This window comes from Tachypleus tridentatus, chromosome 13 (genome assembly GCF_004210375.1).
Source record: "Tachypleus tridentatus isolate NWPU-2018 chromosome 13, ASM421037v1, whole genome shotgun sequence".
NCBI classification, from domain to species: Eukaryota; Metazoa; Arthropoda; class Merostomata; order Xiphosura; family Limulidae; genus Tachypleus; species Tachypleus tridentatus.
Window position 1 is genome coordinate 44,020,044 of NC_134837.1, and position 535,835 is coordinate 44,555,878.

The following is a 535,835-nucleotide window of genomic DNA, read 5'->3' on the forward strand; positions in this document are numbered from 1 at the left end:
GATGTCAGTGGGAGATATTGACAACGCTAATGCTTGAACACAAATGACTAAATTTTATGTGTTTACCGATTAATGCTTCGTTTCAGTATGGTCTTTTGACTAGCTAGTATTTAGGCTAGTTTCATAGTGTTCACATTTTCCCTATTAAATGCTAAAAATGTTTTTTATTTTTATTTTCTCTTTTCTTATTTTCATCTTTCGAAGCTCTACTCAAATAAGTGGTTGAGTCTAACAAAGCAAAATGCATATTTTTTGTTTATGTTTATTAGCCTTAAGGTTTTGGCAGCAGTGTATATACAATAAGTGATACGGCGATAACAAAACGTATTAAGAGTAATTTTATCTACCATATTTTTAACAAAAACAAATATAAAAGAACTATTTTTGGTGAGTTTTGTGAAATACGACACTTCTGGAAATGGAAACAAGTATTATAAACATTTAATGAAAAGTAGAGTAAAAAACAGAATGAAAGTCCAGTAGTGTACAAAATTGCAAATTGATATCATTTGATTTCATAAATCACTTAAAGACAGTTAAACTCTGAAAACATTATTGAACTGATAAAGAAGGAATGAATGACTGGATTGAGGACAGGTGGTTGGATAGGAAGAGTTCTCGTAGTTCAGATGCCAAACTCGCAATCTGAGGAGTCGAATCTCTTTAACCAAACATGCTCTCTCTTTCAGGTGTGGTGGTTTTATAATATGACAGTCAATCCCATTATTCATTGATAAAAGAGTAATATACCAGTTGGTTGTGGGTGATGTTGACTAATTACACTGCCTCTACTCTATGTTTGCAAAATTAGAGACGGCTAGCGAAGATAATTCTCGAATACCAAACAGTCAAACCTGACCAATCGAAGGGGTAGAAATAATTAATAAAATTATTATTATTTTCTGTATACAGAGGCGTCATACTAATCCTTTATTTTCACTTCATAATAATATTTGCTTTCAAAGTTTATTTCTGCTAGAAATCTTAATATATAATCCAATGAATGCGTCACCAGTTTACATTTCTATTTCTCGAGCGTCTTTTTTTCAGATAAGATCAGATTTTCACTTCGGTTTGACCACGAAAACTGTCACTATCAATTAGTATTACCCTATTTTCTAACGATATTCCTGTTTTTCAATAATTGTAAAAGAAACATGCATCAGTGGTTTGACGTGTATGTTGGTGATTCTAATGTGTACAGAGTTGTGATAAGATTAGTTGGAGAACTTTTTCAGAAAAATATTTTTTTTTTAAATACATTATATTATCATGTATTTTTCATCAGTTCCTACAGAGATGTACAGAGGTTGTTTATTATAATCAATGATATTTTGTATATACTTTCCATTGTTCTACCAAAACTAATGCCCTCTATTCTTCAACTTCAGCCACGTCTGGAGTATTTTTTCCTGTATTTCGTTTGGATAGATAAGTAGTTATATCAATGCTTTATATGGATTATTAGTTAGATACATATAGCTAAAAGTAGGTATTACATTTAGGCACATCATTATTTTCGTTCGAAACAGTACTGAAATTAAAATATTACGGGCCATTTAAATCTGCCTATTAGTAAAGGTAGACTGGAGGGCCTAATGACTCGTAATCAACGAGGACTAGCTTAAATCTAACATTAATCAATTCCGTTTTAACGGCGCATGTTAATCTTAGTTTAATTCTATTCAAATCTATTAACTTAGGCGTGTGTGCTTTTAACTTTGAATTCAAACGCTAATCAAAAGCCTTTATGTTCCACCAAAAACCCTCCTATTGTTTGTATTATATTCTGGTTTTCGTTTCATATTTTAAGAAAATGTTCATGTTATTAACTTACTCTTACAACAGTAGAAACTCTAAATCGCAGTAACCCAATGAAACAGAATAACAATGTTCTCAAATGAGTGTGAAACCGTAAGTTAAACGTTCAATAATATCATTATTTATGATTTTACACACGCTGAGATTTTTCTGATTTAATCTACCATAGTGTGTTTGGCCTGGATCAGAATTTATGTTGCAGTTGTACGACCTTGCAAGGTTAGGTTCAATCTAGGCCTCTTCCTATGTCCTTTCTTATTATTATTAATATTATTTTTTCAAATGCTACATAACGGTAATAAATTCACGAGAATTAGTATACAAAAATGATTTTACTTGTTTCACTATTCCTGTTGTTTTCTTCAGGACCATGTCCATGAATTTCAGACTTACAGAATTTTGTGTTATTACCACTTCATTTGTTTGATCGCATTTTAGTCCACAAACAATTTGTCAGCAACGCCACTTTTCACTAAATCACACCACCGGGGTATATTTTATATAATGTGTTTGTGTTTTCTTATAGTAAAGCCACATTGGGCTATCTGCTGAGCCCACCGAGGGGAATGGAACTCCTGATGTAAGCGTTTTAAATCCGTAGACTTAATGCTGTACTAGCGGGGGGTATTTAATATATGAATACCTTAACAATACACTCGTGTTACGTTGATCTAGATGATACCGTAAGGGTGACTCGTTTGGTACTATACTGTTAGATTTATGTGAGCTCCCCGGTAGTGCAGTGGTAAGTCTACGGGTCTAAAACGCTAAAATCAGGGGTTCGATTCCTCTCGGTGGGCTTAGTAGATAGCCTGATGTGGCATTGCTATAAGAAAACAAAGGATTTATGTGTAGAGTGTTAATGAATGCATGGATTATTTGTGTAATTGTTTGCAACAAACGTTGCTTATTAATATTGACAAGAAAATGGATATTGTCTAGTTGACTGTGAGAATCTTGGTATTTTCTGATGAAATCTGCATGATCATTAATATTGTACATAAAAACAACAAACTCTCATTTACATGGTTAAGAAAGACCAATGTAACAAAACAGATACAGTCACAACTAATGAAAACTACTGTACATCAACCAAACATAAATACAACTCAAGCAAATGTTCAACCAGTTAATATTATTTTGCACCTAGGTTGTGTATGTGTAAATATGAGATGTGATGTTAGTGTCGATTGCAATGGTAACTTTTTGATTGATTTTTGAACGTTTATTTCGAGATGTTGTATGTCTGTTTCAGTGGGTTTAGAATTATTCTGTACGTTTTAAAAAACTTGTTTTGATGTCCTTATGTTTAGGACATCCTTTGTGATTTGTTCTTTATAGCTACAGCACGAGGAGTTGTGATGTTGTTTAGAGTACTCAGAATTATAATAAAATTTTTAGTTTTTGTCTGTTTTGAAAATGCGCACACACTTTTTCATCTAAAGGAGCGTGCGTATGCACTTAATTTCAGCGGATGTTAACAAAAGACAGATTTGCGTATGTTTTAGTAAACATGTTGTACAATAAGATATGAGAAACTTGTGAGGGTTTTTGAAAAGATCTAACATTAGGTCGTAAAAAAAAACACTATAAGTTTATTAGCTGATGGTAAAGTTTAGCCGTGCACAAGTTACAGTGTTAATTTAGCTCTTTGTTGAATATAGACCGTACTTAATAAAGACTTGCATAATGTTAGTCCCTATGATAAGTAGATTTATAGATTTCAGTGTCTGCGATTAGAAGTTTTTATATTATTCTTGAACTCTTATATTTAACAATTACTGGTGCATTAAAGATACAAACTTGAGCGCAAATATTTTGCAAATTTCTTCTAGGATATATTGGCTAGGTGGTTAGAGCGTTCGACTCGTAATCTGAGGTCTCAGGTTTGAATCCCTGTCACACCAAACATGATCACCCTTTCAGCCGCGGGGGCGTTATACTGTGACGGTCAGTCCCACTATTGGTTGGTAAAAGAGTAACCGAAGAGTTGGCGATGGATGGTGATGACTAGCTGCCTTCACCCTAACCTTAACTACTAAATTAGGGACGGCTAGCGCAGAAAGCCCTCGTATAGCTTTGCGCGAAATTCAGAAACATACAAACAAACAAACAATATCAAGTATATATTAAAACATTTTCAAGTAATTCCTGTAATAATCAATGTAATTTGATTGACGAGAGTAATACGTCAATATCAACGTATGTATCTCTATTTACTCCTTTATCTATCTGTTTGTTTCTCATTTTCTCACTTAATTTTCTAATATTCATGTTCTTGCTGAAGAGCTGACAATACTATTTTCATATTTTGAACAAATAGAAAAGGCTATCAGACAATACACAGTTCATATGTATTTATGTACGATGTCCATTATATCTCTGAAGGAAAAACTTTATGTCTGCTGTATGCATGTCCAAATATCCCACATAAAAGCTACTGAATTGTAAGATTCGAGTAGAAGATGGTAAATACATTTTCTTCAAAAAAAAAGTAGAATAGATTAAAGCATTGAAATTTTATAGATTTTGTTTACGATCGTAGTACTACAACTTCAAATCTTGTTTCATTTTTGTAATGTTAATCTTCACATGATTTTATAAGTGAAACAGAGCAGTTTTCTGTATTTCTGAGGGGAATGTTTTGTACAATACAGAACACATTATTTAGTACTCATATAAGTATGCATGTCCTGCCGTTTGACGTAAACGTCTTTCTTCTCGTATACGCAAGAACGGGCAACTTGAAAACAGGATTTAACAATTTCGTGGCAGATTCTTCTGTGCACGAACGAAGAAATATGCTTAACTCTGAGAATGTCATGAGAATTTAATATCTGCATTAAACGGGTTTAAATCTAGGGCTCACATTTAAGCTAAATCCCACTTTTTCAAAATTTAGCTTAATATTTCTAATTTCATATCATTTTACTTTTACTTAGTTTGAGATAAAAAATACATAACACAAGAAATTAAAGAAATTTTGAAAACAATACTCTGATTTCTAAGTTTTTACATTAAAACGAGGTTAACTTTGCTTGCTTGGTTTGTTTATTCTGTCAATGCAGCTTTATTATTTTTTTTGTAGATGAGGTTTTGTTTTTGGGTTTTACTTATTTCAAATATGCTTTCCTTAAATTAAGTTTTTAATATTCAATTAAAAAGTTACTCTTCTTTGTGTAACAAGGATTCAAGTATGGGCTTAGTGTTCAGGAAACAATGACCTTCCTGTGGAAAATACTCTCTCTCTCGGCTTTGGGTATTATATGTACCCTGGAGGGTCAGGTGCTCTTTGACCTCTTTCTTCTTCCCTTATTTATGTAGTCATGTAGTGTTTGGTGGTGCTAGTTACTGCTTTTTGATCAAAGTGGGCTGAATTTACTCAGACTTTATTCAGGGCAATGTCCACGTATTGATTGATATGCATGTATAGATATTATTTTGCCCTATCACTAAGATGTCTAGTTTGATGGTGGCCCTTTTTAATATATATATTACTTTTTATTTATATTATATTTTTTCATTTATTTATTTTTATGTTTAAAATATATATTGATCGGGGAGAGGTGTTTAGGACTATATTCATCATGTATGAGATACCTGTCTAGTTCTCATAGTAATTCATTTTTCATGCAATTTTTATCAAAATACGTTATTGTACTATGTAGGAGTCTATCTGGTATGGTTGGTATGTTTGAATATTTATCTATAAATTTAGATGATGTTGCTCTGGGAACTCTATAAGCTGTTGTGAGGAGTGTGTTTTATATTGTTTGTAGCTTGGTTTTAATTGTTTTGTCACTTACAGCTATCCATGCTGGAGCTTTATAGTCGATTACTGGTCTAATGTATATTTTGTAAATTTTTAGTATATTGTCTGTTGATGCTCCACTATTCTTGCCAGTTAGACACCTAACATAGTTTGTTCTTCGCCAGACTTTACTTTTAATTTCGTTTACATGGTTAATCCATGTTAATTTTTTGTCATAGGTTAGACCAAGAAATTTTGTCGATGTGACAGTCTGAAGTAGTGTTCTATTCATATATATTTCAGGCTGTACTTCTTCAAAATCAAATTAAAGTTGTACTGGTATTTTTCAAAACTACAGCCTCGAAATTACTATTATAACTTTAATTTGATTTTCAATGTCGCGCGAAGCGACTGGAGGTCTGTCTGCGATAGCCGTCCTTAATTTAGTAGTGCAAGGCTAGAGAAAAGACAGCTAGATATAACCACCCACCACCAACTCTTTGGCTACTCTTTTACCAACGAATAGTGGGATTGGCTGTAACATTTTAACGCCCACATGGCTGAAAGAACTAGCATGTTTGGTGCGATAGTGATTCGAACCCACGACCCTCAGATTACGAATCGAGCGCCCCAACTATCTGGCCATGCCGAGCAGTGTCTAACTTTAAAAACTAATTGATTAAACAACAATACTACATGTTGAGAAACATGTACAATCAATATTTTGGTACAATCTAAAATCTTTACACTGCAGTTTTATATACATTGTTTTTAAAGTATTTTCTTTTATATTTATCTGAATTAATAATCATATATTAAAATAGAGTTTTCTATTACAATTAATATGAACTTCTACTATGGTTCTTAAAATAGGGTATTAAAATGCATATTTGGTTTCTTAATTTCCAACTATTATATTTCTGATTTGCATACTCCGTATCATGTTTTTAATTTTTACTAAATGAAAACGCTACATTTAAACATGAATATAATACGAAAAAACAACAACAAACATTTAAAACCAGAACACAGCTGAAGCTCGTACGATCTTTTCATAATGGATTTCCACATACTTTTCATATTGAGCCTCTTTTCAAGACACGGTGGTAACCTCTTATAATACAGGCGTATTCTCATGTGGACGTGGCGTAATAACTGTCACCGTACGAGCGATAATGTGGACAGCGCATGAAAATATTCAATTAAGTCATCTCCAAATTATTTGTACTTGGAAGGTTAATATCTTTCAAAATAGATTGTCTTGACATTTCGCATACTAAAGGATCTTTAATAGAACTTTCTTCTTTTCGTTCCACTATCTTAGTTCGATACTTTACACGAAGTAAACTTCCGGTTGAAAAATAAGTAAAATTAACTAAGTGTGCTCATTTATCATACGTGAAATTGGTTTCTCTTTAAGTCCCCCGATGGTTAAGCGATATACTTACGGGTTTGAATGGTTTCTTAATATGCTAGTTTTGAACGTTACGTGTTAAAAATTTTGGACATTTTATATTATTTGTCAAAATAATGACACTAAAACAGCCTGGTTAACAAATTGCTTAATATAAACGGATTAGCTGTTTTTATCATAAAATAATAACAAATACAGTTTTCCTATGTTATAAAAGCACCAATTAGTATTGAAAAATATGTTAACCCAGTTTTATTATTCAATATTATTGTAATATAGACACACTTGCATCAGAAAGTATATAATTTACCAACTAAAAGTGCTATGTGGCATAAATACAGTTCAATAAGCATGGATTCAATTATTAAAGATAACAATCACTGTAGAAGTTTATTATTGATTAACATAGTATCGAGTAAACTGAAAGATTAACTAGAGCTAAGTACAAAACCGAAGGAAAAAGTACAATTGTACGCTTCATAAATATTTTATTTATTAGGACTACTTTTTCCCCTTTAAGGTTCAAGCGAGAACAGACTGAATAGTTTACAAACACGTTTTATACCTTGCTCAGTCTATATCTGGTAATGATTGTATTGGAGAGACTATGTGTGTGTTTTCTTATAGTAAAGCCACATCGAGGTATTTGCTGAGTCCACCAAGGGGAATTGAACCCCTGATTTTAGCGTTGTAAATTTGTAGACTTACCGCTGTACCAGAGGGCAAACTTGTAATGAATGAAATACTTGTGAAACATTCACGTGTTTTTGTTTATGTAGGCCCAGAATGGCCAGGTGGTCAGAGCGCTGAACTCGTAATCTTGTCCTTTCAGCCGTTGAGGCGTTAAAATGTGACGATCAATCCCACTATTCGTTGGTAAAAGAGTAGCACAAGAGTTGGCGGTAAATGGTGATGACTAGCCAGCTACCTTTTCTCTAGTCATGCACTGCAAAATAAGGAACGATTAGCCCAGATAGCCCTCGAGTAGTTTTGCGCGAAATTCAAACCAAACCAAATCTTTGTTTACGTCAATGGTTCCCAACCCTTTTTATGCCCCGCACCCCTAAAAAATTTTAATATGTTCTCGCACCCCTCACAGTAATTATTTATTTAAGAATAAAGGTAAAGGTGGCCAAAACAAATTTTTATAATTAGTTTTTAATGAAACAAAATCGAACATAATATTTGAATATATGGGACAGTACCCTTAATATAAACAAAAAAAACTGAAATGTTATATCGCACCCCCTGGAACGCTATCTCGCAACCCCAAGGGCTGCGAGCACCCCTGGTTGGGAACCACTGGTTTATGTCCATTCTGTAATAATGGAGTTTCACCAGGTACCAACGGTTTGAAGGGTTACTTAAACTAAGCATATTGTTAAGAGTAACACTATTAAAAGTTATAATCAAAAATATAATATTATATACCAATTAAGAACGAAATATAGATATGTACAAAAATACTCTAATCCAAGGTACCAAACAAAACTAATCTTCAGAATACATGTGTTTAAAGAACAAACAGCTTTATAAACTTACCAAATTATATCTAGCTGAGTCTATATGTCTAGAAGATATTAACTATATGAAGTTTTCAATCACTGTATTCAATTTCTTCTTCTTAACATGACTTCAAAACACAACAATCCAAGTTTTGTCAATATTTCTTAATTTGTCGTGTTTCTCATATAGTTCTTGCATCTTAACCATACGAACAGTCACTGTCAGTTTTAGGAATAATAACACGTTAGCATATACATCGGCAAAAGAACACATGATACAGAACTTTACTGTTAAGAAATAGCTAAAGTCTGTATCAGAGGCTGCCTCAGAAACGTTATGATGTAACTATGGCAAGAAAATACACAGTTCGGAGTCCTAACCATTTCTTGGAATCGTAGAACTTTTCAGAAAAGCGTATACGTTTTGTTGTTGTTATTGTATCTGAGAAATTGAGTTTTGTTATTTCTTATTCTATGTTACGAAGTTTGGCGCTTGTATATTCAATAACAACAAGAAAATTTATCCGAAAATTGTATTATCATTAATAGATTAATCACATAATTTTCCTGTTTCACAATCGCATGATCGTGAGAAAGTTTTTATCTCAGTTCTAACGCTAAATAATTAGAAGTGACTAGACGTTTGAGGCTCATTTGTGTCTAAGTCCAGGATGTGTATTTGTGGTTTCTGAATTAACTCAACTTATTATTCAATTACCAATGTTTGACGTTCCCAGTTATTATTATTTCCATTTTGTTTTGTCTGCTTTAAATAGTGCTTATTTTGTTATTTTCATCACTAATGATTAGTTTCTATTAAATCATTTGTTGCTTGAAATCATATTCAATCAAAGTTCCAGTGAAGAGACTTCTAAGTATGCCAATTTGGAAAGGTGTCTTGTGTTTTTAGTCTTTAACATCTTTAAAAAACATTAACCAGTCGCGAAATATTTTGTTTGTCCTTCGCAAATCAGACTAATTTGAACAAAAATCTAATCAGAATTTTAAAATTTTGGTCTAAGGCTTGTCTATGTTCATGCCTATTGAAGTCTTTATATTTTCTGAGTTCCAAAATAAAACATTTTCTATAAACACGTCAATTAAGAGCTTTGCATTACTTTTAGACTTTGACTTCCATTTGAATCAAGTGAAAAAGGTGCTTGTTCTGATTACGTGAGATCCTTTTTAATCAGCTTGTATCTTTCAACAAGTAGTTGGAAATAGAAATATTCTCCAGTTTCATATAGTAAGTATCTCAAACGTTTACGGGTGTGGCCAGGTAGCTGACAATTCCTTTTTAGAGACCCATTTATAAACTATTCCGTGAATGATATTTTGCATGCAACTAATGGTAATGTATGATGAAACGTAATAATAATGATATAAAATATATTACAGAGGGTTGTTTTACAACTGTACGTTTGTAATCAATGTTTACTAATGTTTTGTCACATATGGCTTATAAACCACAAAATGATTGAATATAATGCTGAATTCTACAATCATTAATTAAGTAAATGAGGGGCGCATTTTCAATATATAAATGTATAAATAGAGTGCTTTTAGATCATTAACGTTTTTTCCGCAGGTAGCGAGCAAATTGAAATGTTCACTTGTATGTGGTTAATAGGATGATAAATCAAACTTATGTGAATGTTCTCTTTTTATCACGTTAATCTGAAAGTGGTCTTATCTTATCTCTCAACTGAAGAGGTAATATAATAAGAATTCTCTGCTGCACGTCTTTATAATTTAGATATTAAATTAAACCTAATGATTATATTTTCTATATTTGTTTACGGATTTGTAACTGATACGTATTATTGATACTGTATTATTCAGTAAGATAGCAGGTGAATCTCTGATAGGTAATTGGTGAAGAAGTTGGAGTAATTTACGTATTTTGATAATACTCTGATATTTAAATCTACAAGAGTTTTCTGATATATCTTGTACATATGTAATGAAGTTAATAGGTGTCAATAGTGAATTGATGTCGATTCTTCTTACTTCATAAGCTGTTGTAATGTTGACAAAGCCTGGAAAATAAGTTACCTCATATATAGTGTTTATTTGAGAAACCTAAGATAAATCAAATAATAATAGTAAGTTGACATATTTTCGTCATATTTTACCTTTAATATTAGTTACCCTTGCGTTTATCTTTTACACTTAGATTAACATGTTCCTTATTTTTCTCTTTCTTACTCTTTATTAATTAATGAATTTTTTTATTCATCATTTATAGAAAAAGCATTAGTAACAAACATTTTTCAACATATTTTTAAATGTAAAAATGGGATTTAACGTATAATTTCCAAATTATTTTAAAACTATATTATATTTTACTGTGCCCGTCATGGCCGAGCGCGTTAGGCGTGCGACTCGTAATCCGAGGTCGCGGGTTCGCGTCCCAGTCGCGCCAACCATGCTCACCTTTTCAGCCGTGGGGGCGTTATTTTCAATCCCACTATTCGTTGGTGCAAGAGTAGCCCAAGAGTTGGCGGTGGGTGGTGATGACTAACTGCCTTCCCTCTAGTCTTACACTGCAAAATTAGGGACGGCTCAGGTTTCTTATCCTGGTTGGGGGTTGTGTAGTTGGCTGACAATCTGCTCACTTAAAAAACTAGCCTGTTAATGAATCCGCAAGCGATTGCGGCCCTATCTTCCTTCATGGAATCGAGTGGCATAATAATAATATTTACTATCGGTGGAGCTCCATCTTCCGTCTCCATTGGGTAGGTGTTAAGTCTATATGCTTATAACATTAAAAACCAGTTTTCTATTATCCTAGTGTGAAAAGTACATACATATGAGAAGCTGTGTGGTTAATGATAGCAGCTCCAAAAGTTTGCTGCTTTAACATTTTAATAAAACGTATTGTTATTAAAAATAATATTAAGTACTGACAAATGTTGTCTAGAAAAAGATACGATATATTCATTAATATTACATCATTATGTACGTGAAACCAATCATCTTTATGGAAAAGGAATAAATACAACATCTACATGAAATAAAACTATATATTTCATATACGTTGTTGAGGGTAATAGCATAGATTCACTAGGTTGTGCGAATTTTTAAATGTGATTTTCACTTTTTTTTTTTGAACGACATTATAAGCAGGAAGCAAAACTCTTTAAGTATTTTGTTGAAAAGAGCAACCCGCATTGTTACCATTGAGTAACTTTTCGATCCTCTTTCGTATCTCTTCATCACCTTTTTGGGTCTTTCACATGTAACTGTTGTTTGCGAGTCTGCACAACAGTAGTGAGTAACTCATTAGTATAGCTAAAAGAGAGTTACTTGAACTCTTGAATCGGTTATATATTTCGATCAATAGTAGGCATGGGATTGTAGAACTAACTATATGTGGATTTTTCTCTATGTCAAAGTATTTTTATATGCGACCTAACAGGTATCTAAAAAACAGTCATACCAATAACTGACATATTATACATATAGAATATATATAGTTTGCTTCGATGTAATAAACATAAGGAAAATACAATTCTATGTATTATTTATCTCGCTCTCTGTATATGTATGTTAGATATGATTAAATATTTTAATTGTTTGTTTGTTTGTTTTGTTTTTGGAATTTCGCACAAAGCTACTCGAGGGCTATCTGTGCTAGCCGTCCCTAATTTAGCAGTGTAAGACTAGAGGGAAGGCAGCTTGTCATCACCACCCACCGCCAACTCTTGGGCTACTCTTTTACCAACGAATAGTGGGATTGACCGTCACATTATAACGCCTCCACGGCTGGGAGAGCGAGCATGTTTGGCGCGAGTCGGGCGCGTACCCGCGACCCTCAGATTACGAAGCGCACGCCTTAAAATACTTTAATACCACATGTAAATTATTGTTACAACTGTTACCTTGATATATATTTTAAAGGAGTGTTACAGCGTTTCACTAACTTTTATCGTTCAGTTTATTGTTACACGATGAAGTGTTCGGTAAGAAGGCCGAAAACTCGCAAATAAAGATATTTTAACGTAGCAAAAAGCCTGTGTGTTATTCTAAGTGTTAATTTACCTAAGTTATGAGTCTTACTCAAAAAGTAGTCATGGGCTGCTGTAACTTAATTATAGATTTCCGCGCCTGGTGCGGATGGATACTTTATTTTTTCTGACTTTTTAGCTCTTTTCCATGTTAATAATTCTGCTTTCTTTGATTGTTTATTTAGCAGAAAGATATATAATAGGCTAGCTGTGCTCTGCTCACAGCGAGTGTCCAAACCTAAATTTTAGCACTCGGAATTACTGCTAAGCTACCAAGAAGCCAGTAATTGTACATTTGTGTTATTCTACTTCTTCGATATTTTTAAGAACAGTAACATTATCTGCTACATTATAATAACCTGGAGAACAGTATACATTACTTTTGTTTGTTTCTTTGTTTGTTCTGAATTTCGCACAAAGCTACTCGAGGGCTATCTGTGCTAGCCGTCCCTAATTTAGCAGTGTAAAACTAGAAAGAAGGCAGCTAGTCATCACCACCCACCGCCAACTCTTGGGCTTCTCTTTTATCAACGAATAGTGGGATTGACCGTCACATTATAACGCCTCCACGGTTGAAAGGGCGAGCATGTTTGGCTCGACGGGGATGCAAACCCGCGACCCTCAGATTACGAGTCGAACGCCTTAACACGCTTGGCCATGCCGGGCCTATACATTACTTTCTATATTGTCTTTCATAAAACAAATAGATTGGCTTTTGAAAGAGTCAGTCTTGATTCCACATCAACTCCACTTTGGTTAGATATACCATATGGAAGGGCTTCTTAAACTGTGGTGTACCACTAATGGTACGTGGAGCTAATTTCGGTGGTACACAACGCAATGAAAATATATATAATTTGTAATAAGCTTTCCACGTATATATACATTGTATTCTTTTCACTTATAAACATGCCTTCTACCTGCATATAGTACTCAGTATTTTCTTTCCAATAATTGACAAAAATGGTACAACATATTCTTAAATCCTGCCAGTAAAAAAATAATTGTAATTTTTGTTCTAATAACTAAGTGCTAAAAATATGAATTTTTAATACTGAAATTTTTATCTTTGTTTTTCAATCAATAATTGTTTTCTAATTGTAATTTTAAAATAATTAAATAAAAAGTGATGCGCGAGCCTGAAATGTTTGTGAACCAAAGTCATGTGGTATTAAAGTATTACAGTGATTTTTAAAAAAATAAAATAATCCTTAACAATAACTATATCCTTATTGTCTTAAATATATTTGGCTAATACTTAACTAACTTTATTCTTGAAGTGGAATATTACCGCAAAGAAACATTACATAAAAATTGAAAAAGTACCTCATGTAACTCATATCATTGAAGGGTAACCTCCCATAGGAACTGCAAATTTAAAGTTTTCATCAAATGTATTTGTATTATCACTGCATTTAAAAAATGTCTGTAACACCTTCAATCTCGAAATAATAAGTGTTATACCACATATGAAACTACTGGTATGATAGGTAAATCTTATTTGTGACTTTCAGGAACACTAGACTAATTCATGGTCGGTAACATAATGACCTTAGGTTAGAATATTTAGTTTTGGCAAATAGGTTTATATTTTATTTCTCTCTTATGAGATATGTATTATCACTCAAATTGTCTTTACTTTATAAATGTTTTCTGATTTATCAAACAAATCTCTACTGTTTCAGTTATCAGTGCATTAATTAACAATGCATTCTAACCATTATAAGAAAGAACAGTGCACTAAAGTGGTTATATTTATGACTGGTTTGATTTTTAGGCAACTATTCTTTGATAAAGCTTTATAACAGTTATTAAAATAATTCCATTTTTGCTAACAGTTTTCTTTACTTATATTTAAAACTTCATATTTAAAATACTAAACTAAAAAGTTAATGTAATTCCATATTATTGGGTTCTGTATTATTGAAATAGTTCGATAAGATATTCATATAATCGTTATATAATAACTTCTCAGAAAATATGAATTTTCATAAATAGGCCTATAACGTAGTTTTCATTGTAAAATACTTATTTGTGAGGCTGTCATGTCATAAACATACCACTTTTCATAAGCTGTGTAGTGTATGAAGACACGGTTTCTCACCACCTAGACTCGCAACGTGCAGGTCGCTATATAAAATCTCATAATCGATATGCTCTCATTTCTAGCCGTGAGGACGTTATATTTTAATAGTCACTCCCATTTTATATTAGTAAAATTAGCCTAAGAGTTGGCGGTGTATGATGTTGACCAGATGGCTTCACTGTCTTCTACTTTATGGATTTGTTTGTGTTTTGTTTTTTTGAATTTCGCACAAAGCTACTCGAGGGCTATCTGTGCTAGCCGTCCCTAATTTAGCAGTGTAAAACTAGAGGGAAGGCAGCTAGTCATCACCAGCCACCGCCAACTCTTGGACTACTCTTTTACCAACGAATAGTGAAATTGACCGCACATTATAACGCCCCCATGGCTGAAAGGGCGAGCATGTTTTGCGTGACGGGGATGCAAACCCGCGGCCCTCAGATTACAAGTCGCACGCCTTAACACGCTTGGCCATGCCGGGCCTACTTAATGGAAGAACAGCTCAAAGAAGTCTTTAGTAGTTATATGCGAAATTTAAAAGTACGCACAACTTAGCAGCAATTTCAACAATCTGACTGCTAAAGTGTTGAATCTAGCAACTTGACTGGCATATCTTCATATGGAATAGCATGAATACCCATTTTATTTTCCAACTGTTTGAAGAATACAACAGCTGAACGAATATATCGTGGAAGTAGATTGAAGATTTTCCAGGCGCAGAATCTTCTCTGTTATTTTGCCTACTGTTGCTTGAGGCACATGAAAAATTTATATTTCCACTGACCTTTGTGTTCATGGATGAACCTGATTGCTCATGTTGATCCATATTCATTTGTTTTTCAATGCAATTCAGCATAAGGGATATCTTCGTTTTGGAAATTATAAATTCCTGATGTGAATACATCCACTACATACTATTGCCAAAACGGAAACGTTTTGGGGGATATCTCACTACCTACGATACAACAAACAGTGTAAAAATTTAGTTTTGATACAATTCGTTTCACCGCAATTCTATATCACCTATGGTTGTCACGTGATCTGTCGATTTGTGAAATCATTGTAATTGATATAATCTATTCAATTTTCTCTATTACGTAAATTAAACTAAAATTCAAGAGGAAATATTTACCTAATCTTCATTCATAACACAACTAGAAAAACCTACAAACCAGGATGAGTAAAAGATAAATTACTAGTTTATTTCTTCTCTTAATGATTTAATTCTTCTAAGTGATTATTGTAAAATCGAAACAGAATATTTTGTCTTAGTTTTAGAATTTAAGTGAACTGTTTTTCAAATATTTCATTTAACACCTCCACTATAAAGTTGTCTAAAATCAAATAGTTTACCTTTTAAGGAACTATGCGACTTAAATTTATGTTTTAGTTAACACTGTCTAACTTAGTTACTTTATTTTGAATAGTAAACTTGAAGAATATAACTCTTTAAAATAGAATACATTTGACGTAACATTCAGTTATTTTATAACTTATATGCAGTGACTGTTGAGAGGGTACTGTTTTCTCAGAGCAGAACTAAATGATTCACTATCTGCATTTTCTTCCCCGCTGGAATAGAGCCCAGGACTTCAGCAGTCTAAATTTCTAAAAAAAACAACAACGTATAATTAAGGCAAATTTATCATATCGTGTTGTATATTCTCATTATCAAACATGTATTGATTTTATATTTTAAGTATTTGTTTTATTTGAAACTAGATTCGAAGCAACATTCTATTTATAAAAGTTACAAAAACAATATTAAAATAATTTACACTTCATTATAAATATAATAATTTATTTATTCGATACCACCTATTACCTTAATTTTAATCTTAGTTTAATTTTAGTCTTTTTTGGCATATTGGTTTGTTGCTGTTTTTTTTGTAAAATACGGTTATTTCTCTTTCAAAGTTATAACATACGTGTAAGAGCAACCCCACGAATAATGAATACAATAGATGAACATTGTTCACACGATGAGTTTCAACATACCAATATAGTTCCAGCATTATTTAAAGGCTGCCAATAATCGTCTAACATGTCATAAGCCTTCCCCTATGTTTGTAAAAGCACACCATCACGTTTACCTCTTCACAAAGCAAAGCAGGAATAAATATTTTGAAAGTCTGGTCTTTACTTTTGTAGAAATAAAAAGAAAGAATACATTTTTTATAGATCGGACAGACGTGAAAAATAAATGGTTGAAAATCCGACAGGCAATTCTCATATGTAAATAAACTACAAGATGTTTCATTATGCATGAGATCAAGGATAGCAGTAAATACGGTTGGTATATCATTATTAGAACCATAGCTGCTCTAATGACGATGTAAGGAGATGAGTTCCTTGTGTATAGAAGATAAAGATAAATATCTTGAACTCAGCAAAACGTCAGAGCTGTAATAATCTGTAGAAGAGTAAGTACTCAGGAAAAGTAACATAAATTCTTCATCAAATTGCTTAGCGTCGCTATAATGATCTTAGTGAAGACGCGGACATTCTTTTTTCTTTGAATGATGAGTTATTTACTATGGAAATGAGTCTGTTTTCAAAAAGCACGATGTGTTATCCTGATTTTTATTAAACATAATAGTTTTTTTTTCAGTAAATAAATTACGAATATTACGAAACTTCTTACCAAAATATATATTTTCATATTCACACAAATAATAGACGATTAAATCTAGTTACTGCTAAATTTCAAAATCGGAGAGAACTAATTTATTCGTGTTCATGTGAGGGAAAACAGTAACTATTTGAAACTTTGAACTATGTAAGAGTCGCGTCGCAGTTTATTAAAGTACTAAAGCTAGAATTATGACCCGGCATGACTAGGTGGTTAGGAATCTTGACTCGTAATCTTAAGGTCGTGAGTTTAAATCCCTGTGACACCAAACACGCTCTTTCTTTCAGTCGTGGAATCATTATAATGTCATGGTCAATCCCACTATTCACTGGTAAAATAGTAGCTCAATAGCTGGCAGTGGGTGATGATGAATAGTTGCCTTTTCTCTAGTATTACACTGCTAAATTAGGGACGGCTAGCGCAGATAGCCCTTGTGTCGCTTTGTGTGACATTCGGAACAAACAAATATGTATTACTCCTTGTGAAGGTTTTCAATTGTAAGTTCTATAGCAAACAAAGCTAAGCTCAATAAGTATTCGTTATATAAAAACAACTTTCTATCCGTGTTTGTCTCAAAATAGTGCCATCGTTTTAGGTATCGTTATATTTCTATATATATGACAAGCTTTTTATCTTAAATTATTATTATGGAATTAACTAATACGTAATGGTTAGAAAGAGATATAATTAACTCGTTGGAAGAAGGTAGAACACAAAGTTACTTACCTGACTATATATTATGCTTTAAGGCTATTAGGAACTGTTCATTGAAAGTTGTTTATGGCGTGAAAGTTGAGAAATGTTACATAAAACAGTTTTGTACCAATACAATACACCACAGCATTTATATATGATATTCCTTGTACAACTTATTTTGACTGCTCACTATACTATCACATTAACAATCATAAAACAGAACATGTTTTGAGTGGTTAATTGTGAGTACATCATTACCAGTTAAAAAACATATCGTGTATTGTGTGGTTGATTGTATATTTTTTTATGCTGTAAGCCATAGAGTCTACTAATGAAGTAGAATTTACTTTAAACTCAGCACATTTTGGCAACAATAGGCGTTTCTTTACAACATCATTTAATGGCTAGCTATGTTATTAATAATTATTTTACGACATTTATACCATTCTAAACGTACAACTTAGGTTATTTATGTAATAAACCAAGGAAGCCCATATTGTGGATTGTAAATACACCGAATGGTATTTTCCTTAGTGGCACACCAACTTGCTGAAAAATAAATGTTTTCTCTCAGCAGTAATGACTTTTCTAAGCTACCACCCGCCTTGTCTCTCATCGCCAGCGACAGTATAAATCACTTTCATAAAAAAAGGAAAATTTCTATTTTTCTTCTTGAGTGTCTCTGGAGAATAACTTGCTGGTTGGAACTTGCAGTAATAAGAGTAAAAACAAAACATCCAGTCATTGTTTTATGTATATGCAGTGATTTCAAAGTTTCATAGTTGTAAAAATGCAAAAGATATACAGAAGAAAACAGCATTTTTGTTTCAGGTGAGAATCATACGTGAGCTAGGCAAATACATGGCTCTCCTAAACAATACAATTTTTTACTGTTAGGTATTATAATGTAGCCTGGATGAGCCTTCAGTTCATTACGTTATGTATTAAGAAATGAATTAAATTGTAATTTTGATTTAAAAGTTATTAAAATATCGATAATGTATCAAATTTATTATATTTGTCAATAAAATTAAAACACAGTTTTCTTTCTTAACACAAGTATATTTTAATATAAAAACGATAATGCCATTTATAATAACGGTTATTAAAAATAAAGATTCATTTACACAAATTTTACAAACTCACAATCAATCCTCAGTTTTCTATCTGGTCTGGAACTAAATATTTTATTAACTGTCGAGGTCCTCGGAGAACGAATTAATTCTGAATTAATACTGTTACACTTCGCTTAAGCTAGCTAGCTCTCTATGCTTGACTGGTCACACGCCGTTTGAAAGCAGACTTTTCACCGATGAAAATAAGTAATGTTAAACAGTTTATAATATTCGAAATCTATAAACGTTTCTGGCCAAATACTCATAGTTTGCCGATTGATAAGCATTCATCACAGTAACAACACTCGGAGGTTTATGGTACACTAATTGTAGCAAACCAACAATATAAAACAGTCTCTTCGCATTGCGTCTGTTACTTTATGCATCATTTGCGTACAAGGATTCTCAATAAATGCAATTATTAAATTTTTCCAACACATATATTTTCTAATAAGATGGGCTATCAATGAAAATATTTAGAAAATTAGTATAATTAGAAGCTGCCGTAAGGTTTTTAAAGCTGTGTTATTATAATATTAACCTTGAGTTAATATTAATTCCAGGTGGTCACAAGTTGCGTCATTTGAGAACCAAATGTATATCAACTATTTTATAACAGAACCTCAATTGTATATGAATCCTAACCAACATTTATGATTTAACAAACTGTATGGTTTTTTAATTCAATGTATAGAAGACTTATCTTGCATCACCTTGACACTAATAAATTCATTAGACTGTATAAGAATTAATAATTACTTTAAAAAGTGCCTTCCCAACCTTGTTTAATACTAACTTTCACATACTATTAAGTAATTATTAATCCAATCGGTTTAATGATGACATTGAATCGTGGTGAATATACTTTAACCTTCTACAGAACTAATTCAAAATAAGCTTTTGTGCTAAAAATATATCACAACCACAGAACTTTTGTGATTCTTGTATGTATTGTGCTAAAAAAAGGAGACTATAAAGCTGAAATTGAAGGTCATATTCTTCAGGTGGGAACAATGAGATAGCCTATTGTATAATTTGGTGCTTGGTGCAAACAAAACAAAAACATTGAGTTTGATCAGTAATAATTTAGTTATCTAATTTGTATCTGAACAAAATAATTACTTTAGACTGAATATATGTTTAGTTCCCAGGAAACATTCATGGATTTGAATAATCGTAGACAATAATAACCCAATTTTATTTTTCTAACAATAACTACATTTTTGCTTGTGAACGTAATCGTTGGTATGACTAAAATGTCCTGCAATTGGTCAGCAGTAAGCTTACAGAATCTCAACGTAAAACTCCAGGACTCGATTCCTCGTTATGGGTAAAATATAAATAGCCTATTCTCTAACTTACGCTAAAACATCAACAACAAAACAAAACATTAAGATTGTACAAAGTATTACCTCGTTCTGTTCCAGTTCATTAGTATTTCCCTTAAACTATTTTTATTTAAAAAATAAGAAAGTCCGGTCAGTAATAGAACCTGGCTTTCAACCTTAAAACGAAAAATAAGAGGAAATAGTGTCTCAAAAATAATTATAGAATTTTATATGGAATATTTTCTACCCTCATTGGAAATTTCAGTTGTAACTTGTAAGAAAAACTAGAACTTGACTGATTTATCTTATATGTATTTTTCGTCGGATTAATCAGCTTCACAGGCCTTAACGTTTTTCAAAATAAATCTAGACTTAGACTAAAAGATGAGTTCATTCCTCTCAGCTATGCTTTTTCAAGAACACCTTATTACTTTCATATTATTATTTTTTGTTTTATCTATTTATTTATTCATTGTTTATTATTATATCAGCAGATACTAGAGAATGATTCTTGACATTATACAAATATTGTAACGGATTTACAAATGTATATTTATTTTAACATCGATGTTTGTTTTAGTTAACTAGATATTTAGAAATGCACGTATCTTATATTGTTAAGTGTGTATTGCGAAAGTTCCGCCTATTCTCTAAATTTGTGGAAAATTCTCGAGCATAAGAATCAACAATGTATGATGTGTGTATGTAAATTACCAGTGATTACCAGTATTAGTGTCAACTAAAAGTTCGAGAATCTCGCCTAATGATTATAATAAGTAACTATCGTAACACGCGGAGAGGCAGTTTTATGCTGTTGGTTTGTTTCAGTTAGTATACTATAAACATTGGAATCTGTATATGTGATTGGCCCCCCCGCTAGTACAGCGGTATGTCTTCGGATTTACAACGCTAAAATCAGGGGTTCGATTCCCCTCGGTGGGCTGAGCAGATAGCCTGACGTGGCTTTGCTATAAGAAAAAACACAAACGTATATGTAATTGACGCTTATAAATTTGAAAACTACAGATATTTGATCAGGAACGCTTACAGATTTCGAACATCACAAATCGTTTAACTTCAGAGATATTTTTGTTGGTGAAAAACGAATGTGTGTTCAGTGAAGCAGCTAGCTAGCTACCAGTTAGAGCAAACTCTTCTGGCATCAACTTCAAATTCATTTGCTCATCGTGAATTGTCGATAAAATATTCAGTTCCAGACCAGACAAAAGACTCAGTATTGTTTGTATATGAATCATTATTTATAATACTTATTTGTAATAACAGTTATTATAAATTGTATTATTGTTTATACATTAAAATATATTTGTGTTAGGAAAGAAAACTCTGTATATCAATCTTGCTGGCAAATACCACAAATTTGATACTTTTCGAAATTTAATTAATTTCTTAGTCAAAATTACAATTCATCTCAGTTCAGGCTTTTCGAAATAGTAATAGGAAACATAACAAGTCAATTACACCAATAAGTATGTTAGTGAAAAATAAATACTAGTTCACGTTGGAAATATTTCTACTTCCAGAAATAACTGTGTTCATGATTTACGAAAAAAAAAAAGGTGTGATGCTTAGTATCTTTGGCATTGCTCTCTCTTAAGAAATTACGGTAGCCACTGATTTTTAATCAATCAAAGTTGTGTAAGAGAAGAAACAGCCTCAAGCAACTTCTGGTCAATACTTCTCACTATACAGTCTAGATTTAAAATGCACTACTAGTGATTACAACCTTCTTTTCCTTCTCTAAACTTTAGTATGCTTTTATTTTAATTAAGATTAGTTTCCTACCTCTGTTTTCTTCACCTAAACTAAGTGACCTAATTACTGTCAGTATAAAAGATTTTTTACACCTTTTCACGTATCCTTTTGTTTAGAAATGTTCCAGTAATAAATTAATTTTAGTATTTTTAGTATCTATTGGGAAATTGTTTCATTCAAAAGACAAAGCTTTTGAGATCCATAAAAATTATTTCACGACAGTTAATACGAAGAAAAGAAAAAGAAACATTAGTGGGTATAGATACGATTAAATATAAAGCTCTTCTATTTAATAATAGGAAAAAGCTTCGGGGGTCTTGACTGTTTATATATGTATACATCACGAAAATGTTACGAATTTTGATTATATTTTCGAAGATTCTTAATTTTGACGTGGCAGTTACACTTACGATCATATCTCCAGTGTGATCTTCTTTCAAACTTCTGAACTTTGCGCTTTTAATGAAGTCTTTTCAACACATAGCTTCTACTTATGAGACTGTGAGCTCCCGCAGGAAGTTCTCAAATATTAAAGAAGGAGACCAACTGGAAAAAAGAAAACTGGATGACTTATCAAAAGCAGCTTGCCTCCATTCTTCTCTGTGTCTATTGGGAAATTTAAATCTTTGCTCCTCTGCAAGCCTGTTTAGTGCGCGAACGTGAGATTCTAAAATAATCTTGTGAACTTTGAAGTTTAGATAATTAACCTTCAATTTAGATTTCAAACTCCGCTTCCTTCTTATTTTACAGAATTTATTATTTCACTAATCTTACATGCCTTCTCAAAAATAATTTTTTTCTTATAGTCCGCTCTGCGATAACCATAAACTTTTCAAGAAGTGAAAATAACAGGTTTCATCTTCTGCGTTTCGTAGTAGTAGTGAATCAAACAGTACACAAAATAAACTGAAATAGTGAAATTGATTTTATAAAAACTTGTTAATTTAGGAATTTACTTCCTTCGTAGTCGATAACGATCGAGTATGCGAAAATCAACAGTAGTTCAACAGTAGTAGTTTTACCATGAATACTTACATCTCATGATATTACTCATTAGTCTTGTAGTTTTACCATGAATACTTGCATCTCATGATATTACTCATTAGTCTTGTAGTTTTACCATGAATACTTACATCTCATGATATTACTCATTAGTCTTTATAAATATATATGCTTACTTATCCACTGCAAATTACCTTGTAAATCAAGTTCTCTCCTTACAAATAATACACTGTAAAGAGACTTTAATATATGTATTGTTAATCAAACAAAATTGGCAACAAAATATACTATTTTCCTAGCTTTATATTTTTCATTTACTGATGCAAATATTTTAGATAAATAATACTGCATTCTTTCTCCTTGATCTCCTTTAGATACAATATAATTTGGAAACAAACTATAATATTTTATATTTATGTTTTATAAATTCACTCTCGTTTCAACAAACAAATTATCAAATTTTGAACATTAAATCTATACTTGTTTTCGTTTATGGAACTAAATATCCTACAGAACTTTAAAACTAACATGACGGCGAATTATCTTTTTTACATAAATTAGTTTAACTTTTATAAGTGAATTAGGGAATAATGAGCAAATGTATTACGTCATAACATCATTAACATTTCTTGTTGTAACGACTGTAATATATGTGAGTTTTTTGCATTATATATCATAAATGCATTACTTAAAGTAGTATCGTTAGTTGTGTATTTACCATTGATTATGATTAATTATTTATTAAGGTTCTCCAGTTTATGGACTTACAATGCTAAAATGTAGGGTTCGATTCTTTGTAGTGAAAAGAGCGGAGGTAACTTATTGTGTAGCTTCAAGCAAAAACAAGCAAACTCTTTATTAAGTTAACCTATCACCAAATTATTTCTATACCTGGACGAATACCACTTATACATTTCAGCAATATTTTATTGTTTGACTTTAACAGTTTATTACTTCCTGTTATAGTAAGTGTAACTATGGTGACTGCTAAAGTGTTTATACACGCTACTCATAGTAACTTTAATAAATTTTATATACTGAGTTTCTACGGTTAATTGAATCATAGGCTTTATATTTTATTTATTTTGTTACCTTATACAAATACTACTTTTTCTTTGCCTTTCACATATTCTCGCTACTATCGTTATATTCAAAGATCGACAGGTGTACGAAGCCATTTATATTTTATGCAAATCTAATTAAATTACAGAGTCATTGTCAAGAAATAGATTTTCACTGAAAGCCAGCTCTTATTTCAGAGGCCCGACATGGCCAGGTGGATTAAAGCATTCGACTCGTAAGCCGAGGGTAGCGGGTTCGAATCCCCGTCGAACCAAACATGCTCGTACTTTCAGCCGTGGGGGCGTTATAATGTGACGGTCAATCCCACTATTCGTTGGTAAAAGAGTAGCTTAAGAGTTGGCGGTGGGTGGTGATTACTAGCTGCCTTCCCTCTAGTCTCACACCACTAAATTAGGGACGGCTAGTGCAGATAGCTCTCGAGTAGCTGTGCGCGAAATTAAAAAAAAAACAAGCCAAAACGACCAAAGTTATTTCAGAGGACTACGTAGACGTTCTTCAATACCGGAATTTTCTTGTATTAGACGCTCGTCACACAACCTTGTAGGTAGTGGAATCGAAACCCATCCCTGGAAATAATCGTTCTTTCAGTCGTGGGACGTTATAAAGTCACGGTCGATCCTACTATTCGTTGATAGAGAGTAGTTCAAAATTTGGAAGTGGGCGAAGTTGACTAGAGCTCTATCTTATTAAAAAATTAGAAACGGTTACCTCACACCGACTAATTTTTGCGTAAAATTCGATTGTAAGAAATCAACTTAATTGTTTTCTGGAGACAGAAGATTGTTTGAAGTCTCCGCATGGATAATACTTTTTTATGATTTTTAACCTGTATCGTATTTCTATTTATTTATTTACGTTTTGCTTAGTAGTATTTGCATACTATGAACACCCAAACACTTCTATACAAGTTTATTGTATAAAAAGTGTAAAGGCGCTAAAATTTATCTGAAGGTGAATTAGCCACGGTTTGGTTTGTTTTGAATTTCGCGTAAAGCTACTCAAGGGCTATCTGCGCTAGCCGTCCTTAAGTGTGTGTTTTTTTCTTATAGCAAAGCCACATCGGGCTATCTGCTCAGCCCACCGAGGGGAATCGAACCCCTGATTTTAGCGTTGTAAATTCGGAGACATACCGCTGTACTAGCGGGAGGCAAAGAAGAGGGAGAATGACCATCACTTTATAACGCCCACACGCCTGAAAGGGCGAGCATATTTGGTGTAACAGAATTGGAACCCACGGCCCTCAGATTACGAGTCGACTGCCTTAACCACCTGGCCATGCCGATCCAATTTTCCACTTTGGACACGAGCAGATAGTTTCATGTGACTTTGCTTTTAAATAAACACACAATATCTTAAGAGTAAACAACTGAATTTTTTTGTGTTTTCTAAATAATGACAAAATAGCTTCCTTTGCATTGTTGATAACATTTAAAACATTTCTGAGTAATAACAATAATAATAATATTATTGTTATTAATGAACATTATTTTGTTAATATATGAATGTAAAACTAAACTAAACCTATTAAGACAGTGACATTCCATGAAGTGCTTATCCCGGTGGTAAGATTTTGAAATAATATTGACTTAACTTCGTGCCCAATTTTCGCTTGTATTAAATGAGGGTGAGTTTATGATACATGTTTACGACATAATGTGATGTTGAGCAAATTCTATTATATCCAATGAGCTATAAGGAAAGAACAGAATAGCATTACTTAGTTCGAATAAACTGTATTAATAAAAGGTAAATTTATAGCTTGGAACATAAAAGGATTTCATTAACAATTTTGATATTAGCGTTTGATAAACGATAATTACATTAAAGACCAAGTGACGTGCAGTATATTTAGTTATTTTTTCAAAGCGAAGCCTCGTAGATAAATGATTAAATATAATAAGCTATACAATCAAATGGATATTTTGTATTTCTTGTTTATGACAAGGCTATCTTCTACCGTCAATAATATTGAGCTTCTGAACAGAAAGAAGAAAGTTATTCAATAGTACCTTTCAATCAACCGTCCCGCTAAGAGGTTGAAGGTCACTCTTATAACACCCCCACAGTTGAAAGTGCTGGAAATATGTTGTTATATAGAATATGGTTCATCAAGCTATAAACTGCTTATTATTTTTTAATTATCTAGATATTTAATTATTACCAGACATTATTAATATTTAGTACTGAAGATAAATATTTCATTGTTTTTAACTAAATAATTGGCTAATTCCTTTCCAGTGCCAAGAAGTTGATAGTTACTTTTATCTTCTGTACTTTGTTTCAAAATGATAAATATTTATTAGGTTTATACATAGAAAAGTTCAAGTATTCATTATTTATATAATCATATGACATATTTCTTACTCTTCGTTTTACCCTTCCTTCCACCACTCCCATCCTTGGGTAAATCTGAAGACTTATAGCGCTAAAGATCGGTTTTAATATTTCTGGTAAGCACGATGTAGATAGTTTTGTGCTTTAAAAACAAACAAGCAATCTGCAACCCCTAGTGAAAATTACAGGTATAATCTACAGTGTTCTTTTTCGACGTTTCCTTTTCCTTTGTTTTTTAATCAAATATAAGATGTTTAAGCTGATTAAACTAAAACACAGAAGCTGGGACATTTTAAAATGTTTCTGTTATAACAATTAATCAGTATTAGTGAAATAAAAAAAGCTTACACATCCCTGTACATGCACTTAATTTATCAAATATAACGTTTACGTTACAAAGCACTAATTAGTTATGACTCATATGTATAAGATATTAACACATTTATCTAAATGATGAGAATTAAACGCTTAGTTTTAATCGTACCATCAGTTTTATCACTTCAACATAAGTGAAATTTTATGAAAGTAGGCTACATCTATTTTTGTCAGGTTATCATGTACCACTGTGGTTCCCTCTGTTCGTATTGATAGAATAGAAATTTGGTAGAAAACCGTAGTTTATGATGGGAGGGGCCATCGCTTTTTAATTTAAATCCTTTAAAGTTTTTAGATTTGATATTAATACAAAATATTTGTTAGTAGACAAAAGTTCATAAGTATATTTGCGGTATAAACTTTCAAAATACATGCTAGGTATTGCAATTTCAAGTAGCCTAAAACTGAGTTAAGATTTAGATATAGAAGTTAAATAAATGCTGATATGTATCCAATTTATGATACTTGTCAACACAATTAATGCACACAGTTTTCTTTTTTAACACAAATATATTTTAACATAAAACAATAATACAGTTTATAATAACGGCAATTACAAATTGTTATTATAAATAATGATTTATATACAAACGTTTTACAAACCTACAAACAATATTGGGTCTTCTATCTTGTCTCGAACTGGATATTTCATTGAGGGTTCCTGATGAGCGAATTAATTTTGAGTTGATATAGGTACAATTCACTTAATGGGAAGCTAGTTAGATCTGCGTTCTTCCTATTTTTTTCGCCGGTCACATGCCGAGTTTTCCACCAATGAAGATATATAATGTTTTCGTTGAAATACTAATGTCCAATGTGAATCCACTGAAGTTAAACAGCTTATAATGTTCGAAATCTATAAACTTTTCTGGTCGAGTATCTGAACTTTCCCGATTAATAAGTGTTAATCACAGTTATAGTTTCCGAGGTTTATAGAATAGAAATAGTAGCGTCGCGTTGTTTACATTTATCGGCGTGAGGAGAACTTCTAGAATTTTTAGCCTATACAACAATACTGACGATACACTAGTTTTTACGTACAATACAAATATTGTTTATTCTTACTTTCTAAATTATTCTACAATTGTAGTGAATAGGCGGGAATTTCGCAAAACAAATTTAACGGTATAAGTAATGTACATTTCTAAATATAAATTTAACTTAAATAAACATCGATATTGTTTCATTAAACACATACTAATATCAATCAAACTAAGTACTAAATAACAGAAAAAAGTTTAATAAATAAAAATACTATCACTGTTTTGCTTAGGATTTTAATTATATATTCAGTGTTTCATAAAAATATAAATACATTGTCATCGTGGATTATTTTTCATAATATTAATTAGTTGGAAGCACAACTTATGTACTAATACACCAAGAAATTGATGGAATAGAGAAAAACATGTTAGGATTTTTTTTCAATATATTTAATGAAAATGACATAATTACATACATTTTTTTCTAACCACCACGTGACAGTTAAGCCGAATAAAATAATAGAGGATATTCTATATAAGATTGTATTTCTTTTTTGAACGTGAAACAATCAATAATATAATATTGATATATCACAAATGCATATTGTATATAAAGGATTAAATATGGAGAACATAGTTTTATGTTTTAAAATATATGCTTGAAAGCTACATGAATAATGTTTGTTTTATTTGTTAAGCGTAAACCTGCACAACTGTCTATACGTGCTGTACCCACCACTGGTATCGAAACGTGGTTTTTAGCGTTATAAGTTTTCACACTTACATTGAGCTACAACAGATATTTTTCTTAGACAACCATCCTAATAAGAAATATAGGTTTACGTAAACACACACCAGGCAAAATGTCTAAAGCTTAACTAAGACATAATATTATGCGTTCTAATTTATATTTTTATTATTATGTATTTTTCAACAAATGGAGTTCGTCTGTACTACGTTCTCGAAGAGTATTGTATTGCTTTTCTACACTAGTTACACATTGTGCAAAGAGCAACAAAACAGCAAAATTGAATGAAGGTAGATACAAAACTGTTAGTAATATTTCACTTTCTAAACGTTTTCAATGGTTTTTTTTTCGTCTATGAATAATTTTATGGAATAAAGGTTTGTTTTCGTTATTTATAAATATAATGATAACTTAAAGGGTTTTAGTTTCCTTTTTTCTCTTTACACACGCATGTATACTTAAATCAATTGTGTTATATTATTAATATTTGTTTTTTATTTTCATCTGTCTCGACCAAAATTTAATCTTTAACGATATATTTTCATTCGATGTTAAGATACTTGTATTAATATGTATGCTTTTATGAGGTTTGTTGTATTTTCAGTTTTTATTTCATATCAATGAGATAACGTTTGTAGTAATCATTTGCTGTATTGCATGTTATTCACGTGCACGTATTGTTTCGTATTATTCTGTTTCAAAGAGGATTTTTCATTTTGTTATTTTATTATCTAATGTTTTAGTCCACTACGTCCAAAGGGGCAAAAGGATGGAATTTTTCAATTAACATTTCGATTTTATCAGATTATATTTTTTAAAGTTATTTTTATTCATGTATATCATTATTAAATGGTTTGGTTTGTTTTGAGTTTCGTGCAAAGCTACACGAGAGCTATCTGCGCTAGCCATCTCTATTTTAGCAGTGTAAGGCTAGAGGAAAGGCAGTTAGTCATCACCACCCACCGCCAACTCTTGGGCTACTCTTTTACCAACGAATAGTGGGATTGACCGTCACATTATAAGACCCCCACGGCTGAAAGGGCGAACATGATTGGTGCGATGGGAATTCAAACCCGCGATCCTCCATTATTAAATGATCTCTTATAAAAGTGTACGTGTGGTTGTGTTTCTTGTTAAAAGATATTTCGATGACGTATTGTATGTTAAAAAGTCATTTTATATTATGCTATATTAAAAGATGCATTTTTGACGTGATTTTTTGTTAAATTGTTTTCTATTAAGTGTAATATCTAATATTTTAAATGTTTTATATATACAAAAACACACACACAAATATATATATGTATTATTTAAATATTGAAAGTAGACTTTAATGAAAGGTTTTATTTTAGTTGTAATTTGTTACTGCAAAGCTTAATTTCTATGTCAGAACGTTTTACAAGCTTTTGTTTTAATTAATTTTCCTATTTTGTCATATTTTAAATTTTTATTGCGAATAATTTTTATGCATGTTTCTTTTATTTTATATTTCATCATGTGGTATGTACGTTATATCTTCGTTAATATCTAAAAGATTTGTTGTATTTGTGTATAGTTCTCTGTTTGAGGGCTGTGACATTTATGTGGCATATAACTGTTCTTACAATGAAGGAAAGATTCTTGACTAGGTCACGAGTTTAAAATTAATTTGTCTTAAAATTAAATTGTCTCTTTGAAGTTAAGCAGAAAGTCACATAATGGGCTATCTGTGTTCACTCGTTAAAAGTACTGAAACTTGATATTTAGTACTGTAAGTCCGCAGGCATACTGATGTGCTATTGGAAGTATTAAAATGTTAGTTTAAGAATAAGTCTTAAACAGAAATTGGAGAATGAGTGTAATATGCAGACATATCATGTTTTCCGCCCTCGTTTATTTATATGCGATTTATTTTTAATTTCATGTAGTCTAAGTCTATGCAGTTTTAGCATAAACCCGAGGTACAGAAAATTCTTCAATTCTTTTCTTTTCAGATATCTTGTGTTTTGTTGTTTACTAACATATAGTATCTTCTTTTCTAAGGTGAATATTGCTGCAACTTTGCACATTGTGTCGAACACGTCAGCAACAGCAATGTCTTTCTTTGGCCCAGTAGATGATATCTATAGGCTAAGGCCTTTAAAATAGAGTGTGCATGTGATGGTGCATATCATTATCTAGAAATTTCACGTTTTATAATAGTACAGAGCATTGGATTCATATCAGTTCTACCAGATTTCTATCTTGGGTTAGTTGATAGCAAAATATTTCAAAAAATAAATCTGCTGAGTGGTTCATTGATCCTGTAGAAGGCAGTTGATCAGAATCTATGCAAGTTTGCATTGTGTTTTTCTTTTTATGCTTTGCAATATAATAAATACTATGACACGATAAATCAAAATCCAGTCAGTTAATTCTCTTAGTCTAAGCTCAATCATTACACTGAAATTTATTTTGCAATTTTCTTAATCTATTTTCCCTTTATAAAGGGAAATTATCTAATGTTTGTTTAGGCATAAGTTTTACCAAAAAGTACTACAAAATCACTACATTTTGTTTTTGGTTTCCCTATACCTCATTATCCTTTATGAAATTTTAGTTATTTCTAACACTTTGTTTCTTTGTTTATTTTTGTAATTGACATAAACGAAAACGTTTTAACTTTACACTTATTCGCTGGTATTACATGCATAAAAATACTTTGGGTTTAATTTTTAAAAATGCAAATGTTTGTAAACCAGATATTAGAAATTATGTTATTGTAATATATAGACGCAATGTTCCTAAACATAAGTATCAATAACAGAAAGCGGCATTTCGTATCTTTCATGCAAAATTCAAATGTTATTAGTTAAGTAATAAGTTATGCCTAGTGGGCATCAATTAGATATTAATATGATAATTCGATATGACAGACGCACAACTGTCTATTTAACGTCACCTGATTTTAGTAATTAAATCGTAATGTCGAGTTTGTAAGATGAATAAAAAATATTTTCAAGTTAATCAATGTATCAGTTCTCTTCTAATTATTGCTTTATCTATATAAGGCTACACAGAATTATTTACGGAAGGTATATGGGATTTTATAATTTTTTGCGAACACTGCTACGAAAGGTAAAATGTAATGATAACCACGCGACCGCCTTAATACCTAACGAGCGTAATCATCAATCAAAACAACAAACACAAAAGTAAAGGTTAGATGATTTTTTTTTAAAAAAAGGTTCAAAGATTCATACTTCTTGTATATTTCAGTAATTTTCCTTCACGTTACTCTTAAAACAAATATATATTGATCAATGTAAAGATAAGATACATGTCATTTTATAATTTCTTAAATGGTAAGTATATTTCCCAAAGAAAAATCAACGACCAATGCAACACTGTGAAGAAAGCCTTAGGTTTGTGTTACATAAGACAATGGCAATCAGACGAATCAATAAAATTTACCAAGTGCAAAATTTCTGCTAGATAAATCCAACACCTATTACTAAACCCCTTCAAAGGATAAATCTCAGAAGTAATGGCCATCTTAACTTGTGAGTCTGTACTCATACAGTTATGAAAGAAAAACTAGACTTTTATCAGAGTGGCCACGGAACACTGAAATACAAATAAATAAAACTATGATGACTCTTTTATGTTTGTAGCATAAAACACAATTGTTTTAATGGAAATAAAGGTACGTTACTATTAACAGTGGAAGCTGGACTTTTAAAAATCTAGTAAATCTGCCAGCATCATTAATCGCAATAGTCACAGAGAATCGTATCATATTTTATATTTACTAAATAACTAATATGTCAGAGTGGTTGGTAACAAGTTAAGAAAACTTGACTAGCATAAACTATAAAATAAATTTGAATAACTAATCATTCGCTAATAAAAACAGGAAATATAAAATATTTTGATTAATGAGGAGATAATTTATCTGAAGTAATATTCTAAATGCTGAGATAAATGTTAGTAATGCTACGGTTGTAAACTCTAGCCATATTATATATATATATGTATATTTAATGGTTTATAATAATGCTACGGTTGTAAACTTTAGCCATATTATATATACATATATATGTATTTAATGTTTATAACAATAATAATGCCTAATTTTAAAATTATTTCGATAAGGAAATGAAAGTGTCTAGCCAGTTATAGAAGGAGGGAAAATGATAAAAGAGCTATAATTACAAGAACTGTTATTTCATTAAAACTACATCATTGAATGTTTAATCGATTACAGCAGATAATAAGGATTGAATGAGCGACAACTACATCAACTGTAGCCAAGTTATTAACATGATTGAACTGTAAATCTGCGAGTGTGTAGTTCGCAGCACTTTTACACAAAAGCAAGTTCCACATTTTAGATTCATTGGTTCTTACAAGGTTGATGGTGAAATCGCATATTTGGGCCAAAAGGGCAACTAAACGTTGGTGGTAGGTTAACTAAATGTTGGTGGTAGGTTAACTAAATGTTGGTGGTAAATTAATTAAATGTTTCCCTCTAGTTTCATCAATCAAAATTAAGAACAGCTAAATGCAAGCAGCTCTTTCTATGAAAATTATGAAATAAAGAAACAAGCATCATGCTGATAATATGCTGAATGTTTTAGAACAGTTCCATTTAAACATATTGGTTATGTTAACATTTTATGCTTTCTCTACAATGAATATAAATTAATAAATTTTAAACTATCTTAGTATCGAAATAAAAACTTGACTTTATACCTTTATTAAAAGTAAAAACCACTTTTGGCTGCTTGTCTGTATGTACTCCAAGCTTTTAAGGCATTAGTCAAAAATAAACAGTCGTAAGATAATCTACAAAAACGAATTCTGAAGATAAGCTGTATGGAAAAGATAATAATAAACAAGAGTTATTGGCATTCAAATAGAACGTTCTAACGACTTTTGTAAGATAAAACTTAATTTTCCTTTAATTATACAATTTATGACATATTTAGTACTTGAGTAGTAACTGGACTTGAATACTTCTTAGATGACAGATCTCCAACAACTTATTGATAGGTATTATTTCTTTCTAAATTTATCTAAGTATCTATACTTTTCATCCGGAAGTCTTAGATCCATGAAAATAGCTCATCCCATTAGAGATTTCAGCGCTTGAAGATTACTTTTAATTTTTAATTAAACGTAACCTTTTGTTGCTGTTTTTTTAAATTCATTATTTGTTTCTGCTTCGTAAAGTGTAGCTACACAATTACGGTAAAGTGTAAGTTTAATCACTCGTCTGCTTGCTAAACAAAGTATTTGTTGATGATAGGCAGGTCGTATTCTCTGGAGAATCCTCATTTTCTCTTTGCTACATTTGTTGGATGCTAGTGGCACTTCGCTAGATTGTAGATTAAAGTAAATTTTGTAAATCTATATCAAATTTTCATACTAACCTTTTCAAACCGCGCTTTGGGATTTCAATATTATTAGTTAGATATTACAAGGATACGTCAAGGAAAATACAAAAGCAAAATGTTAGAACTATTTTGATTACACGATATTTCATATTTCAATGTTATATTTAGTGCATAGTTTAAAAATCTTTTACTTTTAAGTGTTTATGTCTGATTTCGGTTTATAAAATATATTGAATGATCGAGTTTATCGAGAAAAAGTAGTTCTCTATAATACAGTATTGTGGCTTCTCTTTCTTTGTTACTGTTGCTGCTTTAGTTAAAGCTCCATTTTTCCGTCTTTACGTAATTAAATTAAAAAATTAATAAATTGAATTAAATTTGATATAAAAACAATGAGTAAAAAAGAATGCCCTCTTAGTAATACATGTATGCTAGTACAGATGTTAACCTAAAATCTGAATAACTCACGCACTTAGGGTTTCTCTCTAAAAATATTGTTTGTTTGAGGGCTACCTGTGCTAGCCATCTCTAATTTATTAGTGTAAGACTAGAGGGAAGGCAGCTAGTTATCACCACTCACCTCCAACTCCTGGGCTACTCTTTTACCAACGAATAGTTGGATTGACCGTCACATGTAACGCCCCACGGTGCGAGGGGGATTCACTTTTCACAGTGTGTTCAAATTTACTTATTTGTTAAATATAAAATTGTTGCTAACTGTTTCTTAACTTGTAATAATGTGAGGCTCTTACGTATCTGAATTTTAAAAAAATCCACTAAAATGGATATATCTAACTCAACTAAACGTGTATTGAATTTTATAAGTATAGCCTTACTGATTGATATTCCTATAGATATATTAGGATAGATTTCTGCTCATATGAATATCGTATTGTGACAAAAAATATATCAGCTAATAAAATAGTTCATATGGCAATATGGCTTAAAATATGTATTCTTAAATTAAATAATTAAGCAATTAGATTTATACACAAATATAATCTTGGAAGATAATTAGATTAATATAAGAGTTTCTAATTCCAAGACATGCAAGTCCTTTTTGGAGTAAAAGGAAAAACGTTTCGAGTCAGAAATATGTTGAGAATATCAGACAGACGTTAGCACTTCTTATGTAGAGAAGACTCGGGTTGTTTATCAAAACGATATGTTAAATATCTCTTCAATGGGTCATCAGATCCTTACTCTACACTACAGTATTTTCTTTTGTAACAGTATCTTTGTAATGGCAGAGTCACAAGTTCTGTGATTGTCAGTAAATATCGTAGCCCAAAGTTTGAATATTTTGTTATCCATTCTCCTTCTTCGTTGTTATTGCATGGATAAACATATAACAATATAAAACTATGCAATCGCAGTCGGGTTTAACTCATCCTATTTTTGTCTACTTACATTCTACTAGATTGGGTGCCTGTGCTATAATGTAGGGGTGAAGTAAGTGCCATCGTTACTATCATATTTCCATAGTTTTTAAAGGACTGATATTAGCCATCCCTACATTTATTTCCTTTTTTCGAAAGTTTTTCTTTATTTGTTTTAGGGTATAAAGGGAATGAGGAGGAAAGTCTTGATTAACATGAGGATAGAAAATAAAGTAAGTAGAGTTTGTTTGTGTTTGTTTATTTCAGGTAGAACATGGCCAAACTGGGATACCTATCTTTTCCACACCAGTAAATCAAACCGCATATTTTAGAATTGTAATTCCGTAAATTTACTGCTGTCTCGCCTGTGGATAGTAAGAAGTAAATGAAAAAGACAAGAACTCAAAAAATGTTTTGGATAAATGACAACAAATATTACTACTTACAGAGGTAAACCTAAATAAAAATGTATTAAAGTATATGGGAAGAAAGGTTCTATATATGTGTGTAAATACAAAGATATTTCCAACAGGAATGGTAAGGGTTATATAAAAACAAACGTATGTATGGCTTACAGAAAATCAACGTCTTCAGTCTCAGTGTTCTGAAGTTCGAAAACTTTATTTTTTCTCCTTTAATGATGTTCTTCTACTTTTGTAAAATAAAGAAGCAGATTATAAGAACAATCATTTCTCAATGAAACGATAAAGCCAATAACGACCTGCAGGCTAATGAACCATAAACTTGGTTAATCTACACTCAAGAATGAAGAAGGCCTAAAGGATCTCCGTGTTAATGTCTTTTCATGAGTTTCTGACGTTAAAATAAAGCAGACACGTCGAAACAGTGGGTGTCTGATCGATTAAATACAATTAATATTATTGACTCTAAGTAATGTTATGGGGCATGAAGTGAGAACCAATTCGTTCATCCAAGAAAACAGGTGTTATTTTTATACGTTTGTTAACGTATTATCCTGACAGTGTTTCAACCAACTTTAATTGACCATAAAGGGTAAGAAATCGGATGTTTGTTCAGAAGTTTAATTGCGGTGTGTGGTTAACGTAATAGAGACTTAAAGTACTTAATTCAAGTTATTACGTAACGTTTACAAGATATTCAATTATCTAAGTAAATTTCAATAGTGTCTACGAGTAATTACTTCCATTAGTTTTGCACTATAATTTCAGACGGAAAAGTAATGTAATTTGTACGTTTAGAATCATGAATATAGAAAGAGATCATGATAGCCTGCAGGTTTACGTTCGATTGTTTAAGAATTGAAAAATAAACATAGAAATCCTCGGAGTTGAGAACCTCAGCTGAGTAAGTGTAACTTTAAAAGTTACAGCATATCTCGCGTGACTGCTTGATCACAGAATGAAAGATAAGTTGCTCATTTCCACCTTTGTTTATTAAATAAACAATAAATAGCAGGTTTTATTAAGATGCTATTGAGATTTTATAAAACTGATACAATATTTTCATTTTTAATTATAACAAAACAGTCTAAGGAACATTTGAGCATTAAGCATTTTTACTGCTAACATGTTGATTCCCTAAAATTATACTACTATTAAAACATATAAATTGACTGATTTAATACATAAAAACAATTGTTTTTTTAAACTCACTTCTAAGAAATAAAAAACTATTATTTTATTTAACAACGACGTTTCGACCAACTGACTTTTCGTCATATCTAGCCTGCACAATCAAAATAAAAATAACATGATCGCCCTTTCAGCGGTGGGGGCGCTATAGTATGATGATCAATCCTGCAAGTCGTTGATAAAGATTAGCGCAAGATTTGACAGTGGATGATGTTAACCAGTTGACTTCTCTTTATTCTTTCACTCCAAAACCGAGAACGGCTATCGCAGATAGCTCTCTAGTATTTTTTTTTGCGAAATTTGACTAACGAACAAAAAAACTAATAATAAAATTTTTTACTGCTGCAAATATTGATGAAAATTCTCTTAATATATATATTTTTAATGAATCACATTTATCAATTCCTGTACGGGCTTAAATAGGTTATACATGAGTGAATAAATAGTTTTCTAAAGTGAAATATTTTGCTTTCTAAAATCATCATTTATGACTACTGTCAATCCGTTGTATTCTTCCCAAAAATTAAACTGATTCTGAATTAACATAAGATAATACTTCTTTCAGTGATCGAAAATCTAACTGTAACTTGCTTGTTTGTAATAAGCTATTGTTTTACCACGAATATTCTGGTTATTTGATTTAATCATTTTTCTCTCTCTCTTCTTCTTTCAATATATACACATACAAAGAATAAAAATATTTGTGTTTTATCTAAGTACTCCTAGATCAATGTGCTAATTTCAAACAAAAAAAATTTTTTCGGGCTGGTAGCTTACAGCAAAAGGCATGTTAATGGTGGTTCGCGACCCTTATATCCCCATTATTTCTTTTACTGAGCATTTATTAACGTCCCCCGCTAATACAGCGGTATGTCTCCGGATTTAGAACGCTAGAATCAGAGGTTCGATTTCCCTCGGGGGACTCAGCAGATAGCCCGATGTGACTTTGCTATAACAAAACACATTTATTTACTTTGACGTAAGTTAATAATGACTATCTCCATAGATGGCGTCACGTCCTTATACACAAAATCATTAAATTTTGTATTGAGAACATGCACACGGTGGAGGGGTAGGGCACATAAATATCTTATATATCTCACAAAGTGCACTAATACTCTCTGTGGAGGAATCCAATGAAAAAAAAAAGATCACCACTCATAGAAATAATGTATAAACTCAGGCTGATATGAAGAGCCGTTTCTTGAATTATACCCACTTCCTACTTTGACCTCGTGACCTTTTCATTTCGGCCCGATAGATACTTCTGCTGCCAATGACCATCAATTAATTAATCACACAAAACACTGTAGAAGGATATTACGGACTGAAAGCGGGTAACAGAAAACACACCATCCACCATTCCTTTGGCCGCTCCCGTTTGAGCAATTTTAAATCGGATTTACTAAGCACATTTTGAGTCTGTTTGTTTTTCAATATCGCGCAAAGCTACTCTAGGGCTATCTGCGCCAGCCGTTCATAATTTTGCAGTGTAACACTAGAGTGAAGGCAGCTAGTCATCACCACCCCCCGCCAACTCTTGGGCTTTTCTTTTACCAACGAATAGTGGGATTGTCTGTCCCGATAACGCCCCCACGGCTGAAAGAGTGAGCACGTTTGGTGCGACGGGGATTCGAACCCGCGACCTTCAGATTACGAGTCGAATGACTTAACCCACCTGGTCATGCCGGGCCACACGTTTTGAGTAAAATTTCTTTGAACCGCATTTAAGGTCGTTCTTTATTGATGTAATTTTTAACTAAAGTTTACATGAATCAAATTAGATACAACTTAAGCGCTGTTTCTGTTACGGAGCTGCTGTAGTTCTTTGTTTAAAGAAACCAGCGGACATAAAGCACCTTATACAGTAGCTCTTCTGTTACATAGGGGTAAGAAGTTATCTTAGATATGAACCAGTTACCACGCAGGACGACGTCAGTAGTTTAGACTTCTGTAGTCTGATGCGCTGATTTTACTAATATTTTTTTGCAAGTAGAAATGTACAGCTTATGAGTTTAGTAGAGATATGTCCTAGTTACAAGCAGGGGGAGATGTATGCTTCTGCTCATTTGATTCATTAGTTATCCTAAAGCACGAAGAAATCATCTGCTTATAATTCAATAATATAATAAGACAAATAAGGATTTAAGCTACATCATCTTAGCTTGTTGTATTGAATTTAAAATGATACATTAAAAATATTTCCTAATCAAGAGCTAGTTTCGTTCTTGTACAAGTGTAATTTCAAAAAATATCAATTTAGAATTTCACAGTGGGTTACAAAGGATGACAGTTTGGTACTTTGACCAGACGTATTTGGATATTTGTAAAAAGTAAGTCAGTAGCGGCTTGAATATGTATCATACCATTCATCCATATTAACTTGGTTCAGTTTATGAACTTTGCAAGACCGAGAAACATTCCTTCCTTCCTCAGACAAGCCAAATATATGAGGTAAGATATAATGCGCTACTATGAACAATCCAGATGAGACAAACTCACTTGAGTAGAAGTCTGCATTTTGAGTGCACTCCAACACCCAACAGAGCACTCTACGTATTTTCTTTCTATTCTCTAACAGAAGATGGTCAATTGTGATTACACAGGCTACGTACATCACTGACTTGCTCAATCAGCCAAAGTACAGACACGGAGATTAAATATCCGATAATGGGACTTTTTTGGAGCACGACAGTGTAAAATGACGATACCACAATGAGACACTTTTTAGGGCACTTGAACGGCTGGTTTCCCAGAGCACATTGTGTTCATCACTGTCACAGTATGCTCAAGCTAAGACTAAAAACTTTTTCAATTAAAAAAAGTTACGTGTAAATGCTAAGTAGGTATTGAAAGAGGTTTTAAATAGAAAATAAGAAATGAGGAAACACGACCGTTCTTTTGAAGTATATATAAGTGGAATTTATATCATTTATCATTGTAGTTCTTTTAATGAGACATTAAAACGTAAATAGATTGATTCATAAGTATTAAACATAATCATTCATTCCAAATTGATATTGATGAAGAAAAACGGATATAATAAAATGAATAAGAGCAAAATCATTCAGCATCGAATTTGGTGGTCATAACAATTTGATATACAATAAGAATTAATTCAATAATATTGTAACTTCTACAAGTAGCATTTTATAAATACATTCAGTCCAGCATCAAGTTTGTTTTGGTTATTAATGTTAGCCCCTGGATTTATCAGTATAAAAAAACTTCTGATAATAGACAGTCTCAAAATATAAGTGCATAATAATTCTCTAATAAAAATCTTATTCAAAGTAAAATAAAAAACAACACATTTCATATCATTTTACATTTTTTCCACTTTCACTAATAATATGCTTTCAGTGGTACAGCAGTATGTCTGCGGATTCACACCGTTTATAACTGGGTTTCGATATCTGTTGTGAGCAGAGTATAGATAACCCCTTGTGTAGCTTTGTGCTTAATTCCATGCCAACAAACATACACTAATAACATCAAAAACACGATGGCGTACAATATCTCAGTTACGTTTCTTATAAATATTTTACTTTAAAGAAACACAGACTCCCGAGTGAGAAAATATGCTATAGCGTTTGTTTGTTTGTTTGTTATGAATTTTGCGCATAACTGCATGTGGGCTATCTGTGCTAGCTACCTCTATTTTAGCTGTTAACGACTCGAGGGAAGAGAGCTGGTCATCACCATCCTGACCAAGTCTTGGGTTACTCTTATGTGGATGAATAGTAGGATTGGCCATCACATTATAATACTTCCACGTCTGAAAGGACAAGCATGTTTGATGGGATGGAGATTCGAACTCGCCATCCGCAGATTGCAAGTCAAGCGCCCTAACCACATAGCGATGCACACGCTGTAGTATTATCAAATGGCATTTATCTAATATCAGTTATGAAGTTAATTAATTTCAAACAAATAACGTATGAATCCATTTACTTTAATAATTATATGGCTATACATTCATAACAACATATATATATATATATATATATACCTACATATGTAACCAAAAATAATAAATAATATATGTGTGTGAGATTAAATAATATGTGAGTTATATAATAACAATTCTACTAATGTCCAATGAAAGAACATAAAGAAATGAGTGGAAAAGTGATTTTATTTTACATAAACTACCAAAATTTCAGTCAGTTTCTTTGATACGCAGAGACTTGGAATTAAAATACTAATCTTTCAAGGTACCACGCACATTATGCATGATTTACAAGACCAGCTTTCACTCTTTGAGTTGACGTCTTCATTACTTTAATGTTTTGTAGTCGTTTCTATTTTCACCCTTTTGGATCCTTTCTGGAAGACAATTGGCTGGTCGCACTCCAAGTATTAAAGTATTATCATTTCTAGAGCTCGTATTTATTTTTTTCTTAACCTATAAAATCAGTTTTTCCTTCTAGGTTTCAGACACACCCATCACAATTTGTTTCAATAAATATTTCTTCCCAAAGCTAGAAAAAAATAATTTAAATTTTAACGTCATTGTGTTATTAGTAGATGGTAAGGACTATTAATGAATGGAATGTTAACAAATTAGGGATATAACAATACAAATGTATGAATTTCTTGAATGTTTCACACACTAATAACACAACTACTGATGATATTTTGGGCAAAATACGCTCTTTAGTATTGTTTTATATGATAATTTTGTTAAATACAAAAATAAACACATTTCATTGTATGTCAGTCACAATATACATATCTTTACACAAATGTGCTCAAAATCGGTCAATATTGCCTCTTAAAAGTCAAATTTCGACCATCCACTCAAATAAAATGTATAAATAGTTCACATATATAATTTAATACAAAATGCTATGCTTAACGTTTTTTTCATCTATGATTTTGTTTCTTTGGAAATTAGAGTTTCTTAATATCTTAAAAGGTAAAACACACCAGTACTTAAACACAAAAATCTCATCGGAAACATAAAAGTTTAAAAGTTTTAAAACCGTATTTTATAGAAATAATTCTGAGAGTATCAGTATCAGTATTAAGTGCAATTATAGGTTTTGCTGTAGATACCAAAGCATTGTAACCATTTTAATGAATGCAGATTTAAGCCTAAATTTGAAGAACACTTTTGAAAATAAGGTATTAAAAGTTCAAGTTTCTAGATTCAACCAGAAATAGATTATGGAGATTATGGATATAAATAAAAATGATTAGGTAAATGCAAGTTGCACTACATTTGCTCGTAAAATTATTATGTGTTCTTAAACACCACTCAAAAAATGACGATATTGAACAGAACTGTGTATTTGACACAGATATATGAATTAGAATATACCAGTATTGTTGTATATTGTTTGGAAAATATTGAGATACAAAGAATGTGTTGCATCTCGATTTTAGTATAAATAGTAGTTGAAATAGTTTTTTAATTACTTAAAACTATATTTTACCGTGTCACTCAAGACCCAAGGGCTGTCTTTATAACTTGTTGAATATTACAATTAACTTCAATCCGGAAACTCCCAAAGAGGATGGTTTTGGACGTATCATTTCGAGACAAATTTTGTTTGTTAATTAATTAATAAAATTTTACTTGATATACAGCATCCTTAAGTCTCCATATTAGCTAGTATTAAGGTCTAATTTATGGGAGTAAATACAGTATATATCAATAAAATCACATTAAATAAACGATTGTCAACATTTTATGCTTCTGCTGTCAACTTTTTAACGTTTAGTCTTCAACTAAGATGTGAATGATTTCACCTGAGATTCAGTAGAGAAGATCGAAGCATCACGGTAGTCAGAAGTAGGATAAGCAGGCAGGAACACATTGAAAGCAGCCATAATGTTGTACTCGGCTTGGTGCACAATACATCTGCGCGTTGTTTAGAGACCTCCATGCTTCTTGTGCTTGGCCGTTAAGCTCGTGATGATGCGCTGATGGATTTAAGTCATCTTACCACTTCAAATCATTTTTTGCAGTCCCAACGCTAAAAGAGTGTAAAAATACCTTCCTTTTAGCCAATAAAATGTCCAAAGAATTTCAGTTTCACTTGACAAGGAAAGGGTTGGATGAGGGTTTTTTTTAATTAACAAACATGCTCTCCATTGGCTCGTGAAGGGCTTTTTAAGAACTCCCCGTATGATAGAACAACAATATTTGTATAAGAGTTTAGTAAACATAATACTTAAGGTTTCTTCAAATATGAATGGTTTCCCAGTGGCACAGTATTATGTCTGCGGACTTACAACGCTAGAAACCGTGTTTCAGTACCCATGATCGGCAGACTACAGGTAACCCATTGTGGAACTTTGTGCTTAATTAAAAAAGAAAAAAAAACGAACCCAAATCAAATAAATACTGTATATTATGCGCGTTTTCAACAAAGAACTGAAAAGAAATCCTAATAATATTAAAAATATTACTAATAAGAGGCAATGTGAACGTTTGCTAATGACGTTTTTAAAATCAAAACAATTGTGCATGTCAAACTAATTATGAGAAATGAAACTTATTTGATTTTCCTTTATTAACCACAAATAAAATAGTTATTTAATCCGATCAAGAGTTAGCGATGAGTGTTATTGACTGATTGTGTTCTTAGTATATCGCTACTAAGTCAGGCATGGCTAGCGCAGTACCCCATGCGTAGGTTTCGTGAAATTTAAGCTACTCAGGATAATTAGACGTTGATTATATATATATACATTAATTAAAATCGAACTATTTAACAGATTGCTCAAGCAAAACTGGATTCTCTTCTTAAACGTAAAAAAAAAGCATTATTTTACTAGATAAAAACTATGCATGTGTAATTGATTTTGTGTATGTTTGTGTTTTTCTTATAGCAAATTCACATCGGGCTATTTGCTTAACCCACCGATAGGAATTGAACCCCTGATTTTGGCGTTGTAAATCCGTAGATTTACCGCTGTACTAGGGGGAAATAGATAAAAAAAAACACAAAATGATTCTAACTACGACACAAAATTATCTTATTTTATTGGGAACATTTTTATGATAACATAAGATGGACAAAATGATCTTGTCTTTCTATTCTGTTCTGAAGTTCATGGACTTACGAAGCTAAAATGTATAGTGGTTCGCGCAAATGGCTCACTGTCTAGGTTTGCGCAAAAATCATAAACTTTTTTTGTAAAGCACATATTTACGTGAAGCACTTACGTTAGTAATGTTTAACTTCTGATGGTCCGATAAGTTATTTTAGTGTTTGTAGTAAAAAAAAAGTTATCATACTTATTGTTTTATTTAATCAGATTTCGAAATAGTTGCCGGCGTGTAAGCTCATTCGTTTAATTGTAATGATATATAAATATATTTGTAAAAAACCTCTCCTTCTGAAATATTTCACCTCTGATTAATAGCTATAACTGACTGACAGTTTCATATTTAAAATTATACTGTTTAAAATTTCCTGTAAATGTTGCAAAATTAATTTGAAAATTAAGTTTCTAGCTTTAAATAACGTACGTTTTTAGTAATCAGTTATTGAATTCTTTTTATTATTGATAGTGTTTATCACTTTATGTTTGCTTTATTATTTCTCTTCAGAGCAAAGTCATATCGGACTATCTGCTTTGTTCACCACGGGAAATTGAACACCAGATTTTAGCGTTGTACGTCCGAAGAGTTATCACTGTCCCACAAGAGAACACAATTTTAATAATTTATTTTTGCTTTATCACTGACTGATCAGAAAAAAATCTAAAACAATAATCAATATTTATTTGATATTTAGAAAAAATAAAGAAGAGCAAAATACTTAAAATAAAAAACAAAGTAAAACAGATAATGTCTAAAATCTATTTGTTGTCAAGTGCAAAGCTACATAATGGACTATCTGTGTTATATTTACAGATCCGGGATGGTCAAGTGGTTAGGAAGCTAGACTCCACATCTGTGGCTCTCTGGGTCGAATCCCCATTACAACAAACATGTTCGTTCTTTTAGCCATGAGAGCGTTATAATGTTATGGTTAATGGCATGAATATCTAAACCAGACTTTTAGCATCGTAGTTCTAAGACTTACAGCTGAGTCTTTTCACACGAAATTTATTAAGACTCAATTAACTTAAATAAAAATGTGTGAATAATTTTATAAAATAAATATTTTTATTGATGAATAAAATGGGTACTACACACAACGAATACATGGTTGTTTTCAATAAAGTTTTCAAAACCCATTTGGGACGGAAGTCTGGTATAATTGAGTCCTGTTATTTAAAATGATACATAATCCTTCATTACTCGTTGATATTATATGATTTATTTTATTCACTTTATAGTAGTCTAATATCTCGATGTACACAGATAAAAAAGTAAACTTTGAACGAGCCTTTGGTGCATGGAGCTTATGTTACCTTTGTTTCAGATACAGTTTATACCTGACGGTAGAGTTGGGGCGTAAATGTTTTATTTGTTGTTTATACTGTCAATTATTATGTAAAAAATGTCTAAACGTTGAGTACTAAAGGGCAAATGTCGTGCACAAACTCTTTCACTGACGCTTGCAAACGCGAATGAAGCAATCTTACTCAGATATTTCCATAACCCAAACTACATCAAATTAAATGTGCAAAATCATAAAGTTTTCAAATACACAGTTATAAACATAAATAATACATAAGTAATTAAAATATAAATGTAAAACTTAACTGCAGTTTAATTGTTTAGCAAACTAATACATATTGGGAGAGAAACACTTGCCAAGTACTAGGCACACTTGAAAAGAATAATAGACTAAGGTTACTTTTATCTTATGACACAAATTCATACACTTGTAGAGACTTCTTTAGGCTATAAAGGAAGAGTGCGAAATCTCTTCTTTTTATTGGTTGTAACCATGTCATTCAACTTCAAACTGTTACCGAGTGGGCATAGCTGACATTCAGCTTAGAAGTATTAAAATGCAACTCTCATCCAATCGAGACATTCTTGAGAATTTTTCAGACACTGATGAAAGACAGGTGGAACTTTAACATGACCTCAAATACCGAGAGTCTTTATTTTATTCACACTGTATCATATGTATTCCAGGCCCGGCATGGCCAGGTGAGTTAAGGCGTTCGACTCGTAACCTGAGGGTCGCAGATTCGAATCTCCGTTACACCAAACATGCTCGCCCTTTCAGCTGTGCGGGCGTTATAATGTAACGATCAATCTCACTATTTGTTGGTAAAAGAGTTACACGAGGACTATCTGCGCTAGCCGTCCCTTATTTAGTAGTGTAACTTTGCGCGAAGTTAAAAACAAATAAACATATGTATCCATTAACACTATCAATTTACTTTATAATCTTTAATATCTCAGTCAGATTCCTCTTTTTTACCAATGTTTTGCAAAACATCTTTTATAAGATTTTCCAAAACTCTTTCCACAACATATCTAAGAGTAATAGACCTGTAATTACTAGAACAATTTTTATCTCCCTTGAAAAGATGAGTGATATTAGCTAACTTCCAATCCTTTAGTACCTGCCTAATTACTATATAAGAACTATCAAAAATAGTAATAAGTGGCTCTCATATCCAGTCTTTAACCTTGGAGAAACACTCTCTGGTTTAGGAGTCTTATCGTTCTTTAAACTTCCCAATTATTTTTCTTAAAACGCTCAGACGTGATGTGATCATCTTGTTCAAACTTGCTTTCATGTATCAACTGCTCAAGATGAGGAATATTGCTGGAATCTTCCTTAATAAAGACTGAAGAAAAACAGGATTTAACAATCCAGTCATTTCATAATTATTGTATATATAAGCCTTTCTTTATCATCCCTACCTTCATCGTAACATTTTGTTTATCATTAATGTATTTAAAGAAATCTTTATTGTCAGTCTCGATATTTTCAGCCAACCTTTTTTCATACATCTTTCTGATGCCCTAATTTCAAACTTGGCCGCCATGTTTCTTATGTTATAACTTTCTAAGTCGTTTGTTATACCAGTAAATTTAAATACCTTAAATGCGTGATGCTTTTTTTAAACATTTTATCTCTCATAACCTTTCTAACCACTCCACTCCTGTGTAAGTTTTCAGCTATATTAAGAAGTTTTGAGAGTTCCTATCTACGCAAATGTGTGCTCTTATCTTGACGTCTTTTAACACTCTTAATGGTTTATTTCTAATTTTAATTTTACCATGGAAATATTAATCTGTATAATAGTTGGGAATCAAATGTCAAATAAATAAGTAGGCGTTAAACGTCCAGCTTGATGGTTTGACTCGCATTTTTTATGACACACCACTGATTTATGTATTTCGCAAAAATAAGACATTTAAAATGATTTGTGGTTCAGAGTGAAATAAAAAAGGACAGATTTTTCGAAATTGTGTTGAGAATTAGCTGACTTATGTGACTGTACATGATCGAGACATATTCATGATCAGTGCGTTACATGGTACGCAGTAGTGTTCAATAAACACATCAGTTTGGACGAAAACTGTGTTGTTTTTCTATCAGTACTTCACAACCAATGAAATTAATTCATAAATTTCAGGTTTTATTTCCTACATAGGTTATAAAAATGATTATGGCAACCTGGCACTTAGAACACACGACTATTAATTTTTTTTCCAAATCCAAAACTTCTACATGAAGTAATTTTATCAAAGCTAATTGAAAATCAGGTCAAACTTACTATTATCTTAACTCTCACAAGTTCTAAAAATAGTAAATAAAGCTATGTTGCATTATTAGTCACAGTGAACGATTTTTTTTCTTTAGTCAAGCTGATTATTGTTCTAATTTCATAATTAATTACATCTGTAAGGTTAAGCGTATGTTCATGATAATTGTTTCATATTTAAGAGGTAAAATCAAGCACCAGAGTTTGATAAAAAATGTAAACTGGATAACGAGAAGATTCCTTCATCAGTGATTTCCTGCTATAATTTCAAAATGGCGCTTATCATTGACAAAGTGATTATCTAAATAACTATATAATCTGTAAAATCTGCGTCTCAGAGCGAAATATTTACATAAGTTATCAATTTATGATTGCAGACATATAACAGTGTTAAATGTTTATAATCTCAGCAGCAAATTTGTATATGTGTTTCTAAATTAAACAGGTAGCGAACTTAGTATATCCTTAGTTGTGTATAACATTCCAGACAGAAAGGATGCATCACAGTCATTGCTTTATTTTACTTTCATTAGACAGTTTTTTTGCTGTGAAATATTACAATTTATTGTGTCAAGGCTTTAACAAAAATAATTAGCTTCTTTTTTTCAAGTTCCAACTCATTTTAAAGTGAAATTGATACAGGATATGGGTCATTCCATGTCAACTCACCCAGAGAAAAGAACTTTTCCCACTTCATGTCAAAGACTTTTTTGATAAAAATTCAAACAAAAACTCATTTAGATTTATTTATCCATGTAACATCCTAAAGCCACACTGCATGATATATAAAGCTACACTGCATGATATCTAAAGCTACACTGCATAGCTGAATAAATCAAAATAACGTTTTTGCTTAATTTTTTTTCAAAGAAATCAACGACATGAGCTGGGAAGCCCTGGGTGAGTCGGCATGAAATGACTCTTACACTTTTAGTAATGTCGTTTTGAGTTTGCTTACCGATTAAGTACATTTTATATCAAGTTACAGCTTTTACAGCAAGGAAGATTATATTTTGGAAAAGATATGACATTTCGGTCACTGGCGCGATCATTCGAAATTTGTGTACTTGAGATGATCACGCCCGTGACCTAAACGTCGTGCTTGTTCTGAAAACTAATCTTTTGTACAGTTAAAGATATAGCTTCTAATAAAATATTAGTTATCTCGTTGTGTAATCTACTTTTTAAGTTATGGACGGGCCCGGTATGGCCTGGTGGTTAAGGCACCCGCTCGCAATGTTGGGAAAGGGGTTCGAGTTCTCTTCCCACCAAACATGCTCGTTCTTTCAGCCGTAGAGAGTTATAAAGTTACAGCCAATCCCACTGTTGGTAAAAAAGTAGCTCAACGTTGGCGGTGTGTGGTGATGACCATTTTTCTACTCTCTAATCTTTTACCACTAAATTAGGGCCGTCTTGCGCAATAGGCCTCATGTAGCTTTGCAAGAAATTTATAACAAAACCTAGTTATGGGCATATTCCCCTTTTCAAAATACTAACTACCATTAATACAAACACTACTAGTTTCTGCTTGCTAAAAAATAAGACAGAAAAAATAATTGCATGATTATTTTTTAAGGAACTGTAATTAAAAAACAAGACAAAAATAACAAATTATATGATAACTGATAATACAATTTATATCGATGTCTGGAAGGGACTGTTTTTATGGTTGTTTTTGAGATTGTTCTTGTCTGTAATGTAAGACTGTGAAATTTAAGTGCTAGAAACGTACTGAGTATCATACATTTTAATGTTTAATAATTATAGTTTAATATATTTAATGTATGATTTCCGACTATCAGGGCCCGGCATGGCCAAGCGTGTTAAGGCGTGCGACTCGTAATCTGAGGGTCGCGGGTTCGCATCCGCGTCACACCAAACATGCTCGTCCTTTCAGCAGTGTGGGCGTTATATTGTGACGGTCAATCCCACTATTCGTTGGTAAAAGAGTAGCCCAAGAGTTGGCGGTGGGTGGTGATGACTAGCTGCTTTCCCTCTAATCTTACACTACTAAATTAGGGACGGCTAACACAGATAGCCTTCGAGAAGCTTTGTGCGAAATTCCAAAACAAACAAACAAACCGACTATCAGAGACGTAAAGAATCTCGTACTGGATTCTATGTAAGAAAGCAGTCTTAATATTGAATATTCGACTTATCATATATCCATTTTTTCGAAATATTGAAGTAATTCGTATAATCAATAATGCAGTATTGTTGACTTCTAAATAACAGTTGGGTACGTGTATTACTTGTACATTTTAAATTCTGTTCATCCATATTATTTTAAAATAATTCCAGTTTCGAAAATAATTTAAATGCTTTATTACTTAAATTCTCCCTCAAATTATTTTGTAATTAATTTCTCTGTTAAGTCATAGCTATTTAGTTATGCACAACATAATTAAATTTCAATACATTAATTCTCGGAATTAATTCATTTCATTATTATGTAAACTTCTTTAGTTCATGTTTGTGTAGTGTCTCTATGATACGTAGATATTCAATGTATTTCGCTTTAACTGAAATATAGTCTATGTAATCTACATTATTTTACTCACTATTTCATTATACACTTCAGTAGTTGAGATTTGTTTCTGTCACTTAACTGTATCGAGCTGAAATGTTAAGATAGTTTATCTTCCACTGAAAGTTATTTTATTTGACTATTGGTGAGATATTTCTGTAAAATGAGATGGTTAATTAATACAATTAATGCTTAAAATGTACGTTGTACGAAGAAACTCACATATCTAATGGTACAGACGTGACATAGTGACTAGTGTGCTCAAACGTTTGAAAACGATTGCTCATGATATGTGGCTCAATTCCGTAAAAAAACGTGTTCTGTACTTTGAGTGCTCTATAAACGTACCACTTTTTGAACAGAAAAAAAACGTAGCCCAAAACTTGATGCAAATTAGTTAATTGTTACTGTATCTCTAATTTATTATTCAAAATTAAATACAATATATGCGGATAATCCTTTAATATTGTTGAAACAAAAAATGTTTGGAACAAACTATTTTTTTTTAATTTCGCGTAAAGCTACACGAGGGTTACCATTTTTCTTTTTAAGTTGCTGAAATTTTCTTCCTCAATGAAGCTTTGTATTAATGTATATTTTGTCAACACTTATTGAATTATTAATTTACGTAAAAGCTGATCGTTTGTGAGTCTATGCCCGAAAGTATAATTAAAAGATTAGCAATAATATTTCGTTTGACTCGTAATCTGAGGGTTGCGGGTTCGAATCCCCGTCACACCAAATATGCTCGTTCTTTCAACTGTGGGGGCGATATAATGTGACGGTCAATTCCACTATTCGTTGATGAAAGAGTATCCCAAGATTTGGCGGTGGGTGGTGATGACTAACTGTCTTCCCTCTAGTTTTATACTGCTAAATTAGGGACGGCTAGCGCAGATAACCCCCGTGTCGCTCTACTCGAAATTCAACACAAACCAAACCAATTTTAATTTATTAAACATCCGTTATTAAAATCAAAACAACTTTTATTGAGCTTAAGTTTGCTTATCTTTGCTATTAATATTTTGTGTTAATATTTTATAGATGAATCAACTTTTTCTAGATAATCACCAACTTTGCAGTTTTGATATTCCATTGATTTTTTTTTAATTGTGTAATAATTGCATTATAGTTACCAAATTAGGTAGGGGGCCATCTTAGATAATTTTTTATTTATTTATCTCGAACCATTTCAGTTTCTCGTGTTAAAATAGTCTTTCTACCTAAGTTAATATATATCTGTTAATCTGTTTTCAATTTCTATAATTTTTATTCTCTTCAATCAGAACTTGCAGTTACGTATTATTTGAGATTGCGTCAGTTTTGAACTATCTCTGAAATATTTTGATGTGTTTAACAGGAAAATACAGGTGACACCATTCCTATCAATGCCATGTTTCCTAAACTTTTATAACACTGTATTAAAATGATATGCTAATTATCTGCATAACACCATGCTACATATGTGAATAACGTTACCTTTACATTAATGGAACATCACATTATATTCTTTGTAACTCTTGAATTTAAAAACAAACATAGATTTTGTTTCACAAACGTAGACATGGTTTATCAATCGCATTTATTTTCAGGATCATTAGTTACGCATTATGTAGTTTTCATATAGCGACTACATTATTATCATGGCATTTTTTCTCTTGTCTATATCACCTAATATCGCCCATACTTTCCCAGTATTTTTCATACGTATTACGTTATTCAAAACGAGTCCTCTATGGTTAGGTGGGCTAAGGCGTTCGACTCGTAATCTGAGGATCACGGGTTGATGACTAGCTGCCTTCCCTCTAGTCTTACACTGCTAAATTAGGGACGGCTAGTGCAGATAGCCCTCGTGTAGTTTTGCGCGAAATACAAAAAAAAACAAAAACAAAAACAAATTATCGAAAATTAAAGAAAATATAAATGACCCAAAATAAAGTCAGGTTTGAGAAAATTCATGTATATTGAGAAAGAAATTCAGTAACTTAAAAAAGCTATACATTAGTTGATTTCAACGAAGCATTGGTATTGAGTGTTGAAATGCATTCGCAAGTTTAACTTCATATTAATGTAAAATGAGTCGTTAAAATATACTTGTTTCGAGAACCAAGTAGAATGTTCCAAGTAATAAAGAAAAGTTTGTAATTTTAATTTATCTTTAATTTTACTATTCGTCTTAATAGCTTCTCAATACGTAAAAAACACCACTCTACAAATAAGAAACCTAAACATTCGTTCAATCCTAACACTTCTACTTCACACTAAAATATAGTTCTACAATTAACAAGACACTTATTATAAACTGATGATGCCCCCAGTGGCATAGCGGTATGTTTGCGGACTTAAACGCTGAAAATCAGGTTTCGATATCAGTGGTGGGCAGATCACGGATAGCCCATTGTGTAGTTTTATGCTTAATTCGAAACAGCAATAGAACTGACAAAAAATATTATAGAAACTAAAATATTCGATTCAGAAATAACATCACAGTTGAAAAACATTGAACATATATAAATCTAAAGTAATCATCTAATTTAATAAGAAATACAATAATATCGCCTTAAATCTATGGAAAAAAATTAAACAACATTGAATCTTTTGGAAAATAAATGCTATTTTATTATTTAATTAATGTTCTAGATTGAAATAGGAGTTTCTTAAGTAACTACATTTATGTGAATCGAACAAGTACAAGGCATTAGTCAAGCTAACGTTTTCACGTTCCATGCAATTACATTGCACACGAAACAATTATGGAAACTGTCAGAGAAAGTCCACTAATCAACTACTTCTGAAAATGCAACCATCTTTTGGTGTGAAACAGAACTGTGGCAGAGTACATGCCATACTTTGATAGAATACATTGAGAAACTGTGTCACCAAACCATTCAAAAATTTCATCTCCAATCAGAGCTAAAGAAATAGAAACTATCATACTATGCCCAGCAGTAGTATTATTTAGTAATATCTTTTAATAAAAAATGACACGTGACAGACATTTACCTATAACGATCTGGCTGTTCAGAGAGTCTCCATGCAAAAAAGGTAATAAAATAAACTGGTACTGTTCAAAAACAGAGATTTCCGGGGTAGGAAACCGAAACTGTTCAAAAGTGATGTTAAAGTGGAAATTCGCCTCTATTATATTTATATCGTATATGAAAGCGTGGTCTGCTTTATTATATGTTGACTAAGTGACGTAATTTTGCTATAACACTAATAATAATCATAAAACAAGAGAGAAATTTTGGACTTCTAAAACAACGTACTCCAATGGTAATAACAGATACATTACAATCACACTTCAGCTCATGATGTGCAAATGATCATAGCCGACTGACACATTTCTTTGTGTATGAGAAGGTAGTAGAAAGGTCTAAATGTAAAAACATGCCTGTGGAATAAAGCTTAATTATGGTCATGTTTAGTTCTATGGTGTAGAACAGTTGTACATGTATCTAAAACTATTTTATCATAATAATTGCCCAAATACCTTTCTCTCTGTCCTTTCTCATGGCTTTACGAAGGTCGGCAATACTTGAGAAACATTGACATTGCACGCTTTTCAAGATATTCTCAAAGCTCTGTATTAATACACTTAGCCCATACAATAATCCTTAAACAATCAGGGCCTTAATGTTCTTTATACACAGTACTTTTTTCTTTTACCAAAATGAAATGACCATACGATGTGTACATAACCATTTACCTTCTGGATTCTTCTTAGAATCTGATGAAGGTTTAGGGATTAGGTTAAAACATAACTGCTTCTTATCGTGCTTGTTAGTTGTACAACCATGTGCTTGACACTCGGTCTTATTTCTTAACAGAGGTTTGACCTTTAACTGACCAACCCTGCATGACACACAAGATCACAGATAAAAAGAGACACAATGGGATTCCTTGGAGATCACAAAATTTACAAGCCAATGCAAAATCACTTAAAAAAGAACAGCACTGTTTAGAAGTAGTAAGAAAGGCGCATTTCTCAAATAGTAATTTTTATTAAGATCTCGGTCACTGAGAAAAGAATCCTTGAGGCTCCCGAGAGCACTTGTTAAAAAATTGTATACACAATAAGCGAGGAAAGCGTGTAATGGATGCGTAATAATATAAAACGGCGAGAGTAGCAATCAGAATTTAAAAATCCCATCTGGTCGTGTAGAAAGGCGAACATGATCGGCTGCATCTCGACTTCCCAAAGAAACAAAGGAAGAATTCGGAATGCTTCGATTTTAGTAAATAATAGAGTTATTTTGGCACCAATGATTTTATTAATCAATTTCAACGCATAGCTAACGAGAGTAAACATCTTTTCTTCTAGTACGTCTTCAATCTCAGTGTCCAAAACTTTGTAACGAAACATTCTCTTCAGAACACACTCACGTAAGAACATCTTGCTCTGTTCATCCCCATTCTCTTTTTATCGTCTTTTGGATCTATTGTACTACTTTGGAGGATAACAAGGCGGTGTTTTACTGTACACATAGCTGGAGGATAACAATGTAAGCACATTACACATCGTTTGCAGTTTTTTTTTCTCGTTTATATTTATTTTCTTTACATGGTTCTGTCTTTCTCGTAACTTCGGTCATACTTGTAAAACACTAAAATGGAAAATAAAGTTCGAAACAGCTGTTTTTTATTTTTTACATACGCCAATGTTATCCGATCTTTATGATATTTGTTAACGTAAAAATTACTCAGAATTTTTATTTTCCTATGGAAGAAAACAAACTCTAATTTGGGGTGGATTTCTCACTGGTTATTTGATTTTGAATTTCGCGCAAAGCTATACGATGGTTATCTGCGTTAGCAATCCCCTAATTTTGCGGCGTAAGAGTAAAGGGAAGGCAACTACTCAATCATCACCCACTGCCAACCCTTGGGCTACTTTTTTACCAACGAATATTGGGAATAAAGTAACATTATATTGCCCCCACGGCTGAAGGGGCGAGCATATTTGTTGGCGATTCGAACCCGAGATCTTCAGATCATGAACCGAGTACCTAACCATCTCGTCATGCCGGGCCTGGATTTCTAACTGGGTGCTTTTTACTTGAATACTAATCACATAATTACTAATGCTCCTTATCTTCAGTGTTTAATTATTATAGGTTAACCAGCTTCAGAGATGTAATTAACAATAATTAAGCCATTTACATGAAGTAGACAAAAAAGTGGTCTTCCTTAAAATGTTGTTAATTTGTTATATCTTTCATTTGATAAGAGAAACAATATGTAAAACTATATGTTTCTAGGACGTACTTGACGAGATCTGTTCAACTATTAAGTTTAACACTGGATTTTGTAAATATCTGAACTGTTTTCATCATTTCAGTTACATATTCTCATAAAAAGTGTTGTGCACCTGCTGTAGTTTTTTAGATCTTATTCCAAACAGCCTACAAAATGATCAAACAAGTTTTTCTGCAATAATCGAACGTAAAAATGAAACTCAAAGTAAAACAAATCAGTTTCACAATTTAATATTTAGTCGACATTCCCTTGGATTTCACTACTGCTTCACATCGACATTGCATGCCTTTAATTAGTTTGTGTAAACATTTCTGAGTGATTGACTGCATCCTTCTTTGAGTACTTCAAGAAATTCATCTTCCGTGTTTAGCTTGCGATCTTTCGTTACTCGGTTTAACTCAGCCCATATATTTTCGATTGGATTGATATCAGGTGATTGATTTGGCCATTCCATAACATCAAGTCTCTTATTTCTAAGTAATCTTTTAACGACTCTACAGCTGCAAATAAACTTGTTTAATGATTTTGTAAGCTAATTGTAATAAGAAGATCTAAAAAACTACAGCAGGCGCACAAAACTTTTTATGAGAAAATGTAACTAAAATTATGAAAAGTTCAGGTATTTACAAAAGCCAGTGATGAAATTAGAATTTGATATCATAATTAAACAGATCTCGTCTAGTGAGCTCTAAAACATGTAAGTTTACTTATTTTTCTGTTATCTAATAAAACAAATTATCATTTCAAGGGAGGCAGATTTTTGTCCACCCTCCCGTACATCCCTTATATATATATGAAAGCGATGGGTATTAATTAATATCATACATATTAGAAGTAATTTTGAGGCATACCTTAAGCAAAGTTTTCTTTACTCTTCATGTAACACCTATTTGATAAAATGTAAAAATTCTGCGCCGTCATTTCCTTGTGTTAAACTGATAAAAATAAAAAGATTTTAAAAATAAAGAGTGTTGTTTGATTACCTTCTTATGTTTGTAATGGGTGTTGTTGTTTGTACGTTATCGATAAAAACTCGTTAGATTTGACTACAATTAATATCATATTCTTCAGTTTAACGAAAGGTTTAGTTTGAATTTCGCGCAAAGCTACATGAGGGCTATTTGCGCCAGCTGTCCCCAATTTCGCCGTGTAAGACTAGAGGGAAGGCAGCTAGTCATCGCCACTCACCGCCAACTTTTAGGCTACTCTTTTACCAACAAATAGTAAGATTGACCTTCACATTATAATGCCCCCACAGTTGAAAGGGCGAGGATGTTTGGTGGGACATGAATTCAAGTTCGCGACTTTCAGATTACGAGTCGAGTGCCTTAACCACCTAGCCATGCTGGGCCAAAGCGAAAAGCGAAATACCGTAGCGATAAACTCTATTACTTTATATGTATGCATCTTGATCACTGTGTTATATTATATAGAAACCTGGTTTCTAGTGTTACATGTCCGCAGATATACCTCTGTATCACTGGGAAGCTATGCCTTGAAAAAGAGAGTGAAAACTAAAGATCATGTAAGTCCACGGTTTTATGAACCTGCTTCCTTTCTGTTGGAAATGTTCATTATATGAGTGTATATGTGTCAACTGACAGCGTGAGAAAAGTAAAATAAAAAGTAAAACTTTGGAAGCATATACCAGAGAAAAAAGGGTGGTGGTTTCTACATAATTAAGCCGGTGAGATCACTTACGCTGTATTTTTGTACCAAGAGCTACAATAGTAGATTGATGTATATTTTATAATGGCAAGTTAATTTCTTATGATAATAAACCACAAACATCCATGAAAACGCACTTTTAGCAACTGATAAACGAAATTACTATGTTTTATTGTATATTATTTATTACAATTGAATATAATTATTGGTTACGTATGGTTAAACCACATGTTCTGTATTTGTCGTTTGACTTTCCGTATTTCGATTTGAACAGCCTCCAGCCGGTACAGTCTGAACTTTTGTCTGAGTAGAAAGTTTACAAGAACTGTACACTAACTGGACTGTACAAATATTGAGAAATAAAATATCGTGAATACACAGTTCGTGTTTTGTATCTATATATAACATGAAAGAACCAGTAAGCTACGCTTATCAACTTTAAAATCTAGTTGTATACAAAAGCTCTAGCTAAATTAAAGTATGGTAAACAGGAAATTCATAATCTATTGTTTTTATAATTTATGTAGAAAATATATGATTATGTAAATTTTGGACAGTATTAAATACAAGATTTATATTTTAATTATGAATGTGTAATCATAAATAGCAACATCTACATTGCATTATAAGTGACTTGTTTAACTTTTGTATTAGTATAATTATCTGCCATATTGAATTTAGAATTTTATCTGCCTCTCTCTTCATAGTAAAAGGTCGGCATAATGTCAAACTAAATACAAAATAGGAGGGAGTGACCTTTTTGTTGTTTGTGTTTAATGTTAATTACCTCAGTTAGAAGCTGAACGAACATCTATATGTAGTCATTCACTTAATATTCAAGATGCATACAGAAGTTAAGATTTTCAAGAATAGTAATTTTTAAACTTAAGTTATCAACTTAAGAATAAGCATGATATTTAAATAAGCATCCTTTTCAGGATGCTATATATATTAATTATAGAAATGAAAGATGTTTAGACACTAAACGCCAGTAAATTAAAAAATATATAATTAGATATGAAAGTAAAAATTATTATAAGTATGTTAAATGTATACTGAGTCATAAAACACAATAGATTGTCTCATTCAATAATTATGACAACATTAGAAATGATAAAAACTTCTCAGCAGCTCGTTAAATATGTTAGTAACAGTATCCTTCTACAGAAACAAATGTCATATATAAATGGAAAATATGAACTTAGGTTGAGACAAATTAACATCTGTATGCAATCCTAGAAAAGTATATTAACCTCCCCCAAATATACAGACACACAACCTGTCTTTTCAAAACACACATAATATGTCCAATAAGATCACGTACTTATAGAACTTTAGGAACACAATCCACCGAGTAACACCACCCGCCTATATGCACATTATTTTCACTAACACAATCCACCTATAGAATCTTGGTAATGCCATACCCCTATAATAAATATAAAAAAATAATTTTACTTATAAAATATACAAATTGATGACATGGTAAGATAATTTCATCATTCCGTTAAACCATCCACCGTAGCAACGTTCTCTGTGATAAGTAAGATGCCATATGACACTTCCTAGTAATGTACTCTCAGACAACAGACAACTTTTATCGGCAAATATATTGACGATACGACAACTTCCGCCTGTCATGCGCGTCTCTACTCCTTCCTCTCTTGCCTGAAGCCAGTACCTGTGTCTCGCCTCCTGGTGGTGTGTCGCTCAAAAGGCCTCTAATTACTATTATTTGTAAGTCTGCTAGTAGACTCTAAAATTGCGTCAAATAAGGGACGCTTTTTAACGGTCTACATTGAGAATGTAATCAGGATTCAACAAAAACAAAACAATTTGTTGAACAATAACATCATTAAGAAATAAATTTAACAGTTATGAAAACACAGTTAATAAATCCTTGCCTGGCCAGGACTTTACATTAATGTTAAGAGACGATATATAAAAAATATCAATATTATTTCATATAATGTAATCAAGAAAAAGAATGTGAAAGAAAACCTTATTACCAAAAATACATGAAAGAAAATATTCCAAATATACCTTTCAACATTAATTATAATATCAGTGACAAACAGCAATAATTCACTGACTACCTCGTGAGTCAGTTTGTGAAGCTTATGGCAGGGCATTTATTGACTGTTTAGGTCACGAGATTACATCTAATGTAATCATAAATTTAAGTAATCTTTTGCTACATTAAGAACATCCATATGTACTGTTTGGAAAGCTGGAGTTAGATTTATAATTCATACATGTTTACTAGAAATACACGTGGTCAGCTGTAACTGTAGCTTAAAATTCATAGATAAACTAAACGATAAAAAGAAATAATAAATTAACGATAAACATAATCATAAACGTAAAACAAAGAATTTGCTATCTCAGCGTCGCAATTTGTATTGTCGTGGAGTCAGTAAAACGTGTGCATGCCATGAATTACAGGAAGAATTATGCATTCTGTAACTTACAACACACCATGAAATATGAAATTCAAAAGCAAAAAATAAAAATACTTGTTACTCTAAATTTTATTCTTTATTTAATTTTGAAACACAACTCTCTGGAAGTACATATCGTGTAAAAGAAAATATTAATATTTAACAGAAGAATTTTGTTTAACTGCTTTAACTTCCCTGTATTGGTGTTTTAGCAAATTATCTAGTTTAGTTTTTTATTAGAATGTAATATTATAATATTAATAGCAGTCCATTAACAGGTTTGGCTTCAGTCAATATATTTTTTGATCAATAGTTTGTAATAAATGCACTGAGTTTCTAATTACAGAATAGCTTACAAACGATACATTACGCTATCAGATTTTTTTAATTTTTTGACATCAGCTTGCACATTTTATGGAAAAGTTAACAAAATATTTTGAATTGAAATAAGTCATAAATGTGAGCTAGTATTATGTAGAATTCTAGGACGGTTTGTTGTTTGAATGTTGTTATTTTGTTTCTGAAAACTATAAACTGGGGTATCTTCGCACTTGTCTCCTGAGGGGAATCGAACCGCGAACTTCAGCAATGCAACTCCATAAACTTACCATTAACCCACCGTATTGCAGAAAAGTTGTCATGGGTTCAGCTACGACTCGGAACAGGCCTCATAATAATTATAATTAGTAAAAGAAAAACTTCGGATTTATTGAAATTATTCATTGAATTATAAAAATCAAGACTTGTTTTAATAATTTCAAAATAAAAATAAATATTTTTAAAACAGATAAGCTTATACCAATATTAGGCAGTTTTTTATGTATGACTCTATCAGATTGTACAACGCACAATTTCGCACTTGCAAGATGTTGTATAGTGTAACATATTATCGATATAACGAAACGAAACGAAACTTGAAATATACTATTTACCTTCAAAATGGTAAAAAATCCAACTTGTTTCACGTGTTAGTACAATTACATAACATTAAAAATTTATGTTTTTCTATAATTTTTAAGTTTTGTCAATATCAAATTTAAATTTCAAAACGACCAATGAAGTTCTTACGGTGAAGCGATAGTTTATATTTTTTACTGCAACAAAGTCCAGTATTGTAGAACACAATATGGTCTGTAATTTCGAATACGTTGTTATTGTATAACAAACTTAAATAATTTTGTTAACGCAAAAATACGCCCTTAAAAATAAGATTGTTTGAAAAAATATATTAAAATCTTAAAAAACAACATTATAGTGAATCATGAATTACCTTGCAAATTTTTATTGCAGATTTATTTTTTATTAGATTCATTCGCGTATTTTAATGAAGAGTGTGCGTGTTGGTGTGTTTTTCTTACAGCAAAGCCACAGGCTATTTGGTGAGCCCACCGAAAAAATTGAACTCCTGATTTTAGCGTTGTAAATCCATAGACTTACTGCTGTACTAGCGGGAGGCTTTAATGAAGAAAAGGTTGTGTTTTGTTTTGTAAATATTTTTATATTGCATAAGATGTTCCACAGTTTTATCTGCGGATTTGAGCAGTGTCATTGAGCATGCGCAAGCGGGAGTGTACTGCTTTGAAAGAGGAATAACATACAATCAAAATAATGCCACGTTCAATTACTTTCAGGGGTTCTGTGATGAACTGATGGACTATTAGCTTGCACCAAGAGATGGCGCCTGCTTAATAAAATATTGTTTTCAGTCATTTTCAGTGACAGTTGACAGAAAAAAGCGTACTAATATTTGACCCATGAAGTACCGTCACATAGTTGTAAATCAATCAATAACAAATTCATTTCATTGTTTACACTAATAATACATCAGGAGACAATACTAGAAAATGACCTACCGCCAATGCTGTGATATAAATATGTCTCACAATATATATTGCTGTTATTTTTAAATGACCTGAGCCCAGACCTACACTTACTGGTAGCATTACATATATATTTATGTCTAAACGTTTTCGCACATCAAATTGCTAAACATATAAAAGCATACATTTTAGAATCAGGTACTGTACGTCAGAACTAAATATATTTGTTTTACTTCTAGATTAGGTAGTTGTATATCGCATTAATTAACTGACGTGAAGCTACTTACATCTAGCGGTATTACACTAAGTTATCACTACTAATTTAACGTCAGTACTATATACTTTTGTTCAAGAAGCTACCGTTAGGCTTAATAATTATATTAAACAAATATCACAATAACAGATGCACAGCTTAAAACAAAACTCCACCAAAAAATAATTCATACTAGACAGCATATTGCCTTGAACTCGGCATAAGAAACAAAACAAAATCTCAACATGCTATAAAAGTTAATAAACACAACCATAAACGTTTCTTACCTGACAGTCTTATTGACGAAGTCAGTTAATCAAAAGAACATTTCATTAACTTTAATAAATTTTCTCCGAAAACTATCAAAAAAATTATACATGAAAACCACAACCAACAACACAATGTACAGCCAACCAAAATTCCAAAAGTCATTGAAACACCTAACAACAAAACACTACACTGCTGCATACCTTATATTCCAGATAACAGCGACATAAAGGCTAGAAACAACTTATAACTGGACATAACATTCCAGTAAACACTTAATATATTTAAAAACCGAGTCACAAACTAAACTGTATAATATCTAAAAATTATTCAGATAGACATCTATTCTGCAAATATCTCTTGTTGTCCTCAACAGAAAAAAAAGACACCCAAATATCTACACTATCCCCCCCATGCTTCGTAGCGAGTGCTTGAGGTAACTTTCACTTTTCTTCCACCGATTGTAGAACCTGCGCTTCCCTCCAAATATTTCGAATTTGGACTCATCCTCCTATAATACGCTTTTCCAATCACTAACAGCCCAGTTTTTGTACTTTTTAGCAATATTAAGTCTTTTGATAATATTTGGAAACAAAAGTAAAAGTTTTTTAACTGCAACACAACCAAATATTCTGTTATCGTTCAGTCTTTTTGATATTTTAGATCTGGACACGTTTCTGTTATTTAGTACGTAGTTGTTTATATCATGCTTGATATCAGTGCCAGTCGTCCTTTTGTCTCGACGGCTGCATAAACGAAGGTACTTGACACCAGTATCATCGGGTTTAGGTGCTCTGCCTCTTCTTTTCCTATTTTCAATATACCTATCTCGCTTTCACGATCTAGGATGTACTTGGTAGTGTTTGGGGAGCTTTTGAAGTCTGTAATAATTTAATAGAAAGTCCAACCAGCATCACATAAAGCTTTCATATGAACTCTCTGCTCTAGTGACAATTCTGTACGTTTTTCGGGCCATGGCGTTACAGCAAAACGTAATATGTAGTGTTAAATGCTGTTTGCTTGTGTAGTGCTATTAAATTGATTTTTTCTAGCATATTTTGGTACCATATGCTAGCTTCTTTCTATATAGCTAAAACACTGCATGGGGTACCACAACAATTATTTAAGACCCTAAATTTAACCAGTATGTTGACTGAAGCATAACTCTTATGACATGCCCTGAGTACAAGTATATGGGAATTCTAAAGAAAGATAACTATTTTCACCACCATTCATTCAATTGTCAACAAGTATCAGGAAAAAGTTGTCATAGTGTTGAAATTTACATGCTATTAACGGCACGTAAGAATTAGCCTTATAAAAATGAGAGAATAAGAAAATATTCTCTTGTTTTAACACTTTTGCAATGTACTGTATATTTTATTTTTAATTTGTCTTTAAATAACTGTTTCCGTCGCTTACTTGTTTATCTTTTATTTTTCTTTCTTGTTGATCTTCTTTTAATTTATTCAATTTTTCTACTTTTTTCTTAATTTTCTTTTAGGTCTAGCTCTAATTGACTATCTCTTTCTTGTAATTTCTTTTCTAGTGCTGTATATCTTTCTCTTCTTTCCATTATATTAACATGTATATGAAGTTTCCTATCCCATTCTGTACCCTTGCGGCCATCTTGAAAGCTGAATGAAAGTTGAAGTTTACTCATAGATCTATTTTATTTTTGTCAAAATAATACCTATTTTGACACTGGTATTGTAGCATTGCTCTTTTGTTGGGGTTCTTTTTAATTAACCAGTGAATATAATTCAAGATTTTGTCCACGAAATGATAATAAATTACTTTATGTTCTGCCTTAAGGTTTCTACAACATTGAACACTTGTACATTGATATAAATTGTGATAGGTCTACCTTACGAATGACGTTAATTAACGCAAAATAAATCAACTTGTATAAAATAACTCAATAAGCGCCATAGCAAAGACAGATACGAATACTTCGTGAAAAAACAAATTCAAATAAATCTACAGTCTTCACAATTACGTTGTATTTGCCAACAAAAATTACAACATTAAAATATAGCTGGACATTCTGCTCAATGAGTACTTATAAATTTATTTCATTGTTTGGTAACTTATAATATACTGACGTAACCTTTTTAATGTATATTGATATTATGAATAAAGTAAACCGGAATGTGCAGAGAAATTTGAATATTCATAACTATTTATGTTTTCGTCTCAGTTTTCGTCATGAAAATTTTTGAAAGCGATTTGTTTTCGAATTTCGCACAAAGCAACTCGAGGGCTATCTGTACTAGCCGTCCCTAATTTAGCAGTGTAAAACTAGAGGGAAGGCAGCTAGTCATTACCACCCACCGCCAACTTTTGGGCTGCTCTCTTACTAACAAATAATGGGATTGACCGATCAATTATAACGCCCCAACGACTGAAAGGGCGAGCATGTTTGGCGCGGCGGGGTTGCGATTCCGCGACCCTGAGATTACGAGTCGCACGCATTAACACGCTTGGCCATGCCGGGCCTTTTGAAAACCAACTAATATCTACTATATAATAGTCTACTTTTGTTACACTTAATGTTCATTTAAAACATTATTCCCCCAAAAAAACTTTTTTCCTTCACAATTTTCTTTAAGAATGAGTTATTTTGTTACCTAAGAGCAAGAAATGCTATGATTATCAAGCAGTGATATTTTTAATACCATAGAATTAATTAAAGTAAAAAAATTGAAAAAAGAACAAATTATTTTGTAAACTCTACAAATATTTATAATACTTTTTTCAAACAATCATAAATACTGATTTTTGTTTAGTAAATACTTTGTTTGGTTTCTGATCCTGTTCAAGATTCTCCATCAATCTTCAACTGAACATTGCTTCCTTCATAACGTTATAGAAAAAAATTCGTTTTGAGCTGGGAATTAATAAAAACAAAAAGAGTTTATGGATAGCGAAAAAATTACAAATTATTCACCTTGTTAAAATGTAACTCTTCAGGTTAACCAAAAGATGAACTAAGAAGGTCGAAATGTTGCTCTCTACTTTATTTTAACAACAGATTTAATACCCATACCAGCAGGCTGGAGATACTTGTCCTCTGGTGAGTCAGCGATAAATTCACGAAATTACAAGGCTCAAGTCCACGGATCGATTACCCGTGGTGGACATAGCTTTGCTTTAAAACAAACAACAACGGTTTAAACATACTTAACATTATTTATTGAGCATTAAGTTGATTGGTATCTTGATGACAATATTCTAAACCCGAACGGCAGCTTATGGATGTGTGTGTGTTTTTACAACTAAGCTACATCGAGCTATCTGCTATGTCTGTCAAAGGGAATAGAACCCCTAATTTTAGCATTGTAAATCCGAAGAATTGCCGCTGACCCAGTGGGGGAGGACTCCTAATGGGTTAAGTAAGTAGGTCAGAATGACACAGGGAAAATGTTGAAATTTCAAATATATGAGCAGGTTTCCAGTCTCATTGGGTTCCTGTTCTGTACAATAAGTCACTCCAATATTTTATTGTATTTTTAAACTGGAAATAGTCTAATTTTTATTATTATTCTCTATAATAAATCGATGTTTTGAAAAATAATTTTGAGTTGACCGTTTACACAATTGTCATCTGACTATCAATGCTTCAGATTTACAGTCTTGGTTCGCTAAAGTAGCCACATCAGAATCCTCATTATTTTTTACTTGTAATACTTATTAAATTAAAGATTAGTAAATAATGAAAAAATAACTTCGAATACACATTAGAGCATCAATGAAATCCTGGAAAATAAAAGATCAAAGTGCTGTTTATAAACAGTGACATCAAATATTTCCGTCGTTAGTAAGAGAAGTTCCTCGTAATTTTCTTTCGAGAGGCTTCCGCCATCTATGTGTAATAAAAGTAACATGTGTTTGAGAAAAATATTTTTGGGTTGGTTTTATCATCAATTAGGTTTTGTGAGGAAAGAGAACATATATGTAGATTTTTGTATACATAAATGCTTGTTGGTTTCCACACTTAAATATTATTTTTATTAAGATAAGCCTCTTTCATAGTGAACTTGAAAAGTGAGAATTCTAATATAAATCAAGAAACGGCATTTGCTACGAAATACGACACTTTCAAAGCCTTTACGATTTTTGTAGAACACAAAATAATAGATTTCAATAAAGGCATAATTATTCAGCTAAGAAAACAATGAATTTCAATAGTTATCAATAAAAACGAAAGAACAATGTTTTAAAATTAGCTACGTTTGTTACCAATCTATGTCTATAATTAACTTTAATGAGAAGTTAAAATAAATTTATCATAATTTGATTAACCATGTTAAAATATGAAACTAAAACGTCAGCACTAATGACTAGTTAGTCCAATACTTTCGGTAAGTACAACATAATATTTCACATTCAGTTCTGAAGGTTGAGATTTAAGTTAATTGAATGAAAATAATAATAAGTTTTAATTTAGCAAAAGAATATTTTATACGTAAATGACTTTTGGATGATTTTGCCCAAATCTATATGCATGACGGGTGTTGTTTGCGCTTAACTGAAGTTAATAACCAGTACTCACCATTATTTCTTTGAATATTTTTGTGTGATGTAATTTAATAGCGAGATTTGACCATTACTATTATAACACACATAAGATTCCAAAATAAGAAAAGCGATTTTGCTGAAAATGGTCACAAACCACGAGTCACCAAGCTTCCAGCCCCTTTAAATTAGTTGTTTATTATTAAGCACAATAAAGATACATAAAGGGTTATCTGTACTTTGCCCACCAGGGGTATCGAAACCTGGTTAGTAGTTGTATAATTTCGCAGACGTACTAAATTGAATTAGTTTAAAATATAATTCAAATTAAATTTAATTTCTTGCAATCCAAGTAAATATCAGTTTACCTTAAAATTATGGATGAGGTCCATAAGGTTTATCGTTTACTTTACATTCAAATGTCTTCTACCACTACTACACTTTGCAATCGGTCACCCAGTGAGTCAATGGTGAGTTTACTGACTCATCACCCTAAAATACTGGTTTTATTCTTCACGAAGACATATCACAGAAAGTCTTTTATGTAGCTTTGCGTTAAAATAACAATAACAAGTCTACTATTGAAACTAGTGTTTTAATATCCAGTTAAATAGAGATACCTTAATCTTCAAGTTTTTAAAAATGTTTGCAAAGATATTAGTGCAAAGGAATTAGTGCTCCTGTTTAAGACACGAGCAAAATAAAGTATCAGAAGTGTATTTAAAACAACTAATCCCACTAATTACACAGAAAATGAGGGATTTCTTTTGGGTCAGTTGTTGTATTTTAGTGGTAATAATTTAGGTTCAATGTACAGCTACATCATGGTGTCAACTTAAAAATGTCTAAACATGTTGATTATAATTTGCATAAAAATAAATGATATTTATTTTCCAAAACCAAAATTTTCTTCGATGATAAATTAATCTAAAAATCTACAGAAAAACGAGAAGGTTAGTTTTACAAACAAATATCATGTTTCCGTCAGGGCTGGAATTAAATCTTTATTTGTCAGCTCTAATGATTTTAGCTTCTGTTCTCGTCCTCTTACTTAAAGGTAAATTAATAAAGCACCAGTCTACTCAGTTCCTCCTTTGTTTTATTGATCTTCCTTAAACATTATCGTTCGAACATTCTGTACTCAGTTGAGAATTTGTTTTCAAAGCGACGTTAAAAACAAGAAGAAATAAGAAACAGTCTTTTGTCTCTCGACTGAACTTAAGGATTCCGTGAGGTAACATTTAAAAACCAACGTAAAGCTACGTCTATAAACCAAGAGCTCTAAGACATGCATATTACGTAATTTAGTAAAGAACTGCAACTTGAAACACTTGGGATTTTGTTAACTCTTACATTGTAAGATTGCTGAGTACAAAGTATGTAGTCATACATTAAGTATTTTTAAGTCTTTATTTTTACATACTACCAGCAGACTACAAGACAGTTTACCGTATAATTAACTCAGCATTTCTCTGTTTCCTATTCAAGGAAATACGCTACTTTAACACAGAAATCCGAGTGACACAGTGATATGTCTGCACACCTATAACGCTAGCAACTGGGTTTCGATACCAGTGTTGAGCAGATTGCACATAGTCTATTGTGTAGCTTTGTGCCTAACGTTAAACAAACAATAGGATGAAGTTAAAACTCCCTCACCAGTGAGTTATTAATTAAAACAAATATAACACCTGAAATTACACTTATGAAAAACTGCCCATTCCATTGTAATAACAGCATACCTATTAGCTAAAGCATCAGGTCATCCTTCACGTAATGTCCGATTTTAGGTGCAGAAAAATAGTAATGATTTCAAACGCTTTCAATGTTATTTAATCAATAATGTATGTTCCATTTTTATTCACAACTTCTGATTGTCACTTCTATAAAATTATTAGGATTCAGAGGAAAATAATGTAGAGAGGGTAGTTTTGACATCTTCATGTGTTCCAAGCTCTTTTCCATCAAGATAGTTCTGTAAACTTCGGAATAAATGATAATCAGATGGGGCAAGGTCTGGATAATAAGGAGAATGTGGAAGTGTTTTCCAGTAGAGCTCTTCAATCTTTATAGATGCGATCTTTGCTGTACGGGGCCGTTCACTATCCTGGTGTAACACAGCACTTTTACGACTGATCAAAGCAGGCCAAAGTGCTCCAACTGTTGATAATAGAAGTCTGATGTAATTGTTACATTGAGTGGCAGCAACTCAAAGTGGATTACACCAACAATATCTCACCAAACGCTTAACAAGACTTTCCTAGTGTTGAGGTCCATTTTGGACTGTGCTTTAGCCACTTTACCTGTAATGAGCCATTGTCTGCGTTGCTTAACAGTTTCATGAAATATCCATTTTACATCTCAGGTCCATAACCTGTCCACAAATGATGAGTTACGTTCACGAGAGTGCAGAGAAGTGTAAATGTCCACTCTTGGTCTAAGGTTGGCTTCTGTCAAATCACGGGACACCCATTTTCCAAGTTTTGTACCTTTCCATGCTGTTGAAGTTGACGTTGAGCTGCTGATTGGGTTTAATTAAGCTTCTATGATACTTATTTAACTGTCACAGCACAATCATCATCAAGTGCAGCCAGCAGCATGCCATCATTAAAGTCAACAGGACAACCTGAACGTGCTGCACCACTTAAGCTGTAGTCACCCGATCTGAACTTCTGAAACAACCTTCGACATTTTCTTTCATTGAGAGATTCCACACCATAAATACCTTGAATGTTTCGTGTAGTTTCTGCTGTAGTATTGCCTTTCTTAAACTCAAAAAAACATTACAGTTACAGCAGAAAGTATTCGTACCCCTGAATCTCGAGTGGTTTTTTTCTCATAACTTAAAAAGTATCACGATTAGGCTAATAGAAGTATCTTATATTATAAATATTATACTAACATAAATCTACATACATTTTTATGTAAATTAAAAGACAAATAAACTGTTTAAAACCAAAAAAATAAAAAATAGGAGGAGCAGAAAGTGTTCGTACAGTTCAGAACGTGTGAAAAACTGATATTCCCGTAAATATTTTGTTTAGTTTGACGAATAAACTACATTATACCATTTCAGAACTAGACACTAGGTTCATAATTATTGGAATTTAGCCAGCAAAAAATGTACTTCCGGCAATTTAGCGCCGTCTCCGTCATTATTTGGTTGGTCATCATGGCGAACAGGAAACAACTGTCCAGTAAATTAAAAAAAACGAATTATTGTAAAAGACAAGTCTCGTGTGTCTCTTTCCGGTATTGCTATACAACTTAATGTACCAGAATCTACTGTTCAAAGCATAATTGCCAAGCTTAAGCTTACTGAATCAACTGTTAACCTCCCTCGTTCCTGACGCCCCACCAAAATTCCAGGGAGAACCAAGAGGAAGGTTCTTAGAGAAGTTAGTAGGAAACCTCGTTTAACACGTAATGACATACAGAAACTGGTAAGGAAACTGGGGTTGAAGTAAGTACCTCTACAGTTACGAACTTTTACCCTATTCTGGGTTCAAAGCATGCCGTTCTCGTAGAACTCCATATTTAAAGCCTGTTTATTTAGAAGCACGATTGAGGTATGCAAGAAAGCATGTAAATAAACCCTTTACCTATTTGAAGAGTATTATTTGGTCAGACGAGACTAAAATTGAGCTTTTCGGCCACAGTGATGCTCGCAATATTTTCAGTAAGAAGGGGGAACAAAATCTTCCAAAGAACACCGTCCCTACAGTTAAACATGAAGGTGGCTTGATCATGCTATGAGGTTCGCTCAGTTCTTCTGGTGTAGGCAGCCTTCACCGCGTCAACGGAATCATGAAAAAAGAAGAGTACGTTGATATATTAGGCACTTATATCAAGAATGATGCTCGGAACTTGTGGCTTGGGCGTCGTTAGATCTTCCAGCACGACAATGACCCTAATCACACATCGAGATATGTGCAATCCTAGTTGCAGAGGAACCATATATGCGTTCTGGAGTGGCCATCGCAGTCACCCGATCTCAACCAAATTGAAAACGTTTGGTAAGTGTTAAAGACCAGATTTAATCAGCGTCATCCGAAAAAAATGCAAGAGTTGGAGGCCTTCTGTAATGAAGAATGGAAGAAAATACCAGTCGAGTACTGTCAAATGATCGTGGAGGGCTATGAGGAGAGGTTGCGTCAAATAATTCACCTGCAAAGCTACACAACTGACCATTAAAGTAGACGCACGAACACTTTATGACCCTCCTATGTTTGGTTATTTGTTTATAAGCAGTTTATTTGTCGTTCAATTTACATAAAAAAATATGTAAATGTGTGTTTGTATGATATGTATAATATACTGTACTTTCATTAGACTAATCGTGATACTTTTTATGTCATGAGGACAAAACTGCTCACGACGCAGGAGTATGAACACTTTCTGTCGTAACTGTATATGTCTAATCTGCTTCTCAGACACATCCATTTTGATAAGGATTTATTTGATTAATTATCTGTTAAAGTGGAGTTGGGTTAGTTTCTTTTATTTGTCTGAACATTTTCATACACGTCCTACTATATATTTTAGTCATTAAAGCTTTCTACAAAGACAGAAATCATGATACACTTCCGCTATTAAATTTTTGGACATTACTTGTGGGATGACTTGATATTTTGAAAGTAATTCCCCAGTAAATACGAACTATGTGAAAATATTGCAACATTAGCACTATCATTGGAATTGTTTTTGTAAATAAAGAGTTTGACTGTAAATAAAGTGAATTGTTATGCCATCCTCAAATAATCTCTGATAAGTCTGCAAAGTTATACCGCTAGAAACCATGTTTTGACGCCCGTGATGGACGGAACACAGATAGTCCTATGTGTAACTTTGTGCTAAATAACAAAGAAGAACAGCAGAAGAGAGTGAGATATACATAATACGAATTTCTTTATCTTTATAGTTGGCCAACAGATGCCACTACATTCATAGTGGCTATCTTTTGACACTAATGTGGGACGCTTTTATTATTGCGTGTAAAAATTGATATGAATATGTCATTTCACATTATACGTTTGCATGTGTCGGCTTTTTACAGTTAATCCTAAACTGTGTAAAATAATGGGCTATGTAATTTCTTTTCCTGATACACGGTCAACTGAAATTATCACAGTGTTATATGAAGTTCACATTATCAAAATTACGAAAACACTTTGATGTGTGCTGTGGCTTAAAACTATTAAATTAAGCTGACAGTATATAAGTGAAATACTTGAACAATCCCAATGAGTAGAAAAAAGATAATAGAAATAAAATATAAATTTTAGAACTATACTTCAGATTTAGTATTATCTCTGCATCTTAATATAGTTTTTGTTATCATTTTTTCATTGCTATTCAAATATCTCAAACTTGCTTTTAATTTATAAGACTTTTGCATGCACACAAAAATCAGTATAAACGATTAGCAAATAACAATTTTAGTTATGTTAAGAACTATTACTACAAGGACTACTGAGCAATGGATGTTAATGGTATATACCCTTCTACAACTGCATACTTTCAAAGAACGAGATCATATCTAAAAAGTTAATTAAGCTTATAACTGAAAATAAAAAAAACTATTTTAAACAGAGTTATCCTCAGTGTTATTCTAATTTTTTTCCAGTTATGGGTTGAATTACTGCCTTTATTTTTTTTTAAATGTGTCCAAAGAAACGACCCAGCGGAATGTAGACTTTTATCAGTACCACTTTTCTCGGCCCGGCATGGCCAAGCGTGTTAAGGCGTGAGACTCGTAATCTGCGGGTCGCGGGTTCGCATCCCCGTTGTGACAAACATGTTCGCCCTTTCAGCCGTGGGGGCGTTATAATGTGACGGTCAATCCCACTATTCGTTGGTAAAAGAGTAGCCCAAGAGTTGGCGGTGGGTGGTGATGACTAGCTGCCTTCCCTCTAGTCTTACACTACTAAATTAGGGACGGCTAACACAGATAGACCTCGAGTAGCTTTGTGTGAAATTCAAACAAACCACTTTTCTTTTTAAGTTGCTGAAATTTTCTTCCTCAATGAAGCTTTGTATTAATGTATATTTTGTCAACACTTATTGAATTATTAATTTACGTAAAAGCTGATCGTTTGTGAGTCTATGCCCGAAAGTATAATTAAAAGATTAGCAATAATATTTCGTTTGTACACCTTTTGCTTTAATAACTGAAGATATAATCTACAGGCGTTGCTGTAACACATTTAACCAAAGTGTATATTGGGATTTTACATCCATATGCCTCTAATACACTCTCATGAAGTTTCTTTGGAAGTAATTTTTTGATTTGTAAAGTTTTCGATCTATCAAATTCCACATCTTCTAGGTTGGGTTGAGATCGGGGCTCTGTGAGGGTCATTGTATCATTTGAATGAAAGCAACAGCTTCTTTATTAGCTGAGTAATTTTTTCATATACTTAATGAGTGTCGGGGTCATTACCTTCTTGGTAATGGAATCCTTTACCAATAATACGCAAACCACAGGGTATACCGTAACGTATCAGTATCTGATGGTACTTGCGCTGGTCCATTATTACATCTATTACCTTCTGTCGTCTCAGTAGAAAAACACTCCCAAACATTCACACTGCCTCTTCTTTCACTCTTCTTTCGCCGGATGTACAACCTACGTTTTCCTACAAATTTTTCAAATTTAGACTCATCCCTCTATAACACCTTTTTCCAATCACTAACAGCCCAGGTTTTGTACTCTTTAGAAATTTTCGGTCTTTTGACAATATTTGGATATAGAAGTAAAAGTTTTTTAAATGATACACAACCAAATATTCTGTTCTCGTTCAGTATTTTTGATATTTTAGATGTTGACACGTTTCTGTTATTTGGTACATGATCATTTATATCATGCTTGATATCAGCGTCAGTGTTTTTTCTGTCCTGAAAATTGCATGAATGGGAACATTTAACATTAGTATAATTGAGTTTAGGTGTTCTGTCTCTTCCTTTTCTATTTTCAAATTTACTCGTCTCAGTCTGACAAACTAGGATGTACTTGACAATGTTTGAGTAGCATTTTAAATCTCCATTATCGGAAAGTCCAACGAGCATCACATGGAGCTTTTATGCGAACTCTCTACTCTACTGACAATTCTCTGCGCTTATTTTGGGACACGACAACAAAACTTAATATATATTGTTTAGCACTGTTTTTATCAAAGTTTATTTGTGGAGTGCTATTAAATTGATTTCTTCTAGCATACATTGGTACCATACACAAGCTCTTTGGTAGATTCTTTCTGTATAGTTAAGACACTGCTTGGGGTACCATGACATTTATTCTAGACCCTAAAATTGATAAATATGTTTACTCAAGCAGAACCCTTATGACATGGCCTTTGTACAAGTACATGGGAATTCTAAAGAATGATAAATATTCTCATCCTGGTTTATTCAGTGAAACATCACTATAGCGTTGAAATTTACATTCTGTAATTACATGGAAGTATTAGCCCCGTGAAATACCTTTGCACAGTATTGTATAAATGTTTCGTCTTAGGGAGGATAAATTCAAATTTTAAATGACGGTGGGTTCATGTCTGTATCAAGCAGTATAAACAACTTTCACTCATTTTATTATAATTCTAAAATTAATAAACTTATTAAATGATTTATTTTATAACGTACGCGCATCTCATTTGTCTATTACAACAATTGTAGCATGATCTTTTAGCACAATCTATTCAGCTTAAATGCTTTATTAATATATTTATATATATTTTAATATATTGCTTACATGTATGGTAATCGATCAGTATTTGATTACTTCTAACAAATGTATTTCCTATTATAAAAACATGATATAACCGTTCTGTTCTTATTTAAAAAAAATAATTTTATGCCTCGATTATTTCGTGGAAAATAAAAACAGTTCTCCTAGCATGAGATGTTTATGTGTGTTTGAAATTTATAAAATGGATACATATGAATTAAATTCAATTATAGAATAATAAAATAATAAAAACTGGAGCGCACTTGTAGATAAACAAGTGAAGGGTGAGCCTATGAGAATGTATCTACTTTTTGAGAACATCACTCATAATAAAAGAAAACAAATCAATAAACTTAGTTCAAAGTTATGTCAAAGATTCGAATGCTGTTTAGACATAGGAAGCGCCCTTCTCATAAAGTTTTTATTTAATTTTCTCTCTAAGTTTGAAAAAATAAAGTAAACAATAAAACTAACAAAGTCTTACAACTGAAGAAGTTTAAGAAGATTCCTCAATCACTTTATTGTTTAATATTACATCGTTCAAGATTTGTGGTAGAAACTAGTCAAGTGTATAACAATGCATTCTTTTTCACCTTCATTTACATAGATATCCGCTTTTAGATCTCATGAAAAATATTAATTTCTTGCTTTATATGTTTTAAGAAAGATTTTAAGATCTACGAGAAAGAAAAGATAAATTCGATTTTCAGTTACATGCAGGAAACACACTACTGTATGGAAATATAAAATATTCTTGAATATTTACTAAGGTAATCTTTCATAAGATCGTAAAACTATTTGATTGGATTGACAAGTTATATCCCGTTTTGTACATAGTATTCTACTTTTAGTATAAATATCTAATCTTTGTATGTAAGAATTATGGGCACTTGTTTAATGTTGAAATGAAATATATAATTAAAATGAATTTTTTTCAATGTTTATGCATTTCTCTTGTTGTCTTTAGAACTCTTCGCTATCAGTTCCGATATTAGTTTAATAGCTATGAATGACCGTCACTTGTGCAATGTTTAAAATAATTTGCTCAACAGTTTCTATCGTTGCACTGGTTGATTGATTTTGATTATTCGGTGAAAATACTTCACACTTCAGTCCACTTAGCGAAAAGATGAGAGTTATAATATTTTCAGTAAAAGTTTATCAATTTGTTCGGTTTCACAAACAAATGGTAACCAAGTGATCGCCCTAAATGATAAATGAAACGAAACTGTTACTTACTTCATAAATTTCTTCTTGTATCTACAGAACTAATGGAAAACATCTACAACATTGAAGTAACTTACTAACTAACCATCTAAATCACTGTCTGATTAATTCACTCATTGATTAACTGGGTGACTAATTCAGTAATCGATTAGCAACTGTAGCAGACTCACTTACTGACTAACGAACAAACTAAGTACGATGCTTTTATATACAATTCCGTTTTCTCCAAGACTCTAGAAAACTCGATATATAGGGTCAAATCGAGACACGCAAGAACGTTTTTGGTATCATCACGTCGAGTCAGAACTCCCTCTATCAAACATTACAAAATGTCTAAATTAAAGTACCCCACAACGCTGCCTTTTTTTGGCATCCTAAAACCATTGACAAATTCTAATACACAATGAAACAAATGTATACTAAACTGCAAATTCTATATTTAGCAGTCATTTCACTATTTACAATTAAGACACTTAATATCAATACATAAGATATCGTTGTTATTGAACCAGTAGAGAAATATACAAAACACAAAAAAAAATTAATTTTAATTTACAAGCTGTGTTTATTTTTATTGATTTATGGTCTCTAAGTTTTCCTGTCATTAAATGCTTTTTTCTGAGATTCTCTTCCACTGCTTATACTACGAAAGTGCAATGACATCTTGCCCTTTACTGTAGCTTACTTGCTGTCTAGCTGGAGCAGAGAAGCTGGTTGCCCCACCGTTTGCATTTGTACAAAAACGATCATAAAATATGATATTTTGGCATGAATTATCCATTCTTCTGGATTCTATTTTCTTGCTCTCAAGGTCAGTTGTTTCAATCATACTTTTTATTACACGAAATCAAAAGCCTGGTGGGATGTCATAAGGGCATCGTTTGTGCTCTACTAGACCATCGTCAGAGAGAGTTGTTTAAACTGGTAACTTTTGGTTGATGCCTTTAGAGTTTCTTTATTTTCAGCAAATTAAAGAGATTCAAGACTCATTGGTATCTATTTTACCTTTGGAAACTTGCTTCTGGTGTGTAACATCAAAGCTACTTGATAAAGCACCAAGATTGGTAGTTGTCACGGCTCTCAGCTGGAATACTCATTAGAGTTGTTAAAGCTGGTCCTTTAAACTAAGTAGTAAGACGAAAAATAACTTACGTTTTTCTTTTCCATCCGTTCACTTCAGAAATTATATCAAACTGACCCCAATTTGGTTCCCATGAAAGCTTTCCATTGTAGTTTTTGGTTTCTCAACAGAGCAAAATTGTTGAAGTTGCAGAATTCCGTGACTTGTTAGGTAATAATATACAGTGTAGTTGGAGTAATCCAGGAAGGATCTTCAGTCATAGATGGCGGAGCAGTAGCGGTAAGACGTGAAGACCAAATAGGCTCTCCTGTTCTTTTTAATAACGTTTCGCGTCTCGACTTGAACTTGACAGTATATATAATATTATGTATCTTTTAACCTCAGGTATCTAGAAAATTCGAGAATTGATAAATATTTTAGATATAAGTTGGTGTAGAAAGAATATTAATCTGACGTTGCTTTTGCTGTAATTCTCATAGCGTAGCTAAGCAAGTCAAACTGTATATGATGTAGAAGTCCAAGTGGCTGTTCGGGCTATAAAACCTACATCTGCCATTGATGTTGTCTACGTGGAATGTAGGGAAAGAAGATGAAACACAATATTAAATTCCTAAATGGTTTGAATAAATATTAAGGTGCTTTAATGTTTATATTTTAAAATATTTAATGTTGTTTCGATTAAACTGCTTCGAAATACAGTCTGGCATGGCCAGATGGCTAGGACGATCGACCCATAACCTAAAGTCGGGGGTTCGAATCCCAGTCGCACCAGACATGCTCGCCCTTTCACGGATAGCCACTATAACCATGCCATTATAAATAATTTTTATTTCAACGTTTGCAACGTAGCTATAATGTGCTATTCGGAAATAGTCAGATTTGTCTTTGTTTAATGTTATTTCTGAGATAGAGAGAATATAATTGGAAATACTATAATATTCCAAAACATTATTTTTCACAGCCTTGTCACTTATCTGTTTTTAATTTTCACAGATGTTTTTTCAATTTATTTTTGTTCTGAATTGTAGTTTCTCTTATAATTAACCATTATTTTTCAACAAAACGCATTTTTAATACATCAAAAAACAAGAAGAAACGAACGTTAAATCGCGTTGTGTTTATTTTAAATTAAAATATTTGTTGACCATTTCATTGTAACTATATAATATTTGAAATTTCAACCTCAACGGTCAGTACATTAAATACTATATGAGCTAAATGATCAGGTCAAAGGTCCAAGGTTTAGGCATAACATTTCCTAATTTAGAACCGCTGCCCGTAAGGAGAGCAGTCAGTCAGCAACTATCGTCATCTATACATTGCTTCTCTTAATGGAATAGTGAGATTAATTGTCACTTTTATAACGCACCCACACCTGAAAGTGTGAAGCATGTTTGCCATGAGATCATGGTCTCGAACATTGGATCTTCCGACACTCATTCCAGCACGCAACATCTAAGACATGCTCAACCCAGTAACTATATGATAGTTTATGATGAGGTAATTATAATAAGTTTTAACTAATATTAAGACTAACTAAGTAGTGAGTTAGGCTAAAACCTTCGCATTGAGACTTTTTTTTTTTTTTAGAATTAAAGTTAAATCTAGGAGTAAGACACTAGGAAATAATTTTACTTGTTTCAACTTTGGCAGCATAGTAAGACAAAATTTAACAGTTTTTGTTGAGATGAATATCCAGTTTTGATTACAGAAACAAATTGAATATCATTATGTTGTTATGTTAAAACTCTGCACAAAAAAGTTGCCACTGTTTATTTTTTACTTATCTTTCACAGTACCTTTGTTTACAAAAAGTATAAGAAATTATGAAACTGTTCAATGTACAAGAGAAACATCTATTGTTACCAGAAACTTATTAAAACTTTGCAAGATCTTGAATAAACACAACCAACACAAAAATCAGAATTATCAATATATTTAAACATAAACACTAACTTAAATCATACAAATTACAACAACAATAAAAAATAACAGAAACTGTCATTATACTGAATTACTATTGATACAAATTTGTAGAAAATGAAATGTGTTTAAAAGACAATGGAGCATAGTCAAAAATCATCAAGTATCTAGTATTTCAGTTCCTCGCTGCTATTTCCTTAACTTATAAATATGAATAACAGAAAATAATTAGACATCACCACATAAAAGTCCTATATTCATATCGTATATTTAGTTTTCATGAAAAGTAAAACTCCCAGTGTATCGAAGATAAAAACCTAGGATTTTAAAATCAGATCGATTACGTTCTGTTTCAAGAATTCATCAATACAATAAAAACTCACACAAATACGTTTAATAATTTCTTAAAATAATATTTTATATTATCAAAATAATTTAATTTTAACATTATCACCAATTCACCTTGAAATAAGAAGGGCAAATACATTTTGTGTCTTTATAAGGGTAAAACTATAACAATAAATTGGTTTGTTGTACACTATACTTTCATTTTAAAAACTTTGCGAGAATCAACATAAAAAACACGCATATAATATATACAACATTCTGCAAGTAATGTTTGATCAAACTCTATAAACTAATACATTAACAACAAAACAAAACGTTTCTTTAACTGTTATCAGTGTTGAGTAAATGACCTTATATCAAACCCTGTAAATACGTTTTATTTATTCTTAATTTTTATCGTATTACTTATATCGGCGTATTTATCAACTTTTATATGAAAGAACCAGAAGTTCATAGCTTTATATTTGAGCAAACTAAATATGGAGACGAAATTGTTTGTATTGGATTTTCATTTATACACTAGTTATTAAAACGGAAATATAACACATTTATACACTAGTTATTAAAACGAAAATATAACACAACCCTGCATAAATCTTCAAAAATAAATTACGAATCATAAATTCGATAAATTAAATGTTAATATATATTATAGGTTTAATTCAATAAATGTTTTAACGAGCATAAGGTCAAAAGTTGTTCTTTGGAATAAACCAATTAAAGTATAAAAGTCGATTATGTTTTTCTTTTGTTGTTGTTGGAATGTACGTTGATGCTGTATTTAGTAAACCCACTGTTTCACATCGACTTATGTTGAAAATGTTTACATTTTACTTTCATGAAATTTACCACCATGTACTGTGTGTATGTTATGACAAAACCACAGTTCGCCATATTCAAATCCAAGAACGGCTCTCTCCAAAAGTATCCATTGGTTGTTAGTTTGTTTAATATTACTTCATGAAAACTTTAAATGTATCAGGGATTTAGGAACAAGTACTAGCATAATACTTTTTCATACATTTATTTTTAAATAAAAAAAGCTGTAAAAATAAAATTTAATATCTCAAGCCTTACACCGTTAGAAACCGGGTTTCGATATCCATGGTGGATAGAGCACTGATAGCCAATTGTGTAGCTTTGTGATTAATTCTAAACATACACTCTTGTATAAAACGTACTAAAAAAGAAACATAGTTGAATTCATAAATAGTGTTTGAAAATTGTTTATTTTCTTGTCGGATGTTATAGTTCCAAATCTATTTCATACATTACAAATATGCAAATATATAAAAAAAATATCTTGTCATCTGTTTATCTTTCAAAGCAGTATTCGGAGTATTTAGTAAAATAAAGTTGAAATTATGTGGTGAATGTGTGGCACTAACATCTGTTTGCCTCAAAGTAAAGCAAACATTAGTAAGTATCTTCGCTATAAAAAATTAAAAGTAATAGTCGTAGCTGGAAGAACTAGGTGCCAATTAATAAGTACTGTTTAGCAGTATTGAGTGTCTACTTTATTTAAAATATTATTAAACGCAAAAGTCTTAAATTAAATTCAAATATAGCTCATAGACTACAACAGTAAATTTGGCAATAATTGAATCTTATTACTTACTGCACAACAATAAACAAAATCAGTCCACAGTTCAGCCTGTATCCTTTCACGATACACACAATATTTGACAATGATATGAACAGGTGTGACGTTTCAAAAATGTTTCATAGTTTTTCATTTCTATATTTGTAAGACCTATAAATATTTTCTCTATTAAATTATAGACGAATATACTACACACTTCAACGGTTTATTAAGGCGATAAATTAATTCAATAACACACGTAAGTCAGCGGTAAACAATCATTTTGTTATGAATTTACAATTTTGACTCGATAGCAGTAAAATTCGCTTGGCATTAGTTCATTATTTATTAACAAACACTTTCTAAAAGTTCATTGGAATTTTTTGTTTTTGTTTTGACAAAACAGCTTTTTTTAGAGAAAAAAAGATCCGCGTAAGAAATTATGTGTTGTTTGGTCTGGTTACTTGATCTTAGTTAGTTATCTGATATTTGAAATTCAGATTAATTATTGGATTTTTGGTTCGTCGTTTTTGAATCTGAGGGTGAACAAAAAAGTCCTTTAAATCCTTAATTCTTGCCCAACGGTACGCCTACAGTTTAAAAGGTTTAAAATGTTTACTAACAATGGAAGCTACTCGTGAAATGTTACTTCCAGAATATGATTTCGAAATGTTCAAACTGTAACTGATAGTTAAGTTTCGTCTCGCACAACCCTAACTATTATTGATGGAATTAGTAAAGTCAGAGTCATGTTCTTCCTGCTAACAAATCATGGGGGGGAGAGAGACCGACGCAATCTTATTAAACCAGTGTGAACATCCCGTAGTGATTTTACCACTGCACAATAATGACTGGAAGTAAAGTATTTTCTATCGATAAATATAATGTCCCCCTTTTTTTTTTCTTTTAGTTTTTTTTATTACATAGTGTGGCATTTGTTTAACAGAGAAACTTATCTTCTTCCAAACAAACTGTTAAAAGAAACCGTTTATTCGGTTTCCAAAGCTGTACTTTGCACTCGACAGAACAATCCAATGGTAGCTCTTCCTAATGGAATACCTTATTCATAGACAGTTATTGGCCTCAGGGAGTCCATGTGTCTGGTCGGTCTTGCACTACTTCAGAGTGCTTATAAATGCGATTCTAAAATTGAGTGTTGATTTTAATCAAGCCTTGAAATGTAAAGAATTTCCTCTAGCTATTTATTTCTCACTATACTCTATTAGGTTCTGGTTTCTTTGTATTATATATTTACATTGACTAAGATAAACTCCTGGGTTTGACCAGCCTGTCAAAAAACTTCTTGTTCAATGAAAACACCCCATTCAGCTTGCTACGCTGACATTAGGTAATTGTCGGGTGGTAAATCAAGGGTAACGCAGGTGGACGGGAACCATTCGGGATAAATATACCACCCAGTTTTCCAAGCATCAAAATGCAGCCTTATTCGTAAAGTAGGTTATGTCAGGTATATTAGATCATTTGCTTCTTTGGCTTGCTTCACTATTTCAGGCACTAAATCGCATACTATACGATGGAAGAAGGTTTGGGCATCGGGTGACCATTGAACTGATTAAAACTGGATGTATAGATCGTACAGAACGTTGTCTTGAAAATACAACAAGAAGAGCACTCTGTATGAAGTCAAATAATTGAACTCCAACCACAAAAGTAACTAGAAATTGGACTTTGACGAAAGATACTTGAGAACAACGACTTTCTTTTTGAAACGGCTTTCCAATATTTCAGGACTTTCAGTATAAAACTTCGATCTCTTTTAGGGTTTGTTACGATCGATGTAAAAACTGGAAGAATCGCAGAAACCTCGGAGTGTAGGAGTGATGAAGGTATTAAAGATGATTATTAACCTTACGTGCCGAAACTCACTTGGAACTTGGACGGAGAGCGGAGTTGAATGAAAAACCTGGTCCTCTCCTTGTCCTACTGATGAACTTTCCGTCGGGTGTTCGGCTAATCTAGCCCTGAAGCTGGGTGTGTGTTCAAGTTCCACGCAGTACTGAAGAGACTTAAGAAATTGGCGATTACGACGTGTACGGTCGTTTACTTATGGCACATCGTGAGAATCATGCTCTAAGCCAGATGGTATGACCTAATTCAAGTTACAAATTGGTCCAAAGAGACAAGCCATACTGATAAAGAGACGACTTACTAACTAAACCTGGTACTCCGCCTTTTGGTCTGGACGATGGTCCGATGCTGAAAAGAAAGATAAAAACAATACAAACACACACGTATATACGTGTATATATTATTGTTTTAAACAGAATTACTTTTACTAATGGCACTAACTCTGATTTTATATAATCCTATACTTTTTAGTTGTTATAACTCTTATGCAAGTGAACTGTACGAAGTACCGCAACTTGGAAGATTCTGGCAAATGGCTGTACAGTACACACAAATTCTTACCTGATTGTTTTTAACGAAATCTCCTTATGTTACGTATTTTTCGAACAGGGTCCCCTGATCTATGGGCGTGGGTGCCCTCTAGTGTTACCTAATTTAAAGCCTGGAGGTGCTTCTCTCTGTACAGAAGTACCCAGGACACAAGTCAGAGTGTTAAGCGTAATAATATACCATGTGATATCATAGCAAGGAAGACATATTTAACATGTTAATCAATCTGTCGAAACTCCAAAGTGTGTAATTCAATATCGTTAAGTTTCATTCCGTTCACGAGTCATACACGGAATAGTAATGAACTATAAAATAGTATAATATTTTTAAAAATCTCCGTATATACGCTGTATTGTTTTTCGTGGAAAACGTACCACAGGAATGACAAACATAGTCCAAGAACATATAATACTACTTGATGTATGTAGAACATAAAATATACAGGGCTGTGCCTTGTGAAATTTTGTTTATACCCACTTTTAAAATTAAAAATTTTTATACCTTATTCGAGTCTTTGTTCTTCAGTAAACATATCTCATGAAAGGACAAAAAGCGATACTCATATTATAAAAATAACCAGCTCTTAGTAATAGTTATTCAAAGCAAAATACCCCGCAAAATATAAGAAAACTGTATGTGCAAGTTATGTAGTTTTCAATTCTGGTAAATGATAAATACGTATTTTCCCCATGTGCGTAATCTGAAGACCGTCCAATACAACAGTTACCATGATACTGACAAGTCCTTTATTATTCCCTCCTCCCCCACAAATATTTCATTTGAGTATTCTTTTTTTTATCAAAATTAGGTGGGTAATTAAAATAAAATATATATTTATTCTGGACGGGTGTATTTCAATATTTTCAAAATATACGTCATAAGTAGTTTTTGTATTCTCAGTGAAAATTTTAATTTCCTGTTAACGAACAGATTTCTTTTTTTTTTAAAGTAAATAATGAAGATTTTCTGTTTTTACTTGTTTTCCCAGCAGACGAGAGTTTCTCGTACCTTAGAACAATGTTTTCCCGTTGGAAACTGTTAAGCTAAAGCAAGACACTGTTGTGAGTCATTAATTATATAGCATAATGATCCGGCCTTAGCCTTAACGACTTCCGAAAAGAACCGGTAATATTATATGCAGTTGTGGACGCAAACCTAAATGTACTGAGGTAAGAAACTGCTTATAACTTCCTATACGAACAGGAAATTAAGCGTTGCAAGATAAAGTCGTATATTTATTTATGTTTTGCCTACTGATGTTGCTATTATGCCAATATATATATATATATATACAGTCATGTCAAAAACTTACGGCACCCTATGAAAGCCTGTGTATTTGTGTAACATTTTTGGATATATAGATATTTAATCTCAATTTCAACAATACTGAGAGATTATAAACAATTAAAACTGAGGAAAAAGTTAGGACACCCTACCCTCTAATAGCTAGTGTTACCCCCTTTGGCTGAAATAACTGCAGTGAGACGCTTCTTGTAGCCATCTAACAGTCTCTGACATCGGTCTGAAGAAAGTTTGTCCCACTCCTCAATGCAGAATTCTTTCAGCTGTGCGATGTTTGTGGGGTTTCTTGCATGTACAGCCCGTTTCAAGTCACCCCACAGCATCTCAATGGGATTAAGATCTGGGCTTTGACTCGGCCATTCCAGAACTCTCCATTTCTTAGTTTTCAGCCAGTCCTTGGTGGATTTACTGGTATGTTTTGGGTCATTGTCGTGTTGCAGGGTCTAGTTCCGTTTCAGCTTTAATTTTCGTACAGATGGTCTCACATGATCCTCAAGCATCCTCTGATACACAGTAGAATTCATGGTGGATTCTATGATTGTGAGCTGTCCAGGTCCTGTTGCAGCAAAGCAGCCCCAAACCATGACACTTCCACCTCCATGTTTCACAGTTGGTATGAGGTTCTTTTCCTGGAATGCTGTATTTGGTTTATGCCAAACATGTCCTCTGTTCTGGTGTCCACATAATTCAATTTTGGACTTATCTGTCCAAAAACATTATTCTAGAAGTCCTGGTTTTTGTCTACATTCTCTCTGGCAAACTTCAGTCTGGCCTTGATGTTTCTCTTAGAGAGCAAAGGTTTCCTCCTTGCACACCTCCCATGCAAGTTAAATTTGTGCAGTCTCTTTCTGATTGTAGAGGCATGCACTTTTACATCGACAATAGCCAGAGCCTGCTGTAGGTCTCGTGATGACATGTTAGGGTGTTTGGAGACCTCTTTTAGCATCTTGCGGTATACTCTCGAGTTAACTTGCTTGGACGACCAGACCTGAGCATGTTGGCAGTTGTTTTGATAGCCCTCCACTTGTTGACTATTTTCCGGACAGTGGAATGGTTAATTTCAAAATCTTTTGGGATCTTTTTAAATCCCTTACCAGACTCATAAGCTGCTACAATTTTCTTTCTGAAGGCCTCAGACAGCTCTTTTGCTCTCACCATGGTGCTCACTCTCACAGTCAAGAGCACACCAAACTAAATGTATGAGGTTTAAATAGGGCAAGCCTCATTCAAAATGCTGAGTAACGATTTTCTAATCATGTGCACCTTGTGTGATACACCTCTGTGTGAGTTGAGCTATTTTAAGTGGGAATAAATGTGGGGGTGTCCTAACTTTTTTCTCAGTTAGAATATGCATTTTTGTAGAATTACATTTACAGAAGATCTTGAAAAGGCTTTCCTTCAGTTTTAATTGTTTAGTTATGTTCCTATAATCTCTCAGTGTTGTTAAAATTGAGATTAAATATCTACATATCCAAAAATGTTACAAAAATACACAGGCTTTCATAGGGTGTCCTAACTTTTTCACATGACTGTATATATATATATATATATGGACTCTAAGTGTATGAAAATAGTGGCGAGGTTTTGCTTCTTTTTGTTTATTAACCTCATACCTTAAGTTATCTTGAACCTTTTAAATTATTATGTATTAGGCATTGTTATAAGGCATTTATCTTACTTCTTGTAAGTTCATTTGATTCATTAATTTCAACCTTTGAGAAAGTACATCTTAAACGTTTCTTTTGCCTGATAAAGTTTCTCTTTATTAATATTGTCTCAACCACAAACAGACGGATCTGATAAATTCCTACCTATTGTACCTCCATCCTCATTTGCTGCATAACAAATAAAATTCAATAAATTATTACGAATAAGTAATTTTTCACATATTTTAGGCACATTGTAAAACAGAATAATATAGAGATACTTCAATTATTTACGAATTAAAGTAAATCATATCAAAGTTAGGTGACCACCAAGCATAAATCATCATACATTAATTTATTCAATGCTATAAGCTTGTTTTATGAAACACTCATTTCTATGCTACATGAAACGCTTAAAATACTCATTTTGAAATGGCAAAAACAAATTAAAGAAACAAAAAGTCACCTCTCTTTCTTCTTTCCGAATCGAGAAGCCAGTGTAAAGAAAAAATAAAAATAAATAGTCTGAAAAATACCATCAGTTATATAAAAAAATAACCGAGTGTAACTGATAAGTTTCATAACATATAGCCTGTTGCACTTTTCTTTGTAATTAATTTCCTTACTGGTTATATTTTAATATATTTTAGATTATATTATGAGAACTGTTGTCTCTTTTTGGGTTATTTTTTCGACATGAGACTGATCTAATATTTTAAAGTCCATCGAATCTCACAAGATAGTTATGGATTTGTTTAAGTTCTTATTAACTCAACATATTGTAACCTAAAGTAACGTAAGTGTGTGAATAACATTATGACCTTGCGCCAAATTTATTATTTGTATTACGCAGTGAGCCAGCTGTTTATAGATTATATTACAGAGTAATTTACCAAAGGTAAAATTAAAAAGTTAATCGGCGGCCTCGAAGCTTAATAATATATTACTGGGATTACTGCTGAAAATATTACTAACAAAGAGGGTATTAAAATTGAAATTATTATTATAAATTTAGGTACATTGATTTATGGTATTATAAATTCTTAGTCTGTTTCTTTTATACAGGATTTTATCTTTATTGTATAGATGTTACTTTTAATATCATTTCTTTTTTATCTATACAGATATTATGATTAATCAGTAGTCATTAATAATTACGAACTTTGCAAATGATATTTTGACAAAATGGGAGAAATTACTGGAGCACTAAAACTTGCTATTATTAGAACAAGTTTCTAATAATAAGAACAAACTTAACTGATTTTAGTGACTGACTGACAGAAGCTAAAAATACTCTTGGAGAAATAACGCAACCTTCAATATGTTATGACTCGTCAGACTCAACATTGTATAAATATTTATTTTATCACAAATGACAGATTTTACAGTGAGGGCAATTATTATTATTATTATTGTACTGTAAAAGTTGTAACATGAAATAACTTAATTAATAATAAACTCAAAACAAAATTATTAGTGTATAAATATAAAATTATGAAAGAAAATCTAAAGATTCGTTTAACTTAAGCGACAGGTTCACTGTTGGCCTCAGTAAGTTTCGATTTAGTTGTGCTGTTTTTCTTATAAAAGAGTAATATTCATCGAGTAAATGAGAAGTACTATGAATGAAAAACATTTCAGTGTATGAAATAGAACATTTTGAAGTACATCCTAAATGTACTCTGCACAGAGTTTTTAATATAAGCAATAGGTTACAAATATGACAATTTGCATTAACGGATTAAATATGGTGAAAGCTTTTGAATGCTTGTATAATAATTCATAAAACTGTTTATACTATACGATCAAATGCATTACGCGTGTGATTTATAATCCCTGCATAATAACGTGGACATTAACTAAAAACAGAGGCTTAGCGTTTAGCAAAGTTTAGCTTATATAAAATTATAGTTTTGAAGGCATGTTGAGTATAATTACTTTAGTTTGGACGGCAGGATTGACAGTTTTAATAACGTAGAAATTTGGTTTTGTTAATGCTTTAGCCGCGTAGTTCCCAAACTAAATATTATTATATCTTTTGAAAAGTTTAGCATAGATGAAAAGGACAGTGTATCCTTACTGTTTAATCTATTTGATTACGCTGTATATTGTAACAAAGCTTTACTAATAAATCAGTAAAGTGTTTAACCTATTATGGAGATTTGTTTTATTAATGTAGCGGCGAAAGAGTACATTAGTAACAAAAGAAAATACTGTTAGATTCAATTTATTTATGCGCATTGTTGTTATTGGATAGACTGACTTCAATATATATTAACTGCCACGAGCAGATGTCAAAGTGTGATAAAAATCATCTCATAGAAAGAACGAAAATTTACAAATAAAACTTTATAAAATAAATCTTGCTTAATTAATATACTGTAGGCCAGGCAGTATTATAGTATGTGGTTGTCCACAGACATTTCCATTATCAAATATGAAAATATTTGCGAGGGTAAGCACTCAAAACAAAATTAACACATTACCTTACAAAATAACTTTGCCAAGAATATACGTTACAATACTGTTTGAAACTATTCAACTGGTACACCGTATTGGTTTTGGAGATATATATTATGAAAGAATTTCTCTAACTATCACAAAAATAAACTGAGGAAGTTTACAATATACATGTATATGTATGTGAGTGTGTGTACATATTTGGAAGAACTAATTTCCATACTATAGTATAATTTATTCTAAAATATACTTAATATCGTTGCAATTGTAGATGTATTTATTTGTTATTCATTACTATCATATTAGAATATTTATAAAAAACAAAAATATTTTGTCTTACTCATTTCGTTTTACAATTAATAATTACCTATGTACATATCTGGACTTGAAAATAATCGTTTAAATGATTGATTACATACTTTTTTATCGGTGACGGACTGCCACCATGAGAATGGCCACCATTTCTAGCTTCTGCAACAGGGCAAGTCACCATCATATACGCTGAAAAAATAAAATGTTTAAAATTATAATTAAAAAAAATTCAGCGTATTACATAATTAAATTTCTTGTAGACTTTCACAAAAAAAAACTTAAGGGTTTAAGAAAAATTAACGTCTCTAAAGTTGATCATTTTACCTCTTTATTCCAGACAATAAAAATCAATGTAAATAAGTATTTGGGCTGTTAGTTATAATTTAAGAATATGTCCTTTTCTAATCTATCATTCCAAAATTAGGAATGATTAGTGCAGGCAACCCTCGAGTGAGCTCTGTGAACCAGCACAATATTTCAATGATATGTTTAAGTGAAAACAATGTGTGTATTGTTTTTGTCGTTTTTTCCCTCGTGTCATTCAAGTGTTATGTTAAATTAGAAAGTGTTATGTCAGAAAAATAATTGGTCAATACAGCAAATTTGACACGACGGTAGTTTAATGGAATGAATTTAACATAAACAACACAAAAATATCTATACACAATGTATACCCTTGCTTTAAATAGTTCCAAATATCCAATTAAAAGTAAGAAACCTCAAAATATAGCTTGTCACCTGTAGCTCGCTAAGCATACAGGTACTTCAAAAATGTATACACACGTAAAATGTGGTAAACCAAAACAAGTAATATGCATTTTAAGGTTAACTAGGAGTTACATAAAATGTGTGAAATTATTTGAAAAAATAACACTACAACTTTCAATGAGTTTCAAGCATAATATTCTAGGCAATGGGTTAAGCAAAATAATGGCAGAAGAAAAGTATCGTGTTTTTATTTATCTACCTTTTTCCGCCTTTCTCCGCTTTCTTTTATTGCAAATCTTGACAGCACAAACAGAGAGCACTATAGCGGCTATGAAGAACAAAATTCCTCCCACGACACCAGCGGTTATAGCACGACTTTTTGTTACTTCATAGCCTTCAGCTAAAAAAAAAAAGAGGTGTTCAAAAATACAACATCGCGTGATTTGATGTGTTTTTTATTGCAATATAAAATATGATCAGTCGTGTTTCGTATTGCATCATCTTACTGATTTGTTAGGCTTCACATTGGAACATCGTATCTGGTCTGATATGTTTCATACTGCAACGAATTGCATATTAAATTATGTTTCATCATGTCATAGGTCAAACAAACATTGGATACATCATTATGAGTTTATGTCACATAAAACACTGTTTAAAAGATACAACCAATCTCGCACTGGATTCTACTTGCTATTCAACAAGTAATGCAATTCTCAAAATGGTTTGAACTAAAGGTTAAGATAACTTTGGACTTATACTAACTGTCAACATATTATCTTAGGTAATACTTTAATTTTTCATGACAGTTGTTTATTAAACGCTAATATTTCTAAATATTCTCTAATTCGTTTCATATTTCACAACTAATACCCTTTAAGGTATGCACATTTCGTGCCAAGTGCATTATTAGCGCGCCTGAAAGAAAAATGAATGAAAAGTTATTATTTGGTGATAATTCACTCAGTACCAAGATGTAGCCCTTGTTATTTCGAAATTTTCACGCTTACGGAGATAATATATAGTTAAGAAGTCCTTCACATACAAAATCGTATTTTTACGTGATATTACATTAAATACACTGCAAACGTGGATGTTAATTACTAGCTATTTTTTATCCGAGACTTACAATATTATTATCAAATTAACGACTGTATTTTCTATTAAACCAGATCGTATTAAGTTATAATATTTCATTTTTATATATTGTAAAATAAAAACTTACAATTTTGGAGGACTGATACTGCAGTAAATAAAAAAATGAATATCACATGTCATACCTGCTAAAGTGAGAGATACTTCTGAACTGGCTTGTCCTACAGACATAATAGAGTAGGCATATACACGAAAGTTGTAATGGCCAGGAGCTAATCCCTTGGCTGTCAAAGAAATGGAAAGTGTTACTGAATATTCAATTAGAATCAAGATAATTTAGCACCTTAATAATGTTACACACAAACACGGGGTGGATAAAAGTGCTCCCCTGAAAATGTTATTAATTTATTATATCGTTTATTAGATAATAGAAAATACGTAAGACTTGTTTGATTACTAAGAAGATCTAAGAAACTACAACAGGTGCACAACATTTTTTATGAGAAAATGTATCTAAAATCATGAAAAGTTCTGTTATTTACGAAAGCTAGTGATGAAATTAGGATTTGAGATCATATTTGAACAGATCTCGTCGAGTGCGTTCTAAAAACTCATAATTTACATATTTATCTGTTATCTAATAAAAGATATAACAAATTAACGAAATTTTCAAGGGGTGCCACATTTTTTTATCTACCTCATGTTTATACTCTACTTTCAGTGAATTGAACTTAGGTACTGTAATTTCGTTTAATTTCTCAAACTATTTTGTCCAAGGTGATGATTACAACCGAGCCATTTTATAATCTGGAATTATTACAGTCACAACAACTTTAGAGTACATACAATATCTTAGTTTTACTTCTCATATTTTCAATTCGAACCGAAAGTTCAAAGATTGGAAAAAAAAAGTGTTTATTATACTGAAAACCACAAACATTTACACACTTCCTACGAACAATAACTGACATGAACACTAATAAATCTGCTGTAGTACAGAATATCAACCAATACTTATTGACATAATGTCTTAAATTCTTCGAAGACAGGAAGCTGAGGGGATAGTAAGTTGCTGGATGGCCTCGAGTTGTTTGTGTGCTCGAATTATTTGCGCTTGTTCAGGAAACTAAATAGGAAACTTGATGTGTGGCAATACCCTAGATTTACCATCAATATTTGAAATATGTTTCTTTCATAATTGAGAAAGGACGTTATAAAAGATGGGAAATAACCTGACGAAGCCATTTATGTTTAAGAGTACAATATCAAAAATAAACAAATTATTAGGAATATTCGACTTAATATGAAATGTGTTCTAGAATTCTACTAAATAATAGTACTAGTGTTATAATAAATTTTATGCAATCACATATGATAATGTTATTATTAATTTTCTTCGGTTACACGTTATGGATGGGGTATCAAATTATATTTTACATAAGTTTATTACCATTAGTAACATTCATTAATTATTACTTTCGTTCAACAAACACACAAGAATGTCTAAATGCAACGTTAAAGTGCTCGTTCGGGTGTTTTATTACATGCTTTTGTAAGTACACATATTTATAAAATAACAAAAAACGGATAAAATTGAGTAGCTTACTAGAGTCGCTGGCCACCAGGTCTTCGGTAGTATTGCCTTTGCCGTTGTTACAATTAATGTTATTTTTCTGTTCGACTGAGTGAACAGTGTTTGTCCATTTAATACAAGTCATCTATCCTCTGCAAAATAAGCTCACACTTTCACAGTCCTGTATATTGATGTCTGTTGTATAAATTATGAAAACAATCTTTTCAGATCCTCACAGAGATAACATATAAGAATAGGCTCTACGCTATGAAAAGCCAAGACTTGGATGTCATTACTATTAAAAAGCCATAGGCTGAATAAGTTCTTAGTCATGTTTCATTATTGTGTTGAAACAGGACATGAGTATGTTGCACTCTGGAATTCAACTTTGGCCTCTTTTCAAATACTTTAATATCAGCGGACATTCAGACATGTAGACGTCTTACAGATAGATCTTCCACACGACATTTCACGTCATAAAACAGTTGACACAAAACATTTATGATTAGACAATCCATCTACTTGTCTCGTCTTGACTTTTGTTCTTGACCATCAACGTGAAACTGGATAAAGCTCCTTTCATCCTGACAGGTCCTTAAAGTTCTGATGCTAACGATTTTATAGTCGGTATTGAGCATTCTTGAGAATGATGTGTGGTTTGTGTAAAGTGCCGTAAAGTGAACAGTATGTTACACTAACTTCACATTGGTTACAGTCATTTGTCGCCCTATTGGGCATTAAGGTGAACAGCCTGTTACATTAACCTCACTACGATTCCAGTCACTTGTCACCCTATTGGTGCAGAAAGATGGACAGCGTGAGGTTTCACTATGGTTCCCGTCACTTGTTTCCCTATTGGTGCAGTAAAGTAAACAGCATATTATACTAACCTCAGAATGGTTCCAATTACTTGTCACCCGACTGGTGCAAAAAAATCTGTTTATTTGTTGTAAAGATGATTTTGAGGAGTTTATTGTCAGTTTAATGAGTGAGAGTTTGTCATGATTGAATAGTTTATAGACATGATGTTGCCAAGTCCTAATTACATTACGCTGCACATAAATAAGCGACACGGCTATTTCATATATCGGTTTTCCATAGTTGTTGCAGCTTATAACTCATCTTCGTTCAAAATATACTTAATTATAGCGATTTGTAATCTTGTACATAACTTGTAATTATTAGTCTGCTTACATCACTTCTTATGCATTTATAGTGTACATTAAATGAACCTTTGCTTATTTCATTTTATACTTGTATTTCACGTATTAAAATATTTTTTTCGGTATTTTTGGTGAGAAATGTCATGACCTCGGCTATTAATCATTAACAATTACATTTTCCATAAGTCTGCGACACACGTAGTAATAGAGTTACATTTAGATGCTGAATTTCCATATTCAGCAAACACAGTTTACCATTGTTTATTTAAGTTTAAATTGTTTATGTATAACCAATTGGATGTTTTGTCGTCTACATAATTAAAAGTATCAATAAAATCATTACATTTTAACACACGTATAGCAGTGGCAGGAAGAATTCTAGGTTACTTGAGCTTTATATATATATATATTATTCATATATTTTACCTAGGTAAGAAGTAGTGTGTTTAATTGGTCCCCAACGTTTCCAGGGCTTGGATTGTGTGCGATACTCAACGTAGTAGAAGGCCACAGGAACTTTCTGGTTAAGTGGAGGAAGCCACGATATAAGGAGTCCATTCTCTGTCTCCTGAACAGTAAGGTTACGTGGAGGAGAAGGCTTGGGGCCTGTATATTATATAGAGATTTTTATCAGTCAGTGTTCAGTCCTAGCACAACTCTATTGTCTTTCTCTTTTCCCCTTATTTCTTTCTGCATTAGTAAAACCGATTAAATTACGTTACTTCACTCAGTGTCCAAAGCCTTAAATATTGATTATCAATTCTGTCTCTAAGCACATGCGGTTAGCTTAACTTTGTCCACAAAATACATTTAAAACAGCGTTTATATTATGATTTAGTTGGAGTCAGCCATTGCAACTTTCCATTGTTATTTCTTAGAGATTTATTTTTCCTTGTCCCGATTAAGTAACATTTAATATTTCAAGATTTTGTGATTTTGTTTTGTATTTCCGTATTTATAAACACGAAAGCAGTGTTACAAATGTGTAGACCATAAGATAAATAACAAAAAAGAATTCTAATGTTAACTCAGCTATTTCTTATTCATTTGATATTTCATTAATTTATGAAAAGCTTACGTGCTAATTATCACAATGAATGTTAGTAACACAGAGAAGTATATTTTGAAAACTGCTATAAGAAATACAAATTATGTTGAACTGTAACTTTTAAACAGTTTTGTCTAATAACTGCTAGCAAACAGAATCGTTCTTTTGAAACAACTTTAAATCAGGTTAATAGGGTGCGTTAAAACCTCTCATATAATATACATAGTTTCCTCCTAAACCACTTTTAAAACAATATTAACGTTTTACTCTAACAAAAATAAACGAAAAGAAAAAAATATTATACGTTTCTATTAATCTGATATATATATCTTTTGATATGATAGTTTTATAAGACGTTGTCAAAACCTATCAGTCCAAGGCTTAACTTAGTTGAAATAAGAAACACGTCACGATCAAATGATGAGCGATAGCTTTGATTAATGTAAGGTTTTTTATCTGTAGAGTTAAACCGATGACAAAGAAAATTTGAGAAAAGATATCGATAGGACATAACATTCCATCATCTCAAAACATCTGTTGTAACATAACTCCTTCTCAGTTTGAACAAATTCTTTGTGCTTTGTAAGGTATATGACGTGCTTATGATGACAGAATAAAGTATGTTTGATCACCTAAAACACATTTATCATTGGATATACAGAGTATAATACTCGTGGTTACAAGGTTTCACCACGTTAACCTGACATTATCAGTTACAACTACAATTAGAGAACACCAAAAACTAGAGGATGGATACACTGGTATTTGATTCATGTTGTTAACAGTAGTCAAGTAGTTAATGATATGTTTCTACGCAAATAAATCCTAATCATAAGATCAACTGGAAATTAACCAAAGTAAAATAATAAATAAGAAATTATGCCAGAAGGAAAACTGTGGAAGGTTCGTTAATCCAAAGGCTTCCAAACAACATTGAAAGTCAATTGAAGTTTAGCGCCTCCATGTCTTTAAAGGACTTGGAATTTCCAATATAAAATAAGAAGTACGTGTTTTTCTCAGCAATCACTGAATTAAAGATAATACATGAAAGTATCGAAAGTTGCAATCTAATCAATTGGATCTTGTCTCGAAATAATGGTTCGAAACATTGTCTTACCTGTTATTACCTGCTTTTAGAATGTTAATATTATTGTAGTTGTTAAGGAAACCTAAACAAGACAGTTTGAAATATCTTACACAGTGCCATGTTTGTTGAAAATTCAATTTTAATATATGTTAGGCATTTTCGATAGGTTAATAATATCCGATAAAAACAAGTTTTAGGGTTTGCATAACACGGTACTTTCTTTACATATCTGTTCACTACGCTTGACTTTATTTTCTTGGAATATAATATAAAAGTACCCAGAAAACAGCTTGGTTAATAATCATACAGTAACTGTAAGAATTGTACTTTTTTGAAACATTAGACACTAAATGATTTCAATAAAACAATCCTATTGTAAAATTAAGCCTACCAGATGGTTTCTGTACTGTTGGAATATACGTGGCACCATAAGCATCAGTAGGATACACCCCTCCTAAGAAGTCCCAGGCTACAAGAAAGACATCCCATTAAAACGATATTTTTGTTTGAAAAACAAACAATAATTAATGTTACATGTTGTATAAAAAATGTGTCAATGAAAGACGTCTTTCAAATAACTTAAAACAAACATGACATCAAACTATGTCAATTTAATGATTATTCATTTAATACTTAGTTAATTCGAGAATATTTTTAACTATCTCCGCTCTCACTATATCGAAAAACGATTGAAAATTTACACAATGAATGCCCTCACAACCACTAAAACACATTTCTCAAGTGGTCATAAATCTAAATAACAAACGATATGAGGAGATTATGTCTTCCCTTCCATTATAAATCACACTTACGGGTGGTTCTGCCTCTAACTGTTGGACTAAACATTCCATCTCCCAAAGTATTTCGAGAAAGAACACGAAATTCGTACTCTGAATTAGGTTGAAGATTATAAATGGTAAATGTGGAGGCTTCATCTGGATCTACCCGTATGGTTCTCCAAGGGCTTTCGGCTTCTTCCATAAGACGATACCTGGAAGTGTATTTATTGACAGTAAAACTGTCTCAATTAAAAAGTATTCGTGAAGGTAGAGAAGACATTAACATGATCATATGCTAACACATCTGATTTGAGGTCAGTTTGTTTCTTTTAACTTAGATATCTGTCAGATACCTCTAATTTGTAAGAAATGTCTCTATATTTAGCTTACTTGACATACTATCTGACGAAAGAACTCCTTTATTAACCCAAACTGCAGTTATTCTATTGTTTTAATTCTTGCCCACTAAAATGACTTATTAAAAGTGGGAAACAGTGAAACTGCAAAAGTGAGACAGTTTTAGCAGCTGTTAATCACTAGTGTAAAACGTATAAGGGCTGATTAGCATTCTTAATCTTCCACGGTGGGCTTATTAATGTTTACTTATTATTTAAGTGCACTTTACAGTTTGCATTTCTCAGTGATGTCGAGAAACCCACTTGTTGAGAAATTTATATGCAAAAACGGCTCGTTTGGGTTGAGAAAATATTTTAAATAGAAGAGCGAACAACGTTTCGACCTTCTTCGGTCATCGTCAGGTTCACAAAGAAAGAGGTAACTGACCGGAAGCTGACCATATGTTTGAAAGGGGTTGTGTAACTGTGTATCGAAATGTAGAGGGCGGTATTAGATGTTTGAATATATTTTAATTTTTTTTATATTTATTTATATTATTATATTAATATAGGTATCAAAGGCAACAACTTAAACCCAAAATAAACCAATATAAAGTTCCTATAAATATAATAAAATAAATAAAATTATATATTCAAACAAATACCGCCCTAATTTCGATACACAGTTACACAACCCTTTCAAACATGTCAGTTACCTCTTTCTTTGTGAACCTGACGATGACCGAAGAAGGTCGAAACGTTGTTCGCTTTTCTATGTAAAATATTTTCTCAACCCAAACGAGCCGTTTTTGCATATAAGTTTGCATTTCTGTTTTCAACATTGCACACTATTATTGAACATTGTCATACGAACCTGATACTTCACAAAATTCATGTTTATTTTTTAACAAAATGATATCAATATAAATGCAAACATTAAATTTTTCAGTTCAGTGGATTAACTTAGCAATAACGATATGAACTGAGATAGATAAAAAAAATACGAATAAAACTTCGCAACGCCATCCAAGACGAAGGTATAACGACCATGAATTAATCTGGAAAATTCAAGCAATTTTATTTAACAAACCACCCCTTACTACTTAACTAAAAATTGGCAAATTTTAATGTACACAAATAGTTGTGTACTAAAGTGGTTTAGTCTGGATAAAATGTATTATGTTTCACTAATAATTTGTAAATCTCAGCATATATGTTTACAGTTGTAAGTATTTTACCAAACTATTATATTTTTCATAACCCCTGTACCACGTAAGGCTGCACGAGGGTTATCTGCGCTAGCCGTCCCTAATTTAGCAGTATAAGACAAGAGGGTTTTGTTTGTTTGTTTTTGAATTTCGTGCAAAGCTACACCAAGGCTATTTGCGCTAGCCGTCCCTAATTTAGCAATGTAAGACTAAAGGGAAAGTAGCTAGTCATCACCACCCACCGCCAACTCTTGGGCTACCCTTTCACCAACCAACGAATAGTGGGATTGACCGTCACATTATAACGCCCCCATGATTGAAAGGGCGAGTACGTTTGGTGTGACGGGAATCCGAATCCGCGACCCTAGGATTTACGAGTCGACCGCCTACTAAACAGTTAAAAATGTTTGATAAAAACTAAGAGTTAAATTTGCTCTTAAATTGAACAAATGACATAAACGTGCTCTTCAACCATCCACAATTTCCGTTTTCCTCTCTTGGTGTAGTTTTGCGAGAAATTCAAAAAACAAGGCCCGGCATGGCCAGGTGGATAAGGCACTCGACTCGTAATCTGAGGGTCGTGGGTTCGAATCCCCGTCACACCAATCATGCTCGCTCATTCAGCCGTGGGGTATTATAATGTGACGGTCAATCCCACTATTCGTTGGCAGAAGAGTAGCCCAAGAGTTGGCTGCGGGTGGCGATGACTAGCTGCCTTCCCTCTTGCCTTACATTGCAAAATTAAAGACGACTAGCGCAGATAGCCCTGGTGTAGCTTTGCGCGAAATTCAAAACAAACCAAACCCATAAAAAACAAACACAAAAGTATATAAAGGATATTTAGGGTAAACTTGGAAGAAATTTAAAAAGACAAAGAACGATAATGTTGATTATTACAATGATTGTGAAAAAAATTATTTTGATTGTTACGTACTGAGAAAAAAGAAACCATAGCGTTATTAAACACTGTATTAGGTAACGTTTTTTTCTCAAAAGAACTTGAAATAAGTAAAACATTTAAGGTAGCTGTAAAGAAAAGTCACTCAAACCTATATTTATTTATTACCTTAAACTCTAGATATTGCTTATTCAAACCAGCTTATTCATCAAAACGTGCATTGCTAATTTTTGTATTACTTGTGTTTCATCTTTTCATATTTGACTCAAGTTCCAGTTTCACATTTACCTAACTTTGAAACAAAATGGTGATGAATGTCAAGAGAATACAGAGATCTTAAATTACATATGTATATCACGTAGGCTTAAAAATAAAAGTAAAAATGTTTTGTGCAATTACCAAAGTTTTTGTCATCAAACTTCGCATCTATTTCGCTGGCTTTACTGGGACGGGATGATGGCATTCGCCATGTTGGTCTACTGACTGTCAGAATTTAATTTACCCCTATTGACTAGCTTCTTCATTATTAAAAGAACGTCGTAGTACAATATATTATCTAATTTGTACTTCTGGATCTCCTGAAGATCTGGATCATACCAAAGAACTCAAAGATTCTTAGCGATTAGTGTTGGTGAAGTAGGCGGTAAAGTAATAGCAAAGAAAAAACTCGAAATTCCTGCCAAACTTGTTAAAAAGGGGCATGAGTAAAGCTAAGGATCTTTAATATATTTGTGGAAAATTCAAGAACCTCTGAACGTTTCATGATGATCAGAGATCAATAAGCTGGAAAATTTTCGTCACTGACGCATAAACATGAGCCGCTTTATAGTATACATAATATCGTAAAAAATGAATAACTTATGCTGCGCAAGAAAATGTGTTATGATTCGATGTAATCAGGCGTTTACATCAAGACAAGATATTACAAATGAATTACAATTTTTTTGGAGAAAACTGTCCTTCATTTCATTGGGTATCACCAAACTATTAGCAGTTTAAATCACGAGTGCACTGCTTAAGTTTTAGAAAATAAAATAGTTTAAATAAGAAACTGAATTATGAAAAATATGATTAAATTAAGGATCCTATGATAAACAACATAAACTAAGGATGAAAGAGTGTGTGTGTGTTCGAGGGGAATCGAACTCTTGATTTTAGCGTTGTAAATCCGTAGACTTACCGCTATACTAACGGGGTCAGGATGAAAGTTTTCTGTCGTATCTTCTGCAAGCAGTTAAATTACCATTTTTCTATACCGTGTTTTCAAGAAGATTTACTGACATACATTTTAGTTTGAAATGATGCATGTATTGATTAGTGATTTTGACTTACAATAACCATATGAATTAGTTTATATCTCTTCACCCAAAAACTGTTTAAAAATTGCTTGTAATTGCTTATTGATTTACTTCTGTCAAAGGCTGAAAACGTTTTGATTTTGTGAAGTGATTTAATTTATAATATTATAAATTCTCTAAATTATATCAATTCACTAATGCAAACCGATGGCAAAATTATTAAACTTTTCATATTTCGAAAACAACTGTAGTTTTTTTTTTCGAAATATAAAAGTGTAAGCCCTGCATGTCCAGGTAGTTAAGGCATTCGACTCGTTATCTGAGGGTCGTGGGTTCGAATCCCCATCACACCAAACATGCTCGCCCTTTCAGTCGTGGGGCGTTATAATGTGACGATCCATCCCACTATTTGTTGGTTAAAGAGTAGCCCAAGAGTTGACGTTGGGTGATGATGACTAGCTGCCTTCCGTCTAGTCTTACAATGCTAAACTAGGGATGGCTATCGCAGAGAACCGTGGTGTAGCTTTGCACAAAATTCAATCCAAACAGTTTTATTTCTTTAAGAAATCGTTTTTTACGTTGACTAGAATCAATCTATGCTAATAACTGCTAATTTAATAAAATTATTTGACTGGCTTTATAAAGAAAGCTGCTATCCTTCTTAGAATTTTTTTATATTTTAAGCTGTTTTGAAAGAAATAAAATAATAGTTGAACGTTTTTTGTATTGCTTTTAAATTTCGCGCAAAGCTACATGAGGGCTATCTACGACAGCCGTCCCTAATTTTGCAGTGCAAGTCTAGAGTGAAGGCAACTTGTCACCACCACCCACTGCCAACTCTGGGGCTACTCTTTTACCGAAGAATAGTGGGGATGACCGTCACGTTGTAACGCCCCAACGACTGAAACGTTTTTGTAAAAAAAAAAAAAATCTTACCGTTTAGGGTTAGATCAATATCATTTTCCTTGCTAGAAATGAGAAATTGGCGTTTCTTTGCTTGTTCCGATATATATATATATATATATATCGAAGCGAAGGTCTTTAAATTTACTTATTAGATTTCATTCCACTTAGCTAACCCACTACTGACGTTTGGAACTCTGCGCCCGTTTCACTACTTATCTTCTTTAAAATCATAATTTTATAAGATGGAGATATTCATTACATGTTTATAAAGTGTATAGTTATATTTGTTTGTTTTTTATTAAGCAACAACTTGTTAATCTAAATTTCTTTGAGCAGTCGTTTATTCCGTATTTATTTCACAAGACCGGTTAGTATACGCGAGACTCGATATATTTGACCCGCTGTCAACCGTATCTAAATTATCAACAACTCCCTCGTGTTATTGCACAAACATTTCATTCCTAAGCCTCTTAAAAATAATTCCCACGTCATGATTAAGTTCTCTGAGGTGTGAATTGATATTACGTTGTTCAGAAATTCAGTATTTCTTTCTTCAGTCTGACAATGAATAACAAGTTTTCTATATCTCAGTATAATATATGCGAATTTTCGTTGTATTGACAGTGTAATGTTTAAGATGAAAATAGAAAGTAAGAAATAGTGCGCATTGTACAGACGTACCAATAACTTGTAGCACTTAGACTCTCGTTAACTTTACATGGGATTAAAATACCAGAAGTTTTCCTCCAAAATTCTCAAGCTCCCTTCGCAACATATTCAGTTCATGTACTTAACCCTAAAAGACATTGACTTCCCGCGACGTACAAAGCGCAAATAAGCTATTGTTCAGGTTTGCACTAAAGGAAACAGTCTCTTCAGAAAACGTCTATTTTAAAAACCTCGTCTACTATTGATTTATATGTTCTAAATATTCATGAAAGAAAGAGAGAGAGAAAATACTCCAAAGAGAATAAGGTCAGTTTAAGGTTCATTTATCTTTAGAAACAAGTGGTGCTGATCTGATATTTGCTGGTAGTTTGAACACTTGGTGCTTGTTTAAGTGTTTGCGTTGTTTAAGTTGTTTATGTGCAACTGTAATGGTGATTTGGGATTTGAATTACGTTTTACATATTATAACATATTCGTTTGTGTGAAAAAAGGGAAGCATGTTTTTTATTTAAGCTTCAAAATCAAACATGCACCTGAGATAACAAAAAAAAACATAAAAAATATAACATGTCGTGGGAATGTTATGTGTTATATATAATACAAAGTTCTTACTAACTGAATGAACTTGTTAAATGTTTAATTGAGTGTCAAACAGCAATACAGCAGCTACTATAGAATCGACTAAATAACAGAGTGTATGAGAGTCTAAAGTAAGACTTAAGTAGTTTATTATATTATAATTTTTAAACCATAAACAAAACACATTAAAATTAAACAAAATACGCTGAATATTTTTAAAAAGACCCTAGGGTACAAACTACAACGTGGGATTTTGAAATGAATCCTAGGTTTTTGAGATGGCTGAAAAAGTAGTACCCACATTGCGGTGGGGATACCCCGTCTATCAGTCTTAACCTCCAAGTTTCACATAAGAAGATTAGAAATTTAGAAATTAGGAGAGCGAGATGTGGGTGCTCAAGCCCACAACGTGCTCATATTTATATCACCCTTCACTGCCTGAAGACAGTTGTGGGTAGGTGACTGCTCTCCAAAGTTAAAATAAGAATCAGAAAAAGATAAACATATGTGGGTCCTACCTCCGCAGTTACCTCCAAAACCTGGGATACATTTTGTAATCACATGTTGTAGCTTCTACTCTAGGATCTTTTTAAAAATATGCAGCGTATTTTGTTTAATTTAACGTGTTTTGTTTATGGCTTAAAATGTATGGTTATAATACAATTAATCAGAAGTTGGGATTTGCTGTTTTAATGCATTTCTTCTTCATGATTTTGTTTATTTATTTTAATTCATTTGGATATAATTATTTAATTTCACTAATATATATATATACATATCGGATAATACTAACCTATGTTTTGTTGAAAAACTGTTTCTGGTAACACAACTATTGTAAACAATGTACCATACACATACACGGTTATAATCAACAATTATAGTTGCAAACTGTTATAAGAAAACAAGATATTGCAGGTTTCTTTCCACATTATTCTTAATTTGTCCTTTGCGGCTTGACATCAGAGTTGTGCAGCAAACAGTATTTCACATCTATCCTTGGTTTCCTGCAAACTACTGCCCCCATAAATTTGTTTGAAGTTAAGCACAAAGCTACACAATTGGTATTCTGTGCTCTGCTCAACACAAGTATCGAAACCCGGTTTCTAACGTTATAAGTCTGCAGACATACCGCTGTGCCACTAGGAGAGGGGATTAAGCTTTTCGTTCAATACCAGAATTTATCAGTCGACTAAGCGATAACAAGGATAATATTTCACTAAACGCTAGTTTTACATACAGTATAACGATATTATAAAAGTTACGGATAAAGATAAACAATAATTTTGGTTTACATTGTATAGTTTATAATAACTAATAACAAATTTTACTGGCACCGGATGATAATTAATTATTCACATTCATCGTCAGTAATTGAAGACAACTTGTAATGTGTCTGTTTAATTCTAAAAATGTGATGGTAATTGGCTTTATACTTAATACATGTATACACAGAAAGAGTACACTTCTTATCTGTAATATGACAAAATACATATCCTGTCACTCCAAAAATACATTTATTTTCGTTATTTTCCCATGCTAAATTCAATTAATATACCGAAGTCATTACTAAATGGTCATTTCTCAGTAATCTCGCTAAATTACACACTCTTATATATTACAGTGAAGTTCTTTGTTGTATTGTTGCATGTTATACGTGTGAAATTTCTCTTTCTGTATAACAATAAACTATTCCCGATTTGAATTCACGATAATCATCGATAATATTCAATACTGTTTAAAAAGCTACTGTGATTTCACACAAAAACAGGATTTTTTTTTTACATTTATAAGTTTTAAGCAGGCTCAATACGTATCCTCTACACTATTTTTAGAGGGGTAATTAAATATATCACAATATATTTTAGATGTGTGAACTAAATATAATTGCTTAAATGATATACTTATGTACATAACCACATTAAATCTCCGATTATAAACTGTACACATGAAGAAAAAAATTGATGTAGTCGAAACGTTAGCGAAAAACCAAAAACGCTGACCTTGAACAATTCATGTGACAGCATGAAGAATTTTGTTACAGCTTCCGGATTAAATTAACTATTCTTTTTTTTTGCGGTATAAAACTTATGTAACGTTTTTCCTGGAAGACGAAATAGAACCTTTAACAAACTTTGTCTAAAAGACGAAATAAATTTAAGATAAATGTATTAGTTTCAACTATATACTAACCGAGAACTCGCTAACAACCTCACATATTGGATGATAGTCGAGAGAGTTTATAATAGAAGCTCTTACCGTATTGCTAGAAAAGTTACATTATTGTGTTGCTCTATGATATTCCACAATAAAAGTATTTAATCTTTGGTATACATGTCATTCACAATCTGTCACTATTTGCAATCTGTGCACCACGGGGAATAGACCCCAGATTTTAGCGTTGTAAATTCTCAAAATAATCGCTTCTTCACCTTGGGACAATTAAAAAGCAATGATTGTTCTTATCACTCAAGAACAAGATGTACATTTTCATAATTCTCATTTCAATTTGGAACTCCAGTAGAAACCCAGAATCATGTAATGGTTTATTTTAATATTCTGTATAGTTATTATGAATCTCTCTATCTATCTATCTAATGTTGCTGCGTATAAAACATATATTAGGAACTAATATAGAGTTAAGGGAAAGTAAAAATAATTATCGTAATTTCTAGAAAGTTTTCAATTGAAAACAATTTTGAAAAACGTGATAGACATTAATCTCTCTTTCCATTGAATGAAAAAATGGTGTCCTAATTAATAATATTTTATTGTGAAAATTATCAATATTTCTAATCTTTGTGACGATTTCGACTGTTGATAAAAGACACTAAAGATTTTAAATTGAAAATATGAATGTATGTAAGTATATACTTTTGAACGACTTTATATAATTTGATAACTTATTCGAAACAAGAAACCAAAATATTTGATTTAAATATATTAGTTACTAAAGGTAAACTGTTTAAATACGGTCTTCATACATAGTACTTTAAACCCCTTCACTTGTGGTAATTTGTAGGTTGTATATTACTGATTAGTTTGAAACTGGTTTGTAATTTATTTTCAGTTATAGATAATAACCCAATAATACTCTCCTCTTACATTTCTAGCAGTTTAGTAAAATGGAAAAATGACAAAATATATTTCAAAGGTTTTTGATCAAATACGAAACAGCTGACTTAATATTATGATTTATTTCAACCACGAGAGAAACTGTTTGATATTTTAAACATTCCATATAAATTATGTATTTCGTTTGGTTATTTTCGAAGAATAATTTGGACTAAACATATGAGCGTTGTTACTGAAAGATTAGACAATTTTGTATAGTTTTAACTTTTAAGAGAGGTAGAGCGAGGTCCCTTGGCACCGCCTCAATATCTGCTGTTATTTTTTTATTATTATCATGGCATATTTTTCAAAGAAAAGTTTAAAATCTTATTTTAATCTGGGAAAAATGTTAGTCAGATCGACACAAGGAATTTCATGTATTTCGGTTGCTTACTGGTCATGTTGAATACGTGTTTTAAACGTTATATTGCACTGTAAAATTAACTAATGCAATTAAGGCATGTATCAGTGAGAGTTATCCGTTGTTGAGAATATGATTTTCACAAATAGAAAGAAATTTAGCCATATGTACCAGATGGGAGTTTAATGGAAATATTCATGCGTCATATGCACGCTTCGAGTTGTGTATTTAAGTCTGACAACCTAATGTACCACTTTGATGGGAATAATTATAGCTTTAGATATTAACTACCACTACAGAATGGACATACGGAACAGAACTAGTAATTTACGTTTAACGTTTCCAAAGGGTTTGATTGTTTTATTATTTACTGATTAATTATAAAGCATTGACATCATGCAGTTTGTTAAAGTACGATCGATATTAAATGTATTTAAAACAACAGCTTGAGATGATTACGACAGTTCTGGACATCTCGTACTGTGTGTATAAATATACACATATTTGTACCTGATGTGCTGCACTGCACGGAGCTTTTAATTTACAGATAAACTTTACAGTATTCATTTGCGCAGGAATGTATATTATTTCATCAATATAAGCCGAAATACCATGCAATGAACAGATATTCAAATTAAGAATATTTCATTTGTTTCTCACTTATGGTCTTAGCGCTTTTTGTTTGAAAAAATTCCAGACCTGTTATGTCACAGAGTGTAAAAGTCTCATCTTTTGGTGAATTAAGTACATTGCTTCATGATCATGGTTACACGCAGTTAGTTTTCAATGAAATCCATTAACTACTAATTTTTTTGTTTTCATTTAATCATAAGCTCTCAAGCTCTTTCGATCTTATCGTTATGAGGTTAACTACACTTAACTGATCGGAAAGAAATTAATGGATGATTAAAGTGCATCAGCCGTGGCTCATTGGCAGATAGTTATTTATAAAAGATATATAATAAAAAATGTAACAGTTGTAAATTTGTAAAACTATGATTGTATTTTTGATTATTTGAAATATGAATATTAAACTACATGTAGAGTTATAATGTAGGATTAAAGCACATTTAAGATTTTTTATTTCCCTTTAACATTGGTGGTCTGCATAAGATATGTGTAGAGTAACTTAATATATGTTAAGCGCTTAGTAGATTTTTATTCATTAGCAACATGCAAGTTAAACTACACAATTTCTTTACAAAGTTTTCTTCGACAGCTTATGGGTAACTATAAATATGTTTATTTCCATTTCACATGAAGAACGTATAACCTGTAAATTCTTCAAACTAAGATATAGTGGAAATTGAAAGATTAAATAGGCGATAACACAAGTATAATTTAATAAATACAGACATATCGTGTCTTAGTAAACTAAATTTTTAATTATTTGTGTCCACAGCAGAGGTACTTAAAAGGTTTGAGAATTGGGCCCATAGGCGCGGGAGATTTTGGCGTTTCATTATGATACCTATTATAGTTTTGTATTCTAATTTTTTAAGAAACGGGACATTGTAAAATATAATTTGTTCCACAAAATGTCATTTTTTTAAAATATGTAACAAACATGCATATATTATGAGTAAATTTATTGTCTTCTTTTAGCTTTGTGCGCGATTAATGTGAAAACGTTTAAATACTAGCATGATATATACTTTTGTTTATCGTGGAGTGCGAAAAGTTAGTTATACACTGTTTTTAACGTTGTTATCCTTCACAGATAACGCTACATCACTGAGTAAATATCTTTCTCTTTAATGTAATTCGATCATATTATAATTTTGTTATATTTCATTACTATTATGATAAGAACTATATTTCAATTACTTAAGTAAAGTTGCTTTCATTAATGTGTCGAACATAAGTTCAATTTTTTATCATATTACCATGTATTTTTTAAAAAGAAGTATACTAACTAAGTCAATGCAAAATACAGCACGATAACTGTATTCCTTGTAAAGGGTGATCATAAAATACAAGGAAAGATGTCTCTACTGTTTAAATAATATTCAATGTTATCCCCCAAGTAATCACTTGAGAACCACGTTTTATTAGCTGAAAAGACGTTAACAAAACATCTTATGTTTATTAAAACCGTTAACATGCACTTGTGACCTAACAGGTGAAAATTATGTAATTCGGTTTTTGTCAGAAAACATAGCAGAAAAAAATAGTGAAAAACATGGTCTACTTTTGTCTGGCCGAATAATAGGATTTGACTATCATTCTCTTAGGGCTTTCGCAGTCCCAAAACTACAGATTGCGCTTGTAAAGCAATGGATTCATAGTCAAAGCATCCGAGCCACTAAGTCATGTCCGACTCAAATAGTTTAGAATAATGTGTTTAATTAAACATCAGACGAGACTCATCAACATGAGTAATTCTAAGGTTAAACTATCATTTACTTGTTTACAAAATATTGTTTCTGTAAAGACGTTGCTAACTATTCTCTGTACTCTTGATTAAATGAGGAACAGAAATAGCGAAATACATCTTCATTTCATCACCAACTATATGCCAAAAGCATATAATTTTAAAGATCTCTACTTAACTACATAGACATTGTTTTAAATTCAGTATTAACTGAAATATGTAACATGATATTGTTCTCGAGTAATAGGGTCTAGAAATTTTGTACATAGCGATGTAAATCGTACTGCTAAATATTATTGCCGCTGTTATAAGAAATCATTGATAATATCGTCGTTTTTTTCTTTCATTTTGAAATTCGCGCAAAGCCACAAGAGGGCTATCTGCGCTAGTCGTCCTTAATTTAGCAATGTAAGACTAGAGGGAAAGCAGCTAGTCATCAACACCCACCCCAACTCTTGGGCTACTTTTTTACCAACGAATAGTGAGATTAATCGTCACATTATAACACCCCACGGCTGAAAGGGCGAGCATGCTTGGTGTGACGAGCCCGCGACCCTTAGATTACGAGTCGAGAGTCTTAACCACTTGGCTATGACGGACCAGTATATTGTCGTTATAATTCAGAGCTTTCTGTTCCTTTAACGTAATGTTTCTTCTTGTGTCCTCGAAAACTGGATAAAATGTTTCGAATCAATATTTTCAAACCGACGATTTATCTCGTACATCGTTATTACAATGGTGGGGTAGAAAAGACTTCGGATTGTCTCCTGAAAGGTTGTAAAGACGAAACGTTAACTTTGAGTTGATCAATTTCGTGATATTTTTCCTGTTTAGATCACTCTCTTTTCTTTCGTCGTTATTATTCAATGTAGGTTGATTTATTGTTTTTAATGTTTTACCTCAAACTACATAAAGAGTATTATAGGAATAACATCGTGTTTATGTTATTGATGTCGTAAAGTTCAACAGAAAGAGCAAAGTTAGAACCTTTCTCAAGGAGATTAACAATATCAGATTGAAGAGAAAATCGTTCTCCCATTAATTCTCCAACGGTAGAAATATCAAGGTTTCCATTATAAGAAGAAAGAAGAAACAACTACTATAGTTCTACGATCCGAATATTTGTATAGCACGATTTAGTAAAAACCTCACTTTTGTTGAGTCTTTTTATTTATTTTTGGTTACCCATAATACCAATTCTTTGAAGTTATTTTCGTTAGCTTTAAGTTTTCGATGATCTCTGTTAAGTACTTCTTTTACGATATACATTTCTTTTTTTCACCAGAACAGAATTTGTTTTGTTTTTGAAATTCGCACAAAGCTACTTAAGGGCTATCTGTGCTAGACGTCCCGAATTTAGCAGTGTAAGACTAGAGGGAAGGCAGCTAGTCATCACCACCCACCGCCAACTCTTGGGCTACTCTTTTACCAACGAATAGTGGGATTGATCGTAACATTATAACGCCCCCACGGCTGAAAGGGCGAGCATGTTTGGTGTGATGCGAACCCGCGACCCTCAGATTACGATTCGCTCGCCTTAACACGCTTGGCCATGCCGGGCCCTCGGAACAGAAAGTCAATCATATCAGAAAGTATGGCACATGACAATTCTTACAGGCGTTTTAGGATTTTTTTAAATTATGTAGAATGTACAGATAAAACCGGGTTCTTTGTTGTTTTGAAGAACCAGTCTTAAGTAAATAAAATACACGATCATCTACAAGACAGTACCGATTATGTTAAACCCGACCAAGCCTCGACAATCTTATTTTCAAATAAAGTAAATTACATACTCAACCTTACCTAAACTCTCACTAGAGCACTTTTACTTTAAGCATTCTCAAATAACACATTTTATATGGTCTTCCGAAAACGCAAAAACCCAGTTCCCCAATACAGCCTATTTTTTCAGCATATATACTACCCATAAAAGGTTTGTCAAAGTTAATGGAAAAAAATGTACATAGTCTTTTGGTTCTTGTCGTGGTACGTATTCACTTACATGGTGCCCAAGACTTCTTATAGAAGCTCACAAAAGATCAGATAAATCTACGACCAGACAATACTCTATTTATTTTTCATGCGATTGGATTACATACATCTATATGTATTAAAAAAGTGATAACAACTATCATCGATTTTTTGAAAGAAAAATCTAATTCCATATATATTCTGGGATTAATGACTGATTTAATAGAGGCGTTCCGTCATTGTATTCTACGTAACGATTATTTCTGCTTTGGAACTGATACTTGCCAAAAATCCAACATATCGCCGTAGGAAATAAGATTGCAATAGTTTTTGGTTTTTTTCATCGATTTTCTTGAAAGAAATTTGATCCCTATATGGCTATAAACAAAAAAACATCAACACTGGTTCTGAAGCTAGTAACGATATACGGATGATATATTTGGTTTTTGAAATATTGCAATGGATTTACACAACCACTTCATTAAGCTACACTCCAAAATTAACTTTACTCTTGGAACCTTAAACAATAAGCGCAAAAATATGTCTTACTAAGCATTTTGTTACTATTGATAAATAGAAAACTATATAAACATACCTATACAGAAAAAGTTAAAACAAATCAATAATTTACACCTTACCATTCCCCTTTGATAACACTGGGGAACACTTTTTCAGTAACTTTGAGTTGCATTGGATATTTTAACTGATTCTGAAGGAGTTTTAGGCGCTGATTTCAAATCTATAATTAGTTTTTCTCTACAAGCTCTAGTTTGTATGCAATTTTAGGTTAATGAAATTGTACAAATGTGAACTTGCGTAAACCATGTATAAGCATTTTCACGTCCATTTTTTGAACAGCCACCTTGATAAGTTCTCTGACAACCTGGGGGCTGTGAGTGACGAACAAGGAGAACGATTCCACCAAGACCTAAAGGTCATGGAAGAACGCTACCAAGGGTGCTGGGATAAAAGTATGATGGCTGACTACTGCTGGAGCATTAAACGAGATTGTCCAGATGAAGTGTACAAACGCAAAAGTTACAAACGCAAATTTCTACCTGAATAAAATACACAAACAAATTGATAAGCTATTCCTATAATTTCCTATAATAACGAAACATTAAAAAATAAATAAAAATGTCAAATTGCATAAAATCTGTAGCTTGCAGACAAAACCGACTTCAGATTTGAAATCAACACACTCAACTTGACTATAAAAAGATCTTTTTTTAAATGCAACAAAATGAGTGTTCCCCAGTGTAATCAATCCCCCCTGTGAGGTATATCTGTGAACTTATACTGCTAGAAACTGTTTCGAAAGCCCTTTGTGCAACTTTGCAGATAATAATAAAACAAACAACAATCCTTTGTTAAGTACAGGATAGCTTATGGGACAAATACTAAAAAAGATAAATAAAACGTGGTATGATTGTTTGTTTATGAATTATGCGAAAAGCTACACGAAGGCTATCTGCGCTAGCCGTCCCTAATTTAGCAGTGTAAGACTACAGGGAAGGCAGTTAGTCATCACCACCCACCGCCAACTCTTGAGCTACTCTTATACAAACGAATAGTCGGATTGACCGTAACATTTTAACGTCCCCATGGCTGAAATGGCGAGCATGTTTGGTGCGACCGAGATTCGAACCTGAGACCCTCAGATTACGAGTCTAACGCCTTAACCCACCTGGCCATGCTGGGCCCTCGTGGTATGAAAAAAAACTGCGTATAAGCAAATTCTTCAAGAAAACGACTAGCCACATACACGCATAAATATTTTCAACAATTAGAAGAATAAAGCAAGAAAGATACAATGTTGAAATATACTCAACAAAGAACAAAAACAAAACAAAACCATAGGATACAATAATTTTCCAACTACTTGGTTAATAAGGTATATCAACATTGAACAGACCTAGTAATTACGGAAAGATGAATAAAAGTCTGGTTTCCCAGTTGCAATAATACAAAAATCAAGCGATACGTTAGAACAAACTTTCAATAAATCCGTTTTTACGCCTAATACATACCATAAAAAGAATGTTTTGTTATCTTCTTAAAAATGACAGGTAACAATTTAAGAAAGAATATTATATTATCAACTAGAATGCATGGAACGTAAGACCATCTACACTGTAGAAACTGGAAGGGTCTTCCATGAACGTACCAATGAACATGGTTAGAGCATAGCCAATCCAGTGTTGGAAAAACGTTCCAGTAGCTGAACAATAATCTTCAAACGTGGTATACCAAAAACAGATTGTCCAGTAACGTTTAAAATTTTCACAATTACTGACAATTCCAGATTGGAAAATTAAGAAATCACTTCTTATAGAAAAACATAAACCAATAATGAAGAAATAAATTAAACTAAGTTTCTTGTACATAATAGTTTAAACAGAATTTACTCATTCTTCCCGTTTAGGCTTTCCTTTTATTATGTAAGATATTATTCCTTTGTGCAACAATAGTGTTTATACCATAGTTTCTGTGTATGTGCCACAAACTTTATAGTAATACAAATCATAACACTTAAGACATACTCTTGTACATGTTTCATTTCTAAAATATATTTGTTTTACTTTCAGTTATAGAGTTCATTACATAAAATGTTTGCTCTTTGTGAAGGCAGGCGTAAAGCCGAAACGTTGAGCAAATAAACTAAAATTGGAATATTCGCGTATGTTCATTACTTTTTCATTTATTTATAATAATTTATATTATATTCCAACCAGCATTTCGTAATTGCATTAATATAAAACATATACAAAACAGTTTGTTAACTATAGAGTAATAAATACGATTACGCATTATTTTCAGCAATAGGCTAATTCTTACAAAACATGCATTGGTTAATTCTATCAACAAACTCATTTCATTAGTCCTTGTTTTAAGTCTTGTGCATCTCTTTTGACACTCTTTTATCGTTAGCCCTTAGGAATTATACCTCACGCAAATGAGTTAAACAACTATTACCCGTATGATTAGTCTTTCGTGTGATTAATCATATTGATATGTTACACGTGCTTCAACACTTCCAAATTCTAAAACGCACAGTTTTAACTTTCATGATAACATAAACCTGCTTTTTTGATAAAATTAATTCTCTTTTGTTATTAAAAACGTAAGGAACACTATAACAGAGTAAGAAATTATGTTTAAAGTTTATTGAACTAGGTAACCCAGCATATTACGTTTATGAAATCAACATCATAAATTCACGTAGAAGGAAACGATACCGTTCATATATATGCAAATAAACTACTTTGTAAGTTCGCGATACGTGATGAATTGCATCAACATTAACATAAAAATCAGGGGTAGGTTAAACAGCTGTCTAAACTAAAGTCGTCAATCCATTTGTCTACATGTTCATACAATAATAAGAATAATATTCTATGAGATCCGCAAGTAATACGTTAATTGCACTGCAACATGGAAGTATAGATTTATTCTTATGAACAAATTCTTTTTATTAACAATTTTTACTACCGATTGTAAAAAAAAAAAAGTTTATGTATTTATTTTGTGTAGTAAATTTAATTTAAAGCATTTCTTTCGTTTTTGTTCTAAATTTTCTGCCAAACTAGTTCATGATAGGCTCGGCATGGCCAAGTGGTTAAGGCACTCGACTCATAATTCAACGGTTTGAATCCCCGTCACACCAAACATACCCGTTCTTTTAGCTGTGGAGACGATATAATGTGATGGTCAATCCCACTACTCGTTGGTAAAAGATCAGCTCAAGAGTTGGCGGTGGGTGGTGATGACTAGCTGCCTTTCCTCTAATCTTACGCTGCTAAATTAGGGGCGACTGGCGCAGATAGCCCTTGTGTAGCTTTGCGCGAAATTCAAAACCAAATCAAAATCTTACAGACTAACTTAAATCAACACGGAAGAGAAACTTCTCTTTTATAATTTAATATATTGCTGTTACTTACGTTAGGAAATTTATCAGTACCCGAGAATTAGATAAATTGTTCGTCAATCAATTTAACTGATATTTTCCATCCATGCAAACTGTTTACATGCATTCTTGTACTCTCATTCGAGTTTTGCGCTTGAGTGTCTTCTACAGAGTAATCACAATACGTTATCTAAAAGTCTACGAGAGTGATATTTGGCTTCATTATTACACAGAAGGTTATATTAAAATAAATGTAAGTTCTCAAATCAACAACTCACGTGACGACCAAAGACAATATTACACTCTGGTGGTTTGTTTGTTTCTGAATTTCATGTAAAGGAAAACGAGAGCTATCTGTGTTAGCCGTCCCTAATCTAGCAGTGTAAGACTAGATGGAGGGTAGCTAGTCATCACCATCCATTGCCAATTCTTAGGCTACTATTTTACCAACGAGTAGTGGGATTGACCCGCGCATTACAACACACCCACGGCTGACAGGGTATGTTTGGTGTGACGAGGATTCGAACCCGCGACCCTCAGATTACGAGTCGAGCGCCTTAACCACCTGGCCATGCCAGGCCAAAATTATATGTGTGTGCCTGTTACTGTGATGGAACGGGATATATCAGAACTACACTTTGATTATGTTTTGCATTTCGTAAGTAATTTGATGTCACCGAAAATTGATCGCGTTTAGGAAAATATATATCAACTCTTTCCGATGCAAAATAACTATACATTCAGGTCATAAGAAAGCGCCTAAATTTTGGATTTAGAATTTCCAAGAAGAAAATTCCCTTGTACTTAAGGAAATCATAAATTACAGAAATGTGGATCAACATAGGCCACCAAGATCATCCAAAAAGAAATTTGTAGTTGTGACCTAGCATTATGCAAAATTTGGATGAGTGAGATTTGGACATGATAGACTTACCGTGGGTATGTGTGCGTGTGTGTTTTGTTGTAGCAAAGCCATATCAAGCTATCTGCTGTGCCCACCGAGGGGAATCAAACCTCTGATCTTAGCATTGTAAATTTTAAGACTTAACGCTCTCCCACCAGGGGACGCCCTACGATGAAGCCTTTTCGTGATTTTTTAAGATATAGGAACATCAGGTAAAGTAGAACCTTACTGATGGAAAGAAATGGACTGCAACGATGTAGTCTCCAAGACAGTTTCACACATTTTATCCAACCTCTGTAGAAATATTTACATCTATGCATGTTCTTTGTGGAATCTAACTTAATAAAAAAGACGTATAGCACTATATTTTTATGTATAGGCCATGTTCATGTACAGATATTATATTTTTATATAAATATTTCACAGATTTTTTTTCTACTTGATTAATGCAAAAATTGTATATTTTCTCTGTCTACGTCAAAACGATCCGTGCTTTCTGAAAGCTGAAGAAAATAAAATAACCTCATGAATATTATCCTGAAACGTCTATTTCCAGTGTGTTAAAGAAAGAGTGTATTGTTACTAGGCTTAAAATAATATTTACTTATGACTATAATATTGAATATATTATGAAAAAGATGTTGTAAATTAAGCTTTGTGCTACCTCACCACACAGACTTTGTTTCCTGAACACCGTAATTGTAAGATCTATAATACAACTGGCATTGTAGTAGTGATATAAACAACATATTATTGTGTTTTCTAGCACAAATGAAATGCACTTTTGAATGCAGAATTGTGTTGTTTCATATATACTGTTGGATTAGGAAGTCACATGTTTATCGTGTGTTTGTACATTGTTTAAAGTTAACTCAAGGATTGTGCATCAGCCAAAGGGTTTTTGATCTGATTTGTTTGCGGTTTTTCACTTAAACTTGTGTTATAGCAATTGTAACACAAAATTTGTGTTCTGCAGAACGCAAATTCAGTTATTTTAAACACGTTTTTAATTTTGCTGCTGAGGTAATAGATGAAACCAGTTAAAATGTTTTTGTTTTCAACATATATACATACTTCTGTTCTGAGCGCTAAGAAAAGACCGCTTATCTTGGATAATAATTAACATAATTTGTTGTTACAAACAAAATCCAAAAAACAATGATTTCTCTACCTATGAACTAGTTTATAACGTGCGAAGGTTTACTGATTTGCTGATTTCATTAATATTCTGATCACTCAATTCAGTTCGTGTATCTTGTTGGCGAAATGTGAAATGTGAGGTTATTTAAACTTTTCTTTTTATGGCCAGGCTTTCACTCGTTTGATTAAATCTCCATATTTTTGTGCCCCTCCCCTCTTCTTTATTTAAATCCCAAGCAACACAGCTTTACTAACATATACAAGAAGCTTTACAGTGGAAAGACGAAAAGAAAATACATTTTAAAGCACCCATTTTTCACCATTAAATATAAATTTCATTTAACGTAATTATAATACATGTATTATACAGGGCAATTATAATATTATATTTTGTTAATATGCGACTTCCATGTTATACGCACGTGAAATACATCGATCCGTATTCTTATTTCACTTAAACATAGCATTCCGACAAATAAACCATCTTGTATGCTACATTCTGATATATAATCATAATATACGTACTAGTTCCTATATTTGCACATGGTAACAAATATTATCCTAACGAAACAACAGCGTTTCTTTCTAAATTTCTGGAATAATTTATTTACCTATCAACGTGCCCTTAGCGAAATTCAAGCTTTGAAAACCAGCTATTTAAAATACAGAGTCGGTTAAAGAATTAATTATTTAACATTTGAAAACGCTGTGAAAACTGCTTTAAAATTTATATATATATTTTAAAAAGATTGGAAACAAAAATACTTATAAGCTGAAGGTAAGAAACAAAAAGGTAATATCCAAAACAAGGATATAACTGTTTTACCACAGTTAACAGCTTTATCACCTATTGAATTGGTTTGATAACTCGTCATATACAGGAAATGTATAATATCGTACTGTATAACACAACTCTGGCAAAATATTCATAGCACCCGGACTGCGTAACAATTGAATAAACTGATTGACGAAAAACCAGAAATATGAAAGGTTCTCATAAAGGATAAATATAACTATTTTGATGAAAATAATAAAATTATAATTGCATTTCTTATGTATCCAATTTTATACCTTAATATTTGTTGTAACTATATCTAATTATTTGATTGTAAATGCGATTATTCTAATTTTGCCTGTAAAAATGCTTCTGCTCCCAGATTTTGAATAATAGGGTATATTTTCATGAATTCGGAGTTGTATTATAATAATAATAACAGAATAATAATCTATTAACAAAACTAAAATGAGTCGCCATCACTGTTTTAAAGTTTCTTCATGTGACATGTCCATCGGAGGTTAGCGGTTAGTTTACGATAATACCTCCTAACATTCTGGGTTTGATTCCCCGTGGTAGCCCCATTAGATAGCCCAATGTGGTTTTGTTCTAAAAACAAAGAAAGAAAGTATGCGACGTTTTGGCATCAACTTATTTTAGACAAAGAAGGTCAGTCCATATAAACAGGGATGGTAAACAATACATAAGGATAAGTTTTATGTGGTTAAAGACAATGATTTCCTTGTTGGTTCTCACCAATCTTGAGCACAAAGAATACCACTCTTGGACTAATATCACCACACTGAGACAAAATTAGCATAAATATTTGAGGCTGAACAACTGTACAATATAAGTTATGAATTAGAAAAATACACATTTGTTAAATGACTGATTAAGTTATTAATGAAAAATGTAAACCAGCCATTAAAGGACAACTTTGTTAAAAAAATAACAAGGTTTAAAATAGATCAAAACTTCAAAATTTTTGTGTTGAACGGTTCTTACCAAATTACGTAAGATTGTGGGTAATTTCCATCATATGCTGGGAGCCAGCTCAAAGATGCTGAAAAAGCACTGGTTACCACTGTGACATTAGTAGGGGCGTGTGGGGTTGTACCTATTAAAAAAGGATCAAAGTATTACAGAAATTCCTTCCTGTTAACAAGTTATTATCAACAACTGTTATAACAGCGGGATAACTAAGTAAGAACAGAACTAAAAAAATAACCTACTAAACAATGTAGCTAATTTAACATACTGGTCTAACTAGTCGAATGCAACGTTATAAAATAAATGCTTCTAATGATTAGAATGTTTTGATTCAATGTTTCTGGTTGTAATCAAACAAAATAATAGTTTTATATTCCATAGAAAACGGAGACAGATAAACAAAACTACTATAGTATTTTCTGTTTACACGACTTGCTTCTCATTACTTTTGTCCGGAATTAAAAATATAACGTTTTACTTGATCATGAACACTCTGCACCGCTAGAGTTTGTTTTGAATTTCGCAAAAAGCTATACGACAGTTATTTGCGCTTGCCATCCCCAAGTTAGCAGTGTAAAACTAGAGAGAAGGCAGCTAGTCATCACTACCCATCGCTAACTCTTAGGCTGCTATTTTATCAACGAATAGCGAGATTAACTGTAACATATAACATCTCCACGGCTGAAAGGGCGAGCATGTTTGGTGTGACAGGGATTCGAATTCGCGACCCTTAGATTATGATTCCAGTGCATTGACCATCTGGCCATACCAAGGCACACCGCTAGAAAAAGGTTGCCAAATTTGATTTATCAGCTTTGGTTACTTTATTAATGTAGAGCCATTTCAAGTATTCTTCAAATTCTCAACACCGTCGATTTTCTTCTGGTAATAAATATAAATTTTCCAAGTATTCTTTTTCTTGATAATATGAATATGAAGAAGAAAACTAATGTGCACACTTTAGCAAAGTTTGTTTTACGTACACATAAAATCTACTTCAAAATGGCTTTCAAAATATTTATCCATTATTCATTCCTAAGAGAACCAACTACAAAACGAACAAAGGCCAATTACTTTATCGGGTGTGACAATGCATACTAATCCAAGCAAGAGTGACACGAAGCAATAAATTCAATTTGCTCCTACTTGAGGCTCGGCATGGTCAGGTGGTTAAGGCACGCGACTCGTAATCCGATAGTTGCGGGTTGGAATCCCGGTCTCACCAAATATCCTCGCCCTTTTAGCCGTGGGTACGTTGTAATGTGACGATCAATCCCACTATTCGTTGGTAAAAGAGTAGCCTAAGTGTTGGTGGTGGGTGGTGATTACTAGCTGCCTTCCCTCTAGTCTTACACTGCTAAATTAGGGACGGCTAGCACAGATAGTCCTCGTATAGCTTTGCGCGAAATTCAAAACTAAGAAACAAACAATGATCCTTCTTAGCTGAGGTAGTTACCTACTTCTTTTAATTTATAAAAAAACATATATATATATATATATATATTCTTGAAAGCATGCCATACTCTTACCCTCTTTATGTAGTCAATTTCCTTCATAGACCTGGTATCAAAAGTAGTGTCATACGGTCTTATTGCTGCTTGCGATTTTTTCTCGTGCGTTATCATTTTTAAAGGTAGCACACTTTTTATTCATGTGTAGGCTACTTCATGTGAATAATAGTAGCAATATCCCAATCTATATATTGCTCTCTATATGAAATACTCACACTTAATGCCCAGGTAAGTAATAATGAATACCGTATAAGCATCTTGGGTTGTTGTAAAGCATTTACATCCACTTTGGCTTCAAATTCATCTAGAATCATCATTACGTTACAATGTAGAAACTGGGATATGGGGAATTGGGTTTGGTTTGTTTTGCATTTCGCAGAGAGCTAAACGAGAACTTGGTTGGTTGGTTGGTTGATTTAGTGTTTTATGGCACAAAGCAGCTAAACAATCTGCGCCAAACACCCGGTAAAAAGTTAAAATTAAAGTGAATTTAATCAATGATGTCGAAGAAACCCACTTGTCGAGAAATATAAATGCAAAAACGGCTCTTTCTTTGTGAACCTGACGATGACCGAAGAAGGTCGAAACGTTGTTCGCTCTTCTATGTAAAATATTTTCTCAACCCAAACGAGCCGTTTTTGCATATATAAAGTGAATTGAGTAAAATTCATAAAAGAATATTAATGTAAAACAAAACAGTTTGAAAAAGAACAACACATATATAGCATAAAACCAATGTTTATATCTAGTCTACAACGTTAAGAGAAAAACTACAGTAATACAACTTGTAAAGGACTTTCTGCAGAGTAATTATCATAATTCGCCATGAAGACTAACAGATAACTATAAAAGCCACTGCCAGTCACCTGAAGTTGACCTTTCCACCTGGTTCCGAGTTATTTGACGTTATGGCCATTTTCAAAAATTAAAGTAATAAAAGTTTTAAAAGAGTGGTAACAAAATTTTAATAATGACTCGCCAAGATAACTAACGGGTAGTTCAAACAGCAGCGTCAGTCACCTGAAGTTGGTCTTTCCAGTCCTGGTTTCAATTTATTTGACAGTCACAGCCATTTTTTAATTTCAAATCGAACTAGATGGACTGCAATTCTTAAAACGGAATCACATTAAAAAGATCTAATGTATAAATTAAAAACTTAAATGGCATTAAAAAGATTAATGGCCTTTAAAAAACTAAAAACATTACCAAGGTGGACAGTGTCACCATCACCAATAACACTCTCTAACGTTATGGACAAAGCTTGGGATAGAACTTGTTTAAAATGGTGCCGTCGTTGAGAGTCGTAACGACGGCAAGAAAGTAAAATGTGGCTTATTGTGACCTAAGTGTTACACAGACTACACATTAATGCATCAGTTCAAGATAAAATAAAACGAAGAGATGAAAGACTGTGACCAATGCGAAGTCTAATTAGATCAACTTCCTCTTTTCGATCTTTACGGAGGCAAGATGGCCAAAGTCCAATATAGAGTATTGTTTGGTAAAGCTTGTTTTCGCATTGCTCAGTCCAAGTCGACTGCCAGCTGGCACGGAGCCGAGCCTTGAACGTAGGACCATAGTCCATGTATGGAACAGGCACAGCAGTGATAGTGCCAGAGCAGATAGATTTAGCTGAAGTTTCAGCGAGCTAGGTTCCCGCGAATACCAACGTGGCCCGGATAGAAGTAGAAATGATGTGAACTAACGTGAAGATATTCCAGAGCAAGTAGAGAACTAAGCGAGTCAGTACAAATAGTGCAGTTTGAGTACTGCTAAGCTTCTATGTGATCCAGGGCAAGAGAAATGGCGTACAGTTCAACAGTGAACACAGAAGCTGTACAGGGGATTCTGCACGCAGCCACCGAATCACAACAAACCATGGCAGAGCCCAGACAGTCACCTGATTTCGATCCATCTGTACAAATAGAAATGGAAGGATGGCTCGAAAAATGTTCAGCAAATAACAGACAGCATTTCCAATCGGGAGTCTGCCTTTCTCAGGTGCCTTAAAGATAGGTCACATTTGGGGACTGTAAGAAGCCATGGTGGGATGGACTGACCAGTGGATACAGCAATGTTATCCAAGGACAGACCCAATTCATCCAACTGCGCCTGGATACGAAAGCTAAAAGGAGCAATAGCAGATCGTCTGTTCTGAAAAGGTATGGCCCACCGAGGAAGGAAAACACAAACCCAGATGGGATGCCCTGGTAAGGAACGAAGTTTCGAAGCATATAGTAACGACAGTTGCAAACGGCAGAGTTGCAAAGAAGGTTCATGAGACTCTATGTGTAAGCTCTGAACTGGGGAAATGCGGAAAGTCCCAGTGCAGAACCGAAGCCCTTGATGATGAATGGGGTCTAGCATATTTAATGCCGAGAATTTGCCGGAGACAAACCGAATTTCGATTGAATAAGAGCGCTATATATTTTCAGCATAGAACATCAATCTGCTCCCGAAGTGGTAGAAGAGAGGGCACGGAGGATGTTCAGTGCTCTTGTATATTTGACCCATAGCTGATTGATGTGTGGTATAAAGGTCAGTTTATGGTCAAAGTCGTTTGCTGTGGTCCACTTCAGTAAACGATAGGGGGCAGTCTGTAGCTATCGCTCAATATACCTCATGTTCGACGATTGAGATGAGATGTGAAAGTCGTTGACATAGAGGCCGTTTGCAACAGTGACAGGGAGTTGTTCAATGATGGCATTAATCTTTATACTGAAAATTGTGACACTCAAAACACAGCCCTGAGGGACTTAAAGTTCCTGTAGAAAAGAACGGGAAAGTGTCGAACCCACACAACTTGGAATATCCTGTCCATTAAACAAATTTAATAAAAATGGGCAAATGACCATATGACACATATATATGGAGGTCTCGCAAAATGCCATACCTCCCTGTTATATCATAAGCTTTTTCAATGTCAAAGAATATTGATACAAGATGTTGTCGTTATAGAAAGGCTTCTTTGATTGACATTTCAAGTCGAATCAGGTGGTCACGGTGGAGCGCTGCCGTCGGAACCCACACTGGGTAGCGAGAGGAGGTTGTTTAATTCGAGAAAATAAAGAAGACGAGCATTAACCATCCTCTCTAAGATCTTACAGAGACATCTCGTCAAAGATATTGGATGGTAGTTTGAAGAAATCTTGGAATCCTTCCCAGGCTTAGAGAAAGGTAGGACAATAGCCTGGTGCCAGGCATCAGGAAAGACATTCTCCTGCCAGATCTGGTTAAAAACAATCAGAAAAAACAGCAAGAGAAGCAGGAGATAGATGGCGCAGCATTTCATAGTGTGCATCATCAGGTCCAAATGATGTACTGCCAGACCAATGAAGGGCCAGTTTGAGTTCCACCAGTGTAAAGGCGCAAGTAGGGTCATAGAGATAATCACCTCGAAAGAGATGATCGCTCTGCCCGAGTTTTGATTGCTGATAAGGTGGAGGAAGAAGCAGAAGTGCTAGATACACGGCTATATCTTTTACCTAGAGTATCGGCAATGCTCCAGGTATCAGCTACTTCCTGGCCATCAGAGAGCAAGATCTAGAGGGGGACAGAATTATATTGCCCACTGACCTTTCGAATCTTGTCCCATATGACTTTGGAACTGGTTGTAGAAAATATGCTGGTTGTGAACTTGATCAAAGATTGCTTCTGGCTTTGACGTTTCACCCATCGAGCATGTGCACGGGCATGCTGGAAAGCAATGCGGTTCGAGAGTGTGGGATATCTATGGAAAGTATCCCAGGCTCGTTTTTGAGCCTTCTGTACCATGCGGCAGGCAGGATTCCACCATGGACGAGGACAGCGTAGAAAACGTGTAAAGGATTTAGGAATACACTGAGCAACTGCTTGTATAATACAGTCAGTTACTGCTGCCACACAGTCGTCTATTAATGACTTACAGACAATGGCAGGATTAAGTTCTGCAAGTAAAGGAGAGCCAGTTCGTGTGATCTAGCTTCTATCGGACACACGTGGCATCGACCACGGCCAGTCTCTCTCAAAATTATAGAAAAATGATCACTGCCTCGTGGATTACTGTCAACCCTTCATGAAAAATGGGAGAATAGTGAAGGGAAGCTAATTGAGAAATCAACAGCAGTAAATAACTGACAAGGTACATGAAAATAAGTATAATAACCAGTACTGAAAAGGGAAAAGTTGCCATCAGAGAGCATACGCTCTACAGAGCGACCCCTCCTATAAATATCAGTACTTCCCTAGAGAGGATGATGTCCATTACGTCCCACAGGATTAAAAAGGGAGACGGTAATTGTTTAGTGAAAGCATCAAGATCTGATTGATCATATGTCTCTCCAGGCGACAGGTACAAACAGTGATGGTACGACCCAAAAAACACGGATGGCTACACAGCCTGTCATTTCTGTACAAAGAAAACCGCCGATAGATGACTGTATCAGCAGGTTTCAGAAATGTTTCCTGTAAGGAAAGATACACAGGGTGGTAGGAAGCAATCAGTGTTTTGTTGTCATCGAGATTAGAGCGTAAACATCGACAGTTCCATTGTATCAAGGTGGCCCTTTTTATTTATGTGTAAGCGAATTGGGTAGAGAACCATTCTGTTTACGACCACGTCTTTTTTCTTTATTGTTCTTATTCGAGGGAGGTCTATCGACCTCCATGGATCCTGCCCTCGGTCGATTGAGCAGGTCTTTGCTGTTAGAAGTGGATTCCAGTGAATGAGGAAATGAACGAATGCTCGTTTTGCATCTTGGGGTGGGAGAAGAAGATGTACCTGTACCTGGAACAATAGGAAGTGGATCTTTGGGTTTGTTGGAATGTATGTAAGAAACAGAGATGGTGTTGAAGTTGATTCATCAACTTTTGTAACCATGGAAGTCAAAAGACTTTTCATTTGTTTTGAGAACGATTCTTTTACAGGCACAGAGAGATCTGTCTGCACTCCCACTCTAGTTGTGGAACAAAGTGCAGCAGCATCCGTCCGAAATGAAGTGGTGGACAGCAACTTTCGAGCCTCAGGATAAGTAGGGTTATGAATCGTTTTCAAACGCTGCACCTATTTTTCTTCCAAACATTCAGGAAATAAACGAAAGTAGGACGGGTGAGAGCCATTGCAATTGACGCAATGAGGGTCCGTTTCACACTGTTAGGCATCATGGTTCTTGTCACCGCAATGAGCACACGTCAAGAAATCACAACATGACGTCTTTAAGTGACCGAACCGCTGACACTGGAAACATCCGAGAGGGTTTGGAATGTATGGCCGTACCCTGTTTTGATGGTGGCAGGTGGACGCGGTGATGTAAATGTCAAAACGAGGATATTGGTCAGCATCGTAATTCCATCTTTGTGAGTGGAGATATGCCTCACTGTAGAAACGTCTTGGGTGGAGAAACCAGCGAAAATCCCTGATTCGGAGATGTTCTTCAAATCCCTCTCAACAATAACTCCTCGTGATGAATTCAAAGTAGCATGAGGTGTAACCTCAACAGGTATATCCCCAACTGCCTTTGAATGCAAGAGGAGTTCACTGTGTTGAGATGTGGATATTTCCACCAATATATCACCAGATCAAAGCTTTTTTAGTGACTTTGGAGAGCCAGCAAGTCCCTCTAGTCCCTTCTAAATGAAAAAGGGAGACATTTGCCCTAAAGGTTTGTCTGAAAGAGAAAAATGTGTGACAAGAAAATTAGGTACAACAGGCGTTACAAATGCTGAAGATTGCTGCTCAGAATCTTCACGACGTGGTCGTTTACCTATGGACTGTTTGTTCACTATTTAATTTAAGTTTTTATTTGGAGGATACACAATAAAAAAAGGAAATTTCGGTGCCCACTGACGCCACCCACCATTGAGCCCTACGAGGAAACGCACTACAATATCATACAACGACACTGCAGCAACGCCAGGGTTTCGTGAGCATTATACCTAAACACCAGTATAAGATACAATGTCCACAACACCTGTTGAGAACACCTGTTGTCCCTAACCCATGTGGACCAACCAACTGACCCAAGGTGGGCCACCCCAATTCCGACCGTCTACACGAATTCAAGGCCAAAATAGTGTGTTAGGGTTGAACCTGTCAACCATCAGGATCTTCTCCTCCCTTTCACAGCAAACGCGTGGGTTGATGTTTAGATTCCAGAGCAGGTTAACTGAAAGAACAGAACCTTCCCTGGGAGGTGCCCTCACCACGTGCAAGAATCCACATCGAGGGGCACACGAGAGCTATTTGGGTTAGCTGTCCTTAATTTTGTAGTGTAAGACTAGAGGGAAAGCAGCTAGTGATCATCACCCACCGTCAACTCTTGGGCTATTCTTTTACCAGGCCTGGCATGGCCTAGCGCGTTAAGACGTGCGCTTCGTAATCTGAGGGTCGCGAGTTCGCGCCCGAGTCGCGCCAAACATGCTCGCCCTCCCAGCCGTGGGGGCGTTATAATATGACGGTCAATCCCACTATTCGTTGGTAAAAGAGTAGCCCAAGAGTTGGCGGTGGGTGGTAATGACTAGCTGCCTTCCCTCTAGTCTTACACTACTAAATTAGGGACGGCTAGCACAGATAGCCCTCGAGTAGCTTTGTGCGAAATTCCAAAACAATCTTTAACCAACGAATAGTGGAATTGACGTCCCCACGGTTGAATGGTGAGCATGTTTGATTTGACCGGGACTCAAACCCGCGACCCTCCTAGTCATGCTGGGTCTGGGGAACTGAGGGCTAAGCTGAAAGTTAATCCAGGTTTAGATCACATAATAAAATGATGGAATGTGAGTAACGCCAAGTTGCTTTATTTTACTGTTGTGATGGGTTTACTATTACATACTTATTTTAATCTCTATGTTTGTTTCGTTAAATATATACTTAGAAAAGCGTGCGACTTAAACTGTTAAATCTGTATTGAGAAATTCCCACTTCTTCACTAAAGCTGTAGAATATTCTCGAGTGTAAGAATCAACAATGTACTAGGTGTGAATGCCAGTATGGTTGTTGTAATTGAAATTTCTAGAATATCGCCTAACGCGTATAAACCATCGCGACACGCCATGAATGAATGTAGACTGTTAGTTTGCTACAATTGATGTACTATAATCATCGGAAGCTATAGCTGTGATTAACGCTTATTAATCAGGAAGCGACAGATATTTAACTAGAAGCGTTTATAGATTTTGAACATTACAAACCGTTTAACTTTAGTGGATTAACGTTGGACGTTAGAATTTTTGCAACATATTACGTAATTTTAGCGTTGAAAACTCGTGTCTGATTACCGTTAAACTAGCTAGCTCCCTCTTATGTGAATTTTACAAAAATTTATTCGAAATTAATTCGCTCGGAAAGAGCCCTCGATAAGATATCAAGGAAGTTCCGAATCGGATACAAGGCTCGGTACTGTTTGTAAGTTTGTGAAACTTTTGTATATAAATCATTATGTGTAATAACCATTATTTTAAATTGTATTGTTGTTTGCATATTAAAATATATTGGTATAAAGAAAGAAATGTGTGTATCAATCTTAAATAAATCATAAATTTGATATACATCGACATTTAATTAACTCCTAAATTAAAATTATCATTTAACTCAGTTTCAGGTTATTTCAGATTGTAATAACCAACATAATAAATTGGAGGCTCTTCCGAGATAAATCGTAATACGTAACACTGTTTATGAAATACCATCTAGTAATAGAGCTAAAGCAGAACTTTGGCTTTTAGTTTTAGAGGAGAGTCTTAATAATATCTCATGAAATTAAGTCAGCTTAAGAAATTTTGTGCTACTCCTAAACCTATATATTAAGCAAAAGTTAAAAGTACAAAATAACCTCTACAATGATAAAATAAAAATAAGTAAGCAATACAGCCAAATAAAGTAATTGTAAAAATTCAAAGAACATAAGTTAACTTAAAAGGTTTATAAGATTAATTTTTGTTTCATGGATTTCATTCCTGTATGAAGTAATATGCCAAAAAAATGAATGAAGAGTCACATGTCTATTCAACCACATATACATATATATAAACATATTTCACTTTTCTATTAGATTTTCCTATAAGAATAATTTAAGGGGAAATATAAATCAACCGTAAACTTTATGAGAAAAGTTGATTATTTTGTCCTTCCGAAAATAAAATATACATGAGAACATTGTTCTTGAAATTATGTTTTAAATAATGAAGATTTTTAAAAGTTAAGGTTTTTCAGAATTGACAAGTTAGTTATCATCATTAGAATCCATCTAGGAACATAGGGCCGCAATCGCTTGCGGATTCTTCAACAAGTATTTAAGTGAGTAGATTGTTAGCCCACTGCACCGAGCCGTCCCTAATTTAGCAGTGTAAGACTAGAGGGAAGGCAGCTAGTCATCACCACCCACCGCCAACTCTTGGGTTACTCTTGTACCAACGAATAGTGGGATTGACCGTCACATTATAACGGCTGGAAGGGCGAGCATGTTTGGCGCGACGCGGGCGCGAACCCGCGACCCTCGGATTACGAGTCGCATGCCTTACGCGCTAGGCCATGCCAGGCCCTGAATTGACAAGCTGAATCCCTAAATTACCAACTTGTTTTTATATAACTCACTACTTATAAGATCCAGACACTGCATCACATTGAGTAAGTTTATGCTTTGTCTGCTACAATAAGTAATGTAAAGAAGTTTTAGAAAAGGATTAATTACATGAGGAACTCTAACAATAACAGGTAGGGTTAACTGCGACATTGTTGTCGCATCTGTTTACATTTCTTGTGACTTACAGTTATGACAGAAAGTGTTCATACGCCTGCGCCGTGAATTTTTTTCCTCATAACTTAAAAAGTATCACGATTAGTCTAATGAAAGTAAAGTATATTATACATATCATACTAACACACATTTACATAAATGTTGATGTAAATTGAACGACAAATAAACTTTTTATAAACAAATAACCAAACATAGAAGGGGCAGAAAGTATTCGTGGATCTACTTTAATGGTCAGTTGTGTAGCGTTGCAAATGAATTACTTGGCGCAATCTCTCCTCATAGCCCTCCACGACCATTTGACAGTACTCGACTGGTATTTTCTTCCATTCTTCTTTACAGAAGGCCTCCAACTCTTGCAAGTTTTTCGGATGACGCTGATTAAATCTGGTCTTCAACACTTGCCAAACGTTTTCAATTGGGTTGAGATCGGGTGACTGCGATGGCCACTCCAGAACGCATATATGGTTCCTCTGCAACTAGGATTGCACATATCTCGATGTGTGATTAGGGTCATTGCCGTGCTGGAAGATCTAACGACGCCCAAGCCGCAAGTTTCGAGCATCATTCTTGATATAAGTGCCTAATATATCAACGTACTCTTCTTTTTTCATGATTCCGTTGACGCGGTGAAGGCAGGCTACACCAGAAGAGCTGAAGGAATACCATAGCATGATCGACCCACATCCATGTTTAACTGTATGGGACGGTGTTCTTTGGAAGATTTCGTTACCCCTTCTTACAGAAAATATAGCGAACATCATTGCGGCCGAAAAGCTCGATTTTAGTCTCGTCTGACCAAATAATACTCTTCCAATAGGTAAAGGGTTTATCTACGTGATTTCTTGCATACCTCAATCGTGCTTCTAAATGAACAGGCTCTAAATATGGAGTTCTACGAGAACGGCATGCTTTGAACCCAGAAGAGCGTAACAGGTTCGTAACTGTAGATGTGCTTACTTTACCCAGTTTCTTTTACCAGTTTCTGTATGTCATTTCGTGTTAAACGAGGGTTCCTACTAACTTCTCAGAGAACCTTCCTCTTGGTTCTCTCTGGAATTTTGGTGGGGCTTCGGGAACGAGGGAGGTTAGCAGTTGACCCTGTAAGATTAAACTTGGCAATTATGCTTTGAACAGTATATTTCGGCACATTAAGTTGTGTAGCAATACCGGAAAGAGACACACGAGACTTGTATTTTACAATATTTCGGTGTTTTAAATTGCTGGACAGTTGTTTCCTGTTCGCCATGATGACCAAGCAGATAATGACGGAGACGGCGCTAAATTGCCGGAAGTACATTTTTTGCTGGCTAAATTTCAATAATTATGAACCATTTGTCTAGTTTTGAAACGATATAATGTAGTTTATTCGCCAAACTAAACAAAATTTTTTCGGGAATATCAGTTTTTTCACACGTTCTGAAATGTACGAACACTTTCTGCTCCTAATTTTGATTATTTGTTTATAAACAGTTTATTTGTTGTTTAATTTACAACATGCAAAATTATGTAGATGTGTGTTAGTATAATATTTATAATATACTACACGACTATTAACCTACTCGTGATACTTTTTAATTTATGAGCTAAAAACTACTCGGGACGCAGAGGTACGAACACTTTCTGTCGTAACTGTATATATATTCGGGATTCTGTTACCATCTAAGTCATAGGCCCATAGCTTATTTGTTGAATCAATAAATATGAAAAAAAGGTTTATCATATTGGTAATTTCATGGGTAAGGATCAGGGTTTGGGTAACGAACTATAAGCACAAGTTAAGGACCGACCTTCTACAATAAGTAAAGTGCTTGTGACAAGTGTAGCAATGTCATTTTGAAGAACACATTCGTATCGACCATGGTCTTCCTTCTTCAGTGTTCGTATTGTAAGGTTCCCGTTGTTTTGGATTGCTCGATCTCTCGACACTTGTTTGCCGTCCGTCTGTAAAAACATTTTTGGGGCATTTTCATACAAAACTATTTGAGAGAATTAGCTTTAAGAATAATCTTTGTCATTATAATATAATTACTGCTCTTTGAAAATGAAAAGAACACACTTTGTTATTTTACTGCAAATTTGCTTTTAAAAAAACAAGAAAAGAACATAATTAAACATATGACCATATGCAGTTCATTCTTCAATATGTATCTAGAGAATAAGCCGTACAATGTTTGAAAAATACACAGATATTTATTTATTTACGTTTATTTCATTATTTTTTTCAGCTTTGGTTAATTAGGACTCTCGTTATTTTTTACTCCATGTACATTTAAAAACATTATTAACAAATAATTAATTAATATCAGATTTGACATGTTTTCTTAATTTATATTATCTTCTTTTAATAAACTGTATTCTCTATCATATGCCATAAAAAGTTGCTGATAGTTGATTGATGTCTAAACATGTATATGGATTTGCTATTTTATATTTTATTTCAACGGTGAATTTGGTTATAAATAATAGTACACTCTCATGGAAAATAATAGGTAGAAAATATACAAGATTCAAAAGTATATAACGCTTTAATAACAGGAAATGACTAATTGCACTGCTTATGTTATTTTTATCAACGTTTCGCCGTTCGCTTTCTTCAGGAGACCAGAACGTTACATTAATAAAAAATAACGTATGGATGGTAACATCTGAAGTTAGATGTTTGGTTATTGTATTAAAAATACGTATAACAAACTCCACGTGTACACCCGTTTCTTACGAAAACAAATTTAATGTCTTATAAAAACTCTGAAGTATACGCCTCTTTGTGTGGAAATCAGCTATGTTATAGTTATATACAGGTTTTGTCTTCTCTATTTATTTTGCATTATATACAGTTGCTTCTGACTAGAGTGAAAATTGTAGAATTATCTAACAAAAAATATTCTCTAATCCCACGCTCAACGTGACGTAGAGAGAATTTTATTTTTCCTCTTTTTTAGTGTTTGTTTGCGGATTTTTAAAAAAGGTAAAATGAATTAAGATATTAAAAGTAATCATCTCTACACTATATGAGCCATAAACGCAAACAATAACACTTTGTCTCATCTTTTTAGTGACTATAACTGAAAATCCTCACCCTTCTCCAGAATATGTCAGGCTTTGGCTGTCCTGTACCATGACAAGGCACGGTAACCTTGCTGTTGACACGTCGCTGGTACAGCTCCTTAGGTTTTATGGTAAATATTGGTGGATCTAAATAAAAATAAACACTAGAACATGACTAGCCAAGTATTAATCTAAAACATCTTTGCAAAATCATAAGTTTTCAGTTTATATAAAGACCACGATGGTATTTTTATATTCAAGGATACTAAAACCAAAACACTATTCATATACTGAAATTTTCCTTAACATATTTCAACAGCAAGTATTCCACAAATTGTCATTGCAATATTGAAAGTTAGCCATTTTAATAGGCACTGCAAAATATTTTGAGTATAAACGCGTTGCGTGAATCTCTGTTATATCTGACCTTTAATATTACAATATAAATTACTGTAAAACAAAAAAAGCTCTTAAGAAATCCACGTATAAGATGAGAGATAATTTTCGGTAATTTGTGATATTAGTAATATATGCAAAGCAATGAAAATAGAAACATTCACAAATGTTCTTTGTGGATTTTGTGAGCTTTTCTGAATAGGTAGGGCTGTTTGACATTACAAATATTTGTATATCTTAATTATTTTAGATAACATTTACAAAAAACTATAAACGGTTATATTATTTTCACTTTTCAAACAGAGTTTAATCACTGAAAAGCTAAATGTATATATCTTCTCAGAAAACTTAATATTTTGCACAATATAATTTAGTAATAGTTACTATAAAAATTGTGCACGTATTTTTATGTATAAAGCTCTGTGAAGCATCTGTTAATATTGTTGTACTGTACTTTGTGTCTTTTTGATAAGTAAATTCTGAATTAATGAGAAATGTGTTTAACACCATGTGCTCCATCGGTGAGTCACAACTGATTTTTATTTATGGACCGCGTGTTACACCGGTTATATATATCATGCTTGGTTATAATTACAGATCGATTTAGTAATCTAAATATAACAACATAAATAACTGAAGTATTAAAGGAAACGGGTTTCACATCACTCGTACACAAACATGAATATAAGGGATAATACAAAATTAAAATGTTCTTACCCCTGACTAAAACTTCCATCTTATTTGACTTGCCAGTTGTACCGTATGCATTATAAGGAGTACAGACATACCATCCTTGGTGTTCGTGGACAACTCTTTCGATTTGGAGCGATCCGTTATTTAAACTGAACATTCCATGGTGAGATTTTGGATCAAAAGGACGATTGTCTTTACTCCATTTGATGTGAAGGAATGGAGGATTGGCCTTCACATAGCAACGGATAATCCCGGACAATCCAAGAGGAAGATACTGAATGGTTGGCGAATAAGTAACCCTGGCTGGATCTATTGAATGGCCAAATTGGTCATATTTAACAACAGTTTAGTAGACGTTAATGAAATATTAAACAACCTGAAGTACCTTCTATATTACAAGGTATATTTTGAGCAACAATATCACCTTTTAATACTTTAATTAAAATAGTTCTCCTATTCCTTATTCATTAAAATAATAATATTAATAAAGAAAAGAAAACACTGAGTGGAGCTCTACAATAACAAAATATTTAATTTTAAACTCTGCAGCTGGATAGGGCGCTCGACTCATAATTTGAAGGTCGCGGGTTCGAATCCCCGTCATACCAAACATGCTCGTCCTTTCAGCCGTGGAAGCATTATAATGTTGTGGTCAATCTCACTATTGATGAGTGATGATGACTAGCTGCTTTCTCTCTAGTCCTTCACTGCTAAACAGGGACGGCGAGTGCAAATAGCCCTCATATAACCCTCAAACAAACTTAAAGTATTTCGCACTTCATGATATAACGGTATTCGTTTAAGTTGTTAGAGGTTAGTTTAATACTATACACAGTATCTATGTTTTTATATGTTATTATGAGAAAATCAGATCAATTTTAACACATTAGTAACTTTATAAGGCTTAAGGTTTCTCTTCAAATTTTAAGGTTTAGAAAAACTATTTATTAGCAGTAACAATTTTAAATTGTTGCACAGGCCCGGCATAGCCAGGTGGTTAAGGCGTTCGACTCGTAATCTGAGGGTCATGGGTTCAAATCCCCGTCACACCAAACATGCTCGTCCTTTCAGCAGTGTGGGCGTTATATTGTGACGGTCAATCCCACTATTCGTTGGTATAAGAGTAGCCCAAGAGTTGGCGGTGGGTGATGATGACTAGCTGCCTTCCCTCTGGTCTTACACTGCTAAATTAGGGACGACTAGCGCAGATAGCCCTCGTGTAGCTTTGAACGAAATTCAAAAACAAACAAACAAACACTATTCACAATAGAAATATCAAAGCCTACAATTATCTGTAATAAAATTTTAAAAATGACCTGATCTATGATTCTAAATGTTATTAAAATTCCTGCTCCCCCCAATGTTCTCTTGATCTTTACGTGTTATTCTGACCAAAACACTATCATCTTGAGCAGTAGATTCTTGGTGTCTACCAATAAACTTTCCTGGAACAAAGTTTCCTGAAGTTAAATAAAATTTCAAGATTTTGCATACGATACACTGAGGTGGCCTAACGTTCTGGCTGTGTCCATTCGCTTCATTTCATTTCTGGACAACCGATCAATTTGGCATGCTATAACTTTGGCTCGTGACGAGGTATAACTCTACACTATGTATATAGATATTGTCTTAACAAGGCGTTGATCTATTTCAACAAACATTATACCAAAATCACCCACTTTTATAAGAATCAGGTGTGTATGAGTGTTCTGACTAACAAATGCTCAAAACAACTCATACAGCCCATAATAACAGCTTTTACATTTACCCAAGAACTGATTCATGCATGTGAACAATAACATCAAATAAAACAGTATTTTGGCTAAGACTGTACTGATGGCTATATATAATTAAAATTCATACAGTATTTAAGATCGTTTATCCCAATTTTTATTACATTACTTTCTCGTTTAAACCCATTTAAACTATTCATTTATTTTTACTTTTTAATAAACCAAGTTGTAGTTGAATTTATTATTTCTTTATATTTATGAAAGTGAAATATTAAAATCTGAAATTATATTCAGAAGTAATTTTCTTTTACACGCTATATTTTAAACTGAAATACTAGTTTATAACGTGTGTTAATGGTTCTATTTAAACGAAAGTATCAGTTGTTTTTTTTTACTTATGAATTAGCAAAGAAAAACTAACTGTAATGCTTTTCAAACCTTTGAATTATCTTGTTAATTTGGTAGCATTAAGCCACAGTGTATAACATTTCTAATGTAAATATCTGTTAATAAAGAAAAACAAAGTTACTTCTTTATGCAAACGCTTTCTATGTCGACTTCTTTACTTAACCAAGATCTTAATATTGGTATATTGTTTTAGATTTATGTCAAACTAAACTGAAGCGAGTTCCAAAGTATAAAGTAAAATAAGTTCAATTATAAAATAATCTGTTAATTGTAAGTTCAGCTCTCAAGGTGTTTAATGTTAATTCAGTATGTCATGCACTTAATCTATTGCATTATGTTTTCGACAAATTGCACTAAAAGTGTTGTTTATAAAACTCTAAAAGTAATAAATTTAATGTGAACGTGCTGTAAATTTTGTTAATGTTTTAGGTTACAAGAAGTTTCAAGGCTGATGGTACACATTGATCTTAACGTAGCACAAAAACAGAAGAAAAACTGCACACAGATGAAACTTAAATTTTATTATTCCACTATAATGGAATAAAATACAAAGATTGTTACTTATAACTCCAAATCAATAATTTTTCATCATGTATTTTTATTTGCAGCTTCTGTTTATTTGAAGGAAATTCAAAAACAAACAAAAAACAGACTTAAGTGCAAAATTTCTCGTCTTTTATTATATTTATTTATGCAATAGGTTGTCAGTAACAGGAGAGAAGTTTTACCTTTATCTTCAATATTTCTTTTTACAAACATTAATACTAAATCAATACTTTTGATTGGTTTGTTCTGAATTTCGCACAAAGCAACTCGACGATTATCTGCACTAGCTGTCCCTAATTTAGCAGTGTAAGATTGGAGGGAAGGTAGTTACTCATCACCACTCATCGCCAAATCCCAACGAATAGTGGGATTGACCATCACATTATAATGCCTCCACGGCTGAAAGAGCGTACCCGCGACCCTCAGCTTACGAGTCGAGTGCCTTAACCACCTGGCTATGCCGGGCCAACACTTTTGAAGTCAACTGTTTTGTTCACTTCAAAAATGAGTAAAATGCACATGTTTAAAAACGTTTTCTGAAGCAACCACATTCATAAGCATTTACATGTCCTATATAATTAATTAATGGCTTATTTACGTCCAGGTTATACCTATACTTTAAATATTATATCAGTTTACACCTTTCCCTAAACGCGTGACTTTCAAACCTCACAGCAAGTACAAATCCATATCGTATACTTTAGAAAACAAATCGTAATACGTCCAGTAATTAGATATAGTAATTCTTTTGAGTCATAATTTTACTCATATAATATTAGACATCTTTTTTTCTATTATATATCTAGGTAAAATTTTGTCTTTTAAATGTATTTAATATTTTATGTATTCGTATATTACTTTCTCAATTAGCATTAGAATATCGTATATTCCAGTGATCGATAAAACTCTTTTTTCTATTCATACATTCTTAAGAGATTTCTCTATTCTTAAATGATCTTGTTAAATGGCATTTACCTTGGGTTCCTAAGACGTCTGTTTTCTTTTAGGTACAAAACTCCCCTGTTACATGCAATATACAACATATCTAAATAAATTGCTATATCAATTTAAAATATTACGGCATGGCTTTAAGCGTATTGCTGCAGTTTAAAAATAAAAATGCTTACATTCAACACACTGCCTCCAGCTCTAGATAGGAAATCATGAATATTATAACAGAGCCTATTTCATCACTAAGTTTAAGTACTTTGAAGTAGAATATGATGTATCCATTACACTTAATATTATGAAATAAGCATTACACAATGTTTTATCAGTCACTTCTAGAAATCTAAAAGCTTGTCCACTGTCCACAGTGCTGTTATCTCTACTTAATACTTTGTTTGCCACTTACATTTTATTGTAGCACGTTATTTAAAAGGGGTTTCGTTTGTACTTTGGGGCCCGGCACACCAAACATGCTAGCCGTTTTAGCTGTGGGGCGTTATAATGTGTAATCAATCCCACTATCCTTTGGTAACAAGAGTAGCTCAGAGTTGGAGGTGGTTGGCGATGACTAGATTCCTTCCCTCTAGTCTTACACTGCTAAATTATGAACGAATAGCGTAGATAGTGCTCGTGTAGCATTTGCCCGAAATTTAAAAACAAATATAATTTTTTACTTCTGATATTTCTGTCACTAAACGCAACTTACAAGGCAGCTTGTGGGTCGCCATAGTTTAAGACAAAAATGTTTTCTTTACCCTCCTAATCACCTTTAACAGTTTTGTATTTAATAACAAAAATAAACCTAATAAAGAAGCCACTCAAACTACGTACAAGAACAATTGCTCAAACAAGTAACAAATACTCAACAGACGATTATTAAGACGCTAATTAACTTCGTTTTGTTTCTTCTCAAACTGTTGGTATATAAAAAAAAAAAAACATAAGGAAAACTTCAATAAAAAAAACAACCAAACTCTTTATTTCCAGGAAAAAAGATACATATTTGTGAATAACTTCACTCTTTCTCTGACTCTCTAATAGTGACCTTTCTATCTATAGGTAAAGTTTCATAATTATATTAATGTGTGTGTGTTTTTTTCGTTTAGCAAAGCCACATTTGACTATCTGTTGAGCCAACCGAAGGGAATCGAACCCCTGATTTTTGCATTGCAAATCCGTAGACTTACCGTTGTACTAGTGGGGGCCGTTTCACAACTAAACACTTAAAAGTACAATAATGTTTGGGAGTAGAATAGATGAAGTCAAGTGAACTTTGTTTTCTAACATGTTATCAGATTCTTATTATACCAAAATATATCCGTTATTTTATTGTAATTTTGTAAATCTTAATTGTTCTGATTAAATTCGAATTAAACTCATGCTTCCTGTACTGAAGTATGAATTATTATGAAAGTTATCAGAAAGCGAATTTTATTTTGAGCATTATATATGTTAATCTTGTTTACAAATGAATGAGTATTTTACTATTTTCAGGTTAATATTAATGTATGTTAAGCAAGTCTAATAAATATTTAATGGTTTTAAGGTTCATTAATATTCGTTTTAGCATCCTTAGCAGTTCTAAACCCTTTCATATTTTATTGCATCATGCTTTAAAGCTCTTATTTACATCACTAAATGTTGCGTGGTTCGTTTAATACAGCGATTGCATAAAGAAAAAAAATAAAGCTTATAACTGCTCTTTATTTCCGGAACATTTTTGAAAATCCTTTTTCAAACAGTTTATTTTATTTCAGTGTGAAGACAAACAGGTCATGTAGTTTGGATTTATGACAATATAAAATTTAACACTATGTAACATAAGGCATGAACAGCGCCGGCGTTAGAGTATTAACATTGCTGTCTACTCCTATGGGAGGCTTTCTTACACTCACTGTTTTGATTTGTTGAAGTCGTAAATGTAACGGCACCTCTTACGTTCTAAAGCCAATATTTTACCAAATCTTTCAACATTAGGCTTTGAAATGTGTTTGTTGCTTGATTACATTGTGAGGAAACTCTATGTATTTAAATATTTTTTTTTTCACATCTCGTTTCCACTGAATACCTAACTCCACTGGTGGTTTAGAGGAAATCTGAGGGCTTACAGTGTTATAAATCAGGTTTCTATTCTCGCAGTGGGCATAGCACAAATTAGCCCATTCTCTGATTTGTGCCTAATAACATTTTCAATAATTCTTGATAAGGGTGCAAAGACATGACCAACCGTACATTATCAATACGTCTCACTTCGCTTCTGTGAACTGTAAGACCTTTAAGTAATTTATGAAATACGTTTGTTCAGAATATAAATTCTTTAATAGAAGATGTGATATTTTTATTTAAAGAACATCAAACTGATAAAAAAGTTATGTTGATCTTGATGAATTTCCGCAGGTGCTCCAAAAGTATTCTGTTCCAAGAGAAATTAGAACCATATTTAAGAGTAACAAATCTTTTTATTCCTTAATTTTAATAATGATATGTCATGTTGTGTTCTTCACTACAGAGTCGTAATTATTAGTCGTAATTCTTTAATTTTAATATTGATATGTCATGCTATGTTCTTGCCTACAGAGTCGTAATTATTCTTGTGGTTCATGGAAAGTACGTTTTACTAACTTCACGACAATAAAACTTGCAAAGTGGCGTAGTTTTAGTGTTTACTCATTGACAGACAGACAACACATTACTGTATAGTGATGCATGTGGTTAAAACAAGCACAAAAGACTAAAAATAGGGACTTTCCTGTTCGTCATATTTTTATGTGTAAGACAATATCTTTAAATGTCATATTTGAAGCAGAAGAGTAGACTAAAAACAGTGAAAGAAATAATTATAGCTCCACTAAATATAATAGGTACACAACTTTTACCTTAATTGCATATAATTTTAAATACATCTCAAGCTTAGAAATCTTATTTCTATATACAGTCTAGATAATTTTTAAAGGAGTTGAATAGTTTCAGAACGTCATACATCTAATCTTATTTTTATTGTATTCAGTGTATTTTTAACAAAATTCAAGTTAACATACATTCGACGCTGAGGTAAGCCGATGCCCTATCTGGCGTCCCAATTCCATTAAATACTTCGCAGGTGTAGAGTCCTGAATCCTCTGCTGAGGTAGGATTGATAAAGAGATTGCCCTCTGTCCTGACTACAGTACGGGTTACCAACCAAGTAAGTTGGGAAATGTCTTTATCGTTCAACAACCACCGGTGAGTGAGGTTTGCTGGCAAGGCTTTGGCTTCACAGATTAATTCTGCCTTATCTCCTTCTAGTTTTGTAAGATTTCGCGGTGGGACTGTGATAACAGCTGGACCTAAGGAAGAAAAAACAAGAAGTTAGAATCGTGATTTAGAATGTTCGCTTGGCATAACATGAGAACTAGATAGTTGGACTTTCCTTAAAGTTACTGAACAGCTGCTAACGAAGATATAATTGAAACAAGGATTTTTAGCGACCTGATAGTAACTGAATTTTATGAAACAAATAGAAAACTGTGATTTTGTAAATAAAAGAAATTGAAGCTGAAAATTTGTATTAAGTAAGCATGGGGAACTATTTACATAATAACGAAAAGAAATAAGCGAAGAAATGCATACAATGAACGAAGAAAGAACGAAACATACCATAAATAAATCAATAGAGATGTTCTAACGCAGTGGCTTCCAAACCAGAGGTGCGAGATAACATTTGTTTTGACCACCTTCACCTTTATTCTTAAATAATTACTGTGAGGGTTGCGAGAACATATTACATTTTTTTAGGGGGTGCGGGGCATAAAAAAGGTTGGGAACCATTTTTTTAACGTCTTACATTTGACAGGCTACATAAAGGTAATGCATACATTAAGGCCGATGAGGCTGGTTTCAGGCATGTTGAAATCATCTGACTCATGAAACCAGAAACCGCTTGATAACTAGTTTGGTTCAATACCTTTTCTAGAGATTTAATTAGTTTTTTTTCACACTACACGGCGTGCCTAATGAAACCAAATCTAGGAGATAATATAACGAAGTAATGATGTATAAACAATACAAAAACAGACATGCAACTGTGTTTCTTACGACTCTTAAAAATCACTTTTTACGTGTTATTTACCAAGAAATAGATACAGTAAGGCAATGGGAAAGGTATATTAAAATTCTTTAAGATGTATAAGAAATTTTTACAGAAGGTTGTATAATTTTGTGTGTAATTAAGCAAGATATGTATATATATATACACTACTTTATATCGTTCAAAAATGATCATTGTGAACACATGAGCTCAGGAAATATTTAATTCACACAGTTATTATTATTATTATTTAACATTGCTATATAAAATTAATTACTGTTTATCTGGTATGATTTGCATTTAATTCTACGAAGTAGTCATTTTCAGTTGTTAGTATATTTTATTTGTTTGAAGTTAAGCACAAAACTACACAAAGGGCTAGCTGTGTTCTGTCCATCACGAGTATCGAAACAATGCATCCAGTGTTGCAAGTCCGCAGATACACTGTTTTCCCACTGTTTGGCATATACTGTAGAATTTATATTAAATTGAGAAATGGAATACCTACGAACCACCACCGCGTGAGGGCAGTACAAAAAATTTATATTATTCATGTGGGTATCGGATTATCGCAGTGAATAAGTTTACCATGTTGCCCTGAAAGTAGGATATATTATAACCAATGTAAAGAAAAGGGCGTTCAAAGCTTTTAAAAGGGCTTTCTTCCTATACATTTAACTTATCAAATGATATTGATATTATGTCTCGTTTCAACAACACATATATGTATCGTTAACTCGTACTCGAAATGTTGTGATTGTGTGCGATGTTTGTTCAAATTAAAATCTACTTTGAGTACTTCTTGCATCATGACAGATTATACAAATCGAATGCTTTCCATCAATTGCGATATAATTCGAATAACCTCATGTAAAAGCAAAGGAAAAGGTATTATAAAGTGTCAAGCATATTTGTTATACCCAATGTTGATGAGATCTTTCGCCATTATTAGAGCTCTTAGGTCGGCTGGGATACAAGAGGCGCTACCTATATAGATATATGTAAAAATAGTTAATTTTAATTCTGTGAATAATCAAACAAGAAAACAAACAAACAAATAAATAAATAAAACACAGGAACAAGAACATTCAACACCGGGACATAAATTGTAAAGTTGATAATTGTATAGCGTGCTTTGGTTTCAAGTTTAAGTTGAGGTACCTCGTCTACAGGTTTCACCTCAACTTCGCCGGCGTCACGTTTAAAAAAAATAAAAAATAAACAGCGACTATTGAGATTTGAATCAGGTTAAGCAAGTTAATTGTAATTATTATCAACTTTATGTGAGTAATGTACAAATGAGATTTATACAGTAAGAATTAGTAATAACACATAGTTATCTATTATAGTATCAACGCCGTTTCATAGAACTTGTATGCTAAAAAAGGGATATTTTTTAACATTTTAGCAACTTCTGTATACGTGAATGCTGAAACGTTGGTTCATCCATTCTAGTATATCTTTTATTATGAAGATATTACTTTTGAAATGTTCATGGAATTGTATCTCTGAACAGCTGGTATGGGTATTAACACTTTTATTGATAAGCAGAGAACAACGTTTCGGCATTCCTTGGCCATTTTCAGGTTTACAAAGAGAGAGTTTGAAAGTGGATGTTCGTGGAATTCTCCTGTGTGTTTGGTAGTTTTTAAAGCGGTCGGTTATTGGGAAAGAGGTATTAAGAAACCTGTTATTCTTGGAGTCTTGAGTTATATATAAGCTTCATGAGACGCAAAAGACCTACCATACTATTTTATAAGCATAGAAGTCCAGAATCTTGCTGTCCTATACCATGGGATATACCGAATAACTTTGTTCGTGTATACTAATAATTACACTGACGGAACAATAATAATAATTACGTGTCACAGTTTGTTGCTTTATGAGAAGTACCCGCTGTCTACTCTCATTGTGAATAACTAACTTATGAATATCGTGTGCTGCTGCCTGGTAGATATTGTATCAACGAGATGTGTCAATTAAGATAGAAAACAGGAAACGTTTGAAACATATATGTATAGAGAGACATACAGTCCAGAAACTTCTCAATATAATTATTGCTTAGTGATGTTTTTAATAATTTAAGCTTTCTAAAGCTACTTTAGCGCCATTTAATATACAAATAAACAAAAGTGTTTCCTCTCATAAAATTCATAATTAAACGTACAATTTTAATATCGTACACATGTGCTTTGCTCATATGGTGATTTTCTCACTTTCAGCAGTATAGCGTGGACAAAGACTGTTGTTGTTTTGAATTAAGCACAAAGCTACACAATGGGCTATCTGTGCTCTGCCCACCACGGGTATCGAAACCCGGTTTTTAGCGCTGTAAGTCCGCAGACATACCGCTGAGCCACTGGGGGATCAAAGACACTGAAAGTGACAATGTGAACATTAATAAACTAGTAATAAACTACAGTGCTAAATGTCAGAAATGCTCACGAATATATGATATATGGTATACATACCAAAGTTATCATCATAAATTTGTGAAAATAAAATAATTAAGTAACAGCCTATTACACAACAAGTACAGTGTGTTATCACTGAAAAATAAAGACAGACAGGTTTGAACTATTATAGTGAAGGTAGGAGATAGAAGAGAGATTTAGAACGAGGATATAATCAGTAACATTAATTACCATCTGCACAGGTAGTGTCCCCGCTAACAAAGCAATCTGCTGTGGAAGGAATAGTTGAAGAGAGCATTGTCAAAGATAAAATATCGAGGAATCACTTACGATACTGTGAAAGTTGTTTGTGGCCATGATAAGCGTGATAGGGTAAAATGATAATCGCCAGGGAGGGTCTCGTTAGAAACTTTCCACGCTTCTTGATGAAATATGGAAAACTTAATTACGACCAAAGAAGTGGGCCCATAAACAACTCTTGAGACAAAGGGTAGGTTCATTAGTGACAGTATGTAATGGGAATATTACAGTATGCACCGCAGATATGAATATTAAAAAAAAATCCGATTAGCACACGCCTAGTATACTCTAATTAATTGTCACAAACAGGTACCCACACACAAACCTACACACAATCATGGCTGTTAAGTAATGGCCATATGGTTGAGATAGGCGCTGTGTATGACATTTTAAGCGTAATTATAGGTATTATCATAAAATATTTTGTTATTAGTGACCTGTTATCCGATTTCTTGATTTCCCTTCTCAAAATTTTGATCATTGATTCAGTTTAGATTAGCAGAGAGATAATTCAGAGGTTAAGAAAACCTCTACAAATAAAACTGAAATAATGAAATACAGATAAAGTGAATATACAAAAACATTTAATCTAGGCTACTTCTTAGATTAAAAATAAACATATCCCTTTCTATGTAAACAGATGACGTCAGTGGTTCTCACGTGTGAAACAAAACTGAAAAAAACAAATTTATTCACTTTCTTTCCTCCATACTTTTGCGAGAATTTTCTTGGTGTAAAAGAACCAATTTTTCTTCAGCAAACACAAAGAGGGCGCTTATTCACTGGAATATAAGTTCTAATATAAGTTTTGCATGCATCTCTGTAGTTTCAAAATACATTACATCGTAATGAATACTAGTTTGTTTCCGTATTTTTTGTGAAAATATTCATGTTCCACACACACGCACTAAGCAAAATTAATAGTTTAAGCTGTATGAGAAGAGTCACGTAAGCCAAATCAGAGTTAGAGACAATACTTCTTAAGATGCACTCGCTTTCACTGTAGAACATGTATAAATCAAAACCTTTCAAATGGTTAAATACAATTAAGTATATTTCTATCACCATGATTACCACTATAAATCCTGCTCCCCAGCAACTAAAGAAATGACGGTTTACCAAGTTAGTGAAATTCATTAATTTTCATTAAACTAGTTTAACATTAATTACAACCAGATGGTGCTGTTCACTTGTGTGAATGCTTTCTTTTCTATCCGCCGTGTTAAGGTTTATTCCTTCACAATTTATCATTATATTGGAAGAAAACAATAGAACAAATCAACAGAAACTATCCAAAACATGTGGCGTGACCAACAGAAAACAAGAAAAAAATAAATATCATGGTTTCCTAGTTACAACGTGATAAGATATCAACAAAAAATACAAAAATATCAAACGAGAAAGCAAGATGAATGAGAAAGGCGCGCTTTAAAATCTTTGAGTGAATTTTCAATTTCTTCAGTGCGTTATTAGAGTTTTTCTTAAAAGTATCTAATAAATAAATGATATAGAGCAGAACACTAAGAAATAGCCTAATCCATCATCAGGAATTGAAAAAGAATACGTACATAAGTTAAATAAATATATTGCCCATAGTTTCCTTTTACCTCAACAACATCTCCATCTAAACCTGTTGTAGTTACTTCTTTTGATAATACATCCCTCGTGAACAATAGAATTTTTTGAAAATAAACAATTCAATAAGGAATTAGTGTGAATTTAGCAACGATACAAAACACAATAACATTTTTTTCAATACAGTTTTCACTGGTTTTTTCTCCTAATTTTCATTTATTTAATCAGAATGTTTCTTACCAGCTACAATAACCTTTGTGTTAGCTACGATACTTCCTTCACTATTTCTGGCTCCGCACATGTAGTCTCCAATGTGAGACTCCTGAACTTTAAATATTTCTAAACTTCCTCGATTGAGTTTTATGTTGGGACCTGCATTTAGTGGAACGTTGTCCTGAAAGATACATATATTTATCGTTACAATACATACGTAAGTGGTACAGTAAACTTCAGTCACGAACATCTTACACTAAAGAATATTAGGTTTCTATGTTTCTAGAGTTACCTACTGTTACACTAAAGAATCACCGAGCTGCATAATGGGTTATATATGTCACCTAAGGGTGTTAAAACCTCTCATATAAGCATTTAAGTCCGAAAACTGATCGTTGACTCAGCGAGGGACCACTTAAAGTGAAAAAAAAAAATTATATGGTGATGTGCTGTTAGAATATTAATTAAATGTGAGCTTTAAAGGTGTGGGTTGGGGCTATGGCAAACCTATAAATTTCGAATCTTGCGAATTTGAGTTCAAATTAGTATCACACCATAAAATAGTTATTGCATATTAATCTTGTCACTCTTATAAATGCACCCATGCATTTTATGCTGCGAGTACTGTATAACCTCTAGTCAGTAGTTCAAAATTAGGGGTGTGTGTGTTTTTCTTATAGCAAAGCCACATTGGGCTATCTACCGAGGGGAATCGCATCCCTGATTTTAGCGTTGTAAATCCGTAGACTTGCTTACCGCTGTACTAGCGGGGAACTCAAAATTCTGGACGACGGTAGAGAGCCATAGTAGTTTTGCCGTAAATATAAACATTCATTTCCCTATTGTTGTTGTTATTAAGTTAATTAAATTACTGATATCATTAAGGAATCATCAATTATGCGTTTTGTTTCAATTAGAGCAAACTATAAAAATAGGTCCACGTTTTACCCAGAAAAACAACTTATTTCATTAGCTGCCTAAACATGTATTGAATGTGTGTGTGTGTGTGTATAATATTCACTAATAGCCATTATTTTCTTAAATAATGTAATTAAATAAAGCTATTTAACACGTTATAAATAGCAATTATGTATTACTGCATCTTGACGACGTTTAATAACTATAACTGATGTTGATTACTGACTTGGTGTACTGATTTAGTCCTAGCATAAATCTTTTAAGATGGCCAAACCTTGTTATACATTATTGAAAGTAAAGGGGAAAAATATATATATATATATATTGAGATATCGCGAGAGTAACCAGCAGACTTGTCGTTATAAGTTTTATGCTCTTCATCTGAATTATATTATTGTATAAATATAATTATCATTATTTATCATTTTCATCTCTAATACAGTCTTTTAAAATTTAGATCATAGTGCAAGAAATAATACAGGATATCGAAAAGTGTGAAACCATTGGTGGTTTGCAACTTTTCTTAATTTGAGATACCTGACTGATTATGGCGCTGTCAAAGCATGAGAAGGTCGAGTTAATTCTACTATTAATCCAAACACGTTTCGAATTACAAGGACAACGTGTGCAACACATGCTGTAAAATTCGGTTCTAGACTTTTCAAACACCCATTAGAATAAATATACCTGTTGTTGTTTTTCTGCACCACTAAATTGTCTTATTTAATGTATATCTTAATTCTAATAAAAGTACTTTAAATGTCATTATAAAGTTAACTGAGAGTAGTCACCAAAACTACGAAACAGATTAAAAAACGAAGTTCAGAAAAAGATTGTTTTTTTACATTTTGTTTTTCGGTTCTTGAAATGACATTTTACATAGTAAACAACTTGTATTCTCGTCAACGAAAATTTTTACTGATAAAACATATCATTTTCAAAGCATTCAATAATGGTTATTTAGTAGTTTCGCATTTACCTGGTTACTATTCAGAGCTACAAATGCGTGGTATCCTTACTTGAATTATGTATCAGATATGTCAAACAATTAAAGAACAATGAAACATTCTACAATAATATCATTAGTTTAAGTTTTGATTAAAGGAAGGTAAGTCTTACCTGTATTTTTAAAATGAAACTTAAACACACGTTGAACAATTAATGAACTTAGCTCCATTTAAAACTAAAGATGCATTTATTTGAATGAAGTAATGTAAGGAAGTGTACTTGGCTTACCATATACCAAGTGATATCCGGATCAGGTGTTCCACCTGCAGCACACAGGAGAGCTAATTTTTCCCCTATGTTCACATACACAACGTCGGAGGGTTTGATACTGAAATGAGGCGGAGCTGAAAGGACAACAATAACGCCTTTCATTGGAGAGAAAAGAATAATTATAACCTTCATTTTTAAAAGGTCACGTTATTCACGTGACAAAATAATGAAGTCAGAATAATACCTATTAAATATATTGTAGTTACAACAACATGAAAACTTCAATGGTGTTATGTAACTTTGCTTTAGGTTCGTTTACTTCATTTAATAGATTTATATTAAAGTGTTTTTTTACTTTATAAAATTCTACGTAAAATATCTCTTCAGTTTAGAATTAAAACCATTTCATATTACATTACAATTTAGAAGTAAAACCATTAGATATTTCTTTTTTATATTGTTAATACTACTTCTTTCACACTATTTTCATATATTTTTAATGAACTTCACAGCTAATTAAATTTCTACATTCTCTCTTCAACGGTAAACCATAAAATCAAGAAACGATTAATACATTCATATTTCTACTTTAACAAGCATTGAAATTCGTAATGCAGCCGTTTAAACTGCTCTTACAATAGGCTTCTAAATAGTTATTTTTCTAACTTTATATATTTAACTACTGAATTAACGAAACCGGTTATTAAATAAATTCTAAGAAAAAAACTGCAGTTTTACAGCTTATATTTTGTTTTTCTTCTTATTTAAAAGGAAGTTTTAACTTTCGTTTATGAGACATGTCATCAGTGAAGGTTCCTTATCATTGCTATGCTATATGACAACCAAATACACAGCATGCAATCACAACACGTGGCTATATTCTGTTGAAGTTCCTTTTCACGTGATAATAAGAGGGCATTCTCGTAATAATTGTTCCTCTCTGTTTACTTTATTATATGTGTTTATGTGTGTGTGAATCCATTGTGCGAAAGAAATGTCAGAGATAATAATAAAGCGAAAGGTTTGATAGAAAAATATTTACTCCAAAAAATTAAACAATCTGATCGTTTTAAACTAAAAAGAACTTTAACGCTATGAAAACGCTTCTACTATTAAAATAAATAGTAGCGGTGAGCTCGTGCTTCTTTATTCTACGATCTTTCTTATATGGTTGAGTAGAATTTAAAATACATTTTAAGTATTTCTATATGTATATGCATATCGCAAATGAAATCAACCTTAGATTACAATAGACATTAAAAACTACTTCTTTCTTATGACCAAACAAACTCTTGAAAAGAAGCGATATATTACACACACACACACATACATACATACATACATAATCAGTCAGACAGATCAAGTTTCTTTCTAAGATATCAACGATTTGTTTATTATAAATTTCGCTTAATGCCACGTGAGGGCTATCCGCACTAACCACACAGTTACGACAGAAAGTGTTCGTACCCCTGCATCCCGAGTGTTTTTTTTGCTCATAACTTAAACAGTATCACGAGTAAGCTAATAGAAGTATAACATATTATAATTATTATATTGACACACATCTACATACATGTTTTATGTAAATTAAACGACACATAAACTGTTTATAAACAAATAACCAAAAACAGGAGAAGCAGAAAGTGTTCGTACAGTTTAGAACGTGTGCAAAAACTGATATTTCCGTAAAAAATTTGTTTAGTTTGGCGAATAAACTACATTATTCCATTCCAGAACTAGACACATGGTTCATAATTGTTGGAATTTAGCCAGCAAAAAATGTACTTCCGGCAATTTAGCGCCGTCTCCGTCATTATCTGCTTGGTCATCATGGCGAACAGGAAACAACTGTCCAGCAATTTAAAAAACCGAAATATTGTAAAATACAAGTCTCGTGTGTCTCTTTCCGGTATTGCTACACAACTTAATGTGCCGAAATCTACCGTTCAAAACATAATTGCCAAGTTTAAGCTTACAGGGTCAACTGCTAACCTCCCTCGTTCCCGACGCCCCACCAAAATTCCAGAGAGAACCAAGAGGAAGGTTCTCTGAGAAGTTAGTAGGAACCCTCGTTTAACACGAAATGACATACAGAAACTGGTAAGAGAAACTGGGGTTAAAGTAACCCATCTACAGTTACGAACCTGTTACGCTCTTCTGGGTTCAAACCATGCCGTTCTCGTAGAACTCCATATTTAGAGCCTGTTCATTTAGAAGCACGATTGAGGTATGCAAGAAAGCACGTAGATAAACCCTTTACCTATTGGAAGAGTATTATTTGGTCAGACGAGACTAAAATCGAGCTTTTCGGCCGCAATGATGTTCGCTATATTTTCTGTAAGAAGGGGTAACGAAATCTTCCAAAGAACACCGTCCCATACAGTTAAACATGGATGTGGGTCGATCATGCTATGGTGTTCCTTCAGCTCTTCTGGTGTAGGCAGCCTTCACTGCGTCAACGGGATCATGAAAAAAGAAGAGTACGTTGATATATTAGGCACTTATATGAAGAATGATGCTCGGAACTTGCGGCTTGGGCGTCGTTAGATCTTCCAGCACGACAATGACCCTAAACACACATCGAAATATGTGCAATCCTAGTTGCAGAGGAACCATATATGCGTTCTAAAGTTGCCATCGCAGTCACCCGATCTCAACCCAATTGAAAACGTTTGGCATGAGTTGAAGACCAAGGTTCATCAGCGTCATCCGATCATGGAGGGCTATGAGGAGAGGTTGCGTCAAGTAATTCACCTGCAAAGCTACACAACTGACTATTAAAGTAGACGCACGAACACTTTATGACCCTCCTATGTTTGGTTATTTGTTTGTAAGCAGTTTATTTGTCGTTCAATTTACATAAAAAAAATATGTAAATGTGTGTTTTTATGATATGTATAATATACTGTACTTTCATTAGACTAATCGTGATACTTTTTAAGTCATGAGGAAAAAACTACTCACGACGCAGGAGTACGACCACTTTCTGTCGTAACTGTACCTAATTTAGCAGTGTAAGTCTAGTGTGTTTGGATTTGGTTGGTTGGTTTAGTGTTTTTTGGCACAAAGCAGCTAGGCTATCTGCACCGGTGTGTTTGGATTGTTTTGTATTTCGCGCAAGGCTACTGGAGGGCTATCTGCGCTAGCCGTCCCTAATTTAGCACTGTAAGACTAAAGAGAAGGAAGCTAGTCATCATTACCCAACTCTTGGTCTAAGCTTTCACCAACGAATAGTGGAATTCACCGTCACTTAATAATGGCACCCACGGCTGAAATAAAATGCATGTTTGGTGGGACGGGGATTGGAACACGCGACCGCCCTGACCATGCTCAGCCAAATATAAATGAATGCTGATAGGAAGAAATAAAATATGGTTTAAATGGCATTTAAACTAAGCAGTGTTTTCATTTTAATCTAGTTAATACTGTTTACAAAGCATTACAGGTGAAGCAACATAAGTGAATAAATAACATGCTTAAAGAGAATATGGAGAACTAATTACTGTATTATTATAGATAATATCACTTAAATTCATTATAACATTATATAATGCGAAAATACCATAAAGTGTAAATAACACTAGAGCTGAAATATAAGTACAAAGTACACTTGAAAATGAATTATTCCACAGACGTAATAGTGTTCATTGATAAACGCAAGTTCATTAGAGTAGAAAAGTAACATTATTTCACTAGTTACTGAGTACAATAGATAAAGGAACTTAAAGAACATCTTTGACATTGATGTTATATATATATATTAGGTAAGCAAGAGAAAAAAAAACCTTTCATTTTCAGTTGAACAAAAACCTAAATAATAAGAAGCAGCATGTGAAAATCGATAGCTTATAAATATCAAAGATAGCTAATGTGCTATACTTCCGGTTATTCTGGTGCTGGGAACAACACACCTGAACTCAAAAAACGCATCAAAGATAGAAACGCACTATAGGAGAAAGATTACACAGCAGTTGTTTTAATCCATGGGCCTCTAGAATATGAATGTTTGTCGGCTCTTAAACTATTTTCACACCATTAAGTTATTCAAATTTCATCTTCTTGCTTGTAAAAAAAAGGAAAAAAGAATCACATGGGAATTGTATGAAAATGCTGTTCTTATTTAAGTCTGTTAGGTGCTTCCATAAGAGGCCATTGTGTTTATGTTATCCGTGATCTTTCAGGGTGGGGCAAAAAAAATCTTATTAAAGAACGCATATAGCTTCACCATCGTCAGATATATTTTTTGTCTGAATAAAAACCAAAATCTGTTTAGTCCGAAAAAACACAACAAAAATTCAAGGTATCTTGGAACATCAGGTTACAACAAATATTCTGTAAATAGCTTACTTGCAAAAAAAAAAAAAAAATAAAATCACCTTTGCCTATTATCGAAAAATCTCAATTATGTTCCAAGTTAAAAACAGATCTGTTTGAATATGTTCTCTTGTCTGTTGATCCGTCAGAGTATACTAACGTTGTTTATAGCATGTTACAGATAAATACAGAAATGTAACACCATTTCTTTTTGTTGTTTTCTCTATAAGATCAGGCGAGGCATAGCCAGGCGGTTAATGCACTCCGCTTGTAATCTGAGAGTCACGGGTTTCGAATCTCCGTCATACCTAACATGCTCGCCATTTCAGTCGTGGGGGCGTTATGACCTTACGGTCAATCCCACTATTCGTTAGTAAAAGAGTAGCCCAAGAGTTGACAGTTGGTGGTGATAGCTAGCTGCATTCCCTCTAGTCTTACACTGCTACATTATGGACGGCTAGTGCAGATAGCCTTCGTGTAGCTTTGTGAGACATTCAAAAGACAAACAACTTATAAGACCAAGAAGAGAATGTGTAGTCTCGATCTAAAAAGTATGAGAAACCCTAAACTCTTCAAAAGGAAAAAAAAAAAAATCTAAAAAAACTTCGGGAAGAATTCTCAAATTACGTCAACGTAGCGAAGAGTTGAGATATATTGTTTCATACACAGACATATTTTTCGTAACATATTTTTAGAGCATTATACAGATAACAAATGTTCCGATATTTCTCTTAGTTTGCGAGAATTAAGCATAAATAACAATGTCGTTTCTGTTTTCCCTTCTTAGATTTTCATTTTATCTCATCACGTTTTCGTACAAATCATTATGATATTGAACCTAGAGAACCTATTTAGGTCAGTATTATCTAAATTATTATTCAACGAATACATAAACTTCGTTTGCTACTGATAATTTATGGGTTAAACGTCGTTCTGAAGTAGTGACTTAAAAAACATAAAATAACTAGGTTATTAATTCGGAAAAGAATAATTACTACTTATTTGTTTGCCGCTTGTAGATTATGTCTTGACAAAGGCTAATTGGTACACATAAACCCTATGAATAATTTGCATACCTTTGTATGCTGTATATTTCCCTTACATGAGCATAGAACAAAACATATTCTACTAAATTTGCTTATTATACTAACTAAAATATAATTTTTCAAACAAAAAAGTCCTTTTTTCAGCCTACACAATAAAATATATTTGTCTTAGATTGTAAAAAAAATTAGTGTATTTCAGGAATAAACAGATCAATAACCCGGAAGGGTAAGCATGTTTGGTGTGACGGGGATTCAAACTCAGATTACGAGTCGAGCGTCCTAACCACATGCCGGGGCCACACTGTTTGAAAGAATTTTTAATATAATGATACTTTAATGACACAAGAGGAGAAAACACTAATTTCAGTGTGGTTATTTTGAGGGAAAAATAACTATTGCAACGTAGAGCAAAAATGTCAAAGTGCACGTAAAACAGCAATATCTGTTGTCTTCAATGAATAGCGAATAGTAAAATAAATATGAAAACTCTATTATACTTAAAATAAGTACCTTTCATATTTTTATAGCATTCGTGTATATTAATAATGGTTAAATGTGTATATAAGAATGAAAAACAACGTTAAATATTTTAATCTGAGAGAACAAAAAATTGAGAAAAAAGTGAAACCATTTAGATCATATTAAACAGTAAAAAATATTTCGAACAACCTTCATTGTTATTTTTTGTTAAAAATTTACAATAATTTACTAAAACTGTACAAGAAAAATCTTTGGTAAATTCCAGCCGTTTAACTGTGTACACGAACAAAATTTGTTACTATATAATTATCAGGCTTACGGTATATATTACTGCCACGCCTAAACAATTAAAATCAAACGGATAATTTCACTGAATTGAAAATGCATAGTTAGCCTTGCTTTTCAAGTTTATGATGCAAGTTTTAATTTAACATATTAAAAAGTTCAACAACCAACTTGTAAACATCTATCCAATTTCAATGCTCGCAATATCTTGTAACGCTTTGACAAGTATTGGTGCTCAGAGCTCTTTGTTAGTAAGCACAAAGCTGCACAAACTTTGAAAAAGGGCCATGTGTTCTCTGCCAACCAAGGGTATCGAAATCCAATCCCTAGCAATATAAGTCCCAAACACACCACTGTACCACTAAAAGCCTGTAACAATTATCTACTGCAGTCAAAACCCCAAAGAATGTCAGCTTGGTACAGTAGAAGACATCTTTCCCTTTACTTGCAAGGATTAAGCAAATTATATCCTCATTAACTTTTTGTTTTGTACCAAAAAGTTAAACATTAAATTAATTGTTTTTTTAAATCAACAGAACAGCAGAAAACATTGAAGCCTAAACTTAAACTTAGTCTCATTACGACTGAGACAAGACAAACATATCAGTCTAATTATCATTAAGTGACTTTTGAAGGCAAACAAATGAACCAGTTGAACGATAATTTTCGTCTTTCAAGCAATTTCGAGATGGAGTTGTCTGGGTTCTGCATACATAAGTTGTAAAGATATTCTTTTTACAGCATTGTAATTTTTTCTATGTCCTTGGTTCGAAAAATGCAGTTGTTTTATAGAACTCTGTTTCGTAATGCAGTGAGTCTTAGTTAATATAACCTCGTCTCTTCCTATTCCTCACCTTAATATTTATTGTTTCCTCTTTGTTTTATTCATATCTGGAGAAGTAAGTACCGAGTTTCGTTAGGATAAGGTAGGACTTTACAAAGCAAACGTCATTTTGAAGTATTAAATAAGGTAAAACAGGAGAGGAATAACATGTAATCCACCCTCCAGTTTCTTAGAACAAGCTGCATTAGAATGGAGAGAAGATCCAAACTTTCTGTACATTCTTATAGATTTTAAAAAATTCGCTCCTAGAATCAGAATAAAAATTCTGCAAACCAATCTGAAATAAGAGGTTTTGAAATTTGTATTTCTTAGATAAGTGCTGTAAAACAGCTGTATTACATCAACGTTGCGAAATACTAAAGGTATAAGGCCTCATCTTTCTCTGGTAATATAAACTATTTCCTTTTGGAAAAAGAAAATATTATTTTCGAGTTACTCTTCTTAGAATTTTAATGATGTGAAAACAAGATAACACCTACTAATAATCTTATATCACTTATTTTTGTTCGTTTCAGTCATCTGTTGTGTCCACCGAGGGGAATTGAACTCAGGATTTTAACGCTGTAAGTCCTTAGATTTACCACTATCTCATCGGAAGACATTATAACCCTGAAGATATAGGTGACCTAAAATTAACTGGCCATTGTTAATTACAAAGTAAAACATATATTAATACATTATATCGAAATACAGAACATACCAGTTATATATATATGATGTGGCTGAAGGTTATGACTTTTTTATGCGAAATTCTTTCTATTATGATCTTTATGCTAAAAATACAGAATAACAGCGGCCATCTAAATATATATATTTTTAGCAGAAACGTTAATTATGATATACCAAATGTATGTGAAAGTTGATATGATGAACTGGAAATTCAACAAACTGTCTTTTCAGTCAGCAAAAATGGGATTATAAAATGCTTCAAAGAAGCTGTAACGACCTGTGAATGGAGAAGATGTTGCTCTAACCTTTTACACGAAAGATGAGCTGCTGACTTCTTTCAAACATTTTTAATAGGAGTCTCTACAAGATAAATTACAAAGTTTCAATTTTTGTTCTTATAATATTATCGCGCGTGCGTCAAATTATATATATATATATATATACGTTATACATTCTGAAGTAAAAATATCTCTGTATAAGAAATGTTTTAAATATTTCCATCAGATTTTATTTTCACCCCATAATTCTGGATTAGATGTGAGCTGAGATATGGTTAGTCCTTCCGTGGGTTAGCGGTACGTTTATGAACTTTCACCACTAAACTCCCGAGATGTATTACCGGTGGTAGGCAGAATGTAAATAGCTGAATGCATAGGTTTGTGCTAAAACAACAACAGTATAAAACTAACGTCAATTAAACAAGGAAACGTCTAAAATTTGGTCGTTTCTTTACTCTTTTAGGAGTCTAGAATACTGTACCAAATATAGACAATGAATGTCACATAAATCAATCATAGCCATGACGATTTCAAAGGTCGTTTTTTTTGTATGATGATGACAATATAATATGGTAATAAATATACGCTCATGATTTCAACAACATGAAACTACCAAGTATTAAATAACTCATTTCATTATTATATATATATATATATTTATTTTTAATTAAGCTTTAGTTTCTAAATCAAATATAAGCTTTCAATTTCGTTTTCTAAATTACAGTTATCATTTAAAGTAATTTTAAACATAATTAAATTCTCACATTGCGTTTTATTATTTTTTATGTACTTAGCAATGTCCTAAATAAAACCAATTTTAACGTACGTGATCCCAGAAATATAAAAATGAGAACCAAAATAAGATATGATATAAAATTCAAACTCATTACGCAGATAATATTGGAATAGTTTCGTATTTATTTATTTATGTACGTCTCAAAAATAAAAGTAATTATTGAAAAAGTATACTTAATTCACATTTTCCAGAAGTGTCTTCTTCATTTTTCGTTATTACACTTTTCGTAATCAGGTACAAGATTTTATTATTAAAAACATACATTCATTTTTATTATATTAACTCACTACCAATACATTTTCACCTTTAACGTACAATAAAATTATATGTCGTAAAAAGAACTACCTTATATGATGATCACGATAATTAACTCTCTTGCTAATTTATAGCATAACGTTGGTCAAGGGGAAGAATAAAGGTAAATAGAAATGAATAAGAGACCCTGGTTTATAATATGTTTAATTTCTTTTCGGTGGTTGAAGGAAGCATTAGTTTTTATTTTGTGCATTCATGATACTTAACAATCACGCAAAAAGTAATTAAATAGATAAATCATAATCCACTAAACTTGGAAAACCGGACGCTTTTAGAAGATATGTACGTCTTCTCGTTTCAGAAGTGTTGGAAAAATTAAATTTTCATGTAGTAATTCTTGTAACTTACAGATCTGACAGGAACAGACTCGATTATTTCTAATGCAGATGTAAAAAATAATCTCAAGTAACTTAAATATTTGTTTTTCAAACAAAAACAATCGATGCTCATACAAAGGAAGGTATTACAAATAACTTTGTAAAATTTTAACTTAAAGAGCAATTGCAGAAAGGCCCAGCATGGCCAGGTGGTTAGGGTGCTTGACTCGTAATCTGAGAATCAAGGGTTCGAATCCTCGTCACACCAAACATGCTTGCCATTTCAGACGTGGGGGTGTTATAAAGTTTCGGTTAATCCACTATTCGTTCGGTAAAAGAGTAGCCCAAAAGTTGGCGGTGGGTGGTGATGACTAGCTGCCCTCCTTCTAGTCTTACACTGCTAAACTAGGGACGGGTAGCGCAGATAGCCGTCGTTTAGCTTTGCGCGAAATTCAAAACAAATCAAACCAATTGCAGAATCACATGATCGAGTCTGCAGTCACAAGTGTTTTTTCCATGAACGGTGGCTTCCTTATTAGAATCAAAAGTTTATTTGTTTATGAGCTAGGTGGTGAAAAACAGATTATATAGAAAACCGATTTCATAAGTATATACACGAAAGATTATTTCTCAATGGTGTAATGCGTTCACCTTGTTTGTCCAGTAATAGTAATAATTACTGAAACAGTGAATAAGATGGGTACAAAATGCAATTACGATGGGACTGCGTCACCAATATTGTACAAACATAAGCTGTACTAGAGCGTTAAATAAGATAAATTATAATGTAATTGGCTGTCATCTAGACAATAAGACAGTGAAACATCAGTATAATGCTTTTAAAAGTACAGTCAGTCAAACTATTCCTAGTTGAAGTGTGATAAATGTTCTCGTGGTTCCCAGTGACAGAAACGTCACATAACGTCACATAAATGTACAGAAAGTATATTGATTATTGAAGCCTAGAACATACGAAAAATTAAGGAAGAATTTCATATTTGACTAGAAGCTTTATGGAAACTACATAAAACTAGTAATCTTGGTTACAGAAGTAGAAAACACAAACTCTCAAAAGTGGTGCTAAGTAGCTTTGAACGTAGTATTTACGTTGTAAACAAAAATCCAGGGGTCATTTTGCTAACGACCTTCTTATAAGGTGTGTATTTGGCATTTTTAAAAAAAGAAAACAAAATTAGCAAGAAATCGCCTAATTTGATACGTACCTACTGGAAAACTGCTGCATATTAGAGATAATGAAACAAAAGGTTGAAATTAGCATAAAATATCAAGTAATGGGATTATTAAATATTCTGAATAATGTTCTTAATAGATAAATATAACTTCAAGTTGTTTGGCAACAATCAACGATGGTTTGTTAGATGTGAGTGAAAATAGCGTTTTACCATAAACGTACACATCTACAGTTTGAGAACCAATGAAAATTGGAGTTATATCTCAGCCAATGGTATTGAACATGTAAACAAAATTGATGACATTCTGAATGTAGACAGGTACAGTGAGATTTTTATTCATAATGTCATTCCTCCAGGAACAAGACGTGGTGAGAATGGATTCCCAAGCCTGAATCAAATATGACAAAACGTTACATATAGTTAAAAATATCTAAAGAACATATACAACCACAGTTTGACTTGTTCTGCACAAATTTGACATGAATATTAGCAATGCTGTATTAGTTGAGATCATATGAAAACTGGAGAAAAAAAAGGCACACAAAAGAAAACCAAATGACTGGCTAAATAGTTTGGAGTAATACAAGACAACGGTTTACAATTATAAACTGATAAGGTTATGATGAATTGTACAACTCACTCGCTTTTCTTTTGTATTTCTGTAATAATGTATAATAATAATAAAATATACATTTATTTACAACAGCTAATCGTTTGTGACTTCTGTATATGTATGGATACTTTGTTTCATTATTTTCAATACTGTAAATATCCATACATAAGGTTACGAATAAATTATTATCTAGAATACATCCATTATATTACAGAAACAAAACGACCTACCGTGTACAAACAAGTGTACCAAACTTCCATTTCGTTTTTGATCTGGTGACCTGTCAAAAAAGTTCACTATACAAGTATATGTTCCTTGGTCATGTTCTTGCAAGTTGGTTAGATTGAGAGATGCCTGACCTGTGAGAGACACTCGACCGTCGTAACCTTCGCCAATGTGAGGAGGGTATCCAGCATACCAGATGTAAATGGGAATTTTGATGCCTTTTTTGTGCCATTGAATAATATAAGGAACGGGAACACCATTTGGAAATTCGAAAGAGCATGGAAGAACAGCATCTTCTCCGAGAAGAGCTGTCACTTTTTCTGCAAAGTACTTGTGGGAATATCCTGCAAAGAAATATGACAACTTGTAAATCATTCGCTGATTACAGAATATAAGAAACTGCAATTTAGAAATGTAATGCAAAACGTAAACATATGATTAAAAGTATGAATTTCAGTCATAGAAAAGCGTTTAATTTTCAGTTACTTCGCAAACAGACACGAACGCAGAAGTTGAAACAATTAGTTCAAGGAAATGTGTTACACCTGTTTCGATTCTTTTCTTCTTCGCACAAACTTGTTCTAGAGTTTTCCCTTGACATAAATAATTCTTTTTTTTTAAATATTTCTATTTTAAATATCGTTGTAAAAATTGTTTAACGTTTTAACGCCAGCAAAGAAGGCATAAGTAAGAAGAATTTCGAATTACTCACTGACTATAAATGTGTTAAAAAATCAAACACAACAAGAGTGAAACTCAAAAGTTGTGCTCGAATGTAGCCGCAGCAAAATACTTTATCGAGCAAAGAAAACTGTAATTTTCTTAATGTAAAATTTAGCTCTTGAATGAAGTAATTTCATTATGTAAATTCAAAAGTCAAAAACAGTAATAGCTTAGTAAAATAATTAACCTTAATGTAAACAAACATTCTTATTACTTAAATGTATGCCCTTAAAATGAGTTAAGACAACCAATATTTCTTTAACTTTTCTGTTAACGTGTTATAATAAGTGCTTGTAGGTGAAGAAAAGATATAAAATTGAACAAAAAGGAATCTAAGACACCAGGCTCTGTAGTTAACAGATATAACGTGTGACGGATCTACTATTATGAACTTATTTTAATACCATTGTTGTTTCAGTTAATATATATATATTTAGAAATTTATGTAACTTATATTGGGCTTTAGTTGAAATGTCTAGAAACTCTTGTCTCAATCTTATAAAAGGCAACCAGTGCAATACAGAGAGACGTTATATATTGTTGGTTTGCTGCAGTTGGTATACTCTAAACCTCGAAAGCTGTAACTGTGATTAACCCTTATTCATTAGTAAAACAAAGATACTTGACCAAGAACGTTTATAAATTTCGAACATTACAAACCATTTAACTTCAGCGGATTAACATCCGGAGATATTTTTACGGAGATATTGTATAACTTCAGTTGTGGAAAACTTACGTGTAAAAGATAGCTAGTTCTACGTCAAGTGAATTCTATTTATATCAACTCAGAAATAATTTGTTCCTCGTGAACCCTTGAAAAAATATAAGGAACTTTCGAATTGGATAGAAAAAACTCAATATTCTAAGTAATTTTGTAAAACTATTGTATGCAAATCATTATTTGTAATGGCTATTTGCAATAATTGTTATTATAAACTGTATTATTGTTCATATATTAAAAATGCTTGTATTAATAAAGAAAATTGTGTATATCAATTTTGTTAGTAAACATCATACATTTTATACATATTGACATATAATTAAATTCTAAATCCAAGTTACATTTTAACTCAGCTACAGGCTATTTCAAATTATAATATATAACTTAAATCGGAGAATCGTCCGGGATAAATCGTAATATGTAACAAACGCTATAGTAATAAATGTACATTAATTATGAATGTACAGACTCAAGTCTGATTAAAATCCTGGTCTTAAGTGCATAGCACACGGTCGTATTGCATGTATAGAGGATCACGTACAATATATTAAAACAATTTTCAATATACAATTCAACAAGTCACGTGATAGCCACAGGCAAAGTTGTGAGGAAACAGAATATATCAGAAAGAAAGTTTGATATTCTTTGGCGTTACGTAGGTAGACTGAAGTCACTAAAAATTGATCGCTTTGGAGAAGGAAATGTAAATATCTAACACAAAATATATTTACATTTAGAGTTGTTCAGTAGGGCGTTAAACATTTCGAAAACGAGTGTACTCATTTTCTTAATGTCATTGGATAACAAAAGGAGTTTGGTTTAATTTACCCCTGACAACAACACGTAATGTAATCAGAAACGATCCCAATCGTAGAGGGAAAGTTACCTCTACATTAAATGCTTTTGGTATCTATATGTTTAACTGTCGCGTATCTCAACTAGTTGGAGAGAAAATGGGGAAGTGATGCTATTTCAAACGACTATATGCATATATATATATTGGTTATACTGCCGAAAGCAACGCCTATGTATTTATGTGCGATCGGGAGGGGTTGTAAAATGGTGTGCTTTGTACATGACAAACAACTTACGACAGGATCCCTTTATAATTTAAGCGACGCTGCAGGGGTGGTGCCAAAATCAACGATCATCAGATACAATATGAGTAGACCTGGTAACATGGACTTCACCGACGTGGTAGTTTCGAAGGTCGCTTTAATATAATGTAATTAACCCACGTATTGTTACAAAGTGTAACTATTAAACCATTAGTATTGTTTGGCTTATTCTGAATATCGCGCAAAGCTGCATGAGGGCTATCTGTGCTAGCAGTCCCAAATTTAGCAGCGTAAGACTAGAGGGAAGGGAGCTATTCATCACCATCTACCGCCTACTCTTGAGCAACTCTTTTACCAACGAAAAGTAGAATTGACCGTCACATTTCAACGCTCCCATGAATGAAAGTCCAAGCATGTTTGGTATGACGGGGATTCGATCTCACGACTCTCAGATTACGAGTCAAGTGCCTTAACCAGCCGGCCATACTACTAGTTATGTATAATTTTCATAAATATGGTAAACCTAAATTCACATATGACGTTAAACCATTGTCCACCTAATAATTATTACACTTAACGAAACAGGCACCCTTACAGGTGAAGGTTGTAATGATTTTTTGTGAGAATATACTTAAAGTATATTAATATCCTGTTGGTAGAGGGCTCCTTGGAGTGATAAGAGGCTGAATATATAGCTGGATCATGCGTTCTACTTTATTTTATTCTTAGGTAAAGCGTCTACTAATGTCTCTATCCATAAATCATGTGAACTTAAGCTTCAACAAAAGAAAAGTAAAAGTATAGCATGCAATTAAACAACAGCTTCCAGAGATAATGTAACAATTGTGAAGTCGTTACTTGTTTTTGTCGAGATGAAGAAAATTTCTACAATAAATCAAGCCAGAACAACTTGCAATACACGCCATATGTTATTAACTCAGTGATATTTCAGCAATTTTTACTTTCTTTTACTGGGATAGCGTTTATTCCAAACTATCGCATATTTTCAGTGATTGCATTTTACTAGACCTTTACTTCACATACCAGATCTTAAGGTAATTCATTAATAAATACACTTGATATAAAATATCCAGATTTGATTCAATTTTTTCCTTCACACCCAAAGTGCGAAAAAATTATTTAATAGAAAAAATATACTTCCATGGATTTTTCCCCAAATGTGATACATAAATAGATCTTTACAATCTATAATAAGGTGTTAAATGTGGTCTAAGTGTAAGTCACGTGTGAAAAAGTTATTCCACCAAAACTGCTTAATTTTTACTAAAATCTTTGCGCATGCCTACGCAAAAAGTCACGTAAGTTATCGCTTTCAAACAGTTACTAAATCTTCACCTAAGAGTAAAGGAAAACTTCTTTTGGTTTCTTGAATTACATATGGCCAATTGACAGTAGAGAAACTATGGTATGAAGATATGTGCAAATACATAAGTATTTGTTAGGCTAAGAAAACTAAATATCAGTTTCTTGCTTCTTTTTTAAATCGTACACGGGTAAACGGTTATTATTCATTTCAAACTTTTAATCACAAGTTTGCCAGATTTTAGGAAAGTATCCTAATTAAGGAGTGTTTAGTGTCACGAAATATTAGTGTAAATAATTATACTTGATACGGTTGAACAGAATGCATGCAGAAGATGAGAAGCAACTGTTTATTTAATTCCAATAACATTAATATAATGGAAGTTATTAACGCTGTTTCAGAAATGAAAACTACCATATACCTTTAAAAATCTTGTTGGTTATGTAAAGTATATGTCTGTTTCAAATAATGAGGTTGCGTTAACACATGATTACAATATTTTAATAACACTTGCGATATATCTATGAACTTTATCATATCTAGACATTTATTATTTTAATATAGTATTTGATCATCAGTTGAATACTATAGGAAATCATGTATGCTACTTGCAGATATTTTTTAATGCTTGCGAGATACCTTTCAATATAAACAGCATTCATTACTTCAATAATAGTTACTTAATTTAAATATATTAGCAGATTAATATCCAAACACGTATTTCATTGACAAAAATATTACAAGTGATCGATATCCAAAACTCTCGAGTCGAAGTTACTTTTACAATAATAAGTTAGTTTATAATTGCTCCAGTAAGGCTTACAATTTAATTAGGAACACGTCCTGGAAGTGGAAAGTCCATTATTTCGAAAGACTGAAAGGAAGTAACGAATTAATAGTAGAAAACTGGTGATGCATTTTTTTTTAATTTTAAAGGTATGATAGAAATTACATAAAAAAATAAATGAGGAAGATATCAAATAAGATGATTTTCGCCACAGAATGTTATAATGATGTTTTCATTTTGCTTTATTTAATGTAAAATTACCAAGATTACGCTAAATAAGGAGCTTTCAAATGTTCTCAGTTCTTTCCCTGATTGTCTACAGAAAACAAACAACAAAACGAGACTAATCAGAGATTGCGTGTTTTGTTGGGCGAAGTTTTCTCTTCTACAGGTGTCGGATGCATGAATACGTGAAAATTTGTGAGATGCACTTTTCATGAAAATGTTTAGAGAAATGACAAATATTTAGGGTGGTACCTATCATCCCACCCAACCTGACGTTATCACTGCACTCTGGTAATAGTTTGATAATACTTGAAAGGCGTTGTTAATGGACTGCATCTGTCAAGGACTCAAGGAGTTCGAAACGTCGTCCAAAACAGTCTTAGACATATGCAGTCCATTAACCAACGCATTTCAGTTTAATTATACTCTGTCTATACCTCCTCTGAAGCAGTAACTTAACAATGGTAGGTATTATATAAAGGTGGCAAAGTTTTCGTTTCTTATTTAAATAAAAATATAACCATTGTGAAAAAGGAAGTTAAAAAATGGCGTTCTCTAAGATAACCTCCTCTAACAACGTGTTTTACGAGTTTCATGATTAAATCTGTCAAAACTAATAAAATAATATCTTTTTAAACAACGTAAACTGTAGCAATAAACAACACATCTGTCGTAACCAGCTGAAATTATGACTTTTTTAGCTTAAAACAATATTTCGTTAATGGCAAAATAATGTCCTGAACACAAAAATGTTTCTAGGAGAGTAAAAAAAACCAAAAACAAACATGAAACACTAAAGATGAGAATTATATTTTTCATATCAGTAGAAACCTAATTCGGACAACAAGCTTAATGGATTAAGTTACTCTAAGAAACGTAAAACATTTCAAGTTGAATATTGCAATTTAAATTGTAATAATGTTCACGCCTCTTGTATCGTTGGGAATACCGGCATATCTGCACATACAGTTTACACACCGTTTTTCCCACACTTTAACTAAGATCGTTTAATCTTAGGAACCTCATACTGGCTGACACTAATATTATATATTTAACGTCTTGTGATGGCTTTATTACGAATTTGAAAAGCAAGTTTACGCTGATTTAAGGGTGATGTGAAGAAACATTAAATATGTACAAAATAAGTCTATATACTCGTAGTTAACGAGTTTTAAGAACAAAAAAATTCAAAGCTACAGGAGTGGGTTAAAATATCGTTTAAGCAAATAAGGTCGCGTAGCTTTGAACTGTTTCAGATACAATCGGCTCTGTTACTGCATTTATTCTGAGGCGTTTACCGAGCAATATATGGATTTATATGCACATGGAGACGGTATATTTGTATTCTCAGAAGTATCTTTTATTTACTTAGTGACTTTACACACAGAGAATATTAAGTACTGTCTCCATGAAACAATATTTCTTTTATCCGCATTTTCTAAGCCCGAATCAAATATTATTTCGACTATATTTATGATAAAGTTTATTTGTAGTGAAGCAGAAAGGACTATACGTACTCTGCCCACAACGGCTGTCGAAACCCGATTTCTGGCGTTGCAAGTCCGCAGACATATCGCTGTGCCGCTGGGGTGTTTTGTAATAAAGACATTATATTAGCCATATTATATTCTTAACACTGCATCATTTATCTAATCCCCTAGGGATTTTCAAGAACGCGAAATGTGTATTATAATAATAGTATTCCATCCACACTATATTCGTCATATTCGCTTCCGACGACGCGTTTTGCTCAATCTCATCAGAACAGCAGGGACACAATGGAAGGTGGAACACTATTTATATAAGCCATTCATATAAGGCAACTATAATTCATTATAATCGTTCTTCAACAGTTTAGAAAATGCCATCGTACCTTAACAACTGTGTTGTAATAAACACTCTATGATAGTCTACGTAATAGTGTTGTCACAAAAACTAAAGAACATGTTTTCTATTACTGCAATATAAAAGTGAATTATTGACACATTGGTTCGTAGAATATCGTAAAACTTGTACGCTGCTAGTAGTTGGAATATTCATAAAATTCTCTGTATATGAATATTTCAGATACCATAAAATATATATACTTAGATATCACGAATGTTGTAGAGTATTCTTACATAAAGCATGGCAAATTTTGATATGGCAGATAACATCAAATGATCTGTAATGATGCACCAGGGCAATTGAAACATTGCCAGTATTATAACATATGGCTCGACAAGAGATGCTCTATATTCTTTTATGTCACACCGATATGATGAAGCATTACATTGTTATTGTACTGAGCATTACATTAAATTATCTGAAATACGGTATTTCATTCACATGACTTACTCTTTACGTTTCGCCACCAGTTTAAAAATGTATCCATTTGTAGAAGTTCAGCAGTTTAGTTAACGCCACGTTGTAAATTTTACTTTGGTTCTTTTTTTGTTTTGTTTTTACACTAAAAGCCACTCTTTATTAACTTAATTCGAACTGTGTTATCTATTTATTCCATATAAATGTGCTTGGACTTCCGCTAATATGTTTTCTTAGCTCTTCCGAGAATTTGCATATGGGCTTAATTGGAAACAAGAGTGAATTTCTTATACCTGCAATAAACACTATTCTTTTATTTGGAAGAAAAAATCACTTTCAATAGGTTCAGCTGTGCTTTTAAGTCTTACATTACATAATTATGGCTTTAATTTCTTAGATTCTGGATTGTTTGAAATTAAGCACAAAGCTATGTTCTGCCCACCATGGGTTTCGAAACCGATTTTAAGCGTTGTAATTCATAGAGTTTATTCAGGGCAGAAAATACACGGAGCACAGAAACATTATTTTGACATAATATCGCCAATGGCACAAGAAAATTAAAAAGCACTTCGTGAAATCGTGTTCATTTCGTTTTCAATTTGAGAATCAGTCTAAAGTCTATTAAAATGAAAAAAAATGTTATATTATAGCTTTATACTTAAGCTATCGGTTAAGCTTTTTAAAAGTTAAGACTTTTTAAAAGTCTCTGCAGTTTAATTGTGTGATATTCTCAAAAATGTTTCTGTTGTTTCATGAAACTAAGTAAAAGTCATAACAGAAAAAGTCCAGGATGGCCAGGTGGTTAAGGCACTCGACTCGTAATCCGAGGGTTGCGGGTTCGAATCCCCGTCACGCCAAACATGTTTGCCCTTTCGACCGTTATAATGCTACAGTCGATCCCACTATTCGTTGGTAAAAGAGTAGCCCAAGGGTTGGCGGTGGGTGGTGATGACTAGCTGCCTTCCCTTTAGCCATACACTGCTAAATTAGGGACGGCTAGTACAGATAGCCCTCGAGTAGCTTTGCGCAAAATTTAAACCATAACCAATGAAAACAAGTAGAGAGTCCTAAAATATTTTGATCAACTTAGAAATATTAAAGAAAACAGTACAATTAAGTGTTTCAAAACTTTAGTACAATATTGAATAGAATTATAAACAAATGAGAGAGTATTGTATTTTTATCATCTGTCATTGAATAAAAAATTATTTCAAATTCAAGATAATTACCATTATGATGGAAACGATCGAACAAGACGTTTATCTCCTCCCCCCTCAATTTCCATAGGTGATCCATATTCACTCCATTCAACGTAGAATATCGTTAGAGGACGCCATTATTATACATTTCAAGGAACTAATATCTAGGTTGAGTAGTAATTGACTCAAACTCTTACTTTTATTTGAGCAGCTTAATTGTACTATACAAAGAAAGAATAGTTATGAGAAGAGAAAATTTCATTAGTTTCTAATAAACGATGAAATAATTAAAGCATTGCTCTTACATTCTTTTGTTTCTTTGAACATGTTTTAAAAATCTTTAACAGAACGAGTTGTATTTAGCTTTACTTATTATCAGAAAGAATACACCCTTAAATCAGGGCACTCCTTTATTTCTTCAATCATTCATTACAAATTGATAATGAAATCAGGTTGTCCGACTCCTGATAAAGTGAAAGACTTAAATAAATTGTTTAACAAATGCACTATTATGCTGGCAGTGGTGTTTCAATTATTTCTTAGGTTTCTTTGGAATTAAGCACAAAGCTACACGATGAGCTGTATGTGCTCTGCTCACCACGGGTATTGAAACTCGATGTCTAGCGGTGTGACTCCGCAGACATACCGCTGTGCCACTGGGGGCTTATTACTTACCTGAACACAAATATTATTTTAACGAAGTGTTTCTTTATTGTTGTTTTCCGGTTAGAGTATATGTGAAACATCATTACTTTAATTAAAACCAAGTTTGGTGAAAATACACGGCGTTGTTTGCCATAACACCAGCACAACCGATCAGGATGAAAACGGTTAAACTGTATCGTTTAATATCCTTTAGAGCTATAATACTTTGAAATTTTGATAATTTCCTCGATAAATCTAACTATATATAACGCCTAAAACTTCTAAAGTCATTACTAAAATTTTTAAAAAATATTTCTTTATTGGCAGATATTAATCGGCCCAAGGAATTCAAAAGTAGGTAAAATACGTTATTGTCAATGAATTATAGCTAATAAATGATATTTAAAACACCTTTTTCAAACAATTATGGTGCCACACCCGAAATGAAACAAAATTCTATTGGTTGAGATACTCTTTTACCAACGAATAGTGGGACGTCACGTTATAACGCCCCATGGCTGAAAGGGCGGGCATATTTGGTGCGACGGAGATTCGAACCCTCGACTCTCAGATTACGAGTCTAGCGCCTTAACCACCTGACCATGCCGGACCGTTTAAATTGTGAAAAAGGAAGTAAACATGTCCAACATGCTCAATGACGTAAAATGTTTTATTTTTCGACTACAAATTCGGCACGTTCCATGGTTTTATGTAACTTAATGTTCACCGAGCGATAACCTCAACTTAATAAAACCATTTCTTCCTAGTTAATTCTTATGCATGACACTTTCTTATTTCTGTTATGTGTTAAAAACACAACTTAAAATACATAACATTGAATTGAAGGACTGTCTCACAGTAACTTACACTACTTGCAGACCAAATCCACTGAATAGCACAATAATCAATATTTCATCCAAGTTAACCTAATTTAATGCTGCTAAAAAGTTCAGACAAAATTCCAGACGTTGAGCTAATACTCTAATCACGTGATGTTAAATTTCCTTCCAGCTGAAGAACAATAAAAACATCGAGAGAAGTATACATTAAAAATCTGCCTGCAACAATAACATTTTCGAAAGCATCTGAAATACATATGCACATTTGTATATTTTGTTGTATATGTGCTACGATGTAAGGATTTTACGTGTTTACAACATTAAAATATTCAAATATTCAAACCAGAATTCAAAATTAATTACAAGTGAGATCTCATCAGCGTTTTACGTAGTAGTAGTACTAAAGCGTGTCTATGAGCACATAAAACATAACGTTGACACTTGGATAAAGAAAACTTGGGGAGCTTCTGATTGCGTAAACAAACAAACTCGACGTTACCTTAACAATGACCTCTGATTACCTACTTTGTGACTGATATTTTATGACGTTTGATCCCTGATTAAAAACCATTCATACATCAAACAACGAGATTCAGTTGGCAGCAAATATGTTTGTAACTTTCAAAAATTACAATAACGTTTTACATATTTTTTTGCTTTAGATAAATCCACATTGAACTATTTGTTGTGTCTAGGCCCGGCATGGTCAAGTGTGTTAAGGCGTGCGACTTACATCTCCGTCGCGCCAAACATGCTTGCCCATTCAGCCGTGGGAGCGTTATAATGTGACAGTTAATCCCACTATTCGTTGGTAAAAGAGTAGCCCAAGAGTTGGCGGTGAGTGGTGATGACTAGCTGCCTTCCCTCTAGTCTTACACTGCTAAATTAGGGACGGCTAGCACAGATAGCACTCGAGTAGCTTTGTGCGAAATTCCAAAAAACAAACAATTGTTGTGTCTACCGGTGGAATCGTATCACAGGTGTGAGCCCGTAAGTCTTGGGACACAGTAAAGTCGGTAGTTGAAACTCCTCCGTTTACGTAGAATCGAATATGGTTTATTTTAAATCAAAGCTGCATTGGGCTCTCTTCTGTGTCGACCGCTGGAATCAAACCCCAGACTTTAGCAATATAAGTCCGTAGATTTATCCTCCTCTCCTCGGGGACACAGTAAAGTCGGTAGTTGAAACTCAGTTTACGTAGAATCGAATATGGTTTATTTTAGATCAAAGCTGCACTGGGCTCTCTGCTGTGTCGACCGCCGGAATCAAACCCCAGACTTTAGCGATATAAGTCCGTAATTTATCATTGCCCCCTCAGGAACACAGTAAAGTCGCTGAATGAAACTCCGTTTTTGTGGAAATAAGGTTTGTTTTCGAGGAAAGCTGCTTTGAGCTATCTGCTGTGTCCATCATGGTGAATCAAATATGGATTGTGGTGTTGTAATTTCGCAGACTTATTGCTATCCCACAAATGGACGAATCTGTTAAAGGATCTGTTAAATATGTATTTGTTATGTACTTTGAACACACAGGTTTTAACTGTGTTCACTACTGAGCGTGGGCATGCTTGTTTTACAATCAAATTTTGGATTCATTATTTTTTATTATATAATTTATTTTTCTGAGGGTGTAGCCTTAATTTACGTTGTTTTTTATAACTATACTATGCATCTATCATACTATTGACCCCTAACTGTATATCTGTTGCTACTTACTAGTTTTTCCCTGCGTTTAGGGTAAATAACTGGAGGCATAGAATATTTTCAATATCATTTTATTGATGCCTCGTAGTTTGAAATCTCTAAAAATGATACTTTTTTATAATATTATTATATCTGATATTTTTGTGTGCTTGTGTGCCTAGTTCGAACAATAGTTATTAGTTTAATGTTTTGTTGTTGTTTTTTTTTATTCTGTGGGGGCTGATTAGTATCACGCGCCAGCAGTTGTTTTTCTTATTACATGTCTTTCATATGTAAGTATAAGTACATATTACGGATGAATTCAGTTTGATCGAAACTCAGGAACAAGGTTAAAAAACTTTGATTTCGCTCCAGAAAAAAAATGGAAAATGTAATTGCTGTAGTAATGAACCATCACCATAGCAACGAACTTTGTCTTCTAGAATGCTCTAAAGTAAAAAATTAAAATCTCGTGTTACATTCAAAAGATGATTACATGAAATCTCAGCAGCAACTGTTTTAATGTAGAAAAATTTAAGTTTTGTAAAGAAAAAATTTCCAAATACGTTTACTTTATATACATTGTTTATAATAGGTCTATCTAAATCCTCTATTTTTAGGTAGATAGGCATTAACACTTCAAAATACACCGACTGGATGTCTAAACATTTGCTAAACGGATTATAATGTTAGCCTTTGAAAGAAGAAATATAATTTTGATTAGAAGAGATTAATTAAATTACTTTACTTATGAAGCACATGTATATGTGTATTTATATAGACTAAAAATAAAACATTATTACACACCTTCCATAATATATATTTTTAAAAAATCAAATATATTAAATCTTTCTAAAAATTTTACAGTTAATTATATTACATCAGAACGATTCCGCAAAGTACAAATATAATACAGAATATGTTACATTGATTAACATTTCATAATTACAATAATGTATAACGAATGACCAGTTACTGTTAAAGCCAGTTAAATTAATATGAATTTGTGGTAAAAAGTACACAAACTATACACATATCGGGACTAAAAGTTAAGTTACAAGCTAATGAACTTATATCTATATAACACACTTATTAGAATTACAAAATATTATATATATACACTGCTGAAAACTAAAAGTTACAATGATTAAAATGCATTGAATCATTCATTTGTAGAACTTTGCTCTTAAAATTTTAATGTCTTTAGAGTGATATTTTACGAGAATTCTGTCTGTCCAACATTATATTGTAGCTGAATCTCTAATAATCGTTATGTACAAGTATTTTAAAGTCGTTTAGTTTAGATTAAATATATATCTAATCAAGAACATATAAGGTGTAACGAAAATGGATTCAACGTACGAAATTTTAGTTTATTTTTTGTTTGTTTATGAATTTCGCGCAAAGCTACATGAGGGCTGTCTGCGCTAGCCGTCCCTAATTTAGCAGTGTAAGACTAGAGGGAAGGCAGCTAGTCATCATCACCCACCGCCAACTCTTGGGCTACTCTTTTACCAACGAATAGTGGGATTGACCGTCACAGTATAAAGCCCCCACGGCTGAAAGAGCGAGCATGTTTGGTGAGTCGGTATTCGAACCCGCGACCCTCGGATTACGACTCGAACTCCTTAACCCACCTGGCCATCCCAGGCCAGAAATTTTAGAAAAATGAAATCAAAATGGGCAGTCAAACTGGTAGCTACACTTATAGCACTGATAATAATTTACAGCAAATATTCATTCGTTAGTTAGTCTAGCTATATTTTTGTTCAACTTTGTGTATGATAATGGGTGTAATAAAGCACATATCCGAGTTTATTAATGAATTCAAACGAACAAACTTACTAAAAAAGACAACACTTCTGCTAATTATGGCTAACCCTTTAATTTCGGCAATATCAAATTATAATGATGAGCATAATACTGCGTTAAATTCGAACAAGTAGAGTTATTTATTTATCATAACAGCCATCACGACATTGATTCTGAAAGTTTATTCTGTTATCGTAAGTTGTAAGATCATATTGTCAAACATAACTTTTGAAAAGCAATAATATTGGATATTATTAATTACAGTTATAATAAACCTCAAATTACCGACTTGTGTTCATTACGTTCACTTCTGGTGGGGACAACCTACTACTCTATATTGAATAATTTTATGCTTTTGTCTGTTAAAACACTGACAAAAAAGAGGGAAACATTCTTCTTCTACAGAAGATAATTAGTAGATACATTCACCTCAACTGTAATTACTGCAATTACTTAGAATATTAATTATATTATTGGTATTGTTTAAATTCCTTTTGTGTGACTCGTGTTATTGGGGTCCATCCGACAAACATATTCACGGATCAAAAAGCAGTATAGCGCATAAATAGTTTAGAAAATATGTATTAAAGCGCCGACGGTACGGACTAAATCGCAAGTAATACATTTATATATAGGACTCAGTTTCAATTTGAACCCGCGACCCTCGGATTACGACTCGAACGCCTTAACCCACCTGGCCATCTCAGGAAACTTTTCAAATTGCAAGATATCAGTGCAGTGGTGAGATATAGAAACAAATATCACGAAACACGATAAAATGAAACATCTGTATAAAATTATAAGGTTTCATCTTCTCAGAACAAATAATTTTCAACGATGTCCCTTCCACTACTCTATCTCAAACTCAAAGTAGCATTAAAAAAAAAATGTTTTTTTCATATACGATGACACATTTGCTTCTTAAATTCCTTGTGGTGTAGCTTTGAAAATTTATTTTATCCTTACGTAATGATTATTTAATAATATAAAGGAAGTCGCAAACATAAATAGATACTAAAAGTCCTGTCCACGTTCCTAATTAGATTGACATTAATAATTACTCAGTAGGTATAATGCTTAGTATTCTACGAGAAACAGAGGTTTATCTAAGTTGTATTATTTTAATATGATTATGGTTTTGCGCACAGGTTATCTAATAACTACGCAAAAAAAAAAAAAATCATTACACTATGGAATATCATGCCATTCTCTCCATTTCGAAATTAGTGATATATGGACATCTTGAATTATCCTGAGCTCTTAATCTTCATCCATTACATTACTTTATATCAGTCAATCTTGATTAAGAATACTTTAGTGAGTCGTAAACATTTATCGAACATCAAGAAGCTTTTACAAGCCTGGTAAATTATACACACCTTTTACCATAGTTTTATAATTTTCAGGATATGTAAACAAATTAATCAATTTAAATAACATATTTTTTTGCATTATTATTAACCATCTGGTGTCAAGTCTGAAGGCTTATGATACTACAAACTCGGTTTCGATACACGTGCTGGATTAAAACAGTCTTTTATCCTGCTTTTGGCTTAATGGCAAAGAAAATGAATAAAACATAATTATTAAAAATTTCTGATTGAAAGATAGTTATCCATACGATTAAAACAGAAATTCTAGTTTAATTAGTTTTAGATATAATAGCCAATAATAATAATACTCAAACCAACTATAAAAAACAAAAGATTAAGTCATTACTTACAAAATATTTACCAATACTTAAAATCTTGAGATACTTGTAAATTAGTTTTTAGTGTAAGTTTAATTTTCAAGCGATAGGGTCCGGCATGTCCTGACGGATTGGCCACTCGACTCGCAATCAGTGAGTCGCGGATTCAAATCCCATCACCAAACAGATTCACCTTTAAAGCTGAGATAGCGTTATAATGTGATGCTCAATCCCACTATTCATGAGTAGGGACTATCCCGAGAGCTAGAGGTAAGTGGTGTTGATTACTGCCTTCCCTCTAGTCTATCAATTCTAAATTAGAGACCACTAGCACAAATAAACATGGCGTACTGCTAATTGCCAGTTTCAAAGTTCCAACTGTGTGGTGACTCCCGCTGCTCTTTTAGTTGTTACACATTATAAAAGCGACAGTCAATCCAGTTATTTGGCTCAAAAAACTCTATAACACCAGTGCGTCAGTGGGCAATACTAGTTTCCTTTGGTCCGGTCACTAGTACAAAATTAAAAATGGGTGTGTATTTAGCCTTTAGCCCTAGAGGATCTGATAGTTCAAAACAAAATGCTGCTAAAAACATTGTGTAATTTCAAATTTAAATAAATTATAAATGTGACAGTTAGTCAGATTCAGTAGGCGGGACAGATTTTTTGTGGTTTTGGTCTATTTGCTTGGCTATTCTCCTTTTATTCAGTAGTTCAAAGTTAGGGACGGCAATATGCGACTTCTTGGAGTCTCTGATCTGGCGGATTAGCCCACATGTGCACAAGACGTCATTTAGGTTGAAAATTCCAATCAGTAGGAAAATATACAAGATAAATCGAAGCCCACTCAGCTGCTAATGTAAAGGTGAAAGAAAAGCATAATAAAACGTTCCAAGATTTTCTGATTAAAACTAATTTAAACACAAGTAGAAACTGTATATTGAGTTATAATTATATGAAAGATAAATTTTGTTTTTTTTTAATTTCGCGTAAAGCTACTCGAGGACTATCTGCGCTAGCCGTCCCTAATTTAGCAGTGTAAGACTAGTAATCCCCACCCACCGCCAACTCTTGGGCTACTCTTTTACCAACGAATAGTGGGATTGACTGTCACATAATAACGCCCCCACGGCTGAAAAAGCGAGCATGTTTGCTGTGACCGGAATTCGAACTCGCGACCCTCAGATGACGAGCCGAACGCTTTAACACACTTGGCCATGCCGGTCCCTAATATATAAATAACTCAGTAGATTACGTTATCTATGTCGGTGTTTGGGTAAGAAAAGTTCATACCCTGGAGGGTCAGGTTCTCTATACCTCTTCCTCCTCCCCGTACTTATGTTCTTGACGGATTGGTATTTATAATTGTAGAACTGAATATTATTTTGATCCTTTTCAGGGCAATGTCCATGTATTGTGGCTCATATATAGTGATTATTTTATTCTATCAGCAGAATGTCAAGTTTGTTGGTGGCATTTTTTTTGTTTAATGTATATATATATTATTTTTTTATTATTATTTTTATTATTTAATATATATATATTTTATTTATTTTTATATTTAAAATATAAGTTAACTGGGGAGAGATATTTAGGGCTAGCTTCATCATAGTACATTATTGTACTATGTAGGAGTCTATCTGTTATGGTTGGTATGTTCGAGCACTTGTGAATGAACTGAGATGATATAGTTCTTGGAACTCTGTATGCAGTTGTGAGGAGTGTGTTTTGGATTGTTTGTAGTTTGGTTTTAATTATTTTATTGCTTACAGTTATCCATGCTGGAGCTGCATAATGTATTACAGGTCTAATATATGTTTTATAGATTTTTAGTATGTTATCTGTAGATGCTCCACTGTTTTTACCAGTTAGATTCCTAGCATAGTTAGTTCTTCGCCAGACTTTATTTTTAATTTCGTTCACATGATTGATCCAAGTCAGTTTTCAATCATAGGTCAGACCTAAAAATTTTGCCGATGGGGCAACTGGAGTAATGTGCCATTCATATATAATTCTGGCTGTTGTTTTTTGTGTTTTGTCAATTTCATAAAGACTACGAGTTGTGTTTTTGCTGTGTTTATTTTTATTCTATATTTTTGACAGTATTCACTTATTCTATTTATTTGCGGTTGTATGTTAGTGGCTGCTATCGTGGGTGTTGCGGCACTTTTCCAGACTGCCACATCATCTGCGAACTGTGAAGAGAATCCATGATTCGGATCCCTCAGTGGCATATTGTTTACATACATGATGAAGAGTATAGGGCTAACCACCCCTCCCTGAGGGATACCAGCTTGTGGAGTAAAGTATTAAGAAAATGTTCCTTCAACATTTACTCTTTACTTTCTATTTTCCAAAAAGTTAGATAACCAGCGAATAATTCCTCACGGTAGTTCTATTTCATTCATTCGGAACCTTAGACCATCGTGCCATACAGTGTCGAATGCTTTCTCGATATCAAGGAAGCAAGCGACAGTACATTCTTTTTTATTGAAGCTATCTATTATGGTTTCGGTTAATCTGATTAGGTGATCTGTCGTTTGTCGAAATTTCCTAAATCCATTTTGTTCTTTTGGTAATTTTGATGTTATCTCCAAGAATGTGGAGAGTCTATTACTGATTATTCTTTCAAGAATTTTGCAAGCTTCCAAGAAACTGGGATGTATCCTGAGGATAGAATTAGGTTAAAAAGTGAATTTAGGTGGTCAAACAGTTTCGGAGTGCCCTTTTCTAAAAGGATAGCTTGTATTTCATCTTCACCTGGTGCTTTGTTTTTTGTGTTTTTTATTGCTTCGAGTAGTTCTTGAAGGGATATTTTATTTGTTAGTAACGTGCTTGCACGAGGGCTACCTGCGCGCTAGCCATCCCTAATTTAGCAGTGTAAGACTATAGGAAAGACAACTAGTCATAACCACCCACCGCCAACTCTTGTGCTACTCTTTTACCAACGAATAGCGGTATGGACTGTCACACTATAACGCTCTCACGGCTAAAAGGACGAGCATGTTAGGTGTGACGGGGATTCGATCCTGCGACCCTCGGATTACGAGTCTAGTGCCTTAACCATGCCGGGCCGAAAGATGTGGTATTACATATTTTAATAATCAATTCTAAACCTTCTGTAACAATAATCACGAGTATTCCTTTGTTGCTCCTTAAATAATACTTACCAAATGTATTATTTCATCTGGGGTTTATTTTTAATAGATACACTTTCCTGCAAATACCAGAACCTCGACAAAATTAAACACAAATTATTGTTAAGGAGCAGGTCCCACCGTACTGAAGAAATAAATCTCCTAAGTCCCCTTGTGCAATCGCTCTGACAGAACTCTAAAGGCTTGAACAAACAAACGACAAAAAGGTTTGGTAAGAATTGAGTTTTGGTATCCGATGTAAGATATTTTAAATCCACTGGCAGAATCTGGAATCATCTTCTAAATTTCGACCTTTTGAACTTTACTAGTCTTATGAAGTTCGGATAAAATTGATAGACAGTCAACAGCAAAAACCTTTCGTTTCGGCTTTAAGTTAAAGCTTTCTTTTCTTTTTTGCTAAAATCAGCTTGCTTTAGTAAATCAACCTAGACGTGAAATCTTAAGAGAAAAAACCTTTAGAATACTGAAAACAGCATCGTGAGAAAGTGTGACTTCAAGAAAATCTAATGTGAAAAAACACAAAACAGTAATGAGGTTTATGGACAGTTAATCTAATCAAACTGTACATTAGTGACTGTTTAGTTTTAACTTCGAAGGTTTTATTTGAATAATATTCTACTTTATACTTCTATGAATGGATGTTTTAAATTACTAACTACACTTTTATCCCAAAAACGATGTTTTTATGCACAGAGTAGTTTTTTATTATATAAAAAAATTTCAACTTTCATTCACGAGAAAACCTAATTTCAATATTGAGTGCTGAGTGCGTTTTTGCGGCAACGAACTATAGACCGTGGGTCACCGGATTTTCAGTTCGTTGGCCAGTGTATGTCACGCTCTCTGTCATTGTTTATTAACAAAAACTTTATTGAATAGTAGACCATTAAACTTACAAAATTACAAAAAGTGTTAAAATCAAGCAGTGGTTATCTACGTTTCACTGATATTGATATATTTTACAGATAATCCATTTTACTACTGAGTTCATATATTTTTGAGGAATATGAGTTATGTTCTGCTCACAGTTGCTCAGCACTATATTTGCGAATGTATAACACCACAAATCAGGATTCATTACCAGTGATGCAAAAAACACAGATAGTCCATTGTGTATCTTTGTGCTTAACTACAAACATATAAATTACGTTCTATTCTTTAATGAAGATCCAAGTGTGTATAAATGTATTTTGTAAATATTTGTTGTCTAGATATTGTTTGGTTTGTTTTGAATTTCGCGCAAAGCTACACGAGTGTTATCTGCATTAGCCGTCCCTAATTTAGCAGTATAAAACTAGAGGGAAGGAAACTAGTCATCACAAACCAACGCCAGCTAATGGGCTACTCTTTTACCAACGAATAGTGCAATTGACAGTCACATTACAACGCTCCCACAGCTTAAAGGGAGAGCATGTTTGGTGTGACGGGAATTCGAATCCTCGACCCTCAGATAACATGTTGAGCGCCTTAACCACCTGGCCATGCCGGATCGTCTAGATCTAACTGTTATGTGATCCTTTTCAGCTGTTAGTACTGTTCTCGTTTCGTAAACAAATCAAATCAAAATTATGTAAAATATTATGATAACTGACATTGATAAAGTTTTTGTAAAAAAATTGCAAATTTAGGCTAGTATAATAATACTTATTAGTTAACATGATGGAAACTGCATCAAGTTTTGTATGTTGCGTTTATATTTTTAAGGCAAAAGGAAGCATGCAAAACAATAAACATAGTAATTTTAAACATACCACCGTATTTGCAATTTCAAAGTTTTTCTTTCTACTTTCAGCTTTTCTAACTTCACGAATGGATATAGCAAAGTTTTGTTTAAAGTACACTCTCTTAATCAAGTTTGGCTTATAAAACCTTTGTACTCACATAATTTAAGTTTGAGTCAATGAAAATCTATATATGATTATCAATGAAAAAAAGATTTGCAATATTTCTTTCTTATGACAAACGTGTAGATAAAAGTGACAACTTTATTTTGTGGAAAGAACATTTTCACAGAAGGCAAAATAATCTTAGCATATATTTCATCGATATTTATAGAATAAATAGAACGAAGTCAAGACAATGAGTTTAAATTGTTTAAAACTTGGCATAGCTTTCACAAAGAAGAGAATAAAACTTGAAATACACCAGAATATTTTGATAACTAGTATTCCTTTTCAACGACACCCCATTTTCTTTCTGAGACTCATTTTTCTTTGAAAACTGCGACTTTGTCAAGATAAATTACAAGATACATAGAAAAACTCCTCGTTAAATAGACGGGGATATAAATTACTGCATGTCTTGAATGATAGCCTTTCACTCCATCATTTTTTACCTGAGTATTTGTATACGAAGTTAGCATTCGGTGATGATCAAAGTTGAAAATGTAAATAGTAAAACCTCGTGTATCGAAGCTCAAGATTACATATTGTTTTTGAACATTCTGTCAATTCTCAGTAAATAAGTGCAGTATTACCGTATATGACTAATATACTGTTGATGCAATGAATTTAGCATTCAGAAATGTACAAAGAGAAACATTCACAATTGTGTCAATAAAAACAGAAGAAACCTATGTCCTCGGACACATTTGACTTCTATTTTCATATTTTCATGTTGGAAACTTGGAAATCTAACCAATGTAAATTTTATCCTTAAACTAGATAAGTTAAAGATTTAATTTTGCTTTTGCACATACATGTACTTTAGTTTTCGGGATTCTTTTAAGAAAATAGATGATTTTATTTTGATAAAATTGTTGATTGCCACCAATTTATAAATCTTTCTATATGAAACATGGAAATGTAGATGCGGTTTTCTACTTCACATTTTCATAGTAGCCTCCAAGGTGCGCGCACAATATTATTTACCGATGTCGTTCTCTGATTACTAGTAGAAGATAGTACAACATTTTGCTTGGCTACCCTGAGGGAACGGACTGCGACTTGTATTTCCTTTTTGTATGAGTTGCAGCATTCGGAAATATTGAGAAGCAGAGAATGTATTTTTATCTTCTGGAACTTGCTTTTACCGACGTGAAACTTGAGATAAAAGTGAAGCTCGTTTACCCATTGCAGCAACATAATCCTGTCACATCAGCACCACCAGGCTGCCCATGTGAGCCGAATATGGCGCTCTTTAACATTTTTCTTCACCATTTAGCAACATCAAAATAATTCCACTGGCCGAGTTCAGTAGTGACGTAAACTAGTGTTCTACATAGGATGTTTTACCTTTTAGAGTATGTTCACTCGTTTATGGAAAAATCAATATGCTTGTGAAGCAAATCTTTCTATTATTTCCGCTGTTTCTTTCTCACAGAACCAAGTTTCGTATATCTACTCAAAATAACATGCATAACATTAAGGCAAACACGTGTCTGTCTTTTTTTTTTCAAAAGTCCAATCAGTCATCTTAGAATGACATAGTTTTTAAATACATGTATCTAACAGCATTCTTCGTAAGAGTGAAAATAAAGGATGATATAATTCTAGAAATCATGTATAGTGTTTAATCTCAAAACAAGAAAAAATAACTTGCAACATTAGCGTATAAACAGAGACCGAACAATCAAGATTCATAATCAGTTCTTTAAAGTTTAACTTACTGCACGTGTCTAAGACACGAAAAAATGCCCTCGCAGTCACATTTGCAATAAAGTTTTAACAGGTTATTTTTGGATCGATAGGCACAATTTGCATAGAAATGCATTCACGTAAAAGCAATAACCTGTCAAAGGGGTGTCGTAAGACAGTTTTTAATATGTATAGATATATACGACATTCTAAATTCTTATATGATATAAAGTTAATATCTAAATGTTAAATAGTACTTTGGTGTTCCAGAAACTATGTTCTAGTTATTAGTATTATTTTTAAGAAAGATGAAAAGTACTCCCAAGTAAAAAAAAAACATGTTTTTGTTGCTTTTAATTGTTGCCTTACAACTAAGCGAAAACAAGATAATACAATAGTGTTGCGCTAGGTCTTAAGACAGTGTCAGTGTGTTTAGTTTCTGAATACGAGTGAATTTGAAAGGTCATTTTCAGTTTGTTGGCTGGCACGGCATGGCCAGGTGGTTAAGGCACTCGACTCATAATCTGAGACTTGCGTGTTCAAATACCCGTCGCACCAAACATGCTCGCCTTTTCAGCCATGGGAGCGTTATAATATGACGGTCAATCCCACTATTCGTTAATAAAAGAGTAGCCCAAGAGTTGGCAATGGGTGATGATGGCTAGCTGCCTTCCTTCTAGTTTACACTGCTAAATTAGGGATGGCTAGGTGTCGCGTACGCAAAAGATTTTCTGTCTATCTTGAAAATGCGCGCGTAACTTAATATTTAAATGCCAATGCGCAAACTTCAATTCCATGGAGATAAACAAAAGGCGGATGTAAATATACTTTAGCAGACATTTTATACAATATTTTAATAAGGTCTAACGTTAAGTTGTAGAATAACATTATAAGTTTATTTATTTATAGAATTAAATACGATAAAATTTAGCCCTAACCAAATTAAAGCTAAAAAAAACTTACAAAAGTTACATATTTATCACGAAATTACTTCATAACGTGGCACCATAAAAATTGTAGTATGAAGATATACTGATACTTCTTTGTTTATTCGTTTCGTTGGATTTCGCGCAGAACTATAAAGTGCCTATTTTCGCTGAGCGCTCATAATTTTGAAGCAATAGAACAGAAGGAATGCAGTTAGCCAACTCCATTCACTGCCACCTTATTGGAAATACAATAATTCAACTAAAAACCGAAATCAAGTTGCAAGCTCAGGCAGTTTGCTAAAAGTGTGAATAAGATATGGTGAGTTTTCTGAATATATGTGTGTTTGTGTTTTTTTATAGCAAAGCCACTTCGGGCTATCTGATGAGCCTACCGAGGGGAATCGAACCCCTGATTTTAGCGTTGTAAATCCGTAGACTTACCGCTGTACTAGCGGGGAGCCTGAATATATGATGTAGCAGATATTCCATTTGCATGAAAGCCTCTATATCTTGTAGAATCTTACAAAATCGTATGGTAGATGGTGCACCATGTCATCAATATTAAAAAATCAGATACAGTTGTGTCATAAGAGAGTGGTTAACCCGAAATTAAAATCAGTAGCTGAGTTAAAGTTAATTTTCACTTAGGAAATATTATTTACCTATTCTTTGTTATAGTAGAAAAGCTTTTTTTCCCTCTTAACTTTTGAAAACCTACCCGCTTCTGAACTGAAATTTAAAATAGTGTGTGTGATTATAACATAGGTATTACGAGTGAGATAATTCTTGTCTGTAAAAAAATGGTGCATTATTCGACATTAAATATTTAGAATTAACTATGTGTGCTGCAAAGATCAAACGCTAAAATAAAAGTGTATATGAAGTTCCGCAAACTTTTATCACTTTAAAAATTGACAATGTTTCACAAATATTCTTACAAATCGCTAAATACACAAATCGAAAAAAATCATATTATATAATTGTGTAGTTGTTTTACAGCAATTCAGTAAATCACTATTATATGGAAAAAGACACGTTAATCAACCATTATTTTGTATTGTCGCCTTACCAGTTTCTTGATTTCTTAATATTTGCTTCGAAAGTTTTAAGATAGTAATCTGTCAAACAATGACGGTAAACGTACTTTTGTTTTTTCTTCTCATACATCAAATTACTAATTACCATCTTAAAAATTACCTCTAATCTATTCTAGAACGGGCGTGGCCTAAGCTCAGCATACTAGACTATTAATCTGAGAGTATAAGGTTCACAACTCATTACTCTGTAGCCGTGCGTAAGTAATAAGACTGACAGTCATAACCACCTATTTGATTAGAGTAATGTAAAAGTTGGTTTGAACCCTGTTAACTAGCAGCATTCTATACACTCTCTATCAGCTTAGAAGTAAGTTCGGACAGCACAAAATGCTCTTTACACGGATTATTAAAACACAAATTCATATTCCGGAACCCCAATCACTGAATTTGGTTTTGTTTGCTTGTTTGTTTATGAATTTCGCGCAAAGGTACTCGAGGGCTATCTGCGCTAGCCGTCTCTAATTTAGCAGTGTAAGACTAGTCATCACCACCCACCGCCAACTCTTGAGCTACTCTTTTACAAACGAATAGTGGAATTGACCATCACATTATATCGCCTCCACGACTGAAAGGGCGAGCATGTTTGGTGTGACGGGGATTCAAACCCGCGATCCTCAGAGTCGAGTGCCTTTAACCACCTGGCCATGCCGGGCCCTAACCACTAGGTTCATCTCAGTTTTCTGGAAAGGTAAACCTATACATTCAGTTTTGCTCTTGTTTGTTCGTTATAAAGATCTTGCCTTTGACAAGTTATTAATTTTTAAACAACAGTTTAGCATCAAACAGTAATGGAACATCAAACGTTTATTTAAGTATTCACATACTATCTTATTTTTATTTTAAAAGAAGGGTTTTCAAAGTGAAATAATAACTACATCTAAATTTTAATATATATATTACATGTGTGTTTTGTAATTGAGCGACACAATTTTCTCACCGCGCTTATCGAAACCCGGTTTCTAGTGTTCTCAGTCCGCAGAAATACCGCTGTACTACTGTGGGGCAAATATATTACTAAATGCACTAAAATATGTCATTTTACTTGCCAGTATTTTGTTTTGGCGTTGTAGCTAAGAGTTAGAGATTCAGAATGAGTAAACTGATAGATCGTTATACAGCTTTGTGCTTAACAACAAACAAATTCAAGAAACTAATTCTTTCACTATAAAGATATATCATTCTCTCCTTCATACTGCTTCCATTTGATTTCGAAAAAAAAGTAGGTTTAACAGCGATAGATTATTTAAATGTATAATTAAATTATTGTTGTCAATAAACGAAATGTATTTCATTTCTTAAACATAAAACATACGGACAAGCAAAACTAAATAAAACCTGCTCGTTTCCAGCTTCATATACGCCCTTGTTATTTGAACGATATACACAGCATTTGAAAATTTAATAAAAGTGGTATTGCGTCTCATAGTCTTCATTTATTTCATGTTCTGTTCAAATCATTTTGGAATTCCGACTTTCAATGGGTAAAGCTACATGACTCCCACTAACATTGTAATTATTTATATCTCTAAAACATCATGATCAATTTTTTTCTGCAGAACACGGATTACTGGAGCTTTCTGTTTCTGCATTTTCTATTTTTCAATGTTGCCATGGGAACAGCCTATGTACGTACTAACGGCTCTTACCTAGCAACTTCTTCACATATTAAATTTTGACATTTTTTTCATCTCAATGAAAAAGACAACCATCAAATTACTGGATAAAGCAAATGATAGAAATTGTAGTCCATACGGTCTATCTTTGTTAGAGCTGCTATGGAAACGGTTCTGTATAGATGAAAGCATGTGTAAAGACAACCTACCTGTCAACTATAATTATATTTCTGTCAAAGACAATAGCGAATGAAGTGTTAAGCACAAAAGAGCCGACTCCCATTTATGTCACACACTATGATTGAAAGTTATATAAAGCATTTCAGCTGGTTCATTCAAAATGAATAAAAAATATACATTATTGATATTAACTAATAAAATAAAACTACGATACGATTTTATCTCTATGCATAAGCAATTAGTAAATCACCTTTGCTAACAGTTTGACAGTTAGGGGTTTATTTTATAAATTATCATTAGGTTGTTGTTGTTGTTGTTTTGAATTAAGCACAAAGCTACACAATGGGCTATCTGTGCTTTGTCCACCACGGGTATCGAAACCCGATTTTTAGCGTTCTAAGTCCGCAGACATACCGCTGAGCCACTGGTGGGATTTATCATTAGGTACACTCATTTATCCTTAAAAACACGTGTAACCTTAAAAATGTAAACATCACCACCGGCAGTGACAATTGATTGGACGAGTCGAGTACCGATTTATACCGTTTTACGATACAACTCTGATGTAATCTTAAGAATGTGAACATCACCATCGATAGTGACAAAAGATTGGACGAGTGGAGTACAGATTTATACCGTTTTACGATACAACTCTGATGTAATCTTAAGAATGTGAACATCACCATCGATAGTGACAAAAGATTGGACGAGTGGAGTACAGATTTATACCGTTTTATGATATAACTCTGAGTTATATGAAAACTCGTAATGTATTAAGATAATTTGTGCTTCAAATAATATTAATTAAAAATGAACATTCATTTCCTATGTTTACAACAATAGATCATAACGACTGCTATAAAAACTGCTGATTAATAAATAAAAGTCTTGAAGTAGAAAATTGTTCAGTTCTGTATCTTCAACTGTTTTATAACTTCATGTTTCAAGAAGACTGGTGAAAAAATCAAGTTCCAACTCTGTGACGTTTATTTATAGATAGATCTGCACATGACAAAAATACGATTATAACTAGACAAATGTATATACAGTGAAAAACAACGCAATAACCTAACCAAAATCTGTGCAGGAGTGGAAAAACTAAAACATCACGATTGAAAGCTTTGATATTCATTTAAGTTAATATTAATTTGTTTTTTAAGTGTACAAACGACCCGTTTTGCTTTCTGGAAGCTGAGCGTAAAGCTACATGACGGTCTATCTGTGCTCTGCTCACCATGAGTATTGAAACCCGATCTCTAGTATTGTAAGTCTGCAGACATACCGCTGTGCCACTGGGGGCTCCACACACGAACGTTTTATAATAGCCAATTAAAATCTTTATTTAAGGCGATAAACGGTTGTAAAAGTCACTCTACAAATTTCAACGTGGCTTCATATCATCTTCAGAAACGTGTAAAACAGCTACTATGTGCTGCATATGTACATTAGCCATGCTCATGTGACTGCTAGTTTACAATTCATAAACAGATCACGCCATCTACATACTTTTTGATTTTCTATCCCTTCATCCTCACTTAAGATAAATTTACTTTTTAAAATAAAGTACGTTTCGACCTTCTTAAATCATCTTCAGATTAACAAAGAGTTTGTTGACCTGAAGATGACTTGAGAAGATAGTTTGTTAACCTGAAGATGACTTGAGAAGATAGTTTGTTAACCTGAAGATGACCTAAGACGATCGAAACGTTATCTACCTTATTTTATTAAAACTTTTAATACCCATACCATCTGTTTTGAGATACATTTTTACTAAAGTGGGTTTCTCGTCATCACGAACAATTTATTTTTGCTGTGTTTCGTTATTTCAGTGGTTTCTCTAATATTTCTAGCAGCCATATTATTCGGTTGAGCCAAAATAACGTTTTTCCCCACTGGATGAATGACATATAATTTACACGATCTTCTTGTTTGAACTGTAAACTATAGTCACATAACCATAGCTGTTGTACTTATATAGCACACAGTAACTGTAAAACAACTTTGAAACATGTATACAACAGTGGCTCATACAACAGTTGGTTTAAATAAATACTTTAATCGTGTATTACAAAATGTCGTGTATATTTAAAATATTAAAATCCACAAATTTACAAGTCCCTTGAGTCTAAATACGTAATACTTTACTGTTATTATAAAACTAGGTATTATGCAATAAGAAAATGTTACATAAAGTTTATTTCGGATGAACTTCCAATTTATTATTTTACGTGTCACGATTTCAAATAGCCTGAAACTAAATTAAACTGTAACTTGGATTTAGAAGTGAACTGAATATAGAGATGTATGATAAAGTCTGCCAACAAGATTGATACACACAATTTTTTATCTTAACACAAATTTATTTTAGTATAAAAACAATAATACAATTTAAAATAATGGTTATTACAAATAATTATTTATATATAAAAATTTTGCAAACTAACAAAAAGTGTTGAGTATTCTATCGAGTCTGGAACTGAATACTTTATAGACCGTTCATGATGAGCGAATTTATTTCGAGTTAACATAGAAATAATTAACTTAACAGATAGCCAACTAGCTCAGTATTCTTCGCTGATAGCATACAATTTATAAGCTGATTTTTCACCGCTAAAGTTATGTGATGTTTTCATAAGTATATTGATGTCAGATGTGAATTCATTCAAGTTGAACGTTTGGTAATGTTCCAAATCGATAAGCGTTCCTTGTCAAATATCTGTAGTTTTCCGATTAATAAGCTTTAATCACAGTTATAGCTTCAGAGGTTTATATTATACCAACTGTATCAAACCAACAATATAAAACTGTCTCTTGGCGGGTCGATTTATAAATTTCAGTCAAAGTTCTCGATAGTTCAGTCAGCAACAATATTGGACGATACCCTAGTATTTTCGTAAAACATATATTTTTTATTCTTACGCTCAAGAATCTTCTATAAATTTATTAAATAGACGGAAATTTCACAATGCACATTTAACAGTATAAGTTACATGCATTTCTAGCTTTATAACAAAAAAAATGATGAAGCTTATTGATATACATACAAACACGGTTATTTAAGACATATAAGGTAAACAGAAAAAATATTTTATCTACTAATCGAATACCTTGTGAAAGCAGGTGAAATAATCAATAACATTCTTTGAATAAATGATTCACTGCCTTAGGAAGTACTTTAATGTGTTTTTTTTTATTATTATCTGGGAAATATTTTTAAGCTGTTAATATACCCACTTTGAACTGATAGGTAGGAGTCGAGTTCACTTCTAAATAATTGATCTCTGTGAAAATATTGCGTAGCTCTTTCTCTGTTTCATTGTGAAAAACATTCGATAGAACAGTAGAAACCAACGATTCTCACATTCACTGTGGAATAAGTTCTGCGTTGTCATTTGGATGAAAAATTGTGAGAACTTTGTTGTTTCCCAGCAATTTGATAAATGGAATTCACAGGGGGTGGGCACATTACCATTTTTCAGTAGTTGAGTGAACGCAATACAAAAAATGCATTTTAGAATATTTAATGCAAAACTTTGACTCAGATAACAAAAAAATAAATTTGTATTTACTTAAGCACCAACAATATCGCAATACTTTGTTTGTTCTACTGTACATTTAAGAAGTGTTTAGTTATTTATTTTATATAAATTAAATGAAATTATAACAACATTTCAATAAACAGTTTCTCCTTTTCTGTTTGTTGATAATTGTTTTTTTGTTTTATAATTTCGTGCAAAGCTACTCGATGGCTATCTGCGCTAGCCGTCCCTAATTTAGCAGTGTAAGACTAGTGGGAAGGATGCTAGTCATCATTACCCAACTCTTGGTCTAAGCTTCCACCAACAAATAGTGGAATTCACCGTTACTTCATAATGACCCCAACGGCTGAAATAAAATAGGATGAATCCATTGGTGTGGTTTGAATTTTCCATGTATTTTCTATCATATCATACCTTTAAAATTTAAAAACAAAACAAAAATGCATCACCAATCCTCTACTACCAATTCGTTACTTTTTCTCAGTCTTTCGGAATAATGGACTTTCCACTTCCAGGACGTGTTCCTAATTAAATCTAAAGCCTTATTGGAGCAATTATAAGCTAAATTCATAAGTCTTCAATCTTAGTTACAAGCGATAAATAGCTACTGTCTGTAAATATGTAGGGTTTGATGTGGAGATGGCCTGTTTACTTAGATGCGAGAGAGATTTACACATTTATTTTAAATATTCCAATTCTGCCAGTGCAAAAATGTAAGCTTTGTGCAAAGACAAGCACATCAGTATACCGAAACGTATGACTTTTAACCGACCACATTCATGTATCAGTGTTTTCTTAGGTTCTCTTGAGATTTGTTTTAAAAAAAACACAGGACATTAAGTACTCCGAAACATGTTACAAGGTTAAGATATTTTTCTTTAGAAGCTCCGTATCTTGTTATATCATTATATATTTTTGGCTCTTATTATCTTGCTATATGTTATTCTTTGTTTGTTTATGACTTTCGCGTAAAGCTACACGAGGGCTATCTGCGTTAGCCGTCCCTAATTTTTCAGTGTAAGACTAGAGGGAAGGCAGCAAGTAATCACTAACCACCGTCAACTCTCGGTCTACTCTCTCACCAACGAGCACGTTTGGTGTGACGTGGATTCGAACCCGCGATCCTAGGATTACAAGTTGAGTGCCTTAACCACCTGGCTATGCCGGGCCGAGGATGAATCAATATTTGATTACAATATAAAATCACGTGTAAGTTAAGCTTTGAAAACTTCTTATTCGATGTAGTAAGGTCAAATATTGTTATATAAATTATCGCATCTGGGTTCCAGACTATGATATAATTAGAGTTACACTTTGGACTTTGCATCCTGTATACACATCCTTTCCCAAAATTAACATCATTTTCATCTGTTACGAGAATTTAGTTGTGCAGTTAAAATCATTATAATATAACGATCTCACTATAACAATATATTTTGTGTATGATCTTGTTATAATCCTTTGTTTCCCTTCTGATTATCACTCCCCAGTGGAACGCTGGTATGTCAGCTAACTTGTACTGCTTGAAGCCGAGTTTCGATACCAGTAATGGCAGAACATAGATAATCTTTTATGTAACTTTGCGCTTATTAACAATAAACAACAATCCTTCTTATAAATTATTTTCCTCAACTTTATTTAAGTTGTACTTATTCCTATTAAGATTTTATTCATATCAATAAAAACATAAAAAACTACATTTTATTATTGGTGATTAGTAACAAATAGACTTAGAAATAGGTTTTGCTTCGTACTGGCTGGATATTACTTTCTTCTTTCATCTCTAACGGTTTATTTGTTTTCTCTCACATCTCCAGGTCATCTCCTTTCATTGAACATTTGTCTTTCGTAATATTTTTAAAACCAGTACCAGTTCATTTTTTAACATTCCACTTGTTTTTGTACATCGGATTATAACATTTCATAACGATAGCAGCCTTGTAGCACTAATTCCGGGGAACTTAAATATGCGTTAGTTGTACCCCTTTACTCTAGCAATTTCGAATGGCTTTGAGCATTGAAATCCTACGTTTCCTTAGAGAACTGATAAATTTCTCACACATTCTTAACTTTAAAGGATTTTATCTTAAACCTTACTCTGTAATAGATTTATAGGTTTTTTTTCACTTTCGGTAGAACATTGTTTTCAGAATTAGGCAAAAACAATTAAAATATGTTCAGCTCCTGTAAACTTCACGCAAAATTTACGTTGTTGAGTCTAAGTAAAGTCAAGAAACTAGCTTATTTGTTAGTTCTGAAGCATTTCGCCTACTATAAACCTTTAAATAACAATTTATTTTATAAAACTGAACCAAAACAATAACAAATTAACTTCGAATAACTTAACAAATTCTTGATATTTGTGTATATGTAAGAAAAAGAACATATTCAGCTAATAAATTTTTAAAGTTTATAATGACTGTAGTGAAAATAGGTTACTGTCTAAATCTTTAATTCAAAAGGTAGACTTCGAAAAGTGCAGTAGATATTTATACATACAGTATCTACAAACAGGTGTAAAACTTAATAAATTATACAAATAAACGAAACAGTAAGTGATTATTGCCAAAAATATTTAAAGTTAAATCGATAAAACAGTTTATATTTTACAACAGTTTGTACGAATTATAAACACAAGGTCATTCGTAACAATTAAAGAAATGTTTACGATCAGGGGTTTTCTAATAAACTATTTAAAAAAGCACCGTGACAACACAAACTTTAAAACAGGCTTAAAGATGATATTGGAAAAGAATACAGAGATATCTAACATTAAATTATTTGAGAGTGAATTGAAGTAAATGGCTTGTGTGGCTATTCTTTAGGTGTTCTATTCATTTCTAGATATTCAACAGAATACTATAAATAATACAGAGTACTTATCAAATGTTTGTAACTAAAAGGATGTTGTTTTAGATGTTCGTGTAAATTTGTATAAGGGCTAAATGCGTTATCTATCTCTAATGTCAAAAACACCCTTTGCCAAGTTTTAGGCCTCTTTAATCGATTTTACCGCCACTCATAAAACCGCCCGAAAGTTCGAAACAACATTTTGTGGCAAAGGAACGTGACCGATGAGGTCTCAGATTCACAGTCCAACAAGCTAATCTCTAAACTATGCGTAGTCTTACTTAAAAGAAAACAGCATCGGAGAATAAATTTCAAACACATATGCAGCCATTTGTAAGCAATAAATATAGATGTTGTTTTTTCCCTTAAATATTAGAAATACTAAATTCCTCTTTCTTCATATTTTGAATAAAATAGAAGAGTGTTAAAGTATATTTATATTTGGTAACCCAAACTAGATATATTTATTATGATTTTTATTTACTTTTCGAATAATAATATTACTTACTTAAACCTATCCTATCATACAAACATGGAAAACGTATATCAGTTTGTATGTGTGTGGTGATATATTTATCTTTGACTACATTATAATAAAACTATTTTGAATAAGGAAGACAGAAAAAATGACACTATAATAATAACAGTTTGATATTTTCTGGTGTTCGTAGAAAGTGTGACGCCAACGAAAACTGATCGATTTGTAGAAGGGTATCTAACAGCCCTTTCCGATACAGAATGTAATGTACATTCACATCATGTATTTAGAATATCCAAGACAACAATATCCCTTGTAATAAGTAATATTGGAAAACAAATGAATATGGATCAGCTTGGTGTACCAGAAACATTCAGAAAGAAACGTGAAAAAGTCTTTCCTCAGCCTTGACAAGCAAGGTGTAATGTCTTGTAACAACTTAGAGGCTATGAATATAAATTTTGGTGGCAAAAACCATACATGTGTCCCAAGTATTAAAACAAGTATATCAAATACAATTAAAAATATTCAACGTCTGGAAACGAGACCAACCAAACATGGGTCCATATAATGTATTTGTATGTAAAATCGAGACGTCTGACTTGATCGTTTTTTCTTATGCTCTCTTTACTTTGCAAAACACCGTCACTTCAAGTTTCATCACTGAACAAGAATAGTTTATATCTGTCACTATTACTTGAAATATTTACTTCACACACATACATTCACGTATACATAGATATATATCAGCTCTGAATAATTATTATTTACAAAGTTAATAAACCATGATTTCCTAAAGAAAGAATAGTTAAGTATTGCAAAATATTATTATGATTAATTCCTTGTTGCACATAAGAATTGTTATAATAATCCATTATAACGAAGAATATTTATCAAACAAAGAACAGTTCTAGCTTTCAAATAGTTTAATGGGCGTTTTTCAGATATTTACTTCATTAACGCTTGTAAAAATGGCACAAATAATGTTTAGAAATTGGTTATTTGACGACAGAATTAAGCATGTAATTAGAACACTAAGTACACTTAATTACTGTTGTAATTTCAGGTTGTGAGGTAGCAAGTTATATTTTTATTTCGTTATGGTTTTGTTTACCCTTCATTTATTATTTCTTTTATCGTTTAGTTAAAAGTTGTGATTTTGTAGCTACCTGTAAATACACCTTCTAGCTGATCATACTGATTTTAAATTTGTGTGTGTTATGGCACTGATGCCAGTTCTCCTAGAGGCAACGTACAGATATTATTAATGTTGCAAATAATATGTAACTTTATTGTCACATGAAATGTAATCTCGTGAACTAGCTATTGAATAAAAACCCTGTTTGATAAGTTAGTTCACGAGAGATAGTTAACAGGTACTATTGATGTTATTAACTAATTTGTAGTTGTATAAAACACAGAATATTGTTATTTTGGAATTAGGATTTTTTTCTTCTTGTAGTTCTTTTTCCTAATTCCTTTATTTATTGAAATATTAACCCCAATATTTATGGTGAAATGTTATTTGACATTAGTAGCAATTCCTGGTCAGTAATGTACTTATTAGCTGTGTTTCTGTAAGATATAAATCTTGTATTGTGTGGTGGTTAAATATTAACATTTTTTGTGTATATGTGTGTGTTTCAACCATGATTGTAGAGGCTATTTGCTCGTTAAAATGTTGCATTTCCAACAGTGAACAAGTTTTACTAAAATATTTTGCTCTGTTGCTTTTAAAGTTAGGGTTTCGAAATGATAAAGAAGAGAATATATTTTTTAATTAATATTTTCGTTTTTCGGCTTATATTTATTCTTAATTGTTTTAATGATTATTCATCTCGTCTTTAAATCATATCTATGGCTTATTACGACTATTTATTTGGCACGTAACGTCACATTTTGTCATCATCTACTAAATTTGTTAACAACTATGATATATGTTTTATCGTAAATCTCTTTGATAAAAAAGGTACGTAGCGCAGAATTACAAGATATATAAATCACCACTGCTGCTACTGTCACATGAGGCTAATGAATCCAAAAATCAATATAGTTGTTGGCCACGAGACGCAAGTGAGCGTGAAATGTATGGCGCTGCCTCTCAGCGTGAAACATAGGTGGTTAGATAAACATATACATATTTTTAAACTATTGCTCTTGCAATACTACAAATGTTTAAAACCAAGTCTGGGTGTGTGTGTGTGTGTGTGTTTTCTTGTAGCAAAGCCACATCGGGCTATCTACTGAGTCCACCGAGGGGAATCGAATCCCTGATTTTAGCGTTGTAAATCCGTAGACTTAACGCTGTACATTCGAAAACCCAAGTCTTTGAAACGGTCATGAAGCTTTATCTAGAGTCACGCTAGATTAACGTAAGATTTTTTACTATTTTATAATAAATGTGATTAACTCAGGATTGAAAAAATGTGTTTGACGTTTCAACAACGAAAAGGATTTGTTGAAATTATAAAGATAGCTCTAAAACGTTCTCTGCGTAAAAGTAAATCAGTCTTAGGTTTACTCAATCCGAAATTCACAAACGTAGACATTCCAAAAATCCTGAGGAAAGAACGTTAGGTTCAGTGTAGGACTTTCTTCATTGAACTTCACTATATGACGTGGTTATTTACTTTACGTAATACTCGGTACTCACTGGGTAATTTCGTCAAATTGATTTGAGATTTTAATTAAATAGAGTGCATTGGTCTAGATAGGAACATCTTGTTCACAGCTCGTACCTTTGCAGCTGTAACAAATTATAAATTAATAAATATACATTAAATTGCATACGTGCAATCGCTAATGAAACTTAACTTTCCCAGTAGATAATGGAGTTCTAACGACTCTAGAAAGAAACGTCACGATTAATATAACAAAAACATATTTGAATATATTCATATTTTTCAAACAAAAGCCAGAGAATAATTCTAAAAGAGCAGCATTCGGTCACATTCGCTGGTCAAATATTCAAAGTTTTTTATATTTTTTATAGAAACTAATCATAAATAATGCTTCACTTGTTAAGATTTGTTACTTGGATATATCATTTAGGTATAAACTGTATATTAACTGGGTCAAGTTATCACTGTATCACTGTTTATATATTTCTCAAAAATGTATAAATTTGTATTTTTTTTATCTGCTGGATTGTTTTTCTCAACTGTTAGTACAAACGATTCATATCTGACTACGATATTCATAATAGACCTGCAAACTCTTTACAGTAGGGCCCGACCTGGCCAGGTGGTTAAGGCACTCAACTCGTAATCTGAGGGTCGCGGGTTCCAATCCCCGTCGCGCCAAACATACTCACCCTTTCGGCCGTACGGGCATTATAATGTGACGCTCAATCCAACTATTCGTTGGTAAAAGAGTAACTCAAGAGTTGCCGGTGAGTGGTGATGACAAGCTGCCTTCCCTCTAGTCTTACACTACAAAATTAGGGACGGCTAGCGGAGATAGCCTTCGTGTAGCTTTGCGCAAAATAAAAAACAAACTTTAAAACAGCTGGGATACTAAATTGTTGAAAACTGCAATTGAATTGCTATAGTTATTTCAAATTGTATATGCCAATTTTACATGAAAGAATGAATGATCATGAAAAACAACAACATTGCAGCAGGAAAGTTTTCCACAATAAAATGCGTAAATATATGCAAAATGTTAAGAGTAAAGTCACACGACTTCCATCAAACGACATTTAACTTTGTTTATCAACGTCCTGACTGATTAGAATATCACTTTAGACTCTGAAATGCAATCAGAATCCTTTGCTCAATATAAATTTCGTATTTCGTTACTTTTCGGAATATGAAACTTGTCACCTTCGATTCTGTAATAAAATTATAAAAAAATATAATTTTAATTTGCCATGTTTGAAAACTTTGCTTGTGTTAAAAAAAATCGTAAGTAATATATATGCAGCTCTAATCTTCATATATTTATATTATATCATGTTTTTATAAGTTTCTAGAAACATTGAGGTGTGATTTGTTGAAATAAATAAAGGTACTGATCTTTAATTTTTTTTTCAATTGGCCTAAATTTCAGTCGGTTTCATTTATCACTAAAACATGTGATATATCAAAAGTACACAGAGCAAATAACATGCTATACGAGATGACTTATCTCTGTCAAAAACTTGAGCCATATTTATTTGGCTGAAAACTGAAAAACTCAAACTGAAAACTTTATTTATTGATTCAATTACCTTACGAGAAAAAAAAAATGAAAAAGGAAAAGGCAGATTCTAAATATTGAAAACATAGGTATTAAATAATTACCACACATAGATTTTAGATATAAACACTAAATTACGTGAAATTATTTTTAATAAATCACATTCATGTCATGCATAGCCAGATAGCTCAAATTTCAAAGAACATAAAATGAAAAAACTATATTCAACAAGGTAGAAAAGGGTTATGGAAAAAGAATAAGATGGGAACACTGCAGTTGCCTAAAAAACTTACCTTTAATAGTCATCTTAATATTATGGTTTTATTATTATATATTTATTATTTATATATATTATTTATTTTTATTATTATACTCATTCTGAAAAATATCAATTTTATTCAACTTTACTTATATTTCAGGATCGTTTTTCTCATAAATTAATCAAGTCCACGGATTTACAATGCTAAATTCAGGGTTCGATTCCCCATAGTGGACTCAGCAGATAGCCCAATGAGACTTTGCTATAAGAAATCACACACACAAATTAATCAAATTATGCCGAAACGAAAAAAATAATTAAAAATTAATAATATTAAATTCCCATTAAGTTCTGCTGTCTATGATACCCCAGTAACCAAGTGGATACTTTACAGATTTAGTTATATGCAACATAGAATAAATAATATCTAAACAAATGTGTATATAAACATATCTGGGACTGGGCGAGGTGTAATAGTATACTGGAACTGTGAATCCGCGAGTTCCCTAGTTCGCTGCCCTTTATAACAAAAAATGCACTCTGTGCTTTGGGATTGGGAGTATGTAATAAAAGTAAGGCCAAGTACCACTATTATGTTAAAATAACTCAACAGTTGACGGTGGATGCTATTTAAAAGATGCCTTTCCTCTATATCATTCGTTCAAAATTAGGGACGACTGCCGCATGTAACTTAGCATAGCTTTGCACAAAAAAATCTGAAACAAACATACAAGATTGACACTATAGCTTAAGTTCATGTAGGTTTATCTCACAACCAACTCAATCTTCAATGGATATTACTACCACTCGAGACTTTATTGGATTAACATTAAAGTTAAGTCAAATTATGAGTAACCGGAAACAAAACATGGAGAGTTAATGAGACGATGTTGAAGTATTATCACAAAGAACTGTCGTACACAATTGATGAAACAATGAAACTGTTCTGGGATTAAAGAAAACTTTGTAACAAGGATAGTCCACTTAACTCCAATACAGCTAGTGAATCGAAACAGAATATTGTGAAGAAAGTTCTTAAAATTATTAACGTATTTAGATACCAAATTGATATCTACTTGTGACCAGTCCAGAGAAAGCTTTTTGTAGCTTTATCCTTATAGATATAATATGAAGTTGGTCTAATCAGGACTTAGGATTAAAATAGTCCTTTCACGAGATTCTTATACATTTAAGAAATAAAAATATTGACAAGTTCTGTGTAATTCGGTACGAATTAAATATCGAATAAACAAGGTCACGATTCTGATTTTAATTTTTAAGTTCCTGTAATTGACGCAGAAACTTTCTAAAATGAAAATTAGTGCACTCAATTGATGAAAATCTAGCATAGAAAAAAAGTATGATTATCGAAATATTCGAAAGGAATAATATAATTAACTTTTAAATATGCAATCCTTATATTACTTGCATTTCGAATCACCATTTCGAAATTGCTGATGAATAATTGATGCATATATAAGATTGGCCTAGTGGTTATTGTACCGTACTGGATCCGAGGGTTTTGATTCACGTCCCGTTGCTGTAAAATCGCGTTTCACATTTTATAGCAATTTACTTGCAATGAGTCCAAATCCCACTATTCGGTTATAATAGCCCAACAGATGGCAATGGGTACTGTTGACTAGCTAACTTCCCTCTAATCATATTAGGGACAGATGGAGCATAGAACTAATGTGTAGATTTGTGAGAATATCAAAACAAGTCAATATTAATCTTTTTTTTTTAATGCGTTTGTTGCGTCCATTTAGTTCTGTCAGTACTTTTGATTTAAATGCTTAACATCGACTAGCTAAAATATCCGACCTATTGACGGATGTTATGTAAATTCATGACTACTGAACGTTTATCGTAGGACATGAAATGTTGCTTCTCTTATATTTATATTTAAGAAACACCGAAAAAACTGAAGAACCTTTATGCCAGATTTGAAGATCTATCAACATGTGACACACAAGTGGTGAAAAAATATAAAAACACAAAAACCCCCAAAAAACACAAAACGCAAAATATAAAACTCAATTTTTTTATGTACCCCGCATTAACCTAATGAACCTCCATACTAGCTTTGATAAAGATCCATATCTACATCCTGTGAAGTAGTTACATGGACATACAACAGACATCAGATGGTACTATTATATTTATATATAAAAAAAACCATTTAGATCAGGTGATTTAATGATTAATTATTTAACTCAGATACTGTGGATATTAATATTTACTCTGTCAGCTAAATCGGTCTTTTTTTCAGAACTTGTGTTTTCATATGTGCGTGTTGTTCTTATACCAAAGTCATATCGGGCTATCTGCCGTGTCCACTGAAGAATTTTCATAATTTAACGTCGAAACATCCACCATATTGTATTTCATAAAAAAATTAAACCATGAAAGGGTAAAATAACATGATAAACAACATTGAAAATTAAATATAGTAGCTATAAAATATAGGATAAAACGACAAAGTTAAAAGAAAACTATTGAATGAGACTTATTTTCCCTAGTTTACTGAAATGTAAAGAATCAGGTAGAGGTTGCTAGAAGCGTAACGGGTTTAGTCAAACTTTACTAAGCTTACTCAAAGAAACCTGGCGTGACCCAGAGTTTAGCGTACCGAGCCGTGAATCTTACGTCGTAATTCCCCCCCCCCCCAAAAAAAAAAACACTTCACAATTTGGAGTCTTAAGTGCGTTTTAAAAGTGACGGTCAGATCCCACGTTTTGATTAGTGTAGTCAAAGAGCTAACAGTTGGTGTCACTCACTAGGAACTTGTCCCCTAGTCTATTAGTTAAAAATCATGAACGACTGGCGCAAGTAACCAATGTGTAACGTTGCGCAAATTTTTGATGTAAATAAACAAAACAGAACTTACTTGAAGAAGTGATATATATATACGAATTTCATCAACATATACTTTTGTATATTAAAGTCGATTTTTCTAGCTATCTAAATATCACATAAAATATAGCTCTGAATTCATTCTCAATACATAAATGATTCGAATAGAGGTTCGAACAATCTGGGATTCAGTTCACTGCAAGAAAGTGCCCACATTTTGTTTGTGGCTAAACCTTTATTTGTATTATTTTTGTTATAAGTGGCTTTAGTTCTACCAGATGTCAGTGACAGATAAAAGCTGTTCTGCAGAAAATCTGAGTAATGTCATACACCACATTGTAAGTGGTTAATTCTATATGCCGTAGATTGTGAACTCCAAACGTCAAATACATGGCTTAACACATTGATGTCGACAAGTCGTCTCACATCGTTTCCAGTCCAGATTAATATTTTTCTGAACAATTTAAAGGCGGTGACAATTTTAAACGAATCACGAACCAATATGAAAAACAAAGCTATTAGAGGCCAACAGAGGCCTTGATTTTCTCTGCTGAACTGAGTATTTAATTGAAATATTTGTATGCAAACACAAAACATCGCATTACATCTAAAATCTGATCAGACTTCTTTATTTCATAGATAAGCGCTGCGAATCATGCGTATTTTCTGCACATTAATTAGTTGTAGTTTATTTTTTCAGTTAATTAATCTCTTAACGCTATGTCATGAGAACAGAATCTTTCAAAAGTTAAAGGATAAATCTCATTGCGGGGACGACACTTCTCAGCTGCAATTAAAAAAACACTCTTAAATTCCTGCACAGTTTTTAACAGTGACTTACCTAGCCTACACTTACAACGAGTTTTATTATCCTTCTTAACGACGCAGTGGCCATATGCAAGAATTTTCCTTTAAGTGTAGACACTGATAGATAGATAAATAGCTTTAGTATAGGATATGGATTCAGAAAGAGTTACGTATATTCAAGCATATACTCGCAAATCCCGACTGATATATTCATGATATAGAAAACTTCGTGTGTTTCTTACACTCGTTTAATAAACAACAAATACATTAATTACATGTCAAAGCAAAGTTCATTAGACATAGCATATTATCTCAGTTGTTTTACTGAAAATGTTTTGTTCAAACTAAGTTCGATAAATATCTAACATTTTTTCCTTCACAAAATGCATGCCCAGGTGGTTAAGGCACTCGACTCGTAATCCGAGGGTCGAGGGTTTGAATCTCTGTCACACCAAATATGCCTTTGGCATTTTTTATCAATATATATTGCTCATATATTTACCACACATGCATATATATATAATACAGTTATTTTGAACTAATTAATTTGTCAGTATTCTGGAAGTTTCTCTCAAATAATTTGTTTTTCAGGTTTTCTCTTGTAAAGAAATTATTAATAACAATTTGTATAAAATACCTTGGGCAGTTAAAACCATTATTTCCTGTCTAGATATTATTGACAGTAAATACTTATCTAAATTATGAAATTTGTTGTGCTTTAAACATTAAAACAAACTGTTAGTAACCATGCTTTATCGACCGTCCTCATGATATCTTCTGTGAGTAACCCAAGATCATTTCGGTTAATGCTACACTTACAAACTATAAACATTGAATGGCTGGAGATTAATAAATAATGTTCAAGGTTCCTCATCACACGAAAACAGAAATGACAGAAGCAAAACCCTGGTAGTTAGTGTTGCGAGAAACACGGTATGCCATAAACTGTTGATTTAGACCATCAGTCATGGTAGTGGGGACATGCAAAGAATACTGTTCATTCATATACTGGTGATTTAGGTCATCAGTCATAGTTGCGGGGACATGCAAAGAATACTGTTCATCAAATATGAAACATTCAAACCGTAAATACACGGTAATAAACTCTGTATTGTATTTCGTTGCATTTGATAAGTAACGATTAGAGTGTAACTATTTTGTAATCTAAACGTCGGTTCAACCACAAAATCATTAGTTTTATCATAAATCACAAGTCTCGTGAAATCAAAATCACGGTGGATTTAACAACTAATAAAAATACTATTATTTTAATTCAAACTAGTTCGTTAATAATTCATGAATCGTTAAATGAAGAATGAAAATCAACTAAGTATCGATACATTATGTACATTTTATGCACTTGTTCGTGTAATAATTGTTAATGGCGAAATTCTAATTTATTTCTAACTATGTATAATCCAAGAAGAGCCACTGCTCAATCAACCTGTAATAAGGCTTAACTTAAAAACGACATTTCATTATGTTTTACAATAATACACTAAGTACTCTAAATACGTGACATCTTATTACTATTACTTATGCTAGAGATTAAACAACTTATTTTTACGAAAATGGAACAATGTTCGGCAAGTAACATCATGTATTGTTATATAATGCCGTGTAATAACAAAATAACGTTATACAGCAGTTATTAGTTTTGCATAAATGTATTACTTTTCGGTGAGTTTTCACTAGTGGTCACCCTGACGGGATGCGGAACAGAATATCCAAAGTTCGAATCTGCGATATGCTGCTGAATACACATCTCACATTTAGCTGTGACATGTTATAAAGGTTACAATCAATTTCGCTATTTAGTTGAAGATAGCCACGTAGACGCCGGATATTGATAACTTACTTTCATACCTTTGTTAAGCATTTCTAAGTTAGATATACCTATGTCTCAGGATCCTCAAGAAAAAACTTTCATTTTAAATACGAAACATTTGCTTTTAATAAACAACTTTTAGTCTTTGTTTTCTGAGTTCAATATCGTATAATTATTCATCCCACTGTTATTTTTTCTCTAGTAATATTTTGATATCCCAGGAAAATATTTTCAAAATTAACAATTTTCGTTCGAGTGTGTTTATCTTACAGCAAAGCCACATTGGGCTTTCTGCCGAGTCCACATTTTCGTTAGATTCTTCAAATATTATTTATAACGTTTGATGAATAATATTTTACTTATCTAATGTTTCCTGATGATACATATAAGATTAAACAGATCTCTAAGTTACGTTGGTTTTGTTTTGACTGACTGAAATAATTTTGTTGAATTGAAAATAAAAATATAATAATGTAGATATATTTTTGAACTAAAAAGCTATTTAAATTATTAATTATAACCAGGAGATGAATATTACATTAATTACTACTGTGATGTTAAGTACTTAGGCCTGAATAACAATTTTTTTTCTCCTTGGGTTATGTTTGTTTTTTACATTACTTCAGCTGTTCAAAACTTTACATTTACTTTAACACACTAGGTAACCAATCAAATACAAAATAAAATGCACAGAAAATATCAAATATCTTAAATAATTTACCATTTATGAACAGTGAAGTACAGGGAGAGATGCACTGTAGGTATTTGATGACAGTAATTTAGTTGTATCATAGCGTAGTTACTTATTAAAATATATTTGAAGGAATGGACATATAAAGGAAAACAGCTGTACAAAGTTTCATATAGTAATTAACTAACCTAAGTCTTCAAGGCAATAATAACTTGAATTTGTTATGTTTGTTTTTTAAACACAAATCTGCACTGTGGACTCTGAAGAAGTGGTGGAATTTGAGTGTTAAAATCCTTAAATTTACCGCTTAGTCACGAGTAAAGGGGCGTTTTTATCACGAAGCAGTAAGCTTTTAACCTTATAAACGTTTAAGCTTTCCACTGAGCCACGGGTAGAGTGACTATTTTATTTCCCGTGAAGCAGTGAGATTTTAGAGGGTTGAAATGCCTTATCTCTATTTTAAAAAGTTATTATAGAAGTTAGTGGATGCAGCTAGTACATTGTCAAATCAAAACCATATCTAGTCTTTCAAGTTATCGGAACAAGAAAGCGCTAGGACTTCAGAGTTATAGTTAATGGAAGGAGATGAGACTAAGATCCGGTCAACAGTTAAGGTAACACTCACAGGCAACACTCGTAACTGACGTCTCCAAATGTTCTATAACAGATAGAAAAATATAATGCTGTAACGTAGGGGCGTTCTCGTCTCTAAAAATGTCTCTGTAACGACTTCATGTTATTCCGCATTTTAATTCAATACTTCTGTATGTTCACACCAAAAATACAGCCGTACTACCGTTAATCAGACGATCTCAATAATATATAGTTCAAATCAAGCATTTGGAAAGCACTTCTATGTCCTTTTTAATGGACAAACGCATGACATCTTACATGATCTGCTGAAATCACCTTTTCCCATTGTTCAAAATCTACTCTGTATGGTCTTTGTATCATTGCATGAGTATCCATATGTTTCTTGAAATAACGAATGGACTACTGGATACAGCCATTTTTTCTTTGGTGTCCCAGATAATCAAGCTAGCGGGGTACAGTTTTGTCTAACTCTTTTTCTTTTCTTTTCTGGAGTCCAGGATTCAACTGAGAAGATATCAGTGTTGCTATTGACTTTCTGATTTGTTCGCAGCGTGGTACGGATCACACGTGTTAGTTTTTCTTTTGCTTTTACTTATTGCATTTGAGATTTTACCAATTGTAGCTCGTGCTATTTCCCTTCACCAGTCTGTGTGGTGTTGGTTATAGATATATCCGACAAATAAGACCTACTATTAGTATCCGTTCAAAGTATGTCAGATCATGTTTGGAAGACATGATGATTAGAACTTAAACATAAAAGCGATAACTAGCTTTATTTACATAAGCCCCAGGGAGACTTTAAATGCAATTTACATGTCCAACGTTAGGTGTGTTTGAAGTATTTTTTCCCGTTAGGTCCTTATATATATTTTATACATATAAGTGAGAGAATGATTTTTTTCAGTGATCGCTCTTAATATACCAGTATTAGAGTACCCTGACTTCATATATGTGTTTTATATTGAGATTTATAAATACTTAAGAAAAATCTTTAAATGTCATTCATGTTGAGTCGAGAGACGTGGTTATAATCAGAAAGTAAATCAGAACTAAGTTTTTAAAATAAATTGATTCAATATGTCATTCATCGATCATTGTTTAAACAAACAACGAAGTAACAGCTGAAAGTAGGTGGCTGTCTTCACATAAACTAAAATACTGCCTTCAGTAATAAAATATACTCATTGTTGTTATCTTCTGATGATTGGCTGCAGCAGATGACTAATTATCCCTAACAGCCAGATTTGGTTGTTTGGTAAGTAAATTCCCTTTCTCCGTACTGTGCATTCCTCACTCATAGTTCATATGATTTTAGAATGGTTGGTTGTCTTGTACTAGAAAGCCACGTTCTAACACATTGTGTATAACACTGTAATAATGTTCCATCACGCATGCAACTGACGGAGGTCGTCTCACTGGAGTCAGGTGGTTTGAGATCGTAACTTCAAGTGGGTGTTAACCTGCAATAGATTTGGTTTATCGACTGTTACATTAGTGACTGGAATAATCACCGTGCGTGCCAAAAGCCTGTGAACATTACAATTGTAGAAGTCTTTCCTTTCACTTCTTCGTACAAGTAGGTTTGCTCTGACACAAAATACATTTGAATGAGGAATAATATGATAATAACCATTATGTTTCGATGGATCAGCTATTCATATGCGAAAAGCTAGTATCATGACTAGCCAAAGTCGATTCCACTGTGTCTTGGTGCTAGAAAAAGTTTGTAAAATATGGATTAGAAGTTTCAACGTAAACAGTACCTTATTCGACGAATGATCTAAACAGCCGGAACATACCACTCTATGTTTCAACGTAAACAGTACCTTATTCGACGAATGATCTAAACAGCCGGAACATACCACTCTATGTTTCAACGTAAACAGTACCTTATTCGACGAATGATCTAAACAGCCGGAACATACCACTCTATGTTTCAACGTAAACAGTACCTTATTCGACGAATGATCTAAACAGCCGGAACATACCACTCTATGTTTCAACGTAAACAGTACCTTATTCGACGAATGATCTAAACAGCCGGAACATACCACTCTATGTTTCAACGTAAACAGTACCTTATTCGACGAATGATCTAAACAGCCGGAACATACCACTCTATGTTTCAACGTAAACAGTACCTTATTCGACGAATGATCTAAACAGCCGGAACATACCACTCTATGTTTCAACGTAAACAGTACCTTATTCGACGAATGATCTAAACAGCCGGAACATACCACTCTATGTTTCAACGTAAACAGTACCTTATTCGACGAATGATCTAAACAGCCGGAACATACCACTCTAAGTTTCAACGTAAACAGTACCTTATTCGACGAATGATCTAAACAGCCGGAACATACCACTCTAAGTTTCAACGTAAACAGTACCTTATTCGACGAATGATCTAAACAGCCGGAACATACCACTCTATGTTTCAACGTAAACAGTACCTTATTCGACGAATGATCTAAACAGCCGGAACATACCACTCTATGTTTCAGCGTAAACAGTACCTTATTCGACGAATGATCTAAACAGCCGGAACATACCACTCTAAGTTTCAAGTATAGTCGTTCGTAGTTTTTCAACTTTCTTAGAACGAATGATGGAGATGATTACCTCTTTTACAAAGCACCCAAAGCTAAAAGTGCTGTGTGTGTTTAGGTCCGTAATAACCATTTTAAATCTACAAATTAACCAGTACGCTACGCCTAATCCATTAATAATAGCTATGAAGCCACTTGTTTCGCAAACACTTAGAACAGAGATTCTTGGAGATTAAATTGTTTTTGTATACAAGATACTAGTTTTGTTGTTGTTTTCTCTAGAAAATTCTCTTACTTAAAACCTTAAACAAAATTCGATGACCTTACATAACGCCACGTGTGGCATTTCTGTTTTCTTTTTGCCATTAAATATTAAAGATGAATTCATGCGATAAATATTTGGCAGCTCTTCATGATGAATATAAAGGTGTATTCATGATCAATCAAAACCATACTTATACACCTTAACATAAAACCATTCATTAAAGCTTCATAAAACCTTACTAAGCCTAGATATCTTTTGTTTTAATGCAGCCCCAGTTTATATTAATAATTCACTTTGATATTTTTATTATAAAGTTGCAGTGTTCTCTATATAAACCAAGATCAAAGTTATCATGCTGACATTATAAGGCTGGCATAGTTTGAAGTCATTAATTTCATGTCGTGAAAAGTGTTGTGCTTTCAGCATAGAAAGTACATTTACGGAGAATTAAAATACAGCACATAAATATTACAAGATAACACACCTGACACTCCAAACTATTATCGTCGAAATAAATCGCAGAATGGTAATTTTGTTTTTGTGAACCATACACGTTCAATAATCGCTGAATGTTGAGATTAAGGTTACAGCTGATCGATGGCAAGCAAATAAAATTAAAGTTTCTCGAGCCCAGAAGGTCTTGAACTGAATTCAAACTAAACTTGTGTGAATAAAAAGTACTATTAAAATACATTAGTTTAAGAAAAAACAAAACCTATGCGTGGCATTACACTATGAAAACATACAAAACAAGACCTGTAGGAACGTAATTAGATATTTTAACACATTAAACAAAAATGTATCAGATTTTTTTAAACGTAAATTGTAAAACAGTAAACATTATTTATGACACCATATACTTTTTGTTTCAGCGACATTGCAATATAAGTAACAAAATACATTTTACTATTGCTGCCAATTCAAAATTTTCAAACCGATATTACATTAAATTCGAAGAAACGTTTTTATGAAAATCTGAGACCGAAACTCAGGGCTTACCAGTAAAAAAAGCTGCTATCCAGGAAAAAAAACACCAGAGGAAGAGAATTGATATTCAAAGCTTTAGCTGCCTAACGTTGTCATTAAAACAATGACTCTAGTTCAGCTAGGTGTGCAGGATGGAGTCCTGCAGAACAAAACCGCCAGGAGGAGGATGAGCTTGTGTCAAGTAATGGTTGATTGATGGTAATCGACGATTTTCCTGCTGTCGGGTGGTACAGGCAGTGAGTCTAACCACTATCATATTTGGAGATAAAATAAAAGGACGCTAGCCAAATCTTGTCTTCCGTTCAATATTTGAGATATTAAAATAAGAAAAATAACACGAAAACACCAATATTTTTTTTTAATTTCTACAAGTATCATAACAATACACAATAAAATTGGAAGTAATTTTTGTCGAAGTAGAAATAATTCTTTAATATTTCGAATATCAACTTTTATTCTCTCTTTTTTTTGTGGAAGTGGAAGACCAACAAGACAGATTTTAGAAGCGAATTATCATTTATTACAAACAGATAAAGGAAGAAAGGCAATTATGTATAATAATACACCTTTCCTGCAAATTTGACAATAAAATTACGATTAGATATCACTGTATTACTACACCAAGATGTGTTGCATGTAAGGTGCAAAACAGAAGCTGAAATTATTGTGCGCAGCGAAGCTTGGCAGGACCAGCTGGCAAGTTTATGAAGTTAAGCTTTGAAAGTTGTTTCGGTTTGTTTTAGTCAGTTTTCAAAATTTTAATACGGTCGAGATGAATTAACGTTGAAGACAATGAAATAAGATATCGACAAGTGTGGCAAGATAGTTAAGGTGTTCCAGTATTTGTCCGCCCGACCATCATTTACATCCTGTTAACGAAGAATATATAATATAATATATAATAATAAATAATAATAATAAATCGTGCTCCTGATCTTGCAACAGAAAATGGTTACAAGGAGATGGTCAAATCCCACTGTGTTGTCAGACAATAGTTTGGGTGATTTCATTAGCTACATTTTTTCTAGTCTATCAGTTCAGAATTAGGAATGGTTAGCATGCATAATCATTGAATAGCTTCAGGTAAATATCCGAAAACAAACAAAGAAACAATTGTTTTCTTTATATTTTACCAGAAACCACAACGAAGTGTGTATGAACTCATTATTAAACAGGTTCTTTTGGTTTCCCTGTGTAAAAAGCATGAAGATTCATAACTGAACTACAGCATCATTGTATACGTTGCGTTTCGGAATCATTAGGTTTTATAATACATGGATCTTATATCTCTTAAAGGCTTTAATGTAAAAATGAAATTCAAAATAACACAAACCAATTTCACAAGTTAATATTAGTCGGTGTTCCCTTGGATTTCACCACTGATTTACGTTAACGTGATATGCTTTCAATAAATTTGTGCAGATATTCCTGAGTGACTGACTATCATTCTTTTTTGAGTACTTCAAAACGTTCATTTTTTTTTTTTGTTTGGTTTGTGATTTTTCGTTACTCGGTTTAACTCAACCCATAAATTTTCAGTTGAATTGATATCAGGTGACGTATTTAGCCATTTTATAACATCAGGTCTCTTATTTCTAAGATATCTTTTAACGACTCCACAACTGCAAAAAAACTTATGTGATTATTTTGTAGGCTAATTGTAATAAGAAGGTTCAAAAAACTACAGCAGGTGCACAAAACGTTTTATGAGAAAATCTAACTAAAATCATGAAGTTCAGATATTTACGAAAGTCAATGTTAAAATTAGAATTTAACATGATATTTGAACAGATCTTGTCAAATGAGTTCTAAAAACATATAGTTCTACATATTTTTCTGTCATATATTGAAATAAATTAACAACATTTTTAAGGGGAGCACTTTTTAGTCCACCCTTTTAGGTGTAAAAATTGCTCTAAGAATATTAACTTACGCATTGACACAAAGTGATCACAACGAATGTCTTGCTGCTGAGAAGTAGTTACCAAAGCAAAATGTCAAAATGGGTATCGAACTGAATAATTGGCAGTGGAATGAACAGTGCTGGAGACACGTGGTCTTTATAGATGAATATAAATTCGAATTGTTAGACAATAATCAACGACAGTTTATTCGACGGTAGATAGGAGAATGGTATCATATTTAATACATAACATCTATCGTGGTGGAAGGTTGGTACAAGTATGGGGCTGGTGGTCTACACGAAAATGGTGGTACCCTGACTGCTGGCAAATATATTTAGAATATGATCCATCATGCCATTGCTTCAGAAACACGAGTCATCAAGCATGAATTAATCTTCCAGCTAGACAACGATCCCAAACAAACAGTAAATTTTGTGAAACGATACAATGAAGCTGTTGGAACACTGAAAGTTAAGTTATTGACCATGCTGCACAGTCTCGATATGGACGTTCTATGGATTTTAAAATTAATAAGCAAAAAAAAAGACCAAACAACCTGTTTCAAATATGAAGAATAGATTGTGTCAAAATAATCCGCAATCTTACTTTACTACACTACGGTAGTATGAAAAGATGGTGAAATACTGTATATAAAACAAAAGGTTCATAATCAAAATGCCAGTACATTGTACAAATATTTACTTATTTTGATACTACTTATAACATTTTGTACCATTAATAAATTCTAGATTTTTCTTTCTATTACTCTTCTTGACTCCTATTTTGTGGTACATCGCTTGTACAGCGGTAAATCTACGGTTTACAACACTAAAAACACGGTATCGATTCCCCTCAGTGAACTCAGCAGATAGCCCGATGTAGCTTTTATATAAGTAAACACATACACCACATGGTCAAAAGTATGTGGATACCCATTCTAATTACGGGGTTCGGCTATTTCAGTCACACCCATTGCAAACAAATGCTTAAAATCAAGCATATGGCCATGCAATCTCCATGGACAAACATTGGTGGTAGAATGGGTCGAACTGAAGAGCTCAGTGACTTTCAACGTGGCACTGTCAAAGGATGCTACCCTTCCAACAAGTCAGTTTGTATTCCTGCCTTCTAGAGCTGCCCTGGTCAACTTTAAGTAATGTTATTGTGAAGTGAAAACGTCTATGAGCAACAACAGCTCAGCCACGAAGCGGTTGGCCTTACAAGCTCACAGAATGAGATCGCCGAGTGCTGAAGCGCGTAACGAGTAAAAATCGTTTGTCCGCAGTTGCAACACTCACTATAGAGTTTCAAACTGCTTCTGGAAGCAACGTCAGCACAATAACTGTTTGTCGGGAGCTTCATGAAATGAGTTTCCTTGGCCTAGCAGCCGCACACAAGTCTAAGATCACCATGCACAATGCCAAACGTCGACTAGAATGGTGTAAAGTAAACACCGCCACTGGACTCTGGAGCAGTGGAAACGCGTCCACTGGAGTAATGAATCACAGTTCACTATCTGGCAGTCTGACGGACGAATTTGGGTTTGGTGGATGCCAGAAGAACGCTACTTGCATGAATGCATAGTGCCAACTGTAAAGTTTTGTGGAGGAGGAATAATGGTCTGGGGCGTTTTTCATGGTTTGGACTAGGCTTTGAAGTTCCAGTGAAGGAAAATCTTAATGCTACAGCATACAATAACATTCTAGATAATTGTGTGCTTCCAACTTTTTGGCAGCAGTTTGGGGAAGGCCCCTTTTTGTTTCAGCATGACAATGCCCCATGCACAAAACGAGGTCCATGAGGTTTACTGAGGTTGATGTGGAAGAACTTGATTGGCCTGCACAGATCCCTGACCGCAACCACATGGAACACCTTTGGGATGAATTGGAACGCCGACTGCGAGCCAGGCCTTCTCGCCCGACATCAGTGCCTAATCTCGCTAATGTTCTTGTGGCTAAATAGGAGCGAATCCGCGAAAAGCCTTCCCAGAAAAGTGGAAGCTGTAATAGCAGCAAAGGGGAGACTAACTCCACATTAATGTCCATGGTTTTGGAATGAGATATTCAACAAGCACCTATGGGTGTGATGGTAGGATGCCCATATACTTTTGGCCACGAAGAGAGACTGTGTCAACTACAAAGTGTATTTTTGTAACTAATGTTTATCAAAATTAAAACACCAAAAACTCCAAAATAGGTTATATCGAATATCTAATTTTAAATATACTTGTATATTTAATGAAGATCGAATTGCTGGTTCAAAGCTGTTGTATTTTTCAATTAGTAACACCAACAATAAACAACACATTTAAAAACATTCACACATCCGGTACTCTTGTCAATTTTTTGTGCATATCAATAAACGTCAACTGTTTTAAATAAATACTAAGAAAAAGTTGTTACACATCCTTTACAAAAGCATTCAGTTTTAGATGCCATAATACTTCTTATGGATTTGATTTGGTTTGTTTTGAATTTCGCGCAAAGCTACACCAGGACTATCTGCGTTAGCCTTTCCTAATTTAGTAGTGTAAGACTAGAGGAAATGCAGCTAATCATCATCACCCACTGTCTACTCTTTCACCAACGAATAGTTGGATTGACTGTCACATTGTAGTGCCCTCACGGCTTTTGGTGTCACAGGAATTCGAACCCACGACCATCGGATTACGAGTCGAGTGCCTTAACCACCTGGCGTTGCCGGGAACTTCTTATGTAAAGCCGTTCGTCCCACAGCGACTTTGTATTGGGGTGCCCGTAGACTGTCATATTCAAAATAGTTTGGCGTAACGTACTTAACCTATAATATGTTTGAATTTCCATTTTAGGAATACTAGTAGAAATGTTTACAACATATATTTACTTCAACTGTCAAAAACAATAGTATTGGAACAAAATTATCATATTACATAAGGCATTATGATTTCTATTTGCAATTCACGCATTAATACGTATTTATCCAAATAAATAAGGATACATATTTAAATGTGAGTGAATTATTTCCCCTATAAAACTTTTTATGTTTATTTTATTTAAGGATTTGGAGTAGTTTACCCGCAAAGGATTTGATTTCAAACAGAACATTTCATTTGCTTATCAATATTAAGAAAATACAAATTGTTTATAACTAGCCCACAAAAGAGTTACCAAAAGAATCGTATTCAGTTGGTAATGTGCATCTAGCTCGATTTTTTGCATGTTTGTATATCATTTTTTGTACCCAAATAGGATCTGATAATATGCTCAAAAATAACAATATTTTCGGCTTTTGTTTATATTTTAAAAAGTGACTGTATTTTAGCGACATTGAAATAAAGGTGTTTTTTGAATAAAAACGGGTACGTGTGTGTACACACAAAATCAGATCACTCACTTTCCGTTTCTAAATGTTTTCATATCCTTTACCAAAGGGCAAACAAAAGAAAACTAAGGGCAAAAAAAAAAATAAAAAATATATATATATATATATATAGTGGCCAGAACCTAAATACTTCTATAATTGTGAGTTCTTAATTAAAACTATAAACCTTTCGATTTGGTAGATGAAGATGTCTATAAAGACGTTGAATAGTCAATTGATCATTAAAAAGATAATAGCGGATTACGTTGGTCGATCCTTGTCTAATTAACTTTCTATTAAGATCGGTTCTATAATAAAATGTTCGCAATAATTTATGATGTCAAATATTATTGTGTCTGTTCACCACATCCTGTCGTTATGATCAGATTAGATTAGTAATTCCTTGTTCGAACTTAACACTGCGCCAATATCCGATGAAGATTTAAAATATTTGGTTCGTTAGAGAGAAAACAAATAGAAAAACATGGTTCTGTTTTACCAATTTGAAATTCTAGAAATTTAGCAAATAGTTAAGTTGAGCAGCTGTATAAGTAAAGTAACTAGATGTGAAATTCACTGTAACAACCTTTAAAATTACCACATGAAATATTGAAACTTACTACTAATAAAGTACTTTGCAATTTTTCAATAAAAATAGTATATTCAATGGACAATAAAAATATACCGTTAAGTATTTAAAAATATATCTACCATTATGAATAAAACATGCTTTAGATAAGTGCACTTAAAGATATGCTACTAGACAAAAAAGAAATGTTATATAAACCTTGGAAGGTTGAAGTAGTTGGTAATGTGAGTTGGTTCGTTTCAGAATTTATTGTTAAGACTGTACGATACGAAAACCGACTGAATATGATGAAGCAATCACATTAATATTTGGAAATTTTATGTATTATCGTGTATTATTACTATAATCAATTTGCTTTAAGATACTACCTTGTTGAAATGATGTCCATAAAAGCAGTATTTAATATATGAAACGGTTTAAAACGTATGTTTAGTTATATAAAGGGTCTGTTGAAAAGTATGTTTAAGACTCGTAATATTTTAGCATATTGTTGTGAGGAAAGAAGAAAAATACCTGCTGGATCAGAAACCTGAATTTTCAGCTATATCAGCAGAAAGGAAATACAAATTTGGAGCCTAAACTTTACTGCATTTTATAGAATATGCACCTGCAAATAACATTTTATTGCTTTTATTACTAAATATTAACAAAATAAAACTATCGAACACTATATACTAATTGTGGACTGTAGCTAAACATGATAAAAATATCAGATGTAGACTTAGCTAAACACGAAATACAATATAAAGATACTAGATGTGGACTGCAGCTAAACACGAAACAGAATACAAATATATCAAATATGGGCTATACCTAAACACGAAATACAATATAACGAAACCAAATGTGGACTATAGATAAACGTGTCATTAATCTTTTTTAATTTCTAATCAAGTTCCTTTTGGAAATGTCAGTTAAAGAAATAGAAAATCTCATGTTCTCCGACGTTAAGCTTGGAAAGTTATAATTTTAAAATTCTGAGTTCGATCTCTGTGGTGGACATAGTTGGTTGGTCGATTTGGTGTTTTCTGGCACAAAGCAGCTAGGCTATCTGCGCCAAGCATCTGGTAAAAAGGTAAAATTAAAGTGAATTTAGTAAAATTTATAAAAGGAAAAACAAAACAAAATTAAAAAAGCATAAAATCAATGTTCACATCTAGTCCACAGCGTTAAGAAAAACACTACAGTGATACAAGTTGTAAAGGACTTTCTGTAGCATAATTGTAATTATCACAACTCGCCAGGAAGACCAACAAGTAAGTGCAAAAACCATCGTCAGTCACCTGAAGTTGGCCTTTCCAGTCCTGGTTCCGAGTTATTTGACGTTATGGCCATTTTCAAAAAGTAAAGTAATAAAAGTTTTAAAAGACTTGAAACAAACGTTTAATAATGACTCGCCAAGATGAGTAACGGGTAGTTCAAACAGTTTATATTGTTCTGGGAAAGTTCTACCTAGTGTTAAGGTATGTCAAACATCAAACGACGTATAAAAGAATCGTTTTAAATGTGGGAAATAACATTCTAGTTAAAATTGGAATACAATAATATAACTTAAATATATTGACAAAGACTGTGAGCAGCATGAAAACCAAAGAGAAAACAAACGTTGCGTTTCTGGTTTCTTAGTAATAGTCTCTTAACTTTTAGTGAACTGGTCCTCACCATATTACTTCCAGCTTTTATGATAAAATAAACTTTATGTTAATGAACTCTAAGAACTTATGATTAAAAGTAAATAGGAATGCATAACAATAGGTTAATAACACTAGATCTTTTGTTTTCACTGCCAGTGAGTTATATCACATGTCACCAGGACTCGTAGAAACTGTACTAATTTAAGTTAGTAAAATGTATTTTCCATCATTTTTATATAAATATCTTACAAGTCTGAAATGTAGTGAGAATTTACAACATATTATATATTTATTTATTTATTTATTTTAACACCAATCATTTATCATTATTCAATTTTATTTTAATTTACTCATCATGCAAAGAAGTGGTGAACAAGCAAGCTAATCTTCTTCGTTTCTAAAGTAGATCAAGACATCACAGCGAAAACAAAATAAGAGATATTACATTGGTAATTCTAAAAACTTGTGACTGAAATTAAAGAAAAATGCATGACAATGTCAGTACTCAAAGCTTAGGAATATCTGTACTAAAACCGTCACGAATGGGTCCTGGCATGGCCAGGTGGTTAGGGCTCGCAACTCATAATCTGAGGGTCTCGGTTTCGAATCTTTGTCACACCAAACATGCTAGAGCTTTCAGCAGTGGGGGCATTATAATGTAACGGTCAATCACACTGTTCGTTGGTAAAGGAGTATCCCAAGAGTTGGCGGTGGGTGGTGATAAGTAGTTGCCCTTCCTCTTGTCTTACACTGCTAAATTGGGTTAGTTATCATAGATAACCCTCATGCAGCTTTGCGCGAAATTAAGAAAATAAACAACCAAACTGTCAGGAACATCAGGTTGTTTAATAATAAAATAAACGCGTTCAGCCTATTCTTGATCACAAAAAATTCAGACAATTACATATTTGAAAAATAAATCAGGTGATTTATTTCCCCGAGTACATTATTTCATTAATAATTTCTTTCTGTTTGGTTCGTTTTCATTATTTACAAACCCTATTCTCTTACCTTTACCTAACACTAAGTTTATGTGGTAGATAACACAAACGTACAAAACCATAGTGGCAAAAACAAAAATCTAATTTTATGTTTTTCCTCTGGCTTTTAGATCTCAAAGAGTTGTATATCTAATTTACTAACTTAGTTTTAGCGTACTATCCTAGGGCTTTAGATAAGAAATTTCAATTGAAACAAAAAGTTCCTTCAAAATTATATTACAGTGTTAAATTGTAAATATCAAAGTTGTGACTGGTTTCTCAATGAGATTTATGTTGTTTGATTCTTAATGAAGTCGATCTTTGTGATTTTGGTTTTATTTAAAGAATATTTAGTAAGTGATGTGAAAAAAAACTCGAAGAGTTTCTTAGATTCCACATTATGAATGTAATTAGTTATTATTCGTTTCTATTTACTAGCTTTTACCATCTGGTTTTTATAGATATTCAGTTCTTTCTAGTTAAAAAGGCGAAATTTTCATCTATGATACCCTTAAGTTATATTCTTAAATCTTTTAAATCCGCCAATGTGCACACTGGAAATGATCAAAGCTTTGCAAAATAATTTTTAAAAACTAAACGATAATCAATATTTCCGTTCATTATTACTACATTATTTGACTATTCATAAAATACTTTTCAATAATTCTTCCAATACAATAAAAAGTTCGTAGAATTTCTATATCATCTACGACTAATTAAATTCCAGACTGTCATAATGCAATTAATATTTATTTCGAATCTTTATTAACGAGACTGTTAAATGAGTTAGTAAGTCAGCGTGTTTTACAAAAAAACAACAATTTCTTCCACGTGTATTCAAGTAAAATTCTTTGAAGACAACACAGCTGTATAACATGAATCTCACAAACAGATAGGAAAATACATTCAACTAAAGCAAACTGATATTTGTTCCTGGATTGAAAATTGAAAATTTCTGTCAGATAAGAAATGGTTTGGACCAACAATAAAATAATCTTAAATATAGTATCACAACCCCATAATTATTTAAAAACACCAAAAACTTATATAATGTTCTTTTACTACGCTAATTACGAAACAGAGAAACAAAATATTTGCTTTTGTAACAATTGTTTGTTTGTTTTCTGAATTTCGGGCAAAGCTACACGAGGGCTATATGCGCTAGCCGTCCCTAATTTAGCAGTGTAATACTAGAGGGAAGGCAGCTGGTCATCACCACCCACCGCCAACTGTTGGGCTCCTCTTTTACCAACGAATAGTGGAATTGACCGTCAAATTATAACGCCCCCACGGCTGGGAGGGCGAGCATGTTTGGCGCGACGCGGGCGCGAACCCGCGACCCTCGGATTACAAGTCGCACGCCTTAACACGCTTGGCCATGCCGGGCTTTTGTAACACTTACAAAAATAAACAAAGTAGGAAAAACCAAACCAGATCTCAAACAAGTTATACGGTATATAAAAGTAGCCGAAGTACTTACTCTTTCTTTTAGTGATATAAAATAAAGTCTTGAAAAATCACCATGCTGTTTTTTTTTTCCATTAAAACTTCATAAATATACATCAATTATTCGAAATTACTCCTACAGTGAAGACGGAGAATTACTTATTGACTTATAAGTAGCTCTATTTTTTTCTTGTTATAAAATTTCCTGAATTTTTTAAGTAAAGAACATTAAAAGTTATCATACTTTTAAATATTTGTCAAAAACATATTATCATAACAAATATATTAAAATAAACAACAAAATATGAAAAGTGGAGAATATTTCATCCAAATTATGGTCTGTTTATTTGTTTTTGAATTTCGCTCAAAGTTACACGAGGGCTATCTGCGCTGGCCGTCCGCAATTTAACAGTGTAATAGGGAGAGTAAAAGTGAATACTGTACTATAGGTAAAGAGATGAACCATAAAGTAGACAAACACTTGATCCGTCAAAAGTATTTACATCATATCTAGCGGCCCGGCATGGCCAAACGTGTTAAGGCGTGCGACTCGTAATCTGAGGGTCGCGAGTTCGCATCCCCGTCGCGCCAAACATGCTCGCCCTTTCAGCCGTGGGGGGCGTTATAATGTGACGGTCAATCCCACTATTCGTTGGTAAAAGAGTAGCCCAAGAGTTGGCGGTGGGTGGTGATGACTAGCTGCCTTCCCTCTAGTCTTACACTACTAAATTAGGGACGGATAGCACAAATAGCCCTCGAGTAGCTTTGTGCGAAATTCAAAAACAAACAAACAATCATATCTAGCTCGTGACCTCACATCATTTAGTCCAGCAACATTTCGTGGTACTAGTTTTCCATACAGGTAGCATGAAGAGTCGCAAACCACTTCATTCGGTAATTTACTAGGAACGAACGTCGTTTTTGGAGTGTGGACATTACGTCAGGTTTCCCACAGGTCGTGTAAAATTGTGGATAAAATGGTGAGAGAAATTTGATATGATCTTATATACTACTGCTACATCGATGATAAAGCATTGGCTTAACTTGAAATTGATTATACAAGTTTAAATGAGATGAGGAGCAACCAGAGATCGGATTTCGTCTTGTGATTCCTGTCTGCATTTAAAAAACGCAATGCAAGAGCTGCTACGTAGTTCATTATATTAAGCTTTTGAGAAGAAAATATAATTGTTTGGCTAAATTTTTATTTTAGGAATGTGGATTTTTTTTAGTTAAAGGCATATTTTTTGTTTTGCACAGATAGAAGAAGCTCAGTTACAGAATTGGGATAAGTAATATCATATCTGTTTCCTAAATATAACTGACTAACAAACACTAAAATAATGAACTGAGAAAGCAATTAACAGCCAACGTTTGCAGTATTTACAGTTGATCTAAAACTTTACCTTTTGATTTTGTCATATCTTCAAATGGAGATTCATGATCTTGCAAGATCGTAAATTTCGAAGGTTCTTTCATCTGTGGTCTGTGTAACATAGGTAAATGAGAACTGTATATCTCTGATACTTGTAATATAAAACTTATGTTAGCATACCGTAAAATTGGGTGAATAGGAACAAGCTCTACAAATAGTTTTCGAGTGTATGCCAATAATAGCTCATGTTTTTACGTCCTTCATACATTTATCTCAATATTGAATTATATATGTTTACGAAATACTAGCGCTGATTGCCAAGACAATCAGAATTGGGATTAACTTATCATTAATTCAACGTGTTAAAAATGTCATGTGCTCAAAATTATGTCTCCATAGTCTTGTTTACTGAAAAGAGGAGCGTAGAACAGCATATGCAGATCTCTGATGTTCGTGTCCGCGCCACATTGCCGGATAATAGGTTTATGATAATTACTTAACTTTTAATATTGTTTTGCTTAATTTCATGAACACTAAGATATTGAACAGGAGTGAATATGCCACGTAAGTACAAGCCAACTGCTGGCACTAAAAGAGGTAGAGATGAGGATATAAACAAAGTGAAGAGGGTAGTAAATGCCGGAATGCTCTAAAAAGAGCTCGGAAAAAGCTTAGGATTTCTTAAACTATCGTCAACAAACTTATGAAGACAACTGAGGCACGAAGACATGGTGCAAAGACAGTTTAGGGAAATCCTGTAGTACAGCAACTTGTGAAAAAAGTAGTAACGAGTGCCGTGTAAACTGGAGATATTCTTTAACCTGTTCAGTGCCGTAGACGACATAACTCATCCAAGCCGATCGGTAACACAGTGCCACGGACGAGTTAATTCGTTTTCAATAATACTTAATTTCAACGCTAGATGTCAGCACCATACATGCATTTGGTTTACTTACAAATTGTTTCACTTTCGATCCAAAATAGCGTCACGAAAAAGTTACAAAATGAAGAAGCATTAGAGTTGTATTGTAGCAGCTGAAATACTTGGCACTCAACAGGTTAAACACTTTTGATCTGATGATTATTAAGGTATATCTGAACAGATATGGTATTGAAATGAAAATAAATATTCAAGGGAAACTTTCTTAGGCATAAAGAGGAAGATTCACTTATGATAAGATGATTTTACCCAACAAATGCACCAGAACATCGAACGAATAAGAACTATTGTGTCAAGAGAAAGAGTAAGTGTCTAGTACGACAACTTTAATGAGTGGTGCGAGTTATGTTTATTGTCGGAACCTGTATTAAAGTATCCCTGTTTACCTTATACACATGCTGACTTGTGACAGTATAAAGATAAACCATTTATCTCTATTCACCCCAAAATTAAGGTTAATAAAAACATTCGTGTTTTAAAAAATAAAATACAACACTTGAAAACACAGTTATTTTAGGTTTATACCACAGTTTAGTATACCGAAGTCACGGGCCATGCCTTGACATGTAGACAGTGAAAAAAAACTTGCAAAAAAAAAAAAAACATTATATGGAACAGAAAAATGCCCCTGGTTATTCAGTTTTACAATAAATGTTTAACAACTTAAAGAAATAAATATAATTTTTCGTTTGTTTTGTTTTTTTTCAAGCTAATTCTAGATATAAAGTGCATTCATGTATTTCAAAATTCAAGTGAACAAATTAAGTGTGTAGAAGATGAAAACATATGCTGGTGTTAGAGTTATTCTTCTACTAAATATTCGGTAGGTTTCTAAACCTGAGAGACAATAGTTCTGAAATTAAACTACACTGCTTAGATAGCTGCAGAATAATACGGATTCGTTGTTTGTACTACTTAAATAATAACTACTGAAAACAGAAATAAATAATATATCAATATGCATGCGTGTGTGTAATTATGTCGTCTGTAACTGTACATATAATATTTCGGTATTATTGGGCCCGGCATGACCAGGTGGTTAGAGACGCTCGACTCGTAATCTGAGAGTTCGAATCCCCGTCACACCATACACGCTCGCCCTTTCAACCGTGAGGGCGTTCTAAAATGATGGTCAATCCCACGATTCGTTGGTGAAAGTAGCCCAAGAGTTGGCGGTGGGTGATGATAACTAGTTGCTTTTCCTCTAGACTTACACTGCTAAATAAGAAATGACTAGCGCAAATAACCCTGGCGTAGTTTTGCGCGAAATTCCAAACACACAAAGCGTATTCATGACGTCATAATTTTGTAAAACAGATTATCCGTCTATTTTTTTTTATCAACAATCGTGTATTTATACGTCTTATCGATTGAGCCAATGTTCTATATTCTACATAAAGCACTAACTATTTTCTAAATTGTTCCGCTACTTTTTATCTCCAATTCTTCAAGCATTATTGGAAAACATATTTTAACAAGATAGGAAATTTTATGCTAATTTCAAAGTTAAAGCAAAACAGCTGAAAGCGGTGCTTCAAATAATATGTATTTTAGAATCACTTTTTTCTCACAGAAAAAATCAACGCAAGCTGAAAAGACTAATATACAGTATTTCCGGTACATATATATATATTATTATTCATAATTATATGGTATATACCTAGTTAACTAAAAGGTTTGGTTTGGTTTGAATTTCACCCAAAACTAGACGAGGGCTATCTGCGCTAGCCGTCCCTAATTTAGCAGTGTAAGACTAGAGGAAAGACAGCTAGTCATCACAACTTATCGCCAACTCTTGGGCTACTCTTTTGCCAACGAATAGTGGGATTGACTATCACATTATAACATCCCCACGGCTGAAAGGGCGAGCACGTTTGGTGTGACGGGGATTCGAATCCGCGACCCTCAGGTTCCGAATCAAGCGCCTTATACACTTGGCAATGCGGGGCCCATTTTTAACTAAAATGTGTATTGCATCTTTACAAATTTAACAGAGATTACTGTAATATTTTCTAAAATTATATTGTATTTGAGGGGGAGTCATTTACGTACATTGACAGAATGTTTAATAATACAGTGTTCTATACCTCTAAAAACAACAAAACAAAGACATTTTATGAACGTTTGCTAAGCGAAAATATAGTATTTTCACCATATTTGTTACAACAGAAGAAACCTTAAGCTTCGTATATTATCAGCGCTCTAAGTTTTTCTCTTATATTGCTTATAAACGAAATAAACTTGTTTCTATTCCTTGACGAAATGTATTATTGCAAGATACAATTTTAAACATAAAAGGAAGAAAAGTTCTTGGAAAAGCAGTATTGACATCAATGTGGCAAATATATTCTATTTTCTTAAAGGTAGCATTATCAAGGCACAATGAGGTATCTCCCCTAACGCTGTTCTCTGCTGGTTTGGAATACCTCATAAATAAAATGTCTTCTTTCAGTAAATGTTGATCTTTTCTATTAAGTAAGTGAAATCAAACCTCGACGATATATTACTAGCTCACATTCTGATATGTCTCACAGCGTGGTGTAAGTAGAACATTGTTTCTCATGAATGAAAGTTACTTTGGAGCTTTGAGATAAAACCAGACAGACTGGTACAAAATCATCCTCCATTAACACACAAGTAGTTTAAACAGATAATTTTAATACAGTAATTGCTAGACTTTGTAAAACGTCATTTTTTTAAAAATGACGATTTCACAAGGAGACAAAAATATTCAGGAAACGTAGAAAAATAGAAAATTTAAAATGTTTGTACATACATGTAGTTTGGCTATTTCAGAAAACCACCGACATTTAGGTACATGTTCATAGTTTGCTTGTTTCTTCCTTTATTAATCAGCACGAAGCTTCACAATAATCTACATATAGCGAACACACTGCAGGGATCGAACCATATATTGTAGTGTTATCAGCCTTTAAACTATCCGCTGAGCCGCAGGGTGCATATAGTTTTACATACATAACTCCATAGCACGACAAAATGTTATTTGTATTCATATATTTTAAATCAAAGCTGCATCATTGATTTTACGTTCATTGCATGGGTCGAGTCTTAAAATTACAAGAAATAAAATAATAGGTTATTGTAGTTTTAGCACAAAGTTAACACAATGCTCTATAAGCACTCTATCGACCGCGGAGAATCATACTCCGAATTTTACAATTTAAGTCCATAAAGCTGACCGCTGGCCCTACCGGAGGATTAAGAAAAGGACAATTTTACGACGTAAAATATTATTTCAATGTAAATCAGGAAAAGATGAAAAGGGATACTATAAGTGTGAGCGAAAAAACAGTTATCTCGAACAGAACTGTGTAGCTGATCTTATAAAAAAAATAGAAACACAAATGAAATTTGCCCTGTCGGTATTAATGAATAAAGTAATATAACGAAAACCGAGATTCCTCCAATGAAGCTTGAACTACAGATTTTAATTAATAGACAAAATTATGAAACTAAATTTATTTGTAAACGACCTCTAGAATAATTTTTACGCATATACAATTGTTGAACAGATAAAACACACATCATGTTTAGTGTAAATAAGATGTTGTTTTTCATGTTTAACACTCTTATTTCAGGTTAATTCCGAAAGTCTTCTCACGCGACACATTTTTTTCATTAAGCAGTTTAGCTTTCAATCTGCAAAGGCATATCTAGACGTTTATCGTGAGAAATGTATTAAGAACAACAAAACGTGTAATATCTTGATAAGTATGCGGAATAACAACGCTAGAAACTGGGTTTCGATACCCGTGGTAGGTAGATCATAGATAACTCATTGTGCTTAGCTCGAAAAAACACCTATGTTTTTATATTTTTAGTTTTTCCTTTAAATAGCTTAACCTTGAGTTTCTTGTTTAGTAATTCAGAATTTAGAATATTAGAAAATATTCTACCTGCAGCACATTCAGACAAACTAATGAGTTTTGATGTTGAGCAAAGGGCCTTCTTAAAAATGGCTTTTAATAGATTAAAAATATGTTTACACACCTTAAGACCGGAAATCGTATAAGAAAGCTAAAAATATTGTATCAAAAGCAATGAAACAAATGTAATGTTTCATCATAGTTATTAGAGTGATTTTATGTTTCTTCAGCTTCGGTGTTGTGTTCTTTTCATTTTGCACGAAAGCTTATTATCCAGTGAACTATGAGACGTGAAACTGGTACAAAATCAAAGGTTTAGGCAACAGCTAGATCATACTACTTGAACACCTGAAGACATAGCAACAGTACAAAAATTCATATTCTAGCTCGTTAGAATTTGTGCTTAAAATGTGTGTCATGCATCTCTCGCATTAGCTCACGAACTATGCCAGAAAATAATTTCTTCACTAAAACAAAACGAATATTGTGTTAACCACCACATATAGCAGTAGAAAACGTAAGTTTTATGATATTACTAAGAATCAGAATGAAAAAGGTAAGAACCAGTGAAACAAGTGACATCACTGTGTTTCCTTCTCACTCGACACAAAGGCCTTAATTGAGTGAGCGGGGACGAACATATGCTTTTACACGTTTTTCACACTTTATAGATAAAGGATAGAGGAAGGAGCCAACGAAATATCGACTTTCATGACAATAGCCACGTTTAAGACCGCGTAGGTCGATCAATGAAAACTTAATAAAGCACAGGGTACTTTATTTATACGTAAGTGACTGTTTTCACAATTAATATATAATAAAATCTTAATCGAAATTATGTGGATGGTAGTTGAGAATACCTTCACCGAAAAGTATTTACTAGCCACACTAAAAATACGTTTTTATAAATTACACTAAAAGAAATTAGCATATAAGACACAATTAGCAAGTTCAAACAAAGTATTTTATATTCGCAAGTTTTAATGCGTTCGAAGGTGGAGCAAGTTGAATTATTATAAGTATTTAATATTATTTTATATTGTTTTGACTCTTTAACACGGTTAGTGCCATTAACCGTATTATTGATTTAGATGATAAAGCTTTACTGAAACACCTAAGATATATATTTCATGGTGTAAGTAGCAGAAATGAACTGACAAAGCATCTGATGGATATATAGATGTATGGTGTATTATATAATAGTGATGAGCCGCGACCCGCAAAACATTTGCGGTGGTTTTCATTCCCTACGCTTCAAATTTCCTTATATCATTTTCACTCTCCCCTATTTATGCTGCGATTTCTTGTAGGCATTGTGTTAGACAAATAAACTTATGTAGACGTAACTTTTGACGGGTTTATTATATATCCATTTTAATAGAGAAGTTGTTTGAGTTAAATTTATATTTAGAAATGTACATAACTTATACTGTTAAATCTGTGTTGCGAAATTCCCGCCTATTCACTAAAGTTGTAAAAGATTCTCGAAATAAGAATTAATATGCGTGTGTACGTAATCACTACTGCATCATCTATATATGTATTGTTGTGCGGGCTGTAATTTCTAGAAACACTTCTCTCTCCTATAAACATAACCAACACGACTCATCAAGAGACAGAATATACTATTGGTTTACTTTTGTTTATATACTATAAACCTCAAAAGTTACAAATGTGGTTAAATGCAAACTTCAAATATTTCACCGGAAAAGTTTATAAATTTCGAACGTTACATACCATTTAACTTAAGCGGATTCACGTCGGACATTAGTTTGATTTGGTTTGTCTTGAATTTCGCATAAGGGCTATCTGCGCTAGCTGTTCATAATTTCGCAGTGTAAAACTAATAGGAAGGCAGCTAGTGATCACCACCCACCGCCAACTCTTGGGTCATTCTTTTTTACTAACGAATAATGGGATTGACCATGCCGTAACCACCTCCCCATGCCGGTTCTTCGGATATTAGTATATTTACAAACACATTATATAATGTTAATGATGAAAAGACTCGACGTGTAATTAGCTAAGAACGCAGAACTACTAGATACCAACTCAAAAGAAGACTCGATATTGTTTGCAAGTTTGTAACTTTTGTATATAAATCATTATTTGTAATAACCATTATTGTGAATTGTATTATTGTTTGTGTGTTAAAATATATTTGTATTAAAAAAGAAAACTGTGTGCATGAATCTTGTTGGCAAGTATCGTAAATTTGATACGTATCGGCATTTAATTAGCTTCTAAATTTAAATTATCATTTAACTCAATTTGTGGTGATTTCAAATTGTATTATTTGTTTGTTTTTACTTTTAATTTCGTGTAAAGCTACACGAGGGCTATCTGTACTAGCTTTCCCCTAATTTAGCAGTATAAGATTAAAGAAAGGCAACTAGTCACCACCTCCAACAAATAGCGAGATTGATCATTTCATTATAACGCCACTAAGGTTAAAAGAGCGAGCAAGTTTGGTGTGATGGGAATTGTAATACGTAACAAATTTTATTTAATAAAGTTACGTGTTTATAGCAGTCTAAGTTATTTTGAAGTAAATGAAAAGTTGTAATTTAGGTAAACATAGCTAGGTATGAAGAAACTTCTGAATTGATGTTCGGAAAGTGTTAAGAATATGGTTTTGAACAAAGTGATCATACGTATTTTAAACCTAAATAAGTCGAGAAAGCCCATACCAGATGTATTTACTGTAATGTTCATTTGTTTCAGTGAATTACATGTACACGCAGTTTAACTGTTGTTTGTATGAAATACTTTGCAACCAAAAAACTAAAGTTGTGTCATTGTGTAGCATACTCGTTGCATTAAAATGTTTGACTAAGCAAAAAAACATGTAACATTATTCTGAATAAGAAAACCATTATGCAATCCAGACTTCTCGAACAAGTCCTTTATAGTGATATAAAATTTGTAGTGTTTGATCGAGAAATTTGTGAGAAAAATTTCGGACTGGCAAACGCAAGCGTACTATTTATACAGACCCCCCAGTGGCTCAGCAGTATGTCTGCGGACTTACAACACTAAAAACCGGGTTTCGATACTCGCGGTGGACAGAGCACAGATAGTCCATTGAGAAGCTTTGTGCTTAATTCGAAACAACAACAACTATTTATACAGATTGCTATATGTTTTATAAGAATAATCATTTTTACTTTAATGCGAAACAAATTTTTTTGCAATGAACTGAATTTTACCAAGTTATTTAAAAGAGGTTATATGGTAACAAAAGCAGATTTTCTTGACATAACATAGAAAGATTAAAATACGTATCTAACGAGTTACGATGCACGCTTTTTTATCGCAATATTATTTGGTGGCCAGAAGCTAAAAGTTAATTCCTAAATACCTTCATTGCATCACTAATCAAATTTTATGAACGACAAACATAAAACATTTCCAGTAGCTTGTTTGTCTTGGAATTTTCTCGTTAAGTTACATAAAGGTTATTTGCTTAGTTGTCCCTAATTTCGAACTAATATAATAGAGTGAAAGTAATTAGTCAATACAGTAATTCTTATATTCCTCTTCTTTGACTAAATACTGGTAACTGACCATGACGCTTATACCTCACTCATTTATGATAGTGAGACACGATCCACGAGTCTCTTCACGGAAACCACTAGGTGAAATTCGGTCTTCCTTTCCAGAAACTAAGAACTAGAGCATTTTATTGAGTTTGTTTGTTCGTTTGAAGTTAAGCACAAAGCTACACGGTGGGATATCTGTGCTTTCCCACCATGGGTATCGACACCCGGTTTCTAGCGATGCAAGTCCGTAGACATACCGTTGTATATATACATACTGAAGGAAGTACACATTAATCTATCAAACGAAACGTAGCAAAGAACTACTTTTGAGTTCTAAGTCAAACATAAGAGAACAGTTACATAAGAAAAAAATAGTAGGAAAGTAAGCATATATATGCATATTTATTTAATTTAGAAAAACTTTTATTATATTTATAATTTATCAATATAAGTTAATGTTACAATATGGATTCTTTAAGCGTCTACCATATTATAAAATGTTACTAAAAACCAGACTACGTTACTTATTCGTATATTTAAGAGTTCATGTATACATTCTCATTAAAATAACGCTTTAAGTAATATCAGTTTAATGAAACTGAAATCAAGTAATGTATATATATTTAAATTAGTGTACGTCTACCACGTATTACTTATCGAAAACAAAGAACTCAGAAATTTAGTGAAGTGTCGACAATTAAGAACAAATACAATATAAGATTTATCAAGCTTTGTGAAAATTACATTTAATTAACGCAGTGATATTGGATTAAGTGATTAAATTAAAACAGGCTACGATGACTTAGCACACAACATTCTCACACCAAAAGAAACTTTAGAAGCGTGACAAGTTATGATAGTTAAATGCCGTTTCTGTTGTTAATAGTTTCTAGTCTTATCCTTGTGTTTAAGTAATATTTTGTTCGATAAACGATTAATTACATTTGCTTGTTCTTTCCAATCTGTGCACAACATTTAATCTTAACTGATCACGCACTATCTAAGTTTATAAAAATATATTACAGCAAATTATATTTTCGTACAAATAATGAAATAATTATTAGATATCAAAACAGAAGAACGCTATTTATATTATAATAATTATTTTCCTGGAAATATAAAAACAATCACATTAATATGTATACAAAACAGTTTTAACTTTAAAAAAAATCAAAGAACCAATCAAGTTGCTTCATACATACTAGAAACAATTTCATTTTACAGTCTGTTGTTTGTCGTAAATGTTCAGATATATAAACTAGAATAATAATTATTTTGCTTCCTCTTTCGATTATTCTGTCAATTTCAACTTTTAAGCTCTAACGCATTTAAGAGAACCTGTAACAAAAGTATTAAATATTTATATTGTGTTCCATATTATTTAGAAACAGAAATATTGTGACCTTCGTGTACAGCTTGGCGGGAAGAAGCAGTAAAGAAGAAAACACGAAATCGTACGTAGTTAAAGCAATTTCAACATCACCAAAACTGCGTCTAAAGATGGACTGTATGTGAAGTAAAAACATAAAAAGAAATTGGAAAGTTGTTGTATAAATGTCCCGAGTGAACGATAATCTAAATTAAGTAGAATGTTGCATAAAGCTCGACAGACGACAATAACAGACGAAGTATTCGCTATCAATAGCTAAATTTTAGTTTAAGAAATTGTTAACAACTTCGTAAAATGACAAGATATCTGACAGCAACAAAACAAAATAATTTAAAACGTGTAAAAGGCCTCTATGTATATAAACATAATTGAATATGAGTTTTCTGGTTATAAATATGATATTCAAGTACACTGATATCTGTCACATAAGTTTAAAAGAGACTTAGAAAATGCACTGTGGATAGTAATTTTCAATACAGACATCAAAAGAAATAAACAACAACAAAAGTTCACAATTATGTGTGCAATGTAACTATATCTCTTCGTTCACAGGAAGAACAATTCTGATTTAATGCTCATATTGAGATAAAACGTCAAAGAGCGGTATAACCTATTACAACGCTGTATACATCACCAACTATTCATTCACAGGGAAAACAAAAACTAGTTCATATTTGTTTGTACAAATACCCGTGCCACCCATTGAAATGGATTTGTCTCTTCCTAAGGAGGTTTAGATTTTAGCTCAAAGTTATAGGAATTTCCATCCATTCTTTACGATCTTTCAGTATTTTATTAACTAGAATGTGAAACACAATTACAGAACTGTTGCACAAAAAATTTAGAAAAAGTTGCCTGAACAGCGAGCTCTGTATTTTCATTAAGTCTAACTGATTATAATGTCACATTTTTAGTGCGTATGACTGATTCCACCGTTGCTAAAAATCGTCATAAAATGATTGATTTTCGGCACACGAGAATATCTTTTCCATCATCCATCGAAACTCATTGAAGCTTTGTGCTCGTAAAATCCGCATTAGGTGAAATATATTATGTATCTAAAATTACATAAATTTTAAGAAAAGTCTAGTAGAATCGATTTTCTAAATAAATCGCAAAACCTATTCTAAATGGTGTGCGTTTTTCTTATAATAAAACCATATCGGACTGTTTGCCGTGTCCACCGAGAGGAATCGAACCCCTGATTTTAGCGTTACAAATCAGGAGACTTATCGTTCTTCCACTGAGGGACTAATTCTTATGTGAACAGTTCAAACAATATATTATGCATATATATATATAGAAATCGCACTCATTTAGCATGTTCACGTTGAAATCAACAGAAAAATATCGTAACATATGAACAATAGGAACGTCATAGGCGAGCGGAAGACTATCTGTGCTCTGTCCACCACGAGCATCGAAACCCAGTTTCTAGCGTTGTAAGTCCGCAAACATACATATGTGCCAGTAGAGGGTGAAGCTATATTTAGTTTAAAAAACATAAAAGTAGAATCAAGTAACACAGCATTCATCATCAGTTCAAAAACACATCTGTTATGCATTTTAACTTGGTTCTGTTTGTTTGTTTGAATTTCGCACAAAGCTAAACCTTGACCTCTACTTCCTTCCTTGACTATTGATTTGGTTCTTGAGTGTCCAGAACAGATTTGATATATTGTGAATTTCGTGCAAAATTACACGAGAGCTATCTGCGCTAGCCGTCCCTAATTTAGCAATGGAAGACTACAGGGAAGGTAGCTATTTATCACCACCCACCTCCATAGTGACTGTCATATTATAACGCCCCCAGGCTAAAATAGCGAGCATGTTTGGTGAGACGAGAATTCGAACCAGTGAGCCTCAAATTGCGAGTCAAGCGCCATAACCACCTGGCCATGCTGGACCAACACGTGCCTCTGTTTACAAATTAAGAGGGTACACATGTGTACACGATCATAAATAAAGCAACGTGTATAGCAAAAATATCTCAACAAAGCGTTTAGATTATAAATATTATATGTTACTAACGTTAGAGCATTGCCTTCAACAAAATACCTAACACATAAAAATGAATCCATTAAACCAATTCTTGAAAAAATAATAATTCGCTTATAAAATCGGTTTGTTTTGAGTTTCGCGCAAGGTCATACAAGCGCTATCTGCGCTAACCGTCCCTAATTTAGAAGTGTAAGATCATCCACCGCCAACTCCTTGGCTACTATTTTACCAACGAATAGGGGATTGACCGTTACATAATAACGCCCCCACGGCTGAAAGGACGAGCATGTTTGGTGTGACGTGGATTCGAATCCGCGACCCTCGAATTATGAGGCGAGTGTCTTAACCACCTGGTCATGCCGGAGCCTTTTATAAAATAACTAAGTCATAGTAACTTAATACCCAAAGCAAAGATAGATCTTTATTCGGCCCGGCATGGTCAAGCGCGTTAAGGCGTGCGACTCGTAATCCGAGGGTCGCGGGTTCGCATCCCCGTCGCGCCAAACATGCTCGCCCTCCCAGCCGTGGGGGCGTTATAATGTGACGGTCAATCCCACTATTCGTTGGTAAAAGAGTAGACCAAGAGTCGGCGGTGGGTGGTGATGACTAGCTGCCTTCCCTCTAGTCTTACACTGCTTAATTAGGGACGGCTAGCACAGATAGCCCTCGAGTAGCTTTGTGCGAATTCAAAAACAAACAAACAAGATCTTTGTTCTTGGTCATATCAAACCAGTGAACAGAGATTTATGAGCCATGTTTGTTTTAAATCAGATTATATAATTCTCTGTAATTAAAAATTAAAGGATTACTTTATACATATGATGTTTATTGTTGAGGTTTATTTTTGGGATTCATTTGTTTAAAAATAAACACACAAAAATCTGAGATTATAAAAACCATCAGTGCTAAGAGAAAAGCGAAATTTAACATGAAGACTTTTAACTGATAGAGAGATGAAGTGAATATAACAACGTTCTCTACCAAATGTGTGCGTGTGTGTATGTATATGTGTGTGTGTGTTTTTATTATAGCAAAGCCACATCAGGCTATCTGCTGTGTCCACTGAGGGGATCGAGCCCCTGATTTTAGGGTTGTAAATCCATAGCCTTACCGCTGTCCCAGTAGGGGACGCTTTATTAAATAACTATTGTCCTAATTTTTGGCACATCAGGTGTAGAGGAAAGTAATTTGAATGGAGTATACCAAAAATATTCTCTTTCGATATACATTAATTCAAAGCTACTGTTCACGAAGGCTACAACAAATTTGAACAATAAACTCAACCCCCAGTTTCATCGAGCTATCAGCGGAGCATTTTGTCAACAGAGTTCATGTGAAAAACAAGCAAGCAGTATCTAAGTTTAAAAGTTTTGTTTTCGTTTAGTTTCAGAATTTTCGTCCGAATGACAAAAGGGCTATTATCTATTCATAATTGTGTTAACTGATTGATTAGAACTGGTTGTTTCTCTTTTCTTAAACACAAAGTTAATAAAAAGAATATCTGTGTTGTGCTCACTACGGGTATCGAAACACGGTTTATAAAGTTATAAGCCTTCAGACTTACCATTGAATCATTATACAGACTAGATGGAAGGTTGAGAATAACCTGATCGAATAATTAGGACTTGATTGTCAGTCTTATAACGCAAACACAGCCCCAAAGAAGTGGAGGCCGCTAACCATGAGCCTTCAATTCCCTATTTGCACACATTAACCAATATTCCACAGCTGGTTCTGACTTGTAAGTCAAAATGCCATTTCCATGTGAAGACTTCGCATTATGCAATCAAAATGTATATTTTACGCACAATGTAAAGAACCTATCATTGCTCTAAATAAATTAAATTTTCACGATTTAAGCAAGCCAAACTATCAAACGACCGAAATTGAAAGTAATTTCGGTGCTTGTGCATGGTATTTTCCTCAAACTGCTATACGAAAAATAACAAATAGACAAAGAATGAAAGAGAAAAAAATGGCACAGCTTCTTAGATCTTTTTGTAAAACGATTTAAACAAATTTCAAGGCACACAGTAACTCAGCAGCGAGTCTGAGGGCAACTAACGCTAAAACCGGGATTTCGATACCTGCGGTAGGTACAGGATTTTCTTGGCTACAAACAACAAACAAACTGCAGAAGCTCCAAGCACAATGTAGGGCAAGAAAAACATTTCATATCGGCTTTAGATAATTTGTCTCTCAAGTCGAAAAATTGTTTGTTTGTTTGTTTTATCATCAGGAAAGAGGTACGTGATTGTTTTAGTTATTAAATGTCAATTATTTCTTAGAAGTATACATCTAATATTAAATAACTATTTTAATACATTTGTTTACCACTTTTCCGAGAAATTACAATTTTTAAGTTTAATATGTTTATTTGATCTGGATTCATATTCTAAATAAAAAAAGGAAAAACAAAATTTGTTGTTGCTCTTTGTTAATTTCGTGTATTGTTACTTTATCAACCTGCGTTAGCTGTCTTTAATTTTGAAATGATAAATCAGAGAGAAAGCAATCAGTCAATACCAACCACTGCCAACTCTAGAAGTACGGTTTACAAACAAATAATGGAATTAACTGTCATATAGTGATTCCTCTCACGGATGAAAGAGTGAGCACATTCGGTGACAAGTTTAAATCCCGTGATCATCAGGTTATTGAGTCCTTTTTTCCTTGCCTGGCTGATAATACTAGAAACAATAAAGTCGTTTCAAATATATATGTATAGTATAATTTCTAATTATTTACAACACTCATGTATTATCCTTCATGTACTTAATGAAAATAATCAAGACTTCGTGTATTATTCAGATCAAGTGATATCCCAAACGTACAAGCAGTCTGTTAAATAATATTTTTAATCATACCGGAACACAAAACTTGTACAAATGAATAATGAGTGTAATAAAGCAATATAAGAAAAGAGAAATGAGTACAGTTGACCTTCAAGGCTGCATTATCTTATTTATATTCTACTAGAAAAGTCAGTGGGAAAAAACGTAAAACATATTTCAGTAAAACCATTGTTTCTAATACAATTATATATACATAATACATTATTTCTAAGCCCTAGCATAATTTTTCTGTATAAAATAATGGTAATAAATTACTCTTAAACAACACTAAAAGCCAGTCACAAAGACTTTTACAACTTAAGCAATAATCATATACTATTAGTTGGAATATAATGTGCTCCTAATAAGAGACTTAGAAGGACTTTCGAATAAGAGACAAAACTATGGAGGCAAGAAGTAAGCTGAGAGTTGTCTTCTTTATTCAGTTTCTCTGGACTCAGATTCTAACAACACAGAAATCAGTTTTAATTTTCAACACATATGATAAAAATGTTTTTGTTTTTCTTATCATAATTTATACGAGTATAATCTTATGAAAAATAACGCTAGGACAAAGAAAAGACAATCAGTAACTAGTCGAAGATTACAAAAATAATATTCATCAATTGATTTCGTAGGTTACGATCGTAGCAAGTCCCGGCAGACTAGTGGTTTAAACATTTTGACTCGTCTGAGGGTCGCAGGTTCGAATTCCTGTCGCACCAAATGTGCTTGCCCTTTCAGCCGTGGGGGCGTTATGATGTGACGATCAATCTCAGTATTCGTTGGTAAAATAGTAGCCCAAGAATTGGCGGTGAGTGGTGATGACTAGCTACCTTCCCTCTAGTCTTACACTGCTAAATTAGGAACGGCTAGCACAGATATCCCTCGTGTAACTTTGCGCGAAATTCAAAACCAAAAAACCAAACCAGGCCTAACAAACACAAGTTAACTAAAAACTTAGGATTAGCAGTGTTATTATTTTCCTCTGTCTTACGCTGTGTGGCAAGCATTATTTTTTCTCCATATAATATATATTAATAGTTAAACGTTTTTGTTTTCAGTATCAAAGCTTCCTTTATTTTGGAGATTACCGTAAAGATTCAGATATGTGATTCTTCGCAATACGAAGATCATTATAGGTAGAGCTAATTTTAAAACAAACACGACAGTGTTGAAAATTCCCTCGTGGAATTTACCCAGCAGTTCAAGTGCTAGTTACTTCACTTTGTTCATTCACTTTTAGTATATCTTTCCTAGCATGAAAATAACTCCTATTGTTAACCGGCGTTGTCAGACTAGTTGCCAGTAACAACTACTGGTGAACCTGAACTGAGCAAACAAAAACATGCTAAATACATCTTGGTTACAATATATATTTATGTTAAAATAAACAATCAGAGAAAACTATAATGTCTTTGCGAGTTCCTCGTGCACACAATACATAATTTCTGATGAAAATGAACAAAAGAATTAATGATGAATAATAGCTTGAAAACCTAACCATTCTCTTTGATCAAGGTCATAGAGAACATTACCTAAATATTTGTTAATTCTTACTGTATTGGCGTACAGAAAAAGTCACTTGGGTTGTTTGTTCGACACCTAATTTTAGATAAATGGTATTATTATAAGACATAAATGGTTAAATGTTTTTCAGCAGTTCACACACACACACATATATATATTTACATATTTTGCAAATTATAACATTGATTTGAATTCCTTACTCACATTACTGGTTTGGGGTGATGATTTTGTGCTCACTTGCACTTTGTATTTTAACCTGATCTTAAGAAAATCGTTAATGATAACAACTAAACTGAGATTATTTAAAATTTATAAATATTGTTGTTTTGAATTAAGCACAAAGCTACACAAGGGGCTATCTGTGCTCTGCCCACCACGGGTATCGAAACCCGGTTTTTAGCGTTGTAAGTTCGCAGACATACCAGTTTAGCCACTGGGCGGCCCATTATTAATAAGTTTATAAAAGTATTTTATTTCAAGTTAATTTTGTGTGTTAATAGCTACTGTAATCGAATAAACTTTCAGTACATGTCTTGCTATGATATAGAAGCCAAGGTACCAATTTTAACGCAGTACTGAAGGAGAGAACAACGTTTCGAACTTTCTAGATCATCTTCAGGTTAAGGTTCTTCTCGCCTTATTAATAAAAGTGTTAATACCCATACCAGCCGTTCTGAGATACAGTCCTGCATTTTGTTCTTTTTCATGATTCCAGAAAATTTAATGGCACTTTAACACACAAAAGGATTAATGTTACGTGATAAAAAAAAACATTCAAATAACTGAAGAATAAAAAAAATAATTCCTCTGCTTCTCAATGTAAAGAATAGTTATCCTAAGTCATGACGTAACAGAATACTGGGTTACTAAACAGAACCAGAATGTAGGGTGTTCCAGTCCAATGGTGATGCACTGCCGTGTGTGTGTCTGTATTTTCTTATAGCAAAGACACATCGGGCTATCTGCTGAGTCTATCGCATTGAACTCAATGGGCTCTGAATTCTGAAAATATGTCACCGGGAATGAGACATGCCTGAAGTGAATAATGATATTTCAGGAAATAAAAGTTTGTTGTTGTTGTTGTTTTTTTATTTTGGGAGACATTAGAGGCTTAGATTATTACATTGTACTTTATAAATAATGTTGGTGTGGTGTTTGTCAGTGTAGTTTTTACATAGTATAGACCTCAGTTTTGTGCCTGGTTTTTGAACAAATTTGGTAATAATTGGAATGTCATATTTTGTTACTAGTTTTTGCCAAATGTTGATTATTTATCTGCTGATGTCGGGAATATATAGTATGCAGCAGCAAGAACTAGTAACAAAATATGACATTCCAGTTAATACCAAATTTATTCAAAAACCAGGACTAAAACTGAGGTCTATACTATGTAAAAACTACACTGACAAACACCACACCAACATTATTTATAAAATACAATGTGATAACTTCCACGACTTCTATGTTGGAGAAACAAGTAAAAAAATGGAAACCAGATTCAAAGAACATAAAAAGTCACCTTCACACGTTTTCGAACACTGCAAGTCAAATAAACACAACATAACCATAGAAAACACTCAAATACTAAATAAAGAAACAAACATAAACAAACGCAAACTTAAAGAAGCCTTACTTATACAACAACTTAAACCCAAAATAAACCAATATAAAGGAACGCCTTTATTGTTTGTTTGTTTTTGAATTTCGCACAAAGCTACTCGAGGGCTATTTGTGCTAGCCGTCCCTAATTTAGCAGTGTAAGACTAGAGGGAAGGCAGCTAGTCATCACCACCCACCGCCGACTCTTGGGTTACTCTTTTACCAACGAATAGTGGGATTGACCGTAACATTATAACGCCCCCACGGCTGGGAGGGCGAGCATGTTTGGCGCGACGCGGGCGCGAACCCGCGACCCTCGGATTACGAGTCGCACGCCTTAAGCGCTAGGCCACGCCAGGCCTGAACGCCTTTATACCTATATTAAAATAATAAAATAAATAATATAAAATTATATATTCAAATATCTAACACCGCCCTCTACATTCCGACACTCAATTACACAACCCCTTCCAAGCATGTGGTCAGCTTCCGGTCAGTCACCTCTTTCTTTCTTTGTGAACCTGACGATGACCGAAGAAGGTCGAAACGTTGTTCGCTCTTCTACGTAAAGTATTTTCTCAACCCAAACGAACCGTTTTTGCACATATATAACTCTTGTGATGTAAATATTTCTTCCTACTTAGTAGTCTAATTACCATATTATATGTCATATTAAAACTGATATCTATAGGGTGTATTAAAGCACAACTAATAAAACGCGTTAATATCCGGCAGGATATTATTTTCATTAATTTAACAATTTAACCATAAAGAACTTTGCCTATTATTATTTTTTCTATCAAAAAAAAAGAAAAATAAAGGAAGAAATTGAAACAACCATGAACAATGCATCAATGTCAAGTGTTTTTTTAATAATTCATACTCTTAGAGGCTACAGTTTGAATTTTTGTGGCATTTAAATTTGAAGACTGGACTTCCATGATAAAATAAAAGGAAAACTGTGCTGGAAACGTGATGTACTTTGGGGACCTGAGAACCTCAACAAGATGTGCATAAGGTGTTTTTAATAATGAATTTTGAATAGAAGACCTACTTTCGTTGCTTTAAGTCACTAACTTTAAGAATGATTCTAAGAAAATCAATTTGAAGCAGATTTCACCATGCTTGGTGAAACTTTTCAAATGCAGATTTGTGTTCTAATACGGTTATACTTTCCATGTGTTTGAAGCTTTTGCTTGTGCTTGACTACGAAATTAAGTTGTTTTACATAATAACAAACTGTAGCTACTTTACAAAGTGGTATTATAGACTTTCCTATTTGAAATTCCAGTTGTTTAATCTCCATTACTAAAATAAATAGATATCTAATCTATGAAACAAAAATAGCTAAATATGTGTTTCTGGCTAGTTTGTCAACAAAGGTTAAATAAAAGAGAAGACGTTAAAAAGATAAGTTCTTACAACATTGTGGATTTCTAATGTTATTTGGTTTTATTGTCGTCATTTTTTTTTAAATTGGAACTGAATAACAAAAAACAACTAGATATAGTTTGGGAATAAAATAGTAGGTATAAGCTTTTAATTTATATTTTAGTAGTGTAATGTGCAGTATAACGTTACATTAGGCTTAGTATGCGTAACGGTTCTTTAGGCTTAGTTATAATTCAACTTGTAGTGAGATTCTAAGACAAATTAAAGGCATTGTTTTGTTTAATAAATACAGTCTAAAAACTAGTTAATTGTCAAATTTCTTAACGGTGTTATCAACAGAATAGTAGAACTTAATCATATTATCAAATGTTTATTTTAATTCTACAAATGATACAATAGTTAAGACTAGTTCGAAAGTTAAGCATTCTCAGTTTGTTAGGTGCAACGAACGGGCTTTATCTGGGAACTCTGGAATGCTATAAACTTTTAACAAAGATAGTAGTGAGGATGTTAAATTTTTAAGCAGAGATTGTAGGTTAGAAGATAAACGTGGAGGGCATCCAAACTAAAGTTGAGGAAATAAGCTTTTAGATGCAAAGACGACATCAGCTAAGATTAACAGTGGTATTCAGGATAATATTAGGGTTAAAAGTAGTGAACTTAATTGTAAAGATCCTATTGAGTCCTTGTCTCATGTGGATGATGAACTATTGGAGGGAGGGGAAAGTTAAAGGAATAGACAAGAATATGGATTATGAACTTCAACAGGTTATAGTTATAGGTGATTCCTTCACATGGCATGTGGACGGAATAGGCTATGGGGTAAATAGGAAGAAAAGAGTTAAATTATGCTATCCTGAGTACGGGTGGAATGCATAACTGATAGAGCTAGAGATATAAGAAGAGTACTAGCAACGATGCAGTTTCTGTTGCTCACATAGGGACCAACGACATAGTGAAGAGTAAATTAGAAGATCTAATTAATAAGTGCAAAGATTTGATGAAAGCATTTTTCGATAAAGGCTGTAAAGTAATAGTGTTATGAATACTGCCAAGAATTAACTGTGAAGATGAAATTTTGAGCAGGTCACTAGAGCTAAATGCTAGGCTGAAATTAATATGTAACGATGAGCAAATTAGGTGGTTGGACTTGTGAGATTAGCTCAATGGGAGGAGGAAACTTTTTGGAATTAGTGCTTTACATTTAAGGGTTATTAACTCATCTGTAAAGGAAGTTTTTAGCTTGGACTAGATAATGGTGAGAACAAAGATAAACTAAATAAAAAGATTGAGATGTAAAGGAAAGTTGCATAGAAATTCAGTATAAAAGTAGTTATAAGAATAGGATTAATTGTTACTATTGTAATACTAGAAATATAAGAAATAAAACAAATACCTTTAGGGCATGATAGTTTGGTTTGGGTTGTTTTGAATTTTGCGCAAAGCTACACGAGGGCTATCTGCACTAACCATCCCTAATTTATTAGTGTAAGCCCAGAGGGAAGGCAGCTAGTCATCACCACCCACCGCTAACTCTTGGGATACACTTTTACCAACGAATAGTGGGATTGACTGTAGCATTATAACGCCCTCACGATTAAAAGGGCGAACATGTTTGGTATGACGGAGATTCGAACCTGCGATCCTCGGATTACGAGTCGAATGCCTTAACCACCCGGCCATGTCAGGCCCAGTAGTGGTAGGAATAGCATATTTTATATAATGGAAATAACTGGAACATGGTTAAATGTCGGTGATTTTGATGGCAGAAATTTCTTTGATAGAGATGGTTATAGGTTATTTAATAGTGCAGAGTAGTAAAGAGAGGGAGAAGTGCTTTTATAGGTAAAGTATGAATTACATTCTGTTGAAGTTGAAATTATTAAGGATAACAGCAAGGAGATTGAATATAATTTAGTTTCTATGAGTGGGTATCAAGGGAAAAAGCTATTAGTAGGAATTTGTGACAAACCACCAGATAAAACTGATATAATTAGTAAGAAACTTTACAATGAGATTAACATTTCAGCTGTTAATCAAGTCATAGCAATGAGTGATTTTAATATCAGACATATTAATTGGCAAGTGCTAAAGTCAAACTATGAGGGAGAAGGTTTTTGTAAAATGTTCAAGATGGATTTATTAACCAATTGCCCAAAGAACATACTATAAATAATACTATTTTAAATTTATTACAAACTTCTAATATAGAAATGTTTGAGAGGGTAGAAATTCGGGAACACCGAGATACAAGTGATCATTGCTGTATTAGGCTTGATGTTTTGCTCATATGGAAATCAGTAATATGATATTTTGATTCTAAGTTTCAATACATCAAATTTGAAGGGATGCAACAAAAGTTATCTGTTTTGAAGTTGGATAGCTGAGTTATTTGAAGATACTGAGCAAATGTGGATAATTTTCAAAGGAAAAATTTTCGATATTCAAAGCAAATGTATTCCTTACAGAAAGAAATGGGTAATTGCAAATAAAAAAACAGGCTGGTTCACAAAGGGTATAAGAGATAAAAACAGAGTAGATCATCACAAATGTAAGAAATTTAAATTGGCTAGTATTATAGAATTTCAAGAATGTTGTTCAACAGAAAATTAGAACATCCAAAAGGATGCATGATAGAAGTAGCTGAAATATCAAAAGTTAACAGAAGAATTTTCTTAAGTACATCAAGGGCAAACTAAAGGTTAGGATAGTGATAGGAACCGGAAGGGATGATAAATGAAAGTTTGTATTTGATAATTATTTAATGACTTAGTTATTAAATACTCTTTTTTCTTTGGTTTTTAACAGCAAAATTTAAGCTGTTTTTCCTCATTTTGAGCAAGTGATTGAACAAAACAACTGCGTAAATTTTAAGCTTGTTAAAATAAAACAAGAAAGTTTAAAACTGATAAGATTCCCGAGCCACATAATATTTACTTGGGGTTTTTAAAGAAAGTCAAAACTTAGATATGTGAGCCACTTGCCAAACTTTTTGAAAGACCTTGAATAGTGGATAGGTATCAACAGATTGAAAATAATCTACTGTCACTTATACCTTCAAGAAGGGTAATAGAAGTTGTCCCATTAATTATAGGCCTATTAGTCTTACATAACAAATGAAACATTGCAAAATCATTAAATAAACTTAAGGACTTTATCAGGTACACAACATGATTTCACTAAGAAAAAATTATTGTGTTACAAATCTTTTAAGATGCTTTCTAGATTTTCTGAAAGCATTTGATAAAATGCCACACAAAATGCTTTTAAAGAAACTTACCTCTGTAGGTGTGGGAGATATGTTAACTAATTAGATAGAGAAGTGGTTTTATGGAAGAAAGCAGAGAACTGTTATAAATTGAATTCAGTAAAAAAAGATTAATGTTGCAAGTGGTGTACCTCGAGGCTTAGTCTTAGGACTATTGCTCTTCTTGATTTACCTTAATGACATAGGTGAAGGAATGGCTAATAAATTACTTAAATTTGCTGATCACATTAAGATTTTGGTTGTTACTGGTTGTGAAGAAATGTTGCTGTTTTACAAAAGGATTTATATGCAAATAAATGGCAGGTTGGTTTTATAATGATAAATGCAAGATATTGCATGTGGTTATCATAATTTGGATTATAATATGGATGAGATTAACCTTATGAGTGTCACGAAGGAAAAGGATCTAGGTGTAATAGTTGATCAGTCTCTTAAGCCATTCAAGCAGTGTGCTGTTGTAAGTGGTAAGACAAATAGAATTTTAGATTGTAACTATAGAAATATTGAATACAAGTCTAAAGAGATTAACATTGTATAGGTAATTGGTTACGTCACATTTAGAATATTGTATTCGCTCTTGCACTTCTTATCTCATAAAGAGCATTGAATTGTTGGAAAGGGTTCAAATGAGAGTTACTAAAAATGGTACTTGGAATGGATGGGCTGTCATATGAGGAGAGATTAAATCCTTAAAATTGTTACAGGTAATTTGATTGAAGTGTTTAAAATTGTAAAAAGGAATTGATACTGTTGATTATTCAATATTTTTCATAATTAACAGTGAGAATTATGGAACTAGGGAACACAGATATAGATTTCGGCAAAATAGAAGCCGTCTTCAGTTAAGACATTTTTATTTTTCAAATAGGATAACTGACCTATATAACGGGTTGCCTTCGAGTGTTGTGTAGGCAGTAAATACGAGTGAGCTCAAAACCAAACTTATTTGATATATGAATGATGAGTGTTAGCTATAATTTTTATTATTATTTGATAGTTTTAGTGTGGCTTAGATGATGGGACAGCCAAGATGGGCCAGCAAGTCCCTCTTTGTCCTTAAACATTATGTTATGTTATTCAAATATAAAATTGAATGTTACATCCATTAGAATCGTAGTTTTTAATTAAGAACTTTCATTTTAATATCCAACTTCTACGTGTTGCTATTTAATTGGAAGAAGATATTCAAAGAAAATATTCTCTTCCAAAATATTATTCCATATACAAGAAATAAACGGTGACTAATCAAAATTATTTAATGTTTAAATAGTGTATCCTAATTAATCGGTAAAGTGCAGCTGATATTTACACGTGTAAATTCAAACTCTTACTCGTTAATTGTTGGTTACAAGACGTAATTATCTCTTTATACAAATCATTAGTTTTGTTCAGTTTTGTTCTCGTTTCCCGATAAAGGATATTTTCATATTGAAAATGATTCAGAAGAGAGCTACTAAAGTGAGTCTTGGGATGAAACGGTTATCTTACAGGGATGAGATAAGATCTTTTAGCATGTTTTCTTTTGAGAAAAGAAAGGTAAGAGATTACTCTTGTTGAAACTTACAAAATAATCCAGATAATCAGTTGAATAAAGGCATCTGATTTTCTTGTGCTATATTCTAAAGACAAATGGCACGAGAAGAAACAGATTTAAGATTTAAAAAAGACAGCTGGCACAATTACAACAGTATTATTTGTCTAACAGGGTATTTGACTTACGGAATAAGTTGTCGTCGGCAGTGACTGAGGTCAGTATACACTTTATAAGAGTTTAAGAGAGGAACTGATCATTTCCTTTAAAAAAATATGGGTTTAATTTTTTCATTATTCACAAGGATGGTTCTAAGAAAAAATCCTTAAAAAGAAATATTATTTTGTTATTCGTATGCTACATTATATGAGCTCTCTGTTACCTATAAATCTAGAAGTTTCACTTACATTTTATAACTTCATATACATACGTGTTCCATATATTCAGAAGAAATAAAAGTCGTGTAATATCTTTGTTTCTTACCATAATTTTAAAAGTTTATGTGACAAAATAAAGTACCTTCGCAAATTATTTATCTTAATTTTAATGATTCTTTGAAGAGTTATTGTGTACGAATTACCTGGTGGTCATTCTAAGGTCAAACTAATTTTAGTATTATTTCTAATTCTTGACGAGTCTACTCTTATAGTTACTTGAATTCTCAGATCTGTACTTGTAGACCCTAATAATCAAAGTTGCACTATGGTAGGCTGATTTAAAAAGAAAATCGTACTTCCTAAAAACAAATGTATTTTAAATGTAGTATACTCATTCTTTCTCGCCAATTAAGAGTATGTGTGTTTGTCGTATAGCAAAGCCACAAAGGGTTATTTGCTCAGCCCACCGAGGGGAATCGAACCCCTTATTTTAGCGTTATAAATCCGGAGACATACCGCTGTACTAGCGGGGGGCCAATTAAGATAATTGTTATTAGTCTTATTATAATTAGTGGTTTGGTTTGTTTTGAATTTCGCACAAAGCTACACGAGGGCTATCTCCACTAGTCGTCCCTAATTTAGCGGTGTGAGACTAGAAGGAAGGCAGGTAGTCATCACCACCCCTCGCCAACTCTTGGGCTACTTTTTTACCAACGAATAGTGGGATTGACCGTCACATTATAACTCTCCCACGCATGAAAGAGCGAGCATGCTTGGTGCGACAGGGAGCTGAACTCACGACCCTCGGATTACGAATTGAGTGCCTTAACCACCTGGCCATGTTGGGCCTATAATTAGTGAATAAATGTTTAAAGAAAAGGACCAAAATTTTATTATTCTGATTTTACTTGTTTGACTGAAAACTTAAGCTTTTATTGGATTTGACATGACTTTCTTATGGTGAATATTTTAAATGTGGATTCAATGGTTATCAGATGCGTCGTTTTAAAAAAAATGGACTTGGTTAGTTCTCCAGGCACGTATTTGTTAGTATAAACGTTCTATACAGCAGTTGATTATTTATACTGCCAATTTACGGAGGGAAAGAAAGTGGCTGAATTGAGTGTGTTTTTGACAAGCGACTGTCATATGTTACTGGATTTCTAGTTGTTTTATAATAACCAAGTGACAATCATCATCACCATACGATTCTTTGAACATAACGTACGTTTGGTAAAGTTTTTTTTTTCCTCATAAAAACAACAACAACAAAACTTTTCTGTTAGACAATAACATACGTTTTGCTAACAATGATCCCTATACGTGGTCACATCATGACACTCAATACGCTGCCTTCCAGGCTTATTGTTTCTTTTCTTCTATAACAAATAACGACAATGCGGCAAAAGCCAGTGCTCTCGGAGAGAGTTACTGCCATTAACCTTTATAAGCGCTATCTAGCATTTAGTGTACACCTATACCAAATAACTTAATGCAACTAAAATATCTCAGGAAACAAATATTTGCAAACAAAATTACAGTAATAAAGGAAGGAATATATTTGAAAGCTTCAGTCCTTGAATTTTCAGTGATGGCGTATTTGATAACTTTATGTTGAATCGTTTTTATTGTATAATAAAAAGTTTTAGCCATATTTGATTTGAGAAACACGATATTTTTCCACAGTTGTTTTTAGTTCAGAATTAAGTATTGCCATAAGAAACTGATTATTTTTTGGAGAATATGGCCTAGTGTATCGTAGCATGTCGGACTGTTAATCTAAGGGTCCATTGTTCACGTCCCATTACAAAAACAAAATCTCGCTTATCACTTTGAAGCTGTGAGTTCGTTTCAAAATTGACGATTATTTCCAGTTTCGACTGGAGTAGTTACTTTTTCTCTGGTGTACGAATTCAAAATGAGGGACGGCTAGCGAACATAGTTCTTGTGTAGTTTTGCGCGAATATTCAAAATAGACAAATCTTCTACAGAAAGAAAAAAGTACAGATTAAGAAATATAGCAAATTAAATAATATTTATTTTATTTAATATTTGCCGAAAAGACCCAGAATATATATTTCATCGAGCAAGTGTGGTAGTATTTATAATTGCTTTTGGCATGTTTGACAAGTCTCTTGAGATGAAACTATTTATTTGTGTTCTTTTCGAATTCAAATGTTTTCAGCAATAACATTTCTGTACTTATTGAATGTTTATTCTACGTCAGGATATTTACTTTGTTACATCTTTTCAATCCAGCCTGCAAGCACTAGTCACGAAGCCACAGTATTGAACAGCTTTATATCAACAAAAAAGACGTTATATTAAATATATTCTTGCTGTATAAAATTTAAACCTTACACTTTTTTCAACAAAAACTTATCCGTATTTGTATAGAAACGTCGTACCTAAACAAATAAATACTTTAAAAGTAATAACTACTATATTTTTATGATGCTTTCCAATATGTATTATGCATTAACAGTTGGGTAAAGTTGATTATTTTGCAGAAATATTCTGTCTCACTAGATTTCTGTGTTAGCGAGAGAGTTAAGTCGATTATCACTTTCTTTCGCTTAACTCGTAAAGGAAATAATAACACTTTTTTACCAAAATCTCTCGTAAAAAACAGTAAAAGAAAATTTAATTCGATTTGATCTTAACACTTGCACTGACAGGAAATCCCAGAAGGGCGAGTGAAGTCGGTGAGGGAATGACGATAAGGAATATTTTGTAAGAACCTACCTGAGAGTAACAGGATTCAAAACTGCAAGATAAACTCAGCGTGAGAAATAACGACTGACATTCAAATATATTTTCTCCTTCAACGTCATCATCAATAAGGTCCTCATCAATCTCATCATACGTATATCACGATCGCACGATAGGGAAAAATTACTACAGACACTAAATTTCCAGTAAAACTTTACCAGCAAAAAAAAATGGCAGTCTTGTACGTAACAAACAAAATGTGCATAATCTATAAAAATCAAAATACAAAAATAATTTGAAAAATGTTTCTTTAGATATTCCTAATACATCGTAAAGATAGAGATGCCAAAGTACCACAAACGAATGAATCCCCCCCTGTTGTTTACAGGATAACTGCTAATAAAATGGGGAAGGTAAACCCGAATATTATATATGCAAAAACGGCTCGTTTTGGTTGAGAAAATATTTTACGTAGAAGAGCGAACAACGTCGAAAGAAAGGTCGAAACGTTGTTCGCTCTTCTACGTAAAATATTTTCTCAACCCAAACGAGCCGTTTTTGCATATATGTTTCTCTACAAGTGGGTTTTCTCGACTTCACTGAAACCCGAATATTATATGTGTACAAGAATTAATAATTTATGCGAACTACCAGACGATTGCGGTTTTAAACTCGATTTTTTCAATTATATGGGTTTAAATAATTTCAAAATTTGTCGAAATGCAAAGGAAATAATACAGCTAATACCAGATTACTTTACAGTATTGGTCGGAACCTAAAGTTACCGTGTCCTGACCATGAATCTGAATATCTATACTTCGAGTCTTGCTGTACTTTGGGTAGTGAGTAATGGTTAAATCCCATTATTCAATGAGGCAGAAGTAATTCAAGTGTTAGAGATAGAAGCTGTCAAACACCTACCTTTTCCCTAGTCTATCAGTTCAAAACTAGTGTTCGTAATGCGCAGGTAAGTCCTTGTATGTTTGTATGAAAATTCGAAAACAACCAAACAAATCAATATATTAAAAGAATATTTTTGGTGTACTTCAACAAATATCTATAAATTACCTTTACGTATTTAAGATGTTCGGCGTTTATAATATTTTAATACATGTTTGTATATAGTAACTAGGGTATAAAACCGCAGTAAAAGTAACCTTAATTTAACAAGGTTTACAATATTCAATTTTGTTTTTATTTCTAACAGTAGTGTAATATATATCGTTATAAACATATGTTTCTGTTTGCAGCATTAATTCGTTAAATACATTAATAATCGAATGTCCCTGCAGCATAATTTTTGAATGCTGTTCACACTTCTCATGTTAAAAAGAGGTTGTAACTGTGAAATTTACAAAATTTTCAAATTATGAAATTCAAGTTATATACTCATATAAGTGATAAAGCAAGTTCGAGCCCATACACCATCTCAAGCAGCTGTCTTGTAATAACTGTTCGTATATCATGTTTAACATACGAAAAATGTGAAAAAGAGTCCACTTTAAACTGAAATTGCATTACCACATAACCACATTACAGGATACAACTGTTGATAAACACTCCTTATTTCAAGATCGCATACCTTTGTTAAAAAGTTTTATAAAATTAACTTAGCCTTGCCAAAATACTAAGAGTTAATATGAACTTTAATATGTGCTCTTGACACAATATTTTATACAATCATCCAGAATACCTTGCGAGAAGATGGTTTTTGAATTAGCTCATTGTGAATAATATTTAGTAGCAGCTATATTATCTTGTTTGTTGGAAGTTAATCACAAGGCTACACAATGGACTATAAGTGCTCTGTTCACAACGGGAATAGATACCTGGTTTCTCGCGTTCCAAGTCCGCAGACATACATTTTGTTACTTAGGGGAAGCTATATTAGCAGCTATGAACAAAGAAAATTTTAAATAATTTGATAAACTACAATAACATGTAAATACTTTCTATATATCATAGATTTAGTACAGAAATATATCTATTTTAAATAACATCTCATAAAAACGAATATACTAAGTACACCTTTCTGAACTTAAGTCTTACTGTAAAAAAATTGTACAAGTATTTTTTTTTCTTTGAAACGTAGCAAACAACAGTGGATGAGGTAGAGATATTTTGTAATAAAAGAGGAATACAAAAAGTATACTGTATTTGTTTCAAATATGAAATACGAACAGGAACACTTCTAATACCATTTCAGAAATTAATTCACAATAATATAAAAGCACTTACTAACAATTCTATACACTATGAGACATTTCAAGGTTTTGCAATAACGCGCCGGATTTAAAAGCATGTTTTGCTGGTACTTCTTTCTCACATTCTCATATAATGTTTTTAGCCTTGTGAAAGAAAATGCCAAGTGAATTGATACGTACGAAAGGCTATATTGGAAAAGGAACTAACTCAGAGTGGTGCTTGATCTTTATTAACAACAACTACACACCATACAATAATAAAAACCTCAGTTAATATAGCAGTTTTCACAAAATATATAGTATAAAAAATAATTTATTTTCACTTCCCATTGAAATGTATGTTCACTGAAAGATAATGTTTTTCATGTTATCAAAAATAATGTATATACATATTGGTATACCTACTCAAATAAATTGAGAACCGTCTCCTTCCCATTGAAATGCATGTTCACTGAAGGATAAATGTTATCAAAAATAATGCTTATATATATATATACATATATGGGTGTACCTACGTAAATAAATTGAGAACCGTCTCCTTGTTTTCTGTCTTCTAAATAAAGTAGACTTTTGAAAGTCAGTATTTTGTTTTATAATCCAAAATGTTCATTCCATTTTAGTAATCGCTCAAGCAACAGAACTACGTCAGAACGCTACATTTTTTCCTACAGTAATTTTGTAAAATTGGACCGTCTTGCTCCTATTACTGAAACGTAGAAATTCAAAATTCCAGTGTGGATACATGATACACATATTCTATATAGAATATGGGTTTCATTAAACAGCTAAATACACGATAATGTGCAATTTAAACTGTACTAAGAAGTTCTTGCTTTTGAATGCAAGTGCTTCAGAGGTTCAACAGATAAACCTTAAATACCATAATATTTCGGTTTACAAAAATTGGTCGTACTATAATTTATCTAGTACAATATGTAAACGATACAAGAACTCAACAACCTCCATCTAATAACAGCTCAGGACAGCCATCTCTCTGATTACTGGAACAGGAAAATGATGCAACCATTGACAACAGCACTCAATGCCCGGAACATACATGTACTTGACTTTAACGAGAAAAACATTATTTCAATTTACTACATACGGAAATATCAACATAACGTTAGTAGAAAAAGTTCTATCTGAGGAGTAGATAACATGACTTAAAGGCAGTATCTTTTTTGTATGCCAAGCAACCCCATGTTGTATTATCATCTGCTACTGTTAGATAAGAAATAATTATGGAGGTTCCTGCCTTGTTTAAAAAGAATCAAATTAAAAAAGAAAATAATTCTACTAAAATTCGTATAGAATAAGACAACCGGAGAAAATAATATAGTTAGTTCAAATTTGTGAGAAAAATATATTATCATCAAATGTATCGTTTACCACTTTTAACACACGTTAATTCAAAGAAACCATAAAGCGTGGGATAAATGGTAAACTATTCGTCGCCTTCGGACAGGTTTAGCAACGATACCTACTTTTATATTTCCTATGAAAATAAAAACTTGTCTCTTATCATTCAACCATAAAGACATTATTGAATCCGCCAAGAGTCATTTGTTTATTAAATTTGTATATGATTTTATGTATTACATTGAACTCTAACTACAAATTATAAAACAAACAAATTTGTAGCAGTTTCACAAAAACAAGCACGAATCTGTTAGCCCATAGGCTACACGTGTCTTGCGTTTCTACAAGGTTCATCACTGGTGCAGTGAGCTATAAGTGACATAGGCGTAAACAAGCGGCAACTTAAATAAACTAAATAGTAATATGCTTTCAACACCTCAAACCAAATCTTATGACCTGTTTTTATTTTTGTTATTTTGCGAAAGAAAAATAAAATCAAACTTACAAGAACATTTATATTACAGAATTATACTACACATATAATTATAAGTTTCAGTCTCATTAATACTTTAAGTGCCTTGAAGTTTATTTTTTATAATTCTTTGTTCTTCAAAACCTACCAAGAATTTGCGTATTAAATTATCAGAGGGAAGACAGCTAGTTAACAGCACCAACAGCCAAATATTAGAACACACTTAGTTGACACTAGAGTGGGGCTTGTTCATCACTGTTACAGTGTGGCCATGGTCCTAAAGTGCAGATTACGTTTGAAGGTAAATGAGTACCAAATTACGACTTTTCGAATTTAAAAATGCTAACACTAACCACTGGACTACGCCTGGTCAATAAAATAAAAGAAATGTGTTTGCTTGTTAAATATTCATTCCTTCTTCTTTTGGTTGCATGTGTACTTAATAGAAAGGTGTAAATCTTGGAAGTAGAAAATCGCAACGTAATATAAAGATACATTTCTTATGTAGAGGAGCGGAACAACGTTTCGACCTTCTTCGGTCATCGTCAGGTTCACAAAGAATGAAAGAGGTAACTGACCGATAGCTGACCACATGTTTGAAGGAGGTTGTGTAATTGAACGTAGGGATGTAGAGGGCGTGCTTAGATGTTTGATTATATTTATTAATATAGGTATAAAGGTGTTCCTTTGTCAGTAATATCGAGAAAACCCACTTGCAGAGAAAAATATATATGTAAAAACGGCTCGTTTGGGTTGAGAAAATTGTTTATGTAGAGGAGCGAACAACGTTTCGACCTTCTTCGGTCATCGTCAGGTTCAGAAAGAAAGAAAGAGGTAGCTGACCGGAAGTTAACCACAACCCCTTTCAAACAAGAAGGTCGAAACGTTATTCGCTCCTCTACGTAAAATATTTTCTCAACCCAAACGAGCCGTTTTTACATATATAGGTGTTCCTTTGTATTAATTTATTTTGGGCTTGAGTTGTTGTATAAGTAAGGCTTCTTTAATTTTGCGTTTGTTTATTTTTGTTTCTTTATTTAGTATTTGAGTGTTTTCTATGGTTATGCTGCGTTTATTTGATTTGCAGTGTTCGAAAACGTGTGAAGGTGACTTTATGTTCTTTGAATCTAGTTTCCATTTTTCTACTTGTTTCTCCAATATAGAAGTCGTGGCAGTTATCACATTGTATTTTATAAATAATGTTGGTGTTGTGTTTGTCAGGGTAGTTTTTATATAGTATAGACCTCAGTTTTGTGCCTGGTTTTTGAATAAATTTAGTATTTTTATTACTAGTTTTTGCCAAGTGTTGGTAATTTTCTGCTGATGTCAGGAATATACTGTACGCAGCAATGTATAGTTTCGTGATATTTTAATTCGTGGGATATATTTACTTTTATTAGTTGATTTTGCTTTTGTAATTTTTGACATTAAAAATTAAAATTTGACATTGTAATTTTTTGCTTATTTATATTAACTATTTTTTATGAAATAAGTAAGAATACAAACGTTTTCAAAAGACTGACTTAGGTATTAATTTTTAAAATCACATAAAATATTATATAATTAGATAATCAATGTGCATTAGGAGCGGAAGGAACAGTTTCTAGCCCTCGGAGTTTCATAAGAGTTACAGTCAAATTCAACTAATCGATCAGGCTAGAACAGCCTAAAAGTTAGCAGCGAATGCTATTGACTAGCTGCCTTCTTTCTTATCTATTAGTCGGAACTTCGGTGCAGTTATGCGCAGATAGGTATTGTCTAGCTTTGCGCAAACCTCTGAAGCACTCAAAATATTTCTTTAAATAATTCAGTATTTCAGTGTAATTGAAATAGAATAATAAATACGTAATTTAACTTGGAAAACAAATCGAGGTAACACATCTCACAACTTTCCGAATCCAATATCACAGTCAATGCAGAGTAATAACCATTATTTATCACAAGAATTAATTTTTCATTGGGGAACACGATATAAATTTCCGATTCAATAAGATGTCAGCACGAAGTAAGAAAATACACTAACTATAGTTTAGACAAAGTTGCATTTAGTCGAGTGTCTGTATATCTGTCCGAACTCTAGGTATCAAACCCTTAAATAATAAATCTGTCGTTTGTGAGACAAAACTTCTTTCGACGCAAAGTTTTATTTTATGCGGAAAACTGAAGAAGTACACACAATATTACGTCATTTATCAATATACTTACTTACCATGTGCCCGCACTACCTCTAAGAAATGCTCCCCAATGGCACAGCGGCATGTCTGCAGACTTATACTGCTAAAAATCGGTTTTCGATACCCGTGGCGGGCAGAGCACAGATAACCCTTTATGTAATTATGTACTTAATAACAAACAGCAACCCTCAAGAAATATATCCTTACTTTATATCTGTGTTCAATGTTCTTCATTCTACTCGTGAAATGGTTAAGTATTGTACAAATTGTTACAAACGTTTTATGTGATATATATATTTTTAAAAGTTGATATTTTATTATACTGTGGCCCGGCATAGTGGTGAGGACGCTCTACTCGTGATCTGAGAATCGCGGGTTCGCTCCCTCGTCACATCAAACATGTTTACACTTTCAGCCGTTGGGGCATTATAATGTGACGCTCAATCTCATTATTCGTTGGTAAAAGATTAACTCAAGAATTGGCGGTGAGTTGTGATGACTAGCTGCCTTTTCTCTAGTCTTACACTGCTAAATTATGGACGGCTAGCGCAGATAGCCCTCGAGTAGCTTTGCTCGAAATTAAAAAATAAATAAATAAATTTATTTTGGTTCTGTTATCATTATTTGACAGTATATTCTAATAATCGTCTCTCACTCATAACATTCCACACTGAGCCATTAAGTACGCTTAAATATACAGCGGTATGTCTCCGGATTTACAACGCTAAAATCAGGGGTTCGATTCCCCTCGGTGAGCTGAGCAGATAGCCCGATGTGGCTTTGCTATAAGAAATACACACACACACGCTTAAATATAAATGAAAACACATCAAGGAGAAGTACTTTTAAACTGGTACTAGATGTAGAGAAAATTTATGAAGTCCGAACCGAAAATATTATCTAACCTTTTGTGGGAAAGGTGTAAATTGATCTGCCAAGCTTTAATTTGACATTCAAAAGCATTTAAGCCTAATCCCAATCTTATGTACAGATGCACTGATATTAATAATAAAAAATGGATTTCACAGTGAAGTGCTTTGTTTTTTGTTTTGAATTTTGTAGAAACCTACACGAATAGTGGGACTGACCTATATTATAACGCACCCACGGCTGAAATGGCGAGCATGTTTGGTGCGATCGGAATTCAAACCTGCGACCCGCGGATTACGAGTCGAACGCTTCAAAACACTTGGCCATGCCAGGCCACCAAAATAAAAGCATTAATCCTATCTGTACGTACACGGAGTTTACATTTTGTGTTTACAGTCTCGAGTGTTTAGACGCATTCTTAAACCTGAAACATAGAAGAGAGAACGAAAAAATACAGAACTTAATGATAATTTAGAAGATGAATATAGATTACATCTTATTATTAGCTTTTTTTTAAATATTCATTGAAGTACATATTTTCTTAGTATTATAAGAAACACCTCTTAGTGAATTATTTTATCATCAAGAATTTTGGAGTAATTAGGAATGAAAAAATAAGGTGGAAGAAAAAATAAAAGAAAACGAAATTATATTAATTATCTTCAGTTTAATGGCGTGTGGAAAAATGTTCTTAAATAACGCACCTTCAATCTTTCACTAAATCTAAAATATTCCTGTAGCCTCATTATTTTTCACGATTTTGTTTAGTTTAAGCGAAAAAGTACAATGATTACAGATTCCATAGTAAATAACAGCAATTATTTCAAGGGAAACAAACATGACACGAAAGCGTTTTCCACGCTAAGAAATACAAACCTAATGGGTGTTTTTCCTTGCATGTAGCAGACAATACATCTAGGTCAAGGAAGTGGAATTTCGTTTATTGAATTAGTTCCAAGTTGGTTTACAGATGTAAGTTGTATTTCCACATGTTCGGCAAAATGCATTTTCAGTAAATGTCATTATATTTCGACAAAGCTATTTGATCACAACCATGTATCGGCATTGATCATTAAGCCCAGTAGGGTGATCATTTGAACATAAAGGAAGTTTATCATAATGTACTTCATTTTCAGTTACTTTCCAATCATCTTTGTTTTGTTTTTGACATGAAACCCATGATTTTTTTTTATTCTAAACACAACTTGTGAAATAAGTTTTTGTATTTTGCATGAAAAATTATCTTTATACATGGTCGTGTTTCAAGTATTACACATTAGCATGCAGCTTTGTGCCTTTCCAACATGTGCTCACATTATTTCATAAAGATGTCTTATAAAACAAACTTAATATCTTTGTTTGTTGGATTTCGTACAAATCTATTCAAGTGCTATTTTCGCTAGACTGCTTTAGTTTTGAAGCAATAAACTATCCATCATTAATCCTTGGGCTAATTTTTACCAACAAACATGAGAGTGATCGTAACATTATCACGCTCGAAAGGTACAAAGTGCGAGCATGTTTATCAATGGGTTTCGATCCAGCGCCATATATTTTTGTTATTAAATAACGAGTTTCCAACTGATTTCATATTTTCTTCTGTTGGTTAAATACTTTACTTGCACTAGCTGCTCCTCCGCAAACTGACAAGTGTTTGTATCTAATGATGAAGTTCTCGAATATGAAGTAACTACACTGTCATCTCTTATTAAAACGGCCAAGTGGTTAGAACGCTCGACTCGCAATTTGAGAGGGGAGGTTCAAATCCCCATCACACTAAACATGCTCGCCCTTTCAACCGTGAGGGCATTATAATGTGACGATCAATCCCACTATTTGTTGGTAAAAGAGTAGCCCAAGAGTTGGCGGTGGGTGGTGATGACTAGCTGCCTTCCCTCTAGTCTTTCACTGTTAAATTAGGGACGGCTATCGCAGATAACCCTGGTGTAGCTTTGCACAAAATTAAAAAACAAACAAACAAACACTATTCACAATAGAAATATCAAAGCCTACAATTATCTGTAATAAAATTTTAAAATGACCTGATCTACGATTCTAAATTATATCTAAATTAGATGTAAATTTAGATAAAATAGCCAACTGGCATCTAAGTGACAGGATCTCAATCATTTAGTTAATAAAATATTGAAAACAGTTAGACAAGTGCACGCAGTATTTTCATTTCAATTTCATTTTCAGGTATGTTTCACTGGCAGGCTATTCCGTATTACGTAAAGTAACGGTAGAGTACATTCTCAGATGTAAACAAAAAAAAAAAAAAGCTCTTCCCTTGTGGATTTGCATTTTTAATCTTATGATGCACTGCTGCATATATAAGGCTTATTAAGACCCCAAAGTAGTTACGAGAGTCAAAATTGAAATGAAGAACAATGGAAAGACATCGTATGGTGCGATAAATCCTGCTACGAATTATTTGCATAAAAAGAGGAAAAACGCTTTTGATTTGAATCTATTCTCTCAACAATTAAAAATGTCAGAGGTGAGCTTGAATTGAAAAGGGTTGGAGTTGGTCTACTGGAAAATATTTCAAAAACCCATGAATGCCTAATCTTACTGTGACGTTCTAGACAATGTTCAATTGTTTGATATGGCATAAATGTTTCTGGAAAAGAAGGATAGTGCCTCCTTCAGAGTAGTGTGTGTGTGTGTGTGTTTCTTATAGCAAAGCCACATCGGGCTATCTGCTGAGCCCACCGAGGGGAATCGAACCCCTGATTTTAGCGTTGTAAATCCGGAGACATACCGCTGTACTAGCGGGGTGCGCCTTCAGAGTAGTGATACACTAACAGACTGCAGTGTGTTGTCAAGAGGTAGTTTGACGCAAATAACATTCACAATCTTCCTTGGCCAACCTGAAGCACTAAAAGAAATCCAATTAGTCCTGTGCCATCCTTTTCACAAAACTTCTCAAGACATGATATTTCATTTGATCGTTGTTTGGTCACGTGACCTGGGAAGATCACGTACGCCCTTCCTTGACTATTTATTTGATACTTGAGTATTCAGAAAAGATTTGGTGTGTTTTGAATTTCGTGTGAAACTACACGAAAGCTATCTGTGGTACTTATCCCTAATTTAGCAGTGTAAGACAAAAGGGAAGGCAGTCAACTCTTGGGCTACTCTTTTACCAACAAATAGTGAGATTGATCATTAAATTATAATGCCCTCACGACTAAAAGGGTTAGTATGTGGATTTGACGGGGATTCGAGCCCGCGACCCTCATATTGCAAGTTGATCACCCTTACTAACTCGAAAACCAGGGACGATTTATTCTACCAAAAGTGAGCCCACAGTTTATTGAAAGAACACTTTGGCGACGAAATATAACATATCTGACTTCAAATTACGAATTATCAGTAGTTTTTGTGATAAAATTTACACTAATGATTTCGTCTAGATAAAATGTGGATTTTTCTTCGTAGAATTTACCCATACGTCATTAGAGATTCACAAGCAGCAAATGTTTTTTTCACCTTTTGCACTTATCACTCTACTCGCTGCGATAGTATGTGTATGCGTATTCTATATTAAGAAACGAATAACTTATAGTTTCGGTCTTATAATTACCTATTGTAATTGTACTTTCTCCATAATTCATATTTTCAATATATTACGTCTCCTGTACCAATCATTGCAGTTTGAACGAATAATCACTTATTAAAGGGTTATAGTAAAATAAATCCAAAAGACATTTCTAGTTATCTTGACAGATTGTCATAAGATTTAATTGAAATTCCTAAAAATCTCAGTTGTAAATGATGTGGAATTGTTTAATAGAGAAGACGATGTTCATAGCTGGCATGAGTGAAGTATTCAACAAACTTAGTATCACACACACCACATTCTATACTAAATAATGTCATTATAATTTAAGCAACACACACGCACACTTTACCTTCGGAGAAAGAAACAGCATTATCAGTGTTGTTCCATACAATTTAGCATACTAATATGCACGTGTAATATAGACCCAAGCATTTCCTTATGTTATCATACCAAGAGAAACTTGCGTAGATTATCATTAGATACACATTTCGGTTCAAAGTTTGCCTTTCAGTAGAAATGTTTTTGTTTTTTTTTCGTATCAGCAATACAGATATGCAGCATAAGTGATAAAATAGATTTTTACCACTGAAATACACTTTTGATACTTGGCAAGGAACTGATGATTTCGGTTTCCCTTTACGGATTGCGTATAAAGTTTTTTATATATTCGTAACTAGTTTCACATTCAAAAAGTAATAAAAAGAAAAGGTGAAATGAAAGTAGGCTACAATACTATTCTAGTCCTTTTCAATCATATTCTAAATTAAGTAATACAGCCATCAGACATGCGTCCCAAGCATATATTAATGAGTTACGTAATGTGACATTATCATCTACCACATAATGTATAATTGTACGTATGCGCCACAAAATATTTCATACAAGGCTTCAAATAATTTCAAATGGTATGAGTAAAAAAAAACCAGTATTATATTTTAGACATAACAATTGTATTAAAGTCGTGTTTTGATAAATACGTCCAGAAAATAGCTTTATTTGAGATTAACGAATCCCTTATTTATCCTTTCAGCCAAAAATAGTATCTTCAGGTTGCGCTGATACTATTACCATCATAAAAATTATAAAACTATAAGTATCACCCCTTCCATAAACGACTTAAAAATCGAAGTAAACGGCAAACATTTATGCCCACTGGCTAGTTACCGGTAAGATTATGGACTTATAGTATTAAAGTTCCGGGTTTGTTTCCCTGCGATAAACAGAACGTAGAATAGCCCTTTCTGTAGGTTTCAGCTACAAGCTTTAACATAAACTTTTATACTTATTCAAAAACAAAAGCGGATGAGCCATACCATGTTTAAGAATTTGTAAAATCGTTGTAATATTTACTAGACTCGTTGTCTTAAATTCAAACGGCTTCCTTTCTCGCTTGGTGGAGTAGCAGAGCTAGTTTTGATTTTTCCATCTTTCTTTTGGGGCCAAAATTTGAGCCTAAACAAGGATTTAAGATAAATTAAAACTATCAAAAGTATTGAACCCTGGGACAGCGTTAAGTCTTGGGAATTACAACGCTAAAATCTGGGGTTCGATTCCCATTGGTGGACAGAGCAGATAGCCATTGTGGCTTTGCTGTAAGAAAACACACATATTAAAAGTAATAGTTTGAGCACTGCTTGGTGATTAGCATGCCAGACGGTGGAGCTGAAGTTAGATGGTCCATGTCCCGTTGCCACCACACACACACACATACACACAAAATAATAACACTGTACAGTTTGTGGCCATGGGTGCATTATAGAAGTGGCACTCTAAACCAAAATTTCGGTCTGACAGTAATAGCTCAAGAGTTGGCGGTAGGTGAGCGCTGATCAACTGACTTTTCTCTAGTTTATCGCTTCAGAATTAGGGAAGGCTAGTAAAGATAGCCCTCGTATAGCTTTGCGCGCAATCCACAAAATAAACAAATTAAGACTATTTCAATATATTTCATTGTTCATGTCTTATGTATTTCATAAACTTGCATAAATGTGAATTGTGTAATATATTTAACAGAAATAATAATCTGTGTTTTAAAACATTTCAAATGTAATACGGTATTGATTAAAAGGCTTAAGAAACTGTTTGTTCTATATTCTGGTGGCAAAGTTACGACTTATCAAAGAAAAGTGAGGATGATTCATAAAGTTTTATTATTTATAATAGTGAAAATAAAATATAAATTAAAAAAATTATAGGCTTAATGAATTTGCTACTGACACACAGCCTATAATATTGGGTTGCCCAGATATAAATGTCGGAATTCTCATGATGATATTAGAAGCTTAATATTGAGTAACTTATTAGTTGGTTAGTTTAATCCAACGTTTGTCGCTTCCAAGGTGTCTTAATTGTCTACTGTTTCAACTGTATGCATAGCAAGTTTCGCAACCCTCAAGGTAGCATAGACAAGAAGGACTTTCGTCTGATTTTGCTCTACGACTTCAAACTTGGACGAATAGCTACCGAAACTACATGGAATATCCACCAGGAATTCAGCCATGGATCTTTTACTAAACGAACAGGTTTCGACAAGGAGATGAAAGTCGTGAAGGCCATGAAGGTCATGGAAAGAAGCCATCCTTAGATGAAAACACATTAAGGGAAGCAATTGAGACAGACCCTCGCACAACAGTACGTGAGCTTACATAAATGTTAGGGACAAGCAAATCAAGCATTGGCAACCATGTGAGTGCGATTTAAAATTAAAAAGTTGGATAAGCGAGTTCCATATGAGCTGGCTAAAGATCAACAAAATCGGCGTTGTGAGACCTGTCAAGGATGACACTCCAAAAATTGAACGAATTGGGAATCGAGGTTTTGCCGCATCCAACTTATTCCCCAGACCTTTCCTTTACAGATTTTCATTGTTTCAAGCACTTTGACAACTTTTAGAACAATAAACGTTTCAAAACCAGGCGGCTGCAGAAAAAGCTTTCAGAGTTCATTGACTATATATAGAAACTCTGATTTCTACAGCAGGGACATAAACAGCATCATTACACGTTGGCAAAAGTGTGTGAAGCAAATGGTGCTTACTTTGATTGTCATGTTTTACAACATGAGTTTATACCTTTCCAGACTTCGCAGTTCAAAAACGATATTTATTTCTGGACAACCTAATAATTCAAATAAAACATTTATATTAGTAAAACAAAACTTCATATCCTGTAAAGTGTAAAAACAAATTCTTACATCTAATTTCGCATACTGAACGTTTTTTCAATTTTTTTATTAGTTTTGAGCAGTGGTAAGAAGTATTGTATAAACATCAAATAGAAAAACGAAAATACTCGGTATTATATTTTTTCGCATTCCAGTGACACAAGGGCAAGTCTTAAGGCTTATAACGCTAAAATCCGGGTTTCGATACCCATGGGAGGCATAACATTGTGTAGCTTTGCGCTTAAGAACAAACAAAGAAATTTATTATTAATTGTTATATTTTCATTACCCTGTGGATAAAGGCTGAAGTTAAACTATGCACGTAAGATTTTGCTAAGGAATAAACCATACATATAAAACTTTCTAGTTTTGTAAATTCAAGCTTGTTCTATCTAATAATGAATAATTATTTTATAAGTAAATAATAATGATTACTTTGGCTGAAACCTTCATCGGTAACTAGGTCGTCTTTATAAACAACTTATGTTTCTTATTTGTACATATTTTCCCACGATTCCACACGACAAGGTTACAGATACCTTATCAGTCATGATGTTATAAAAGCACATAGGTTCAAGAAGACTTGGTAGGAATGAAATAGAAACTTTATAACCCGAACGCTTTATAATTGTGGATCTTTCTTCTTCAGTTTGCCTCTGAAGAAGAAACGTCCACCTTTCGAAAGCGCTGGGGTTATAGGATTTCTATTTCAATGATATCTTATCAGTTTCGTTCAGAGAAGGCTTAGGACATCGATTCTCATAAAGTCCGTAAAAAGATGCCTCAGATCACATGTGTTAAGTGGTTGTATACTTATATTAACTTAGGAATAAAAGAGAATTTAAGTTTCAAATGGAAAATTCGTTCTATTAATTACTTATGAAAGTTATCCGTTACCTTTAATAGAAAAATGCACGAAAAAGGGCACTTCTTTTGTGCTTGCATTCTTTGTTCACCTGTGGTGGATACATTCCTCCCCTGACACTTTTTACGTCACAATCTATTAAAGAAGTTCAATATATAGTTTTCTATTATATATTTTACCATCACTTCGAACGACAGTGACTTGTAAGCAAAACTAATGATGCGTAACATAAACTAGAATGCAAAAAGGGAACATTCTCACGTCAGTGACATACCACGAGCATTTTCCCACATTTATCCCCAAATCGCCACATTCCTCTCGAATTTTGTAAATGCCATATTCGATACTTCAATGAGATTATGAAATACCTTAAACCCAAAAGAATTTTCTCGTTTGTCCGAGCACTGTATTTCCGTGGTTTACGAGCAGTTTGCTGGCATGTACAGGGATTGGACTGACAAAATTGCAAACACTCTATGAGCTCATTTTGTGGTGAAGAAATATTCGCAACGCACATAAAAAAAAAAAAGAAAGCGAGCTTCCTTTGTTTAAATTATCTGGAATTGACGGAGAATTGCTTGAGACAAAGGGAAAACCCAATCAAAAAAATAAATTCTTACTTGGAGACGTTTCTTATTTCGTGTTTTTAACGTCCTTTTCTTATTTTAACCTTATAAATCTAATGAGAATATCCTACGTAAGCCTTTGCTGGCCACATCATGTATTTATAACCATCGACTTTTTGTAGTCGATCTCACGAGACGAGGCACCATTCAGTAACCAATCAGAAATTGGCAATTTCTTGTTCTTTCTAAAGTCATTACTGGCTCGAAGAACATTTATCAGCTACTGATCGACAGTCTCCCATTAAGAGAGCTATAATAACCGAAAAAGACCTTTGTCCAATCTAACATATACAGAGCCTTCTTTAATACAAACGTATGCAGGTGTCAGTTTATGTTAAGGCTATATTATACGTCAAGTGCAATGATCTTACTAAAATGTACATGTAATAAAATACGTCAACAGAAAATATCTTGAGAGCAAACATACGTAATGTTTATATATATCTGACAAATGAAATTTCTCTTATCACATTCTCTTCAGATTATAGTTTGTAGCTTATAACTCACTTAACAGAGATTATCGTTAATGTACTTTCTATCTTAGAACTGTACACAACACCACATAGTTGATAAAAAAAAAAACAAATACAGCGACATGATTTAAATGGCATGGTCCAACATGCGCAGGATATCCTTCCTTATTTCACAACTGCTTCGATATTGAAATAACCTTATTACACACTCAAAAGTATTTGTAGGAAATTGCAAAGACATAATTTATTACGTCTTTTCACAGACGAAACAATTATCTGTCATTAAATATGAAAATTGGATGTTGCTACTTAAATAACACACTAGTGTATTTGAAAATTACCGTAAAGTCTTTATACCCATCCACAGAATACACTAACATGTGTTCCTAGAAACACGAGTTGACAACATTACTCTAGAACAATATTTACACACCAGTGTTACTACAGATAATCGAGACATTAACGTGTTAGTACTTGGATGACACTTAAACAAAAGTGTTTCTCGTTATAAATGCTACAGGTACAAAAATCTTTCTCAATGTAAACATGGCATTGCAAAGTATTTGTCATGCCACATGTAACATTATATCTGGGTATAAACAATACATTACAAAGTAACTATCATGACACATGGACAGCAATCATACTCAATGTAAACATGAAATTAATTTGTTACTGTTTATATGACACTCACAATACAATGTTTCTAAACATAATAATAATGATGTTACAACCTACACGACACACAGCAGCGTTAGTCAATACAAACATGGTATCACTGTGTTGCTGTTCAGAAGGCAAACGCAATAGATTTTCTATAGATGGATATCATGTGTACTTTTCGTCAGATATATAATTCCAAACAATAATTAATTTCATTATAAAATAGCGTAAATATGTATAAGTAAAAATTCTAAATTCCTAAACAGCCCTGGAAGCTAATTATGTAAAAATATATAATATAAAAATTGTATTCTAGTAATATTTTGTAACAAATAATTGGACGTCACAAACGAACCTATGTGTTTTGTTATAGCAAAGCCACATCAGGCTATCTGCTGAGCCCACAGAGAGGAAACGAACCCCTGATTTTAGCGTTGTAAATCCGAAGACATACCGTTGTACTACCGGAGGACACAAAAGAAATCCATAAAATAAATAATGTTCACTTTCTTTGTTCTACTTCATGTGATCTTAAGATCTCATTCGTATGTTCATGAAGAAATAAATGTTGCAGTGTTATCTGTGTCCTTCCTAGTCCAACTACCATGTAGATTATCACAGAATGCATTCAAAAGTATAACTAGTACACCAGAACCACATATAAACCTCACTATTACAGCACAGTTCATCTAGCTATCCAAATAAACAATGATGGACAAGGCTATTATCACAATTCAAATAATATGAACTTTAATTCGTAAAGAATTTTTAATGTTTTTAATCTTACCTTTTATTGTCTTTTTTTTCACTTCATCTTGAAAGTGCTATTCATGGTATTTGAAATTAATGTTTAACTGCTAACGAAATAACTGGCTACACGTAGAAACTGAAAATGCGAGTTTCAGATTTCTAATTAACTTTGGTACACACTGAAACGTGGGTTTAGATTTAGCCAAATTTGTCTTATTATAGCAACAGAAAAACCGTGTCGTAGCGAGTCGGCATTTCGCATTCTGAGAAATAGTTTAAGACCAGCTGGATGGATTGTTAACCCATTCTTCAGGTCACTTGGCAATTCAATTATCAAAGTTATATTCTGTTCGTAATCAGAACTAAGGGGTCCGCAATTCTCCAAATTCATTAAGTCCGATATTAAAACCGGACTTACTTTCAAAATCATGTATGCTTCATGATTAATTATATGCAGTTATTTCAATATCCATGCATTTATAATATAACAATGAATTTAACTGGATATATATTTTTAATTTGAATACGAAACCTTCCTCAAATGTTATTAATATTAACATAGATAAGATCTAAACACAAATACCTAGTAATTAGCATATTCAGTTAAATATAGTGTTAAAACTATATTCCTTATTTTTCATTAATTGGGTACCGTTGCCGAATACGATATATTTCTACGTAAACACAATGGAAGACTCAAAGACGAAACTTTTGGAAAGTTACAAAAACAATCCAACGTTTTGGGGTCGCTATATTGATGATTTTTTTTTCATTTGTGTAGGAAAAGAAGATTCATTATTGTTCTTTTACGTATCTACTAGCACAATCCACAGTTCTATTATACTTACTCTAGATTACGGCAATACCAAATAATATAAATCTAACATTAAAATATGGTGTTATATATACTGATTTATACCAAAACACAATGCATAAACTACAATACTTGCATAATCAAAGCTGTCACCTTCCACACTATATATCATCACATTCAGTCAAGCACTTGGATTGAAGATATGCTCGGACAGTAAGAACAATGACTGTCAAAGTAATTTTTAGAAACAGATTATGACTGAAAGAGGTTATAAATAAAGTCCCATCACCCAACAACTTGACAAAGCTAACAATATACCACGTGAATAGGTCTTGAAACAATTATTTAAAACAAATTATTCTCGTGTTATACATGTTTACCTTTTTCAGCTTAAATATGAACTAAAATCCATTTTTACAGAAGTTCCTGTAGTTTCTTTTAGGAAAAAAATAAAGCTTTGTATTCACACTAAAGTCAACTTTAAGTCGACACCAAGTGAAAGTCATCCTTGCAATAGCAAGCGATGTCAAACCTGTTAGTTCATGCACGAAACGGTAAAGACAGACAAAATCAATTCAAAATCATTAAACCCATCATCTGGTCTACAAAAACACGTTATTTACTTAATTCGATGCTGAAAATGCAACTTCCAATAAATACTCGAACTAAAGCAACTATAAGGAAACGTTTTAATCATCACAAATCAACAATCAAAACAAAGAACTTCCGGTCGCAAAACACTTTAACATCCTTGGACAACATTAAACTGACGGGAATAGAGACAAACATTACATTTAACAAACACGGGTAAATTACAGAAGCTTTTTGGATAACACTATTAAATACTGTAAAGCCAAACAGCATTAATCTGGGGATTGTTGATCTTCGTATTTCTCTGAAAAGATCTTCAAAATCAAATTCCTAATCAAACTTAACATCATTAGTATTATTCATGCGATTTAATAAATATTGCGCCACATTATGATTTTCTCTATTTTCCACTACCTTTTGACGTTACTTTATTTTTAAAAGATCGGTTAACATTTCTTCTAACTATAATCATACTTAAGTCTTATGTACTGTGCACTCCTCTTTACTACAAACTAAACATGAATCTCTTGGCCCGGCACGGGCAGGTGGTTAAGATGCTTGACTCGTAATCGTCGCACCAAACATGCTCGCCTTTTCAGCAGGGGTGTTATACGTTTCGGTTAATCCCACTTCTCGTTGGTAAAAGAGTAGTCCAAAATCTGGCAGTGAGTGGTGATAACTAGCTGCCTTCCCTTCAGTCTTACACTGCTAAATTAGGGATGGCTAGCATGGATAGCCCTCGTGTAGCTTTTGCGCAAAATTCAAAAACAAACGAACCAATAATTGTAGGTTGTGATTACCTAGTTCTCTAGGCTAACTTATATCGAACATCCGCTTTACGTGACGTCAACATCCTTGCCTATATATTTCATTGCACTCATTAAGCATAACCCTTTATTTCTCTGAAGAATAACAGTGAACTTTTCGAAAGCGCTAGAGTTTTGGGTCTCGTTTGAAGTCATTTAAAATTTTTGTCTGTAATCCTGTGTGTTATCTTCTTAAAGGTGAATTTTACAGAAAATAAAATTTTGCAGTCAAAAGAACTACTCATACTGATTAATTTTGCAGGTTCACATTTTTTTTATAAAAATAAGTGCTAATGAATGAAACATAGAACTTGGTGCAAAAAAAGCCCTTTTAGTTTTAGTTTTTACGTTGCCCCTAGGAAAAGTACTGTGACGTAATACTTGCCAAACAAACCGCCAACGCCAGCGCGTTGAATGTAAATAAACATAGCCAGTGCATACGGAGAAACAGAGGCGGAGTCTGTTTTTACTTTGTGTCTGAACAGTGTCGAGTAGCGCCATATCAATTCCAACCTACTCTGAATGAACCTAGAACAGTTACTTTTGACACAGATCTGACAAGTTCTAGTGATGAGGACAATTCCACGAGCGAGAGTAGCGAAACTGTGAGTGATACTGATAGCGCTCAAGCCTGTTGCAAGTTGGTCATACCTCCAGTGGAAGAATGGTAAGCCTGAGTCATGACAACAAATATGGTCTGTATTATTTCACGTGCAATTTTAAGCATCTCAAAACCTGTCTGGTGTTTATAAATTATTGTATCACAGACTGGGTTTTATTTGTTTATACTTTGTCGGCTATGGTAACTAATACTCGGCACTTCCACAATCATTGTACCGGGTATTTATGACTCGTAAAAAAATGAATTTCAATTATACGTCATAATTTTGTCTATAAAATCAAACTAGATGTAGCAGTCTGAATAGTTAATTTAATATTTACCATAAATGTATAATTTATATGACATATTCCGTATGTTTGTGCAAGGTGTGGTTTATGCGAGCAGATGCCAACCAGGAGAGAGTGTGTTTGTTGTCGCTCATACGACAAGGTGTCAAACCGATTAAAAGATGAAGAGTGCATTACCCAGACTCGAGGCTTTGATGGAAATTGCCTGAATATCGATGTCTTGGAAGCATCATACTATGAATTTGTTGACTTGAATAATAAGGAGCCAAGTCACGAGTGTGTATTTTTCAAGATGCAGTTAAACCTAAAATAGAATATTTGAGTTTAGCCTACAATTAAAAATACTGTTTATCCAAAACTATGATCCTACTTAGTCACCTCAAGTAAGGTGACTATTCCAAAGCCCAATAAGATGTTTGTTTCAGTTGCACATATTTCTTGTTTTCAAGTTTTTCTACCAATCATCAGTATAATTTTGATTTTAATAATATTATTTTGCAAGCTGACTGATATTCTCCTCATATTTATGAAATGGTCATGTATGGATTCAAAACAATATCTATAGAATTTCAAAATAGCTAGGAGAGAAGAGTGACTTTCTACTAAAGTTATAAGTTTGTAATTTTGCATTTTCAGGCTATATAAATACTTCGCTTATCGCAGATTTGTCAGGTGGATATGGAAAAGACTAGGAAAACTGAATAGAATCATTTTGCCAGCCTGTGTAGTCAACAAAATTAGGACATTGTTCTTTTCGTGATGGCAAGGGATGGCTTTAGAGGGGGCGGAACCTGTACGCTGCAGGCTGAGATCAGTCCTTCCTCAGCTGTACACGAGGAAAGATGAAACGATCCTTTCTACTGTCGATGGTTTTTCAGTCTCAACCTGCCTGGCTTGAAACCCACGGAACCCAAAACAGTGGGATCCGACACAAAACATGAGCGTTCAAAGTGATCTTGACAAATCTTTGCATGGTGTGAAGGAGTCTAATTCTTCCTAGTGACCATCCACACCCACTGTCGCCACCTCGCCAGTTCCTTCTCCTTACACGGAAACGAAAAGAAGCTTTTGCCCGATGCCGAACCATTTTTACAACCATAAACAACGCAGTAAAACATGTTATCATAAAACAAACATAAAGTAGCAATATCAAGACAAAAAATAGTCTCACAAGGTATGTAATCCGAAAAAAGTACCGATAGATTTACATAAAACACCAGCACTGAAAGGAACAAAATGGTCGGCGCGCAACGAAGCGTGTTTGGCAACTATTACGTCATAAAGCGTAACGGAAACAGCCGAACGACCGAGAGGAACTTGAGTTCGAAGACCAGCATATTTTTTTTTCATTTTTTACTCAAAAACTAAAGTGTTTAAAAATATGGCAACCACACGGGAATTATATCTAACCAAAGTACAGTTTCTAAGACAATTATTAAATTTGTTGAAAATTCACCTTTAACTAGGAGATTATTGTAATCTACGAGATTGTTCGCCAATAAGTCGTTATACTTATTTCTGATTCCAAAATGTTTTACCATATTTCTTTTACTTACAAAAAGTAGTTTGTATTATAAATACATAAATTTATTAAAACTTTTCTTAGTGTATCATTCTAACAAACTGCTTAAATGTTTGCTATTTGTAATTAAACACAAAGCTACACAGGGAGATTTGATAGCACTGCCCATTATGGGAATCGAAACCCTGTTTCTAGAGTTATATGTCCGCAGACATATTGCTCTGCCACTGGGAAGCTCTAATAAAGTGTTATATAAAAGTGTTTGGGCGCTTTAATCTTTCAAGCGTAACCTGTTAAGCTTTTTTTTATTGTTTTCCAAATTGGAATAAGATCAAACCTTAAAAACAATAATAGACTAACTTTCCAGTTACTGCTGTATTAGGTGACATTTCTTTCCATTGATCCGGCTGTATTGTACGAGTTTGATTAATTAAATTTAAGAGTTCAATTAAGGAAAAAAAGTAGAAAAGGAAAACGTGTTATTCATAGATGGAAGTTCATTATTCTTAAGAGTTCTTTTCATAGTGAAAGGGTATCAAAATGCATGTATAAACAACAACAAAAGAATATGAAACTGACAGGAAATATTCAACAAGTTTATGTTGTTGGCAATTTGCTAACGAGTAAATAATTGTATAATTTTTGTGATATAGGATACGGTAGACCTTCGGATTCGAATAGCCAACAGTCCACTGGAACCCAATGGATATAACTATTTAAATCATAATTTATTATACTGAATATATTTATAACCTTCAGAAAATCCTTTGCATCTTATTTTCCAGCTCAACTGATGAGTTCTGGTACTAACAAAAGAAATCTTGAGTAATGTATTGCGGAAGACAAAAAACGGACCCAAAATTATATTTCTAAAGGTCTTTGATTTTGACAACCAAATGGATAATTTAAAAAGCAGATGTGAAAAAAAAAACAACGAAAACACACCTGAAGTTTACGTGATTTTTATCACATATATTAGTCCGAATAAATAAATAAGATTATAGAACTGAATCCTCCCAGAAATGCTTTTTTTATTACATTGCTATGATGTGGTTCATTATGAAACTTTATGCAAGCCATAAGATCAACGTAATGCAGCATAAATTGTTTCAGTAAAGACCTTTATTTCTCATGTGTATAATGAAATAAATAATACTCCTACATAGGAAAGAAAAAAGTTTAGACTGGAAAGTAACAGATAAGGATATTAGTGTATGTGTGTGTGTGTGTGTGTGATATTCTGAGAGTAGATATTGACCGACCTCATAACTGTCGTGTGAATAATAGATGTTGAGTGAACAGTACAGCACATTCAGTATTCTCAACAGTTCACCATTTTTTTAACACTTTACAATACCGAACTGATGCTTCTACGATCATCTCTGTCACTCTACTAGTCCAAAAATTGTTTCTACTTCCTATTCTACATCATAACCTTTAATTATAGTTGATAAATTAACCAGACATCAAAATGTCCCCAGAAATAAATCTATGTTTGTCACATCCGTTGCTGAAGATACTCATTGAAAATACAATTTGTTTTAATCATGCTTCACCAACTTTGAAAATGCGTTCACAACATAAAAAAAAACTATTATTATAAGAAATGGCTTATACAAATAGTGTTTCAACCATTACCGTGTTCGTTTTGTCTCAGAAGCCCTGATGAGATCTTTATTGACCAAAACGTGTCTTTGGCAATAAATATGATAAACTTAGTGTGGTTAATATGTTATCATACATTCATCTTTTTTTCGAAAAAAACGCCTAAAGAACTGATAATATTAAAAATATAATAGGTAACATTGATCTCTTTTATAAGTATAATATACAATAATATAATGGCGTGCCTGTAGTTCTGTGTTTGAGTGTGACAACCATAGCTCCAACAGGAAAGAACCTAAAATCTGAAATTTTGCAAACAATACCAAGTAAACTTATGTTCAACTTGCATGGATATTGAAATAGTCTGGCATTGCAAGTCTTTGAACATACTGGCCGGCACCTTTAGCAACGTGTCTTAAATATAAATATATAAAAAGAAGTATCCAAATATTAACTTTAATTTCACGATTAATTTCTTGTTCAAAAGAGTATTCATTTGTATACATTACCCTACATATTTATGTCCACATTTAATTTTAATATAAACAAGATTATGTAGTTATATATAGCATTTGATGTAAATTTAAGCTCTAAATTAAATCTTTAGAATAAACCTTCTTTTGATTTCTGTGATGATTAAATTACATGCATAAAGAGCTCAAACATGTAGTTCTGTTTTTTCATGACAATACGTTTTGTTTTTAAAGCACAAAAACATGTTGGTCAGACTCATCATACATATTCAACGTAACTAATATTTTAACCAATATATGTTAATAAAATACGAATCAAAAACTGCAATAATAAAATCGAAAATATTGTGTTGTTTAAACCAAAACAACGCAATGGTATCAATAAAATTACCAGTTAATTAATATTCAAACATGTCCATACAGTTTTCCGTTTACTGACATTTCCTAAAAATATATAATCAATTTTCAGAATTTCATTCACACAAAATATTGTACCCAAACTTAATGTCCAGTTATGCTCATTGTTATTTAATTTAAATTTATAGAACATTGTAATTTGTTTATTTCAGATTTTTAGTGTAAAGCTAAACAAGAGATGTTTGCTAATAGTTATCTGTGATTTGAACTGAGAGATTAGACAGAAAAACATCTCTTAAGTTAATTTAGCCCAATGATTTTTCCTGAAGTGAGTAATTACTACTATTGTTATTTCGACAGAGACGCGAACTAGAAACTCTTAGATCCATAGATGGATTCAAACCAACCTTCAACCGGTCCATGAAACAATGATCTAAGATATTACTGATGCTGTACTATTATGTAATTTTCAACAGCAAATGCATATTTGAAATTACTAATATATTTCGATAAACGAAATTATGTGATTGGCACTTTTTTTTTCAAACGTCTAAGATAAAACCGGAAGCTAATATAAAACTCATTTAAAACAATGTTTCAAATGCAAGTTATTGCAAGTAAAAATACTTAGTATTCAAACTTCCAAATTTTGTTTAATTAAATGAATGTACATGATTATTTTCATTTAATTAGTTTTAAGCTTTTTCTGTCTTTGCTTTACACGACCAAATAATACGAGTTCATATAGATAAAAATATCATAAACAGTTAATGAACGTTTATCGAATCAGGCACATGGTAATTTCATACTTATAATGTACTCCACATAAATCTTGATTTAAATTACTAATGAAAATAATGCTGCCCATTCTAGATGGTAATGCGTTGTTATTTTTACTTTGATAGCATAAAGAGAAAGATAATTCTTAAAGTTCATTTAATAAAAAAACGTTTAGTTGGTGTTATAAATTATGCTTCTTGATAACTCTTTAACGCATTTATTTCACTAAAATGTTTAAAATAATTCATTTAGCAATAACTAAAAATACGGTCAGTTCACTCAATAAATATTGAGAAAACCTTAAGTTTTCTATTTTAGAAAATTAAAGACGTGTGTGTATATGGTTTTCTCCAAATCTGGTTTTTTGAGAATATCTTCGAGAGATTCAAAACGATAGAACTATTTACAACTTAGGAGTGGAGTGAGTTTATTGCTTATCAAACAGAAAGTTAAGATTCTAGCATACAAGAAATATGTAAATAAATACATTTATTGTTAGCTGCAAAGCTATACAGAGTACTCTGCCCACCACGAGTAACGAAACCCGGTTTCTAGTGCTATATGTCTTTAGACCACTCAGCCATTGATGAGCGTAGACTGCTGTGTGATCATCAGACGATCAAGTGGTATGTCTCTATCTCTATCTTATTTGGTTCTTTTTTTTTTTGCTCTCTCATGTTCAGTATCCAGCCTTAAATAGCATTTTTGATTTATTGATATTATTTTTTATTATACTTGTTTCTTTACATTTCCATAAAAATGACATAGATGTATTCTAAGGCTTTATAAATACTGCAGATAATATGAATAATAAAATAGGTACTCAAAGAACGTGAAGACTGTTTTGTTTTACCAAAGGGTGATAAACTTGTAGCTATTTGCGATGACGTGTTAACCTGAAGAAAGCCAATGGTGAAAGAAAATAATACATCTCGGTTTTCACTATTTGTCGGTCTCCGACCATAGAACACTCTGGATAACAGAAAAGTAGTACATACACCGGAGATAATGCGACTATGTCAAGTAGATCTTCATATCTAGTTTCAGATGAGCTATGGAGAAAAAATCCCGATGACTTTTGTATTGCTTTAATACGAGAGTCCATGTTATCTTTATATAGTGAGTGCTAGCGCACTCTCCAATAGTAGCTTCCAGAAAGATATGGTCTTAAACCACGTTCCTTTCTTATGGTTGACACAGATAAACCTGAAAGCTTATAACACTGGAAACTGAATTTCTATACTCGCGGTGGAAGAAAACAGGCAGCCCATTGAGTAGCTTTGTGCTTAATAACAAACAGTTTCAAACAATATCGTGTTTTTAAATATTATTAAAAGCTATTTAAATAAAAAAGAATGCTATCAAATACGACTATATACAACAATGCCATTTCTAATAAATAATGTAAAGTAATTTTAAAATAAATAAAAGTGGAGAGGACATCATAAGACATGTTTTTAAAGTTCAATTAACAGTGAAATTCCAAGCAAAACTGTGGGGAAGTTTTAAAACTGTGAAAAGATACACATGCGAGAAAACAGTTTGAAAATGAAACTAAACTGTGATGCTATTTGAAATAGTTGTAGATTTGAATAATTAATCATTATCTGTGCCTATAAATTCTTTTAAACATATTACAATATACTGACTTTTAAAAAAATGAAGCATTTTGTGCTCTCTTTTTTATGGCTTTAGGCAAATATATTCCAATAATTGAAATTTTTTCTTGTCCTCAATATATTTATGTAGGAACTGTAACAAAATTTAAACAACTTCTTTATGTAGCTTAGAAACTTAATTATCTTGGTAATGGGATTTGAGATTATTTAAAAACATAAAAAATATTTCAATTTATTCACTTGTAGTTTTGATTTGATAATTTACTGAAAAAACCGAAGGATATTTATTTTTATAGATAATTAAAACACCTTAATCTTATAACTCGTTTCGTACTTTACTGAAATTTTAAAAGAGCTTTATAAAATTTAACGACATTTTGTTTATAATTATATCCAATTCCTTATTATAAATTGTAAAATAATATCTGAGTCTTGTCTTACAGTGATTATATCAATACAGAACAGAAAACTGATTTATGAACATTATTATACTTTTAAATTAGTCAATAATTTATGTAGAACCAAAAGCAACTGCCGGAAAATAATTTTAAAAAACTAAACTAAGCTGTGATTAAATATGAAATGACGAACTTGGGAAAATATAGAATTGTGAGATCAACTGAATAAACTCTTGACAGACATGACTGCACAATAGCTATTTTGTTTTTATTACGTCATTTGAAAGGTTTGATCAAATACTCCATCAGCTGTTTACTTAAATCAGCATTAACTCACTGAAATATACATGTACATTATGAGTTTAAGAAACAAACACCTAAAGTACCTAGCTGAAAAACTTTTTCATACATGGACTTATATTTGTAAATTTTACTTGAACTATCATAAACTACCCAAACGTCGCTGATGAGGTGAAATGTACCCTCATGGTTCACAGAGTCTCCAATGCATCAGTCAATATTCTTTATTAACCCTAATTATTTTTAGTGCTACCCCAAATAGTACCCAAAAATTAACCCTCTAGAGTGAGTGTACAAAACTTGCACACCCGGGAACCGGAAGGGGCCAAGAACATAAAATACGATGCCGAATTCAAGTTCAGCGACCCTTCAAAACTTATTTCTAAACCCCTTCATGTCTAAATAATCTTCCAAGTGCGTTTTGTCCTCACCAAGTGCAACAGATTTGCTTGTGTACATTTACTTTAGTACCAACATTTGTTTTAATATAGTTTTCTTTGTTGTTTGTGACGTATATTGTTGGCTGTATATTGAACAAGTCCCGCTTGTTCTCGGAATTTGTAGAAGGTTCTTGAAAATAAAAATCAGCAATGTACTACGTGTGTAGGTAATAGTAGTGATTGACAGTATTATTGACAAGTGAAATTTCTAGAAACTCGCGTGATACGTATAAAAGCAACGCGCCAAGACAAGAGATTAATATTATCATTAGTCAGCTACAGCCAGTACATTATAGGTCTCGGAATCTATAATTGTAATTAACGCCTGTTAATCGGAAAATTAAAGAATCTGATTAGGAAGGTTTATACAGTGCGAATATTACAACTACAAACCGTTCAACTTCTTCGATGAATTAATTCAGACGTTAGAATTTCTACGAGGACACTGAATATCATCGGCGGTAAAAGTCAGAAGTACGAGGCCAACCAAGCTAGCTAGCTTAAGCAAGCTGTAACAATATAAACTCAGAATTAATTTGCTTGTCGATAAAATATTCAGTTCTAGATAAGATATATAAAGAAGTATTGTCTGTAAGTTTGTAAAACCTCATACATAAACCGCTACTTGTATTAACTAGTAGTAATAACCGTTATTGTAAACTGTATTTTTATTGTACAATATATTTTTCTTAAAAAAGAAAATTGTGTGTATCAATATTATTGGAAATACCATATATTTCATACACATTAACATTTAATTAACTACTAAATTCAAATTTACATTTATGGTTATTTGAAATAGCAATATGTTGAATACGAAACATAATAACTCGGAGACTCGTCCGAAAAAAAAGTATAATACATAACACTAATACCTCTCACCATCAATGGTAATGCCAAGTGGTTAAGGTACTCGACTCGTAATTCAAGAGTCGCGGGTTCGAATCCCCGTCACACCAAACATGCTCGCCCACTTAGCCGTAAGGCGTTATAGTGTAACAGCCAATCCCACTATTCGTTGGTGAAAGAGCAGCCATAGAATTGGCGGTGGGTGGTGATGACTAGTTGCCTTCCCTCTAGTCTCACACTACTAAATTAGGGACGGCTAGCGCAGATACCCCTCTTGTAGCTTTGCGCGAAATTCAAAACAAAATAAACCAATCAAGGGGATTCTCATATAAACAAGAAAATGTCTTAGGTGGCACCATGTGTGCATATAAAGTTTCATTCTCTAACTTCCAAAACTGTGGGAAGTGTCAGAAGACAAACAAATTCATAAATAAGTCTATACACAAATGTGAATTAATATAATATTGTTTGAAAGAATACCACTGATATTCGTACCCTAAATCCTACTTGAAGGTGTTTGTTAAGAATGTACATGTTTACCAATATCATATTATCTGGTTCATAAAACCAAATAAAGTCAGCATACAATCATTAATATGGTTTTCTAATACAACTCCAAAATCGTATATTAAAATATATCAACATAATTTCAATTCTAGGTATTACAATCACGTTCACTCAGCTTTTAAAAAGTATCTCGATGTGAAATTCAGCACAAAAAACACCTTAAACAGACGCTAAAACATCCACTGCATGGGTTTTCCTGCCAATTTGTACTCTCGAAGCTTCGTATCAGAACGGCTTGACAAGACGTCCTGGTGAGTTGTTTTGTTGTTTGTTTTCTTACTACGATAAAAGTAGCAATAAAAGTCTTGAACACAGGGTTAAGAAGGAAGAGAATATGATAAGTATAACGAAGTTTGAATTAAAAGCCACTTTTTTTAGTAATGATCCTGGTATACATTACATTTAGCAGTATTAATCGGATATTTTTCTACACCTACAGGAAACAAACAGATTCATAAATAGAAATTTAGATTCATTAACGTTGACGTTATTACAACTTGAAAAATAATCTAAAATAAGTACTCAGTTTAAATGTGTTGTATTTCAAGTATAACTGACTGTTCCCATATCTTTACTTAAGGAAATTTCAACATATCTTTGGGGAGGGGCGTACTTTATTATGTTTTTACATTGTTTAGTAACGAAACCAAAACAGGTTTAGGTGTTTCTATTATCACGATTTGTTTTTCTACAAGTCACCTGAGAAAAAAAAGTGTGAAATACATTACGCTGAAGTAGACTTGAACAACAGATTGCAAACATAGGCATACAACTATTCCGTGTCTCTTATATGTTGTTGGTTAAAGCTTTAGCAGTATCCATTAGAAGCTATTACATTATTATTGAACTGTATGGTTGCACTTTGCCTCCAACTATCCTGTATCCTTTCTCGCTAGCTTTAGTATTTTTTCTTTTAATTTTGTTTTTCCTACCGTGTTTCCAAGAGCTAAAGAAATCGATACGTTACCGACCTACATCCTGGAACGTTAGAGTGACAGAAATAAAAGAGAATTCGAAACTGAGGTCGATTAGGTTCTTTTACTTCACGGTTTCTGGATATACTGCAGAGAAGCGACGTGAAAATGTTTATTTTTCTCAAGCTAAATTCTTAAAACAACACACACACACACATTGTCGATTATTTTTACAGTATTAAAACTATGTTATAAACACTCGAAACGCTATCCATCGCATGCCAATTTATTAAAAAAAATTGAAGGAAGAAAGTTTACTTAAAAATGCATCTGATAGGATATCTATAATTTAATCGGTTAAAGTAATTCATTGGAGAACAATAAACTCTCGGTTGTTTCATTTCCCACAGTTTTGGGGCCCGACATGGCCAGGTGGTTAAGGCACTCGACTCGTAATCCGAGGGACACGGGTTCGAATTCCCGTCACACCAAACATGCTCGCCCTTTCAGCCGTGGGGCGTCATAATGTGATGGTAAATCCCACTATTCGTTGGTAACAGAGTAGCCCAAGGGTTGGGGGTGGGTGGTGATGACTAACTGCCTTCCCTCTAGCCTTACACTGTTAAATTAGGGACGGCTAGCACATATAGCTCTCGTGTAGTTTTGCGTGAAATTCAAAACAAACAAACAAACAAACAATCTAGCTTTCTGAACATCAAACACTTTTGCATATCTTCATACTCTTGTAGCATCATTATTTCCTAAAGCGTTTTGAATTTCTGTTAAAGAACCACCCTCATACACAAGCTTGTTTCCTTTGTTTTAGTATCCTTCGCTGTATATTGGACTTGATACCCTAATTAAAAGTTGATGGTACTGTTAACTACAAAATCCAATATTTCACTCCCATTTTGTAAATGATGTTCGCAGCCGTAAAACGAACAGTTGAGTAACTTCTCATGAAACGTAGTTAAGTTTTAATACAAAACTTGAAGAAATACTTAATGATATTGTTTCATATTCTCCATGAAAAAGAGCTTAAAGTGCATATAGCAGAATATCAAAATGCCTTAACATTCAAATATGATAACCTTTATGGTTTAGTCTATTATCTCTCCACCTTGCTACATGGGTGTCCAGCTAGTTATGTATATATTTATAAGCAAATATAGTATATATATTGATATGTATTTCTAATATGTTGAAATTGCTAAATGCGTATTATTCTCAAGCCAAACAACATTATCCACGCATTTTAACATTAATTAGTTTATTAATGTAGAAGTAACTGAATTACATAAAAACCTTTACACTCATTACAGTTCACAGCTAATTTCTATAGTATAATAAAGTGTCCGTAGTCGTATTTGACGGGTTTGAAGGAACTTAAAGTAATACTTTTTAACACTTCATAATAAACTGCCAGTTAAATTTATTAAAGTTTAATTACTTTCTTTCCTGAGAATGTGTATATATGTAAATTATCGATTAAATATAAATTTTAATATCATTTTAAGACATACACTGTGATATAATATGCAATGTCTATGCATCACATAACGAATATTCGATTGTAAAAACAAATCTCATACATTTATTTCAACATTTTCATTAAATTATACTAATAATTTATGCTTTAGATGTTTATAGGGTATTTTTCTTACTTTTATGGAACAGATACAGAAAATCAAAGTGATGGTTGAAATTCGTTTTCGGTTTAAAGAAAATTCGACAATGTTAGGTCGCGATTTCTCTTCAAACATTAAACAGAAATAGCTTTATAATTATTCTTTTTTCGAAAGAACAACGTCTCCTTTATGCGTTTTTTTCCCTTTCTTCATAACTAAACATAAAAAGTTACAATACATCAAAATAAATTTGTTATTTTTGCCATAAAACAGACGGTGTTTAATGTAGAACATGAAGTAAAATTTGTAAACCAGCTAAGCCTTTAACTCATTGGGTATCTTAAACAAAGCACACAATTTCAAAGCTTTGTTAAGAATTACGATATTAAACCTTCTTTCTAATATCGATGTCAACCAACAGAGCGTCAAGCGTCTACGCTTGCATGTCAAGTTCTGCTGAAAAAATAGTAGACTCTCAAAACATAATTCTTCGCTCTTCATACACGTACCTTCTTCTGACAAGTTCACCAACCAGACGTCACTTCTTATGATATATTACTTCCTTTCCATCTCTTCTTCCTGCAAAAATTACGTTAGAGAACTCCAAGTTATCGTATAAGCTGTAAGAAACTGTGTATTTTTTAATATATTTGAATAATCCTGAGTTTGGCTAAATATAATGTTGGAAAAGTATGCATGAATAAGCGTTATCATACTTATTTTAGGCTCGAAAGACCACCTCAAACGTATTAAGTTGACAATTATTTCCTCAATAATTGGTTTGTGCGTCTAAATAACGAGATATTTTAACACTGAGCACAAACGTGGCGATTAATAGCTTTATTCTTGTCAAATATAAATGGGAATTTTTACGGAAAATGAGATAACTAAAAAAGCATCATAGATAACCATTTGAAGCAAAATTTCATAAAATTATAATTTCCTTTGAAGTTATTTCAAAGCAAGTAAAATATTTATCAACTTTCAATGAATTAAAAATCAAAACAGAAAGTAAGTCCGATCAAGTGATAAATTGGTAAAAATGTGCTTTCCTGTGCATTAAATGAATATTTTCGAGAAAAGATATTTTCTAATAGAAAATCTTTAGTTATTGTTTCAGAATTCCTTTTTAATGTTTTAAACGGTGCTGATTCTAGTGTGTTCCTAGTGATGTTCTTAATTAAAACAAACATTTAATAACAAGTCTGTGAGTGGATGAGACCGAATTCGAAAGACCAAGTGGTCTACAAAGAGAAGGTCTATGTTTCCAGCATTAAAGCTAGAACCAAACAAAAATGTACTTGACCAGTTAAATTTAAAAACCACACTCTTTGGTCAAAGGAATTTACCTCTTAAAAGTGTCATGGAAAATATAGTAGCAGTATTTATGTTGGCTAAATGCAGCACCTGCTTGTCATGTATGTAAGAAAACTGGTTTATAAAGCTGAGGAACCAGATCTTGTATGGCGAAACGAGGGCAACCACTACCATATTTTTTCTGGGGTTTATCCCATCATAGCCCGAAAAATAGTGTGAATTCGGTTACGTTTGTGGGCAGTTCAGACGTCAGGTATCATAAAAAAAACTAAAAAATATATTAACGAATCTGAAAACCAGAGAGTGCCAGATAATTTCATTTGGAAATTAACCCACAAAACGTTTCTCCCTGGTTCGCACATTGGGCTGACGTTAGAGACAAGATAATCTTTCGAAACGTTTGACTTAAAAGAAGTTTGAATAAAAGCAGTTCTTGCTGTGGTGTTCCGAAAAAAATTAGTTCAATTTCACAGTTGATTAACGTTTTTTTGAGAAATTTAATACATTGTTGAAAAAAAAAAAACCTTGAATGTTATAGCATTAAGCAGCAAAATGGTGATATTAGTGTAAGATGTGTTATCTTACGCCTAGTACTTTTCTAGTAATAAGTTACAGATTACTGTGCTGTTTTATTCTACAGGTATTACAATTTCCATGCAAGCTGACGAGTTGTCCCACTGACCTCAATTTTAGCCCTTCTGTGCATGCAGACGTGGCCAACTGTTTCACAAAAACATTAGAGCTGAATGAACAAAAATATTGTCTATTTGTATGAAATATGAGATTTTCTCACATTTTATTTTTCCTTCTACGATTTACTGAAACTGTTCATCGTGCTTTTATTACAGTGTTTCAGGGTTTGTTTATTTGTCTTTTATTTAAATGGTTTTGGTTATTCTTCGTTTGTTGTCAAGCGCAAAGCTAAGAAATGGACTGTCTATGCAGTGCCAATTACAGGTATCGAAAACCCACTTTTTAGTGTTTTCAGACTTAATGCTCAGCCACAACCTGTTTAGGCTGTATGAGAAAACTTATGACATATAAAAAAGATCCTTTATTATTTCAAGACATTCTCACAAAAAAATCCAAATAAATTCAAAAAACATACTTAAAAAAAACAACTGACACAACACAACAAGTTTGTTGTTTACAAAAAAAAATACAATACGCTAACTGTACCTTCCTTGTCAAGGATATAAAAACTTGGTGTTTGTCGTTAGAATCCATCAGTTTTGTCGCTCAGTCTCCCGGGAGCCAGATTTAAAACAGACATGCTAACATGGTCGATTTGGTTTGGTTTAGTTTCTGAATTTCGCGCCAAGCTACACGAGGGCTATCTGTGCTAGCCGTCCCCAATTTAGCAGTGTAAGACTAGAGGGAGGGCAGCTAGTAATCACCACCCACCGCCAACTCTTGGACTACTCTTTCACCAACGAAGAGTGGGATTAATCATCACATTATAAAGCCCCCACAACTAAAATGGCAAACATGTTTGGTGTGACAGGGGTTCGAACCCGCGACCCTCAGATTGCGAGTCGAGTGCCTTAACCACCTGGCCATGCTGAGCCGAGAAGAGGGTAGTAGCCTGATATTGTTTTTGCATTGAGAATGTATTTCGTAAATACTATTATGTTCTTGTGTGCGTTTTTTTTTTTTTAAGTAGGATCATATTATCTTTGCATCTGGTGTTATTTTACAACCATGAAATTCTGGGACTGTTGGTATTTTAAGCTAATAAATAACTTTAAAAGATTAGATTCTATTTAATTCAGGTATTGATTCACATTTATAATTGAAAAATTAAATCTATGGCAAGATTTTTTCAAAACTCTAAAGCATTTTGTTGAAGAACAGAAAAAAAATACAAAGCTTTGAGCTGTTGCTTTCTCTTTTTGTCAATTTGTGATGCAGTAACCTATTTAAAAAACTATTTGAACTTTTTCATATTATTAAGGGCAACCCATGAACTTAATTCGTTAACGTGGTATCTTTGACTGGTTTTAATGTGAAAACGATCCCAACAAACTATTGTTTCTGTGTAGAAACAGAATATATATACACTCATAGCCAAAGGAAAGAAATATATAACATTAAAAGACTAAGTTATCTTACATGTTCATTTCGCTCGCAATATTCTTCAGACTTCAATATCTATATGACATGAGCAAAGGCTGTTACCATAATTTCCATGCTTTATCATGCTTGTGTCATGTTCAGCTTTAACGCCAAGGTAACCGTGTTTTGTATGTTAAATAGTAAACTTTTGCGTTACAGCTCGTGTTTTACTTTCTTAGCGTCTAAATACAGTGAAGCTCACGTCAGATACTTTATTCTTTTTGTTTTATTTCATATTACCAAATTTAGTATCTTCTGAAAGGTTTAGATTTGAAACTTTACGTTCTGTTTGGAAGGAAAGAGTTACTTCTAATAATGATATGTAAGAATGATTGATTATTGTAATTTTATTATAACATGTTTTACATAAGTAACCTTACAACTTCAGCGTATGTTAATGAATATTAAAAATTGAATCCATTTACCACAACATATCGATCTTACTATACACACACGTACAAACATCAAATGTACCTCAGAGCGGCTGGTAGAGATATTAACATTTTCACTGATAAGTAGAGAACAACGTTTCGACCTTCCTAGGTCATATTCAGATTAACAAAGAAACATCAAATATTGCTCAACGTATATTTTTAACTAGGAGAAAAATCAACTACTTCTTCATATTTGATATATATTCAGAATAACTCTCTATACTAATCTTTCCAACTCTCAATTTTTTTATTCTAAAATAAGCATAAGAAGAGAAGAAAAGGAAAAACAGTATTAGACGATTTCGTGTTACCGGAAGTCATTTCTTGTCAGAAAAACAAACCAAACTGATTTCTTAGTAATGCTAAGTGAGCCGCAAAACCCCACACGTGATAAGACTACACCTTTTTCTTACCTCAGATTTCTCATGGTATGAAATAGGTTGAGTGAGCAAGCAACGAGTCAAATAGCATTATCACACCTTCAACTGTTTGATGCTTAGTAAAGTCACAGATGTTGTGACAACTGAAAATGAATTGCAGTTCGCCATGCGACTTGTTCCTGATTTTTAGTACCAGAATTCTGCACTGAACATGAGAGGTAGTATTTTATCTAACGAAAAACTTATCAACTTAATTTATTTACTGTAAGCATAATTATTCTGATATATTAATATTCTTAAGTCCTACATCAACAATTCTGAATACGATGAGCTGGTTATAAACAATTGTTTATAACTGAGAGAAGCGGGACTAATATAAAATAATTGGCTGCATAGAACTTTGAAAAAAAAAAGATTAAAAGATTTTATGGTTTGTTTATTTCGCGAACGTGTTTCTATTTTACGTTGTTGCGGGTGTTGACCAACAGACAGGCTCAGAATTAGTAAAATTATTTAAGTTGCCAACTAAATTTTAGTTTCCAAATTCATATACTTAATGAAATCCAAATTCACCACGATTTTATTTTGCTGTAATCGATTTTGTGATTCTAATGAACCAATCAGAGAGCGGCACGGTGCACAGACAAGGAACATATTCCGAGAAAATTGTATATATACCCTTGTAAGACATTACCGTGTCACATACGAGACCAGAATTATAATTTATTGATTGTTAATGACAATTACTCAGCCACCACAGTCTCTAAAATTATCTAAAAGTCAAGAAAGGGGCGAAGAGGAATGTCTTTATTTTCTGAACACTCCTGGGTTATTAAAACCAAATCCCTCCCACATTGGAATTGAAGTGGATACGGTGTCACATTCTTCTGAAGAACACTTGTAGTCGAAACGTTGAGACAATAAAGATCTTGTGGTAGTATTCTTTATCTCATTGCTACCTAGTATCCAATTATTTAAGAAACTATTAATACTGAATCTTATATTTTGCCCCATTATAATTGTGTGAAGATTGTACGTCAGATAGCAAGTTAGCAGGTCTATTTGTAATTGTTCAGAAAATGTACGAGTAAAAACACGGCAAAATGAAACATCGTTGCTAATGATATATAACAGCAGGACTGTATTAGCCCTACTGAGAAGTAAATTCCTATCTTTAGTGTAAAAAACAACTTATATTTTCAAATCATATTAGATTAAATTATATTTGATCAGATTAAATTACTGAGTTGGTGCATCTTTATACTAAGTTGTCTGTAATTGTTTTATTTTGCTTTTGGCAAAGCTACAAAAATTTTGTGCTACCATCCGTAATTTCATATCGCTGTGGGAAGGCAATATACGTACAGCACCTTCTTGGGCTACACTTTAACAATAAACAATGGTATTGATCGTCGCATTATAACGCCATTTGGATTGGTAGGGTGAACATGTTCGGCGACGGGTTTTGATCCCGTGACCCGCAGGTTATGAATTCGATATCTTAATCATTTCTTCATTTTTAGCCGTATTTTTCAAGTACAAAGTTTTAGCTTATAACTCTGCCATCTCTTGACGACTTCAGATCTAATTACAGTTTTGGAGTTAAAAAGTCAAACCCTTTCGACTGATGTAGTTGACCACACCTAAGGTTTTATAGAACAATTTACTCTCGTCCTACCTGAAAGATTTTTAATTTTAGGGTAGACTAGTAGAGGTTGTGATGAGTAATAGAATCGAATCAAGTAAACGCTCGAAATTGCTGGCGCACAAAAATATTGCTAATAAAAATAGAAAAAAAGAAAGTCTCACATTAAGCTACTCTAATTCTTCCGACGATAATTTCAAATGCCGCGGCTTTTAAGGATTCTCTCTTGTTTAATAACAAATTGTGTTCAACGCTTGTAAGCCCTTTTATTATTCTCAAAGATGCCTTCTCGTTTTATTTGTATCGAGTTTTGAAAGGTGGAGTAGTGAAATAACACAAAGCTACACAATGGGCTATCTGTGTTCTGCCAACCACGGGTATCGCAACTCGATTTTTTAGCGTTGTAAGTCCGCAAACATGCCGCTGAGCCACTGGGGGGAGGGGTAATTAACTGAGTAAATAAATATGTAAATAATATCTAGAGAAAGACCATCAAGTACTGAAGAGATATAGACTAATTGCAATGTCAAATGTACAAATGGGACAAAAATAAGAACAAAATCATCTGACATGCTACATGGTTCCACGTTGAGTCCTATTCTCTTCAATATATACACAGCTAGTATATTTAGTACATTGTAACTTCATGAGGTGGTGCAATATAAATCTATCTTTATGATATATTTATTTCAAGAACCTAAAAAACATAAATGGAAGTGGTTGAGAGCCTGAAAGACACCAGTGGACATTAAATACAAAATGTCCATCCAACCAGATAAAGTTTGTTGAATATTGGCCATCATATCACCCACAGAGAACGTGATTATAATTCAAACCACAATAACATATCAACCAACTAGAAAGTGCACAACCCCAGTAAGGCAACGCCCCTTGGGTGACTAGGTAAAATCTCTGAAAGTTGTCATCTATGAAATAGTATGTAGACTGGGACAACGTGAAAAAGTGGAACAGAGGTTAGACAAATTAATGAAAGACTGGAGGAAAGAATGTGAAAAGCACATATGCTACTTAAATCAAATTGAATTAATCATTCTAATTATAAGAACCTTGAAGAAAAGGGACTGTATTTAGGCTTATGCTAGTATTAAAAGAGAACCCCAATGCTACCCTGCCTTCTCGATAGAGTATTACTAATATAGTCAGCCCTCTAATAGTTTTGTGCACAAATTTACAAACAAAGACCGTTTTCTTTTATTTGAAGGGTTTTATTTTAAAAAGTTTGGTTGTTGCAAATCGCAAAGCTACACAATAGGCTGTCTGAGCTCTGGGTATCGAGACACGTAGTTTAAGGTTGTAAGTTTGTAGACTTATCGAGTTCTTTTTGTTTTTTTTTCATTTTGTTTGCTTGTAATTAAGCACACCGCTACACAATGGGCTATCTGTTGTTGTTGTTTTTTTTTTATTGAGAGAAGTTCTTTGCTCCTTTCTAAGAGTATTGAACGTCATACACAAATACACGTTTTCTGTAAATGTGACATGTTTCAGTGTGTTTTGTTGTGTTACGTAACTTACCCAATAAATAACTACATAAATCGGATGAGATGTGAATAACACGAAACAGGAATTTAATATACAAAATAGACCAAATCAAATGGCTTAAAATGTTGTTTTTTTTATTAAAGTTGTCTAAGAACATTAACATTTGTATCGGTAAATTACTTAGCAAACACTTTAAGATTACACTTTAAAACCGAAACTTCAATGTAATATAACAATAATTTTGTATCACAGTACCAAAGAAGGAATATGTCTAAAGGTTTTAACGAGAAATAACAGCACTCCTAATTAAATGTCATGATTGTTTTTACAGTTTTCTATATCTGTTCATGCTGAGATAGCAGAAGGCAACAACTGTAATTACAGTTTTATAGTATGATCACATTAGACGAGCTAAACTCATGAAGGAACTAAAATAATATTTTTAGCGCTTTAACTCATAGATTTTCAAAGCACAATAAAAGTGGATTAAAACAAAAAGCATTTTACATAAATACTTAAACATAAACACGCACAAACATATATATATTTATTATAATTTTCACTGAAATAATCTCAGTCAAGTCTCAACCATAATTATACAGAAAAGGGACCGTGATTTATATTAAGAAGCCTAAATATGTAGAATAGTTTATCAACTATGCACATGAAAGCTGAGAATAAATCAATAACAAATCAGAAAATTGTGAAGTTACGTCATATAAGAGATACCTGTTTGCAATATGATTGCTGGAGGGTCTCTAAAAAGACGGGTTGTAATTTCCCGAATAATCATGATTCATTAGCGCTATACTATCCATAAACTTTGGGTTTCGAATTATTCTATCAAGTCTGAAGAATTGACATGTCATAACACACTTTAATCACAAGTATCTTTTTCTTATTGGCATTTTAGTATTTCCTGAACAGCACCTAACCTCGCGAACTCCAAGCAATCAAATAACAAGACACCAAGGCGATAAGAGGTTAAGAATGAACCTCTTAATTGTCAGCGTGTGCACATGGCTGTTATTCCAAGGCTCAACACAGTTCTTCAGTAAGATATAAGCATGATGGTTAAAGAGCCAAGGGAAGCAATCTGACAGTCAAGAGTCTACCAGTCGTTTAGTTTGTTTGTTTAAGAAAAGAAAATTACGAAAGATAATATTTCATGCTATCGATTCTAATTAGTTTCTAACAGGAGCTCAAAATGCGTGACGAAATTCTGACATGGACATTTGCAGTGTAATATTTTTATGAATACACTTTAACCATTTAGGTTTTACGTAATACTATTTCGCAGTTGTTAAATTACTTTAGATCTTGTTTTTTTGTAATTAAACACAAAGCTACACTATGCGCTGCCCACTACGGATATCAAAACCCGATTTTTAGCGTTGTAAGTCCACAGACATGACGCTGTGCCAATGGGGCTACTTGGTTTTCTAGATATATATTATGGATTAGTCAGCGTCTAAAATTAAGAGTCATAAATATGTATAGCAAGATAAACAGGTCATCATGAACCTTAATATGTACTAGTATTGGGCAGAAAGGTCAAATCATCATCATTTTAAAATTCCATATGCTGGTTAATTATGAATTATTCGTTGTACAGTGTACTAATGAGTTTAAACTTTTTTGTTTTTGATTTTTAAGACTTTAAACATGAAAATGAAACATGAAGCACGTGTTGGTTGTCGAAACAAGGGAACTTTTGATACTATCAATTTATCTTAAGTGAAGTGATAAAGAGCAACGACAAATGTTAAGTGTTAAGAGCATATGAATTTACCACTAGAGAAGCAACACGTTTGTTTGTTTGACGTTAAACACAAAACTATGCAACGAGCTATCTGTGCTCTACCCACTATGAGTATCGAAACCGTGTTTCTAGCGTTGTAAGTGCGTAGACATACTGCTGTGCACTCGGAGACGATGCCAACATCACATTTTTGATGTAAAATTCAAAACTCGAGCATACATCTATAAAATTGTAATAACAAATAGAAAAATGCATAATGATTTTAGACCTGTAGCGCAGTTTCCATTGCTTCGATGTAATGTTTTCATGTAGAAAATACACCACTACTCCATGAAGACAACGTTTTTCCAGCACCCGTTTGAATAGCCCTTTGAACAGTTCGGTGACACAGAAATCCATACTTGCTGTATATAGCGATATGGTTTGCTTGGTTCGTCTTAGAATTTTGCGCAAAGCTACACAAGGGCCATCTAAGATAGCCGTCCTTAATTTAGCAGTTCTAGACCAGAGGAAAGCCAGTCAGTCATAACCATTTATTACCGACTATTGGTCTACTTATTTACTGGAATTGATCATCACTTTATAACATCCCTACAGCTGTTTATTTAGAAATGCAATATTGGTTTAATATAACATACTCACCCTTATGTTATTTAAGAAATATCACTAAAGCTAAGTCAGTAGTATAATGTTTTAAGCTCTGATTAATCACGTTATTTTGATTTCAGAAATTTATGTTATTTACGGGTGCAAAAATCAAATGCACTAATAAATTCTCAACGATATTTATGTGTCACATCTCCCGACTTTTCACATGTGAAATGCTATTCTATATTAATAGTTAGCATAAATGTACCTATCAGCATTTGAAATTGTCACATCAGAGTACATACTTCTATAGAACTTTCTTACCCTCTCCGCCGCTATAAAAAGAGACGCGTTCTACAACTCTGATTACAACACAAGCAATAACTTCAAGTAATATTATCTTGTCCAACTATCTAATTCCCAATTTCAAGAAAGCTTACAGTTGGTTGTAAAAGATGCGAGACAGATCGATAACTCCACTAAATGACATCTACACAAAAACAAAACAGTATTGGTATCTGTAAGTAGCATCTTTTTTCACTCTTATAATCTTTTTAATTCCCGTACACTGTAATTTCAACAAGGCCAACGCACAGCAAAATCTGTTGTTTTTATGGTCGTATATCATTGTGTAGGGTTGTTTTCTTTAGAAAAAAAAAAAGCTATTACTAAATTGATTCGTTCCTTCGAAGAACTTTAAGTTACGACGTTCGTAATTATGTTGCCTGAATGGACTATTTAATATATTGTTGTTTTTGTAGCTTTGGACCTGATTTGACGTATCCTATTCAAGTTTAGGAATTCAAAAACTATTACCTATACATTCTCTTTAGTTCAACTACTGTTAAGTGTGTAATTAACACTACTCACTTGAATTCAATAAATCCTAAACATATAGTAAATACCATTGGAATCAGCTCAAGCTGCACTCTTCTTCTTCAAAAAGAAATTGGTGAAGTTGCAAATAATGTTGAGATGGACAATGCCACAGACTCTCGTTTGTTTGTTTTGAATTTCGCGCAAAGCTACACGAGGGCTATCTGCGCTAGCCGTCCCTGATTTAGTAGTGTAAGACTACAGGGAAGGCAGTTAGTCATCACCACCCACCGCCAACTCTTGGACTACTCTTTTACCAACGAATAATGGGATTGGTCGTCACATTATAACATACGTACAGCTGAAAGAACGAGCATGTTTGGTGTAAGGGGAATTCGAACCCGCAACCCTCGGATTACGAGTCGAGTGCCTTAACCACCTGGCTATGCCACAGACTCTAAACTGAAATAATATTTCTTTTAAACAACGACTCAGTGATTTTCGGAAATGTTTTTTATTCTTTTTAACAGAAGTTGTTTTGTTTACGTGAGACACCTATTCCTGAACCAAAAGTGATACCAGTAACTTGGAAATGGATTTTCACGTTCAGTGCTCAGACTATGTTAATCATACATAAACATTTTTTCCCTACTCAATCACAAACGTAACAAGAACTCCACGTTGGTAAAAATGAAACATAATTTACATTTTGTGATGTGCTACATATTATAATTATTGGAATAGGAGTACAAACTATCATGAAATTTCAAAGCCTGTCATATCTATTTCTCAAATGGCATTTCAAAATGTCACGGTTTAATTAGATTCATATTCGAGCTCTGGGCTGTTTAAAACAGACTGTGGTGAACACAATTAGTCATAAATTAGCGCTCGACCTTGTATGCAGTATCGTGTGATGTATTATCAAGCTTTAAAATGCACGAATGTTCAGAATATTAAAATAAGACAAGGCATTCCAACTATTTCCAGGGGAATGGGTCATCACATCCAAGTCCATCTCACGTAATGGCGCTACTCCACCAATCAAAGAGGCGTGCATCCTCTAGGTTTATGTCAAGTCATTAGCCGTCTAAAGCAAACAATGAGAAGCGAGATTCACTATTGTACGTGGTTTTCCGTTGCTCATCATAACAGTTTTAATTCTGGAGACATCACGAGAGCTGACGTTTTACATTTACGACTGTCAAAGTATACTATGGTCTTCAGTGCTTCAGTGAAAGCGTTGACCTGAAGTCCTGTGTACTCTCATTAAACTTCTAATCTTGGATATAATTTTGAATATGCTGTTTTGTTTCACAATTCGGATGATTATATTTCAATGTTGTTGTTAAGCACTAAGCTACACAAAGGGCTATCTATACTATGCCCACAACGTGTATCGAAATCCTGTTTCTAGCGGTCTGTGTTCGCAGATATGCCGATATACTACTGGGGAAGAAAATGAGTCCAATGTATATTTTTTTAAAGAATAAAGAATTTAAAAAAAATCTAGTATAGTTTGTCTAACATTGTTAAAATAATTAATCATTGCTAACTGCGCCATTAAAGGGCTATATATGATTGGTCGGGATGATATTCTACTCTAGTATATCCGGAGTTCATCCATTTCTGAGCACATTAACATGTACGATGTGTTCATGAGTGAATGGATTTAAATTTGTTGAATATTACAGATGTTACCTGAGATAATTATTCTAATTAAAGAGAAGCCATATATGATTAAGTTGAAATTATACGTTTGATTGGTGTATTTGATGAGAACATACATACCATTTCTACATCTAAACAGAGAAGTTTCATTTTCAAAATCAGAAATCTGTAAAATCTAATTTCTTATCACTTCATAATGAATTGGCATCTCTAGCAAGATATAAGAAAAGGTATTTAGAATATCAACCTAATGACACAAAACCATTATAAATAAGGAAAGTTTGCTCTTTATTTTAGGTGCGTCTTCAGCTTGGATCAATATGACTAGAATATTCTCCTGGTGACTGGAGAGCTCCTTCAATTCCAATCCAATTAGTCGGAACGGTAAAAAATACGTTAGTTTTGCTAGAGATGATTATCTGTGTAAATGAAGATAGACAAAGCACAGAGAAAATACTTTGAATAATTGAAAACTTTCCAAAAGTCTGGAAGGAAAAAACGTTTTTATACAGGGTTACACGACAACAAAAATAATGTGCAAATACCGAACAAAATACAAAACACGTGTGTGTGTGTTAAAATAAAAGTAAAACAGTATATTAATAAAAGGATTGACTCTATACACATAGCAATGAAAACAATTACGAAAAGCATACGCGCAATACGCATGAAAAATAAAAAACAGTAATGGAAGTGAAATGATGAGCTCAGTAGTCAAAAAACAGATTAAACATACACATTGTTGTTGTCAAGAAATACAGAAAAAATCACTGTTATTTTTTATAGATCATTACATCTCGTTTAGAAGCTGCTAAACAGCTTGTGAATGTCGAATTATTACTCCCCACTATTTAGCCAACTTGTTTGGTCCCCTTTCGACCTTTTCAGTTTCACATGAGCCCATACTGACCAAAGAGTTGGCAGACCAAGCCATGTCTGTGAATGTTAAAATTAGTTCTGTACCCTCAATATCTCGTTCTACCAAATTCGCAGTATGATCGTGATCAATGTCTGATGAGTCGTGTTCCTGATGGAATGGTACGATGAATGAAAACCATGATGTACGTATCAGCAGTTAGTGTGCCATAATCTCTGTGTAAATCACTCATACCGTTGGATGAAATGCAATCTCAAACTTGTACAATTCTACACCATGTTATATGGCAGATATTATATGTTGATTACGATATTCTCTTCTCCACCACTGAACAAACTGATTGGTCGTTGCTGGACTATTCGAACTTGGAGTTACCTGTAAAGAGCAATCACCCCCAGCTTTGCTCATTCCACTGTTAAAGTCAAATGCCCATTTCAACCGTTTGGTTTATTTTGTTCTTCTCAGTGACGATATTCGAGCAGCTGCACGTCCATACACGTGCTAATATGTATTTTAACACATTTGACATAAACATTCACACCAGCATTTACAGCAAGGTATGAACTTAACCATAGTCTATCTCGTAAAGAACATACTATAAGATAAAGATTCATTTGGGCTGTTTCTGTTTTCTACTTATACCATTTATACTATTAATAGATTTTTTGAAACCATTTTAGTCATAGCACAGTCGATATTATGGTGATGAATGTTATCACTTTGCAAGTTATATTACTAGCATAATCTATGTCTATAATACAATAACATAATATAAGCTACGGTTCCTGAACGTAATATTAATTAATTGTATAAACAGCTTATTAGTAACTATAAAATACAGATTTTTAGATATTCTTAGAATACTTTAATAACTGCTTGATTTAAGTGTTATAACATCGAAAAATAGCCTTTAACACAGTTGGTTGATTCAAATACCAAAGCAAAACTTTTCTTAAACTGTATGCAATTTATTCTAATTTTACTTGAAGCTACTGTTATTTTGGCAACTACCCATTGCTCCTGGGTTTGTTTGTTTTTTTAATTTCGCACAAAGCTACACGAGGGTTATCTAACCATCCCTAATTTAGCAGTGTAAGGCTAAAGGGAAGGCAGCTAGTCATCACCACCCACCGCCAACTCTTGGACTAGTCTTTTACCAATAAATAGTGGGATTGCCCGTGACATTATAACGCCCCTACAGCTGAAAGAGCATTTTGGTGCGACAGGTATTCGAACCCGCGGCTCTTTAGATTACGAGTCGAGCACCCTAACCATCTGACGATGTCGAGCCGTTGCTTCTGGAGGGAGGTTGGTTGCATATCATGACGGAGATATCCTTTCCTTAATAAATAACACTTGTACTAAATTCTGCCTTAAGTTTTTAATTTTAGTTTCTAGCTTATATTTACTTCTTCCTACAGCTTATGTTTTAACTTGAAGAGGTACCTTACTAATTAGTTATGGTTTTGTCTGTGTCACTTAATTTTTCTTGTTAATATTCACATCATTTAATTTTTTCATCAGTTAACTATACTTTTGTCGTATAATTTTACAAAAGGGGTGTTAGCCATAAAAATATACATATTTATCTTTCACACAATACACATACACACACACACATATGGTTTGTTAGTTTGTTTTAACACATTATGTGTGTATCAAAATAAGTAGAGAATTCTTCAAGTATAAAATAGGGAAGAATGGTGTTCCATCAATAGATCTCAGGTTCTAAAGACTTAACTTGCTTATTAATGCAGAGCCTATTGGGAATAGAACCCGTCTTACTTTTTTCTTTTTTTTTTTAGTGTTGAACCCATCCGGAATTATAACGATAGTAATATGGATAAATTGATTTAGCATCCATTATTCCTATTGCAAAACTATCTGGGACAAAGAAAGAGAGTTGTTCCACGCTGCTACAGCAGTAAGTCTACGTACTTACAACACTAAAATCAGGGGCTTGATTCCCCTCGGTGGACTCAGCAGATAGCCCAGTGTAGCTTTCCTATACGAAACACACATACACGAGTTATATTCTTATTATTATGACAGAAACAACGGTGAGAGATAGTAGTAGCATCTTACATTTTTATAATTGTTTAACCTATCGGTCACAAGAACAGCTTATATTATCATAACAGAAATAACAATAGGAATTTTCGGTTTCTCTGGATTCCCAGCCATGTTGAAATTTTAGGGATCACACGAGTTCACTCACATTGCGTCAAAACCAGTATGCACTGACGACGTAGCAGCCTTGCCTTTCTTGTATCTAGATTTGAAGTATATCGTTAAGGCAAAGCTTCAAGCAGCATCACAATAAACTGTTTCAGACAAAGCCCATTGTTGTGTATTGCCCTTGTAGTTTACGTAAGAACTATACAGATAAAGTTGTCATAACAATACTCCACGCGGGCCATGTTTCTTACACACTGTTTTCTCTTAAAAACGATTGGTCTACTAGTGTGTATGTGCTTTGTGACTTTACGTCACACCTGACACATTTTACTTTCATGTCATAGCTATGAATCTAAGCGACGGCACCTTTTAGATATGTTTTAAATGATCGACTGTCTCTTAGATTGGGCAGTGTTCTACACAATGATGACTATATACAAATTTGTCTTGTTTTAACCTTTTTATAAGCCGTTGCTTCTTTCAACCTTCTCTAATTTTTACCCATTGTTTTCTACTGTTAATTTTATAGTATGTTTTAATATAATGTATTTTTTTGTAACTAACACATTGTCTGACACAGAAAGCCCACTATTAGTGTAAATAACTTTAGAATTAATAATTATACTTAATATTTATTCTTTAGGTTTACAAACTGAAATTTCTACAGTGTCTTACCCTGAAGTACACAATGAATCATGGTACTGATTTCAACACTTTTGAAACAAGCAATTTTTAATTTCAAATCTGTAGCCTTCAATCTCCTAATAGTAATAATGATATTTAAGTAAAAATATTGTAAATTTACAAGATTTTGTAGGATTTATAACAAAGAGGAGTTTTTATTTTCAGTGTTAACATATTAATAACATTAAAATGCTTGATCAGCAAATATGATTTGCAATTAATATAAAAAATATTTTATAAACAAGAACATATTTAAAATAAAGGTTTATAATTTTAAAGTGTTTTGTTCAGAAGAATAAAGGTATATACGAAGACATTTTACTTACACTTACATGGGTGTATATTGCAAATAAAACACGTCACACTCACCAAATTTTGTTAGTTAACAGTAAGATGGTATAGGTAGGTAATGGGATTATGCTAGTTTAAAATATTAGTAGACACTCTACTGAATCTTTTCGTACTTCCAACTAAATTGAAGCGTTTAATGTTACAATGGCATGAAATATTTACCTACCACCTTCTGGAGCAGGCACTCCCCCCCCTACAACTGGTTGTAGACAGCTATAGGTGACAAGTACACTGTATGAGCTAGATTACGTGCATCTCTCACCCCTTTTTCTTTTCTCAAACCGTCGCGCAGACGAAGAAAGGTTAGGTTTGGTACACGGTGTATTCCAACTGCTAAGTGGGAGCCACTTCTTCAAATACCTCCACAACTAAGATACATTTTATATTTCTTCACCATGTGACTTGTACGCTAATGTTACGGCTATGTTACAGTACTCTACTGTTTCATTTAAAAAAACATAGCAAAAACGTTTTTACCTTAATTTATTAATTGTTTATCGTCAAAGGTTTAGTCAGACTGTTCTTAATACCTTTCTTACTTTTGATGTAAATTTTCACTTAAATGTATCTTTCGTTCAATATATTTTTTATGTATACTTATGTGTGTGTTTTCGGGTCACCGAAATATGTATGTGCATATTTCATTTTAAAGGCGTTATTTTTATTTAAAATTAAGAAGTACGAATTTTTATTTTGAATAATGAGTTATTATGAATAGTGTAGTCAATTGTTATCACGTCCAAACTAATACAGCTCGAAACTTTATATTTTTAACAACATCCTCCCCCCTGGTACAGTGGTCAGTCTTCGGATTTACAACGCTAAAATCAGGGGTTCAATTCCCCTCGGTGGCTTTGAATATATATATATATATATATATATATATTTCTTTTTTTAATTTCTTTTATCACAAATAAATTTAGTTTATCAAAGCGTGTGTTATTTTCTTAAAATCAAGGGTAATTAGAGGGAAGGGCACTAGTTTATACTATGTCCACAATCCAATAGTGCCTTAAAGAACAAGTTCTTTTAAAATAGCGAGACGGTGAGTCATAAGGCTTGTCACAGAGTTTGCTTTAACTGGTTTGGAAGAAATCAGTTTTGTTTACAAAAACGAAGTACAAATTTCTTTCTGCATGAAGTTCTTACCAACTGGAGAAGTTTAGATGAACAACTGAAATGCTTTAGTTTGTGATGTCCCTTCTGTTATGACAGCGGTGTCCAACATTTTTTTTTCATAATCGTCAAATTGTGGAGAATAGATTAATGTTTTTAGATGTGTTTTTATAAATGTAGGGCGGTAGAAAAATACACAATAATGTTTCACATTATTTATTGATAGAATTAAATATAACAAAAAATAGGTGATAGAAGTAAAGCACCAATTAGCCACAGGCCAATAGCTATTTTGACACATGTGGCAAGTAGCGATAGTTTTGGACATTGAGAAAAGGAAGCTGAAGATGTTTCACATGTTAATGCTTGAAATTGTTTTCGTATCGGATCCGGGCTTCGTAATCGAAATATGCTAGTATAATTGTTACATAAAAAGGTGCAGATAGAACAGGCTTCATAAAAATCAGAATCGCGAGGGGCAAATTTTATTTTTGCTAAATTCTATGGGGGCCTGGCATGCCCTGGTTGTTTGGACGCTCGACTCGCAATCTGAGGCCTCGAGTTCGAGTCCCCGTCGCCGAATATGCTCGCTTTTTTAGCCATTGGGAAGTTATGATCTGACGGCGAATCTCTCTATTCATTGGTAAAAGAGTAGCGCAAGAGTTGGCGATGGATGATTTTAATTAGCTACTTTCTCTCTAGTCTATCACTTTTAAATTACGTAAGGCAAGCACAGACACCTCTCCAGTCACTTTGAGTGAAACGCAAATCAAATCAGACCACTTTACCTCAACTTACACTTGGTTACAAAATTTCTGAAACTATTCAATTTGACTTACTCCAGTACATATTACGAAAAAACAGTAGCATAGCGTATTTCTCGTTCTTAGGTTTTATATCATATTTTGCTAGCCTTATTCACAACATAAAGAATAGCAATCATTATTTAGTATATAAAATTGTTATTATTTAAATACAGTGCATCACCTTATTAACACGTTTATTACGACCGTAGTAGGCTTGGACACACAATTAAATACAAATATTATTAACGAAAAAAAAGTGACCGACAGCTTAATATTACGAAAGATAAACTTTCTTAAAGGAATTTTGTAACAGTTCTTTATGATCAAGTATATGATCGTAATGCAATTTATTAATGCACTTTGAAAAATTATACGTTGCAAAGCAAAACAAAATTCGTAGCAGTCACGGAGAAGATATTTTGTACAAACATGGATTCGTCAGCTTTCTGACAACATAATTTTAAATGTGGATGATAATCATGAAACTTGTAAATATTTGAAACATAAACGTTCGTATTTGTTTTCACTAGAAATGGACCTCATAGTTTAATTCAATAATTTTTCGTACGACCCTTACTATAAATTGCACTTTTATTCACTTAAACAACTTTAACTATAAGTATCCATTTCTAACATAACTGTGTTTTGTTTCTGATAATCAAATTCAGATCCTTCCTCGTCAGTTGTTAATAATCTCTATTTCTCATCAACACATATACAGTTCTCAGCTCATTCTGTACAAAAGCATATTGGCCATCTTATCTATCAATTTAAGTTTCAAAATCACAGTCTAATTAATCCAGTTTTATATATATTGCATCTAAACTTGATTTAATTTATGAGAATAATTAGCATTAATGAATTTAACAGATAGTCGCGTTACAAAATATATTAACAAGTCTTAATCGGTCTTTTGTAAGACCAGAACTTGCGTCTATAAGAATCATTCATCTCAGTGATAAACAATGACAGTCTGTATGAAGAAGATTCACTTTTCGTTAGTGAAATGATATGGTTCTGCAGAAAATAAATGTTCAACAAACGAATCGCTCCTAGGTAGTTGTATTAATAGTAAGGGCAGAAATGCGAATATGCGTATATTCTGTTGTATTTCCTTATACATGTCAAACTGTTTAAAACCTCTCCTTACTAACAACAAAGCAGTGCAAGACTTGGATAAATAACTCTTTTGTAACTCAAGAAACTTGTTGAATCTTGGAAAACAGGAAGACGGAAATGATATTACTATAAAGGAACATAATATACTCAAACACACTTAGGCAATCAAAATGTGCATGAAACGTAAGGTAACTTTTCCTTCAAATGGAAATATTATGTTTTGTTTTAATTTTTGTCTGTGAATTCGAAACTGGAACATAAACGACTGAATCTATCCAAAAACAATATGCTTTGAATAAATGCATATATTTACTACTCACTTTATTAATACTCCACATTTAATTATTGTGTGTTTACTTATAGCAAAGCCACACCGGGCTATCTGCCGAGTCCACCGAGGGAATCGAACCCCTGATTTTAGCGTTGTAAATCCTTAGGCTTACCCTTGTACCAACGGGAAACCCCCACTTAATATCTGAGGATATCTGTGCTCTTCCCGCTGCGAGTATTGAAACCCAATTAATAGCCTTAAAAGTCCACTAAATTACCGCTGAAGCATAGGTGAGACACCAAAAGTCAAGTTGGACAACTATTTTTCTCAATGTTATCCTGGCATAGGCTCCACAAGACATTGGATGGTGAAATGTTCGGGAGTTGGACTTCGGCTTTAGTGGTACGTTTTGTCTATTTCTAGAGTAGAACAACATTTCATCTTCTATATCGAGGCTTTCTTCAAATTGACCTATCAACTGAGAAACAGTCTAATGTCTGTTACACTTAATAAACCTATCCAATAGCCTTTTCACTGATCTGTCAGTAGCAGAGATTTTTCTTGGTTGTTGCTGTTAATAATCTTTGATGACAAATGACTTTCCTCAGTCGATCAGGAAAAGGTCTTTGCTGACGACGATCGTCTTAGAAAGTGGTGCTCACAAAACAGTCATTGGAGCAGTTGTCCGTCGCCTACCCTAATAACCATCAAGCCAAATCTTCAAAATCTGATAAGAAATAGGTGAAGACGTGTGTTGTCAAGAAAATGCTTACTAAGGGATGCATCTAGACCTTTCAAAAATAAAACTGTCCCAAGGACGCCGTTGGTCCTATAGACTAATTACAGTTAAACTGCAGATCTAAAATTTAAAAGTACCAAGTAATCAGTTGAAACTTCTCGTGATCAGCTTATTATTTTAATTCAGATAAAATGGATGTTCAAAAATCTAAGGGAAAGGAGAAGCGGCCAGTCAGTGCATTACAGATTTTTAGAAAGATCTTGAGTGTCTCCTATTGAAAAGGTAAGATGTTACTTGATGGTTAACATGCAGGACTGTGAACCTGAGGAATCTCGATTCGTGTCCCCTTGCTGCAAAACTGCTCTCCATTTGAAATCAAATAATTTATTATTCGAATAGAATAGCACAAGAGTTGACGGCAAATACTACTGAGTAGCTGCCTTCCTTTTAGTCTATCAGTTCAGAATTAGTGAAGGTTAGCAAACATATCCTTATATTCCTTTCGCAAAACGTTCATGGTTATCACCTTGGCCATCTAGTGGCTCAACGGCACGTTTGAAGGGTTTTAATGCTAAAAACCAAGTTTCAGTACCCTTGATAAGCACGCACAGATAAACAAATTTATAGCTTTCTACATAGCTGCAATCAAGTCAGAATGTCATCTTAGTGTTTTTCCCTCTATATTTGCTGTTTTTATATTCCCGGTTTAAAAGGCATTAACATGCTTTTAGCATTTAACATGTCTCACTTACTTTCTGATGAAAGACGTTTTCTATCGCGTACATATTTCTTTACGCGTTTATATTGAAACAAGTACGGTTACTAATTCACGTTTCATATTCTACTATAAAAACACATTAGCAGTAAAACTTGGCACATTTAAAAATATTTTTCCACTGTTCAACAGAAAACAAAAGTTAGTTCATTTAAAGAAAGTTTAATAATATTCACATCTAAAACAAACAGGACCGTCAATCTAAGTCCCTTCTTATATAACGTGCCCAGCATAACCAGGTGGTTAGGGCGCTCGACGTTTAATTTGAAAGTAATCAAAAACCATTTTTTCTCAATGTTTTAAAAATATAAAATGAAGGTAATTTATAAAGCTGTCATTTTCAAATATCTAAATAACTTAAACAACTTTTAACATACTACCATTCACAGTATATATTAGTAAACGTAATGTGTGTTGTAAATACCAGTAATAACCAAAAACGTGTTTCAAAGTTGGTAAACTAAATAATTACTTTTTCTTATTTGTTCCTTAACGGGTCGGTGGTATGTTTATGGGTTTAAAATGCAAAAATCCGGAGGTTGGATCCCCGTAGTGGACAGAGCTACAGATGGCCTATTGTAAAACTTTGAAACTAAACAGATATCTGACTCATAAAAACTGTTATAAATTCATTGTTCAACGTACGCTTTAACCAAAATAATTAAACGTCTTTTTTTTCCGAAATAACTTATGACGATCTAGTGGTTTGTTTTCAGACAACAGATTAGAGGTTCAATGTGAGATGACGCTGAAAACAATTTGTACCTCACAACTGCAGATGCATTGTAAAACTGATAAAAGTTCCTTAAACTAACTGACAGAGATAGTCTGTGCTGTCTGGCTGTCTGCCATGGCTTTGGTCAATAGTTCAAAATTAGTGACGACTATTCCTGAACCATAGGAGTCTCACACCTAGTAATTAAGCCCACGTGCTGATAATAGGCGGTTTGGATTGATAATCGTAATTGGTTTAAATTATTTATGTACAAAAATATTGAAACTCTACAATATTGTGGTTTGTGAAGAATTGACAAGTGAAATTATTCTTATAAATTGTTATAATTAGTATATTCAAAAGTAAATTAATTCAATGAAAACCGTTTCTCTTGTTAGAAAAGTTTGCTTGAAAATCAATACTTTTATCTGAACGAGTTCGTTCTGTCTCAATTTATTTATCACTTGGCCATTATGTTTCCTGCTGTTAAGAGGTTCGTCATTTCCATTTTTTTGTTGTCAGATATATCTATGTATTGTACTGGACCATACAGAGCTCAGTGCTAGAACTGAATTATATGAATCCTGGTTTACGACCCGTTGCCGAAAATATTTGCTCCAAACTCTGGTACCATGTGTGCGTAATAAGAAGGGCAACTGGGTATAAGAGAAGTAGTCCAAGCTGCATTTTCTTTAGAATATCGCATCAAAACAAGAGTTGGGTGTGCGCAGATAAGGTTCATTTTTATCAAAAAACTGTAATTAAATATTCACTTTTACAGCAAACGCCAAATCTTTTCGGCGTTTTTTTTTTTTTTTTAAATAAAGCAGTCACATAAGCGAGAATGAATTAAAGCTGATAACAATTTATGCATGCAGGTTTGAATGGATCTTACAAACGAAACAAAGAAAAACAATCAGTGCTTAGTCTTAAAACCCTCATACCAGGTTAAGTAGGTTTAAGCCGTCTTGAACTTAATTACAAACCAGCATGAGTCTTTATACAGAGTTCGAAACACTAGTCTTAACGAAACGGCCCTAAACTCAGCAGTATAATCACTGGAAATGTAAGAATAAGAATTGTTATTTCTCACTATGCAATATGTCAATGTGACTATGATTAGATTTTCAGTATTGTTTGCATGTTTGTTGTCAATAACAAAATTATACAATGAAGCTATGATATGGAAACCCAATTTGTTTGCGTTGTAAGCCCTCAGATTTATGTCTGAGGCTGCATAAGACGTTTTCACAGTAACCAGCTCAAAAGGTGTAACGTATGTCAGTGCGAAATGCAGTGACACTATTAAGTCAAGAATAGAACTTCAAAATGTTGCATCGTAGATGTCAGCGTAAATGCGTCATATTTCGCTTTATCGTTTGAATTACATTATTTGAAAAAAAGTGTATTCAACAATGATAACACAACGAAAATTTCAATACAAATACACAGAAGGTATTTGCATTGTCACCTTAATTCTAGTATATCCATATTCTACAAAGTGTAAATATTAATATAGAGTAACATCACTAAAGGCTTATCAAACTGCAGAACATTTTGAAACAACCTTTGGAAACAGTGTGTGTGTGTGTGTGTGTGTGTGTGTGTTAGTGAACTATTCGATTAATCCTGTAGTGTTCTGTGACAATATCTAATTTTAAAAGTTTAATAATGAAATTGTTTTCATATTCTTTTAATAGCTTTTGTTTATGGGGAAAAGCTATTCTTAATAGCACTACAGCAGTGTTTACTCATTAAGACAAAGGGAGTTATCGGGTAGAAGTTAATAAAGATAACAAGAGCAGGCAACATGTAATGGCGCATAATCAAAACTGAAACCTAAAACTTATTCTTAATGAATCGCTGCTTTTAACTAATTGAATTTGCTGAGGAAAAACATTCGCCAAAGTAACTTATCGTTTTTTTTTACCTCATTGTACATCTTTTCATCCTTTCTCCCTTTTTTCATCCTTTAGTCTACAAAACACAATAGCTCTCGTAAAAAGCTTCTCTTGCTAGGCCTCTTTTACATAGTAGTTCAAAGAGATTCAGTTATTTTGACACATTTCTAAAGGATCTCTACTCAGCATGTGAAAACACTATTATAAAAGCGCGTGAAAGAACTGCTCTGTCCTAAATATTGCACATACACAAAACGTTAAATTTTGTTTCAAAAGTCTCGTACTTGCTCAGCTAGAACACAGATTTTATACTCCAAGCTCTGCAGTTGCTGTTGGAATCGGCATTTTATTACGTTCTATCATAAAAGATCATAGAAACAACTTTAACGGAAATTTAACATGTTAAATTACGAATTGTGTACAACCACTTTAGACTCTTGATTCATTTGAATTTCCTCTATAAGAAAATAATTATTGGAATATATCTATGGAATTTACGTTTCAATTATTTTTTTTTAATTTAGATTTCCTTCTATCAAGATCAGAGTTTTGTTGGAATGAAAAAGTAATATACAGTAATCTCCAAAACATGCTTCAAATCAACAACTGAAGAAAAATTACAATAATCATTAGATAATTAAAAACAAATAAACAAGTATTGTATTTAATATGACCTCACTATTTAAAAATAACAGATAGCGTTAAATTACCTTCAAATTATATCCCAAAAATTATTTAGATAAACCACAATATAATAATTATTTTATATTTATCAAAGCTACCATGTTTTCTTTCGAAGTTGTAGCAATCTCCGTATCTCTAGCAACGTACTTTTCTTGTTAGGTAACATCATTCTTGAAATATAACAGCTCAAAAATTTTGTTCGACTTCTAGCAGTCCGTAATACCGTAGCGGAAACAAGCCATCAGCGTGGAACATTTCCACTTCTCTTAGGCTCGCATATCGATCTCATCGATTTGTTCCGTGCTTTCACTTTTGATTTCTGAGAACTAAGTTTACAATCTTACAAGTCTGGTTCAGCAAAAGAAAATCATCTAACAATAGAGGCTTTGCAGACCGGTTAATGATCACTGTTAAACCAACACATAATGATGAATCAACTTTCTCAGTAGTTGTGTTACTTAAGGTTTCCTTAAACACCATCAATCAGTATAGAGACGAGAGAAGAAGACAATATCGAACAACGTGAATGTTGATTTCAATATATGTTGCTAATGATAGTAAACTTATTTTAAATATGCAATCCATGATATTTTTTACCAAGCTTTCTCATAATTTTAGTATAGAAATGTAATTACGAAATATCAACTAATAAAAATATTTCAATATTATAGATATTCTTAACATGAACAGTTCACAAGTTGTGAAGATATTTTATCTGTTAATTTTTCATTTTCTATGCATTTTCATGCCAACTACAAAAAAAACCAACTAGATCAAACAAAACAGTTGATTATGAGAATTCATAAAGAGTTTGCCCTTACGCCTTTCGAAAGTACTTTTCTTCTCAGAGAGAGAAATGTTATAATACATTTTAACTATTTACTTAAACAAATTTATTTTAGCGACTTTTCCCTTAAGAATTTCTTTCATATTATAATGTACACCAGATAATGTAAGTTATTTTTATAAGTCTTGAAAAATAACAAAAAACACGTTCATTATCTTAGCAGGAGTTTCTTTTTACGTAAAACTTTATCATGCGTTCAGAATACTTTTATTTGAATATAGTTTCTGTAATAAGATATAATTATATCTAATCAAGTTAAAATTTAAATCTATAGTCTGGATCAAAATAGTATATGATGTACAAAACATGTGACAAGTTCATCCAGTTGTTCGGATCTTGTGACGTATAATCTCGAAACGGTACATAGAAAATAAACCAATTTGGCTACATAAGAAACACCTAACAAGACTATTATAGCTCTACGTTTTAAAATTAGTTCAAACCTTCTACTTTAACCACAAGTTAAATTTCGAAAAACGCACATTATCCTGTTCTACGTAATAACAATAAAAGAGTAAGAAACATCCAATGTGAAAAATAAATGCACCATTCCCAATTATCCTTCTTGACGTTGCATGTAAGTGTTGTTGGTAAAGAGAGTGTTTCCCGATTCTCGTTATTTTAAAACTACCCTCGAAATCTTATCAGATAATTTCCTGTTTTTATCTGAATTTAAAACGTTGTGAGAAAGCATTTATTTAAAAATCACCTACCTTTTCTATAACAAACACATGCAAAAGGTATAATGCCACTTAATTACCATGAACTTTATAATACAGAAATTTTACAACGATAGAAGATATTGCTTTTATAATAGGCATTCTCAATAACGCTCTTTGATTCAATGATATATGAGCTGATATTTTAGAAACATTGTTCATACATGGGCAGATAGAAATTTCATAAAAGGCAAAATAACTTTGTAAACAGACTTCCTCATCTCCAGAATTATTTAACGAGACACAAAAATAGAGACAAATGATTCAACTTTTATCGATTAAACAGAGAAATCCATATTATCACTTAATAGGAGGTACACACTGTAATATAGCATATCTCCACTTCTCTCCTAATATATGTACATTTTATCATTTAATGATACCAATTTACCAATTAACATACGTAGTCTCTTAATACATGTACACATTATCACTATATTCCCCACTTTTCGTTTTTTTTAAATTCCAGGTTTGTTTATATAATTACAATTGCATAGACAGTAATATGATACAAAATAAAGTTGTTTTCAGTTAAGATAGTTAATTAGTTTAATTGCAAGTCAATATCTCCAGAAAATGTAAGATTTATCAAAATCTATCAAAGTTTGTTATTAAGCTCAAAGTCTCACAATGCATTATTTATGTTGTGCTCATAACGAGAAAAGAACTTCGAATTTTAGCGTTATAATACCTCATAACTACTGCTAATTCGCAGGGGGTAGATATTTAAGGATTTTATTATTCTCAATCTTTACTGTATCAGAAAAGTTGTGACTGAGATAAAAATAAGAGTATATAAATACTACAGGGCAATAAATTTGCAATGAAAGATCTGAAAGCAAAAAATCTTAGAAAAGAATTCAGTGTTCTTAAAGAGTTTAAAAGTGTGCAGTCAGATTAACAGATTGTTGTATTTTGTAGTTTTTCGATGGTCACTGTGAAGAGGGCCTGGCATGGCCAGGTTGTTAAGGTACTCGACTCGTAATCCGAGGATCGTGGGTTCGAATCCCCGTCGCACCAAACATGCTCGCCCTTTCAGCCGCTGGGGCGTTATAATGGTACAGTCCATACCGCTATTCGTTGGTAAAAGAGTAGCCCAAGAGTTGGCGGAGGGTGGTTATGACTAGCTGCTTTCCCGCTTGTCTCACAATCCTAAATTAGGGCCGGCTAGCGCAGATGAACCTCGTGTAGCTTTGCGCGAAATTCGAAAAGCAAACAAACAATTGTGAAGAGGAATATTTTTCACGTACTACACTACACAGTGGTACCTCGGTTCTCGAACTTAATCCGTTCCAGAAGGCTGTTCGAAAACCGAATCAATTTTTCCCACAAGAAATACTGCAAATTAAATTAATCCGTTACAGATCTCCAAAAATTACGCATTATGAAGCATTTTAAGTTAAAATATTGCTTATTTACACCTATATAATAATACTTACAGTCATGTGAAAAAGTTAAGACACCCTAGGAAAGCCTGTGTATTTTTGTAACATTTTTGGATATATAGATATTTAATCTCAATTTAAACAATGCTGAGAGATTATAGGAATATAACTAAACAATTAAAACTGAAGAAAAGACGTTTCAAGATCTTCTGTAAATGTAATTTCACAAAAATGCATATTCTAACTGAGGAAAAAGTTAGGACGCCCTACTCCCTAATAGCTAGTGTTACCCCCTTTGGTTGAAATAACTGCAGTGAGACGCTTCTTGTAGCCATCTACCAGTCTCTGACATCGGTCTGAAGAAAGTTTGACCCACTCTTCAATGCAAAATTCTTTCAGTTGTGAGATGTTTGAGGGGTTTCTTGCATGTACAGCCCGTTTCAAGTCACCCCACAGCATCTCAATGGGATTAACATCTGGGCTTTGACTCGGCCATTCCAGGACTCTCCATTTCTTAGTTTTCAGCCAGTCCTTGGTGGATTTACTGATATGTTTTGGGTCATTGTCGTGTTGCAGGGTCCAGGTTCGCTTCAGCTTTACTTTTCTTACAGATGGTCTCACACGATCCTCAAGCACCCTCTGATACACGATAGAATTCATGATCGGGTTATTTCGGGGGTTCGCGACACGACAGCTTGGTTCGTAAACCGAGTTTATGTTCGACAACCGAGATATGTTTTAACTTGTAACGTCTTATGTGTTATGAATTTTGTACGTCGCAAATGTAGGATTTGTGTCCTTTCACCATGTATTCTACTTCGCTTAGAAATCTTTCAAATGTAGTTTAATTCACATTGTTTAATAAAACTCGTTTCCATTAAAAGTTATTGATATGTTTCTCAGATATATATCGAAATTTATTTCTGACAAATAACCAGCTTTTTGCATGTGTTGCAGATAATATGTTTTTGTTTGTTTTTTTTTGAAATTGTATACATATACACACTTGTAACAAGTCCGAGAAAAACTGGTTTAAACCAATTTCGCAGTCACTCGACTATGTTTCTGTAAAAAAAAAAAAAATATTTGCAGAACTGGCATCACTGTCAAGAAACGATTTGAACAGTCGATTTCTTCAGCATGGTCACACTTTGAAAAGCTTCAAAATTTATAATACATGCTAAATAATAGCATATAACAATTTTCTTTAAAGTCAGCCTCTTTAATATTCTCAGCTAAAATAATTATATAAATTGTCATTTTATTATTATTTGTATTATATAGTATTATTAGTGTTATTCAATTTTTTAATTTATGAAAAGGTTTTTGCACTGTTAGCTTAGAATCTGAATTTAGGACTAACTAATCTAAATATCCTCATCTGTGTTAACCTCACTTGGTTTACAGATAAAATATTAATATTACGAGTATCCACGTGATTAGTCCAATACACTGTAATAATTTAGTTTTGTGTGAATGTGTTAATTTATTACATGACGCACTTTTAAACAATATGCTAGGTAGAGTTATTGTTATCAATGTACAAGTTACTTTTTAGTTCTAAGCTATAGAATTACCATAGTTTTGATTAGATATTGTCGATAATCTCGACGCTTATGGATACAACTTTATTTAAAATAAAAATGGAAAAGGGAAGTAGATAAACAAACAGTTGTTCAACCTTACTGGTACTGTCTTCTCTGTGCAATGAACCGTACACTCAAAACCTACGTCAAGCATGCACATGAAATATCAAGCTCTTTCTCATATATGTTCCACACTTTTAGCTTTGTTTGTAATCCACAAACATTAGTAAGTAGTCTCATTTAGTGCTCAGTAAACATCACCTTTAATTTCCAGTTACTTCTTGCTTTTATATATATATTATAAAGTTGTTCAGATACGTTTTATCGTTAAGACACTGAAATATTTAATTTGATTATTTTATGTCTATGTTGTCACATTGTGAATGAAACAATACGAATGCAACAGAAGATGTGACACATCCAGCATAAAAAATCAACAGATTAAAACATGAGTACAATGTCGAGTTATTATACAATATCATTAGATTTATTAAAAGCAGGGCACAGCCTTACAAAGACTACAAGTTCAGCGCGGCCATCATGAGTTACATTTTTTCACGTTAAGTTTAAAATGCTGAGAATTTTTCAATCCTCTATTCCCTTTAAGGGCAATGGAATGTTAGCTGTGCTAAAATCTTGCAGCAAAAACAAAACACTGAATCTCATCTGACCAAATACTGAACGAATTCTCTTATTGTTACTTCTTCCCTATTGACAAGTAGTTGTGTGTAATACTTGGTTGAGAACTTCCCATCCTTTCTGTTTTAGAGACAGTCAAATGTTTGCAGTAATACAGATTCCATTTTGAGCAACAACTGTGGAATCGTTGAGTCGATTTTTGGCCATTATACTCTATCACCCAAATCAAATACATATGCAACTTCGATTTCTGTCCGTTTTTCCTCTTTAGAGTTGTCCTTATCACGCGTTTCTGTAGGTTTCTTCAATTCTTGAGACAGTGTGGGAGGAAGTTGTAGCAGTAGGCTTTTCACATGCTTAATTTTCTTTTTCTTTGTGGTTTTCTTCCAATCATTATAATTGCAGTCTCTTCACTTTCTTTCAATGTGTGGCGTTGAAAAATCTTGAGAGGAGCGCCTTTTGATTTTTCCAAATATTCAATTTTTTTTCTGCTCACATTTTCAAATACTGTTCTTTTTTTCTTTAAACGTATGAAAAGTTCATTCTCCAATATTGTCCATACAATATAGATGTTTCCCTTCTCAAACTTTGAATAAATCTGAAACACTCAAACTCAAAGTAAACACTGCATAATACCTAAAATATGTACTAAGATGTATTTGATAAAAAAATTAAGAAAGCAGACATTTCAATAACAACTAAAAGCATTCTTTTCATTTCATCTAGAAGTGAATGTGCAATCCAAGGATCAGATTTCTCACATGGCCAACACAACTTATGTTACAAACTCAACATTACAAAACATTTTAGTACAACACAAGAGTGTGCACGCGCTTAAGAAGACAAATGTCATCAGTGAAATGTTTTGTTTTCAGCATGCAAGTATATGTATGCCACTACGTCATTAAAAATACAATGATACTTTGTAAAACAAGGACAAAATACAAATTCGCATACAAGTGTTAAAAATAACCTCGTAATAAAAATAATAATGAACCTATTTCAGCTGTCATATATTGTTTATACTGATAAATAATCCAACGGTCAAAAACAATGTTTAGTTTTTTACCAAATGTTTAGACGGTCCATTGATTCTCTTACTACTCCCGGATATGTCAGTCACCACTTTCATAAGTGCTGCCTGAACAAGCCAGTTATTAAACATAAATAATATAATTATGTGACCTCCTATTTTATAACATTCGATTCCTGTGAAAACCGGAACATCTTTCAGATAATATGGCAATTTCTTATTTATAATTACCATTCTGAACTTTAAGACATTTATAACAAAGGTAAGGTAGAATATGATATTTATTATTTAGATATATTTTTCGTTTTCAGCTGGTAAGGGGGTAGCTCAGAAAACAAAAAATTGCAAAATTCAATATAATACACGCTGTTAAAATATAAGCTTGCGGTTTTTGCAAGTTAAAACGTGTTAATGAATCTACAATAGTAATACGTAACAGTTAATTCAACGAAATAGCATGAAGAATTATTTTGTTCATTTGGTAATATAGAAGAACGTCTAATATTTTTAATAATTTTACTTTTATTCCAAACAGGTATTAATTTTGATTACACTGTTTTTGTTGTTGTTGTTTCCTTTTTGTCTCGCACAAATCCTCATTATAAATCGAACGATATCATTTAATAAGCCACTTGAAAGTGTAACTGAGGTCTTTTTACACTGGTACCAAAATTATAAATCAATAATTATCTAGAGCAATTATTTTTAAAGTCTGTCAATTCTACCCCTTTCCTTTGATGAATTACTACAATATATACTCAGTTTATTCACGGCAAAATATTTTACCTACATGTACGTTTCCCGCTGGTAGAGGGGTAGGTCTACGGATTTCAACGCTAAAATCAAAGGTTCGATTCCCCACGGTGAACTCAACAGATAGCCCGATGTGGCTTTGCTATAAGAAAAACACACACACCAACATGTACGCGTAATTCATAACACGCAAGAATCGGTTATGAACTATTTGGTTGTTTGTTGTTTCTTTTAATTTCGCGCAAAACAACTCGAGGGCTATCTGCGCTTGCCGTCCCTAATTTAGCAGTGTAAGACTAGAGGGAAGGCAGCTAGTCATAACCACCCACCGCCAATTCTTGGGCTACTCTTTTGCCAACGAATAGTGAAATTGACCGTACATTATAACGCCCCCACGGGTGAAAGAGCGAGCATGTTTGGTGCGACGGGGATGCGAACCCGCGACCCTCAGATTGCGAGTCGCACGCCTTAACCCACCTGGCCATGCTGGGCCGAACTGTTTAGTCGCCACTTTCTTTCATTGTACTTTGTTTCGTTTAATTCAAAACTCCACATCTCATATGAACCCTGTTCAAATATTTCCACATTTTCATTTACCAAGTCACTATAAAAACATCGATGACATTGTTTCACTCAAAAAACATATACGTGAGGAAAGTTATGTCACACATTTTGGATATAGCCTGCAGTAATACATTCATGTGTAAGGGTAGAATTCATATTTAGAGGGGGGGGCAAATAGGCATCATTTTGTCACTGTAAATATGGGATGTTATTCTCTGTTGAAGTACATTAACAAATGAAGAACTTAAAATATCAATATTGCTCTTGTTTGAAGTTAGGCACAAAGCTACACGAGTATCAAAACGCAGATTCTAGCATTGCAAGTCTGCAGACATACGACCGTGCCACTGGGAAGCGACATCAAATAATCAAACTAAGTCTCTTAGTAGGAGGCCCTGCATGGCTAGGTGGGTTAAGGCGTTAGACTCGTAATCCGAGAGTCTCGGGTTCGAATTCCCGTTGTACCAAACATGCTCGCTCTTTCAGCTGTGAGGGCGTTATATTGTAACAGTCAATCCCACTATTCGTAGGTAAAAAAGTACCCTAAGAGTTGGCGGTGGATGGTGATGACTACCTGCCTTCCCTCTAGTCTTACACTGTAACATTAGAGACCGCTAGCGAAGATAGCTATCGTATAGCTTTGTGCAAAATTAACAAAAATAAAAAAATAAAAATCTTAGTTGGAATGGAGCAAACAGACGAGCCGGATATCCAATTGGATTAGATTCCGATTTACATAATGAACATGTACCGCAGGCGTGATCTACCACTTCATTCGAGTAAATTATTAAACTACTTAATTAGTCATATTTTTAATTTAGTAAAATTTTAGAGTTCTACATGAAAGAGCGGCCATTTCAGACCCTTAAAGGGAATGTGGTATTTTAAATCCCCGAATCCCCGCTGAAGCTATGATACACTGTAGTAATATAGGTGGGTGTGTAATTATTTAAACAACCTGTCTATATAACCATTACCAGGGCTCCCACTCTTTAATAGATGAAAAAGTTTACTCTATTTAAAAGGTAACAGAAAGTGCCAAAACGCTATATTATGTAATAACTATAACGTGTGACGCACACTCCAGTATAAGTATCATGCTCAAATAATATTGTTAGGTTATTCGTTAGTGGAAATTTTATCTGATTATCTAATTCATCGCAAAATTAATATTTTATCGGATTGGATATTTGTTCATGCCCGCTTCTTAATATTCTAGCTTGTCTGTTATAACTTCTAACTAGAAATAGAGAGCACTGAAAGAGACTGGAGAATGCTGAAATGTGGAACTAAGGGTACAACTTCATCAGATTTGGATTCGCACATTCTTACAGAAACGAAAATTGGGCAGATGTGTGGTCATACATAAAAAATAGCAATATAAGACCCCAAAAACTCGTGAACAATAATTTAACTTCACATAACTAGTCCCTAAGGAACATTGTCTCTTTGAACTTAAGCCCAAAGCTACACAATAGGCTATCTGTGCTCTGCCCACAACGGGTACAGAAATCTGGTTTTTAGCGGTATCAATTCGGAGACATATCACTGTGCCACTGGAGGGCAGTCCCTTGGGAGGTAAGAATTTTAGTGGAAGTAAAATATCAACAATAAACTCCTATGAATAAATCACAGAACATTAATATATGTTGCTTCGTTCTGTTTCTACTGCCACTCTCTATCATATATACGTTAACTTCATTTAATTTTATAGTTTGACTATAGCGTTGGCTTATGTGCCTTGTATTTTCCCAGTCAACAAAATAATGTTTGACTCATCCTAAACTTTTATTCAAAAACAACTTGACAGAAAAGGTGAAATATGCACAATATAAAAGTTTGTATGAAGAGATAAGATTTTTCTATTAACATTCATTGCATAATCACTTCTAACATTTAAAGTTTGTAATAAGTGCTTTAAATACATACACGTGACTATTTCAAACAGCGTAATGAAAAACGAATTCAAGCAGTTCCAAGTTAATTTGAACAGTTACTACGATTTAATAATGAATTTAATTTTTAAAGTTATTTTTGTTTAAGTAACTTGCCTGTTCAAATCACTGTTTATCCAGTATCTCATAATTTAGGTGTGTGTATTAGCTTATCGTATTGCTTTGTGTTAGTCACAGAAACATACTTAATCCAAATAAGTTTCGCTACAATATTCATAGTAACGAGTGAACAAACAAATTCATGAATTGAAATTTACAAATAGTTAGAAATAGATAAACAAACAATTTCCTATACATTTCATAAGGTTAAATAAATCCAGCTACCCGCACATAGTCCATAACACATTATTTTCAATGAAATAAGAACACTGATGCTTCAAAAAAAAAGAAAAAAAAGAAAAACTCCAAACAGACACAAAACTTCTTAAGACACTATACACCCTTAACACTATTGCTTGATAATTAGGAATACAAACAAATTAAACACGTTACGTGAAAACAAAGTGAAAATACACGTCATCAACATCTGTTACACCATGTTTCAGTATCCCTTAGTCAACCAACACATTAGTGCTATTTTAACCTCTTTATTGACTGAGTGAATCTTTGGAGGAAACAACTTATTAATTACCACTCAATTTTAATCATCTGTAAATACCAGCTAACGTGTATAAAAGGATTAACATTACATGGAGTTTATCACATCAATATCGAATTCTTATACATTTTTAATTGCAAATTTACCTAATCAAATTATTTATTTATCCATTTCTTTTAAAGTCACTTCAGCGTCGGGTTACATGTAACGGAAAATCAATCAATTTTCAATTATTTTCTTTAAAAAATTACAATATCACTGTTTCTTCACTGCATAAAGCAATTCCAAAACATGTACATACGTTGAATACAAATTAAATTGTGTCAGAACTTAGATAACGTTAAATATACATCAATAAAGGCGCGACAGAATGTGTTTTAAGCAAGCAGCTGCACGAATAACCCGAAACGTGACCGTTTTCTTTGTTTTCATTCTGGTAACATTCCAACGAAGTCAATGATATTATTTCAAGCTGGTTATACGAATATATAATTCACATGTCTTTATATCAGTTTCATATAAAGGAAAGTATTATTTACTGGAAAGTACTCTAAAAATCTGTTTTTAAAATTTTACAAATTACAGTCAAATACTTGTATCTCACTTATTTACTTTAAATTTTACTTCATCTTAAAATCCCTCAACCCGCTTAAGACAACTAACCAATCAACTACTGAGCTGACAGGTCTAGCAAGGCATGGTGGTTAGGGCACTCGACTCTTAATCTGCGTGTCCGATCAATGGCACTAGATACCTTATAACAATTACAGAAATATTTATAGAGGAACATACAAACATCATAATCGGAGTATTAAATCACACACACAGTAAAGTAAAGCTTAGTATTGTTAGAATAGTAAGGACACAAACGTTATTACTTAATAAAGGACAAACAGTTCACGTGACTATGTTACGATACACGCAAACCTACGTTTTGCTTGATTACGAGTGTTAGGTGAAAGATATCAAGTAGATGTATTACATTATAGAATTCATCAAATTACTCATAAACACGTTTCACATGACAAGAGCCATTAGTTCTCCCATTCATAGAATTATAAACTCTCAGATCAAAGTCATATTATTCACATGATAAAAAATGTTCAATCACACAAATGCGAGCCATGTGATAGTGACAGGTCAGGCAAAAATAAATAATAGGTTATGTGAAGTCATTTGTCAGTTCAAAAGACTTATTACAAATGAGTCATACAATGACAGCTGTTGCGTTCAAAAATAAAACTGTCTTGAGAGATGAGATGTTCAGTAAAAACCTTAATTGGTTTCCTTAGATATTAATATAAATATTCACATATTTTACGTTATTTCTTTTGCCATAATTTCTCTAGTCATTTTGTCTCTTTCAAATTAGTGTCGTAGAAATTGTGTAAAACCATGGCATGGTCAATCAATCTTCAAAAATAATTCGCCTGCCAATAAGAAGGTGATTTTAAGAGAGTCTTATCAAAATTCCTTGTGTTCTAAAATCGCTAAATTTATTATCTTAATTGAAAGATATCGTTAGGTTTTCTTCATTGAATTAGTATCTGTATTTTATAAATAAACATATAAAATATGGACTTATGATCACCATGTGATGTTATCATCAACCACGAAACAATGGCGTGAAATATATATACATATCAAAATTTAAAATACGATTGTTTGGTTGCTTTGGTGTTTTACGGTGCAAAGCAACTAGGCTATCTGCGCCCTTTAAAATACGAACCAACTACGCGCAAATAAAAAAAAATTGTTTCTTTGTTTTTGAATTTCGCGTAAAGCTACACGAGAACTATTTGCGCTAGCCATCCCTAATTTAGCAGTGTAAGCCTAGAGGGAAGACAGCTTGTCATCACCATCTATTGCTAACTCTTGCACTACTATTTTATCAACGAATAGTGGGATTGACTGTCACATTATAACGCCCCCTCGGCTGAAAGGGCGAGCATGTGGGTGCGAAAGGGATTTGAGCTCATGGCCCTTAGATTACGAATCGAGTGCCCTAACCACCTCGCTATGCCGGTCCCGTAAAAAATTACCGAAATAAATATAAATGCCAAAATCCTATAAATTCGTAATCGGAGTGTATACCACTTATAACTTTATAGGTTTTTTTCGGAATTTATTTTTATTTCTGTGTGTTTTGTCTTTGCAATACTTGGATTATAATTTAAGATTTGATATATATATATATATATATATATATATATATTAGTGAAATTCAATAAATGTACTCAAATGAAGTCAAATAACTAAATAAAATCATGAAGAAGGGCTGCGTTAAAAACAGCAAATCCCAACCTCTGATTAATTTATAACCATAAACAAAACACATTAAAATTAAACAAAATACTATGCATATTTTAAAAAAAAAGATCCAAGGGTACAAGCTACAACGAGGGATTATAAAATGTATTCCAGGTTTTGGAGGTAACTGAGGAAATAGGACCCACATTGCAGTGGAATACACCGTCTATCAGTCTTAAACCTCCAATTCGCTAGTCTCACATAAGAAAATTAGAAATTAGGAGCGCGAGATGTGGGTGCACAAGCCCACAACTTCCCACATCTATATCATCCTTCACTGCCTGCAGACAGTCGTGGGTAGGTGACTGCTATCCCACGTTAAAATAAGAACAAGAAAAAGGAAAAATAAAATAAAAAATGAAAATCAAAAATAAGGAAAATAAGGTACCACCATCTTGGTGGGGGTAAGTAAGACAAAACTTACCTCTTAAAGTTAGCATTCCTGTCTCCAATATAGTAGAGGCACTAATTAGCAGATCAGCAAAGTAACAGTGACAGTCGTGCTTTTATATGCGGCTCAAGGTGTACATCCGCATAAATTAGTGCCAAGTTCTTAAATGACCTTATTTTTAACTAAGAATAATTATTAGTAATGTTTGTAAAATTTCTCTTTTACTTTCTTTGTATTTATTTAATTCACCCACATCTCGCTCTCCTAATTTCTAATCTTCTTATGTGAAATTAGCGAATTGTAAGTTAAGACTGATAGATGGTATCCCCACTGCAATGTGGATCCTACTTCTTCAGTCACCCTCAAATCCAAGGATACATTTTATAATCCCACATTGTAGCTTGTACCCTAGGATCGTTTTTAAAATATGCAGAATATTATGTTTAATTTTAATGCGTTTTGATTATAGCTTAAAAATTTATGGTTATAACATATATATATAAAACGTGCGTCCAAATAAGCTGGGAAGAGTCGACATGAATAATTTGTGATTCTTGCGTGATTTAATGGTGAGAAAATGAGATTTCTCATTTCCGAAGTCAGTATTTGGCTCTAGTTTTAAAATATATTATAATAAAGGGTTCCTGTGATCACAGAATGAAGCATTGACGTTCGTTGGCAGCCTGTTTTCATCTGACATGTATTCAGTAGGCAGTGACAAGTAATATGAAAAGCCCATAATTAGGTCAGTAAATTTTAAAATTCATCTTCATGCCTTCAAGTAGTATAATGAAGTAAAGATTAAAGACTCTTACACAACAAATTGTAAAAACCTGAGGGTGATAGAAGAACTTTCCTATGATTTTAAAGTAATTCAAGAAGCATTTGCCAAGAAAACACAGAATCCATCATCCTGAAACAAAATATTTGAAACATTTACATATAAAGAAAGTGATATTTTAAAAATCAAATAAATTCAAAGTACAGCTACTATTTCCAAGTTAAACGTATAATTTTATAAAACAGAAGGATTATACGCGAGAGCGAGAAATCTTACAACAAAAACGAATAAAAAGAAACCAAAACATACCCTTGTACCAAATCTACATAGAACTTAAATACTTTGTTTGTACCGATATACATAATGTGACGAAAAAAACAGACTTAACAATACACTTATTATTTTTAATTAATCTCTCTCTCTCTCTCTCTGTGTGTGTGTGTGTGTGTGTGTGTGTGTGTGTGTGTGTGTGTGAATTAAGGTGACAATTGTAAGGAACAAATATTATAATGAAATAAAATTAGCTTTCTTTAATCAAAATTTTGACGCCTCATTTTTTGAACCATTGTAATCAGCAATATACAAAATCAAAATAGATTTAATAAAACTAGGACCGGCATGGCCAGGTTGTTAAGGCTCTTACTCGTAATCTGAAGGTGACGGGTTCGAATTCCAGTAACACCAAACATGCTCGCCCTTTCAGCCGACTGGGCGTTATAAAGGCTGGTCAATCCCACTATTCGTTGGTAAAAGAATAGCCCAGAGTTGGCAATGGCTGGCGATGACTAGCTGCCTTCCTTCTAGTCTTACACTACTAAATTAGGGACAGCTAGCGCAGATAGCCCTCAAGTAACTTTGCGCGAAATTCAAAACAAAACAAACCATTAACAGAACCATATTAATATGCGTTTCTGTTAGCTCGTAAGTACTTCGATAGTGATTTAATTGTATAATAATTATTTTTAGGCTATTTCAATTGTACTTTCTTCTACAACCATACAAAAATAGTAAAAGGTTAAGAAAAGATCAAAATCTTAATCAGTGATGTCGAGAAAACCCACTTGTAGAGAAATATATATGTAAAAACGGCTCGTTTGGGTTGAAAAAAGGCCCGGCATGGCCTAGCGCGTAAGGCGTGTGACTCGTAATCCGAGGGTCGCGGGTTCGCGCCCGCGTCGCGCTAAACATGCTCGCCCTCCCAGCCGTGGGGGGTGTATAATGTGACGGTCAATCCCACTATTCGTTGGTAAAAGAGTAGCCCAAGAGTTGGCGGTGGGTGGTGATGACTAGCTGCCTTCCCTCTAGTCTTACACTGCTAAATTAGGGGCGGCTAGCACAGATACCCCTCGAGTAGCTTTGTGCGAAATTCCCAAACAAACAAACAAAACAAACGGGTTGAGAAAATTTTTTACGTAGGGGAGTGAACAACGTTTCGACCTTCTTCGGTCATCGTCAGGTTCACAAAGAAAGAAAGAGGTAACTGACCGGAAGCTGACCACATGTTTGAAAGGGGTTATGTAACTGAATGTCAGAATGTAGAGGGCGGGCTTAGATGTTTGAATATATAATTCTATATTATTTATTTTATTATATTTAATATAGGTATAAAGGCATTCCTTTATATTGGTTTATTTTGGGTTTAAGTTGTTGTATAAGTAAGGCTTCTTTAATTTTGCGTTTGTTTATGTTTGTTTCTTTATTTAGTATTTGAATGTTTTCTATGGTTATGTTGTGTTTATTTGACTTGCAGTGTTCGAAAACGTGTGAAGGTGACTTTTTGTGTTCTTTAAATCTGGTTTCCATTTCTCTACTTGTTTCTCCCAATATAGAAGTCGTGGCAGTTATCAAATTGTATTTTATAAATAATATTGGTGTGATATTTATTAGTGTAGTTTTTACATAGTACAGACCTCAGTTTTGTGCCCGGTTTTTTAATAAATATGGTATTAACTGGAATGTCATATTTTGTTACTAGTTTTTGCCAAATGTTGGTTATTTGTCTGCTGATGTCAGGCATATATGATATGCAGCAGTATATGGTTTCGTGATTTTTTGATTCGTGAGATATATTTACTTTTGTTGGCTGATTTTGCTTTCTGTCTTACTGCTGCATACCACATATTCCCGACATCAGCAGAAAAATAACCAACATTTGGCAAAAACTAGTAACAAAAGATGACATTCCAGTTAATACCATATTTATTAAAAACCAGACACAAAACTGAGGTCTATACTATGTAAAAACTACACTGACAAACATCACACCAACATTATTTATAAAATACAATGTGATAACTGCCACGACTTCTATATTGGTGAAACAAGTAGAAAAATGGAAACCAGATTTAAAGAACATAAAAAGTCACCTTCACACGTTTTCGAACACTGCAAGTCAAATAAACACAACATAACCATAGAAAACACTCAAATATTAAATAAACAAACATAATCAAACGCAAAATTAAAGCCTTACTTATATAACAACTTAAGCCCAAAATAAACCAATACAAAGAAACACCTTTATTCCTATATTAAAAAATAATATAATGAATAATAATAAAAAAAATAATATAAAATTATATATTCAAACATCTAAGCCCGCCCTCTACATTCCGACACTCAGTTACACAACCCCTTTCAAACATGTGGTCACCTTCCGGTCAGCTACCTCTTTCTTTCTTTGTGAACCTGACGATGACCGAAGAAGATCGAAACGTTGTTCACTCCTCTACGTAAAAAAATTTCTCAACCCAAGCGAGCCGTTTTTACATATATAGATCAAAATCTTGTAACAACAATATGTATATATATTTCTTATTTTCGGGTCTGCGATGATATTCCAGATTGCATTTTCTACACACACGTATTTAATCAATAATAAACGTGATCCGCGCTAAAAATAGGTTTAATAATTGCAGAATGTCTGGAATATCATATTTTCTTGCTTTTTAATCAGAGGACTTGTTTTTATTTGAGCGAAGACGTATCAGTCTGTAGATCACCAAATTCCAATACGTTATGTTCACGCAACCATATCCTACGAAATCTATCAGGAAAACAAGATTGCTTGTCTGAGAATCCACAGCTCAACTGCAAGTGGGAAGTTATTAGTCCTGTGTGATGACACCTTGCAGGAAAAATCACAAGATTTGAGCTTTTCTTTTCGTGTCACAATCAGATTTGTACAAAACTGTACGCTCTTGTTTTTTATCGTATATGAATATTCCACCTCGTAAAAAATATAAAGAATCAGTCAACCCACATGCCTATTTTAAAGACTTTCGACACGTATTGTAAAACTATAATGTAAGTGTTTTGTACCTTTTTTGTGTAATTCCTAACATTTGGTTAATATATCAAAACATAACGCTTGGTTCCTTATCACTTTCTGCTACACTATAGTCACTGTTTGACGAAGCATGACAATTGAAATATTTTATCTGATTAAAAGATAGGGCATCAAACATATAAATAATATTGTTAGTAATGACTTTTTTATTTATGTATTCATAATATCTTTAATATCTTTTATGAGGAGAAGTCACATGCAAAGATTTGACCAAACGTGGTTCAGAGGTTAGAATGCCGGACTGTGAACTTGAAGGTCCACTTTACATGTCTCACTGCCCCTAGAATTGCACATCATATTTTCGGACCGTGGAAGTGTTGTAAGAATAACAGTCAGATTGCATTTTTCGATTATACAAAAGAAATTCAAGGACCGTCGGTGAGTGTTGTTGACTAACTCGCTTCCCTCTAGTGTATCAGCTCAAAATTATAGACAGCTAGTGTAAACAGCCCTCGTGCAGCTGTAAGTAAATATTACAACACATAAAAATAATCAAAATATCTGTATTATTTATACAAAATAATAATATTCTCTAGTGAATCAAATCGCTACACTAATGCGATCTAATCGTTTCTAGAACCTACGAAATTTCCACCTAAGTTCTTGTAATACAAGTCAGCGGAAGTTTAATGTTCACTCTGGTACTTCCAAAAATCGACAAATTAACAAAGAATTCGTCAATTAGTTTTTTACGCTCACTCATGCTTCCCTCTCATGACATCCTTTCTCAGGAACTCAGTTCTGTCGGTGGTGTACGTTCCAACTTTGGCATCTAAATCTCCTGTTACTACCAAAACATCATTCTTTGAGACTACTTATACAGGTGTTTGTAGGTGTTTGGTATATGCGGATATAGCATGTGTCATATCTTCTACAGTGATATAGAAATCTTCAAAATTTTAGACTATTCAATTTCCATACTATCATTGCAGCAACACGAGTTTAATACAGTTACTAACATTACTTTGTTCTTTTTTTAGTATGTGACGCCTCCTTTGTCTGCACAGATATATAAACATTACATAAAACATTCCAGCTGAACAGTTAGAGTTGGAATGCCCTTAAGTGATCGATTTTGAAGTTGTCTGAAAGTGACAAGCGACAAATGCTGTGAAGGAAGAGAGGTCACAGGGTAATGTTGTTCACTGGACAAAGAAAGCGTGTTAATATTTTATATTCTATCGCGCTTTCCTGATTTAAGTCCACCTATAGGAAGAACCTACTTTTTGTTTGGATAATCACAATGTTTAGTTTGGTAATATTCAATCCTAAAAACAAAAAAGCAAGACTAAACACAAACTAAAGGAAAAAAAAAAAAAAGAGACGCATCTACTCTTTCGCAGTGGGTACGTGCATTTTTGTTTTTTATTAATTGTAGGAATAAAAATTTTTGTTCGTTCTTTCCAATGTGTTAAAGTTTCAAAATTAAACCTTTGTCGCGCTTTTACAAGGCACAAGGATCGGTGCTTTCGAACTCTGATTTCAAGCGACACTGATGGATTGGAACGGTAGCACATTCTCCTTGGATGGAATGTCAGTCCATCGCAGATTAGACCTGGCATGGTTAGGTGGTTAAGGCAATCGACTCGAAATCAGAGGGTCGTGAGTTCGAATCTCCATCACAACAAACATGCTCGCCCTTTCAGCTGTGGGGGTGTTATAATGTGACGGTCAGTCCCACCATTCGTTGATAAAAGAGCAGCCCTAGAGTTGGCGGTGGGTCGTAATGACTAGTTGCCTTCTCTCCAGTCTTACACTGCTAAAATATAAACGGCTAGCGCAGATAGCCCTCAAGTAACTTTGCGCGAAATTCAAAACAAACAAACCATCGCAGATTAACCACTAGCTAACAGCTGGTACCCATTATATAGCTGGTTAGGTTGTAACAAATGAGTCAAGTTGTCTTGTTCAAAGACACAACAGCATGATGGAGTCAACATCCACGAAAATGCAACCATCGACTACAATTATTTAGCAAGAAGTTACCGAGCAACATGTGTTGCTTTATTTACACAATAAAGAAAAACTCAGTTTATTTGTCTCTCTCACAAAGAAAAATCCTTATATATTTTTGGGGTAAACTCTGCAATTACTGCAGAATAATATATGTAACTCTTGTTTGGAATTTGGTCCCCTCCATGAGTACCTTGATGTTGAGGGAAATATTTTTTTGTAGTTTCATCTTCAACGGTTGTGATATAAACCTGAATCACAGATTACTGAACTTCAAGCCGAAACACGGTACAGGAAAGTTGAATGAGGATGGTAAACTGTACGCATATTTCTGTTGGTTGAACAGTTTAATGATAGAATACACCATCTTTCCACACAAAACAATTGACAAACAGATATCGGTTTCACCAGACCAGAAAAATAACAATGAAATACACCGCATTACAATAAAGCGCAAGTGAAGAAGGCCACTAGTCGACACCTAGGCTCGCGGAGATACGGATTAATGTCCATAAACAAAATGTATAGGAATAAAGAAAAATTCAGTATAATGTTTCATAGACCGCGAAATTAAGTAATGTTTCTGTTTGAAGCTAGAGAAGAGATTATAGGTTTAGAAGAAGTAAATGGGAAAAGACTGGAATGGAGTACCTGTGGGAAGTACCTGTCACAAATGAATTCCCGGAGGTAGCAGAAGCGGTGGTAGGTATTGCCAGGAATACGATAAAACAATGGATCTCAGAAAGGACATGAAAGTTAATAGAAGAGAGGAAAGGGACAAAGAAATATGTGATGAGTTGAATTTTAGTGTATTAAGTGAGGGAACTTCAGCAACTGTACAACGTAAATACAAGGAAAAGTGCTAAGCAAAGGGAAAAAAATTTATATGGAACGTTTAGGGTGAAGAAGCTGAGAGAGACACTAAGATGGCATCGAAGCTCTATGCAGTACCACTAAAAGGTCAGGAAGACAGCTAAAACGACTTTCAATTCATATAAAAGACAAGACAGTCTAGTTATAAATGTGGGGAATCAAATGGATAGAAGAGTGCAACATTTCAACAAGATCTTGAAAGGAAGATACATGCACAGTCCATCACTTTTGAACCTGATACTCTGGAAGTTGTGATCCACACGGAAGGATCACTAAAGCATAAATCAATTTGAAAGGAGATAACACCTCCCCCCAACGACACAGCGGTATGTATGAGAACTTGCAACGCTACAAACCAAATTTCAACACTCGCGGTGGGCAGAGTAACTTTGTGCTCAACTTCAAATAACTAACTGAAAACAGATAGTTACTACAATTAACATTGTGTATGTATTGTTTACTTGAATCTAAAATGATTTGGCAATAGATTGGCATGGACGGCTGATAGTCGTGCTCTCAAAGAAGGGGGAGCAACGCAAAATGCAACAGCAGAAAAGGCATTACATTGTTGTTCATAGAATCAAAGGCTTCTCTTGGTGTATTCTAAATAGAATACAAAAAATCTGAACCAGCAATTCCATGATGAGGAAAACGGTTTTCATATGAAAGCTTATAGCAATCAAATTTTTGCATTAAGGAATATTACAGAACACACATTAGAATGGAAGTCTTGATCATATCTCAACTTTGTGGATTTGCATGATATGTGTACTGTATAAAGACTTCATCTGTAGTATAATACATGACAAAAGATCGTGATAGTTGTCAATAGTGTCGTTAGAGACGGACGTATGCTCTCATTACTAATATTCATGGTAGTTACCATCTGAGTTATGACGGAGCCCACAGATAACATACGCTTAGACATCAAGTGGACACTTAGGTCCTGTTTTAAAAATCTGGCTAAGCTGCTTACTTCAGCCTCATATTCAGCACCTCACATCAGGTGAAAGAGAAAAACCGCGAGTACGTTGCAATTACCAGAGAACCGGTTAAAAGTTAACACCAACAAGATAACATAGATGAATATTAATCTAAATACACAGGCACAGCTACGAATAAATTAGCAAGTAGAAGTCGTTAGCCAGTTTGTATGCCCGGAAAGCATAGTTAAGGAACAGAAAGGAATACATATTGATATGAATTCTCGGATTAACAAAGCTACAAATTCATTTTCAACAACGAAAAGCATTGTGAAAATGAGATTCAATAAGGTATTTCTCAACATCAGACTGCTGCTCTTGCCCCCAGTGGCACAGCGGTATGTCTGTGGGCTCGCTCAGCTAGAAACTAGAATTCGATACCTACGGTAAGCAGAGCACAGGTAGCTTTTGTGTAGCTTTGTGCTTAATTCCAAACACTTACTCCCTTCTGTTCTTCAATATCAATGTAAAATACACATTGTTCTATGGATCAGGCTTATGTAAAAGAGCGAAATAAAGTGCCAGGAAGCCTTAAAATAATTTTTTTTACACTATAATATCTCAAAGATACCTCAAACAGAAAAGTAAGAAGAAATATGGGAGAAGAAGACACGTGGTAGTGATAACTAGGAGTTTGAATTGGAAAAGTTCTGTGGTAAATGAAGAAGAGGACAGCATCACAAAATAGACACTGATTTGGACCCCATAAGGAAAAGAAAAATTTGAAGATTTCAAACCATCGAGATGAAAATCAGAAGCCGAAATAAAATCCAAAGTAAGGCTGTCCAGAAGACAGGCCCAAGTAATAGCTTAAGATATAACGCGTTGGTTGAGCCTTATGAAGACCTTAATATATCACTTGTCGCAAAGATAATTAAGATAAAGATGCTTTTCTCAACACTGTTGAAAAGAGCAATCAGAAAGGTTTCACTAATAGGATATTTCAAAGAATAATACGTCTGACAAATTAAAAAATGAACACCTATAAATGTAACAAAATAATTATAACTGTTTGGTCGTATTACCCAATCATTCAGTTGAGTATGTAAGTAGAAAGATGCGACACAAATGGCTTCACATGATAAACATAACAAGTATGCAACAAACAAACCAAGTTCACCTCTACCAGGTTGAAGTGTCTTAATGAAAATTTTATGAGATCAGAAGATTATACAGTGTAACCATATTTGAGCACAAAAATGACTGTTTAGAAGTTGCTATAGATTAATATCTGATGCATTTAAAGTTTAATAAATGAAAAGAGTAATATCAACACTAAAAAGACCTTCAGAGTCAGTTTTGTTTGAATATTAACGAAGTTACTAAATTGCTATCTGCGTTAGCCGCTCTTAATTTTGAACTAAGGGAACGCAGCTAACCAATAGCATCCAAGAGCAACTCTCAGATATGTCACTCCTAAAACGCAACCAAGACCTCAAAATACATACTGAGTTTTTGTGGCAACAGTATCCGAGTTGTGAATAACCCAATCCACAGTCCGACAGCCCAACTTACAGGCAGAGTATAACTTGTTTGCTATGTTATTATATACAAAGTTACAACAAGGGCTATCTGTATAGAAACATGGTTTCTAACAGTATAGGTCCGTAGACATACCACTGTGCCACTGTGAGGGGGCAGTGTGTAGTCCACACAGCTACTGAGAAACAAACAAACTGATCTCAATTTTATATTAATCAGCCAGTTACATTGACATTTTATTTTATAAAAATTACAACTTAACAAGTTTTAGTAGTAGTAGTTCTGACTTAAGACTTGAAGCGCGGAATATTCTTATTGAACATATTTTTGAGTATACATCATTTAGAAAATGTTTTCACCTCCAATTGTGAGAAATAACGATTCTAACTTCTCAGGTATTTCTCAGACATTTCTTTGGATGTTATTCTTACCTCATGCTCTATACAATAACATATTTTCGCCTAAGCTTAATTATATCGCAGATCTTAATACGTAACTGATTGTTTTGGAATTAAGCACAAAACTACACAATGGGCTATCTGTACTCCCCCCCCCCCACGAGTATCTAAACTCAGTTTTAAGCAGTGCAAGTCCGCAGACATACCGCTGTGCCACAAAGAGGAGGGCTTAATACGTAATTCTAAGACCCGGCATGGCCAGATGGTTAGGGCGCTCAACTCGTAATCTAAGGGTCGCTATAATACACTAAATATGTCCGCTCTTTCAGCCGCGGGAACGTTATAAGGTAACGATCAATCTCACTATTCGTTGGTAAAATAGTCCAAGAGTTGGCAGTAGGTGGTAATGACTAGCTGCCTTTCCTCTAGTATTGCACTACTATATTAGTGACGGCTAGTGCAGATAGCCCTCGTGTAGCTTTGCGCGAAATTCAGGAAACACACAAACAAACTTAACCCGAATGTTCTTCTCTTACGTAATATTCTATTTTCCTTGAGCTCAATGAAAGTATTTCCTTGAAAGAAAACGAAATTTTAATTCTCTTCAGGTGGTTCATTTTTCACCATATTCACACTCTATTGTATATTATTATGCTAATATTACCATGCGTGATTTATCATACATAGAAAATTTATGTACGTTAAGGAAGTCTCAACAAACAGAGGATTATGTTTTTTGTTTTTTTTAAGCTTTGTTTTATTAAAATTCACGTTTGGCTTACTGAAAATAAATGCATAAATAATGAGCGTAGGTTATTTCATGTGTTATATTATTGAAATTAATGGGTGTAGAATAACTAGTTTCGCGGAAAAATAAGAAATTATATAAATCCTACTCTTTTGGGATAAAATATATGCACTAATATATATAAATATAGCTTCTAACACGTTGATATAATACATATATGTGTGTGTATGCACTGTAATGGATATTACTGTAGAAATACATAGTGAGACACTTAGAGAAGTCACGAACAAGGAGCAATGTCAACTAGATGTTGAATTAATTAATACAAAAACGTTATCATAAAACAAGTTACAAAGGAAAAGCGAATACGCATTTCAATGCATCAGTAGTGTTTGTGATTCATTTGCTTTACACGGTGCATTAAAGTTTCGTTTCTTGTTGCTATACAGTATATTAATTTACGATTATGAAATATTGTTCTGTGTTATCCCTTCGTGTTTCTGAGTAAGTGGTATGCATAACTGTAAATCACCTGTACTGGAAAGGAATTGCTTTTTTGGTTAGTCTGTAAGCTGTTTTTATTACCAATAACAACAGCATAATATAATTTAAAGTTTTTTGGTTTTTTTATCTAGATATTTCACAAAGTCCTCTTGAACTCTGATGAATGCGACTTTGCTTTATTATATGCAAAGTAGTTTTCCTGTTAAGGTTAGGAAAAACACATATTGTCGTAAAAAAGAAAATTAAGTAACTAAGGGTAATTGTATACATTAAAACAAATTTTTGTTTCGTACTTATAAGGTGACTTAAAAACCAAGCATGTTTTTAAAAGTGTGGTAAACTTTTGCGTTATGCTGCAAGACATTTAATACAGGAATTTAGAAAGGAAAATTCTATGTTCGGCAGTAAATCATTTTGGAAAAAAAAATTATATAAACTCATACGTATACTATATTTAAGCGCCAACGTTGAACATCATAGGAAATAATTTCACAAATGAAACTCTTCTCTTCTTAAATAACCATTCATTAAGCATGTCATATACTTCTAATAAAAGTTCCTCAAAAATAAGAATGAAAGTTATAGAATTTAAAAAAAAAAATCGAAATATACAAAACTGATGAGTTAAATATAACTCTTTAAATCCGCTGACCCCTTAACATGAATTCGAACCAAGATCACCTCTATTTAAATTTGATATTCTCTATACATAGGCAATATCTATAGAAGGGTAATTTGTTTTACGTAGAAATAGTTTACAGGTCAAGGGTATTTGTTTTACATAGAAACAGATTAATGCAGGAGTTACTAATATAATTTCACTTCGAGCTCACGTTTAAGGAGAAATGTTTAGTTCTTTTAACCAAAATAACAAAACATTCAGATTTTTATCAAGGTTAATAGCCGCCACTATCCATATCAAATGAATAAAGCAACACAATTAGCTAAGTAAGCAGCGTGCGCTGATCTGGTCTTTTTATAAAGTGCCGTTTGGGTTGAAATTTCCAGTTATCAGTAATAATCGACTTTGCCAAAGGATTATATATTCATATACATCAATTAACTCTTGTTAAAAATTTTTTATTTAATAATTTCGTCGGAAATATAAACAGGAGTAAGCTTTTTTTTTTCTAATTAAAGCCAGTAATCGTAGATTTTAAACCATATCTGCACCACTTGCTAATGGTATTATTAAATTGTAGTACCATCCTTTACAAATGGAATAGTGAACCTAACAATGTTCATTTCTTTTCATTCACGTAAAACGTATATAAAAATGTCTTTATACACTTTGTGATAACAAAATAAAGTCCATTAGTAAATGTATTTTGCACCAAAAAAAAACATTCAGAAGAGTGACGTACCAATAGGTATCATTTTTAATATATACTACAAGAATAGACATGAAGTACTTTATGCAACTACTAAAAGCGCAGTGGCAGTTTACTGGGTATACAGGTCGGGTTTTATTTTTCTGAATTAGAAAAAACTATAATTCTTAAATTATCTTGTTCTATGCATTTGTAGTTATTTTAAAACACATTTTTTTAAACACAACGTTACACTTCTTGAGCACATAATGAGGAATGCTTGAATTATTGTGAATTTAAACTAGAAGATTCGGCAAAACATATATATTTCTCAATATATAAATATTTTTCATAGAAGACACACATAAATAGATTTTAAGATAATTTTTTTAAACAAAAAGACATATTGCGAGAAGGAACAAAAAATGTTTAACATTTCTAAACAGTATGTTAAAAACAAAATTAGGGATTTAAAATATTCATATTTTGTGTCTCATTGCGATTAAAAATCTGCCAAATGTCTGTTAATGAATCCCGTTATTTATATTCTGCGATATCATGTTTTTGCAGCAGAAACTATAAATATGTTACTTGAAATGTCTAAACTTACCTTATCAAATTTTTACCTCTGAGGTATTAGCACACGGAGAGTTTTTCTAAGGTTCTAAATCAAACTTATTCTTAATAGATTAACGCTAGTTGGTTTAAACTTTTATGGATAACTCGGAATAGAGCAGGAAAGTCATCCCGGCACAAACAAAAATGGCAAAAGACGTCCGTAAAAACATTTAACCAACAAATTAAAATCACTACCAAAATACGACTTAAGAAAAAACATATTATTTCTGATTGTCATTCTTTGCGTTGTCATAATTATAATTAAATTAGTATTTAAGGAAATGATAATGCTTAGGAATCAATCTTCAATATATATAACAAAACAAAGAATTTAATGTATCTAATTTCACGATAACGCGCGCATATACAATTAATTGTTTGGTTATCTCAAGCAAGGACCATAAAGTCAGACAAATGCATTTCTTTAAACCTACATTTGCTTCTTCCGAGAAACAAACTTGATAAATTTGTCTTAATAATTTCATGTATATTTAAATAATGTGAGTACAGAATTGTATGTAATTAAGAAACAGGCATATGGATATTACGAAATATTGTAATATAATTATCACTTTTTTCGCAGCATTATTTTCCGTGAAACCAAACATAATGCCCAGAGATCCATAAACCTAGCAACATTATCCTTTTAACTGAACATAGGTTCTATTAAGGTTCTGAATAATTTTGAGTTCATTAGGATATTCTGATGTTCTTTTTTCTTTACTCGTATTTTAAATTTAAAATACAATGTCATAAAACCCTATACTCGTAAAAGTGCAAACTACGCTTTTAGTCTTTATAATACTCACAGAAGAGTAAAGCCTAATTTGATATTTTACAAAAAATTCGCGCTGGTTTTAAAACATAATACAGTTTAGCTTGACTTGGTTCATAATATTAGAACAAACTTTTAATGTCGAACTCTAATAATCTTGCTGGGTTGTTTTTTTTCTAAAATGTCTGATAAGTACTTTTCTCTGCTGGGAATAAAAATATTTCTCACATATCTAGCATGCTAACATGTATTATATGCGAATAAGTCATTATGATACTACTGAAGAGAAATGCGAAAATCATGAAATTCATGTTCATTCCTGGAAGTAAACCTTGCAAGTTATGACCAATAACACTACCAATTCTGTTGGAGCGATTCCAATTGAAGTATGGGGTTTGTTATTTTATCTCGTAAAATTAAAATATTACAATTTTCGGAGGTTGTTCAACCCTTCATTCTCATCTAGAACAGTTCTAAAAAATGTTTACAGACTAAAATCATATATACAACCAAATGTGTGACTGGCAGTTTCATTGGACATTTTCGATAATATGCGAGTAGCTAGTTCGAATCTTGTCACCAAACATGCTCACCCTTTAAGTAGTGAGGCCGTTACAATATTAAGATTGATTCTGCTATTCACTGGTAAAATATATCCCAAGAGTTAGTGGCGGGTATTGATGACCAGCTGCATTCCCTCTAGTCTTACATTGCTAAATTAGGGACGTCTAGCGCAGATAACCCTCGAATAGCTTTGTGTTAAATTCAAAACAAACAAGGTTTTTCTTCTGGTCTATCACTTCAAAATTAGGGACAGCCTGCATAGGTAGCCCTCGAATAACTTTGTGCGAAATTCGACAAAACAAACAAATACTTTGTATCAATTATATAAATCGCTTTTATATCAAATCATCATTGAGACATTATGTACAACAATATCAAAAATACATATTTCTGAAATATAAAAAGTAAAATCGCTTACACAGGTTGTCCCTCTATAAAGGTTTGGTGTGTCCTAGCGGTTATGGCGCTTGGCTCGAAATATGTAGTTCGAATCCTATCACCAAACGAACTCGCTCAAACAGCCATGGTGATATTACAATGTATCGGTCAATCTCACTATTCGTTGATAAAAGATTGGCTTAAGAAAAGACGATGGATGATGACAACTAGCTTCCTTCCGTCTAGCATTTCACTTGTAAATTAGAAAAGACTAGGGCAGTTAACCCTGTGATAGCTTTACGCGAAATTCTGCAAACAAATAATTCAATTCTCCCCAGGATAATGACAGTATAATCATTACAAAGTGTTGATACTATAGCTGGAGTGATAACTTTACTTCCATTATTGAGTCATTTTACATAATCTTATGAGAAATGTTCACTACAAAATTTGAACCTTACTATACTTTAAACTATCCTAGCTTATTTTTCTGACCTCCAGATGTTAATCTATGGAATGACAGCAAATGTTACAGGTAAGTAAACTTGGAGTGAGAATTATACGGTTGAATGGCATCCTTTTGTGTTTTAATTAGTTTTAAATTAAAGTTCCTTGAAAAGGGCTGTAATGGACTTTTCCTGGCATAGTTTCCGTTGTTTGCCCATGATTACTATAATTGCTTTAATCTACTACAGAGCGTAAAATGACAATGTGGATTACCAAATACGAACTTCTTGTACAAATGGATGTTAAAATTATACGTAGATATTGATACTCAGAACCTGTGAAAAAGCTTTAACCTTATAACTTGTTTTTTAATGGAGAATTTTGATATTTTGTGTAGGGACTATTTTTCAGTCTTATGAGAGGAAACAATATATTTTACAGCACATAAACACAACTGAAATACAGTGCATTAAGAAATGTGGTTTTATGACCAATAAAAATACAGAGCTAAGGTATTAAACTGAGACCGATCTTCTTAAAAATGTTTCATAAAGATATTTTGCTTTGACAAGAATTCGGTAATCTCTTTTATGTTTCACGTTTAATTAGAATTATGGTGTAGAATAAAATGCTTATTATTCATGCTACATCAAAGTTGCTCATAAAACTAAAAAGTTCGCGTAAATGAGCATCAGTTTTCTAACATAATAAGTGAAACACAAAAAGAAATCACGTTAATAAATTGGAAATACTGCAAATGCCTTAATGTCTAAGTACGATTCTATACGTAAATGCATGTATAATTACTTTAAGTAATTAATAGCAAAGACCTGAATAAGTGTACCTCCTCTACATTAAACTAGAAGACGTGACGTTTACTACACAGCCCACTGGTAAAGTAATGTAAACTTGATTTGAAAAGGAAAGATATTAATGTATGCACTTTATACTAAATTAGGTTAAAAAAGACAGACATGGTATATGTAACAATGTTCTTGTTGTGTTTTGTTGTTGTTGCTGTTTTTTTACGTGTTAAATATTGTTTAATTCAAACAACATTCACCATAAAATAAATTTTGCCGTTTATACGAATTTTTCAAGCGTTTGTTTGATGTGTCGTAACAGATAAGTTAAATGAAAGTTTACCATATTTCGCTTTAGAAAACAAATAACAGTAGGGATTTATATCTAACTTTTTTAGAGATTTTTATAATGAAACCTAATTTACTGACTCAAAAGTTTTGCAGCAAAGCCCAAATATAGTGATTACTGTAAAGAACTAAAAAGTTATATTCTTAAGGTTCGTCTCAACCAAACATCACAAATCTGCAGAAATTACGTTATTTTGTTTGTAATTGAAAACCTAATATAGTCAGGATCATAAAATCAGTCAGGAATTTTATTTGGCCCATCTGATTGTTATATGGTTCTACCGAGTTTTTAATTTTACAACAACAAGAAAATAGACCTTTGTTGCAATATAACTTGGGTTGATTAGTTGTTATTAAGCACAATGCTACTCAATAGATTATCTGTGTTCTGTTTACCACTGGTATGAAAATACGATTTTTAGCAACATAAGTCTGCAAACTTACCGCTGAACTACTGGAAGGCTGCAATATAATATGATACGACACTTCAGATTAATCCCGGTTTATACCTAAAACCACTTCAAGCCATTGTTTCATTTTCGGGTTAAATATAATTGGTTAAAAGATGAGGAAAGCCAATATACAACAGTGGCGAGATTGTATGACGTTTTTTTATTCAAATAAAGCAATTGAACTTTCCTATTGTTCGTGCCCAGTTATTGCCAAAAACCTAATTGTGCTCGACTTTGGGATTGTGGATTTTTTTAAATAAAGATTCTGGTTAAATTACACTATTTATAAGAATAACTCAAAAGTTAACAATGATTGCTGTTGACTACCAAATTAAAGATGATTAGTTAATAGCCCTTGCGTAGCTTTAGCCTAATATTCGAAACAAACAAATAATTTATTACATCTATTAATACCTAACGAACATGTTTTACGAATTAATAAGTCAGCAGTCTATGACAGTAACAGTATCATCTTATTGGACAATATCCATAATATTACATCACCATATGATAAATAATTTGTAGTAATGTTAATATTTACTAGAATAGCGGAACTTTTTATTAAGAAGCTTGTATGTTATTTCCACACAAGAACAACCAGATTAACATACACAAAATCTTAACTTTTTATAACAGCTAAATCATCATTTGTTTAACATTCGAATTTTAGAAGCTGCAATGGATTGTGATTAAATGAAACTTATGAGAGACAAGAGAAGACGGTAAGAGGCAATTCGATTTGACGATGTTTTTTTGAACTATTCAATCTATTATTTAATCCTAACCTTGGATGTGCCCCCACAAAGGGTTGTACAGAGGAAGTGTTATTACACCATATCCATTCCCTCCTTGTTTCCTCACTTTTTGGTGTCTTCATTTCTACACGTTTAATCTTTAAAAGTATTTTGTCCACCTGTTTGTGCATTTTTTTTTATCAAACAAAGCGACATGATCTTGTGTATCATTCATTCATTTGTGTTGACATCTCGTATGCATATCATCAGTGTGGTTATGTACCATAATATCATGATGCGTAGAAATAATGATGTGTGGTATGCATTCTCTTCATTTATGGTGTGTGTGTGTGTGTATGTGTATACACATTCTGAGAGTGCATGTGTGCTGTACATGGAATGACACTTTAGTGTGCAACGTCATTTGGGTGATGCGAGTTGTGTGCATATATTAAAGGTTGATAAATTAATTATTCTACGCTAACACTATTTGATGCACTTATAACTATGGCAAGTATGTTTGTTAAACACGTAGAAGCGTTCAAAGGTTTCGGTCAGTCACTGACAGTGAGAAATCTGTGATTTTGTGAATTTTTATATCTGCACTGCTGACTTTAAGTGGTTTTATGAAATATAATTTTGTATAGGATTTGTTTATCATCTAAGGGTGTCTTTCAAATACCATGTAATAATAATTACTTTGTTTTAAAGGTGTATATGAGTAAATAGTTTCTATTGTATGTATTGTGTATCCACTCCATTCTCACTATAGATACTACTGTACTTATAATACGTTTATAAGCTTGTATGTGTGAATGAAGAAGTAGTAATTTCTTATATGAATTTCTTATAGAGTTGTTTTAGAAGTTTTTTATTTCAGTTCAAGAAGTTTCAAAGTCTTGGTTACAAAAATTTAATCATCACATATGATATTACCACTTAATTTTAATCGATTGGCAAGCTCGTATCCCCAAGATACTCAAATACAATGATGATCTGCTCAATGATGAAATGTGACCACCATTATTTTATCACTCAGCTTCTTTAGCAGTTTGGAATAAATATCGAGACTAGAGCAATACTTGTTTAGAAATAATTTATATTGTTTTGAATCTACACTCTTATAAAATTTATCAGAATTAAAATAGGCATACTTTACTTAGCTAGCAATTTAAACTCCATAATACAATATTAAATTAAAAGAATAAAATAATACTTAAAGTTATATTTCCCAAAGATTTTTTTGTACTAACAAGAAAGTTAGAAGTGCATACATTACCATTTTTTTCAAACTACAAACTTTCATCACAGTTCATATTTGATTCGTAGATGATTTACTTAACTTTTAGTTTGCTTACATTCATTAAACTTAAGTTTATCATATTCACATTTATAACTTGTTCAATTTTCATGGCTGCACGACATTTCTCATTAATCATAACTTTATAAATGTTGCAAGGGAATAGTTCACACACCGTCAGCGACAACCAATTTATCGTTAATCCAACATTCTCTTTGAAGCAATGAAAGATTATGCATAACCTAAAATCGTAAGCGTACATTATGTTATATGTTTACAAACAATGTGTGCTTTGCATTCCCTAATGGATTTAAGATGCTAATATCTGTCCATTTGTGTGTGTGTGTGTGTGTGTGTGTACGTGCACATACTAGTTCTCTCAAAAATTACTTTGAAAAGAAAGCAATTTCGATAAGAAGCACTACGTGTCAAATAATTTTGAAGCAGACTTTGCTCTGTATTTTAAATTATTTCTGTCTAATAATAATAATAATAATCTATCTATCTACGAACACAAACATATCCTTCCATTTTGGAAGAAAAAAACGGAAATTGTAAAGAAGTGCAAAATTTTAATTTATTTAACAAGGTTTCTGTTTTTACGGTTTCCTTTGTCATTGTAGATTTTGTTAACATACTTTATCAGTAGATATCTAGCTTCACTGAATAATTGTCAATTTTTACATTGATTTGTTGACGTAGAAAGAAAACAGATGCTTTAAATTCCAAATATTGTATTTTAAAATTATCTGAGGAAAATGCAAATGTAAGACTGTGTAATTTTTAATTATTAGTTTTAAATATTGGATATATTAGAAAATAACATCTTGAAAATAATGACATAAAGAAGGCTTGATTAATATTTGAATAAAAGTCAGTTAAATATTTATACTTTAAATTAAAAAAAAAACAATTTACGAAACATGATTCATTGTTTTACAGTAAATAAAATTCCATCAAATTTCAAGAATTACCTCCATATAATAGATTTGTGAGAATCAATTATTTTATTCTTGGATAATTCAAGAATTCCGCATGTCAAACACTGATTTATCTTGCAAATATATTCAAAGACAAAATGTAATTTGAGATCATTAGTACAAAGGGTTTTAACAGCAGTACATGGCTCTTGTAACATTTGTCTCAGATACACGTAATAATTCTTGTTAACCTATTTGATAAACAAAACAAAACCATTAATTACCACAAACCGCTAAGTTTGTCAAGACCTCAAACGGTGTAGTATAATAAACTTTTGACCTTGATACTTAAGTACGAAACATGACAATTGGTTGTAATTTCCAAGAATTACCCTGTTTAAATGCATCAACCAGTTTTATGTTGAAATAGTTACCTACACTCTTTATTCAAAAGTCTGAAAATAACGTTGTTGTTTTTTTTTGTTGTTGTTTTTTCCAAACAATTTCTTTTACGGATATTGCAAACACAAAATGAGTAAGTGTAGGCATAAACTTATGTGAAATAAAACCTCGAAACACCAAAGAACTACTTTTAGTCTTATTCATACCTGTATTTAGTGCCCAAAAGCATAATAACAATGCTGCCACCTGACATGATTTCTTCAAAAACATCGCATCTAGTTTCGCTTTTCACTATTCCTTAGTCCAGGTGATAGTTAAATTTCAGATTAGTAGAATATATTATTCACTTCTTCACCAAAATCTATAATTTGTATTCTGCTGTTAAGCTCTTTCAATAGTTCTCACACCTCAGTCGAACGTCAAATCACAATACTGTGCCAAGGTTGTCAACAAACCAACCAATGAGATTAGATGTGTTCACAAGCAAAATTACTTTATGCCAATTGAAGTTTTGGTATTTACTTAAAATATCATGTCCGTTCACATCACGATTATTTAAGTAAAACATGTCAGATAACAAAGTATTGCCCATACAAGCAAAAACTGAACGTTAAGTTAGCACCCATCAACTAAAGCCGTCGTTCAGCAGCTGACGTTGTAACAAAAACATCGCTCTTACTCTGTGCAATAAAACATTGTGCTAGTGCTGCTCCCGTGTAGTTCACTGAAGAACTAAGACCGGATGATTATCGTTACGACACTTCCTGTATGGGATACAATACGCCTTATGCGTTGGGTGTTCAAATAGGATGTGCAGTTAGAGGAAAATGTAAATTACACTGCCGAAATTTGATCGTAAGGCGTATTTAATCATTTCATGCCATGGCATGAAAATATGAGCTAAGTTACTTGAGGCACATATGTAAGTATGTATGTAACCTGAGTCAACGCTGTTTACTTTGAATTGAAACTCCAAGTGCTAACATAACAAAATACTTGAAAGTTGCAAAAAAAAAAAAAAAAGAGAAATACTTGTTGCCCTGGAAGATATTGAACAGAAAAAATCTGTACCAGTTTACAACACCAAAGCTATCAATTAGTATTATTACACGTTAGCAACACTGACTTGACAAAATACTTAACTTGGTTGACCAGGCGGCCGGCCTTCTTTTGGTTGTACATTGAGATAGTGCCAAAGTTTGAGTCACTGCTACTCATAAAACTTTATTGCATTAAATTATGCAACAGCTGTCATACAACCCAAGCATACTGAATAAGTTGAAAGCTCTATGCAGGTACAAATTAATGCACTTGTAGTTTTGTATTCAGTAGTGACTAATTTAAAACCATTGAATGAAAAGCAAAGAATAGTGTATCATCTTCAAGACTAAAACAGATTTATAATTTGTTGGGTTTTTTTTTGCCAGATATATATGAGACTAAGTGATCTCTTGAAATCTAAATGTGAACAAAGTGTTTGCTTACCACATTTAAAATTACAAAATCCTATAGTTACTGTTACCTAAAATTTAAATAAGTAGAGGGTAAAACTTCAAATAATGAGCAAGGACATCTTTATCAGATGGTAAACCCAGGCTTTCAGTACACACTGTTTTCATCTTCAGTTATTTATTCTAACCATTTTAAAATGTAAGCTGTTTCTTGCCAAATTATATTTGAATTTAAATAAAAAAGAACATGAATTCTTAAAAGTTTGAAAATATGTGATCCAATATGTGAATAACACTTACTGCATTTGTGAATAAAGTAGTGTGAACTATGATTTTTTAAAATAAAAAGCAGCCAAAGTTAATGAATTACATTTTCAACTTTGAATTAAAAAAAAGTTTTCCCATAAAAGTTTTTCCTTTTTCGTATAATATAGAGGACGTAGTTTGTTTTATTGCTTGAGAATGACAACAGCAGTCTTATGTCATTCCAATTGTTTAACTGAATAATTTTCTCTCCCACATTAATAAAGAACTAAGTTAAATTTTTTATTTGAAATTGGCAATTAAGCCTGCCTTCCATATCAAGTAAAACATTTACAGTCAGTTAATTCCAAATAAAGGGTGCATGATATCTCTGTTTTGTGCTGTTTACACTTCTGCAAAGCATGATTAAGAAAAATGTTTTATTATCACATAGTTTTCCCTGGTACAGCAGTAAGTCTATAGATTTACAGTGCTAAAATCAGGGGTTTGATTCCCTTTGGTGGACTTAGCAGATAGCTGGATATGGCTTTGTTATAAGAAAACACACGTTATCACATAGTATGATTCCCAGTGGCTCAACAGTATGTCTACAGAATTTATAATGTTAAAGGTCGTATATCTATAGTGGGCACAGCACTTATAGCCCATTGTGTGGTCTTGTGCATAGCTACAAACAAATCATACAGCATTCAGATGTTTCATGAAAGAAATTCCTATGTGAAAGAACATACATTCATAACCACAACTTATATTATTTCATGAAATATGTGCATGTTTAACAACAAACCTAAAATTAAGAGTGATATTTTGTATCTATGCCATGATTTAACCTATGGTAACATAATGTGTGGACATCAAGGGACACTTGGTCTTTCTTGGCTCTTTTTATATACCCTTCCTTGAGAAGAGTGAAAAGTTAAACCAAACTCTCTTAGTCTGTTTTAGGAAATCAATATCCCTTTTAAATTCTTGTAAAATGCCAGTCTTTAATACTACCAAGACAAATCACAAAGCTTGAAAGATTAAACTGCCTTAATTGAGTGGAGCCTGTATTGTCTTTCAAAATTGTTAATTTGTTTACATGTTCTACTAAGCAGTGTTGAACCTTTAAATTAAAGGTAGGAAACTGAAGAGCATTTGTTTCCTGTCTAACTTATGATATTTTATTTTTAACCTGAGAAATTACATTGTTTTAGAAATCTGGTTATGTATATGATATAAATATACCATAATTTCTAAATAAATTCCAAGTTGACTCTGTGAGTGGATTTTCTGGGCAATGTCTATAGCTGCTACATAGAAACTTGATTAAACAAGATGGTCACATTAATTATGAGCTTCTTAATAAAAAAATTGGGAAGTTTAAAGAATGCTATGATTGCTTGACTGGATAATATTTCCCCAATGGTTTTGAAAGAGGTTAAATATTTGATATGTGAGCCACTTGCCTATATCTTTTGCTAAATGTTGAATAATTGGCAGATGCCAAAAGATTATAAGTTACCTAATATTATTGTTCTTTTCAAGAAGGTTATTAAAACTTTTCATTTAATTATTAACTGTTAATCTTACATCATTTGTGGAAAAGTTTTTTGAAAGTCTAGTAAAATATACTTTGGAAATTCATTAATCAGATTTTAAAATTATGTTGGATAGTCAACATGACTTCAAGTACTGATCTCTTGGCATTCTTTGAAGAGGTTACTGATTATGTAGATTAGGATGAGGAATAGATTTGATGTATCTTCATTTTCAGTCATGTATAAGGTCTTACTCAAAAGTATTTTTAAAAAATAATACTTATATAAGAGAAGAGGACTGAATGAAAAATGGTTAGATGAAATAAAGCACAGTTATTGTAAGCAGTTAAGTCAAACTGGATAAATGTACAAGTGAGATACCTCAGTGTTAGAAACTTTGCTCTCTTTTTTTTGTTATTTACAACAATGATATAGATGAGAAATGGTCAATAAGTTTAAATTTGCTGATGATATTAAGGTCTTGGATACTGGTATCTGTGGTGAGTTGGCAAAATTAATGACACATGACTTTTAGTTGTAATAAATACAATGTTGGTTTTCATAATTTACATTACAAGTATAATTTTCATGAGAATAACCTTAACAGTGTTGTAGAAAAACATTATGTTATTTTGATAGACCAGTCTTTTAAGCCATCCAATTAGTCTACTGTTACTAGTGGTGGAACAAAGAAGATTTTAGGTAGTATTTATATAGATACTGAATGTAAGTCTAAAGAAGTTGTATCATTGTATAGGTCACTGGTTAAGCCTCATTTGGAGTATTGTGTTCATTCTTTGAATTTGAATTGTTTTAAAGGGTTTAAAGAAGAGTTATTAGGATGATGTCAGCAGTAGAAAGATTGTATGCAAGAACATGTTAAGACCTCTGAAAACAGATGAACTAAAATAATTTAACTGATCTGTTTAAGACAGTTAAGTGAATTGATAATATTGATGTTTTAACTTTTTTATACTTGATAATGAGAATGGTATGGCAAGGAGATACTTGAAAGTTTTTGGAGGGTAGGAATCTTCTTCATTTAAGATAGTTTTATTTTTTAACAAAGTGATTAATAATTGAGATAGAATACATTCAGATGTGGCAGATACAGTAGATTAAATGAAAACTTAATAAACATGTAAATGATAAGGGCTGATTTTGAGGGTGTTTTTTGTTGTTTTTTAAAATTTATTGGATAAAACAGAATCATTGAACTAACAGGGACCTTGTTATTATTTTTAAAAGGCCTGGCATGGCCAAGCGCGTTAAGGCGTACAGCTCGTAATCTGAGGGTCACGGGTTTGCATCCGCGTTGCGCCAAACATGCTCGCCCTCCCAGCCGTGAGGGCGTTATAATGTGACGGTCAATCCCACTATTCGTTGGTAAAAGAGTAGCCCAAGAGTTGGTGGTGGGTGGTGATGACCAGCTGCCTTCCCTCTAGTCTTACACTGTTAAATTATGGACGGCTAGCACAAATAGCCCTCGAGTAGCTTTGTGCAAGATTCCAAAACAAACAAACAATTATTTTTAAAAATTTTTAACCTTTATGCTAACTGTTGTGCTCTAGCCAGTATAGATTTACACATAAGCAAGAAAAATATAAACTAAAGGTATTTATATAAGATATAACATCACAAAATATTAAGTGTGGTTATCATATATCACTAAATGTATAACCCACATGCCACTTACAGAAAATGTTAATCCCTTGATCATAATAAAAAGTATTGTACTGAAAGTTTCACAAGAAATAGTTATACAAAAAAATTAACAATTAAACTACCTACTTGTTTTCATTAATCATTAAACTACTTATTTGTTTTTACACTATTCACTTCTGCCTGGTGCAATATTCAACTGACCAAAACAACTGAGTGAAATAACCTCCTTGTTTATGTAAGAAATATAGGAAATTCACCAGTAATTAGTAGGATAAATTAAAGTATTGATTGTATTTTTTTTATTTTTATGTGTGACTTGCATGTCATTAGAGACCTTGTAATTAACCAAGTTGTCAATCAACCAACAGTTTTGTGCATAAATAGATTAAAAAATTTGTTGAGTCCAAATGAACATCACTGTTACTCTTAGATTAAGAGATGTCACTTCTCTTTTGCAACAATAAATTTTAATAAATTATTGTTTTCTGTATTATTGCTTGTAATTAAAGGTGTCAATGGAGGAAGTAAAAGTTGCAGAAAAATATAAATCTGCTATTAGTTTGAGCAAAGTTTTTTTCCCTGATAAAATAGTTGCTTACAAATACACTAAAATTCTTATATATTCACTGTAATCATGATATTTCAAACTTCAAAGCATTATAATTTGTAAGACACTTAAGGAAGGGACAGTCTGTATACCAGTTTGTTCATCCTACCTTTACTTTGTATCAGGTTGCTGTTGGAACTGGATAAAAAATAAACAACTCAAAACAGAGTTTTAATGTCAAGTTTTGTCACTGTTGGGATTTGATATTTGTATTTTCTTATAATTTTTTCTGTTGCATTTTATTAATTTGCTTTAAAAGTGTTGTTGTTGATTACGTTCAACTTCTAAATAAATTACAAATTAGTTTCAATGAACTTAATATAGATCTACAAATTGTGGTTTATCCTGTCTTTCTGTAATGATATCTGAACATGTAACAACTATTTGCAACACCTAACAAGTCTTAGAACTTTTGGTTTTTTTAATTTTGTTAATGTAATGTAATTAATTAACTGAATTTAGTGCTCCCAATTATTTCTGTTTTTGATTACTCCATCAGTTGATTAATCAAAATTCTTGATAATATCAATTGTAATAAAAATAATCAGTTAATCGAAATTATGCCAATCTTTATATTTTCTTTGTTGCTGAACTGTGATAGTATCTGCTACTAACCCTATTTTGCTGCTTTTTTTAACTGCTGATTACAGGGAATACAACTACCTGGCAACACATGCCATCAACGTTTTTATTCTTTTGCTTGTAGGAACCAATTTTATCTTATGCTATACATCATGGATTAGTTATGCATGACAGTCAAACTTACTCATACCTTTGTCAAGTTGTAGGTTTTTGGTTCTCTTTCTTCATAAACTGAGGTTTATCAAAATGTCAGTGGTAAGTACATTAGGTATTATATTTTTTTTGTAAAAATATGTTATGAAAAACTAAGCAGAGATGTTAGTGTTGAAGTTTTATAATTTACAGAACCAGACAGGAGGTGGTTATTGTTCAGATATATTGATCTTTGATGGATAAGCATCAAGGATCTACAAAACACAGGCTCTACAAATGTTATGCAGAGAATTAAAATGAACAAAATCTTATTTAAAGTGAACAAGTCACTACTTAGCTATCCAATCTGTAAACAGATTAAAGGCTGGTAATGTTTCTTTGGATAAAGGGTATGCTGAATCATGTCTAATGTACCAGACAAGAAATGAAGTAAAAAATAATCAGGTAAGAAGAAAATTAGAAATAATGACATACTATATTTTCAAGTCAGATGAGATCCTAATGTGGTATCTCACATTAGATTATCAGTGATCATTCAGATAATTGCATTCAAGGGAGATAAACTCCCTAACTCATATCAGATTGGCTAAGTATCTGTATTAGCAGTTGAAAGAGTATAACCCTATTACACAAGGGAATGACACAGAGCAGAGACAGGAATAAACAATTACAAGCTTATGAATAAAATAATGTGTGATCTACATCAGTAAAATCAACATTTTTCTCACATATTTAACTAAGGAAATATTCTACATTAGTTTAAGAAGTGTGAAATTATCAGTTCTTTCAACTGTAATGGGGTTAGAAGCTAGTGAAGAGTCAATATAATGGATAATTTCAAGATATGTGCTATGTAAAGAAGTTGATAGTTGGTGGCAGTATTGAAGGGCATTCATATTGTCTATTCTTTAAAGTTGTCATATGTATATGGCAATCTGATATGTTTTTTTTTTCATTATTCTAATTGAATTGTTGCTATAATACTAATAATACTTGTTGCTTTGCCATATTTTATAAGGTTCTGGTATGTTTTACTTCTTCTGTAATACCTGTTTGTGAAATTTTTGTTTTTACTGTATACTCTTTCATCAAAGAACATTTTACAGTGATACTTGAAAATTATTAATGACTTTTACTTCAAAGAAACAGGTGATTCTCTTTATCTTGTTACTTAATTAGAAGGGCATTTTCATCAATATGTGGTTCTTCCATAATATTGCACCTTATTTTTTACATATTCATGTATCAGTTTTCTCAGACTACATTAAAAGCTTTTGATAAGTTTACTTTGTTTATAAAATGCCTGTAGCTGCCTGAGTAACATTTTTCGTAGTTTTAAAACAGTATACCATATAAGACAACTAATCAGACATTGTTTTTCAACGTAATAGCACTCATCATAACATTATTTTTTCTGGACCAACTCGAAGAAGTTTTTTATTGCTTTTAATGAATGATAAGCTGTAAGTCAATATTAAAAACTTGTTACTGGAGAAAGAAATCAATTTTTATCATGAGTAATGAGAATAATAATAAAAGAAAGAATAGAGATGCAAATGCAAAAGCAACAGAAATGTAAGAATAAACACTATTCCTAATAAAATTTTATTTTAATGACAAGTTGTAATTAAGATAGATTATATTATAATAATTGCATCCAATATAATTTGACCCTTGAAATCTGATACTTCCAGAATATAAGGGAAATGCAAGTGTCAACTCTGATAATCATGTGGAGTTATCATGTTAATAGAACAATAGATCATAAAACTTTACACAGTACTAAAGTTACTATGGCCATTGTAAGCCTCAGATTGTTCAAATTTCAAAATGTTTAAGAACAGCTGTTGTATGCAGTATGTTGTGATGAAAATAAATGTTATACCTTGAACTATGAAATTAAATCTTTGAATATGTTAATGTTAGTTTATACAAAGTAATAAGAAAAAGAGTTTTTGAACCTACATGTAAGGTAGGTGAACTATATTAGTTCACTAATATAGAAGTCATAAATTAATAAAATTTTAAAGAAACAAAAAACATATTAGCCCATCAAAAGATGTCCCTTCCAACTCCCAACTTTAAAGATCCCTTACTACTCATGTATTTATCAAATCTTCTCATGAACTCATTTAACTTTTCTGCCTCCACTACCTTTGAAGGCAGCTCATTCCAAAAGCCAACCACCCTCTTTGAAAAGTAATACTGTATAGAATGCAAATAACCTCTACACTGCCAAAATGTGAATTTATGGCCCCTTGTCCTATTGTTTTCACTGCTAAATGCAAAGAAGTTTGATGGATCTATATTATCAGTACCCTTAATAATCTTAAACGCTTCAGTCAAATCCCTACTGATCCATCTTCTCTCCAGAGAAAACAAGTTTACAGATTTTAGTCTCTCCTCATGAGACAATCCCACCATCCAAGGTATCATTCTATTGGCTCTTCTCTGAACCATTTCCAGCAATTCAGTGTCCTTCTTGAGGAAAGAAGTCCAAAACTATATACATTACTCTAAATGATTCCTTATAAGTGATATATACATTGAAACAGTAATATTCCATGTCTTGTACTCATTAATTCTGTAGACACTACCCAAAATCCTATTAGCCCTATTACTAGCTACAATACACTGTTTAGATGACTTAAGTGATATTTCAATTACAATACCAGGATCATTTTCTTAAACCATAGTATTTAATGTATTCAAATTTAAATCATAAGAGTAATTTGTATTGTGAAAACCTACATGCATCACTTTACATTTTAGATAGTTAAACATCATCTGCCATGTATCAACCCACAGCTTCCACCTCCATGCAAATCTATGACAACTTTGATACAGTTAGTCACCCAAAAAATATTAATGTCATCTGTAAACTTCAATATTCTGTTCATCATTCAAGAATCTATATAATTAATATGAATCACAAACATCAGAAGACCCAGCACACAGCCCTGAGGCACATCACTTGTAACTGTGATCCAGTCAGATCTAACTCCATTTATTACTACTTTCTACTCTCCTGCCAATTTTCTATCCATTTCAATAACATTCCCCTCACACACACATACAGATTTAATTTTTGTGAGGAACCTTATCAAATGCTTTCTGAAAATCAAGGTGTAAAATAAATCCACAGTATTTCCTTAATCAACTGTTGCAGTAATATTCTCAAAGAATGTCAAATTTTTTAAAGACTTTCCCTCAGTAGAACAATGCTGGTTTTTTGACACTATCAAATTGTTTTAAATGACTCTACAATGTGTATTTAATCACACTCTGCAAAACTTTTCCAACTACTGTTGTAAAACTAACTGACCTATAGTTGCCTGGACAATGTTTATCTGTTTATCACCTCCTTTAAATATTGGACTAACATTAGTCAACTACTAGTCTTCTAATACTCTTCCACTACTCAATGACCTATAAAAAACATTAGCTGTTAGGTAACAAGTAAAATCTTTACATTCTTTTATAATTCCAGGATAAAAGTTGTCTGGTCCAGAGGACTTATAAATTTTTAGGTTTCTCAACTTTTCTCTTACAATTTCAGAACCTAAAATGATATCTTTTACATCAGTATTTTCTCCATAAAGTAAGTGCTCTGTTGAGGCATAATACTTTTATCTTCCTTTGAAAAAAATGAAGAAAACATATAATTTAATGTTTACCACTCATAATTTTTTGTTATCATCTCCCAACTATAATTTTAAAAGACTCAATCCCAATCCTGAGAATGTAATAACCTGTCATATATTTAAATAATTATTTATTGCTCAATTTAACTCTCTCAGCCAACCCTCTTTCATATACAGTTTTTGCCCTTTTAACTTTCTTTTTAACAAGCTCTCTTGATTTTCTGTAATCCTTGAAGTCTATTATTTTCAGTACATTTAACTTTCTTGAATTTATTATATTTATTCCCAAAATGATCTGGATTGTTCCACTATGTTTCCCTTTTTTTATTTTTTTCTACAGTGAATATGTATGTTCTGTATACATATCAGTATTTCTCTAAATGCTTCCCACATCTGTTTAAGATCCACTTCTCAACTCTTTACTATAATCAACAGAAGCCAGATCATGTCTCATTCCATCAAAATTGGCTTTTCTGAAATTTGGAATTAGGATATTATTATTTATTCTTCAGTTCTACTTGTAGTGAAATTCCAAACACAATAATGTGATTGCCACTTGTACTTAAATGTTCGCCAATCACAATTCTTTCCATCATTTTCACATCATATACTAATATTAAATTTAACATAGTTTTCTCTCTTGTAGGTTCCATTAACAGTTGGCTGTATAAAAGTATCGTGAACAATTTCCAAAAACCTTATCCCCCTCACTGTCAGACAGAAAACATTCCTAGTCTATAATCCTAAAATTAAAGTATCCCATAATGAAAAAATCTTTTCAAGCTACCATTCTGATCTCATATGACAGCCCTCCAATGGCACAGTGGAATGTCTGCAGATTTACAACACAAGAATCTGAGTTTTGATACATGTAGTTGGCAGAGCACAAATAGCCCATTGTGTAGCTGTGCTTAATTACAAACAACAACTTATGTTACAGTTTATCATTAACTTGCACATTTTGACCTGGCTAGAACAAACCTCAGTTACAAGACTTTTCCCTTTATATCCACTAACACTGACTAATCCAAATTGACTCAGCTTCAGTACCAGCCTAGCTTAACAGAATGCAATTCGCTTCTTATATATAAAGCTACCCCTCCCCCATTTTTGAAATACTGTATTTCTAGTAAATAATCTGTAGCCTGGTATTTCACAAATATATCTCTCATAAAAACTTTCCACAACTGCTTTGAACTCATCGTTTTTATCTCTAATGTTCCTAGCATTACCATAGTAACGGTTGGTTATAGATTTTAAAATAAGATCGTGTTTTGTCTATTGTACATATTTTCATATCATTTATATTTCCAATTTTACCAATATCGTAACCCTCATTTTTGTGTGGTCTTAGTTTAAATCTACTACTACAGCTGGGTTATAATATAGCCTAAAAAATAGTAAGCTTAGCTTGTGTATTCAGTACGGTTCATTACTGAGCGCCTTGCTACAGCATGGTAAGTCGGTTGCCTATCTGATATACACTAAAGTATTTTCAGTCGGAGTAACACAGTAAATCCAAGAAATATTATCCAAAGACTAATCAGCATGTAATAGTGATACATTGCGTAATACACTTCAAACTTAATACAAACGACTTTTAAAGATTCATGTTGCAAGTGTAAGAAGTTAATATATCTAATGTGAATATATATTATGCAGCATTTCGTACATTAACATATATGATGCCTTAATACATCATTTAAAATTCTTAAAATTATAGTTATTGTAAGCAGGGGCGTAGATCCTGGGGGATGGGTGGGATACATCCCCCCTTCATTTTAGGTGGTGGGTATGGCGCATACAATCATCCCTCCTAGAGTTTGGTCTGTTGAATTGTTTTATTGCATCAAAGGCCTACAAATTGTGTGTTTGTTCTTATGATTCTCGTGTTCTTACCAATCGAATTACATAACTAGGCCTAGATGTAGGCTTTTTCAATAGCCGAAATGTACATCTTTAATACAGGCGTGTTTCTAAGCTTTTCGATCTAAGCGATAGTTCGTATCAGTCATTAGGCCTAAGTATACATGCAAATATCGTGGCAACAAGATTACTCTCTGACTGCATGTTTACAGCTTTCAAGTTCACGTAATCAGATTACCAATTTGCAAATTGAACAGTCCACATAAGTGGTTGCAAAAATCATCCCCCCACAACGGGTGTAAAAAATCTACGCCCCTGATTGTAAGATAGTTAGTTAAATTTTATGCAAGATTTATTTTTATAGCTAAGTACTAAGTGAGATGTTACTATGTTTTTATTAACATTCTTTTGTAGGAAATGTAACATTTTTAAATGATTTTTCACACTCAAGAGATGAAAAATATATAAAAGTAAATCTAACAACCTTAACTTCGTTCGCGAAAAATATCAGGTATAAGTATAACATAAAAGTAGTATAGTTCCAATAGAAAATTATTTCGTACGTATGCCGGCAAGAATTCATGGCCCAGTAACTGAAATATTCTGTAAAATGATTTTTGCTTATTTGTAAAATGCAAGACTATTATGATACAAGAGTTGTTACAGACCCATGGAATTCGAAACAATCGATGTTTGGAGGGTTTTAATGCAAAAATACACAATGAGCTATTTAAGATTAGTAACCCGGCGTGGCATGGCGATTAGAGCATTTGATTCACAATCTTTTGGCCCGGCATGGCCAAGCGCGTTAAGGCGTGCGACTCGTAATCTGAGGGTTGCGGGTTCGCATCCGCGTCGCGCCAAACATGCTTGCCCTCCCAGTCGTGGGGGCGTTATAACGTAACGGTCAATCCCACTATTCGTTGGTAAAAGAGTAGCCCAAGAGTTGGCGGTGGGTGGTGATGACCAGCTGCCTTCCCTCTAGTCTTACACTGCTAAATTAGGGACGGCTAGTACAGATAGCCCTCGAGTAGCTTTGTGCGAAATTCCAAAACAAACAAACACAATCTTTTGGTCGCGAATTTGAATCCCGTCTTTGAACATGTTCGCTCCTTTTAGCCATGAAGCGGGGTATCATATTGTGATTGATAGTCCTACTACTCGCCCCACCCCTAATGGCACAGTAGTATGTCTGCGGACTCGCACCGCCAGAAACCAACCGGGTTTCGATACCTTTGGTGGGCACAGCACAGATAGCCAATTGTGTAGCTTTGTGCTTAATTCTGAACAAACAAACCTACTATTCGTTGGTTAAAAGTAGCCTAAGATTTTGCCGTGAGTGTTGTTGATTGGCTCTATTTTGTCGCTTCAAGATTAAGAACAGTCAGCACAGGTAACTTTCGAACAGCTTTGCGCGATATTTGACTAACTTATTACTAACTTACCGATGGATGAACAATTAGATTTGTTTGTTTTTTGGATTTCACGCAAAGTTATACAAGGGCTATCCACGCTAGCCGTTTTTAATTTAACAGTGTAAGACTAGAGAGAAGGCAGCTAGTCATCCCCACCCACCGCCAACTCTTGGGGTACTCTTTTACTAACGAATAGTTGCATTGACCGTGACATTATAACGCCCTCACGGCTGAAAGGGCAAGCATGTCTAGTGTGATGGAGAATCGAACCCGCGACCCTCGGATTACGAGTCGATTACCTTAACCACCTGGCCATGCCGAGCGAACTACTAGAAGCCGCGTATTATGTTTATCCTATGGATTTGGTGTATAAGAAATGCAATTTAAACAGTAATAAGAAAGCAAGTGTCACAAAATCTTCTACTGATACTTACATATTCAGATTATAATTTGACACTTATTAGCTTGCCAAATTAACAATTCTACTACAAATCAGTTAAAGTCATATCTAAATTGGTAAGTTATTATTTATTCATTGAAATCTGTAAAACTACAGTCAATTTCCTTATCGTTATATGAAATTAAGATTGAACTCTCCAAACACTCCGGCATCGATTAACTTTGATAATGAGTAATTGTATATTATAATTAAAGTAAAATCGAATAAAATGATAGAGCCACTCGATTGGCCTTTCTTTCCTAGCGTACACTTTGAGATTTTTTTTTTTAAATCAAAAGTGTTCTGATACAGTTTCAGTTTTAATTTACACTCGATCATTTTCGAATCATTTCAAAGTACGTTTTGTGATGTAATTAAAGTCCGTCTGTTCTAGATGTTTTGGATAAAGTCATTTAAATATTAGACGCTGTTGGTTAAATCTATTACGACATTGATGAAAACGAAACATTGGGCTGGGCACTAAAAAGTTTTATGTAGTGCGTATCTGAGCAGTTTATCGTGAGTTACAGGTTTACACGTTCAGTCAGGCGTGATAACGCTTAACTGCCATTGCTTCATCAAATAAAGTTAGATTGTGATCATAAACAGATGTTACTAGGTTTATGTTGCGTCTGCTTTAATATAGAAAGATGCCTCAGCCTGCATTGCTTCTGTATATATCCCAATATATGGAGTAACAGAGTGTCAAAAAATGAACTTAAAATATAAAATTAAAAATAATACATATATGAATTTAAAAAGTGATTTATCACTTAAAATTTTTAATAGCTGAAAAATTAATATCGTTTGGCTTAGTATAATAATTGATTACGACGTTTCAAGTTAGGGTTTAGTGTGGTCTTAGATGAGGATCTTAAATTGCAATCTGCGAGTCACAGGAGTGAAAATCGACATTTCAGCTAATGCGGGTTTATAATGTTTACGGATAATTCCACTACTCATTGCTGAAAAAAAAAGTGTCCCAAGACGTAGCAGTGGATGCTGTTGGGCAGTTCCCTATGGCCGGTAGTTACAAATTAAAGACGGTGGCTGATAGCCTTAGAATATTTGCTAGGAACAAACACCTGTAGAACATTTCAAATTTGGTTTGGACTTTAAGGCAAAATACTTAACTTACCAAAATAAATGTATTTATATATGTGCTTTGTGCATTATGCTGGGATCATTTTTCAAATAGAATATGGTAACTAATATATAACTAATAACGTACTTTATTGCTTTTACACGTTTTCAAACACGAGCTCAGGCTGTACTTTTCCCCAGGGTGTCTTTACGTAACTCAACATGAAAGAAGGTACTTCCCAAAATGGAACGTATGAAGTATATATGAAAACACAAATTATCAAGTTATGAAACACATCAATAGCAAACTTATATTACAAAACTGTTGATTACTGCCTGGAAATTATTAATGCTTTTGATCCTGATAAGCATATATACGGTGTTTTGTAGCAGACTGTCCCATTCATCTACCAGAGTATTTCTAATCTCATGGAAAGACGTGGGCAGAAATAGCATGATGAAGGGAGTACCAGATATTACGGATTAGATTTATCTTTGGATACTGAACGGACCATTGAAATCTGAAGGAACTTCTCTCTGCAATCCGAGCAGAGTGTGGACGACATTATCATCCATAAAGACAAAGTGGCCACAATTGGTTACAGTATGTCTAAGACCTCACCCATATACTGCGTAAACATGAAAGAACTATCCTAGGATGCATGGAGTCGTCATATTATTATTGAAGCTGATGTCGTTTTATATCATGATGGGCTCGTAATTTTAACAATCGTGTTTAGCCCTGTTACCACTGTTATAGTACTCCCAAGGTTTTCTTATGCTTTGGCATGATGGCATGTAAAGTCGAGACAAATCATGGACTCATCCATGAGGAGCACCAGTATTCAATGGTCTTGATCCCAAGCTGTATTGTTGTTTTGTGAGGCCGCATAAACTGAGATTTTATACAGCTTCAAATGTTTATGAATATATTTTGAACTTGACAAAAGGTTCTTGTTTGTTTTCTGTAAATGGTCCTTGTGAATCTATATGATCATGAAGGAACAATTTTGTTCTGTATTGGTCATTTATTTTCAGCCAATTTTATCTGTCATTTTACATTTCCATGGACCCTGTCTCACTTCCAAACCTGAGAAGCGACAACAGATCACACGTAAGATAATAACAACACAGCAGTAAGATACTACACTACATCTTACAATTCCTTTAAACCTAGATTTTGCAATATTGGTTCAAAGTACAAGTGTTGAAATATATATGTCATAATCAATATAAAAATAAACTAAGTTGCAAAAACATCCCATTTGGCAGAAGTCACTTTAGTGAAAGTATATGTAATTGTATTTGCGATAGCAAGCGATGTACGACCATGAATAAAAACTACACAGTAACTATTGAAACTAGAGCCTACTGCTTCTCACAACACATCAAATTGTGAGTAGTACATATATATATCAGATCATCCCTTAAGTAATGTCCGATTTTAGGTTCAGAAAAAGATTAAGGATTTTAATATTATTTAATTAATAACACTGCACAACAATTTTTTTGAAAAGTTTTGTTTCCTGAATAGTTTGTGCTAATTGTGACGAGTACCTGTTGGGTATGCACAAATATAGTTTTGGTTTTGCTTCATCACGTATGAACTCTGAGAAATAGACAGTTAACTGTTTACCGGCAATAACGTATTTAATTGCGTTTATGTTTCTAATACGCTATTAAGTTCAACATAATTAAAAGTGTTTTGCTCCTGATTTTCTTTTGTATTCATTGTCCGGTGCATCACGTTGCAGTGTTCAACAGCAGTCAGCAAGCATTAACGGATTCCAGTTGCCCTGATATCGTTTTTATATTGTAGCAATGTCCTGGTGAAACTGAAGATTTCAATGAAACGGAACGTGGTGGGTAAATTTGGATCTGATTTTCATGATAAGCAACCAAAAATTATAAAAAACACCCAACAGTGTTCAAGAAGCAAAAATTTTGTTATGCAGTGTAATGTATGTTCCATTATTATTAATTACTTCATGTCAACGATTCACAAGCTTCTGAATGCCACTTCTATAAAATTATTGTGGTTTGGAGGAAAAGTGTTTTTTTTTTGTGTTTGTGTGTTTTATCGTATAGCAAAGCCACATCGGGCTATCTGCTGAGCCCACCGAGGAGAATTGAACCCCTGATTTTAGCGTTGTAAATCCGGAGACATACCGCTGTACTAGCGGGAGCCATGTGGAGGAAAAGAATGTAGAGAGGGTAGTTTTGACATCTTCATGTGTTCCAAGCTCTTTTCCATTAAGACAGTTCTGCAAACTTAGTGTTAAGATAGATTCATACATCATATAATACAATTCATAAGTGTAAAAGGTGGATGCAAATTTAGATGTTCTTTTACCTTACTGTGCATGTCACTATTCAAATAAAATTCGCTTAATAACTCTAATTACAACGCTAGAATTTGGGTCTCGATATCTCTGATTGGCAGAGCACAGATAGTCCATTGTGTAGCTTTATGCAAAAGTTATTCCTACTATTTTGTTTTCATTGTTTTTGAACGATTAGTATAAGTCATTCCCACATTTACTTACTTTTTTGCAATGTGTGAGTGTGTGTTTTTGTTTTACTTATTAAATCCTACAGTCATCTTAGAAAACGTTTCTTGAAATTAATTAACTGTTGGTTTTCGTTGTATCGAGCACTAGAGATTTGTAAAGTATTCCTGAATGTTAGTGGTAGTGTTTTGGACTACATATTTGTTACATATTACAATTTGAAATAGCCTGAAACTGAGTAAATGAGAATTTAAATTTAGAAGTTAAATAAATGGATATATGTATCCAATTAATGATATTTGCCAACAAGATTGATACACACAGTATATTTTTTAATACTAATACATTTTACTTTACGAACATTACAATTTACAGTAATGTTTACTACAAATAGTGATCTATGTGCAAACGTTTTACAAACTTACAAGCAGTATCAGGTCTTTTTTCTGGTTTCGAACTTTCTTTATGTCTTATTGTTGAGGGTTCATAACGAGCAAATTAATTTCAAGTTAATGTAGGTGCAATTCATTTAACATGGAGCTAGCTAATTCTGTGTTCTTTGTTCATCATATGTCGGGCCGGCATAGCCAGGTGGTTAAGGCACTCGACTCGTTATCTAAGGGTCGCGGGTTCGAATCCCCGTCACACCAAACATACTTACCCTTTCAGCCGTGGGGATGTTATAATGTGACAATCAGTCCCACGGTTCGTTAGTAAAAGAGTAGCCCAGGAGTTTGCGGTGGGTGGTCTTACACCGCTAAATTAGGGACGGCTAGCGTAGATAGCCCTCGTGTTGCTTTGCGCGAAATTTAAAACAAACCAATCATCATCTGTCGAGTTTTTCACAGCTGAACTTATATAATTTATTCGTAAAAATACTAATATCTAATGTGGATTTACTGCAGTTAAATGTTTTGTAATGTTTGAAAACACTACTGGTTAAATATCTGAAGTTCCCGATTAATGTGTTAATCACAATTATAGTTTCCGAGGTTTTATAGTATACCAACTATAGCAAACCAATGCTATACACTGTCTCTTGGCGCTTCGCGTGGGTTACATTTATTGGCGTGAGGAGAGCTTCTAGAAAGTTCAGCCTGTATAACAACACATTCGGTACACTAATGTTTACCTACTCATATTGTTGATTCTTATACTCGAGAATCTTCTGTAATTTTAATGAATAGGTAGGAATTTTGTAATACAGATTTAACAGTATAAGTTATATACATTTTTAAATATAAATTTTACCTAAACAACCATTCATATTTAAATAAATATATGATAGTAAATCCATTCGTACGCTCCTAATTAAATTATTAATCTATTTGATTGTTAGAGTGAAAAACTTATAGAAATCTATTCACCTCATGGGAAAAATAATTTGATGTAAAAAAGTAAAGGTATGGAGATCGTGATTCCCCAATAGAACAGCAATAAATCTCTGGACTTACAACGTTAAAATCCGAGGATCGACTCCTCACGGTTGACACAGTTGATAACCAGATGTGATTATGTTAGATTAGAAAACAAACAAGACATTTCAAATTATGCGTAATCTATCATCTGCAGTTTAATACAAAGATGAAGAAATTACAAAGCTTTAACAGGCATAGTAAATAATACATCATATAAAAAGTTGCGCACGTCTGTACATTTTTGCTGGAAAGCTTTCATCTTGTAATTTATTTCTAATGCTTTTTATCCCCTGGTTTGACAGCGTCAGTTTACACACTTACACTGTAGAACGTTAAAATCCGAGGTTTGATTCCTCGCAATGGATGCAGCAGATAGCTCGTTGTAGCTATGCTCTAAAGTAAACCAATGCCTTCTATTATATCATATAACTTACAGGATAACACCAGTAGTTGAAGACACGAATGTGTGCTCATCACCTGCTCATCAGAAAACATCCACATAATTTCACGGGTTTTTCATAAATACTTTAGTTATTCTCGAAAAATACATAGAATGTACTGTTTTAATACTAATATATTTTATTTCATATATTTAATGTTTGACTGAATATTCCACTTATTTTTATTTATTTTCTCTTATACGACAGTTCTATAATATTGCACCACAACTGTTTACACATAGACCTCTAACTGACTGACTTAAATAATTTAAAAATTCAGATAAAGTGTTTTAATGTTTCAGAAAAATGCGGAGTTTAATGAACATGTGGTAATGACGTTATCAAGTTGTTACGTTCAAGACATTAAACATTTTTTTCCCAATTGCAACGTCTATTGATGGTAGATGTAGATCTACTGATTCAATGCAAGTGTGAAGAGTAGAATAAGTCGTTATAGAAATTTTTTTGTCTTTCCATCTTTCGCTCAAATCAATCTTAAACTAACGTTAACGCATTAGACCACTAATTTTACTGTAACATGTCGAAACTAGTACTATTTAAATACATGATTTTAAAAGGGGTAACTCTAAGAAAAATCTAGCTTGGAGTCAATAATAAACGCATACACACACACACACACACATATACATATAAAACATGAAATTATCAATAATAATATAATTTAAATAGTGGTTAGAGAACTACATGTTTCATTTATAACGTTGAAATGAAATTTTTTAAAATATAGGCTTATGACGCTTACTAAAAATTCTCAGGATGTAAGGTAAAATTTTTTAGCATATATGAAAATAATTTATATGTGCAAGACACAATTAGGAACTGAGTTATTTCAAGGGTGACTTTCAAGATAGTGAACCAGTCAGTGTGTTAACTATTGCGTTCAGTTGAATAAGCAGATTGATTTACGGCAATCGAACTACTTAACAAACGATTCACACAGTTATGTAAACGAACTTGGATAGATAACTTATCGCTTCTAAAGTACAACCAAACTTAGCACTCACGCTATATTTAGATTAAAACTTTCGTGTATTTGTAGCAGAAATATGAAATTAAATGTATATCTGGAATGAGACCAGAAAGAACGAGCCCCGAAAGTAAAGATAATGCCAAAAAGAGAGTTCAAAAATATATATAGCATTTTTAAAAAATAAAATCAAAAATATATGTGATGAAATCAAAGTTAAATGAAGCTATAAGGGATGTGTGAGGGATTACAAGAAGAAATGCGAAAGAAACGAAACTTTACAGTGACAATATAATAACAAAATAAAAAGTTAAAAGTGAAGTAAAAATACATTATTGAAGTGAAAAAAGAACATTGGTAACGAAATAAAAGAGTTGAAAACGAGTCGTTAAATGCAAAGAGTAAATCAACTTTTTTTTTTCATCAGTTCAATAGTTCCAACCTAAAGTACCATCTACTATAAGAAATAGCAAATAAAAAGTTATTTGGTTTACACCTATCACTTCAGTATTGTACCACCTGTTACTGAAGAACCTCCTTTGAATATTTTAGCCATTACATTGCCAAATCCACTTCCAAAATTTAGATAGGCAGCAAGATTAACGGTTTGTTACCCATCTAAAAGAAGAAGGTTCAAAAACCTTCCAGCTGAGAGTAATAATGACAACTAATCATTGGTAGCCATACTGTTCAACAGATTCGGCGTGTTACACCAGAATATATATATATATAAATGAAGAGAAAAAATCTGTAAATAAAAGACATTAGCTGAACATGTAGAAGACTTAAAAATGTTCTCATAATTTTTATACCCAGACGGTCGTCGTGAAATGATGGATCAATTGGCACATGGCCAGTTTGTAAATACCATCACAGACGAGGGTATTAGAATTAAGTTGAAGCAGAATAGATGTACTTTTTTAAAGAAAGCTCTGCGGTTGGCAATGAACTAAAAGGCCCGGCATGGCCAGGTGGTTAAAGCACTCGACTCGTTATCCGAGGGTCGCAGGTTCGAATCCCCGTTACACCAAACTTGCTCGCCCTTTCAGCCGTGGGGACGTTATATGTTATGGTAAATCCCACTATTCGTCGGTAAAAGAGTCGCCCAAGAGTTGGCGGTTGGTGGTGATGACTATCTGCCTTCTCTCTAGTCTTACATTGCAAAAGTTCCTCGCTAGTACAACGGTAAGTCTACGGATTTACAACGCTAAAATCAGGGGTTCGATTCCCCTCGGTGGACTCAGTAGATAGCCCGATGGGCTTTGCTATAAGAAAACACACACACACTGCAAAATTAGGGACGACTAGCGCAGATAGCCCTCATGTACCTTTACGCGAAATTCCAAACAAACCAATGAGCTAAAAAAACTTTAACGTTGCGAATAAACAGTTAAATATGTTTTATTAAAACTATGAGATTGTGAATTTGAATAATATTGAAACTCACACTGACAGTATTCAAGAACTAAAAATATTCGTTAGTCAATTAATTATATGGATGGAAGGAATAAAACAAAAGATTAATTGATGTTGTAAATATAATTTCAAGGAATGTATTGCCAGGAACAACAGATGAAGGACATTAAGAAATAAAAATCCTTGACAAGGGATACTTGGAGGAGTATTGCATACTGTTATAATTCTGGGAAAACTGACTACTAAAGCCACGACTAAGATATCAACAGCTGTTATTAAGCCAAGGAGATTGAACTTAACTGGATTAAAGGACTAATGAAGAGCTCACAAGACATACGAAAACAGGAATTATTTAGATATTTGGAGCAAAGTCCAGCTGAAAATACTCAATCTACCAAAAAAGTTGGAAATTATTCCACCAACAGGTCAATTTTCTAGAACATGTAGGTAGCAAAAATAACAAGTATCTACAGATCCATCAAAGATTGGCTCTGTTTAAAATTGGGCATCGCTAGATAACCTGCCTGAAGCAAGTAGATTCTTTGGATTGTGCTTTTACTATAATTGTTTTGTAAAATATTTTTCTGATATAGTTCATCCTGTATACAAATTACTTGAGAAATCAAATAAGTTTTGCGAATTATTGATTTTGAACAAATATTCAACAAACTGAAGAAAGAAATGTATATTACTTTAATATTAGCATTATAAACTGTAAGGTTTTTTATGTATGGGCTGGATTCTTTACAGTAGGTGTCTGTGAATTGGTAACAATAAATTTCAACAATAAACAAAAAGCACAAAGCCCACTTATTTTCAAATAATATATTAAGATAAATTAAATTTATATACAAATGTTCATTGCATTGTTGGTAATCATAGTCGTATCTAGAGCTTTCGTCAAAATCTATACAGAGTAATTAGTTAACTGACAAAACGGATTGTTTTTCCTGCTCTGTTATTACATTATCTGTGAAACTTTCATTTTAAAATCACCGCTGTGACTGTTGGTTACTACAGTCATATCCAAAGCTTCAAATAATTGTCTCTGGTATAACGAAGACCACGCAGACTAATTCAGTTACTTTAGAACACAATTTACAAGACGAATTATTCTTCTCTATTATTCTATTTTAATACAATCTTGATAATTTTACTTTAAAAAATCACCTCTATAAGCTCTTTATGGCTAAATTCACAAGCATGCAGCCAAGAGTTGTATATATCAAACTAAATTTTAGGTATGTATTTAATCTCGACAGAGGTTCTAGATATTATGATGCAATAGTACTCCATTAAAACAATGAGAAAAACATGGAAGGTTGTAGTAACGTTATCTAATAATATTATAAGCACCAAATCATAACTAGTGAACCACACAACATACAACTCATAAACAATTACATAAATAAATCTGTGGCAAATCATTGCGTCTAAAAATAACTGATTTTAACACTTGCTTTTGTTTGTTTGGGAATTTCGCACAAAGCTACTCGAGGGCTATCTGTGCTAGCCGTCCCTAATTTAGCAGTGTAAGACTACTTAGAGGGAAGGCAGCTAGTCATCACCACCCACCGCCAACTCTTGGGCTACTCTTTTACCGACGAATAGTGGGATTGACCGTTACATTATACACCCCCACGGCTGGGAGGGCGAGCATGTTTAGCGCGACGCGGGCGCGAACCCGCGAACCCCGGATTACGAGTCGCCCGCCTTACGCGCTAGGCCATGCCAGGCCATTTTTAACACTTGCACTAAACTAAATTATATATCTAACATCAATTTTAGAAAAATCCATTCATTTGATATTCAGATACCGGTGATTTTAGTGAGGCTTTTTTCACAAATAAAACATGGAAAAGAATATTTAATTACCTGCTATAGCAATATAATGAATGTCACAGAAAAATTCCTTGTATAACTGTAAAAAGAGTACCAATCGAGGGCTATCTGTGCTAGACGTCCCCTTTACATTTATTGCAGTGTAAGATATATTTTCTTTATGTATTTCAGTGCATCTATAAAATTGATTCTCGATGACAAGTATAAATGCCAATGCTCGAAGACTTTTAATTGAACTGAGGAAAGGTTAAAAGAAACTGGTTTCATCATTTTAATAGAAATGGTTTGTTTTGATTTTTTTAAATTTCCACTCGACCGACCCCTAATTCTGTAAGGGCAGCTAGTCTTCTTTTCTTTACCAACGAATAGTGGGATTGACTGTCACGTTATAACGCCCCCACGGCTGAAAGGGCGAGCATGTTTGGCGCGACGGAGATGCGAACCCGCGACCCTCGGATTACGAGTCGCACGCCTTAACACGCTTGGCTATGCCGGGCCCAGGTTTGTTTTGAATTTCGCGCAAAGCTACACGAGGGTTATCTGCAATAGCCATCCCTAAATTAGCAGTGTAAGACTAGATGGAAGGCAACTTGTCATCATCACCCACCGCCAACTGATGGGCTGCTCTTTTACCAACGAATAGTGGAATTGACCGTAACATTATAACGCCCCCACGGCTGAAAGAGCGAGCATGCTTGGTGTGACGGAGATTCGAACTCGCGACCCTCGGATTACAAGTCGAGTATCTTAACCACCTGGCCATGCCTGGTCTTTTTAATAGCAATGAGAACTTCTTTGCTAGCAACAACTGGTTCATCTGACTGAAAACAAGCAGCAAATGACTTTAGTTGGCATGAAACAAGCTCACTGCATCATTAAATGCTTTTATTGCAGAACCAAAAGTAAATCAATAAAACTTTAACAAAGTGGTTAGAATAAAATAAAAATATTATTAGCACTACCTTCCGCAGCGTATTCCCTCAGCCATAAAGTTTATATTATCCAGACGTCTAGCATTCAGAGGAAGTGATGAAGTAGTTAGTTCAGCACAATTGCTTAGAAATACTGGAACTACTGGTTGAATATGATACATTTCTTATCTAAAATTGGTCAAATATTGGACAACGGCCATGTTTCATACTTATCCTCAACTATTTGTAACGAATTCATAGAAAACCTACACAAATAATTTTCTATTGCCACTATCCATGGAATCATAACATCTAAAAATTACACAATTTCTTTTTATTATTTTTCAGACACATCCAACACGGATTAACTGCCAATAACTTTTAAATACGTTCTAGGTAATGTTCCTGTAAAGTAAAGTTGCCATTTTGTTACTGATAAGCAATTCTACAGGAGTATAACTCATCTGCTAAAGATGTGCAACTAGATCTGTCAGAGAAATGTATTCAAAGAAAAGTTATGCTTGTACTGCTGTGTTAGTCGATTTCTATCAAAGAAGTGAAAGAGTCCATTGAAGTCTGAATTTTAGCTTGAACTGCAGTACGAACTGTTCGATATTATTGTAATCGAGTTGCACTGAAAGCGGTAGTGTACCATTGATTAAGATGATGAGAATTATCTCACTGATGCCAAGGTCAAGGTTTACGTATGTACTCTGATAACAAAGAAAAGAACGCAAAAATAGCCAAGAACACAACAAACTATGCTTGATATTAGCCAAGAGGCAGAGAAAGTAAGTCAACAACACAAAACCACACATACATATTTTAAGGTGGACATCCACAAAAAAGACTAAGTTTACTACTGTGTACAATGGGAATTAGAAACTTGCGACAGCGCCACTACATCCACGAATTTTTTCGTAAAACTTTGTGTGAAATTTTAGTTTAACCTGAAAACGTTAAAAATAAGGTTTTTATATTATTCTGGAATGATGTTATATATTGAGGCCTCCCATACAGCCCACATCCTGGTGCCTGGCCTGTGAAAACACTCTTAAAAGCAACAACTTACATCATATAACTTGAAGTAATCAAACGCTCGAAACATTTCTTCCAATGGGAGAGCGAAAAGTCTTTAGATATACAACACTAATACCAGGTATTCGATTCCCTCGGTGGACACAGCAGACACACACACTTATGATGATAATATTGGTCTCTACTTGAATATTTAACATTGTGGCATCCTTCCATCTATTTTTTTTCAGTTCTATGATTTACGAGGGCTGTTCAAAAAATACGCGGACTGTTTGAATTGCGCGGCTCCAGTTGGTTTCAGGAAAATCCGCTTGGTGTCGCTAGGTTTGCACACAAGCTGATTACGACGCCATTTCCCGATTGCAGATATCTTCATTTGTGTATTAGCTTCGCGGTTTTAAGTGAAGTGCGATTTTTTCGTTTGGCGGATTTCAGAATGAATGACCTGAAGGAGCAACGACTTGCTGTGAAATTTTGTGTTAAACTTTGAAAATCTGCCACTGAAACTTTTGCTATGCTTAACACGGCTTACGGTGATGTTGCTATGAAGCGTATGACATGTTTCAAGTGGCATGAACGTTTTAAGGATGGTCGACAGTCCATTGAAGATGATGAGCGTCCTGGACGTCCTTCCACGTCAACTGACGACCCACACGTCGACAAAATCAACACCCTGGTGCGGGCAAATCGACGTCTGACTGTCAGGGAGCTTGCTGAAGAGTGTGGGATATCAGTTGGATCTTGTTACGAGATTTTGACCGAAAAATTGAAGATGCACCGCGTTGCTGCGAAATTCAGCCCTCAGAACTCGTGAGTTTTTGGCCAAACACTCGATCACTTGCTCCTTAAGATTTTTTCTTGTTCCCCAAACTCAAAAGACCCTTGAAAGGAAGAAGATTTGAGACGATTCCCGAGATTAAGGCAAATGCGACGAAGGAGCTGGAGGACATTACAAAAGAAGCGTACCAGGACTGTTTCAACAAGTGGAAACACCGTTGGGATAAGTGTGTGCGTTGGGAGGAGAGTAAATGACGTCAGTCCGCGTATTTTTTGAACAACCCTCGTATACTTTGCTTACAGTATTTTGCTAAAACTGTTACATCTAAGTAAAATTCCCGAACAATAAGTGAAATTACAAATTAATATTAAAAAAATATGGTATTTTTTTGTTGGAACCGATTGAAACAACCAGTAAAAGGAATTTTCAAAAGTGAAATTAAAGAGATTATCATACACACTGCTGGCCAAAATCTTAAGACCAATGAACATGAAGAAAAAACTTGCATTTTGCGTTGTTAGACTCAACTACTTATTTGAGTAGAGCTTCAGAAGTTGAAAATAAGAAAAGGGAAAATAAAAAAAAATTAGCATTTAATAGGTAAAATGTGAACACTATGAAATTAGCCTAAATACTAGCTGGTCAAAGTTTAAGACCATGCTGAAAGGAAGCGTTAATCCCTGAGGGATACGGAAAGAGAATTTCAAGGGGTTGGACCAAGAAAATTTCGTCGGCGTTGAGCAGAAGGTTTCAACGAATTGAAGTGCCAAACATGCTCGCCCTTTTAGCCGTGGGGGCGTTATAATATGACGGACAATCCCCCTATTCGGTGGTAAAAGAGTAGCCCAAGAGTTGGCGGTGGGTGGTAATGACTAGCTGCCTTCCCTCTAGTCTTACACTGCTAAATTAGGGACGGCTAGTGCAGATAGTCCTCGAGTAGCTTTGCGCGAAATTCAAAACAAACAAACTTTTAAATGCTAAAAATGTTTTTTTTTTTTTTTTTCCTTTTCTTATTTTCATCTTTGGAAGCTCTACTGAAATATGTGGTTGAGTCTAACAATGCAAAATGCATATTTTTTCTTTATGTTCATTGGCCTTAAGATTTTGGCCAGCAGTGTAGGTAGCTGCAAAGAACCTCCTCGTCTCTCAAGTTAAGAAAGGTATTTATTGTTAATATTATTATCAGTATCAACATATCAGTTGAACAATTATATTTAAATAGAAACTGTTTACTTTAATATTCCGTATGCACGCTTAGGAAGATTAAAGTAAACAGTTTCTATTTAAATATAATTGTTCAACTGATATGTTGATACTGATAATAATATTAACAATAAATAGCTTAGGAATCTATTATAATAAACCTGAAATTTCGAGGGGCAGTTTCATTTGTTTCAATTTAAGCACAAAGCTGCACAGTGAGGTAGGTTTTAGTGTTGAATGTCCGACTTACATGCAAAGCAATTTTCAATGGCGTTTATTGTTCTGGCATAAGTTTTCTTTTATTTCGATCTTTCGAATATAATCATAATTTTTTGTTCATCATCCTAAAATACTTTAGCCATGAGTTTTGGATAAGTTTCTAGTACTTGTGTTTTATAACATTAACTGAATATTGCTCTTATTATAATCTATTTTATTTAATAGCAAAAAATTATCCTTAAGTTCGTAAAGTTTAAAACCACTGCTGGCTCGGCTTGGCCAAGTAGTTCGGGTTATTGACACACATTCTGTCAAAATTAGTCGGGTACTAAACTTCATAGTTTTGTAAACTTGTATTTTCTTCTTCGTCACTGATTGCGCTTGTAATGAAGTTGATCTTTATAACTCAAGTAACTGTAGTAGTTAACTTAGATTCATTATTTACCAAAATATTGTATATGTTGTGTCTTGTTCTTTGTTTTTCTCATCATTTTTGTATGTGTGTATGCAGTGTTTAAGTTTCATTATTTAAAAAATGGATTTAATTAACATATATGGCGTTGGTCCCTTATTACTTGCTGTTTGTGATTTTGGTCTTAGGGATACTTCAATTTAGAGAAGATGTCACTCATGTTTTCGATAATTTTTTTAAAGTGGTGTTAGGACAGATAGAGAACTATGGTAAGTATTCTATTTTACACGAAATTGATTATTTAGAAAAATGTAAGGATATTGTTGGGATATATACTTATTTTGATGTATTTTACGCTTGTGTCAGCTTTTAAGACACTTTCAGACAAAGCTAAATCAATAAATTCTTGTAAAATATAAATAATTCGCTCGACATAGTATAACATAAGTTTGGACTCAACAACTACTAGAAGTAATGTTAGCATGACAACAAATTCAAGTGCAGGCCCGTACTTAAAATGTTAGAAAATGGGGATTCTAATTCGTGAGATCAAGTTCTAAAGCAGCACATATCGAGCAAAGTACTATCAGCATAAGTATATTTTGAGGGTTTAGAAGCATGCAACTCCAGAAGATTTGTAAAATAAATCTGGAAGGAATGTTACGTGAAAGATAGCTGACAACCCACAAACATCCAGTATAAAGCCAACCAATTGTCATTCTATTGTAACAATGCATGAGGAGCTACACACAGCATAAATATGTATGTTTTATTATAGTAAAGTATTTACTATCTAAATGCAGAGTAATTATTTATTGTTAAATTATGTTACTAATGTAAACAACTCTGTATAACAACAGTTTGTATGTTGAGTGTTTCATGCATTGGCTGTCAGTATCCTCTAAGTACTTGCATTCACTACTGAGTGAAATAACATGTTAGCATGCTCCATTTTTCTGGAGTTTTTTTCTATGAATAATTTGCATACAGTTTCTGTGTTGATAGCAATGCAATAATTATTATGTATTAAAGCTAGAGTACTCAGTCTTTTTTTATTTGTTTACAACTTGGAAAATATTCATTTGGTAGAGAAAGCAGATGTAGAATATTCACATTCTTGAGGTGAGTGTGATGTAACAGTCATGATTTTGCCTGTTAATGTGATTGCCATCTTGATAAAGGCACAAACAATAGTGAAGTGAGTACAGCTGCATGTATGCCATATACATGTTATTGTTTATATGTCTGCCATATGTTACTGCTGAAACTACTATACAAAATTTTCAGTTATTACACTATGTAACACAAATTTTGTTCCTAGGTAGTATGTGTTATTTCTTAATTGCTTATGTTGTAAAAGTACAGAAAATGGCCATTATTCCCTTCAGATTTTGGTTTTGTGACCTGGATAATGAAATTGAGAAGTTAACCTATTTTCAATGTAAAAATGGGCAAACTTGCACATTTTCAGTTACATAAGGTTGTCTGAATAAACCAACATATGAATTAAGATTTAAATATATTTATACTAAAGTTATACAAAAATGTTTAGAAATTAGTAATTTTACGAGATTTGCTACTGTAATGTAAATCACTTTCATATATCTGCCCCCAAATACAGTCTCCCATCATGTTTTCATTACATGCTCCCAGGTCACAAAAGCAAAATTTGAAGAGTAAAATAGGTCTTTTCCATTGACTTTAGGCATATGCAATTGGAAAATGACACTTTCTGTCCAGGAACAAGAAAAAGTAAACATTTTGTTATATAGTGTTATTCATATGTTATTAATCGATAGTGAACTTGCTAATTGTAATGTTTTATCATATCTTTACTTAGAGAAGTTGCCATCCAAGCATTAGTGAAATATCAAGTAAAATTACAATTACCTGGGTTTGATTCTTGTCTCTACTAGCACCCTGCTGACTCTTTGATAAACAACATGAAAGAATGGCCCAGTGTGCAGTACTCAGATGGGCACAATTACTTTGTGTTAAAAAATTGGAAGCTAACATTTACACAATATAAAATGAACTGAACACAGAGTTATTGTCAGACTTTGGCCCCCACAACTCTCCTATTTCTTCCTCCACATTTTATAGCTTTCAACCACGATACCCTTCTCTTTTTTCTGTATTTTTGGGTAACATGCAGTAAAAAATAAACTACCATGTAAACTAGCTTTTAAATCAGTTATTGTCCAATTCTCTGAAGGTATTTCTAGGCAAGGAATAAAAGGCCACAAATGTTTGCTTTATGCTTGCTGTTAAAGTGACCTGAAGGATTGGGTATCAAAGTATAAGGAATGATCAGGTCTTTTCAACTTGTTATTGGTTCAATTCAATACACAGCAACTTTTCACCATACTTGCAGGTGTGTAATAATAATTTCCCCTTTGTCTCACTATTTGCCCATTTGCTTCAGTTGCTATGTTATCATTGCAATGTGGGAGGGTAAACTTCCCAGACTTCCAACCTGAAGAATAAACATGAACTTGGTGGGAATATGGTAAAGAGTTTCAGTAATATAAAGATATTTAGTACACAGAAGCATGCTTTTAAGCAGTCAGCTAAATTCTGTCTTGGAGAAGTATAGAAAACTATTTTCTTTTTCACTGATATCTTTATCAAAATTATCAGGATTTGGCAAATCTTCTCTGTGAAAATCTATAGCTTCACTGATATCAGAGATAGAATAACTCTTGTGTGAGTTCTGGTGGCATAAGCTTCTGAATTGATACTACTTTACATGTGCATCAAATGTGGGATTAGATTACTGGTAATATGATCAGTAAAAGGAATATTTTTTGTTTTGTTTTTTTCTTTTAAATAATCCTCCACAAAACTGTATTCTGCATTTGTACATTGGGTTTGTCATTGACTAACTTATGGCATGCTAATATTAATATTAGATTTGTTTACAATATTACCACTGTGTTTGAGAATATGATGTGAATCTATATTCACTTAGTGAAGTCTGTTCTTTATAGTATTGTTCTATTAGTAAAACACCAGAAACAGTCTTGGTTTGGGCCTTAAAAATTACAGAAATATCTTTCAAATATTGAGGAGGAATACCATAAAGCTATTAAATAAAACATTAATTAAAAGTATTATTGCATTTTTATATGAACAATAGAATTTTTATTTAGCAGCCCAAATGTCATTAAACATTTCAGAATTATCATCCACATACCCAGTAACCTCAAACATCTGAAATAAGAACATAAACAGAACCCTTTCTGACCTTCAGTATTCTCAACCTAGCATGCCTTTAATAGTTTCCTATATTTAAATGAGGATTTAATTTAAATACTTATTTATTTAACTTGAGTGATATGGTTTCATATTGGTAGTATTGAATACAAATTTATAAAAGCCAGATTAAGTGTACTAGTAGAGAGTTCCAGAGAATTATAGTTCCTGGTCCTAGAAGTATGTGAATGCAAAAATTACAGTTTTGAATTTATAAATCTCCCATAAACAAAATAGTAATTATAGTACACCAAACAACAAATAAAAAAAGTATACAGTAGTACTAAACAATGAGTTTGCATGGTTAATTTCAGGATAATTGTACTTCTGCTAGTTGTAAATCAGCTTGAAAAAAATTTGTGATGGTTGTTAAACCTTTCCTCTTCCATTTGGTTGTGACAAACGAGTGAATTTTAAAACCAAAAATATGGTGTAGTTCAAAGTGAATGGACCAATAATAATTAGTGATGTATCAAATGATAGCTCTCTTCATATTCTAACTTTGGTTTTGGCAGATTCAATGGATCCAAGAGCATTTACTATTTTAAAACACACACAAAACATTAAAATAATTCTTGAATATTTCCGACTATTTAATTTGTAGAAACAAAGGCGTACATTAAACTTTGTGGTCAGGGTTGGAATTACATAATGATAAGCTAATACTCATTTTCTGAAAGAGCTTACTCACCCATAAGTTTTCAAACCTTGGAAAGAACAAAATGTGGTTTGGAAAGCATCTTTGTTTAGGTAAACTTGGAAGCAAGTAAATTATCATTTTTATTTACTGATTTATTTTATTCAAATATTGAATGTTAATGCGTTTTTATGTAAATCCTTTCTCCTTCATCTTGTCATTTTGGTCACTGGACAAGTATTTGAATATCCTGATAAGAGAAAATAAAGATAGATTAATTAAGACCACATTTTGGGTTTCTATTAGCAGAACATCCAATACTTGCACCTGTATTTTCATTTAAAATATTGTACTAGAGTTAAGACACATTTTCATTCAGGGAGAATGTGCTTCATGCTAGATATGATCCCATGGTGTAATGCATATACATTGCGTTTTAATTGTCAGAACAGACAAAGTTTTAGCGGTTGGCATTTTTAACCAGTCATATTTGGTCTCTTAAACCATACGTGTTCAAATGTTCAGTTTCACAAAAGCAGGCTAGGTTGCTGAATTATTATGAAACTAAAACTTTAAAATCAGTTCACACATATCAACACTTGAGGCAATGCAGGATTATGATATTTCTGACAAAATTTGTGTAAGTTTAGCAAAAGGAATGTCCATTTTAGCCAATTGTAAATAGGTATTTCATTTTGGTTTACGCGTGTATGTGTAAGGTGTCACTTAGATTTGCATTAACAATGAAACATTTACCACCATTGTTTATTAGTGTTAATAACAGTGACCACCCAATACCATCTTTATCACCATTACCATTTAAATACAGCTATTGCATGCTTTGTATAATTAACTGTAAAATTACAAATTAGTAGTATGGAAACTTACTACTACTTACCAATAGGCAGTACCACTCACCAAATGTCTTTTTTTTTTTTTTTTAAATTAGTTCATTATTGCACATGCATATCCCCTTATTATTTAATAAAATGCCAAATATTCTAAACATTTGTACATTTGAATCCTATACTCGCATATTCAGTAGTGTTTATGCAACAAAGTGTCTTAAAATAATTTTGTTTCCAAATTAATATTTAAGAACTAGAAATCATCATTACAATTCACCTCACATCTTATTCTAATGGTTGCTAATATAAACAGCTCATCATGTATGATAAAATATGTTGCAAAATTATGATGATTCTTTTGTACATGTTTAATTTCATGTTCATAACAGTGTTTATAGTTTTATAATTGAGTCAGCCATATGTTAATAATGTTTTCCAGGAATTATTTTTTTAATAATTACAAAATAATTAAAAAATATGACAGACCTTTTAAAAAAAGGTAAAAGCAATAAATTATTACTTAATATCTTCTGACTAGCATAAGCAGAGGAATTTTTGATACTTTTATGATTAGTGTGTATTAACACTATACTCATTGCTTAATTTCTAGAAATAAAGGTAACATTTTTTGTTCTTAGGAGGAAAAAGATTTTGAGTTTCAAAAGATAACAGTGTAAATGTTATTAAGTATGATTTGGAATAAGGTTAGGAGTGATTAATGTAACTGACTGGTTCAGTTAAATATTAACTCTCGTACCACCTAGGAATTCTTAAAATTTTATTGTTTCTGCATTTAGATTTACAAAACAAAACAAAAAACAGATTCCTGATATTAGATCCTGAGAAATCTGTCAGAAATTAAGCATTAACTACCTTTATGCCTTAATTACGATAGTACTGGCATCTATCTGCAGGACATGAGGTTCTTATGGATGTTTATTAAGAAATTTTCAAGTAATCAAACACAGTCTGGCATTTGTGACCAGATAAGTATGTTCCATTTTAGTTATAGGCAAAGTTGCAAAATATAAAAAAAGGTTTGATAGTGACCAACTATTTCCTGTGGTTTTGTTCTTGCTTCTTTAACCTCTTAAAATTAAGTGTTAGAATGGGATCAAACATCACTATACTACCACTAGTACTTTTTTCTGGCAAAATTCAACATGTGTGACTTTAGCATTACATTTTATCCTGTCTCTAAACTTAAATAGTTAAAATTATTCTCAACAAACTGGAGCATTCTTATTTAGTACTTCTATTGTTGTAAAGCATATTTTTTTAACATTTAATTTAAAAGTTTGTTTGCAAGAGGAAGCTAACCATAATGATGATGTAGTACAACTAGAAATACCCTGCATTATGTAGAAATAAAGTTACAATATAAATAAAAATAAACTTGTGAAGCAATTAGTGAATTATTTCTGCAGTTGTTAGTGAGCTAAACAATGGGAAATATTTAGCATTTTGTTATTGGTCATTTAGTGAGCAGGCTTCTTTGTGAATTAGGCATACCATTAGGCTTGGTATTTCTTTTCAAACATTATTTATGAAGATAGTCTGAAGCAAACTTTATTCTAGAATTCAATTAAGTTGTTTTTACTATGTGAACTGGACATAACATTACATTTACCAGATAATTCAAATGATCCTGCCTAATGGTAAAACATTGTCATGTCAGTCATTTGCTAGCATACGGTCATTAAGTATTGTATCACATTTTCTAATCTGTAATTAGTTTCAATATAAATTCTGAAGTAATATTTGTAACCTGTTTGTTTCCAGTTATTATTAGTGTGATTGCTCCAGAAAATAACGGAATAGCATCAGTTACTGAAGGTAGTAATAAAGATTCTACATTTGTTTGCACTTGCTGTGTACATGGATGTTTTTTCAAGTGAAGTTTTCTGACTGAGACAAATTGCAAATTGTTTTGTCAGTTGTTTGTCTGCTTATTCTTGACGTGATTTGTAACATCTGCAATTCAAGATGGATCACCACAATTTTGCTTCAATGTATGAGTTGAGATTTTTTTAGTTACAAAGTGTCCTTCTGTTAGAATATTGTACATTTCTCAACATTCATTCTTGGTGACTTAGGAACAGCCAAACTCTTACTCAGTTTAAACTCTTTCTTGGTAACAACCCAAGAATAGTGATGAACTGTTATACACTATCTGACAAACAAGATTTGAACTCAAGATCATTTAGCTGCTCAGCTGTAAAATTATATTTAATTATTAATTCATCTCTGGTTATGTGATTAAAACATTCACTTATAACTGACATTATATGTTTACATCTGCCTCTTTCCTGTTATTAATGAGGTTTTAATAAAAACTGTTTGGTCATTTAACTTTCTCCTCATTAAGTACATCATGCTAATTAGTTTGTACTGAAGCCTAGATTGTGACATTGTAAGTTCCTTCAAACTGTCATTTTTGTTGTTCTGACTAAAGGCAAAATGTCATATTGTGTGTTAGTTATGTATTATAATTTATCTTGGACAAGCCTCCAATTTATTATGTACATTATGTGTTACAATTTCAAATAGCCAGAAATTTTTATTTTAATTTAGAAGTTCATTAAATGTCAATATGTATTAAACTTGTGATATTTTTCAATAAGATTGATCCACCCAGTTTTCTTTATTAACACAAGTATATTTTAATATGCAAATAACAATACAATTTATAGTAATTGTTATTGCAAATAATGATTCATATATGAAAGTTTCTTTGCACCACAAAACACAAAACTGACCAACTGATTAAGTCTTCTCTCTGGTCTTGGACTGAATACTTTATCAACATTTCATGAGGTGCAAATTACTTTTATTTTGATACACAGATACATTCATGTTCCTGGTCAAATATTCGTAGGTTTCCAATTAATAAGCATTTATTGCAATTATAGCTTTCGAAACTTATACTAACTGTAGTGATCCAAAAATGTTAAACTCTCTTTTAGCGCATCAATTTATATAAATTTTAGGCAAAATTCTCAAAAGTTTACTTGACTCAACAATATTTGAAGACATACTAATGCTTTTGTAAAATATATATTGTTGATTCTTACTCTTGAGAATTTACAAATTTAGAGAACAGGCATGACTTGAACAATACACATCCAACAATACAAGTTATATATATTTCTAAATATATATTAAACAGACACAAACATAAATATTAAAATAATATTAAATCTATTGCATAGTGTACTTTCCCCAATAATGTTTACTATGGATTTATCAGTAATGTGTAAGCATAAATCACATGGTAATCCTAGTAGAGCAGGACAGTTACTGGTATTTGGTAATTGATTTAATCAACATTCTTGTTAATAGATACCTGATTAAATGAATAACACAGTGTTTATCAAACTATGGTACTTATAAGTAAAAACAAAGAGTTAGTGGCAGGTGGTGCCAAAAAATCGTCTTCTATAGTGAGTAGCCCTAAGTTAGCAGTAATACAGATAATTTTAACAGCTTTGTTATAATAACAAAGATGGAACAGGAAAGTAAATCTGTTGGCAATGGGAGTTGAAATTGAGACTCTTAAATCAAAAACAAACTTTTGAAGCCAAAACTGGGCATAACAGAGCCAATTATGTAGCTTTGTACACAGCTTTGAACGTAATAATATTTTCAAAATAATAATTTTGAGTAGTTGCTTTTTTTGTGACAGTTAATTTGATCATAATTTAGAAACTCGTTTATTGGAATATTTGGAAACACTATTTTGATTGTTTTATTTTTGTGACAATTCACATTATTTGAATTTAAGTTGATCAGTTATTTGACATGATATGATTTGATAACTGAATAAAGTTCCCAGTTTTCATTCCAAGTACATCTTTAATTCTGCCATCTACCTAAAAATATAATTTCACAAAACAAGTCTGTCATCAGATGACACATTCAAGTGTCTTTTCAACTATATTTGTAAAGCCTAACATGATACATTCACCTCAGTGTCTGTTTGGTACTCTCACATACTGGAAAGTATGTAGTAAGATAATCTTGAAACTAATGCTTGAGTGCTAAAGCATGTCTGGCTTGCACATTATATGATGACAGTGGTGTCGGTATTTTGTATTTCCAGGTGTACACAGTTTATTTCTGTTGATCAGCATAACCGTACAATGGTATATGAATTTAACAGGATTTGAAATATCCATGTGGAAATTGAACTGTTCAGCCCCTAAATTGTCAGCTTGTTACTATTTCTCTTTTTCCTTTTTTTATTTCTGTATTCTTTGAATGTTTACAATGTTCTTTACTAAGGTAACTTTTATAGGTGAGAGTTATCAGTTCATTCTTTGTGTAATATTGAATGGCTGTAGGTTTGGATGACTAAGCTTTTTGTTTCACAACAGATACATTGTTTCTGTTTAAATTCCATGTTTTTTAACTTTCAATGTACTTTTCTATGAACTTTGTAAGTGCTCTTATGTCTCCTTGTTTCTTCAAGAAGCTGCTATTGTAGTTGTTTTTGCACTGAAAATTTTGGTAGCTCTTTGTCATCTTCCAACCTTTAAACACTGCTTTTTCATATTTGCTAATGTGCTGATGTTTTTACTTTCTTGTTTGATTTGTTGTAACTGCAGTGTGGATAGTGTTCCCATTCTTGTCATAGTTGTGTAAGATAGCACATGGAGAAACTACAAAATATGTTAACTTGTTGTAGAAATCTTTGTACCCTTAAATTTATTGGTTTACTTTCAAATTTTCCATTATAGGTGTAAATGTAACATGAGTGTTTTTTTGAAGAAATATGCTAATAACAGCCACTGGTCTATTTTGTTGTATCTTTTCATGCAGTAGTATTTAATGCCTTAAAGAAATTTAAGATTTTGGAAATGTAATGTTTTCTGGTTTTAAATACTATTTGATTCTAAAAATATGTTTTAAGTAATACATTAATTAACAGTATATGTACAGTATAAAATACTTTTTATATCATAATGAAGTTGTTAATGCAGTATCCAGTGATGAATTATTAAAGAACTAATCTTATTTCCAGGTATTGAATTGTGAATAACAGATTGTTTTTAACTCATGACAGCTCCCTAAGCAACAACCAAAAAAAATATCCAAAGGGTGCCACAGCCAAGAAAAAAAGGAGGAGGATTTCAAGGTGGTAAAGCAAAGGAAAAGGTTTGTGTATGAACTTTATGTAAAGTATATGTTCGTATTCCTTAAAAATGTTATTTTTAAATATCCTTTAGGATTGAAATGTATAAATCCATAATTTTAGTGGTTGGATCACATGATGAAAATCCAAATGGTTAAGGCCTATAAAATATGGTTTCATCTACCTGACTGACCCAAAAGTTTTTGATGGTTATGAGTATTTAGAATAATACAGCACACGCTTTATATTATGTCTCAACTTTAATCATGGTTGTTAACGTAACTTAATAATACTAACTTGTAGTACATTAAGCATCTTCCAAGTTTAGTCATAGATTGTGGCTGCAACCTTCATACCAGACAGCATTCTCACTTAATCAAATATATTAGAGAACTGTTTCTCAATATTTAAAGAATATCACAGACCCCCTTACTAAAGGATTATACTTCTACATTGTTATACTGGGCTTCCACTAGAAAAATAACTCTTTTAGTCACTGGCTAAAAGTAATTTTCTTTCAGCCACAGTGACAGTTGTTTAGCTACAATTTTAGGTTGCCAAAAACTGTGTGGTGCATGACTTTTAATATGCATCAATTTCATCCTGTAAATAATAGTTGTAATTATGTGAAAATATACAAGACATTAAGTTTTTAATATCGAAGTTAAAATGATCTAAAGGTTTGGAATCCATGGATAAGTTCAGTAACATTTCTATCTTGGCCATAGAGAGACTGCTCCTGGCATCCGTTTTGTAGCTGTTGTACCTGCTAATTCCCTGCTCACAGTCAACAGATGTAACTGGAATTGTTAATCCAATTGCTGCAAGCTGAGACAGATTTGGAAAAGTTTGATGGGTCTGGTGGATGTATTCCTTGTAGAAGCTCTTCATGTATATGTTTTTGTGAGCATCCTATTCCATTACGTTCCTCAGTAGCAGCCATTCAGTCAGTGTCTCATCCTCATTGACGAAAGAAGAGAAGTGCTGGATGAGTTTCTTCAGATCATCCTCATCAGATACTGCTCTGCTGTGACATGGGCTAAATATTGAAAAAAAATGACATGATGTTAGTGTCTGGGAATGCTACTTGTAGTCTTGTGACCACCTCTTCAACAAGTGACCCAACAGCTGATATGTACTTTTCATGTTGTTTATCAATATCTTTGTCATGGCCTCTGTAAGAAGTGTAACCACTGGCATCAGGAACTTGTGGGGGTTCTTTCAGTGCAGTCTGTGTGTAAGGACCAGGGATGTGTATCAGCGACTGAAGTGACAGAATTGACCCATCAATAATTGCTTTAGCCTGATTATAAGATAAATCAGCTCTCTGTAGAGATATTGACAAAAGTCCAAGAATGCCAACAGCATCAGCCAAAATATGTATCATCATGACAAAGCTGTAACATGGCATTTGCTGGACTAGACGATGTAGCAAGGCTCGGCCTGGAGTACCACGTTCCATTGCTATGACCTGCAGGCAGCTTATCACAGATACAATACAGTTGACTAGTACTTGGACGGAATCATTAAAAGAGAGCCATTGTATGAAGAACACTTGCTTGATTTTGTTACTTTTCTCTCCATGCAATGCTTTGCTTTCTTCCAGAATGTGACACAACTTGGAAGAATATTTCAGGCTTTTTGCAAACTGGTTCAAAACTTTGGTACCTGGTTTGCTGCCTTTTCAGGTGCCAGCTGTAATTTGTGTGCCAAACAATGACTTGTTATTATTCAGGGACATTCCTCCTTAAATTTTGTAGCAACACCTGTTTTTATTCCCACCATGACATTTGCATCATCAGTTTCAAGTCCAACCAAGTCAACATCAAACAATCCTTGATCTACCATGACTGAGCACATTGTGTTGTAGATAGAATCAGCTCCAGTGTTGGTCAGCTCATGCACAGCAAGGAATCAACTTGTAACCTCACCTAATGATGAAAGATACCTGATATAAATTATCAGTATAGAGGTGTTTCCTGCATCAGTTGCTTCATCTGCTTCAAGAGCAAAAAATGGGAAAGGCGATGCCCGAAAGTCTGCCTGCATTTTATCCTGAACCACATGATTTAGGGCACTGTACATATCATCCAGATACTGGCTGTGGGTGTATATGAAGCTCTCTGTTCCACTTTGTGACTGAGTCTGTAGTTTCTTTAGAGAGGTCACTCCCTGTTAAAAATATATATAAGAACTCATGTTTTGAAATAAGACCACCAATTAAAGTAATAAACAAAGATATTCAGAAAAGTTTGCTAGCTATTTAATTTTTGATAGATATTTTCAAAATGTTTCACTTTTAGAAAATTGTCAAATTGCGTTTTGTTTTAAGAAAATACTATATAAGACAAAGTTTCTTATTAATACTAGAATGAAGAATATTCTTACATTGAATACTTTAGTACCTTTGCTTGTACAAGTGATGTGGCCATCTGTGCCTGAATGCCACCTTTACACCCCACATACACATTCACAGCAGCAGTTGACATGTCCTTCTTCAAAACTTGTGATGCTACTGCACTGCGATGATCTTCTGACCGTGCATGCTTCACCAAGTTGTCTTTTTTAGGCTTAGTAGCAGGTTTTCCAGTGGTAGCATAAATATTTGTCTTCGTATTGTCCCTGCATAATTTGCAATGAAATGTATTTTGTTGGGAAACATTTTCCAGCCAAGGAAACTGTTAAACAAAGTTTCTTTAACAACTCTGTGAAAATTGCAGGTATGTATTTTTTTCACACTGACAGTCTGATCACTGCTGCAAGCTTCAGTTTCTTCAGAGCTGCTTTTACTTATGGAAGTGGATATCCCACCATCAGTTGATGTTGTTGCTTCAACCTTCTTTTGAAAAAACTTTATATCTAACGGTTTAGACATCTTTTTATCTGATTTAATAGTTGTCATGATCTCAATTCACACACGTCAAACAAAACTTGGGATTTCCACTTTGATACAGACCATATGTTGGTTTGATGAAAGTCGGGTTTTCTCTGAATACTGTTTATGTACCACGGGCAGAATCAAACATGTAGCTTAAGAAATGGAAATAAAAGAAATCATTAGCACAGCTGAGTAATAATTTTTTTTCTAAATTTAATTTGTTAGTTGTCATATTCCTGAAATCATAAAAATACATATATAAAGAAAATATAGATTAGTCAGTGGTAGTTTTTAAAGACGTTTCTCGTTTCTTCAACTCGCTGGGGGATGCCTCTGGTCATATGTCATCATTAATGGCATGGATGGCGATAAAAACCATGAAAGCTGTTAAGACCGAAACTTGAGCAGAATAAATAAAGAAAAACCATCCAAGACCAAAAAATTATTCTCTTTTGCCACTGTGGCAAAACCAACACTAGATTTTTTAGCCACAGGCTGTTTCTTTTCACCAATGGCGATGTGGCTAATGGCTAGCGGAAGCCCAGTTATATAAAACAGAATTGTCACACTCTGCCAAGCTCTTTAAAGTCAAAAGTCTCATAGGGAAGAGAGGTTGTTAAAAAATTTAGTGTAATTGTATATAGTTCATGTGGAAAAATGGTAATGATTTCATTAGTGAAACAGAAACTATCACGAATGCATCCTAAGTACAATAGTACTTGCAGTAGGAATGGAACAGATGTGCAATACTAATTAAAATCTGAAATACTGCAAACATCACGTAAACAAAACTTTAAGCACTTTACACATACTGTTGAATAGCAAATAAGCTAACTGTAGAGTAACAAGCCATCAAAGTACTTGAGCTAACAAGTACAGAAAAAAATGAAATTTTAACAAAACCACAAATTTATTAGTATGACTGACTGACTAACACTGTTAGAAGGAATAGTTCTCTTGTTCTTTTACCTTATGCAAATTTAAATGAACAAGATTGAATTATGCTAACTTGGTTAAAAGCATTTTTCTTAAGTTTTACTTGTAACCTTGGTAATAACAATAACCACTTTTCTAAACTAATAATGTGTTAAAAATAGAGTAGGAGCCATATTATCTGATAACAAGTACATTCTGTGAGCTACAAAGTAACAACCCACTATCATATCACATGCTGGTGCATAACTGTTTATATGAATATGCTATGTGATCAGCCTGTAGCTGTGTCAGCAAGATAAAAACTTGGACTACATGTATTCTTTAAATCTAAGTTCTAACTATGATCTAATATTTTAAAACAAAGTTTACAGTTCTATAAATCTGACTTGAATATTCTGTGGTGGACAAAGCAATTTTATATGATACTACTAAGTGTGTGTGTGATACAAGTCTCCTTGTTGAGGACAAAGGCTACTATTGCTAAAGTCTGACACAATTTTGCTTGAAAGCTTTGGACCTAAAGCAAGAAGAAGAAGGTCTGTAATTTATGTTTGCATTGTTTTCAAACTAAGTGCAATTTATTGACATCTAAGGTTGTACTTGAAGCAGTGTGATTTTAAAATATTCCTTTCGAGGGAACAAAGTCAGAGAAGAGGAGAAATTTTTTTGTTCATAACGTTGAAAAGTCTGTCTCTACAAAGACAGCATTAGTGCAAGAATAGTGATAATATTACAAAAAGTCAAAATAAGGCTGCCACTCTGGTTAAGTGGAAGAAAAACTATAGCATAGGCATTAGCCAAAGCCAGGAAATGTTGAGAGATAGCTCTAAGAAAAGCTTTGAGAAAACAGGCCTAATGTACAGTCATTCTTGAGGCTTAGTAAGAAAAAAACAAGTGTAAATATATTTTTAATAGAAAATTTAGGAATAAAAAATGTTAACACCAAATAGTAAAGAAATAAGGTGGGAATAGACAGGATAACAGTACAACACTTTGGTTTTTGATACAGTGCAACCTCAGAGTGGGTGTGGCCATTGTTCCACCCATTCCTAATTCCTGTATTACTTTGAACTTTGATCCAATTATAAACTAATGAGCTTTACCACTAGCTAATGTTTTCTAAGTATTCAACATATTTAAGATTTTCAAAAATTAACTATTTTGATACCGTGGTTAATATCTATCTTCATGTCATTTTAAAGTTAAATTGATAAATATTCATATATTATACAGTTGTTAGACAGACTGGTGGTGTGTTATGGTGTATTAATGTTTTTGCACTTATTTTGTACAGTAGTTATTGAAAATAATTTGTTTCTTGGAATAAATCTTTAAAGATGTCTAGCTACATACTCTTTCTGTCTAGAAGTAACTGGAAGCTACACTTTCTTTTTGTCAGGTTTAATGAAGATGATATTTGTTAACCTTACATTTACTGATAGGCCTTTTAGGGTTTTTAAAACACATTTCCTAATATATTCATGCACCAAGTTGTTTCTAGATCCATAACTTTTTGGTTTTAGAGCATCTAACTAATGACATACAATTTCTGAAAAAAAAATGAATGCAACTATCAATTTTGAAATTATTAATCACACCAATTCTAGAAAGTAATTAAGTGTGCACAGTGAGGAATGTACACAGAAAAGGTAACATGAGAGTTTGTAATAGTTAGTGATTATTATTTACCTTATGACTCAAAAGAAATATTTCACCTTTGCCTTTCTTAATCTTTTATTTTTTGAAAAACTGCATAAACCTCTTGATGACATTTATAATTGGTTTTTCCTGTAACTTGAATGAGTTTAAGTTTGAAACAATAAAATATTTGAAGTTGTTACTTAAATTGTAGTGGTCAAGTTTAACAGAAGATTATACAGGCCATCATGATCTGCACAATATTACTTTGACCACTACTGACATGACAACCTGGTTAGTTTCTGTATAACATCAAATATTATTCAGAGCTCCATGTCTGTATGCATGACTTATAATAAAGTTTTTTAAAAAAAAACCTGAGGGTCTTCTTAGAGACAATCTTCCTCTTCCACTAGAATGCTAAGAAAGATTCAGTGGTCTTCAGGAGCAAATATACCTCTAACCTATTAGGTACCTCCTAAAATTAATATGGTACATTTCAACTGATTTCAATTTGAAAATCATTTTCTTATAAATTATACAATATCTCTTGCCTTATCATTGTAACACTTATTAATTGGTAGTACTCTAACAAGATTTTGGTTATTATTTTGTATTTAATTCTAACAGCTGAAAGTTTCCAACATTAATATATTTTCATACTTTAATAGACTAACATTGCAACGTAATATTTGTTTTTTTTTAAATATAAATCACTAAGAGCTTTTTCATTTGAGGTTTCAGAATTAGCTCACAACTACTTTCATTTTTCCACCACAGTATTGATGTGTTGGGTGACCATATATGATTAAAATGCACAAATTGGGAAGGAGTCAGTACTGAACTGAAGTTGAGAACATTAATCTTTCATAACTTAGCATAAAAGAGGTTTATCTTTCTCAATATTTATGAATATAAGTATTTATTATTATCATCAAACATATTATGCTAGTTGCATTTTTTTCATTAAGAATATTTTATCATTTTGTGACCATTATATTAAGAAGTTTTTGCTTCAATTTATTTCATACAGAATAAAAAAATATTGTTTAAGGCATACTTTTAGATTCTGCTATGGAAAGTAGTAGGTTAAACAACCTTGCTGTATAAATTACACCGAGTTTATATTAATGGTCTTTAAGGCTGTAAAAAGGGTAATTTTGGCTTTCAGTAATACTAATTTGCATAATTTTTTGTGATGTTAGTGTAACTACAATATTTTGTTGAAAATTATTTTACTCTTTAAATACTTTATATAAGTGAAATAAAACATTCACATGTAGTTTAAGTAATCATGTTATATTTTAAGTAACAAAAATGCATGATGTTTATGTACATGTATTTGATGGTACATGTAATACTCACTCATATAGCTACATACTGTAAGCTTGCATTTCAGAAGCACTTTTTTTCAGCCAGCCAGTTAGAAAAACTGCAGCAGACTTAACTCATAATTTAATATTTACTGTTACAAAGCAGGCTCGTACTTAGCCTTTATAACATAAAATTATTTATTAATTAAACATGCTAAATAAATAAATAAATGGCAAAACAGAACAAAGTAACACTAAAAGTTAGACTATAAAAACATACAAGAGAAAGTGTTATTTTTAGTCATTTTTCTAACTTTACTGTTGATTAATTAAACATGTACCTTAGAAGTAATTTCTTGAATATTGACTGACAAAGATTAAAATGTTTAGATCTGTTTTTGAATTCCTGACTAGAGAACAGATCTAGATGTGTTTACAGTTTGTATGTTTTAGAGAACTAAAAAGAAAAATGTTCATAAGATTTTATTTTTATACCTTTGAGATCTTGAGCAAAACCTTAAGCTATATTCATCAATTTAAAAGCTTAATTTTTTTTTGTTACTATATAGTTTCTTTGAATAGGTATCTTTTCTTTATATTGATCAAGTGGTTCAAAGGAAAAGTACAAGACAAACTGAATAATCTTGTACTGTTTGACATAGCTACCTATGAAAAACTCCTTAAAGAAATACCTACATATAAACTTATTACTCCTGTTGTGTCTGAATGATTAAAAGTCCAAGGCTCACTAGCTTGTAGAGCTTTAGAAGAGCTACACCAGAAAGGTCAGTGATCTTTTAAGGGATAGATGAATAATGGATACAAAAGTTAGATAATTTGATTCTTAAAGTATCTGAAATTGAAGGGTGTATTTAAGCATATTTGAATTATGTTTGGAACATTAAGCATCATTGTAGAGTTCATTGCTATAAACTAATAGTTTTTCAGTCAAAATAAGATTTCTTGTATTCTGTGGGTATATTGTCTAAATGTCCTCATTTTTAAATTGGATTATTCATGTGATGATTTTAATCCAATGAGCAGGTCATGACTTGTTATCTAAGTTTTAAGTTTTTTAATTTTAAAAAGAAGTACTTCATAAAATACAGTCTTCTTTTCTATGGCATGTGACATTTTTGTTCACTGAATTCTCCCTTTTATATTTTATTGCATCTTCCTGGCTTTCAGATTGTCCACTCAGTCAGAAATGCAAACTATTGCAGAAAAAATATAAATTTTCAACTCCCTATCTTCTCAATGAGCTGAGATATCAATACATTTGTGTCAAACCTACCAGAAAAGGACCTTTAATATTTCCATAGTTTTCAAAGCATTTTTCTACCCTTGTGTCTTTATATGATAGGGCTAAGGCATGTTTATAATGAATAAAAAGAGCATGTTTTGTTTTTCCCTACAAAAATATATGATGGTTATTTCTTTTCATGGTAGTTATTTAACTCTGAGAATCTAATGTAGTTTTTTAAACCTATTTATGATTTAGTTAGAGAGACAGTTAAATTGTAATAGTTTTAGGATATTCTTTTCTAGCACATGATATATTTTATTATGTAATAAAATTCATATATGAAAACTATGCTAATTTTTATTGTAATCAACTTAGTGAAAAAACATGCTATTGCATGCGAGTGACTATGGCCTCAACCCAGAGAGGAGTGCTAAAATGTTTAATTTTCATATGTATGCTTCATTTACTGCTGTGTTTGTTAACAACAGATATTAAAATTTAAAATTTTTAAGCTTGTTATGTTGGGTAATAAAATCAAAATAAAACTTAATTTCACAACTTTAGTGTTATATATGGAATTTGCCAACATTTGTAATGATATTCATGTATTAATACAGACATGTAGTAAAATCATTAATTAAACATTACTCAATTTAGTGTCCAGTGAAGAAAATAGTAGACAAAACAGTTTTACCAGAAAAAACTTTATATTCATTTATGGTGGATACAAGATTGGTCAAACTGACCGATCCCATACAGAGATTTGTTAGTGACAATAATGGATGAAATATAAAGTTTTTATTAACAAACGTTTGATAATTATCTGGACTTTATAAGGATTTCATATGTGAAATATGCAAATTTTCTGATCCATAAAAGTATTTTTAATCTTAAAATGAAAATTACTTTGGATGTGGATAAGTAACATGTGAAAAGAAAAAGGCATGAGAAAAATGTTACTTAAAATTTTTAAACTTAATAAAAAAAAATCTGGTACTTTGCTTGTGAAGTATTATAATGTTTACTGATAGTCTGCAAAATTTTATGAACTTACACTAACGAATTTAAAAGTTACAGCATGAAACTATAACAAGTAAAAAATGGTTATGATGTTGGTTTCAGAGACTGAGCCCATGCTGAAAGTTATACTGTTCTGCTAATGAGTACTAATAATGAACAATGAATCCAGGGAAAAAAGTTGCAAGAAAAGAGTCATAATACAGATATGAACACACACACACACACACACACTCTCTCTCTCTCTCTCTCTCTCTCACTCACTCACTCACTCACTCACTATGTTTGTTCCATTGTTTTTGAAAACCTAAACGTTGTAACTTAGATCTACAATAAATGCTAACTAATAATGTGTTAAAAAAATACAATGCAGTATTGTTGAAATTGTGGTAATAAAATAAGATGACTTCAATATTATTTAAACAAACCTTTATTTATTATTAAAATTGTGTTTTTAAATGTTCCATTTTTTACACACTAGTTGTATGTGTGATTCCATCTCACACAGTTTGTGTTGTCAATGTGTAGAAGTTGTATTGTCAGTTAATAATTGATTTAAAAATTTTTATTACGTTAATTATTGTATTTAAATAAAATATAATTTTTCCCCTAGCCAAAATTGTGACTTTTTTTTTTTTTTGCCTGAACAACAGTCCTCTGAATAATGTGTCAGAGAAAAAATAATTTAAAACATATTTCTTATGTGTTTTTGATCTGAAATTTATAGTTTACTGTTTAAGAAGAATGTGGATAAAAAATTCTAGTATTTTATTTTTACCACTTGTATTAGGCCTTTTGGTGTCAATAGTTCATGTTTGTAATATAAATAATGTTACTTGAATAATACTTTTTGTATATATAGCAGACTTTTCTTGAAATGCACTGTTTTCATGTGCTGCATCATCCCACACAACTTTGAATTTACAGTAAAGTAAGAGAAACAGGTTGAATTCTTTGTACCAATCTAAGTATTTCATCCAGTTTAGAAATGGAGAATTTAGAAAAACTGAACAAATTAATTTCAAAATGTGCACATTTCTTCCTCTAAACATAAAATATTAATTTTTTTGACATTTTTGAGTCTCAGTCAGTTGGTTTTATGAAGATATTGAAACCATTTTTCTACCTTTTTTTCTTCTTAATTAATCTAGAATTTTTTCTCTTATTCCAGACTTCATCAAACAAGTTGTGAAACATCGTAGTCACTTTATCTATACAAAAACTGTGAAAAGGATATGATGTACAATGAAATTTTTGTATTATACAGAATGAAATAAAACTTTTGTTGTTTGTGATCACACCTTTGAAATGAAATATTTTTAAAGTGTTTGAAGTTAGAAGGAATATGGTTCATTTTTAACTTAGGGCTATTTATTGTAAGTGTAATATGTTGTTGTGGAAAAGGATTTGACTAACTCTATGTATTTTTTTTAATGGGAAATAGAATATAACATAGTTGAAAATAAGACATATTGTGGATAAGGCATGGAAAAATAATTTTTAAAATTTTTGTAGAAATTGAAAATAATATTATTGTACATTTGTTAAACTAGAAGAACAAATGCTAATAGAGCCTTTAAGGTATGAAGATGCCTATCCTATTTCTGTTATACTGTATGCTCAAATTTTGACATTTTTTTTCTATTCAGATAAATGATGTTGATTTGAAAAATATACAGGGAGTGGACAAAAGAATGCCCTCCAAATGTTTTTAATTTGTTATATCTCTTATTAGATAACAGAAAATATGTTTATAGAACACACTTGGTGAAATCTGTTCAAATGTGATTTCAAATCCTAATCTAAGCACTGGCTTTTCTAAATACTTAAAGTTTTCATGATTTTAGTTACATTTTCTCATAAAAAGTATTGTGCATCTGATGATGTTTCTTAGCTCTTCTTATATCAATTAGCCTACAAAATGGCCAGACAAGTGTCTGCAATAATCAGAAGTAAAAATGAAACTCAAAGTAACATAAACCAATTTCACAAGTTAATATTTAGTCAGCTTTCTCTTGGATTTCACGATTGATTCACATTGATGTGGCATGCTTTCACTGAGTTTGTGCAGATATTCCTTAATGATTGACTGCCATCCTTCTTTCAGTACTTCAGAAAGTTTTTCTGTGTTTGGCTTGCAATATTTTGTTAATCGGCTTAACTCAGTGCATAAATTTTCAGTTGGATTGATGTCGTGATTCACCTGGTTGTTTCATAACATCAATTCTCTTATTTCTAAAATAACTTTTAATGACTCCACAGTTGCAAAGAAACTTGTTTGATCATTTTGTAGGCTAACTGGAATAAAATCTAAGAAACTACAGCAGGTACACAACACTATTTATGAGAAAATCTAAATAAAATCATGAAAATTTTGGGTATCTATGAAAGCTAGTGATAAAATTAGGATTTGAGGTCATATTTGAACAGATCTTGTCCATTGCATTCTTAAAACGTAGTTTCACATACTTTTCTGTTATCTAATAAATGATATAACAAATTAACATTTTTGGGGTGGGGCACTATTGTATTTGTAAACTTAAAAATGTAAATTTTAATACTGTGAGAAAAACATAATAAAACACAGGTTACAAAAATGTATCCGTTTTCTAGTATAATGCATAAGCTTGCATAATCATAATTCATTTATGGCAGATGGATATTAACTATTAACTTTTCAAGATACTAGCTGAAGTCTACAGTGTATAATTCAAACAGTTACTTTGCAAGGTGACAGAAATCCAATGTAATTCGTTCAATCATTTCATTGTTACTTTTTTTTTTTTTTTCAAAGTGGTGTCTTCTAATTAAACAATTGCACATAATAGCAACAAAATAGCGAGTAGTATTTTATAGAAGTGACAAACGTTTATACATTCTTTGTTTCTGTTTACTCACTGACATTGCATTTCTTTGTATCACATAAACTATTTGGATCTAAAATTATAAGAAACACTAAGTAAGTTGGAACAGATAATAGTAGTAAGTTCCTAACTGTCAGACCACTGTGTGCAATGAAAAATTGCCACATGACAAAAAGTATGGTAAAATGTGTTTTTCTTTACCTACCTGGTGGCTCGTAAGTCCCTACCCATCAATATGTTATTGTTATATTCAATTACGCATGTAGGCAGCTGTTACCGCGGCATTTGGAACAATAACCCCTGCTCTGTTGAGGAAAATGTCTCACAGAACATAGCGTCGCATAATATTATGCAGCGAAAATGAGGGACAGCACACAGATACACTAAATACATAAGATATATGGATGGGTAGGGACTTACGGGCCACCCTGTATATTGGTAAAATGAGACTTGTTCACTGTGTTATAACATTTGCTTTTCCAACCAGTGCAAAATAAAGTATAACAGTTTTAAAACCTTAAAAACAATTGCTATTATGTTCTACTTCCGTTGACACTCATCTAAAATTTATTTAACCTATTTCATTAGGCTTGAGTTGTTATTGTACAATGTCAGGTAGAAAGTTCGATTCTGATGCCCTATTGATATAGAGCTCTAGCAGTCTATACGAGAATAATTTTACTTATCTGGAAACAGTCTATTTCTGACTGAAATTGAAAACTTAAGTTCTAAATTTAATTTTGTTAGATTGCGAGTGTTTTAATTTGAATCAAGAAACCACTTTTCAGCATAAGTATTGTTACAATAACTGATATATTCTTAACTCCTTTCAACAGATTATTTGAAAATAAAGCAAACTAAACTAATAAATACCTTCAGATAAAACAAAAGTGCTTTTCACAAAGTATCATCAAAGGTCAATTACGTTCGAAATTAAAATAACTTGTGTAATAATTGAAGTTATTTCTAATATAAAAAAATCTAGCTATATATGATTTCATTTTAATAAAGAATCGTAAGTAACAAAGTAAACTCGCTACATGCAAATATAATGTGTAATTTCATAGAAATAACATTTACTATTTGTTCTCAACAATACTCTTGTTCATTTATGAGACTGAAAATAGTTATTTCATCATTCGGTGATTTTTATTTTTCACTTATCTAACTGGGCGATATAAACTTGAGTTTATGTAATATTGTGATTTTTAACTGCTAATTAATATCTGCACAGAGAAAAAGGGGGTTGTTGAGCAAAACAAACTGATCTATTTTTCATATTTCAACTAAAGCTAGAAAGTTAAAACAATATTTATGCTAGATACGTTGCCTCTAGTATTTCTCTGAATGAAAGACAAGTTTCATGAAAATATAACTAAAACAAATTTTATACTGAAATGCATAATTAGAAATTCGTCAATCATCGTCTCGTTATCACTAAATAATTTTTTTCTTATTTCAATTAAAATATGAAAGAAAAACTAAGCGAAAACATGGAAAACTTGTAACTTCCTTTGATAGTTAAAAATTATACGAATGTTTAAACAAAAAAAGAACATTCTGATCTCGTCTTCACGTGACTAAACTGTTTATTTCAATATTACTACACAAGTAAAGGTTTTCTTGGCATGCTAATTTTTATCCTATAGGTAGCGTAGCTAATTAGTTAACGTGTTTTTACAGTTAATCATTTTATTCTCGGTTCGAGTCCCTTTGTCTCAAAGACGCGCTCTGCAAGTTGGGGCAGTGGATTTGCTGTACGTATGTCGATCAAATCCACTATTCAATCAGACAATATACGAAAACTAGAAGTGGTTGTTCTTGACTAACTAACTACCTTTGCCATAGTGTATTTCAAAATTAGGAACGGATATGTACAAATGGCCTTTGTGTACCTTTGCACGAAAACTACAATAAGCATATTCAACCTACAGGTTAAATACTGTTAAACAGTTTGTATGTATTACTTCAAATTACCATAAAAAGAAGACTTAATTTAGTTGAGCAACACGAAGGATTAAATACGTATATTTTGTGAATCGTACTTTCCTAAGATGCCATAAACAAAACTGTTTTATTCAAATTTGGATAAATTATTGTTGTTATTTTTATCATCATGTTTTGTTGTGCTTTTCTACAAAAAGGTAAAATACTTGAGATAATATGAATTTGTATTTATACACTAAACAGTCCAATTTCTACTAAATCTTGCCATTTCCGGTAATTTAAAAATAAATTTCCACTCTGTCTTATCGTAATATATTTTAAACCATCACTTCTGCGAATGTTCCTTGTCTTGAATTCAGAGATTCTTATTTTATCACAATAAATTCCTACCTGTTTTACTGTGTGTAAACAGAAACTAATCAAAAAGTTTCATTTGTTTTCTAAAAATAATAATTGAAAAATACAGTTAAAAATGGTTGGAATATAATGTGTAGTTTGATGGGAAATTTCAAAGAAATTTACTTGCATTTTACTTTCATGGAGAAACTTTTCTACTCAACAAACAGAAACTGACATTATAAGAATATAAAATCTCGAGCATATGCGACCAAGAAACCACTATAACACAGCAAGAAACTATGGTGACGAGTTCATGTTTAAATAACTAATAAAATTTTCTATACTTTGGTAGCAGAATAATCGTTTCTTTTTTAATGCTTTTCTATTGAAGATTTTATATTATGATGATCTTTTTATCGAACACCCAGTATTTTGAAAGTCTTGGAAAAACATTTCGTGACACTGTTATCATTGATGTACGTTTTTCGTAACTATTTATATCCGTGCCAAGATAGGATCCTATAAGAGTGCTTCCTCGTGGCTACAGAAAACTGGACACGCAAAATATGAAGCTACCAAACAGTTAATCGAATTGTCAAGTATTCTTTCTAGAGCATGTAAATATTACTTTTTTATCTTGTGAAAAAACCAACCCACACAAATATCTGATTTCCAGATGTTTAAGGAACATTTCTATAATATTCTGGGTACTTTGGAAGCTTCAGTATAAATAGCTTTCAAATTATTAAAGTTCTCAAAAAGGACAGTTCATTTTTTTAGTGATTTATTTGTTAAGAATATTTGAGGTAAACCGCATTATACTTGAAATATATTCAGGAACTAAAGACACTTTTTCGCTTAAAATTTTAGATAATCGAGGAATAAAAATGAGTAGAAGTGATTTTATAACTATTCTTTAGCTGAAGTAACATCATTGAAGCAACCTCTCAAATTGTCCAAATTTGGTAATTTTACCTTCTGTGACGTCAAAAAACCCCAAAAAAACATTAGATTTGTAGATAATTAATTTATAATTCGTTTTTTCACAATGCCGATTTTTTATTTAAAAAACTGTTGTCCAGCGGGCCAATAATACGTTTACGGTCTTTTAACGATAAATTCTGGATTTAGATTCCCTGCGGTGGATAGAGTGCAGGTAATTGTCATAACAATTATTAAGAATCTCTGATCAAAGATAAACTGAAATCCTACTCACATCAAAACAAAAGAGGTTTGATGACGCCAAACTCAATCCACGTACTTTTAATATATTCTTACAAATTATAAACTTTATTTATGGAAGGCGTTTATAAAAAAGATATATATTTGAGAAAATTATATCTTAAAATCGCTTTCCGGAAGGAAATAAAGTTTCTCTAATGAAACTTCAAGAATCGTTAAGTTTTATCTCAAAAATTTAGACTTTCTTTAATGTGCTTGAAAACCATATTATTTGATATGCTTAAAACAACTTTCATAGCAAACAACAGTTGCTTTTATTTCTTCTCTTTCAACATTACAGGATAGATTATTTCAATAAAAAGTGGAACAGTGTGTAAGGTATTGCAAGATTCAATAAATAATGTGAATAGCACATGATGCTTGTCGTAGCTTCGTCTAGAGGTGGACTTAACTGAAAATACTAGAATGCATTTTGAACATCTTCCGTGATAAATTCTGGAACACAGTGAACCATGCCTAGCAATAATCAGTCTGATTAATTCGTTTATGGCGAAATTTTGCTTCTCTCACGAAAAGTAATTTTAAGTTATAATCATTTTAAACACTGTTACAACCCCTTATTACTGTATTGTGTAATATGTAAAAAAAAAAAAAAGTGACAACTCTGCAATTTTATAGTTTTATAGATATATTATAAATATCATAAAATAAAAACTAAGAGAGACATTGAATAATAGCTTATATGCAATAATTTACAGAAGCATACAATACAAAAAAAAATCATTTTTTTTTTTTTTTATATTCACGTAGAAACTGCCTCTCCAATTCGGCGTAATCAATTCAAATGTAGTATTTCGAAATCTAGTTTCCAGTTATAAATTGAGAAAAGTTCAACTTTACGCTACATTGGAAGATTACAAAAGTTTACTGTTCCCACGTTCACTGCATCAAACTTGTCGATATTTTCAAAAGTGATTTTCAAGTTTTCATAAAGTACAAAGCTTACAAAAGTTAAGACTAAACCTTAAACTTAGTATTCTTTAGAGTCGTGAATAAAAAACTAATAAAGCTTATAACAAAAAACTACAACTAATATCTAGGTTCAAAAACTTTTTCGAATTTGAAATAGAATATCTCTGCCCGAAATGGCTACTTAAACTCTGCTAAATATCTTCTCAGAAAACAAACACTTCTCTCCCCCTCTTAATGGAAAGACATTTTATACAGAAACCCAAACAAAACCGTTACAGAGAGCGAGCGTGCAAAAAAACCGTTTTTCTACGTTAGTCGTCAATGGTTATGTTATAAACCTACAGCGCCTCTCAAGTTAGTGTTTTTCTACAGAATGTTAAGAAATACAGCATCGTAGCAATTCGTTGTGTTTTTTTAATAAACACCCAGAAGCAAAAAGGTTAACCTGTCGAAAGAGCTCGGTTTATATGGTTTTATCACTTTTTGTCAAGATTTCTTGAAACTATATGTTTTCTAACATTACTACTGCATAAAGTTGATAACTTACAGCAATATACTAAGAGCACGTGAATTGAGTTTGTCGTCTTCAAACTTCTTTCTGTTTTAATACTAATAAGGTTTGAGTTTATCTTTGATAACAAGTTCTTAATAATCGTAATAACTCAGTTATGGCGCTAACAGCTACCTGTACTCTACCCACCACGAGAAATCTAAATTCTGATTTTGTTATTACAAGTCGGTAAACTTATTACGATTGACCTCCCAGACCGAATTTTTTTCTGGTTAAAATGTTTAATAATTAAGTGATAAAAATTATTCAATGGGACGGCATTCTTAACTTTAAACTTAATCATGTAATTACAGTTCAGCGTGTTATATATATGCAAAAACGGCTCGTTTGTGTTGAGAAAATATTTTACATAGAAGAGCGAACAACGTTTCGACCTTCTTCGGTCATCGTCACCTCTTTCTTTGTGAACCTGACGATGACCGAAGAAGGTCGAAACGTTGTTCGCTCTTCTATGTAAAATATTTTCTCAACCCAAATGAGCCGTTTTTGCATATATATATTTCTCTACAAGTGGGTTTTCTCGACATCACTGAGTTCAGCGTGTTGTTCATCACGATTAAACCTATATCAAGAAATCTTTCACAGCCTTAGTAATATTGATAGAAATAAAATAAACTTGACTATCATAGATTCAACAGTATTTAGATTTTCTATTTCAAATATTCAAGTCAAATTTTCGGAGAAACACTGCATTTATTTATAATCTAGACTTCAGGTTAGCGGAATTTCAGTGATTTTAAGCATCGTTCAAGTACTGGCAGTTGAAGTGAATGCGTGCTTTTCAATGGAACAACACGTTTTTTTTAAAACAAAAAAAGTGAATGTTATGTACTGGTACACATTATAATTTCCTTTCTCCTGATACATACTGTGATGTTTTAGCAATTTTTTACCTTTTCTTACAGTCTTGACTAAACATTTTGTATACCGTTCTATATTGATGTTATTGTCTACATGTATGAAACAGTTATTGAGCAAATGTCCCAGTTATAGTAGAGAAGATATCGTATGATCGGACAAACATGTACGAGCTGTTATTATAGTTTGTTTAAGTTGTTTTCATCATTTCTTCGTCAACACACACACACATATTTTGTATAAGAAGGGAGTGCAATTCGTATAACATTTTTTGAAATAGATCAACGAATTGTTCAGAAAATATGTTTGTACCTGTCTTGTCAAGTGCCGAAAGTTGAGGGCGTAAAATTTTTCATTTGACAAGAGATGGTATGAAGCAAACAGACGTTATCAGTAAAATCCTGAAACGTCATCAATCTGCAGGAAATATTTTTGCAGAAGAGTCTACGGGTAGACGCCAAAAGAGAACTACCCGAGGTGACGATGTTTTGATCAAGTTAATTTGTTAAGATTAAAAGACGGCTTCCAACACCCTACCACAGGAATGACCTGAACACATTCAGTCCAGGATATCCAGAAGAACAGTGAATAGGAGACTGACTAAACAAAGTTATTTTGCAACAATGGCTATCTGCAAACCGATATTAACCATAATTTACCGCTGTCACCGTGTTACTTAAGCAAGACAGCATGTTAAAGTTACATTTTGGCCACTGGCGTCATGTCATCTTTGTAGATGAGTGCTGTTTCTGGCTTCTTAAAGCTGATGGTATGACTTTTGTTTGATGATGAAAGGCTGTCTTTTCTATAGGGAAAACACAGTACATACTTGGACAGCTAGTATGATGGTGAAAATTTTTTTCTTATAATCTTCTATGGAAACGTGAATGGTGTCTCTCACAGGCACTACGTAGAGACGATATTTCTATCAAATACTAGAACAAGATTTGGCAATGATTTTGTGTTTCACTGTCACTTCCAATAGTACATATTATACAGAATTTTCTCGACCAGAAGGACGTTACAAAATTGCAAGGACAATTGTTATCTCATTGTGGTTTATTACGCAAAAATGAACCAGAAAATTGCTAACCACAACCCCAAAATAGTTACTCTAGCTGAATTGCAGTCCTTTTAATGACAAGTTTGGATGAAACCATGGTAAATTATATCAATAACCTCAACGCCTTGTAGAAGTTATTACATTACGAGGAGAACCAACCAAATACTGAATATTTGATATAAACTGATAAAAGGTTACAGAGGCAATTTATAATAAGTTAATGTGATATTTTGTTTTGTTTGTTTTGAATTTCGCGCAAAGCTACACGAGGGTCATCCGCGCCAGCCATTCCTAATTTAGCAGTGTAAGACTAGGTAAAACTGCTCTTTTACCGCTTAATAATGGGATTGACCATCACATTATAATGCTCCCACGAGTATGTTTGATAGGACAGAGATTCAGACTCGCGACCCACAGATTGCAAGTCGAGCGCTCTAACCACCTGTCCTTGCCGAGCCGTGACATTTTGTCACTATATTTGTTTTAGTAAAGTTTTGTTGTGTTAAGTGAAATGTTGAATTGTACATATTTCTACAGGTGTTTAATAAGATTGTTTACTGTTCCAATAAATCGTTTATAGAAGCTGTCCAATACAAATTACATATGTAGACGTTTATTATAACATTCTTTTTTTCAGTCTGACGATGCTAAGAGTATTCAAATTCCATCCTAATGATGTCAGTTTTATTTGTTACAAAATGTGCAAATGTTTAAGGCAAGACTTTATAAAACATTCAGTTCTAACATTTTTTAAAAATAGATGTTCTTGTAAATTATGGTGTTTCTTTGACTTTTATGTGAAAATAAGAGATATATAGTACAATAATTTATGCGGTGAAATCAAAGTTTATAATGTTGGAAATAATTATGAAAACAATGACAAAAATTGTATAAAAGGTAAATAGAGCGGAAAATTCACCCCTTTTAACGTGAAAATAATTTTCACTAGATTATAGCTGCACGTTGATAATATTTTTCACTATGATTAATTGTCACTTAGCTATTCAGAAAGTGTCACATTAATAATATAAAGCGCATAAAAGCAGAGACAGTCGAACTATGCTTAGTAGTAATATTAGTATGGTTACGGTAATGGCTGGAATACCGCATGATAAACGCGTACGAATAGAACTTTTGACTAATCATTAATATTTCATAACATAATATAACGTTTTGGAACAATTTGGGAACTATTGGTCCATCTAGGGTAGTCCATCCTCTGAACTAGATTAAAACAATTAAGAGATAACTTTTAAAGTATTATTAAAGCAAGGCCAGCCATGACCAGGTGGTTAGGGCGCTTGACTCGTAATCTGAAGGTCACAGGTTCGAATTCCCGTCACATCATATACGATCAATCTTTCAGCCGTGGAGTCGTTATAATGTCACCGTCAATGTCATTATTCGTTAGTAAAAGAGTGGCCTAAGAGTTGGTGGTGAGTGGCGATTACTAGCTGTCATTTACTCTATCCTCACATTGCTAAATTAGGGACGGCTAACTTAGATAGCCCTCATGTAGCTTTGCGCAAAAATTCAAAACAAACAAACAACATTAAAACTAGTCTTTATCATTCATATACATATCAAACTCTGTCTTAAACTCAACTAAAATTACTGTTTCCCAACATCCAAAGACAACCTAATTCAAAGGCCAATAACCCTGCTAGAAAACTAAAACTATCTTAGATGAATATGTCTCGTACCCCGCCAAAGTTTATATTTGTGCGTCATAGTTCTACTACTCTCACTGCGAAGTATGAAAAAAAGATGATACATCAATGCTATCAATTCCCTTTTTCAACCTTAAACACCTCAATCAAATTCCCTTAACTTTTCTGTTTTTTTAAAGAGAAAACAATTTGAGAGGTTTTAGATTCTCCATCCCAAGCACCATTTTAGTATTCCTCTTCTGAATCCTTTCCAACAATATCTTTCCTAAGGAAAGGAGCTCAAGACTGAACACAATATTCCAAATGGGGCCTAATCAGCAACCTAAACAATGAAATTATAACCTCTTTAGACTTGTATTTAATATTTCTGTAAATAAAACCTAAAATTATATTTGCCCTACCACTAGAAACTGTACATTGCTTGGATGGCTTTAGAGACTGACTAATTACTACACCAAGATCCCTTTCTTTCATAACATCATTAAGGGTCCATGTTTCTATTTCTGATTTCTCCAAGCCCGTTCCATTGGTTGTGGTTTCGCTAGATAGTAGATAAATTTTACTTACAATACAAATTATGATAAACTACCTGCATTATCTCGCATTTATTAAAAATAAAACAAGTTGGCCATTCATTTTTTCATCTCACTAAATGATCTAAATCCTTTTTTATATAAGCAGGCATCCTCTTTACAGTCATCAACACTCAAGACCTTGATATCATCTGCAAATCTTTCATCTTTATTATTGACATACATTAAGCAAAACAAAAGTCCTAAGACTGAGCCCTGAGGTACTCTACTTTTAACATTGATTTAGTTTGACTAAACTCCATTTGTAACAGCCCTCTGCTTTCTTCCATCTGTTCACTCTTCTATCCAATTTTCTAACGTATTCCTCACACCTTAAGAGATAATTTTTACATGCCTTTTATGTGGCGTTAAATGTTTTCTGAAAATCCATATACACCAAATCTACAGATGTGTCATAATTTATATAAGCAGTATCTTTTCAAAGAATGTGAACAGATTTACAAGTCAAGAATTTCTCTTAGTGAAACCATGTTGACTATCCAACAAAATTCTAAAGTTTGTGAAATAACCTTTGTAAAGCAATTTTCACCAGACTTTTCGAAATTTTCCCAATTGATGTAAGATTAATGAATCTATAACTACTGGGACAATTTTATCATCTCTATTAAAGAAAGAGAAGATACATAAGCTAGCTTCCAATCTCCTGGTACCTGCCCACTATTCCAGGACTAACAAAAAGTAGTAGCAAATAGCTCAAAACATGTTCAATATTTAAACTCCTTGAAAACCCTTTGGGAAATTTTATCTGACCCAGAAGTCTTGTCGTTGTTTAAACTTCCCAATATTTTGTTAAACAACTCAGAATCAATGCAGTCATGTTGTTCGATCTTATTTCCATGTGTCAACTGTTCAAAATATGGAATAATGCTTAAATCTTCATTAGTAAAAACCAAACAAAAATCAAAATTTAATAACCCGGTCATCTCATAATCATCAGATACGAACCTTTCTTTATCGTCCGTCAAGGGTCCTATGCCCATACATTGTGTTTACTCTTTATGCATTTAAAGAAATCGTTACTGTTAATATTTACATTTTCAGCTACTCTTTTCTCATACATTCTTTTTGATGTCACAGTTCCATGTTTTACCAACTTTCTTGATATTCTATAATCTTTTAAGTCTCATGTACTGCCAGCCAATTTAAATTTCTTATGTTTTTTTTTAATTTTATCTCTCATGCTATTGGTGAACCAATGTGCTTTTTACTTGCAGATACCCTTTCTTTTCTACAAGGAATATGCTTACCTTGAATATTTAGAAAAACATTTTAAAAATGTTCCACATTTGCTCAGTGTCTCCAAGTAATTCAACTGCCCAATTCACAACAGATAATTCTTGTCGCATCTCTTCAAAATTTGAAATGTGACCAAAATATCAGTATTCCTCATCTCCATTTACAGCAAAACATCGGACTAAATAAAGCAATGATCACTTGCACCCATATGTTCTTCAATTTTCATGCTCTCAATTATTTCTATATCAGAAGTTAACAATAAATCTAAAATAGTATTGTTTCTAGCCAGTTCTCTAATTAATTGATGAAGAAAGTTATCTTAAACAGTTTCCAAAAACCTTTCTTGTTCACGTTTTGATTCCAGCATTTCCTATTCTATGACTAAAATTAAAATCAACCATAATCATAATTTCACTAACACCTTAATTGTTAGTCTCATTGTACATTTTCTTATTAATTTCATCAGTATAATTTGGTGATCAGTAGCAAATTTCCATTAAAAGCATTTTTCCTTTACATCTACTAATAGAAATACAAATGGATTCAATTTCTTCGCTATTATGTCTTACATCTTCAACTTCAACAGGATGTAATTCATATTTTGCATATAAAATCACTCCTTTCCAGTCTCTTTAGTACTCCCTCTCTATTAAATAGCCTGTAACTCTGTATTTCAAAGAAATAAATGTCTGGTATCAAAATCATCTATCTTTAATTATTATTTTTATTATATCAAAATCCTTCATTTCTAATAAAGCTCTAAAGCTATCTGTTTTACACTTTATACTTCTAGTATTAAAATGGTAACAATTAAGCCTACCTTTATAACTACTTCGATACTTATTTCCTACGCTAAACTTTTCTCTGCCTTTTTTTTCTTTTTGCATTTAGTTTATCTTGGTCTTCACCAATGGCTAATCTTAGTTTAAAGTTTCCCTTACAGCTGAGTTAATAGCCATAGAAAATAAATAAGTCCTTATCATATTTAAATGTAAACTATCCATTCCAAGAACTCTCCTTTTCCACGGAACTGATTTCATGCAAAAAATTACGACAGAACTTTATGTTTCAGTAGGAAATTTGTATAAAACTCTGACAAGAATATGAGAAAATGGCACTGTTGACAATAGAAGTAGTGGAGTCAGTTAAGTATCTAATGATATGCTTTATGTTTTTATGAAACAAATTTTCAACAAATTTGCTGTAAATACAAATAGAAACGACGTTGTCTCGTTGCACCTCTAACTGCTCGAAAACCTTTGATGGGAAAAGGTAACCAAACGGTTGAAATTGTCATCGGACCACAAACTGTGTAATGACCAAAAATGTATACACGTGTTACTTGCTTATTAACCTTTGAAATGTTCGGAAATGGCCTACGATAATTTTGTTCTGAACAGCAGAAAAAACGTATTATAGTTAACTACGACTGATGATCATTATAAGTTTGCGTGAACAACTTAGGCAATGACGGTGCCCTAGTGAAAACTGATGAAACTTTCATTGGTTACAATATCCTGATCATTATATTATTCTCTCAGGAACACAGCTGATCTGGAGGCGAAATCTTCATCCAACGAGACAATTATCCCAAACACCCAATAATGAGGTGAATCTGTATCTTGACAGTAAAGACCTCGTTGAAGCACACAAACCATGACTTAACTCGCTCAAAGTTCTGATATTAACATTCGTGAGGTAGTATGGGCTCTTGTGACAGTTGAGAATTTCAAAGAACGGCCAAGTAACTTGGCTAAATTCTATAGAGTAATATAGGACATTGGGAACAATATTCTTAATTTCTATAGGACAGCATGTAAATATGGTAGAATTCCATGTACAAAAGAAAATACCCACATGAAATATCAGCGTACTGTATAATTTATTTCGAGTTTGTCTTGTATTTTCTTTGATATCGTTTTTTACCGTTCATTAATTTCTCGTTTAGTTACCATTACTCTTTCTTTGTGACTCTTTTGTGTGCATCATTAATGTAGTTTTATAATCATGCTAATTTATACAAATGTGCACATACATTTTCATATGTTCTACCATACTTATGAAATCTTTCAGCGTAAAATTCAACTAATTATTTATTAATCATTACAGTCGCACCTTCTGCAATCCTCGTTCAAAAAATTATCCAAAGTTCTTTGTAAAGATTATAAAGTATTCCGGATTAGGTTATCTATGTTTATTGTATCATTTAGGTACTATTTTTTTGTTTGTTTGTTTTTGAATTTTGTGCAAAGCTACACGAGGGCTATCTTCGCTAGTCATCTCTAATTTAGCAGTGTAAGACTAGAGAGAAGTGAGCTAGTCATCACCACCCACCGCAAAACCTGAGGCTACTCTTTTACCAATGAACAGTGGGATTGACCGTACATTATAACGCTTTCACAGCTGAAAGAATGAGCATGTTTGGTGCGATAGGTATGCGAACCCGTGATCCTTGAATTACGGGCCGAACGCCTTATCCCATATGTCCATGCAGGGCCTTTTTGTTTTATAAACTGATATATTTGTAACACTGCTTAATTCGACTTCTCATAAAATCACTAGAAAAAATTGCACATTACTGAACAACAAACATAAAACACAAAAGCGAATTTGGTGTAATCTATCTAACTAAGCTAAAAAAATTGAATATAGAATCTTTTGATTATCTATTAAATGTAATCATAAATATGCTCCATCTCTTTTTATCATTAAAACAATTATTCCTGAATCATATTCTGATAATAAAAGCTTAAAGGTTCCAAACCATTGATTATTCGTTCTGGTTATAGTCTTTCATTGAATTCATTGTTAATATCATTAAGGAATATATGCCATTTTTTAAGACATTAACGACACGTCTAATCGCCGGAACACAACTTCTTTGAATATTGAACAGCCAAACAAGGGCTGGTGAGCAAAGCACTCTCGTAATTAATACGTTTAACATAAGTTTTCGTGTAACAACTTCGCGGGTTTCTTGTACATTTAATATATTTATTTTTATTTAAATTTATATATATTTAGTGGAGAACCTTATTTTTTATATTTTTAATAACAAATATCACTTTATAAGGTTTCGGTTTGTGTTAAAACTCAGTTAGTGACATTATGTAAAACTGATATTGATGCACTTCCTATTCCTTAAAAGTATTGCGTGACTGCACATATTTAGTGCAGAGTTACACAATGAGCTATCCATGTTCTGCCCACTGCATCAAAGTGAACCCAAAACTGTAGTATTATTTGTGTGTATTTTCTTATAGTAAAGTTAATCCGGTTATCTGCTGTATCTACCTAGAGGAATCAAATCCTTAATTGTAGCATTATAAGTCCATAAACTTACCGCCGTATCAATGTGGGATTTTTAGTGTTCTAAATCCGTGAACCCATTAACCACCCAGAGATGTTTGCTTGTGTTTTCTTATAACACTGTTGTAAGTCCATGAACTAAATCATTAACTCCCCAGAGATGTTTGCTTGTGTGTTCGTGTTTTCTTATATCAAAACCACAAAGATATCGAACCTCTGATTTTAGCGATGTAAATCCGAAGACTTACCGCTGTCCCACCAAGGGACCTCACCAGGGTAATTTAAAGATATTTAACTGTGAGAGACATTGGATAGCTGCAATGATTGAGACCCAGTTCTCAAACGATAAGCTACGCAATTCAACTTTATTGCCAATCTAGTAACTTAAGATTCTCATCCAGCTTTAATATAATTGTTATTGTTAGTGGGCGCATCTAAAATACATTTTAAAATTGACATAAGTAATTTTTATTTCCATAAGTAGGAAGACCATCTTGAATTGTAATGTTGTTGTTTTTTGTTACAAAATTATTCATAACAACCGACACATTTTTAGTAGACATTCCAAATATGTTAAAGTAATTCATAGGTAAGTGTACGGAGTTATCACGTATTTTCTGTCATATAAAGTAAGCTTTTGTTTCTTTTTCTCGCTACATACAGTACATGATCAACTATTTAGTATGCTGTGACAAAGGCTTACTTTTCATCTGGAAAGTCTTTATAATAGAAGTTGTAATACTTGATTTTTAATAAGAACAAAGATGATAATGTCACAAAATATTAGGATATGCAGTCTCCCCAAAAGGAGCTGAAGGCTGCCTGGAGAAGTCACATGTTTCAACCACTCACACTGCAATATAGTCAGTCAGTCAGTAGACACTAAAATGACATTACATAAGGGATATTTAACGTTCCAGTTTGTACTTTCGTGACGTCAGTTAAACGTGCACTTGCCATGAATCACGAGAAGAATTGCACCCTGTGTAGGCTGCAACACAACATGACATATGAACTTAAAAACCGATAAATAAAAATATTTGTTAATCTTAATTTTAGTTTAACTTACTCTTGAAACAGGACGCTTTCAGGGACCTTGTAGAAGTACATCTAGTAAATGTGGATTCATTGCTGATGAAATTGTATTGTATGTATGTGATCCTGAGAAGATCAATACACTTGCATCACAAAAATACATAAAATGTCTAATAATACAGAGTCAGAATTTAGTTTCGCTTTCAGAGTATATTACCTGCTCTATGTTGACATGAGGTACTTAGTATCTGTAATTACAATTCAATAATGTGATATTTATGAGAACGTGATATTCATTTGCATTATCATAAGTGGTGTCGCGTGTGAATGAGTTTAGAGTTACCAAGCTTCAACTTTTCATATACACTTACGTATCTCCTGATATCTAAAACAATGAATATGTAACATATGGTTTTCTCAATAATATTACCAATAACCATTCAACGTGAGAAATTATATTTAAGTGTTGAACACAATTTGATTACTAATATTTTAACTGGATATCATGCGTGCATTGAACATGTTGTGAAAAGCAAACTCCTTTGACAGGCTTAAATTTTCATTTCGACAAGAGATTTAAAACTCTAGTTAGACGTATTAAACTTCTACTTAAAAATGACAAATTTTAAAAATTCTGGCAACGTTAAGTTCCTGTGGTATTAACAAACGAACATCTTAGACAACTAGAAGTATCAGGTATTGCTAGTAATATCTTTAAATATTTTGATTCATACTACATAGCTTTTAGTAGTAAATACACACCAAACGTATTTATGTTTATCGTATGCACAGTTTGCTATGTTTAAAGTATTCTGTTTTTTGATACGCATACTACTTTTTACCATCTAAAGACGCCTCCCATTAGCACAGTGGCATATCTGTGGACTTATAATAATAGAAAGAGAGTTTCTATACCGTGGTTGGGAGAGTACAAATAGCCCATTGTGTAGTTTTGTGCTTAACTTGAAAACAAACAAACCATTCAAAGACGAGCTTTGTGATATAAGCTCATGAAGAAAATAATCTGATTGAACCACATGTTGTATATTCTGATGTGCGATTTTTCATTTGAGGTTTTGCTGGACACTTAGAGTCTTATAATAAATACGCTTTATTTTTTAAACATTTATATTTGGATATTACATTTACAATATTACATTGTACACAAGTTAATTTTTATACGCATATATCGTGTGGAAACGTGACCAAGGCATTTATTTGGTCATTTGCAATGTTCGGATGTGTTTCACCAGTGGATATACTTCTTTGTCATATGTTATGAAAGTAGTTGACCATATGATTAACCAGTTGTTTGTTAAAGTTAAGCATAATAATCCGTTAAAAGTGTTCAATTTATGTCTATGTTCTAAATATTTGTATCGGGATTGCCCTAGGCTTCTTCGTAGCACGCATCGTAAAAAAGGTCATGTTAGTCGCCGTTGTCCAGGGTGTAAGGTTGTTACGGTTCAGCTTAAATTGCTGTAGTTCACCAAGATATTAGACCTTGACCTGCCTGTTTATAAGAACCTTATTCCTTTTGGTGTGACGCCCTCGGCATCATTTGTTCGACGTACAACTCTGATTCTCTTGACATATGCGATACTAATTCTTCTCGTGTAGGGCCTGGGACAGATCGAGTAGTCAACCCCCTGCAGCTTGTCGAGATTATGATTTAACATTTTTCCTCCTCTTGTGGGTACAAAATAGGCCGTATCTACTTACAGCGGTGGATGTTACTGGTCCTCGTCACCGGAGGTATGCGACCATGCATTGTTTGTTTGTTTTCTTTAACTTCTCGCAAATGTTCACGAGAGCGATCTGCGCTATCCTTCCATAATTTAGCAATGAAAGACTACAGGAAAGGCAGTTAGTCATCACCACCCACTATTAACTCTTGAACTGCTCTTTTACCACTTAATAGTCGGATTGACCGTCCATTATAACACCCCCACGGCTGAAAGGGTGAGCATGTTTAGTGCGACGGGAATTTGATGTTCACAATGTTAAACCTTTGCAGAATATGATCGTTCATCATGATAAAATTGTAGGCATTATGGAAGATGCCTTACTCTCCCAGCATGTTTATCAACGTGCCGATGACACTACCTTTACATTACGTGATGCTGGTTCCTTGTCTTACGTACTTGATGTCTGTGATTCTTTTGGTCGGGCTTCGGGTGGTTGAATTAACCGGGCTAAAAGTCAGGGTTTATGGATTGCTTGCTGGGTCTCTCGAAATTAGTTTAAACTCAATAAGTTAAGAATTTCTCAAGATTCCATTATGATTTGAACATTGTTTTCCATTATGATTTGATGTTATGCTTCATGCTACGTGGCATGGTGTGCTACAAAGGATAGCTAGTATCTTGGTGTCGTGACATTAAGGATACATCTTTAGCCGTGAATGCTTTAGCAACATCAGTCATGTGGTATTCATTGCATATTCTGCCGATGCTGAGACAGTTTTAAGCTAAGTTTCGTCTCTAAGTGTACTAGTCTTTGTTTGAAGTGGCGGTATTCATAAAGTGGCTTATGGGAACTTGATTAAGGGACTTATTAATGGTGGTATTAATTTGGTAGATCTTTATGTGCGTAAATTTATTTTTCGTTTAAATAATGTTTCTATCTTATGATATCTTTAGAAGGGTTTTCTTCATTGCTATCTGCAGTTCTGTCCTGATATGTTGAGGTTTTGACTTTATTCTTACAGGAAATGTTCACTGTGTGAAATGTATTAGTTGAAGAGAAAGATCTGGTCCATGTTCTTTCTTCACTAACGTTTTTTTGACTAACATTTATTTTTAAAACTGAATACTGTTGATGCACGGGGTTTTCCATTTTATTTTCCTGAGTTTATTAAAGTGGGATTGGTAGAGGAGCCACAGTTTTTTCCATGCGAATGAACTGGATGAAATGTGTAAGGGTGTAGATAGTTCGACAAATGATCATTCCACTGTTTCTCATCTTTCTCTGTTCAAGTCAGCTTTACCGCATGACTTGGCTGACACTTATCCCTTCGGAGCTGGCGCCAGTTTCTTCCACTTAGCAGGTTCCTGAGTTGTATTTTATGAATATTTCTGATCAACGGGTGCAGATCAAGGGGATCCATGTTAAGAAGTTGGTGTGGTATTTGCGTTGTTCCTTAGGTTATAATATGTTTGTGCTCGAAAGTTTTGAAATGCTGTCGTTTCTTCAGGTTATTAGAAGACGATTTGTAAATCTACACTTTCGTCATTTTTGAATTATGAGCTTTATACGGTGGATTATTTGATACAGATGTGGGCAGTAACCACTTATATCAAGTTGGTGCATATAAGTAGGCATTCATCTAGGTTTCGCAATTTATGTGGTCCTGTGCGCGAATCTATTGGCCACTTGTTTTTTTCTTTGTTCGGTAGTCCAGCATTTGTGGTCTTATGTTTACGCTTTACTAGAATTCTATTTTGGTTCTCCTCTATCTGATTGGGTCTGAAGATGGTGTCAGTTTGTGGGATTCCATCCTTTTCTTCCCTTGTTATGTAATAATATATTTCGTTTGTTTACCACTAGCAAAGTACACTATCCATCAGGGTGAGGCTCTTTATTTGTTGTCGATTTTTAAAGTTTGTCTTCGAATCGTCGTTACATGTTACGTGGTTCTTTATCTGTATATTCTTACAATGGTTTGGTGTTATTGCAGGGTTCAGAAAGGTCTGTGTTTGTGCTTTCCTCCATTATAATTGTTTATTTCTCTTGTCATTAATGTTCATTGTGGTTTATTTTGTTGTTTTATTTTTCCATTGTTGTGACAGGTTCTGTATGTTAATATCCCTTTCGTTTCATTCGTTTGACAGTTTTCTTCTGAACTTGCTTCTCATTATGACTTATTTCATTATTATTCTGAACTAACGCTTAATTATATTAAATTTTTATTGCAACTATTACCTATTATAATACCAACTGTTTTTACAGTTTGAACGTTATCAAGCGATACAAGTTTTTGCAACATTGTTTTATTTAACCACTCCTGTGTTTTTGGTATAATTGTATACCTTTTTATTATTATTTGACTTCTTTATTTATTATGTGTTTTTGATGTTTTCTTTGAGTTATTATATTTTTTTTAATTTGTCGTATTTGAAACATTTTGTATTATTTCAGAGTTTTCATACCATTTTGTTTACATGATGTTACAACGTGTTTTCTGTATTCATTTTCACTTATGTTACACTTTGTAGCTGTGTCTATGGCCCGATATGGCCAAGTGGCTTAGGGGCTCGACTCGTAATCTGAGGGTCGCAAACTCGAATCTCCGTCGCACCAAACATGCTCGCCTTTTCAGCCGTGGGGGCATTATAACGTGACAATCAATCCCACTATTCGTTGGTAAAATAGTAACCCAAGAGATGGCGGTGGATGGTGATGACTAGCTGTCTTCCCTCTAGTCTTACACTGCTAAATTAGAGATGGCTAGTGCAAACAGCTCTCGTGTAGCTTTGCGTGAAATTCAAAAACAATGTCCATAATCTCCCGCATATAAAACGGATTTATAACGCTAAAATTAGGGATTCGATTCCTCTCTGTGGACAAAGTAGATAACCAGTTATAACTTTGTTATAAGAAACAAATACAAACACAAGAACCAGACATTTCCTTCAAATCATTAATAACAAGTTCAGCACAGAAGAAAGACACACGACGTAAGAAAACTAACTAGAATACTAAATATAGACTAGATGATAGATACCATAGTGAAAACGTTGTTTATGAAGTAACTTGTGACAGATGCACTAAGACGTGTATAGAAGAAACATGCCGACTTTTACATGATAGAATATTTGAACATCTGAGTGACATCCAAAACCTCAAACTAGCAATGTTATTGCAGAATGTTATGGAAAAGAATATGGCCTAACACAGAAAAATTAAAGAATCAATTTTAATCAAGAAAATTAAACCTATACTGAACAAATACAAAGGCTGGCCTTTAGTGTAGAGATTTTAATGACAATTTAAATATTTTTATATGTTGAATTTTGACGAAGTCTCTATGCAGAATTATAATGGCTCAGATATATTTTCAGACACCGTTTTATGTATGTATTGGTATAATAAGATGTAAAAATACTTACCAAAACAAAGATGAATACATGTTTTCGATAAGTAATGTATTGTGTTTTAAATGCAACGATATTAATAAGTTACTTATTAGTTTACACATTTTATTTATTTAACATTGTAAGTTTGACTTGTCTTAACAGTATAATTTCAGGAATGTTTGAAATCACTTTGAATATAATATGTCCTTTCTAAACACATACATTGTTGTTCATTGTTAAGCACAAAGCTACACAAAAGGCTATCTGTGCTTTGCCTACTATGAATATTGAAAAACGGTTTCTAACAGTATAAGCCAGCAGATATGTCAGTATACTAATGGGGAGCTAAATATATATATCCATATTCGATTTACGAACGAGTGTTCCAGTTTTTATTTAACTGGATTAGCGAACTTGTAGGATATCGATAGCTCCTGACAAAGCTCTAAGAGCTAATAGAGGTAGAGTCTGGAGACGTAGGTATCATGATTTTATAATTGAGATATGGCGTGTACATTCTAAATTCATTTCACTGTAATTACGTATTTATTTCAAAAATAACATTTTAATTGAATAAAATATTTAATTTCCATGTATATGACTACAGCTGAACATGATTCTTATAATATAAAAATAATGCAAAATTGATACCATTATCAGCACTTTATGCAAATAATACGATTGTGTTTGTCTCTTGGAAACCATTCTCACAAACTTCTTAATAATATGCGACAAATCTCATAACTTTAGAAAAGCCTTTATCCGAGGAGTTTGGAATGTGTATATGTGTTTTCTTATAGGAAAGCCAAATCGGGCTATTTGCTGAGCCTACTGATGAGAATCGAACCGCTAATTTTAGCGCTGTAAATCCGTAAACTTACCACCGTACTAGCGTGACTCAGAGTCCCGCTTGCATATTGACTCTTCAATTCATAGTCACCTTACCTGTTTGTTTACTTAGCCAAACTTTTCAATGCACGTAACAACTGGTTTCGATTTCAACTTCTTTTTTTTTTACAAAATATTTCACAAAAACAGTACTTAACTATTTTTCACAAGATATTTCACAAAAACAGTATTTAACCTGATAATAATGTCTTTAAAGAAGAACATTGCACTAAACACGTTTTTTAGACCCTTTCGGCTTATTTTGATACAGAATATATATATAATTCTTATCACTTTGTTAATATGCATTCAGACATTTCTACATAATCAACTAAGTTTGTCTTTACTGCAACTTTTATATTTACTTTGCTTTTTAATAATTTGGCAAGCTTATTTCATAGGCTGCTATGCACAACTTTTAGCAACCTCTTTCTTCACTATGTAGTTTATTCATCGTTTTTGTGAGCTTATTTGTTTTAACTCGTAAAACCTTCTCATGCAGTAAACGCTCATAAATGTTTCATATTCTATACACTTTAATAAATAACATTACCTTAACTTTTACCTTACCTGTAGTTTTATTAGATAAAGTTACGTAGATGTAGTTTTATAAAATAAAAATACGTCTACGTGAGTTTGTTTGTCTGACTGCGTAATATTTTTTTGAAATAGAAGTTATGTCTCTGTGCTGTTGTTTGTCTGACAGTGTAAAACTTTTTGAAATAGATTAGGATTTATAGATCTGAAACATAATACCTGCACGAAAGTGTAGCGTAAATGCTTAAGATGAAATTGATATAGTAGCGACACTTCAGACGTTTTGTTTAGCATCGTTATCAATAAATCCGTATAAGGCTAGTAATTACAGTTTCAAGTACATAACTAATTTTACCACAAAGCTTTATCAATACTATCTATTACACTTTCCAACTAGGCACAATATTCATTTCACTAGCTTTTAGTGGATGGCGGGAAAACGTGCATGTGTATTATAAGGCCGTAGCAATGGGATGAGATGAAATGGCTGTCTGTTTGTTTGTTTTGAAGCAAGATCACATTGGGCTATCTGTTATTTTTACCAGGAAAAATCGAATCCCGGATTATAGCATTGTAAATCCGTAAACCTACCGTTGTCCCACCGTGGGACAAATGACTATAAAATTCGTTAAAATAGAAAAGTAATAAAATTGGTAGTTTTAAATCCTTCTGAGGCATACACAAAAGCCCCTGAAAATTTTAAGGTGATTAGAGAATGAAAAGTTGAAAAATTTGTGTCACGAACAAATAGACATACGTACATAAACACACATTCAATAAATAGTAAGTTTTGAAATATATCTTTTATTCATTTGCTTTAATGTACATTATTAGTATGAAGATATTTTTATACTATCTGAACAATAAGTCAATAGAAAAAGTTTAAGCTTGTCTGTAAGCATATGAAAAATATTTTTCTTTATTTATATACTCAAAGCATTATAGTTTGTTTCGTATGGGAAACTTAAATTTACTAAATACAAACCATGATATGATTTTTTTTAGCTTACATATTTTTTCAGTCCACTACGTTGATGTTTCATTAAAATAACTTTAAAATTCGCTTCTGCTACATGATTTTTCTGTATGTTTCCGTAAACTATTTTAGTAAACTCAAAAAATTAATTATTGCACTTGTTTGTTTATTTTTGCATAATTTACTTGTACACGTGTGGATCTTTTTACGTTTTAATTGCTCAAATCTTCCTAACAGTATGGCCGACACCGGTTGAGAATAAGAAAACACGCTTTATTATCAAAACATCTAACATCAGTTAATACAGGTGCGAGAAAAGGTGTAACTGTACGTTGCACGGAAAAATCCAATTCTAATTGATGTTTTGCTGTTTAAACTGTACCACTGAATCGATAACAGGTAGCTCCAAACGTTGCTTTTTGTCAATAGCCTCAAGTGAAAGAAGAGGACGACGGGAAGTTTCTCGTGTCCTACTGACTGTCTAAAAGTTTTATATATTGTGGAAAAATGAATTACTAAAATATTATTCTGTGTCCCAAAAAGGTATGAATTTTATGTGATACATTATCTATGGCTGGTTTTATTGTTATACCGAATGAAAACCTACGATTTTTCATCAAGTTGGAACAAACAACTGTACCCGTTGAAAGGAAATGAGCAGATTTCGGTCTTACTCTCAACAAAACCAACGACGCCATCTCAACTCGAAAGACAAACATTATCTGTCACCTAGGAAACCAGGTATGCTAGAAAGACAGTCAGCTCTAACAACAAGTAAAGAAAACCATGATATTTATTCTAATTATGATGTAATTAGTGGGGAAGTGATAGATGACAAAATTTCTCAGGTACGTGAAAACTCCGCGTCTAGTTTTACTGTTCGAGAGATAACTCAGGCACGTGTAAAAACACACGTTATCCGTAGATCACATTCCGACAAGGATTTGAGGGTGGACAGCGGACAAAACGACCTGACCACTCAATGTTGCTTCTCAGGCAAAGAGAAGAAAATGATGAATAAAGAAGAAGAGTTTGATTTAACGGACTTTAGAGATAAAAATTCAGGAAAATCTTCTAAATCAGAAGATAAGATCCATCATAATAAAAACGTAAAGCAGCAATTGTCCCAAAACGAAAGCTATTCTACCATTTTGCATACTAGTGCAGAAAAAGTACTTTCCAGGTTAAAGACGAGACAACGTACCTTGTCTGAGGTGTCTGACCAACAACTGGGCAACAAGACAAAGACTAAACTTCAGTACCAGCCTGCAGCACCCAGAAAACTGGAACCTCTTTGTTTTGATGGACGAACACCATCCCAACAAAGCAACAATAAGGATAATCCAGAATTATCACCTGCCCAGGCTTAAATATTAACAAGAATCAACATGAAATATTTAAGTATGTATTTGGTAAGAAGCTTTGTGTATGTGAAAGTATTATTATTTTTCTAAATGTGTAAGTATGGATAGCTAATAGTTATATGTAAATGGTTATAAGAATTATATACAACGTGATTTTCATAAGGATCCTCTATGCCAAATGTGCAATCCTAAAGAAAACACATAAATAAGTATATATACTCTATAATATATAGCTATTAAACGTTGCTTTATTATATCTTTATAACCGATCAATTATAATTTACGTTACTTTTAAAGATATTCTATTGAGTGAAGCATATCTTTGCTACAAGTTGATTACTAATAAATGTTGAAAGCCTGTATTTCAATATCAGTAATGTCACAGTATGATTTTTAATTACATTTTGAGTTTTACGATTTTATTAGCTGATAAAATAAAGTTTACAGGGTGTTACTGATGTATTTTCTAGCTTACAAATATAAACAGAAATAGCTGAGACACGTGTTTACAATAATTTTACAGTTTTACACGAATACTTAGTGCAGTAAGCATTCTAAAATGGGATAAATTAGATAATTTGGTGAAACACTGAATAACTAATGTATTATGTTTGAACGTACCGAAGTAATTGCTTTTACCCGAAAAATAAATAGTTACTCATTGCAAAACACGAAAAACAATGTATTAGAATAAAATTACACAAAACTGTTTTGTTTTTTTTCTTCGTTTTCCAGCTTATTATAATAAAAATTGTCTTGAAGTTTATTGTTGCTTCATTGTTGCTCTTTAGTGCAAAGCTACGCACTGAAATCGAACCCGGATTTTATTATTGTAAGATCTTTAACTTTTTGCTGACTCACCGTGGAAACCAAGATTTAAATTTTCCGAAATTATACTCTCTAATCATTTTACAAATACTAGAAACCGGTGTTGGTTTTAGTCTTCTAGCTGCCCTACAATTTAAGTATTTTATAATAAGTATATTTATCAATGGGATATTATATTATAATAACAGACAAAAAATAAATACATGAGTAAAACAGATATTTGTTAAATTTCGTCACTTCACGTATATTTATGTAGTCATCTGTATTACACATTAATGCGTGTTTTACTACACTAATTAGTTTCGGCACAAACATCATGATTCGTGACTTAGAGAAATTATGTAAATCATTAGTGGTGAAAACGTTGGATATGTAAATCTGATGTCGAGTAAAGGTCATAAGAGGTAATTACAAAAAAAAACAACATTTAAAACAATAAAGTAGCAAACGTTGCACTCAATGTGTATCAATACCAATTGGAGGTCATCAAAGGTGAACAATAAAAAGTGGTCATACAAGGCCAAATTTAATAAAGTATCAAAGAAGACGTTTAAAAATATCAAAATTAAAGCTATGAGGTAATAAAAGTTACAAATATATGTTAAAATTCAAATGCCATTTCGAGAACATCCACGAAATTATAAGGTGTCTGTTCAAATTAATTTAAATTAACTTATTGTTGTATCATGCAAGAAAACGTGTTTACAACTTCCTGTTATACAAATTATCCTTGTCTTCTAACAAACATATTTGTAAGTAGACAGCATATCATCATAACATACTCTGGAGCTTTATTATATTGTAATAAGTGAGAACATATTTTGAGTCAGAATTTTTTAAAAGATATATTCGCACTCTTATAGTGTATTATTGTATTATTTAATAGTCAAAACACAAAGTATTACGACAAGAAGATTCACTTGTTTCAACTAACGTAATAAAAATAAATAACATTTGTTTTAGGTTCAAAACCTTCACATTCTTTGTCACGGTGAGTTTCAAAGAAGCGTAAAGATGTTTGTAAATTTACCTTTTTAGTCTTAGAGTTATTTTTGGAAGATCAGTTCTACTATTTCGCTTCTTCTTTGTGGGTATTTGGGTAAGTTTAATTTTTGAATACCCAGGAGGGTCAGATGCACAAAACCTCTTCCTCCAGAACGTAATTGAAAAGATTAATATACGTTCACGTGAACTTAACCAACCTCTTTTCGCAGCCACCAGCGAGGGTCCTGCTAGTATAGCGGTATGTCTACGGATTTACAGCACTAACATCAGGAGTTCGCTTCGTATTGGTGAGCTTAACAGATAGCCCGATGTGACTTTGCTACGAAAACACATACACTTTAAGTTTAATTGCGCTTAACGTTCTACTATTTCGAAAGTAAAAAGATTAATTTCAAATACCCGTGGCGCTAGTGCATTAGATCCGCTTGTAACGTATTCATGGCGTTATATCTGCACCCTTAGAATGGAGAAAAACAAAGTTCTCCGAAACGGAAGCGAAAAGGGGAAATCGTAATCCTTGTTGCAAGTCTACATGCACGCAGGATAAAGATTTTGCGAAGTTGAGGGATGCACATCATGAAATAAAAAGGTTTTTCCAGTATCATACAAGTAAGAGTTCCATAAAAGTTATAATACATATAACTATTATTTTTAAAATATGTATTGAAAAAGAAGTAGTCTATATATATATATATTTCGAATTCTGGCAAGTTAAATGAATTATCAATAAGAAATTTTGAGAGAAAGTAAAGAATATTGTGATTCATTTAAGAATGTGTTGTTACTCTAACCGAAAGTAACCCTATAACTTTAACGTAAGGCTGCCTATACACGTACTACAATTATCATAGCATATAAGCCACTCAGATGAAAACAATAATTTATCTACAGTCATGTGAAAACGTTAGGACACCCTATGAAAGCCTGTGTATTTTTGTAACATTTTTGGATATATAGATATTTAATCTCAAATTTAACAATACTGAGAGATTATAGGAATATAACTAAACAATTAGAACTGAAGAAAAGACTTTTCAAGATCTTCTGTAAATGTAATTCTGCAAAAATGCATATTTTAACTGAAGAAAAAGTTAGGACACTCCCACATTTATTCCCACTTAAAATGGCTCAACAGGTGTATCATACCAGGTGCACATGATTAGAAGAAATCTTTACTCAGCATTTTGAATGAGACTTGCCCTATTTAAACCCCAGACATTTAGTTTGGTGTGCTCCTGACTGCTGAAGTGAGAGTGAGCACCATGGTGAGAGCAAAAGAGCTGTCTGAGGCCTTCAGAAAGAAAATTGTAGCAGCTTATAAGTCTGGTAAGGGATTTAAAAAGATCCCAAAAGATTTTGAAATCAGCCATTCCACTGTTCGGAAAATAGGCAACAAGTGGAGGGCTTTCAAAACAACTGCTAACATGCCCAGGTCTGGTCGTCCAAGCAAGTTCACCCTGAGAGCAGACCACAAGATACTAAAAGAGGTCTCCAAACACCCTAACATGTCATCACGAGACCTACAGCAGGCTCTGGCTATTGTCGATGTGAAAGTGCATGTCTCTACAATCAGAAAGAGACTGCACAAATTTAACTTGCATGGGAGGTGTGCAAGGAGGAAACCTTTACTCTATAAGAAAAACATCAAGGCCAGACTGAAGTTTGCCAGAGAGAATGTAGACAAAGACCAGGACTTCTGGAATAATGTTTTTTGGACAGATGAGTCCAAAATTGAATTATTTGAACACCAGAACAGAGGACATGTTTGGCGTAAACCAAGTACAGCATTCCAGGAAAAGAACCTCATACCAACTGTGAAGCATGGAGGTGGAAGTGTCATGGTTTGGGGCTGCTTTGCTGCAGCAGAACCTGGACAGCTCACAATCATAGAATCCACCATGAATTCTACTGTGTATCAGAGGGTGCTTGAGGATCATATGAGACCATCTGTACAAAACTTAAAGCTGAAGCGGAACTGGACCCTGCAACACAACAATGACCCAAAACATACCAGTAAATCCACCAAGGACTGGCTGAAAACTAAGAAATGGAGAGTTCTGGAATGGCCGAGTCAAAGCCTAGATCTTAATCCCATTGAGATGCTGTGGGGTGACTTGAAACGGGCTGTACATGCAAGAAACCCCTCAAACATCTCACAGCTGAAAGAATTCTGCATTAAAAGTGGGGCAAACTTTCTTCAGACGATGTCAGAGACTGGTAGATGGCTACAAGAAGCGTTTCACTGCAGTTATTTCAGCCAAAGGGGGTAACACTAGCTATTAGGGGGTAGGGTGTCCTAGCTTTTTCACATAACTGTATATACACACATTACATGGCCAAAAGTATATGGACACCCGACCATCACACTATAACAACCTCCACTCTTCAGGGAAAGCTTTTTATTAGATTTTGAAATATGGCTGCGAGGATTCGCTCCTATTCAACCATAAGAACATTAGGTCGGGCACTAATGTCGGACGAGAAGGCCTGGCTCGCAGTCAGCATTCCAATTCTTCCCAAAGGTGTTCTATGTGATTGAGATCAGGGTTCTGTGCAGGCAAGTCAAGTTATTTTACACTAATCTCGGCAAACCATGTCTTCATGGACCTCGCTTTGTATAAGGGCATTGATATGCTGCAACAAAATAGGGCCTTCCCTGATCTGTTGCTTCAAAGTTTGAAGCACATAATTCTTTAGAATGTCATTGTATGCTGTAGCATTAATATTTCCCTTCACTGGCACTAAAACGCCTAGCCCAAACCATGAAAAACGCCCCAGACCATTATTCCTTCTCCACAAAACTTTACAGTTGTCACTATTCATTCAGGCAAATAGCCTCCTCCTGGCCAAACTCAGGTCCGTTCGTCAGATAGTAAAGCGTGATTCATCACTCCAGAGAACGCGTTTCCACTGCTCCAGAGTCCAATGGCAGTGTACTTTACACCATTCCAGCAGACAATTGGTATTGCGCATGGTGATCTTAGGCTTGTGTGCTGCTGCTCGGCCATGGAAACCCATTTCATGAAGCTCCCGACGAACAGTTTTTGTGCTAACGTTACTTCCAGAAGGAGTTTGGAACTCGGTCGTGAGCGTTACAACTGTTTATAGACGATTTTTACCCGCCACGCGCTTCAGCACTCGGCGGTCCCGTTCTGTGAGCTTGTGTGACCTTTCGCGTTGTGGTTGAGCTGTTATTGCTTCTAGACGTTTAGACTTCACAATAATAGCACTTACTGTTGACCGTGGCAGCTTTAGCATAGATGAAATTCTACGAACTGACTTGTTGGAAAATTGGCATACTATGACAGTGCCACGTTGAAAGTCACTGAGCTTTTCAGTACAATTCATTCTACTGCTAATGTTTGTCTTTGGAGATTGCATGGCTGTATGCTTGATTTTATGCACCTGTTGGCAATGGGTGTGGCTGAAATAGCCGAAGCCACTAATTAAAAGGGGTGTCCACATACTTTTGGCTATGTAGTGTATGTCCAGGTAGAAGAGAGAATGTAAACGTTTTCATTTTTGTCGAAAATCTTCCGGATAAAATTACTTTGTATATTGGTTTACTTAGGAACATATTCTTGATAAAGAAAAAGTGCTATTACATTCTTGTCAATAAAAATATATTCTTACCGTAGTCAGTGATCTTTTATAGGTGTTCACTTTGTCTTTTCATCATCTTTATTTATATTAATCATTTTAGATTTAGAAATGTTAAACGTTTTCCTTCGTGATGATAGTCACCGTATTGGGAGATAACGTAAGTGTTTAGTTAGTTTCTTTCCTCGCTAATGGTATAATATTTACTTAAGTTTTTCATAAGATATAAATATAAAAGGGTTGACTGAAGAATTCTACAACCATTATTATCCCTTGTGTTATGTAGTTATCATATAGAAAAAATTTGATCTCAGATTTTTGTCTTGATGTGCCATTGGAGAATATTCTTAGGGCTTGTAACCTAAAAGTCGAGTTTCGATATTTGTAGCGAGCAGATCACAGAGAATTTATTGCGTTGCATTGTTCTCGACAACCAACTATTTATAATTACAAGAGTATAAAGTAATCTTACCCCCTTCTGTATTCATTTCGCTCAATTCAGAGCTCATCAGACTACCTAAGACACGACTAAATCAACATTATTTACGTAAGCCGTATGTTACAACAGCAGTTATTATGATATGAATGTCATAACAACCAAAAACAAAACAAATAAAGTCTCCTAGGTTTCTAGCGATATGCAAACCATAGAAAAAGTATTTTGTAATGTGTTTTTAAAGGCAAATGAGTAAAGAATAGACGGTGCTTATATTCCTACCGAGGTAAAATAATGTTGATTAAAAGAAAGTACGATAAAATGCGAATCTTATATGGTAAGCATAATGCTACACTTTTGTATATATGAGACCTATTTCTGGGGTCGTAGGACTGGGAGCAGCATATAGTTAGCAGCACCAACTATCGATGAAACCAGGAATTGAAACGTGAGGTCACACCTCCAGCTGTGTACACATTATAAAAGTAAAAGACAATATTTTTATTCTGTTCAAAGAGCTGATAAAATAGAAAAGTAAACACCTGTAGCGGCGGATGCTGCTGGTTGGTTGATTGTCTTCCCTCTGGTTAACTGAATGGTAGAAACGTCTTTTCTGAATCTTATGGTCTCTGAGCTGGCTTCTTAGCGCTCGAGCGCATTAGATACAATTCAGTGGTTATAAATTTGAAGTTTATATAACTTGTTTCGAAATGCTTATTTTTTGCCGATTTTGAATTTATCCATTCAACAGTTTTATCGTGACTTATTCATCTATTTTCATTCTATTTAGAAATAATGTACCTGTGAAAGCCTCACAAAATATAACCAGTTTAGCATGCGACAAGCGCTTTACCGAGAAAATGCGACATAAGATTTTCTATGTATTCTTATTGAAAATGAATGATGTACTGTCAAGTTTATAATGCCCAACGTAAATATGTGTATATGTGAATGAATAATACGTGCCGTACATTTATTGTTGATGTTAGCATGATGTTTGTGTTCCTTATAGAAAACATAGACCCGGAGTGGCCAGGTGGTTAGGGTACTCGACTCACGATCTGCGGGTTGTGGGTTCGAATCCCCGTCCCACCAAACATGCTCTTCCTTTCAGCCGGAGGGACGTTATAAAGTGACGGTCAATCCTATTATTCGTTGGTAAAAGAGTAGCCCGAGATTTGGCGGTAGATGGTTATTCTTTCTTTCTAGTCTTTCACTGCTAAACTATAAATGTCTAATGCAGATAGCCCTCGTATAACTTTGCATGAAATTAGAAAACAACCAAACAAATCAGAATATAGATTTTTATTGTTTTAAATGTGCAATAATTAAAAGATAACCGATAAAATCCTTTAGTTTCTCTTTAAAATATACTTAAATTTCTCCTGTTATGTTTAATTCTACGTTATACTAAAAAATTACGCACATTACACAAAGATATGAATTTATAAACTGTTCATATTGTAACTGATGTTACGAATTTTGAATGTTAATTTCAAATACTATATAGTTTTAAAAATTAAAATATCTTAGAGGAAATTACGTCGTTTGTAATAGATCGATTCAATTATAATTATCAAAATACTTAGAAATTATAGTTTGTATCTTTTTTTTTTCAAAAATTGTTATATTTTGCAATGTTAAGTTTTTCGACTTAAGTGTTTACGTTTCGATGTCAGCTATCTATGTAACTTTGCGCTTAACAGCAAAGAAATAAATGTTTCATTTATTAAAAGACTAGATCATGATTTGGTATAAATGCAACGTGGTTCACTAATAGTTCAAATAAAGCCTTTGTTTGACGTGTCAGCCTTTGAAAGAACATACCTGTGACGTCAAATAGCACATGACATTTGATTTTTGTTATTAATTATTTTTAAATAACGAAAAACAACAAATAATACACTGATGTGTGAAACAATGGTTCGATACTGTTCATAACAGGTGATATTTCAGGGTTTTCAGTTGTCTATAAGGCACTGATCAGAAGGATATCTTAATAAGAAAATCAAAACATTGTAAAGACAGATACATATTATCTGAAGACGTTATTTTTATGTGTGTTAAACACATATTTCAGCTTGTATTTCAGTTCATACGTTAGAATCCATATTAGGTTGTTGACTTAAGATACTTTAATTATCGGTTACACAACACCCCTTGCTGTAAGGTAGTTTAAAAATACAATTAATATTCAACTGTGTCTGTTAGTTATACTCGGTAAAGAAATATATATTTGTATCACAAAAAACAACAACTAAATGTTCTAACACTTATTTACTTCTACCTGCTTCGTATTTACAACTATAAATAAATTGTAACTTTTTAACATCAAAAACTTTTTCATTACATACTTCAGACAAGATAGCATGAAACTACGAAGGCAGTATTGCATACATTGTTTTGTGATATATCGGTTATAATACTACCGTAACACTACATTCACAATAAAATACGTCAGCGGTGATAATAATTATTTTTTTAGAAGTTGAATTTCTCATTTAATGCAATTTATGGCTTCAACACAACTGTGTTTCACAAGACGTACTCAAGAATAAGGGTTTATTATGTTGTTGTTTTTTGCTTAATAAATGTACAATAAATTCTGATTGGTGAATTTATCTGCATCGAGACTTGGATGCACATTTTAAACCTGCCTGTGTAAAATTGATCGACGTACTTGTAAGTATCTGCAATTCAGAAAACAAAAGTAGTATAATTTTAAAGGTTGCCATGGTTACAGCAGTGTCCAAAGACTGAAGTCCTCGTTTAAAATACTTGTCGGGAAAACATAAAAGTATATAATTTTTCATGTGAAGGTTAAATGTTAAAAGCGTGTTATAATAAATGATATATTAAATAAGCACTGATTGCTTTTTGATTACAGCCAAAATAAAAAAATGAACAATGTGCGATTATTCACATGAAAAGCCACGAAATTATGCCTTTCTATGAATAATATTAAATCAGAAGCAAACTACAGAAATAGAGAGAACAATGGTGATTTTTTAAAGCTAATGATTAGCTAAGCAAGTCGTATATTAATCAATAGTCTCTTGGTGGGTCAGGGTAAGTTTATGAAGTTACATCGCTAAAAGCTGGGGTTCGGTTCTCGAGGGTGAACAGATTAGAGCCAGTCCATTGTGTAGCTTTGCATTAAAAAAATAAGAACGATAACTACTTTATGTTATCTCTGCCGAATATCAATTTCTAACATCCCCAGACCAAACCAAAATAGTTTTAAAGTAATATCATATTCATCACTACAATAATTCTATTATATAAATTGTAAAATGAAAGAACTTAATTAAACAAAAACAAAATACAACGTTGTTGAGTTAAAATTCTGGAAATTCTTGGAAGGATAAATAGTATATTATTAAAAAAATATATTTTAAATTTGAATTTTCCAGTTATGAAAATGCACCGTACACAACTTCATTATGAAAATTATCCCATGGCTTAAATATCTTTGATAGAAGTTTTGATAATAAAATAGTTCAGTAAGTTTTTTTACAAATTGCAGCTTATGGTTGATAAACCGTATTCTGTTTAGAATATTTACTGATAAAATCTTATATAGGTTGTACGAAATTATCTTTGAAGAACAAGTGAAAATACCTCTTATAGTCTTACACTGTAATTGTTTGTAAAGTCAGTGAACCGTGAAAGTTTACTTTATAACAGTGTTATTTTATATTTAGCTTGTCTATATCTCAAATTCGAGTTTCTAATTTGTTAGATACTTCTACATGCTGTATGGTGGGCGTAATCAAATAGGAACTGAGCAATAAGACAATTGGGCATGTTATGTGACAAACAAAAACCGATATTTAAATTTGTTCTTTACATTTCCTTTTAAATTAGGAAATTAAAACATATATACTTTTAAAATTTAAATTATAAACCACGTTTTGATGTCAATCTCATTGACGTAAGTAGTAAAAACGTTATTCAATAAGCATTTTGAAAATAACGCTCCAAACGTCGTGACACGTGCACTTTAACCTAAATGGGCGAAGGCGTTAAAGCAAACGTTAATGAAGGTATTAGTGTAAACTAACAATGTCTAGAAATCGCTATTGTTACGAAACAGAATAACGACAACCACTTAAAACTGTCCCCCGCTGGTACAGCGGTAAGTCTATGGATTTGCAAGGCTAAAATCAGGCGTTCGATTCCCCTCGCTGAACTGAGCAGATATCCCCATGTAGCTTTGCTATATAAAAACACACACACTTAAAACAAAAACCTAACTGTTAGATTGCATTGAATAATTTTGGGGTATTTCTGTTGTCACAAGTTTATTCCGTCACCTCAATAATATCTCGTTAGGTCTGATCAATTTAGAAGGTTTAGATCAGTGCTAAATCGAAACATAGGGTGTTCGGAAAGTCATTGTGCAATTTTGTAATCATATTTTATTCAGTCTATTTCAAGCCAGCAACTGATAGCGGTGTTTAGAAACAAAATAAGAAGGATCTAGGCCTGTATTGATGCCAACGGCGGTCACTTTCAACATTGTTTATAATTGTCATTCATATTTACCTCCTGTATTCTATATTGAAACATGTCTGTTAATAAATATATAAGTGCACAGTGACTTTCCGAGCACCCTGTATATACCAACAGCTCAAAATAACCGTTGTAATAATAGTTCACTAAATAGTATTAGATATTTTGTAGATTGTGATCAGTAAAAGCGATGATACATCTTCTTAGTTTTATCAAAGGTTGAACAAGTTTTGAAACTATGAGCGCAAGATCTTAAAATATTTTACAAATAATCTAGTATTTATTGACAAATACAATATTTGTGTTAATAGTGAACTGCTATCTGTTTGAGAATTACATTAAATTCACCTCCCCCCCCAATAAAACACGCCTGATTGACTCTGTGATGTATATTGTTTTGTAATAAAACTGACTTTAAGTGAAACATTATTGTTAATATAAAACGAAACACCTTATGTGGTCCTAGTAAAGAACTATACGATATGAAATAGAGAATTAACATTTCTAAATGATTCGTTGTGGAATACTAGCAATTGATTCATGTTGAATCAATGTGAACGTTCAGCATTGTTCATTTGATCGTTTGCCTTTTTACAAGAGTGGAATTAGAGAAACTATATAAATAACATCATGGAAATTGGAAACATGAACTATCGTTGAAACTGTTAAAAATGTTAAACCACTTCATGACTAAAAGGTAGAATAAGAGATCAAGAATCTTCATCTTAGAGCTAATTAAATAGAACTTAATGACACAAACGTTAAAAGTCGCCTTTCATGTTTGCTAAATTAATATCAAACTAATATGCTTTGCGTGCGAGAGTGAAGAAAAGTTTTGTAACTACGAAATCTTCAGTGGTTTTGTTCAAATGAATGTATTTTTATTATAACGAAATCTCTTCATTGGTAATCTCGTTAATGTGATATAATCTTTCATTACATAGGGACATTTTAAGTTATTAAAGAGATGAACACGGTTAACTATGGGTTCTAGCAAAATACTTAAGATCGTTCGATTAATTGACGACAAATACGATATGCTTATTCCTTTAGTAGCGAGAATACTTATTAATTATCTTCAAAGTTCATCTGAAGAATAGTTCAGTGTATATAAATCAACCTAAATCTGAACTATAATAAGTACTTTTCTTTCTTCAGTATAGTCTAATCTTGCTAAAATTACAGAATACGTAATTTGTTAAAGGGAGTTCAATAATATTTGTTTTCCTCACACATTTCATACAAGATATAATTAGAAAAAAAAATGAAGAAAATTTGCCAGTTATGCTCACTAGATGGCAATATAGTATTTTTGGCAATTTTGTGTTTGAGCTTGAAGCGTTTCTATTTCGTAAGACGAATAAGAGTAACAAACAAATACTATGCATGTCTTACTGCATCAGTTCATCAGTTTTCTTGCAATTGATTACAGGGATAATAATTTTACAGGACATTACGACATCTGCAAAGCTTTACGTCTACATCTTTATTTATAAGGGTATGATGAGCACCTTCATTAAGGCGGGCATTATTAATTTTACCTCTTGTTAGTTCAAGATAACAGTACAATTAATTTAAGCTGTGTAGTAGTTTCTTATATAATATAACATTACTTCGTAGATTAAGTTAAGTTATGTTAATAACTTTAATTGTCAACTACATATTTGTTGTTAATTTTTAAAATTTAACTTTATTTATCGTTTCTGGCACCGCTCTTTAAACTATCATGTTTGTGATAGGCACAAAGCTAAATTAATCGCTTTGGAAAAAGTACATAATATGTTTAGTAGTTTGTTATATTTTTATTATTTTGAATTTGGTTGTTTTAATTAGAGTTTTATATTTGCACTATATATTATTGAAGTTTGTTATTGATTTAGCTCGTTATTTGTTACTGGTCTTTCTCTTTATAATTTTTTTCTATACTATCTCTAAACTTACACTTACGGAGTCGTTTATTAGTTGTTAGACTTTATTAAGTAGTATTATATAAAGATTTTCGTATGTGTTGGTAGTCTGCTTTTCAAGAAACACGGAATAGATTATAGTAAATGAAGCAAGAATTGGTTTTTATTTTTTAAATAAGTTATACTGTATTGTTTAATGTTAGTTTTATTGTTTTTGTCATTTTTGTTATGTATTTTGACTTAATTTCTTTTGGCATTTAAAAATTATTTAACCTAAGCTAAATATTCTAAACTGATTGAAATTAATAAGCTATTGATGGGATTACTGAAGAAAAGTTGCTAACAGTGAGCGTTGTTATCCTTATAAACAAGACCGTTATGTCACGTTAGCTGTGTAAATTATTCAATTAATTTTAAGTTCTGATCTGTCTAAGTATTTGATTTGACTCGAACGTCAGTGATAAGTGTAGTTAGTCTGATGGTTGTGATTATGCCTGATTGGCCAACACAGTAATTTTCACTGTGACAACCTTCTGGGACCATATAGTATACTAAACTTCCCAAACTATCTACTGTTTGTGGACGTCGGGTTGCAGAACGACGTGTTTTGGCAAACCGAAAGCGCACAATTCCATAGAGTTACGAGATTAACTTTGTAGGTATACTGGCGAATGAATTTGCTGTTGTTCTTGTAAAATGTAGTTAATCCTGTGTACATTGCAAGTTAGTATTTAATTGACTACATAGTAAGTACTTGATTGCAGCAAGATCGAATAAGGGTAAACATTAATACATATGCTGTTGACTCGAAAAACGTGTCATATCCGTGCCAATAAAATGAATTATATTCAATGAATACAGAATTATTTGATGTTTCATTGAAGCTGCTACAAATGATGTAGTAAAATGCTTTGTTTTCAACACTAGTGGATTTTATTTGATAATACAGGTATGGGTTTTATAAGTACTTTAAAATTCAGAGAATTTTTTTATTTCGGAAAGCACTTAACGTTAAGCTCAGATGCAATGGTTGATATATGTGTTAATTACTATTTTACCTGCCCAATAAAAACAATACTTCTTTACATACCACACTTAGTAAAAAAGTACGAATTCGAATTGTGACTCTAAAATATATCAACTGGTATAACGTTAAATACTCCATTTTAATTGCACTGAAAATGTTTTCTCTTTCTCAGTTTAAAAAGGCAATGTATTATTGTACATTATTAGATTAATCAAGTTCTTTAAATGACCTCTTTCTGATGTTGATTTTTTTATTATTAAAATTTTAAGCACATGCAACATATTACAAATATTATAATTGATAGTAAAATGTAATCAAAAGCCATTAAAGTTAAGTAATATGTAGTAGTCATTTACATAATCGTTATAATTCTAATACATTCTAATCTTTAGAATTTTTATTATATATAATTTTATCTATATTATATTTAAAACTGCACTGTGTGAACACTAAATCATAACTGCCAAAAACTTTAAAATCAAATCATTAAAATTTTTATCCAAAAAATATTTGTTTTTTCTGATAAATTTTCCTTAATGTTAAAGACCTCAACAAACTACCGTTTTTTAATACCATTTTTTCAAATTTATATTTCCTTACACATTTTACAGCTACTATGATCGAAGTATTCTTCAGTGACTTTATGTTCTCAAGAAAACTACAAAGTAATCGTAAAATATTCTTATCTTTTACATACATACCACATTATGTTTAGCACATGGTAAAATAAAGTGAATCTTTTATTGACCGGTTCTAATTTAGACAGGATAATTTCTAGTGACAACTACGTTTTTCTTTTCGTTGTTTAGAACATCTTTATTGGTAAGATTTGTCTTTACAATATAATATAAAATTTATAGTCGTTTTAAAAGCAGGAGATTAAAGAACAAAAAGTAAAGCACTAAATAGGATCACGTGTTATACGTGACACAGCTTTATTTCTCTTATCTTTGAATTTCACAAAAGTATTTCAATTATGGTACAATTTCTAATTCTCACGTTCTTCGATCTTTCATTTTTTATCATTTGTGTTAGTGTTAAAAAATACAGACAATAACTGAGAAAAGGTTTCTGTGTATTACTACATGTATTTATTAGGTATCTTAATGACGATATAAATTATTTAAAACAACATTACAAAGTTTATATGTATTAAGAATATAAACTCTTTCCAAAAGATTTTCTAACCAGACAAAATTTTGTTATTACTTTTAGCAACAAATTACTCCTAACAGATGGGAATATTAGTTTCTTTTAAACATTATTTGCACGATTCTGATGCTGCAACTTGCTATGGAGACATCACTTTTTTCATACTCTGTTCATCTGTGCAGAGTAAGTTATATTTTTAGCGACAACAGTAAGTTGGACATTTAGTAAGATTCATCTGTCGTTTACTGTAAACGTTGTTTTTCTATTTAACCTTCTGAATTCTGGTTAATGATATATATTAATTCATTTTATCTCTTTTTTTTTCCTTCAATAGAACGTTTTATCTCCACCTCTGGTATCTTACATCTTTGTTCTTTCATTTTGGCATATTGTGAAACTCGATGAACACTTGTCCATCATTTATACTTGCCTGTTTGTGTTGTATACATTTTTCTTATAGAGAATATTTAATTATCTAAAATATATCTTTTAGGATTTTCGTAAATATCATTTCGACTTTTTTTCATACCTCATTCTCAATTGATTTTTTCTGAATTGTTTTGTAATCACAACTATAAATGCAGATTTACAAAAAAGTATATTGGTTAAACTTTGAACATTTCTAAAATTAGTGCACTTTGAAATTTCGATACTTTAGGACTCTGAAACTGTTTTCAAAAACTGATGTATTTTTGTTGATCTGACAAATTTATAATCAAACCAGTATCGTACATTGAAAAGCATGAATTTTCGAAGTCATTTCTTTTCCTTGTAAAAAAAAAGTTTTATTTAAATATGTAGGAAATTTACTAGTGTTCGTGCTATCTATATCTTCTCTGGTCTCACTGATCTCATAAATATTGCAATGAATAGTACATTCAATAGCTGTTCTAAATATAACATTTATTATGTAATATCTTAATTTATGTTTTCTAATATACAAAAAATCCTCCCTTCTCAAATCTATAATATAATTTTGTTGCTATACAACAGCTGTATCAATACGACTATTTTTGGTTCATTAATGATAAAGATTAGTTTGGTAGGATGTTGTAGAAGATTTTGCTGTGGTATTTGCCAAAACACTCTTCTATGCTAGCGCTATCTAGTAGCAGCTATACTGCTAAATATTACAATGATTTTAATTTATCGAAGTAAATGGGCAAGAGATTTAGCAACCACTGTAAAGAAATGATTTATTTCCAAAAGAAATGAAAAACTGATTACATTGTTTTATTATTGATGGTAATAAGGATTATTAAAATTTAATTTTTCAATCACTGAACATTGAAACAACACCATCCTACATGCAGCCGTTTTTATATTACCACAGATCTGGCATGGCTAAGCGTGTTAAGGCGTGCGACTCGTAATCCGAGGGTCGCGGGTTCGCGCCCGCGTCGCGCTAAACATGCTCGCCCTTCCAGCCGTGATGGTGTATAATGTGACGATCAATCCCACTATTCGTTGGTAAAAGAGTAGCCCAAGAGTTGGCGGTGGGTGGTGATGACCAGCTGCCTTCCCTCTAGTCTTACACTGCTAAATTAGGGACGGCTAGCACAGATAGCCCTCGAGTAGCTTTGTGCGAAATTCCAAAACAAACAAAAAATTACCACAGATAACCAAATTGTTTCGAAATTAAGTATAGTTTTTTCTGTAAGACTTGAAAAACACATCTCTTCCTGTATTCTTGCAATGTGGTCCGAGTCAAACTTATTCAATCAGTGATGTCGAGAAAACCCACTTGTAGAGAGATATATATGTAAAAACGGCTCGTTTGGGTTGAGAAAATATTTTACATAGAAGAGCGAACAACGTTTCGACCTTCTTCGGTCATCGTCAGTTTCAGAAAGAAAGAAAGAGGTAACTGACCGGAAGTTGACCACAACCCCTTTCAAACAAGAAAGTTGAAACGTTATTCGCTTCTCTACGTAAAATATTTTCTCAACCCAAACGAGCCGTTTTTGCATATAAACTTATTCAATGCTGTTTCGAAATAGCATAATTGTATATTCAGTTTAACCCTACGTACACTATCAGAGCTTTCCTGGAACAGAAAATTTAATTACTGACATCCTAGAATTGCGGGTAAAGAAACGTTCATTTCCCTCCATTCTTTGCTGAACTTTTATTATTTGCTTTATACTTTCATCTTATTAATGCGTAGGTTTACTTTACATTTGTATATATCACAAATAAATTCTCGTTTTTGAAAAATAAGACAAATTCGATGCCTCCTCAAGTTTGAGTCAGTACGGTATTCTGCGCTCGGATGAAGTCGGTTACATTCATACTCACTCTTCATAAATTCACAAATAAAGAATACTGCACATGCAATAATACTTCAATAACAGTAAATTTTTGAGGCTTTAAAGACAACGCAAGGGTTTGAATTTCTTTGTTTCATAGAAATAATTATAATAAATATGTTGATGGAAATAAAACATTCTGATGATCATTATATTTTGTGAATTATTTACATTTTACAAAAAATAGTAAGATACATCCATGTTTCTGAAATTTTTAATAGCAAATTTTGTTTACTATAATAACCGATTTTTTTTTTAAATCTGTAATAATAATTTGAAAATTTTTATAGCGGGAAAACTCAGAGAAATGATTTTTCATATAAATCACATTGCCAAATAACAATATATTTCACCACATTAAATATTTTAATGTGTTATAATTTAATTTACTTGCATAACCTTAGAGTATTATTGGCAATACTGCAAGCTAGAAAGAATATACAATTAATTTCAACAAGCTCCCACCCCTCAGCGGTAAGTCTGAAGATTTAAAACAATAAAATATGGTTTCTATACCCGTAGTGAGCATAGAACAGCTAGTCCATTGGTGCTTCACAATATACAAATAGGGGACTTACAAAATAGTTATTTATTTATCATTTTATTTTTTGAGTTTTAAATGTTACTGCTTTCAATTAGTAAAGATTGTGTTGATATATTCTATATCTCTGTGAGAACATTACCAACAATTATTGTTTAGAAAAATAGAATAATTCATAGTTTAGTTCGTAGTTTCTGTATCTTATGCATACTTACCAGCGTGAAATCATTCTCAAGAAAATTTTGTCTCATTTTCAATTTATTATCCCTCATAGCCTACAGAACTTTAAACTGATAGTGAATACCACTAATAAAATGGAAGACCTAAGAACCCATAATACTTTTAGATTTTCAGTCTAAGAATTCATTATACCTTTGTTATTCTCATAGCATCCTGCAGATTTTTAGATTAAGGATCCATTACACCAAAGGATATCTTCTGAGTAAAATCTTACAAAACCCTGCAGATATTCAGACTAATAACTCGTAACATCCTACAATTCGTCGAATAAGAATCTATAAGACTCTCTAGATAATCAATCTAAAAATCCACAGCACTTTATAGAGGATAATTTCAAAATTTCATAAAACTCTTTAGAATCTCAGAATGAAAATCCACAACTCCTCGTAGATCCTCAAACAAATAACCCATGAATACTACACGGCTTCCTTAAAAACACATAACACCCTGCAGGGGTTTTTACGACAGTGAACGAAATAATGAAAACAGCTTGCGCATCTATAAAGTTGAAACCACGTTTTCTTCTGTTTTCTGAGGTAATTAATGTTGAATACTTATGTTAGGTTGAAACACAGTTTCCATTGTAACGGGTGTATGAAATAAAACTGTTATTTTTTAATTGTTAGACTGACGTATATTTTAATATCTTTACATTTTAAATTTTTTGCAAACAACACGTAATTTGTAACAAGACTGTAAACATTTTATTAACTTCTGCTGACAAAAGTAAAATAAAAAATTATATTTTTTCACATAAAAAAGAATAGTTAAAATATATTACAGTTGCTTCCTTACTAACATTATATTTTTTAAACCTAATATTGTACTCAAGTAATTGAAAAATAGATTTTTAGTTTCTTCAAATAACACTCCAATATCTAAAGTAAGAAAATGTTTTTACTTTGGTGTGCTTTATGACTGTATAATTTCTAACTTTACCACCTTCCATTCTTGTAGTTATCATATGATTGAGTTCATTAATCAATTAATTTTGCACTGTTTACACGTGAACTATAGTCATTCTGAAACATAGTTAAAGAAATAGTGTTGGTAATTTTTATTTTGTTTACTTAGAGAAAATGTTTTATTTACACACGTTGGAAGTTTAAGAGCCAGAAAACTGTCTCATAAACTTCAGTTATACATAAATTCTTTTTTATCATTTCGTTTTGGTAGCATTTTCCGTATTAGGGTTATAACATGGTCTGATGGTTAGGAAACTTGACTCGCAGAATCGAAATCCGTCATCAAACATGATTGTATTTTCAATTATGGTGACGTTATTATATTACGATCAATCCCATTATTCGTTAGTAAATAGTACCCCAATAGTTCCCGGTGAGTGGTGTCGACCAGTTGCCTTCTTCCCAGTTTATTACTTCCAAATTAGAAAGGGCAAGATCAAATGACACTCGAGAACGTTTGCGCGAAATTGAATGAAACCAAAGAAACAAAATCTCTTCTAATTAACTCATCACTAGTTTCACTTCAGCCAAGGTGTGTAATATAGACAGTGTTATCGTTTATGTAAAATGTGTAAAGTATATAGGGAAAACAGTTCTATGGAGATAAATATACGTTAATTCCACTCAGACGTGTCAATCATATTTCAACAATATCTTGTTGGTCGTTATCACTGTATAAAATTACTTCACCTCAAAACTATATATAACTACCATAGTGTACCGTTTCTTCTGTAATCGTTGATTATCTTGTAGTCAACCTAATCTATTGTCAGTACCATTTAGCCTGCTTATAGCGATTTGTTTCGAAATTATTGTTATTAGTTGCCAAATTTGTATTTTATTAATAGTTATGGTGATAATTTTGCTTCACTATACGGATAAGAAGAGCACTTAATGTGTTTTCTTACATAATATGTTTCAATATGTGTTTGCGTAAATGAAAAAAACGCTATTTGTGATACGTGTGTTAGTTGTGTCAAATGGTTAGGTGCTTTTCGACGTAATAATAAACACGTGCGACACACAAGAAACTACAACTGTTAATCAACCCTTGACAAGACATATGATAACTTCTTTGATACATACTGCTAGACGATATCTAAGGCCATTCATGATCAATCACTAGCAAGTTCAAATACACAATGTATTACTCTGGTGACATTAACTGTAACATTAAAAATGGGAATAACCCAAAATCAATGTTGTTGTTTTGTTCACATTTGATTTATTCAACTGGATAGCTCCACAGCTGAAAACACGTCATCACCAGAAAATAATTCCATGAAAGCTCTTGAACATTCTTTTGCTTTTTGTAAAACTCTCAACACATTTAACTGATCCTGGTATATCGTAATGAATGCATATATAGCAAGTTTATATACATTCCTTTGCAGTTTGCTTTATAAAGACTTGCGCCAACAAAAATTTGTTGATAATTATTTTTAATGTTATTAATATATATATATATTTAATTTTCATCATAGCCAGACACTGATCTTTTTTTCTTCTAATTTTTTTAGAATTTCTTGACAGAGTTCATGCACTTTAACTTAGAAAAATATATGAAAATACCAAATAAAAACGGTAAGGCGTTTCTATGAACGTCCCATTTCACCTCACTTAACCTGCAATTTATTATATACTCTACGCCCCATACAAAATACACGAGATTGAGAGAGAGTGCGTGTTATGTATTGAGTAACGTGTTCTCTTGATGGTAATTATTGTGGAAATATGCACATTTATTCCACATCTGGCAACGAGGCTGTGAAAGGAATCGGATAAGAGGAGGATGAAGCTGGGGAAAAGGCTGAATTTCCACCACCCATCAAAGGCACATTATCACTGGGCTTAGGACCTTCAGTGGAAGGCAGTACTGGTTCTGGTGAGATTGAAGCGGATGTAGTGGGCTCCGGAGACGAGGCTTCGGTTTCGTTTAATGTCTTCATCGCGGCCATCCTTTGATGTCGTCTCCACTTTGCTCTTCTGTTAGAAAACCACACCTGCTACAAACACATAATATTTATATGTGGAATTTGGAAATAATGAAGAGTTATTAAGGAAAACCTAAAAAACCTAAGGACGTATTAGCACTAATCTCTTATACAAAAGAATAGACACTTGAGTTATCTAGGGGAGGAAACAGGTGAAAAAGACAAACTAATGTTCTGTCGTATATGTAATATGTCTCCATAAAAATAAACCACTTTATTATGTTCATCAATCATTTTTTGCCAATTTATTATTAAACGAATAGGCAGTTAAATATACGTAATAAAGTTTGGAAATGGCTTGACTGAGTAAAGAATAAATTTAATTACAAGTTTGAAATAGTAAAAGATACACAAAGTTTTGACAAGACTGTCATCAGTAGTGTGTCTGTTATAGCCCTTGTTTACTGCACAAGTTCAGTACAATTTACAATAAAAATAAATTAAGATTACATAAAGCTATTTGCTACACATTTTACAAAAATATTAAACAAACACCTACTATCATGTTTTTAACTAAGTTTAACTCATAAGGACTGAATTGAAACGAATAAAAAATGTGATCAGTTTCAAAGAATGGCCTCTTCTTCATCATGATGAAGATAGTGTCACTCTTCGAAAATGTTCGTATTTATGGGTTATTTTATGGTATTTTTTCTCTCTTCTTATACTGAACCACTGTCCTTTTACATTAAATTCTAAATCTGTTGTGCTTTTATAAACATTTAAAAATTACAAAAACGTGCAGTTATATCTAGAAACTGTTGTTGTTTGAAGTTAAGCACAAAGCTACACAATGGTCTATTGGTGGTCTACCCACTTTAAATATCCTAACAGTTGTTTAGATTGCCTATAGCTTCTTCTTTTCTTTTTTTTTGCATTTAGCAACAAAGATTGATTTCACTTTCTATTTGTTTTGAAACGTTTATTCTGTATTCAGCTGTATTCGTCACAATACTAAGGTCAACTGTAAGTTTACAAACGTATAACGCTAGAGTCCAAGATTTGATTTTCCGCGGTAGACATAACAGGCAACCTGTTGTGCAGTTTTGCACTAAAACAAAGAAACCGTCGTATAATCTGATTTCACATTAATTTGTTTACTTAATTAAATGCGGTTATTCTCTTACAATAGTTTTCGACAATAACACTCTCACTTAACATACTAATACGACTTACTATAACCATAGTAACGTTATGTTTTGATACGTAATAGTCTTAATAATAATACTGTGAGAGTTAGACGTAAATTTTACTGTTTTAATATTGAACTTAATACTTGGTCAGAATCCTTAACATAATTAATATGACTGGTTTGCATTGAATATTCCTGAACGTACAGAAAAGTTATTGACTATTCTAGAACGGTAGTGACTTAAGCCTAGAAATCTATAGAGTGCGAAACTTTGAATGCAAATTGGATGTCAGCAAACGTATCAGACTGTTTGTTTGTTTTTGAATTTCGCACAAAGCTACTCGAGGGCTATCTGTGTTAGCCGTCCCTAATTTAGTAGTGTAAGACTAGAGGGAAGGCAGCTAGTCATCACCACCCATCGCCAACTCTTGGGCTACTCTTTTACCAACGAATAGTGGGATTGAACGTTACGTTATAACACCTTCATGACTGAAAGGGCGAGCATGTTTGGCGCGACGGGGATGCGAACCCGCGACCCTCAACTTACGAGTCGCACGTCTTAACGCGCTTGGCCATGCCGAGCCATAACTTATCAGAATCGAACTTTTGAGATAAAATATGATGACAGACATGTACGGAAATTTAACTGTTTAGTCTAGAAATGTGGCTCCCAAACTGTGCGTGGAGGCGCTCTGCAGGGCCGCGGGATATTTCAAATTTTCAGGGAAACACAGCAATATCGACATCTGTCGGACTTAGCGCAAACTACTAGCTCAAAATAGTTCTCAGTTTTAACATTAGATCATACCACATTCTTTCTATGACGTCCTCGAATGCTTGGGATAAATTATTTTTTTTACTTGTACTTTCGGCTACGCCAGTAACTTCTCAAATTTTCTCGTTTCTTAGATTTTGTATATAAATACCTGTTGACTCTCCGAGTCCGTCAGTAATCGAAATAACTAATGGGTGTTGTGGTCAAGTGTCTGCGAGGTCTAGTGAAGTTCAGTGAATTATTTTGTTGAATTTTAGTTCTTGTGCATAAAAATGGAGAGATTTTTGAACTTCAGTAAGAAGTGTGGGAGTGATGAAAAGGATGACGAATCACAGACCAATGGCAAAGTTGTGAAGAAACGGAAATATCGGAAGTATGACGATAGTTATCTAGATTTCGGTTTTATTTCGGTAAATGCCAATCATGAAGAGTGACCGTAGTGTGTATTATATTTAAATTTTTGGCTTCAAAGTGTATTTTTCCGATAAATTAAAACGCCACTTAGGGACCAATCATTCTAACATGACTAGTAAATCCCGTGATTATTTTACCTTCCTGGTTAAGGTAAAATAACTGAAAGAACAAAAATGGTGTAAATTTTAAACAAGTATCAATACCAAGCAATGCTTTGCTAGCATCCTACAAGGTGGTGTATAGAGTCGCGAAACGTAAAAAGACTCACGCTATCACAGAATAACTGATTTTACAGGCTGCAGTGGATATGGTGAACCTGCGGGAAGATTGCTTTCAAAAGTGCCTTTATCCAACAATATTATCAGTTAGAAAATCCAACACATGGCCGAGGACCTCAACGATCAATTAATTGAAAAAACGAAAGGTAAGGAATTCGGGTCACAGCTAGATAAGGCGACTGATAGTAACAAGGATGTTAATTTGATCTGTTACACACGGTTCGTGGATGGCAACAAAACTGTGGAAGACCTTTTCTTTTGTAAAAGTATTACTATAGGCAGAAGAGGCTCAAGACTTGTTTGAGATTTTTGACATTTTTATGTGTGAAAACAAATTAGACTGGAATAAGTGCATTGGCGTCTGTACCTATGGTGGCTCTCTATGTCCGGCTGTTATGGTGGATTGCAGACAGTCATATGAAGCAAAACTCTTTGGTGCACTGCGGACCCACTACACAGACCACAGCGAAGCTCTTGTGTCAAAGCACCTGAGTCCTCCACTGAACTTAGTCTTGGAAATTGTGTTGAAAGTGATGAATTTTATAAAAACTCGGCCATAGAAGGTGAGGTTGTTAAAAAACTGTTTGAAAATATGGGATCTGAGTACACATCTTTGTTGTATTATTGTAGCTCGCGATGTCTCTTCCATGGGAAGGTACTGGCCCGTGTGTTCGAAGAAAAAGAACACGAATGTGCTAAAAATTCTTGGATATTGAGTTTTTGTCAAAATTAGCCTACCTATGCTATCTCTTTGAAAAACTAAATGCGTTGGATCTCTCTCTCTGCAGGGAAACAACACGCACATTATGAAACTAGCAGAGAAGGTTCCGGCCTTCAGAAAAAATTACTACTATGGAGAAGAAAAATGAATGGATATGGTGACAAAGACTGTTTCCCCCTATTGCATTAGTTTGTTACATCCAATGAAGTCGATTTGACACTCGAACTAAAATCCGTTTTTGAGGAGCATCTAAAAAGCTCAGTGACTGGTTTGACAATTACTTTTCAGAAGATATGGAGGAATTTGCACGGATTCAAGACCTATTCAAGGCTAAGGTCCCATTTGAATTTACCTCTGCAGAAGAAAAATATCTTATTGAGCTGTCTTGTCACTAGACTTTAAAAACAAAATTTAGCAGCGTGGAACTAATTGAGTTTTAGATATCAGTAAAAGATGAATATCCGCTGCTAAGTGGTAAAGCTCAGCGAATCATAATTTCATTTGTGACGTCATATTTTTGAGAAGCTGAATTTTTGGCGGTTGCTGTAATAAAAAGCAAGCACAGCGCAAAAGTGGAAGAGGAAATGAGAGTGGCGGTGCCCAACAGGTGCACACACCCTATTAGTAATTGATTGTGGTTATTAAAAATAAAATAAAAATATTGTTTTTAGTTTCAGTGTATTATTCTTTGAAACGGTTACTAAGTTGTTTGGACTTAACTGCTTAATAAACGGAACTGTTAGTGTTTTTTTTTTGTAGTCTAGGAGCGCCGTAAAAAAATTCTGAGATACTAAGGGTGCTGTGAACCGAGAAAGTTTGGGACATGCTAGTCTAGAAGTTTCTATAGTCCTCTGATAGTACATAAATATCGTTAAGTGTGATATGAAATTAGGCCCTCCGGATTTACAACGCTAAAATCAGGGGTTCGATTCCCCTCGGTGGGCTGAGCAGATAGCCCTTTGTGGCTTTGCTATAAGAAAAATACAAATACGATATGAAATTAGTATCACCAGCAGAAGCCTAAATTACTGGCGAAAATTATCACGATTGAGGTTTTAGAAAACATGAACCTGCGTGTGATGGTTAAAAAAACTGAAATTGTATTTGACGGGGAGATTGAACTTTTTAAGGTATATTGTATTAATAAATTCTGGTTTCTGATCAGACCAGTTAATTTTTAGTATTTTTGTGATTGTGTCAGTGCTGCTTCATAATTGTATAAATATTGTTAGCTTAATAATTGTGTGAATATTGTAACTGTAAAATTATTTTTACTGTGATTTAATAAATTTATGAATGATTATTATGGTACATTGGGTCTGTATTTTTGACGGTTTCATGATCCATCATTTTTACAGTAATAGAAATTGGGGGCTCGTCAGGGATCTGAAATTAATATAAATAATCATTTTTTACTAATAAATGGTAAATTAAAGTGAACTGGATTTTTAATTCCGGTTTTAAAGTGAAACTAGTAGGCAGCCAATATGACGTGTGAAGTAGATATTTTTTTACAAATCGCACCCTAAAGAAGTTTGACAGTTTAAAAACAACTGATTTAATGTTATTGGCTGAGAACTACTAGTTACCTTTAAAGATTTCGATGATAAAGCAGAAAATTAGGAGTTTAGTAATTAAATGTTTAGTTAAAAAAGAGACGCTTGATCTCTCTGTCGGTGTTTGGGTATGATTTGTTCATACCCTGGAGGGTCAGGTTCTCTTTAACCTCTTCCTCCTTTGATGAAGATGCTTGTTTGTTTGTTTTGAATTTCGCGCAAAGCTACTCGAGAGCCATCTGCGCTAAGTGTACCTAATTTAGCAGTGTAAGATTACAGGGAAGGCAGCTAGTCATCATCACCCACCGCCAACTCTTGGGCTACTCTTTTACCAACAAATAGCGGATTGATTGTCACATTATAACGTCCCAAAGGCTGAAAAGGCGAGCTTGTTTGTATGACGGGGATTCGAACCCGCGACCCTCAGATTACGCGTGGAGTGCCTTAACCACCTGGTCATGCCGAGCTGGTGTAAATGCACCAGAATTAGTAGACGAAGGCATGACATATGCAATCAAATTAAAGGAATTAGAACTCAAACATCAGCCTAAGTGAGCTAGAATTGTAAAGAGAATTAGAACTGAAGCAGAAAGAATCAGAAATTAACATTAAATTTAAGGAATTGGTTTGTTTGTTTGTTTTGTAACTAAGCACAAATCTACACATTGGGTTATCTGTGCTCTGCTCAGCATGGTTATCGAAATCTGGTTTTTAACGGTGTGAGTCAGAAGACATTTCGCTGTGTCACTTGGAAGCTAAAGAAATTGTAATTAGTTAGTACGTTAAACTCAACTACACAGGTGCTATTTTTTGATGCAGCCACAAAAATGTAAAACTAATGCCAAATTTAAGGAAAAAGAAGTCAATAAATACTTCTTACATTTTTAAAAAGTTGGTGCTAGTCTGAAATAGTAAAAAGATATTAGGATTTTTCTATTACAGAGTGTACTGGTTGGTAAAACCACGAAAATATTTTCGTCACTTTCACTATAACAAAGTACTAACTATGACACTGTTAAACAGGCAATTTTGAAAGTTTGTGAATTTGTGCTATAAGCTTATAGACATAAGTTTTGGAAATCCAAAAAAACGGAAAGATCACACTCATGTGGAATTTGGTAGCGAGAAAGAACAACTGTTTGACAAATGGCTATTATCTAAGAAAATAGACACAAATTTTGACCAGCTAAAGCAGCTTATTTTGATAGGATAATTTCGACAGTGTATCCATCCGGAAATAAGAACGCATTTGGAAAAGCACAGTTCGAAAACTTAAGCCAAGCAGCGACAGTGGCGGGTGATTATGATCTTACACATGAACTCAGTTCAGGAAAAGGTACTAAAAATTATAACAGTTTTACAAGTAGGATTTGACTGAGCCACCAGTTTTCCTATCAGAGGACCTAATCCAAATCCTAAACAAAGCCAGACTCGAAGAATGCCGATAAGTCTTCCAAAAGAACCATAACTGGAAGGCATTCAACTCGTAATCCGAGGATCGTGGGTTTGAATCCCCGTCACACCAAACATGATCGCCCTTTCAGGCGTGTGAGCGTTATACTGTGACGATCAATCCCACTATTCGTTCGTAAAAAAGTAGCCCAAGAGTTGGCGATGGATGGTGATGACTAGATGTCTTTCCTCTCTGGTCTTACACTGCTAAATTAGGGATGGCTAGCACAGATAGCCCTAGTTTAGCTTTGCGCGAAATTCAAAATAAAACAAACTAAATTTATTGCGAGAAAAAGTGTGTTGGATTCTTTAGAGAAACAAAGAAAAGAAAGTGGGCCTTACCATGGTGAAAGGCTTTGTTAAACTCTTAAATGTTAAAATTCCGGTTAAAGTGAGAACATAGAGCTTGAATTTATCAAGGAATACAAGTTCTTTATCTCAGAGGGACTTTTGTCACTGGTAGGTGATGTTGCCAACTTACAACCCACTAAACGTTTGAGAGATACCAGAGTCTTCCAGTCTTTGTTATAAGGAGGCATTCTGTTACTGAATGAGAAGTCTTCAGCTGGAGCCAGCGTGTTTATTCAGGGTGTAGAGTTAGGCTTTATTCCCTACCATTTTGTCAATTTGAACTCAGGCATTTTTTTCTGGACTTGTAACGGTAGGAGTCCGAACTACTTTTCCAGTAGAGGGCGTTTAATTGTTGCTAGGCAATGACTTAGCTAGTGACAAAGTCGTCATAAACCTGATTCTGTCCTTGGAGCTCTGTAAAGAGGATGATTTTGAGGTTGAGGAACTTCTGGATGTTTATTCTGTGTGGGAAATTATCAGAGCTATGAGTAAAAAGTTCTCAGCTGAAGAGCCTTTTCACGAGAACCTATTGTCCAGAGAGTTTTAAATAAAGGTCTAGGAGAACCTTATTCAGTAAGCTCAATGAAGATGAATTCACTTCTCTCATCTGATATGGATTCTACATCTGATATGGATTCTGAAGTGGGACCACTGAGCCAAACTAAGCTTATTCTGAGCAGAAAAAGGTCCCTGTAGTGAGTAAATAATGTTGGTGTGGTGTTATTATAACCAACATTTGGCAAAACCTAGTAATAAAATATGACATTCCAGTTAATATCAAATTTATTCATAAACCAGACACCAAATTAAGGTCTATGCTACGTAAAAACTATACTGACAAACACCACACCAACATTATTTATAAAATGCAATGTGATAACTGTCACGACTTCTATATTGGAAAAACAAGTAGAAAAATGCAAATCAGATCCAAAAAACACATAAAGTCACCTTCACACGTTTTCGAACACTGCAAATCAAATAAACACAACATAACCATAAAAAACATCCAAATACTAAATAAAGAAACAAATATAAACAAATGCAAAATTAAAGAAGCCTTGCTTATACAACAACTCAAGCCCAAAATAAATCAATACAAAGAAACACCTTTATACCTATATTAATAAATATATCCAACATTTAAGCACGCCCTCTACATTTCTACACTCAATTACACAACTCTCTCAAACATGTGGTCAGCTATCGGTTAGTAACCTCTTTCTTTCTTTGTGAACCTGACGATGACCGAAGAAGGTCGAAACGTTGTTCGCTTCTCTACATAAAAAAATTTCTCAATCTTTTACAGCCGTTTTTACATATATGAAGTTGCCGTATGTTATTATCTTAAAAGAGGAGTATTAATGTGAAAGAGGAGACCACCTAATAAACTAAGTGGGGATAAATGGAACAGTACATATCAGATAGTTCTAACAAAGCAGTATTGGAAAGGAGTTATGAGCTTAGTTTATAATATGCCCATGTCTAGACACCTGGAAGTACATAAAATCTTCAAGAAATATTTAAATAATTTTAACTGACCAGTAGGGGTAACAAATCAAGTCCTCCCAGTGGAATAGTACTAAGTCTTTTAACTTACAATGCCAAAATCAAGAGTTTATTTCCCCTTGCTGAACAGAGAAGACAGCCCAATGTGGCTTTGCTATCACAAAATCAAACACACAAAACACACAACAAATTAAAAAATACCCGACACTTCACTGCAGCCCATACCAGCATTTAAAGAACCATTCAACAGGGTTATTGTGGACTTTGTAGGTCCACTTCAGAAAACCAAATTACAGAATTAGTACTTACTAAAAATAATGTGTACATCTCGTTGATTTCATGAAGCAATACCCTTAAGAAATATTAAAGCCACTACTATTATTAAGACTTTGATAAAATTTCTTACCCTTTGTAGGTCTTTTAAAGTCAACCCAGTCTGACTGAGGAGCAAATTTAATTTCGAGATTATTTCAACATGTTATGCGTCACTTAGAGATTAAGCACTATAAATCTAGTGCTTATACTTTAGAATCCCAAAGAGCTCTCTAACGCTTCCACTATAATGAAAAGTACAATTCAGACATGTTGTTTGGAATTTAGGAAAGACTGGGATGAAGAGATCCATTTACTTTTGTGTACTGCCTGATAAGCTGTTCAGGAGTCACTTGATTTCAGTTATTTTAAGCTTTTATTTGGTCATCCAGTGCGCGGCCACTGATACCGCTCAAAAAGAAATGGCTTTGTGCAAGTTACAGACATGAATCTGCATAATTATGTGTCAGGGTGTTACAGAAAGTTCTGTCCAAATATTTCAACATTGGCACAACCTCTGACCAACTTGTTCAGGAAAACAAATTTTATTTGGAGTAACGCATGCTTTTGAAAGTATTAAAGTCATTCTAATGAATTTTTCAACCAGTTCCCAGAGCATCAGATTTTTCAATGCAGTTCAAACTTGCTGTATGTGTTAGTGATGTTGGCATCGGTGCTGTTCTGTTACAGAGGATGAAGATCACATTGACATCCGGTTTGTTATTTTTCAAAGAAATTTGACAAACGCCAGAAGAATTATTTTGCTATTGAAAAAAAATGTCTCGCTCTGTTAGTAGACTACAACATTTTTATGTCTATGTCAACACCATCAGTTGCTCTAATATTGTTTTCGCCTACCACAATCCTTTTACATACATTCACAAAATGAAAAATAAGACTCAACACTTTACAAGAGTATAATTTAGAAATTAAACAGGTTAAGGGCATGGATAATATTAACGCTGACGTATTGTCAAGGGATAGTTGAAATGTAACTACCACAAGGTTTATTGCTTGGAGAGGTTTATAAATAGATCTTTGTAAAATTTCCAAGTGTAACAGAAAGCTTTTATTATATTCAAACATTCCCCTTTTAAAGGGGAAGGTGTTATGTAGTGGTTTTAATAATAAATAGTAATACTTTAATGGTTAAACGTAAATCTTACTATTTTTAATAATGAACTTAGTACCTGATCAGAATTTAAAAGCAAAATAAACCTGATCGGAAGTCTTGTCTCTCGGTATGAAAGTGGTAAGTCTTAGGATTAACAGCACTAAAATAAGGGGTTCAATTCTCCTCGGTAGACACAACGGATAGATCGATGTATCTTTGTTATAAAGAGAAAACTCACACTCAAAGAATCCTTAACTTATTTAAGATGCCTGATTCTCATTGAATGTTCTTGAACCATAGGCAAGTTAGTGAGTATTCTGGAAGGCTCGTAGCTTAGGCCTAGAAATCTACAAAGTGCCAAAACTTTCTGGAATGCTGATTGGAAGATAGATAACTTACTAAAAATCAACTTGTTAAGGCATAGTGTATCAAGAAATTATTGGGGCCTGACATAGCCAGGTGGTTAAGGCACTCGACTCGTAATCTGATGGTTGTGGGTTCAAATTCCCTTCGCACCAAAAATGCTCGCCAGTTCAGCCGTGGGGGTGTTATATTATAATGCAGCGATTTATCCCACTATTCGTTGTTAAAAGAGTAGCCCAAGAGTTGGCGGTGATGACTAACTGCCTTCCCTCTAGTCTTACACTGATAGATTAGGAACGGTTACCGCAGATAGACCTTGCAAAATTCAAAAACAAACAAAGAAGAAATTCTTGATTTTGTGATTTAGTAATTTTGTGATTGTGCCAATATTTTTTCATAATTATGTAAATACTGTTAGATTATTAATTGCGTAAATATATTCTACGTAAAATTATTATTATTGTGATTTAATAAATCTGTAAGTAATTATTATTGTAAATTTGCTCTGTATTGTTTTTTATTTCATAATCGCGATTTTTTACCGTAACAGTCATACAAATATACAAAGTTACCTGTGGAAGAAACAAAACTAAAATATCTAGACTTCAGCAATATACTGACGTAACAACTTTCTTTCAGTATTGGGCCCGGCATGGCCAAGCGCGTTAGGCGTGCGACTCGTAATCCGCGGGTTCGCGCCCGCGTCGCGCTAAACATGCTCGCCCTCCCAGCCGTGGGGGCGTATAATGTGACAGTCAATCCCACTATTCGTTGGTAAAAGAGTAGCCGTGGGTGGTGATGACTAGCTGCCTTCCCTCTAGTCTTACACTGCTAAATTAGGGACGGCTAGCACAGATAGCCCTCGAGTAGCTTTGTGCAAAATTCCAAAACAAACAAAAATCTTTCAGTATTGAATGCTGTTCTAATAAAAGGGTGCATTTCTCTGCTGTATGAAACTTGTTTTGATACAATAAATTTATTTGGTAGTTTATATCGAAGTGCAGGTAATTTTTCTAGAGTGTTAAGTTATAAGTGTCTGTACTTCTGTAGTATCATAAGACACTTCACCTTCATATCTTCTCAATATCTGAACATCGTCTTATGATAAGAATGACCAGTAACTAAACTGAATCACAAAACCTTTTATTTACTATTTGAACTTTAATGTTATTTCATTACTTCCCTCTCATAAACAAGGTTCATCTTAAAAAGCGGCTTGTCTGTGGACTTACAACGCGAGAAACTAGGTTTTGATACCGTGGTAAGAAGAACACAGATACAACCAATTGTGTATCTTTGTGCTAAATTTCAAACAAACAAACGGACACAAATGCTGGATGTCTATCGAAAATGAAAATTATATTTATTTATATATATTCTCTTTTGTCTAACAAGAAAAAAATACGAGCAGTCTTTTCAATTGAGTTAAAGCACAATGGTTACTACTAGTACACAGCACTTTAATTATTTTCCTAGAACAGGATTTTCAAACTTTGCCAACTGGAGGACGTCTTCCAACTTTACTTTATGGCGAACCACATCTCATTAAAAATAGTTTTTATCATGTGTAACTGGTGTATCATATACGTATTTTATTACCTTTACAGCTTGATTTTAGTTTTAAGATAAGAACAACGAAAAGAGATTTAGATATATAAGTTGTTGTTTTTTATCTTACGACGTATTTTAATGTGAAGGGTGATACTGCTTTGTCGAAACAATCTTGCAAATGTCTGGGTCAATGTCTGACAGTTTCAAATATAGATCCGGCTCTACTTTTATCTTATTTCTATACTCCAATCTGATATGCGCCAATCCAATTGGAAATCAGCTGTCTAGTTTTTGTTTTTTGCGATCGATGGGCAACGGTGCCAGGCGCACAAAGATTTTACATAATTCAATGTTTGTTAATTATGATTATTAATTTGGGATTTTTATATATATTACTATATTAGTCTTATAATGCGTTAGCACGTTATTTCATTTGTTACTCTTTCAATGAGTGCTAAGTTCGTAAATTTGATGTATTACAGCGGACCCCTTTAAGTACTATCGCGGATCATCAGGCGGTCGCGAACCACAATTTTGGAATCTCTGTTTCAGACCATTATTCTCGTATATACTCTTAAGCAAATAAAACAAAATTCTAGGTTTCTCGATAAATGGTATTTAATAAATTACATTAACAGAACCACTTGGAGATCGAAACAAGTCCAACAATGTGAATTGAAGCGAGTGACCTCACCATCTAAGATTAACACGCTATTTTTTTTAGTAAAGTGCGTTTCTCAAAAATTAACCTATTCAGCCACCATATGCAAACAAATCCCATCTACCAGTACTCTACTGGCAAGCTAATAAGTCATTGTAATCAATTGTGACTTCAATCATTATTTTAAATTTAAAACTTAAACTTACCTGGACCCTAGCTTCAGATAGATTAGTCTTGCCTGCAAGATGTTCTCTAGTGCTAACGCATGGATAGTGAGTTTTCTCGAATTCTGCTTCTAATTGCTCTAGTTGTTCAGAACTAAAAGTAGTCCTGTTTCTACGGAAACCTAGTCGATCTCTCAGCTCAACAGGTGATACGTTATTCGTTTCTGTTTATAGTTAAGAAGACATAGTAAATAGTAGTTTGTAGTTGATCGGTGAAAAAGAAAGATATTATCATAATAGTGGTGGAATTTTATATTTAAAAAAATATTTTTAAAGTCTGACTTATGCAAAAACTGTAAAGCTATAAATGTTGAATAACTTTTAAATCCACTAAAAATAGTCACCTATTTTACAAAACCAAGGAAAAAAAAACTTTTTATTAATTTCTCGAAAATAAAAAAAAAAAAAAAAGACATCGTATTATCTTAATATACTGAGCAGCACTTTAGTTTGTACAAAAGAAGCATAAATTACACTTCACCTGATGGCAACTGATTATTAGCCAGATGAAGATAGGTTGCGGTGACGGGCTCCACCTTTATTGGTAAGGAAGTACAACGGTAACTTCCAGACCAAACCGGAGAAGAGGAAGTAGCCGCTGTTACCGCTGCAGCGCCCCAGGGATAAATCGTAGCGTAAGGGTGATAGAGTCCATACCCTGCAGCTCTAGCAAACTCAGTGGTAGCTCGTTCAATTGCTCTGTTTCTTAGAATTCGATTAATGGAACTGACGCTTGGTGCCGTGTTATTGACGCAAACACCTAGGAATTAGACATATAAGAAGCTACTGCTTGTTCTAATACACAATATGAACATAATATATTTGTTAATTATAATGCACCGTTGTCTTACTATAAAATATTGTGTAATTTAGCCACTGGCTGCTGCAACAGTTTATTACAATAAAATAAAAGTATTGATCCCGAACACAATAGTTCATCAAGTCAGAGAAGAGAATCGTATAATAAACCGGAAAAAATACTAAAGTAATAGAATGTGAAAGGCAATAATGGAAGGAGCCCTCTATCCACCAAACTCAAGAAACTGTCATAAAGAAAATCTAAGTTCGAACACCAGACATTGATAACACAGAAAATTGTCTTTCTCAATTTTCTCCTGTATACGGCAACAGGTTATTACTCAAAATATAGTGTTAAAACTAGTTCATAATTAATATTTAGCTATATTAAAAAATATTTACTAATTAGTTATTGCACTGAAGTAGCCGTATAAGTTACTAACCATATATATATATATATACACCTTTAAGTTTGTTGTATGTTTTTGAATTTCGATCAAAGGTTATTTAGCAGTGTAAGAATAGATGGAAGGCAACTAGTGATCACCACTCACCGCCAATTCTTGGGCTACTCTTATACCAACGAATTGACTGTAACTTTATAGCGTCCACATGAGGGTGAGCATGTTTGGTGGAATGGGGATTCGAATCCATAACCCTTAGACGAGCACCCTAACCACCCAGCCATGGCTGTCCTATAATAAGTTTAAGTGCAAGATTTCATAAGTTGTTTATTTGTGAACGCAATGGTTTGTCTGGAATTAAGCACAAAGTTACACAATGGGCTATCTGTGGTTTGACCACCACGGGTATCGAAACCCGAGTCCGCAGACATGCTACTAAACGCATTGGAAGCCTCTGTGAGAAATAGACCTTAAATTTTCGAAGTACCTCAAAGTTAATTAGAAGTATGTAAAATTTATAAAGTAGCTTTTGTTGAATTATACGTGAATGATTTGCTACAGTTGCGTGTGCAAAATAATAAACGAGAGAAACTGATTATCAAAACAAGCCTAACTAATAGCTTCTAAAGTAACTAATAGCTCTAAGGTATAATTGGCATTATTTTTCAGAGTGGTATCAAGATAAAACACGGAAACGATATTCCACTTTGTGATATAAATTAAACCGACAACAATATGCTACTGAACAAACTGATCTTCCGTGAAAAGTTACTTTTGTCGGATAGTTCCATCCATTCCCATACTCTATCTACCTGTTTTAACAGAACTTTGTTCAGATAACGTGCTATCGCAGTATAATTACCATCAACACAAGCATACCCAGACCGCTACTCTGGTGATACCTGTGACACCTGACACAATCTACAAACATACCTAGACTGCTGTTCTGGTGACACCTAACACAATCCATAAATATAACTAGACTGCTGTGCTGGTGACACCTAACACAGTTAACAATTACACCTAGACCGCTGCTTTGATGACATCTGACACAATCCACGTATATACCCAGACACCAGCGGCACAATAATGCAAAATGACTGGATAACCTGAATAGATGATTTGGATCCAGCAAATTATCGCCTGACGCAATGTGCACAAAGAACAGATGACTGAGATGAATATGAGATACAGTAATCTGTTGTATCTTTTTGTTTTTAGGTATTAATCATGGGGCTGATTACAATTTGTCTCAGAAACCATAAAAATAGCCTCATACTACAGCAGTTTAATAATTAATGAAAAACTTATGTTCAGTTCTCCCCATGCGTGGACATTTAAAAACAGATATTAAAATTATCCTTTAAAGATACAAGCGACTAAAATTCAAAATATGTTAGTTCTTATTGGTTGCCAATGAAATTGTAATCTTGAAACGTAATCTGTATCAGTTAATTACCTACCATATCACCAGGTTACATAAATGTCATTAAAAGACTTGGCGCCAAAAAAACTTCAGAATTATTTCCATCATTTTTTTTTAGATTATCAGACGTCATTATCTAAGCAACCATCTCTTACTGATTGCTACATATTATTACTTACAAGTTTCCAAAAGTTACTTAAACTTTATTGCGTTCTACATTAGTGTGTTGCGTATAATGTATGTGTACGTACACTAATTTAAAAAAAAAAAAATTAGTACCGCTCATTAGAAAATTTGTGAGCTGGAAAACAGCTGTGGGTTCTAGCAGAAGATAGTCCAACTAGCACTAATGTCAGGTTCTTATCAGGCACCTGTTGTCATGCTGGTCAATAGAGCTACGTAATAGGATTAGGTTATGTTGGCAAGTAATTCAAGTGTAAATCTTAGCGAAGTTCATCTCTACATATCATACCCTGAGGAAGGTTTGAATGTGTAGACTGTTGCATTATCTGTAAGACGTGTTAATCTCCGTCATCTTGATAGATGGGACTCTGAGTTAGACAGGTTTTTCTATGTAACTAACTATAAGAAATAACCATAGACTGGTGCGTAGTTTTTTCGCTAACTGGGCGGAAACTTTCCCCCGACGAGAGTGTCCAAATGTGCGTGTGCAGCCCAAAATTGAGCTTAACTGTGTGTTAAAAGGGCACAAATTAGTGATACTCAACCGTTTAGGAAAGGAAGTTGAGGCACGAGAAGCAGCAATACACAAGAGTACCTGTCGTGAACATGTAGCTTAGTTTAAGGGACCAACATTTAATTTCATTTTAAAATAATCGAGTTTTTTTTATTGCACGCGCATGTCGTGATTGATGCAATTACAATTACTTCTTGTCCAAGAAAAGTAGAACGATTTTAGACAAGGTCCATGTATTACAAAGATTAATTTTAAATGTTTAAAATTACAACCCTGCGTATTTATATAATTTGTATATTGTGTCATGCGTTTTACTCGTGCAGAACAAACGTGCTTGTGAAACCGTAAATATAATATGACAACCAAAATAAATTCTTTGAAAAGTTCAAGGGCAGGTAAACCATTCGGGGTTTCTATGCTAATAAACCAAGAAATAAATTTTATATACGTTCCCTTATTTACAATAATTATATGACTTGTCTGCGTTCCAGTTGCTCGACCGGAAGTTCCTTGATAACCAGTCAAGCATTACGTAGTTTTTACACCAACCACGTGTTTTGCAAGAGTTTGTTTTTCGCTAGATAATAGCCTCGAAGTTTATATCCCAGTATGTAACAAAGAAAATTGAAAGTCGTCTTGACATTCTACAGGGCGTGGTTCAAAACTTTTGAAAGGGTCGTTGTGTTCATAAGTAACACAGTGTTTATCTGTAGCAGGGGAGCACAAAAGACTAAGTATACAAAGTACATAGTTGATGACGAGAACGTTATATGATTGCATATTTTAACACTGGTTGCACATTTATAATATATATTCAAGACTGATAACCTTTCTTTCCATTCTTTCGAATTATAATATTCATTATTGTACCTCCTGAAGTGTTTATAAAAAATAGCTTCGAATTAAAAGGTGTTTCTGAAATATTTTAGATCACATTTTTATCACCACGATATCTAACACGATAACAAATGTGCTAAAAGGAATAGGTCAATGTTTGAATGAGGTAGGGGTGATAGGCTAACACCTTATAACTGAACTCATATTGTCGTTTTGGTTACACTATGTGGCCAGCGTTGCCTAAGTTCTGACATCCTGTTGTTAGAAATATGTGTAACTCCGTCACTGTACTAATCTAGTAACATGACATTCCCGTGTGTTGGGTTATTATAACCAATAACTGTGACATCTAAGATAAACCAATGAAATGAAACTTAGGACAATACCATAAAACAGTGGCAGGCAAGTAATATCAGTACGTCAATTTCATGAGGAAGCTGTTCTAATCATCCTTTTTCCTTGTATTTAAAAAGAAAAATGGGTAAGCCTAAGAAAAATATACAACCGTATCTCATTAAGAATGGATTAGACTGGGCAAGAAGAACAAATTTGGGGACCGGCATGGCCAGGTGGTTAAGGCACTCGTCTCGTAATCCAAAGATCGCGGATTCGAATCCCCGTCACACCAAACATGTTCACCCTTTCAGCCGTGGGAGCGTTATAATGTGACTGTAAATCCTACTAGTTCATTGGTAAAAGAGAAGCCCACGAGTTGGCAAGGGATTGCGATCACTTCTTTAGTCTTACACTGCTAAATTAGGGACGGTTAGCAGATAGCCCTAGTGTAGCTTTGCGCGAAATTCAAAACAAAACAAACCAAGAACAAATTTATTCTAGAAAAAATGCGTGGAGTAATTTAACAATGCTGATTCTGAAATCATGGTTGGGGCCAGCCTGGCCAGGTGGTTAAGGCGTTTGATTTGTAATCCGAGAATCACGGATTCAAATCCCCGTTACATCAAACTTGCTCACCCATTCAGGCATGGAGACGTTATAATGTGACGATTAATCCCACTGTTCTTTGGTAAAAGAGTAGCCCAAGAGTTGACGGTGGGTGGTGATGACTAACTGCCTTCCCCCTAGTCTTATACTGCTAGAGACGGTTAGCGCATATAGCCCTCGTGTAGCTTTGCATACAATTCAAACCAAACCAAACCAAAATCATATTGTAAGTTACTGATCACATCTAATTTCGAGTTATGATAGAATTATTACAAAACATATTTATATATCTCTTGTTCTTGGAAATAAGTTCCATTGCCTTAAACGAGATCCAAGAAGATTCTCATGCTGCTTTAATATAGACAAGTCACGAACCAGATTATTTATCTCTTCTTGTATGATAAGATTAGGCAGCTTATGTTGAAGTACCACAAGTACAGAATTACTTGATGAAGAAGATGAAGATGAGTCCATGTTTTATTCACAGGATAACTTATATGTTTCCTAATGCATTAGTGAATGTAACACTGGAAGGTCATCCCCACGAGTTACTACTGGTATCATTGCAGATGCAAGAGCTGGATATTTAATGTATTATTTAGTTTTGCCTGAATATCCAAAAGCATTAGTCATGCAAAAATAACAGTCAGTTAAGTGATCTTTGAGCTCACACCGAATCATAAGAACTGCAAATGACATACTTGATTTTTTCTTATTCAGCTAATGTGCAAACTGTACAACACACACGTGGAATCCACTGATTCTCTTGGCACCAATTTTGCACTCAAATTGTGCTAGTTAGCTACTTTTTTAATGTGTATGGTGTTTTTTCCTCCGTGAAACTGTAACATATTTTCTATAATAATCGCAGAGGCTGTTTGGGTTATTTTTGCACTTTCGGACATCATTTAAATTTAAAGCAGCCAACATTTCAAATGATTATATAAAAATTATAAAATAATTTATTTTTACAAAACTAGAGTTTATAATATTTCAAAAACAAGGTTTATAAGAATTTGATTATATCTCAAGTATGATAGGAGAAAGAAGATAGAAGTTTGCTTTGACTGTACTGAGTAAGGCGAAGTTACCAACTGAGTTAGAGGCACATGACTCCGCCCCTTTTCTGTTCATTCTTGAGATGCTTCGAAAGTTCTAGCAATTTGAGCACGCGAGGGCTTCAAGATTCACGAGAGGGCGGAGTAGTTGAATGCGGTAAAAAATAAAGGGTTGCAATTCGTTTCAATCATAATAAAAACAAATAGCATATGTAAACAGTATATTTGGAATTTTACACCAATACAATACAGTCAATTTTTAAAATTATCAAAAAGGTACGCCTTTCACCCATTAAACTCTTCAAGTAAACTTAAATTTACTGTATAAATCTATTGTACTGAATTGATTGCATGGTGTTTCACACAGTGGTGATAAAATATGGAAATATTACAATAACTCAAAACCTAGATGCTATAAACAAAATTTGTTTACGTTTTTGAAATCAGCAACATGAAATTACTTCAAATCATTTGTTGTCCAGTGTTATTTAACATGTTTTACTTGAGATAAATATCAACGTGCAGCCTAAATCCCGGCAACATAAAGTGTTCTCTTATTTTAAACTTGTTATAGAGAAGGTTGAATATAAGTTTGTTTGTTTTGTTTTAATTTTGCGCAAAGCTACACGAGGGCTATCTCTACTAGTTGTTTCTAACTTAGTAGTGTAACACTAGAAGGAAGGCAACTAGTCATCACCACCCACCGCCAACTCTTGGGGTACTCTTTTACCAACGAACAGTGGGATTGACCGTTACATTATAACATCCCCTTGGCTGAAAGGGCGAGAATGTTTGGTGCGACGGCGATTCGAACCCGCGACCCTCATATTACGAGTCAAGTACCTTAACCACCTAGCTATGCTGGGCCTTGAAGATAAGCTCTAGGGAAAAACAGATATCTGGGATTATCGTAATGATGTTTGACACATGAAACGCTGAAATATTAATCCTTTCATGTTTATCCAACTAAATCATATTTTTTGTAACAAGTGTAATTTAATCAGTTCTCTACACAACCTGAACTAAAAACAGATAACTGAAGTATTATAATTCAACAAACTTCCTACCATCAGTCGGTCGGAAAGTTAAATAATTCAATGTAGTAAATAAAAGAATACTGCTTCGACAAGATGTATGATGTCCAAATTACTGTCGTTTGTATCCCTCGTTGTTCCACTGCTTAAACATTTTTTTAGGAAAAACTTTGATTGCTGAGGTAATGAACGTTTCCTTAATCTTTCCTTTCAAATCAGCCCTTTCATAGTTTTATTTGTCTACCACATTACTTTGATGAAAGTTATTACGCATCGTTTGAAGCTATTCAAAAGAAAAATTAAGGGAACTAAAACTGTATGAAGAACTCGAAATTCAGCAATTCTTGCAGAGCTAATGTTTTATTTCATATGCTATTATATGATTTTATATATTTTTTTAGACTTCGTAAATTCTCTAGTGATGAAAAGAAATTGATATTTTACTGTACGTAATCGCACCATTGTTTATCTACTGAAACATCCGGTGCAACTTCTTTTATTTAGAATAGAAGCTGTACATGATTTAAATATTTATATGTTTCTTTAGTACTACACAGCTTTTATGAACATGAAACTAAAAATGACTTAATTCGACCTCTTGGTAACATTTCTCTGTAAGTTGTTTATTCATTTTGTAGCTAAGCACAAAGCTACACATAGCTCTGCCAACTACGGGTATCAAAACCCACTTTCTAGCATTGTAAGTCGTTAAACATATGGTTCTATCACTGGGAGGACAGATATTAATTGTAATTAATCTCAAATACATAACCGAAGCTTAAAACAGCTTTGTATATAATATATTTATCCTGAATGCTTGCGTAGTCAATAATTTACTAGCACTTTGATATTCAGGAATGTAATATGACTTTTTTCTCTTTATTTACTTTTCAAAGTAGCTTTCAATGTAAACATTTCTTTCTTTATGTCTGAATGATCATTTTATCAAAGATGAATTAATATGAGCAGCATGTGTCCAGCACTAACAGGCTGTGCTAATTTTACCAGCAAGTTAAAACACGAATGTTGAGTGAGTTTCGGAAATAAAATATAATTCTCTATTACATATAGTACACAAAACCTCACATACCTTCTGATATAAGACGTTCCCTTATCTCCCAGGCAAATATCGTTGGATTTTCTCTCTTGTATTGTTCAATCTTCGCTACAACTTCGGGTGTCGCCACTTTTGGTTTGCTTCCACCTACTATACCCTGACGCAAAGCTCCTGTTTCGTAACATCGTCCTGTAGGAACGTATTACCAGATAACATAATTATGTAAATAACATGTGTAATTCATAATTCCACCTATTCTCCTAAAACAATTTTCTTTGTATAACATAATGTTTGTTCAAATAATTCCATAATTCTACGTTCTACAAAATAAGACTTACAAAAATGTTAACAAATGTTCCATTTTTGTTTTTATTATTTGCATCTGCTGCAACACTGTGAACTAGCTTCAAATCAAATTAAAAAGTCAAGTTATTGATTTTTCAAAGGGGTTTTTACACATTTGTAAACGATGAAATAACAGTAGATGAAATGCTAAGAAGTTTGAAGATAATATTGTTCATGAAATTCGAAACTTCCGGAATTCAAATCATCACTAGCAACAATTTAATTATACTAAAAAAGAAATTGTTTTTAACAGAAAAAAATATTAAGTAATTTACTCAATAGAAAATAATTAGATGTGTTTATTCAGTGGTATCAACAATTTTCATTAATTATCAAACATAAAACTGCACAATACACTTCTCTCCCCGCGGGTGTCAAAACATGAATTTCAGCATTATCAGTTCGAAAACTTACCGCTGAGCCAGGTACATGTAAAACATGTATGCCTATGTCTTTTATGTTTCATAAGCATATAAAACATTATGTTTTTATTTTCGACAGGAGAAAAAAATTCTATAACCTGAACAACTATAATTCAAAACTATTTAGTGTTTCGTGCTTTATAAAAGTACAATTTTACAACCGAATATACATTAGCATCATTATAGTAGAGGCAGTTACTTATCATAATATCATAGTTAGTGTTAAAAGAGAGAGTGTTGTTTTGTTTCCCAGTGGCACAGCCGTATGTCTGCGGGTTCACACTACTATAATCCAGGTTTCGATACCCGTGATATGCAGAGCACAGATAGCCCATTCTGTATTTACCTTTGTGCTTAATTACAAACAAACAAAATTTTGTTGTTTTATAAGGTATTGGCGAGAATATTTTATTGATACGACATTTGGTTTGGTTTGATGTTGTAGTTGTTGTTTTAAATAAAACACAAAGCTACACAATGAGCTATCTTTGCTCTGCCCACCATGGGTATCCCAAACCCGGTTTTTAGCGTTGTAAGTCTGCAGACATACTGCTGAGCCGCTGGGTGGCAGGTTTGGTTTGAATTACGCGCAAAGCTACATCAGAGGTATTTCTGTTAGCTGTCCCTAGTTTAGCAGTGTAAGAGCTACTCTTTCACCAACGTATAGTGGGATTGACTGCGGCATTATAACGCCCCCGTGGCTAAAAGGGCGAGCATGTTTGGTTTGACAGGGATTCAAACCCGCAACCCGCAGATCACGAATGGAGTGTCTTAACCACCTGGTCATGCCAGGGCCACACATCTGTTTAGCGAAATGTTACTTATTTCATTACTTTACACTAAAACTGGTAACTAAAACTGACAGATGGTTCAGGTACTCGACTCATAATTCGAGGGTTGTGGTTTCGAATCCCCGTCACACCAAACATGCTCGCCCTTTCAGCAGTAGGGACGTTATTATGTAACGGTCAATCCCATTATTCATTGAAAAAGGAGTAGACTAAGAGTTGGCGGTGGGTGGTGATGAGTAGCTGTCGTATCTCTAGTCTTACACTGCTAAATTAGGGACGGTTAGAGTAGATAACCCTACTGTAGCTTTGCGCGAAATTCAAACCTAAATAAGTGATGTTTTTTCTTGACACAATAATGATTAATATTTTAAAAAGAAATTAACGATAAGCGTGAAGAATTTTAGTTTTTTTTTACCAAATACGTGTGTAATTTTGACCAACATCAACAAAATTTAATGTGAGAAGTAAATCTTTAATTTCTGATGGTAAATGTATTTGCTCATACGACTTACATTTTTTTTTAATTTGCAACGTAACCTTTGTATCGACGTATAGCAATCTGCACGTAGATAATTATTTAAAGTTGTTTTATTGGATATATATAAACAAAACTCATGGCATTAGATTAGCACCAGTATTTAGTGGATCTACCCTATTTAGGGCCAAACAAAAAGCATAGTTACACACCGAATTCATTTTGTGACTCGGACTGAAGAAGCAGAAATCACACCTTTATTTAGTAAACTAGCTGTTGGCGTGAACAGATAGATACAAGGCCTTGAGTTGGAATTTTCACTTTGGAGCACCATTTACAGTTTTTTCTGATAATGTTTTCTGTAAATGTCCAGCTACCAAAATCATATCTACACTATGTTAGAAATACTACAGATAATTTTTTTTTATTTGCTGAAGTTTCAATGAAATCCAGATACCTTCACTATCCGAAAACGATGAAACTCTGGACTCGTTGGAACAAGAAAACTACGTTAGGAGAGTCAGTGCCAAATATAAGAATGTGTTGGCCCAGGAGCTAATAATTGTTGTGTGCTCTACATCCCATCTAATTTTACATAAAATAAAATTATCCCTGGGCTATGGGGCTGAGTCAGCTCTAGCTCCTACTAGGTAAGCTACTGAGGATGATAGTGTGACAGCACACATGATGTTTATCACTGTTGAGGTACCATTCTGTCTAGAGTGAGGAAAGGCTTCCATCTGTTGCTGGTATTGGACCACATTTGCACCTGTCCTGCAACAGTAACGTCCATTTTAATAGGGGTTAGTTTTCACCCTTTTCCTAACAGCTCGCAGAATTCATTCTGTAGGTTTTGGGCGCTTGAATTACGCAAAGCCTGTTGTTTCCGATGTGACTGAAACTGTCCTGTGATCCTCCTCACTGTAGACAGCGGCTTAGGAAGTGACCTAGTAATTATCCTCGATTTGACCACCCTCCCATTATTTGACTTTGAGTCATCGTACGAATGAGCTCATACCAACTATATACTTGTGTTTATGCATCCGAGTTATTAGCATATGATGTCAAAGAGACCGCAGATTTGTCTCTATAGGGTATTTATTTACTTATTGGTAGGCTGTGAGTCACACTGACTGTGCATCAGTTGGACAGTTGTGTAAGAACGTGTACTACATCAGTATCTATGGATTTGTTGAATGTATCTTTGCTGTGACAAAGTTAAACAAGATACCATTTGAATTATGTGGAGGAAAAACAAACTGTTTTTGTCTTCTCCAACTAAATATTACGAACATAATTGATTTTTGACCTTAATACTTGAATAAAGCTTGAAAACAGGGTAAGTAATATGATATAGTAAATGTGGAACGTTATTTATTTAGGCTCTTTTATGCTCTGTCCCGCTAAAATATTTCGTTTGAATAATCTCAATATATTCTGGTACAATGGATTGGACATTGTTGGTATTGCATTAAAAATTAATCAGGAAAACTCCAGAAAAATAAGTTTTTGAAGGTGATACACTTGATAAATAACGTAAATATTATTTTTAATTGGCATTTGTAAATATCGAGACTTTAGAGATGCATATTAAGACAACTCATTTACTATAGAATTTTGTTAATATGACTTTAGATCAAATGGTGTTGAAATAATTGGAATGGAGCTCAAATAGACAAATAGCTGAGAAAGTTAAGCAATTAATATAGTAAACAGAATCTAGCGACAAGTCGTTAGTATGTGTGACTAGTGTGAGTTATTTATTTTATTATCAGTTTTTCGTTGTGCTATTCTAGTTCACTACAATTAGAATTTGTTTAATTACTGGAAAGAGTTTTCCTGAAAATGGGTCTCTAGAATAAGAAAGTAAGAAGTACATACTAAGATAATCTAATGCTCATCTTCAATGAAAATATGAGATTCGTTGCTCGGCATCATCATGTTAATTGTTTCGCTACTGGTCTTCAGAGCTGTAAGTCATAGAGGTTTAAGAATATACATAGCAAAAGAAAGAAAGGAAATTTAACTGGTAGTTATTACTTTAAAAGCGACTTATATAACTTACCTAGTATTTTTGAAACTGTATTTTGGGACATTAGGAGATGTCGTACAAAATCATATGGTTGCAAACTGTATGGTGTCATTTCTGTAGCGAAATTACGAGTTGGAGCTAGAGTCTCCCCACGATGAGAGTTGAAATATATTGGACTGTTGTGGCCTGTACAAATAAAGATTTATAATACATTTTATTTATTAAAGTAAATGTTTTATTTTAAGCTACTACATAATGAATGTGCCGTAAAATACAGTCTGGATCTCTTTACTAATGTCATACTAGCAAAAATATTTTTATCAAGTATTATAGCCAACAACTATTCTTACATTTGTTTCGCCAAGCTTAAATTAACCAAAAATTTAACAAAATAGATTAAAATGCCTGGTTCCACCAATTTTGTAATTATTGAAATTTACCAAATACCGGCAATTTCAAGAATTAAATATATAATAACTGATTTGTTTTTTGTTAAGTATATATATTAAAACACTTTCCCTGATAAACATACGTTTTAAAAACTGTTAGAAATGTAAAAAATATTACACTTGTTTTCTTATTTATATTATAAAGAAAAAAACATATTTATTATATGTGTTTGTATGTAATTATTATTATTATTTTTATCTCACGAGTATTCCACCAAAGATGTTATTTACGACGAGCCAGACTACCTTACATACACTGTGTTGTGTATATTTTAACAACTACACTAACATGAGTCGATAATATATTAAGTTTCTTCATGATCATCTCTTCAGATTAACACAGAACAATCGACTCATACAAGGTTAGGATTACAAAAGAACAATAGAATATCATGCAGACAATGTAGTTATGATTAGTCCTCAAATTATTATCTGAACCTACTCTAACTTCAGCATGGAAATGAACCCTATCAACACTTGATGTCTCACTTTTTACAAAATATTCTATTTATTTAAAACGATATGTAAATTTTAACAATTGAACATGCAAATAAAATTCACCATTAAAAACTTTTAGCAAAATATAAGTAGCCATCATTGCTAAAATTGGATTAATAATCTAATGTCATTAAGGTAATTTACTACTCCAAATACAGTATCTTCAACATCAGGCCTATGGGTCATCCAGTCGAAGTTAAGCTTTTCCGGAAACATAGTGCTATAAGTGAGACTTATTTATATAATAAAACTGAAATGGCTTACTTTATAGAGAAATTCGGAAATCTCTCATAAAGCAGAAGCTGTTATATTAGTAATGGTATGGATATATTACCACATAACGTATGATTTGATTTCTTTATTCTTAAACTGTTAATAAACATGATTCTATTAGCTTCATTCCTTCAGAATACTAGTTTATTGTTGTACGAAGCACAAAAGAAAAACATTAAATATATATATATTTACAATTATTATTTAACGTTATTTTATCTTTTTAGTGTATTATACTTAATAATTTAGTTACCCTGTGGTGCAGCAGTATGTCTGCGGACTTACACCTCTCGAAACCGGGTTTCGATACATGTGGTGGGCAGAGTACAGCTAGCCTGTTGTGTAACTTTGACTTTAATTCCAGACTAAACTTAATAATTTGAGCTTAGTTATCATTCAACTTTATTATTATTACTTCAAACATCACACTTAAAGTATTGAAGCAAATGTTACTGATGTTGTGTATTCTGTTTGTTGTTAATTAAAAATCTGTTAGAAAAAAATATCGGTAAGTTTGACCATTTAAAGCTGTTGCAACATTCACAGTTATAATCAAAATAAGATCACAAGTAATAAAAACGAACTCTGTAAATGTGATAATTTCAATAAATATGTAAAGATATATATTTTGTGAAAACAATGACAGCAATAACTTGTTGAAACATGTGACCATCCAAAATGGTATATTGTAATTTATTTATAGCAAGTTCAGTAGGCTTACTGAATAAAATAACATATGAACTAAAGTTCATTTTTGGCTTCATGTGTAATTCAATTAAAGTAGTGAAACTAAGAATACGCATAAAAATGTTGACATTTTATCTACGTAATAATTATATACGGTTACATACGACACTACATTAATATTTCTTTGAATGTATACTTCAACTTGCTAATGCGTCTTTGACAACACACGAATACCTTATAAGCTCAATAATTATAATGAGACATAATTTAGGCTTAAATACGTATACCTCTTACAAACTGCATGCAAAATAATATTGATAAGATAAAAATAATTTAATAATAACATTAATAACTACATATATTATACGGAAACAGCCGTACAAGAGAATCCAGAAAAATGCGATTATCTCCTGAATGTATAATCTCCATTACCTATGTTTTATGCATGATAGGACTTAATAATTAGAAATATAGCAGGTTATTTCAAACAGCACAGACCTCCAAATGCTTTTTACTTTTATCATGAATTTCGTATTATATCCATTATAACAGTCAGAATAAATACTTTTCCTCATTCCCCGTGTATATATATATTACTTTTATTTAAACAGGTTTGATTATGAACTTTCTTAAAGTTAAACTAAAGAAACTGTAATTAATGCTGATGTTAACTAGATTTCAAGATGTCTCGAAACAAAAGGGTTGAAAAATATATACAAAATTACAGCACAAAACAAACAATGGATTTATAGATAATATCGTTTAAATCGCTGCTTCGAACTTTTCCAATAAAAGTATTCTCTACCTGACAATATTGATGACGTTGTTAAATGTGGAAATGTTGACGATGTGGGTGGTGATATTCTATTTGCCGAAACATACGCTCTAGACGAAACGTCACTTTGATGCTGCGGCGAAACGACGGTCTGTGTGAAATGCACCATCTTGTCGTTGCTTCTCGAAAACGTTCGAGATGAAGAAGGCGTAACAGGATGGCCTAAGGAGTGACCACTGGTTGACTTCACATCTCTGGTCGAAACTAGGGTGGAGTGCTTTGGAATAGTCAAGTCCATTAACCTTGAGGTTTGAGGCAAAATTCTGTTGTGTCGTGTAAATCAGAGGATACTCAAAGTTCAAAGTTTGTTACTTATAAGTTCTAGCAGTGAATTATCGTGGCATCCTTATTTACGCTAAAACAATCAGTCCAGCTTCAGGTGAAAAGTTTTAGCTAATGTTATTCTGAAATCTGATTAAAACAGGTCTGTTTTTCTGAGCAGATATTCGAATAATCAGTTTTTTCTAAAGCCGTTAATATGTGCGTTCCATTTAGTTATTCCTTCGTTGTCGCTGCAATTTTAAAAGGAACTGTAGAGTGTTTAAGGCCGTCCATCGTCCAAGTTCCTTCGGTTCAGTGATTCGCATCTACTGTGAAGTCGAGTATGTAAAGAGAAACCAGTAGCAAGCTCGGTTTTCGTGCTGCCTTATACGCCCCAAGGCGAAGGGACTAAGTGGTGATGGTTATGTATTACAGGGACTTGTTTGGATGGCCGTGTTCAGTTAACCTGTGGCGAATTACTTGACAAACAAACACCCAGGTAGCCCTAAAGCTGCTACAATAACAGTCCCCTCCTTCGTGCGTACCTCAAAGGCTTATAAATGTTTGACACCTTAACTTCACCTAGTGTAGTGATGGATGCAAATGAAGTACCATAAAAAACACATGCAGCTGCTCGATTTATGAACTAGGTATCTGTTAGACTGCACAAAACGAACAAATACAGATATATGAAACATTTATCAATATACTTAGATACAGGAGTTGTGTTACGTTAAAAATTACTTGTTTGCTTTAATAAAACTAATGTTTGATATTTCTGATAATGCTTTTATATTTTTAACTACATTACTACTAATAACAATATTTCATGAATAACATTTAGAATAATAACATTTTGTTCTCCCTAACATAATATAACGATAATAAATCGAAATGTTATTTCAGTTTTTTATACATACTGAAATAGTACAGCTTTCACGTATTTATGAAATTTGCAAGTTTTCATTTGTTGATGTGGTTCGATTAAAAGAAAGCGTTGCTTTTTTATTTCTGAGCATACCCGATCTTTTTGTTCAATTAGTAGCCAGTTTAAAATCAAATTTACTTTAAAGGATTTAACTGTTAGTCACTACCGGTTTTCACTTTGATTTCTATTAAACCACACAATGATCACACTTAATCTAAATTCACCATTATTACTGTAGTAACCAAAGTTATCAGCTCAAGACTACTTGATTAGTTTTTATTTTAACCTTTAAACATGAATGAGACTAAACATTAATTGCAATTGACAATAGATTAACAGGGATATTTTGAACATATATTTTTGTATTTTAAATTTATGACAAAACTATTAAGATTCTCTGCCGCAGTTCCTAATTTTAAACTGCTGACTAGAGGGAAAGCAGCTAGTCAGCACCATGTTACCACCTACCATCCAAGTTAAGGGTTTTTGGTGTCACTCTTGTGGCGCATTCTGTTGTTAGTTTGCAGGAAATGTTTTGTGGTATCACACCGATTCAAAATCGGTCCGCGAGCTCCGAGATCCAGAGTTATACCACAGGGCCAATCCGCGCCCCTTATACTAATTTTCTTTTCCTCGTAAATGAATATATTCTGTAAGACCGTGGACTATGTTCTAGACATCCATTTACTTAATAACATATGACAGAGTAAAAATAAAAATCTAATACGTGTGGAAAACTTGGTACCATCTGTGTTGTTATGTTATTGTAGGTATTTTTGCCAGTGACAATATGTCTTCCTTTTGTAAGTAGCGTAAACAATCAGATATACTTTACAAACAGAACTTTGGCAAGGATAGCGTCTGAACATGCCTCTCTATCAGTTAAAATTAAAACGAAGAATCCAAAACTGCATAATGTTCTATAAATGTTCCTATTAACGTAAATAAGATGTAAATTTATTTGCTAAAATTAATTATCAGACTTTTATTATTAAACTTAAAAGCATTTTAAGAGCAAGTATTATGAAACACGATCACTAAAGCGTGTTTAATAAAATATAAGTTAAACGACTCCAAAAATTATAAAATATATTACATAATTAATTAACTCGTCCAAAGTTCGTGATTCTATAAAATCTACACAACACATTATTGAAACTATTGAAGTAATAATTTATGAATATCGTTATACGAATAGAAATGTATTACACCTCCTAACAACGTTGATTATTACTATAGTTACATGATAATTAATAAAAAAAAACTTGCTAATATTTAACGATTTTTCTTACTATAATACCATGGTATCTATAAGAAATTTGTTTAAGTTAGTCATATATAATTCATATATTTAACATCCACTGAAGAAATTATAGATAAGTGTTTATGTTCAAATAACTTATGTCTACAGATACGTATTCATAACCCATGATGCTTGCCAGTTTCTAGATACACTTGTAAGAAAAAACTGGATGAAAACAATTATCTCAATATATAATTCTTTACATGAAAAGTTGGTTTCACAATAAATTTGTGGTGCAGTTTCCAGTAAAACTGGTCGATGTTCGCTTTTGTATAATGGTAATATCTTAAATTATGCTCAACTTAAGCGACTTCATATTACTCGTTTTGTTAATAACCCATAACAAAATCAAAGGAAGGTACAAGCCTGAGATTTATAAATCTAGAAATAATGTATTATCTAAGTTTTTTTTGTTTTTTTTTGGCGAAGATGAAAAGTTCAAATCACATTGTAATTGTAAGGGAAACAGTGAAAAATAATACTAAACTTGGACTAAACAGTCACATGTCTGCATACGCAGTTAATATGTAGATCTTAGACACGAACGGTTTCTCTCAACCAACTAATTTTAATCTATAGAACATCAAGAATGTTAAAGAAGTTCAATAGAGTAACAAATACAGATGTTGGAGAATGATAAATGAAACAAAGTAATATTACTGTCTCAATACAAGCTTAGCACGGACGGCAATGACTGCAATATTATTAAAGATTTTTTTTTAGATAAATACTTTAGTAGAATAGACGTAAACACGCAAGAATGATCTGTAGTTTTTGTGTAAATAACGAGTGAAGCTTTCAATGACTTTCTAACGTGACGTTGGTGATTTCGAAAGAATGAAAAGGCATAACTCTTATATGTCAGCCGAATAGTCAATTATGTCAGTTAATCGTTTCTATCAGACACTTTTAAAAAGACACCAGACCCGAAACACGAGTTTTTATTCCGTTCACTTATTTCTTCATCTGTAATTTAACATAAATATGGGCTTCAGAGTTATAATTACATTTAACAAAGAAATAAAACCAACTCCATCATTGTCCTTCATATCCTTTGGATCCAAACATTTACTATTGTGATCAGGCATTATAATTGGTGGGAATAAAAGATTTGGTTCAGAATTCTAACTCTAATACTCTTATAACACAGGGGTGATGTTTTCTCAACTTGGAGGTTTCTTCGTTTAGTAATTATTTTATATATTATATCATTTCCTAAAATATTTCTTCTAAATATATTTGATGGTGGAATAGTGGTACCTCATAAAACAACAAATAAACTAAAACTAAGTTTTCTTTTTAGTGTAAAGGTTAAATAAGCTAAAACTAAGTTTCCTTTTTAGTGTAAAGTTTCATTAAAAAAAGGGTGTGTAACTAATAATCATTTCTGAAAACTTAGTTCGCGAGTACAGAATATATGGCATGTGAAAAAAATTGAACCTATATGAATATCTCATGACTTTCTAAAGATGCAGGTAAAAGCTGTACAAAATATTAAAGATAAAAGAAAGAAAAAAGATAAGATTTATAATCTCTTAGACAAGATGGTGCCACTGGGCCTTTTCCTTCATTATCTTAGTATTTACGGCATAGTTCAAAGGTATACGTTCACAAAAGAATAAAATCTAAATCTCTGCGTTAACATAGGTTTCCCAAGATAATAAAATTCAGCCACTAGACCTTCCAAAAGTTACACACGTTCCTAAACTAGACTTAAAAATAATAAGAAAAAAAGAACGTTTAAACAGATGTATTTGAGAATTAAAAATGTCAGTTTTTAAACACTTATTAAAATTATTCTGATTATGTAGAGGAACAGTCCACTATTTGTTTTTTGTTGATCTTGTGATTAATTCTCGTTTCAGTCATTGCTTATTTCAACTTGAACACTTTGTCAAAGTGGAGATACTGATCAAGTAATTTCAAATGCCTGTCAAAATTACTGGCAGATGAAATTTATAATTCATGACCATGGATTAATTGGACGGCAACCGTACTACGACATTTATAAACTTTACCGGTTCACTGAAGTAAGATTCTGGACTAGATTACGAAAGGTAAAAGTAATCTTAGGTAGTAAAGAAACAATTTTATCTTTTAGGCTCACATAAAACAGACTATAAAACTGCATTAAATGTAATGACACGAACCTGCTCTTTCAGACCATGAGTAAATAAGGGAGTTTTATGAAGGGTAATCCTTATTCCTTAGACTATAAACATTTGCTTTACCTTCTAGCAGTAACAGAACGGTCAGCGATTATTGATTAAGGGTTAAATAACAGGGAATAGAATTTAACAGTTGAGAGTTTGTGTTTGATTAAATATTTCCAACGACAGGTGATTCCTGTGTTAAAATTTGTAATTATCTTTATCAGTTTCTGTGTAAAACTAGTGCAATTTTCTTACTATGTAGAAATAATTATTAGAACTCTTTTATTATTTGTCTGTGATATATCGACAGTACTGTAATTTGCGAAGATTAAAATGTAATTATTAGTTAATTTATTTAAGAAACTAACTTCTGCTGTCTAGTTAAAAAATTCAGGACGACACAAAGTTTGAGCAGGTATGCATAGTGATCATTTTTAGAGCTTAAAGTGAATTATTACAGGTATAGCTGAAGTTTTCACCAATAAATATGTGGCTTTTTTGTTGAAATAGTGTAAACTATTTGAAACAATATGAAGTCTTAGTTTAATATGCAGAATGGTATTTAAGATTGAAGTTTAGCAAAATATTCATTATATATATATATATCTACAGGTACAGCTATACTTATTTAAAAACAAATGTTTGAAGCCTATGATTTTTATTTGTCCGTACACTTGTCATTTTTACTAAATGTCTAATTATAATCTTAACAAATCCAAAATATAGAGATTTTCAGTGAATTACAACTGTTTGCCTTTAAGAAGACAGTAAGTAATGATCCCAATAATATCGGGATGGTCACCTTTATCGCAATTTTGGTTAACTCAACGAGATCCGGTAATTATTACGACCTAGAGACACTTTTGTTGTTTTCCGAACCATTTTAGGACAAAATAACTGTAACGTATTGTTTCATTATTGTGTTGGTAATGGCTCTTGATATTGTGGGATAGACACATGTGTCAATGATATTGGGCTACAATATGCAGAAAAAAAAAGGACTCAATTTCCCTCACATAAATGTTCTTCACACTGTTACATCATCACTAACATATTGCACAAACAGAACAACATCGTAATAGTTAAATGTCTCGTGAGATATTTTCGACATCTAGACTCCAGTGTCAGTATAAAAAAAGTAAAACATGATTCATAGACCTTATTACACAATTACAATATTTATTATCCGTAGTGTATGCTGTAAACATCACTGATACCGTAATATAAGTAAGAGGTATTCGGATAAATTATTAGTTGTCATGTGGCAATTCTTGTTACGCCTTTCGTGTGATACAGCTTGGCACAGTCTGATTCTGACCACTGATAAAGAAAACACTCAAGTATGACACAGACGATACGAATATCTATGAAAATCTGGTTGCACTTTAATCTTGTACAATCGTTCTTTCTTTCCTTTTTCCAGCCTCTAATAGTTGTTGGCTATATTAATTAATACACTAGGAGAAGTATTCTCTTTTCATTGATAGCACTAGTTCATTATAACAATTGATATCTTTGAATTATTTAAGTAATAATTCTTGATAAAGACCCTCCTGTCAGACGGATACTGAATACAAGGTCCTTCTGAAACCACTCCTCTTATTCACTGTTTTCAGTACTATGCGCAGAAAAAAACGTGCGCTTGTAGCGAGATCATATTAACTTGTAAATGATAAGACGAGGTTGTGAAGAAACATGAAAGTTATAATATATTGCTCTATAGTCGGCATATTTATCAACCCACAAAGTGTCTACAAAGAAACTATTAGTTAAAACCATTAATATCTTCAAACCGTCAGTTATAGTAGCAACTAAGTTTGTTTGTTTGTTTAAAGTTAATCATAGTGATACACAAAGGACTATTTGTACTGTGTTCACCGTGGGTATCAAAACCCGGTTACTAGTATTGTAAAGTCCGCAGACATACCGCTGTGCTACTAGGGGGCAAGCTATACAAAGGACTATCTGTGCTCTGCTCACAACAGGTATCGAAACGCGGTTTCTAGCAGTATAGTTTCAAAGACATACCACTGTTCCACTGGAGGGCTACAACTAAGTATTACTGAAAGAATGCTTTAAATAAAAGTGTCGTTTAAGAAAGTTTGGACAAAACATTTAGAGGGTTAACAAATGTGGCAGGCGTTTAGTGTAAGTTCTGATATTTTCAATCAGCATATCTACTTTGTTCTTAATTGAAGCAACTACTAGTATGCATTCTATATATATTGTTTAATGAGGTTTGTAAAATTATACTCACTGACATGTAGTTTGTTCAAACAATCATAATCACATTATTGAAATATAAAGAATAAAAATAAATTGAAATAATTTTAGTTTATGAGTGAAACAGTTTAGTATCCAGCGTGACCTTATCCATACATTCTGTATAAAATATATGATTTTTTATATGTCTCTGGTGATATTTTGTTCTCATAGGGCAAGTAATTTTTAAGTTTTGTCTGGTTTAGTTAGTTTTGAATTTCCTTCAAAGCTACCGGAGGGCTGTTTGCGCTAGTCATCCATAACTTAGAAGTGATAGATTAGATGGAAGGTAGCTAAACATCCCCAATCACCGTTAACTCTTGAGATACTGTTTATCATTGAACAGTGAGATTGGCCATACCATTGTAGCGCTCATAACGTAAAGGGCGAGCATGTTTTGTGACTCGGATTTGAATCCGCGATTAACAAATTTCGTGCCGATTGTCCTAACCACTAGGCATAGATTTTAAAATATTATTAGTTTTTATACAAGATTTTTTATACTCACCTAGAATTTCAAAAGAAGAAAAAATTAATATCACCAGTTTTGTGAATACTATTGTCGTAATAATACGTTATTACTTAAATAAATGTATTAATATGAACCTAGGAAATATGAATAAGATGTACACGAAGAAAGAAAATGAAACTGCAAGACTTAAAAATACAGTTTTCATTAATGTTTTGAAAATGTAATTATGTGATTAATCCAAAATTAAAGGAAAACACAGCAAGAAACTCATTTTACTTGAAAAAGTCGAAGTAATATTGCTTTAGTGTAAAACTGAGATATATATGTAATATAATAGAGATTTCTGTTTATTTGTTATTAAGCACAAAGCTGTGTTAAGCTCGCCACGAGTATCATAACCCATTTTGTAGCAATGTAAGCTCATAGAGATACTGCTGAGCCACCAGGATGAGACAAAATCGTTTGTTATTAACCACAAAGTTACACTTTACGCTTTCTGTTCTGTGCCTGCTACGAGTATTAAAAGCTGATTTTTAGTGGTATGGTATAAAATAGAGAAAGGCAAATGAATTTTATAATGAGATAAAATGGAGATATTTTTAGAGAAAATACTGTGTTGTAGTCTTAAAATAATACTCTTATTAAACTAATAAGTGAAAACGTGTAACTAGCTACATGATTAGAATACGCAAATGAGAGATGGAAAAATTAAATAAATAAAAATAATAGCAGGTCAATTGGTTAAATAAAAGTAAGTTACATCTATAAATATTGTTCTGGAAAAAATATAAATTTGAAATATTCCTTGTCAATGTTTAAACCGTTTGCACTCTCTTTAGCTGTGAAGTAACTGCTCTCTTTGAAACTATATCTCATATCAAAATGCATTTTATCAACTTTATCAAGTATCTTTAAATACGATGCAATAGTGCCAAAAGAATATAAAGTAAGAAAATGATATACCCATGAGTTAATTAACCGTATGTTAATTTTATTTGCTGATTACTTTGTTGAAAAATTATAATACATAAATAATAATTTATTTCCTTATTTAAAATCAAATTTAAGATTATCACATCTTGTGATGTTGAACTAGTGATGTGAATATACTAAGTCATCTACGATTTTTAACTGATAAGCTTGAGGGAAAACAATCACTCAGTAGCATTCATAACCAACTCTTGGTCTACTTTGACCGAATAGTTGAATTCTACCAATTAATTTTATAGTACATCCACAGCCAAAAGGTGTGGACCTCACTTTTATGGCAAAGAGGTGCGAACCACGAATCCTCTAAACATAGTATTGTGAGATCCTGAGTCACTAAAGTTAGTATTTATGGCATGCAAAAGTCTTCTGAAATTTTAACTTATTTTACTTGTAATTTTCTTATATACTGTAGTTAACTGGGAGCAGTTATTGGAATTGTTTTAAATGCATGTCTAACATTTAAGATAAAATTTTAATACTTTTAGTTCGTCATTGCGTGAAGAAAAAGCATCAAAAGAGGAACTGCATACATTAGGAACTTAAGTTAATGGTAATGGTTGACTGGATTATGTTGAAATGATTCACATTATAGCTTTGGTTAGTTCTTAATGCAAATACTTGTATATTTTCAATTAACCATCAGTTTATCTTCAGAACAATAAAATTTGTATTTGCAAAGTTACGTATATTTCCATACGGTGATTTATGTTAATGTGTATGTTTGGTCCATATAAATGAGCATAATTTAGCAAGCTAATCAAAGTAAATGTTTGCACAGTTGAAATAAAAATTCACGAACATATTTTTCTCAGCAGGTTACCTACAAAGAAGAGTCTTGTTTAGCGTATCTAAACCATTATTTTACCTAAGTCATTGTGTGTAACCGCAGATAAGTGGCTAATTGTTGGGCCCATTACCACGAAACCTGTCATGTATCGTTAGGTACTCTTGAAGATCAACTTCGAGGGTTGGCAGATGGAGTTAAGCCCCCTATGTCAGCTACTTGAAGGTACCTATCTCTTTCTCTTGCATTAAATGAGAACACAAGCTAATATTTGTTTGCTTGTTTGTTTTTATTTATAGGAAAACCACTAAGGCTATTTGTTTTAGTCCTTAATTTTTAGCTCCCAACCAGAGGAAAAGCAGCAGTTTGGCAGTCAATACCCACTGCCAACATTTGCACTACTTTTCTTTTATCAACGCATAGTGAGATTGACGGTAATATTATAATTCCAACACAACTTTAAGGGTAAGCATTTTTGGCGCCATGTTTTGATCTCACAGTCTGCAGATTGCTTGTCGAGTGTTCTAACTACCGAGTGCGTCAGCTAATAAGCTATTAACTATCTTACACGTTTCTGTTTTAAGATATGACCATATCAATAAAAACTAAAGCTGTCTGAAGCAGTCTAGATGTTGTCATCATGTTAATTTATTCATTGTTTTTGTCTACAATATATTTCATCATTTTTATGTTGTATTTTTCAAATTAATATGCTGTTTAATATGGCATTAATCAGAAATTGAAATTATAGCTTTAGAAACTGGCATAAAATTTTATTTGAAAGTTAACAGCAGATTCTGTGAAATGGTTATAGCTAATTATCGGTCCCATAAGACCGTATGTTTCGTAGAGTTTAAGAAAGCTCTTTCAGATATTATGATGTACCAATAAAAAATATATATTTCATGAAAAAACAGTTCCGAAAACGTCTAGTCACTGTGTCATTTTGTTATTTTTTATTCATTTTGTTTTGTGTCGACAAAATATTTTTCATGAAAGAGGTTCTTCAGAGAAATTATGCTGCGAAAGTTGATTAGTATTAACCCACCGAACAACACTGGCATCAAATAATTGAATTTTTCTTCAGATTTGTTCTTAAATATTCAAAAGTAAAACAAATAGAACAGAGTTAGTTAAAGTATGGTTATTCGTTTTGTCCTCAGACCGGAATGACCATGTGGTTAGGAAGCTTGACTCACAATCTGAAGGTCGCGGTTTTGAATTCCCGTCACACAAAACGTACTAACCCTTTTAGCCTTGGGGCGTTATAACGTTACGATCAATCCCACTATTCGTTAGCAAAAGAGTGGCTATGAGTTCGTGGTGGGTGGTGATAACTATCTGCCTTTCCTCTAATTTTACACTCCTAGATTAGGGACGGCTAGCACAAATAGCCCTCGTGTAGCTTTGCGCGAAACTGAAAACAAACAATCTTTTATCCCACCCAGTAGCTCAACAGTAGGTAAGTGGGCCTATAACCCTAACAAGTGAGTTTATATAACCGTAGTGGGCAAAGTACAGACAGCTAATTATGGAGTTTTATGCTTAATATAAAACAAACAAAAATCTTCTCTTCGTTTTTGCAAATTAAAGCTATATATAAGATTATTTAAAATATGCTTAAAGTGATATCTCTCTTCTGTTCAGTTTCGATTAATATCATGAGACAATAAAGTCAAATGCATGTACATTTAACATTTTGTGTAGTATGCATAAAATTACTATAAAAATATAACACGCCTTTATTAAGCATAAACATTTCTAATATCCATTATCAACTCGTTAAGTTGCTCCACTCAGTGTGATTGAAGTGTTAAAGCAGGCGCTGAGAATCGGTTGTAAACGTACAATAGTTTGATTGTGGAAAGATACAAGGAGGAGTGGTGTGCTTTGAAAATGACAGCCTCAAAATAGAGCATTTTGTAATGAAAACTATGCTGCATGGCTATTATAAGTGCATGGTCATCAAACATAACATGATCGAAGGTGGCAGCATAGACTCTTATGACATGTTGAGGTTTATAAATTATTTGAAAATAATGTATTCAATTTCTGTACAAATGAAACATAGAGTGTTGTTGAATTTCATTTTTTTAATTTTACATATAGGTGAGATTAATGACAGATATTCTGTACGGCTTATTGAAGCCCACAAGAAACAAAAGTGGACATTTAGCTCCATAAAGATAATGAATTGATAAATATAATGTTTTATGAACAGTAAAATAAAAATTGTAAATACTGTATTAACAGCAATAGTTTGGTGCCATTTTCTAATCGTGTGTCAATAGCATAAGTAGCAATGAGATATTTGCACATAAAAGTGTTCAAATTTTCATTGTGAAATTATCTACTAAATGTCATATATATAGAGGGAGGAAAATTAAGTTGAGTGTTAGGTTAGGTCAAAGTCAAAAAGTAAACTTTAGGCTACGTTCAAATAAAAATATAATGTAAATCACAGAAAAAGTATCAAAATGTTAATAATCTTCATGTTTTATACAACAGAAACTCAGTGGAAGTGCTTCAGTTCAGTAAACAGTTAATATTTTGTGTCCCTCTTTTGCTTTAATAACTGCAGACAGTCTTTCGGCCATTGTTGCAACATATTTAATCTAAGCGTCCTTTGGTATTTTACTACAAATGTCTTTAGTAGATTCCCATAAAGCGTCTTTGGAAGCAACTTTTGATCTGTCAAGTTTTTGATATATTAATTCCCAGATCTGCTCAGTTGAGTTAAGATCAGGGCTCTGTGGTGGCCTTTGCATCATTTGAACAACTCCAGCAGCTTCTTTCTTAGCTAAGTAATTTCTGCACAGATTAAATTATTATTTGAGGTCATTACCTTCTTGGAAGTAAAATCCTTTACCAATAATGTGCACACTACTGGAGGTATCTAACGGATCAGTATCTATTGGTATTTCTGCTGATCTATTATTCTATTTATTTCGCAATTCTCTTCTGTCACCTCAACAAAAAAATCTCCAAACCCTCACACTGCTTCTCTTATGCTTTGTTGAGGTATCTTACACCTACGTATAACCTACATTTTGAACCAAATATTTCATACTTAAACTCATCTATTCATAACACCCTCCTCCAATCATCAACAGTCCAGTTCTAATACTTTTTGGCAATTTTCAGTCTCTAGATAATATTTGAAGATCGAAGTAAAGGTTTATTAGCTATTACACAAACAAATATTCTATTGTCATGATTTTATATCTGGACACTTCTCTGTTATTTGGTACATGGTCGTTTATCTCATGCTTGAGATCAATGGCAGTCATTCTTCTGTTCCGATGACTGCATAAAAAAAGATATTTAACATCAATATCATTGACTTTAGATGTTCTGCCTCTTCCTTTCTAATATTCAGATTTTCCTGTCTCGGTCTCATTGCCTAAGGTGTACTTGACAGTATCTGGGGAGCATTTCAAGTCTGCAGCAATTTGTCAGAGAGTCCAACCAACATCACGTAAAGTTTTTATGCGAACTATCTATTCTATTGACGATTCTCTACGCTTTTGGGCCATGACATGACAACATAACTTAATGCATAGTGTTGAACACTGTCTTTATCAAGGTTTAGTTATGTAGTGCTATTAAATTTATTTTTCTTGCATATGCTAGTACCATATGCTCGCTTCTTGCTAGTTTTTGCTATATAGTTAAAACTTTGCATGGGGTATCATGACAATTATTTCAGACCCTAAATTTGATCAGTATGTTCATTCAGGCGAAACCTTATTATAGCATTCCCTTGGTACAAATATAGGGAATTTTAAAGAATTATAACTTTGGTTTATTCAGTTACTAGCAGGGATCAGTGAAACATTACCATAGTGTTAAAAGTAACGTTCTGTAAAGACATGGAAGAATTAGCCCCAAAATATTGAAAGAAAGACAAAATATTCTCTTGTCTGAACACTTTTGCATTACATAATTTATTTTTGGAAGACCAAAATATTTCAAGCTAATAAAAAAATTAGTAGGGCACTTTTATTGTTCATTTATTTTTTAAATGGAAATAATGAACTCGTTACCTGAGCATTATTTCTCAGACTTGAACTATTCTCTCCGATAAGTACCGTGTTACCTGTACATTTACAAAATATCTTTTATCTATCGAAATGCAGTATCTAGTAATTATCCTATTATCAAAATACTGACAAAATACCTTTCTCAGTTTTGAACTACTTGTGGCCGGAAGCTACAGATTTTAAGCTAATCTCAAGGGTGGGAAAAGCTCAGTAAACTCTATCCCAACTGATAAGTAGAATTAGGGGTTTGGCACAAAGCCATGGCCCTATTGCAAATTTCCTTTTACTAAATGAGCAAGCTAGGTTCATGTACCAGTAATGGTAAATGAGAATTGTCTAGTGACCCTGGCCTGATGGTAGATATCTTTAAATATTGGGGGAATTAAACCCACCTAGAACTTAAGAAAAAGGTTCGTTATCTCGTACCTAGATAAAACACTGGAGGAAATATTTCTAGAGTTAATATTTTAATATAACAATGGTCCGAAAAACAATATGAAATACAAATAAAAACTACAACATTCTGCTGCACTCTTGGGTAGCATGTAATGCAAAACCTATAATACTTGGATGCACAAACGCTCATATACGAATTTGACTACAGGAATTGGCCGGATATTCACAGCAAATTAAGTATAAAACAAACAGAATGAATAGTTATAAGAACAAATGAGTGAGAAATAGGTTTTATTTTAAAAAAGAAAAAGAGGGCAGTCAGTAAGAGATTAAGTCAATTCTTTAAAACCTGTTTTGTGAGCTGATGTCTGAAGATATCACTGATGCATATTATTTAGCTTAGAAACAACATCCTAGTCACGCCATTAGATATTACAATCATTCACGAATTTCAGTGATTGAGTGATTATCATGATAATCAATAATTAAATTACGTTTTACTCATGAAGCTGCAATAAACGCTATTACGAACATTTATCGTAATTTATTGATGGTGTTAAACATTTTATTAATGGTACAAGTATATTTAAATACACTGTAACAAAAAACGATTTTTTTTCTACCAAAAGAAAGTGTTATCTATGAAAGAAACACAATTTGTCGGCTTTTTTCACTACTTTCAAATCTCAAAACATATCTAAAGTCAAAGAAGAGATTTAGTATTATCAATGGCATGATTCTCAAGAGTCAAACATTTTAGTAAGAAACCGAGGTGGATGAAAGAGTGATTGGTGGAAAATAGGCTTTAAGGCTTAAGGCCTTATCATTGTGTCGATACAATAGATGGCGCACCTCCCTTGGTAGTGACTATACCACTTTAAAAGAACATACACACTGATAATATATCATAAAAAATAACAATTAAGATACGTAAGTAAATGATTATACTCCTTAGTAACATTTATTTTTTGGGTCAAAATGACATAAACAACGAGATTAAAATTTCTTGTTCTAACTTACTCTTTTTGCTGAGATCCATTTTGATCTAACTTTCCAATTTAATGACGTAGAACGTCTATAAAAATAAAATAAAATAAAATATTAAAATATACATCATGAATATACGTTAGATTATGACATTTATTATATTACTTATTTATTTTAAGTATAAGTAAACTTTAAAAAATCGACTAAATATGCCTATTTAAATATCAACAAGATCAAAATTTAAAACAGGAAAAATAAAATAGTGTTCAATGAACACTGAAGAAATAGGCTTAGTAATTGTTTTAATTTGGGGATGTTTCCCTGGACAAGTAATTAAAATGATGTGAGTGAATATGGTTGTTTTTATCATATTTGTTTCTAATTATTTTACAACATTTTTAATACTCAATGATTCTGTATCGTCCAATATGTGTATTAATAGTTATTTTAAGCTGTTCAAAAAAATTAAAATTATGCTCACTTATAAACATTATCACGCTTTCCTCAAGGAATATAAGTGCTAAAATTACATATCTGGGTTGAGAGAGACCCAATGTTTGGCGAGCCTGTTCTGTGTATCCCACAGTTTTTCCTTCGCATCCAGTTGTTTCAGAAACAGACTACATACATTGAAACTGTAAGTATGCTATAAGAATGATCGGTTTGGTTTGTTTTGAATTTCGCGAAAAGCTATTCGAGGGCTATCTGCGCTAGCCATCCCTAATTTAGCATGTCAGGCAAGAGGAAAGGCAGCTAGTCATCACTACCCACCGTCAACATTTGGGCTACTCTTTTACCGACGAATAGTGGGATTGACCGTCACATTACACAATACTCCCACGGCTAAAAGGGCGAGCATGTTTGGTGTGACGGGGATTTTAACCCGGGACCATACCGATTTCAAACTACTCCCTGTAAATGTTACCACCGGTAATGTGAATTCGTTTTCATATTACCAGGGGGTAGGACAAAATCGATTTCAGGTTAACCCCGGAGGTAGTCTGAAATCGATTTCATCTTACCCCCTTGATTTCAAACTATCCCCTTCCCGATAGACTCGTTTTAACGGTTTGTTAAGATGCTAGACGTTTTTATCGCGCTCAGTGTGTGTAAATGAAATTAACACATTAATAATAATGTAAAAATTTGAATATTTATCATGTTCTATATCTCATGCTATCAATCACTCATTTTTATTTTAGTGCGCATAAAGAAATATAAAAAAATTAATATGTCTAAATTACAATATATTGAATGAAGACAGTATGTAGACCTTGTGGTCTGACGAGAGCGAGCCCTTAAAATACTTTTTATCTTATATAAATCATCAATTTTAATAAAAGAAATAATAGGCCTTTTGCCTATTATCATGTACTTAGATACGTTCTCGACATGCACTACAAATATTAAAAGCAATCATTATGTTTGTCATTTTGGCGTTAGAAGAGGGAGTAATTTGAAATCAAGGGGGGTAATTTAAAATCGATTTCATGTTACTCCCCCGATACTCTGAAAACGATTTCATATTACCGGGGGGTAACTTGAAATCGGGGGTAATTTGAAATCGTTACACCGGGCCTTATAAGAATGAAAGTCATATAAAAGTAACTTCAATGTTAAGGTGGGTGCTATTGACACATTACCGTTCTGTAATCTATGAGATATTATATCAGGTATAACTTTTCGCAGATAACCCTTTGGATTGCTTTAAGTAAAAAGGTTTTGAAATAAACAAGCAAAAAATCTTTATTTTGTCATTAATCTGTATTTTCTTTGGTTTGGTTTAACATATGTAACGCCGACAAATGTAAGAAAAAACGATGAGAAATTGATGGTCCAACAGTTGTTGGTGAGTACTCATGCAGTTGGCCAGAGAACACTAGAGGACTATAACTGCCTGTTAAATAAAACAGTGACGACGTTTCGGCTTCTATACCGAGGCTTTCCTTGAGGATGAATTATTCAGCTTAAAAAATAAAACTCCATTCTCCTTTTATCGAACAGACAGTTAAAGTCCTTTAATTAAAGCTCTGTAAAAAAGTATGTGTAAGTTTTCATTAACTGGCACACGTCTGATATACTGCCTAAACAACTGTTACTTTATAATAAGAGATATTTCCTAAAACTTCGTATACTTTTTAGACTATAAAAGTGTACGCCTTACATCAAAATGACATATACAAATAGGTGTAAAACGACAGGATTAGCCTTATTTTCATGAACGTAGTTCAACATTATGACAATTTTATATGTTTCACCTGTTCACTAGAAATACTCAATCAGAAATCACCTTTTTATTACAAATAGACTTCTTATGGAAAATGAAATTGATCTAAACGTGGGTAAGTAATATTTTCCATATTGCAACGTGTGAACAAAAGGTACATTTAATTTTAATGAAATTATACTGTGTCGTGCTGCCAAAACAACCTGCAGGATATACTTGTGTTATGAACAGGAATGACAGTTTAGTGATTTTTCTCTTTATGTAACTCCGACTGTATTAACCCAAACTAGTTCATATTATCAATTGATGTGCCCTACTGGACTCTTGCTTCACATAAGAAATTTTAAGGCAGCCCATTAAAAAATATGCGAAATATAAAATATTCAATTTTGATTGAAGTTCTTTCTATTTTATTGCCTACACACCTTTTAAGGATTTTGCGTTTTTCAAATTTGGTACCCTGGTAGATATATACAATCTACAATTAAGTGTCAAATATAGTATAAATAGAAGCCACATGTATAAATCTTTTCAACAAAAAACACTCATTTTTCCAAAAAGTCACGAAACTATTGGTCTAACATCTCTACCACAGGTTCACTAAGAGTAAATTTGGACCGTTTTTAGATTTTTGTCATTCTGAGTAACGACAGCTGATTCAGTTTTTTTTAATTTTTTTATTTTGTGCAAAGCTACACGAGGACTATCTACGCTAGCCTTCCCTAATTTAGCAGTGTAAGACTAGAGGGAAAGCAGCTAGTCATCACCACCCACCGCCAACTCTTGGGCTACTATATTACCAACAAATAGTGAGATTGAGAGTCACATTATAACGCCTCCCACGGCTGAAAGGGCGAGCATGTTTGGTGTAACGGGGATTCAAACCTGCGACCCTCAGGCTGATTCATAGCTGCAAAACTATAGCGTGAAAGCACATGCAAGTACATAAGTAATGGTTAGGACAAGCAAACTATATTAGTAGTTTTAAACTCAAGTTGCCAAAAGAATCATACGGGTGAACGGGTATTATTCATTCTCAACTTAAGTCTATATTTACTAAACGTTATCAAATTCTCCTAATTAAAAACGTTTAGCGTCACGTGATATTAGCTTAGGAATTTATCGTAAATAACGATGTTTGATATGATTGAATCGAATGAATGCGAGTTATAACAAGAAAATGTTAATCTAGATTCCGTGGCATTACTATAAAATAAGCTGTAAATACTGTTTCAAAGATTAAAAACTACTACCATGTATTTTAAAGACTATGGTTGGTTCTGTAAAGTATAGGTCTGTTGGTTATTATTGAGTGTCACTTTCTTCCTCACTTTGGATTGTTTGTGTGTATTAAAAAAAACTGTGATATCTAATCAGAAACACCTTCCTTATGAAAAAATAATTTAGTGTGCGACTTACAGAAATGAAATTAGCATTGTCAGTCAAAGTGGTAGCTACACTTACAGTACTCATAATAATCTTACTGCAAATATTTTTTAATTAATTATTTAAACCGTGTATCCTGTTTTACGTATCATCATGCCCAAAGTTAAACAACAACAACAAAAAGAGATAACTAGTAAATGAATATTTGTTGTAAAATTCTTATCAATGCTCTAAGTGCTGTAGCAACTAATTTGGCGGCCAATTTTGATTTCACACGCACACGCACACACACACCACTGCATGCTGTATGATCACACCTGAAGAAGAAAGACCAATATGAAATTGAAACAGCTTTTCGTAAGATAATAGATGTGTTTCTGTATAACGTGATTGATCATCTGTCGAAACATGTAGTATGTTCCCCTAAAAATTAAATACGTCATTATGCTTATAAATCAGTTTGCAAATTTATTATTTCCTTAAACGTCGCTAATTGATTGAATACGTTTTTAGCCTCATTGCAGTCTAGTTGTGTTATGTCTTATGTTTTATGTCTAGTTGTGGCTATAATATATTTCGTGGGCCATTATGATGCCTGTTTCTAACTGACCGTACACGCTTGACACTAATCCTGTTGCGACTGGAAACACTTGATTCAAAGTTGAAGCCACTGCTGTTTATATATGATAGAAACGAGACAGGATCAACAGCTACTGGCCACCTGTTTGTAGTTGGAATGGTAGTTTGCCTTATTCAGATGTCAAACATCTACACTATTGATTTAGAAGCATTTTCATCCCATGTTAACTACTGTTTGCAATAATATAGCCAGTTACTTCAGCCAGATAAGTAAAAATTTCACAAGCATTATTATGAATAGTTTCGAGCTTTCTAAACTCTTTAATCATTTCTAAGCAACTACTAAGAGGAAGTGTGCATGATGCTACTATTGTTGTCCCCCGCTAGTACAGCGGTAAATCTACGAATTTCCAACGCTAAAATCAGGGGTTCGATTCCTTTTGGTGGACTCAGCAGATAACCCGATGTGGCTTTGCTATAAGAAAACATCCACACCTACCCACCCGCTTCTACAGTAATGTGTGTGCTCATAGCACACAAACGAATTATTTTCATTTCAAATCATGTGGTTGATCATCAAATGTTGATGTTAATAAGAATGAATAGACAGGGACTGACATTAACTTACGACAGCGATTTAGCTTTCTAGTAGTTATAGCATTTCATATTCAAATTATCGTTCAATGGATTGGTGCTGTGTAGCCGTTTCTACGTTTTGCTTTAATTAAGAACGTTATCTTCCCACTTGTGGCTATAGGCGATAGAAGGTATATGGTTTTGATTTTTTTGTAATTTTGCGCAAAACTACACGAGAGCTATCTGCGCTATCCGTCCCTAATTTAGCAGTGTAAGACTAGAGGGAAGGCAGTTAGTCATCACCATCCACCGCCAACTTTTGAGCTACTCTTTTACCAACGAATAGTGGGATTGACCGTCATACTATAACGCCCTCACGGCTGAAAGGGCGAACATGTTTGGTGTAACAGAGATTCGAACCCGCGGCCCTCATATTACGAGTCGAGTACCTTAACCACCTGGCGATGCCGGGCCAAGGGTATGTGGTAATCGAGACGACTCAGAAACTATATCTGCTTCTCAGTTTTTAATTCCACATTTTAGACATGCAAATATATTCTACATATAATAGTATATTACCAATGCCGTACGAATCCATACTTCTGTGAATACCATTATTATAGAGAATATGTTCTACTACTTCTGGCATGAAGTCGTATTGCATACTTGTACTGGTGTATCCTGCGTTTGAAAATTATTTAACTTTGAAAGAAGTGTTAGAAATATTAGAATTAACAAATAAAGGTAGAGAGAGATGATTTGGTACTAAGACCTGTTTTCCTAAGGGTTTACAATCAGTAAAATATTCTGATAGAAAGCTATTGTTGTTTATATTGTTGAGATTGTGAATATAATTGTTTTATGACTACGCAAATAAATTCAACACATTCATAGTTAGCCGTATTCTAAGTACTATTTAACTACAGTCACCAGACGACTTTACTCACCAAAGCCAAAAACCTTGTTAGAAAAAAGCATTAATATTGTTACTTGTTTATCTCCATGAAACCACAAGCAGACATTCTTATTTAGTTTGTAATTCAGGTGCATTTAATTGTTTTATCTCTTCAATCTCACGCATGAGAACAAAGTATTGGGTAACTGTAATTGTAAAGAAGTAGAACCACAGGTCGAACAGAAGTTCAATTGATACCAGTTGCTTACGTGTCCTAAACAACTGAACCACAAAGATTTTGATATGTGATAAACACTAGCTAAACAACGTTTTATAAATTCGACAGTGAGCAGAAGGTCGAAACAGATGATTAGATTCCAGATCAAATATTTGTACAAATAGGTAACTTAGAAGTGTATTTCTGTTTACATATGAACATGAGTGACCCAAATTTCCTTTTTAGACAAAGTCCTCTTATTTATGGTTATCAAAAAATGTTTTCTCTTTATTCATGTTATATCATGCCCGACAATTAAGCAATGCCATAGATATGACGTAAGTCTTAAAAATCGAATTACAATATTTAAGTGAAACCGAACGGAAAAGTACTGACTTATTTATAGTTTAGTGTCAGTGGCTTTCATAACCTGGGCTCAATTTTGCCCGGGTTTTAATGTTAAGCACAAAGGTGCAGAGTGAACTATCTGTTCTGTATGCTCCACGTGAAAATAAATCTAAATTGTAACGTTATAAGCCCTCAAGTTTACCGTTAAGCTATTGGAGAGCCTCTTACTGCACCTTCATGTTTCTGTCTTACGTATTTGCAACTTCATAAAAATATAGTCATGTTTTTGGTCTGTAACAAATAACGGATATTTTGAACTAGAATTAACTAATCTGTATTATTAGTAAATGTTCGTTTACAAGATAATACGATTACTAAATATGTTATTTCTTCATAGTTGCAGATTTTTATAAACTAATACTGGAATGGTATAAAAATACGGAAATTTGATTTTTTGGTAAAGTGACGTCATTTTTAGCCCTTTAATTTCATATAACACAGTGGCTTGCTGAATCTTTAGATATAGCTGTATTATATCTTTAAAAAGTGCTATTTCTCAAAGCTAACTAATTTTTGGAATGAGTAATAATTGTTTTAAGATTCTAAATCGTGAATATATATGTATAAATATGAAATTCGTATGACTAAACAACAACAGTTATAATGGTGTTAGGGTAAAATAGGTACTTTCTTTTCTTCACACTCTTTAATTACAAGTGGGGTTATTGAACGGGTCCAATCTTCATGGTATAGTTAAAATCATTAGCGTAAAGTTATGACGATATTAAGGTTATTCTTATTTTCTCTGATAGTTGAATGCTTGGTTAATATACGTACGTTGTTTTGTTATTTCATTGGCGGAGTCTCAGTTGAAATCATGAAGGCTCACAACGTTAAAATCCAAGTTTTGATACCAGTGATTGGGCACAGTACAAATACTCTGTTGCATAATTTTACGTTTTATAACAAACTAATAAACAAATACTCATTAGCAGAATGTATGGAAAACTAAAAATGTTTAAATACGTTAGTTTAGTAAATCAGATACTTGACTCCAATTTTAGTAGGGCCTAACATGGCCAGGTGGTTAAGGCACTCGACTCATAATTCGAGGGACCCGAGTTCGAATCCCTGTCACATCAAACCTGTTTGCCCTTTCAGCCGTAGGGGCTTTATAATGTGACGATCAATCCCACTGTTTGTTGGTAAAAGAGTTACCCAAGAGTTGGTGGTGGGTGGTAATAACTAGCAATCTTCTTTTTAGTCTTACACTGCTAAATTAGGGACGGCTAGCTCAGATAGCCCTCGTGTAGCTCTGCTCGAAATTTAAAACAATCCAAACTAATTTTAATTTATTTTAAAATATATATTCTTCTACAGATATCTTCTATTTTCCTTGAGAAGCTCTGAAGAAATTTAGAAATAAAATATCCTTTGAGAAACACACTAAGCCATAATCACATCATATATATGATGAACTAAAAGTGACATCACAGATACACAAAATACTTACACTAAGGAGCGACATGATGAATTTCTTCATCATATTTTTCGGAAAAGCAACTTTGCTTTTGTATTTGCGAGTTGGCAAGATGTTAGCTTGTGTTGTTCTAGCTACGTTTTGGTGATTCTCGATGTACTGTTTTTTTTAGATAGACTGTAGATGTTGGTTTTATGGTAAGTTGTTTGATATTAGTGTGTTTTTGTTCTGACTTATTTTAGGATATTCTTAATGTGTTGTTTTTGGATAGACTATAGATGTGAGGGCTGGTACTGTGGTGGGTTGTTAGATGTTGGTCTGTGTTTGTTGCAGATTCTTGACGTGATGTTGCTTTTTCGCTGTGTTAGCAATTGACCAGATTTTTAGTGACTATTTTCAATTAGAGTTTCGAGTTTAAATTTATATTTTTCTTTGTCCATTAGTACTTTGTAATTACTTTTGTTTGCTGGTTGAATAGTTATGTTGTTGTTAAGTATCAGCATAAGATTTACATTAGAAGACATTATAAACTTCAGACTTTATTTGATGCTGATTTTTCTCTCTTCTGGTTAGTTGTAAATTGTGTTTTCTGTTGATAGAGAAGAAAATAAACAGTATGGTAGAGTTATATCTACAGTTGGTATTTTGTCACGTATTAAAACAAAGCAAAGTTCACTCCTTTGATTATTTCCCTTGATTATTATGTAATGGTCATTTTCATAAGTTTTTTTTTTGACATTTAAGTATATTAGTAATTTCTTATGAAGCTTATTGTGTTAAAATTTGATGAATATATTTAGTTTCTTTTTGTGAGTTTTCTTAATATGTGAGTGTGTGTGGATATATTATGGTACAATATTTAAATATTTGTATGTATCTTAATGGAATCTATGTTTTTTGTTGTATTACATATATTCTCATATAGATTGTTAATGTTATTTTGCATATAATGTCTGTTTACAATGCTATTTAGTCCTATTTTGAAGTACGGCTTTATTACGTTTCTGACTTTGTCTTGACAATGCGGGTTGTTCGTAAGTGATTTAAGCCTGTTACATTTAGAAATTACATTATGTTGTGCACATTTATAGTTGAAGGTGATATGGTTATCTAGGTCTTTCTAACTCTCTAAATGCTCCAGCAATTGTTTGAGAATAAGTGAATTCTCACATGATGAATCCAAATGCAATCTTCACAACTGTGTGTTTGTTTGTTTTGAATTTTGCGCAAAGCTACTCAAGGGATATCTGCGCTAGCCGTCCCTAATTTAGCAGTGTAAGACTAGAGAATCTTTACAATGATGAAACTTGAATCCTCGTGTTTGGATACAACCTACTTCCAACATGAATGTAAACATACTACTCAGTAGCTTTTAAGCGAAAAATTTCAAAGATAGCGCGCTAAAAGCAGCCGCTCCAAGTCCCAGTATTTGGGGCAGGTAGTTTGACGATGAAGTAATACATTCGTATCATGGTCATACGTTAAAGACAAGTTGCAATAATTCATGAACAGAAAACATCTCGCGACACAATTCACGATGAAAACAAAAGTTCCACTTCCAGACATATTTTACTTTGACACTACATCAACTCACCTCAAAAACATAAAGATTAGCATCATAAGATTCATCAGTTTTAAAGTGAACAAGATTTTGAATGTACAATACATTAAGACGAGTGAAGAAAAACATCGCTGGGTGAAGAGGACATATAAACATCATAGAGTCTGACAGCATTCAGGAGTTCCTCCTACAATAAAATACGATTTTAGTTAGTAGTTACCAAATGGAGAGCCAAAGTAACATCTAAAACATCCTTTATGAATGTGGTTTCCAATAAATTAATGAAACGAAAAGACCAACCACGATTAAAATTGAGAAGGGCACAGTACTCCGTAATACTGATCAGTGAGCAGTTTGAAGTAGCACAAAGGATCGTGAAAAACATACAAGAAACTAGAATAATATCAAAACAGCAGGATATAAACAACTATCGATAAAACGAAATATATAAACGAAGTCATGTACATCCACCTCATCGATAACAAGTTCAGTTAATCTAGCGACAGAACTCAACAAAACCTGGATACCGTCTTGAAAATAAGCAAATAACACAGTTAATAACGGGAAGACGAGTACAGAAAACACAACAGCCTCTCTAGCAGAAGGACCCAGGATCGAATCTTGTTCACGACTACCCATTCAGAAATAGTCGTTCCCAAGAAATCCCTGACGACAGTAGCACACTTGCAACTTTTCTTGAAGACGGAGAAATGCCATTGAACTCAACGTCTGTAGGTCATAACCTCTTTCTCTACAAATCTTCAATCAATCAAAATCAGTTTCAGGAGGTACTAAGCCTTCTTTAGCCGAACTTAGTTTTCATTTATGTATCTGTTAGTAATTAAATAAGATATGTTATGATTTTTATTCCCTTGAAAAGCTGGAGGTTTTCTGTTTTATAATTTTGAAATTAACTACTCATATGAATATAACTTGTGTATAATAAAAGTGCAGTTTATACAGAGAGATGAATATATTGTATTCATATGACTTGGAATATGTAAATCAAATGCACAATAACAACTTCAGCCGATATAAAGTTGCTGTTGAGCGTTATATATCAGTACTTCATTTTGAAATTAGTTGACGTCATTTAGGTAATGTGTTGCCACCAAAATTTGACAGCTTTTGGAAAGTTTGGAAAATGTTTTCAGATCGAGAACTTGTAATATTTACTTATTGGCATTGGAAAACAAAAGAATATGGATTGTTTTGGGACCTAAGACCACCCAAAGAAAGACCTGTAACATACTGCACTCCAACCCTAACAAGCAAAGCTTAACGTTTTGTAACAGGTTAGAAGCAAAGAATACACTTGTGTGCAGAGAAAGTAGTCCATGTGACCCGGGCAACAGTACACAACATAATTAAGAAAGATCTCCGTCCGGAAAAGCAACACAAGTCAGGTGTGTACAAGCTGCTTCCAGGACATATCTGTTCAACCGTAGTATATCTCAAGCACCTAGAGAATGAAATAAGTATTCTTGTTATTCTAAATGAAGATATATCAGTCGAGTTGCTGAACACAGCGCATCTGTATTTCTGTGCGATCGTACTATTGAAATGGGCGTTGGGACATTGCTCTTATCATTAATTAGACGACTTATGTAAAATATGCAGAGAGGAAGGATGTACTTTATAGACAACAATTTTTTTTGTGTTGTGGAATACTCCACGGGATTATTATCAAGGTACACAGCTGTCAGGTATACCAGGACTGAAGTAGTGACATGAAGTGTAACGACACGGTAAGGCTTCCAATAGTTTCAATATAACATAACCAACCACTGCTTAGAAAATCTTCAACTTTTTATTCATATGTATATATAAGTATTTGACGTATTTTAATGGAACAATTTTTCAACAGAAATACACAAAACTCAGGTTCTTCGACAGTGATTAATCTGCGAATTTACAACACTAAAATCAGGTGTTCGATTCCTCTCAGTAAACACAGTAGATAGCCCGATGTGGCTTTGTTATAAGAAAACACACACATACAGAACTCAGGTTTATTTAAAGCTGCACTGTGATCATAATTGGAAAGGAATTTTGTATTTCACTAATAAAATACAAACAAATGAAATTTTAAAATAGATAATAAAAAGTATATAAAGTAAAATCAAAATAACATGAAAACAAATTTTGTCATTCGAGAACTTCGTAAAGAGTGTGTGTGTTTTTTCTTATAGCAAAGCCACATCGGGCTATCTGTTGAGCCCATTGAGGGGAATCGAATTCCTCAATTTGTAAATCTGTAAACTTACCGCTGTACTAGCTGGGGGCAAACCTTATAAGACTGAATATTTCAATATTGTTTTGCTTGATTTTGAAGAAAACATGGACGATTATAACATTTCAGATCATAAAACATCGTAAAAAATGATAGGTTGATTAATAGTTTTGCATTGCGGAATATTAATCATAAAGTTAGGAAATGAGCTGTATGTGTATGTCTACTGTGGGAATGAATCCCCGAACTTGAACTTTTAAACTGTAAACTTTTATTTGTATCCGTCTTCATTCACAGATTTCTGAAAATAAGCAGATAGCGTTTAAATCGCTCGTGCTTCTGCTACACTACAATTTTGGTCGGGATTTAAACTGAATTCATAGTAATACGAGTTCTTGTATCCTAAACAAGAACATAATTGCGATATTTTCTGTGTTTTAACACTCGGAAACATTATTACGGATTTTCAATAATCATAAACCCGTTAGTCATGCAAACTCTTGAAAGAAGGTTTGAACTTCTGCGAAAATAATTGAAAGAAATCACATTCAGTATACGGGAAAGTCAGACTGCATTTATTGGGGTCACCAACAGAACAATATAACACGTGACGCTCTAAGACGTCGCAAAATTTTCTGTCAGTTAAAGTTATACGTTACGAATTACTTGAATCAGATAGGTCACGTGTGTGAGTTAAGCACTTAGATATTTGAAGACGTTGGATGATGAAACATAGTGTGATAATACGATGCTCGAAAAGTTTTTCAATTAGTTCGATTTCTATGCAAATTTTATTAATAACTCAAACCGCTAACTCTAAGCCCAAAGAAGGTTAAATCTGCCTATTTTGAAAATGATGTTTTAAAATGTTAAACTATCAAAAAAATACTTACTTCTTCACTTATCATTCCTAGGCCCGACATGGACTGGTGGTTAGGTTGCTCGACTCGTAATCTGATGGTCGCGAGTTCGAATCCCTGTCACACATACTCGCTCTTTCACCAACGGCGGGGGGAATTGTAATATAACACTTAATCCTACTAGCCCTTGGCAATAGAAGTAGCCCAAGAGTTCGCAGTGGGTAATGATGACTCTAGTCTTACGCTTCTTAGTTAGAGACGGATACAATAGATAGTTCTCGTGTATCTCTGCGCGAAATTAAAAAAAACAAACAGTATATATATATATATATATCATTTCTAAGGTAAAATGTTCTTCACTATTAGTATATCCATTTAAGGGTTTTAAGATACAACAAATACATAATTGCAAATAATATTCAGAAATCACATCAACTCTTTTTACTCCCGTTTAGTGCCGTTAACGCGTTCCTGAAAAATTCTGTGCTATTCAAAAACGCATTAAAAGAAAATTCATTTTCTATATCATTACATCTAATGAAAATTTTTTGAACATGGAAACTTTCTAGCGAATTTTTCGATATTAATCAGATACTTAATCATTAAGAACAGTGGTGTAAGAATCGAGGAGGATCAGTCCTCCCTTTTTTCAATCTGTCCTTCAAAATGAGAAAAATTACTCTCAAGAAAAGCTGGAGAATGCATAAAATTTACTCCAGAGCTCAAGAGCCACCAGGGCCCTAAAAGTGAGACTCAAACCTTGGCCGTAATGAGTACTTCTGTGGCGCACGTCCCCTCTCGGCGCTTGGTCAAATAAACTTTATCTCCCCTTAAACTTTTAATTTGCCTTTTACACCTCCAGATACGCATACGCAGCATTAAATAAACCTGAAAGCAAGAGTATGTCACTGCATAGAACGATGCTACTACGATGTGGCCAGGAAAGAAACTAAGAATATAGGGCATTTCACGCAAGCGTTGGAAAGTCTCATTTTCTATTTCAAAACCGCACTAAATCGTAAATTGCTATCGTGACTGGTTATGTTAATAAAATATTATTCCCTAATATGAAAACCCCCTTCAAACAAAATCGCGCTAATGGAAAGTGCTCTAAACGAAGGATACGAATATTAATATTTGTCTCATTCAGCTACTTAGTTCTTGTTTATTTGTTTCTTTGTTTTAAGATTTCACACAAAGCTAAAAAAAAACTAGATACTCATAGATTTCTTTAATTATACATGATAGAGCAGAAGGAAGGTGTCTAGTCTACAGTATCTTCCGCCAGTTCTTGTTCAAATGAATTTTGTTTTATAGCGTAATCAACACGTTAAAATGCAGAACGCATTTTTGTTATAAAGGGACCTGAACCGCGAACCCGATGATTCAACAGTTTAAGCAAGCTAACAGCTAAACCACGCCCAGTTGGCATATACATTTGCTCTTTTTTATTTCGTTACTTAGATTTAAGTTTTAAAACTAAGTTAATGCTCATTAGAATTCTGTTAATGGTAGAAATGACTTTTAGTAGTTTGCTGTACGTTTACAGTGTAATTGTATTGATTGCCCTACCTTCTTAAGTACAATAGGTTGTACAATCTCTAGAATTTAGGTTATTCGTGTTGAACCTAAGCAATCGAGATTATAATACACAATACACTATTCTATTGTATAGAAAAATGATAGTTCTAAAATCACGCTCAATAAAAACCCATCCAACGACTCCGATAGTGTAACTTTATGAGAAACGGGTATCTGAGATAAAGTGTTACGCATCTATTATTGTTTGTCAGGACAGTAGTAATTGCTCAGCCAGAAATGAATATTTATAAAGATATAATAAATAAGAATGTAACTGATAACCTGAATAATGCAATAAATAGCTAGAATAATGGTTTTTCAATTAACACAATATATTAAACACTATAACGAGTGTGTAACACAACTAATCCGATTTTAACTGACCTCTGCCGCTTAACAAGTCTCGTGTATCGAGCAAAAGGAAGTAATAAATACGGTTAAATCTTTTGTAAATGACGCAGAATAAATCGATAAGATTCGAGAAAGTTAAATGACGACAATAAAGCTTAGAAAGCGAAGATACAATAAGCGTAAATATGGCAAATGAAGTAAATAGAGAAAACTAATGAAACGCAACTAAAAACGTTGTGTTTTACTATTAATGAAACTGATATTATATGTATGTGTTGTGCGAGCTTACACTTACAGGAAAAAAACAATGGTTGCCGACACTATCGGTGGACTCAGCAGATAGCCCGGGGTGGCTTTTCTAAATGATTGTTTGTTTGTTTGTTTTGGAATTTCGCACAAAGCTACTCGAGGGCTATCTGTGCTAGCCGTCCCTAGTTTAGCAGTGTAAGACTAGAGAGAAGGCAGCTAGTCATCACCACCCACCGCCAACTCTTGGGCTACTCTTTTACCAACTAAAAGTGGGATTGACCGTAACTTTATAACGCCCCCACGGCTGAAAGGGCGAGCATGTTTGGCGCGAATCGGGCGCGAACCCGCGACCCTCAGATTACGAAGCGCACGCCTTAACGCGCTAGGCCATGCCAGGCCTTTTCTAAATGAAAACACACACACATGCCAACACACTTAGGTGGTTTTATTACTACCATAAACAATTTACAAAGATATTAAATTGTAGACGCGAAAGTTTTGCAAATGTTGTAATATTTTATAAAACTTGTAAACCCACAATTACTGGCAGGAGTATTGTTGAAGTTCTGGTAAAATTGAACGAATTTTTGTTTTTAGCGTACGATAGAAGAAATCACATTTATGAATAATTAAAGTAAATTTACGAGATCTGCATACGAAGTTTTCTAATGAAAAATAATTTCTGCTCTATCTAATTAGTTGCGAGCAATAGGCGTAGTAACACAAAATATTTGAACTATTTCTATTTGGAAAATAAAATTCATAATTTCAAAGTTGGATGTGTTCGTTCATTTGCAGTCTATGAATTTGCAAGTGCTTGATTAACAATTTTGATATCTAGTCCAGGTAGTATGCTTTGTTTTTAGTGAAATACTTTTCTTCCAGAGTGAGTTCTGGCAGATACATTTATTTTTCTATTTCAAGAAAACCTTAATAATTAGTAATAAGTATATCATCATTATATCTAGAAGAACGAATAGCATGAATACACATTCTCTGGCTACATCAGCAACGGCTGAACGGGAGATATAAGTCTTATTTTTATAACCACTGCTTTCTTAACCTCATTTCCAAATGAAGATCCTTCTTGATTACATTGTGTGCTTTTATCTGGAACACGTGGATGTCTTTTGCCACAATCTTCATGTTCTTGGATTATCACCTGTAACAAGACACCTTACTTTGTTTATCATTCCTGGGATAAGACTTTTTGTAGGTCTCTTTGTGAATAGTCTTGGCATTTAAGCTGATTCACATTCCTTTGTTTTCAGATTTCATCACGTAAATGCCCGAGCATATTTTTGATCTGAACATATAAATAGTTTTCGTTAAACGAAGCAAAACTACATACACAGAGCCAAATAATCTGATTTTGTAATTCTGATACCCTTTTCCCTTCCTTCTGGACTTGATATCAGACGCGTTTATTCGGTGACTCGATGATTTGCATATTCAAAATTATTTTAACATAACAGAGTGAACCTTCTGAATATCTATGAATCAAGCAAAGGAAAGTTTTTATAGTTATTGCATTATAATAAAAGGTAGGCGTTTCACAAACACTTGTTTGTTGTTGATTAAACAAACAGATACACAATGTTCTATCTACCTACAGTCGGTCGCTGGGTATCGTACCCAAGATTTTAGCGATGCAACCTACCCATACCAGCCTTTTTACCTATATATTTTTCTCTACAAATGGGTTTTCTCGTCATCGCGGATGCAAGTCCTGAACTCGTGATGCAAATATTACGCTGTTTATTCGTTTATAGAGCAGAGTCATATAAGACAGCCTGCTGTTTCCACTGCGGAGAATCAAACTCTGAACCTTAGCGTTGTGAATCAGTAAACTTACTGCTACCTCACCAGAAGACTTTAATTAGAGCGCAATTATATTTAATTTCTTTGGACTTAAATCGCCATCTAACGGAAAAAAGGGATAACACAAACCACTGATTTCATGAAATCGATCGTTTTATAAACGTTAATTCACACTTGCTTGAAATAAATTTCAACAAAAAGAAATATTTATATTTTTCTAAACACTATACAACTATACTTTTCAAAATACGGTTATCTCACTAATATTGTTTTCAGTTTTTAATCTTTCTGTAGTTTTCTAAAACAGACGAAATTGATTGCAATGACGGTATTGGTTGTATTGTCACTGAAGAATCCAATCCAAAACTTTTTTTTATTAAACTTGTGATTAAAAAAAATGTTAAAATTTCTAATACATATTATGGTTACTCCTATTGTTGAATTTTCTCATTGCATGCGCTATCGGTTGCAATAGTATGTTTTAATAGTTTCGTTTTGAATTTACTTACTGGTTAAATATATTTTATGACAAGTCACAGAAAGAATTGTGTCATAGATGCATTAACAGCTAAAAGAAAAAAAATAAGTATTATATTGTTCTATGATTTTTGAAAATGAAAATATTTTACTCCTTATTCATTACTGACGAAAAATCAGTATGATAAGATTAATAAAATAAAATGTTTTCTTCGATACTGATGATCAGATAGACATTCATAGGATAAGGTTGAAAGAAAAAGAAAATCGTCGATACTGATGACTGACTACAATTTCGTAGGATAAGAATAAACAAAACGTTGTTGCAATTATTTTAGAATTGACTAGAAATCTACAGAGTAAAATTTAAAAAAAAAAGTTTTATTTTCAGTGATATCGAGAAAACTCACTTGTAGAGAAATATATATGCAAAAACTGCTCGTTTGGGTTGAGAAAATATTTTACACAGAAGAGCGAACAACGTTTCGACCTTCTTCGGTCATCGTCAGATTCACAAAGAAAGAGGTCTGGTGAGCATAGTTTCATGGCTGTGTTTATTTGATTTCTTAGTATGTTGAGTTTTTGTTTTGTTTCATGTGCTGAGTCCCAAGGAATGTATAGTCCAGTATGGGTGATTTTTCGGTGGATTTCTGTTTTGAATTGAGTGTCGGTTCTTGTAATTTTGAGGTTAAGAAATGATATTTGATTGCTTTCTTCCTGTTCACATGTTCACCAGATAAAATTAACGATGAATTAGACAAAATAAAACAATACTTCATCAACATCAATAAGTTTTCTCCACAAACCGTAGAAAACATTATACGTACACACCTAGACAGAAAGCAAAATCAACTAAGAAAAGTAAATATATCTCACGAATCAAAAAATCACGAAACCATATACTGCTGCATACCATATATGCCTGACATCAGCAGACAAATAACCAACATTTGGCAAAAACTAGTAACAAAATATGACATTTCAATTAATACCAAATTTATTCAAAACCAGGCACAAAACTAAGGTCTATACTATGTAGAAACTACACTGACAAACACCACACCAACATTATTTATAAAATACAATGTGATAACTGCCACGACTTCTATATTGGAGAAACAAGTAGAGAAATGGAAACCAGATTTAAAGAACACAAAAAGTCACCTTCACACGTTTTCGAACACTGCAAGTCAAATAAACACAACATAACCATAGAAAACATTCAAATACTAAATAAAGAAACAAACATAAACAAACGTAAAATTAAAGAAGCCTTACTTATACAACAACTTAAACCCAAAATAAACCAATATAAAGGAACGCCTTTATACCTATATTAATATAATAAAATAAATAAAATTATATATTCAAACATCTAACACCGCCCTCTACATTCCGACACTCTGTTACACAACCACTTCCAAACGTGTGGTCAGCTTCCGGTCAGTTACCTCTTTCTTTGTGAACCTGACGTTGACCGAAGAAGGTCGAAACGTTGTTCGCTCTTCTATGTAAAATATTTTCTTAACCCAAACGAGCCGTTTTTGCATATAAAGTTTTATTTCAAATCTCGATACCAATGATTGGCTAAAAATTTACAGATTAAGTTTCATGAACTTTGGATCCTTGCTCAAATTAATCAGACGTCTCTTCGACAGTCCGACAATTAAACAATTTTACGTTTGTTTCTGTCTGCTTAGAGTTAAAAATACTTTCATTCTGTAAGAAGCTTTCATTCTGATACGTAACTTATTAGAATGTAGTACCGTTTATAATTAATTGGATGATGTCAAATAAACCTGTCAATCATAATAAGCGACATAATTCATTTTGTGTCAAGAGCATATCACAATTTTAGTTCATTTTGTCAATTTGTTTTTCTTTATTGCAATTTGAGTTTAATGTTATTTTAAGCAGAAGATGTTTAGGCATCACAACAAAACATGAAATAGATAAAAATTAATTAAACAAGTATTCGCGAATAGACAGAAATAATTGATATGTTAACATATGTAAATTCATGTTATTATGACAGAACTTCTTGAAAATGATTTAGGTAAATTTGTTTTATTACTTACAGATAAAGAGTTTCTTTAAGAATTTCGTTTTCACAAGGGTTCAACGTTCAATATTTCAGTTTATGATTTTTTCTTGTGGTTTTCGAAATGAAATTGCTGAATGCAACATGAACAAAAAATAAAAAGTTTATAAGTAAGACAAGTGTACGGCGATGTTCTCAATAAACCGTATATAGGATTAACGAATCTTTCGGTCTTTGAGACAGTACACACTACCGTTCAACTACACGAATTTATTATTCTACCACATACATTAAACGAACTTACCTGTCACCGGGCGTGATTGTCAAGAGATCGAGCACGTGTAGTAAGTTTTTTTCCTTTTAAGACAAGCCTATCTTAGCACACTTGTTTTTTCTTTCAGTAAAATAAGTGTTACTAGCGACACATTGTACGTTGGGTCAAAATACTGAAAGTTCTTATTTGCCCCTTACCACATGATATTTTTGCTCATTGGACATCATTTACGTTTCATTTATTCTCACTTTTATAGAAAGTAAGCGAAATTCAGAATGACGCACCCACCCCTTGTAATTACTAGGCGGAGCTAATATCACTCTAAGAAAATAAGAAACAAGCACCTGCTTCTGTGTGACCTCAAAAACTTTCAATGGGAATAATAACGTAGTCTTGGGATACGCTAGTTCCCCAGGTCTTATATATTTCAGCGTTATAGCAGTCCGTTCAATAATTTTGCTATAAATATTTACTGCCATTGAAAAATACCATGAAGCAATCATTTACGTCACAATATACCCCGAAACGTTAATATCAATAATCTAAGAATAACGGTCACCTGCAGCATAGGGAGATTATAATAAATGCCTTTTAACTATTGTAATAAGTAATACATACACATGCTTTATTATATATTAAGTAATAATACGAATCTTAGCTCTAAGATTTTGCGTTAAAACTTAACACGTGTAGTAAGTTTCAACTACATTAGAATTAAACTTTTATCAACTTTACTCGAGGGAACCGACTAAATGGATGAAAGATAAATTTGGATGTTTCCTTATAGTTTCGTATATTCTTTTGGGTTTTTAACAGTTAAATTAGTAAGGTTAGGTTGTTTGGAACAAAGAACACAAAAACGTCTCGTTTACTTTATACGTGCTCCCCAGTGGCACAACGGCATGTCTGTGAACTTACACTACTAGAAATAGGGTTTTGATACACGGGGTGAGCAGGACACAGATAACCCATTGTGTAGCTTTATACTTAATTTCAAACAATCAATCAATCAAACAAATTTAATACCTACCTTGTTAAATGGCTTGTTGCGTAAGTATAAAAAATACATTAAATAAAATACCACAATTTGAATATTCTTTCCTAGTTTTATTTATTTATAATTTTCATTTACAGCGAACGGTAGATTTAAAATGTATCAAGTCTTTGGAAAAAGTCATTATAATAACTTGTTATTATTAGAGTTGGTATTTAATTAATAGTTAACACAGGAACTTAAGTGTTCAAGCTTGCCTTTGTCAAAACTTCATGTTTAAAGAAACATCATAACTTGTCTAAAATTTCTGCTCTGTTTATCCAAGACAAATTCTTATAAATGTATTGATTTACTTTCTTATGGTTCCAGGCTTTATGAAGCCATCTATTCATGAAAACATGTTAAAAGACGTTTTATTTTCTACTATTAACTACAGAAAATGTCAAATTTTCTACAGTTTGTATTATGATAGAGTGAAATTAAATTTATTTAACTTCTCAAAATATTCTAAAATATAATTACAAACGAAAACATTTGTTATTCCAAGGTTTTGTTTGCGTCACAGTAAAATATGTTGCCCTTGAAAGCAAAAAAATATATTTTTCTGTTTTTTTTATTTTAATATTAAAATCATACTTTTATCTTTTATACTTTATTTTTATACTTTATATATTTTATTTAGAGATCTTTGAATATAAAAAGGAGGTGATTTAGTTTTGCGTAAATATAACATACGTTGATTCAGACCAGATTGTAGAGTTACGGTAACTCAATTTGTAGACAAGCGTAAGAGAAAATGTGGAAAAGTTGTGGCGGGTTCCTATTATAATCTTTATAAAATGATGTTATCAACCACAAAGTTTTTTTTTTATATGTTCAGTTGTCGTACTTGGCAGTGGGACCAGGGAATATGTTACAGATGTTTTAAAACACTAAGACATTGTAAGGTTTTGGTCATACTAAACTTAGCTATCTTAACTATTCTCCTGAATTAGTTGTGTAAAATAGCTCGCTTTGCTTGATTTAATGCTATTGAAAAACTGTTCCAGCTATCTAGGACTATAGCGTAATTTCCAGGTTTTCTGAGCTGTTGAGTTAAGTTACAGCATGCTACATCGTGGGCGATCTCCGCTAGTACAGAGGTGTGTCTCCGGATTTAAAACGCTAAAATCAGGGGTTCGATTTCCCTCGGTGGGCTGAGCAGATAGCCCTTTGTGGCTTTGCTATAAGAAAACACAAACACACACACGCTACATCGTGGATTCTAAGAATTACATTTGTTTGTTGATGTTGAATATTCACGCAAAACTACTCAAGGGCTATCTGCTAGTCTTCCCTAATTAGAAGTAACAGACCCTCCTCTAACACTATGGCTCTTCTAATCGTATAGTGAGATTGACCATCACTTATAACGCGATGGTAAGAATAATTTTTACTTACTGTTTGAACAAGCCATTTCGATTTTCCATCAACAAATACATCTTGTGTCGGTGACGACTTCTTTTCGTTTACATTTATTCACCAGTCAACCAGTTTATCAAGTCTCATCTTCAGTTCAGAATTCATTATTTCCATTAAACATATTTTACCATACCTTAGTAAATCAGCGCTATGTCTGAAAGCTTTAAAGATGGTGAAAGGTACATCACAAATTGCTTATTGTATGGTTTCATTGTACATTTTGAACTGCATCTATTCTTTAGCACTTTCGAGAGCTTGGTCGAGTGGTTAGTGTGTTGATCTATAGATTTAAATACGGTTATCGGAAAATCGCAATTCGCACTCAAAAAAACACCATTCTACCATTACAGCAATTAAAAAGTGGACACTGGGTTATGTTTACTAGCTAAATTCCTTCTAGTCTATGAGTTGAAATTAGGTACAGCTAGCGCAGATATTCCTCTGCATGAATAATCACAAAAAGAAAATCCAAACTGTATCATTTAACCATTTCAGCCAAGTGTCATTCATTTCATCTTCAGTCACGTCCATATTTTATGAGGGAGTTGACAAATTGATAACCAGTTAATGAGAAAATCTTTCGGATAAACGGCACCTGAATAATACCATTCTAAACTGATTGTATACTGTGTTTCTACATAATGTGACAGTTAAAGTGCATAATGGTCAGTGTGGTCCTGCCCAGCCCGAACATGTTATTATCACCAGGAACATATCTTTCCTTTGTGAAGCAGGTTGTAACCAGTTTCGTATGACTACACCACAGAAGGTGGATTGGTTTGTGGTCATTGTTTCGAAGAATGCGTACTATTGATAATCTGATTCGAAAATCAATCTTACAAAAACAATTCTGATTATTTATGTTGCAGTTGTTCTCATTATCGATTTACTTATAGATTGGAAGATAGTCAGCTGAACAAAGACAGATTATTAAATAGCGATTGACTTGCAGTGTTTTCCAGTCTCTGACCAAAAATAATTGGAATTGATTTTCTCACTTGCGTATCACATCATACGACTCGTCAACTAATATTTCGTGCATGAGAATTTAACAATGCTTTTAACATTATTTAATAGAGTGGCTCAGCGGTATGTCTGTGGACTTACAACGTTAAAAACTGGGTTTCGATAGCCGTGGTGGGCAGAGCACATACAGCACATTGTGGAGCTTTGTGCTTAATTCAAAACAACAACAACAACATTATTTAATATAAAATTATTATAATTTTAGAAAGCTAGAATATAGAAATCTCTGGTTGTCCCTTAATTTTTTTTTAGCAGCCTGGACAATAAAAGTTATACCGTTACCTAAGGAGTTTCATGGAAATAAAAAAAAATATTTTTTTGCTAAATACAAATCAGGACAGAAGACAAAGTTTCACAAAAGCTGTTTTCTTTATATATTTCAATGACTATTGGAGAATGTTTTGTATTGCGTTCAGTTTTTCAAAACTGTTAATTTACAAGTTAATTTTACTGAACTACCTTTGCCAAGTTCTCTAAATGGCTTTGAAATTAAGGGTTGGACGGCTAGAACAGATAACCCTCGTGTAACTTTGCGCGGAATTCCAAACAAAACGAACCAAACTCTACAAACCTGACAGTTCATTTAATTCTTTACGTCGAAAGAAAATTTTAAAATGATTATGATAAGTATATTGATTTTATTTTTCAGTTAATTGTTTCTGACGCTCAGGATTTTCCACAACATTTTGTATCTGAGCCATAAACATTTAAAATGAATTTAATTTTTGAAACCTTTCAAGGTTTCTAATGATACAATACACTTTCTTATTTTCAAATAAGAAGTGTTTTTTGAGGTGTTTTTAAGGGTTTATTTTAAATCTGAAAAATGTCAGAAAGCTTGTTTGTTTTTTTGAATTTTGCACAAAGCTACACGAGGGCTATCTGCGCTAGCCGACCATAATGTTGCAATGTAAGACTAGAGAGAAGGCAGCTAGTCATCACCACCCACCGCCAACTCTTGGGCTACTCTTTTACCAACGAATAGTGGGATTGAATGTCACGTTATAACACTTTCATGACTGAAAGAGCGAGCATGTTTGGTGCGACGGGCATGCGAACCCGCGACCCTCAGATTACGAGTCGGACGCCTTAACCCACCTGGCCATGCCGGGTCCTTGTCAGAAAGCATTTTTGGCATTGAATATGTTAGTGTTTGATGTATTTAATCTATATTTTACTATTTCAATAACATTAAAACAAGAATTTACTATAGTGGAAAATGGTGTGATAGTTCTTGCGTCTACGTGTCAATCTTGTTAGTAAAACTGAAATATCGATTCATTTACATAAATTCTAATTTGTATAAATTAAGATATCAACGAGCATGACGTTACCATAGACACATTGATAACCCAAATATTTAAAGTTAACACTTTTACATACATTTTAAGTGTGAACTAATTAAACAGTTTATTATCGCTGCGACGAGTAATAAAAGAACGTGCCCGGGAAGATTACTCTGAGTTACGATAAGGAGACCAGTTTTTTTATCATTATCTGAGTAACCCATCAACTGTGACAGTGCACTAAAGAAGCCGCTTTGCTAAAATAGGCTGTCTCAAACACTTCAACAAACCAACTGTCTAGAGATTAGTTGAAGATAGGTAGTAAAAAATAAAGTAATTTAAACCATTATGTTTCCCAATTTTCTTTATCTTTCAGGTATACAGAGCGAAGGGTTTAAGAACAACGACACGGGTTTAATTTTGGATTAATGACGTAGGCCTAATACTAGAGCTTTCAAAGGTATCTTTTATCAGTATTAGCGTTATGGAATGTTAATTAAAATTTTAAAAGCCTGATGTCAAAACGTTTCTATTTTCGGTTTCCATAAAAAAAGAAAACTAATATAATCATACTTACATATGTTGTCTATGATCCTGGATGTGAAAAGATGACTTTTTCAATATATTTAATAATTGTGATTCAAATTAATCTATGGATAATTTGCTTATTTACTGATGTTATAAGTTACAACTTTAAGACCACTATGTAAAATCATTTTCAAAACAGAAATAAAACGTGTTTTTTACCATTTTGACTAGGCTTTAAGAAAAAAAACGAATTAAAACTCTTTATACCAAAATATGGAAATTAAATATATATTTTAAATGGTAAGGAGCTGTTTGTCAAGTAAAAATTTACTTAACAAAATTTTTTTATAATTGTTTGTTTGTTTTGAATTTCGCGCAAAGTTACTCGAGGGCTATCTGTGCTAGGCGTCCCTAATTTAGCAGTATAAGACTAGAGGGAAAGCAGCTAGTCATCACCACCCACCGCCAAGTCTTGGGCTACTCTTTTACCAACGGATAGTGGGACTGACCGTCTCATTATAACGCCCCCACGGCTGAAAGGGTGAGCATGTTTGGTGCTACCGGGATTCGAACCCGCGCCCCTCACATTACAAGTCGAACGCCTTAACCCACCGGGCCATGCCGGGCCGATATTTTTATAAAGACATTAAAAAAGAAAACTTCAAAGAAGTATGTTAGTCACGTGAGTTCTTTATTTATAAACACGATATCAAAAATGAAGTGCTCTTGATACATCTGTCTAATTATCAAAATAGAAACTAGTCTTAAATAATAATGAAAAATTGTACTCATCATGGTTAAGGTTTCTAATATCTATGATGTTTTGAGTCCACTATATTTTTCCCCATCGCATCAAACATGCGCACCCTTTCAGCCTTAGGAACGTTATAAAGTGAGGTTCAGTTCCCCCATTCGTTGGTAAAAGAGTAGTCCAAGAGCTGGGGATGGGTGGTGATAACTATCTGCTTTACCTAGGGACGTCTAGCGCAAGTAGCCCTCGAGTAGCTTTGCGCGAAATTCAAACCGAAGCGTCATACTCCACCATATATTAACCTAAATTAATGTTATGTGTGTAAATTATATACACTTCAGCATTATCAGAAGCCTAGTGATATTTCTTTGGTTTGCTGACCCAAGCTGTGCTGGTGAACCTAGAATAGGCGAAACTGTAGTCTACTGGAAAGGGCACTTTCAATCAAAGAATGCATTAGGCCTCGACATCACATATTTTCTTTTAAATTTTACCGCTGGTGAAATAGAAAGGATATACTTAGCACGTATATGCAGTTAAAGTTTTTCTAATAACTGATACATTTTACGTTTCTTTTACGAGTACAAGCTGTTAAAATATCTCACAAGAGAATCTCTAATAAAGGTTTCTTGTGAAAATAGAAAATCTTATAGAGAGCACATGTCTTCTGTCTGTTGTTTAATAAGATCATTTTGTAGTCTGTTTCATTACCTAATAAAAACAATTGCGACTGTTAGTTAAGCTTCTTTATTAGCTTGAAGGTGGATAAAAATGTGATGATTGTTGACATTCACTCTTATGAGAATTATTTAATTAATTAACAATGAAATTATGAACTTAAAATCGTAATCTATTAATATGAGGCAAAGAATAAAAATAAACAGCCGTATTGTCTGTTAATCATAAAGATTTGTTTATTAACGTATAAATTCAACAGAAACATAATTCGCACATAAATGTGTTTTCAAAATTTTAATAAAAATAATAAAATTTATTACTGAAATTAATTTAAGGTGTGATATGTTATGTGTCGTTTACTTATATTTTCTTTGCTGCGTTGCAATAAAATAAGCTGTGTTCAAATAGGATGGTATACTATCATTGTTGACTACACATTTAAACACCAGTTTTTATTCCAACGAACTGGTGGTTTGGTTGTCAGTTCTATGAATTCGAAGTTTCATGGTTTATGTTCCGTTAAACGCAAACCTCATCTGAATTTGAAAACGTGACGGTCTAATCCTGGTCTTTAGTGTGCCTGCGAGCTAGCTGCTTTCGTTCAAGTATACCAGTTTATTATCCAGGACAGCTACGTGGAAGTCGTCCTTTCGGAGTTTCAGATAAAAATCCTAAAATAAACAAATCCATATTTTCCTTGAATTTATTTTATTTGTCATAGAATAAAAGTAATAGTTAAATTCGTGAGAAGTTTTAGTAAATAAATTATGTTAATTTTAACATCTAAGGTCTCAAGGAGAACGATAATACTGAAACAGTTTCTAAAATATTACGAAACAAAATGTAAAATTCTATAATTTGAGCAGTGTAGTGTAACCTGCGACAAAACCAGCAAAAAACAAGTGACGCTATTTCAGAAAATACTGAAATTAAGATATTAAGTATCTTAAAAACTACAAAGAAAAATTGCAGGAAATTCAAAAGGATGAAGTTAGATTATAAATACATAGTACATACTATAAATAAGTAACTGATATAAATGTATCTAAAATTACTAGAATTTAACTCACTCTCACATAATAGGTATTTTTTAGTGAGATCTCCTATTTTAGCATATTACTACAATGCTAAGTTGTTTTATTGAGATTTATATTACTCATGCTGATTATTTTAATCTCCAACAAGGAAAGTAAGATACTATGGAATAGATATTTGAAATCAAGAGGTTTAATATGCCACATTAAATGTTTATATAGAATTATTACTACAGAAACCTTATTTTGAATCTCGGATTCAATGCAGACACTAATCATAAAATACTAAAACGTGGTTGCACAGAAGGCTTTGAAAGGCCATGTTTCTTTTCAATAAAAATACTTTTTTTATTTTTAGGTTTTTTGTACAGTATGTGATATCATATTACGTGATTTCACGTGCTGAACGTTCACTAAGAATATCTAACAAATACGACCCAAATGGTGCACGACGTGAACCTTGTTGAATTTCAATCATAGCTGTATTGTGGTTCACATGAAATGTTCCACTCTTACATGTTTTGTAAGTTTTCACTTCGTACCTTGCAATTTTCTGTTTCGCAACAAAAGTAATCATATACCGCAGTACCATAACAGAAAATTAACGATTACATCTGAAAAAATTATAATTATCAAAGGTTTTTCACTTCGTTATACGTGGAATTAAAATGTCGAGACAATAACCCATCACGATTTGTTTTCATGTAAATATTATTTAAGTTACCCGTTGGTGAATGACAAATCCCTGTAACTATTGTAAAAAAGATCCGAACAGCATGAACTTGCTCTCTCCTTGTAAGTTTGAAATAAGTTATCTGTTAAAGCTCCTATTACTAATATTGGAATTACTAATATCTTTGTTATCTTCTTTAATTTCATTATATTTTGACTTTTCCCATCATTCCTTGTTTTTATGTAAGGCGTTTTAAAAGTAACTGAAATATCTTAAGTAACATGTTTTTAAAAATTAATAAGAAGTTTAAAGTGAAGTTGAACTTTATTATATGTTCGAAAATACTATACTTGCTGAATGAGCGTTGCTGTCATGTGAAAACATTTACCATTAAAATTTAAATACTTAGAAATATATCTGCAAAAAACTACTAGTGGAAAAAGTTTCTTTTGAGATGAGTGTCAATATATATATTTTGATTTAGACGACAGGGAGAGAGTAACCTATTTATAAAATACTGTATAACTAATGCTTTTTCTTATAGATAGTTTACTAAAAACAAACACTTCACAAATTTAGAAAATGCTACTTTTTACTCCAAGGACCCTATATAAGAGCAATTTTTATTAATTATTAAATAAAGTATATTAACTTAGGCTTTCCTACAAAAAAAACATGTTTAAAAAAATCTCATTGTAGTTTTTCTTGATAAAGCTTTTTTAATAGCAAGCGAATTACAGGTCCAATAAAAACCTTTATGTAGACACAGAGGCAGAAATAATACTGATATGATAACAAATAAATGCGTGTCTGTGTATTTTTCTTACAGCAAAACCACACTGGGAAATCAAACCCCTAATTTTAGTATCGTAAATACGAACAGTTACGATCCAATAAAAGCTGAATTTCCAATTAAATGGCAACTAGAATAATAACACATATAAACTGAAGAGTTTATATAGTAAAACTGAAACATGTTTACAGTGAAATGTTTCATACGTAAAACAGTAATACAAGAATAATTTAAAATGGAATTTAAATAAAACTCAAGCAAATCAAACTCTGTGTTAATGTGAATCTGCACATAAACGCGAAAACACTGTCTTCAAAACTGAGGTGTGAATAAAACAACGACGTTATCAGAACGTGAAACTGTAGCAACTGATGTAAAAAGGAAATAGCAATTACTTATCTATCTGGAACGTCATCTCTAATAAATAGGACATCAACAACAGGATCTTAGATACGCTTATAACTGAAGTACGGTTAAAACATTTATTAACACGCTGGTATAATTATAACTAAATTACATACACAATACAATAGAAGTGTCAATTCAGTACTAAAATGTTATCAATACAACAATAATTAATATATTTTGACAATAAGATCTCAAGCACGAACACGTTAGTTTTGATTTTGCTGTTATAATTACAACGCCAAAACCGAATCTATGCAACAACTGCTAGACTAAATTTATTGCACATAGTGTATTAACAATAAAATGGTAACTAATATACTAATATCTTAACAGCTGCAGCACCGATGTTATATATATATATATAGTACTTAATGTATAGGTCTGATAAATCTGAAGTACTGGTCTATAAGTAACTAACACACTAAACGTTATCAAGTAAAGTATCAATAGGATAAAAGCAAGTGCAACATTATCACAATTAAACAAAAGCGCTAATTCCTTAACGTCTAGAGTACCAATACGTTACGAAATTCAAATCAAAGATACACAGGGCGATACATAAACAACAGAATTATCGATACAAATATAAAATAGAGGACTTATATAGTAATGACTGAACTATAGGTATTATAGTTGGAAGCCAAGTAACATATCAGCTATGGTAATGGAATGTTAACAACTGGAATATCGATAAAATAAAAATATAAGTGATAAGCATTCAACAACAAAGTTGTACCAAATTCATAACAACTGGAGTGCAAGTTTAGTAAAGTTGAATCATGGAAGCAATAAAACTGATACAGGAAGTGACACTCACAGTTGATGAGTCTTAAGATTGAAATGTTTTAATGCTAAAAAAAAAAGAAAATTCGCTGCCATCTTGGATTTGTGAGAATTCGGAAACCAAATTTTAGGTAGAAAATATATATTGTACATGTTGTTTCTAAAGGTTACGTAATGCAAAGAACATTTGACTTATGAATTAATGTCATTGTGCAAACTGCCAATTTTCGACATCTGTCGGCTATTTTGAATTTTATCAATTTACGCAAAAGCCTCAAGCATATTGGATTGGCATTAGTTGGATTTATGAAGAGGATTTCATTGTAAAATGTAATAAGTATAAAACAATGTTATATACAATGTTATATAGACTCCAAATTCAGGTTTATCATTCTCACCAGCAGATTGGAGGTGGACGAGTGCGGTTCAATGATTTGTGTGCCTGACTGTGGTTTATGCCCCGCAACCAAAAAATAATCGCATTCTAATCTTTTAGGCCATAGATACATTGTAAGAGTGACGGTTAGGCTTTTTTATTCGGTCATAAAAGAATATCGCAAAAACGGGCGATGAATAATGTTGACTAGCTGCCATCTTTCTACTCTCAGTTCAAAATTAAAGACGGTTAACGCTGGTAGCCCCAGAGTGGATTTTTTTTTTTTTCAAAATGGATGAACAAATTATTGTAATTTATATTGCTCCTAAACAAACTTGTTGCTTGTTCTTCTGTTGTTACTAAGCTTTTCTCATTTGCATATTAGAGTTAGCTAGATTAAAGCTACTAAGTTGAAGTTTACAAATAAATTATATATAATTAGAAACAAACTTGCAAAGTTTAATATAAATATATAAAATGTATATCATATGCTATGGTCCATTTAAAATTAAATCCTATTTTGTGCTCTGATTTTGACGTACTTAGCTCGCTAGTGTGAAACTTCTTGGTTTTCTATTGTGAATGCTTTCAAGTCCAAACTAATCAACAAAGATCACTGTTGTATTTTATCCATTTTTAAGACCTACATAACCACATCATGTTTTCTATTTTGGTAAATAAGGTGTTCGAATGACGATTCCCTAACCTTTGTGTTTGTCATTATTGAAATATACCTGTCCTTCTTCTCGTTTGGTTTCAGGTCATCAGATCTTACCAGTTATTTACGAAATGTGTTTCATTCATTCGCAGTGCCTTATTACTGCACTGGTACTCTAATTGTTATTGTATAGTATTTCTAATTTCAAATAGATTATACCGCTATTTAAATTGTTACTATATCAATCCCTTTCGATTTTATTGTTCAAGGGGTTGGTTTTGATCTAGTGGTTTCAGATAGCTAGTCCAAAATTCAAAATATGATACCTCTGAACACGCAACGCATTTTTAGTACTTGGTCGCTTTGTAAAAGTAATAAGTTTTCCTGTTATTCGGTTCACAGAGCTCGACACATGCTTTGTGGTGGAAGGTACTGTTAGCTTGTTGTCCCCCATGCGATCAGTAGCTCAAAATTAGGGACTTCTATGTCCGACATTTAGGGAATTTCTAACCCGAATGTTCTGTTCACTTACGCATCAGGTGTTATTAAAGTTAAAAATTCCATATATTATTATGCTATTTAGAAACAACATTTATTATTGTACCAGTAATAAAGTAAATACTTTAGTTATTAAAACTAGACTACATATTTGATTTTTACAGTATTGGTATTCCACCAGTTCTAGCCATATAATTATTTCCTTTGTCACAGTATCTTATTTTATTGTAAATGCTGTTTTTAGATTACGTTACTTGGTAAAACGTGCTACACAACAAAACATAATGTTAAGAAACGTTGACCAGTTGTTTAATAGTTTGTTTTTATTTGTTTTTTGAATTTTGCGAAAGCTGTACGAGAGCTATCTGCGCTAGCCGTCCCTATTTTAGCAGTGTAAGACTAGAGGGAAGGCAGCTAGTCATCACCACTCACCGCCAACTCTTGGGCTACCCTTTTACCAACGAATAGTGGGATTAACTGTCACATTATAACGTTCCCACGATTTAAAGGGCGAGCAAGTTTGGTGCGACGGGGATTCGAACCCGCTACCCTCAGATTACGAGTCGAACGCCTTAATCCACCTGGCCATGCCGGACCATTTGTTTAATAACAGCTAAAATTTTCAAGATAATTGAGATAAATTTGATTGTTAGTTCTGAAATGATAATGAAATTAACATCACTTTAAAATAATTCATTGTTTATTATTAAACATAACACTACACAAAGGCTTATCTGTGCTCTTACTACCAAGGGTATTGAAACCTAGTTTCTAGATATGTAAATCCGCAGACATACTGCTTTGACTGGGTGGGGTGGGGTGGGTAGATTGAAGGCAATAATTATTTTCACTGTACTTTAAAATAATTTTATCTCACAGTATGATGAACAATAGTTACATCCGTCGTAAAAACACGGCTGAAGTAAAAACCTGACAGTTGCAGTAACAGTGAAATAATTTATGTTACACTACAATAATCCCGCCAGCTAAATTGCTCACCTTATAACTTTAAACATCGTGTTTTGATACCTGCAGTAGACCAAGCATATATCACCCATTGTATGGCCTTGTATTTAACAACAAATAGTCGTACTATATCAAGTAGTAATTGAAATTCCATAATCGTCCAGTGTTTCACGCACTGTGTGACATTTGTCAAGCTTGCACATGTTCCCAACTGGATACCCTAGCTTACATTCAGTATTTCAAATCACGTATTATCTGACAAACTCCAAAATAAAGTGTTTTGACATAAAAATAACATTTGCTCGAAAGCTTTCTATCGAACCACCTTTCACTGTTCTAAAATTAGCACCTGCACTGAAAACAAGACCCAGACTCTAATTTTTGTGATGGAAGACAGCGTCATCTTTATGACAGTTTTATAGAAGTATGGATTTTGGATTTGAAGTATCCTTCTCTAAGCTTCTTTACATTTTGTCATTTCCTTCAATATCACTTGTTGTTGAGGTTCAGGATTTCTTGCAATATAAAGAAGATTGCGACTCAACGAACAAAACATTCCGTAAAGAAAACATGATTTTAATCAACTTCATGTTAAAGAGAGTAAATTTATAATTTGATTATATGTTAGAAATCCTAGCGGAGGTAGAATTAAGTAGTATGCATAATATAATTCTCAACAGAACTGTTTGCTACGTTTCTAAAAGGAATACTATCAGTAAAAGAAATTCTTTGCTACTATACCAATACAACGACCTCTAGGAGATATAATTAGAATTTCTCTATTTGTATGTATATGTGTGTTTGTGTTTGCGCGCGCGTGTGAATGCTGTTTGTATAGCTAAATAATTCCAAAGGATAAATCAGTAGTATCAATAATAAATACTGTTGAAATTACTATATAAATGTGGAATTATTGTGCGACTAACAGACATTTCAAAACATCATGCATATAACATCCTTTTCATTGCTATATAAAGTCAAATTTCACTTTTTCATTTGCTATTATCAAGGGGTCCTCCCGAGAAGTAAAATTGCCCGAAATCGGTATAACTAAGTAATAAGTTGCAAGTTAAATGATATATTAACCTTTACGCTTACCTTTTAAAAAATGTACTATCGTTCGATGTTGCAATGATGCCAGAAATAAATTTATAGTTGGAGAATAATAAAATGCTTTTCGTAAGAGCTAACAATCAATTTAAGGATATTTAAACACAGGTATGAATTGTGCTTCACGTCATGGATAAACTAAAATGTTGATAACACCATTTAAATTTAAAAAAACAACCTCCAGCTATAATTAATTGAATTAGAAATTTGTAGCATTAAAAGTTAATAAATAAAACGTGTCTAGATTTAAAATCGATTTGTCTACTTGGAAGTTATCTGCTATATATAAGAATATATAAAGATAACTGATTCATTTTTAGGCCAGATATCTTAACAAAGTTTCCAATTGTTTTCCTCTGTTTCAAATGAGTTTATGGACTTTCAACCTGCTAAAAATCCGATGTCAATTCCTCACGTTAAGCAGAGACTTCCAAAACAGTTTGAAACAGACCAAATTCACAAAGTTAATGGGAATTGCATGAGCTGAACTTAATTAACGCTAGTACAGCGGTATATCTACGGATTTACAAAGCTAAAATCAGAGTTCGATTCCCCTCGGTGGGCTTGGCAGATAGCCCAATGTGGCTTTGCTATAAGAAAACACACACAAACAGAATTCCACAGTATTATTATTCCATTTTTCTCCTGAAAATATTTGTTGATATTGAGACCTAGCTTGAAGCTTCTTATCTGCTGGTTTATGAACCTGGGCCTGGCATGGCCAAGCGCGTAAGGCGTGCGACTCGTAATCCGAGGGTCGCGGGTTCGCGCCCGTGTCGCACTAAACATGCTCGCCCTCCCAGCCGTGGGGGTGTATAATGTGACGGTCAGTCCCACTATCCGTTGGTAAAAGAGTAGCCAAAGAGTTGGCGGTGGGTGGTGATGACTAGCTGCCTTCCCTCTAGTCTTACACTGTTAAATTAGGGACGGCTAGCACAGATAGCCCTCGAGTAGCTTTGTGCGAAATTCCAAAACAAACAGGTTTATGAACCTGTTCATTATTTGGTTAATTGTAGGAAAATTATTCTTCGGAACAGCTTTCTGGGTAAGGATTCCTTTTCGTAACTACAGTCTTTACTTTGAATTCGTATGTGGTTTTGAAGCTGGTTTCGTTCTAAAAACGTTTAGTACGCATCTTTGAATAACTCTTAATTTTCTTAGAAATGCTGTGTATGCTTTGTTTGTTTACTCATATCGTTTAAACATTTCTCTAAATATTTTTCTTAAAAAAATATCTTTTGTATATTACATCATATTCATAAATCTACCCGTGTTGACATTGAGTATGGAATGATCTAAAACTCATTGTAAACAAAATGCATCGGTGCTGAATGTATCAGACGTGGCGCCATTTTATTAGCTTGTAAAATTAATTCAAATAAGATGCAATTCATTTTTCTGTATGTATGCAGTAATTGAAATAATTATTTAAGTATACAAATGATATACATACAAAAGTCGCAAACAACGAGAAATGGTGACTAAGTGGTAAATTTATTAATGTTATAAAATACTATTTCAGAAAGCGGATTTACAACGCTAAAATCAGGGGTTAGATTCCCCTCGGTGGGCTGAGCAGATAACCTTTGTGGCTTTGCTAAAAAAAACACACACACTATTTCAGAAAGAGAAAAATAAAAGCCAATCCATAGCATACTTACCTTGTATGAATGTCGAATCTCCCTTTTTATATAGAATATTACATTTTATTTTCAGGTTATCTTCCTGTTTAGTAATCTCCAATTTTGGAATATTAATTTTATTTTAACCTTCTCAGTTTTTAACTACGTCCATAAGGCTTCAAAAACATTCATATCAGAACTTGTGCTCAGTTGCCCACTTTATCGTCGAGATCTCGTTTCACCGCCTTTGATATATGCTTAATATCGCTTTTTTAAGTGAAAAATAAATTTCTGTTCGACGTGTCATGTTCCTAAGAAAATATCACCATGCAGCAGAATCAGCCTGTGCTATTCAGCACTCATAATGAGATCGAGCTCTTGCTTTACTGTTGATGTTTTACATGACCATGATACCATTCTCGTTTTCGTTGACTGTTGTAATGCATTTCAAATTTGTATTCACTTCTAAATGACACACTCTCCATCTTTACTCATTAAATATTTATGTAATCAAACGAATATTTCAACAATATGTTTGGAAAAAAAATCCTTCGTAGAGTTAGGTGTCCATTAAGATTATATTTTAGTAAAGCATATGGTACTGTTCTTCAGCTAGCATTAACATCTGTATTTACAGAAAGGATGTTGTCAAAATTTGTACAGGACTGTTGTATTGCTTGTAAAGCTGATCTTCTCAGTTACTTAATATCATTTTTGTTTTTGTATCTCGCCTGCTTTTGGTATTACAAACAGGCCTAGTTACATAATCCTAGTAAAACATGGAGTCTTACCCCGATTTTTGGTAAGGTTGATTTATGCACGATTATCATGTGGTTTTTCAGTTGTAGGAATCTGACTATATATATATATATATATATATACATACTATTATTACTAGTAATGTGAAAATACAGATACGACTGCCTGTGCCTTTATGATCTTTATGTCTGTGTGGCACTATCTGATTGGCTGGGTGAAAAAAAATAAACACAGTGTAAATTTCAGCACATTGCTGTCCTCCAGAACAGCTCTTTCTCACACGACAAGAGTAGCATTTATGTAGTATTTTCCTTTTATAATTTTTTCATTACCTCTCCACAATTATTTTTAATATTGTACATATATCGATTTTATATCAAAGTAACTGCTTTATTTAAATTCTAAAAAGAATATCTTTGACTATGCTTCAGCTGAAAAGTAGTAAACAAGGTTAATCACCTTAGTCATGAAATGTTATATTTTCAAATTTAAAAGCGATTTTGTAAGGTTATCTTCAAACGTAAGATGTAACCTGCGCATTCTTGGTTATGTTTAGAATGATTCAGTTTTCTAAGAAGAACTTTAGTAAAATGTATGAAAATTAATAATGCGGTATTTTGGTTCCCTGAAATAAGTGCAAAAAAAAGTTAAACCTTGTCAATATTAAATAAACAAATATAATATTAAGCAGCGTTATAATGTAAAATTGTATATCTTTTTCATTATTAATTATTGTCTGAACAGCTTATCAGGTTACATACTTCGTTTTCAGTAAGAATTTATTATCAAGTTAATGTAGTTAAAATATGTTTCGCGTTATTGGTAATAATTTACCTAAAACTAACTTAATGTTAATATGTACTTCGAACATATATTCCTTACTTATCAATGTGTGAAAAAGGAATATAAAGGAATATGATAACAGACCTTCACGTCGTTTTGATGGTATGAATGGGGTTCCGTGCTAAATACTTATATAAGAAGCACTTGCGTATTAACAGCGTCTCTCAAATAGCTTTATTCTGTTAGTGAACTGTAATCAATTAATAAAAGCTACCTAAACTCATTGCCTTATTTATAAACAGCCATTTTGGGTAACAATAATATCTTTGGTTTGTATTTTTTAACGTAAAACTATGCAATGTCCTATATGCGCCCTGATCACCACGAGAAATCAAACTGCATATTAACAACAAATATACTTTAAATGTTTAGTATTCTGTTGGTAATATGTAGTTAGATTTCTCGTAGTGATCAGGGCGCATATAGGACATTGCGTAGTTTCACGTTAAAACATACAAACTAAACTTATTATTGTAACTCGAAATGAGGCCTAGCATGGCCAAGCGCGTAAGGCGTGCGACTCGTAATCCGAGGGTTGCGGGTTCGCGCCCGCGTCGCGCTAAACATGCTCGCCCTCCCAGCCGTGGGGGTGTATAATGTGACGGTAAATCCCACTATTCGTTGGTAAAAGAGTAGCCCAAGAGTTGGCGGTGGGTGGTGATGACTAGCTGCCTTCCCTCTAGTCTTACACTGCTAAATTAGGGACGGCTAGCACAGATAGCCCTCGAGTAGCTTTGTGCGAAATTCCCAAACAAACAAACTCGAAATGACTGTTTATAAATAAATTTTACTTTCTTGATACAACAAAAGTTAGGCAGAAGTTAAGAATAAAACAGCCACTTGGAAACTGAGAATAGTTCACAAGAATTAGCTGACAAACTTTCCTTGTTTCTATTATAAGTTTGTTTTGATGCTTATAATACGACTCGCTTAGAGCTGTTTGGAGATGAAAAAAGAATTATTTATTTCAGAACAGCATTGAACAATATTGCTTATTTTCTGCTGGTTGCTAAAAGGTTTTTATAACCTTTTGTTAGAAACGAAAATTAAAACAAGAGTTTTAACGGGCGAGAATTCTTTATAATAAGAGTCTTTCAAGTTAACGTTAGTTCGTCATTTTTAATGGTGGATTAGTTTGATATTTAAGAGGTGGAAGTGACTGTGTCATTGTGTGACGTGTCATTATTGTATCGAACGAAGAGTCTCAAATTATTTGTTCATTTCCCGGAGTATTTCACGAGGGCGTGACCTTGTGAGAAACTTTTTATGAAAGTTGAAGATAAATATTAATCCATAAATGTACAGTTGTTATTTGAAATAGATATTTTATATCTCAGTGAAGCATCAATAAAATATAAATTAATCATTTTTTTAGGTCTCAGTATTTGAGAAAAAACCTCTGACTTATTTCAAAACATAACAATAACTGTGACACATAAACTGTAAGTTGGTTGGTTTTATAAAGACATTCATCAGATGTGTGTTTTGCTAAAATTATTACTTTAGCAGGTTAAATATATATATATGTATATATACATAATAATAATGAACTTTAGAACTATAGTTTAATAAAGTAATTTGTATCATAATGAATAACTTGTGTTAATGAATTTAATTTGTGGTACGAATTATTTTACTTTTCGTGTCTGGTTCGTATCTGATCCGTGTATTACTTCTGAAACAAAAAATATTATTGTGTTAAATTCCTGTAAGACAGTTTCATCTTTAACACCACACATTCTTGCTCTATTTTGGTCACACGAAATTTGTCTCTTAATATTTTAAAAGTAATGGCATATATTAATTAATGGGAAGCGTAATATGTTTTTAAACCCCAAGTTTTATTATAACCTAAAGGACAATCCAGTTACAACAAATTCAAAATTATAAGCCAGGAGAAAATTCAAGTAGTGTGTGTGTGTGTGTTTCTTATAGCAAAGCCGCATCACGCTATCTGCTGAGTCCACCGAGAGGAATCGAACTACTGATCTTAGCATTGTAGAAATGCTGATAGAAACACACACATATATTTGTGTGTGTGTGTGTTTCAAATATAATTAATTAGCAAATTGAAGTCATTCGTATTACCATGTATTACCAGTGATATGACAGAATTTCTATGGTTTTCTATCACTGTCTAAATCAGAAAGGAAGAAAATGATTAATTACATATTGCTATAAAATTACTTATGAAACCTCATCGGGACCGTTTTTCAACTATTTGTTATAAATAAGCTATACTACATAATTTTAGGCACTCCTAATATATTATTTATATTTCGATCTTTTAAGTTTATTGTGAACCATAATTGTTATCATAGCACAAACATATAATAACAAACAGAATGAATCATACGCATGGTATGACACAATAGCTATGCAAATATAAATTACTACAAGAAATGTAACTGGAGTATATAAAATATTGTTTCTTTGTTACAAACTTTTATAAATGTTAGTATGGTTGTTTGAAAGTGACAATAAACCCTTCAGAACAAAACAATACTCTCAGTGTACAACCAGCTTTGGTTGGTATGACAGTTAAGAACGTCTATTATTAATAACTATAGTTTATCTATTATACATTGTTAGCTATCATGGTCTGCTAACTTGTGCAACTTCCTTATGAACAACCAGGCGTGACTACATTACTTTGTTAAGCTACTAGTGCAGGTCAAAACAATCAACATTAATCACATGTAGATGTACTATATAAATATACATGTACATTTATATAAACGGAATAGAATGCAAAAAAAGGTGCTTGTACTTCTATTTTAATGAGTTTTTCTCTACAATCAAAATATACAACGGTAATGCCATTATATTATTTGACATAACAAGCTGACCTCGGCTAAATTATCCTAGGTTTGAGTCTCGTTATCGCCAAAAGAAAAAAAAACTGCGGTCCGCATTTTAGGGACGTAGGTATGTTACAAGAATGACAGTCAGATCACACTATTCTATTTTGTCTTTCAAAATTTGTAATGCATACTGGAAAGCTGAACATATTTGGATAAAAATTTAGAAAAAACGACCTTTACACTCCAGATATATATATAATTTTTTCAAACCAACGTTTCCTCGAAGCTTTTTCAGGGTTAATATACACAACTGAATTATATGTACTTGAATATTTATAAAATCTTTATCAATAGTCCAGCTACTTTCTTAAGTAAGTTATCAGTCAAGATTTGAGGTAATTATAACTTAAATATTCTAAAATAAGAATCCTGGAATGTCATTGAATAATAGCATGTTATTCTTTTTGCATGTTATCTTGTTATAAGTTGTAACATATTTCATATTGAATCTTGATGTCAGTTATTTCTATTTTTATGGTTACGAATTTATGTCTTAATATTTCTGTTCAACGTCTTTCTTACTTTACGAAAGAGTAAGTTTTAAGTTCTAGATATTTCAGTTTTAACTAGTGTAAAGATAATATTCTAAACTAGTGTCATCTATTATATTACAGTTGGAGTAAAGGATGACATTTACTTATTCTGTTAAATTACACAAATGTCTATACTTAACGAAGTATCTTGTTTCAAGGCTGTTTAGACTTTCACGAAATATTTTGCCTTATTTAATTACAGATAAAGAGCTAGAAAATAAAACACACCATTCTGTTAAACATTAATAAAACTTAAATTGATTTACAAAATGAATTAATAGTGTTTATAATGAATCAAACGTCTTTCAAAATATATACATATATATTTCTTTTCTAGAATTTGTCCTTATAAATTACATAAGAAGTTAAGGATCTAACATTTGTTATTTAGTGTTATCCATGTTGTAATATTCTATACATGAAATTACTAAGAGAGATTCATTTTTAATCTTGTAAATATCTACACACGAACAAACATATGTATATATGTATTCAAACGCATATATATATTTTACTTCTTCAGTTACAATATGTAAAACTCAAGACTGTGGCTGTCATTTCGTTTCGATTCGGGAGAATATGCTTAGAACCCTTACAAACACATATGCAAAAGAAGACGCTGCCATTCTCTGTACTCTTTTAAGTTTATATTTAACTTTCTTTTCGTATTTTTCCTTTGTAGAAAACTGAGCTCTGATTTTTTTAAAATAATTTTGACCGGTGAGCCCCATTACAAGGGCTTTTTTTTTCAATATAATTACAGTTTACATGCGATATGATTTAGAAAAAAACTGTCTTTTTTTCTCACTTTCTCCGTTTTGTTTTTTGTTAAAAAGAAAGAAATTTCCAGAGTTATCCCAAGCACACCTTGTATATTGTCCTAGTAGAAAGATATGCTCTTAAGATATCAATGTCACATATCAGAAGTTGGGAGAAATAAAAAATTATGTACTTATAATGTTAAAAAAAACATATGGTGTCATTACCAAATCGAAGAAGGCAGGAGTAGAACAAAAAATTATATTAAGTTATTTTAAAATAATTTCTTCCTACGACGTCGACAAAATGTCAATAATTTAAGTTATACTTCTTACAGCTAAGGGTCTATTGTGTCTTTACGATACATTTATTCCTGAATGATCTTTGCCGTGTATTAGCTGAGCGCTCACTATTGGTCACAAATGAACTAGCACCGATTGGTTGCAAATGAACTCGATCTAGTATAAGTTCTGATATGATTTGATCATGAGTTTCATAATTCGACCAGAATATTCTGATATGCAATGCTGCATGTGAAATCATAGTATAAATAAAAAAGTACATGTTACATTATAAAAGAACTACGGTTATAATTATTTTATAATAAAGATATATTAAGCATTTTGACATATAAGACTTGTCCGAAGGGTCCATCTTTATACTAATCTAATGAAAACAAAACATATGAAACTATTTGCGAGATTATATGTGTTATGGGACAAACAGAAAGGAACAAAATGGAAAAATATCCATCATTGACAGAAGGCCCTGGCATAGCCAGGTGGTTAAGGCGTTCGACTTGTAACTTGAGAGTCACCGGTTCGAAATCCCTGTCGCACGAAACATGCCTATCCTTTCAACCGTGAGGGCGTTATAATGTGACGATCAATCCCACTATTCGTTGGTAAAACAGTAGACCAAGAGTTGACGGTGAGTGGTGATGACTAGCTACCTTCCTTCTAGCTGCTAAATTAGGGACTGCTAGGGCAGATAGCCCTCGTGTAGCTTTGCACAAAATTAAAACAAACAAACAAACACTGACAGATGCCTTATTGGAATTACATCCCAATATTTTAAAGTGTAGGTTGTCTACTGGTGTTCACGCACCCGAGCATGCAGCCGGACAGAGATTTTTTTTCTCGGCATCTTTCAAAATATATAACTTTTAAATCTATATAACTTCGTTTACAACAAGGATCATAAAGATGCAAATAAATCGAATTTTGGCTTGACAAAGTATGCGTTTCACAAGTTATTTAGGTCTGTTACCAAACAGTCAAGTTTCGTATTCAGTAGGGAATTCAAAAATCAGATTGATGGTGTTTAGATGAGGTTGTGATTATATTTATGTGAAAATGGAAAAGATTCGGTTAGAGAGTTGTCTCGACGAATGCGGACTTTTGATAAACAAAATATCTGTTGATAATATCTTAATATACTTTAAAGAGCGGTATCATGTCAAGTCATTTTTGTAGTATCTCGACTAACAACACGAATGTATCAAATCTGACAGTAAAAATTAAATTGTTTGATGATGACCGTCACTGTAAAAAATAGTTGTTTTTTATTGTCAAATTACGAAATTATTTATTGAATCAAAGTTTATCTGATATCGACTAAAGTTAAAATGATTATACTAAATTATGAAAACTTTGAATACAATCACTTAACTGGAGTTCCCTGATAATACAGCAGAAAGTCTGCCGATTTACAACGCTAAAATCAGGGGTTCGATTCCTTTGTTGGGCTCAGCAGATAGCCCGATGTGACTTTACTATAAGAAACACACACTCAACAGGATCTGAGTTTTATTTATATGTGATATAACTTTAGCCAATCGTTAAGGAAAATTATAAATATTTGTTTATGGCGCTTAATTTTTGACTATGCTGGCACACTAAATCAAATTTAATATCGTAATCGATTTTTTCTGACCATTGACTAAATACAATAAAATGATTCATTAAAGAAAACTCAGAATAAAAAGCAAAAAAGCACCTGGTAACAATATTGTGAACAAATTCTTTGTATTAATAAATATCGTAAAATGAAAGGTATTTGCGGTTTTATAGCATTATAAAAAGTTTGTTGTATTATTTAGAAAGCAGGTGTTTTGAAGATCGTCCGTATAACTTGTAATCTTACCAGTTTGTAAAGATCCACAACCTGACGATACACCGTTACACACTGCCAGGTGTCGGACGTCAGTTCCTGGGGCAGATGGTGATGGATTGTCCTCCACACAGCCATCAAGGACAGCCCAGCCAGGTGATAGCTTTAACTCTTGTAGATATAGTTGCTAAATGTCACTGAAACCTAAGATTTAAAGCGAGTTTTTCTTTAAAGGATATTTTGCTTCAAATAGTCGAAAATAAATAAGTTTTCGTATTTCGAGCGTCATACTGAGTGCATCATCAGGTACATACGTTAAACACACTGTTTAAACCTGCGTTAAAAGAAGCCAGATTTTTAATTACAACGGTCAAAAATTACTTCAATTCACTTGCGCTAATATATAGTATCATTGTGGGATATTCTCTTGAGAAAATGTTGCTATAGACCAAATGTGGCTTTTATTTTGTTACTTTTACGTCAGGCCATTTAGTTTAATCTACTAGCAATATATTTTTACCTTAATTAAGGATGCATAACTTATATTGAAATTCTGACCATACTTATTTTTTATAACAAAAAATATACTGATTTTGATTATGAATTCATACTTTACACATTGCTTTAATTCATCAAGATAAAACTTCGTATTTCTTTCTAAATAATATTTTCCCTTAAATGAAGCGTTATATCAATAAATTCTTGTTTAAGTTTTGAGCAAAAAGTTACACGGTTGGATATCTGCACTCTGCCTACCAAAAGAAATCTAACCCTAAATCTTACTAAATCCAAAACTTTACTTTATACGCCAGGATATATCAACAAATGAATGTAAGTTCTATGGATTTATCGTTATCAGTTGTAATAACCAATTTAGTCATGAGACAAGCTAAACAGACAACTATTAACAGTTACACAGAGCCATATAAAATAATAGAAACTGTATATTGATGATACTTTTGTAGTGTTACCAGCATCACATATTACATATCATTACTGTCATTTGAATAACAGTGATTCGTATATTTCGTTTATAATCAAGAAATAAGCTTTGAGTAGCTTACCATTTCTTGCTATTAATATAACTCGAGCCAAAAATGACTTTTTGGAAATAAATGTTCACCAGAAACCTAGGTATTGTGGTGGATACCTACAGTTTAAATCCATTAGTGGTAAATAATAAAGTAATTGTATTTACACTTATCAAACTATCATAAATACTCAAAAGTTTATTATTTTTATGAAAGACCTTTCGAAACCTCATATAGCCACATTTTCGTAAAGCTGTTTTCCTAATAGTCGGCCTGGCATGGCCAGATGGTTAATGCACTCGACTCGTAATCTGAGGGTCACGGATTCGAATCCCAGTCACACCAAACATGCTTGCTTTTACAGCCGTTGAGGCGTTATAATGTTACTATCAATCCCACTATTTGTTTGTAAAAGACTAGTTGCTTTCCTCTAGCCTTACTTACACTGTAAATTAGGGACGACTAGCGCAAATAGCCCTCGTGTAGTTTTGCCCGAAGATCAAAACAAAACAAACCAATCCAAATAGTCGTTAGATTAACCCTTAAAAACAAATTACGTCAGTTTAAAGATATAATTCGTAAAGAATATCAAAATAATATAATCTATTAGATTATTTCGGAAGATATGCATCTTAGTAAAACATCTAAAACTTCAAACATTCAATACTATTAAAACAAAGAGATTAGTCTCATTTAGCTTTGAGAGAAAAAAAACTTACGATGAAAACTATAAAAATAATTGGTCAAGCGTTCAGTTTAACATTGACCTTCAAAAACGTTTCTTTGTGGAAATACGGACTACTTGAAAGAGACAATATCTTGAACTGTGATAATGGAATTATCATTGTGTCCCTAACGTGTCGTTTTTACTCTTGAGGCTAGTGTATCTTATCTTGTGCCTAACTTCTTTAAGTTGTATAAACTGCTTTGACGTATTTTGATGATGAGGATGATAAACTCGTTAAACGTTGGATATTCATTTTAAAGATTTTCTGTTGAAGTATTTTTTGAGTTATTTGACACACATGTTAGCAAACCACTCCAACCACTGGTGGTTGAGCGAAAGACATGGCTATAACAATCGCCAGAGTCTTGGTGACGAGAAAACCACTTGAAATAAAAATGTATCTCAGTACGGCTGGTATGGGTATTAATACGCTTTTACTAATAAAGCGGAGAACAACGTTTCGACCTTCGTAAGTTATCTATAGGTTAACAAAGAGAGAGTCTACTACTTTATTAGTAAAAGTGTTAATACCCATATCAGCCGTTCTGAAATACAGTCGTCAATGTATTCCCTAATTAACTAATTCTTTTAAATATGGTTAGAATTTGTATACCTTTAACTATACAGAGCGAATAACGTTATAAAAGCTTTCCCATACGGAAGTCTAAAACTAGTCTGCAAACAATAAATTACGGGTTTGTACTCAAAGCACAAACAATAACAAATGAATAAACAGAAACATATAATATGGTTTGGTGGGTCGAATTTTATGATATTTTATACTGAGGATAGAGTAAACACATGTCCCGTTGACCTGATAGTGCATGCTGCTGGAAGCAGTGGCGATATAATGATTTGGCAAATGTCTCGTGATTGACCAAACAATCTAACAATACACCTGCATAACACTGTCATTCTTATGAACGGTATTGAACTGAATACTCAACTTTCATGGCCGTCACAATCAACGCATATTAATCCAGTTAAATATTTTTGGGATGTTCTGTTCATATTCATGAACCGTTTTCAAATCTTGAAACTTGAAAAATTAACTATAATGTAAGAAGACACTTGTGTCGTGGTCCAGCTCGGTATCAAATGGAGACCTTTATAAAATGCCCACTTAATGTCTTTAAAATTGGAAAGCAGAAATAAAAATATGCAAAACAACTTTTAAAATTATAAATACTTTATTTATTTTGAATTTTAGTTATAACCTGTGAATTAATTTTATTCACAGCTTAATCAAACTCGTTATTCTGATGCTCTGGAGAGTTAGTTAACCCAAGAGAGCGCTATAAACTGAAATATTAAAAAAACATGAAATAAACAGATAGTTTATGTATGTTATCTGAGTAAAACACGGGGTGTGACACGTCACGTCATGCTTGATTTCTCGAAATAGGAGGAGTCATAAAATCCAAAGTGCAGTTATCCAGTTCGATTACTGTCTGCCCATTACGATTTTAATGATGGGGTTGCAAGGGAGTTGTGATGAGTGTTGTATGAAACCTTATTTGTGTTGTAAGTGTTGGTATAATAAGCGAAAGGTAAATACGCAACATGGAATGACCTTGCTAGAGCCAAATGTATAAAATTTATCAAGAAAGTAAAAATATTGATTCAATTTTAAACCTAAACCATTTCTGAATTAAGCTAGTTTCCGTCATATAACCAACTTTTCTAATAAAAACCAAACCCCTTTAATCAACAAATGCTCTAAATTAAAAAATTAACAATTTTTTACCTATTTTTTCGTATATTTCATTTTATACTTTTAGTGCATAAACTAACAACAGTATTAGGTTATAATTTTATTGCTAAGCAGCTGGACAAAGTTTGACTGGTTCGACTGCACTTCAATGTTTCTTTGTTGGTCAAGCTTGGTTTCGCAACTCTTATTTATTTCGGTTAGCGATGAAATACGAAATAAGTCATGCTACAAGTGGGGTACTAGTACTAGTCCCATCATTTTTGGTGGGCTATACACCAATACTATAGTAATATAGAGAAAAACTCGAATAGACTTTTAAAAATATAAAAGTCAATTCAGAAATCAGTGTAGTGTTTGTAGTTAATCACAAAAATACACACTAATCACCACATTTGTCAAAACCCCGTTTCTAGCGTTGTATGTCCGTAAACATACGAATATGCTACAATGAAGATATTATTAAATTGCTTTGTTTTGAAATTCGCGCAAAGTTTCACGACGATTATCTGCGATACCCGTCCCTAACTGAGCAGTGAAAGGCTAAAGAAAAGGCAGCTAGTCATCACTACCCACCGCCAACTCTTGGACTACTTTTTTACTAACATATAGTATCAGGTCATTCCTTAAGTAACGTCCGATTTTAGGTTCAGAAAAAGAGAAAGGATTTCAAATGCTTTTAATGTCATTTAATGAATAATGTATGCCCATTATTATTAATTACTTCCTGCCAACGATCCACAAGCTTTTGAATGCCACTTCTATAAAATTATTGGGGTTTGAAGGAAAAGAACGTAGTGAAGTAGTTTTTGACACCTTCATGTGTTCCAAGCTCTTTTCCAACAAGATAGTTCTGCAAACTTCGGACTACATGATAATCAGACAGGGCAAGGTGTAAAAAATAAGAAGGATGTGGAAGTGTTTCCCAGTCCAGTTCTTCAATATTTGCAGATGTGATCCTTGCTATATGAGACCGTGCAATATCCTGGTGTAACACAACACCTTTACGATTGATCAAAGCAGGCCTCTTTTCTTTCAGTGCAACATTCAAGCGTTCTAACTGTTGAGAATAGAAGTCTGATGTAATCGTTACTTTTAGTGGCAGCAACTCAAAGTGGATCACACCAACTATCTCCTACCAAGCGTTTCACAAGGCTTTCCTAGGGTATAGGTCCATTTTGGGCTGAGCTTTAGCCAGTTTACCTGCACTGAGCCATTGTCTGCGGCACTTAACATTTTTATAAAATATCCATTTTTCATCTCCAGTCATCAGCCTCTCCAAAACAAGGAAGGTTACGTTTACGAGAGTGCAGAGAAGCGCAAATGTCCACTCTTGCTCGAAGGTTGGCGTCTGTCCAATTATGAGGGACACATTTTCCAAGTTTTGACACCTTTCCAAACTGTTGCGGATGACGGTCAACTGTTGAATGGGTCGAATTGAGCTTCTGTACTAGTTCTTCAATTGTTACAGCACAATCTCCATCAAGTGCAGCCAGCAGCAAGTCATCATTAAACTCAACAGGGAAAAATTAATGTGGCACATCACTTAAGCTGTAGTCACCCGATCTGAACTTTTGAAACCACCATCAACGTTTTCTTTCATTGAGAGACTCTGCACCATAAACACCTTGAATGTCTCGTGTAGTTTCTGCTGAACTATTGCCTTTTTTTAAACTCATAAAGCATTATATGCCTAATGTGCTCCTCAGACACATCCACATAAGGGTTTATTTGATTAATGATCTGAAAAACGTGGAGTTGGATTAGTTTCTTTTATTTGTCTGAACATTTTTATACACGCCCCACTACATATTTTAGTCTTTAAAGCCTTCTACAAAGACAGAAATGATGATGCACTTTCTATACTAGATTTTCGGACATTGCTTATGGGATGACCTGATAAAATTAATCGTCGCTAATAAAGGCCCAGCATGTTTGATATGAAGGGGATTCTAGCCAGAGACTCTCAGATTGAAAGTCGAGCACCCTAACCATATTAAATGAGTAACCTGTGTTTTGTTGTTTTGTTGAATTTCGCGAACATCACACAATGAATACTTGTACTAGACGTCCGTAACCTTAAAGTTATAGACTGGAAGGAGTGTAGGCAATAACACCCACCACCAATTCTTGTTTTGCTGTATTGAATATTGAAATTTGACTATCATGTTTATAACACCTCCCCATCAGAGCTCTATTTCTTATAAAAACGGAAAGCTAACCATAGACTCACTCATTTACGGCTCAATATGTTAACCTCTAACCGCACTCTGGGTCAAATGCATGTCATATCTTAATAAAAAATTATGTCACCAACTTTCATAATTCATCCTTTATTTTCTTTTATTCCGTGTTCCTAGTAGCCACATGTACGTATAATTATGCATATACTTTAGAATAAAAATGATTTAAAAGATAGATGCAGAGCTGCATCAAATTAAGTTAAAATAAAATAGAATGTTTTGAGTAAGAATATTCCGTTTTATTATTCTTAAAATACAAAGTCTATACTCTTTCTACTGGAACAAATTATCCAGACAACAGAAACCCAACTTTACGATGACGAGAAACCCTCTTGAAATAAAAATGTATCCTAGAGACAGCTTCTTGAGAAGATCGAAATGTTGTTCTGTACTTTATTTTAATTAAAGTGTTAATAACCGTACCAGACGTCTTCATGGTATAGAAATCCAACTTGTTATATGGCAGTAGAACTATTTAACCGTCTCATGTTTCATTATTGACAAAAATAATATTTTAACAATTATTTCCACTTATTTTGACAATCAACCTTTGATGTAGCCTTCAACTTAGAAGACGTTTGAGACAAGAATGTTTGTTTCCAATGACGGGAAAAGTTTAAGTTAATCTATCATTTTAAATTATTTCATTGGCCTTTAAACGAAAAATGTATTTTTGTTGCACTCTTGGTTTCACTCAAAACCAGAGCATTGAACTAATTATATCGTCTATTACTTAAAGTAATTGTCGAACATTTCAATCAGTGTAAGACTGACATATGATAAATCTACGTTTTTATTCTTGAAGTTACGTCATATTTTGAAATATGAATGATTGTATGCTTAATTACTAACAATTTACTGTAGAATATCCTGCTTGTGAAATACAATTTAACGTTAATATTATTCATATCTGTTCTCCCGTTCACTTTTCAAAAGTGTTTGCTTGTTTTGGAATTTCGCACAAAGTTACACTTGAGCTATCTGTGCCAGATGTTCCTAATTTAGCAATGTAAGACTAAAGGGAAGAAAGCTAGCCATCACCATCCACTGTCAACTCTTGAACTACTCTTTTATCAACGAATAGTGGAATTGACCATCACATTATAACGGCCCCAGCGAGCATGTTTGGTCTGAAGGAGATCGGAACCCGCAACCCTCAGATTATGAGTTGAGCGCTTTAACCACTTAGCCATGCCGGGCTTTTCAAAAGTGAATGTTGAGCTTTGCCCGCGTGCACAGCTTTTCAAACGGGAGACAAACAGACATTCTGACAGACACCAGGGTTCTTTATATATGTAAGATGGGATCTACGGAGCAATAAAGACATTAGAATTTTATGCCTTCAACAAACCTCATTCTTGAGTGGGCATTTTCACTTTTGAATTATTCAATGGACAATTAGTAGAAGTAATAACCAACAGTCAGCTTTTTCCTATTACCTATTTATGCTAGTTCCTCGACTGCTTTAGGCTTTGTTAGATTGAAATGGCAGACAGCAAATTTGTGGAAAATTTGATTTTAAAAAATTAGGTTTAGACTGAGTCGTTATTCTTTAATGAAAACGATGGCGGTGAAATTAGCTGAGATTATTTAGAAAATTTAATTTAAAATATTCCATTTATTTGTACTCGGGGCTAATAATTTTAAACATATTAGAAGAGATTTATTTGTTGTTAAGCATAAATCTACACAGTCAGCTGTCTGACTCACTTGGGGTATCGAAACCTGAATTTTAGTGTTATCAGCTATCAGAATTATCCCTGAACTACAAAGGGATATTAAGTAAAGTTATATATTAAACAATAACATTAAATAACTTGCATGTTGTTTTAATACCTGCTCACTATCATTACTGTTACTAGTGGTACCTATTTATGTTTTTATGTGTATATATAACTATATAGAATAATTTTATTTCTAATATCAAGATGGTTCTTTTTTCCCACTCAAAATCACGCTTAACATTTGTTCTCAAAACATATTTGTGGCTTGGCTTTTCACGATTGTTTCACATTCAAATTTAGTATAAATTGTAAGCAGGAAAAGAACAACCTGTTAAACACTAAAATATATGTGAATTATGCTATTATATTTTAATTTGTTGAGGTTTTTTATTCAAATAGTGTTTCATAAAGGAATGAATTGAAATAAAATATAAATCACGAAACAGTTTGAGGTCACTATTCACCAGAAATTATTCAAACTTATTGTGAATTAAATGATATAAGATATTCTCTAAGTTGCTAAACATTTGCCACATGCATATTTGTAAACTTAGCACTTAAAATAAGATATTAAAATACCATTAAACGGAATTAAACTCACTATTTGAAATTGACATTATTAATCCTACACGTACTGAAAAAGGTGATATCTCCCAAACATGTTTAATATAAAAAACGGGCTGAAATATGATCGAAATTAATATTTTAAGATTTTGTTAGTGTTTTTTTTTGTGTGAGATGTTATACGTTTTATTACTTTAAAATACTACATTAAATGAAAGGTGATTATTAAAAGCCACATAAAAGGAGTGACAAAGAAATAAATAAATTTAGTTTAGATTTCAATTCATATGAAATTAATGTTAGGAACAAATATTTTAGTAACTGAGTATCATATTTCCTGTTACACGAGGTAATAAATAGAGGGAAGACTTAAAACTTAATGATTCTGTGGTAAATAGATTTGTTTTTTGTTTGTTTCTGAATTTCGTGCGAAGCTACTGAAATTCAAAATAAAAACACTGACATAAAACCATCAATAAATACATAAAAAGGGAAATGATATTTAAAATTTACATTTTATTTGAGAATATTAACGGTGTTTGAAGAGTAGAATCGATTATATGTTGTTATTATTGAAATATTTGCGTATTATAATTTACGATCTTCGTAATTTTAAGTTTGAATTACTATTTTATTTGTGTGAATGTGTCATACTAGTTACTACCTTCAATTCTGGCTTCATATTTTTAAGTATTTGTGTTCTTGAGATGAGCTGCCTTTACTTATGAGTATCAGATAAAGAAGGCAGCCAACGGAATTGACCTATTTTCCCAGTGCTTTCTTTTGCAGGTGCTGACTAAATACTCATAAAACAAGCAGTTGGTGCCAGAAGCTGAAAAAGAAAAGAAGAGAGATTTGACCTTGAAACATGATGTATACACCTGCGAAATAATCATTTTGTTCTTAAAAAGTCAGATAAATTTCCTAAAATAATACGTTTTGTAATTTGGGAAAGTCATTACAAATGTTTATGTTATATTTTGAGTAAAAATAAGCCTTAAAACTTTGAAACATTTTTGTTCTTAATTATAAGTAGTTCTGTTTTTAATATGTTACTGTTGTTTAGTTTACTGCATTTCTTTTTCAAAATTAATATATTAAGTTGCAAACAAAAAACTAGCTGCACATTATTAATTCTTTTCTTCAGTGAGATCAAGTAAAGATCAGTAAGCAAATTAGTGAAAGTAATTTTCTAATCATGCTTCCAGTAACAAAAGAAGTAAATTTATTTAAATAAGAAAATTGAAACAAAGAGAAAGTTAATTTGTAATTTAAAGATTTAAAACCAAAAACGACAATTAAATGTCATTATACAAATCTTCTCCATCTTATGTGTAGTTCTCTTGAAAGTTCATTCATTCCATTAGCCGCTAATGATTAGCGTAATCTGGAATAGGATGTACCAATAAAGACATAAAGAGGAGGTCTTCGTTATAAATGAGAGCAATAAATATTTTTATTTAGTTTTCTATTAATCAAATCTGGATTAGTAAAGAATCGGGTTTATCTTACATAGAAAGGTGTTTAATCATAAGCACCTATGTGGCATATTCACATGAAGAAATGTGATGTTGAACTTGTATTTCATATTAAATTGTATAAAGATTTTGACAAACCATGGTGAAGCAATGCAAGCAAAGTTTTATGTTTAACAAACATTCCATATATTTCGTTGGTGTTTCACAGAAAAGAAAAAACAATCTTAAGGAAACCTACGAAATTTAACATTTCAAATATATATATATACATACATTTATGCATATGTGTATGTCTGTAACCAAAAATTAACTCTAAAAAATGTCTGAGCCTAATTTATAAACCACGTATTTGAGATCTTCTCTTCTGAATCAGCAGTTTGTTAAGAGTGAGATTTTTCAAAAGTTGAAATAACAATAACATAACTTTAGAACTCCGTACGTTTCATCTGTCATCTCCTTAGTTATATATTCGTCATGTGTTATGCACCTACATTTATAACATTTTACGATAAAAACGTGATCTAAGCTTTCTTTAGTTAAACATAAAAGCTATATCCTCTTCAAAATTCGGTTTCGTAGATTTTTACGAATTGTATCTAAGTTGATAGTCAGGGTGTTCGACTCGCAAAGCGAAGATTGCGAGTTCATTTCACCATCAGTGAATAGTCATTAAAATGAAGGTAATAAAAAGTAATAAAACCAAAGTCAGAGTGTTGAACATTATTTAATATATGAGTGCACCATTTGAAAGTTGTAAGACGAACATTTTTGCCTTCTTTTACGTAATTTTATTTTCATCGTTACAAACATCATGTTTAATTTCTATATTCTCTTTGTGATTGTTATCACGTTTGATTATTCCTTGGAAAGTGAAAGTAAATTCATACCCTTCTTTATGAAACTTTATTCCATATTTATAATAAAATTATGAAGTAATAATAATTTCTAAGACGTTATACTTCATACAAGTGAACTTAACTGTAAACGTAAATACTTTAAAGAGTTACTGTCTACTAACAACTTTCATAAATTTTTAAAATTTAATAAAATTGTCTTTGTGTAAATAATTTTGGAAACAGTTGTTGTTTTTTATTTTCACATACTATTTGTGTGCCTTTCTATCACTTTCTAAGTTAGGTATGTTATTTGTTAAATGTTATTTTTTCTATATTTACGCTTGAAAGAATGTAAGTTTATCGGAATCATATTTTTTTAATGAATATATCTATACATATAAGAATATTTTAACCACAATATATCTACTTTATTTAAGTAATAAAAAATGTTCGAGATTCAATCATACAACATTTGAAAATCAGTTGATTCGCTCACATTGAAAACACTTTTTATTTTTCGTTCGGTAGTTAATTATCAATTGCAATCACTTTTTTAATAGTTTCAGTGTTCAATTTATTGTCATTGGATATCAGTTACGTTTGTCTATACATATCAGTTAGCAAGTGATGATATCGTATGTTAAATCAATTTAAAGGGAATCTGTCAAATTTCCTTAATTATTAATCAGAAAGAATATTTTTGAACATTCTAATAACATGCACTTCTAGCTGCGATAAATCTTAGTTCGAAATGTAAAACAAACAGTACTTCTGAAGGACTTTTTTTCAACTGAGTATAATGAAACCCGTAAATTATTGCTTTAAAAATAATAATAATGTATTTTGTAGTGCCGCCATCTAGTTTATTGAATCTAATTATTCTTCTCCGGTCCTTTTTTTTAAAAAAAAAGATAAAAATCGCTATAATAAGGAAAATCTAAAAATTTCACACACATGCTGAATACCTTTCGATAATAGAAATAAGATATTTTAGAACAAAAAGGAGTAAAGTTTATCAGTTATTTTTCAACATAATTTAAGTATTTTAAATAAAATGTTATTCAAATATTTTTCGTTTAATGTTGTTATTTTTTGAATTTTGCACAAAGCTACTCGAGGGCTATCTGTTCTAGCCGTCCCTAATATAGCAGTGTAAGACTAGAGGGCAGCTAGTCATCACCACCCACTGCCAACTCTTGGGCTACTCTTTTACCAACGAATAGTGGGATTGACCGTCACATTATAACGCCCCCACGGCTGAAAGGGCGAGCATGTTTGGCGCGACGGATTTTTCGTTTGAAAACTTACCTACGTGTTACGCTGACAAAATGAGATCGAATTGTGATATATACTACTCCATGTTGAATTTTGGCTTCTCCTTTATGGGATTTCCGTGTTAAACTGATTAAAGCTTTACATTGTGAAATAAAGTATAATTCTCGAAACAAACTCAATGTGTTTAAAATTTAATATATTTACGTGTTTAATAATAAGAAAATAAATTCCTTTCACTTGTATTCACATAATATTTTTTATTATAATAATTTTTCACTTGAACATAAATAATAATATATAATGTTTAAATATTGAAAAAAACAGTTAAATTAAAAGAAATTTTACCTTAAATCAAGTTTTTCATTCATATTCAAGACTAAAATGAACACATAATGCATGTGCTTACAAAAGACCAATACCCTTGGTCATGAAAAGTGACAGATTTTAATTTAATAACATTAAAAACACATTAAACAATTAAACCCCACAGTCCTAATGTCTAGCTTTGACGTTGTGTCACTTGTCACCGAAGTTACTCTCAAAGAAGCCTCCAATGTATCCCTTGATCTCTACAGTAATGACCCCAATAACTTAATTCACATCCTGTAATGTTATTGATATCTACAGTAATGACCCCAGTCCTTTATTTCACATACTGTAATGTTACACTTGATCTCTACGGTAGAGACCTAAATCCTTTAATTCGCACCCTGTTATGTTATTGATCTTTACAGTAATTACTCCAATCCTTTAATTCACATCCTGTAATGTTACACTTGATCTCTATAACAATGACCACAATCCCTTAATTCACATCTTGTAATGCTACACTTGATCTCTATAGCAATGACCACAATACCTTAATTCACATCTTGTAATGCTACACTTGATCTCTACAGTAATGACTCCAATCCCTTACTTCACATCCTGTATTGTTACACTTGGTAGCTACAGTAATGACTCCAATTCTCTAATTCACAACCTGTAATTTTACACTTGATGTCTACAGTAATGACCCCAATTCTTTAATTCACATCCTGTAATGTTTCACTTGATCTCTACAGTAATTACTCCAATTCCTTAATTCATATCCTGTAATGCAACACGTGATCTCTACAGTAATGATCCCATTTCTTTAGTTCACATCCTGTAACGTTACACTTGATCTCTACAGTAATGACCCCAATCCTTTAATTCACATCCTGTATTGTTACACTTGATGTCTACAGCAATGACTTCAATCCTTTAATTCACATCCTGTGATGTTACACTTGATCTCTACATTAATGATCCCAATCCTTAAATTCACATTCTGTAATGTTACGCTTGATGTCTAGAGTAATGACTCCAATCCTTTAATTCACATACTCAACGCATTTTTCGTTTCCCTTTTTAGAATTCCCAACAACAAAAACTATCTTCAAACAGATGGTTTAAGTATGGGAAACCCTCTATCACCTGTTCTAACTAATTTATTTATAACCCATATTGAAATAAAAGCCATAGAATCTACACTTTATTCTCCCCTGTACGTTTGTCAGTTTGACATCAATGGAACACATAAACACCATTCACATTAACATTCATTTCACCATTAAACACGAAAATAACAAACACTGATATTTTATTAATGCATATATATTATACTCATGCACCTCTGTAAACTACTTGTACCTGAGAATAACAAAACCTTGTCGTAACGTCATACATTTATAATAAAATTTGTCATTATTCAGACAAGCCGTCTCAAAGCTTTTAGTAACAGATTTTGTCTTTTATTCCAAAGTTTTGTAAGTGCTGACATCTAGTGAGAAATATCACAAGCATCGATGAAATCGTATTTTGTTTTATCGCGTTAATTAACATTCAGCGTTTAGATATCTGTTAAAAGCGGGAGAGATTAAACATTTAATACGATATTTTATTCTTTTTAACTATTTCGATATTCAAGCAGCGTAAAGTTATAATAAAAAAGGATGAACGTCTGTAGCATCGAAGTTTTATTTCTTTTGGTGCAGGTCTTAATAGATGAATCTACAGTCTTGACACTCATTGTATCAGAATATAAAGTCTTCATCAAACATAAGCCACTCATAATATTTATTAGAAGTTATAATAAAATTCTCAAAATTACAGCAAACGTGCAATAGCTATATTGCTTTGGGACTTTAATAATAATATACATAAACAACATTTATAGGGTTTACATGGATTATTGTAAATGTTCATTTTAGTCTGTGAGTTAATACGTATTATCAATGTTTTCCTCAAACTATCCAAGTGTTTTTATAAGACATCATGGCGGTAGGAATTATAACTAACAAAGTAGGAATACACATAAAAAGTATAAAAACTGTATAATTATGAATTCAAAGAGTTTAAAATAGCTATAACGTTTTTAATATAATGCCAAACGTCAATATATTTACCCAGGTAAATGTAATCCTTTTTCATGTTTCATGTAGTATATTTCCCCACGATGAAGCTTTTATATAAGTAAATAGTTTGATTGCAAACGATCCCGGCATGACCAGGTGGTTATGCCATTCGTTTCGTAATCAGATGGTCGCGCGTTCAAATCCCCGTCACGTTAAACATGCTGGCCCTTTCAGCTGCGGGTCAATCCCACTATTCATTGGTTGAAAAAAAAAAAAAAGTGGCCTCTCTAGTCTCACACTGTAAAATTATGGACAACTATCGCAGATAGTTAACCCTGGTGTAACTTTGCCCGAAATTCAAAAACAAATCATTAAAACTGTATCCCAAGTAAAATAAACTGAATATTAACAACGATTAAGGCTCTTAAATTCAAAGAATGAAATGCCACAGGAAAGTCTGGTAGAGCGTTAGGAATACAATAATTTTTATTAGTGGTTCTTGTTGAAAATTTTACTATGAGTGATTATTGTATTTATACGTATGCAGATAGTTAATAAGTGTACGGAGATACCACAAGGTGAGACTATGCTGTTCTCTTATTTTATCTGTTTCTATAGTGCCTTTAAAATTTTAAGTACATATATTTCAAAAGCATTTATTTGATGGTAATTTGAACTATTCAAGTTAAAATTACTTGTTACAATCCTACCTAGCTCCTTGAGCTGTCTAATTAGAAGACCTGATTTAAAAACGAAACCATATTTTGTAAGAGATTTGCTCTTAAATCAAGAAAAAATATATTGTTAACACATTAAGTGGATATGATAAAATATCATATAATTTCAAAAATTAAGTACAACATATACAGTCTTAGGATCTTTGTCATCAACAGAAATTATTAACATCGTGAAATAATCGGTTACTTAAATATCAAACAAATACAACAATTCGTTTTTTATATGAATTATGAAGTTGAAGTTTGATTTCCAAATACTTAGACACATAGATAGATAGAATAAACAGTTACTTGTTAATTAGATTGACTGAAATTTTTATTTAATTACTGACGAAATCAATCAAGTGTAAAAAACTGAATTTGAAGCATCATTTGTGGATTTATTTTTATCAAATGGCTTACAGAACTCCTTACTGTTTTATCTGTGTTGTTCGTTACAGCCATACCGTCTTTTTTTTAACATGTCACAAAGATACACTCTAAAAATAGGTGTGATAACGACAGTCACCCTCTTTCTTGTTGATTATTTGTTTGTTTTTAATTTTGCGCAAAGCTACACGAGGGCAATCTGTGCTAGCCGTCGTAATTTAGCAGTGTAAGACTAGAGGAAAGGCAACTAGTCACTGTCACCCACAGTCAATTTTTGGACCTCTCTTTTACAAAGGAATAGTGAAATTGATCGCCACGTTTTAACACCCACACGGCTGAAACGGTGAGTATGTTTGGTGCGACGGGGATTCGAACCTGTGACCCTCAGATTGCGAGTCGAGCGCCCTAACCATCTGGCCATGCCTGGCCCTTTACTCTTGATAAAATGATAATTCGCACCCTCAGAACAGCTAAAAATTAATAGTTCTTCTAAATATGTAATAGGTGTGAGTTGTTAACAAAATCAGTTATATTTACTGTAGCTTCATAATTACTATTAAACTGTTTGAACATAAATGCGTCCCCCGCTGGTACAGCGGTAAGTCTACGGATTTTCAACGCTAAATTTGGAGGTTCGATTCCCCTTGGTGGACTCAACAGATAGCTCGCTGTGGCTTTGTTATAAGAAAAACAAATTACCAGACTGAACATAAATGCTTTTCTTAGAAAATAGGTAACTTGTGAAAATGAATATATTTTCAATTAAGAAGTGTGGCTTTTCAAAAGCATTAGTATTGCATAACTAGACTGTGAGATTTAAAATAACTTTTATTGCTGAAGGGTGTGAATTCACATTTTTTTTTGCTGTAACTCATGTGTTACCAATTCATTCACATAAAAATGTAATCCCTATTCTTGTTTACAAAATGCTTTATTATAAACTTTTTTTTTGACCGGCTGGCATGGCCAGGTGATTAAAGCTTTTGACTCGTAATCTGAGGATCGCGGGTTCGAATCCTCGTCACACCGAACATGCTCGCTCTTTCAGTCGTGGGGACGTTATAATGCGACGGTCAATCCCACTACTCGTTGGTAAAAGAGTAGCCCTAAAGGTGATGGTGAGTGGCAGATGACTAGCTGCCTTTCATCTAGTCTTAAACTGCAAAATTAGGGATGGCTAGTGCAAATAGCCCTCTTGCAGCTTTGCGCGAAATTGAAAAACAAACAATAAACTATTTTATTTTGCCTCTGATATTTGCGAAAAGCTAAAGAAGAGTCGTCTGCGCAAGCCGTTTCTAAATTTGACCTGATAAACCATAGTTGGAAAACAGCTATAGTACCGAAATTTTCTGTGGCACAGGACACGAGCCATAAATCCACATTCCGGCACGTTAACCAGCCCTCGTAGGTGATTAAAAAGAATCGTGGCCCGGCATGGCCAAGCGTGTTAAGGCGTGCGACTCGTAATCTGAAGGTCGCGGGTTCGCATCCCGGTCGCGCCAAACATGCTCGCCCTTTCAGCCGTGGGGGCGTTATAATGTTACGGTCAATCCCACTATTCGTTGGTAAAAGAGTAGCCCAAGAGTTGGCGGTGGGTGGTGATGACTAGCTGCCTTCCCTCTAGTCTTACACTGCTAAATTAGGGACGACTAGCACAGATATCCCTCGAGTATCTTTGTGCGAAATTCATAAACACACAAAACAAGCTATTTATACTTAAGAACGCATAGTTATAAATATATTATCACGTCGTCGTGTTCTGAAGAACTTAATAAAATTAACTCCACAAACATTCTGATTTTTGTACAAAAAAAGAATACGTCCCCGCGCTCGTACAGCGATAAATCTACGAATTTACAACGCTAAAATCAGGGGATTCGATTCCCCTCAGTGGACTCAGCAAATAGCCCGATGTAGCTTTGCTATAAGAAAAACGCTCAAACACACTCCAAAAATTAATTGAAAGCTTCTGAATTTTATTTTTTTAATTTCTTGAAAGCTTTAATTCCATAGCTGTGAGTGTGTTTTTTTGTGCTGTTTCTACCATTGGTATCAAAACCCGATTTTAAGCGTAATAAGTCTTTAGACTTGTCGTTGAGCCACTTTGGAGGGGAGGCTGAGATAGCACAGATAGCCCTCGAGTAGCTTTGTGCGAAATTTCGAAACAAACTAGAAAGGATCGTACATACTTGAACTTGATAACGTGTTTGCCGAAATACGTCAAATTTGTCTTTGTATTATTTCATTTTGTTAAACAGTATATATCAAAAGAACACAATTTCACGTAGCAGAAGTATTATAATTTTAGTTATTAGATATAGTTTTCAAATTATGTAGAATGTAAAATTTTCTAACGTTCATAGTATACCTGCATATTAAATGGCTTACACCTCAAGAGAATGAAGTAATTCCTAAAAGGTTAATATTTGGTAATAATTTTAGTAAGAAAGTTTTTTTTTCCTTAATTTAACTTAATCTAAATTTTAATACTTTTATTAACATATGTTACGATTGAAAATCTGAACAATTGAAAGAAGTTAAATTTAAACAGTTTCCAAATGATTCTTTCGAAGTTAAAAATTATTTAAAATTTACAGTTTTGCGTATCGTCATTTGTTAACATGGTCTCAAATTAAATTAATTTTGCTATTTCTTGTAATATAGATATGTATAAGATTACAATGTGCAACAAAAACTATACCATAACCAGCTCATAGCTGGAGTTTTGCTCATTGTCGACTCTTAGCAGCCCAACTAAGTCGGTGGCATAAATTACTATCTAATGAAAATTTATATCGCTCTAAATATATATAAGGAAGATTTACACATATCTTTACAGCTACTTGTTTCGAAATTCATTGCTTGTTGTTAACCACACAATTAGCTCTTTATGTTTTGTTCATCAGGGGTGTCCAACGTTCTGGTAAGCTATTAAAGGAGCGCTTCTGAAGAAGTTTTTGTTTTGTTTTTTAATATAAATTTTGATTTAGCAAAAGCAGAACTAAAACAATTGTATACAAAGGTTAAACATTTTATATCTCTGATACTTTACAATGTTAAACATTGGAATTAGATTATTAAAGTAACGTTTGCCAATTATCACTAAGCATTAATACTTATCTTCAGCATTCATTTAAACTGTCGCACTTTCTTCTTACGTTTAAAGCACGTTACTACACTAATTTATTTCAACTATATATGATTGATTTTTTGTTTGTTTGGAATTAAGCATAAAATTACACAATGACCTATCTGTGCTTTGCCTACCACGAGTCTCGAAGCCCGGTTTCTAGTGGTGTGAGTCCTGACACATACCGTTCGCAAACGCAGACAAACTTGGCAGGGGTTTAGTTTAGAGAGAGAGAGAAGTCTGAGGAATTCCCTCCCTAACAGGGGTGGTCAGGAACATTGTGGTGCCTCGTTTAAGGTGATGAAGTGAGGTGGGGCATTATGAAAATGACGGGTGAGAAAGGAGGGCAAAACAAAGGCGGCACAAGGGAAGTGGGCCAGGTCGGAGCCCGTAGTCCAAAAAGCCGACGAGACATCAACTCAAACGACACGATTTAGGGCCAGGCAAGAATTTTGCCTTGGCTGGGATCTAAAGATCCAATGTCTGAGATTTGGATGTTGGGGGAAAAGGGAGTGCCTCGAGAAAACCCACTTTCACAGGACAGGAACAACATACTGTCGTGCCACTGGAAGACTTATAATTATTGGAGTATCCTTTAAATAGTATGTGGATCTTTAAATCAAAATCACCGACACTGAAATATAAAAGACTAACACATGAAAGCCATTCTTTTAATGGAGATGGGTAAAATGTAGTAATATTTCTGAAACAAAGACTTGCAAGTATATACACACCCATAAAAAAACAACACTTTATACGATCATATCTCAAATTTTATTAGAAATTATTACAATCGTAACGCAATTGAAATCCAGTTTAATGTTTTGAAAGACTATATAAACTCCTTGAGAGATTAGGCCTGAACCTTTTGAACATTCAGATATAGCTTCATGTGCGTGACTGCGTGCATATTACCTCCTTCGATGTAATCAGAAAATACCAATAAAAAAAAAAAGGTTTACTCGAGTTTTTTTTTAAATGTGTAGATATTCTTGCCACGCTGTTTGAGATTGAATTGGAATGATGCATTAAATGTAAAGAAAAGAAGATGTTACATATGACCTTTGGAGAATAAAAGGTTCTCAATATGAGGATTTGGTACTTTTTAAAATTCTCTATAAAATACAATACTGTTTTGATACATTATTTGTATTTGCTGCGATTATTCTACAACATGTATATCATTTTTAATAGTATGGATTCGACTCTATCTCTCAAAATCTGTGGTTTGGTTTTCTTCAAAAAACTAGGAGCAGAGATAAAGACCAGATTACTCATATTGTCGTTTTTAATCTAGTTGAATCTTTCGTGGTTATATCTAAAAGGTTTTTTCCATTTGTTTCAGTAATTTCTTATTTTATTTTATAATTTATTTAGAACATATTTATGAACCATAATCTCTTTTTTTCTTTACTTACTTAACGAATAAGATTACTACTTAAGATCACGTAAAAAAGTTTGTTTTGGAATTTCGCACAAAGCTACTCGAGGGCTATCTGTGGTAGCCGTCCCTAATTTAGCAGTGTAAGACTAGAGAAAAGGCAGCTAGTCATCACCACCCACCGCCAACTCTTGGGCTACTCTTTTACCAACGAATAGTGGGATTGACCGTCACATTATACACCCCTACGGCTGGGAGGGTGAGCATGTTTAGCGCGACACGGGCGCGAACCCGCGGATTACGAGTCGCACGCCTTACGCGCTTGGCCATGCCATAAGTTAATCAAAGTTACCAGACCGACACCATCTTTAAATATCAGGTTACCAGTTCTGTAATTCTTTTTATAGCACTAGTTGATATAAATGTAAACCATCAGACTTCATTAATTTGTTAGGAAATGTCAATTATTTCAACTTGCTGGATTTGTTGTTGAATAGGTGCCTACCTCTCGTTATATTACTTAATAGTTACGGACTTTTATTAATTACCACTAGATGGCAACCTCGTGTAATGCACTGAATGAACTTTCCTTGTGATCTTTGTAAGTGTTCATTTCAAAAACACCTGTTACAGCAGATTTATCCTAGTTCCAAGCCTTTCTATCTGTTCTAATTTTGAAAAGATTATTGAAAAATCTGTATTGTTAATTTATTACGATAAAGTAAAATGCACAAACTTTTAATTACGAAAAATAAACAAAACAATCTTTCCTAAACCATGGAAGCTACTATTTTAAACGTCAGACATATGGTGATCTGCGCTAGCCGTCCCTAATTTAACAGTGTAAGACTAGAGGGAAGGCAGCTAGTTAGAGCCACTCACCGTCAACTCTTGGGCTAGTCTTTTACCAACGAATAATGGGATTGATTGCGAAATGATAACGCCCCCACAGTTGAAAGGGCGAGCATGTTTGATGTAATGTTTAGGAAGGAGGACTGTTGTTAGTTTATAATTGTTCAAATATTCAATAATATTCTTTTTACACGTCAGATATATAGATATGTTAGAGAAAAGAGAATTAATCTGAAATTAAACTCCCTTGATTGCTTTTTTGTTATCAGGAAATAAAATACAGAAAGTTTTTTTCTAGCTATACATGGAAAGATTACTGACACATATATGTGGTTGTTATATATTATTGAAGTTTAACTTTATAATGACGGTCGTAAGTCACTCGATATACTTGAGTTCATGAGCATAGAGATTTTATATAATTACCTGAAAACAAATCAGTAAACTAGCTAGTGTCATTATTGTAATTCAAAGAAGGACCGTATGAACAAGATGATCAAAAAAGATGTTTGTTTGCTTAGAATTAACCACAAAGTTATACAACTGGCTACGTGTGCTCTGCCGACCACAGGTATCAAAACCCTGTTTATAGCGGTGTGAATTCGCAGACATACAGCTGTGCCACTGTGAGCTCGAAGAAAGAAGCCAAAGCGTCTTCAGTTTTGGTTTAAATTCTGGAATGTATAAGCAGACAGTATTAGTATACAAAGAATCAAAACTGGAAAGAAAATCAAAACTAAAATATTGTTCGATATTTGTTTACTAATCATTAAAAATACCACAATATTAGAATTTCTTTTTTCATTTCCATAAATAGAATTAATGATAAACAGTGTAAATGCGTAAAAGTGATAGTTCTGAAATATTGCTTTAAAAGATCTGCCATGCTTTCAATGTTTTAAATCTATCCTTACACTCATAAAACACCTTTCTATTAGAAGCCTGGAGTTGTAAAGTGGTCTTTTTTTCTAAAACTTCTTTTTATAACCATCATCAATAGCAGGGAAATATTTTTATAAGATTGTACACAATATGATAATTCGTTTTCCTTTTTTTTTTTCAATCAAAGTAAATTTATTTTTTTCAATCCTACATTTTATGATAGAAATCGATTACCAAACTGGTTGATGTGACACCTTTCTCCAACATTATAGTTACCTGTCGACTATGTGGAGAAGACCAGCCTCAATTATTTAAAAAATTAACTAATAAAAGTTAATTTCAGCTAACTACTAATCATGTGAGGAATCTTTAACTCTCGGTTATTCATTTTACATAATTTAATATATATTTTTAAAGTTTTTCGTCACTTTTTGTTTTAAGATAGGCGACTTCTCTAACTTCAGGTCTCTGACAAAGACATCAAATCCTAAATAAAGTTGCATTAAAAAAGCTGACAACAAAAGACAGGTTTAATATACGTAAAAATACAATGCCTTAGAGAAGTGAATTATTTATGTCATAAAATAACAAACGTGCAATTTATATCAGAAAATAAATTCAATAAACAAATCAATCAAGTGCAGGCTCCAAATATAAGACGTAATGAAGTATTTGTATGTTTGTTTTATTTGTATTTATAATCTACAAGAATATCTATACTCTGAACTTTTTTAATTTTAATAAATTGGTTAATAATTTTATTTATAAACAAACACATTTAAAATGAGATAAAATTTTAAAATACTTTTAATTAATTATCATGTCTTGAATTGCCCCCCACTAGTACAACGGTAAGTCTACGAATTTACAACGCTAAAATCAGGTGTTCGATTCTCCTAGGTGGGCTCAGCAGATAACCCGATGTGACTTCGCTATAAGAAAAACACACACACTCTTGAATTGAGTCAGAAATTTTACCAGGACTTAGTTACAAACTTGTATAAAACAGATAAGGGATATTTCTCAAAACAATAGTCTAGTAGAGAATTAGATTTGTAAGATGTGTTTATTTCTGCAATCATGAATATTCACCCGTATGTATTTGCACTAAGATTATATTCTAAGAACTGCAAAATGACTGAAATTAAAAAAAACTAATAAGAACAGAAACATTATCGCAATACTCATACTTCATTCATTCTTTCCAACAAATGAGGAAAACGTCTAAACAAATAAAAATTTGAATAGGTTAGTTTGTAATTAAGCTCAAAGCTATACAATCTGTACTCTATACTTTCCATCTGGGAATTATTATAGATATTATATGTCGTTGTATGGATGCTATTTTAAAATAACTTACAAACTGGTGCATCTATGTTTTGTCAATCTTGTATTAATATTTAAGCAGCTTTTGAAGAATACAAATAGTTATCTTTAAAATCAGTAGATTTTTTTTAATATTTCAAACTAATGCCAGCCATTTCACACAAGTTTTGTTTTCACAAAATGACAAGAGAATTAGTTTATTTTTCATCAGTTGAAAGTGAAATTAAGTATGATGAAAAGTTTTAAAAGTGAACTGTAGCATTTGGGTCGTGATAATTTATGTAGGTTCTTGGGAATGCCAATATTTAATGTATTCTGTCATATACAGAAAACTTGTTACTGCTCCCTAGTAGCACAGCGGACTCACACAGCTAAAAACCGGGTTTCGATACTCATGGTGGGTAAAGTACAGATATCCCATTGTGTAGCTTTGTGCTTACTTCTAAACAAACAAACAATAAAAACTTGTTACTGTTTCCATCAGTGATAACTACTATTTAAATTGTATGAATTCGATTGTAGTTTTATGGTAGCATTTTCTTTATACTAAATAAGTTTTTTTCAGCAAAGTATTTGAAACTACAGGTATCGTAGAATTAGAAATACCCGGCATGGCCAGGGGAGTTAAGGCATTCGACTCGTAATCTAAGAGTCGCGGGTTCGAATCGTCGTCGCACGAAACATGTTCGCCCTTTTGGCCGTGGGGGCGTTATAATGTGACTATTCGTTGGTAAAAGAGTAGCCCAAGAATTGGCGGTGGGTGGTGATGACTAGCTGCTTTCCCTCTAGTCTTAGTACTGCTAAATTAGGGACGGCTAGCGCAAATAGCCCTTGTGTAGCTTTGCACGAAATTCAAACTAAGAATTAGAAAGATTTAAAAATAACCAATTAAAGAAAAAACAATATTCGAGATGGTTATTTCAAAGTCTTAAAAAGACAACAGAAGATAAATAGTTCTGAACTTTATGGGAATCTTCAAATACCGTCATTAAATAATTATATAAACATTAAAAGAACATTTTAACACGAAAATTGATCTCAATTAGTTCGAAGAAGCAGTTGTAGAGAAAATAAATAACAATCTTCAATTAAATATAGTTATATCTATTATACTGAAACAAAATAGTCAGTCCTGGTAAGCATTTTTTTAAACAATCCTATTATTTTAAAAAGACGTAATTATTTTTTCTTATTTTCATTTTACATTTGTATGTACGTGTGTGTATTAATTATGTCTATTATTTAAAAAAGCAGAATGAAGTAAGCTGTCATATCTTCTGGGATCGACATGGCCAGGTGGTTAGGGCACTTGACTCGTAATCTGAGAGTCGCGAGTTTGAATTTCCGTCACACCAAATATACTCGCCTTTTCAGCCGTGGACGCGTTATATTGTTACAGTCAGTCAATCCCACTATTTGTTGGTAAAAGAGTAGTCCAAAAGTTGGCGGTGGGTGGTGATGACTTTTTGGTTTCCTGCTACTCTAGTCTTACACTGCTAAATTATGGACGGCTAACGCAGATAGCCCTCGTGTAGCTTTGCGCGAAATTCAGACACAAACAAACATGTCTTCTGATTCAAAAATGACGAAATAATATAGACTTTTCCATTTAAATTACATATTAATCTGTGTTATTGCTAATTTTAGAATACGTACTATATATAGTGAGAAAGTATGAACTAATATATATAGCATGTGAACTTGTTAAGTGATGAGGAAATGTGTTTCTGACGAGAATATTCTCATCTCAGATAATTAACACGTATAATATATTAATAAGCAAGTAAGACAGTGTGCTTGTAATTAGGACTTGAATAACAATGTTACTATGAAAATCCATTTATGTAGACTGCTTAGCGTATGAAGCTTTATGGTTAAGACTAACAAGACACTATGTTAAACCTGCTTATTGTAAACAAGGAAAAAGAAAACTCTCCAGTTTCTCCAACTAGGTGCGTGATGTGTTGGAATTACTTGTATTAAAATTCATGAGTAAACCTTATTTGAATGATAAGTAGATATGCTACTTACCTTGGAATGACTGTTCATGTTGCTCATACTCGTCAGATATTGAGTGTTCTACAATGTTAATCTCTTCACAGATTTTGCTACAAAATCTAAAAACAAGCAATTTCACTTTGACCATGTATAATGATTATTTGTAGTCGAGGCTTTCAATTCATTAGTTAGAGATTGTTTTATTTTTCAAGACGGAAAAGAAAACATTCGATTTTCAAGTCTTGAAAAGCACTCCTGAAAGCATTCTAGAAAACGAACCAGCAAATATAAAGAAAACATAGAACATATACAATAGCTTAAAAATTTATATCATGAAAAAGTCTTAATTTATTTTTCGTTTAATATTCTGCTTATATGCATATATTATGATTCTTTTTTAGTATATTAACATACAATTTTGTAATCATATTTTCTTGTTTAGGCTAAATTTTACATATAAATTCTTTAATTTCGAACCAAAATATAAAC

The 535,835-nt window shown here is 32.9% G+C and overlaps 3 protein-coding genes and 2 long non-coding RNA genes across 18 annotated transcripts; 3 read left to right on the forward strand and 2 right to left on the reverse strand.

The window, feature by feature from the left end:
* Positions 1–78,195: 78,195 nt before the first annotated feature.
* LOC143237668 (protein turtle-like) lies at positions 78,196–332,955 on the reverse strand. 3 transcript variants are annotated; one of them, XM_076477171.1, is made up of 16 exons: positions 332,421–332,953; positions 157,400–157,738; positions 146,038–146,174; positions 143,911–144,064; positions 138,354–138,641; positions 131,705–131,989; positions 130,623–130,738; positions 129,334–129,487; positions 117,319–117,430; positions 95,911–96,089; positions 95,490–95,567; positions 93,390–93,569; positions 90,413–90,511; positions 89,392–89,532; positions 88,532–88,613; positions 78,196–82,503 (listed from the first exon to the last, which is right to left on the reverse strand). In XM_076477171.1, the coding sequence occupies exons 1-16, from the start codon at positions 332,482–332,484 to the stop codon at positions 82,407–82,409; spliced, it is 2,505 nt and encodes an 834-aa protein (XP_076333286.1). In that variant the 5' UTR covers positions 332,485–332,953; the 3' UTR covers positions 78,196–82,406. The 3 variants fall into 3 exon arrangements, with proteins under 3 accessions (XP_076333286.1, XP_076333287.1, XP_076333288.1); XM_076477172.1 differs by having other exon boundaries at positions 146,038–146,153; positions 332,421–332,949; XM_076477173.1 differs by lacking the exon at positions 93,390–93,569 and having other exon boundaries at positions 332,421–332,955.
* On the forward strand, positions 279,190–299,922 carry LOC143239903 (uncharacterized). Its single transcript, XR_013021435.1, has 3 exons — positions 279,190–279,332; positions 287,394–287,480; positions 299,153–299,922. It is a non-coding gene; the product is annotated as an uncharacterized LOC143239903 (long non-coding RNA).
* A 26,411-nt stretch (positions 332,956–359,366) lies between the features above and the next one.
* Positions 359,367–380,278, forward strand: LOC143236939 (uncharacterized). 9 transcript variants are annotated; one of them, XR_013019812.1, is made up of 5 exons: positions 359,367–359,404; positions 359,586–359,667; positions 369,884–369,975; positions 377,325–377,502; positions 380,152–380,278. XR_013019812.1 is itself a non-coding variant. In XM_076475653.1 (3 exons), the coding sequence occupies exons 1-3, from the start codon at positions 359,551–359,553 to the stop codon at positions 380,180–380,182; spliced, it is 240 nt and encodes a 79-aa protein (XP_076331768.1). In that variant the 5' UTR covers positions 359,488–359,550; the 3' UTR covers positions 380,183–380,278. The 9 variants fall into 9 exon arrangements, 1 of the variants encoding a protein (XP_076331768.1); XR_013019806.1 differs by lacking the exon at positions 359,367–359,404 and having other exon boundaries at positions 359,488–359,667; positions 377,300–377,502; XR_013019811.1 differs by lacking the exon at positions 359,367–359,404 and having other exon boundaries at positions 359,510–359,667.
* Positions 380,279–425,192: 44,914 nt separating this feature from the next.
* LOC143237956 (paired box protein Pax-6-like) lies at positions 425,193–487,406 on the reverse strand. 4 transcript variants are annotated; one of them, XM_076477736.1, is made up of 8 exons: positions 487,220–487,406; positions 480,429–480,683; positions 468,067–468,121; positions 450,746–450,898; positions 446,681–446,836; positions 438,876–439,154; positions 438,377–438,558; positions 425,193–425,993 (listed from the first exon to the last, which is right to left on the reverse strand). In XM_076477736.1, exons 3-8 carry the CDS (start codon positions 468,083–468,085, stop codon positions 425,730–425,732), a joined length of 1,053 nt encoding a protein of 350 aa, XP_076333851.1. In that variant the 5' UTR covers positions 468,086–468,121; positions 480,429–480,683; positions 487,220–487,406; the 3' UTR covers positions 425,193–425,729. The 4 variants fall into 4 exon arrangements, with proteins under 4 accessions (XP_076333851.1, XP_076333850.1, XP_076333847.1 ...); XM_076477735.1 differs by lacking the exon at positions 480,429–480,683; XM_076477732.1 differs by lacking the exons at positions 468,067–468,121; positions 480,429–480,683; positions 487,220–487,406 and adding an exon at positions 453,425–454,362.
* A 4,924-nt stretch (positions 487,407–492,330) lies between these two features.
* LOC143237957 (uncharacterized) lies at positions 492,331–521,411 on the forward strand. Its single transcript, XR_013020351.1, has 3 exons — positions 492,331–492,416; positions 510,694–510,860; positions 519,494–521,411. It is a non-coding gene; the product is annotated as an uncharacterized LOC143237957 (long non-coding RNA).
* The last annotated feature ends 14,424 nt before the right edge of the window (positions 521,412–535,835 follow it).

Coding starts and splice junctions, on each gene's coding strand:
- LOC143237668 (XM_076477171.1), bottom strand. CDS start 332,484: ATGTTTTTGAAGAAATCATGTCAGGTGGCAGCATTGTTATTATGCTTT. Junction 131,990..138,353: donor GGCTTACCTCAGCGTCGAAT/GTATGTTAACTT, acceptor GCCATTCAATAG/ATCCAGCCAGGGTTACTTAT. Junction 88,614..89,391: donor GCGGAGAAAGGCGGAAAAAG/GTAGATAAATAA, acceptor TTATTTTTTCAG/CGTATATGATGGTGACTTGC.
- LOC143236939 (XM_076475653.1), top strand. CDS start 359,551: ATGTTGATACTGATAATAATATTAACAATAAATAGCTTAGGAATCTAT. Junction 359,668..369,883: donor GCACAAAGCTGCACAGTGAG/GTAGGTTTTAGT, acceptor AACTCATGACAG/CTCCCTAAGCAACAACCAAA. Junction 369,976..380,151: donor GTGGTAAAGCAAAGGAAAAG/GTTTGTGTATGA, acceptor CTCTTATTCCAG/ACTTCATCAAACAAGTTGTG.
- LOC143237956 (XM_076477732.1), bottom strand. CDS start 453,692: ATGGACTTGACTATTCCAAAGCACTCCACCCTAGTTTCGACCAGAGAT. Junction 439,155..446,680: donor GGAACGTCTTATATCAGAAG/GTATGTGAGGTT, acceptor TCTAATTCCTAG/GTGTTTGCGTCAATAACACG. Junction 425,994..438,376: donor TATCTGAAGCTAGGGTCCAG/GTAAGTTTAAGT, acceptor ATGTGTTTGTAG/CAGGTGTGGTTTTCTAACAG.